The sequence below is a fragment of the Sinohyriopsis cumingii genome, chromosome 7 (assembly GCF_028554795.1).
Source record: "Sinohyriopsis cumingii isolate HCF-2022 chromosome 7, ASM2855479v2, whole genome shotgun sequence".
NCBI lineage: Eukaryota > Metazoa > Mollusca > Bivalvia > Unionida > Unionidae > Sinohyriopsis > Sinohyriopsis cumingii.
Window position 1 is genome coordinate 116070533 of NC_142967.1, and position 557300 is coordinate 116627832.

The 557300-nt window shown below is 35.8% G+C and overlaps 6 protein-coding genes, 3 long non-coding RNA genes and 1 pseudogene across 13 annotated transcripts; 2 read left to right on the forward strand and 8 right to left on the reverse strand.

The window, feature by feature from the left end:
* Positions 1–3205: 3205 nt before the first annotated feature.
* On the reverse strand, positions 3206–7410 carry LOC149795979 (cytochrome P450 2U1 pseudogene; annotated as a pseudogene).
* A 3721-nt stretch (positions 7411–11131) lies between these two features.
* Positions 11132–57622, reverse strand: LOC149795980 (cholesterol side-chain cleavage enzyme, mitochondrial-like). The gene is made up of 13 exons (XM_089964159.1): positions 57457–57622; positions 52755–53817; positions 52314–52557; positions 46560–46653; positions 45180–45273; positions 37689–37776; positions 36883–36992; positions 36223–36362; positions 33961–34118; positions 27221–27299; positions 26275–26431; positions 23845–23888; positions 11132–11635 (listed from the first exon to the last, which is right to left on the reverse strand). Exons 2-13 carry the CDS (start codon positions 53809–53811, stop codon positions 11525–11527), a joined length of 2376 nt encoding a protein of 791 aa, XP_089820285.1. The 5' UTR covers positions 53812–53817; positions 57457–57622; the 3' UTR covers positions 11132–11524.
* A 31750-nt stretch (positions 57623–89372) lies between these two features.
* LOC149795981 (uncharacterized) lies at positions 89373–176174 on the reverse strand. The gene is made up of 14 exons (XM_089965894.1): positions 176038–176174; positions 161344–161713; positions 152676–152806; positions 145185–145265; positions 136992–137090; positions 134787–134898; positions 134137–134270; positions 126763–127018; positions 125032–125132; positions 124186–124327; positions 123347–123556; positions 107748–107898; positions 102140–102206; positions 89373–100577 (listed from the first exon to the last, which is right to left on the reverse strand). Exons 2-14 carry the CDS (start codon positions 161618–161620, stop codon positions 100482–100484), a joined length of 1857 nt encoding a protein of 618 aa, XP_089822020.1. The 5' UTR covers positions 161621–161713; positions 176038–176174; the 3' UTR covers positions 89373–100481.
* A 5047-nt stretch (positions 176175–181221) lies between these two features.
* Positions 181222–319152, reverse strand: LOC149795982 (uncharacterized). Of its 2 annotated transcripts, XM_089965896.1 has the most exons (15): positions 319025–319152; positions 305474–305589; positions 241360–241806; positions 230474–230604; positions 228647–228727; positions 225259–225357; positions 222948–223059; positions 222096–222229; positions 219072–219327; positions 217277–217377; positions 216406–216547; positions 215210–215419; positions 206635–206785; positions 203193–203259; positions 181222–188825 (listed from the first exon to the last, which is right to left on the reverse strand). In XM_089965896.1, the coding sequence occupies exons 3-15, from the start codon at positions 241757–241759 to the stop codon at positions 188730–188732; spliced, it is 1980 nt and encodes a 659-aa protein (XP_089822022.1). In that variant the 5' UTR covers positions 241760–241806; positions 305474–305589; positions 319025–319152; the 3' UTR covers positions 181222–188729. The 2 variants fall into 2 exon arrangements, with proteins under 2 accessions (XP_089822022.1, XP_089822021.1); XM_089965895.1 differs by lacking the exons at positions 305474–305589; positions 319025–319152 and having other exon boundaries at positions 241360–241936.
* Positions 276208–307324, reverse strand: LOC149795983 (general transcription factor II-I repeat domain-containing protein 2-like). Its single transcript, XM_089963907.1, has 2 exons — positions 306890–307324; positions 276208–276327 (listed from the first exon to the last, which is right to left on the reverse strand). Exons 1-2 carry the CDS (start codon positions 307322–307324, stop codon positions 276208–276210), a joined length of 555 nt encoding a protein of 184 aa, XP_089820033.1.
* Positions 319153–350211: 31059 nt separating the features above from the next.
* Positions 350212–374356, forward strand: LOC149795984 (dihydrofolate reductase-like). Of its 2 annotated transcripts, XM_089965897.1 has the most exons (6): positions 350212–350336; positions 359307–359356; positions 360855–360960; positions 361893–362016; positions 368121–368236; positions 368585–374356. In XM_089965897.1, exons 1-6 carry the CDS (start codon positions 350215–350217, stop codon positions 368664–368666), a joined length of 600 nt encoding a protein of 199 aa, XP_089822023.1. In that variant the 5' UTR covers positions 350212–350214; the 3' UTR covers positions 368667–374356. The 2 variants fall into 2 exon arrangements, with proteins under 2 accessions (XP_089822023.1, XP_089822024.1); XM_089965898.1 differs by lacking the exon at positions 368585–374356 and having other exon boundaries at positions 368121–368240.
* A 4778-nt stretch (positions 374357–379134) lies between these two features.
* LOC149795985 (uncharacterized) lies at positions 379135–383510 on the reverse strand. Its single transcript, XR_016422158.1, has 2 exons — positions 383165–383510; positions 379135–380306 (listed from the first exon to the last, which is right to left on the reverse strand). It is a non-coding gene; the product is annotated as an uncharacterized LOC149795985 (long non-coding RNA).
* Positions 383511–383960: 450 nt separating this feature from the next.
* On the forward strand, positions 383961–438127 carry LOC149795986 (dihydrofolate reductase-like). Of its 2 annotated transcripts, none has more exons than XM_089965899.1 (7): positions 383961–384153; positions 403660–403826; positions 418787–418836; positions 421539–421638; positions 431214–431352; positions 432534–432643; positions 434704–438127. In XM_089965899.1, the coding sequence occupies exons 2-7, from the start codon at positions 403708–403710 to the stop codon at positions 434786–434788; spliced, it is 603 nt and encodes a 200-aa protein (XP_089822025.1). In that variant the 5' UTR covers positions 383961–384153; positions 403660–403707; the 3' UTR covers positions 434789–438127. The 2 variants fall into 2 exon arrangements, with proteins under 2 accessions (XP_089822025.1, XP_089822026.1); XM_089965900.1 differs by lacking the exon at positions 383961–384153 and adding an exon at positions 389487–389562.
* A 38054-nt stretch (positions 438128–476181) lies between these two features.
* Positions 476182–487287, reverse strand: LOC149795987 (uncharacterized). Its single transcript, XR_016422469.1, has 3 exons — positions 487129–487287; positions 479099–479224; positions 476182–476311 (listed from the first exon to the last, which is right to left on the reverse strand). It is a non-coding gene; the product is annotated as an uncharacterized LOC149795987 (long non-coding RNA).
* Positions 487288–500054: 12767 nt separating this feature from the next.
* Positions 500055–510726, reverse strand: LOC149795988 (uncharacterized). 2 transcript variants are annotated; one of them, XR_016422468.1, is made up of 4 exons: positions 510712–510726; positions 510216–510375; positions 501809–501934; positions 500055–500184 (listed from the first exon to the last, which is right to left on the reverse strand). It is a non-coding gene; the product is annotated as an uncharacterized LOC149795988 (long non-coding RNA). The 2 variants fall into 2 exon arrangements; XR_016422467.1 differs by lacking the exon at positions 510712–510726 and having other exon boundaries at positions 510216–510513.
* Positions 510727–557300: the final 46574 nt, after the last annotated feature.

A 557300-nucleotide genomic window follows, 5' to 3' on the forward strand; every position in this document is an offset into this window, starting at 1 on the left:
CCCTGGCCGCCAACGATTTTCCTGCAATTTAATGCCATTTTGGTGGTATTTTCTATCATCCTCATTAGGCCGAATAATCAGACGTATAGGCTCATATCACCAATTACATATTACAAAAAACACTTACAACGGACATTTTTAAATACTAAAACTTACTTGTTCATGAAAACAGCGATCCCAAATTGAACTGGTTTATAGCCTTTCACAGCGCATCCACAGGTCATTTCGCTTATTATTATTAAAACTAACGCAAATAAAGTTAACTCGAGAAACACATTCCTTCAGCAATAATCACTGACTGTAACGTTTTCAAGTTTGAAGTCGTCGATCAATACTGAAGGCAATACACAGCTGGCAATACAAACACGATTCAAACCAAATCACAACTAACAAAAATTGTAATGTCGATATTAACGAAATCGGTGTTATTTAAAATAAACGACATCTGCAGGCGTTTAAAAAATATAATCTCCCATACCGCTTCTCACAAATTTAACTGCTAGTCGTTGTCTTACGGATTAGAAGATAGACGTCTATTTTAACTGATTTGTGCCCACGCGATAGCATTGATCGATGTCTGGATCCCTCTCGCTCACTGCCTGTGATACGAAAGAGGATTAGCAGGGTGTTGGGTGGGGGTGGGGGTTGGCGTCAATGAAAAGAGTATCAATTTGTTCCTGAAGCACACACTGGCAGCAGAAATGAGTGCAAAAAGGTGGGGATGGGGATTAAAGAATAACAAATTTACAAACATACAATTTTGGTCATTTTTGGAAACAAGTTTATCAGCTGTTTTTGCGCCCAAAGACATATGGCCCCTTAGCAACCTCCCCATCCGCCCCCCCCCCCTTCTGCCGTTAGTATGCTACTTTCTCGCTCATGTTAATATCTTTCCGAATTCTTCCATATTTGGTAATATTCATGCAAACTGTGTCGTTGAAATTCCCGAGTGTGTTCCCAAAACCAATAAATAGGGATGAGATCCGTCGCTCTAGCATTTATGGTTTAGAGTTTAGCTGGATTCCAGTGTAAGTCTAAAGACCAAAAAACAAACAAACAAAACAACAAACGTCAAACGAACAAAACTCCCTCTCTCTATCTTGATATTGATATCCACTGATAATTTGTTTATTTCTTTGAACATTAGTAAGGTAGTGTAGTTATTACCGACAAATTAAATTATTAAAAGTGTATTAAGACTAGATTCATATAGTAATTCTTAATTCCTAAAGTTCGATTATCTTCACGCACACTACCGACCATTGGCTGAGAACGGTGCTTCACTGGTCCTTTTCCAATATAAACTTTATCTTTAAGACACAGTACTTTATTACTAATAATGATGATAAAACTTTAAGTTATTTCAATGTTCATTTCCCTTGTCATATCTGATAAACTTTCCACAGAGGGATTTGACTGACCACGCTGTCATTGTGTAATCATCAACACAACCATCAGCAATCCTTTGGAAAATCAGTATTCCCACTGAAATTTTCAAATTTCCTACCCAATTACACGTTGAAATCACAAATATCCACCCATTTTGTAGTTATTGCGTCAACTGGATGTTGAAATAATCTACAAGACACAACGACACACTTTGTCGATACAAAATACAAGTATCGCATCTAAGGTGGCAGGGTCCAGTTTCGTAAATTGGCCCCTGGCAAATTTCTTAACTTAAGGCTATGGAGTGACTTTTTCAGCTATTTTTGTTTACTGTGTATAGATATGGATATATTTGTGAACTAGATGTTTCGGGCTTGTGTTGTTCTTGAAATTGATGTCAGACATGTACACCTTCCATAGCTGCTTTGCAGTATGTTGATAGTAAAATACCAATAGTCGGCTAGGAAGAAGAGCTAGCCTCCCATAGCAGTAGACACGTGGGTTCAAGGCAAGTAGAATATCTCAAAAACGGCTTGGATGACAACTATTCTGAATTGCATCAAACTGTTTAGTAGACAATGTTTTTAAAAATTTTCATCCAGGGAAAGGGCTTGCGTTTGCACTGTGAGCACCACATGCTGTCAAAAAAGGCCTTTGGATGTGAAAAATGCATGTATAAAATAGGGGTTGGGGTGCATCAACTTCTTCTGCTATGAACTGCCATTGACTTCTCTGGTAAAGTGAATAATATTCTTATGCTTTGTTTTAACATAGGTATCTAAAAATATGAACCTTTTTGACCTCACTTGGGTATTTGATTTTTTATGATTTTTTAAACTAGGTCGCTGATTGCGGCATTAAATTTGTACAGAAAAACTGGCCCCTGCCCCCTAACCCACGCGACACACTATTGACATCTGGTTCCAGAACGTGTCGCTATAAAACGACACTGGTTGCGGGTGGGGTGGGTGGACGAGGGGCAATATGCAGATATTATAAACTTCTGTAAGAGTGACTCTTTAACTTGAAGTTGTTTGCATTTGCTACGTGTACAATGGACAGAATGTTGCATACCACTAGGTTACTTTCATGTACTGTGGCTGAAATTTCTTTGGATATTGTACTTGCGGAAATATTACATGATCTAAACACACAACTAACCAAAACGACTGCTCCGTGTGCTTGAAAAATCTGCCTCATTCAGTCTAAAGTACACTGTATTTAGCAGTTAGTAAAATAAGGAAAATGAATTTTGCCAGACAAGACAATACCGGTTCTGAAAGCGCAATGAATGAATGAATTACTAAATATATTACAATGCAAAAGAAGTTACTCACTCTTTTTTTTTAAGAGTTTGCCTCTGTAATCCAGGAAGTGAAAATTATCAATCGGAGCTAGCAGTTTTTTGAACGCTGCACATCTGCAGTAAGGCGAAGCTACATATTCTAACACCCATACTACACCAATCAGTTATACACCAAAGTAAAGGAAATTACTATTCTTTTAACAATACCTAAGATATGCAAGCTTTTTTTCTTTAAATAGCCTTTAAAACCAGTGAGGAAACCGGAGAAATTATTTTTCTTTGAAAATCTAACCCTATGCAAAATACGAAACCTTTTGACCGCTAACTGTGTCGCACAAAGATACATACATACATACATACATAGCAGCAGAGGGGCATACATATATACATACATACATACATACATACATACATACATACATACATGCATACTTTTATGTTAGTAGTTATTTGAGATCTTGTTTCTTATACAAATAGATAGAAGAAAGAAAAAATATTTTAACCTTCAAATTAAGTGCAGGCAAATTTATCGACAGAGGTTGTAATATAAAAGTGACATGGAGAGAAATCTATTGACAGGAGTTCATTCTAAGCAAAGTTAAATGTAAGGAAACCTATTTACATGAGCACACTATAATATACATGAGTATATACTGACCTAAAATAACATCGAAATACACAGGTAAAAAATGACAGCAATCAGTGTTTGCTGGGCGTGGGATTAATATCACTAAGGTTTCCGACGTCCTTCTACTGGTCTAGCTACAATAACTTGATCCTCCACTGACGTTTTGATATCTCGACAAAGAAGGGGCGGTAATGTTACTACCAAATTCCCTCTACGTCTTGTTTACATAGCGTTCAATCGATTCATGTCTTAATCTAGGACGTTCACCCATGTCAGTAAAATGAATAAACGAAATCGATTTTACGTTAAAGGGATGATTTAAATAATACTACATAGTGGATTGATGCCCTCCATTATATCACTAAAAATCACAATAAAAGAATATATTCTGGGACAGATGAATTGGCACACTTTCGGTAAGCCAGGATTAAACTAATATTTCTGCTTCAGCGTCACAAAACAAACTATTTAGTCTACGAAACTCATACAACTTAGGCTTTATGTACACCAAATCTGACCAGTAATATTAGTAACAGGCTGATAATAACCTCAAAATGCTGTTTCACTGAGTAAAACTCTTATAACCCTCGAATTAGCGTTTCACTTAGTAAGGCCCCTATAACCCTCAAATTAGGATTACACTTAGTAAGTCCCGTCAAACTCTCGAATTAGTGTTTCACTTAGTAAGACTCCTATAACCCTCGAATTAGTGTTTCACTTAGTAAGGCCCGTATAACCTTCGAATTAGTGTTTCACTTCGTAAGGACCCTATAACCCTCAAATTAGGATTACACTTAGTAAGTCTTCCAAACTCTCGAATTAGTGGTTCACTTAGTAAGGCCCCAATAAAGCTCGAATTAGTGTTTCACTTAGTAAGACCCCTTTAAACCTCGAATTAGTGTTTCACTTAGTAAGGCCCTATAACCCTCAAATCAGTGTTTCACTTTGTAAGGCTCCTATAACCCTCGATTTAGGATTGCACTTAATAAGGCCCCTAAAACCCTCGAATTAGTGTTTCCTTTAGTAAGACCCATATAACACTCTAATTAGTGTTTCACTTAGTTTGGCCCTATAACCCTCAAATTAGTGTTTACTTTGTAAGGCTCATATAACCCTCGATTTAGAATTACACTAAGAAAGGCCCCTATAACCCTCGAATTAGTGTTTAACTTAGAATGGCCTATATAACCCTCAAATTAGTATTTCACTTAGTAAGGCCCCTTTAAACCTCGAATTAGTGGTTCATTTAGTAAGGCCCCAATAAACCTCGAATTAGTGTTTCACTTAGTAAGGCCCTATAACCCTTAAATAAGTGTTTCACTTTGTAAGGCTACTATAACCCTCGATTTAGGATTACACTTAGTAAGCCCCTATAACCCTTGAATTAGTGCTTCACTTAGTTAGGCCCATTTTATCCTCAAATTAGGATTACACTTAGTAAGGCCCCTGTAACTCTCAAATTAGTGTTTCACTTAGTAGGTCCCCTCTAAATCTCAAATTAGTGTTTCACTTAGTTAGCCCCATCACCCTCGAATTAGTGTTTCACTTAGTAAGGCCCCTATAACCCGCAGATTAGTGCCTCACTTAGTAAGGCCCCTATTACCCTTGAATTAGGATTACACTCAGCAAGACCCATATAACCTTCAAATTAGTGTTTCACTTAGTAAGGCTCCTCTAACCCTCAAATTAGTGTATCACTTTGTTAGGCCCCTATAACCCTTGAATTAGTGTTTCACTTAGTAAGGACATAATTTTGTTCTTAAGACGAGACAATTTAACAGCTGTCGTCAACAGACTTATAAATGGAAAGTTATGTAAATCATTAAAGAAGGAACACCCTTTTTCAGTGGAGTAGAATCTTGTAAGGATCTTACCACTGATTATATGATGTTTGTCCGTAAAAGGAAATATATGCAAACCTTCCACCACCCCGATCCTAAACACAATACGTTCTTCTTCAACAAGGAGTATAACTTTAAATAAGTATGAATTAAAGTTTCATTCCAGTTTCTGACAGAAGTAGCTTATAGATAATGACAGTGAATAAGGCATTACAAATGCCGTTCATAAAACCATCGATCGTAATTACCAAGAAAAAAGATAAAAACACAACAAGATCTTCAGTAACATCAAGCAGCAAAACTGAAAAGAACACGAAAACAAACTGAGGATTTACTCTTTTGCTTGCCCTTCAAGTTGACGTATGTAGCTTGCTTCGTCTCACAGCTCTGATGAGGAAGGGCTTCGGGGAATAGGTAATTCCCAGAATTCCCGTCAGTTCTGGAGGATTTTCGCCCTCCATGGGAAGAAATTCAAATTCCTTAATTAGCGCTGTTAGGAAAAGAAATAACTCCATACGAGCTACACTTTCTCCGAGGCACACACGCCTTCCGATGGAGAATGGAATATGCTCCTCGGGCTTTGTTATGTGACCCTCTGCATCTAAATACCTTTCTGGTCGGAAAACGTATGGATCTGTAAAAATTGAAGGATCGTGTAGTACAGAATCAAGATTTACAAGGATTGTTGTTCCTCTGGGAATGCGGTATCCCCGAAATAGGATTTCCTTCGAGACGGCGTGGGGTACTGCAAGGGGAGCCAAAGGATAGACCCTCATTATTTCTAAGATGGTAGCCTCTAAGTATGGAAGATATTCTCTATCTTTCAAATTTGGTAGTCTTTCTCTTCCAACTACTTGATCTATCTCCTCGAAGCACTTCTTCTGAATCTCTGGAAAATGGAGAAAATGAAGCAATGTCCATCTTATGCTTGTCGCCGTTGTTTCGCTTCCAGCACCAAATAAATCTCCGATCATTATGTGCAATTGCTTATCAGTAAATGTGGAAGGTTTGCCTGCCTTTTCTATCTCATACGCCTCTGAGATATAGAGGTCGATGAAGTCCCGCGCAATCCCTTCCTTGTAAGTAATCTTATGCTCCAGATACATATCTTCATAGAACTTTCTAACTTTGTTTGAAATATCTTTCATATGTCTCATTTTTAAAGGATCTCCAGGCAAATACTGCAGGAAAGGAAAACAGTTGACCATAACACTTGCATTGCCCAGAATTTTCGATGCTTGATCTATTGTATCTAGAAGATCTCTAAAACTGGCATCTGTATGCTTGAATCTTTTCCCAAATACGATCTGTGAGACAACATTTGCAACGCATGTATTTACTATGCCTTTAGTTTGGAAAGGCTGACCATTTTGTTCTTCGAAAATTTTTACCAATTCTTGAGCTTCCTCCAATATATTCTGTTCGAATGACGAGCGCCCAAATCCGAACTCATGCAACGCGTTCATAGCAAATCGACGATGTTCCTTCCATTTGTCTCCAGAGATAAATATTAGTCCGTTATTTTCGTTCAGCGTCTCTGAAAGGAAGTTTATCGGTCTGTCTGAAAATAGGCGACCATTTTGAACCAGAGCCTCCTTGATGGTGCTGTAATCGTTTATAACGATCATAAGTTGACTTCCCATATAAAAGCTATAAATGTCTCCATATTGAATCCGAAGTCTCCGGAAATACTCGAGAACATCCTTGTTAACAATGGAAAGAAGGTTACCAAAAATCGGAAGCACAGGCTTTGGGTACGGTGGAATGTCAGTAGGCCATTTGGTTAGGTAGCGAATAAACAAAAGCACAAAGAAGAATACCAGCATCGTGGTTACGTTGACAACTTGTAATAAATCTTCAAACATGATGAACAATTCTGGATAACTTACAATTGTACTTTATACGCATATGATTCCCCGTTCACAATTTCAGGCGCAATGGTCTTGTCACATGAAAGTGGAACTCAGTAAATGAGAGGTAATCCCGTACTTAACATAAAACGAAGCTTACTGGTTTTTATACACTTCTTTCTCCCTATGTAGCAACGTCATGCTATGTAGTATTTATACAAACTGGCTTCAGGTACTTCTGTACTGAACACCGCACCAAGCTTACAGGTTTACCTATTCCCCCTTTACAGTACTGGAAATTCTATGCAATCTTGATATAAGTCGGTGAGTACACACCATAAACAAGTTCCTATACAGCAGGGGTCTCAAACTCACGGCCCGCCACGCCATATAATGTGGCCCGCAAAATGATTGGCATCACAAGTGTCAAGTGAAATAACAAAGGTGCGGCCCTTGGTCTATCGAAAATGCCCTCATGCGGCCCTCAGGGTGGTTTGAATTTGAGACCCCTGCTATACAGGGGCTAATCTATAAATATAAAAGGTGAGGGTTGGAACATAAACAAGTAGGTTAGGGGTCTGTGGGACAAATTCCCTAATGGGTGCCCAGGGCACGATATCCTGAAGCCCCTGCAAATCTAAGCTTTCCTTGGCTTAATTTAACATCCAAGTGTTACAAAGGAACGTTTTGGTTGTTTTTTGCCTATTAATTAGGTAATTATAGATTGTGGTTTTCAAGACATTCTCGTTCTTGATCCCGTCTGGCTTGATGTCATCAGAAAATTTATGGCGAAAGCGTGACGTATATCGATTACCATGCCCACACGAGGTCGGAGTTTTTACACTCTATTAGACAAGAGTTTAATCTCTTATCAGAGTTCTAACTAAATAGGTAGTCTTATTTTGATGATTTTTCCCTTTATTCTATCTCTATTGGTATAACCTCTCGTTATAGTATAGAATGTTTACAATTCTCAAGCTGAAAACGGGAAGTATTGGGAAACATGAGTGTGTACAAGTTTGCTTAGACGAAAACTATGGTACTACTTTGAGATATATTTACAGCTAACTTCAGACACGCGTACAGCTCACATACAGTACACTATTCATAAATGTGTTTCCGTTTCGTTTTCTTCGGTGTGGGGAGGCATTGGATTATGGACCCATTTAATGTGGGATTTCCCATATGACCTCCTATCGACAGCGCACGGTAATATATGAACCATTTTAACTTGGAATTTTCCATTGACTCCATACCTTCCACCGCATATAAAATCTCAGGCTTAATTGTAAACCCCTTATGAGCCCCACGTGTACTCTAGATGTAAAAACTCCCTCACACTGCATAATTTCGGGGCGAAACTGTCCTATACTGCATCATTGCAGGGACTTGGATTTCCGGAAATCTAAAGAAAGTTGAGTTTGCAAAATTCAATATGTTGAGAATGCCATCGTTTAGCGTTTAGTTAAAAATCTTTTTAACACTGACAGTTCCTCTGATATTATTTTAGCAAAATGCAGAATGAAATCTTCTTACTTCGTTGCGTAAGTATTATTAGTAGTATTGTGCCGATGGCCTAAGTGGTTAGAGCGCCCGCCTCGGATGCGGGAGGTCGCGGGTTTGAAACCCGGCCGAGTCCTACTAAATACTTTTTTAAATGGTACTAGCAAAAGAAGTTAGTGTTAGAACTGTTTAAAAGGTTAGTGTTAGGACTGAGTGGGACATGATGCTACACGTCTACATCGTACGTGACATCACTATAAACCGCCACACTGCAGACATCGTAGCCATATGACTAAAATTGTTAAAGCTACGTTAAAAATCAAACAACACACACACACACACACACATACAATCAGTAGTAAACATCTAATCTAATAATTAGTACCAATAATTACTATACTTCAGACGCAATGCCTAATTCTGAAAATGAAAGTAGCTGAGAAAAACTAATGGAAAATGAAAGAAAGGGTTTTTAAAAAAAAAGAATTTTTGGATTACTAATTTCAATAACTTTCATGTTTTCAAACTTACTAAAAGTCATTGACAAATCAATTTAATAAGTATTTTTTTAATATATATTATTATTTAAGCTCTCAAGGACACCCCACCCCCGCCTCTAAAAAGAAACAGACTACCGTTCCGTTATGTAACAATCTTTCCACCTATATAATTATCTCAATTTTGATATTTCACAATATTGCTAAAAAAAAACAATAGCACTGTAAGTAATGAGAGAATGCATCCAGGTTGCATTTAAAGTCCCTTTTTTCAGCAGAAATAATTCCTTTATGTTCTTTGGATTTCATGTTGGATCCTCCAAGTTTATTTTCGTTCATTATGGAGTATTTTGACGCTGTTGTCCGTTAAGACCACGGAAAATAGAACGCGTTGTATTATCTCCCCTTATCCCCCCAAAATAAAATTTAATTTCCTGTCAGTTTCATTGTGCTTTTGCTTCTAACAACTATTTAGAGTAAAATATAACAATTTAATAAAAGCGTTAATGACAGTGCAAGGGATATTAGCAGTATACCTCGTGAACTTAACAAAAGAGTTTGTATGACTGTTTCAAGTCTTTTCATTTGAATATTTACCATTAACCAGAAGACTAAAAATTAGGAAAACTCGTAGTTAAAAGAAGAACCAAAAAAAAAAAAAATGGTTCGATAATGAATGATTTTCTTACATGAGACTGTTGTGCCCCAAAGTTAGAGAAATTAAATCTTATCATGGCATTGATAGTGAGAATTAAATTAGCATCACGGCATTGACAGTGAAAAGTTCTAATCATAATATTGACAGTGACATAAACAGTTAGAAATTAAATCTCACTGTGGCATTGACAGTGAGAGTTAAAGTCAGTTCAAGGCATTGAAAGTGAAAATTTAAGTCTCACCATGGTATTGACAATGAGGATTTTCAGGCATAGTACCAACCCTTTTGTCTCATGCCCATTGGTCTCTCTCTCTCTCTCTCTCTCTCTCTCTCTCTCTCTCTCTCCTTTTGTTACTTTATGGTTTTCTCGATAGTAATGTTAAAGGCACATTAGTCCATCCAGCGTGGTGGTAGGGAAAGGTGGGAAAGACCTGGGGTGAGATAGCAAACATAAGGTCGATGGTGGCGCTCTACACTTTCTCATCTGCATAGTATTAGATTTTTAAAGAAAAAGAATTTCCTCTGGGCTTCCTCACCAGTTATACTGGTTACTTTTAAAGACCTTGTATATCTTAACTGCTAAAGATAGTGTCCTTTAGACTCATTCAGACTGATTTTTTTAACACAGGATTAAAGCCATTTTAGCTAGCTGTGTGCTTAGATCATGTACAGTTTCCATAAGTACAATATCCAAAGAAATTTCAGACAAAGTACATAAAAGTAACATAGAGGTATTCCAACATTCTCTTCACTGCGCATGCTGCAAATGTAAACCAATTCACCTTCTTACACCCGCCACTTTCCCAGAAGTTCATAATATCTGTAAATAGCCCCCTATTCCAACAAAATTCGCATGTCACACACACACACACACAAGCAAGTTAATACCTTGTCTGCTGCGCCACTCGTGGAAAATGTTGCATTGTTTATAACACACAAGCAAATACACCCAATGTTGCTTGGGAAAACGAATATTTCTATTATTAGAAGACACCGTCCTTGAGTTCTATTTTGATACTGGTTTCACTTGCTTTTAATCCCACAAGTAATGATTTATTGTGTTAGCTTTGTGTCAGTACCCTAACATACGCCAGCATCCTCCAATACCTAATGACCGTGCACTACATTCGACTTGACACTTATCCGCCTTTTCCATGTGTACACAAAAACTGTTGTTCGCGTTTTGTTTGTTTCTTTTTTAAATCAGAAACAAATATTGCAGGGAAACTATTTTACTTTTATAGAATTTCCATATTGTTTGTCAATTAACGGCTGTCATTTGTACTTGTAAATTTGTTGTACTTCTAGAAATATTCACAACTGAAATTATGAACTAGAAATGGGGATTTGACTATTTTGTCCCTGGTTGTATCGCTATTTAATGTACTCTGTGCTCTGTACAAAAGAAAATCAGACATAGAAATGTGTTTTTTTTTCAAAGAGCACACGTGACCAACAGTTGAAAAGAAGAACTATTAATCTCCAGCTCAGATTTGTCTGAAAGTGACAAATTACATACATACATACATACATACATACATACATTTCGAGAAAAAAGTAGCTAACTAGTCGGATAAAAATGTATTACTTGTGAGCAGACATATATTCCTGTCTATGGGAGGGTATTTCATGTAGCAGACATATATTCCTGTCTATAGGAGGGTATTTCATGTAGCAGACATATTCCTGTCTATAGGAAGGTATTTCATGTAGCAGACATATATTCCTGTCTATAGGAAGGTATTTCATGTAGCAGACATATATTCCTGTCTATAGGAAGGTATTTCATGTCCATTATATATTCATTTCATATTAATTAGACGTCATTGTCCATTCCACTAGAGGACAGCTTTTAGCGCTCACTAAGGATTAGTTCGACCGGCTTTGATGGCACCAAGAGCAGTTGCACTTTGTGTCCAATATGCTCACTGTTCTTGGGGTAAAACCGGAACGACCTGCAAAACTGAAGAAAAAAATAGCTGCATCAGTTTAATCAAATGTACATATCAACAGTGAAGGCTACATCACAAAAAAATCCTTGAGCTATAAAAAGGTAATAAACGGAGACCAAGTTATTGCCATATTGACAGTGAGGGCTACATCACCCAAATCCTAAAGCTATGAAAAGGTCATAACAGGAGACCAAGTCATTGCCATGTTGACAGTGAAGGCTACATCACACAAACCCTGAAGCTATGAAAAGGTCATAACAGGAGACCAAGTCATTGCCATATCGACACTGAAGGCTACATCACCCAAACCCTGAAGCTATGAAAAGGTCATAACAGGAGACCAAGTCATTGCCATATCGACACTGAAGGCTACATCACACAAACCCTGAAGCTATGAAAAGATCATAACAGGAGACCAAGTCATTGCCATATCGACACTGAAGGCTACATCACCCAAACCCTGAAGCTATAAAAAGGTCATAACAGGAGACCAAGTCATTGCCATATCGACACTGAAGGCTACATCACCCAAACCCTGAAGCTATAAAAAGGTCATAACAGGAGACCAAGTCATTGCCATATCGACACTGAAGGCTACATCACCCAAACCCTGAAGTTATAAGAAGGTTATAACCGGAGACCAAGTCATTGAAATATCGACACTGAAGGCGACAACACACAAACAATGAAGTTATAAAAAAGTTATAACCGGAGACCAAGTCATTGCCATACCGACAGTGATGGCTACATCACCCTAACCAAAAAGTTATAAAAAGGTTATAACCGGAGATCAAGTCATTGCCACATCGACAGTGAACGCTACATCACCAAAACCAAAAAGTTATTCAAAGATTATAACCGGACACCAAGTCATTGCCATATAGACAGTGAAGGGTACTTCAGCCAAATCAAAAAGTTATAAAGAGGTAATAACCGGAGACTAAGTCATTGCCATATCGACAGTAAAGGCTACATCACCCAAACTGAAAAGTTTTAAAAAGGTTATAACCGGAGGCCAAGTCATTGCCATATAGACTGTGAAGTCTACATCACCCAAACCGAAAAGCTTTAAAATGGTTATAACCGGAGACCAAGTCATTGCCATATGGATAGTGAAGAGTAGTGAAGTGGGGCGGTATAGCCTCGAGGGGACTTTAATGTTAAAACAGGGTATATGGAATATAGCAACAAGGGGAATTTAACATGGGGAAATTTAAGAGGGAGTGAATGGGGAATGGAACATAGCAACAAGGGATTGGGCCACTCTAGGGACAAGGGGGACTTACCATTACAAACAGGGTATATTCACTCTGGGGACAATGGCAATTGAACATGGTGGGTCTGTCTAGGGACAATGGAAATTGAACATGGTGGGTCTCTCTAGGGACAATGGAAATTGAACAGAGGAAATGGATAGAACACAGACAATAGACAAGAGACATTTCTTTTTTTTAAAAATTAGGCATGAAAGTCAATTTCTTTTCGAGACATAGGAGGGGCCCTGACAAGGGCCTTTGGGTTCTTCTTCTTCTGCTTCTTCTAATTTCTCCATTTTTTCCACCAGTTCCTGACTTTCTCCATTATTCCTTTCTTCTTCTTCTTTTCCGTGTCCGGCATCCATTCGGGGTGACCCATGGCTCTAAATTTCTCTTGGATCTTGATCCAGATGTTATTCAATTGGTCAAACTCCAATTTCTTCTTTCTATTTTTATCTTCCTTTCTTTCTTTTGACCATTTTTCTTTGATCTTCTTTACCTCTACCTCCATCACTTTTCTCATTAATTCCTCTCCTTTCTTCAGTCTGTCCAGGCCTCTCTGCACATAAGAACACTCGGTCCCATACAACATATCTTCAAGAAAGCACCTGACTTTCCTTGCATTGTCAAGTGCTTCCTTTAAGCTTCCCACTCTGACATAGGGGGATTCATCATACATCTCAACCTCTTTTCCTCCTCTTCTATCGTTCCTGCTACCACGTCTTTTGCTATGTTCAGGCTATTCGCATAGTCCAGGTACTCTGCTATCTTCCATTCTTTTTCTAGTCTCTCCACTACATAGATAGCATCCATTATCCAATAGTAAATATGTACCAAATCATTGAAAAACTCCGTTGAAGCCACCATCTTCGTTGTCTTTATTCGGTAGAATGGCGCGAACGACGAACGCTATGAATTCTTTTATGAAAAGCACGGACGTGAAGGAAAACATCCCCTCCTTTTCTCTTATCATATTTATATACTATTCACACAAAGGTGATGAGCCATATAATCGAACCTCATTATATACTATCCACACACGTCAAGCAGCAAAAAAAAGAATAACTAAAATCTACTATTCACACACGTAAAGCAGCAAAACAAACACTTACTTTACTATCCACAAACCCCATTATATACTACCCACACACACGCGAAGCAGCCAAAACTAAACACTCATCTACTATCCACACACGCGGGGAAGCCAAATCAAACCCCAAATCTACAATTCACACATGCCAAGAAGCATAAACATAACCACCATTTACCATCCACACACGCGGAGATGACAAATTAAACCCCAAAATCCACCATCCACACATGCCAAGAAGCAGAAACAAACCCACCTTTTACCATCCATACACGCGGACATGACAAATCAAACCCAAAAATCTACCATCCACACACGAGGAATAGCCAAATCAAACCCTAACTATACTATCCATACACGCTGAGAAGCAAAAACATAACCACAATTTATATCCACACACGAGAAGAAGCCAAATCAAACCCAAAATTTACTATCCACACACGCTGAGAAGCTAAAAACAACCCAAATCTACTATTCACACACGCGAGAAACCAAAATCAAACCCCAAACTCTACTATCCACACACGCTGAGAAGTAAAAACATAACCCAAATCTACTATCCACAAACGCGAAGAAGCCAAAACATAACCACCAATATACTATCCACACACGCGAAGAAGCAAACAAATCTTACTTTACTATCCACAAACCCTATTATATACTATCCACACACGCGAAGGAGCCAAAACTAAACACTCATCTACCATCCACACACGCGAAGAAGCCAAATCAAACCCCTAAGTATACTATCCACACACGGGGGAAGCTAAAACATAACCACAATATACTATCCACTCACGCGCAGCAGCCAAATCAAACCCCAAACTCTACTATCCACACAAGGGAGATGCTAAAAACATAACCATAATCTACTATTCACCCACGGGAAGAAGCCAAATAAAACCCAAAAATCTACCATCCACACACGCCAAGAAGCAGAAACAAACCCATCATTTACTATCCACACACGCAAGATGCCAAATCAAACCCAAACTCTACTATCCACACACGAGAAGAATCCAAATCAAACCCAACCTATACTATCCACACACGCCAAGAAGCAGAAACAAACCCATCATTTACTATCCAAACACGCGGAGAAGCCAAATCAAACTCCAAACTCTACTATCCATACACGGGAGAAGCTAAAAACATAATCACAATTTACTATCCACACACTTGAAGAAGCTAAAAGCTAACCCATAATCTACCATTCACCCGCCAAGAAGCAAAACAAACACTTACTTTACTATCCACTAACCCCATTATATACCATCCACACACACAGGAGAAGCTTAAAACATAACCACAATCTACTATCCACACACGCGGAGAAGCCAAATCAAACCCCAAACTCTGCTATCCACACACGGGAGAAGCTAAAATCATAACCACAATCTACTATCCACACACGCGGACAAGTCAAATTAAACCCCAAACTCTACTATCCACACACGAGAAGAAGCCAAATCAAACCCAAACTATACTATTCACACACGCCAAGAAGCAAAACAAACTCTTACTTTACTATCAACAAACCCCATTATATACCATCCACACACACGGGAGAAGCTAAAACCATTACCACAGTCTACTATTCACACACCCGGAGAAGCCAAATCAAACCCCAAACTCTACTATTCACACACGGGAGAAGCTGAAAACATAACCACAATCTACTATCCAAACACGCGGAGAAGCCAAATCAAACCCCAAACTCTACTATCCACACACCGGAGAAGCTGAAAACGTAACCACAATCTACTATCCACACACGCGGAGAAGCCAAATCAAACCCCAAACTATACTATTCACACACGGGAGAAGCTAAAAACATAACCACAATTTACTATCTAGACACGCGGAGAAACCAAATCAAACCCCAAAATATACTATCCACACACGCGCAGAAGCCAAATCAAACCCAAAATCTACTATCCACACACGCGAAGGAGTAAAATCAAGCCCACATTTTACTATCCATACACGCGAAGGTACAATAACTAACCACTAAATATACTATCCACACACGAAGAAGCAAAATCAAACACAAAATTTACCATCCACACAGAAGGGAAGGTTAAATAACCACACACTCTACTATCCATACAAACGTACGTGAGCGCTTACAAAACCCAATAATTTAATATCCACACAAACGTATGTGAGCGCTTACAAAACACAATAATCTGCTATCCACACAACCGAAGGAGCAAAATTATAACCATAATCTACTATCCACACATGGGAAGAAGCCAAATTAAACCCATATTCTACTATCCACACACGTGGAGAAGCGAACAACTAAACACACATTTACCAGACAGCTTGGATTATCATCCCTGAGGTTCACTGTACTTTAGTTTATTTACTTTGCACAAGCCCCAAATTCACTAGTTTGAAAGGGAAAAAAATAACAAAAACTGACACCCGGTACTGTAACACTTCTGTCTCTATTGATGGTCGCTACACTACTTGCCCTGAATTTACAACCAAACACTGTGTTACACATTGTAAGTGACTTCATTGGCTAACCGATATTTTCCACCGCCTTAGCTTCAAATTGGTTTCCCTTGTTATAAAACTGACACTCGGTACTGTAACACTTCTGTCTCTATTGATGTGAGTGTGCTTGTCAGAATGTTTAAGTAAGATTAAAAATGTTTGACAGTTTCAAAACGCGAACCAGTACTGTGGCCGTTTAATAGTTCATGTGGCAAGAAGAAATGGTACAATACGCAACGAAGGGATTGTAAGTTTACACTCCAATCCATCTGTACTGCAATGGTAACAACGCTCTTGCATTCGCATTATTTTGCCACACTACCTTAGAAAAAAACAATGCATCACTCATTATATATTAAATTGATGAATGAATGAAAACAATAAACATTTTTCACATATAATGTAGTTTATTTTTGGTTCTGTTATTTTTTGCGGTATTCCAGGACAAAGATTATGAAGATAACCATACATTATATGTGAAAAATGTTTATTGTTTTCATTCATTTCATCAATTTCATAAAAAGTGATATTTATTTTCGACTGATCGCTTAACATTTTCCTGTATATCCCAAATTTAAGAGATGTCCTGTGTTTCGCAGCACACGCTACCAACAATGTTGCAAAGTTTTCACAAATCTAAGGGCGGGAAGAAAAAACCAGCAGCACCGAAACGCGCCTTGTTCTATCCTCAGTCTAAACTGAGAGAATATAGGAAGAACATTGTTACATTTTTTCTGAACCCTTGTTTTGGCTTTAGTGATTCAGAGTTAACCATAGGCAGAGTTATACAGTGCAATGTCACTTGCTTCATTCTTGAAAAAGCCGTGCGATTGTTTTATTTCTGAAAAACTGTAAATCTAGTGTTAGAAGAAAAAAATTCCGTGACATTTTGCAGTGCCAAAATAGGATTAGGTTAAGATACCAGAATTGTGCAAACTCAAGCTTTTATTTTATCCAAAGATTTACTGATGGAAGAAAAAAAATCATTCTACAATTTTTTAGAGTGTAAACTTTTGAAAAACATGACATGACAAACGGAACAGTTCGCGTAATTATGGTGACTAATGATCACAATTTTGGAGAGGTATCTTCAAACGGAAACATATTCCATTAGGGTATAAATTAAAACTACAATGACGGAGAGAGAGAGAGAGAGAGAGAGAGAGAGAAGTATTTCCTACTTTAAAAATATCAGGACACGTACGTTTGTTTTTATGGTATATTTTCCTTATGAAAGTTTCAAAGAAACACACATTCCACTTACATAAGATAAGATAAGAATTCTTTATTTCAGACTACATAGTCCATACATCTAAATTAAAATATAGATATAAAGTAAAATCACTGAAAACATAAAAAAACATATCGAACATAACATAATCACATCCATAGAAAAAAATACACCCTTAAAAAAATATCACAAGAGTGAACTGAAGACGCATGTGATTAAAGAGTGACCACAGAAAAGTACATCCAAATAAGTCGAGATATTTTTCGTAACATGCCTAGCATAATTTCAATGAGTCGCCCATGGCATGATCGTTTGTGTGTTAGTTTAACTGCTTGTGGAGTGACTAATGGTCAGGTACAGAAAAACGCGTCTGATCATCTCGCGGCGCGAACAACAAGTGAAACCAATTTGAAGCTAAGGCGGTGGAAAATATCGGTTAGCCAGTGAAGTCACTTACAATGTGTAACACATTGTTTGGTTGTAAATTCAGGGCAAGTAGTGTAGCGACCAGCCGCAGAATAAAAAAAAAAACACGTCCGATCTTGTCACTGTGCGAAAAGGTACTGAAGTCAATTCGAAGCGAACGCGGTAAAAAAATAAGTATAGCCAATGAAATCGTTTATAATGAGTGATGCATTGTTTTTTTCTAAGGTAGTGTGGCAAAATAATGCCAACGCAAGAGCGTTGTTACCATTGCAGTGCAGACAGATTGGAGTGTAAACTTACAATCCCTTCGTTGCGTATTGTACCATTTCTTCTTGCCACATCAAATATTAAACGGCCACAGTACTGGTTCGCGTTTTGAAACTGACAAACATTTTTAATCTTACTCAAGCATTTTGACAAGCACACTCACATCAATAGAGACAGAAGTGTTACAGTACCGGGTGTCAGTTTTTGTTATTTTTTTTTCCTTTCAAACTAGTGAATTTGGGGCATGTGCAAAGTAAATAAACTAAAGTACAGTGAACCTCAAGGATGATAATCCAAGCTGTCTGGTAAATGTGTGTTTAGTTGTTCGCTTCTCCACGTGTGTGGATAGTAGAATTTGGGTTTAATTTGGCTTCTTCCCATGTGTGGATAGTAGATTATGGTTATAATTTTGCTCCTTCGGTTGTGTGGATCGTAGATTATTGTGTTTTGTAAGCGCTCACGTACGTTTGTGTGGATATTAAATTATTGGGTTTTGTAAGCGCTCACGTACGTTTGTGTGGATAGTAGAGTGTGTGGTTATTTAACCTTCCCTTCTGTGTAGATGGTAAATTTTGTGTTTGATTTTGCTTCTTCGTGTGTGGATAGTATATTTAGTGGTTAGTTATTGTACCTTCGCGTGTATGGATAGTAAATTGTGGGCTTGATTTTGCTCCTTCGCGTGTGTGGATGGTAGATTTGGGGTTTGATTTTGGCTTCTGCGCGTGTGTGGATAGTAGATTTTGGGGTCTGATTTGGTTTCTCCGCGTGTGTGGATAGTAAATTGTGGTTATGTTTTTAGCTTCTCCCGTGTGTGAATAGTACAGTTTTGGGTTTGATTTGGCTTCTCCGCGTGTGTGGATAGTAGACTGTGGTTATGTTTTCAGCTTCTCCCGTGTGTGGATAGTAGAGTTTGGGGTTTGATTTGGCTTCTCCGCGTGTGTGAATAGTAGATTGTGGTAATGGTTTTAGCTTCTCTCGTGTGTGTGGATAGTATATAATGGGGTTTGTGGATAGTAAAGTAAGAGTTTGCTTTGCTTCTTGGCGTGTGTTAATAGTATAGTTTGGGTTTGATTGGGCTTCTTCTCATGTGTGGATGGTAGAGTTTGGGGTTTGATTTGGCTTCTTCTCGTGTGTGGATAGTAGAGTTTGGAGTTTGATTTGGCTTCTCCACGTGTTTGGATAGTAAATGGTGGGTTTGTTTCTGCTTCTTGGCGTGTGTGGATAGTATAGTTTGGGTTTGATTTGGATTCTTCTCGTTTGTGGATAGTAGAGTTTGGGTTTGATTTGGCAGCTTGCGTGTGCGTATAGTAAATGATGGATTTGTTTCTGCTTCTTGGCGTGTGTGGATGGTAGATTTTTGGGTTTTATTTGGCTTCTTCTTATGGGTGAGCAGTAGTTTATGGTTATGTTTTTAGCTTCTCCGGTGTGTGGATAGTAGAGTTTTGGGTTTGATTTGGCTGCTGCGCGTGTGTGGATAGTAGATTGTGGTTATGTTTTAGCTTCTCCCGTGTGTGGATAGTATACTTAGGGGTTTGATTTGGCTTCTTCGCGTGTGTGGATGGTAGATGAGTGTTTAGTTTTGGCTCCTTCGCGTGTGTGGTTAGTATATAACAGGGTTTGTGGATAGTAAAGTAAGAGTTGTTTTGCTTCTTCGCGTGTGTGGATAGTATATTGGTGGTTATGTTTTGGCTTCTTCGCGTGTGTGAATAGTAGATTTGGGTTAGGTTTTTGCTTCTCAGCGTGTGTGGATAGTAGGGTTCGGGGTTTGATTTGGCTTCTCGCGTGTGTGGATAGTAGATTGTGGTTATGTTTTTAGCTTCTGAGCGTGTGTGGATAGTATATTTTGAGTTTGATTCGGCTTCTTCTCGTGTGTGGATAGTAGATTTGGGTTGTTTTTAGCTTCTCAGCGTGTGTGGATAGTAAATTTTGGGTTTGATTTGGCTTCTTCTCGTGTGTGGATATAAATTGTGGTTATGTTTTTGCTTCTCAGAGTGTAGGGATAGTATAGTTAGGATTTGATTTGGCTATTCCTCGTGTGTGGATTGTAGATTTTGGGGTTTGATTTGACATCTCCGCGTGTGTGGATGGTAAATGATGGGTTTGTTTCTGCTTCTTGGCATGTATGTACGGTAGATTTTGGGGTTTAATTTGTCATCTCCGCGTGTGTGGATGGTAAATGGTGTTTATGTTTATGCTTCTTGGCATGTGTGAATGGTAGATTTTGGTGTTTGATTTGGCATCTCCGCGTGTGTGGATAGTAGATTTGGGGTTTGATTTGGCTTCCCCGCGTGTGTGGATAGTAGATGAGTGTTTAGTTTTGGCTGCTTCGCGTGTGTGTGGATAGTATATAATGAGGTTTGTGGATAGTAAAGTAAGAGTTTGTTTTGCTGCTTTACGTGTGTGAATAGTAGATTTGGGTTATGTTTTTGCTGCTTGACGTGTGTGGATAATATATAATGAGGTTAGATTATATGGCTCATCACCTTTGTGTGAATAGTATATAATATGATAAGAGAAAAGGAGGGGATGTTTTTCTTCACGTCCGTGCTTTTCATAAAAGAATTCATAACGTTCGTCGTTCGCGCCATTCTACGGAATAAAGACAACGAAGATGGTGGCTGCAACGAGTTGTTCAACAACTTGGTACATATTTACTATTGGATAATGGATGCTATCTATGTAGTGGAGAGACTAGAAAAAGAATGGAAGATAGCAGAGTACCTGGACTATGCGAATAGCCTGAACGTAGCAAAAGACGTGGTGGCAGGAATGATAGAAGAAGAGGAAAAGAGGTTGAGAGGTATGATGAATCCCCCTATGTCAGAGTGGGAAGCTTAAAGGAAGCACTTGACAATGCAAGCAAAGTCAGGTGCTTTCTTGAAGATATGTTGTATGGAACCGAGTATTCTTATGTGCAGAGAGGCCTGGACAGACTGAAGAAAAGAGAGGAATTAATGAGAAAAGTGATGGAGGTAGAGGTAAAGAAGATCAAAGAAAAATGGTCCAAAGAAAGAAAGGAAGAAGAGAATAGAAAGAAGAAATTGGAGTTTGACCAACTGAATAACAACTGGATCAAGATCCAAGAGAAATTTAGAGCCATGGGTCACCCCGACTGGATGCCGGACACGGAAAAGAAGAAGAAGAAAGAAATAATGGAGAAAGTCAGGAACTGTTGGCATAAATGGAGAAAGTAGAAGAAGCTGAAGAAGAAGAACCCAAAGGCCCTTTTTAGGGCCCCTCCTATGTTTCGAAAAGAAATTGACTTTCATGCCTAATTTTAAAAAACAAAACAAATGTCTCTTGTCTATTGTCTGTGTTCTATCCATTTCCCCTGTTCAATTTCCATTGTCCCTAGACAGACCCACCATGTTCAATTCCCATTGTCCCCAGAGTGAATATACCCTGTTTGTAATGGTAAGTCCCCCATGTCCCTAGAGTGGCCCAATCCCTTGTCGCTATGTTCCATTCCCCATTCACTCCCTCTTAAATTTCCCCATGTTAAATTCCCCTTGTTGCTATATCCCATATACCCTATTTTAACATTAAAGTCCCCTCGAGGCTATACCGCCCCACTTTACTACTGTGAAGGCTGTATCACCCAAACCTTGAAGTTATAAAAAGGTTATAACCGGAGACCAAGTCATTGCCATATTGACAGTGAAGGCTACATCACACAAACCTTGAAGTTATAGAAAGGTTATAACCGGAGACCAAGTCATTGCCATATCGACAGTAAAGGCTACATCACCCAAACCCTGAAGTTATAGAAAGGTTATAACCGGAGACCAAGACAGTGCCATATCGAAGTGAAGACTACATCACCCAAAGCAAAATGTTAAAAAGGTTATAAACGGAGACCAAGTAATTGCCATATCGACAGTGAAAACTACATCACCCAAACCAAAAGTTGTAAAAAGGTTAAAACCGGAAACCAAGTCATTGCCATATCGACAGTAAAGGCTGCAACACCCAAACCCTGAAGCTATAAAATGGTTATATCCGGAGACCAAGTTATTGCCATATCGACACTGAAGGCTACATCGCCCAAACCTTGAAGTTATAAAAAGGTTATAACCGGAGACCAAGTCATTGCCATATCGACAGTGAAGGCTACATCACCCAAACCCTGAAGTTATAGAAAGGTTATAACCGGAGCCAAGTCATTGTCATATTGACAGCATGGCCATCTTGTGAGTTAGTTTCCTTCGTTAGTCTCGCTATTCCCACTGCCTTCTAACATATTGCAGAATTTTGTCCCACTCATTTCGTAGTCAGTTTTTGTTTATCTGTTTGTGGGATCTCAGACCTGTTTGGAAATCAGAGATGCCGGTCAACAAAGAAGCATTTCAGGACTGATATTCTGGAGTACAAAAGTGCCACACAATTCTAGTATTCTAGTTACCAGGGGCGTTTAAAACTGCAAATTCAAGAACCTCGCTATCGATGGAACAAAAGTCGTGGAAACGTCTACTTATATTAACATTGACACATAATTCTACAGTACTGCTTTTGAGATACGAAGAACATTTTCAGAAATGTTTGGCTAATCAACAAGCGTAGTTATTTTCGTTATTTATCATTAGAGATCTATTCAAAATGTCCAACTACGATGGGCATCCTTTTGATTCGAATAAACGATGTGTCAAATAATGGAGGTAACATGCGCCATATGATGAAACGAATGCTATTCCGTACAGTATCGGGTGAGCATTGGCAGGAGAGAGAGAGAGAGAGAGAGAGAGAGAGAGAGTCATCGTATGTACAATTTGGTATTAGCAACCCACCTTTAGTTTTGCCCCTATTTGTTTTACGTTTTACGCGCTACATAATCATAAATCAAAACATGGATTAACATACTTTTTGCAGATTTCTATTTTTGCTGAATCTTCCATTCTGAATACGCTTGTCTTTTACTAAAACTTTTCTTGTCATTATAATTCACAAAATGTCAAGTGAAAATTAGAGTGCATCGGTATTTATATAATTCTTTGCTTATGTTCTTTCTCTACCTATTTATCCAATTTGACCCGTTTGGCCAATTCTATCCAATTCTACCCGTTTGGTCAATTCTCCCAATTCTACCTATTTATCCAGTTCTACCCGTTTGGCCAATTCTATACAAATATACCAGATTGGCCAATTCTCAAAATTCTACCCATTTGTCCAGTTCTACCCGTTTGGCCAATTCTATCCAATTCTACCCGTTTGGCCAATTCTCCCAATTCTCCCCATTTGGCCTATTCTACCAGCTTGTCCAATTCTACCCGGTTGTCAAATTAGAATCGTTTGGCCAATGCTACCCGTTCGGAAAATTCTTCCCATTTGGCCATTTGTACCAGTTAGACCAATTCTACCCGTTTGTCAACTTCAACCCGTTTGGTCAATGCTACACAATTGGCCAATTCAAATAACAGTGATGATCGATAAATAAACAGAATTCCTTACCTCTAATACGAAAAGCATGATTTCCATTTCTGCTACTTTCCTTCCTGAAAAGAATAATGCTTTTTATTGACTTTGGAGGTCAGACAAAAGACAGTTGTACTTATTAATGGTGGTGTTGTAGTAGTAGTCAAAGTACTAATTATACACAAATTAACATTCGATATAACAAATCTCAGTTTGTTTTAATAATACTGGATGAATAGACAAGACATTATTCCTGATGATATTAAAGATGAAGATGGGATCCCTATTAATCAAGTTTTACAATTACTTTAATCATTGACCTTCAGACGTTAATGTTTTCGAGATAAATTCGTAACTGATCATCGAAGATGACAGAAAGAAATCTCTAATTTGTCCATACTCCATCGTTGTTGTAGAAAAATTGTTTCAAAGTGAATGTGTGCATAGTTATGTATCAGTTAGAAATACAAATCATTTTTGTCATCTAAGATTAGAATATGAATATGTGTGTGCGTGTGTGTGTGTGTGTGTGATTTCATAAGATATTTGTCATTACCAAAACTGTGTTTAATTTGATTTGTTCCGAATACACGATGCATGTTATTAGCAGGGAGGCAGTTATTGAACTAATAACGAATATTATTCTTTTAATTTTTTTACATGCTTTGGCGACATATATTCATCAGTCAGTAACCTTTAGACTGACTCTTTCTCCACTGAAATCAAAATACTCTCTCATAAGAATGTTGCGAACCCAACGTGTAAGTTGATACGGAGAGAGAGAGAGAGAGAGAGAGAGAGAGAGCATTGAATCGTGCTCTTTAGAGGGTTACAGTTTGTGTCATGCTGGGAACTGGACCCAGGCCCGCGAGATACCTGCTCCCATTACCTTGTCTGTGTGCACTAACGTCCATACCCTCTCGACTTAACGTATACGTGATATATACTGTGATTTGTAAAGCAATATAACAATGTGATGTTTAGGGCCTTGTTTATAGTAAATCATCATAAGTTGTATCTAAATATTGATAAAGTAAATAGTATGTTTAACGAGTGTCTTAGCCTATTTACTATTTATTGACCAGTCATACGTTGTTGTTCTATTTTGAAAAAAAATATAAATAAAAATTACCATCGAGTACCTGCATTGTAGTGTGCACTGGTGATATTCGCTATTTACACGCAGATATCCATAATTGGACATGCACATTAAGAAGGCAACTGATACTTTGTGAATTACATATTCTTTTACAGAGATTCAATATCATTTTTGGACCAATCATATTTTTTAAACAGAAGCAACTTCGAGGCCGTGAACCATTCGTATTTGGTATAAAGCAAGATCCCCTCGAACCAAAAAATCACAAGATATGAGCTGTTTTATATAAGATTGTGGCAAACAAATTTATTCATTCTTAACATCAAGTCACTCTGTAAAATCATTTTCAGTTGTGTTAAATTATTGTTTGAGACGGATCATTTATTTATATACGTTATTCACTGGAATTACAAAATACTCTTTGATATTTCTGGACCAAAACTATTTTGGGATTATTGTGAATTCATTCAAAGACATTCTGGAATATATCACTGTGATACAACAAGACCGGTACAGCGACCTATTCAAGACTAATGGTACATCAGCATATTCAATATTGGAATTCAATACTGGACATGTGATATAACGTTTAGGATTATTTGTGATTTAATTCACAATGCTGTAATTTTCTCTTAAATATTCACTTTGTAGAGAAAATTGTTGTTGATTTCGTTTCTTTCTTTTACTTAGATCAAGACCATAGATTGGTGACAATTTTATCAGTATGAATGAAAACAATATGAAGCCAAAAAACGAAGCAAATTAAAAACAATTGAAAGGATTGTGGATGTTTACAATTGCTGCAGAAGTACATTTTGAAGCGGACAGTCTGTGAATAGATGTGAAGAGTTAATTCCCTTCGTCAGTAGTTTCATGTAGAAAAATCTTTAAAAGTATGTGTATTTGTATGTGGCATAAATAAAATTATATATATGGTGTGTACACTGTATCTTTGATATACCACTCAAAGTCTCGTTTCCTTTTCACAACAAATGTATACATCTCGTGCTTTCTTAAAGATACCGACAATATACTACACACAAGCAAACAAGCGCACGCAAACATACACACACACACACACACACACACACACACACATATATATATATATACACACACATACACACACATACACACACATACACACACACATACACACAGAGCACAGATAGTTGAGATGGAGAGATGAAGATAAAGACCATTACCGGAATTAGAAGCATGAAGCACCAACACCCCTCACAAAACACTAGTCCTGGCATGAAACAACATTGTTTGCTTTGTTTTCATTATTCAAATCACCGCTCTGGTGCTATAATGTTGCAAAAAAAACAATACTTATAAAAGTAGGTTTCTTTCGTTTCAAGTACCTAGACACATGCGTGGTCCAAATCCAAAGGGCACGTTCTGGTAGAACTGATCTAGGTCAGTCGAGTCCTTCAACCATCTTTGAGGGTGGAAACTATCTGGGTCTGTCGTCAAGGATGGGTTGCGCCCCATGACAAACATCGAGATCGCCACATTCGTCTATGAAATTGAAATTAAATGGATTCAAAATGTTTAACGTAAGACAAATAAAACCAGATGTTCAAAAATACATAAATTCCCAGACGAGCATAAGGTAATTGCAAGTGATGGGCTTTCTGAATCAGCTCTATCTCTCGATACATTTATAGAAAACACCAAGTACACAATCGATATTAGTAACACACAAAGGACACAATCGATATTAGTAACACACAAAGGACACAATCGATATTAGTAACACACAAAGGACACACTCGTTATTAGTAACACACAAAGGACACAATCGATATTAGTAACACACAAAGGACACAATCGATGTTTGTACCACACAAAGGACACAATCGATATTAGTAACACTCAAAGGACACACTCGATATTAGTAACACACAAAGGACACAATCGATATTAGAAACACACAAAGGACACAATCGATATTAGTAACACACAAAGGACACAATCGATATTAGTAACACACAAAGGACACAATCGATATTAGTAACACACAAAGGACACAATCGATATTTGTACCACATAAAGGACACAATCGATATTAGTAACACTCAAAGGACATAATCGATATTAGTAACACACAAAGGACACAATCGATATTAGAAACACACAAAGGACACAATCGATATTAGTAACACACAAAGGACACAATCGATATTAGTAACACACAAAGGACACAATCGATATTAGTTATACCTTGATACTATTTTCAAAATTTAGATGAAAATGACAATCGCTTTAATACAGTCAAAACCGAAGATGGGGAAGAAAATGGTATACCTTTGCAGGAATGCGGTTGCATCCTACTTGCATGTCCTCTTTGATCAGCCTGCACGTGAAAAATCCAGTGGGATGCAACCTATGGCACAAGAAACATTCCATTTGACAAACATTGTTTTACTTTTGAAAAGGTATTTACAAAATCAATCACGTCTTGAATTTTAATTCTAGCTTATTTTATTCCAGGTCAATGTAGAATTGCAGCTGAGGAAAATAATCCACAGCTAAATTCTTTTGGAGAAAGTATGATGCCATTGGACGTTTCTCGGTAAATGACAAATGTGGCACATACACTTGTCTCGAGATGGACAAAACCATTTTTGACCGGATTGCAAGTGTTTGCTGTCCTTATTACCTAGAAATTGTCAATACTGTACGTAATGAACCATCTGGAGAAGAAGATAAAAGCTGTTTCTGGTCGCCTATTTCCGGTTTCTGATGACTAACTTGCATTTGCTGCTACCCAGCCTAAGTCCGGTATGAAGAAGTGTATGTTAGGATTAGTTATTGAGTCATTTGCACATCAATGACGTAACTCCCGTAATACCCAGTTTGGGAAACTTCCCCAATTATAACGTTCTAGGTTTTTGCTTCGAATGCTAGAAAGAACCCCACCTAAGATGTAAATTACGGTCTTATTGAACTGATCACACGTCTGTTGTTGACATGATACCGCAATAAGTTCAATAACATCGCAATGGATAGATCACATGTCATTACTTAACAGCAGCGTAAGCAAAAAGTTTCAGGTTATTGAAACCGAATGATTTTTGTTTCAATTTTTTTATTATAAAGACCGCTCTGAAGTCATAGTGGTTAGAGCGTCCGCCTCCGATGCGGGAGGTCGTGGGTTCGATCCCCGGCTGAGTCATACCAAAGACTTACAAAAATGGTACTAACAGCTGCCTCGCTTAGCGCTCAGCATTAAGAGGTTAGTGTTAGGACTGGCGGCATGATGCCGCAGTGCTAGACATCACTACAAACTGCCACACTGCAGACATCGTAGTGGTAAGACTGAACAATTGATAAAGCTACCGTAAAAATCCAAACCACACACACACACACACACACACACACACACACACACGCACACATAAAATTTAAGGAATAACAATAAAATCTTACAATTTTGAGGAGAATCACTACAACTACCCCCAAATCTCTGTCTGAGATTCTCAACTCTAATAGGAAAGAGACGATAATGTTCGAAATAAAACAACCCCATTCGCACCACCACGGATACTTTTGTGAAACTAAAATGTCGGCGTAGTGATTTACAGAAAAATAATACATTCTATTCGCCTGAATTTTCTTAGCAAAAGAGAAACATATCAACGTATTCGGACCACCTGGACTGTTTCTACGATACGATTGTCCATAGGATTGACCGAGTAGTTGCGAATAGACAAAGTAGTTTAATGCAATTCACAACATCTCTTTTGTTTCTTGTTTTGTAAATAGTAGAGGTGGTCCTAATGGTGTCACTCGGCGATTGAAACTTCGTTTGGTCATTTCCATGAAGTAAAGAAGTAACGTTGGCTGTAGAATACAAATTAATTTGATGGATTTGGTTGATTTGTCACCCACCCACGTCACTTACCGATGCGACAGAAAAGGCCGAACATGTTCCGATTGTAACTTTATATTGTTTCCCTGTCATATTGTTTCGGGTGAAAAATGTTGTGCCAAATATTATTCTCAAAGTCGGCGAATTACGTTTCAGGTTTCTTTCGCAACTTAACGGAAAATACAGAGTACGTACCAATAAAGCTATCGGCTTTTATCTGAGGTATAATTCTTAATACTAACATCACTGTTGTCAATGTTCTCTAACTGCTGTGTATGGCTGGTAGCTATGTAACATTTTACCCTGACCTCCCATGATGCACTGCAGTGTATGGCTGGTAGCTTTGTTGCCTAGTACACTGACCTCCTACGATGCACTGCAGTGTATGGCTGGTAGCTTTGTAGCCTAGTACACTGACCTCCTATGATGCTCTGAACTGCAGTGTATGGGTGGTAGCTTTGTAACCTTGTAGCCTGACCTCCCACGATGCACTGCAGTGTATGGCTGGTAGCTTTGTAGCCTAGTACACTAACCCCCTACGATGCACTGCAGTGTATGGCTGGTAGCTTTGTAGCCAAGTAAACTGACCTCGTATAATGCACTGCAGTGTATGGCTGGTAGCTTTGTAACCTTGTACCCTGACCTCCTACGATGCGACAATTCAAGAGAATATCACAACACAAATTATGCAAGTCTGAGAATTTTTAAATACATGAAACGTGTTTAGCGCTCAATTTACTAACTTGGATATTGCCTAGTGTTAAGCTATGTAATTTGTCTTTATGGAACTGCTGCTAAAAATATGCACAAGAATCAGATGCCAGTATTTTTTCATCATACTGATATTCAGTTTTCTAGTTCAAGGTTATCAAGTCAAATTACATTAATCAAGTGCACAGTTGCAAAAATGTTACAACATACCTATTACAACATACCTATATTATAAACACAGTTATCACCCTAAAAGTAAACATATACCAATATATTACTAAATATAGCTCAAGTAAACATTGTAACTACCGAATGTATCTGTAAGGAATCTGGGTTCTTGTCATGGTCTTTTCTCTTCAAAATATGTCAAACAGGAAATATTTGTTGAAACTAAACAGTTGTTGGAAGTTTTAAAGCTTTACCTTTCCTTTTAAATTGCATATATATATATATATATATATATATATATATATATATATATATATATATATATATATATATATATATATTGTATTACGAACCTTATTCCCCCGCCCAACCCTCTTTTTGTTTCTTTTATTCCTACATTACCAAATGCAACTAAGCTCATTGAAATGAAAATCGGTTTGTTAAAAAAATGTTGAAACTAAATGCAAAATAACGGTGAAACACAATCGATCAAACTTTCATTCATAATACAATACTTCTTTAATTGACACATTTGATACTAATACAAATAGGAGGCCAGAGTACCAGACAAGTAGCTTTGCACTGGCCTAGTGCATTATGGGGAAAAAAGTAGGTCCATTCCGTACTTTAACTAAGAACGAAGATGATAGTTATCTGTGCATTCCCTACTTCGAGGTCAATCCTACGAATCATTCGTCGAATGTCTGTCGATAGCTGTCATTCAGACTACTTCAGCTATTTACGAAACAAGGATTGACCGAAAAGGCACGAATGATATAACTATTATTTTGTTGTGTGTGTAACCCTCCGGTTAATCTTGCAGTCTGTCCTATCGTAGAAATAGCTTAGGCGATACTGACAGTTTGGGTTTCTTGTTCTGCGTAAAAATTTGTGGCTAACAAAATGAATGATTTTTCTGCAATACGACACAATGACAAATAAATACAAATGCATGACGTCATGTTGTGGTTTCATTATTATTAATACGACTAATATACTCTTGAAGCGTATATTGTATGTACCAAAGTAAATTTAAAGGCAGTATAATCATGTGATTACTCAGAAAATATTTACACGAGTTAACAGGACAATATCTTATTATTTATCGACATGAATTCCTATAAAATCTTACTAGTCCCGTCGCTTTACCAATAAGTCAATTAAATTTCCCGTTCAGTGGAACGCCCGTTCATATTCCTACATAATGACGGAAAAATGATAAGCATGGCTGTGATTTTACCTACTAGTGCGTGTGTATGGTATAGTTGTTAACAGTGGTGTCATGATTGCCTTTAAAACATTAACCCCTAGCGACAAGTTAAAATGGCAGGAGGTAGTAGCCTACTACCGAGCTCTGTAGCATCATGGTCATGCATGATACACTAAAGTGGGTGGTATTATAGAAAGGTAGACAGATGTAGCTCTACAATGATACCAAATAATCTAGAACATCTAGTTGCACTGCAAAATACAGATTTTAAAATTTCTCATTTTTTGGACCCGATTTTTTTGTACCCAAAATTCGCCCGTGGTCGGAATCTGATTTTGTGTCCGGATTTTAGACTTTTTGGTCTCAGATCTAAGGCAAACCGGTATAAGCTGCAAACAGACAGATGATTGTTGTTGTTGTTGCCATTTTTCAGCACACGATAGGCTATACATGGCGGCCAGTATTAATGGTGGAGGAAGAACCCGTGAAAACCCCGGAAAAAACTACCGACCCACGAGAAGCTACTGGCAAGCTTTCTCACATGCCCACATTGGCTGAATATTAGACTAGAACCGCCGCAGACAGAGGTGAAATGGCAGTGATCGGGAACGAAGAGCGCTTTAGACCACTCGGCCACTCGGGGCCCCAACAGACAGATGAACCTTTGCAAAAGTAGGATAAGATGGGCATTTGGAATAAAGAGTGGTCTCGATACAAAAATAATGGCTCCGTTTAGCACCAAAAAAAAACCACCAAAAAACCCTCTAACTTTTACCCTTTTGCTCATGCGCGAGCCAATTAGCCAATGAAAAACTATGTTTCTAACACAACTAGGCAGTATGTTATTGAAAGATCACCTGGGATTCTGTGTTTTCGGATCTATTCAGAAACAGCTTTCAAAATATGTTTCCTACTCGATTTTCAGGGGAAAATGACAAAAACCTACAGGGGTTAATGTGATAAGGCCACCCATATTAAGCAATTACACGCCTTAAGGAGCCACTTTTCAGGTCCTTAAGCCTACGTCTCATGCGGTCTAGGCAGATGAAGGTCACCAAATTGTGCTACAATTTGCGCTAGCTATAAAAGCAAGGGAGTAACATATAGCATGATAATAGCCACGATAGTAAGGAATATCAATCATAACAAGAAGATAGCTCTGATAGCAAGGGGACGGCTATGATAGTAAGAGAACAGCTGTGATAGCAGTTTGTATAACTATGATAGTAAGGAACAGATATGATAGCAATGGATATAGCTATGACAGTAAGGAGATAGCTATGAGAGCAAGGAGATAACTATGATAGCAAGGAGATAGCTTTTATGGATATAGCTATGATAGCAAGGGAATAACTATGCTATCAATGAAAATAGCTATGATAGTACGGGAACAGCTGTAAAAACAAGGAGGCTATAGCTATAATAGGAAGTGGACAGCTATGATAGCAAGGGAATAGTTATAGTAGTAAGGGATAACTATGGTAGCAAGGGAATAACCATGGTAGCAAGAGAACAGCTATGGTAGCAAGGGAATATCTATGGTAGCAAACGAACAAATATGGTAGCAATGAAATAACTATGGTAGCAAAAGAACAGCTATGGTAGCAAGGGAATAACTATGGTAGCAAAAGAACAGCTATGGTAGCAAGAGAATAACTATGGTAGCAAAAGAACAGCTATGGTAGCAAGGGAATAAATATGGTAGCAAGAGAACAGCTATGGTAGCAAGGGAATAACTATGGTAGCAAGAGAACAGCTATGGTAGCAAGGGAATAAATATGGTAGCAAGAGAACAGCTATGGTAGCAAGGGAATAACTGTGGTAGCAAGGAATAGCTATAATAGCAAGGGGATAGCTGTGACATATCTGTTCTAATCTATGCTTTTTATATCAGCTGATATAAATTAAAACGGTCAAATATATCTAATTGTCTCATGAATGAGCTGAAATCAAAGTGTTGGAAGTTTATTAAGCATGAAATTCGCCCAACAGAGTATTATTTCTCTCAAAGCTACCTTCCGTAACATGGCAAATCTGTTGGTTGAGCCGAACCCACATGAGAATTAACTACTATTGATTCTGTGCAGTACATTTTTAAGTGGCATAGGAGATAGTTTACATGTGATTTAAAGTCCTAATGCGAACATATGCAAAATGTCGTATATGCCAAAGCATCTGGAAAACACTGAATATTGAAAGATATTCGTCCTAAACATTGTTAAACTAGATAACATTGACTTTTTATCACATTAAGAGTCCCATAATTTCTCTCTCGAACTGAGAAACCTGGCCATTTTCAGATGAGCGAATTAATCCGATATTGATAGGCAACGTCCGTAGGTGAACCAGTTTCAGTCCAAAGCTAGAACACACGATCTGATGACGTCACCGTTGTCAACACAAGCATTCAATAGAATGATGATATTTATTAAAAACGGCAGCATTGTGCTTTAAAGTACATTTTGTCCCTATACCTATCAAACATTGCACAGAATGAAAGTAAAGTCCCCACGGTTTCAAGTTGCGTGTAGCAACTTGTGCATACATTCTAAATATAGTCCCTTGATATTTACAATTGTGTCCCTATTTCTATGGTACAGTATAATCTTCAGATATCTACAAACAAACCAAGGGATGCATTACATAAAATTTACATTATAGTTATATCTTAATCAGAGATATAATAATGGAATACTTTTGAAACTGTTCCGTATTTCAATTTTTAAACTGAGAATGAATTTCTAATAAGCGCATGAAGAGGAATACGTTTATTAAAAACTGTCAGAGCGTAAGAGTTGAGTTTATCTACTATAGTGCAGAGAACAAATAATTTTCCTTTCATAATTTCCTTCCGTTTGTCTGTTATTTTTGTATTCACGTACTTCTTTCTTCTTTGCTTCGTGTGACTGTCGCCGCATATAGATCTCAATCTTCCGTCCTTAATTAGACTTAAAAGCGTCCTACAAACTATAATTATCTCAAACAAATGTCTCACAGCGAACAATTTTGTGCTATTCAAATCAGATTTGCTAAACATGAATTCAGAACACAAACAAAATCATTTGCCGATATAAATGATTATACCTCAGGGTTTCTTTGACAACCGCCTTCAGAAATTTTAGACCGTGTAGAGTGTGGTAGGTCAAATTAGATCCACCATTCCAGTACTCCTCCACTATCAACTGCTGGCACTCGGGGTGTAGACTCAACTCATGAAGGCACCACCGGATGCTGGTGATCGTCTTAAAAGAATTAATCTAATTAATATGTATACAACCGCATTAGTTAACTTGAAATGGGAATGTCTTTCATCGCAGAATCTTTTTAGTTCGCCTGATTTCAAGACCAAGTGAATTAATAATATTATCCTGCGTGTGTCGTCTGTAAACATTTGTTATTTTCAACTTCATATAGAAACCAAAAGGGCAAGTTATGCCAAATTCGGCAGATGCAATCCTGGGCGAAAGACCTTTGCATTTGATAACTCTTCTCCCCTACATAAAGTAATGTCGTCCAACTAAAAAGAGAAACATTAGAGGATTTCTTCCCAAAAGCCGTTCAGCTGAATTCAACCATGTTGAACATATATATTTCTTAGTTAAAGGGATATCAGTTGCTCCACAAATGATGCTGATGTACCTCTGAGTATGACCGGCATTTATAAATATATATATAAAAAATTGAACGATTTCTTTTCAAAATCCGCCCAAAAATGACCAAATTTTAAAGAAACGATTTGGAATAAATGGCTTAAAATTTATACAAGTAATACATATTCACTATCAAATATGACCGAGGTTACCAAAAAATAGAGAACATTTTATTAATTGTTCTCAAGAAACCTTTCATTACTAATTTTGGCAGAAAATATTCTGGCATGAATTTCAAGTTATTCAAGCGATGGCGATGTATAATCAAATATGCCCTCCGTTACTAAATATAGACAAAATTTGAAATGATTTCTCAAAAACCGCCTCAACAAAATTTGACAGAAAGTAAGACCTTTCTAATTTATATAGATACAGTAACACCTTTCTAATTTATACAGATACAGTAACACCTTTCTAATTTATACAGATACAGTAACACCTTTCTAATTCATACAGATACAGTAACACCTTACTAATTCATACAGATACAGTAACGCCTTTCTAATTTATACAGATGCAGTAGCACCTTTCTAATTTATACAGATACAGTCGATTCACCTTTTCAAACAATGACAGTATCACCAAAGGTTGAAACATCTTGAAAAGGCCTCTACTTAAAAGCTACTAAAAAGAATTTAAACAAATTTGATGGAAAACACGATGTCATAAAAGGTCTTCAAATTTTACAAACGGTGCCTACTACACATTTTTCTACACAATTCAGGTGGCAGAAAACAGTTTTGCATAAAAAGACTTTTTCTTGTTTTTATAAATGGACCTGGCAATCTATCAAATATGGCCCGTAGTACTCAAATTAGAAAATCATTTATTCGACTTTATCTCAAACACCGTTAAGCAGACTTTAATTAAATTTGACGTAAATCACGCTAGAATAAAATAATTTCATAATTTGTAACAAGGATACCGATTTGGTTTCAAATATGGCTGCTGTTCTTGAAAAAAAAAAGGCAAAAACCCAACAGATTTTTCTCAAAACCTCATGAGACACAAATATCGGTCGAAATAAAGTAAGCAATATAAAATGTTTTAAAAGAAAATCTCTTTTGAGTGTTATGAACCTTCTTCACACCATCAAAAACAACTCAAAAGACTTTGGAGGCTCAACTGACACTTAGTTCAACAAACATTATCATAAACTATAACACCACCACTACACCAAACTGATGGCATATTGAAAACTGCGTTCACCTATTTAGAGAATGCCGAGCGTTTTAATTCGTTTATCACATATGACGCTAAAATTAACGATACCAGTGAAGTTCTTCCTGTATTACCACTTCGCACAATTAACAAATTAACAAGAATTATAATAAGTGAACATTTTAGATGTTAAGAATATTTCCTTTAAAAAAGCTTGTGGCTTTGAGAAGATAATCAAGATGTTCTTAATGGTGCATGACCAGCAAGTATAAGACCATTATATATTTTATACAACAGAACTCATAATGAAAACATTTTCTTTGCAGAAAGTGGTAATATTGCCAAAACACAATAAATATATTAAAACAATGACAGACTCACGTATCTACTTAGGCAAAAGCAAGACAAGGGACATTTTCAACATATATACAATTACTTGCATGAAAATGATCTTATTTATAAATATAAATCGGATTTTCTTCCAAATCACTGAACCGTGTACAACACACGTGTTAAACTAGGGTTATTCACTCACAGTGTCAATACTAGCAATCATCATGTCCGTTATGTTAATGAGAACCTCGTCCTCGGTTAGTTCCTCTGAGTTGAGAAGACCGGATAGAACACACGGAGTTGTCTCTTGACGGTGGCGAAAATCGGAGATTGCGTTTTGAGCTAAAAGAAAAATAAGGGTTTGAAAATCCAATAAAATATTTCATCCAGTCCTCGTGTATGTTGCAAATTTCGGTTTTGAAGAAATAAATTTCGTTAGTTGTCCAAGACGTTTTTATATGACTAGTTGACAATGCAGTTTCTCTCAGATTACGCTTTCAGAAACTGTTCTTCCGCATTTATGTAAGCGTATAAATGGTTATTCATCTGTACTGAGACTCATCATTCAAGTCTACAATTTAATTGAATGAACATAACAACTGACTGAGATGAAAAGGTGTTTGAAAAAATATAGCATAAACACAGGCTGTAAATTATTATAAATAGATACATTATCTACAGATGTATTTAACACCTGTTTATATTCGACTGACCGATTTACTGCACACTGGAAGAAGAAAAAAACAATGGAAAATATCATGCCAGGTTTATTTAATGCTGGACTACATGAATTAATATATCTACGTCAAAGAAGATATATATTATTAAGGACAGGAAAACATTAAAATAGTAAGTCATGTACTTGTTTTCAGAAGAAAGTTCCATCTTTTTACATGCTCTCTCCATTCCGGATGATGCACCATGACAATCTTGGGCATCAAAAGCAGTTTTTTGGCCTTCTCAAAGTTTATTCTGCAAAGAGCCAAACTTCTGCATTAAAAAGGCTTGTCATGCGGACAATTAGTAATTTATTGATTCTTCAAAATCTCTTTAAGCATGAATATGTATCATAAAATATGTAGCTCTCAGCATATTATTTGCAGTTGTGTTTGAAATGTGGGAGGTCTTGTTTAGGATAAATAGAGTGAATAAATTCAACAGCATTTTTTTCAGTTATGTACATATTAAGATTATCTAATTCAGAATGATTCAAATTAAGAATTTCATTATAATTTGAGCTTCACTCTAATTTGAGCTTCATTCTAATTTGAGCTTCATTCAGTCTATTTCATGTTTAGGTATTTTCTTTATCGCTAAATATAAGTAGCAGCTTTAGCAAACTCAAGAACTTACGTACATACTGAACTCGTGCTTTATGACAATGTATGGAATGGCCATTCAGCCCTCACAAATTATGGTGACCAAAGCGAATTCCTGAGTAATAGAAACAAAGTCATCCATTTATATGGAAAGTCGGGTACTGTGCATTATTAAAGGTCTTGCAAACCGTAAGAGATATCCGGATTTTTTATGAACACTAGATAGAGGTCTATATCAACTTCTAGAGTCCATTAAAGAAGGTAAGTGCTTTTCATATCACTTCTTATGAAAAAGAGTCTGGAAGTGGATTTCTTCCGAGTTAAAGACCAAATCAGAAATCCAACCTACCTTGCTGTTTCGGCAAACTTGTGAAAATCATTTTTGGCTTTTCGAGGCAGGCACCCGATTTCATAACCATAGAGAACTCTTCCAAATGCTAATGATCAAATGCAAAAGACATTATTTAATTAGTTCTCATAATCATTCATTTACATCTCAGTATTTTGAGTAGCATTTTATGCATTTGACGAGACGAAATCTCTTAACAGAAACGCATAAAATTGCTAAATCGCTAAGCAGTGGCCCTCCCAAAAACATACCCATTTGCATTGACCGGAAGTAAAATAATTGAAAGAAATGATTGATTGATAAAGACCCAAAGAACATAAGATAGTACAAGGGGGTTTAAGAGAGCCTGCACCTGCTGAGTATGTTAAAAGTCTACATATGTCGTCATGATTACTGAATTGGTATAGCTAACTGTTAAAGAAAATTGTCGGCTGACGAAATTAAGTAAGTAGCATCAAGTGACTGAAAAATAAGACGGATTTATCCATTTCTTCAACATAGCACTAATGTGACAGAAGAACTAAATCAAAGTATTGGGTCTTGTATGTGCTACAATTAAAAGCAGACCACATATTGCACAATTAAAAAGTCGGTTGAGAATTTAGTTGTGGGCAAGCAAGGCTATGACAGACAAAAGCATCGGAATAATATTTCAGCAATATATTTAAGATTCAAAAGTTCGACAATAATATGTTCTTTGCGATGAATGTGGTTTTTTTTCTTCTTCACCGAGTGATATCTTGATGAAAACGGACATCATTGTTGGTTACAAAAACTGGCATAAGTATTCAGACTGCTTTAAAATTGGACCGAACACTGCCTACATACATACATACATACATGCATACATAGGGGCCCCGAGTGGCCGAGTGGTCTAATGCACTCTCCGTTACGGATCACTACCATCTCACCTCTGTCTGCGTGGGTTCGAGTCTCGGATTCAGCCAATGTGGGTATGTGAGAAAGCTTGCCAGTAGCTTCTCGAGGGTCGGTGGTTCTTTCCGGGGATTTCCTGGGTTCTTCCTCCACCATTAATACTGCTCGCCATGTATAGCCTATCGTGTGCTGAAAAATGGCGTTAAACCCTACAACAACAACACACACACACACACACATACATACATACACAAACACACAAATGCATACATACATACATACTTTAGATTTTAATTTTTCAGTGCTGTATCTATACTTACGTATCACCTATACAATAATTATGTCCTTCAGCTTTCAACTTTCCAAATGTTGAAACAATTAAGCGCTAAAGTTGCATGTGTTTGTTTGCTGATATCTTTATTTATGTTCTTTAGCAGGTGTCATGCGTTTGAACGTATGATTTCATGTTTTTTTTTCACGGATTGATCAGCAAGCATTTCCACCTTTGTTCAACAATGAATTCTAAAGGATGATTTAAAGTTTTGTTTACAGGTTCAACATTTTCTGTGGAATTTATTTCCATCTATTGTCAGGCCCAAAAACAAAAGGAATTTATTTCTATCTATTGTCAGGCCCAGAAACAAAAGGAATTTATTTCCATCTATTGTCAGGCCCAAAAACGAAAGGAATTTATTTCCATCTATTTTCAGGCCCAAAAACAAAAGGAATTTATTTCCATCTATTGTCAGGCCCAGAAACAAAAGGAATTTACTTCAATCTATTCTCAGGGCCAGAAACAAAAGGAATTTATTTCCATCTATTGTCAGGCCCAGAAACAAAAGGAATTTATTTCAATCTATTGTCAGGCCCAGAAACAAAAGGAATTTATTTCCATCTATTGTCAGGCAAGAAAACAAAAGGAATTTATTTCAATCTATCATTGCAACAAAGATAAGTGCTAATCATCAAAGTTAGATTACGCTTTTAAATATTTTTTTATTTACCATCCATCTAATTCGTAGTAATAATATGTTCTTCTTCAATTTTTAAACAAGGTTAATTTACTCATATTGTGTATGACCTTCGTTCAAATAGGTTTAAACTGCATATATTTTGTCGAGTTTCAAATATCTAATTTTATATAGTATTAACAGTGAAATAACTTGATGCATCCGTTGTTTATTCCTAGCTACTATCTTACACGTAGATAAGGTTTTTGGTGTATGATAAAAATCTCCACACTTGTGCCATCTTTAAACTAATCAAATGGATGAAAACAACTTTTAAATAACTGTTTCACACAAGATACAAATACTACTAGCTGTATCTCCTTTAAAATTAAAGAATACACACAAGGGTTCAAAATAATTATAGCATATGGGAGATGATTTGTAAAATTTTAATTGGCAAAGAGTAAGAAGAATAAGCGGAAAACAAATCACTAAAAATGATGATTTTTTGTAAGACCATGATCATCTAAAATATCCAAGTCATATATCTCATCGTTTTTTATCAGTAAATGTTTGTTAATTGATGATTTATATCATTAGGGGACGTCCATTAATTATGTCAAAAATTTTTAGGCAATTTTTTACACACACCCTCAACTCTTGTCAACAACTGTCAAACTTTCAGTGACCCCCAATAAAATTTTACCCCCCCCCCAAAAAAAAAAAACTAAGAATATTTTATACGGCTTTTATGCTAAAAATACAATTATGGAAATTTAAAGGTCTACAAATAAATTTTAATACATTTTTTATTTGTTTAACAGATTTCAAATTGACTATAACACTTTGAATTCATGAAAAAATCGAGAGTTTATATTCCTGCTTCTATCATCTTCCCATGGGGAAGCCAAATGTTCCTCTATTGTTATAATGGGCATAGTGGCTGATTTATTAATTTTTTGTGGAAACGATACACCCGACAAGTCAACATCATCTTCATCTAACCATTCTGCGCTTAACATCTCTCCATGAGCAATAATTGCCATCAGCTCTATCTGTCTTTTGGCAGCCACTCGTATTGGCCGAATTCTTTGCGGTTGAGGAGCATGTGGTAATTGCCTAGGCCCAAGATCGCGTTGCCGGTGCTGTTGAACATGCTTATTCAACATAACTTGTTAAGTAACATAGAGGTGACAGATTTTGCAAATAAAAACAAAATATGATGATACAAGACTATGGCTTCCTTGGCAAGAGCTCAACCGGTTTAGGATTAAACTGGTGGGCTGTTGACGGGCGAGCGAGTGTGTGCCATACCAACGCACCGACTAGTTTCCTATTTTTTGATTTATTAAATTTATTGTAAAAAAAAATAACATTGTTGACGTCAATTTATCTTGAACTCCCCCTCCCCCATGTCAACAATTGTCAAACTTCTTCAAACCCCCTCCCTCCCCCCCCCCCATTTTGTTGACATAATTAATGGACGACCCCTTAAAGACATAGTTAGAGAAAATGACATTTCATAAAAGGCTATTAGATTTTTCACTGGATATGCCATTTAAGATGGGATTACCTCTGTCTACTTTGACTGGTCGCTTAATAGCTTTTAAACGTATGAAGCTTTAAAAAGGCGACGGAGGAAACAAAGCACAGAAAACAATGTCAAATAGATGTGCATAGCATGTAACATAGTCAATATTTTCATCTTGTCTCAAATTTTATTATCTTGGTGTCTGTCTGTTACACTATTAAGGAAGCAAAAGAAAGTCATACTACAACATGTTATGGGAGTCTCCACATCAATGAAATTTGCAAACGCGACTTTTCTATTGTTTTGCAATTCCTCATGAAAGTATTGTGTGTACAATCAGTGAACAGCTTTTACTTTGTTATTCTGAAACAGAAACACAATGAATATCATAATTTATATCTGAATCATCATCAGTAACACCTTTAGGTTTTTAAAAATGTCAGTCATTTAGGATAAAAGTCATAATATAGTACGTCGGGAAATTTCAAGTTCCTCTTCCGGTTTGATGTTTCGTTTCATCGCATTCAAAATTCGTGCTTAAGTCCTGTATATTATCCTAATATTTTAAAAATTATGGTGTCTCTGTTTTATGTATTCGTCCATTTATTTATTCCTGTATGGACTGTTTTCTTCTCTCCGATTTTTAAAATAGTAAATCTTGTGTTCCCTTCATTGTTATGTATAATGCGTCATACAAGATTTGCAGTGACCAATACCCTTGTTAAACTAAACTTTTACTTTTTCTATTTTATTGAAAGAAAATATTAAATTGTTATGAAGATTATTTGAAAGGTATTGTAGATTGATTTGTAAGTAACCCAAACGGTAATGTTTGGTTTCATGTAATAATTTCTTTGCAAATGAATTGACGAAAATCATGACAAAAGGTCCAGAAATTACCAGAGAATGTAACCATACAACCTAATGAATCCGTATATGATTGAATTTCGTAGACAACTTAGGAAACTTTAACAGGAATTTAAAAAGGCGAAAACTGAGAGTTTAAGAGAGGAGCAATATAAATCAATGAATTCTTAAAAGTCAATCTTAAACAAAAGTTAAAACAAACAGGTTAGGTGCAGGTACCTAGAGGAATAATTCTTTTACATGTTGAGTTAAATTACAATACATTTTGGCTCTGTTCTAAACCGTGTCAAAGAACAACCAGTTAAATAAATTTCGGTACCACAAAGAACATCAATATCCAATTACAGAAAATGTGCGCAAGTTAAAGTAATAAATGGCAAATGAAACCTACATGATAATCAACACTATTCAGCATTCATTTATTAGCTCAGCTTTGCAGTCAGTAGCACCAAGCTTTGCAGATGACATTTATGGTGCACTTGGTTTACCATTAAATATGTAACTTGATGCAGCGATAAAGTTGTCATTAAGCCAAACCAACAAACATGTCATTTAATCAAGTCAGTGAACCAATTTACAGCAGACGAATTGTCTGCATACGGGATCCTTCCAAAACAATATTGAGTCGATCTAATACCAAAGTCATAAATAGTGCATGATACTAAAAGGCGTACTAGTCAAAGTAACTATACTTGGTTTTCATTGTTCAAAAAAACAGGAACAAAGCCGTTAAATTTCGATACCGAGCAGAACAATTCCAATAAAAGTTTGAGAATCAGCAAATCTGAATTCTAAGGTGACTATTTCCTATCTTTGTTTGCTATAGAAATCTCAACTGCATCAAATAAGGTTGCAAAAGATACACAAATTAAGAATTATTAAATTAATTATAGTGGTGTCATAAAGAAATACGAAGCAAAGTTGTGCATAATTAAGCAATACAGAGGACAGCTTGGCATCTGCTCAGCTCACAGTTTATGAGTCGCATAAATAGTTACATAATCTGTCAAACACCGACGTTGAGCAGAATTGGCGAGGCCTTTTGTTAGGATTTGTGACAAATCAATAAATGACAATTTGACACGGTGAGATGATAATTTATGATATGGGTACGTCAATCTTTGAACTTATAAGTAAAATTTTAGCTTCTATCTGTGAATTTTAGTTACTTTAAATTATGCTAGATAATTATTTTTGTTATGTATTATAAACCTCAGTGTGAAATAAATATGCTTCTTGGCGAAATAATTATTTTTTCATACGTTTTCATTCCTATATTTTCACATCTGATAAATATATCCTTATATTTACACGTTAAAATATAAGATTTTCCACTGTGTCATGCGATTTCATGTTTACAAAATGTGCCTACAGCAACAAAAACGAGTACTTTGTGAGCTACCACAAATAAATAGAAGCTGCCTTACATTTCAGTCATGGAAACTAATCTTTGATAAAGAAATTGGATCAGACACTGTTCGTGTCTATTTGAAGTTGTTTATACTTACTTCCCTAATAGCAAGGACAAACCCACTATGATGCATTGCAGAATTGGACTTGCATAGTTTTCAGGTAGGGTCAAATAGTCTAAAATACGACCAAAAACATTTAATTTACTGCGACAAATTAGGTCTACCCAATCCTACTCCTTTTTTAAGTCAAGTATATTTATATATTCAGGCTATGAAAATAGGGTGAATTTACGAAAAGGGGGTGGGTAGAACGTATTGTGCCCAAAAGAGAGAGAGAGAGAGAGAGAGAGAGAGAGAGAGAGATTTGAGTTTTAACGTAGCTTTAAAAAAATTCAGTCATATTGCTACGATGGCTGCAGTGAGGCAATTTATATCGATGTCTAGCACTGGGGTATCATGCCGCAGACATGTAGCATCATGTCCCGCCCTGTCGCATTATCCTGACACCAGGTCGACCAGTCTCAGCCTCTTAATGCTGAGCGCCTAGCGACGCAGCATTGTACTATTTTCATAAGTCTTTGGCATGACTCGGCTGAGGTTCCAACGCGCGACCTTCCGCATCCGAGGCGGACTCTCTAACCACTAGGCCACCGGAGCGATTACTGAATAGTGAGTTTAATCTTGTTAAATTCGATTCTGGAACAGTTTCGATATTTGAAGAAACATTTCTTTTCCTGCGCTAATACCGGATATATTTCATCCTGTGGTAGCAAACACGATATATTTTAACTGATGGGTTATCGTTTTGGGTACCACAGGATGAAATATATCCGGTATTGACGGAAGAAAAGAAATCATCATCTATGCATTGGAACATAAAAAAAATTTGTAAACAATATAGTTTTCTATATCAATGACAAGCATAAAACAATGATTATTATAATACTTCATGGATTTTACAACTTTTGAAATATGTGTGAACATATTGTAAGAAATGTAATGACCACAAGCAACAACAATGAAGAAAATACTTATATCAACTACTTGAAACTCTAAAGTACTCACCACTCCAAGCAATAATCAAACGTTATAAATAACCAACTAAAACTATAATTATATAAATATCTAGATCTGGAAGCATTTTCTTGGCAACTTTATTTCGTACAATGTTCATGCTTGTGAAAAGGTACTGTAATAGGGGACATTACATAGTTATATATAAATAAATACACTACATATGCTTGGAAAAATTAGACTGAGTAACCATACACTAACCATTAAATTGTATGTTTACTTATATTATTTAAAGGAAAAACATTTGCCATTTTTCTATTTTGCACCGCAAGTTACGCAGTACTACTCATCTATAAGCTTCTTCAATAATGTTATGTTCGGCACGTTCTGGAATGCCATCGCACAAACATGACGGATCCTAAGTCAAGGGAGATAAGCCAGTCGTAACTTTCGGCAAATTGAAGTCTCATTATAGACGAGTATTCTGTGGGAGAAATTGGTTCCCGAGATTTTTTTTATTTCGTATCTGATCTCTAAAGATGTTCAAACTAATTATTAAAATTGATCTCGAAATTTCTAAAATTGTCTGACATTTTATTGTGTATTTCTCCGAATAATATAAAACTCTACATTTTACGGTGGAACACAAATAAGAAGTTTGCTGTGTGAGGATTTTACATTTTATGAACCCCAAAAACGGAGAGACGGTTATTTTTACCAAAACTATGACGAATATGAGTCTCAAACTATACTAAATGGGATTAATCTAACTACGCACGATTTTCACATCAATTTTAAACGAACTAGCCTAAAAATAAGTAAAATTTCACATCAATCTCACCTTCAATAGCATAATCACTAAGGATGTCCTCTACATTAAAATTTTCGTCTCTCATAATCTCGTGTTTTAGCTCACCTACAACCAGTCGAGCGACCTATAAAATGAAAATATACATTTCACTGGTATATATATATATATATATATATATATATATATATATATATATATATATATATATATATATATATATATATATATATATATATATATATATATATATATATATATATATATATATATATATGTATATATATATATATATATATATATATATATAGACATACTCAGTGTCAAGACGAACTTAATAGTTTCAAAGTTGGTAGTGAGGAGGTGTTCACAAGATAACCGCGTTCATGTGGCGCGAGGTTGTAGTCTATTAATGTAATGAAAACAAAAGAGCGATGCCCATGCGCATTGTAGGCCAGCATCTAAGCTTGAATCCGGCTAACACAAAGGTGTTCCTCCCCCCCCCCCAGCAGAATACGCCACTCCCCCTTTAATACAACCGTAATTCTCACATTCATTACAGCAACGTAATTAACTTGAGAGAAGCATGAGATGAAGTATGTATGTCTCTTTAATAAAATTTACAATAAAGAGAAACTAATAGAAACTGTCTAGTGATACATAACAGTCGTAGCAATAGTGAAAAATGCTTGGAATTTGTTCCCGGAACTCATTATGTACACAAACGTTTGTAAATGAGTCATTTAAACCATGTTAAAGCACGGGTTATAATCATCAGAAGATACACACAGTTGAAGCTTAACGTTATTACATGAAGTAGTATAATCATTATAAACCTGAAAAGGAAGAATGGGAAGCAAATTCAATCCTATTTACCACCAGCTTTTTGAAGAGGGAATATGAAAAAGAAAACTCCATAAGAAAGTTACTAGTGTGAGATAAAAACTATTAAAAGGGACTGATATTTCTGAAGGATAAAGCCTTAAATTGCTGCCGTAAAAGGCGATTCAACATTTGCGTCAATGCCTGATTTTGTCCTGAAAAGGAAGTTGTAAATATGGAATAATCCTCTTTTTCGAAGCGTACTATGATGATACCTAGGAAGGGTTAAACATTTATCCCAGTCTTACTTAAACGTAAAAACATTGCCTTGATGGTTCCTAGGAGGAGTCACACATTTATCCCAGTAGTACTTAAACGTAAAAACATTGCCTTGATGGTTCCTAGGAGGAGTCACACATTTATCCCAGTAGTACTTAAACGTAAAAACATTGCCTTGAAATGAGGCATTGTATTTTCGAAAGATTATATAGAGTACGGCCTTGAAATTATTCCTTCTTAAATCAGTGTTATTGACTTTTATGAGGTAAATGGCATGAAAAGGCATTTTACAAAAATTGTTACAATACTAACCTCTTCTATGCAAGGAAAATACCGAGTCATTGCCAATGTTCCCATGAGATACTTGTTTAAAATCTTTCTTTGTCTCTTCCAGACCTCTCCGTTGCTTGATGTAGAAATAGAAAACATTGATATGATCAAATAATATATATCTGAAAATGATGTAGCATAACGTTTTGCACACTTCGGATATATGCAAGGCAAATGCTCATTTCGATTTAAGATATACTTTCTAAATATGTCTGAAGCAAGCATGGATTTCAAGGTAAAGAATAAAGCTATTAGGCTTTTGCGTTAAAGTTTAGTTCTTCCTAAAAATTATCACCTCAGTTAAAATGTAAACACTACAACCAATTTGGAAGTGGAATTTGTAGTGTTTGAGACGTTCATGAAATCTTTGGAGTGCGTGCATATGTTTATTTAAGGAAATAATTTTCAAAACTTTGCTCATTTGTCCAGTCTGTGTCAAACTGTATCTAAAGGATAATGCAGGAATGTGTGCATCAGTGTTTGGATTTATCTTTTTTCCCAAAAATTGATGCCTATGAAACAGGTTCACGTATGCACCGGTGTTTATTGAATTACAAGTATGTATAATTGCAAGTATCTGTAATTTTCCGTATATTGTCAATATACATATTGTTTTATTTATATCATACATTATTTTCTAACATAGTTTATGTTAACCCTCTGGGTTAATGACCTTTTAATTAATTCTTTAATTCAGTGGCTGGCATGTACAATAGGAAGGGTACATGTTTGTACTTTCTCCACTAATAAATCAAAGTTATTGCCAAGTTCACGTAAACAACTAATACGACCAAATTATGCCACAAATTAGTATCATGGAGGCCACCAAATCATCAAGTGATCCTGGGATATCATCTGTACGACAGAGAAAATATGAGCGCCCAAGTTGTTGATTGGCTTAACAATATAATGTTATGTATATTTGATTTAATTATATCTGATTTAATATACATTTATTTCAATGTAATTGTTTGTCAGCTTTAATTATTTTTATTTTTTATTACATGCTATCGCAATGTGAATTTATTTTCTAGAGATGAACTTTTTCAGAAAATAGTTTGACCTTGACTGTTTTTATAAACACTAGGTGTTGATCTTGATCCTGACCTTGATTCAAAATTTGTAGCAACCACGTAAACAAGTTCTATTTTTATTTTAAAATGATTGGTTGTTGTCGATGTCATGATGGGACTATGTGTTTAAGATGTAAACTATTTGTTTTTAATTTTTTTTTTATTTCTTAGAGTAACATGATTGGGTTTCGACAAAATCACACTGGGTGTACGTGACCTTTAACAAGTACCTGATTTATATACGTTTCTAGAACATGATCACTTGTTTACGTTTTAGGGACGATATAACCTCTGTTTTGGAGAGTTATTCTCAGTAAAAGCTGGGCTGCTACACTGGAAGTTGTATTTTGTGCTGTTTGGAGTTATTTCAAATTACTTGGAATGGAGTTATTTCAAATTACTTGAATTCAAAAGGATTATTTCTTTTTTCCTGGAAAATATATGTGCTTCTGTGAGATTCTTAATTAAAGACAGATCTTTCCTTAAAATGTATTCAGCTTTCCAAAACCGGAGTGAACATTTTGTTATTAGGACTACTAAAATGTTATTTTTGGATTATTTTTGGATTTGATTCTATAAAGCCGTAAGTTCATATTTTTTTTCAATTGTACATATTTTTACAGGGATATAAATTATTGTATCTTTTCAAAGCTTGTTGTTTTCACTCTTTCATACATACTGTTTATTCGAGCGTAAACACGTGACATCATAATAAAAATCAGCCCATGACTGTTCAAGATATTCGGTAATACAGAATAATTTAAATATCTCGAATCTTTTCTAGTAATTCAAAATTGTTGATTCGATGCGTACATAGTAGCTTTATAATGGACTTAAATACCAAGCGTTTCATTCTTCAGCTGTAGTTTAGCCCTGTAACAGTATTATGAGAGGAATTTTGATTTATTTATAATTTATTCATTGAAATTGCAGAGATGAAAACTATTTCTCCTAAACTGACACTAACAGTGTTTGCATGATTTTTAGACGCTAGCAAGGCATTTTATTGGGTTAATCACTGGACACTCTTTAAAAAGTTGATTGATATTAAAATACCTGTCCACATAGTTCATACTTTAGTATATATATATATATATATATATATATATATATATATATATATATATATATATATATATATATATACACGAATTAAATCGTAAGCTCGGTCAGTGTCACGTGGTTTACCACCAAATGCGTTGTTCCTTAACAATTGTAGTTTTGCTGATGATATGTCATTGATAAGTCCTTCTATCACGGGTTTAAGTAAATTATTAAAGATATGCGCACAATACGCATTTGAGAATGATATCATCTATAATACAAAATATTCAGTATGCATGGTCTTTCAGTCAACTTCTTTCAAATTACCATCTCCTCCCCCTGTACATCTTAACGGCAATGCTCTTACATGTGTCAACAGTTATACCTATTTGGGTCATACTTTGAAATCCAATCGGTCAGAAAATGAGGATATGATGAGACATTACCGATTTTTGTGTACTCGAACAAACATGCTTCTACGTAAATTTAAGAATTGTTCATTGAATATCAAAATTAGATTATTCAAATCTTATTGCTGCACTGTGTATTGTGCTCCTCTGTGGACAAACGTTAGTGAATGTATGAAAAGAAAACTTGTTATTGGTTATAATAATAGTCTTCGTTTTCTAATAGGTCTTCCTAGGTGGAACAGTGCCTCCAACATGTTTGTAAATTATAATGTATTCATTTTTGATGAAGTAATAAGAAAGTATGTTTTCTCAATGATGACAAGAATATCTAATAGTAAGAACTGTATATTGAAATCTCTTTGGAACTATGGCATTCATTTAAATTCTCACATTATTAGTATATGGAACAAATTCTCTTTAAATGTGCCATTTAATTTCATTCTTAACAATGCATGGCACAATTAATTGTTGTAGAGGGATATGTATACTTGTATGTATGATATATACGTTCTTTTATGTTTACAATGTTTTTACTTTATAATTATATTTTAATTTAGAGGTATGGACTTTTTTGTCTGAAATAAAGAATTCTTATCTTATCTTAGGAACCCATACAATACTGTAAGTTACTTTTCATTTTTTCACTATATATATATATATATACATATATATATATGTATATATATATATATATATATATATATATATATATATATATATATATATATATATATATATATATATATATATATATATATATATATATATATGGGTGGGTAGGTGGGTGGGAGGGTGTGATTATTTGGCTCTTCATGTATATGTGTAAATGCAATAATGAATTTGCCTGAAGACTGAAATGAGCTTTCATACAGTTCTGCAAGGGGTATTTGAAAAGTTTTAAATATGAGTGTGCTGTACGACAAAGTTCCTTATTAGTAAATAGTACGTCCACACAAATTACTCCCCCATGCACCGATACACACTTTCTCATTCTGATTATTCAGTTTTTAAATACCATTTTGTATTCACTTTTTGGTATGGTCATTCACTGGTAAACCGCAATTCCAACCCAATGGAAGATTTTCAAAACCGACTGCCTTTGGTAAAGGATTTTATCCAAATAGTCACTTGGAGCTAAATCAGGCCTGCAGGGATGATATGGCAAAGTGTACATGCTGTACACCTGCACTTGGTCTGCCACAACGACGGAATTATGATCCGGTGCATTGTCATGTATTAGATCGATTCCTCAGGTACCAGTGCACGGACGTGTGATTCGGCAGTGTTCCATAACGGTGGCAACACCTTATAGGCACGAACATGTCCAGTGTCACTAGTAGAGTGAGGCACATGCACCTGAACGACCGCTCTTTTGCATCGAAAAATAATGCGCATAAATCTCCACTGACAGCCTGACTACGTCGAGCGATTTGTGGCCTCTGCTTGTATTCTCCGAGCCAGACTTTATTCTCCTGAGTGAATCGGTTTATAAAAAATAAATCAATATTTCATCACCTGGGACAATTTCATTCAAATGACTATAGTCATCACCTGGGACAATCTCATTCAAATGACTATAGTCACTCTATTCATATTGAACCCGAGACAGAGTTTGATCTGACATCTTCTAACGCTGGACCTATATTGTACAAACCTTTCTGAGCTTCATTTGATTCCTCCCTATATTAAAACAGTTGACAAAATAAGGCTCAGGCTGATGGAAATATGTTCCACTGTGTTATCAGTATCTTCATCAATTGCATCTACTAAATCCTTAGGCTCAAATAAACAATAACAAAAGAAAAAGTGAAAACAACAATCCTTGAAAAATTTAACAACTGATTCATTTCCTGGGAAAATACTGTAAAAAGTGGAGAGAAAAAACAACACAAGAACTTACGGTTTTAAGAACCGAATCAAAAAATAATCCAAGAGTAATCCAGAATTAAATTTTTTAGAAGTCATAATAATGAAATGTTCTAATGAATTCAAGTTCGAGTCCCGACGAAGAATCCGAAATAGAAGGTGACGACGTATACTGTGGTCAATATAGTGCTGATATTTACAGTCCTTTGTGAAACAAAGAAAATAATATTCCGTTGTTTGAATTCCAAATAAAATTTAAATAAATGTCTTTGTCCAAGAATTCTGTATGAGCACTCAGATATTTCCAGGAATAAGAATTATCCTTTAGAATCAAAATAATTTGAATAAAAATTAAAGTGTAACTCCAACTGACACAACAGACATTTTCCAGTGTAAAGAAAAAGCCCAGATTGAGAGATATCTCTATATACAAAGATTATACAATAATTTGAAACGCGTAACAGATTCCCAGATGAGGGTCAACTTTCCAGAATCTTCGAGAAGTATTTACGTCTAAAAGCACCTAGCCCCATTATGACCTTGACAAAAACCAATCGTTTTACTCTAAGAATAAGATATAAAAAAAGTTGTTTACTTGTCTCAGTGATTTCTGAAATCAAGATCGGGGATTTGGTCAGCTGTAGGTGTTTACAACTGAAGAGTCAAGGTCAAACTATTTTCTGAAAAAAATATCGAGTTCCTAGTAAACAAAACTACATTATTTTGACATGTAATGAAATTAAAAACTAAAAAATTTAAACTTACAAACAATTAAATTAAATCAAATATAAATTAAATCAAATATACGTAAACGCACCCTTCACTGCAGACACTTCAAGCTCACTACACGCAGACAATGGTGTTCCAGAGCTGATGTCGTCTTCCATAAGCTCGCGACTATCTTTAACACGATGAACTCACCTTTAAATAGTAAGATATGACAGGATTACATCCGTAAACCTTATTCAATTCGGCCTTATATCAGTCGGAGATCGCAGTGTGTTCTTTGCTCGGTAGCAGAATTATTCTCCTTCTCAAAGATTTTTGCGTCGCCCTCATTTACCTATGTTATGTCTCTGCAAGTATCTGTCGTGCTGATGGTGCAACTATGGATTATTTTATTGAACATTATTGTGTCTATCGATTGGCGTTAAATATGTTTGCTGTTTTAAAGGAACAAAACGTAATAGCAAAATATTCATTACGTTTCTCAATACCCCATCGTAGGCATAGGTATATGTCTCCACTGTGTGTGTCCTTGTGTGTGGTTGTGTAAATTTGCCTGTATATGTGTATGTATGTAAATGTATATAAGTTGTTGTCAATACATAATTATATATCACCTGACTAGGACACCAAGAGGATAATCCCTTTCTTCCCTATACACACGGAGATGCTTGAAGTCAATATGGTGAGGACATCGACCCTCCGCCTTCATCAACAGGTGTACATCTCGCGTGTCGAACAGAAAGACAATTTTTTGACCCAGGGCTTTGAAAACATACATCCTTCCATTTTGCTCAAACTTCTGTGTCAAGATGTGGTGAGCTTTAGGTCCAAAAACCTGTATGAAATCCTTGATGCAACCTGTAATTTATTAAAGATAGTTCGATTGCTTTCAGAAGTTTTCATGATTTGCCTGATCGAAAATATCGAAACTCATTTTAGGATTGAACTTTATAATATATAATAACCTAATTATAAAGACAAAAATTGGCCTATGTTACAGTACAAGTAAATTATGTTATCACGCCTCTAAGTGACTGGAGAAAAAATGTGCTTACCTGTGAATTTGCTATGGAAGAATGATTGTTCCCTACAGTGCACACTGACTGCGTGATGGCTTCCCCTTCTACCGTGGATCCAGCGCCGTGTCGCATGATAGTCCACAGCAACTACGCTCGGTTGATGTTTCCTTGACTTTGGACCAATTGATCGTTTTCTGTGGACTGTATACGCAAAGCTGACCTTCCTGATTCTAATATATCTTCGTAAATTATTATGGAGATTGGTTACTATTGCAAGCACTCTGTCCGGTATGGTCTTGCAAAACCATATCTTCCCATCTGCATATTTTTTCCTAACCAGTGATATACTACTAGTAAATAACTGCTCACAATAACTTGATGACGAAATGCAAACTTTCTTCTGAATATGGTCTGTTTTATTTGGTAATTCGCTCACATTTTTATCTTGAAACTGCAAATTTAATGACTTCAGTATTTTCGAAGTCAAACATTTGTTTGCTGGCAGAACCTGTCTTGGCATTTTGTGGAATTCTGACACTAATGTGCCCTGTTCCATAGTAATGGAGCCATGTTGGTTTAGAATTTCATTTGCTTTTTCTTGCTTTAAATTATAATTGATATTAAAACGATTTTTATGTATTACATAGAGATTTTCATTATCTTGATATTTTCCCAAGCAAACTGATGCACGGGTTTTGCCCCAAATACATCGCGTTTTTATATATTTACTCTTGTCAAAATCTATGTACCTACATAAATATTTTATTTTCTTGCGAAACAATTTGGTCATATTGCTTGATTTAACAATGCCACGGAGTCTTCGTAGCCGATAATTCTTACTATTTTTCTTAATAAGATATTCCGAGTCAGTCCTCGCTGCGGTTAATGGCACATAGGTATCCCTGGAGATCTGAAGTTGAGCTCCTTCCATGAATTTCAAGGATGTTCCCATAAACTTCCCATCACAGTTATGACGATCCCTCCAATTGATAAAGAGCCACTTGAGGAGCAGGTATAAACTAATGCAGATAACGTTTGAAAAGCACAATATCAAAATAAATCCGATGTTGCAGTTGATGAAAATGTCATCCATGGTGGTCTGCGAAAAGAGCGAAAAATGTGTTCAGTGACAACCGTATCACAGAAAATATAGGAATTTCAAGTTACTGGTGCAAACGAAACTACTGGAAAATATCATCTGCGACTTTGTTTATCTTTCAGCGACGTTTTCTTCAGTATTTTTTAAATCTCTGCTCAACTCCAGAAATGGAATACACGTGGGTGGCCAGTTATTGTTCTTGTCTAACGTACCTGTTGTAAGTGGGGTATTGACCGTCTGTTGACCCTTGACTGGCAATGAAATTTAATCCTTTTGCCAAATGTTCTATGTCAATATGAATGTGAACTAATTGGATTTTTAATTACTTGTTGGACATATCCCTGTAAAATGTTTCAACAATTTGTTAATGTACTATTAAAATTTGTTTACTGCATTTGAATAATTCACAAACACTTTGATGGAATTACCAAACGTCTTTGTAATAACACAAAGACAAGATGTGATCGGATATTGCTCGAGCTTGACGTGTTATTTCATCGAAAAGGTTGAATAGCACTAGTTCTGTCCAGGACACTAGTTTGCCCAAAGAAAGCATAATGTTTCTGTTTTATTCAGGTTACTATCGTTATTGGATATTCCTGTTTTATGCGTTAGTCATTTATACAAATAATACAAAAATGAACAATCCGTCACACAGTGCATGTGCCCAAGTACATACTAATGAATCAACTCAAGTACGTTTTATAATGTATGTAGCTGCCCTATCGGTTTCAAACCGTTTCAGTTGTATCGACACTCAAGGTTAAGTAAATAGGTCGTACTGTCCAGCTAACCCTTTCTTTGGGTCAGTTGAGAGCCACAGGGACTAAGATTTCAGTCAATGATTGTTATGTACTCAGTAAACATACCTGTTGATTTCATTTCAACAACGGCACGGGCCATTACTTTACCTAAAGTCTGTGCAAATTAGTTTCTGCGTCTTTCGTTGTTTATTTCTTGATTTGTAAACTGATAAAAGTGACAATAATAAAGTCTGTTCAGGACGACAACAGACATCATCTGTATAAGGTTCCATCGTAATAAAATCTAAATTTAAGATGCTAATCAGATAGCAAACTTTAATCAGCAGTTAATGGTTTTTAAACGTTTTAATCAGCATTTAATAGTTTATTAAAGCTGCTATCGGTGGGTCGTTTCGCATGGAGTGAAGGTCCAATGGAAGCTATGTTGTCCACCCCAGCACATTTTTAAAGCTGGAAGGAATACATCATCATGTTATTTCACAGTTTCTGTTCAAAAGCCCGACGTCTACTGTACAACACCACTTCGGCAAAACAGACAGAGACATCAAACACAGACACTGCATACGGACGAGCAGGACACAACTAAAAACTTATCTACCCTCGAGGAAATATTATGAACTGTCAGAATTAGACCGAGGTGAAAAGTCACTGTATCAGGTCTTTGTTTGAATGTAAATAACTTTCATTTACTTACAAGAACTTTAAATGAAAGTACAATATATTTTTAAACATAAACGTAGAAATGAATTCTGTATTCTTAAAGCAAATAATCTACTTTCTACATATTGATTTCATGATATCAATGGTAGCCAATTATAACATCTAAATTCTATACATTTTTGGCAAAATAAATTATAATATCTAATATAATCTCCATCACGATGCAATACTGACACAAAATATCTTATATACGTAACTTTTAAAAAGCATAAGACGACAAAAGAATAGTTATTATGAAAATGTAATGATAAAACAACTTACCTAAATTGAATAATCTCATGCGTTTGAACAAAAGCCAGTGCACATGTTCGTGAAAAAACAAAACATCTAGTGATTAAAACAAGTCCGTGAATTAAACTTAAATATAATATGTAAATGTGGGTTGAATCGATACTTTAATTACGCATTAGCTTTAGTTTGTAATAAAAGATCCAAACAAGGGTGCATAATTAGAAATGTAGTGTTAGTGAGAGATCGGGTCACACTATTCACCTAAAATAGGTAATTTTACGTAGACCTTTCAAACTCAACTAATTTTAAGTCATTTTCATTCTGTACCACAATAACGTTGCTAACCTTATTTTATTGCTACAAAGTTCCAATATTGACCACTTACTTATCATTCATTGCAAGTTTTAGTTTGTTATTCCTAAACAGCTGGGCACGTGGGGCATAATGAGCAACTCATGGAGGTAAAGAGCGTAAACACAGCACGAAAGCTTAATTTAGACAAATTGCATTGAATAATATTTTGGTGACGATGTTACAACCATCGTAGTTAGACTCTAATTTAAGCAGTTTTTCATTAGCGTTTAACTTGAGTGCTTGTTCTCACATGTACTTTGATTTCAAGATTTTCCAATGGCATGGTCTATAGTATAGAGACATGCATGTTTTGCTGCGTGCAAACATCTGCCGGACGAAGAGGCAAACGTTTCAGCCCCAAGGATTCCCAGACTTTAACTAGGCCTTTGTGCAAACGTTTGCTCATAGAAAATCGTGTATGGTTGCTGTTGATACTTTTAAAATTGAGATACATAAAGTATAGATCAAATAATCACAACGAGGAATTTTAATGCAAAAGAAATATACATATATTCAAACAAACATGCAATCTGATGTTTGAAAGCGGGTTGACGTAACGATAGTTAAATTAAACCAGCTAATGCTGGCCTGATCATGCCATATTTGCACTGACTTTGATGTTATTTTGTTAAATATCACGTTAATGACGAATATTGTATATGGTTTACGTGACTAATTCATAAGAATACTCAGTATGCGAGTTACAATTAGAACTAGAAAATTCGGAATTTTAAGGACTCTTATCAATCTCTCTGTGTGTGTGTGATTTGGATTTTTGACGTAGCTTTAACAATTTTTCAGCCATATCGCTACGCTGTCTGCAGTGTGGCAGTTTATAATGATGTCTAGCACTCAGGCATAAAGCCGCAGACATGTAGTATGATGTCCCACCTAGTCACATTATCCTGACACCATGCTGATCAGTCCTAACAATAACCTCTTAATGCTGAGCGCCTAGCAAGGCAATTGTAAGTACCATTTTTATAAGTCTTTGCTATATGACTCGGCCGGGGTTCGAATCCGCGACTTTCCGCGTCCGAGGCGGATGCTCTAATCACTTGGCAACCGGAGCGGTCAATTAAATTAAAACAAGGAAAGAATTCCAAGTCGACATAAATTGGAATTTTGCCTCAGCAAGCATTCCGGTAAGTTATGAGTTTTATCACCCACCCCACCCCTGCCAGTAGGGTTAGGAAAAACATATCTCTCAAGGAGCCTTTAAAATGTTGTTTAATTCAACACAGCATACATAGGGTGGCCCCAAATTCTCTTAGCCAGACATGTTTAGACCCCATCCATCGCCTCTCCCGTTGGAATGGCCGATATTATACCACAGGCATGATGTGTGTCTAATGTTTCTTGCTTAATATTGCCTATACGTCGATTTTCCTGAAAGCCATCCAAAATACGTTTGGTGCTCCTAACGTAAGACCTCAGGCTACAATCGACAAAGACATATCGGATGATCGCTATAGCCTGGAAGGCAGCGACCACACGGTGGGAAGTGGCATTATTGTTTATTGCGAAAATCGGACATCTGATTGATGAGTCAAAAAACAAAGTTTCTTACCTTGTGGTAATTAACTTCCCTCTTGTGTGGTACTTGCTGTAACTTTCGAATAATTTCACGCTTGTTACACAACTGCTGAATTTGCAACCAATAAAAGTATTTAAAAGAGAGTGGTAAGCCCAACACGTTATATTCACCAAAGAATGTTTTACTCCTTGATTACACAACACACATTTGAGCCAAATAAAACTCAGAACAGCTAAACCATACTATATGACACGCACATTATGAACATCACTCACTAGCCTATGTGTGGCGTTGTAAGAATGTTTTTGTCCTTGCTAGTCACGCAAATATTAACTCCCGATTAAGTAGGGATAAAATGGAGATTTAAGACCCTCGAGCCCTGAATAGACCGGAGATACTAGATATTCTGTTAATTTAAATGCAAGTTAGCACTGCCACAGTATAACCGCTATTTATAATGTGTACTTGTCGCTTTCATAATGATGCCTTCGCACCTTTGACAATTTTGATTGCAGTAGCCATTTACTTGCTTAAATCTGGTATATACATATACAAGTCGGAACGAAAGTGTTAACGGCAATATTGATAGTTCACGGCCTACAACTGCAAACATGAAGGCCATATTGAATATTGATAGCGCTTGAGGCTGATGTGGTTCTTTCAAATACGATCAAACTGCATGCACAAAAAGAAGACCGCTTGGCGTCAGATTTTGCCGTTTTTGCATGGCAGTATCATTCGGTTAATGTGCGCTGGACGTAGGCCTCGAGTCCGAAGGCTTATGTTTCTGTTCTGTTATTTTTTTACGTTTATTATGCATTTCGAACAAGATTTTCATCATTTCCTGCATTGCTTATGCCTTTCCGATAACGATAGGCTCGTTTTCTGCCACTGCGTCGATTACAAACAAGGTGTATTCTGTATGTGTGATAGACCTTATTTCATTCATCGTTTTATCGAGATACGTTGTCTTAGACGTTTGCTTTGTTTTGGCAAAGACTAGGGTTTCATTGTGTTTTATGTCTTTCAGTGAGACACAATACAAACCAACATACAGCCCAAACATGTATTCTCAGTGGCAACCGCGATGGCGGCGACTGTAATGCGACAGAACATTTATTTTGCGAAGATCACACGGGTTTTTGATCTGGTGTTACGAGAGATAGAGGTCCTTACATACCCCAAAAGGAAAAGTTACTACTAATGCCGTTCCACCAAATATCAAGTCGGCATTCAAGCAGCGTCACGCCCACGACCACAGATGGGCTGTGCGACATTACCACAAGCTTACTGGGATTGGCTCAAGGTGGTCTATGTACCCCCTAGTGCTCTGTGTCCATTTGCTTTGAGTCCTCGTTCCGTCCCATATCAACCAGAAGTTGGTGCCGATCCTCTTCCACCAGCGTTTGCATGCTTTGTCGATGTCAACTTGTTTTTCAAACTGCGCCAATACTGCATCGTTACCTGCTACCGCGAAATCATCAGACGGCACTGGTGGTTGTGTTTCTCGTCTAGTGACACCGTCGTGTTACCTTTAAGCAAGCTACACATATGTCGAACTGCGAAATCCGAAGATAGTTAGAATAGCTTAAATTCCGGTTGGCTGTGTGTCGACGTTGTGGCCCTAGCGAGTAATGGCGTATCTGGAGACAAAGCTAGACACAAATCTAGTTGTAAAGCTTTCGTGTGAGACGTTAGCTGGCACGTCAGTACATTTATCATGTGTCGTTATGGCTACGTTCTGCGTATTGCAAGAGATGCCTACGTTCCATCACCACGTCTTCCGTTGATGCCAGTGAAGTAAAAACCGGCTCCAAAGATGTGATAGTATCGTTGTCGTTGCTGAGTGTAGAAAGATCAAAGTTCTGAAAGTTTTGTGTTGAATTAATACGATAATAACTATATACCTGTATTGCTGTAACCCCATCGAATGACGTGATTTTGTCGGCCACAAAGTACAAAGGCATTTAAGTTAGCGTTAGCCGTGGAGACAACCTCGCGGCAAGAAATTTCAGAAAACGCAGATGACCGCAGTGTGGGGACTAAACAAGTAAATGCGCGCAGACTCGTAGCGTGCTTGTCGTTGTGCCAGTAATAGTGCTATTTTATTTCAAGTGAGATAATGAGCTCCAACATTATAAATGACGTGTATGTTTCATCCAAAATGTGTAGAGAGCTCATGGATGTCATCTTCACGTAATCTGCGCCCAAGTGTGCTTCATAGGAGAGAATACGCATATATCCCTTTAAGACTCACCACCCACAGGAATGACTTGTAGCAGGATAATGTTTTCCTATCATGAATATTCCCTGTTGCGTTTATCTGATTGAGGTGAACATAAAGCAGCGGGATGTTTATATATATATATATATATATATATATATATATATATATATATATATATATATATATATATATATATATATATATATATATATATATATATATATATATATATATATATATATATATATATATATATATATCAAGGGAATAGGGGTTATGTACCTTCCTTCGCTGAAGCTCTTCACTGGTGGTTTGTCAATGAACTAGTGCTGACATGTATTGTAACAGACCTCAGAAGAAGTGTTGCATCATCTCCAGAAGCGCTACTTCAGTCGGTGCATATCACCTTTTCTAAAACCACGGGCCCAATAAAAGACTTGCTCAGTATAGCATAACTTGTCGACACTTGCACGAGCACTAGTGCAGAAGAATGGTATTGCCGGGAGTGCTTCGCTTTAATAGCGTCGCGAAATATAACAGCGGCGACGAGCACAAATCCTCCAACAGTTACTCAGCATCAACGTGTGTGAGGGGTGAAGTCTCAATCAGATTCGATATGTTTCTCGACGAGTTCGAATATGCGCGCTGATCCGATAAGTAGGGGCAGAGCTGCTATAGCTTTATCTGTCAGTGCTTTTAACATCCTGGCAAGCTACACCTGCTGCTTTTCAAACCCATTCTGGAGTTTTGTTTAGGTGTCGGTGATGGAATGTTGAGAATCGAGGTTACAGTGATTACATGTTCGTCTCGGTGAAGGTAATGTTTTCGCAGATGACTTGGTTGATATCATCCCGGACAGTTGTAAATTGGCTGTGGAACCTTCCTCGTAACGCTCGGGCCGCAAGATGGTTTTGTAGTTCCTCGTGGTCTTTAATATTGGGATCGTTTTAAGGCATTTCATTCAAGCGTATATGTCATTTATGATCTATTTAATTATGGCTGAAGTTTTGCAAGCGCGCTCGATCACACACACACACACACACACACACAAACACGAACTTACAGCCACACTACGTTATTGGGTGCGGTACGAGAATGTTTTATTGTGAACTGCTTGGCTAACCCGGAATGCCTAGCTTTGTGCGCTGGCTAAAATGGTGGAGGAAACCAGCACACTCTTTCTGTTTACTTGTTGGGAAAACTATTTCATTTTTCTTAATTTCTGCATTTATTCCCTTTTATTATGATAATAGATAAGATGATAATATGATAATTTGATACGATTTACTGACTTACGAAGATAAGAAGAAAGGAAGGAAAACCGAAAGACGTGTATGTATCAATGAAGGAAGGAACGAAGAACAAGAAGATATGAAGAATGTGATACATGAATGTCTGAATGAATGAACAAAGAAAGGGAGAATACAGTATCTGAAAGGGATTATAAAGGACGGAAGAGAGAAAAGAGGACGGAAGGAATAATGATAAATGAAAGAACGAAATATGAAAAGGAACGAAAGAACAAGGGACTAACAAATAAGAATAAAGAAATGATTAAAGGTGATATTGTTATTCTCTACAGTTTCATACGTTGTTTAGGGTTTGAGTCTTAAAAAACGAATCTTTCTAGGATTTCACCACTGTTTATACTATTTTAAAAAAAGACTTTGTATATCTTAGTGTTACAAGAACTTTTAATTTCATTGATTTTTGGTGTATGGTTGACGAGTGTAATTTGGAATATAGGGTATAACTGCATGGCCTTACTCAGATGAGCACCTATTTAAAAAAGGCAAGCTCCACTTTGTTATATTCCCTTCCCGATTTCAATTTAAGCTGCATTAAAATCAGCCATTTATTTTTAATGAAGTTTCTAAAACCTATATTTGGTTGTTCATTCATTGCAGTTTCAGTGGCTGATTTTTTTCCAGCACATGGCAACAGCCTTTTGATCAGCTTTGTTCTTAGATCCTGAACGATTTCCACAACTAAGACATGTAAAGAAACTGCAGCCACATTACATGAAAGTGGCATAGAGGTATATCAACATTCTCGCCTCTGTACATATTGCTAATGCAAACAATTTCACTTTTCACCTGTCTCTCAATCCGACGTAAGTAATATTTGCGGTGTGCCACATTATAAAATATTTCAAGACATAATGAACGATCGCCACAGTGCATAAAACAGATGCAAACAACTTCGCGTTACACCGGTCACTCTGTAGAAGTACTTAATATTTGTAGAGCGTAACATGAGAGAGAAGATGAATTGTCTGTTTTGCATTTGTTTTGATTTTTCTGACACCACATGAATCTACCCGTATTTGCGATTTTTTGTTGAAAAATCAAGTGCCATTTGAACACCGTTGCTGGGCTATTCTATCTAAGAATCCGCTTTCTCCGGTGATCCCGAGATTTCAGCACCTTGCATGGACCTGTTCTGTTGGATCACTCTAACTAAATGCCTGACAATTGTTAATAAACCAGAGGTTTCGGATTACCAACCAGACCTTCTCGCAGGATTGCAATCTGTACCTAAGAAGTTTGCACTTGATCCTTTATGATTTGAACTGTTGGACCTACTCAGTGGATTAGACAACCTAAACTGATGATAATCGCCCGTAATCTCAAATAGACTCTGAAACCATGAGCGGACTTACTCATGAGATCACCTCTTCTCACCCATGCAACAGAGAAATCTAGCTTTTTTGCTGACCTTATTTTTCTTATCGCAGTCTGGTTGTCTCAGTCATGTCGTGTCAGTCATTGTGTCCAGGCGCTAGGAACTACTTTTAATAACAGAAAACATTGTTCCAGACAAACACATCATTCGCTACGAAAACCAAACTCTCTCAAGGGCAATAGCAAAGGTGGCAAGAACTAGAAATATGTTATGGCGGAGATGCGTTCTTCAAACTTTGTCATACACCCCCAAACAGCTCCGTTTGAATCAATCATGCTAGTAGTGAAAGGGGGCGCTTTACGGACAATGGGAATTAGCATTAAAAACACCCTTGGGTCACTTTACGGACAAGGGAAATTTAACATGGAGAAAAATCGTGGGTCACTTTACGGACAAGGGAATTTAACATGGCAATAAATCGTGGGTCACTTTACGGACAAGGGAATTGAACATGGCAATAAATCGTGGGTCACTTTACGGACAAGGGGAATTGAACATGGGATTTTTTTTTAAAAAAATTTTAAAAAAATTAAAAAAGGGGTAGGCAATTCAAAGACTATCTCTTTTCGAGAAATATGGCTGGCCCTGAAAAGGGCCTTTGGGTTTTCTTCTAATTTCTTCTTTTCCTCCACCAAGTTCTTATTTTATCTCCTACACTCTTCTTCTCTTTCTTTTTTTTCTTCTCCTCTTCTTTCTTCTTCTCTTCCTCCTCTTCTTTCTTCCTCTTTTCATTTTCTTCTTCTTTTTCAATTTTTTCATTCCATTCTCTCATCCTTATCCTTTCCTCTTCATCCTCCTTTTCCTCCTTTATTTCTTTCAACAGATCACTAATGATTACCTTCATTTTTCTTAAATTGTTTATCTCCATCTTCACTCTATGGGGACTATATGAGTAGTGATCCTCGTTTAGGTTAACCAACATTTGCTCAAACATTCCTAAATTGTCCATGACGTTTTGCAATTTTTCCATTTTGTTAAGGTGGTTTGACGCCATCTTCTTTGTATTCTTTGCAGAATGGTTTGAACAACGAATACTGTGGGTTCTTATACGAAAAGCGCGAACGTGAAGGAAAACATCCCCCCTAAAACATGAAATGGATCTTACCTAGATGATGACCCAACATCGCGCGGACGTGAAGGAAAACATCCCCCTACTTTTTTCATATAATATAATATAACCCTAACTATACTCTTCACATACGCTAAGAAACCCATAATTTACTATTCACACAAACTTACTTTATCACTTACAAACACAAACACACAAACACATACCTTCACAATATCTTAATAAAGAGTTAGTGTTTATTTTCACACTACTCTACCTACACACACATTGGCAAATCGATCGTTATTTCTTTTCTAGAGTATTGGGTAGCCCTGAAAAGGGCTGTTTTGTTTGGAACTTCATGGGCACCTGGTTAATGGTGGCACCTTCCAGGCCTGGCGCCACATACGCATCTTATCCCCCAGTTACTTTTTACCTTTTGGGGGGAGAGAGCAGAGGCAGGATATGTCGCTTCAGAATCCCAATTTTCACTCTCTGGGATTCTGAAATTTTTTCTTCTCTCCTTTTCCTCCTCCTCTTCTTTATATCTTCTCTCCTCCTCTTCTTTTTTTCTTCTTTCCTCCTCTCTTATCCTTCCCTCCTCGACAATGGCTTCAGCGGCCAGTTCATTTAATATGCGCCTGGCATATTCCAGATGCACATGAAGTTCCAACAGTTTCTCCAGTCTCGTGTTCATTTTTTTTGGTGTTGATCAATCAACAAGGGTAGCTGGACTGCCCAACGAGTTTCAATTTATACTGAAAGCGCGAACGTGAAGGAAAACATCCCCCTAAAAACATAAAATTCATCTTACCTAGATCATGACCAAAAAACAACAACAACGCGCGGACCTAAAAGAAACACTCGCTCACTTTTTTATGCTACCCATCACTTCAATAGACTATCCACATACGCAAAGCAATCCAATCTAACCCCAAATATACACCTCAAGCAACCCCAAAAAAAAACAAACATCATTTTAATCTACTATCCACACCAACCTACTTTATCACTTACAAACACAATCACACAAACACATACCCTCACATTTTTTAAGAAAGAGTTAGTGTTTATTTTCACACTACTCTACCTACACACTGGCAAATCGATCGTTATTTCTTTTCTAGAGTATTGGGTAGCCCTGAAAAGGGCTGTTTTTTTGTTTTTTGCTATGGCATTCTTTTTTTAGTTTCTAAGAATGCGATGTCCTCTGAGGATAGACTTTCTGGCGATAGGTCTGCTTCTTCGGAAAGAGAAGAAGAACTCTTTGGTGTCGATACGGCAATCGACAAAGCCTCTGTCAGCTTCAGGTTGCTGCTGCTGTTGTTGCTGCTGTTGCTGCTGTCTCTGAAGTCTGTACTTCTCTGTCCATTCTTCTTTCTCCCTGTTCATTTCTTCTCGGAAGAGCTCTTCTATCAGGTCTTCAGTGATTTTTAACATTCTCACATTCTCTATTTCTTCTGGCTTCGGTATCAGACTGTGTCTGACCCTATGCAAATTCACGTAGGCTTCGTTGAGCTTAGCTAGTTTGGAGCACATCTTCTTAGGAGGATGAGTCGACAATGGATGGCTAGACTGGGAACAACTCGGTTCTTAAAGTGAAAGCGCGGACGTGAAGGAAAACATCCCCCACACGGTTTTCGAGCCGCAACGTTCATGAGAGGGATAGTAAGAAATGAAAGAGCATCAATCCAACATTCTTCTAGCTAAACAAACCACAAAGTCATTTTTTTTCAAAACACAACATTTTTTATTCAAAAATCACTTAACACTAACTAACAACATTTTTAACAATAATCCAACACTATAACATCAAACCATTTTTCTTCAAATCACAAACATTTTTTTTTCTCAATCTACAATCTACTTTAAACAGGGCTGACAACGTTGTGAATGAAATTGTGATTTCCACTGTTGGAAATCATTAGGCCATTGATGGACACTACGTTTCCTAGCTTGAGACAAAAGATAAGCATAATGGTCACAAAACCATCGATCTACTTTCACATCGTTTCTAGCAGAAGAACGAGGATCGAAATGAGTCACTAAATGTTCTAAGGAATAGCCCAGGCTGCGATGATGCAGAAAATACACACAATATTGTCCACACACCAAGGAATCTGTGCCTTGTAATTTCACGTTATTGAATCGGGTGGTTTGAGCATTTCTTCTCATAAAGTCGATGATATCGTCTTCCAAAGGGGGCAATCCATACGAATCGAAATATTCCACACATCCTTCTTGAGGAAAGTAGACGGCTACCCAGTGGGTTCCTGGGAGATGACTGTCGTCCGTGTTGATCACGTAAGCTTGATGGTCTTTAGGTTTGCGATGAGGGAGTTCATCTTTAGCACAGACGACGGGATTCCAAGAAGACGTATACGAACTGTGGTTCAAAAGGTAATAAAGTTCCCAGGTATCCATTGTTTTGTGTTTGTTTTCTTCACAGGTAATAATACGTTGTCAATTCGATCCTGACTTTTTGCTTGAAAATGTCTGACGAATAAACGGTTATTCGTTCTGTTTCCTCACTCTGATTCAGGAGAGCTTCGATACGATGGATCTCTTGAGTGGTTAATGCTGGACAAGAATGTTCACGCAAGTCTTTATACCACTGGTGCAACACGTCTTTGTTCGAGATGAGACTCCAAGCTTCGTCCAGATACTCGTCCAATTTTTCTTCTTGACTTAACATCAGGCATTTATCGTGTTGAATTTGACTGGGATGATCGTTTTGACATCCATAACAATTTTTTTTGATCAATTCCGTCATTTTGTCGACCAAGTGTTTGGCAAAACAGGAGACTAAATGGGCTTCTTGTTCTGGCCATCTCGACTTCATCAAAACTTCTTCGTCTTTGTCTTGAGATTCTTCTCCTTCCACGGTCTCCTTACATTCCATCTCCAAAGTTTCTCCACTAGGTAAAGAGGGATAACAGTCTTCCATGGCTTTCTAATAATCTAGAATGACTTCTCTCAAACTGTTGATTTCTATGGTATTATCAAATTCTGCATACAGGATGACGTTCACTGTATCGTCCAGTGGCTTTGCAAACTGAAGTTCCACACGAATCTGGCCGGATTTTATAGGGTGGAAATGTCCTTCGTCGCTGCCTTGGTCTGGAGTGAAATCGAAAGCCCACAAAGCATAGCCTCCTGCATAATCGTCGTACGTAATGCCGTGACTGGTGTTGGTTCCTAACTGGCCCGTGGCTTCGTACAAGGACAAGTACGATCTCAAGTAATTGTTCTTGGTAAAGTCAGGTTCGAAAGGTCGGGTACACAAGGTCTTGCCATCACGACTGACTTCGATTTTCTTCACGTTGAAGTGCTGAAAGTTGAAAGGATTTTTAGCGAAGTGTCCGTTGAAGGTTGAATTCTCGACCATGCCAAGGATTAAACGTTTGGGTAACTGTCCTTGAAACAGATGATCTTCGATCATGGAATGATGGTTAGCGGGAATGGTGAACGTTTTCACTTCCACACGTCGTATGGGATACTTGGCGGTTGTTCTGCTCAACGTTTGACTGATGTCGTTACCTACTTTGGGTAACACTTCCACGCGTCGTACGTAGAGTTTGGCCTCTTCGATTTTGCTTTTAGGAGCCTTAGTAGCATCAGCCAACAAATGGAAAGCGGTACTGCTTCGATTCAGTCTGAGGCGGACATTGACCCCGTTCAGCAAATACTTCTCTTGCAACCACATGTCCAAATGCAAACGATCCATCAGTTCTAAACTCCTCTTGTCTAAGATTTTGATTTCTCTTTGCTCAAAACCACTATTGGTTCCATCTACAAGGTCGAACTTGCCCGCTTCGTCAGGTTCCCACAGCACACAGGCATTGAGATGGGTATCCTTGGCATCTATTCCGTACGTCAAGAGATTTTCCAGGTAGGCACGGTAAGGGTAAGTATCCATGCTGCTGCTGACCAGTTTGTTATTCAAGTACAAGTCCACTGAGCTGAACAAGGAATGCATGAAATTGTTGACGGGAGCTATATTCTCAGTGTCATCTATTCCACCATCATCCTTATCTAGAACTTTGACTTTCAAGTACAAGTAACTGCTATTCAAATCGATGTAATCTTCGGGTTGTCCTTTGATTTCAAACTCGATGGGAGCGGAATCGGTCAATGAGGAGACGGGGTGAAATTCCACCCACTGAGATTCTTGCATGGTCATCATGGTGGGGGGCATGGTAAACAGATCCAGTTCCGTTTTGGAACAAGCGCAAGACTCTCGGTGCATCATTTTGTTCTGTTCTTTCTCAATAATCGAAAACGTCTAAGTCTCGAACGGTTCTTCTTTTCTTGGCCTTTCTCGCTTGAAGTCTGGTGAAAGGGTGTTTTCTTCGTCGTCTCTTTCTACCTTGTCCTTGCTGAATGCTTGACTCGGTAGCGTGCAGGGCATTTATAGGTGTGTCTCGTCGGCCTAAAATGTCTTTACCCGTTTGCAGCAAGACATTTTTGCCTGCCCTCATGAAGGCTTCTTTAGGGTTTTGTTTGTCGATGATGACATTTTGGAGAAATTCTTTGCCTTGCGTCAGTGCCGCATCTTTCAAGGCGTGCAATCCGCGTGTCACCATCGGTTTCAACACCGGGGCCACCGAACGAAAGGCCGATTTTAACATGTCTCCTAAGCCGTGTCCTCGCTGTCGAGCCACCCCTCGGTACACTGGATACATGACTTACTTACGAGTCGTGAGAGAACCGTTTTCGAAAATGGAGTTTCACCGTGACTTTTCCTTTGGTGAATGGAATATTTTGTCCCAAATCTCCTTTTATAGTAATGTTGACCGTGTCCAAATACGACTTGCTGACCGGCAAATAGTGAGGATGGACAAATTCGCGGTGAACGTGGTAAGTGTTTCCACCTTCCTCGTCAGCGTTCGCGGCAGAATCCACTTTGAAAGGAATGACACGCAGTAACGGCACGGAGGTGTGTCCCACCACGTTGTACTCCACCACATCGGAGTACACGAACATCAAATTCAGTCCTTGGTTCAGTTCTACCGGGGTACGAAATAACTTGCTAAAAGACTCGTTGTCGTAAACGCTGGGTAATTCGTTGTTCTTGAGTATGGTCATTCTCAGGTTCATGTCTCCGCCCAACATGTCAAACAATTCAGGACAAAATAAAATGGACATGACTTTACTCCGTTCAAATTTCATCAAGAAGCGACGAGCTACTTTGTGGTACTCCATGGTGACACTTTTGTTCTTGACAATGTCAAAAGCTTTCCCAAACACGCCATTAAACTTGGTAGCTATGGTGTTGACCAAATGTTGACCACTAAAATAATAGCCTGGGAGAATGGACAAGTGGTAGGTCGACTTTTGAGTTTTCTCATTATAGGTTTTAATGTCAGATATGGTAACTCTCTTATCCAACTCCTGTTGCAATTGCTCGTCAAGAACTTCCACATCAAATTTATTTTGATTGGGAAGGACATTGAGGACTTGGGTCGGGTGAATCATTTCTACTAAAGCCACTTCCCAATGGGCTTCGTGATCTAACGCGATGGCTTGAGGTAATTTGGCCGTGTAACAGCACAACGTGTTGTTGGGAAACACCTCCATGGAACTGTCACTGGGTAAGGTTAAGTAAAATTGGTTTTGGTGACTCATAATTCCAGAGTTCTGTGGCTGTCTGAGGGAATATTACTGGATGTCAGAGGTGTGTCTCCGCCCAAAATGGGGTTCTGGTTGTGGTTGTTATTGGAGTGGTGACTGACACTGGCACTGGACACAACGTTCCCGTTCGAGGAGAATTTCAGGGAGGGATTGGGAAGCAGGTAACCGATGCAACTGCTCAATAAAATGGTCCACAATTGTTTGTCTCCTTGTTGCAAACTCAAATTGGCGATGGCTGCCCCGATGACACAATACACCACGAAGATTTGGCAGAAAAAGACGATTTGCGTTTTAGGCACACGTTCTCCACACCACACCCACAAGGGTTGTTTTTGTAAATCTTGCACAGAAGAACTAGGGGAAGAAGGACTGGTCGACGTAGCTGCGTCTGCTGCTGAGTGAAAGGGCATGATGGTCACTTCTTCTTTTTATAGTCGATGACTTGCGAAGCGTCGATCCAAGAATCGAAACTGGGTGGATATCCTTTCCAACGTACTTTGACTTCTTTGACACGTCGTTTGCCCACTTTACGGGTTCTGCGTTCGAGAATGCTTTCGATGTCGTACACGTCGTCTTCTTTTTTGGTGACACGTTGTAACTCGGGCAAATAAAACGTTCCTTTGAGTACTTCTCCGTTCATGTCTTCCAATTTATAGACGGCAGGATGACGGCCATGCACTCGTCCAGTGACGCGAAACAGTTCGGTCGTCCAGTTAGGTAAGTAACCTTTGTCGAAAGTGCGTTTGGTTTTGCCAATGCGCACCCAATCTCCTACGGTCAACTCTCCACTTTTCTTGGGGACAGCCCTCGTCGGGGACGTACCAAACAGGCGCTCGAACACCAGCACTTCGTTGTCGGGAGTCACGTCTTGCGGGGCACGTCCGATGCTTCGATGGTAAGATTGGTTGTACGCTTGCACCAGGTGCGGTAAGATGTCGATGTACTTCAGAGTGTGGTGATGCGTAAAATATTTCCACATGCGTTCTTTCAAAGTGCGTTGAAAACGTTCCACGATGCTGGCTTTGGTTTCGGGATTCTCGGTGGTAAAAAAATGAATGTCACGTTTCTTTAATTCTTTTTGGAAAGCTTGGTTCAGAAATTCGGTGCCTTTGTCCGTTTGCCATCGAAGAGGGTGACGACCGCTTTGTTTCAACACCCGTTGCAGGGCTCGCACTAACTCGCTGCTGGATTTGGAAGTCAAGGGTACGACCCAGGCAAATTTGGAAAAGACGTCGATGACACAAAACAAATATTTGTAACCACGATTGTAGCTGGCCAAATGAGAGACATCGGCTAAATCGGCTTGCCATTGATGATCGATGCCTTCCACTCGGGTGCGACTTCTGGCAAACTTGCGTCGAATGGGTTTGTGTAAAGTGTAGGTAGCTTGTTCTTGTAACCATCGTTGCACTTGAGGTAAACGGAGACTTTTCAGTCGCGTTTTGGCAGCACGATACAATTTTTGAACTCCTGCGTAACCTGCAGGATGCGAGGGATCGTAGTAAATGCTAGCTAAGACTTTTTCCATTTTTTTTGTGTGGATTGGTGTCTTAATAAGGCACCCACTCTTGGAAGAGGCTACTCTTTTTCTCTTGGGGTATTTTCTTGGATTGCAAGGCTTTGCGTGTGCGGCCAGCAATAGGTGTCGAAGAGGAGGATGTCTGAGCAGGGGATATCGGTTCTTGTTTCACTTCTGTCTTCACTTCTGTCTTCACTTTCTTTTTCTCTTGTGAGGAAGAAGGGGTGGCCATCATCTTTTTAATCCATCCAATTCTGGAGGTAGGTGGTGTTGTTAACTTGCGTACTTTTTCTGGTGGAGTTTGAAACCCTTCTTCTTCTTCTTCTTTTCCTTTTTCTGTCTTGACCACCGGTACTGGTACTGGTACTGGTACTGGTGATGGTGCTGGACTTTTCATCAAGGTCTTAAAATCTTTCAGAGTGGGTAGAGCTGTTTCGTCTAAAGCTTTCTGGTGAAAGAGTTGCAGTCGTTGCAAGAGTTGACCGTACTTTTGCGATTTTTCTGTTTCGGACAAATCTTGGCGATCCAGCAAGGATTGCAATTCGTGTTGTAACTGGGACATTTCGCTCAAATTGGGATTGGGAGGTAAATGCGGGGTGCGTTGTTCTTGCCACCGATGGTATTCCATCCATCGTTTGTAAGGCACTAAAGCTAGTTTTCGTCCTTCCATGGGGTTGTCAGGGGTGAATTCTGAGATCTTGGGACTTCCGAAGGCCTTTTTATCTTGCTCCCATCAGTCCTCCCAACATGGTTCCCAAGACTCCTTTCAGTATGGGGCCTAACAAGAGAGGTAAAATGCCTCCACGTTGGACCAACATCTTCTTTTTTTGACGAATGGGAATTTTCTTTTGAACCATTTTCCGAAGAACGTGACGATGTTTGCCTAAGCATTGTTTCTGGTGTTTGGACAAAGGGATCGTGCCTTTCAAAACGTTCAAACAACATTCGCACACGGTATCGATGACCTCTTTGGAGGCCGTTTGAATGAGTTTTTTTCGTAGGGGTGGAGAAGCTTTGGACAGGACAGATAACAGGTCCCCATGTTTGGCTAAACGTGGTGGTAGTCCTTTCCTTTTCTTTCCTTGGGGTTTTCTGGAGGGTGACATCTTTGAGTCTTTAGGAGCACCTAAAAACACTGATACCCTACTCGGTCACAGGCCTTTTTTATACTGGAACGCGTCGCCACTGATTGTCTTTACGTTTTATCAGTTTGAGGACAGGCATGACACGTCGTGTAGGGGTACGTAACGGACTAAATCGAGCCAGTTCTTGCTTGGACAAATCCAGTAAACTTTGTAACATGCCCGATCTTTCTTGAACTTTGATTTTGGGAGAAGGTACTTTGTGAGCAGCAGCCACTGCTGCTAAATTGGAAGGTCCTGCCACTGGGGAAGTTCTTTTGGGGGTCATCAACGGAGAAGTTCTTGGTGTGATCAACGTCTCCAAGTACTCTTCAGTTCCTGGTGACATCAACGGAGAAGTGGACAAACGTGAGGCTGCCGGAGACGTTGTGGCAGGTCGTGGCTTGCGAGTGTAAGGTTGCGTCCTGGCTGAAGTGCCTCTCTTGCGACTAGTTTTCTTCTGTGGACTTTTCTTTTTTTGAGGACTTTTTCTCTGTTTCTTTTTCTGGGGGCTTCTTTTCTTTTTCCGGGGTGATGGTGGTGGTGTCTGGTAAGAGGAGGGTCCCGCCACTGGAGAAGTTCTTCTTGGGGACTTGGTCTTTTTCTTTTTCTTCTTGGGGCTTCGTTGGACTTTTGTCTTGGGGATAACTTTGGGGGCATTAGGATCCCATCTTAAGAGTGAGCGAATGATGACCCCTCCTAGAGTACCGCTCCCTCCAGGTTTCAAAATGATTTGTTTTTTGGTTTGAGTGTCGATGCGGGGATCGGCCAGTTGGACCAAAGCGACTTTGTTTCGATCGAAAAAGCGTTGGGTTTGATGAGGAATCTGAATGATTCCTTGGAGTAATTGACGTGCCGTCACCGTGAACCATCGTAAGACTTCTTTGAGACTAGCTTCTAAGACACGGGCTCGTGTTTGTGGATCTTTTTCTCGACTGATGCCATACAAGGCACGAATCAATTTGACGGGAAGATGAGACTGAAGGGACGTCATGTTCACACTGTGTGAGACAGACGAAAAAGGGTCTGAGGTTTTTATAGATTTTTTCATGGGGAGTGAAATGAAGTCGAGGACGGAGACGTGTACAGGACAGGCCCTCCGTCTTGGCACCAGTGGTGAAACAAGTGGGTACGAAATCGCAAATCCTCGGGGGTCGTAGGTTTCAAATCGACGAGTAAATAGGCGTGTGGAGTTTGAGTGGCATCGTCGTACGCCTGAGTCAGCCAAGGCGTTCCTAACTGTTTGGCTAAAACTTGCACTTGCGATTTATCTCGAGGGCTTTTAAACAAGACCACGTAATGCGCATTGAGACTGATGGTGCGATGGGCTTTACTTTGTTGAAACAAATTTTGGGTGATGTAAACGACACTGGCATTACGGTGATGCCCTTTGCGCGTGAACCACAGTTTAATTTCTTCTTCGTCTTCTCCTAACATGTCGTCGAAAATGACCAAATGGGTTAGACGGGAGTCAGAGACGATGCCATCGTCTTCTTTAGGAATGCCTTCCACAAACACGATGGAATCGCCTTGACTTTCTCGCAAGAGGCTGTACGCCGATTGCCACTCTTTGTAACACCACACGATCCGTTGAGGGGGTCGATCGATCAAATGATGTTTATGTTCGATCAAACGTTTGACGAATTCGGTTTTGCCCGAACCGCTAGGTCCAGCAATGAGCATGTTAAAGGGATGGCGAAGATACAAAGCCTCCCAACTGGCACGATCTAAGTGTTCGTCGATGACTTTGACAGTAGAGGAAGAGGGAGCAGAGACAGCAGAGGTAGCCATGGTATGAGAAATGTCACTTGTGACACGAAAAACAAACAAGACAAGAGTTTATATACTTTTTCAGAACACGTTTATTGAATGTTTTTTTTCAAATATGAACACGAAAGACAAAAATACATACAACCCAAATAGTGATGTACAGGAATATAAAACACAGCAAAGCGATCAAAGTGAAATATAAACAAGTGTCTGTACAACATGTTTTGGGTAACCAAGATGTCCTAGGGACAGTGTGTAATGTTCTTACAGTCTCTACATGAGGTATTGTCACACAAGTGTCCTCCCGGAATGACCTTTCAGGAATGTCCATGACAGTCCTGTCCTGAAGCGAGTGGTTGTTCTCGGTGACGGGTTCTTCTGGCACCGTCACTAACACAGGTTGAAAAGTAACTTTTTTCCTTGAACAACTCTTGTGCATACTGAGCCACTTCTTGGGTCCAAGCCTCAAAACCCCCCTTTTTCCAATCACGAACATCTGTCCAATGAGGGTGTAAGTCACAAGCTACACACACATCGTCATACACGTCTTGGGTCGCTAAAAGTTGACGAATCTTTTTTTCCTGTTGAGGTCGAGAAGTATCCAGATGAAAACGCAAGGCTTTGAACAAAAGGAGTTTTTCGTGACCATTTAAGGCCATGGAGGTGGTAAGTACTGATCGTAAAGAGTCCACAAAGAATCGGCTGGTAAACGAAATCCCAGAAAACAAGTCACTAAGACACACACCACTTGTCGTCCAAAATTGAATGGATACAGTTCTTGTAATAATTGATGGTAATGATCCACGGTTTGAATATGGTCATTGAGTTCCTTCCACGGAATCTGTTGGATGACATGTGACATAAGTCGTGGCATGGCAGCCTGTTTTTATAGTCTCTTTGTTTCGGAAACAATACACGTACTTTCTAGCCAGAGATCTTCGTTCTCCAGTAGGGAATCTAAATCTTGCATACTGTAACCGAAACTTCAGAGTTCGTTTAGAAGTTTCCTCTTCCTCTAAGTAGATTCCACGTAAAATATGTTGATAATCCTTTAACTTGTCTTCCTCAATGTATTGCTGTAGGTGAATCTCGAAGTAACCAAAATCATGAACGTTTCGATCATTCACTAACTCAAAGTGTTGAACAAGGTCTGACCACTGAAACAATTTCTGACGAATCAGTTCTCTTATACCATTCAGGTACCAGTGGTTAAAGATCTGGTGACGTAACGGATGCAATTGTTCTTTACGTTTGACTTGTATTTTCACCAGCTCTCGGTAAATGCGTTCTCTCAACTCCACAGGCAAGCCCAAAATGTACTCTTGTAAAGTATCCATAAGTATATACACTGTTTTTGGAATCGTTGGGTGGTAGCCAATAGCCTCGTTTAACTTTGTGCCTAATGTAATATCCACTCATAATCAGTCTTCTTGTACTTTGGAACAGAGCATAATTTAAAAACGGATGAATTACTTTGAGTTTACGTTTGACTTGTATTTTCACCAGCTCTCGGTAAATGCGTTCTCTCAACTCCACAGGCAAAGCACGAATGTTCTCTAGCAAAGTATCCATGAATAGGTCATACTAAATCCTCTTTGGTCTGACACAAGAAATGTACTCTTTGCACAAACATGGTTTCACTTCAGTGTCGAATTTAAATCGTTGAGTCACTAATCTACACATTACAATTCGTTCAGAAGTTTCCTCTTTCACCAAGTTGACATTGTGTTCAAGATGTTGGTAATTCGTTAACTCTTCCTCTGGAATTCGATGCAGTACGTTTACAATGATGTAACTACAATCGTCCATACCAAACCAATCCTTTTTAAAACTAGAGGATCGTTGATCAATGTCTGTCCGATGGAACACTTTCAATTGAATCAATCCTTGTATAGCCTTCAGGTACCAGTGGTTCAAAAACCGGTGACGTATCGGATGCAATTGTTCTTTACGTTTCACTTGTATTTTGACCAGTTCTCGATAAATGCGTTCTCTCAACTCCACAGGCAAAGTACGAATGTTCTCTTGTAAAGTATCCATGAACAGATGATTATGGTAAAAAGTTACTTCAATGTCTCGGTCCCACTAAAGGTAAGTAATGACAATTCGGTGACCATCGAGCATGTTCAACGTAGGCCGAATCTTGCGGTTCCCAGTGGTGAAGTGACACACCGCAACTGAAGCACTTGACTTTATCTCCTTCGCCCAAGTAGAAAAATCCGGCTCTGGCTAATTCTTCGGGGGTCGGTCCTCCCAGATACTTAGGCCATTTTCCTTTGAACGATTGAAGACGATTTTCAAAGTCGCAGTATTCCGACAAACGCACAGGAAACGAATATTCGTTTTTCACAGGTTCGTTTCGATGAGGGTTGAGTGAAATGGGCAGGAGTTTGCTCAGGGCTGGATGACATCCGTAGGGAGGTAAACGTGAAGGTCGACATTCCCCTTTAAAACGAAACCCAGTAAAATGTCCAAGAGGACGAGCAGCATCGCTTTCGCATCCCACAGGTTTGACACGCACAGCATCACTTTCCATGACAGGGATAGGGGCACTAAAGTTCCCATGATGCTTTACGGCATCGCTCAGGTCACAAGGTACAGCATCGGTCCCATCGCAAGGCTCACAATCGCACTCGTCTGCAAACTCCGTTACGCAATTACAATGGTAACCACATGGACAATCGCAGTTTCCTTCCGGACATTTTCCGTCGCAATGTCTGGGTCTTATCCATCCAGTATTAGTCACACTAGAGAAAGATACAGCTTTTTTACAATCCCCAAACTGGAACGATGTCTCTTTCAAAGTATTCATCTTGTTCGCTCGGTCTTGCTAGTCACAATGAACTATCGATCTTGCCTAGGGTTCCTTTTTTATATACAGACCAATACCGACGTGACCGTACGGTAAGGTGAAATGATTGGGAAGTCGCACTCGCTTCTGGTACACGATTTGATAGACTTTTTCCAGGGGTCGACTGACGATGTGGTGAGTGGGTAAACGTACAATCTTGTTCGGTTGGTGAGTGGTCACTTTAAAGTTTCCATCCTCTCCCGATTGCAAGGCTTCTTTCAATACCCCAAAGTTGACCACTCGACTGGTACGATAATTCAGAGTCAGTCCTTTCACTTTGCACGTCGTGTGCACTTCTCCTTGTTTGTCCCGGTATTCGTAGCCGTAATTTTTGGGACCGCCACTGACGAAACTTAGAATCTTGTCGTCGGGATGTTCGTCTGTCCAGGCTCCTAAACGGTCTCCTTCGATGTTAGGGTGATGTTGAATCGGGTGATGGATGTAAATGCAACTGTCCGTGTCAAAGTACAGGACGCGTTCTTCTAACAGTTCTAAAGCTTCGTACAATTTTAAGCGAGCATGGGCTGTCACGTAAGCCGCAATGATGACATTTCCAAAAGGGTCGTCTTGTACAAAGTCCAGATCTTCTTCGTAATTGACCAAGATCAAATTCTCTCGAACGACGTCCACGTGTTTCATGTATTTGGTTTTGTCGTGAATCATCTGGAAGTAGCGGGAAGGTTCTGTCAAATATTCCGTCTTGGGTAAACACGGTCGTTGTGCCATTTTACCCCACAAGCAATTTAACATCACTTTGGCAAACGATCGCCTGCCTTCGTTTTTCTCGATGTGGTCTAAAGTGATGCCTTCTTGTTCGTAGTATTTCTCTTTGAATTGTATTTGGTCTTCGGGAGTGTGACACCAGGAAGGATAGCCGCTGGCTTCTTGCTTCAGTTTCAAAAAGGCATCCACGTAGTCGGCGAAAATGCCTTTCTGCGTGGGGTCACCCTTGCGGTATTGTTGTGTCTTGGGAAAGTGGCAAATTTCGTACACTTCTAACAGTTGGTATCCCATGTCCAGAGCTTTGAACAATTCTACGCTGACCCAGGTTCCCGTCAAGGCACGTTCTTCCTGGCTGTGCTGACAAGGTTGGTCTTGGTTGCACGTTTCGGCACAAGTACGGCACAAGGGAAACATCAATTTGCCTTGACAATGGTGAGGTAAGACGGGATGGTATAGGTTCGTGGGAGGCAAAACTTTACACTTGATCAAGCCTTCGTATTGTCGAATGTTTTTCAGGTCGATGTGTTCCGTTAACAATTGCGGATGCCCTACAGGAAAGCGACAATATTTGCACACGTAGGGATACAGCGAGCACACGTCCAAGTATTTGATTTCTTCTCCTTTCTCTTCGTCGGCTTGGTACAGCAAACAGGTGGCATTGGTCCTTCCTCCGTACAAACTATCCCTCGGGTTCAGCGGGTCCATGAACTGGTAACTTTCCACGAGGCGTTTAAACTCGGGATCGGTTTTCAAGCGGTGATCGTATTCGTGTTCCCACATTTCCACCACTTGGTATCCTTCCTGTTCCAACTTTAGGCGTCGCTGACAAGTGTCCTGGTACAAGTCTTCCATGGTTCGTTGCAAAAACTGATTTTTAGTGCCACGGTCAGGGTAACAGACGGGACATCCGTGAAATAAGCAACCGTTAAACTCGTACACGATCTTGGGGTTTTCTAAGTCCCAGCCATCGACCGAATACGTTCCGATGGTCTTTTCGCCCCCTCCGTTGCGGGCATGCTGAATCCACTTGTCTTCCTTGTCGCACAAGTAATGTAACCAACGTAGGGCTTTGACCGAGTATTGACGTTTGACAAAGTGGGTCGTTTGAGGACTGATGACAGCCACGGTCTTTTCAAGCATGAATCGTTGTCGATACACTAAGGAACACGCTTTGGCAATGGTGCAAGCTTCTTTCAAAGGATCGACCCCTCCGTGTTCCATGAACAGTTCTCGAAATTTTCCACAGCAACGCCGTAAAATGTCCACGTCGGAACGACAATACTTTAGCATTTCTTCCTGAAAGTCGAAGGGGTCCGAGGCGTGAATCTGGTACCAAGCGTAGAAAGCTTCTCGTTGTTCGGTACGAATGTTGTCGGGGTCGTAATAGTGAGCCTCGGGTAAATGGGGTAGAACGGCGTGTTGATTGGCTTCCGTATTGAAAAAGTGTGGAAAGTACCCTTTAGCGATTTCTGTCATTCCAAACGTTTTAGGCATTCGACTCAAAGGCATAGCCAAGTAACTCATCGAATCTTTAAACTGTACTTGTCCCACTTGCATGAAAATGATTTTGGCTCCGTTCAAAGTCACTTTAGGACGCTCGGTGCCTTGTTCCGTATAGTATCTGAGAAGAAACTGTCCATCGTATCCGGAAAAATTGTGAGCCATCACCGTGGCATGACGATGACAATCTCCGTAACGTTCGATATCCTCTTGGCTCCACGTCTTGTCGATGGGGTCTAAGACCCATTGGGCAAAATCGGCTAACGTGTTGGGTCCCCGAAAGATTTTTTCACGCCCTCCGGGTATCTTGCTGCAGTGAGGGCAATGACTGAAGATAGGTTCTTGAATGCACTTCTCGCACGCTCGATGAGCCACGCAGAAATTAGGAATGTGAATGCCGGTTTCTTGCATGCATTCGAAATCGAAAAAGATGAAATTGCCTTTCTTCTTGTGACCGTCCTCTTTCTCTGGTGGGGGTTGGTATTTTTGCACGTAACATTCGTGTTCCAAGTCCACGATGTGGTGACAAATGTGACATTTTTTCTTTCCTGAACATACGTGTGCCTTGGTATTATTGGTACGTATGCCTTGTCCACACGTAGGGCACAATCTCAGGAGTTGACAAGCGCATTTCTTCTGTGAACCTTGCGTCTTCAAATGTTGTTGGTAACAGGTAGGGCTGACAAACGTGCGCAGACAAGTGGAACAAGGCACTGGTTCTTGCCCTTCGCTCAGACAGGGTGAAGAGGCCAAACATCCTGAGCATTTCGATCCACAATGCTTGTGTTGCTCTCGATTGTTATAACCATGGTCACATTTCTCACAATAATAACAGTATCTCAGGAATCCAGTGATACTGGTAATGGTATCGAAATGTTCATCGTGATGATAAAGGTGAATGTATTTTCCGTCCTTAAAGTCTTGGCCTCGAAACAACAGAGGTCCGCGCACTTCTTGAGGGTGCACTTTCAAGGTGTATCGTGGAGCTAGGGCATCTTGCAATTTTTGCATCTCAGGAATACCACAGGGTGTGTCTTTGGACAGGTCAGCTTGTTGTAACAGGAGTTCTGCTTCGTTTCGTTGTTTGGCTCGGTCGGAACGTTGAATAGTGTCCCAGGTTCTTTTCCATTCTACCGTGTCGTTCTTGTTGGCATAGGTTCGTCCCACCACGATGGCACGGGCTAAACACATCTGGTCATGAGGGTTGTTAATTCGGACAAGACTCTTTTTGGTGTTGCGAAGGTCGTCCACCAATAACATCTTTTTGCGTCCTGTCCCTTGAGGAGGAGAGACGTGGGTCATGTCCAGTGTGGCTTTACCATCGGTGATGTCAAACTGATCATTAGATTGTTGTACGTGTTGAATCTTGTCCATGACTTTGGAAGCAGTCAATTCTGCAGGGGTGCTAAACTCGATCCAAACAGGGGATTTCAAACCGTCGTGTTGTATGGAAAGTCTCAAGCGATCGTCTTCTTTGGGTTGACATTGTCGCTTGAGTGCAGTGAGCAAAGAATCCCACACCTCGGTGATGAACCCTTCTGCTTTCTCTAACGGCACTTCAGCCTTGAAATCTTTAAACTTCACCGTGTATTTGTAAGCCGTGGTTCTAAATTTTCTAGAGGAGCGCTTTTCCGTCTCTCGAATGGAATAGTACTTTTCAGGGTTGACAAAGGGTGATGAACTTGGTTTAGAGGGTTTGGATTCTGGTTCACTCATGTCCTCTTCAAAATCACTGGCATGAATTTGTGCCAAGATTTCAGCCCTGGTACGAGGCGAGAGATCACGTTTCTGCCTCTTACTTTCTTCTTCTTTCTTCTCGAATGAATGGGATCGTTTCATCTTGAAAGCAAAAAGTCAAATGACTCAAGTTCAAACACCATAAACTACTTTATAGTCATAGCAGACCAGCGTATATAAAAGGGTGTGTGTCTTGTCCTTTCACTATTCATTTCACTCTCAAGCCGAGCACAACGATGGAAGAGACTAACCAGATGGAACGTTTCGTCAGAGCTTTGCGAGGGGTCATTAGAAAATTCTCTTCAGACCAGCCTACGGACTACTCTCCTTCCTTTAGAGATAAAAGTCAAGATACTTGCTATATCTGTCAGAAGAAAGGGCATTGGTCTTCAGAGTGTCCAGACCGTCAAAAAAGAAAAAAAACAGGGGATAAAAAAGACAAAAGTCAAGATACCTGTTATTATTGTCAAGAAAAAGGACATTGGTCTCCAGATTGCCCAAAAAAGAAACAAGAGGAATCAGAAGAAAAGAGGGATTCTTCAGAAGAAGAGAGGGATTCTTCAGAGGAAGAGAGGGATTCTTCTGAGGAAGAAAGAAGACAGGTGAAGAAAAAGAAACAGGAGAAAAAAAGAAGAAGGGAAGAAAGCGAGGAGGAAGAAGAGGAAAAGAGTGTGACGGTGAAGAAATTCAAAAAACAGAGAGACTAAACAAGGAGAAAAGAAGAAATTAATGAACTTTTCTTTATTAAAGTGTTGTGTTATAAATTGTGAATTGGATTGTAAAAAAATGGAGAAAAGAATAAATGAATGATATAAGGTAAGTGTCTTTGAGTTGTGATTTTAAAATAAGAAGCTACACTCACGCACTCATACACAGACACGTACTAAAAGGGTAACATGGGTTAGTTTTTTTTTGAGTTATTGGCAAATTGAAATTGTATTTCTTTTCGAGAAATGTGGGTGGCCCTGAAAAGGGCCTTTTTTCTTCATGGTGAAAGGGTGAGTTTAAGCAATCAACTTTAACTGCCTTATGCCTTTGCCACGGCCAAGGCCTACTTCTGGACTGCGTAATGTTGATGATGATGATAATGATTGGGTTGAAATCACTAAGGGTGGTACGGTAGGCTTAGTCACAGGGTTGACGTGTTTAGCTCGGGAAGGTCGTATTCTCTTCGGTCGTGATAAAGAAGTCTGATACATTTGTTTCAGACTTCTTAACTCTGCTAAAATGTCCAACAGTACCGTGACCGTTTGATTTTCACCCTCTTGTTTCTTTGCTGCTACTTCTTCTTGCTGTTGTTTTTTTCTTACCTCTTCTTCTTGTTGCTGTTGCTGTAGGAGAAAAGCCTGTTCCGCTTCCTTTTGTCGTTGTATAAATTTCTCCAATTCTTCTTTCTGTCTCTGTCTAAAATTCTCCACTTGCGGTAATGAAGAAGGTAACGAAGGTTCCGGAACAAATTCTTGCGAGGAGAGAAAATCCACAAAATCCCAATTCACCTCTTCTGAAAGTAAGTCCGGGTTCCCTTGGGCGGTCTCCCCTGCTGGTGCACCCCAATGGATCGTTTTCTGAGTTTCCGTCATGTTGAATCACTGTCGCATAGACTGAATGCACACAAGCGCTAGCGAATCTATATTGACTACGTGACGTCACAGACTGCTCTCTTCGGATTGGATGCGAGCTGACTGAATTCTGTAACGCGTGTTCGGATTGGTGAATGAACTCAATCCGTTTCAATCCTTTCTGTCCCTATAAATAAGCGCCGTTCAATGCATTGATTCACCTGTTCTCGTCGCTTCAAGATGTGGACTACAGTTGAGTCATCCACCCTTGTGTCTTCCATGATGTTTCGGACAGACTTGCTCATGTATGTCCGATCCAAGTGGACCGTTGTCCACAGGACAAACACCAGCCTGTGGATACGTAGGATCTACGTCGAAAGACAAGGATGCCTGAAAAGAGTGCTGATGTACGGACCAACAGTAAGACGCAGCCTAAGGACAAGAAGAAGACCAATGCGGTGCCATTTATGTTAATGAATACATTAACATAAAACCCAAAGGCCCTTTTCAGGGCCAGCCATATTTCTCGAAAAGAGATAGTCTTTGAATTGCCTACCCCTTTTTTAATTTTTTTTTAATTTTTTAAAAAAAAAATCCCATGTTCAATTCCCCTTGTCCGTAAAGTGACCCACGATTTATTGCCATGTTCAATTCCCTTGTCCGTAAAGTGACCCACGATTTATTGCCATGTTAAATTCCCTTGTCCGTAAAGTGACCCACGATTTTTCTCCATGTTAAATTTCCCTTGTCCGTAAAGTGACCCAAGGGTGTTTTTAATGCTAATTCCCATTGTCCGTAAAGCGCCCCCTTTCACTACTCATGCTAAACAAATGAAAATTCCTGTACCTACCAGTCAGAGCGGTTCATTCAACAGTCAACACGCTATTCCACAAGATTTCCTAGAAGAGTATCTTTGCACAAGTAATAGCAACACTTGCCATATATCCACGACACAAAATATTAATTTACAAGAATATAATGAATTAAACAGTCCCCCCCCCCCATCACTTCACATTTAATTAAAACTGTACCGTAGTCTGTACCCAGTGTTGTAATGCATCATACCACTGACTACCATAAAAACTGATAAAAGCTAAAGGTTATCAGTATAAACATATTAATTACTTATTATTATATTCATATGACATCAATTAAATGTGCTAACACAGTAATAATATCAAAAGATTTATTGTTTCTATATTTCCTGCGTAGAACTCGTTTTAAAGGGTCGACAGGTACTCCCATTGCCCTCATTAACATATTCGTATAAATACGCAATATTTTGAACAATAATAAAACTTGGCTCGAGACGCTCATTGCGCAATACTTAAAAACGCCCTACAATTAGAACTTTTTTCTCGTTTATTTTCTCTCTCACCCTTTTCCAAGAGCGGCATACAGTTTGATTCTATTTAGATTATTAGTCTGATTTTTATAAAAGACTGCAAGACCGGATGACCCTTTTACAGAGTGAGAAGCAATATAGTACTTGATGAATACTGTGTTTTGAGTCAGCTAAGTAAATTGCAAAAGTGCAGGGCTATTCTAATTTAATTGAAGAAAAAAAAAATCGGTGAGAAAAGTAACATATGTCGGTGTTTGTACCAAGACAAGGAAATCCAAGTCACATTATTTGTTTCCCCATTTAGCATAGCCTTGTGAGGAGACGAATAATGTAACCCCATAATTGGATTTCCTTGTCTTTATATAAACCGCAGTATAGTTTTCTCTTATACACAGCTCGTATCCGTCTTTCGTAATCGTACAAGCCCTAGACTTCTAACTAGACCTATAGTCGTTGGATCGCTACTCTAACCTCGGTAATATTGTATATCATGCCCATGCATCAATATATATCAACTGGATCACCTGTACATCGTTTATTCAACCCGTCAGAGGAATGGGGCGCAATATCACTCTGATGCAGCCTACGAAAGAGTTTTCAGACGGCGGGTGGGTATTATTATTATGCATATAGATTTGAACACTGATAACTCATTTTCATTTATAAAGAAGTAACATTCAGGTTCTTTTAATGATCAGGAAAGTCTTGCCAATGAGAATTATGAAATACCTTTACAATCCAATTTAAAACATGCTAGTATAATTCAGTATACTAAAGTACAGAAGGGTCATATATTACTTCATTTCATCTCAGTATAATGATGTAAGGTCATCACATCTTCACAGAGTAATTACATCTCCATTAATGATGAAAAGTCATCACATCTTCCCAGAGTAATCACATTTCCATTGATGACGAAAAGTCGTTGAGTAAGTACATCTCTATTTAATTATGTAAAGTCATCACATCTTCGCAGAGTAACACAACCAATGAGTAGTACCTCGTCACCGAACTCCCACACTGTTTGATTGGAAATTTTGATGTGAAACGCTAAAAAAATCAAAACCTTCATTAAACGGTACGGAAAACAGTTGTCTGAGTCAATAAACATATTTACATGGATTAAATTAACTGACAGTGTGTTTGCATATGACGAACTTTATTAAGTCACAGTTTGTATCTTTGAATAGTAAATTAAATGCAAATGTATAGGTTACTGCATTAGTATGGGAAAATATGAACGAGTTTTCGGATGTATATACTGCACGACTTTGGGAGTGAAGTATATCATCCATTCGACAAAACGAGTTATATTTTCCCATACAAATGCAGTAACCTTTTTTATTATATACTCATTTTCTTATTTTACCTAAGGCTTAATTATATAAACAAAACTACACTACAAGAAACAAAGTAACCGAATGTATGCCGTATTCCAGACTTAATACACAAGCGCATATTCAACAGTACACAACAACAGCATTATTAATACGCACATAACTCCGCCCAGATAAATTTGAACTTTGTCGCGCGCTAGACATTACTTTCCAAAGAAAATAGCGTTTTGGTCTACTTAAAATTGAAATTTAGATTCATATTATGAATGAATGCACATTGCAACAACTTTTCCATTTATTCTGGAATTAACAGATTTTTGAATTTTTGTCGATTCTGCTAAATTTCGTGAAAATGACTGGATTTATCTCTGTCAATTCTACATGAAGTACATCTGATTTCAGCAGCGAGGGAGCAGCGTGTTGACATCTGTAAGTGTGCTTCTGTTCTGTTATTAAATGTTTGAAATCATAATGTGGGAAAAATATGAAGTATTTCAGTTGCAATTATCAAAAAGATGCTATGGAATATAATGTTTGTTTCATTTTGAGTGCAGTAAGGAGCATGTAATTGTACTTGGAACATAATCGAAATTACAGTACAATTTCCAAAAGTGTGATCAAGCTTGAGAGCCCATGACATGGCTCATGTAAGTCGGATTTGCAGAACTAAGAAAGTATATTTTGGGGAAATTCAGGATGCAAAACTAAGTATATTTTTTGCCATTCTATCACCAGCTAAAGAAGACAATGTATGCCTTGTCTAGCCTAAATCCGAAACAATGTGTCAAAAATATTAACGCGGAATGTGTCAAAGCAGCTGGTTTGTGGCAGTCCACGAAACATCTGTTTTGTTCATTCAGAAACAAATTTAATCAATCAAAACGTAAAGCGTCTACTACGTGAGTATACATGATTTGTTTAAAAAGTAGTTCCTAATACACTAGTGGGCACACGTCTCGTGCACGTGAGTGCAACATGAAGTGAATGTGAGTGCAATATCATAAAATACTGCACGATTCTGATAATGTAAAGTTAACAGAGAAAAAAAATGAGCACATAATAAGAATTATCTTACATCTATAAATAAAGTAATTTTGAACGTTAATCCTTACATTCATCAATGTAAAATTCCTGCACTGTATTGCAACCACTGAATTACCATGAATTCAAGAATATAGACGATTATTGGTCATTATAAGATAATGCAAACCAGTGGAAACACCTTTGACATGTTTGTATTCAATTAGATAAAGCCACGAAGTTTATTATTGATACATATAAACTTTCTGCCTTTCTTAAAAAGAACTTACACAGCAGGACACATCAATTAAAAATTGTTTTCTAGCAGTTGACACGATTAAATTAGTTGAAAGATTGAAGCATTATTGAAATAGAGTCCTAAGAATCAATAAAAATGTTGCGATTTTTTGGGGGCAATTTTTCAGTAGTTTAATGTATCGTGTAAACCAACTGAGTCAATATATCTATAGTTTATAATTTAACTAAATAAATGGAGAAAAAAAATTAACAAAACAAATCTGCTTCGATGAATTTCTCCAGACAGAAAACGAATCAGGTGTAAGTTCTGTATCTATTTGCTCTGAAATTCATTACGCACAGTAGCGTTAGTTTCTTGAAATCCATTACGTACGGTAGCGTTAGTTTCCTGAAATCCATTACGTACGGTAGCGTTAGTTCCCTGAAATCCATTACGTACAGAGACGTTCGTACACCGAAATCCAAAAAGTAAAGCAGTGTTAGTATACTGAAATTCATTACGCACGGTAGCGTTAGTTCCCTGAAATCCATTACGTACAGTAGCGTTAGTACACCGAAATCCACAAAATACGGCGGTGTTAGTATGCTGAAATGCATTACGTACAGTAGCGTTAGTTCCCTGAGATGCATTACGTACAGTAGCGTTAGTTCCATGAAATTCATTACGTACGGTAGCGTTAGTTCCCTGAAATTCATTACGTACAGTAGCGTTAGTTCCCTGAAATTCATTACGTACAGTAGCGTTAGTTCCCTGAGATGCATTACGTACGGTAGCGTTAGTTCCCTGAAATCCATTAGGTACAGCTGTGTTAGTACACCGAAATCCACAAAGTACAGCAGTGTTAGTATACTGAAATCCATTACGTACAGTAGTGTAAGTACCCTTCAACCATTTAACTACAATAGTGTTAGTGCACTAAACTCCATTGCGCACATTAGCATTAATACCAAATTAAACTCATTCAAATTTATTCTTCATTGTCAAAGTACAGCGGCCGAGTAAATTAGAAAAGACAGTATGTATATGACACTGGTTCGCTCGGCAGTAGATTCATAATATCGAGCTAGATAACAGTGTCCAGTTATCTGCTGCAAGGATTCGATCTCTGAAAATATTTCCATGCAGCAATGTGACGAATTCCAAATAATGTATTTACATCTACATATTCCGCGTATCCTGTTTGTGAATTTAACATAAGTTGGATCTATCAAATCGCGAGTACCTGTAAAGCGATCAATATGGTATTTCACCTTTATATGACTGTACCAACCACACAAAAAATTGTTTACATAAACTTAGTCGGACATCGCTACTTTATTTTTAGGGCAGTTCAAGTAAATATGTGGTACAAATAGGAAACAAATGTCAATCTAGCTACTGACTAGAAAAATAGTTAATCCATTTCATCATGACACTTCATCGAATGGAGAGAAAAATAGTCACACAATGGTCGTGGGTCATTAACCGGACATTCTTACGGCTCTTGCTCGTTACGAAAATTTCGGATATACATGGCAGAAGCTCCGAAATTTCACAGATAACAAGCCTACGGAAACCGTTTAAATTTCACAGATAACAAGCCTACGGAAACCGTTTAAATTTCACAGATAACAAGCCTACAGAAACCGTTTAAAAATCAAATGAGGAATGAAAGTCCAAGTAAGACTCTTACAAGTTCATAAGCATATTTCATTCAAAGTAATCAATGTTACCCCAATAAAAATTCCAAAGTTAATTACATTATTTCTTATAGTTAGTGGCAATTAATATATATTGCTTGAAAATATGTCAGTATGGAATTATTGCTTGCCTGAGTAAAATGAAATCAACGATGCCATGCAGCGATGCAGCAACAACTGCAGATTGGAGGAACTGCTATTTTGTGGAAATATTTCAAAGACTGCTATTCTAAATGAATTGTGAAATGTTTCTTCTTACAATGCCGCTTTATTATTTTTAGATCAATTATTTATTTCCTTCAATATTCGGTTAATTCAGAAATATGATAAGTTATTATTAAAAACGAGCATGAAAATAAGAAATATACTGTATATAATAAATTATAATGAGAATGGGTGTCTCAATTCCAAAGGAATTGATGAGGCCAAATTTCATTCTCCAGGTCACCTTTTTGCCTCAAACTGTGATTTTTACGCAAAATGACTCCAGAATTTTTTATAAGAAATTTCATCGACATCTTATCTTTACAGAGTATAGATGAGTATAAATTGGCGTTCAGCGGCTTTCATAGTCGCGTTTGTAAACAAAATATCCGATGGTTCCATACTGATGCAAATTTCGCCTTCCTTTGTTGTTGTTGTTGTTGTTGTTGGGTTTAACGCCATTTTTCAGCACACGATAGGCTATACATGGCGGCCAGCATTAATGATGGAGGAAGAACCCGGGAAAACCCCGGAAAGAACCACCGACCCACGAGAAGCTACTGGCAAGCTTTCTCACATACCCACATTGGCTGAATCTTAGACTCGAACCGACGCAGGCAGAGGTGAGATGGCAGTGATCCGTAACGAAGAACGCTTTAGACCACTCGGCCACTCGGGGCCCCCACCTTCCTTTGTATGAGAATCAATTCCAATTCACACAAAGACATGAATATCATTATTTCACATAGTACACTCAGTCACATCGTACAATACTTTATTTTCGGACGATAATACTCAATCAAATGAAACAAGAAAACCATCAACGTAATTATTTTGTCTACAACTAAAGTATACTGGCTCAAACCTTGTATAATATTGATCAAACAAAAAAGAGTAGACCGTAGTTGCAGACACAGCATTGTGGATATTGTTTAAAATGGGAATTAAATCGATCTACTATTGGCGATATCATCGTTAATTGGTACTTCTGTGACCGGAAAATGCATGCGGATATATATATATATATATATATATATATATATATATATATATATATATATATATATATATATCATTAAAAGGAAACGAGGCTTGCCGAGTTTCCTTTTAAAGAAAATTTTTTAAAACGAGTGGTATGTCATTGATACAGCGTACATACTATACATATACTTTATTTATATCCCATACAAATATACACATATTTGCTCTTTGAATGGAGTTACGATATTCTCCAGGCAACTGTGAATTGGCTGTGTGAATGAACTCCTCGCATCCCTGCGAGTGCGTTCGCTACAAAATGTAGTTCTGTGCGTTTTCTTGTTCTTCGCGATCACGTATGCAAATTGTCAAGCTGATTGTTTTCTTTTTGAGTTTCTATTTTTATTCACATTTATTTAATCAATATAAGATACACTTATAATTTAAACATAAAAGCTGGCTTTTATGAAGAAAGTAGTGCACTACAGGGGCCCGGAGTGGCCGAGTGGTCCAAAGCGCTCACCGCTACGGATCACTGCCATCTCATCTTGATATTATGAACACTGTTAGATCCCAATGCAAGTGTAAACATAGGTTACGACGAACCATATTCTTGTAGGTTACTTGGTGCAAGTTCAATTTTAATGTTTTTGTCCAGCGCAATTTGTTTTTCTCTCTAACTCCAGAATTTTGGATATGTTTTCCCTTAAGCATTAGAGGGAGTGGGGAACGGAAAATAAGAAAGGATTCCGATGAAATTGTGTACCATTTTAATTTCATTTAGAAAACAGGGACTATTAATACTTGTTATCATTATTTTCATATTTCATTTATGACTAATGAGTAGAAATTCTGCAGTTGAAAGAATATTTATATATTCGTATTATTGTGCCATAGGCGGATCAGAATTTGATATACCAATAGTATATAAATTTGCTTTAAACCAACACTTTAAAAGCCACGTTATTTTTAATGTATGTGTATATATATAAAGAATACAAATCATATGACGAATAACAATCCTTTCATGTGTCAGGGATTGAATAAGATAAATGCAATAAACTGACAACGAACAATGCAAAACTAGTATCTAACTGGTCTGATAACATTCGCCTCTTTAATAAGTCATTTTCAAAGGCAAATACAAAACACAGACAAGACAAACAAATAAAACAGAAAAACGGTTATGTTTGCAAAACTTTACATGGTTGTTTCATCAGGAATTAAACCTTTTAACTTTATTATGTTTCAACTAGTTTATTTCAACTTGTAGTGGATACTGGAAGATATTTGTATTGACCTAGAAATGGAAGAGTCATAACGACATCTGTTATTTTATGTAAATTTATGCAAGCGCAAATTACATCCCGCATATTTCATTGTTATAGTAGTCATTATAGTCTATTAAGCAAATATAGATAATTATTTACAAGAAAATGTGTCAGCGCAAAAGATAATTTTATTTGAGCATGGTTGTCTTTTTCTAGTCATTTTGGTTCAATGTTCTAAGACAGTGTATCCAGTACGATTCCTTTTCTTTTCTGGTTGGGAACTCCAGTTTGGGTTGTGAGCAATTGCAATAAGTGTTATATCACCGAGAGTGGCCATGGGAGGAGAAGTGTTCTGCAACCGGGCTTCTGTACAGCTTCTTTGTCATCCAATCAGATCTATGAAGGTTGATCCTTTTGTGTAGCTTTTCAGTTTCTCCGACATACTGAAGGCTAAAGATCTTACATGTGATGAGATAAATTACATCCTCTCTTTTGCACGTTTTGTTTGGACCATGTACGTTTAGTTTTTCCTCTATACACATCCAAATACACTTTGTATGCAAGGAAAATTTGTATGTATTAGGGTTATATTTGTATGCATCCAAATACACTTTGTATTTAGTACAAATTAGTGTGTATCAGGGTTATATGGTATGCATCCAAAAATACTTTGCATGTAATACAAATATGTATGTCTTAGGGTTATATTTGTATACATCCAAATACACTTTGTATGAAGTACAAATTTGTGTGTATTAGGGTTATATTCGTACACATCCAAAAATACACTTTGTATGAAGTACACATTTGTGTATATTAGGGTTATGTTTGTTTGCATCCAAATAAAAACAAATATACCTTTAATACATATGACATGAAATATAAACAGGGTACATATTATTTGGTATTATACAATGGTGAAAAACATCAGAGATTCTAAATATTTAAAATGTTATGTAATTACAAACAATTTCAAAAAGACATAAAGAAACAAAACTTTAATGATATTTTTTATGTATTAGTAGTACAAATAAACATATTAAAAATTGCACACAAAACTACATGATATGCTATGCAAATAAATTTTTAACAATCTACTGTAAAACGTGAAAACATAGCTAGCTATAAGAGGAAAGTTACTCTGACAAAGAATAGAAGCTATCAGGCTGAATCTCTAACCTGAATCAAAGGCTGATTGAGTTTACTTTTTCTTTTCCAAAAATGGCATCATACAACAAATTCATGTTTAAAATTTACTATAATTCCACAGTGGATGCAAATTTATGTTGCTTTCTGACCTTTTAAATCTCAAAACTCAACAATTTTATTTTGACAAATATAAAACAATGACTTGGTACATTCATATATAAGAAAAGATGCCTGCAAAACTATTTTGACATGGATGATCTAATAGACAGTTAGGATTATGTATTATGTTCTTTGGAACAAAAAACATGTACACACAAAAACATTTGCTTCTATCACAAATAAACGTTCCGTTCAACAAGACCAGTATCAATACTGCAAGACGACAGTAATATGATCCTGCCACCTTTCAAAGAAAGCCATCCTTAAAGGTATTTAAGAGTCTGAACTATGAATTATGGAATTCTTATTAGAACATAGTAATAAGGACCAAAGATTTGATAAATTCAAGTATCACCAAGGAACAATATTGGCCAGATGTGTTGTTCAGAAGAAAAAATGTAAATCTTGCTGAAGAGAAAAATCTCAAATATCTAATATATATATATATATATATATATATATATATATATATATATATATATATATATATATATATATATATTTTTAATAAAGTCTGTGCAGCGGAATTGTAATCTTACTCCTCATTTCACCTCAAGTTAAATATGTATTAATTTGCATCCAAAATTTTATATATATATATATATATATATATATATATATATATATATATATATATATATATATATATATATATATATATATATATATATATATATATATATATATCTCTTGTGGAGAACTGACAACCTAATCAAATGCTAATTAATTTTGAGTTGAAAGTTATTTTCAACAACAAAGACATAAAAAGGCTTAGAATGAATTGTAAATGTTCTACATGATATGAGTTTAAAAGAGCATGCAAATGAAGGACACATAAATATGACAAACTGAAAGATGGACAGATGGACTGCTATAAAAATGCTGTATCTGGCATTGTTCTTGAAGAGTACAGTACCAACTTACTTTCATTTTAACCTGCTACCCAGGCTTTTTGAAAAAAAGCCAGCATATCCGGTCATTTAAATGATAAAAAAGCCAGTCTATCGGTCATCTATTTTTTAAGAAGGCCAGTGCTGGTCATCTAATTTACAAAAGGCCCATGTATCTGGTCATCTAACTGATAAAAAAGCCAGTCTATCTGATCATTTCTGAAGGATAAAACCAGATCACATATATGGCATCTCTCAATAATGTATAATAAATTTTCCCTAAATTGGCCCCTCTATAAACCCTATCTTCTACAACAATGATCCTACATTCTGGTTCCAGTATGGCTTTTTAAAATAAATGCCAGTCCTCACTATATTGTTGTCCCTCAACATCAAGTGCCTCAGTATAACACAGTTCTTCATATAACATAGTGCCTCAGTGTAACACAGTTCCTCATATAACACAGTCCCTCAGTATAACACAGTTCCTCATACACAATTATGGTCATGAATTCCATTTTGGAAATTACTGTTTTTACTTTTTATACTGACCTTACCTCAGTATAATGTAACCTCACTTATAACCCAGTACTCTTGACTATTATCCTTCCCCTGAACAGAATTACAATTAGTAATAACTGTATTGTCCAATCTGTTATGTTTATCTGTTATTGTAACTCCTGGTACATATGTTTGTCTAATTGTTATAATTTTGATTCATGGTGTAATGGTTATAGGATATCTTTTTTTTTGTTTTGCCTACTCAACCTGCATCTGTTAAACTCATAATATTGCATAGGATCAATAAATAGATGTTTACATATGTGTTGATAATTATTAATAATAATCTTAATAATAAACCTAAATTGCAATTACAGCTTAATTTCTCAGTGGCTGATGGGGTCTTGATGTTTCTAGAATAACTTCCCACTGATTGGGCTAGGTTAAATGAATATGCCAAAGCGACACAAAATTAGTAGTGTATTCTGTCATGTGGGGTCTATTGCAAAATACATTCACGATATATTGTGATCACAATATGAAAATTAAGCAATCAGATCAATTCCAATTTTGGATTCATTCACATTTATTGTGTTCTTGTTGTAAATCTGCAGACATGTTTAATGTTGTACTTAGATAATATTTGAGAGGAAAATCATTTGTCTGGACTGTTTAGTAGAAATAGAAAGTGCTCATTATTTGGACTATAATATTATTCTGTAACTGTTATAAATTATTCAGAGAAATTCTGAACATTGCCATCTTGGCAATGTCACAGTTCATGGAGGACACTTACATTTCCAGTTTTTAAATTAATAAGGAACTTTTCATTCATTTAGGACTTTCATAGACCTTTATAAGGACTAGTTTGAATTAATTTCATAATACTGTAAGTTCCCATTACATTTTCATTTATAACTTTGATAATTAAATTGTTAAGTTTTACAAAACTTGCTGGTTTTGCTTTTCTTTTCTGTTACTTACTTTGTGACATAGTATCGTAACACTATAAAACTTTATTACCTTTTGTTTTCTGAGTATATTATGACCATATCTACATACTAATTAAAGAAAATCTGTTAATGGTATAGCACTTTCTCATTATAAGACTGTCCATGGGAGCCATGGAGTATACCACCTCATCATGAAACTACCTTGCAATGAAGTAAATTATATATTACTCCATTGTAACACTGTCCAAAGGAGTTATGGACTATACCAACTTATGGTAAAACTGCCTTATAATGAAGTACATGATATAGTACTCCATTATAACACTGTCCAATTATGGACTATACCAACTTATGGTAAAACTACCTTGCAATGAAGTAAATGATATAGTACTCCATTATAACACTGTCCAAAGGAGTTATGGAATATACCAACTTATGGTAAAACTACCTTGCAATGAAGTAAATGATATAGTACTCCATTATAACACTGTCCAATTATGGACTATACCACCTTATGGTAAAACTGCCTTATAATGAAGTACATGATGCACATGATTTTACTGATAAAATGGGATCCTTATTAAAGCAACTGTGTTATACTGACGGGACCTATGATAATATAATGATGGTACCTATGGAAGTGTAATGAAGGACCGTGGTGGTATAATAAAGGGCCTAGGTGGTATAATGAAGGACCATGGTGGTATAATGAAGGGATATGGTAGCAAATGAAGAACCAGGGTAGTATAATGAATGACCATGGTGGTATAATAAAGGATCATGGTAGTATAATGAAGGACCATGGTGGTATAATGAAGAACCGTGCTAGTATAATGAAAGACTATGATATTATAATGAAGACCATGGTAGTATAATGAAGGACCATGTCATTATAATGAATAACCATGGTAGTTTGATGAAGAACCATGGTATTATAATGAATAACCATGGTAATATGATGAAGAACCATGGTATTATATTGAAGGATATATGGTGGTATAATGAAGGGCCTATGGTGGTAATGAAGGACCATGGTGGGATAATGAAGAACCATGAGGATACAAGGAAGGACATATGGTTGTATAATGAAGGTCATATGGTGGTATAATGAATGGAGAATGAATGTTCAGTTAGAGGGTGCTATAGCATGACCTGATGTCTTGATGGTGTGTGCTCAGGTATTGTGAGTTTAATTACAAAAAAATTATGATCTATTCATATAAGTAATGGTTTGAGATTTATATACATAAACTGTGATGAAAAAATATTTGAATAATATAAGAAAACAGAATAAATTATATCACAGATAGTAATAATAAAATCTCTGACAGCAGTACACATAAGTTGTATAAACCAACCAAAAAATTGGAAACACAATATAATGAAAAAATATACCTATATACCAGCAAGCATACAACTAACTGCTACAATATTAAAACAGTAGAAGCAGAAGATATAAAATTACTGTCCAACAAATATCTTACTGTAATTACAAGGTATGGATGTCTAAAAAGTGATTACTTTAATAAACTATAGTATATTTGTTACAAGACGATAAAAAAATCTTCAAGAATGAGGTAAAACTTGTTTGTCCTAACATTCTAAAGGGCCAAATACTTGATTGACTCAGTTTATTACATATCTGCCAATATTTCTGGCAGTGCTGGATGATTTTGGACAAAGTGTCTTATGGTCCTAAGCTGGAAAGAGCGGGAGAGAGATCAACTGTGTGTGGTGTGTGACCTAAATGAGCAACAAGGTTCAAATAAAAATAAGTAATCTATTCATATAAGCTTAGAGAAAATGGCTGGAAATTCAAAACTGGAATGAAATAAAATAAAATGCAGTTTCCTTAAAGCATTTCATATTCTTTCAAATAAAACACAGTTGGTAGTCTTATCATTGTTATATATCATCACCATACACACACATAACCACAACTACACAGACATTAAACTAAAAATACACAAAGTGTCTGCCTTTAAATTCCATTGCCCGAGGAATACAGTATTAACTTGTAGTTGCAGTCATCACTGTTCTTAATAATTCATTGGAGGGTTTTGAAGGTGACGTAAATCTCATTAGTGTTTATCTTTGCACTCATTAGAGACCGGATATTGTCATTCAAACTTCATCAAAGAAATGTTGAATTTTTCTTAGCAATGAAAATGATATTTGTGCATCTACCCTGATTCAGTGTGGTGTTGCCATGGTAACAAATGTTGCATAACACTATTAAATTTATTCATGTTTGATTCTGAAGCTGTAACATGCTATGAATAATTTATTATTAATATATGTTGTACAGAACTTTTAGTATGAATAATTTCCATCCAAATTACTTCTATATTTTCAATATTTTCTGTATTCCCTCTCCAATAGTGGTAAAATGCAAAGCAGCTATTCCTGCCTGCATGATTGCTGCAAAATTTGGTCTAATTACGTTTAGTGGATTTTAAGAACATACTTAAAGATTTTCCATTGTCAATAATATTGTCAATAACAGTTGGCAAATTGGCATCATTTACATATATTTTTTAAAATGCATTTGATATAGCTCTGAAAAATTTGGTTGAAATTAGTCTAGTGATTACTGAGAATGCAGCATTTGGTTTAAATTGGTCTAGTGATTACTGAGAAAGCAAAATTTGGTTGACATTAATATAGTGCTTCTGATAACTTGGGTGACATTGGTCTAATGGTAACTGACAATAACTAAAAGCAGCTAATGTTGATGGACAACAGATGTCACATGATACAAACATACAACACCTGCTATAGGCAGTGTCATACCATTAACTTACTAAACCTTATGTCCAGGTTACTGAAAATAGGGATTCCAGTCACCTACACCTGGGAAGCAGACAGGTTAGAATCAATAAGCTTGGGTGATTTCCATTGTATTGTTATTCATGTACATGTATCAGGGTATAAAGAAATCAACAAAACTGTCACCATAACACATTTTACAATAAATAACCCAATGATAATTCGATAATTTGCTTAAGAGTTGAAAAAGCAAAAATGTACAGTGTGTGTTCTCACCTTGCAAATATTACTATTTGATATTATGTTTCAAAACCAAAGCTTGAGATTTCACCCAATAGTACTTGTCCATGCCATCGCATAACTTATCTACTGTATATACTTGCTTATAAGTTGGATCCAGCAGCAAAAGAAATAGTCATTGTTGTTGTGGGGTTTTAACGTCATTTTTCAGCACACGATAGGCTATACATGGCGGCCAGTATTAATGGTGTAGGAAGAACCTGGGAACCCCAGAAAGAAGCACCGACCCACAAGAAGCTACTGGCAAGCTTTCTCACATACCCACATTGGCTGAATCTGAGACTTGAAATGGCACGGAGGTGAGATGGCAGTGATCCGAAATGGATAGCGCTTTAGACCACTCGGCCACTCGCAGCCCCCGCAAAAGAAATAGAGCCAGATCTGTCATCAAATAAGACACCTGTAAATCTGGATCTATTCACTTTGTTAGTAGTAATCAATGGAACAAACAACATAGACCCTGTTGTAGTAATCAATACAACAAACAACATAGACCCTTGTAGTAGTAGCCAATGGAACAAACAACATAGACCCTGTAGTAGTAATCAATAGAACAAACAAGAATGACCCTGTAGTAGTAATCAGTAGAACAAACAACACAGACCCTGCAGTAGTAATCAATAGAACAAACAACATAGACCCTGTAGTAGTAATCAATAGAACAAAGAACACAGACCCTAATCACCTGGCACATTGCGAGACGGTAGATCAGGGTCTGTGTTATGTGTAGTTGGACCCAACATATAAGTGAGGATAGAAGGTCCTGATCTTTGACACATAAATGGTCTTAATTTACCCTGATATTACAACCTCACTATTCCAGCCCTTTGGAAATGGTCTTAATTTACCCTGATATTACAACCTCACTATTCACGCCCTTTGGAAATGAAAACAGAATGGTACATGTACTTGCATACCTTGAATAAACACAAAAAGAGTAAGGATGGAACAGAACCAATCAAACAAGTTTAATTGTAGGCCCAGCTTGACTGGGTCCCAGATTAAAAAATGTCCTGTCAAACTGAGATCTTACATTTTCTTCCTTGTTATATTGTTGTGATTTTTGTTCAGAGGTAGTTATATTAGAAAGTATGAACAAAAGTTGTAACGTTTTAAAATCATTCACCTGTAAATAATTTGATTATGAATAATATTGATGAACATTTCATATTCCTAAAGTTTTCCTCAAAATACAAGTTTCTTTTTAGTTTAAGATATTTTGAATTTGTTTGCATCTGTCATGGCTCTTAGCTACTCAGTAAATAACTTCTTGTTACCAGTCAATAAGAAAGATATTAAAAAATCTGAATCTGAAAAAGAAAATCTAAGATGATAAGCAAAACTAAGACCTGGTGCTCTGCTTTGCAGTGCATACAGAAGCTGTCATTATCCTTAGGCAACAATTGCTACTGGTGATGTATTTAACATCTGCATACACATAAGCTGAACCAGTCTGGAGAGCTTTCATCCTGTTACAAGCTGAAACAGTCTGGAGAGCTTTCATCCTATAACAGCTAAACCAGTCTGGAGAGTTTTCATACTGCTACAAGCTGAACCAGTCTGGACAGTTGTCATCAAATTACAAACTGAACCAGTCTGGAGAAAAAATCTCATATGTATCGCTCTAATAGAAAATTATACTGTTCTATATAAATAATAAATGCAGTCATATTGCCAACTGGGCACAAAAACCTATGACATTGACTATACATTTTAAAAACATGGGTAGGTGACTTTTTAAAACTATACAACATAACCAAAGACTTATATGAAAATATATAAAATTTTGTATAAAACATGTGCAGTGAAAAAAATCTAGATCTGTATTGCGAAAAGACGAATAAAATATTGATTTTATTGCAAAGGAAAGGAAATAAAAACTGCTTAAAAATATCATGTTAAATAAAAAGAAAAATCAGTAAGGTATAACATATAATTTGGTAATCGTACTGATCCAGGTATCTTATTTACAACTATTATGCTGCACATCTTACAATTTGGCACTCAGTTTGAACTACATGTAATTACAAATAAAAAGGTAGCATATCTGAGTTTGTCTTTTCAAACCTTGCTAATGTATAATTTTCACCTGTGCCACATAAAATCATTCATATCAAATGGATACAAAGCAGCTGCTCTCCTTATGAATATGAAAAATGGCACTATACAAAAGTTAGAAATAAAACAGATAGATCAATTAGCTAATTCCATGGAATTTTAATGTAAAACTGCTGCAGCCAACAAATCTTTTGATTATTTAAAAAATAAATTTCACAATATATTACAAGATATTGGATTTTAACAAGCCATAATTCTGCATTTTGGTAATTCTCATTCCCATAGAACATTTAGTGAAGGATGAGACAATAAAATCTATGACTAAAATGTTCACATAATGTACAATAAAAGACAATGAATAATATTCATAATTACCGTATCAGTTGAGACCAACTGCATGCAACAGAGATCTGAGCTGTCACTGCATAAATATGCCAGGATATCAGGGTTTGTGCTGTTTGTTGAACTAATTACACCAAAAACAAACAGCATGAACCCCAATCTGTCTGGACATCATGCTTTTGTGTATCTGGGTCTATGCAGATTGTTGTTAGACTAGACTCATAAGTGTGTATATATATGGTAGCTATTTTTCTTTGTACTTTGTACCCTGTATAACTTGCCACGTTTGTAATGTGGAAAACAAAATTATGCTTATTTTCTGATTTACTATGAATTTTCCTAAGTTTGAAAAGAAATGGTGAGAAAAATGTCAGAAAAAATGTACAATATATGCTAAACCCTTAAGCAGAAATCTCTATTAAATTTTCCATGATTTGGTTTCTTAGCTTCATTTTTAAACAATACATGAGGAATGCTAATTGTTCTATTCCACAATAATAAAAGTGTCAAAGAGTGATTCATGTACGGCCCAATCAGAGTCAAGAATTTCATTAGGTAAATATACATAACATTTTTGTGTAAGTTCAATTTTTAATAAGTACCGTATATACTTGTTTATAAGTTGAGTAAAACTGAAAACAACAAAGATCCTGATCTGATGTAGCATAATGCACCTGTAGATAAAGGTATATGTTGTTAGTTCTACTGATTACTCATAACAAACTGCAAAGACCCAAATCTGCCAGCACATTATGCAATGACAGATCTGGGTCTGTGCAGTTTGCAGTTGGACTCATTAGCAATTATATATAGTAGTACTATTATTTTGTGTTTCTTAATGAAACATTTCTGCACAAAAGCAAGATTATATATAAAATATCAATTTTGGAATAGTCCATATTAACACAATTCATGGCATCAACATTTCAATTCAATATTTTTAAAACAACAGTTTCAAACAATAGTGCATACAGTTTCACAATGCAAAATATATCAGTCTAACAAATGTACATCACCACATATATAAAAAAATTTCAGTGTTCATTGTTACTGATGTTTAGCAATTTTTATGACATAATCTAAGTTTATAAAAACAAACTTTATGGAAATACATCAAATTGCACATTATTTTATGAGTTTGCAAAAATTATGCTAATTAATGAAAGTAAATTCTCCAGATTTTTGACTCTGTGAAGATTTTCTTACTCCAAAATTTTCCTAAATGAAATAAAGAATATTGGACTCAGTAAAAAAGATTCATTTTATATCTTTACTAAAGTATGCACACTGATATTCTGTTGCTTTATTTTTCTCAACTAGTCATACTTTGACCATCTCAAACCTCTTAATAGATCTGCTCTATTTCCCATTGATACAATTATCATAATTCACTGCAGCATCACATAATATCATTAATTTCCATGATGATGTCAGTCAAGTTTTGTCATATCAGATTGTCTCCATGACAATTCAGTGTAACTCTTCAAGTGCCTCTGTGAACTTGAGAATCTCTATTAAGGGCATTTTTAATTCCTTTGACAAACACAGATAGAAGAATTCAGGAGCCTAGAAAAGAAAAAATATCAAGAAAAATTAACACAAATTTACGTGGAGGACTGCAAGTTACTTACTACAATCAAATTTTGAGATCTCAAACACCAATAACTCAGATTCGGTATTGAATGTTTTACGAGTACTGCATGCTAAAACATTATCATTTGGGTCTTTTTTATGACATTAAAGCTCTTCACTAGGAAAGTTAATGTCATTAACAATGTTCCTATCAAGTTAATGTACATACTCAAATGGGTAGCCATGGTAGTTCAGTTGGCAGAGGATCGGTCTTGTAATCCAAATGTTAAGGGTTTGATATACATTCAGGCCAGAATGGGTCAGCGGCCTTGGTATGTTCTTAGGAAAGGCACTTAGCTCCTATTTCCCTGGCATGACATAGCCAATAAATTTGTTAAAAGTACTGTAAGTAAAAATCCCCCAAAACACAGATATACTCAAACATTTAAGTTAAACTCCCTTTTTTCATGTTGAAAGCTCTCAGATTTGGAGGTATATTCTCTCTCCCAATATGGCTGCATTTGAGAAGCATCATGTGATAAATACATTTATAAAGCTATTTATGTGTTTTTCTTTTAAATAAGTGCCACTGTAGATTGATTATTTTTAGTGACAGAACTATTTCAACCACAGTCAGATCTGCATCATTTCCATTCAAAACCAATTAAATATTGCAAGAAGTAATTTAGTAAAAACGCATTTGTTTTTCAGAATGTTTACAGGATGTGTTTGTCCATGTTGACATAGATGTTGATCATGTTGGATGTACATGTATACTGGTATGATTATTGTCACAAAAATTTATTTGAACTTGTATGTAATGGTAATCAAAGTTTCAAAACAACATACATTTATATACATACATGTCATAATGAAAAAATGATAAACCAGAATGTACATGTATCAGTTAGTAAAAGTGTCAACATACAAGTACATGTACCAGGTATTAAAAGTATAAACATACATATTCATGAAAAAGCTGTGAAAATCATCAGCATACACGTACATGTACCACCTGTTAAAAGCATCGCCATGCATGAACATGTACCTGCTGGTAAAAGCATCAACATACATGTACATCTACCAACTGGTGAATGATAACAATACTTTTTATGGAAAAACATATTGGTTCAATGTATTAAAAATTAGGAAATTAGTCCTATATCTCATTGTAAAGAAGAAATCTCATCTGTTTTTATTAATCTGAGATTTCTGCTCCTATGTTCTTCATTGATAAGCTAATGTTCATGTTGAATATCAGGTATGCCATTAAGATTGTGGGTACTAAATTACCATCAATGAACAGAAAGAAAATAATTTATTCAAGAACATAATAACCTATCTTTATTGTAACTAATTATGGTTTATAGTGAAAACAAATACAGCTGATGAGGACAAAGCTACTCGATGTAAGTACTAATTTAAAGTATTTATCTTTCATATCATAAAAGTGGGTCAAATGGCTCACTATCCAGGGATAAGAGAAGGGTTATGATATTCTACCACTATGGTATTTCCCAAGATTACATTAGGCCATATCTTGTTTTGAACTGTACCTCTTGTTTCATGTTCTTCAGCTGCTGCAGAAGTTTTCCGTTAAACTGATTAAGTGTGGAGATGCCTCTAAAGAACATAAGAAAGAATACGAAATATGAAAGACATTTGTTTGTCATCATAATGCTATCAGGGCAACCATAAAAGTGCACTCACTATAAATGAGGTCACTTTAAATTGACTTAGTTTCAACACCAAAACTTGAATTATCATAACAATAGTCCACCCATGTTACTGGAGGGTCCATGCTATAGTGTAATTTTTAATGTTAGGGATTATTTTACAGTGATGATTAATCCTACAACGAGGGACCATTTACTGTGATGAATAACCTTATAGAGAACAACCATTTTACAGTGAGGAACTTTATAGTGAAAGACTATTTTACAGTGATGAACAATCTTATAGTGAGGGACCATTTTACAGTGAGGAACATTATAGTGAGGGACCATTTTACAGTGAGGAACATCCTTATAGTGAAGTACTATTTCACAGTGAGGAACAATTGTACAGTGAGGGACCATTTTACATTGATGATCAATCTTATAGTGGGGAACATTTAACAGTTAGGAACAACCATATAGTGAGGGACCATTTTACAGTGAGGAACAACCATATAGTGAGGGACCATTTTACAGTGAGGAACGACGATATAGTGAGGGACCATTTTACAGTGAGGAACAACCATATAGTGAGGAACCATTTAACAGTGAGGAAAAACCATATAGTGAGGGACCATTTTACAGTGAGGAACAACCATATAGTGAGGGACCATTTTACAGCAAGGAACAACATTATAGTGAGGGACCATTTTACAGTGAGGAACAACCATATAGTGAGGGACCATTTTAAAGCAAGGAACAACCATATAGTGAGGGACCATTTTACAGTGAGGAACAACCATATAGTGAGGGATGAGTTTACAATGGGGAACAACCTCACCTATAGGCCAGTTGAACAGAGTAATTTGGTGGGTTTGCAATTCCAGAAACGTGACACCGAGTTTTAAGAAAGTGACACCTAGTTTTTAGAAAGTGACACCTAGCTTTAAGAAAGTGACACCTAGTTTTAAGAAAAAGACTCCTAGTTTTAAGAAAGTGACACCTAGTTTTAAAAAAGACACCTAGTTTTAAGAAAGACACCTAGTTTTAAGAAGTGACACCCAGTTTTAAGAAAGGTGCTAGAGGAAATCCAGAAAATTACAATATGCCCACTCTTTCTAAAGTAATAGAAAACATGAAGCTAATTCTATGTATTCTTATTAAGTAACAGTCAGGATTTCAACATTCACATTCCTGTCAAACATCTCCAACATTAAAGATGTATGACTGAATAAAATGAACAAAGGAAGATTGTTGTTGTTGTAGAGTTTAACGCCATTTTTCAGTACAAGATAGGCTATACATGGCGGCCAGTATTAATGGTGGAGGAAGAACCTCGGGAAAACTCCGGAAAGAACCACCGACACACAAGAAGCCACCGGCAAACTTTCTCACTTATCCACATTGGCCAAGCCCGAGACTCAAACCTACGCAGACAGAGGTGAGATGGCAGTGATCCGTGACAGAGAGCACTTTAGACCACTTGGCCACTTGGGGCCCCACAAAGGAAGATAATGAAGATGATAATCAATAGAAATGTTATGATATCAATAGAAATTATATTTATGTCAATATAAATGATATGTATATTGAATAGAAATGATATGCATATCAACATAAATATGTATAGAAATGATATGTATATCAATAGAAATATTATATCAATAGTAATGATATGTATATCAATAGAAACGATGTGTATATTGAATAGAAATTATATGTATGTCAATAGAAATATCTATATCAATAGAAATTATAAGTATATCGAATAGAAATGATATGAATATCAATAAAAATTATATGTATGTCATTAGAAATTACAGGTTTATCAACAGAAATTATATGTATATTGAATAGAAATGATATGTATATCAATAGAAATATGTATATCAATAGAAATTATATGTATATCCATAGAAATGATATGTATATCAATGGAAATGATATGCAGATCAACAGAAATTATATGTATATTGAACAGAGATTACATGTATATCAACAGAAATAAAACAAAATATATGCTGATCACAACTTCACAATGTCCATCACAATTAGGCAAAAAACAATAAGATTTGACCTTAAACCGATGTGAAATTGAGAATATAGCAAGTCATAAACTTTTAGGAATTCAAGTGGACAGATTTCTACAATGAAATGATCAAGCTGACAAAGAATATCAAGCTGTAAACAAAAACATTACATTACTTTCTAAGATAAAGAAAGATCTTCTGTACAAACAAGTAGTTTCTATAATAATGCATATATTTTGCCAAGTTTTGACTATTTTGTCACAATTTGGGGAAATTGTTCCAAACATGATATTGATGAATTTTCAAAACTACAAGAAAAAGCAAGAGCCCCAGGCAGCCAAGTGGTCAAAGATTCTTGCCTTTATCAATCATTGCCATCTCACTCTGGGTCAGCCACTGTGAGAAAGCTTGCTAGTAGCTTACTATGGATCAGTGATTCTTCCTAGGGCTTTCCCAGGTTTGTCCTTCACCAGTTTATATTGGCCAAAATGTATACCTATCATGTGCTCAAAAATGGTATTATCCCCACCCCCAGCACTGTCCAGAGAATGGCACAAATTATACTTGAAAAACTGGCTGGGTTTTTTTACCAAGCAAGCCTGTCCATCATGAATTGAAATGGCTGGATATAGCTAGAAGGACTGATAACCAAAAGTTTTAATGTGCAAGTCTCTTCAAGGAAGTGCTCTAAAGTACCTTCATATTCAGGAATTTATTTGTAAGAAACTCATCTGAATATGGACCAAGATCTGATCATGATGGGAATCTTGGCTTCCCAAACCAAAGTCAGAGATCATGATGGGAATCTTGGCTTTCCAAACCAAAGTCAGAGATCATGATGGGAATCTTTGGCTTCCCAAACCAAAGTCAGAGATCATGATGGGAATCTTGGCTTTCCAAACCAAAGTCAGAGATCATGGTGGGAATCTTTGGCTTCCCAAACCAAAGTCAGAGATCATGATGGGAATCTTGGCTTTTCAAACCATAGTCAGAGATCATGATGGGAATCTTTGGCTTCCCAAACCAAAGTCAGAGATCATGATGGGAATATTGGCTTTCCAAACCAAAGTCAGAGATCATGATGGGAATCTTGGCTTCCCAAACCAAAGTCAAGAGATCATGATGGGAATCTTGGCTTCCCAAACCAAAGTCAGAGATCATGATGGGAATCTTGGCTTTCCAAACCAAAGTCAGAGATCATGATGGGAATCTTTAGCTTTCCAAACCAAAGTCAGAGATCATGATGGGAATCTTGGCTTCCCAAATCAAAGTCAAGAGATCATGATGGGAATCTTGGCTTTCCAAACCAAAGTCAGAGATCATGATGGGAATCTTTGACTTCCCAAACCAAAGTCAGAGATCATGATGGGAATCTTGGCTTCCCAAACCAAAGTCAAGAGATCATGATGGGAATCTTGGCTTCCCAAACCAAAGTCAAGAGATCATGATGGGAATCTTTGGCTTTCCAAACCAAAGTCAGAGATCATGATGGGAATCTTGGCTTCCCAAACCAAAGTCAAGAGATCATGATGGGAATCTTTGGCTTTCCAAACGAAAATCAGAGATCATGATGGGAATCTTGGCTTCCCAAACCAAAGTCAGAGATCATGATGAGAATTTTTGACTTCCCAAACCAAAGTCAAGAGACCTTTAAATAGTCTCTGTGATATACTGGTACTTTCATAAAGAACAGTATTCCTCAAAAGAGTGATAATGAAATGTCCTTTCACTTTAACATGTTTAAAGCATTTTTTTTACATGCTTAACAACAACTGATTTTTGTCATAATACACAGACATTTTATATTATGATTTAAGTATTATATATAATCTTTCCACTTTTTAAGCAGAAGACCTCATGGGAGAGTACTAATGTGTTAATCGAGATACCTTCAGTAAGTTAAGTATTATTACCTATTATTATAGTTATTATTATTATTATTATTATTACAAGATCATTTTACAACATCAAAGAGATGCTGAAATGAAATGAATAAGGTCTAAATTTCATAATGTAAACTTCTATACATTTTTTGAAAAATACATTATACCAATTACTATTACTGACTGCATGTTATTTAGGGGACACAACTCTTGTAATTCAATATCTGAGGGATATCAGAATTGTAGTTCTTGTCACAAATGGCGTTTTGTAATTACTTTGCCATGAATTTTACACAAGAAGCTGGTAATGACTGGCATTTTGAGCCTACCTCAAACTTTTCATAATTTGTGTTGTACACATGAAAATTTATACATATATGTGCTAACATTACTGTGACCACATTAATGAAGTGTACAAAATATAAATACTGAAATTAACTTATGGTATGAACATAAATAAAGACATAGAGACATGCACATCAATACCTCATGTGATCACTGTGTGAATGTTATTCCAAGGTGGGCTCAGCTAAAACCATCAATGTTATGTCAATCACCAAAGACAAGAACATCTTCATTCCAGCATATTTTAGAAAAGACTTTTTTTTAAAATTAAGGGACATGCAATGAAAAGATTGAACTTTCTCGATAATTTATTATATATAACTAACCTATTTGCTTTTGTAAAATTAAAAAAGAAAATGCAAACAGAATTTATACAGACTGCTAATCATTCATTCTAAATAAGTGGTTCCTCACTATAAAGCACCCCAGTATAACACTGTCTCTGATATAACACAGGTAAAGTCACTGATCCTATTATAAAGTACCCCTGTATAACACAGTCCCTTATATAACACAGTATAGTCATTGATCCCATTATAAAGCACCCTTGGATAATGCAGTCCCTGATATAGCATGGGTATAGTCATGGATCTCATTATAAAGTAACCCAGTATAATACAGTCCCTGATGTAGCTTGGATATAGTCAAGGATCTCACTGTACTGATTGAATTATGGTTATTATGGTTTTCGATCTAATAAACCTTTGTGAGGATGCAGATGTGGAACAGACCTGACTCATCCTCCCATGTGTTGTAAGAAGTGACAAATGAAAGTCACCATGTTGCTATCAAGCCAAATTAATGACAGAAAGGGTGTGGGTTCGAATCACACCAGCAGATCGACCTGGATCAGGTATCATTGTGTATCCAGATCTGCCAGTGCAGTATGTGATGGCAGATCTAGGAATATACAGTCTGCAATTGGATCCAACTAATAACTAATTATATATGGTACTTGTGTTGCTGTATGATACAACACCAAACTGCCATTAAAATATAATGGACCCCACTATAAGTTAATCTCATCTATATTATGGTACACATTCCAATGTCCAATGAACAGCATTACATTGAGGAATCACTAAGGCATTGTATTTTAAAAAGGTGTATACCCATATTTCTCAACACATATGCCACAGTATATCTGGGTCTATGCTGATCACATTGCTTATGCATAATATAAACACCTATGTCATAATACTGACTGGCATACATTTTATATGAAATTAACACTAATGAGGATAAACTTACTCATTGAGTTTGATAGTATGCAACCACTTGGCCACCTCTTCCTGACCCATGTTGAGTATATTGTTGTTGGCAGTGTGATGGTGGGAGGGGGTATTTGGACTGGCATGGTCTGAAGTCGTGGAAGACTGTTTGAGTGGACCATCAACAACGTCTGTGATAAGATAAAAACTTACTCTAAACACAGCTCAAAATGATGTGATCATGGCAATATAGCATCATTAATATGATGTTACTTGTTACCCCACTGTCTAATAGCACCATGAATTTAGGGAAAAATCTGATGTAAGATGAAGTTGTGGCAGCTTTTATCTGTTGCTGAATAATAATAAAAAAGATTATATACAATTTTAATAAATGTAAAAGAAATGATGTAAAAGAGATTAGTAAATCTAGTGAAAAGTATATGGCAAATTGTGAAATCGTTAGTGATTTACAACGTGTCATAATTAGCTTTGTAGGATTTCTTTATTGATCTTAATAACTGTGTAATATGAAGAGAACTCACTCACCAACAAATACTTTTCTTGACATGTATGGTTACAGGAACTTCTTCAACATTCAGTGATTGTCTGGTCATTTAGCTATCATTTTACAGAGAGTCAGTGACTAGGTAGAAACATACTGTATTACACTAACATACAATACCAGCAGTTCTTAAGATACTATGTTACAGTAATATACAATACCAGTAGTGCTTAAAATACTGTGTTATAGTAATATACAATAATAGTAGTGCTTAAGATACTCTGTTACAGTAATATACAATACCAGTAGTACTCAAAAAACTGTGTTACAGTAACATACAATACCAGTAGTGCTTAAGATACTGTGTTACAGTAACATACAATACCAGTAGTGCTTAAGATACTGTGTTACAGTAGTATACAATACCAGTAGTGCTTAAGATACTGTGTTACAGTAGTATACAATACCAGTAGTGCTTAAGATACTGTGTTACAGTAGTATACAATACCAGTAGTGCTTAAGATACTGTGTTACAGTAGTATACAATACCAGTAGTGCTTAAGATACTGTGTTACAGTAGTATACAATACCAGTAGTGCTTAAGATACTGTGTTACAGTAGTATACAATACCAGTAGTGCTTAAGATACTGTGTTACAGTAGTATACAATACCAGTAGTGCTTAAGATACTGTGTTACAGTAGTATACAATACCAGTAGTGCTTAAGATACTGTGTTACAGTAGTATACAATACCAGTAGTGCTTAAGATACTGTGTTACAGTAGTATACAATACCAGTAGTGCTTAAGATACTGTGTTACAGTAGTATACAATACCAGTAGTGCTTATGATACTCTCCCATTCATATAAAAAATCTTAGAAAAGGTTGTTCTATCCCAGCTTGTATCTCATCTAAATTCAAACAGTCTTTTTAGCAATGTACAATCTGCATATCGCCCTTGCCACAGTACTGAAACTACTCTTCTAAAAGTAGTTAATGACATTCTCTCTGCGTTGGATAGCGGAAAGATTACAGTCCTCACCCTCCTTGACTTGTCTGCAGCATTTGACACAATAGACCATGATATATTACTTCACCATCTCCAGCATGTATTTGGCATTCATGATACAGCCTTACTGTGGTTCAAGTCCTACTCGGTCAACCGGACACAAATTGTGTCTGCAAATGGAATACACTCCAGTCCAGTTGATCTATGTTGTGGTGTTCCACAGGAGTCTGTTCTTGGACCTGTTCTCTTCATTCTGTACACTCAGTTGCTGTCAAGTGTCATAGATCATCATCGAAACCTATGTGTTACTCTCTACAGTACTCTCACATTGCACCAGCATGTCATGAACATATGCAAGGCTGCATATTTTGTTCTGAGACTCATCAGCTCCATTCACAAATATCTTTCAGTTGATGCCACTAATACACTTGTGTGTTTGTTAGTACTTTCAAGACTGGACTAATGTAACTCAATTCTGTCTGGTTCATCTCAATATCTGCTCCAGAAACTTCAAAAAAGTTCAAAAAAAATTTGCTCGAATCAAACTTAGAGTACCACGATCAGAGCAGACCTCCCCACAGCTCTGTACCCTACACTGGCTATCCATTCGATCCAGAATCAAACACAAATTTGTTCTCTGTGCTACATTTCACTGTCGGACTCTAGTCCAACATACCTATCCGATCTCACCCATCTGTACACACCAGCATGATACTTATGCTCCTCTTCTGACAATCGTATACTCATTATTCCCACTATGAAAACAAAGTCATATGGACAGCGTTCTTTTGCATACCAGGGCCCAGCAACGTGGAATGAATTGCCCACTGAACTTAGACACAAAAACTCACTTATTTTGACTGCAAGAACAAATTTAAAGACCTAATAATGTTTCCTACCAGAAATATTCTCAGCATGTCTTTTACTTTTTAAAGTTTTTCTAATTTCATGGTGTTTGTTTTTGTAATAATATTATTATATGTTTTTTATCTTATAGGTGATATCTAATGTAAAGCGCTTAGAGCTTCTAAAGATTAGGCGCTATACAAAGTCCTCATTTTTATTATTATTATATACAATACCAGTAGTGTTTAAAATACTGTGCTAGAGTAATATACAATACCAGTAGTGTTTAAGATACTGTGTTACACTAATGTACAATACCAGTAGTGCTTAAAATACTGTATTACACCAATGTACAATACCAGTAGTGCTTCATCTTTGCTAGCCAAGGTTTTGATACATTAACCCTATCTACACCTTGGCAGATCTAGCCACCACATCCAATCAAAATTAAGTTGTTCAAATCTGAACACTGTTACTACATGATCATGACAAGCGGAGCACACAACTTGAATGGACTCATAAATAAGTATTTTCCAATGCTGGTCCACTTTTGTACAAATACCTTTCAGACAAATACACCTGTAATGGCTTCTCTCTGGTACACAGTCATACTTTTGATGTTAAATTTACAAAGTATCCTTTTGAAGTAAATTGCCTGCACCATTTTTGGTTGATGTACAATACACTGCTATTACATGCTATTGGTTAGATGACATTACATACTAAAGGAGGCAACTCGTTAAATCCAACAGATGTTGCTAGGTTAAAGCACTAAAATATCTGATCGATCTGCCAAGGTGTAAATAAGGTTAACATATCGGAATCTTGGCTAGCTAAGATGGTAGTGCTCAAGATATTATGTTACACTATTGTACAATACCAGTTATGCTAAACATACTGTGTCACACCAATATACAATATGGATAGTGCTAAAGGTATTGCATTACACAAATGTACAATACTGGTAGTGCTAAATATACTGGTGTTACAATAATATACAATACTGGTAGTGCTAAATACATTGTTTTACACAAATGTACAATGCATGTAGTATTAAATATACTTACATTAATGGGCAATACCAGAACTGCTAAAACAACATTAAGGGAGAAATAGCTAATAAACCTTAAAGGACTGCCTTCAGTCTAAAGAAATCCCCAAAAGGACTGACCTTAATTTGAGGAAATCCCAAAAGAACTACCTGCAATTTGAGGAAATCCCCAAGAGGGCTGCTTTCAATTTGAGGAAATCCCCAAAAGAACTGCCTTCAATTTTGTGGAAATCCCCAAAAGGACTTGCCTCAATTTAAGGAAATCTCCATAAAAGCTACTCTTAATCTGAGGAAGTCCCCAAATAGACTGCCCTCAATTTGAAGAAATACCTAGTAATAATAAACAGCTAGTGGAATTCATATTCTTAAAAAATGTGATCATATTGGATATTCCTGTTTGAGTTTACAGGTAATATCACAATACATGGAGGACTATAAATCAGTACTCATTTAGAATGAAATTAAGAAAAATTTCTGTCTTGCAAGCCTTGGTGACCAAAAGAATGAAATTATTCAGTTAGTTTCATAAATATCATTTGGAATAACAGCAAAAATGTCACACTGTATTTACTGCATAATTTTGTTGAACCAGACTGGTATAGTGAAATGACTTGGAATTCCTTTGGATGACATTATCATGTGTTTTGCGATGAGGTGTTATTAGATGTGTTACATATATACAAATGTGATATGTGTATATTAATATAATAAAACACAGTTATGTGGAACATGTTCATCTATTTAATATAATTCTCCAGAAAAAAAAAAACCTGTTGGTTGATTAGTGTTTAAAAACACACTGAAAATTATTCTGCATATGCTGAGAAGATCTGAGTAAGCTGTCTTGCTTAGTGATGCACCATGGCACCCAACTTGGCCCAGTCTATGTGGGATTCTGACTCTGTCTGGTCTTTGTGGGATTCTTACCTCCACCTTTCTGGCCCCACCACCATAAAACAGTACTCCAAATCTTACTCAGAAAAATTCTGACCAATCGAGGCAGTGCTTGTGCATTAGGAGTAAGAATTCAAAGACTAAAGTAATATTTATTACTTCACATGCTGAGGGATGGGCCCTGGTCATGAGTCTAGCATGGTCTCCAATAAGCCACCATAATGGGTCCCCTTTTAACAAAAAATGCATCTTTAGAACATAGACAAACTGAGAAGCTTTGTGTAACACTGCCATACAGTAACTTATTTCCTTCAAAGTAAGCCAGATACAGTTGCCTCAAGACACTGTATAACCCTGTCATTCAGAATGCAGACCAATCAAATTATCTGAATGCTGACCAATCTCACAAACAGACCACTGACCAATCAGTCTATCAGAATGTTGTCCAATCTAATTATTAGAATGCTGACCAATCTGATTATTCAAATGCTGACCAATCTGATCACTAGAATGCTGACCAATCTCATTACTAGAATGCTGACCAATCTGATTATTAGAATTCTGACCAATCAGATTATCAGAATGCTGACCAATCTAAATTATCTGAATGCTGACCAATACTAGAATGCTGACTGTTTGTGAATCTCTGGTTGTTCCAAAATTGTCAATGATGCCAACTATCTGGAACAAACAAGATCTATTTTGTGGGATTCAAATCAGCACTGGAAAATACAGTGGTATTGTACTTGCTCTGCACCTCTGTGGTCCTGTTTTTGATATTTGACTCCAACATGTGCTAGATACAGGATCTCCAACATGTGAAAAAGTTTACGGTTTCCTATCCGAGGTCAGTGGTTTCCACCTGTTTCTCTGATTCCCTCCACAATGAGAACCAAATAATTCCAACCTCCAGCCTCAGAGCTACCAAGAACTTTGTATAAGTTTTTAAAAGTCATAAAATGAACTTATAATTTATAAAGGTTTTAAAATTTGCACATATTTTCTTTAAGTGTATCAACAATGGAACACTGGAGTCAGGCATTTTATATAAAATATATGAGTTCATAGCAAATAAATGCTGGATAAAATGCCTATTTCTGCATTGAGAAACAACTGACTTAAGCATAAAACTTGGCTACGTGTAAAGAAGTATGAAATAAAGCTTACATTGACCAGTTTTTGATGCGATAGTACTAAATTTACAAAACACATATACACAAAAAATTACTTGATTCTGCAGGCAACACAGTAAGGAAAACAAATCATATGTGCATAACACAATGGAAACTGGTGCATACTGATAGACTTTATAGCAAGGAAACACTACATTTTGCCCTTTTTACATGCCTTCTCAGCCCAAGAAGAAATCCCATTTGAATCTATGTTACTGTCTCATACAACCTTCACCTTCCAACAAAATAACACCAATGCAGTTTCATTAACAAATACATACAAAAATGCAAACAAGCAGAAGCACCTATATACCTTTATGCTATTTTGCATTTGTCCGTGGCTCCAAATTTGATGAAGTCATAGGTATGATCCAGGTCTCCTTGATGATAATAAGAATAAATAGGCAGATGATTTCATGATGACAATGACTATAATAATAATAATAATGACTTTAATAATAACAGCACATCATCATATTTGACAAAAGAGTTTGCATCAAATCTCTTGTGTCATGCTTTGATCTGTATCAGCAGTTCCCAACCTCAGGTTACGACCCATACCAAGGTCACAAAGGGTCCTCAGCAGGGTTGCAAAGGGTCACCAGAAGAAAACTTTACAAGTTTAAATTTTAAATTTATAATATTTCATAAGCCTGAGGGTTATGAGGTCCCACTGTGGCCAATTTATGGTCGGAGCAAAAAGAGGTTGGAAACCACTGACCTATATGAATGATTTACAATTATATACTGAATACTAAAGTGGGAGAAAAAACATTATCAGTGGGCAAGAATGTGAAAAGTGGGTAAATATTAAATAAATGGACAATACAATCTTGGCAAAGGACAGAATTCATCCAGTATTTATAAGTGTTGTTCCAATGGGTCAAGTCTTCTAATTAATTTTATTAAATGCAAAAAAACATCAACCATCAAAGAATATAGAACAGTTGAGCTAAGAACTAATCTGATATGTGTCAAGTATGGTGTTTATGAACTTGCCATGTTTTAGATCCAAAGTCAACTGCAAAAACAAATGCACAGACCTAAAATAGGTCCTAAATTAAAACACTCTGAGTAGAACTATAATTACATAATATAGTACAAACAAAGTGTTTTGACCATTATTCATGCCAGTGTAGTTGACCATTACTTGTGCCAGTGAAGCTGAGCTTAATTCATGCCATTATAGCTGACCATTACTTATGTCAGTGAAGTTGACCATTATTCATGCCAGTGTAGTTGACCATTATTCATGCCAGTGTAGTTGACTTTAGTTCATGCCAGTATAGTTGACCATTACTTATGTCAGTGAGGTTGACCATTATTCATGCCAGTGTAGTTGACTTTAGTTCATGCCAGTATAGTTGACCATTACTTATGTCAGTGAGGTTGACCATTATTCATGCCAGTGTAGTTGCCACCAGATCACATCTTGCTAAAGTGTACAATGTAATGGTTTAACATGTTTTGCCTCATGGGGAAGCATGTTACACTGTGTAAAGTTACACAGTGATTGACTCTATTACAATCAAATAGATAGCTTAGCAACTTTAATTTTTAGATCCTGTTTGTATTCTCCTACTTGTTTGAGATCTAGCAAGATACTCCCATCACTTGCCTCACAAAAATGACAAAGTGGAGACAATCCACAAACAGTTTTTGTGCCATTTGAAACAAGTGTCATAAAATGAGATTTTCCAAAATAGTTATTAATAAGGGTGGGATAAAGAGTATTACTCTAACTTTAATGGGGTGTGTTAATTTTTGGTGAATTTTTTGGTGGTTAGATCAATTTAATTCTGAATGGCCAAGCTAAATAATGGGTGTGTGTTCCCAGATGAAATTCAATGTTTTAAGTAATTTCCTTTGTGAAATTAATCAGTCTAAGTTTCTGCAGGAAGGGAAGATGTTGGCTGGTGAAGTAGTCAAATTAATCCCCTTCTGAAACATTCCTGTGTGAAAGAATCAGCAGGCCAATTCATTCCATGGGGGAAACAATTGGCTAATCAATTTTTTTCTCCTCCAGCTGAAAGGCTTCCCCCAGAGGAATTGCAAAATTGATAAAAAAAAATTAATTCAAGGTTAGACGCTTTAATTTATTCACATAAGACTAAATTTTAGTCAATTTTCATTTGCAACATTGATTTTCAATCTAGTTCTAACATGGGAAACGGTTTACATGATAACATGCCTCACATTACTTGCAATTTTTTTATGAATGAGTTTCATAGTAAAAGTTATTTTAACGTCAATCTGAAATCTGACATCTGTTCTCAAAGCTATCTGAGGGCTAGAATTCTTATTTAAATCCAACCCCATTAAATTAAATGATCAGTCCTTAAAAGAAGTGAAAACATCTAGACAACAAAATGTTCTAGGCAAAGACCCGGTACAAAACAACCCTGAGCGGAACTGGATTTAGCATGAAATAACCCAATACCCTCTGGTGTCAGACACAAAGCACATGGTTTAGATGAGCAGTGGCAGATGCATGTAGTACTACTACTGTTATGCCTCTATAAGTAACTGTTTCTGTATCAAACATTGCCTAAGTCAGATGGCAAATAGAATTTATGGTCATAAATTGGTAACTTTATTTAAACTATATTGCATTTTGCCTAAAATTTGTCAGGATATGGTTTGAGGTATACCTATGATTTTCAAGACATTTACATTTTCCAGGCACTGCCGGATAAAGTTTTGGTTCATATCCATTACATATTAGTTTCAATTTTAAAGGCCATCAATACTGTTTGATATTGGTTAAGACCTGATTTTGTAACAGTACTGGTAATCCTTTGAGGAAAAAGTGAATACATTTGTCGGATTTAATGAATACAAGTAAAACATCATGTTGATTTTATATTGGATTGCTGAGATGTAGCATGTATCAAAGTCCAGAATACCATAATGTTGACATTTATTATGTCTAGTGAGTGGAAATTAGCATGTATCAAAGTCCAGAGTACCATAATGTTGTCATTTATTATGTCTAGTGAGTGGAAATTAGCATGTATCAAAGTCCAGAGTACCATAATGTTGTCATTTATTATGTCTAGTGAGTGGAAATTAGCATGTATCAACAACCAAAGTACCTTAATGTTGTCATTTATTATGTCCAGTGGGTGGAAATTAGCATGTATCAATTTCCAGAGTACCTTAATGTTGTCATTTATTATGTCTAGTGGGTGGAAATTAGCATGTATCAAAGTCCAGAGTACCTTTATGTTGTCATTTATTATGTCTAGTGGGTGATACCACTTTCATTTATGACCAACTAGACATCATCAGAAGTCTTTCAGTGAAAACTGACCATTCATTCAGGAGTAGCAATAAGATTTTCAAGACAGTTGCTGTGTGGCCATATTGAACCTCTGATAGGCACCATTTTTATTTATAACCAACAAGACATCATAATAATCAAAACCCCATTCTGATATGACCATTCATTCTGGAGAAGTAGTGATAACAAGGTATTCAAGATGGCCACTGTGGCAACCATATTTGACATCCGATTTGCACCATTGTTTTTTTACATGGAGGACCAATTAGACAGCATAAGAAGTCCTCTGGTGAGAACCCATGTAATATCACTTTCCATTCAGAAGGAGGAGCAATATCAGTATTTTCAAGATGGCTGTGGATACTGATTGTTAGATTGGCACCATTTAAGTCAGGAATAACTAGACACCATATGAAGTCTTTTAGTTAAAACCCCATGTTGCTATGACCTTCCATTCAAACGTAATGATAAGAAGATACTTTCAAGATGCCATTGGAGTGCAAGCGATACTGTTTTCATTAGGACCAACTAGACTATGAGATGAATGTGTGTGTAAAATTTCATAGCAATCCTCCAAGTAATTTAGAAGGGGTAATGATCACAAAACTTGTACTGATGGACAGATGGATGATGGATAACTGTAAACTCTTCAAGGCTATGTCCAGTAGAGCTAATGGAAAACACTGATGACAGTTAAATTAGTAATAATCAGGTTATATAAAATGTGGAAAACAAACAAAATGACAAATGAAACAAATCACCCATACAGTATTATCTGGGAAGAAAAACAAAAACCTTTCAAATCCCTGCAGGATTAACAACTGCTGCCTTGAGACAGATGTAACGTGTAGTTTAAACAGAGTGCACAGCAGTTAATTATGTAAAGTACATGAAGGTGCATACAAGGTATCTATCAGTTTTTACACATAGATTAAGTAGCCTTGTCATTTCCTTGACGTGTACACTACAAAAGAATGTTCACTTTTTGGACAATTTATATAATTTAGTTTAAGTTTTGTATCTTCTATAGGCCTTGAGTCTCAGTCTATACCAGATGATACTGAACTTCCTCAACTTGGCACTTCACGGACAGAAAGTCCATTCACAACAGATTCCTAATATACATTAAGTGTTTGCTAAGAAAACGATGTTACTGGATGAACAGAATAGGGATTCAACTTGTTGTCTGTGTACAAAGGTCCATCCACTAGAATAAATTCTTTAGTTACAAGACATAGCCCTGAGTGGTCTAAAGTACTTTCATTCACCAATCACTGTCATCTCACTTCTGTCTGCATGGGTTTAGAGTCTTTGGCTCAGCTAATGTGGATATGTGAGAAAGCTTGTCACTTGTTTCCCATGGGTTGATGGCTTTTGCCAGGTTCTTCCTCCGTCTATACTGGCTGCTATTTGTAGCCTATAATGTGCTGAAAAATGTCATTTAATCCTCAACAAGAACATTAGTTACGACATGCCTGAGATCAGTAACTGTTACTGGAAGAATATGAGTGACCATGACAAAAGTGACTTGTTATTGCTCAAGATATAGATTACAATATTGCAGGACTTCAAAGTAAATAGAGTTCACATGACTTTTCATTTCACCACACATCACAGTGGGATAGTTAATCCCTGCCATGCCTACCCTGCAATGAAGCTCAACGTGGAGGGGGTAAATACCTTTAATTCACCACCACTACTTGGCAGGCATAACTTTTTCAGCTCCATTTCTAAGGGGTGGGTGGCTGGTAAACAATGATGTTTTCTTTTAGACAAATCATTTTCAAACAGCAACTTTAATCATTTCACAAAGCAAACATAGCAACATGCAAAAAGAGAATCACTTCATGTGTATTTAAAGTGTGATAATTTATAAACTATAAAAAAGGATCTTATGAAATGAACTGCAGAACTATATTTCAAACAGTGTTAAAAGTATCTTCAAAGAACACAAAAAGTGTACATGCAAACATAAGTATTTCTAGTAAAATAACTTCTTCTGAAACATCCTCTGCTCTTTCTCAAGCAAGGTGAATAACTTTTACTCTGAAAGAATGTGGAGGTAATAGTAGTGATACTTGCAAAATTGTTACATTTTTGAGGGATGAACATTTGGCTAGATGTGAGAAAAACATTTGTATAAAATGATAGGTATTGAAAATAATTGCACCTTAATTTGTATTGTTATTCCTTAAACTTTGTAATTAGAATAAAGGAAGAAATAACCAAAAACTAGTGCTTACAATGTTGTTAGTGACAACATGTTATCTAGTCATTATGACACCAAGAAGTGACACAAAAACAACCACTGGCTTGGGGGCATGTTAGATGGATTCCATTTTCATCTGAGGATTTTTCTAGTATGTAATGGAAATGGTCAAGGAAGTCCTAAATGCCTCTAACTTAATAGTTTTCTGTTTCTCATGATATGATTTAGCCAGTCTAAATGCTTGTTACAAAAACTTGGTCAAAATTTGTATTTGTACATATAGGGTAAGCAATGAAAATTCCAACCAATTAAGTAGTTTCAATCACTGACTAATTACTGTGCATTACTGATGACAGGTATTGCATAACATATACATGCAAAGAAGCCAGACTCTGCACATATGCAAATACTGCAAAGGTCAATTTCAGTACATAGGGCAAATGTATGTAGACATAGTAATTGGCCAGTAATTTGTACATTTAGTTCACTGGAATTTTCTTTACACACATCAAGAAAGAATGTAATCTAACTGGACCAACTCAACCAAGATTCTAGTATTGACCAAGAAGTTGCAGATGAAAATTTAGTTCCAACATCACGGTAAATCCTTGCTTGGTAAATAGCAAAGATAATCTGAATGGTATCTAACTGCAGTCATCTGCATTCATTTGAAGTTTGATCAAGAACGTGCCAATGACATCAATGCATTATCACTTGTCTTCTCTGCTGTTAATAGGAAATGTTGAATCCAAAAGTAACAGGGGGCTTAGCAGGACTAGGGAAATGTATCAGTCAGATATGGAGGACTGTTAAGCCCATCTATGATACGATGTGTGTTCACAGTAATGTCTTTTAATATTTTCTAAAGATATGTAAAAAGTTCTGAAAAGATGCAATTGCCACTCCTATTTTAAGATTTCAGTTACATTGGAGTAATACTCCAGTAATATTAACCAATAGTGTAAGTCTGACCACCCAGGAACACTAAGAAGCGAGGCAGAACAATCGTCACTAAACTGAGCAATTAGCGTCATATAGAAAAAAAAACTTCATCAATTCATCAATCTTCATAAGAATCTATATTGATATTTTTTTTTAAGTTTACTTCTCTCTTCTCCCATCTCTCCACTATCTGGTATATATATATATATATATATATATATATATATATATATATATATATATATATATATAGTTACAAAAAAAAATTGTTAAGGCTCTTACAGAAAGTAACAAGAAAAACGTGAAGACAACAAGCTTTGCCAAATTTAACAAATAATTTATTTCCCTAGAAAAACAAAATAAAAATGAGAAAAAGAACTTATGGTTTTATGACTCTAATCCAAAAAATTAAAAAATATAAGTCATAGTAATAAAAAGTCCTAAATTAAACTGAGTTCGAATCTGAATGAAATCCAAAATGGAAGACAATGATGTAATAAATAGCCAGCAGTGTCAACAGTCTCTTGCTGAACCAAAGAAAATATTATTCCAGTTTTTGAATTCTATATAAATTTTGATAAATATCCTTGGCCATGAATTAATTTAGGGCACTAGTATTTCCAGGGAAATGAATCACTTTTCTTTAAAATAATTTTAAGAAAATAAAATAATTGGCCCAAACTGGACACAACATTAAACACCTGGACGTCTCCAGTGTTAAGGCACAAATAACTATTCTTTCTCAAAACATCAGCAATAAGTCTAACTACAATGCAAAACAGATTCCTGGATGGAGGTCAAGAGTTCATCCTTCTGGGAAAACAAAAAAAGTTTGTAACAATGAACACATGTTCTTTGTTATGTATTCCAAGTATGGCTTTGATTCAACTTTATGAATCTTACTTAGAGAAAGAATAAAAAAGATACATTAAAAAATTGTTTACTACAACTGTCACTGATTTCTGAATCAAGGTCAGGAACTAGGTTGGCATTAGATACAATGTCTCTATTAATTTGTTTATGTCAAAAATATAAAAAAATTCAGTCAGAACAGAACTATATTCCATTAAATAAAGTTATATTACTGGTACAATAGTATGTATTGGAATAACAAAATTTAAAACTGTGTGTGTGTGTATATATATATATATATATATATATATATATATATATATATATATATATATATATACACATATATATATATATATATATATATATATATATATACAGAGTGACCCGCTATAACAACATAGTTGGGAGCCTTAGAACCCAACTGTGTTACAGACTGAACCATGTTACAAGCAACCAGGTCAGTTAGCTGAAGAAAATGATGCAAGTACACCCAAAAATTTGCGGGGCAGGGGGATAGGTATCAAATGAGGGTACAAAAATACGTGCTTCATCGGCACTGAGTTACCATCTTAAATTGATGCGTATTAAATGGGAAATACACCTGAAATGAATATAGATAAGTCATATATAATATTTTACTTTATTCTGAGAATCACACATTGGTACATATACGTGTATACTGTTTATAAATGCATGTCTACTGTATAACATGAATAGAGTATCAACACTGTGTACTCACCTGCGAATCTCATCACATGCATTTGATCCTCAATACAAAATTATGCACACACACATATTTAAAATATTCAATAATTTTGTCACAGGTCATGTAGGTCTGAATTCAGTGGAAAAAAATAGCGCAATCATGAATAATAAAACACATTTACTTTTCAGTATGTCCCAAGTCGATAAAAGTTAGTTTGCATTTTAAGCCATCATTGGTAGTGTTTGTAAGCGTAAACATTTTTCCTGCAAAAAGGAAACTTTCACAGCACAATAAACATGTTCCAGTCATGTTGGAAATTGAAACAATCCATCACATTCAATTGCTTTTATTTAAGTTTGATACTGGCTTTCTTTGAAGAAAGGTTCTTTGTTTTTATTGAAGACTGTAGTTGGCTTTCTTATTAAAGAAGGGTGAATGCATTATATGTCACCAATAAAGGACAGCTTTAGAGAATCAAACAAATGCCCATTTCTTATTGTGGCCGCAACATGAAATAAATGTATTGCATGATTGAGAGTGATTTTTTTTCTCCATTTGCTTAGAACGTTTTCATAACAATCAGTGCTTCAAAGGTAATCTGATTTCTTTGAAATTTCAGCAAACTATTTTATCTGGGTACATTTATAAAAAAGGAATTGGCTGTTGTTTTATCAATTGTAGTTAGTGTTCCTCCCTGCCTATTTGAATACACCAAGTAAGATCTTGTTGGCTTATTTGTGGATTTTTGAGTTGTTTGTTTTACATTTGTGGTAGTGGAGTGATACTACCTTCCACGCATGTATTTGAAATTTTAAAAAGCCAATGGATGAAAGAGACACAGGTGTTCTGGTCTGATGACAGGGATTATTACGGAAATTGTGAGTGCTCTGAAGGATTTAATTCTGAGTGAAAAGAAGAAGAATTTTACTTACAATCCACATACAGATGTCAATCTTTGTAAATATATTAATTACTAGTGAGCTGCGCAAAATCCAGTGAAAGATAAATTAGAAGATAATGACTCATCCAGTTGATGTCCTCCACCAGAAATGTGAAGAAGAAAAAACGTGGATATCTCATGACATACAGTACTCATACATGTCAACATAAGTGGATTATGATATAAAAATGTACTGTTAAGATGGTTTTTCAATACGGACAAAGAATTTGTTTATAAAATAATAGATAAATTTTATATCAAGTCTGCAGCTTCCTTTCATGAAGCCTCTGAATTTCTCCACTCCAAACCAATTGTTGTATATACAAGTTTAAACAGCCAACAATGTTGCCAATTAAAAAAAATTGCCTGATGGTATACATTGCCACCAATTAGGAAGAAAAAAATCACAATTTGCGACACTGGTGAAGCCCTGTATGATCCCTGAATAAACTTTTTACATGATATTTCTTTTAAGAAGAAAAAAACACTTTTTTGTGTACGAGAAAAATACATATACAATTTCAGGTGCCATGCCACAATTGTCTTGTATTTATATACACGTCTGCCCCAAAATGATGATAAACTTTTTATTTTATTTTCGTACTTTTAAGATTTTTTTTTTTCACGTAGAAGAAAAATACATGTGAATTTTGGGAGCCACACCACAGCCGTCTTATATCTGAATTCATGTTATAATGGAGCGTACTATAGCAGGGTCACACTGTATGCATACATATACATACATACATATATATATATATATATATATATATATATATATATATATATATATATATATATATATATAAGGGATAACCCTTAAAAAATTGCATCTTAATGACTTGTAATTAATTACTAAACTTCAAAGAAAACTCGAGTATAAAAGGATTAATATTTGAGTAGTAGCAGTCAGAATTACCCACCAGATGACTGAATCTTGCCAGTTGATTTGATTGGATGAACTACGTAAGGAATAATTTGAAGGGTGGGGTGAGTGCCTGTGATATTATTTTATGCTTTCTTTGAAAATTCAGGCCTTCAAATAGCTTGCTTCGATTTATAGAAGAAACAATAATAATTAAAAACCTACTACATCTAATTTAAAAAGAAAAACCATAGCAATCTATCTGTAGGTAACATAACAAAATATCTAGCCTCATACCCACAGCCACCACTCAAATGGTCAGATATGCATATTTATACACAGAAATTGCATCAATAGATACCTCCAGTGGGGGTGTTTCCTGATGTGACTTTGCCTTGATGGTTTAGTTCTTTCAGCAGAATCTGGAATGACTTCTCCAGTGGGTACTTTCCACTGAAATCGACAAAAAGCTTCGCTCCAAGCATACTTCCCAGCCAGCCCCTAGGCTGATATTTTGTCTGCATGATGACAGGAATGTATTTCTTACGCAGCTTGTATGTGTATTCTCCCTCTGGAAGATAATGAAACATACATAAATAAGATCTATAACATACAAGATTGACAATGAATTCCCATTTAAATACATGCAGTTCTAAACCATAATAAATTACACACATAAAAAAATTATAAAAATTGACTCATTTTGCACAACTGCAGCAATGGAACATTCTTTCCTTGGTTCTGTCACATAAAGACAACAGGTAACATGTTGCCAATTCAAAAAGGGTGGTTTTCTCCAGGTGTGGAAATCCTAATTCCCCAAGTCTGAGTTCAAGAATGAATTTCACTCTCAACCTATCAAAAGTTATGTAATGAAAGTAAACTCTTTGTCACTGACTGACACAAAATCTCTGGCTCAGAAGTTTTAACACTTCCAGGCCAGATTCTCTAGTTTTCTATAGAACTGCTTTATGTCTAGTGAGATTAAAGTGCACCATAGAACATGTTTTAAAAAAAACCCGAATTTTTCTCATTCTTCATTTTATATATGGAATGAATCAAACTGACTAATGGAACTTTATTTGTAAAATAATCATGCTGCAAATGCAATGAAATCAAGTTGTAGCAGTATAGAGTTGCAGTGAAACATAAAATAGTCATTGTTGGCATCTAGAACATGTATGTATACTATTTACCTACCTGTTCTGCAGTCTGGGCTCTGCTGGTATTTTTCAGACATACAAATAAGCACTACAGCTGAGTTTTCAATGCCATCAGCCATGGCTTCTAATGTGGACCCTCCCATTCTCTCCACATCAATCCAAATGGCATAACCTTCAGCCTGAAAAAGGGAGATAACCATTAGTTGTCTTTGTCCATAATTAGATCTTACATTTGAATTGAATAACTTTGTCATAACAATGAAAATTACTGTTTCTGTTTTATCATATATAGCATTGCAATTTTGGACCAACACATTTTTTTCCATATCAGTCCATGTAACTTAGGTCTCAGGAGGAAAAAAATGGAAAGATAACTTGTACTAGCCTAAATCTCCAACCACTGGCAATAATTAAAGAATGTTGTTCTTAGCAGTAGAAATACTGAGATTGAACGCATTGTAAAACATGCTTTACTGGTGCTGAAAACAGAAAATGCATGAATAACCAACATTATTATCAAATATAAGGATTTTATGCAAGTGTTCACTGGACATGAAATTTATTATAAAAAAACGGAGCTGATTAACTTTACAAGGATCTAATGAGGTGGGATTTTACAATTCATTGGAAAAGTGCAATAACTCTGTCAAAATTGTACCTGAAAGACAAAAATTTCAAAAGGCATGTATACATGCAATACACAATTCTACTTCAAAATAGTGTGTAATTATTGTTTAAGGATGGTGGTGCTATAGTGGCAACAAGATGTGTCAGTGAACAGAAAGACAAAGCTAGAAAATGTAAGAATCTTAATGTGAGGCCTTAACAATTCTATCAGGTTTTAATTTGATGAAATATATTTGCATCAAGGAAAATGACATACCCTGAGACGATCTCGAATTTTTAAAACTATTTCCTGGTCAGACCATGAGTAACTCAAAAATACATGACCCTTTGTCCTTGAAGCTGCTGCTGATTTGGGCCCTGGAAGAGTTGTATGTCACCATGAACACACAGGAAAGTACCTTAAATTGACTGAATACTGAACACACATCAAAGTACCTTAAATCAACTGAATATTGAACACACAGGAAAGTAGCTTAAATTTACTGAATATTGAATGAAAACTATAAACAACTGTGAAATGCATACAGGTAAATAACTTCAGAGTAGGATATATTTATTTAAATGCAATTTTCAATTGTAAACACAAATGAAACTCATTAAGTACTTAACAATGTTAATAATACAAGGTTCACTAAAAGTTAGCATTACTTTATCCTGAATTTTGTCATGGACATCTGTTTCTGTGCATCACACTGGGCTTTCCCAATGCAGTCTTGTGTATATCATTTTGTAAAATAAACATGCTAACTATAACTATAAAGGCAAAGGTGTGTTGGATGCAACATTTTGAGTGTTTCCTTCCTCTTAAGTTATTAAAGCATGTATAGAAACAATAGGCATTTCCAGGGAGTCATGAAACTACTGATGAGTTACATCAAAAAAATCTCTGAGAATCAATAAATTTACATCAAACAGAGGCAACATGAATTTAAAACTACACAGTATGGGAAATCCTCAGCATACTGGTATCAGTCATGTGTTTGATACCCAACAATGTTCAAGACATATAACATGCCACTTGCTTCAACTTGTATCTGCATCTGTCACATGCCAGCTGACTGAGATAACTGTGTCAGTCAAGTGCACTGTAATATTGTGAGCAACTGGGATATATCTTGTGACTAATGTCTAATAAATACAGTTTTATCTTCAATTTGCAACACTGCTGATCTTTTCATGACATACTCTAGATTTGGTGTCAGGTTAATCAAGTACACCTTTTTTAAATTGTCTCCCTTTCTGAAACTTGATAAACGTCTGCAAAAAAATTCCTAATGGCAGCCTGATGTATTAGCAACACCAGGTCAGTCGATAAAAACACAAATATGCCTATTTATTAAACTATTATGGTGAACTGTTCTTAAATAATTATTACTTCTGTAAAGATTCTTAATAGATAAAGATCTTACCAACTGATTCACCAAACACAAGTTGACTTGTGTACAACAGACCTATCATGGGGAGGTTGTATAGTCCAAGTACAAATCATGATGTTGTCTAAGGCAATGAGCAGCATTACTATTGCTCTGGCCAAAATATTCTTTATTCTTGAAAAATTATTTAAAAAACGACTCGTGTTGCATGAACATGGAATGCCAATATAAACAAATTACAATACATAAGACATAAATTGACTGACAAATTTACACCAGAACTAAAATGAGTCTAATTGGATTGATAATTACTCCAGTACATACAGGGGATGCAATAATCCATATGGGATAATGATAAATACTGATATCAAAGCAAGTGATAATTATTCAACAGTACATGCAGGGATGTATTAATTGAATATGGGATAATAATAAATACTGATATCAAAACAAGTGATAATTATTCAACAGTACATGCAGGGATGCATTAATTCAATATGGGATAATAATAAATACTGATATCAAAGCAAGTGATAATTACTCAAAAGCACATAGTGGGAATGCATTAATCCATATGGGATAATGATAAATTCTGATATCTCAACAGTACATACTTGTTGCAGCTTTTGATGCCTCATTTTCTCCATTCAGAATCCATAGGGCACCCCTGGTATTTTCCTGCAAAGTCTTATTATCAGAATCAGTCAATTTCTCTAGTGTCTCAACAAGCTTGGGAAACTCAATAATTCTTTTACATGCTTTCTTTCTAAATGAAAGTGTCCAAATACACCGAGCGCATGCAGCCTGCTCACGTACATCACTGCTCTGGAGCATCTTGATAAATAAAGGTAAAGCACCAGCTTTTACAATCTGCAAAAATAAAAACATAATACATTCAAATTACATAACAGATATCCGTAACAGCCATAATACATTCAAATTACATGACAGACATCTGTAATAACATAAGACACATAAATTATATGACACATATCTGTGACAGCCATAATACATTCAAATGACATGACAGATATCTGTAACAGTCATAATACATTCAAATTACATGACAAATATATGTGACAGTCATAATACATTCAAATGACATGACATATATCTGTAACAGTCATAATACATTCAAATTACATGACAGACATCTGTAACAGCCATAATACACTCAAATTACATGACAGACATCTGTAACAGCCATAATACACACAAATTATATGACACATATCTGTGACAGCCATAATACATTCAAATTACATAACATATCTGTGACAGCCATAATACATTCAAATTACATGACAGACATCTGTAATACCATAATACACATAAATTATATGATACATATCTGCGACAGCCATAATACATTCAAATTACATGACAGATATCTGTAACAGCCATAATACATTCAAATTACATGACAGATATCTGTAACAGCCATAATACATTCAATTAACATGACAGATATCTGTAACAGTCATAATAAATTCAATTAACATGACATATATCTGTAACAGCCATAATAAATAACTGTAAACAGCCATTATACATTCAAAGCACATGACATATATCTGTAACAGCCATAATATATTCAAATTATGTGATAGATATCTGTAACAGCCATAATACATATAAATTATAGGACACATCTGTAACAGCCATAATGCATTCAAATTACATGACAGATATCTGTAACAGCCATAATATATTCACATTATATAACAGACATCTGTAACAGCCATAATACATATAAATTATAGGACACATCTGTGGCAGCCATAATACATTCAAATTACATAACAGATTTATGTGACTGCCATAATACATTCAAATTACAAGACATATCTGAAACAGCCACAATTCACTCAAAGTACATGCCAGATATCTGTGACAGCCATAATACATTTAAATTATATGAGAGATATCTGTGACAGGCAAAATACATTCAAAATACATGGCAGACATTGGTAATAGTCAAAATACATTAGAATCACAGGACAGATATATTTAACAGACTTACATTCAAAATCACATGACATATTTTTAACAGGCATAATACACAACCCTAATATATTCAAATCACATGACAAACATCTCTAACGGCCATAATACACAGCCCCAATGCATTAAAATCACATGACATATTTTTAACAGGCATAATACACAACCCTAATATAGACAAATCACATGAGAGATATCTTTAATGGCCAAATTATACAGCTCCAATACATTCAAATCACATGACAGATATCAAAGCTGTACCGATGTCACTTTTTGCCGATTATGCCAATACAGCACATATAGCCGATTATTAAAATTGCCGACACCGATTATGAGACAGATTAATCATTATTATTTGTTTTATAACAATGATTAGTTCAGAAACATAAACCTATTAGCATAAAGGTATTTTGTAGTGTGAGTTATAACAAGGTCATTTGTGTGGCAAGTGAATTTGAATTTCTATACAACAACAAACAGAAACCGGAAAAGTAGTAAATTGCAATTTATAGAAAACAATGATCACACAAACATAAAACTTGAAAAACATTAAACCGAACACTGATAAAACATATGGTTTGCCAATTCAAGATATAAATGAATGAAAATGTATTAAGCTAGTCTTTTAACTTTTGTTCAATGATGCAGGTCGCCATTACTAGATTTCAATAAATAACTAAAAAAGGTTAATAACAATAGCCCAATAATAATTAAAATTAATAATACTCATGCTTTAAGATTAAAGACAGACGTCACTGTACGCTGGCTCAAGCTAATACTGAAAGAATAGTCAAGGTAGGTTGTATTTAAGCAACAGAAACATTTCTCCCTTCTCGTCAAGTAACGATCCAAAAAATTCCCAAAAAATCTGGCCTGCGCCACTAAACAAAACTTACCTGTTTCTGCTGAAAATCTTTTGTCAGCCAGTTTGCCCTAAGAATCAACAAGGCTATGCCGATGGACAGGTCTGACCATGCATCAGAGGTCAAACAAAGGTCAGATTGGGCAGAAACTAAATCATGCACTTTCCTTTGTATCGCCTTATGCATGTTAGGTATCAAAGATGTGGAAAAGTACTTCCGTCTTGGAATTTTATGGCGTGGTTCTGCCCTGGCCATCAGACGTTAAAATCCAATGTCTTCAACAATGGAACATGGTTGCACATCTACTGCCATGAACTCTGCAATAGCTTTGTGTCAACTAATAGCTCTCGTGTTGTCAAATGCAAATGGCTGTTTCCGGTCCAGCATGGTGTCAATAGTCAGAGTACAAGGAGTTGCTGCAGCTACTGATGTTAACTGTGCAGCATCCTTTTCTTTTTTATCTGCCAGAACCAGGCCATGTTCGACGATGTGCATGCAGCACAAGATTTTATGTTATATAGTTTTTAGAATCCTTTCAACCTTTGGAAATGCATGCTTTGCAAGGTGTACAACTGCTTTCTACTCGTCAACTGCATTTACTCTTTAGTAATTCCAGACTAAACTTGAGTGTTTCTAGTTCGAAATTATGCATAATCTTGGAAGTATATTTAATAGTGTACAATTGCTAGTCAATATTAATAATTGAATTGATTCGCTCTCATGAAACAATGCTTTAAATCAAGTAAGATACTACTAAGTTGTCCATGTGGCTGGATGGATGCATGCACCACGCTGCAAGTCATGCGCTGTAGCAGCTCAGCAGCTTGGGGTACCCAGGGGTAACATCACTGGTGCTGGCATGACAATATCAATGCTGCATAATATTTGTTTGTCAGCATTACACTGCTTCAGCGTCCGACTGATATTTTTTTATTAGCAGCATTGCAGTACTGGCTAAAGAACAGATTAACTATAGTGAGTCATAGTTTCATAGTAGTAGGAAATTTCGTTAGCTATCTAATCTGCCTAGCTATCTGCTAATGTGTATGCTGGAAGTTCAACAGCCACACGAGGTCTCATTGGTTGGTTGACTGCTGTGATTGGGATGAGTGCATGAATGGTATTAATAATTTTTTGTGAGCAGACAATCAGCAATAGTTTATAGCAAGTTTGTTAAAAAGTATTTACTTTTAAGAATATATTTAACCCCAAAATCAAATGTTTATTCCTTAATTTCCACTATTTAATTCTGATTTAAAATTCAAGCCATGTCAAGATGAATGTTATGACTGAATTTGTATTTTGGGAATTCGTTTACATCAGCACCTATTATTTCTGCTGATACCAATTATACCAATTTGTTCGAATAATTGGCCCGATTATGAGTATGGCCGATTAATTGGTACAGCTTTAACAGATATCAGTAACAGCCATAATACACAACCCTAATGAATTCAAATTACATGTCAGATATCAGTAACATCCATAATACACAGCCCTAATAAATTCAAATTACATGACAGATATCAGTAACATCCATAATACACAGCCCTAATAAATTCAAATTACATGACAGATATCAGTAACAGCCTTAATACACAGCCAAAATAAACTCAAATTACATGACAGATATCAGTAACAGCCATAATACACAGCCCAAATAAACTCGAATTAGTTGACAGATATCAGTAACAGCCATAATACACATCCCAAATAAACTCAAATTATATGACAGATATCAGTAACAGCCATAATACACAGCCCTAATAATTTCAAATTATATGTACATGACAGCTATCTGTATGCTTAAAAGTGTATGTTATAATCTTACACATGACAAATTGTCAAAGTCAATGGTTCAGTCATAAAACACTAAGCAAATTCCAAGATAACTATTAATGAAATAATTTTCCTAACTCTGTTACTGTGTTGGTTATATAAAGATAATACATTTACATAAATAAACCAAATAAAACACCAGAGCCACAAGTGGCCGAGTGGTCTAAAGTGCTCACCATTCCGGATCACTGCCATCTCACCTCTGTCTGCATGGGTTCAAGTCCAAGGCTCGGCTAGCATGGGTATATGAGAAAGCCTGCCAGTAGCTTCTTGTGGATTGGTGATTCTTCCCTGGGTTTTCCAGGGTTCTTCCTCCACCAGTTATACTGGCCACCATGTATAGCCTATCTTGTGTTGAAAAATGGCATTAAACCCTAGAACAACAATAACAACAACAACAAATAAAACACCTGTTACTGTGTTGGTTATATACAGATAATACATTTACATAAATAAACCAAATAAAACAAGGGGGCCCAGAGTGGCCAAGTGGTCTAAACTGCTCTCCATTTCAGATCACTGCCATCTCACCTCTGTCTGTGTGAGTTAGTGTCTTGGATTTAGCCAATGTGGGTATGTGAAAAAGCCTGCCAGTAGCCTCTCGTAGGTCGGTGGTTCTTTCTGGGGTTTTCCCAGGTTCTTTCTCCACCATTAGTACTGGCCGTCATGTATAGCCTATCATGTGCTGAAAAATGGCGTTAAACTCTACAACAATAACCAAATAAAACACCTGTTACTGTGTTAGTTATATACAGGTAATAAATTTACATTTAAAAAAACAAATAAAACACCTGTTACTGTGTTGGTTATATACAAATAATACATTTACATAAATAAACCAAATACAACACCTGACTCAGGCTATCAATGACATATCTCACTTTAGCTATTTTCAAGTCTAAGCTAAACAAGGTATATAACTCTTCCAAACACACATCACAAATGAAGAAAAAAAAGAATTTGGCTAAAACCCTGTCTCTGTCTAAATTATGACTGCCATTCAAAAGATGAAAGATAATGAAAAGATTGCCAAAATAAATCTATTTTACATTACAAATGAACCTGCAAACCAATTGTTTTTAATGTAGGTACCATATCAAATATAATTAAAATATGAAAGAGCAAGAAATTATAATTGACGTGAAGAAAGCAATGGAGAAAGTGAGGACATGAAGCATCCAATAAATACATGCATGAAGTCGCTCATTTGCCAAATCTTCCTCATAAAACAATAAGACATAGATTGTTTGTCCAAGTGAGGAATATACTACTATGAAGATGCCAATCTGCATGTCAACTCAATCATTACAAATGGTCCTCAAATCTGTATGGTACTAAATACAACCAGTTTCATCATTTTAAATAGTCCTTAAAACTGTATGGTTCTAAATACAACCTGTTTCATCATTTTAAACGGTCCTCAAAATTGTGTGGTAATAAATACAGCTTGTCTGATCATTTCAAATAGTCTCCAAAAATGTATGGTACTGAATACAGCCTGTTTCATCATTTCAAATAGTCCTTAAAACTGCAGGGTACAAAATACAGTCTTTTTCATCATTTGATGTCCCCAAAATTGTGTGGTACTAAATAGAGCTTGTCTGATTATTTCAAATAGTCCCAAAAATTGTATGGTACCAAATTAAAGCTGATAAAATTCATCATTTCAAAATGTCCCCAAAACTGTACAGTACTGAGTATGGCATATTTGATAATGGAGGCAATATTGCAAAAATCTCACAACTAATTTCAATACAAATTTTCAAAAATTAATTAGTGCAATAAATTAAAAAAAGGAGTGTGCAGAAAAATCAACTTTATCCACTTGCTTATCACTACTTCCCCGACCCCTCCAACCCACCTGACCCACCACTGCCCTCCAATGCAGACTCTACAACCTCACTCTGCTGCCATGGAGAAGAAAAAAATTCCAAAACCATTGTGCACATGTAAAGATCATCCCATATCATATCCCAAACTTGAACTCTCTAACTAAGATGATGTATAAGTGATGCACCATTGCACAACTTATGAAATCACTGAACATTTTATATTTATATACAATTACATAGATACAATAATATATCCCCCCCCCAAGTTTCATCCCTAGGTTAATGGTAAAATATCTAAAACCGTGAAGACTAACCAAAATAATATCTCAAAGTTTTGAGTCTATCTGAAATGATGTAGAGAAATTAGACAGCATTATACATGCAAACACAAAAGCACTGAAAGGCTAATATAACCCCTAGCTTTTCTTCAACAAGTGGGCCTTCATGTCAAGCCAACAACATAAGCACTGTTCTAACACACATGGCTCTCACCTCAACAAAATGACCAAGCAAGTCAGTCAAAGAGTTTATTAAGCCTAGTTTCAAAATCATTCATCATAAAGTACGAATAAAATTCATCATGGGGTTGCAATGTATATCAATAATGAGTGTTTAACTTTTGTCCATGACTGTAGATTGTAAGGGTCATTTGTAAACAACATACTACGTGTTCATAATTGTAAATCATACTTTTTTAAGATAGTGATCATTTGGAAACAACAAGTTTACATGGATTTGAGTTTAGGGAATTGGTATTTCCCCTGCAAAGTCTATAGTCTACCTGATTTTTGCCAAGTTGTTGCTAAAATTTAAGTAAGCAGACCTGACCTTGTTTATGAGTCTGTTGGAAATTTCCACTGGAAATTACCCAAGTCCAGGGCGCTATGCTGAGTCATAAATCAGGCAACAGTCTGCATATAAAACACCAGTTAAACAATTATTCATTCCTACTTTAAGATCTGTCTCTAATATAGTTGTTAGTTGTGTTCAGATATAATTTGAGAGGAATTATTTATTTAAAAATTACTCACTGGAATTACAAAGTCCTCAATGACATTTTGGACTAAATCACTGTTTTGAGATTATACTGAATTCATTCAAGTTCATTCTGGATTATATCACTGTGATACATCAAGACTGTTGGCACATCAGCTCATTCAAGACTACTGGCATATCAGCTCATTCAATACTCAAATTCATTCAGAATACAATACTTTTGGATCTGTGCTAGTACTTTTAGGACTATTTGGAATTTAATTCACAATACTGAATGTTCCTTTTAAATTTTCACTTTATTTCCTAGGGAAATACATTATTGGATGAAACTGACTAAAGTTGTTGGTTTTGCTTTTTCTGCTACTTAGCTTAAGACCATACAAGCGTAACAAAGGATAGATTATATCTTAGTTTCAATGTAGCTTTTCTGTTACATATTAAACTGTGTACAGACCTTCATTTTATTTTTGTCATTGACAGCTAGTTTGCCCAGTCCCTCTGTCAGCTCAGTAGCAGTAAACCCCTCATAACGGTGATCTTCTTGGTCAAGAGCTTTGTCAAACCAATTCACCACACACTTAATCACACCTGAAACAGAAGACATATGCTATAAAAAGTGAACCAGAGTTACTAGCAGTACACAAATATTCTGAGTAACTTGTAAAAAGTGTAATCACTGAGCTACCTGCCAAAAAAACTGAGACAAGGAATTGTGGCATATTTGGTACAAACTTTTTTTATACAGATGAACCAAAGTTTTAGTTAAATATAGCAACTGATGAATAAGTTTTGGGACTTTTAGAACTTTAATATAAATTTCTGACAACAACACTGTCAATGCCAGGAACGTGATATTTAAACTGTCTCACCAGCTACTAAATACATAATTTAAAAAAGGGGCACAGAGTGATATTTTACATGCAGATTTTAGAAGGTGGGTACAGTAATATTTTGCCAGATTTTTAAAAGGGTGCACAATGAGATATTTTATATGCAGATTTTTTAAATGAGGGCACATAGTGTCTTCTAAATCAATAAAGCTGAACTACAATTTTCCAAACATTTGCAAAGGTTAGGTCTGGACATAGTGAAAATCTACAATACCTGTATCATCAATCAATTTTGAATTATCCTGTTCATCAACAATGTAGGCAAGTATTAGCATGGCCAAAATCTTCAGCATCTCATCTCCAGACTGGATGAATGGTATAACTATCTGAAATACATTTCTTAGTAGCAGTATAATTACTACTGCACTAAAATCATCCCTAACCAAAAAACACCACTGGAACAAAACATTTTGGTTATTTTACACAAAAGTTACCACTTGTAATGACTCTTGGTTTTAAAAAATGTAACAGAAAGAAGTCAAACTAATAAATTCATTAAAATTCAACAAACAATTTATTTGACCAAAATACAAAGTAAAAACTAACAAGACAGTATTGTGAATTAAATTCTAAATAATCCACAATGTCCAAAAATATAGAATGTTCCAAAGGAATTCAAAGTCTTGAATGTCCTGATATACAGGCAGTCTTGAAACTTCTGGTTTGCCAGTAGTCTTGAATGTTCTGATATATCAATAATGAAGTCCTGAATGTCTCTGAATGAAGTCATGGAAATCCAAAGTAATGTGTTAATGTGCAAGTTAATGAACACTTCAGTAATTCAAATTAATAATTTTAATAAATAATTCCTTTAAAATTATTTCTGATTTCAGCAACACAAACTGAGAGTTTATTCCCAGAGACTGATCTTTAACAGGACTGAAAAGCTTGTTTATCAAAGTCAGTACATATACACATCCCTACATAACCTACAATGCATTAGAATCTTCTTGATGCTGATATAAAATCCAATGGAAAATTCTACTAACTCATAAACAAGGCGGGATCTTAACCTCAGATATCAGTTAACATCTTGCTTACAAAAGTCAGGGAGGCAAATACTCCAGCCACAACCAGTAAGAAACAAAATATAAATTAAACATACATAATATACTGTATTTCTTAACTCTGGCAAAATATAATGCTAAACAGACATATTGATGTCTTGCCAAGGAAACCATGTATGCCAGTGAGACAAAGTCAATCTTATAAAATATTTGATATTAATGGGTTATTGCAACTGACTTGATATCCAGTTCTCTGTTCTTGGCTGCATTTAAATCAGAATTTCATGTGCTGCTTGAGTGCAGGATTTTTCAAGCTAATAATCTCTTTTTCAAAGGTATTTGGTTTTTAATTTATATACATAGTAATCATGTGTGAAATAAGATAATACATAGTTTGTTGTGTGCAAACATTTGCCACAGCACTTGGGAAAGACTCTGATCTCATGGCTACCTCTTTTCATCATGCTCAAACAAACACTGCAACACAGCAAAATGTATATTATCCCTATAAAAGGACCTAACATTCAAATTATTAATAAATATTATAACACACAATTAGTTCACAATGATACAAATTACCATGCTGCACAGTTAGAAAACACATATTAAGCAAATAAGAAAATGTTGCTATTACAAATGACTGCCAAATCACAATCCCTAATACCTTGTTATTATTCCTAAACTTGTACAAAATAAAAATCTGAGTTTGACATTAGAAAATATTTTTCCCTATGCAAGAATGTGCAGTCTGAAGATTATTGAATCTTGGGTTCAATTATGATGACCAATGCACAAAATCAATAAATTTTCATGGAGGGAATAAGCAGATCAGATTTTTGAAAGAAAACTTGAAACCAACCACACTGCATGACTGACTAGCTTGTAACCATGATTTGATACAGACTGGAGAGTAAACCCAATTTCATGTTTTATGATTGGGCCTCAAATGGGTAATGTTGTAAGCAGAGAACGAAACTACTCACCCAGTCAGAAAAGTACAAAAAGATTTTATTCACTCAGGTTAAATTCTTACTCAACCAGCTACTATGGAAATATGAAAATAAATAAGTAGGATTCTTTCATGCCCCTTGTGTAAGCCATTCACAAACTTTGGTAGCTGTAGATAATGTACAAATCAAGTAATTGTGTGGAAACAAAATTCCTAACAGATACATGGAGAAACCGATAGACTACATTAAACATAAAGTGACAGGCATATAAAACAACATACCATTACAAAATTACCAAACACATATTTATGTGAATTTTCGTTTGTTACAGCAGATAGGTGTTCTTTATTAAAGGTCCTAAAGCAAGGTCAAAATTTATATTTTTCAAGTGAAAATTTTGTTTTAAATTTTCACTTACTTATGTTCAGCAAAGTTTAAAAGATAAAATTCTTGATTTTTTACCTCTGCTGTTTTGTTTTCTTCAAAGAGATGCTTGACTGAGGGGTTTTTGGCAATGTTGTGTAGAATACTAAGTGATGCTTTGAGGACGTAGTGCACATGCTGCAAAAAAACATGAAAAAATTATTATTTTGATTTCATAAAGGTAAAGAATGCAGTAAATGATACTCAGTATTGTTTAAGGCATCAATGATGACAAATGATATTATTTTTAAGAAATGCAAAACATGAGTGGAGTAATTTTTATGTCTTGCAGGGTCAATTTACCAAAATGTACTTAAAGCAAATACTAGACAATCAAAGGGATGAATAATAAGTGTCACTTTTGTCACAGCCAAGTCAACAAGCTTCAACATCGGACTGAAACCCAGAGAGCTGTCAGGAATAGAATCTGATACCCAGAGTTAAAATCAGAATGCCAAAGAAAGCTTACTGGAACAAAAACTGATGCCCCAGTTTAAATTCAGCTGCCAAAAAGTGATACATGTACCATGAACATAATTTAATGCCCCAGTTAAAAGTCAACTGACAAAAAGTGATACAGTGTGACCCCACTATAACAATTGTTGTTGTTGTTGATGTTCTTGTTGTATGATTTAATGCCATTTTTCAGCACATGATAGGCTATACATGGCGGCCAGTATTAATGATATAGGAAGAACCTGGGAAAACCCCAGAAAGAACCACTGACCTACGAGAAGTTACTGGCAAGCTTTCTTACATACCCACATTGGCTGAATCTGAGACTCAAACCCACACAGACAGAGGTGAGATGGCAGCGATCTGTAACAAAGAGTGCTTTAGACCACTCGGCCAATCAGGGTCCCCTATAACATGGTAGTTGGGAGCCATAGAACCCGACCGTGTTATAGACCGAACCATGACAACCAGGTCAGTCAGCTGAAAAAAATGATGCATGTTCCCAAAATCATTTGTGGGGGAGGGGGTAGGTACTTAATGTGCATGGTAAAATAATTGCTTCATTGGCTTGATTTAGAAAACCATGGATTGATACATATACGTGTATAATGTTTATGTATACATGTCTTATGTATAGCATGAATAGAGTATCAACACCGTGTACTCACCTGCAAATCTCATCACATACACTGAATCCACAATACATGTAATTCCATTGAAAAAAATGAACACACAGATTTAAAATATTCAATAATTTGGTCACAGGTCATATTGGTCCAAATTCAGTGGATAAACATAGCACAATCACATAACGAATGATGAAGCACATTTACTTTTCAGTACATCTCAAGTCGGTAAAAGATGGTTTGTGTTTTAAGCTACCGTTGGTAGCATTCATAAGCACAAGCTTTTTCTCTGCAAAAAGGAAACTTTCACAGCACAGTAAATGTGTTCCAGTCACGTTGGAAAATGAAATATCCATCAGATTCCATTGCCTTTATTTAAGTTTGGTCCTGACCTCTTTGAAAAAAAGTTCTTTGTTTTTATTGAAGATTGTAGTCGACTTTCTTTGATGAAAGGTGCATGCGTTATTGAAGTCACCACTAGAGGCCAGCTTTGAAGAACCAAACAAATGCCAGTTTCTTATTGTGGTGGCAACATCAAATAATTGTATTGATTGACATTGATTGTTTTTCCATTTGCTTAGTACATTCTCATAACTTTAGGTGCTTCTAAGGTAATCTGTTTTCTTTGAAATTTCAGCAAACTATTTTATCTGGGTACATTTGTAAAAAAGGAATTGGCTGTCGTTTGGTCAACTCTAGTTACAGTTCCTTCCTGCCTAATGAAAAGACCAAGTATTTTTTATAGCAGAGTGATGCTACCTTCCACTTACACGTCAGAAATTGAAGAAAGGGTCAATGGACGATAGAGACACAGATGTTCTGGTCTGATGACAAGGATTAGTATAGAAAATGTAAATATATTAATTACTAACGAGCGACCAAAATTCTGACTAGAGATAGATTACGAGATAATGCCTCATCCAGTTGATCTCCAGTACCAGAAATCAACAACAACAAAAGTGGACATCTCACAACATAGAGTAATCATGCTTGATGTCAACACAAGCAGATTATGATATAACAATGCACTGTTAAGATGGTTTGTCAATATAAACAAAGAAATTGTTTATGTAACAATAGATAAATTTCAGTGCATTTTATATAAAGTTTACGATTTCCTTCATAGGGTCTCTAAATTTCTCCACTCCAAACCAATGGTTGTATATACTAGTTTAAACAGCCAACAATGTCGCCAATAAAAAATCACCAGATGGTATATTTTGCCACCAATAAGGAAAATAAAATTGCAGTTTGCAACATTGGCGAAGCCCTACAAAATCCTAGAATAAGCTTCTGACATCTGACATTTTATTTTTTGTACTTTTAAGAAGAGAAAAGTACATATAAAATTTCAGGAGCCATGCCATGATCGTCTTGTATTATTCATGTGTTATCTCTTCTCCAGAATGATAATAAACATTTTACATGTTATTCATACTTTTAAGAAAGAATTATTTTTGTGTGCAAGAAAATTACATGTATATAAAATTTCAGGAGCCACACTGCAACCATGTTATATCCGAATTTGTGTTATAATGGAGTGTGCTATAGCGGGGTCATACTGTGCCAGGAACAGAATTTAATACCCCAGTTTAAAGTCAGCTTCCAAAAGTGATACCAGGAATAGAATCTAGTACCCAAGTTTAAAGTCAGCTTCCAAAAGTGATAATAGGAATATAATTTAATACCAGAATTTAAAGTCAGCTGACAAAATGTGATACCAGGAATAGAATTTGGTACCCCAGTTTAAAGTCAGCTGACAAAAAGTAATACCAGAAATATAATTTGGTACCCCCAGTTTAAAGTGAGAAGGCAAAAGACTACAAGGACAACAATCTGAAACCCAGCTCAAATTTAGCTATCAAGAGAGCTAACAGGAATAGAATTTGAAAGCCCCGATTAAATTCAACTGACAAAATAGAGCTACCAGTAATAGAATCTGATAATCCAGCTTAAATTAAAACTGTCAAAAAAGCTACCATGAATAGAATCTGATACCCGAGCTTAAATTCAAATGGCCATGAGAGCTGTCATGAATAGAATCTGAAACCCCAGCTTAAATTCAGTTGACCAGAGAGCTACCAGGAATAGAATCTGAAACCCCAGTTTAAATTCAGTTGACTAGACAGCTACCAGGAATAGAATCTGAAACCCTGGCTTAAATTTAGTTGACTAGACAGCTATCAGGAATATAATCTGAAACCCCAGCTTAAATTCAGTTGACTAGACAGCTACCAGCAATAGAATCTGAAACCCCAGCTTAAATTCAGTTGACTAGACAGCTACCAGCAACAGAATCTGAAACCCCAGTTTAAATTCAGCTGATTTAAGACAGCTACCAGAAAATAAATGTGTTACTCTTAATTCAGTAGCCCTGAGTACTTCCAGGAAAATGATCTGATACCCTATATTATATAATTTAGTAGCCCAGAGTCATCATCATCATCATCAGTTTCATGACCTAGTGTGGTTATCGAGGCACTGTGCTGCTGAACATCTGACCAGTTCCCTCCACTTGTCTTGATCATGTGCCAATGCCTGTGTCTCCGCAAAACTTTTCCTGGTCCATTCTGTGATGTTGTCAGTCCACTTTTTTCTCTGTCTACCTCTCCTTCTGCCACCCTGGACGCTGCCCTGCAGGACTGTTGTGGATAGAGTGTTGGCTCTAGTGACATGGCCATACCATTTCAGCTTTCTCTTTTTGACGGTGGTGAGGAGGTCCTCATATTGGCCTACTTCGCGCCTGATGGTGTTACGCACTTCTTCATTTGTGATGTGGTCCATGTAAGAGATACCAAGGATGGTTCTGTAGCATCTCATTTTAAGTGACTGGATTCTTCGTTGTAATTCTGCTGTCAGGGTCCATGTCTCACATGAGTACAAAAAGACTGAGATGACTAGAGCTCGCAATAGTCTGATTTTAGTTTTCAGACAGATATTCTTGTCTCTCCAGATGGGTCTTAGCTTTGACATAGCTGCCACTGTTTATGCTGCTCTTGACAAAATTTCTGCTCTTTTTGATCCCTCTTCAGTGATTATGGAACCAAGATATTTGAACTCATGGCTCACTGTTTCCAGTTCATGTCCTCTGACTTTAATCTTGGCTGAGATTTATTTGCCACTATTTGTCATCAGCTTTGTCTTCTCAGTGCCTATCTCCATGTCAAATCTGGAAGATGTTTCATCCAGGTTCTTCACTAAGGTGGCTAGCTCATCTTCACTGCCTGCCAGCCCATCAATGTCGTCTGCAAAGCGGAGGTTGGTGATGTTACGCCCTCCAATGCTGACTGTCCCACAGTGGTTTTCCAGGGTTTTGCTCATGGTGCGCTCTAAGTAGATGTTGAAAAGCGTGGGTGACAGGAGACAGCCATGACGTACTCCCACTGTTGTCTGGAACCAGAATACTTCCAGGAAAATGATCTGACACCCTATATTATATAACTGAGTAGCCCAGAGTACTTCCAGGAAAATGATCTGATACCCTATATTATATAATCAAGTAGCCCAGAATACTTCCAGGAAAATGATCTGATACCTTATATTATATAATTCAGTAGCCCAAACAGTTACCAGGAAAATACAAAGATGACCAAGTGGACGTGGAGGCATTCCCTCCCATCTGCTGGGGTGGTCTACTCACCCCTGGTCCCTTACCCGTTTCACTGCTATCATAACTCATCAGAGGGAATTGTTATGGTTGATTCATTTATTCAACTAATCACTTTGTCCTGTTAGTGAGAGGTTAACATACCCCTCTGTCTCCATGTGCTGCCAGTGAAGCTAGCATTGCCAGAAGTTATGTCATGTGACAATTGTATTGTCATAAGCTAATGTTGCAGCATCCAGGTTTCAAATTAAATGCATTGTCTTGAGCTGGGATTTGGCTAAATGGCAGATAAAACATAATTATAAAGATATATATTTTTAAGGAGGGGTATAAACAAAGTAATGACTAGATAACTCATATGAAATATTTAAATTTACAGATGCTTTGTTTTCTATAAAATTAATGTAGATAAACAAAGTTAGTTTGTGACTAACACTATATCTAAGACTGCCATGCTATTGTACAATATATCAGGTGAATTAGTGTCAGCAGTTTATCAAACTGATAATTGATATTTAGTCCCTGTAGATAAGTGTCTATAGGGTTGACAAAAGACTGGTGTATTATTCCACCAGACTGACCTCTCAGTTTCACAAGACTGCTTATTGTGTTCTGTGTGAACCATGTTGACTATTCAGTTGGTATACTTAGAGATGTATGAACCATGTTGACTATTCAGTTGGTATACTTAGAGCTGTATTCATCATGCTGACTATTCAGTTGGTATACTTAGAGCTGTATTCATCATGTTGACTATTTAGTTGGTATACTAAGAGCTGTATGAACCATGTTGACTATTCAGTTGGTATATTCATCATGTTGACTATTTAGTTGGTATACTAAGAGCTGTATGAACCATGTTGACTATTCAGTTGGTGGACTAAGAGCTGTATGAACCATGTTGACTATTCAGTTGGTATACTTAGAGCTGTGTGAACCAGGTTGACTATTCAGTTGGTATACTTAGAGATGTATGAACCATGTTGACTATTCCGTTGTCAGACTAAGAGATGTATGAACCATGTTGACTATTCAGTCGGTGTACTAAGGGCTGTATGAACCATGTTGACTATTCAGTTGGTGTACTAAGAGCTGTATGAACCATGTTGACTATTCAGTTGGTATACTAAGAGCTGTATGAACCATGTTGACTATTCAGTTGGTGGACTAAGAGCTGTATGAACCATGTTGACTATTCAGTTGGTATACTTAGAGATGTATGAACCATGTTGACTATTCCATTGTCAGACTAAGAGCTGTATGAACCATGTTGACTATTCTGTTGTCAGACTAAGAGATGTATGAACCATGTTGACTATTCAGTCGGTGTACTAAGGGCTGTATGAACCATGTTGACTATTCAGTTGGTGTACTAAGAGCTGTATGAACCATGTTGACTATTCAGTTGGTATACTAAGAGCTGTATGAACCATGTTGACTATTCAGTTGGTGGACTAAGAGCTGTATGAACCATGTTGACTATTCAGTTGGTATACTTAGAGCTGTGTGAACCAGGTTGACTATTCAGTTGGTATACTTAGAGATGTATGAACCATGTTGACTATTCTGTTGTCAGACTAAGAGCTGTATGAACCATGTTGACTATTCAGTTGGTGTACTAAGAGCTGTATGAACCATGTTGACTATTCAGTTGGTATACTTAGAGCTGTATGAACCATGTTGACTATTCAGTTAGTATACTTAGAGCTGTATTCATGTTGACTATTTAGTTGGTATACTAAGAGATGTATGAACCATGTTGACTATTCAGTTGGTGTACTAAGGGCTGTATGAACCATGTTGACTATTCAGTTGGTGTACTAAGAGCTGTGTGAACCATGTTGACTATTCAGTTGGTATACTTAGAGCTGTATGAACCATGTTGACTATTCAGTTAGTATACTTAGAGCTGTATTCATGTTGACTATTTAGTTGGTATACTAAGAGCTGTATGAACCATGTTGACTATTCAGTTGGTATACTAAGAGCTGTATGAACCATGTTGACTATTCAGTTGGTATACTAAGAGCTGTATGAACCATGTTGACTATTCAGTTGGTATACTTAGAGCTGTGTGAACCAGGTTGACTATTCAGTTGGTATACTTAGAGATGTATGAACCATGTTGACTATTCTGTTGTCAGACTAAGAGCTGTATGAACCATGTTGACTATTCACTTGGTGTCCTAAGACCTGTATGAACCATGATGACTATTCCATTGTCAGACTAAGAGATGTATGAACCATGTTGACTATTCAGTTGGTGTACTAAGAGCTGTATGAACCATGTTGACTATTCAAATGGTGTACTAAGAGCTGTATGAACCATGTTGACTATTCAGCTGGTAGACTAAGAGCACTTCAGATTTTTCTCATGGTTCAAAAGATCTTCTTTTCTTTAAAAAATTCTACTGCATGATTATATGGCATGACATTCTGATAACAATGTGACTATAATTATGTGTCCTCATCACACTGCCCTTGCTTTTTATTACATCATAAACCGTGACACAATCACCCTATTACACAGCCTGTACACATTAAAATGGATTACTGATGTGTTTATTGTGAAGCAAAATTTAAAAAATGTCACTAATTATGTGGGAGAGAATGCCTCCTCATCGATTCCATCATAATCTTCCTTAACTTTATCTTCTATCGGAAGTGAAGGTGACCCTCTTCAGGAAACCAATCAGAAAGATCCCAAAACCAATGCGAGTCCAATGAATTTATACGAGTGCATTAGCATTCCTGTTCAGCTCTTCTTGTACACATACAGTCATTAGAAGAAATGAGATCACGAGCAAAAAGCACTATTTATTGGGAAGATAGAGAACATTTTTGGATATATTAATTACATACTCTACATCCAGTAGGGAATAACATCTCTATTTAAATGGAAGTCCAGGCATTTTTAACTTAGCTACCAGGAAATAATCTGACAGCCGAACTTAAATTCAGCAGCCAAGAGTAGTTCCAGGAAAATAATCTCACATCTTATTTTAAATTCAGCAGCCCAGAGTACTTCCAGGAAAATAATCTCACATCTTATTTTTTAAATTCAGCAGCCCAGAGTACTTCCAGGAAAATAATCTCACATCTTATATTAAATTCTGCAGCCCAGAGAGCAAACAAGAAAAGAATCTGATAACCAGCTTCAATTCACTAGTTCAAAGAGCTACTAGGAAAGGAATATGTTACCACAGAGAAAATTTACTGGCCCATAGAGCTCCCAGTAAAAGAATATTTTACTATAGCTAAAATTCAGTAGCCCAGAACAGGCTTTTGCATTATGTATATGTTAGGATTGTAACTTCGCTTTTTCATTGTAATGAGTCATTAATAAAAACTGTTTTTATCTTTGCTAAATATTTTAATTATATTTGTGACAAAATGCAGATGTAGTCATGACATAATTTATTAATAACTGGGATACCTAAATTCAAAATATGAATGCATGAACACATCATTCTGGTAGCCTCTTAGCTCCATGCACAAGATTTGTACTACCCTGTACAAAGAAAAACAAAAATTTTAATTTACCTTCCTTTCAATAGCACTGATGTAAGGTTTGTGTCCACAGTTCAGTGTTAGTAACTGTACTGCACCATTTTCTCCCAGGGACTGAAAAAGGATAAATACCAGTAATTTCTGTAAGACCGCCACAGCATAAAATGGCTTAATTATGATGCAAAAGTAAAGTTCCCTCATTATAATGTTTTTTTGTTCATTGGTTACCATAGAAATGGATTATATTATAAGTGTGGGCACATGATAATGAGGTATGCTGCAAGCATTATGTGAGGTATACTGTAAACAAACAACATGAAACAGTATTTAATGAGGTAAACCACATTATACTTGGTTCTATTCAGCCAAGAGCTAATGGGCCCTGGGTGGCCAAATGGTCTACTTAAATTGTTTCACTTTGAAGGAACCAGGTATAATGTGACTTGGCATAATTAAATGTCCTGTCTTGTGTTTTTATTTATTATTAAACACAGCCTATTTTTAACACCACTCATTATAAGACTGTCTTGTCTATGGAGTCCCGGGTGGCCAAGTGGTCTACAGCACTCATCTTTGCTGATTACTGCTGATCTCACCTGTCAGTATGGTTTTTTAAGTCTCGGGCTTGGCCAATGTGGCTGTCTGAGGAAGCTTCCCAGTAGTTTCCTGTGGGTTTTTGGTTCTAACAAGTGTTTTCCTAGATTCTTCCTCCAAACTTTATACTGGCTGCCATTTATTGCCTATTAAGCACTGAAAAGTGGCACGAAACCCAAAACAACAACAAAAACAATTGTTGTTCTTGTTGTTATTGTAGGGTTTAATGCCATTTTTCAGCACACGATAGGCTATACATGGTGGCCAGTAATAATGGTGGAGGAAGAACCCGGATACCCCCCCCCCCAGAAATAACCACCGACCCACGAGAAGCTACTGGCAAGCTTTCTCACATATCCACATTAGCCAAATCCAAGACTCGAACCTATGCAGACAGAGGTGAGATGGCAGTGATCCTTAATGGAGAGCGCTGTAGACCACTCGGCCACTCAGGGCCCCACAAAAACAATTGTGAAAAGCAAACTCAAATGAAAAAATATTTTACAGAAATAATGAAAGACATTATTTAACGATCTAATATTTTAATGGCATCCATAACCATTCCCCGATCATAAAAGGAGTGGTATACAGAGGGACCTTATAGTGAGGGATAACTCTAGTTCTTTTAAAATACTTTTCATATGATATACCAATAACCCCATATACAACATTTATATTTGTCTGTAAAAAAATAGGAATAAAATAATTTTTAAGAAGAATCATTTGAAAGGATTGATGCTCTACAGTCTAAAAAGAATAACCAATAATTCAAGCTAAGACCATTTCTTCTTTTTAACTGCTGAGTGTTGAAACCATATCATACACTGTTGCAGGCATAATGGATGTAAAACTGGCACCTGTTGCCTTTTAAGACAAACTGGACATCATTAGAAGATTGTTTTTTAAAATCTGTATGTTGATATAACCATCCATTCAGGACAAGACTTTTCATCCATTCAGGAGAATTAGTGACAAGACTTTTCATTCATTCAGGAAAAATTAGTGACAAGACTTTTCATTTATTCATTGTGGGGATTAGTGACAAAATTTCGTTCATTCATTGTTGGAATTAGTGACAAGACTTTTCATTCATTCATTGTAGGAATCAGTGACAAGACTTTTCATTCATTCAGGAAAAATTAGTGACAAGACTTTTCATTTATTCATTGTGGGGATTAGTGACAAAATTTCGTTCATTCATTGTGGGAATTAGTGACAAGACTTTTCATTCATTCATTGTAGGAATCAGTGACAAGACTTTTCATTCATTCAGGAAAAATTAGTGACAAGACTTTTTATTTATTCATTGTGGGGATTAGTGACAAAATTTCGTTCATTCATTGTGGGAATTAGTGACAAGACTTTTCATTCATTCATTGTAAGAATTAGTGACAAGACTTTTCATTCATTCAGGAAAATTAGTGACAAGACTTTTCATTCATTCATTGTGGGAATTCAGTGGCAAGACTTTTCATTCATTCATTGTGGGAATTAGTGACAAGACTTCAATCATTCATTGTGGGAATTAGTGACAAGACTTCAATCATTCATTGTGGGAATTAGTGACAAGACTTTTCATTCATTCATTGTGGGAATTCAGTGACAAGACTTTTCATTCATTCATTGTGGGAATTCAGTGGCAAGACTTTTCATTCATTCATTGTGGGAATTAGTGACAAGACTTCAATCATTCATTGTGGGAATTAGTGACAAGACTTCATTCATTCATTGTGGGAATCAATGACAAGACTTCAATCATTCATTGTGGGAATTAGTGACAAGACTTTTCATTCATTCATTGTGGGAGCCAAATCTAAGGTCAGGTCAAGACAATTTTCATTCATTACCAATTATATCATAATTAGTTTTCTGTCGAAAACTCCATGTTGATATGACTTCCTATTCTGAAGCAGTAGCAATAATAAGATTTTCAAGATGGCTGCCATGGTGGTTATAATGACTTTCAGATCTACACCATTTTCAAATAGTACCAATTATGACATAAGAAGTCTTCTGATGAAAACTCAATGTTGATATAACTTTCCACTAGCAGGATTTACAAGTTTTACAACATAGTCACTGTGGTAATTGTATTGCATGTTTTCATTTAGGACCAACTAGACATCATAGTGAGGTCTTCTCATGAAAGCATGATGAGAACTTGACTTTCTGTTCAGGAGGAGTTGAGATAACAAGATTTTAAAGATGGCTGACATGGTGGCCATGTTTGAAATGACACCATTTTATTCAGGACAAATTAAAGGTCAAAATATGTCTTTTTATGAAAATCCTTATGTTCATAAGAACATCCATTCAAAAGTAAATAGTTATTTTCAGCATGACCACTACTGTGGTAGACATATTGGATGTCTGGGCTTAAAATTTTTTATATAAGACCAACTTAACATCATAAAGAGTCTTGTGACAAAACCCATGTCATTCTGAGTTTCCATTCAGGAGGAGAAGCAATACAAATATTTTCAAGATGGCTGCTATGGTGGTCATCTTTGATACAGATTGGCAATATTTCAACTTAGGACCAAGTAGATGGGTGAAAACTCCATGTTCTTATGACTTTCTGTTTAGAAGTAATGGTACTAAAATTTTCAAGATGGCTGCTGTAGGGGCTATATTGGATGTCAGATCAGCACTGATTTCATTTAAGGCCTACTAGACATTATAAAACCTTTTTTACTGAAAACTCCACGTTGATATGACCATCCATTCTGGAGGAGTAATGATAACAAGCCCCAGCCTTTTTGGATATCTAAACAGCACCATTTTCTATCAAAAGACAAAATGAAACTTCAAATGAATGTGTACAATGTTTCATGGCAATCCTTCAAGTAGTTAAGAGGAAGAACAGCAATAACAAATTTGTGCTAACAGAGAGATGGTTGATTGATGTCGGACAACATACAACAGACTGTCCCAAAAACTATTCTGGCCTATGAAGAGTAGAGTAATAACAAAACTTGTACTAACAGACAGATGGTCGATTGATGTCGGACAATGTACAACAGACGGTCCCAAAAACTATTCTGGCCTATGAACAGTAGAGTAATAACAAAACTTGTGCTAACAGACAGATGGTTGATTGATGTGGAAAACAAACAACAGACTGTCCCAAAAACTCTTCTGGCCTATGAAGAGTAGAGTAATAACAAAACTTGCTGTAAAAGATTGCTCTGTAGTAGCTTTTCATCATTTATAAAAAGATAAATTGGTTTGTTTTAAATAGAACTTGATTTGCATGAAAAATGGGGATATTATGATATAATTAACATTAAGCTAAGAAATTCTGTTATGAGTCTATGCTCTTAAAATAAGTAACAGAAAAAAGTGAAAGACAACAAGCTTTGTAAAATTTAACAAATAATTTATTTCCCAAGAATACAAAATGAAAATGAAAAAAATTTAAAAAATTACAGCATTGAAAATTAAACCTCAAAACAACCCAATAATTACAGACACAAGTCCTAATAATTTAAAGTCCTGAATAAAACTCAGTAAAGTCATAAAGAGATCCAAAAACTGAAGGCGTACGTGTCTGTTATGGCTTATAGAGTGTTGATGTGTCAAATGTCTTTTTTTGAATCACACTAATATAATTCCAGGTTTGAATTCAGTATAAATTCCAATCAATGTCTTTACCCAAGAATTTTTTCAGAGCACTTATGTATTTCCAGAGAAAATAATCACTTGAATTCAATGATTTTAAGAAAATAAAATTTAGCCCAACTGGTCACAACATAATACAATTAGAAAGTGCTAGATGTTGCAGTCGGAATGACCAAGTCCTCACAGTTACAAGATTATATAGTTCTCTATTTGACCTCAGGTCACAATTAACATTTTCCGAAGAAAAAAACATTACCTAATGGAAAAGAATGTTCTAGAATGATCCTGATGTTTACAAAACAATAATCTAGATTATGTTTAATTCACTTAGAAAACTCCAAAGCCTTGACCCAAGTATATATATTAACCTCTTCTATTAATAATGTTTCTGATATCAAGCCCATTCACAGAGAGAATAATTTAGCTATGCATTCGTTGTTAACATAAAATGAAATTTAAAAAAAGTCAATCAGGTTAAGCAGAAATGAACTCAGTTTTGGACAAGGTTAAGTCCAGCATACAATGTTACATTACAACAGCATGTAATGAAAAAAATTTTAAACTAACAAACAAATAATTAAATTAAATATACATAACAATTCCATGAAAGTTTGCTGAATATTTAACTCGACTGAATAATTATCAGCAGAATCTGACAGCACAAGAGAAATAACTCTTGAGAGACTGGATGCAAAATTCAATTCTATATGAAACTAAGAATAGATACCGTTCTGCAGCCTAACAGGTTATGACTCCTTAGTGTTCAACCTTCGTCAGAGGAATGATTTCTGTGCTAGATGTTGACCATGTGACAAAGGCCTTATGTAGTACGGCAAAGTTCTAATCCGGAATCACAGTTCAACACTGGCTCCCCCTCAATGATTTCAATAGCTTTCCTTATATTCCTCTTCAGGGTATTATTCTCTCTACTGAATACTCTGATATAATAGTACACCCAATTCTTAACAATATTCAAAAACTGCTGCCAAAGGTTCTCTACAGGTGTATAAATGTTCCTTAACTCTTGTTTCCAGGCTTCTAGCAGTTACACAATGTAGTCTTTTTCACAATTATCACAACTGAGTTTATAGAAGATTGAGCACTTCTTATTTGAAGGAGTTTGGTCTTTTGGATGTACCAAGACTGAGCAGATGGTGTTTTAGGACTTGCGGATCACATTAGCTCCATGCTTTCAGAAGATGTCTTTGGTAATTTTTTGGAGAGTTCACCAACATACGGAACAGGGACAGTTATACATTTATCTCCATTCTCTTTAAGATATTCCTCCTTTCTTCGTTCTTCCACAGGAAACACCAACATCCAATCTTTTAATCATTGGCCCTCAAAGCTTTCTTAATATGATCAACCTCGAACACCTGACCTTCCTCAACAAAGGCCATGCTGTTCACCAAATGCAAGAATTCTCACCCAAGATTTCTTTTATTCAAGATGGTGGTTGGAATTGAAATTCAGATACTGGCCTGTGTGGGTAGGCTTGCGGTAAATAGTAACTTTTGTTCCACCATCATGTAAAATGTGACCACAAGTATCCAAAAAAAGGCAACTTCTCATCCTCTTCCACTTCATAAGTGAACTGGATATTTTCGTCAATGGAATTGAGATGTGCTGTCAATTCTTAAATATTTCATTCATGCAACATCACGAAAGTCTCATCCACATAACAAAACAACACATTGGGAGGATGAGGTGCAGTGGAAATAGCACTGAGTTCAGTCTTCCATATATAAATTTGCCACAGTAGGTGACAATGGTGAGCCCACTGCTGCCCAAAACTTCTGTTGATAAAATTCTCCCTGGTAGAGAAAATTAGTACTCGAGACCCATTTCAACAGAGCAATTTGTTCTAACACCAAAAGTAATACATTTGCTCCACTCTGTATCTTCAAGAGTCAATTTTGGATGACTAACACAGCATTGCCAACAGGAAACTTCGTACATGTCCTCTCATCCATATAAAGTGTCCTAATTTCTGAATCATAGTCTCTCCTATTCATAACCACTACCTTTGTCTGCTGGGAGAATCAGGACTGAATGATCTCTTTTTGGACTCATGAGTGCTTTCCTTTCTTGGTAGGTGATGCCTATTTTTCTGGGGAGTCTTTTGGATTCTCTGAAATCAGGGCTTTCACTTGTTCACTTTTAAGGCTCTGAACTTCTTCAGGATTCGACATAAGGCAGCCTTTCCTTAATCCCTGATTCTGAGTTGGAATGTTCACCATTGTACAGAAGGATTTTATAACATGGTCAACATTTAGTTGATCATGTAACCCCAGGCCAGAAATCATTGGGGTCAACATTTAGTTGATTATGTGACCCCAGGCCAGAAATCATTGTGGTCAACATTAAGTTGATCATGTAACCCCAGGCCAGAAATCATTGTGGTCAACATTTAGCTGATCATGTGACCCCAGGCCAGAAATCATTGTGGTCAACATTTAGTTGATTATGTGACACCAGGCCAGAAATCGTGGTCAACATTTAGTTGATTATGTGACCCCAGGCCAGAAATCACTGTGGTCAACATTTAGTTGATTATGTGACACCAGTCCAGAAATTATTATTCTGATGAAGGCCTTGTGATAAGGTATAAACCTATGGATTCATAACCAATTATGCTATAGAAAGGTATTTATTGTTAGTTTCACTGACTGCAGGTACCAATATTCATTTAATTCTTTATATTTAGTATTATCATTAAGCTAACCATGTGAATTAAACTACAGGTTTTATTTTCTTCATGCTACATGAAATATAATCACAATCATCATGACCATTTTATTTCATGTTTTGGATGCTACTTTTTCATGATTTGGAAATCTTTGAGAGGAAAATGACAGTCTAAGCAACGGAAATTAGTTTTGTCCAATTTCAAACACATGCCTTTATACCCAGAAAAACTTATTATTTGTTTTGGACTTGTAAAGTAAACCACTAAAAACTAAAACTACAGTTAACTAAAATTCCTGTGAAAATGAAATAGTCCCAAGTTTGTCCATATTTTAATAAATTTAAACCAAAAACTATTTTAATTCAAGACTTTCATTAGTTTCCTGAGAGCCCCAGAAGAGTGTCAGACTTGTAATCTAAGGATCCAGAGTTTGAAACTGACCCAAGCCAGCACAGGTCAGCTATGTGTATCTTGGGGAAAGGCACTCAGCTCCCATTTCCTTAGACGGATATAGCCAATAATATGTTAATGATGCCAATAAAACCAACACAAAAAAGGAAATCATTTGGTCCCTAGGAAGAAATATTCTTAATTTCCTTAAGTATGGTTGTCATGCTAACCTGGGCCAGCTTAGAACTGGCATCAGAGAAGTTCCAAAGGGTGCTGTATAGAGTATGAGCAGTAAACCAGACATCATCATTTTTAAATATTCCTATCGATGTCAAGGTCTGCAACATCTTCATTGAGGCACCTGGAAAAAAAACAAGGAAGTCTCAAACTCATCATGACTTTTCTTCATTTTACAGTCTGTACCAATGCTCTCTGCATTAAATCAGAAGTCTTAGGAACGGCTTAGGGTCGGATTACCTACATCATGGGATGGCATATCTTGGTCCAGGCTTGAAATGAACAACATAGACCGTGTTCACCAAACCTATTATGGGATGGCATATCTTGGTCCAGGCTTGAAATGAACAACATAGACAGTGTTCACCATGCCTATTATGGGATGGCATATCTTGGTCCAGGCTTGAAATGAACAACATAGACCGTGTTCACCAAACCTATTATGGGATGGCATATCTTGGTCCAGGCTTGAAATGAACAACATAGACAGTGTTCACCATGCCTATTATGGGATGGCATATCTTGGTCCAGGCTTGAAATGAACAACATAGACCGTGTTCACCAAGCCTATTATGGGATGGCATATCTTGGTCCAGGCTTGAAATGAACAACATAGACCGTGTTCACCAAGCCTATTATGGGATGGCATATCTTGTTCTATGCTAGTTGCTTTAAATCATAAGCTTCAATGAACACCACCTACCCTGTTTGCCCAATCTATTAAAAAACAAAATGTCAGATGAAAAATGGAGACCAGCTGTTCAACCAACATATTATTGGATGGCATATCTGACTCTATGCTATTTGCATGATATCAAAAGTTGAACGAACATCAGAGACTGATGGCAAAGATTCGAAACTGGATGTACTTTATACACAAGTAAAATGAGTAATCTACCCTGTTTGCCCAATCTATTAAAAAACAAAATGTCAAATGAAAAATGGAGACCAGCTGTTCAACCAATATATTATGGGATGGCATATCTGACTATCCTATTTGCATGAAATCAAAAGTTGAAAGAACATCAGAGACTGATGGCAAATCAAAACTAAATGTACTTTACACATGAGTAAAATTAGATAAGTTTTTAATTTGGAATCTCTAGTTAAGTTATGTGTTCATAAAGTTTAGTAGCTCACTTAGACAATCGACTGCTCCGGTGGCCTAAGTGGTCAGAGCATCTGCCTTGGATGCAGGAGTTTGCAGGTTCAAACCCTGCCCGAGTCATACCAAATACTTTTAAAAGTGGTACCAACAGCTGCCTCATTAGGCACTCAGCATTAAGAGGTTAGTGTTAGGACTGGTTGCCCTGGTGTCAGGATAATGTGACTGGGTGGGACATGATGCTACATGTTTGCAGCATGATGCTCCAGTGCTGGACATCACTATAAACTGCTACACTGCAGACATTGCAGTGATATGACTGAAATATTGTTAAAGCTGCATTAAAAATCGAAATCACACACACACAATTAGACACACTGTAGTTTCTGTCAATTATGGTTGTATCATAACCTTGAGCACTATATGTCATTAAAAATACACATTTTCAACAGTCACTCTGTTAAAACTGTTTAAATCAATCACATATTGCTATATTATCTTGGACATCACTCACGATATATCTTCTGTTATTTCTTCAATAAATTTTGTAGTTTTAAAAAATGAGTCAGCTTTTGAGCATTAAAGGAAGCGTCTTCTCAATGTAGAATCATATAATATTTTTGCTTTAGACAGCTGAGAAATATTTGCAATTGCCACAGCCTTAACTAAATGGAGATTGAGCACTACTATAATTCTATTATGCAGTTTTCCATTATATAAAAATTGATAATTCTATTCTGCATTTTCTATTTGTGTAGGATTACATTCTGCAATCAACATTCCACACTGCATCATTCTATTTCTAAAATATCCTCTGAGCATAATAAAAATTCATTTGGTGAAATAATGTTAAATACAATGCATACCATACTGAAGTTACAATGTAATACAGTGAAGGTTACAAGTTAGAATAAAGTAATCAATGTCACATGCTGTCATAATCGGACATTACTGCATGACAGCTGTTAATTCTATTACTGAAAAATGATATTTACGATATTCTGGGTCAAGTAAATAAGTCAGATTCTAGACTTGGAAGATATATCCAGATATCATGAATTCCACCCACATAAGAATTTATTTAAAAAAAGATCTTAATGTATTACTCCAGCAATATCAGTCCAACTATACTGGCAAAAATGGCATATACTTCTATTAAAACTTATTTATTTATCCATCTTTCTTGACAGGCTCAGTGGGAATCAGAGTTTGTTCACCAACACCAACAATGTCACCAACACCAAAGAATCATTAGATACAGATGCACACAAACAAATACATGTAGAGCATGACCTTTTAGTTTCAGGGGATTAAATAATGCCCTCTTCTTTGTCCATTAGCCCTCCTGTCTTACCGTTAGGCCTACCGTTTGTCCATTAGCCTCCTGTCTTACCATTAGCCCTCCTGTTTGTCCATTAGCCCTCCTGTCTTACCATTAGCCTTCCTGTTATTCCATTAGCCCTCCTGTCTTACCATTAGCCCTCCCGTTTGTCCATTAGCCCTCCTGTCTTACCATTAGCCATCCTGTTGGTCCATCAGCCCTCCTGTCTTACCATTAGCCTTCCTGTCAAACTATTCTTTATGTAAATACAGCTCGTTATTGGCTAAAAATTCACTAAGCTGATTTCGACAGTATGGCAAACATGTGTGACAAAAAGATTTACAAGCCCAAACATCTTTCTCATAGTTTCATTATAATGCACACATATAGAATTTATTTTAGGTTTCTGTTATGAAATAGTATTGCAATATATATGTATGCCTGACGGTGGCCTGGTGGATAGAGCATCCGCCTCCGATGCGGAAGATCGTGGGTTCTATCCCCGGCCGAGTCATACCAAAGACTTATAAAAATGGTACTAACAGCTGCCTTGCTTGGCGCTCAGCATTAAGAGGTTAGTGTTAGGACTGGTCGGCCTGGTGTCAGGATAATGTGATTGGGTGAAACATGATGCTACATGTCTGCAGCATGATGCCCCAGTGCTAGACATCACTATAAACTGCCACACTGCAGACATCGTAGTGATATGACTGAAAAATTATTAAAGCCACGTTTAAAAAAATCAAAATCACAATTCTCAAATCACTAAAAGATTCTGGAACAATTGTACTATTTTAAAATATCTTTAACGGTCATTTTATGACTTTCTCAAACTGCTGAACCAAACAACAACTAAGGTGTGCATGATAATTCGAACAGGGCAAGAGCTCTCATATATCATTACGTTATGTTTCGTAACCTCCATTCAAATTAAAATGTTGCGTACTTGACCGACAGATATGTTTACTTGACCTAGTTATGGTCCTTGATATCTGAATGGGATTCCTATAAGGTAGTGTACACGTACTGTATTGCTAAACAGACACTGAATTAAAGAATTTAAAATATAAATGTCATAAACCCTAATAACTCATTATAAAACTATATACTATGATACGGATATCAATTGCAAGCAATTAAATCTTTTTACAAATCTTCTAAACATTTTAAAAATAGTATTTAGGCATAGGCAATCATCCGTGGATACGAGAGAGAGAGAGAGAGAGAGAGAGAAATATATATTACAAAATTAATCGTTATCTTTTACAGAAAAAAAGAGTTAAATATTATGAAACAAAAAAGGAGCAACAGTTGTAGTAAACGACTAAAACTGACTATGAACTGAGTTACTCTTCATATACCACTAAAATCTAATATGCATCATCATGCCTCCCCTACTTTTAATTTTCTCTCCTACCCCTCACTCCACCGTTTGCAAACCTTAGGGTACAAAAGTATATACAGATAAATACAATAACATTTGGAGTATTTTATGCTTGTAAAATATAGCACATCGGTAATGAATACGTCAATATTCCAAAACTAGTTCAGTGTTAAAGGGAGCCATTAAAAGTTGGAAACTTGTATCAATGGGACCCTAGTGCTGTGCTTCTTACATAATCTGTTCATGACCTGACTTTGTAAGAATTAACTTGTTCTTCATAATCAGGTTTCCCTTATTAGGCAACAAACGACTGGACACAGAAAAAATCACACCCTGTCCCATCCAAATGGTGTGTGTGATGTCTGATACACGTTTTAATCAGTCTCTCACTTGTTTGGATATTGGAATACAATGAAATATTGGAAAGTTCACCCTGCTGTCATCCTGTTAGTCTCTCTCTGTCTCTCTGCCTCTCTGTCTCTCTCTCTCTCTCTCTCTTTTTCTCTTTTAGTTCAAAATATTTTTCTTTTATGGAATATCCAAATGTGAAATCCACATGAATCTTCTTTCACAAATCAACAATGATTCTTAAATTTTAATTTTTGCTAAATATAAAGCATTTACAAGACTTACATTAAAAATAATAAGAAGATCATAATTCCATATAAATATTGTACTAATAAGATTTTATTTTTGTTTTATAGTTGTGAACACAGAATGACAAATTTATGAACAATGCACTAAGTTATCACTTATGCTCACAAACTAATTAAACATTCTTGTTTGATGAATATTTTCAAAATGCTTTTTTATAAAAAGTATCAGATGATACTCTCTTGTGAAGTTATTCACATAATCAATCCACTAGGAATTTGACTGTTGGTTTGGTTCAAGTTGAACAATCTACAGAATGTTTAGGTATATAAAATTAAATGGCTATTGTGCAAGGCTAGCAATAGATTATTTAAATAAAAAGTATGTTTCTCATTGAACAATGCATCAAATGCATCTTATCAGTACTGTTGTCATTGTTGCCATTTATTTCAGCAAGGGCCTATCATGCTAATACATGTCCCTGATTTAATATCCATGTATATCAAAATGACACAATAAGCAAATGAGAGAGAGAGAGAGAGAATTTTAAAAGCCAAGCAGATCTCTTACTTCGAGGATAGGAGGAAAACATTGAATTTTTCTTTTCAGTTTAAAATCCCCAACTTGAAACATAAGCATTAAAACAAAAGAAAGAAGAAAATAAAACATGAATATCACAACCAGAGATTATGCTGGAACTATTAAGGAATGGTGAAGGTTAAAATTCATTACTTCACCCTGGAATAATGCATGTTTAACAATGTCAGTAATAAATAATGACAGTGGTAAGAACACAACACATATTGTACCTCCTATAAACATAATGCAACAAAGAATGTACATTGTAGGACATTTGCAGTATACACAGAAGTATGGAAGTCATCCCCATTCCATACCTCCTAAGAAAATGTACAGTATACATGGAAGTATGGCAGTAATCCTCACTCCATACCTCCTAAGAAAATGTACAGTATATATAAAAGCATGGCAGTCATCTCTTCTCCATACCTCATAAGAAAATGTATAGTATACACAGAAGTATGGCAGTCATCCCCACTCCATATCTCATAAGAAAATGTACAAATATGGCAGTAATTCCCACATATACTTTTAAAAAATGTACAGTAGAAGCATGAGTCATCCCTTCTCTATACCTCAGTAAGACAATATACAGTATACACAGAAGCATGGCAGTCATCCCCACTCCATACCTCAGTAAGACAATATACAGTATACAAAGAAGTAATGCAGTAATCCCTTCTCCATACCTCAGTAAAATAATATACAGTATACACAGAAATATGGCAGTCATCCCCACTCTATACCTCAGTAAAACAATACACAATATTAATTATTGTGTTTCTACAAGGAACTGTAGACTTCAACACAGTACAGGTTACAGCGTACATCATTGCCTTCCATCTTGGACTCTTTGGTGGGACTCAAAATTGAAATTATTAGAACATTTTATTATTAGGACTTCTAAAATATTATTCGTGGATTATTCTTGGATTATTTTTGGATTTGATTCTTAAAACCGTAAGTTCATATTTTGTCATTTTTACAGTATTTTTCCAAGGAAATAAATTATTTTATTTTTAAAAGCTTGTTGTTTTCACTCTTTCTTGTGTTACTGTTTACTCGAGCCAAAACACATAACAAAAGAATATAATGGAGAATTGGAATTCCCAGCAACTGGAGGTATCTTGCCACTATTCCCATTACTTGGGTAAAAAGTCTGGGTGTGGAAGAAATTCCAAATTGGACCCGGAATTGAAAAACTTCCTGCTCTAAGCAAAACCAGAGATATCTGTGGTGAGGAGGAAATATGGGGATGTGTAGATAAGCATCCTGAAGGTCAATAGAGACTGCCCAATCGGATGGTCGAAGCACATTCTGGATTGAGGAGGTGATCTCAATCTTGAAAGATTCTTCCAAAAGAAACTGGTTTAAAGTGGAGAGGTCACTTATAATGTGAAACTTTCCACTTTTCTTTGTGACTAGGAAGATATGGGAATAGAAAGCGGTGACTGATCATTCATGACCTCTTGACTGCCCCTTTTTGTAAAAGGATGTGCACCTCCTCCCTGAGTTTCACCAGATTGGATTGGTGAAGAAAGATGGGGGTCCTGGATAGAGGAGGTTGTTCCCAAAACCCAGGAGTTGGTACCTATTGTCCACTATAGAAAGGACCCAACCATTGTCCACAATGCTTGACCAGGCCTTGGAAAAAAGTCCTAGGAGAGCACCTATGGGAACGCCTGGGAGAGGGATGTGCGTCAGGAGAGGATTCAAGTTCCTAGGGCTGTCCCCCATGCCCTCCTTTGGGAAAAGAAGGGGGCTGTGGAAACTGCCTCCTTCCTTTCCAGGTTCATTGGCCATGTCTGTTTTTCAGATTCCGGGAACCAGACTGACGAAAAGGAGACTCATTTTGAGGTTGCATATTTGACTGAGGCTGTGTCTGCTAGAAGAACTTAGCAGATGGCCCTTGAGGGTGATTCACACTGACACGCTTACTGGTTGATTATGATGGGTCAGGAGTGGATGTGAAGGATCTAAGTTGATGACCCAACAAGTCCTGAGATGCCACAGATGGAATGATGCCTCCAAACAGCCTTTTGGGATCAAGTGGAGCAGCCCTAAGGATGTCTTTACTGTGATCAATAAGTAACTTGGAAGACTCCAAGGCATCATCACAGCAGATGTGAAGAAGTTCTGCCGACAAACCATAGAAACAGAAAAAGCATGCCAAGATGTCACGGCCACAGCTTCCAGCATGCTTTGAAGGGGGACTGGATTCAAGGGTGCTTCCCTCAGCATACTGTGAGGCCGTAGTGTGATCAAAGGATACAGGATTGTCAAATGATGCATCACTAAGGAAGGTGTGTTGCTGATCCCTCCAAATGGGAGTGTGTGACACACTACCTCTAGGGTGGTGGTGGTGCATCTCCTCCTTGATGTGAGGCCACGACATGCTATGAGAAGGGCAGTGCATCTCCTCCTCCAAGGGAGGTAGCAACATGCTATTGTACAGGCGGTATATCTCCTCAATGGGAGGCAGCAACAGGCTATGAAATGAGTGGTGCATATCCTTCACAATGGAAGGCAGCAACACACTAAGAGGTGAGCAGTGCATCTCTGCCATGGGAGGCAGCGACATGCTGCTACAAGGTCACTGTATTTCTTTAATGGGATGTAGCAGCATGCTGATACATGATCGCTGTATTTCCTTAATGGGATGTAGCAAAGTGCTCGGAGGGCTATTCCGGTCAGAAGACCCTTTATTTTCAGTAATAGAGAAACCAGAAAATTCTTTGGAAGAAGGAAAATGAAGTTTCTTCTTTCTCTAACAAGTATGGCTGGAGTCTGCAAGATTCCAGCATTCTGCTGACCGTGATTTACAAAATGTACAATGACTTTTCCTTGTACATTTGGAACATTTAATACAGTCTGGATGAGTGTTCCAGGAAGATTTCTTGTGGACACACTTTCCCACAGACTGTGTTGACAATATCCTTTAATAAAGTAAATAAATTAAAATATTTCTAATGTCACATATAACTCACCTTGGTTTTATGTATCTCGTATGGAGTACACCAATGTAAGAAAGAGAGTTTTCAGTGTTTTATACAATTTTATTGAGAAAATGAAGTATACATACATACAATCATGAAAAGCATTTGGGGTGGCACTTCAGGCCTAAGGTCGTCCTTATGAGTAGCATACCAATCGAGATACTGATACTCTGGCCCCAAACAGTCATGGTCGGCCCTAGGCCATACGTACTTCTAACGCTGCCTCTGCATACAATACAGTATGACAATACTCAATGGACTGAATTAAATATCTAGTATAGATACCATATATATGATGTGGTTCCTGACAGTCAATCTAAACTGAAGAACACGTATCTAGTGAGCCTGCTCTCGTTATTCCTTGCATAAATGACTTACCGGTACCTAGATATGAAATGAAAGTCAGTGTATCTGGCCCCTGCGGGTGTACACGATGTAAACCCAAGTCCCTGGAGTAACTGAAACTGGAGGAAAAAGGTTACCACATAAATATTTGGGAATAAAAACAAATGGATAATTCAACACCATTAATATAATTATTAAGAGGCCAGGTCACAAAAAACACTGCAACATGCAATTTTTCTCTGATGTTTGGCACACACCTGATCACATCAATGTCCTTGAAAAAGATGAGCTAGCTGTGCTTGTACACTTCTTTAGCAAAATAATAATGCCAACATACCTGCATAGCCTTCCTTGTCCAATGTATCTCCAATGGTCTCCCGGAGAGGTTTATAATCCCAGTACATGAATCCCAAAATGTCCTGAACTTTCCTGCCATCTCCAGTGTGGTATTCCTCCATCTGCTGTAGATATGCAACTAACTTCCGCACATGTGCCAGAAGTGCTTCTTCTGGGAGATCCTTCAGACGCATCAAGTTTAGATCACCATCTTTGGCTTTGCCATTGACCTGATCAGTGCCAATCAAATCCTGTTTGTTGAGAGAATCAGAGCTCATGGTGTGATTCCGTTGAACTGTGTGTGGAAGGGGCAAAGTGTTTGGCGCTTTCTTGCTTGTGAAGGTCACTGAAATGTGACCTCAGATCTCAAACTGTAGACAAGATGAAAAATTACAAATCTTCAAGTTTTTATGACATTTCTCAAGAATGGTTCACATATATTGAGAAATTATTGAATAGTAATAAGTTTTAAGTGACAAGAGAGTTTGAAGAAGAGATTATTTTTACGAATATATCTAAATATGTAGATTGTGATCTGAGAGTAAATATTGGATGGATCCTGATCAACCTATCAATCTCAAAGAGATTCATAAACTCAATGAGTCAATGAAAAATGACAATGGGATTCATAAACTCATCAAGTCAATCAAAAATGACAAAGGGATCCATAAACTCATTGAGTCAATGAAAATGACATAGGTACTCAGTCAAACAAAAATGACAAGGGGATTTATAAACTCATCAAGTCAATCAAAAATGACAATGGGATTCATAAACTCATCAAGTCAATCAAAAATGACAAAGGGATCCATAAACTCATTGAGTCAATGAAAAATGACATAGGTACTCAGTCAAACAAAATTGACAAAGGGATTCATAAACTCATCAAGTCAATCAAAAATAACAAAGGGATTCATAAACTCATCAAGTCAATCAAAAATGACAAAGGGATTCATAAACTCATCAAGTCAATCAAAAATGACAAAAGGATCAATAAACTCATCAAGTCAATCAAAAATGACAAAGAGATTCATAAACTCGTTGAGTCAATGAAAAATAATACAGGTATTCAGTCAAACAAAAATGACAAAGAGATTTATAAACTCATCAAGTCAATCAAAAATGACAAAGGGATCCATAAACTCATTAAGTCAATCAAAAATGACAAAGGGATTCATAAACTCATCAAGTCAATGAAAAATGACAAATGGATCCATAAACCCACAGAGTCAATGATAAATGGCCGAGATTCATAAACTCATTGAGTCCATGAAAATGACAAAGGATTCATAAACTATAAAAATAATGACTTTATTTACAGAAGGTAACACAATTATCTGAAGAGCTAATCTACACCCATACAAAGGAACTTATTTATTTAAAAACGCTAACCTATACAAATTAGCAGCATTTACATGTATTGACATGATATATTTACTTTCTTTCCTTTTACCAGATGGATTCTTGCCCATAGAGATTAACCCACACAGTTAATATACAAGCAATATGCAATTAGTGACAATATAGAGGAGTAGTATGATGAATTTCAGTGGCAAATGTTTAGAAACTACATCCATAAATTAGGCAGTCCACACCCTCAGAGCTTCATCAATGTCATCCAAAGTTTGGATTTTATACCACAGAACTTAATATAGGTCATCCAGAAACTGATCTTTGATTAAAATTTTGAATGATCTGTAAGTGATAGTTTTGTGTGTATTTTTCCTATTTCTTCTTTGTATTTTTCCTATTTCTTCTTCACGTTTTTCCTATTTTTTGTTAGTGTTTTTCCTATATCTTCTTTTGTGTTTTTCCTATTTCTCTTGCATTTTACTTATCTCATCAGAAAAGTAGGGCAGTGGTCACTAAGACCAACATTCGCTACATTAACACTAGACAAATTGTCTGGTATGTTGGTATAAATGTGATCAATAAGAGTGCTTGATATTTCTGTCACCCTTGTTGCTTCATTTACCAGCTGTACTAGGCCAGTTGATTCAATAAATTCCATCCAGTTGTTTATTATTTTAGTACTCAGTAAGTCCTTTTCTTACATCACCTAGTATGTTTCTTTCTTCTGTGCAAGAACATTTTCTATTTGTTTGAAAAATGCATCATTCCAAATTGCTCTGGAGCAAGGTGGCCTGTAAATGAAACCAACTAGGAATGATTTTGCATTATTTTGATAAACTCACTGAGTCAATCAAATATTACCTAGAGATTTATAGACTCACTGAATCACCAAAAAATGGCAATGGGATTCATGAACTCACTGAGTCAATCAAAAATAATATGGCATCAGGGTCTGATGGTATTGCATGTGTATCAAGTTTAGTAATTATGCTCTTACAGTCATCTAATGTTATTTTCTTGATTTATACAGTTTTTCAAGAAGCAATATTTCCACTGTCCTGGTGTGAGGGAGTGATTGTCCACTACATAAAGCTGAGAATCTGAATAATTATCATGTACTTATTCTTTTGAATGCTTTTGGAAATCTTCTCACAGCAATACTTATCATGTACTTATTCTTTTGAATGCTTTTGGAAATCTTCTCACAGCAATAATTATCATGGACTTATTCTTTTGAATGCTTTTGGAAATCTTCTCACAGCAATAATTATCATGTTCTTATTCTTTTGAATGCTTTTGGAAATCTTCTCACAGCAATAATTATCATGTATTTATTCTTTTCAATACTTTTGGAAATGTTCTCACAGCAATAATTATCATGTACTTATTCTTTTCAATGCTTTTGGAAATGTTCTCACAGCAATAATTATCATGTACTTATTCATTTCAATGCTTTTGGAAATGTTTTCACAGCAATTATAGTAAATCAGTAAATAATAAATATTACAACTCCAGGTCTTCAAAAATGTAACAGAAATTTGTGTAACCAACATTTTAGGTCAATTTTGACAAACCTGTCATTTCCTTAAAATAAAAAAGGAAATCTCAAAAGACAGTATTGTGAATTAAATCCAAAAAATTATAATGTCTTTAATAATAACAAGTCCAAGAATATACAATGATCTAAATGAATTCCAATAATCTGGAATGTCCTGATGTACCTGTAGTCTTTATTATCTTACTGTACAAGTAGTCTTGAATGTCCTGATGTACATGTGGTCTTGAATGTCCTTATATACCTGTAATCTTTATTATCTTAGTGTACATGTAGTCTTGAATGTCCTGATATTCCTGTAGTCTTGATTATCTTAATGTACAAGTAGTCTTGAATGTCCTTATATACCTGTAATCTTTATTATCTTAGTGTACATGTAGTCTTGAATGTTCTGATGTACCTGTACTCTCAATTATCTTAATATACAAGTAGTCTTGAATGTACTGCTGTATTTGTAATCTTGATTATCTTAATACAAGCAGTCTTGAATGTCCTGATATATCAATGATGTAGTCCAAAATGTCTTTGATTGAATTCACAAAAATCCATACTAATATCTTAAGCCAAAAGTCAATGAGCACTTTAGCAATTCTAAATAAGTTGAACAAATAATTCTGCTCAAATTATATATGAACATAGCTGTAGGACTCATGATACTAATTGTTCACATAGTAAGCCTCTGCAAACACCATGATATTAAAAATTCAATAACTTTAAATTTCTGAGTGCTCATGATCAAACCTATATTTATCAATATAGATGCATCCTGGATGGCAGCTTCTGTGTAGAGAAAATGATATGAACAGCTGCATTTTTTGGACCTACATGTGTTTGAAACATGTGCTTTCAATTCCACACCAAAGAATCAGGTGCTAATTTCAGCAATGAGTGTTCCAAACTCAAGACTGTTAGAGGACTGAAATTCCATCAACAAAATATAGCGTTTCTATATTTTTTTCCCACTTACAACTATGATAAGCTTTCAAAAGATCATTTTACTCAAATCTAACTTACATTATCAAATAAACTGGGCCAGCCAAACCCATATATAATCTATTTTATGTTCAGCAATTTCCAGACTGGTTCCCATTTTTTCATACCATTAGTACCATGTGTCCTGTATTTGCCTAATAGATTCCCAGAGACTGATCATTAAGTCAGGAAGTCAGGAATGACAAAACTTGTATGCCACACGCTACATATATATATATATATATATATATATATATATATATATATATATATATATATATATATATATATATATATATATATATATTGACTTGATCTGTGATGCAACATAATTTCTAGAGAGAAAAAATCCCAGATCCTATGGAATTTTCCTCCAAAGTGTAAACAAGTTCACTTCTAGAACCCTCAAGCTTGTAAATAAGGCTAACCCTGAATTAAAATATCAGTAATCAACTTATTTGTAATTTATGGTATTTTATAACGAAAATCAGGTAAACAAAAAACTCTTCCCTCAATCATGGACAAATCAAGCGGACTATATAAATCCATACCTGCCATAACATGCCATATCACATGAAAAAACTAAATTTTCAGGAATCTTAGCTACAAAGTTTTTTTTTACAAGAAAACCCCAATATTTCTTGAAAACTATGATATATGCCTGTACTCAGTAGTTTGTATCAACAGTAAACAGTCCTGCTCAAAACTTGGCTAATCCTATCCTTGGGGCATACAGCTGAGCAATGAAAACCTAAGGTAGTCGGAGATAAACAAACATCTTACTTAATTGGCTCACAATAGCTAGGGTGATGTGTCATGTCAAATTATGTTGGTGAAGAGTCTATTTAAGTAACTTACATAGGAAATACACAAAGTAGAACAACCCAATTCATCTAAAATTAAGTACATTGATCAATGAGACATGTTGAAGAACAGATGTTATTACACATCACTGCCCCCCCCCACCCCCAGTTTTCTGTTAGGAGTCTATGTTCTAAAAAAGTAAGTAACAGAAAAGAGTGAAAAGCAAGAAGCTTTGCAAAATTCAACATATAATTTATGCAGGTAAGGGACCAACATAATCTACCATTATTTTGCTAAATGGTTCATCAAATGCAGGAATAGTTTGCAGATGAGCCTTTGGTATCTTATGCTTGAGTTTTCCTGTCATCTGATAAGTTTGACAAGATCTACAGTATTTACAAACATCGCTTTTAATTTTTGGCCAATACAAGTGATTCAATATCTTGTGATAATGTCTAATTAATCCCAAAATGAAGAGCCAAATGAATTTCATGGGCTAAACAAAACATTTCCTGTCTATATGACACTGGAACTACAAGTTGATAGTTCACAGACCACTGATTACCACAGGTACCTCAGGTGGTTTAAATTTTCTCATAAAGATCCCAGTTTTAACAAAATAACAAAAGAGTACCTCTATGGTTTCAATTTCGTTCATAGCCCTCTAAAACAAACAGAAGAACTTAGGATCTTTTTACTGTTCGATGACTAGTGATTATAGTTTGCCACTGTGATTAGAATAAAGAGAATGAGTAGTAAAATTAGGATCACTGCGATCAATACCTTGAATTGATCCCAACAAGTAAAATTGACCTGATCAAAAAAGCCTGACCAATACATGTGCCAACTAAAGGAATACTCTCCTGAATACATCATTCTTAAGAGTAACTGCACAAGCTGGGTATAAATCTGGAATTTTTTTCAATAGGATCAACTTTCTGATTCAACCGCAGATTCCTGAGACTAAACCTGATGACAAATTTACATAATGGAGAGGAATATTAACAAAGCCACACTCTATTCCCTGAAAAATAACACTTTCATTTGATGAAGACTTCTCAGAAAAAGGCAAAATACCTGATAATAAAAGATTCTGAGAAGCTCCTGTGTTCAATAAAGATTTAATTGGGATAGGATTGGCAGAGTCACCCACGAGTGATATAAAACCCCTTGACATGAATGGTTCATAATTCTCTAAAATAAAATCAGACTGGGGTTTGTTCAGCCCAACAAATGTATTGCTTTGAATACATGATCATGACCATGACCTTTTAGAAATAAGAGTATCTGGAATATATCTGTCTTGATTCTGTTGCTTATTTTTCAGTTTTTAGCAATCCTAAATAATGTGTCCTTTCTTCTTGCAATAGGTACATTTAGGAATAGATAAGGACAGCTGATCAATTTTACACATGTAAAGGGTTAATATCATTGACTACCTGGAAACACGTTCACATGTAAAGACTTAATTTCACTGACTGCCTGGAAACACTTACACATGCAAAGACTTAATTTCACTGACTGCCTGGAAACACGTGTAACAGCTTAGTTTCACTGAGTGCCTGTAAACAATTAAACGCTTATTTCACTGACTGCCTGGAAACACTTACACATGTAAAGCTTTAATTTCACTGACTGCCTGGAAACACTTACATGTGTAACAGCTTAATTTCACTGAGTGCCTGTAAACAATTAAAGGCTTATTTCACTGACTGCCTGGAAACACTAACACATGTAAAGGCTTAATTTCACTGAGGGCCTGTAAATGCTTACACATGTAAAGGCTTAATATCACTGACTGCCTGGAAACACTTACACATGTAACGGCTTAATTTCACCAACTGCTTGCAAACACTTACACATGTAAGGGCAGAGTTTCAATAAGTGCCTGTAAACACTTACACATGATGCAATGGCTTAATTTCACTCACTGCCTGTAACTCTTACACATGTAAGGGCTCTGTTTCACCAAGTGCCTGTAAATACTTACACATGTAAAGGCTTAACTTTGCTGACTGCCTGTAGATATGTACACATGCAAAGACTTGATTTCACTGACTGCCTGGAAACACATGTATAACAGCTTAGTTTCACTGAGTGCCTGCATACACTTGTAAAGGCTTAATTTCACTTTCTGTCCAGAAACTCTTACACATGTAAAGGCTTAATTTCACTGAGTGCCTGCATACACTTACACATGTAAGGGCTTAGTTTCACTGAGTGCCTGTATACACTTACACATGTAAGGGCTTAGCTTCACTGAGTGCCTGTATACACTTACAATTGTAGAGGCTTAATTTCATTGACTGCCTGTATACACTTACACATGTAAGGGCTTAGTTTCACTGAGTGCCTGCATACACTTACACATGTAAGGGCTTAGTTTCACTGAGTGCCTGTATACACTTACAACTGAAGAGGTTTAATTTCATTGACTGCCTGTATACACTTATACATGTAAGGGCTTAGTTTCACTGAGTGCCTGCATACACTTACACATGTAAGGGCTTAGTTTCACTGAGTGCCTGTATACACTTACACATGCAAAGGCTTAATTTCTCTGACTGCCCTGGAAAAATGTGTAAAGGCTTAGTTACAATGACTGCCTGGAAACACACATGCAAAGGCTTAATTTCACTGCTTGCCTGGAAACACTTACACATGTAAAGATTTAATTTCACTGACTCAGGAAACACTTACACATGTAAAGGCTTAATTTCACTGCCTGCCTGTAAACTCTTACACATGTAAAGGACAAGGAATTCTCACCTTGCAGTTTCCATTCAAATTAAAATAACCCTAGAACTGTTGCATTATTGTTAGCAGATTCAACATATACATTATTAAATAGGTACTATTATTGCCTCTCTCTTCTTATATAGTCTTCAGATTTTATACTGTTTTTTGAAAATCTGAATAATTATCTAAATTGAATCAAGCCATATATACTGCTCTTATAAAAGAATAAAAAACAGTGTATGATTTATAACTGTTGATAGTATTGCAACATGAGGATCTTGAGCTATGTGCTGTTTTTTGTAAACACCATGCATTAATACAAATATATTAAAGAGGGCAGTGATGTAATGAGTCAACTCTATTTCCACAAGTTCTACACACAAGAAAATGGAAACAAAACATTTTGTATTATTAGTGTATTATCACACTTAATCAATGGATGCTCTATGAAAATAACAATAAATAATATATTTTATAAGTATAAATTTAAATTTCATTAGTTCTAATTTGGAAAAATTATATGGCAGCCAATGGTGGGATACAAGTACACAGCTCTACCAAAGTGTGTAAATGACAGGAGATTTCTAATTGATGACTTCTTTGTCAGTTTATATTTTCCGTCCAGGAAATATGGCAAGTGTTGCTAATATATGTGTAATGATAGGCTACATGGAAATCTTCCCATTGAATAGCTCGTGGACTGATGAATGAACTACTCTGATTTATGAGTGTAGGAGGTGGGTTTTTTGCAGTTGCATTATTTATGCTTGATTCAACTGAGGCAAATTATAATAATGTTGAAAAAAGCAGATTTGACATAACACATACTGGTTTATGCCAGCTTTACGGTAGCTGTTGAGAGAGTTTTGACTTTTGTAGCCAGTGATGTGTATAGTCTGTGTGTCTGGAACAGTGTTTTCTGTTACATATTCATTTATGAGCACTGTCAAATAGCTTAACTTCATTTGCATGGTGTCTCTTTCTCTTTAAAAATGTTTTGTATGGTGGGTTAACCAAGTTGTAGATACCTTAATTTGCTAATTGAGTGAAGTTATTTTAGGTATATATGTTTTGTTGTTGTTGTTGCTGTTTCATTTATAGCAACTACATCAGGCACAGAAGACAACAAGGATTTCTTGTTTTTAAAAGTATTTCCTGGTGCATGGACAACATACAACAAAAATAAGGTTAGCAAATCTGGTAGTTTACTCTGTCACATGGGTGAGAATAAAACATCCAGACCCACTAGGCTGTCACATCCAGACCTTACTAGGCTGTCACATCCAGACCCACTTAAGGCTGGTTGTTAGTAAGTGACCTCATATACCTAGACCAGTACAATGTCACAGACTTCCTGCAAACATTTAGATGTGTACATAACTTAGTTTCACTGACTGCCTGCATATATTAATATGTGTAAATGTTTAGTTTAGCTTACTGCCTGTAAATATTTTCTTGTGTAAATAGTTTAGTCTTGTAACAGGAGGGGAGACAAATACTAACATCATACTCAGGAATCAAGCCTGGTTTGTCTATCTTACAGCTAGGTGCATATACCAGGTCCAGACCTGCTAAGTTGGTCAGTCAGTGGCCTCATATACCCAGTCCACTACACTCCTCCCTATTACCTTGACATTCATACTAGAATGTCGCCCAGATTCAGTACAAGCCTGCTTCCAACCTGACCAGAAGCTACACATGTAAATGGATGAGGTTAGTTCAATGTCTGTAAACATTTACGTGTATAAATGGATGCGGGAGGTTGGGGGTTCAAACCATGGCTGAGTCATACCAAAGACTTACAAAATTGGTACTAACAGCTGTCTCGCTTGGCGCTCAGCATTAAGAGGTTGGTGTTAGGACTCGTCAGCCTGGTGTCAGGATAATGCAACTGGGTGGGACATCATGCTACATGTCTGTGACATGATGCCCCAGTGCTAGACATCACTATAAACTGTCACAATGCAGACATCATAGCGATATGGCTGAAAAATTCTAAAAGCTACGTTAAAAATCTAAATCACACACACACATCCATGTATAAATGGCTTAGCCTCAATGTCTACCTGTAAACATTTAGCTGTGTAAATGGCTTAGCCTCATTATCTACCTGTAAACATTTACCTGTGTAAATGGCTTAGCCTCACTGTCTACCTGTAAACATTTATGTGTGTAAATGGCTTAGATTAAGTTTAATTTATTGCCTGTATAAATTTATACATGTAAATGGATTTAGTTAGCTAAGTGCCAGTAAACATTGCCACATGTAAATGGATTAGATTAGTTAACTGCCAGTAAACATTTATGCATGAAAATGGATTAGGCTAGTTAAACATTTGCACATGTAAATGTCTTAGTTTAACTGATGGCCCATATACATTTTCATGTGTAAATGTCTTTAATAGTTTAGTTTACTACCGTTAAATGTCTACAAAATTAGTCAACAATTATAACTGAATGTGCTTTTGACTTTTAATAATGCAAGAACTATTCCAATTATATGATACATTTGCAAATCTCTGCCTAAGTGGACTGTTCATTGGACTTTTCTCTTCTTTTCTTAATGTATATAATATTTTCACACTGAATGTGTTATTGCAAGAAAACGCCAGAAATTGACAAGAATTAACTTGTAGAACACATTATATAATATTATGCATCAGACTGATTTACAGATAACATTGATGAAAAACTTCTTTTGAATAATATTACTAATATCTGAGAAATATCTTCATTAACAGAACCTTTAATTACTGTAACTTTAAAGAAACACCATTTTAAGTTTATAAGCCACTGCATTGTTTCTTTGTCATTGTACAAAGCATCCTATCAACACATCCAGGCAGTGTGCCCAGTCACATTATCAGTGGAAACAATAAAACAACAATCCTAAAGTTGTTTTAGTGAAATTGTCAGATATAAAAAGGGCAATGAAGCCATCTCAACTCCACAGGAAGACTCTATTCAGCGGGAGGACCAATTTATTTATCAAGGACTGTCATATACACCATACATTCCTGGTCAAAACAGATTTGATCCCCTTCCTGATAGATGTTCTGAATGTGGAAACTTGCCAGCTACTTGTACATATTCAAATATGACAGAGAGTTCAGATTTATACAATGATAAAAAAAGTAGAAAATGCAGTTGTAGAAAAACTAATTTTTTATAAAGTAATGACAGTTGTAACAATGATCATTGTGAACACAGCTTTAACACTTTTAATGTCTCCTTGAGTGTTGCTAATAGCATTGATATTAATCTCATGAATTTAGGAGTTTCTAGTAAGGGTTTACAAATAGGTCATTTAAATATTCATGATTTTCGAGGAAAGACTGAACAATGTTGACAGAAAATCAGGGCAAAAGTTTCTTGTATATCAATGCTATGTCAAACCTTATCGAAGGGATAGGAAAACAGGTGGTAGTGGGCTCCTTGTATATGTTAGAAGTAGTACTATTAAAAGTTTTCAGTATACTGGTCCATTGTTATTTATCAACATTCCTAGTGACATAAGGCAGGCTCCTAGCATTTCTTCTTCTCATAATCAATGTCTCAAATGAATTAAATCTTTAGACAACTGAACAGTTCTAGTACAATAAATACTGCCTGCTTTTCTGTAGTTCTGCATCATTTTCACAGTTGAATATTTCAATGCAGATTAATATTTGATATATGTTTATGTGTTCACAGATGCCTGTGCATATGTTCCAGACTTGATACTTTGAATTTCAATATCACTTAATTATCTAGTGTCAAACCAAATTCTTCACATCATGCTGTATATACTGTATGTATTGTGCATAACAGATAGAAAGCCTCAAGGTAGATTAGTTCTGTAACTAACTGAGTTACCTTCTCTAAAACAAAGTCTTTATTATTATTATTATTATTATTATTATTATTATTCAACAAAGACATGTCATGCAAAAACTGCATCCTGTCATAATAAGTGGTAAAATTGGTACAGCAATCAAAATAAGTTCAAGCTGGGCTAGACACAGATTAACATGATAATGAGAGTCAGCTGACCATTAAGGATGGATAGTGGAAAAGGTTGGCTATCAAGTCATTTTGGATTAAAATGGCACTGTTCTGGTTATCTGCACTCTTCAACATTTTGGAAAATGTCATTGCCTTAATAATTTCCTATGTCAAGTTTTCCAGAGCTTAAACTCAAGTGCTATATTGCTGAAATATAAGACCCAGGTGGGACTGACATCACTCATCTGGCTGACTCTGCCTCAAACCAAATGTTAAGAGCAGCTGTCCAAGAAATCTAGGTCAGTGGGATGCTTTCTGTTTAAATTTCTCCCAATGCTGTTGATTACATATGCTATGAAAACTGTTAGTACAAGGTTTCTCTAGTTTATCTAGATCAGTAGGATGCTTTCTATTTAAATTCCTCCCAATGCTGTTGATTACTTAAGCCATGAAAACTGTTGGTACATGGTTTCTCTAGTTTATCTAGGTCAGTAGGAGGCTTTCTGTTTAAATTTCTCCCAATGCTGTTGATTACATATGCTATGCAAACTGTTGGTACAAGGTTTCTCTAGTTTATCTAGGTTAGTAAGATGCTTTCTGTTTAAATTTCTCCCAATGCTGTTGATTACATATGCTATGAAAACTGCTGGTACAAGGTTTCTCTAGTTTATCTAGGTTAGTAGGATGCTTTCTGTTTAAATTTCTCCCAATGCTGTTGATTACAAATGCTATGAAAACTATTGGTTTCTCTAGTTTATCTTCATCTTATTTTAATGGTGCATCAGAATAGTCCTGAAATATTGAAAGTGTCATATGTCAGGACACCATATGTCAAAGGTAGATAAAATCAATTAAACAATTATTGTGATAAAATGAATATGTGCAAATGATTTTTTTTTAAAATATTAGTGGTGGTCTAACACTATTTTTACAGATCTGAAGTCCTATATACCAGGATATGGTGGATTAACAACAGCTGCATAATACTGAAAGCACTCTATGCATGTCAGGATGATTTCTATAAAGTTTTATCAAATTTCTATCAGGATTTACAAACTGCATGGAAGTCTGATTGCAAGCTCATTAAAACATTGAACATGCTATTGGGAAATTACAGCCTGCCTCAAATACAATATCCTAACATGAGTAAAAAATAAGATAAAATAAAATATGGGATTTTTAAGGAAATTTCTGTTTTTTGCCTTGGTAAGACAGCACACCCATCTTGTTATCAACACGACCAATAATGAAAGCTAGACTGTTTGTAATGATTTATTTATAACCACAACTGAAGGATTTGCAAACACTTATTTACCCATTTACTTAACATAAAAAATTGTCTAAAATCCTATCATTATCAGGTGTGAAATGAAACAAAGATTCATATTAGAAAACAAGACTCAATTTCATTAATACTCATTTTTGATTCATTAAGTCTTCATAAACATCCTTGCCAACTATTCTGACTGGACTAATAAACTTCCAGCCATAAAGGCATCCAGGACACATGGTACTAATGGAATGGAAAAACAGGATCCAGTCTGGGAAAGGGTGAAGATAAAATAAAGTATATATGGGTTTGGCTGATAATGAAAGTTAGATTTTAATAAAAACAATCTTTTGAGAGCTGATCCTAGTTGTAACTGAAGAAAAAAAATTAGAGACATTGTTTTATTGATGGAATTTCAGTCCTTTAACAGTTTTCAGTTTGGAACACTCATTACTGAAATTAGCACCAGACTCTCTGGTGCAGAACTGAAAGCACATTTTTCAACAGACATTGGTCTAGAAAAAGGACATATCCTTTTCTCTACACAGATGTCACCCTGGATGCATCTATACTGATAAAGGTCGGTTTGCTCATGAGCACTCAGAAATTTAAAGCTACTTAATTTGTAACGTCATGGTGTTTGCATAGGTTTACTATGGGACCTGAAATAGTACTGTGAGTCCTCCAGTCTGCTGCTCAACATGTGTTAGCCATGTGAGTCATAGCTAATAACTGCATCAGTAACACTGTTCTATTCAGAATGGCGTACAACATTATAAAGATGCATGTGAATCTGTCATTTCTTATGTTCTCTGATGGCTCTTTGCTATTATAATTTGGAGTAATTTACATAAAACACATACTTTTATGCTGTATTTCATATTTAAAGCAACATCCTCAACATTTCTGTTTATTTAAATAAAATTCTTTGCATTTTCTATTTAATAAATAAGTAGTTTTACCTTAAGTAAGCCTTTGGAGAATCTTCATATTTAGCTTATTTTTGATCATTTTTTTAAAAAATTCATTTGATAATGGTAAGAATTATAATAAATGAAAATAAAACCTTCTCCATTAACATTATTTCTTCTGTCTCTGACTTTTTCCACTTCTATAAAGTATGTTATTAAGGATGCAAAACAGTTCTTAAGTTCCCAAAATAGTGCATTCAAGGATTGAAGCTCTGCAAATACACAATGCCAATTAATAATTGTTAAAAAGGTAAGATGCTAATCTAATAGTTTTTATTATAATATGTAAACAACATTATTATAACACCATTATGATATTTCCCAATCTGATTATTTTAGCTTTTGCTGCAAAATCTGTTCCAAGATGAAAACTATAAGGAAAGCTTCGGAATGTTAAGTTTAATTTAATTATTTTTTCTCAAAAACAAACAAGCTGAGTTTTCTATGTGCTATTGATACTGCTCTGCAACATTTTATTTTTACTTAAGTATCTGTACAATGGTGTCACGAGAAGAAAAAAAATTGTAATGTGCGTCAAAACGGGCGACGTAAATACACGAAGTTTCCGCCAATGGGTAGTCTATTTGAAAGCATGCCAAGATTATGAGGGAACATATTACTGCCATTTGTTAACCATTCTTCACTAAAAATAAATAATATTTCTAAAGGAATTTGATGTATCGCTATGAAAGGAGTATATTTCTGAAAAGGTGAAAGTAAGTGCTTAAGGGCGTCAAAACCGACGAGTCTTTAGGTGTAAAGTTACCCCAATATCCATGGGGGGTGGGAGAGAGTTGTATGTACAGATTTTACCCCACAAAAAATGCTTGACCAATGGTAATTCCACATGAGGAAAACAATGCACATAAGCGAAGACACTTTTTCTTCCACGTTTCCTTGCTTTCTTTGACAGTTTGATACTGTGGGTACTATGGTATCAAGATATTCGGATTTTTCGGTACTTTCTGCGTAGCGCCACCTATGCATTGCCTACACAAGTATGCATAGGTGGCTAACAATTATTGATATTCCTTTATTGTCCATTACCAAAGCTGGACTAGATTTGAAATAAGTACGGGCTGGCGTTTTGGGGAGTACACAACATTCATGGCTGGCTTTCCGTGACCCTTCTTCCTGGCCTCACTCGGACATCGTACCATTGACAGAATGTGGGTCCATTTCCACCCGTCAAAAAACTAGGTGTCCTAATGTGACGTCACCGCTGCTGACCAATCGTAGCGGACGTTACATACTGCGTGACTTGACAACTGAATTCCAACTTTTAAATCATGAGTGCGTGTTGGGTTCATTTCGCCTCATGACGACCCTGCATTCATTAGGGACTAATTAGTCCCACGATGTGATGGCCAAATTAATCAGTGTTCTTGGAACACATAAAAGCCTGGGGGATGAGGCACTAATTCCTTCCCCCAGGAGTAATTAAACATCCAGCTGTGCTGGAATAAAGGTCGAACATACCCTAACGGGCGGAATCGACGTTAATTCAACTTGCCTGCCTACCTAGTCGTTTGGTCACAACAGTCCAATTCCGTTGGTGGTAAAATTGCAGAATTTAACCATTAATCATACATACTATAGTATGTATTATTACATAATATATGTATGACTGATAGTTACATTTTAAGCAACGATAGGAGCCCAAGTTGAAGAGAATAGAAGAAAAACTTGGAAACAAAATAGCAGTCAAGTCTGAAGATTCACAACCACTGACAGACTGTGATAAAATTAGCGCAGCATTCACTGCATACTGTCAGATTTTATCCGTCACTTAGGATTCATAGTAAGAGATTAGAGGGTTCTAAAATTCATCAGTGGAGAAGATATAGACTAAATAAATATAAAATCACTATCCATGAATATTTCTGTGACGAGAATAAAAAATAGGCGGACTAAACGGATGAAAACCAGATGTGTAAGAAAAAAGTTTGTAGATTAGGCTCATAAAGTTTTGTTAATTGATAGTACACTAAGTTATACACGTATTTTTCCATGTGTACAGCACGAGTCTTGTCAGTGGCCACCAGACGTAGTAAAGCACTAAGTTTTGGCAGTGGCCACCATAAATAAGAGTATGGCACCAATCTTGTCAGTGTCCATCAGAAATAAGAGTAATCTTTAATTGTATTGACTGAATTTAATGTATTTGAGTAATATACATACCCAATTAGCTAATTTACTCTTGTATAACTAACTGCTGTTAGTCATAAGGCACATAAGCAATGATGTAATTATTTGGGTTACAAAATACATGAATTTAAAAACCCAACTTTACATGCTTGATACATTAAATGGCATTGATATCAGGGTGCCAAACCTTGATATATGTATTAATTAGAAGTGATGTTTTTCCGTTTACTTTTGTTCAAATCATACTGACAGACAAAAGAAGGAACTTAATCAGTTGATTGACAGTCCCAAGTTTATATCACTGGTTACCAGCCTCAACATTCCACAGCTTTGTTTAGTTCAGGAGGCCAATGAAGCTTCAAGTAAATTAATTCTGATGAGAGAACCCAAGTAGGTTTGATGTTATATTCTCCAAGAAAGGAAAAGGATGGGAGGGAGGCACCATTGCCAATGACACTTAACTTGCTTAATTTATTAAAAAGCTAAAAGTTTTGTTATTGGTACTATTGGTTCTTTGCAATGACAGAATTTTGGGCTGAAACACTATTTAAAATAAACAAAAAACATTCAGTCCTTTTTAATATGTATGATCCCATTCCACAATATCGTCCCAAATGGCAGTGTTAATCACCTTCAGTTTCAAATTTAGTTTGTTTAAATTTTGAAATGTGTTCAAAGCACTACATTACATAGATCTTGTGTGACTGCTCCAGTGGCCTAGTGGTTAGAGCATCCACTTCAGATGTGGGTTTTCCTGGATTTGATCCCCAGCTGAGTCATACCAAAGACTTATAAAAATGGTACTAACAGCTGCCTCACTTGATCCTCAGCATTAAGAGGTTGGTATTAGGACTGGTCAGCCTGGTGTCAGGATAATGTGACTTGGTGGGACATCATGCTACATGTCTGCGGCATGATGCCCCATTGCTAGACATCACTATAAACTGTCACACTGCAGACATTGTAGCAGTATAACTGAAAAATTGTTAAAGCTACATTAAAAATCCACACAAACACACATAAATCTTGTGCATACAAAATACTGGTGTTTCTGAGCTTTTCTTTGCAGCAAAGTTGTCGGTTATAAGGTGCAATCACGTGCCAGTATTTGAATCCTTATTTTCATGCTTTAGGTCCATGTACCGAACACCTAAGCAAACACTAGTAATGACAGGGCATGGTTGGTGCACAGAATAAAACAGTCATGAAGCAGTTCCTCAACGATTCAGCCAAGTAATAAACATTTTATTATTCAGATTTAGTTCATCATGCCAGCAACACCATCATCCCTGTTTGTAAAATCTATATTACATGTAATTACACATCCCTGTTTGTAAAATCTATATTACATGTAATTACACATCCCTGTTTGTAAAATCTATATTACATGTAATTACACATCCCTGTTTGTAAAATCTATATTACATGTAATTACACATCCCTGTTTGTAAAATTTATATTACATGTAATTACACTGACACCCAACTCATATATCCACAAAGATTCACTGTTATCCATGCAAAACAGGTGGCCTCTCATAGCAGAGGTCTCTCAAGACAGGTTTTACTGTATACATGCATAGCTGTCACAGATTCAAATTATCTAACCGTAGAAATGGTATAAATTGTCTGTTTGGAAAATGATTATGAGACGGAAAGGCTTTTAATATAATTTTCTTTTGATTATTAAAGCGACTTCACTAGATTTTTCAGCCTGTATAAATTACTTGATTGCTTTGCAATGCTTTCTTTCTTTTAAAAAAAAATGCCAGTTACCCACAGTTCTGCATATGGAAACTGATATGTCCATTCCCATAAACTGACATGTCATCCATTCCCATAAACTGACATGTCATCCATTCCCATAAACTGACATGTCATCCATTCCCATAAACTGACATGTCATCCATTCCCATAAACTGACATGTCATCCATTCCCATAAACTGATTAAGTTTACTTTTCGTTTCATTGATGCTAATCACGTGCTTGAATGAAAACATGGACATTTCTTGAAATATTAAAATATGGGTATTTAGATAAGTATTTTTGTATTTCAGTCTAAACAAAATGAGGATACCTGTGAATACATACCACCCATTATGATTTTGGTGCAATCATTGTACTTTGTGTTTAAACCAAATTAGGTTTTATGCATACAGTACCTGTATATTGATTATGCATATTTAGTTCATTAAAAAATGTAAAAAAAATGGTCATAAAAGTTGCTTTTTTGTCATGTTTATTGTCATCTGCTATTCCACTCATTAATTTGAGAATATTCTTGAAAAGACGACTGCTGCAAAAGAATAGCAAAAGAGTACTTTCCTTATTTGCTATTTAGCAACTGTATATGGTTTATTTCCAAGAAAACAGATGTGTTTCTTTAAATATGAGCTTTGCCTCACAGATTCATTACATTAATAAGCTGAAAATGTTATGTCTTTCATCATAAGTTAACATGTGCTGTAAAACCTAGGTCAATCAGATGGTTTTACACTGGTCCAAAGAAAACGTTTTTCTTGTTAGTTTTCATAGATGCTGAGCCACACACAGTCTTGAAAGAAATTCAATGAACATAGCTGTTTTGTTTATATATTCTTAGCACAATGCACAACAGAACTGTAGAATTTAATGTATACACTTTGCTATGCCTTAAGGATTAAATATGGTATCACATGCTATGCACCAAACTTTGATTCTGAAATTATTTTTTCAAAAATTGTGCAGGAGAAATTTCCTTTTGTGATGAAGGCATTCATAAATGCAAGACTAGCAGATCTGCTGAAGCCCTCCAGAGCGAAGCATTAAAACAGAAGTTTTTTTTTCTCTTATTAAATCCTCGGAAATGGCTTCCAAATACTGCAAGGTAATAAACAGGAAAACTATGGAAAATGTACACCCAGACTAGTTGCCAGGTGGATCATCTCTGCTGCGTAGGTCCATAGCAGACAAAGCAATTTTTGTGTAAAAATTCAGTACATGGCCAGTGTATGATTAGACACTTTCAAGACAAATCTTCATAAAAACGTTTCTTCACCCAAGAAGTAACTTTTTCACAAAAAATAAACATTTTTCATATTGATGAAAGTCTTTGCTCAGTGTTAATAACGTGAGTGTCCATTTGTAGAAGCACATTGAAAATTAATGTCAGGAAGGAGAATGTCATCAAAGAAGGTATATTAATTAGGGTTAACTAAAACACCCAAATATGCTTCAAATACACCAAAATACATCTATATGTCGTTTAGGTGACATGTTGCATCAAAATATCAAAGATGATAAGTCACAGTAGATGGTTAAGAATTTCTTTACATATTTTGTTATTTTTTAACTTTGCTATGACTTGAGGATTAAATATGGTATCACATATGCTATGCACCAAACATGCATGATATTTAATTTTCATTTTTCCTTGTGAAACAAACTACCAGACCTAAAGTTTCAAATTGAATGTTTTTATTTGTTGATGAATATATTGTAAACTTTATCTCTTTCTGTTTTATCAATATTTTATAACCATTACATTTACTATATTTAGCATATTTAAATATATGGACTACATACATTTTTGAAAATAATAAAACATAACTTCTCATTTTACGAAAATAAAACTGTGTGTGTGTGTATCATCTACTGTAACTTATCTACTCTTATGGCATTTTGGAGTAATTCGTGATTAAATTATTCACTGGTTTTACCAAACTTGTTTGTTTTGCTTCTTTCTGTTACACATAGTTTAAGACCTAGAATAGTTACACTAGGAAATCTCTTCGAGTGATTCTGCACCACAATAGGATGTAGTTTTCTTTTAGTGTTTTTTTTTTGTGTGCTCGTTTTTATTATTATATTTATATAATGCAGAGAACTGAAAACCTAATTAAATGCAAATTGAAATGGACTGCTACAAAAGAAATCTGTATCTGATACTTTTCCTGGAAAGACAGTGGACGATTACAGCACAAGAAAATGTCACTAAAACAGATATCGAGAAGCTACTGGGAAAAGATTTAAAAAAATAAACATATGCAGGTCTGCAAGAAGACAAGCTGTGTTCGGAAGAAAATGAAAATTAAAAACAAACAATCAGAGTGGCAACTCATTTTATTTACTCACTTGTGGATATATATGTTTCATAAGCCAGGTACATGATACACAAGTGATAATTTGAGTATTTTTACATAAATCAATACTGAGACAGCTACAATGGCAGTTAGACACTCATCAATAACTGAACACATGTTCATTTTAACCAACCAAGCAGGCTGTTGGCCACTTTGTAGGACATTCAAATTTTATTGAATAATTTACTGAGAATTATGGAGACCAAATCAAAGTCATGGTGGTATGATGATGAGATCAAAAGATGATGACCAATCTTGCCAAGGTAATAAAGAAGGACATCATTCATCCAATTTCAGGATGTTCCACTACTTGCTGAATACGGATGTGATGGTAAAGTTTTGTTTTTGAATATTTTTTTTAAGTGTGCAAATAATTCTCAGTAAAAAGAATATTCATTACTTTTTTGATGATACTTAAAATTGAAAGATTACAATAATAAAAAATGTCTGTAACAAATATTACTGGACCCAAAAATTCTAACATTATTTTTAAAGAATAGATGTGTATGAAACATTAGAGGGCATGACAGTTGATAAAAAGGCTAGTGTATCTGGTTATCAAATTGACAAAAGGCCAGTGCATTTATTCATTTTACAGAAGTATATGACCAGGTAACATACATGGTGTCTCATTAATGTACAATAAAAAAATCCCTAAACTGGCCCCTCTATAAAACCAGATCATACATTCATGTTCCACTATGGCCATAAAAAACAGTCCTCACTATATTGTTGTCCCTCACCATCAACTGGCTCAGTATAGCACAGTTCCTCATATAAGACAGTGCCTCACTGTAATGCAACTCCTCATATAACACTATTTTAGTATAGCACAGTTCCTCAAAGAACACGGTGCATCAGTATAGCTCCATTCCTCATATAACTCAAGTGCCTTCGTATAGCAGAATTTGTCATATAACACTGTGCCTCAGTATAGCACAGTTCCTTGTATAACACTGCCTCAGCATAGCACAGTTCCTAGTATAACACTGTCTCAGTATAGCAGAGTATGCCATATAACAGCACCTGATTATAACACAGTACTTCATTGTGGCAGTTCATCATACAACATGGTGCTGCAGTATATTACAGTTCCTCATATAACAGTGGCTCAGTATAGCACAGTTCATCATATAACGTGTTTCAGTATAACAGTTCCTCATATAACACGGCTATGGTCATGAATCTCATTTTGTGAATTACTGTATGTTTTATACTGAACTCACCTCAGTATAATGTAACATATCTGATAACACAGTACTCTATTATTCCTCCCCTGAACAGCATTGCAATGATGGATGACATTTCTGGCCACCTCTATAAATCTGTAACATCTTTAGCTAGCAAAGGCTCTTTGTATTTTATGGCCAAATCTACATATTAATTAAAGTGGACCATTACCATAGTAAAAGATAATGCCTCATTAACATACTTATGACAAGTCTAAAGCAAATTCATTAAAAGTATAGTTTTTAAACAATGGTACAGCACTTCCTCATGGGAGCCATGGAATATACCACTTTACAGTGAAACTGTTTTACAATGAAGTATGTGGTACAGTATTCCATTATTACACTGTCCATAGGAGTTATGAAATATGCCACCTTACAGTGAATCTAACTTACAATGAACTACATGATTCACATAACTGGTACATACTAACACTGGATCCTTATAAAACTACTGTGGCATAAATGAAGGGACCTGTGGCTGTATAATCAAGGACATATTGTGGTATAATTAAGGTGCTTCTGGTGATATAATGAAGGGACCTATGGTGGTATAATGAAGGGATCTACAGTGGTATAATGAAGGGGCCAGGTCTACAGTAGTATAATGAAGGGACTACAGTAGTATAATGAAGGGGTATACAGTAAGAGAGTGATTCAGCATTACCTAACTTACAATGGAAAACTTTCCAACAAAAAATGTGATGGTATGTACTCAGTTATTGTTGAGTTTAATTTCTGGATAATACAATCTATTTCATATTAGTAATAGTAAATGATTTGTATTGGTAAACTGTGATGAAAAATGACTGACTAAGATAAGAAAACACAAACAATAATGTATATCACAGACAAAAACAAAAATTCTCTAACAAGAGAACACATCCCCTGTATAAAACAACAAAGAAATTGTAAACACAGTGTAATGAAAACAATACACCTATATACCAAATAGCTGTGCAACCAATTACCACAATATCAAAACCACACAAAACCTGTGGAAGCAAAAGATATCAAATTACTAAAAACAGATTCAAGACTCAAAGTGTTCTGTAGTTTGGGTGGGGGTGGGGTGTAAGGGAGTCCTGCAGATAGAAAACGAATGGAAATTCAAATTTGAATCAAATAAAATATAGCTGCTGGACTCGCCCCCAACAACCAACATCATTGGAAATTGTACATTCTGAGAAATGAAAGACACCATGATGGATTTTCACATAGATTTATGGTATATTTTGCTTTCAATTCTGTATTAATCAAACCTTTCAGGTAAATGATGGTGCATTCCAAAGACAAAAGATTACTCAGCTAATCAGCTTTCTTTGTTTTGGTATTGTATGATGTGTGTTATTTCTTCAAACGTGTCAACCGATCACTGGTTGAGGTGTTTGCTTGGGACAAATATTTAACAGCAACAATACTCTAAGCTGCTGACTTTAATGCACTAGGTATTTTTGACTGAACACTCTTAAAAATAAACATATATTAAATGAATTACCTCAAATAATCCATTCAGTCAAATAGGGTTTCCTTTAATGCATCATTTCTCCTGACAAAGGTTGTTGGTTCTGAGACTTAGCAATGTTATATATAATCATCATCATCACACACATATGTAGACACAACCCCAACGACACAAGTTTTAAATTAATACACTCAAATTTCTACCTTTAAAATCCATTGGTTCATGGAATACAGTATTAACTTGTAGTTGCAGACATCACTGTTCTTAATAATTCATTGGAGGGTTTTGAAGGTGATGTAAATCTCATTAGTGTTTATCTTTGCACTCATTAGAGACCGGATATTGTCATTCAAACTTCATCAAAGAAATGTTAAATTTTTCTTACCAATGAAAATGATATCTGTGCATCTCCCCTGATGTAGAGTTGTGTTGGTATGGCTAATGTCATTACTTCAGAATGGCTAATGTGGATATTGTGTTGGCAGTGCAAAGTATAAAATGCTTCCCCTCACAAAGTCAAATTCTATCAAATAGGGGTTCCTAAGTTAAGTTTTACTGGGTTCTGCTTGCATGTCAAATGGCTCATCTATGAATCACAGCTGTGTTTTGACAATTTATCTTCAAAAATTAATCACACTCATACTGTTCCTAAATTGTTCAGTTCCTCTACCAAAATAATCATATTTTCCATTTTACGTGTGCAGCGAAATCTGACTTTAAGGAAATATTGTGGATCAAGAACTAGCCAGTAATCTTTAATAAAAATGGTTTAAACATTCTCATTTATTGCAACAATGTGTAATAAATTTTGTTTCTTCAGCACCCACCTGTTATAAACAATGTAATATGTATGGTACGTAATAAACAATGTAACAAAGCCTGGTATGTTATAAACAATGTAATTTAGTCTGGTATGTTATAAACAATATACCGGTAATACAGTCTGGTATGTTATAAACAATGTAAGATGGTATGAAAAACAAGATGGACTGAAGGAATAGTAAAAGTCTTAACATTTAAGAATTGAACTTTATATTTTACAGGATTCAAAAAGTCATAAAACTTTGATAATTGACTATACATTGCTTGAATGGAAATAGGAAGGCTAAGTCATTTCTTTCTAGTGTTATGATCTAATAACGTCTAGTTTTCAGCATGACTTGATGTGACTTAAACCAATCAAAAACTGTAATTATTTCTTCTTTACCTGCACTTTATTTAGTTTAAAATAAATATAAGAGGATTGCTATTCAGTTAATATCAAAATAAACATGAGAGTATTGCTATTCAGTTAATACTGAAATAAACATCATAAGGATGCTATTCAGTTAATATCAAAATAAACATTATAGGATTGCTATTCAGTTTATATCAAAATACACGAGAGTATTGCTATTCAGTTAATACTGAAATAAACATCATAAGATTACTATTCAGTTAATATCAAAATAAACATTATAGGATTGCTATTCAGTTAATATCAAATTAAACACATTCAAAAGAGAGGACTGATGTTCAACCAATATAAAAACAAGCAGGATCAAGCCATAAACGTACATAGCCTTACATCCAGGTGAGTAATGAAGAAAGGCAAGCATCTGACAGGCTTTGGTGATTTCCACACTTTGTACAGAAATCAACAAAATTGTCACTATGACACATGCAACAATAAATAGCCCACCTATAATTAGCTCAAGGGTTGATGAAGCAAAGTGCACAGAATGTATTTTCACCTTACAAATGTTATCAAACAAGTTGTTGCCTGCATTTTATTTTGATACTTAGTTTCAAAGCTTGAGATTTCTCACAATAGTACCTGTCCATACCATAGCATAACCTATCTACTGCATATACTTACTTATAAGTTGGATCCAACTGCAAAATGCATTGACCCAGATCTGCCATCTCATTATGCACCGGCAGATCTTGGTCCATGCAGTTTATAAAGAAGTATTATCAGTGGAACAAACAACTCTGACCCAGATCAGCCAGCACATTATGCAATAGAAGATCATGGTCCATGCTGTTTCCAGTTGGACCAAACTTATAAATGAGTATATACGGTATTGAGTTTTGGCATATAGATGGTCTTAATGTACCCTGATCTTACAACCTCATTTTTACTTACATGGTTCTATTCTAATCCTTTTGAAACGAAACCAAAATGGTACTGTTATACCCTGAAAGTGTTCAAAAAGGATGCTTGGAATAGAACCATTTTAACAAGTAAAATTCTAGGCCCCATTTGCCTGCATCACAAATTCACAAATGTTTTTCTAAACATTTTGTCAAAATGAGATCTTAGATTACATTATCTTCCTTGTGATATTGTTAGGATTTTTATGTGACTCATTTTATTCTTGAAAATGAGTTGATTAATTTCTCAAATTTGAGGAAATTTTAAAGTTTTCTCTGAGATAAAACAACATTTTTTAAGAATTCAAGCTGTTATGGCTTTCTTTGCATGTGTTATGGCTCCTAACTACTCAGTAAATAATTTCATGTTGCCCAGGCAATAAGGAAGAGATTAAATGAAACTTTAAGATGATAAGTAAAACTAAGACAGGTGCCCTGCTTCGCAGTGCATAAAGAATCTGTCATTATCCTTAGGCAACAGTTTCTGCTGGTGACGTATTTAACAGCTGCATACAAATAAACTGAACCAGTCCGGAGAGTTTTTATCCTGTTAGTGCTACAAGCTGAACAATCTGGAGAGTTTTCATCCTGCTACAAGCTGAACCAGTCTGGATAGTTTTCATCCTGTTACAAGCTGAACCAGTCTGGAGAGCTTTCATCAAGATAAAAACTGAACCAGTCCAGATTGTTTTCACCAAGGTACAACCTGAACCAGTCTGGACAGCTTTCATCAAGTTACTAGCTGAACCAGTCTGGATTGTTTTCATCAAGTTACAAGCTGAACCAGTCTGGAGAGCTTTAATCAAAATAAAAGCTGAACCAGTCTGGATGGTTTTCATCAAGTTACAAGCTGAACCAGTCTGGAGAGTTTTTATCCTGCTAGAAGCTGAACCAATCAAGATAGTTTGTAGGCTCTTACAGTTATTGCTTTGAGAAAATAAATTATATTGTAACAAAACAATGCAACCATCTTGCCATATACACCTATATGCTAGTTAGCATATGGGTATGTTTTTAACAAAAATCTATGACGCTTTCCATAAACTTCAACAAAAATGGCCAGGTGACTGTTCTGTTCCATGTAACATTTTCAAAATAAATAAACCTATACAGTTTTGCATATTACAAGTGCAGAGTAAAAAAAAAAATCTGTATGCCAGAAAATGTTTGATAAATAAAACATTAGGATTTTATTGCAAAAGAAAGGAAATAAAAATTGCATAAATAAAAAGAAAAGTCAGCAGAGTAAAAAATAAGTTTAGCTAATCACACTGATCCATTTAAGGTATTACATATAAATGTCAATATAACTCTTATATACAACTATTATACTGCATATCTTATTAAGAAAATTTGGCACTTAATCAGAATTAATCAATTACAATAAAAATGAAACATTACTGAACTTGTCTTTTCAAACCCAATATGTGTGTGGATCTCAACAGTTACTGAGTTATGGGTCCATATGCCAATCCAATCCCCTACTCCACCCTGTAAAAATTAGTCAAAATTATTTTTTAAAAACTCCAAAGATTACCACAATTCATTTCCAAAAGTTTAAAGTTTTTTAAAATGAGTAGCAGAAGCAGCTGCATGATACATTCTTTTGGAGATAACTTTTACGCATACTTATATAGATGCAAATATGTCCCAACCTCCATTCTCTAGCCACAAGGGATGAAGTGAAATTCTAATACTGCTGTGCTGTATATATATTTCCACCAAGAAAATTAAATATTGTAAATAATTTTTTCACAATGAAAGAATACTAAAACATTTTTGTTTCACTTCACCTATGTCACAAAACCATTCAAATCAAATGAATACAAAGCAGTTGCTTCCCTTTTGTCAATGAAAAATTCACTACACAAAAAGTAGAAATAAAATCAGAATATTAATTAGCTAATAACATGGGACTTGATGAAAACAGTTAACAAACCTTTTGATTATTTAAAAACTGAATTTCACAATATATTACTAGATATTTGAATTTAACAACCATAATTCTGCATTTAGATCATCCTCATTCAAACACAACATTTTGTGAAGGACGTGACTCTAAAATCTATGATTAAAATGTTTATATATTACCTTTATAGGCATGAAATTAAGATGTAATGCTCATAATTACCATTTTTTGCAGTGTATAATAAAGGACATGGAATATTATTCATTATTCCACTACAAGCCGAGTCCAGCTGCAAACAACAAAGACCTGATCTGCCATTGTATAATGCATCAACAGCCAGGGTATGTGTTTTTTGTTCAAGTGATCATATATAGCAAACAAACTGCAAAGACCCAGATCTGCCAGAACATAATTTGCCAGTAGATCAAGGTCTATGTACTTTGATAAATCAATTACACTTAACAAACTGCATAGACCCCAATCTGCCCAGACATCATGCTTTTGTGGATCTGTGTCTATACAGATTGCTGTTAGAAATGAGTATATATGGTAGTTATTTTTCTTTGTACTACCCTGTATATTTCCCACTTAACATATCTGGTACATTTCCCACTTAACATATCTAATATATCCCACAATCATCACAATTCCCTACAAAGTCCCATGATAGTTGGTCATTTCCATGATAGTGTCAGTCAATTCTTGTCATATCAGATTGTCTCCATGGCAACTTAATGTAATTCTTCAAGCGCCTTTGTGAACTTGAGAATCTCTATTAAGGACATGTTTAACTTCTTCTCCAAACACTGGTAGAAGAATTCTGGAGCCTGAAAAAGAAAATTTTCAATAAAATTTGACACAAATTTATATGGATTTCAACAAATTACTACAATCAAACTTTGAGATGAAATAATGGTTGTCTTGCTGTTGCTAAAACATTAATTGGGTTTATTTCAGGAGGTTAAAGCTCTTGTAATAATGGAGGAATGTTGGTACTGTATACCTCTATGTTACTTTCATGTACTGGGCTGAAATTTCTTTGCATATTGTATTTCTGGAAATTGTACATGATCTAAGCACACAGCTAACTAAAATGACTGGTCCATTGTGCTAAAAAATCAGCCTGAACTAGTCTGAAGTACACTATCTTTAGCAAATATTAAAATATGGGAAAAGGAATTTTGCCAGTCAAGATAATACCAAGTTCTGAATGTGCAATGAATGAATTACCAAATATATAAAATGTAAAAAAATTATTGTCTCTTTTTTATGATTTCCCTCTGAAGTCTAGGCAGTTAAAATGGCAAAGCAGAGCTTGCAATTTTTTTAATGATGACCACCAATTTGCAGATACATCCAATGTCAGATCAGCTCCATTTTTATTTAAGATAAGTAGATAGTATAAAAATTCTTTTGGTGGAATTCTATGTTGACATGACCATTTATACAGGTAAATAAGTAGCAATAACAAGATTTTCAAGAATTCCATTGAGGATGCCATATTGTAAATGAGATAGTTTATACTGTTTTGCAGGGGAATGGATAATTTATGATGTTATAGCTGAGAAATGTTATATTAAAATTCATCATTTATATTTCAAAATGTTTAGGGACATGTCCATGTTGATGCAAATGTCAATGATGTAAACAGTTTATACTGGTATGGTTACCATCAGAAAATTTTATTTTGAGCTCATATCTAATAGTATTTAAATTTTCAAACAACATAGATTTGTATAAATGTTATCATTAAAAAAAAATGATAAACTATCCTGAAAGTGTAGCTATACCAACTATGTCCCAGCTGGTGAATCATACAAATCACCTTTATTTGAAAATGTCTCTGATCCACAACTTAATGACTAGTACATTAGTGCTGTATTTATCTGGATGGAAAGAAATTATCAGTATTCATATGTTATTTATCAATCTCAGATTCTTTGCTGATATGTTTTTCAGTGACAAGCAAAGGCTCATAAAAAATGTTAGTTGTGCCACACTAAGCTGTACTCATTTATTCAGCATACTGGTACAGAATGATAGCTAAAGGAAAATTCTAAATTATTTGCTCAAAAATCACAAAATAAAAACATTTCTTATCATGTCATTACAGCATTCAACCAGGAAGATGTGATTCTAAATTAATGATTATGAATGAGATGCAATTATCATACTTTTGTTCTTTAAAGCTGGCTGTTGGTTACCAGGTTTTTACACATCAGGTGATAGAAATAGTTGAACTATTTTCGGTGACAGACAACACAAATCAAATGCTATAACTAATTAAATACTGTAACTAAGGAACATTATAACAAAACCTTAGGAATTTAAAGACATTAGGATTTTGGCCAGAGAAATTAAACTCAGATGTTCTAACAGAGAAATGTTTTTATCCAAGAAAGTAATAATCTTTACTGTAACAAATTACAGTTGACAGTAAATAAACCCATTAGAGTAACATCTACCTCTAAAACACTTCATGACCGTATTTATACCAATGAAAAAGAAAATGTTTTGGAAGCAATGGTTTAAAAGATTGGTTAAAGTTACCACTGTGCAATGTTTCTAACATGTAATGTCAATGGCAAATCAAAGAAAAATAAAATCCATAAATCCATTGCTTAAAGATCTTTTGAAAACCTTGACACTGTTAAATTCCTGGAAGATCTGTAACAGATTCCATAGAATACAGTCCAAACATTTGAAGATATTGATGTTTTAGGTACTTGGACAGATCTTTTCATAGAAACAGTAAGCAAGCTTTGCCCCTTTATAAACACACAGTATAAAGAAAGACCACCAGCCAAGCTGGATCTCCCCAGAAAGTTTAAAAACAATCAAGCCAAGAGACCAACTAAAATCTGCAGGAAATCAAGCTGAATGTAAAATTTGGAGGAATAAATTTAACAAAATGAAATGTCAAGCCAAACAAGCACACAACAAGAAAGTACTGAATGAAAAAAGAAATAACCTGAAAGCTATCTGAAGAGTTTTTACAGAGTTTGGTGCAGGAAAATGTAAGAGTAAAACTAAAATTTTATCTCTCAATCACGATGGCACTGATACTACAATTCAAAGATCTTTAATGACTTTTTTATCCAAATTGCTGAAAAATTTAAAGAACCCCAAACTTTACCTTATCATCTGAAATTCAAATAGTTTTGTGCCAAAAAACTACCAACAATATAAAGTTTGAAATTCCTGAAATGAGTCCAGAACTTGTGTTGAAATATATTCAAAACATGAATGATTGTAAAGCTACAGTACTTTATATGACTGGATCAAGACTACTAAAAGCACCTGCAATAGTAGAGAGTATAGCTTTCATTTGCAATGAAAGTATTCAATCTAATAAATTTCCACAGACATGGGAAACTGCGATGGTAATACCACTGCATAATGAAGGAACAAAAGATGATGTAAATAACTACTACAAACCAATCTCTATCCTTCCTTGTCTCTCCAAATTACTAGAAAAACATGTACATGATTTTTTTCTCAACTATTTGAACACTTATAATCTTAATCATGATAGTATGTGTGCCTTTTGACAGAAACACTAAAGTGAAACTGAACTCGTATCTATGATTGATAAATGGCTGAAAGCGTTAGATACTGGAGAAATGGTAGGCACTATTTTGGTTGATTTTCATAAAGCTTTTGATCTCGTAGAGAATGAAATTTTGCTTGAAAAACTGAAAATCTATCATTGCAATGAAAACTCCCTAAACTGGTTTACTTAACTGATGGAGTGCAAAAAGTATCTTTATATGGTCAATTTATTTAAAGTAAAAATATTAGTTATGGAGTACCACAGACAGCCTTGGACCTTTGTTAGTCATTTCTATTTATCAATTACTTACCTCTTAAGATTAGAAATTCAATTTCTTCCACTGACCTCTATGCAGATTATACTACATTATCAGAGTCATGTGAAACCAAAACTGTACTCAACAATAATTTACAAAATGCTCTTAACACACTTAAAACATGGTGCAATGAAAACGGTATGATTATAAATGCAGAAAAAAACAAAAGCCCTACTAGTTACATAAAAACAAAAATGATCAAGGCTAGATAGCAACAAACTGCATGCTCTACTTGACAGTGTGAATGTAATACAACCTCTCATTATAAAATTCTTAGTGTTGTTGTTGTTGTGGGGTTTAATGCCATTTTTCAGCATACGATAGGCTATGCATGGCAGTCAGTATTAATGGTGGAGGAAGAACCCGGGAAAACCCCAGGAAGAACCACCGACCCACAAGAAGCTACTGGCAAGCTTTCTCACATACCCACATTAGCTGAATCCTAGACTCAAACCCATGCAGAAAGAGGTGAGATGGCAGTGATATGTAACGGAAAGCGCTTTAGACCACTCGGCCACTCAGGGCCCCAATTCTTAGTGTATTCATAGATAACAATCTTCCTTGGTCTAATCACATAAACATGTTTCAGAAAAGGTTAATTCTTATCTTTGGCTAGTGAGGAAAATCAAAACATATACTCCATTTCAGTACTGGGTACTTTTTTTTATAAAAGTTATATTCAGCCACACCTTGATTATACTATGTAATTTGGGATAATACCTCTAATTCAAACATAACAAAACTTTTAAGGCTCCAAAGAAGGACATGTCAATTTTAATTCTAGATCAATGTATAGACAATTTCCAGGATGCAATAAATAATATAAAGATTTTAACAATACATGAAAGAATTTTTTTTAGAAAGACCAAATTGATGTATAAAGTATCCAGCGAAGTCATTCCTGCCTACCTAAGCAATATCTTTCACCAAGGAGATTATATTATGCCAAAGAAGGCTTTGTTTAAAAATGTTTTCAATATACCGATCCACTGGTATGGAAATAATTCCCAGTGACATTTTGTTTAAATACATTTTCAATATACCGATCCACTGGTTTGGAAAAAAATTCCCAGGGACATTTTGTTTAAAAATGTTTTCAGTATACCGATCCACTGGTATGGAAAAAATTCCCAGTGACATTTTGTTTAAAAACGTTTTCAATATACCAATCACTGGTATGGAAAATAATTCCCAGTGACATTTTGTTTAAAAATGTTTTCAATATACCGATCCACTGGTATGGAAAATAATTCCCAGTGACATTTTGTTTAAAAACATTTTCAATATACTGATCCACTGGTATGGAAAAAAATTCCCAGTGACATTTTGTTTAAAAATGTTTTCAGTGTACCGATCCACTGGTATGGAAAAAAATTCCCAGTGACATTTTGTTTAAAAACATTTTCAATATACCAATCACTGGTATTACAAATAATTCCCAGGGACATTTTGTTTAAAAATATTTTCAATATACCAATCACTGGTATGGAAAATAATTCCCAGTGACATTTTGTTTAAAAATGTTTTCAGTATACCGATCCACTGGTATGGAAAATAATTCCCAGTGACATTTTGTTTAAAAACATTTTCAATATACCAATCACTGGTATGGAAAATAATTCCCAGTGATATTTTGTTTAAAAATGTTTTCAGTATACCGATCCACTGGTATGGAAAATAATTCCCAGGGACATTTTGTTTAAAAACATTTTCAATATACCAATTACTGGTATTACAAATAATTCCCAGGGACATTTTGTTTAAAAACATTTTCAATATACCAATCCACTGGTATGGAAAATAATTCCCAGTGACATTTTGTTTAAAAATGTTTTCAATATACCAATCCACTGGTATGGAAAAATATTCCCAGTGACATTTTGTTTAAAAACGTTTTCAATATACCAATCCACTGGTATGGAAATAATTCCCAGTGACATTTTGTTTAAATACATTTTCAATATACCGATCCACTGGTTTGGAAAAAAATTCCCAGGGACATTTTGTTTAAAAATGTTTTCAGTATACCGATCCACTGGTATGGAAAAAATTCCCAGTGACATTTTGTTTAAAAACGTTTTCAATATACCAATCACTGGTATGGAAAATAATTCCCAGTGACATTTTGTTTAAAAATGTTTTCAATATACCGATCCACTGGTATGGAAAATAATTCCCAGTGACATTTTGTTTAAAAACATTTTCAATATACTGATCCACTGGTATGGAAAAAAATTCCCAGTGACATTTTGTTTAAAAATGTTTTCAGTGTACCGATCCACTGGTATGGAAAAAAATTCCCAGTGACATTTTGTTTAAAAACATTTTCAATATACCAATCACTGGTATTACAAATAATTCCCAGGGACATTTTGTTTAAAAATATTTTCAATATACCAATCACTGGTATGGAAAATAATTCCCAGTGACATTTTGTTTAAAAATGTTTTCAGTATACCGATCCACTGGTATGGAAAATAATTCCCAGTGACATTTTGTTTAAAAACATTTTCAATATACCAATCACTGGTATGGAAAATAATTCCCAGTGATATTTTGTTTAAAAATGTTTTCAGTATACCGATCCACTGGTATGGAAAATAATTCCCAGGGACATTTTGTTTAAAAACATTTTCAATATACCAATTACTGGTATTACAAATAATTCCCAGGGACATTTTGTTTAAAAACATTTTCAATATACCAATCCACTGGTATGGAAAATAATTCCCAGTGACATTTTGTTTAAAAATGTTTTCAATATACCAATCCACTGGTATGGAAAAATATTCCCAGTGACATTTTGTTTAAAAACGTTTTCAATATACCAATCCACTGGTATGGAAAATAATTCCCAGTGACATTTTGTTTAAAAATGTTTTCAATATACCAATCCACTGGTATGGAAAAATATTCCCAGTGACATTTTGTTTAAAAACGTTTTCAATACACCAATCACTGGTATGGAGAATAATTCCCAGTGACATTTTGTTTAAAACTGTTTTCAGTATACCGATCCACTGGTATGGAAAAAAATTCCCAGTGACATTTTGTTTAAAAACGTTTTCAATATACCAATCACTGGTATGGAAAATAATTCCCAGTGACATTTTGTTTAAAAATGTTTTCAATATACCAATCACTGGTATGGAAAATAATTCCCAGTGACATTTTGTTTAAAAATATTTTCAATATACCAATCACTGGTATGGAAAATAATTCCCAGTGAGATTTTGTTTAAAAACGTTTTCAATATACCAATCACTGGTATGGAAAATAATTCCCAGTGACGTTTAAAAATGTTTTCAGTATACAGATCCACTAGTATGGAAAATAATTCCCAGTGACATTTTATTTAAAAATGTTTTCAGTATACCGATCCACTGGTATGGAAAAAAATTCCCAGTGACATTTCATTTAAAAACATTTTCAATATACCAATCACTGGTATGGAAAATAATTCCCAGTGACATTTTGTTTAAAAATGTTTTCAGTATACCGATCCACTGGTATGGAAAATTATTCCCAGTGACATTTTGTTTAAAAATGTTTTCAGTATACCGATCCACTGGTATGGAAAATTATTCCCAGTGACATTTTGTTTAAAAATGTTTTCAATATACCAATCCACTGGTATGGAAAAAAATTCCCAGTGACATTTCGTTTAAAAACATTTTCAATATACCAATCACTGGTATAGAAAATAATTCCCAGTGACATTTTGTTTAAAAATGTTTTCAGTACACCAATCCACTGGTATGGAAAAAAATTCCCAGGGACATTTTGTTTTAAAACGTTTTCAATATACCGATCACTGGTATGGAAAAAAATTCCCAGGGGCATTTTGTTTAAAAACGTTTTCAATATACCAACCATTGGTATGGAAAAAAATTCCCAGTGACATTTTGTTTAAAAATGTTTTCAATATACCAATCCACTGGTTTGGAAAATAATTCCCAGTGACATTTTGTTTAAAAACATTTTCAATATACCAATCACTGGTATGGAAAAAAATTCCCAGGGACATTTTGTTTAAAAATGTTTTCAATATACCAATCCACTGGTATGGAAAATAATTCCCAGTGACATTTTGTTTAAAAACATTTTCAATATACCAATCACTGGTATGGAAAATAATTCCCAGTGACATTTTGTTTAAAAATGTTTTCAGTATACCGATCCACTGGTATGGAAAATTATTCCCAGTGACATTTTGTTTAAAAATGTTTTCAGTATACCGATCCACTGGTATGGAAAATTATTCCCAGTGACATTTCGTTTAAAAACATTTTCAATATACCAATCACTGGTATAGAAAATAATTCCCAGTGACATTTTGTTTAAAAATGTTTTCAGTACACCAATCCACTGGTATGGAAAAAAATTCCCAGGGACATTTTGTTTTAAAATGTTTTCAATATACCGATCACTGGTATGGAAAAAAATTCCCAGGGGCATTTTGTTTAAAAACGTTTTCAATATACCAATCACTGGTATGGAAAAAAATTCCCAGGGACATTTTGTTTTAAAATGTTTTCAATATACCAATCCACTGGTATGGAAAATAATTCCCAGTGACATTTTGTTTAAAAACATTTTCAATATACCAATCACTGGTATGGAAAATAATTCCAAGTGACATTTTGTTTAAAAACATTTTCAATATACCAATCCACTGGTATGGAAAAAAATTCCCAGGGACATTTTGTTTAAAAACGTTTTCAATATACCGATCCAATGGTATTAAAAATAATTCCCAGTGACATTTTGTTTAAAAACATTTTCAATATACCAATCCACTGGTATGGAGAATAATTCCCAGTGACATTTTGTTTAAAAATGTTTTCAGTATACAGATCCACTGGTATGGAAAATAATTCCCAGTGACATTTTGTTTAAAAATGTTTTCAGTATACCGATCCACTGGTATGGAAAATAATTCCCAGTGACATTTTGTTTAAAAATGTTTTCAATATACCAATCCACTGGTATGGAAAAAAATTCACAGTGACATTTCGTTTAAAAACATTTTCAATATACCAATCACTGGTATGGAAAATAATTCCCAGTGACATTTTGTTTAAAAATGTTTTCAGTATACTGATCCACTGGTATGGAAAAAAATTCCCAGTGACATTTTGTTTTAAAACGTTTTCAATATATCGATCACTGGATGGAAAAAAATTCCCAGGGGCATTTTGTTTAAAAAAAAGTTTTCAATATACCAATCACTGGTATGGAAAAAAATTCCCAGGGACATTTTTTTTAAAAATGTTTACAATATACCAATCCCCTGGTATGGAAAAAAATTCCCAGTGACATTTTGTTTAAAAACATTTTCAAGATAACAATAACTGGTATGGAAAATAATTCCCAGTGACATTTTGTTTAAAAACATTTTCAATATACCAATCCACTAGTATGGTAAATAATTCCCAGGGACATTTTGTTTAAAAATGTTTTCAGTATACCGATCCACTGGTATGGAAAAAAATTCCCAGTGACATTTTGTTTAAAAACGTTTTCAATATACCAATCACTGGTATGGAAAATAATTCCCAGTGACATTTTGTTTAAAAATGTTTTCAATATACCAATCACTGGTATGGAAAATAATTCCCAGTGACATTTTGTTTAAAAATATTTTCAATATACCAATCACTGGTATGGAAAATAATTCCCAGTGAGATTTTGTTTAAAAACGTTTTCAATATACCAATCACTGGTATGGAAAATAATTCCCAGTGACGTTTAAAAATGTTTTCAGTATACAGATCCACTAGTATGGAAAATAATTCCCAGTGACATTTTATTTAAAAATGTTTTCAGTATACCGATCCACTGGTATGGAAAAAAATTCCCAGTGACATTTCATTTAAAAACATTTTCAATATACCAATCACTGGTATGGAAAATAATTCCCAGTGACATTTTGTTTAAAAATGTTTTCAGTATACCGATCCACTGGTATGGAAAATTATTCCCAGTGACATTTTGTTTAAAAATGTTTTCAGTATACCGATCCACTGGTATGGAAAATTATTCCCAGTGACATTTTGTTTAAAAATGTTTTCAATATACCAATCCACTGGTATGGAAAAAAATTCCCAGTGACATTTCGTTTAAAAACATTTTCAATATACCAATCACTGGTATAGAAAATAATTCCCAGTGACATTTTGTTTAAAAATGTTTTCAGTACACCAATCCACTGGTATGGAAAAAAATTCCCAGGGACATTTTGTTTTAAAACGTTTTCAATATACCGATCACTGGTATGGAAAAAAATTCCCAGGGGCATTTTGTTTAAAAACGTTTTCAATATACCAACCATTGGTATGGAAAAAAATTCCCAGTGACATTTTGTTTAAAAATGTTTTCAATATACCAATCCACTGGTTTGGAAAATAATTCCCAGTGACATTTTGTTTAAAAACATTTTCAATATACCAATCACTGGTATGGAAAAAAATTCCCAGGGACATTTTGTTTAAAAATGTTTTCAATATACCAATCCACTGGTATGGAAAATAATTCCCAGTGACATTTTGTTTAAAAACATTTTCAATATACCAATCACTGGTATGGAAAATAATTCCCAGTGACATTTTGTTTAAAAATGTTTTCAGTATACCGATCCACTGGTATGGAAAATTATTCCCAGTGACATTTTGTTTAAAAATGTTTTCAGTATACCGATCCACTGGTATGGAAAATTATTCCCAGTGACATTTCGTTTAAAAACATTTTCAATATACCAATCACTGGTATAGAAAATAATTCCCAGTGACATTTTGTTTAAAAATGTTTTCAGTACACCAATCCACTGGTATGGAAAAAAATTCCCAGGGACATTTTGTTTTAAAATGTTTTCAATATACCAATCCACTGGTATGGAAAATAATTCCCAGTGACATTTTGTTTAAAAACATTTTCAATATACCAATCACTGGTATGGAAAATAATTCCAAGTGACATTTTGTTTAAAAACATTTTCAATATACCAATCCACTGGTATGGAAAAAAATTCCCAGGGACATTTTGTTTAAAAACGTTTTCAATATACCGATCCAATGGTATTAAAAATAATTCCCAGTGACATTTTGTTTAAAAACATTTTCAATATACCAATCCACTGGTATGGAGAATAATTCCCAGTGACATTTTGTTTAAAAATGTTTTCAGTATACAGATCCACTGGTATGGAAAATAATTCCCAGTGACATTTTGTTTAAAAATGTTTTCAGTATACCGATCCACTGGTATGGAAAATAATTCCCAGTGACATTTTGTTTAAAAATGTTTTCAATATACCAATCCACTGGTATGGAAAAAAATTCACAGTGACATTTCGTTTAAAAACATTTTCAATATACCAATCACTGGTATGGAAAATAATTCCCAGTGACATTTTGTTTAAAAATGTTTTCAGTATACTGATCCACTGGTATGGAAAAAAATTCCCAGTGACATTTTGTTTTAAAACGTTTTCAATATATCGATCACTGGATGGAAAAAAATTCCCAGGGGCATTTTGTTTAAAAAAAAGTTTTCAATATACCAATCACTGGTATGGAAAAAAATTCCCAGGGACATTTTTTTTAAAAATGTTTACAATATACCAATCCCCTGGTATGGAAAAAAATTCCCAGTGACATTTTGTTTAAAAACATTTTCAAGATAACAATAACTGGTATGGAAAATAATTCCCAGTGACATTTTGTTTAAAAACATTTTCAATATACCAATCCACTAGTATGGTAAATAATTCCCAGGGACATTTTGTTTAAAAATGTTTTCAGTATACCGATCCACTGGTATGGAAAAAAATTCCCAGTGACATTTTGTTTAAAAACGTTTTCAATATACCAATCACTGGTATGGAAAATAATTCCCAGTGACATTTTGTTTAAAAATGTTTTCAATATACCAATCACTGGTATGGAAAATAATTCCCAGTGACATTTTGTTTAAAAATATTTTCAATATACCAATCACTGGTATGGAAAATAATTCCCAGTGAGATTTTGTTTAAAAACGTTTTCAATATACCAATCACTGGTATGGAAAATAATTCCCAGTGACGTTTAAAAATGTTTTCAGTATACAGATCCACTAGTATGGAAAATAATTCCCAGTGACATTTTATTTAAAAATGTTTTCAGTATACCGATCCACTGGTATGGAAAAAAATTCCCAGTGACATTTCATTTAAAAACATTTTCAATATACCAATCACTGGTATGGAAAATAATTCCCAGTGACATTTTGTTTAAAAATGTTTTCAGTATACCGATCCACTGGTATGGAAAATTATTCCCAGTGACATTTTGTTTAAAAATGTTTTCAGTATACCGATCCACTGGTATGGAAAATTATTCCCAGTGACATTTTGTTTAAAAATGTTTTCAATATACCAATCCACTGGTATGGAAAAAAATTCCCAGTGACATTTCGTTTAAAAACATTTTCAATATACCAATCACTGGTATAGAAAATAATTCCCAGTGACATTTTGTTTAAAAATGTTTTCAGTACACCAATCCACTGGTATGGAAAAAAATTCCCAGGGACATTTTGTTTTAAAACGTTTTCAATATACCGATCACTGGTATGGAAAAAAATTCCCAGGGGCATTTTGTTTAAAAACGTTTTCAATATACCAACCATTGGTATGGAAAAAAATTCCCAGTGACATTTTGTTTAAAAATGTTTTCAATATACCAATCCACTGGTTTGGAAAATAATTCCCAGTGACATTTTGTTTAAAAACATTTTCAATATACCAATCACTGGTATGGAAAAAAATTCCCAGGGACATTTTGTTTAAAAATGTTTTCAATATACCAATCCACTGGTATGGAAAATAATTCCCAGTGACATTTTGTTTAAAAACATTTTCAACATACCAATCACTGGTATGGAAAATAATTCCCAGTGACATTTTGTTTAAAAATGTTTTCAGTATACCGATCCACTGGTATGGAAAATTATTCCCAGTGACATTTTGTTTAAAAATGTTTTCAGTATACCGATCCACTGGTATGGAAAATTATTCCCAGTGACATTTCGTTTAAAAACATTTTCAATATACCAATCACTGGTATAGAAAATAATTCCCAGTGACATTTTGTTTAAAAATGTTTTCAGTACACCAATCCACTGGTATGGAAAAAAATTCCCAGGGACATTTTGTTTTAAAATGTTTTCAATATACCAATCCACTGGTATGGAAAATAATTCCCAGTGACATTTTGTTTAAAAACATTTTCAATATACCAATCACTGGTATGGAAAATAATTCCAAGTGACATTTTGTTTAAAAACATTTTCAATATACCAATCCACTGGTATGGAAAAAAATTCCCAGGGACATTTTGTTTAAAAACGTTTTCAATATACCGATCCAATGGTATTAAAAATAATTCCCAGTGACATTTTGTTTAAAAACATTTTCAATATACCAATCCACTGGTATGGAGAATAATTCCCAGTGACATTTTGTTTAAAAATGTTTTCAGTATACAGATCCACTGGTATGGAAAATAATTCCCAGTGACATTTTGTTTAAAAATGTTTTCAGTATACCGATCCACTGGTATGGAAAATAATTCCCAGTGACATTTTGTTTAAAAATGTTTTCAATATACCAATCCACTGGTATGGAAAAAAATTCACAGTGACATTTCGTTTAAAAACATTTTCAATATACCAATCACTGGTATGGAAAATAATTCCCAGTGACATTTTGTTTAAAAATGTTTTCAGTATACTGATCCACTGGTATGGAAAAAAATTCCCAGTGACATTTTGTTTTAAAACGTTTTCAATATATCGATCACTGGATGGAAAAAAATTCCCAGGGGCATTTTGTTTAAAAAAAAGTTTTCAATATACCAATCACTGGTATGGAAAAAAATTCCCAGGGACATTTTTTTTAAAAATGTTTACAATATACCAATCCCCTGGTATGGAAAAAAATTCCCAGTGACATTTTGTTTAAAAACATTTTCAAGATAACAATAACTGGTATGGAAAATAATTCCCAGTGACATTTTGTTTAAAAACATTTTCAATATACCAATCCACTAGTATGGTAAATAATTCCCAGGGACATTTTGTTTAAAAACGTTTTCAATATATCAATCCACTGGTATGGAAAAAAATTCCCACGGAGATTTTGTTTAAAAATGTTTTCAATATACCGATCCACTGGTATGAAAAATAATTCCCAGTGACATTTTGTTTAAAAACATTTTCAATATACCAATCCACTGGTATGAAAAATAATTCCCAGTGACATTTTGTTTAAAAACGTTTTCAATATACCGATCCACTGGTATGAAAAATAATTCCCAGTGACATTTTGTTTAAAAACATTTTCAATATATCAATCCACTGGTATGGAAAAAAATTCCCACGGAGATTTTGTTTAAAAATGTTTTCAATACACTGATCCACTGGTATGGAAAAAAATTCCCAGTGACATTTTGTTTAAAAACGTTTTCAATATACCGATCCACTGGTATGGAAAATAATTCCCAGTGACATTTTGTTTAAAAACGTTTTCAATACACCGATCCACTGGTATGGAAAATAATTCTAAGTGACATTTTATTAAAAAACATTTTCAATATACTGATGCACTGATATGGAAAATAATTCCCAGTGACATAAGACAGGTCCCTAGCATTTCTTCTTTTCAGAATAGATGAAAATTTAACACAAATGAACAGTTCTAGTAATATAAATGCTGCTTGCTTTTCTGTATTTTTGCACCATTTACACGGTTAAGTTTTCAATACAGGATGAGAATTATATTTTATACATGTACATGTTTATGCGTTCACTGATGCTTGTCCATGCATATGTTCCAGGCTTGATACTTTGATTCTTAGAATCACTTAATATTCTTTAGTGTCAAGCCAAATTTTAAAAATCGTGTTGTATATACTGTATATATTGTACATAACGATTAGAAGGCCTCAAGGTATATAAGGTCAGTAACTAACTGAGTTACCTTCTCTAAATAAAGTCTTTATTATTATTATTATTATTATTATTATTATCATTATTATTTATTATTATTATTATTATTACTTATTATTATTATAATTATTATTATTATAGTAAAAATAGAAATATATAATAAAAATGCCAATCTGTCACTAGGCAAAATTTGAGGCTACCTGGGTACATGTCTTTCATCTCAAGAAAGTGTATCACAATGACTTACTGTCCATGACAAGTAGAGGAATGATTATACACTGTCTCTGCTGGCTAATATTACAGTTACACTAAGCAATATCTTGTTTTGAACCTTACCTCTTGTCTCATATCCCTCAGCTGCAGCAGAAGTTTCCCATCAAACTGATTAAAGGTAGGGATGCATCTAATGAACAGAAGACAGAAAATGAAATATGAAAGACTATTGTATGTCACCATAATGCTCTTCATGGTAGCCATTTAAAAGTGCAATGTGCTACACAAGAGGTTACTAAAACTATAATCATCTCAAAAGGGCATCAACCTTTCAGGGACTATGTATACTGTAGTGTTTTTCAGTGAGAGACCATTTTACAGTTAAGAGCAACCTCTAAGTGAGGGGCTGTTTTATTCTGAGGGACCAATATACAGTTAGGGACTATTTTATAGTGAGGGACCATTATATAGTTAGGGACTGCTTAAAAGAGAGGGACCATTATATAGTCAGGGACTACCTTATAATGAGCGACCATATTACAGTGCGGGACCAATTTACTATAAAGACCATTCAATAGTGAGGGATCATTTTTATAGTGTGGGCAATGTTATAATAAGGGACCACTTGATAGTAAGGGGTCATTTTACAGTGAGGAAGAACCTGATTGTCAGGGACTATTTTACAATGAGAGACCGTTTTTACAGTGAGGGAGTACTTTATAGTTAGGGACCACTTTATAGTATATAATCATTTTACAATGAGGGACAATTTCACAGTAAGGGACCATTCTATAATGAGGGACAATTATATAGTGAGAAACCATTTTACAGTAAGGGACCACTTAAAATAAGGGACCATGTTATAGTGAGGGATCATTTTACAGTAACAAACAACCATATTTTGAGGGATAATTTTATAGTAAGGGACAATATAGAATGAAGAACAGCCATACATTGATAGAACAGCTTGTAATGAAGGACCATTTTATAGCAAGGGATAACCTTTAGTGAGGATCTACTTTATAATAAGGGACAACTATAGAGTGAAGGACCTCTGTGTCATGTACTTACCTAATTACATTTCTGAAAAGAAACAATTACATCTAACCAGCAATTAAATGCCATTTTCTAGATAGATTCTGGACAGCAAATATTCTGGACAACAATGATTATAGATAAGTGACAAACTGTAACATGTTTACAGCTGTCATAAATATCAAGGAAATGCTGCAAGGTGATATTAAGTTTTAAAATTCATAACAGATATTAAAAGATACATTCTACTGATTATTACAACTAACAACAGGGCTGTCACAAGTTTGTACTGGACAAAATGGCACCCTGGGGTGTCTTTTGCACACACACCCTCAAACAAATTGTATAACTCTGTGAAATGGTGAATGGTGTCCCCTCACCCGGGCAATTACCTGTATCATCTTACAATGGCCCTGGCTATTGACTGCATGGCATTTAGTAGATACAAATCTTGTAATTCGAGATCTGCATAATATCAACATTGATGTACTATTATTACACAAGAAGCTGGCTGGCACACAAAGCCTGCTCCTAATATTTTTGTAATTTGTTTTGCATGCATCAATATAAACTTATATACATGGTAATAGGACAATGACCAAATTACTGAAGTATACAAAACTTTAAGGTTAATTTAAGGTATGGACACATGTACAGACAGTGCATACATTCAAATGCCTTAGGTGATCTAATGCCAAGGTAGGCTCAACAAAAGTCATCATTGCCATGACAATCCTCAATACAAAGTTCTCCTTATTCCATTTTAATAAACTTTTAAACAGATCTTGTGAAAAAATGCAATATTATGGCATAACTAAACTTTCTGGACAATTTATTATCTATTTTTTTTCGTTATAAAGTACTCAGTATAATACAGTCCCTTGTATAACATCGGTATAGTAATGAATCTTATTGTAAAGTACCTCAGTATAATATAGTCCCTTGTATAACATGGGTATAGTAATGAATCTTACTGTAAAAAATCCAGTATAATACACTACCTGATATAGCATAGGTATAGTCATGGATCTCATTGTAAAGTACCTCAGTATAATACAGTCCCTTGTAAAACATGGGTAAAGTAATGAATCTTATTGTAAAAAAAGTCCAGTATAATACACTACTTGATATAGCATGGGTATAGTCACGGATCCCATTATAAAGTACCTCAGCATAACTTGGTCCTTGATAAAACATGGGTATAGTTATGGAACCCATTATAAAGTACCTCAGTATAATACAGCCCATCGTATAACATGGATATAGTTATGAATCTTATTGTAAAGAATCCAGTATAATACACTACTTGATATAGCATGGGTATAGTCACGGATCTCATTGTAAAGTACCTCAGTATAATACAGTCCCTTGTATAACAAAAATTACCGCAGTATAACATGGTCCTTAAATAACATGTGCAGAGTCATGGATCCCATTATAAAGTACCCCACTATAACACTGTCCCTGATATAATATAAGTATAGTCATGGATCTTTTGTACTGACTGAATTATGGTTTTTCATAGGATAAACCCTTTTGAGTTTGCAGATGTAGAACAGACCTGAAACATCCTCCCATATGGCATATGAAGTGATTAATGAAGCAGGGGTCACAGAGGCTCTGTGGCTATCAGCATCTACTTAAATGTGGCTCTGTATATATTATGCATCCTCCCATATGTGTGTCTGTGGCTACCTTTCATCCACCTTTATGTTGTAAGAAGTGACTAATGGAGGTAAGAGTTACAGTGGCTCTGTGGCTATCATGTATCCTCCATATGTGGCTCTGTGGTTCTCATGCATCCTCCCATACATTGTAAGAAATGACTAATCAAGGCAGAAGTGACTTTGGCTCTGTTGCTATTCTGCCATATTCATGAATGAAACAGTGTGGATTTTAATCAGGGGTCTCAAACTCAAACCACTCTGGGTCCCGCATGTAGGCATTTTTGAAGACCCAAGGGCCGCATCACCTCTGTTATCTCTCATGACACCTTGTGGCTCCAATCATTTTGCAGGCCACATGATATGGCTTGTCAGGCCACATGCAGCCCACAGGCCGTATGTTTGAGACCCCTGGTTTAAATCATGCCACTGGATAAGCATGGGTCAGCCATCATTGTGTATTCATTGGCATGACACTTTACTCAAACTATTTTGGCACTAAATAACCTACTGTATACACTTGCTTATGAGGTGGGTCCAACTGCAAACAACATAGACTCAGTTCCACCACTGCATTATGTGCCAGCAGATCAAGATCTATATTGTTTGTTCTAGTAATTAGTCCGAAAAAACTACATATACACAGATCTGCCAATGCAATATGTGATGACAACAAATAACATTACATTAAGGGACCACAATATTATTTTATTTCTAGAAATGTGTACACTCAGATTTCCCAACACATATGCTAAGGCATATCTGAGTCTATGCGTATCACAGTTATGCATAATATTCATACATATGTCATAATACTTACTAGCATACATTTTATATGGAAGGAACACTAATGAGGTTAAACTTACTCATTGAGTTTGATAGTACGCAACCACTTGGCCACCTCCTCCTGACCCATGTTGAGTATATTGTTGTTGACAGTGTGATGGTGGGAGGGGGTACTTGGACTGGCATGGTTGGAAGTCGACGAGGATTGTATGAGTGGGCCATCAGTTGAGTCTATACGAAAAAAGGATAAAAGCTTGTTATAAATAGTCTAACTTGGTAACCATGTATCCTCTATGCACCAACCCAAATTGAAAAATATCAACCCATTTTAAGGATTACATCATTTGCAAAATCAACATTAACAGCACAGCTCAAAATGACATAAGCATGGCATGAATACATCATTAACATGATGTCACTTGTGACGCCATTGTGTAATAGCCATGAACTTGGAAAAAAGTGTCCTATAAGCTGAAGTTGCTGCAGCTTCTGTGTCTTGTTGAATAATAATAATAACAAAGATTTTATACAATTTTACTAATTATAATAGCAGTGCTGAAAAAGCGATTTATAACTTGAGTGAAATGTATATGGCAACTTGTGAAACTTAGTGATTTATGATTTGTCATAATCAGCTTTGTTGGCTCTCTGTGACTGAAATTCTGATGTGATCTTAGTAATTGTGTTATATGAAAACAACTCATGCACCAGCATACACTTTTCTTAAAGTATCTGTTAAGAGCAATCAGTGATCTTCAAAATTTGCAAATCCAGTGAATTTTTAAATAATCATTTACCTAATATTTTATGAAGAGTTAGGGACAGGGTGTTATTTCCATTACATTTCTACGTAATGACCATTCCAATACATTTCAATGTAATGACCATTCCAATAGGATTATATACAATTAAGAACAGCATTAAAAATTACACACATCAACGAATACAATTTCTGTGCTTTGGAATCATTAACTACCATTCCAATACATTTCTGCGTTAAAAAAAAATACAAAAAAAATAACCATTTTACAAAATGTTAAATAATCCAACATTTCAATAACAACATTCAACTTAAAGCAGTCACATGTTATGTGAAAGCACCTTCACTAATAATATTTTAAACACTGTATTTATTGTTTCTACAAGTGGACAAATAATGAGAGAAAAAATGGTAATCATCTTCTTAGGTACCTATTTGTTTAATTATCATCTTATTAGGTACCTATTTATTTAAGTATCATTTTATTAGGTACCTATTTATTTAATTATCATTTTATTAGGTACTTGGTTTCAAGGATAAAAAAGTAGAAAGCAAATATTATTTAATTTTAGACAGATATAGCATTACACATATGTACAATATTGTTAGTGCTAAATATAATGTGTTACATTAATGTACAGTACTGTTAGTGCTAAATATAATGTGTTACATTAATGTACAGTACTGTTAGTGCTAAATATAATGTGTTACATTAATGTACAATACTGTTAGTGCTAAATATAATGTGTTACATTAATGTACAGTACTGGTAGTGTTAAATATATAAATTACACAAATATACAATACCAGTAGTGTTAAATATATAGCATTACACAAATGTACAATATCAGTAGTGTTAAATATATAGCATTACACAAATGTACAATATCAGTAGTGTTAAATATATAGCATTACACAAATGTACAATACCAGTAGTGTTAAATATATAGCATTACACAAATGTACAATACCAGTAGTGTTAAATACATAGCATTACACAAATGTACAATACCAGTAGTGTTAAATACATAGCATTACACAAATGTACAATACCAGTAGTGTTAAATATATAGCATTACACAAATGTACAATACCAGTAGTGTTAAATACATAGCATTACACAAATGTACAATACCACTAGTGTTAAATATAAAGCATTACTCAAATGTACAATACCAGCAGTACCTAATTTAAGATCTGTGATGTGATAAAGCTGTATTAAACTTCCTTCACAAATCAGTTCTTAACTGAAATAACAAATGCGTCATTTTTAGCTCCTACCCAATAAAATGATTCGTTATCTAGACCGGTCCATTTGGCTGCTGGAAAATTCAGTTATATTGCATTAGCAAAATTTAGTCTTATTCATGCATAGTTTCCTAATTGAATATATACATGCTGTTTTCATATAATTGTTCTGGTTTTTGGTTGTGTCCATTACAGTTAAAGACAGAAAAGACTGGATGTCCATCTGAATATTCGTGAAAATCATTTGACAGTGACAATTGATGGTGACATCGCACACCCTTCAAATCATTTGATAGTGACAACTGACAGTGTCATCACACACCTTGTAAATCATTTGGTAGTGACAATTGATGGTGACATCACACACCTTGTAAATCATTTGGTAACGACAATTGATGGTGACATCACAAACCCTTCAAATCATTTGATAGTAACAATTGACGGTGACATTACACACCCTGTAAATCACTTGATAGGGACAATGGATGGTGACAGTGTGATATGTATGCAAGAATGTCAAGCCCATATTGATATGACCATCACTGTACAAAGAATAACAATAACAGGATTTTCAAAACAGCTACAATGGTGGCCATACTGGATATCAGATCAGCACTATTTTAATATAGAGCCAAGTAGATATCATAAAATATTGTTTAGTGAATCCACATGTTAATACAATCCTCTATTCAGTAGGAGTAGCAATACCAAGATTTTCAAAATGGCTGCCATTGTGGCCATATTGGATTTCAGATCAGCACCATTTTCATTTAAGACCAAGTTGACATAAAATGTTGTTTAGTGAATCCCCATGTTAATATGACCATCTATTCAAGAGGAGTAGCAATAACAAGATTTTCAAAATGGCTGCCATTGTGGCCATATTGGATTTCAGATCAGCACCATTTTCATTTAGGATCAAGTTGACATCATAAGAAGTCTTTTATTGAAAACCCCATGTTGATATGACCATCCATTCAGGAGAAGCAGTGATAACTGGCGGATATGTTTGATGTGAGAGCAGCACCATTTTCATCTAGGACCAAGTAAAATCATGCAATGCATGTGTGTGTGTATGTATGTGTGTGTAAAGTTTCATCACAGTCCTCCAAGTAGTTTAGGTGGAGTAGTGATAACAAACTTGTGCTAACAAATGGACAGATGATGGATGGATAACATACCATTTCTTAAGCTCTTCTGATTTATGACCAGTATAACTCTAACTTATCTCTTTAACTCATGTTCTAATCGAATGTTGACCAATCTAACTGCTAGAATGTTGACCAGTCTGATCACTAGAATGCCAACAATTATGACCTAATCACCAAAATGATGACCAATCTGATTATTAACTATCCAATGCTTACCAAAATGATTATTAGCTATCCAATGCTGACCAAACTGATCCATTAAGTAGAATGCTGACCAATCTGATCACCAGCTATCCAATGCTGACCAATCTGATCTATTCACTATAATGGTGACCAGTCTGATTACTAGAATGCAGACAAATCTGATTAGCAGAATGCTGACCAGTTTTATATAATCGATAAAATCCTTACCAATCTTATTTGATCAATATAATGCTGACCAGTCAAATTACTAGAATGCAGACAAATCTGATCAGCAGAATGCTGATCAATCTGTTCACTAGATGGCTGGCTAATCTGATTACTAGAATGATGACCAATCTGATTACTAGAATGCTTTCTTATCTGATTACTAGAATGCTGACCGATCTGATTACTAGAAAGCTGACGAATCTGTTCACTAGAAGGCTGGCCAATCTGATTACTAGAATGCTGACCAATTTGTTCACTAGAATGATGACCAATCTGATCACTAGAATGCTTTCCAATCTGCCTCAGATGTGGGATGTTGTGGGTTCGATCCCTGGCTGAGTCATACCAATGACTTACAAAAATGGTACTAACAACTGCCTCGCTTGGTGCTCAGCATTAAGAGGTTAGTGTTAGGACTGGTCAGCCTTGTGTCAGGATAATGTGACTGGGTGGAACATTGTGCTACACGTCTGCAGCATGATGCCCCCGTGTTAGACATGACTATAAACTGCCACATTGCAGACATCGTAGCGATATGACTGAAAAATTGTTAAAGCTACATTAAAAATCCAAATCACACACACACACTGATTACTAGAATGCTGATCAGTCTGATTACTAGAATGTTGACTAATCTGATTACTAGAATGCTGACCAATCTGATTACTAGAATGTTGACTAATCTGATTACTAAAATGTTGACTAATCTGATTACTAGAATGTTGACTAATCTAATCACTAGAATGTTGCCAAATCTGATTACTAGAATGTTGACCAATCTGATTATTAGAATGTTGACTAATCTGATTACTATAATGCTGACCAATCTAATCACTAGAATGTTGACAAATCTGATTACTAGAATGTTGACCAATCTGATTACTAGAATGCTGACCAATCTGATTACTAGAATGTTGACTAATCTGATTACTAGAATGTTGACTAATCTAATCACTAGAATGTTGCCAAATCTCATTACTAGAATGTTGACCAATCTGATTACTAGAATGTTGACTAATCTGATTGCTAGAATGCTGACCAATCTGATTACTAGAATGTTGACTAATCTGATTACTACAATGCTGACCAATCTAATCACTAGAATGTTGACAAATCTGATTACTAGAATGTTGACTAATCTGATCACTAGAATGCTGACCAATCTGATTACTATAATGCTGACCAATCTAATCACTAGAATGTTGACAAATCTGATTACTAGAATGCTGACCAATCTAATTACTAGAATGTTGACTAATCTGATTACTAGAATGCTGACCAATCTGATTACTAGAATGTTGACTAATCTGATTGCTAGAATGCTGACCAATCTGATTACTAGAATGTTAACCAATCTGATTACTAGAATGTTGACTAATCTGATAAATAGCTGCATCTGATTATTTGGTTGCTCCAAAAATGTCAATCATGCTATTCTATCTGGAACCAAGAAAGTTCTTTTTGATGGAGTTCAAAACAACACTCGTTAAAACAGAGGTATTGCACTTGCACTGAAACTCTGTGGTCCTGTTTTTGATACTAGGATACAATATGTGCAAAGTATATGATAGCAAATCAAAGGTCAGTGGTTTCCTCCTGGTTCTCTAATTTCTTCAACCTTAAAAGCCACATAATGCCAACCTCTGAGTTGTTAGGAGCTTTGTATAAGTTTTAAAAGTCATAAAATCTACTAAAATTCATAAAGTTTTTAAAATTTGCACCTATTTTTTTGGGAAGTGTATCAACCATGAAACATTTGAATCAGGCACTGTATCTAAAAGGATAATAGGAGCTCATGACAAATGAATGATGGATACAATGCCCTATTCAGCATTGGGAACTCAATTAAATATAAAACTCAACAAATGAGTATAAAATAAAAGCTTACAGCTTTTGATTGAATAGTACTGAATTCACAAAACAGATCTACACTAAAAGTTACATGATCGGACATTCAACAGAGTAATGAAAAACGGTTAAATGTGAAACCAAAATCACCAAAGCATGAAATATAGGAAACACTGACTTACATTTTGGTGGAAGAGTGCTACAGGATACTGTGAGGGATCTGAGCACAATGGTGTATGACCCAGGAGTCAAAAAATGCAACAGAACTGACCAAAGCACAAAACTTAACCAAAGTGCAATATACAGACAGATGGATGGAAGGAAGATAGCCTGATGCATAATTTGGGCGTATAAAGTGTAATCTATATATTACGTATAAAAATTAAGCACATATGAAAAAGATACATTTTTACTACTAACCTAGTTTTGCAGCTGATCAAAATTCTTTTCATAAAGGGCAAGATCCATACGGATTAGAACCAGAATAAAAACATAAAATATACTAAAAATTATTTATATTCAGCACTCAGTTCAGCTAGTGTTACTTTTGCTGAATCATTGTGAACTGGAATTTAGCAATGATCATCATCAGGTGCACAAAGTGCTGTATTACATTACTCATATTCTTCTTTGAAAGTATAAAAAGCGCTGTTGATTTGTCACTAGTTCTGATTTTACATGGTTTGAAGTTTGAAAAAAATCAATCTGCTCTAACATTTTCCAGCATATAACATCCACAACTCACACTGTTAAGTGTTTCACTTAACATCCAGCACCATTTTCTTTACAATGAGACCTGTCCACTAACTAACTAGCTTATCCATAAAAATGAATTTGTCAGGCAAAGTTCACTTTTGAAGAAACTTTTCGGTTTTCTTGAAAATGGGCCACACACAGTTCCTATAAAAAGCAAATAAGGAAAGTACTCTTACGCTATTCTTATGCAGCAGTCACTTTTTTAAGAATATTCTCACATTTAAATGAGTGGAATTCAAGATATAATAATAAAAATGACAAAAACAACTTTTTATTGCTTTATTTTAAGATTATATTGTAATGTTGCAAAAAACCATAATCCACATACAGTCTAGCAGAAAGCATAATTTGGTGAAAAAAGGGTAATGATTATGCCAAAAGGGTAATGGCTGGCATGTATACTATTTCTATAGCTGACTTTGAACAACCATCCCAACATCAAAAAGTTTCTAACATTCTGTTAATTTATTCTTCTCTCACACATGGAAGCCATGCATGTTGGATTCCACCTCTTTAAAATGTATTTTCACCATTTTCTACTTGAAAAAGAAGTTCCTCAAATAGACTGGCAATGTAGTAGTGGCCATAATGAAAATTGTTAGGAATCTGCATTAAGTTCAAAATATTCCTGAGAAACCTACACAGGCATATATAATCATTCTTATTTGCTAAGAATAAAAATCAAGTGAATTAAGCTGGGTAGAAAATGATAGAGAACCATATTTAACTAATTTAATGGTATCCATGAATGGCCTTACCTGCACTATATGAGACAAGGACAAACTGAGAGGATTTAAAGAAAGGAAGCACTGTAATATTTCAGTTTCAAAGAATCTCACCAACCTCTCAGAACACCTCACATTTGGATCTATGTTGCTGTATTAAACAAATCTGATCCATCCCTTTTCAATTTCCAACAAATAATTCAACCACTGCAATATCACGAAAAAAATACATACATAACTGCAACAAGTGAACACCTATATACCTTTATAGTATTTTGCATTTGTCCGTGGCTCCAAATGTGATGTTGTCATAGGAATATCATCCATGTCTCCTTGATGATAATGAGAATAACAAGGAAGATGATTTTATATGACAATAATAATAATAATAATAATAATAACGACAACAACAACAACAATAATAATAGTAATAATGAAAGAGTCTGCATCAAATGAATTGTGCCATGTCTGATCTGCATTTGAATCCGACAGTGGTAGAAACAATTAAAAATGGGCAAGTATGTGAAAGATGGGTAAATGTGACATAAATGAACTAATAAAATCTTGATAAAAAATGGTACACTATTTATAGAGGTTATTCCAATTTATTGTTATTTAATGCAAAACAACACCAACCATCAAGGATATGGAACACATGAACAAAGGTAATTAATGTGACACAAGTAAAGTAGTGGTGTTGACAAACTTGCCAAGTTTTAGGTCCAAAATCAATTACAACAAAAAATGCACAGACTTATAATATGTCCTACATAAAAACACTTTTTTGAAAAATATAATTATCATAAAGTACAAAGTGTTACAAGCATTATTCATATTCATGCCAGTGTAGTCACCACAGGATCACATCTTACTACAATCTACAATATAACAGTTGTAAGATGTTTAGCCATGTCATGGGGAAGCATACAACACTGTGTACAGTAATATTACACAGTAATTGACTCTATTCAGATCACTTAGACTCCTTCCCTTTCCATACAGGAACTACCTCCCCAATGCATGTATTTACCTGAATCATATGTCACTGACAATTACTGCCTTAAAATCAATTTAAACTTGGAAGAGGGTTCTTGCAAATAACAAGATATATGCTAAGGGGAGGCAATCCCTCACCAGACTGAAGGTAACTTAAACCATACACTACAAAAATAGGGAATTGAAATGAGATATGTTCAGCTGTCATCTTTGCAGAGATCACTGAGACAGAATCAAATACACAGGGTAATCCACAAACTGACCAAGATGAAGTACTACTAGAATGTACCTGTAACATTCAGCAAAATTCAGCATTGGTATAATTACAGCAGATGATATGGCACTGACCTACACACTGAAACAGAGCCAAATACAAAAGGTGATCCACAAACTGACTTGGCAAGAGTACTATCAAATTGTGCCTGTGATTATCTGTGCTGTTTATCCATATGCATTTATCTATGAGTGTTGTACATGCACTATGAATGTAAGAATTACACTGGATGCTATTACACTAAACTACACTTATTGAACGACTGAGTCAAATGTAAAATGTAATCTACAAGCCTACTGTGATGTGGCACTCAAAAATATTTTATCATATGTACTCACCTGGTAAATGCAGTACAATTAGTAAAAAGAGCACTACCAGAACGTTACAAATGAATCACACTCAACAAATTTCTATACCAACATAGATGTAGCATAGTTGATACATTTGTTTGTGTCCTGTACAGATCCAAATAGCACCAATACATACCTCCAGTTGGGGTATTTCCAGGTGTGACTTGACCCCGACCCCTTAGCTCTTTCAGCAGACCCTGGAATGACTTCTCCAGTGGGTACTTTCCGCTGAAATCAAAATACAACTTGGCTCCAAGGATTGCTCCTAGCCAGCCATCAGGCCGATACTTTTTCTGCATCATGACAGGAATGTACTCTTTCCGCAGCTGGAATGTGTACTCTCCCTCTGGAAGATAATTAAACATACACAAAATTACTTACAGGATCTACAATGAATCCCTTTATGAATATGTGTAAATTTAAAACTGACTAACTTACAGCAGCTCAAAATGATAAAAACTGACTCAAATTGTGCAGTAATAACACACTCTTTTTGCAGCATTACAGACCTGTGCTTAAGTCTTTGGTTCTGTCAAATGCAAGTAAAAGAGGTTATGGATTCAACAGTTTCTTCCAGCTCTGGAAATTGTATTACATTCTCAGAGCTTGAGCTTGAGATTGAATTTTACTCTCAGCCAAATGAAAGAGATTTACAAAGTAGTCTTTTGTCAATGGAAATAGTTAATTCACTGAGTTTGAAGTCTGAGGTTGAATTTTCACTTTCAGCCAAGTCAAAAGAGATCTTACAAAAGCAAATATTTTTTCACTGGCTTAAAAAAAATTTTATGTTCAGAATTCACAAATTTCCAGATCAATTCTCTGGCTTTCTCTAACTACCCCATATTTATCTAATCAGAGTAAATTGCAAAAGTTAATAGAACATATTACATATGAAAGTAAAACTTATTATTTTTTCTATTTAATTACAGAATAATCAAACTGGCTGATTAAATTTATTGAGTGTCTCTGCTCCTAATGCAAATAATTCAAGCCCTCTTTTCACATACTAGTGGCCGAGTGGTCTAAAGCGCTCTCCGTTACGGATCACTGCCATCTCACCTCTGTCTGCGTAGGTTCGAGTCTAGGATTCGGCCAATGTGGGTATGTGAGAAAGCTTGCCAGTAGCTTCTCGTGGGTCGGTGGTTCTTTCCGGGGTTTTCCCGGGTTCTTCCTCCACCATTAATACTGGCCGCCATGTATAGCCTATCGTGTGCTGAAAAATGGCGTTAAGCCCCAAAACAACAACAACAACAACTTTTCACATACTAAAGTTATAGCACTATAGAATTGCATTGTTTGGTATCCAGAACTAGTATTGGAGTATTTACCTACCTGTTCTACAGTTTGGGCTCTGCTTGTACTTTTCAGACATACAAATAAGCACTACAGCTGAGTTTTCAATGCCATCAGCCATGGCTTCTAGTGTGGACCCTCCCATTCTCTCCACATCAATCCATATGGCATAACCTTCAGCCTGAAAGGGGAGATAACCATTAGTTGTCTTTGTCCCATAACTCCATAATTAGATCTTACATTTGAATCGTATTTATAACTTTATTTATCCTAACATTGAAAAATAATATTTCTGTTTTATCATATATGGCATTGCAATTTGAGACCAACACATTTAGTCCACATTAATCCAAGTTACTTGGGTCACAGCAAGAAAATAAGTGGAGATAACTTGTACTAGCCTAAATCTCCTACCACTGGCACTAAAATAATGTTGTTCTCAGCATTTAAAATACAGTACTTGAACTCATTATAAAAACTGTTTCACTGGTGTTAAAAACAGGAAAAAGCATAAATAACAAATATTACTGTCAGATGTAAAGGATTTTATGCAAGTGTTCATTGGACATGGAATTTATGAAAAAGGAAGTGATTTACATTATACATGTAATAAGCTGCTGGTGTCAAGGATCTGTTGAAGTGGGGATTATACAATTCATTGAAAAAGGGCAATAAATCTGTCAAAACTGGACCTGAAGTGAAAAATCTTTAAATTGTACATGTACATGTAATACAAAATTCACGTTCAAAAAACAGCATCCAATTAATATGCAAGGATTGCAGAGACATGGAGATGTGGTGGTTACAAGACATGTAAGTGAGCTGAAAGAATCCAGGACCTTGAAGTCTTAATAAGTCTGTCAAGGTTTAATTTAAAGAAATACATTTGCTGAAAGAAAAAGTTACATACCCTGAGACGATCTTTAATTTGGTAAGCTATTTCCTTGTCAGACCATGAGTAACTCAAAAATATGTGACCTTTTGTCCTTGAAGCTGCTGCTGACTTGGGCCCTGCAAGAGTTGTATTTCATCATGAAAACACAAGAAAGTATCTTAAATCAGTGAAATAGTGAACACACAGGAAAGTAGCTTAAATAAGCTAAATACTGGACATCTGTTTCTGTGCATTACATCTGGCTTTTCATTTCAGTCTTGTGCAATCCATATTGTGCAATAGATGAGTCAACTATGAAGTTTTGTTTACAAAGGGAAACTACTAACAAAGGTTCCAAATAACTAACTAAGAAGATGAAAGAAGTTTACAGCTCATGGTAGATGATGAAGACTAAATGCAGTTGTTCTTCTAAACAGTGAATGTGTGCAGTGGATACACCAAAAAAAGACAATGTGTTCTTGTATCCTGCATACCAAGTTACAACTTCTAAATTTGAAACAACAGGTATTTCCAGGAGCCAAAAATATTTCATAGATGACAATTTATTTTGAATAAAAATCTCATAGAATCAAATAATTTGCATCAAATAGGGGTGATGCAAATATAGTTAATTTGTTTTAGCTAAAATTACTAACCATTACAGGAAATCTCCAGCATTATGTGGTTACACTTTGTTTTATGTCAAGCAATGCATTAAGGTATCTCCTACCTTACCATCTGATTGAAATATCAGCACCAGTCATGTGTTTGACACCCAACAATGCACTAAGACATCTACCTTGCAACTTGACTGAACTATCAGTGTCAGTCAAGTGCATTCTGTGATATTGTAATTGTTTTGGGACTGTTGAGAAATATCGTGTGACTAATGTCTAAAAAATATATTTTCATCTTGCTGCTTTTGAAATGTTGCCAATTTTTTCATGATATACTCAAGACATCAAATTAATGAACACCTTCATGAATTGTCTCCCTTTGTGAAATTGGTTGGTTAGCAGCTAAAACAAATTACAAATGGCAGCACCCTGTTGCATCATCAACTCAGTAAAAAAAAAAAAAAATGCCTATTTACTGAATGTCTCTGATAAACTGTGCTTAAATAACTGTACTTTACAAAACTTCCTAAATACATAAATAAATTGACATACATACAACAGACCGATTATAGGGGTCATAAAGTCTAAAGCCTAAGAGCAGGGCTGTCCAAGCCAATGTGCATCATTACTAGTGCTTTGCTGCTAAAACAAAATAAAGATAATAATAACCCACATGGCTTGAACCAAGAGTGCAAATATCCAAACATTATGGTAAATAAGGCACTTGATTGGTCAAAACAAAACCAGACTTCAATTTTGACCAATTGGATTGCTGGGTTCAAGAAAAATGTTTAAGTTGAGACAAAAAAACTTTAGTGGATTTCCAGCCAAATAAACCTTAAAATGTTGCACTTTTTTGGAATCTCTATCTTGTCTTATACAGGGGATGCATTAATTTATATGGAATAATGAAAAATACTGATATCAAAGCAAGTGATAATTATTCAACAGTACAAACAGGGGATGCATTAATTCATATGGAATAATGATAAATACTGATTTCAAAGCAAGTGATAATTATTCAACAGTACACGCAGGGGATGCAATAATCCATATGGAATAATGATAAATACTGATATCAGACCAAGTGATAATTATTCAACAGTACATGCAGGGGATGCATTAATTGAATATGGAATAATGATAAGTACATGCAGGGAATGCATTAATCCATATGGAATAATGATAAATACTGATATCTCAACAGTACATACTTGATGCAGCTTTTGATGCCTCATTTTCTCCATTCAGAATCCACAGGGCACCACTAGTATTTTTCTGCAAGTTCTTGTTGGCAGAATCAGTGAATTTCTCTAGTGTTTGCACAAGTTCGGGAAACTCAATAATTTTTTTACGTGCATCCTTGTCAAATGAAAGTGTCCAAATACACCGAGCACATGCACTCTGCTCATGTACATCATCACTCTGTAGCATTTTGATAAATAAAGGTAAGGCACCTTCTTCTATAATCTGCAAAAAAAGCCATAATACATTCAAATTACATGACAGACATACATAATAACCATAATACATTAAAATTACATGACAGATATTTGTAACAGCCATAATACATTCAATTAACATGACAGATATCTGTAACAGCCATAAGAAATAACTGTAAACAGCCATTATACATTCAAAGCACATGACAGACATCTGTAAGAGCCACAATACATTCAAATTACATGACAGATATCTGTAACAGCCATAATACATATAAATTACATGACAAATATATGTAACAGCCATAATACATTCAAACTGCATGACAGATATCTGTAACAATCATAATACGTTCAAATTACATGAAGGTATCTGTAACAGCCATAATACATTCAAATTACATGACAAATATCTGTAACAGTCATAATACATTCAAATTACATGACAGATATCTGTGACACCCATAAACATTCAAATTACATGACAGATACCTGTAACAGCCATAATACATTCAAATTACATGACAGATATCAGTGACAGCAATAATACAATCAAATTACATGACAGATATCAGTGACAGCAATAATACATTCAAATTATATGACAGATATCTGTAACAGCCACAATACAATACAGGCTAAAAATGCCATAAATCGCTTAAGCTCTTTTAAACAGTCAAACTTGAACAATGTAAATGACTCTTCCAAACATCATACACAGAAAGATAAAGATTTATCTAAGACTGCCAATGAATAGACAAATGATAATAAAAAAGTTGATTACATAGCAACTGAACCTGCAAATCAATTGTTTGTAATGTCGGTACCATATCAAATATAATTAAAATGTGAAAGAGCAAGAAATTATAATTGACATGAAGAAAGCAATGTAGAATTTGAGGGCATGAAGCATCCAATAAATACATGCATGAAGTCGCTCATTTGCCAAATCTTCCTCATAAAACAATAAGACATAGGTTGTTTGTCCAAGTGAGGAATACACTACTATGAAGATGCCAATCTGCATGTCAACTCAATCATTTCAAATGATCCTCAAAACTGTATGGTACTAAATTCAACCAGTTTCATCATTTTAAATGGTCCTTAAAACTGTATGGTACTAAATACAACCTGTTTCATCATTTTAAATGGTCCCTAAATCTGTATGGTACTAAATACAACCTGTTCATCATTTGAAGTAGTCCCCAAAATTGTGTGGTACTAAATACAGCTTGTCTGATCATTTCAAATAGTCCTCAAAATTGTGTTTTACTGAATACAGCCTGTTTTATCATTTCAAATAGCCCTCAAAAATGTATGGTACTGAATACAGTTGTTTGATAACAGAAGCAATATTGTATACAATCTTATGATTAATTTAAGTGTAAATTTTAACACATTTGTTTTCAGTCAAAATGGTTTTAAAAAATGTAATAATAATCCTTAATTAAATGTTACCAAAAATAAATATGAAATTTTAAAAGGTAATGACTATAGCATTGTCCAGTAAATAAACAAATAAGAGTGTACAGAAAAGCAGGTTGATCCATATGGTTATCACTATCTCCCACCTACCCCCACCCTGCCTTCTAAGGGTCCCTTAACCTCCCTACTCTATTCCCAGGGTGTAGGTCAAAATTCCAAAATGGTTGTGCACATTTACAGACCACCCTTAATCATAACCCAAAGTTGTAAGTCTCTAAATTGTATACAGCAGTGTCTTCATCCCCAAGCTCCACTTCTAGGGAACAATGTAAAATATCTAAAACCACTGTACACATGTGTACAGTCTACCCACAATCATAACCCAAAGCTGTGAGTCTCTAAATTGTATACAGCAGTGTCTTCATCCCCAAGCTCCACTTCTAGGGAACAATGTAAAATATCTAAAACCACTGTACACATGTACAGTCTACCCACAATCATAACCCAAAGTTTTAAGTCTGTCTTAAACTGTGCAGGAGCAGTTACTAATCCCCAGCTTTTCTTCAGCTAAATGGTGATGGTTTCCATGTCAAGTCCACGACTTAAGTGTTGTTGTAACACACATGACTTTGACCTCCAGGTCATAAAACCAAGCAAGGATGTCACAGAATTTATTAATCCTAGTTTCATAATCATGATTCATCACAAGCCTGAACTAAATTCATGAAGATGTTTAGGAAACAGAGGGAAATAGAGCAAACTTTAATCAAAACCTTAATGATAATTTTTACATCTGTGAGCTTGACCCTAAGGTTAAAGGGGCAAATGAGAACTGTTATAGAATTAATTGTCGAGGCTTTGTAATTACTAATTCCAAGCATAAACAAAATCCATTAAAGGTCTTAGGGAATATAGCAGCTGAAAATAGTTAAACCCCAAAACTGATGCCAATTTTCTGTGACTGTTATCCTGACACCAAGGTCAAAGGTGAAGGTTACCATGTTGCTGAAGGAATTGTCTTACCTTCATAATGATGTTTACCAAGTATGATGAAAAGCTGTAGTGGGGGCTTATGAAATATATGTAAATGGGAAACTTGAAACAAAAAATCAACAAACTGTTGATGACAGTGATGATACCACTGCTGATAAAGTGTCTTTGCTTTTCTACTTAGCAAAATAAAAACCATAGCCTTAAAGTCTTCCATCAATACAATGTTCAATACAGCTAACAGTTGAATTATCTTCAGTTAATTGTTCCCATCTTAGCACAATATAAATGTGTTAGACAAACAGATGCTGAATTATCAGTGATAGACTATATCTTAATTTCAATGTAGCTTTTCTGTTACATATTAAACTGTGTACAGACCTTCATTTTATTTTTGTCATTGACAGCTAGTTTGTCCAGTCCCTCTGTCAGCTCAGTGGGAGTGAAGCCCTTGTAACGACGTCGCTGCTGGTCAAGAGCTTTGTCAATCCAATTCACCACACACTTAATAACACCTGAAACAGAAGACATCTGCTTTAAAAAACATAAAAGAATTGTGAGCAGTAACACTGAGGAACCTTCAAAAGTTGCTATCACCGAGATGCCTGCCCAAAAAATTGAGACAGGAATTGCGGCATATTTCAGGTACAAAATTTTGGTATATAGATGAACCAAAGTTTTAATTAAAAATATCACCTGATGTAGAAGTTTTGGGAATTTGAGAACTTTAATATAAATTTCTGACAACAGCACCATCAATGCCAGGAATGTGATATTTTATACTGCCTCACCTTCTTTAATAAAACATTCAAAATTTGTATAGAACAACACTATCAACACCTGATACCATATTTACTCACTTATAAGTCAAGTCAAAATGAAAACAACATAATGTATTGCAGATCAGGATCTATGTTGTTTGTTCTACTTATTGCTCCTAACAAACTGCACAGACCCAGATCTGCTGGCATATAACCAATGGCAGATCTGAGTCTGTGCAGTTTGCAGTTGGACTCATCTTATAAGTGAGTATATAGGGTATGTGATATTTTATACTATCCAGAAATGTGACACGTATTACTGTCCAGAACTGTGATGTTTTATGCTGTCTCACTATCTGCTAAATGCAGATTTTAAAAAAGGAAAACTGAGTAGGTAGACCATTTCCATTCAATAAAGCTGAGAAACTTTGTAAAGGTCATAACTGGACTAATTTGTGGTAATCTACATTACCTGTATCGTCAATCAATTTGGAATTATCCTCTTCATCAACAATGTAGGCAAGAGTGAGCATGGCCAAAATTTTCAGCATTTCATCTTCAGACTGGATGAATGGCATGATGATCTGCAATACATTAATCAGACTGGATGAATGGCATGATGATCTGCAATACATTAATCAGACTGGATGAATGGCATGATGATCTGCAATACATTAGTCAGACTGAATGAATGGCATGATGATCTGCAACACATTAATCAGACTGGATGAATGGCATGATGATCTGCAATACATTAATCAGATTGGATGAATGGCATGATGATCTGCAATACATTAATCAGACTGGATGAATTGCATGATGATCTGCAATACATTAATCAGACTGGATGAATTGCATGATGATCTGCAATACATTTATTAGACTGGATGAATGGCATGATGATCTGCAATACATTAATCAGACTGGATGAATGGCATGATGATCTGCAATACATTAATCAGACTGGATGAATGGCATGATGATCTGCAATACATTAATCAGATTGGATGAATGGCATGATGATCTGCAATACATTAATCAGACTGGATGAATGGCATGATGATCTGCAATACATTAATCAGACTGGATGAATTACATAATGATCTGCAATACATTTATTTGACTGGATGAATTGCATGATGATCTGCAATACATTTATTAGACTGGATAAATGGTATGATGATCTGCAATACATTAATCAGATTGGATGAATGGCATGATGATCTGCAATACATTTATCAGACTGGATGAATGCCATGATGATCTGCAATACATTTATTAGACTGGATGAATGGCATGATGATCTGCAATACATTAATCAGACTGGATGAATGGCATGATGATCTGCAACACATTAATCAGACTGGATGAATGGCATGATGATCTGCAATACATTAGTCAGACTGGATGAATGGCATGATGATCTGCAGTACATTAATCAGACTGGATGAATGGCATGATGATCTGCAATACATTAATCAGACTGATGATCTGCAATACATTTATTAGACTGGATGAATAGCATGATGATCTGCAATACATTTATCAGACTGGATGAATGCCATGATGATCTGCAATACATTTATTAGACTGGATGAATGGCATGATGATCTGTAATACATTAATCAGACTGGATGAATGGCATGATGATGTGTGATATATTTATCAGACTGGATGAATGGCATGATGATCTGCAATACATTAATCAGACTGGATGAATGGCATGATGATCTGCAATACATTAATCAGACTGGATGAATGGCATGATGATCTGCAATACATTAATCAGACTGGATGAATGGCATGATGATCTGCCATAAACTTATTCTTATAATTACTACAATGCTTAAACCTTACCAAAACAAACTCCACTGAAACAAAATAATTTGTTCATTTTATACAAAACCTAACCCTGTATATGACATCACTGGCAAAATAGGATGATAAATAGACAGATTCATGTCCTGCCTTGGAGACAATATCTCCCAGTGAGACAAAGTCAATTTTATCAAAATTCTTCCATAATTTGGCAAATTGCAACTGGTTTGATGTCATGCACCTCTGTGATGTCAGATGTACTCAACTATCAGAACTGCATATACTGCCTGAAAAAAAACTTGTAATTCCCTTTATTTTGGTTATGATTGAAAGGTGTGATTTTCTTACCCTATGTGTAAGCTGTCCATGAAATTTGGACCAAGAATGTGATGTAAAACCAATGTTATCGTATGGAAACCATTTTTCTTCATCACACCGACCTTGACCTTTGACCCCAAATTAAATAGGCTTTTGAATTACACTAAGTGCAAGCCATCCACAAAATCTGGCTGAGGTATGTGATGCAAGATTAATATCATTATGCAGTAGCCATAATTTTTTTTCAGTCATAGTGACCTTGACCACTGACATTTCATATTGTGCAAGTGCAAGCATCCACAATGTTTGGTAGCTGCTGATACAAATCAAGTTATGGTGTGGAAATAATAATGGTAACAGATGGATGGATAGACAGATAGACCACATCATAACATAAAAACATATAAAACAACATACTGTGATATGGACAAAACTACTGAATTATTGCTTTTATCCATCACTAATTGACATGAACTTTCAATTGTGATGTCTTACAGTGGATAGGTTTCCTTTATTAAAAGGCTCTAAATTCATTGAGATCAAAGCTTATATTTTTCAAGTGAAAATCATATTATATAAATTTACCTGCAAGTTTTCAGAGAATTATTTAATAAAAAGGTCAGCAGACACAATTCTTGATTTCTTACCTCTGATGTTTTGTTTTCTTCAAAGAGATGCTTGACTAACGGGTTTTTGGCAATGTTGTGTAGAATACTAAGTGAGGCTTTGAGGACGTAGTACACATTCTGCAACAAAATATTTAAAAAAATCTAAGTTTATTTTCTTAAAGGTACGTAATGCAAAAATTGATACTCAATATTGCTGAATGCATAAATGATGACAATGACAGGTCATCTTAATCAGTCATCATTTATAACAAATGCATAACAACAGTTAAATAATATCTATGTCTTGCAAGAAATTTTTTACCTAAAGCAAATATTAGACAATGGATGGATGAACATGTGCCACTTCTGTCAAAGCAGGATTCAATAAACTTTAACATTAAACTGAAGACTATAGAGCTACCAGGAATATAATTTGATACCCCAATTTAAATTTAAAAGGCAAAGAAAGCTACCAGGAATAGAGTCTGATACCTCAGTTTAAATTTAAAAGGCAAAGAAAACTACCAGGAAAAGAGTCTGATACCTCAGTTTAAATTTAAAAGGCAAAGAAAGTTACCAGGAATAGAATCTGATACCTCAGTTTAAATTTAAAAGGCAAAGAAAGCTACCAGGAATAGAATCTGATACCTCAGTTTAAATTTAAAAGGCAAAGAAAGCTACCAGAAATAGAATCTGATACCTCAGTTTAAATTTAAGAGGCAAAGAAAGCTGCCAGGAAAAGAGTCTGATACCTCAGTTTAAATTTAAAAGGCAAAGAAAGCTACCAGGAATAGAATCTGATACCTCAGTTTAAATTTAAGAGGCAAAGAAAGCTACCAGAAAAAGAGTCTCATATCCACAGTTTAAATTCAGCTGCCATGAGAGCTACCAGGAAAAGAATCAGATACCCACAGTTTAAATTCATCTGACCAGTGAGCAGCCAGGAATAGAATGCAGTAAAAGTTTGATTATCTGGCACCTTATTAAACATCAGTCTCTGTTAACCATCAGGGCATTGTTTATATATGGCACATGCACCATTCCCGCCACCATGCAGTTTAGCTTATTTAAATGGCAAAGAAATGTAAGCAAATAGTGTTGAGATTATCAAAAAAATATTGAAATAATTAATCGTATAAGAAAAGGTGAAATTGCTAGAAGTATCGCATCAGTTTATGGAATTGGAAGAACAGCAGTAAATGACTAAAGCATGATGCAGACAAAATTTAAAACCATGTGTCGAAAATGGAAACCACTGATGGTAATGTTAAAGGTCATAAAACAACAGAGCTTGCTAAAAATGATCAATTGGATACTGTAATGTTTCAATGGTTTGTTCAAAAATGCTGCCAAGGAATTCCATTGTCTAGACCTATAATAATCGAGAAAGCCATTGAGATGAACAAAATATTGGTGAGATCCTTCATTAAAGGCTAGCATCAGAAGGTTGGACAAATTTAAGTTTCACCATGGTATTTGACAGTTATTGATTAAAGGAGAGAAGTTGAGTGCAGACAGTGCAACAATTTCTGTTTATCTTGAAAAACTACAGAAGGAAATAGCTGACTGAAGTCTGGTTAGAGACCAAGTGTACAACTGGGATGAGACTGGCCTTAATTGGAAAACACTTCCCCAAAAGACATTGACCTCAGTGACTGAACATGTGGCACCGGGATATGAGATGCAAAAATATCGCATCACTATAATGGTAAGTGCTAATGCCAGCAGTTGTCTTAAATTCCCTTTGTTTGTTAAAGGAAAATAAAAAAGTCTAGATCATTTAAAAATGTTAACTTAAATTCTTTGCCAGCTCAATATTTCTCACAAAAAATGTGCAGATGAGCCAAGATATATTTCATGATTGGTTTCATAAAATATTTGTACCAAGTGTAAGATAACATTTGGCATCAAAAGGTTTTCAACAAGATGCAATGCTACTGATTGACAATGTTCCTACTTAGCCCATATGTGATTTCAAGAGCGATGATGGCAAAATATCATGCCATTTTCCGCCAGCGAACATGACATCTCTCATTCAATCGATGGACTAAGGCATGATTGAGAGTATCAATCATTATTATTGCAAAACGTTCATTCAGAAACTTGTTTTGGTAGAAAACGAATTGGGTTTTTCAAGAGTTTCGGAAAAGTTACACTATAAAAAAAGACTCAATTTTCAATATTGTTGATGCCTGGAATGATCTTCCAGTTCAAACACTACAAAGAAGCTGGAATAAATTGTGGTCTGAAATAGGTTCAGCTGACACTGAAACTGATACTGAAACCATTCCAAAAGAAGCTGAAATTTTGCAGTTGTGTTTGAATGTTCCTGGGTTTGAAACATGTTGATGGGGGAAGTAAACGATTGGCTGGATATGGACAAAACGAACGTCAATTGGGAAATTTTAGAGGATGATGAAAATGTGCAAAAAGTTACAATCTTGGATGACTCTGAAACTGAAGAGGAAGAAGAAAAAGCTGGTGCCAATGAAACAGCAAACATAATTAGCCACAGTGAAGCTAAAACTATGTTGTCAATGTACACTGAGTGGTTTGACTACGCAAGTGTTACTTTTGTGCAAAATTCATAACAATGCCTCCCAAAAGGCTCGAGGAGTATGGGAAAAAAAAGATACTGACTTTTTAAATAAATAAATGTCATTATGTGCTGTATAGTTATTGTTTCTTTTGATGTTCTTCATGATGTTGGAACAATGTACGTCAAAATATTAAAAACAGGTAACCTCACATATGTAGATATTATGATGTTTTGATGACCCGGTCTATTGTATAATACTTTTAATGTACATATTTTATTATCTGTCTATTCTCATATCTGTTATTGTCTTGGTCCCACAGCCTGACGGATAATCAAAGTTCTACTGTATGTGACTCTGTCTTAAATTCAGCAGCTCAGAGTATGAACAAGAACATAATATGATCCCCTATACCAAAATTTAGTAGCCCAGGCAGCATCCAGGAAAATAATGTGATACTTTATCTTAAATTCAGTATCCCAGACAGCCCAGGGAAATAATCTGACAACCATGCTTAAATTCAGTAGCCCATAGAGCAACCAGGAAAGGAATCTGGTACACAACTTAAATCCACTTTTGTCAGAAAGAGCTACTTGGAAAGAATGTTACCATACATTAAATTCAGTAGCCCATAGAGCTACCGGAAAAAGAAAATATTACCAAAGTTTAACTTCAGTAGCCCAGAAGAGCTTTACATTATGAAAATGTTAGGTTTGTAACTTTCAGTAACTGTATGACAAATGCAGATGCAGTCATGACATCATGCTTTTAACAATTGGGACACCTAAATTAAAAATATTGTTGCCTGGACACTAGATTCTGCTAGCCTCTTAGTTCCATTCACAAGATTTGAAAGACCCTTCAAAGACAAAATAAAAATATCAACTTACCTTGCTATGGATAGCACTGAGGTAAGGTTTGTGACCACAGTTCAGTGTGAGTAACCGCACTGCATCATTTTCTGCCAGGGACTGAAAAAGGATCAATATCAATAATTTCTACAAGGCAGCCACAGAATAAGATGGCCTAACTGTGATGCAAAAGCAATGTTCCCTTATTATAATTTTGTTAATTGGCTGCCATAAAACTGGACTGCATTTTAAGAGAGGGAACATTATAATAGTGTATGCTGTATTATGTGAGGCATATTATAAAGAAATGGTGTGAAACAGTGAATTTAATAAGGCAAAACCAAGTTAAAACTGGTTCAAAGTCAGCCAAAAGCTAACTTAAATGAAAGGCATTTAATAGCAATAATGAAACTCAATGTAACCCTATTAATGACATCCATAACCTTTCCTCATCATAATGAAACCCAATTTAACCCTTTAGATAGCATCCATAGCCATTCCCTCATCATAACGGAACACAATTTAATCCTTTTAATGGAATCCATAGACATTCCCCCATCATAACGAAACGCAATTTAACCCTTTAGATGGCATCCATAGCCATTCCCCCATCATAATGGAACACAATTTAATGCTTTTAATGGCATCCATAACCATGCCCCCATCATAAAGGATCACAATTTAACCCTTTTAATGGCATCAATAACCATTCCCCCATCATAACGGAACACAATTTAACCCATTAGATGGCAATCATAGCAAATCCCCCATCATAATGGAACAGTTAATCCTTTTAATGGCAACCATAGCCATTCCCCCATTAAACTGAACACAACTTAACCCTTTTAATGGCATCTATAACTATTCCACCATTAAAAGGGAAGACACCTTAATCCTTTTAATGGCATCCATAGCCATTCCCCCATCATAATGGAACACAATTTAGCCCACTTAATGGCATCCATATCCACTCCCCCATCATCATGGAACACAATTTAACCCTTTAGATGGCACCCATAACCTTTCCTAATCATAATGGAACACAATTTAATCCTTTTAATGGCATCCATAACCATTCCCCTATTATAATGGAACACACTTTAACCCTTTCAATGGCAGCCATAGCCATTCCCCAATCATAATGGAACACAATTTAATCCTTTTAATGGCATCCATAGCCAATCCCCATTTACCCTGAACACAACTTAACCCTTTTAATGGCATCCATAACTGTTCTCAATTATAATGGAACACAATTTAATCCTTTTAATGGCATCCATAACCTTTCCTCATCATAATGAAACACAATTTAACACTTTAGATGGCATCCATAGACATTTCCCCATTAAACTGAACACAACTTAACCCTTTTAATGGCATCCATAACCATATTCCCATCATTATGAAACACAATTTAACCATTTTAATTGCATCCATAATAATTCTCCTATCATAATGGAACACCATTTGACCCTTTAGATGGCATCCATAGCCATTCATCTATTATAATGGAACACAATTTAACCCTTTTAATGCATCCATAACCATTTGCCCAATAATAATGGAAGACAACTTAACCCTTTTAATGTCACCCATAACCATTCCCTTATTCTTGTTGGAACACAACTTAACCCTTTTATTGGCATCCATAACCATTGCACATTATAATGGAACACAACTTAACCATTTTAATGGCATCCATAACCATTCCCCCATTATAATGGAACACAATTTAACCCTTTTAATGGCATCCATAACTATTCCCCCATTATACTGGAACACAACTTAACCCTTTGAATGGCATCCATAAATATTCTCCATTATAATGGAACACAATTTAACCCTTTTAATAGCATCCATGCTAACCTGGGCCAGCTTAGAACTGGCATCAGAGAAATTCCAAAGTGTATTGTATGCATAATAGGTAGGAAACCAGACATCGTCATTTTTGAAAATCCCTATTGAGTTCAAGGTCTTCAACATCTTCATTGAGGCACCTGGAACGAAAAAAAACAACAGGAGTTTCAACCTCATCTGGCCTTTTCTTCAGTCTACAGTCATGACTTTAGATGGAAATTATATATATATATGTGTGTGTGTGTGTGTGTGTGTGTGTGTGTGTGTGTATTTCTGACCAAATACTATGTTAACAAACAATTAACAAACAAAATGGTGCTTTAAGCTGTCAAAATCCAGAAACAATTGAAACAAAACTTATAATTATATCTCATAAAAGCAAAAGTGTCAATTATTAACACACATAATGTCACGTTTGTTGCACTCTCATAAAATCATGCCTTGCATGATCACATCTGTTTTCCTATCTTCTCTGATTCTGTATAATAAACAATTTATTGCCCATATTTAGGGGCCATATGAACATTTTCTTTACCCGTCACAAGTCATGTTCCACTTGACTTTCCTTTGCCCTTGTGGAACATTACTAGCCTTGTGTGAACAGAACTTCATATCTCCCCCCTAACAAATGCAATGCCATTTCCATACCATATTTACTCATGCGAAAACTGTAAACTTCATATATCAGTGCAACGTAGACTGTGTTCATCCAGCATATAATGGAATGGCAGATCTGGATCTATACTGTTTGCTTGAAATCAAATATTTAACGAACAATGAAGACTATGTTCACACAGCATATTATGGGATGGCAGATCTGCCTCTATGCTTTTCTCTTGGAATCATAAGCTGAATAAAATAGCACAGCCCCAGATAACCAAGCATAGTACCTGACGGTAAAACTGACATTATGGTGGCATAGTACCTGATGGCAAAACTGACATTATGGTGGCATAGTACTTGACAGCAAAACTGACATTATGGTGGCATAGTACCTGACAGCAAAACTGACATTATGGTGTTCAATATTATATGTAAATTACATATGAGTAAAATCAGTAATTCCTATTGTTAAGAGGCAAAGGTAAATGAAATAATTTTTTTAATTTGAACTGTCTAGTTAAATTTTGTGTTAATAAAGTTTGGTGACACAATTAGACAATCCATAGAAAATGTTTCTGTCAATTATAGTTATGTCGTACATGGTGCACAATGCTTCATTGAAAATAAACTTTTTCAACAGTCACTCTGTTAAATATTTTTAAACTTAGCCAAGGTTCCAATATGTTAAACTTATCTGCACCTTGGCAGACTGAGCACATAATTTAGTGTTTTGGATTTTATGAGTTGTCTCCCTTAGTATTTAATGCCAACTAACCGTTAGTATATAACAGTGGTGCATTGATCACCTGCTGAAAATGGTGGAGGAAACTGACTTCAAAAGGATACTTTCATAAGTTTAACAGTGAAAGTATGACTACATACTGTTTGAACAAACACAGACCAGCAGTGGAAAATTGCTTATTCATGAGTCCATTCAAAGTTGTGAGCTCCCCTTGTCTTGATTATGTAGGAACAGTGTTCACCTTTGAACAACTTAATTTTGTTTGGATGTGGTGGCTTGCTGCATCCAATGAAATTCACAGACCTGAAGCACAGAAATATCTGCTCAATCTGCCAAGAAGTAGATAGGGTTAACATATCAGAATCTTGGCTAGTGAAGATGATTATCTGGGACATCATTCAATAGATGGATAGTGATCCCTGCCATAATTCTATGTTTGTGTTTTCTACTAATATGCAATGCATATTCTATTTTGCATTTTCTATGTGTTGGATGCACATTCTGTGTTACATCTTTACAATTCTAACTTTGACATGTGGCATATTGGAATACTGCATTTTCATATAATCAATTTCCATTGAGTGACTGTATGTTCATATTTTTATATATCAATCTTCTACACTGCATCATTCCATCTGTAAATATCCTGTCTGCATTTTGACCATTCATTTCATGATGTGTTAATCACCATAATGGTAAAAATACATAACGTTCTGGAAGGAACAATGTAGCTCCGTGAAAGTCGCAAGTAAGATGCTAGCAAAATGTAAGTTAGAATAATGTAATCAACAGCATCTGTTATCATAATGGAACATTACTGTATGACACCAGATGGCACTGTTATATGTCTCACTAAAACAAAACTTACTATCCCAGGTCCTTTATATGACAGATTCTAGGCACGGAAGCCATATCTGCAGATCCTAATTCCACCCACAAGATATGGTTAACTTGCCATATCTCACAAGAGAATATTTTTTTAAAATAGCCTTACTTACTTCACCAGCAATGTCACTTCAAATAAGATTGGCAAAATGGCATATACTATCTTTTAAAACTTTTTTTAAAAATTTTTTTTTTTTTATCCTTTATCGGGCTAACAGGGATTGGAGATTGCTCATTGCCAATTAATCTCACCACACTGGATAATGATTAGTTATAGAAGCATACATAGATATACACATAGAGTATTATCTAGGGCAGATTTCAGTCTCATGATGCCCTCCCTCTGTCTGTCAGCACTCCCATCCATCCATCCATTCTTTATGTAAATATAGCTCTTTCTAAATTACTGGCTGGAATTTTGCCAAACTCATTTATAAAACTGTCAGTAGGGTAAATATATGTATGATGGTTAAAGGTATTTCACTTCCATGCATTAAGTTTTATGTATTTCTTACTTAAATTATAACAAACATTCTTTCACACACTGGAAAGCTACAATGGTCAGAAATCATTTAGAGATGTGTGTGTGTGTGTGTGATTTAGATTTTTAATGCAGCTTTAACAATTTTTCAGTCATATCACTACGATGTCTGCTTTGTGACAGTTTATAGTGATGTCTAGCACTGGGGCATCATGCCGCATACATGTAGCAGTGATCATTTAGAGATAGAACTTGACAAAAACATGCTATATAGGAGCATCTTTTTTAACAGTCAAAGTAACTGATTCAATATTTATGTTGCACTAGCGCATTTTAAGTATGCATTTGATCTAAAACTTTAAATGTACACATAATAATGACTATATACTTGCTGAGAGAGACACAGAGAGACAGAGACAGAGACACAGAGACAAAGACAAAGAGACAGAGATACAGACAGAGACAGAGATATACCCACACACCCAAAATACTCAACTGTCAATGAGACAGGCCAATTTCATCATACATGTGTATAAGCTCACTACATAAAGAATTTGTTTGGCTATAACAGTCTTCATTTACAAGAGATTTTAGCAGCTATTTGTAAAAAGAGATGTGTTACTGTTACGTTTTTAACCATTTACTTCAAAATGTGACCAAAGAAACATTTTTTATCAATTTATTTTTCAGTTATTTGTTTATTTAAAATATCCTTGGCTACACATTATACATGTAATTTACCTGAAACATCCTCTAAACTCGTAAAAAGGGATGCAACTCATGTCTTTATTAATAAAATGATATTACTGAGCATGGTGAATGGTATTATTTAGAATGGTACCAATTAATATGGAGAATGGTATTATTTAGCATGGAGAATGGCACTATTTAGCATGGAGAATGGTATTATTTAGCATGGTGAATGGTACCATTTAGTATGGAGAATGGTACCATTTAGTATGGTAAATAGGTATTATTTAGCATGAAGAATGGTACCATTTAGTATGGTAAATAGGTATTATTTAGCATGGAGAATGGTACCATTTAGTATGGTAAATAGGTATTATTTAGCATGAAGAATGGTACTATTTAGTATGGTGATGGTATTAATTAGCATGGAGAATGGTATTATTTAGCATGGAGAATGATACCATTTAGTATGATGAATAGCTATTATTTAGCATGGAGAATGGTATTATTTAGTATGGTGAATGGTATTATTTAATATGGTGAATGGTATTATTTAGTATGGTGAATAGGTATTATTTTGCATGGTGAATGGTGTTATTTACCATGGAGAATGGTACTAATCAGTATGGTGAATAGGTATTATTTAGCATGGAGAATGGTACTATTTAGTATGGTGAACAGTATTATTTATTATGGTGAATAGGTATTATTTAGTATAGTGAATAGATACTATTTAGTATGGTGAATGGTATTATTTAGTATGGTGAATGGTATTATTTAGCATGGTGAATGGTTTTATTTAGTATGGTGAATGGTATTATTTAGTATGGTGAATGGTATTATTTAGTATGGTGAATGGTATTATTTAGTATGGTTAATACTACAAGTGGTCTCATAACATAAAGCTACAAGCAATTCATTGATGATGCACTGTCATATACATCCAATGACTGATCTTCTCTTGACCATACTGGCAGAGAAACTGACCCAGATTTGATTAACCTATGATTTGATTATCCAACAGCAATCCAGTCAAACATACTCCAGCCTGGACAAACTTGTATGGAATTGATCATAACATAACTATCTTCAGCTAGAATATAATCAATTAAGCCTAAATTTAGCATTCTGGCCTTGTATTTTCTAGACATTTTAAGCCCCAAATTCACACTCAAGCTAAACAAAAACCACATAAGATATCACAATTGCAGTAAAACCGCATGATTAAATTTAACATGCTAGAAGTACAAAAAATGTTGAAAATCTTGAAAATTGTATAGACTGAACTTTATTTTAATTAAAACCATCCAGTCTGCCAAAATTTCTTAAGTATGTTTGTAGCTTCCTAAACAAAGTTTGGAAAATACAAGGCATGAAATAGTAATGTACTTGAGTATAGAGCCTGGAATAGTAATATACTTGAGTATAGAGCCTGGAATAGTAATATACTTGAGTATAGAGCCTGGAATAGTAATATACTTGGGTACAGAGCCTGGAATAGTAATATACTTGAGTATAGGGCTTGAAATAGTAATATACTTGGGTATAGGGCTTGAAATAGTAATATATGTGAGTATAGGGCCTGGACTAGTAATATACTTGAGTATATGGCCTGGATAAGTAATATACGTGAGTATAGGGCCTGGAATAGTAATATTACTTGAATACAGGCCTTAGACAAGTAATAGACTGGAATATTAAGCCTGAAGTAGTAACATACTTGAATATAAGGAACGGAATAGCAATATACCTGAGTATATGGCCTAGAAAAGTAATATACTTGAACATAGGGCCTGAAATAGTAATATACTTGAATACATGGACTGAAATAGTAATTTACTTGAATATATGGCCTGGAAAAGTAATATACTTGAACATAGGGCCTGGAATAGTAAATACTTGAATACTGGGCCTGAAATAGTAATATACTTGAATATAGGGCCTGGAATAATAATATACTTGAGTATAGGGCCTGAAATATTAATATACTTGAGCAAAGGGCCTGGAATAGTAACATGCTTGAATACAGGCCTTAGACTAGCAAGAGACTTGAGTATTGGGCCTAAAATAGTAACAGACTTGAGTACTAGGCCTGGACTAGTAACAGACTTGAGTACCCAGCCAGAAATATTAACAGACTTGAGTACCCAGACTGAAATAGTAACAGACAGGAATAGTGGACCTGGAATAGTAATAGACTTGAGTATAGAGCCTGAATTAGTAACATACTTGAATACTGGGCATGAAATAGTAATAGACTTGAGTACTCAGCCTGAAATAGAAATAGACTTGAATACAAAGCCTGGAATTGTAATAGATTTGAGTAACAGAACTGAGTTCAGAGCCTGGACTATTAATAGATTCAAGTAATAGAACTCAGTACAAGGCCTAGTCTATTAATAGACTTGAATTTCAAGGTGACATGCAGTACTGAAACTCCTGACCATGACCTAAGCCTAATTATAGTCCTGAGCAGATGTCAGCTGTAAAAAATTGGATTATGAGTTTTGTCACTGTCATAAGTGCACACTATTCTTAAATGGTCATGCATGAAGGCACCAAACAAACTACACCTTCATCAAATGATTTACATGACCCAGATGTAAATGAGTAACTGTCCTTATCACTGTGTACACTACTTTTGAGGAGATTTGCTTCCCATTTTTGTACGCTTTTAAATCTACTTTTAAAAACAGGTATTGTTCAAGAAACCTGAATTATATGTTGATTCAACCAATCAATATATATATATATATATATATATAGGGAGATGAATCAGATCTAATTTTGCTTTTGCTCGAAGAAAAAAAAACAATTACTACCTGAGGCATGGGGTACTCCACAATTGATAATATTTTTGTCTTGTTTTCCTTAATGTAGCTTTTAAAATCCAAGGTATAAAACACTGCCTTGCACTTTTCTAGATTTTTCTCAGGCGTTCAACATGGTATGGAAAGATGGATTACAAAGAAAATTGATCAACACTGCAATAAATGGGAAACTAGTTACAATGAACAGGTATATGGATGTAAAGTCTTGTATCTTCCACAACAGAAAGAAATCAGGGCTATTTACATGCAATAAAAGAGCTGGACAGGGTGAAAATCTTTCTCATGTATTATTTGCCCTGTATCTAAATGACATTAAGGAAAACTTTTTGAGCTTAAATTGTAATGCATTACAATTAATGTACCAGATGGAGATATAGTAAGGTATTTAGAACCATGTTTTACTCTATGCAGACGATACTATTGCATTTTTTTCAGATAATTCAAGAGATATGCAAAATAATGTTGATGTAATCATTTAAATACTGAAAAAAATATAATCGTTTCATTAACAAAAGCAATAATATTTATGATTCTTTGCAAAAACAGAGATATATAAAATGTGAATTTCAAATTAGGAGAATCATGACTTGAAATTGTCAGACTTTAGAAACATTTAGGACTGATCCTAACAAAGAATGGTTGATATTTATTGGAAATTAAGAATCTAATTACTCAAGCCAGGAAAGCTACATACCTACCTTAAGAAAAGAATAGTAATTCTTAATTTGCATGTTGACTGTCAGCTTAATGTTTTTAATACCACAATAGTTCTACAAATGCAGCTGAGATCTGATAATTCACAAAATTAGATATGATTGAACATGTTCATTTAGACATTTTTTAAATGTGTGTTAAAAATTAAAAATCCACCCCATGTATGTGTTTTATGATGAGCTTGACTGAACTCCTCTACATTTACAAAACAGAAGGAAAATGGTTGGCTATTTGGTAAACCTGATTCGTGGTAAACAAAAAGAAACTATCCTATGTATCTCAGGCTACTGCAGGATTATAATAATGGTCATGACAGAAGTAAATGGCATACTGCAGGATTATAACAATAGCCATGACAGAAATAAATGGGCTATTGCAGGATTATAATAATGGTCATGACAGAAGTAAATGGGCTATTGCAGCATTATAACAATGGTCATGACAGAAGTAAATGGGCTATTGCAGGATTATAACAATGATCATGACAGAATTAAATGGGCTATTGCAGGATTATAACAATGGTCATGACAGAAATAAATGGCATACTGCAGGAGTATAATAATGGTCATGACAGAAATAAATGGTCTATTGCAGGATTATAACAATGGTCATGACAGAAGTAAATGGGCTTTTGCAGGATTATAACAATGGTCATGACAGAAGTAAATGGGCTTTTGCAGGATTATAACAATGGTCATGACAGAAGTAAATGGGCTATTGCAGGATTATAACAATGGTCATGACAGAAATAAATAGGCTATTTCAAGATTATAACAATGGTCATGACAGAAGTAAATGGGCTATTGCAGGATTATAACAATGGTCATGACAGAAGTCAATGGGCTATTACAGGATTATAATAATGGTCATGACATAAGTAAATGGGCTATTGCAGCATTATAACAATGGTCATGACAGAAGTAAATGGGCTATTGCAGGATTATAACAATGATCATGACAGAATTAAATGGGCTATTGCAGGATTATAACAATGGTCATGACAGAAGTAAATGGCATACTGCAGGAGTATAATAATGGTCATGACAGAAGTAAATGGTCTATTGCAGGATTATAACAATGGTCATGACAGAAGTAAATGGGCTTTTGCAGGATTTTAATAATGGTCATGACAGAAGTAAATGGTCTATTGCAGGATTATAACAATGGTCATGACAGAAGTAAATGGGCTATTGCAGGATTATAACAATGGTCATGACAGAAGTCAATGGGCTATTATAGGATTATAATAATGGTCATGACATAAGTAAATGGGCTATTTGCAGGATTATAACAATGGTCATGACAGAAGTAAATGGCATACTGCAGGATTATAACAATGGTCATGACAGAATTAAATGGGCTATTGCAGGATTATAACAATGGTCATGACAGAAGTAAATGGCATACTGCAGGAGTATAATAATGGTCATGACAGAAGTAAATGGTCTATTGCAGGATTATAACAATGGTCATGACAGAAGTAAATGGGCTTTTGCAGGATTATAATAATGGTCATGACAGAAGTAAATGGTCTATTGCAGGATTATAACAATGGTCATGACAGAAGTAAATGGGCTATTGCAGGATTATAACAATGGTCATGACAGAAATAAATAGGCTATTTCAAGATTATAACAATGGTCATGACAGAAGTAAATGGGCTATTGCAGGATTATAACAATGGTCATGACAGAAGTCAATGGGCTATTACAGGATTATAATAATGGTCATGACATAAGTAAATGGGCTATTTGCAGGATTATAACAATGGTCATGACAGAAGTAAATGGCATACTGCAGGATTATAACAATGGTCATGACAGAAATATATGGGCTATTGCAGGATTATAATAAAGGTCATGACAGAAGTAAATTGTCTACTGCAGGATTATAACAATGGTCATGACAGAAGTAAATGGCATACTGCAGGATTATAACAATGGTCATGACAGAAATAAATGGGCTATTGCAGGATTATAATAAAGGTCATGACCAAAGTAAATGGGATATTGCAGGATTATAATAAAGGTCATGAAAGAAGTAAATGGGCTATTGCAGGATTATAATAAAGGTCATGAAAAAAGTAAATGGACTATTGGAGGATTATAATAAAGGTCATGACCAAAGTAAATGGACTATTGCAGGATTATAATAAAGGTCATGAAAGAAGTAAATGGGCTATTGGAGGATTATAATAAAGGTCATGAAAGAAGTAAATGGGCTATTGGAGGATTATAATAAATGTCATGAAAGAAGTAAATGGGCTATTGGAGGATTATAATAAAGGTCATGACCAAAGTAAATGGGATATTGCAGGATTATAATAAAGGTCATGAAAGAAGTAAATGGGCTATTGGAGGATTATAATAAAGGTCATGAAAGAAGTAAATGGGCTATTGGAGGAGTATAATAAAGGTCATGAAAGAAGTAAATGGGCTATTGGAGGATTATAATAAAGATCATGAAAGAAGTAAATGGGCTATTGGAGGATTATAATAAAGGTCATGACCAAAGTAAATGGGATATTGCAGGATTATAATAAAGGTCATGAAAGAAGTAAATGGGCTATTGGAGGAGTATAATAAAGATCATGAAAGAAGTAAATGGGCTATTGGAGGATTATAATAAAGGTCATGACCAAAGTAAATGGGATATTGCAGGATTATAATAAAGGTCATGAAAGAAGTAAATGGGCTATTGGAGGAGTATAATAAAGATCATGAAAGAAGTAAATGGGCTATTGGAGGATTATAATAAAGGTCATGAAAGAAGTAAATGGGCTATTGGAGGAGTATAATAAAGGTCATGAAAGAAGTAAATGGGCTATTGGAGGATTATAATAAAGGTCATGAAAGAAGTAAATGGGCTATTGGAGGAGTATAATAAAGGTCATGAAAGAAGTAAATGGGCTATTGGAGGATTATAATAAAGATCATGAAAGAAGTAAATGGGCTATTGGAGGATTATAATAAAGGTCATGACCAAAGTAAATGGGATATTGCAGGATTATAACATTGGTCATGACAAAAGTAAATGGATGCAGAGCATTTATAACATCTTATCAGAAACTGGGTTTCAATTTAATTGGTTTTAACCAAAATATTCCCAATAATTCCTGGTTAGATACAATCTTTAAGGAAATACTTCATGATCAGTTTGTACAGACATGGGAATCATCCATTATTAACTCGACAAAAGCTGACACATAAATGTTTTTTTAGAAAACTAATGAAAAACATACAATGCAAAGATAAATAAATTTCAGATATCTAACCATTGTTTACCTATAGAGAATGGAAGATGAGAAAATTAGCCTAGACATAGACTGCAAACTTTGCGTGCAAAACTATTGATGATGAATTTCATCATCTCCTTTAGTGTAATTATATCAGAGAGCAAAGAAAGCAATTACTACCAAAACACTTCTATACTATACCAAACATACCACAATTAAAAGAATTACTGAATTCGGAGAAAGTTGGTGTATAAAGAAATTTTCTAAAATGACTGATATCATTTCATCAAATTTTTTAAAATTTCTTATCATCTGTACTCAGTGCACTTCATTCCATTTTTTCAGGATGGAAAAAGTGTCATAGGTTCATCATTGTACAGTAATGTGCTTACTACAGATTAATTTGTCTTCCGTTTATTCTAATTTATATCACATCCTTCTAATTGTGTAAAAATTCATCTATTTAAGTTTGAACTTGCAAATATTCCACTGGAGTATTGACTGTCATATTGACTGTCATATTGCTGTCATATTGACTGTCATATTGCTGTCAATTTTAGCTAAATTGCAATTACTGTGAGAAATAAATTACATCATCCATGGCTGATGTACATGCATGCAAAGTGAAATACAAATATTTTACCTCATCTGTTGCATATTGCAAACTGAGTGTAATAAAGACTTTGTCACTATCAAATAAAAATGCCTAAATACCTGCATAGCCTTCCTTGGCCAATGCATCTCCAATGGTCTCCCGGAGAGACGTATAGTCCCAGTACATGTCTCCCAACATTTTCTGAACTCTCATACCATCTCCTCTGTGGTATTCCTCCATCCGCTGTAGGTAAGCAATTAACTCCTGCACCTTTGGCAGTAATGTTTCTTCTGGAAGATCCTTCAGACGCTCAAATTTCAGGTCACCATCCTCGACTTTGCCATTGACCTGACTGGTGGCAGTGTAATCATGCTTGTTAAGGGACTGGGTGCTCATGGTGCGATTCTGTTGAGCTGTGTGTGGAAGTGGCGATGTATTTGGAGCTTTGTTGCTTGTGGAGGCCTCTGAAACGTGACCTGAAATCTGGGACTGTGGACGAGACGAGGAAGTATTTTCCATCCTGTCTATGGTCCCCCTGTATGAGTCTTGAAGACTCAATGGACCATCTAGAAAAAAATAATAAAAAAAAACACACATGAATGTATGGGTACTCTGGTTAAATACAGGACAGGTGGGGAGGGATGAAGACTGCAGCTGAATACTCTTGTCTCACCAATGTATCAAAGCCATAGTGGTTTTGTGTTTGACATGCCTGACTTACCAGAAGGGCATGTGTTTAATTTCTGCCTAAAATAGGCTAAGCTGGGGACCATGATGTGTCTCAGGGCAAGTCACTAAAATCATGTATACATTTTGCAACAACATAAACAGAATAATCACAAGTTCAGCTCATTGTGGGGAAAAATAGGAATTGAAATTGTTATGTATTTAGGCTCTTACAAAATATAACAAGAAAAAAAGAGAAGACAACAAGCTTTATAAAATTTAACAAATAATTTATTTCCCTAGAAAAACAAGGTAAAAATGAGAAAATGAACTTACAGTTCTATGAATCAAATCCAAAAATAATCCAAGAAAAATCCAAGAATTAAAAAATAGAAGTCCTAGTAATAAAAAGTCCTAATAAAACTGAGTTTGAATCATGATGAAATCCAAAATGGAAGGTGATGACCTATACTGTGGTCAGCATCGTACCGATGTGTCATCAGTTCTTTGCTGAATCACTGAAAATAATATTCTAGTGTTTGAATTCTGTGCAAATTTTGATCAATGTCCTTGTCCAAGAATTAATTTAGAAAACTAGTATTTTCTGGGAAAAGAATCACTTTTCTTTAAAATAAAATAAAATAAAATAATTAGCCGAAAAACTGGTCACAACATAAAACACATGGACTTCTCCAGTGTTAAGGAAAGAATAACTATTATTTCTCAAAAGATAAACAATAAATCTAGCTATAACATAAAACAGATGCCCAGATTTGGGTCAATCCTCTGGAAAACCTAACTGATAGATGTTATTTGTCACTCCTCCAAGTATGGCCTCGATTCCACGTTATGAATCTTACTCTGTGAAAGAATTTAACAAAAATTTAAAAAATGTAAAAAGTTGTTTACTTCAACTCTTACTGGTTCTGAATCAAGGCCAGGAACTAGGTCAGCATTAGACACAAAGCTTCTGTTATTAGTTGTTTACAAAAAACAGTCAGGTCAAACAGAACTGAGCTGAATTTCTAGACAATGCCAAATCCAGTAAATAAAGTTACATTACAATAGCATGTAATGGAATAAAAAAAATTAAAACTAACAAACAAACAATTAAATTAAATCAAATATGCATAACAAAATAAATAATAAAATACTCTTCAATATGAAGAGAAAGATAAACTTCAGGTCAATAATTAGATATACATACAGTAAATATCTTTTTAAATAATAAAAGCTGGATTTTCTGAAACAATTTAGAAAGAGAAAAATCAGATTATGACTTTCCACAATAGAAAGTGCCAATCATTCTACATACCAGTTTATAAATATACATGTCATATAAAAGAGCAATTTTTTCATCATTTTTTGTTTCCATATTTTGATGAAAAAAATTGACTTTGTGGAAAACTGTTTAAAATTATTCAGTCTATTATGTATATGAAGTTAAACACCTGGGTGAAAACAGAGAATGAATTCAAAGAATACATTCAGTGTTCATTTGGTACTTGCTAAGGATGTATATTAATTCCTACTCTTTTTGCTCTCTACATAAATGAATATTTTCATTTGCTGAAATTCAAACGCTTGCATAGGTACACAAATTAATCCGAAATTTGCAAAATATTTTTTCTGAAAATAAAGGGTTCTAAAGGTATCTAAATTAATCCATAATCCAGCAACATGTTCTCTATGCTGATGATCTTTCTTATATTGCTGACACTATTAAATCCTCTCAAAAGGAAATCAAAGTCCCAGAGGAACTGTATCATAAAATGGTGTATATATATTGACACTACGATACCTAACAAACATTTTAAGAATAGTTTAGACATGATTTGGCAGTCTAAGAGAAATGGGTGTATTTCCTTGAGAAATCTAGAATTAATTTGATAGTTTGAGAAAACTGGATGCATTCACTATAGCAATTAGGAATAATTTGGCAGATTAAGATAATTTGGTGCATTCCTCTAGAACTCTAATATTAAATTGGCAGTTTGAGAGAATCAGGAGTATTCCTCTGAGAAATATAGTACTAAGCTAACAGTTTATGAGGATTGAGTGCATTCCTCTATAAATCAAGTTCTAATTTGACACTTTATGTGAAATGGGTGCATTCTCTCATGAACAGTATATATTATTTGACAAATTGAAGTATTTCTTTCACTCATAAGTATAACCTTGGAATGCATGTATTAGTATATATACATCCTGATGAAAGCCTACAATTTCCCTGCAGAGTAAATCTGAAAATAATAAATTTTAAAAAAATATCTTGGCTGCAACCATGTATGGAAAAATATAACAATTCATGTTACTTCTGTCATTCAAGCTATAAATTGTAAACTGGAATTAAACTAAGTTAGTTGGCTAAAGAAAGATGTCACTCATCAAAAGGAATAGAACCACACCAAGAGGAACATGGCTAAGCTGCCTACAGCCTACCATATAGATAATGGATGATGATCATCAAAAGGAATAGAACCACACCAAGAGGAACATGGCTAAGCTGCCTACAGCCTACCATATAGATAATGGATGATGATCATCAAAAGGAATAGAACCACACCAAGAGGAACATGGTTAAGCTGCTTACAGCTTCAGTGACTCCAGCTGTTTTACATTTAGGTAAATTTCTCTTACACTGTGAGCCCAAAGTCTTGCAACCTTTGTATGCAGGTGCCTTTTGGTAACCCATTCATCTCCCTATACAATGCAAGGAGAGAAACACTTATCATGCACAATATGTGCCTATTTTCGCTATGTGTGTATGTAATTGTATTTTATGGCATATCGCACAACAATGGTCTTAGTACCAACCAATGGTAAAGCTAGAAAAATGCAAAACTCAACTGCACACAAATTTAGGAAGATAAACTGTTGCAAATAAACAAGGTTAAACATAAAATTTAAAGATGTTAAAATTCTGTAATATGTGTATAAAAATAATAACGGTAACAAATGTAAAATCCATAAAATATATGGTACTGCTTTTAGAGGTTTCCAAATGTCACCAACAGTAATGCTATGTATGACATAATATTCAAACATCATCAGACGAGACTGCAGCCAATGTGTGAGTAGACACCAGAAGACTGTAGTACTGGGTCAAGAGAGTTCAGTTGATTTAAAAGAACTGAATTTTGCTTATATGTTATTTTAGAATTTAAATAATGAATTGAAATGAATTGTATTTGTTTTAAAATCCACTTAAAATTGCAACTTTGAAAGCAGGTAAGTTTCTAATGAAATAGATGCCGTTTTCAAGTAAATTTCTTGTGAAAGAGATTCAAAACTTACCATATTTAACATAATATGGCACATTTTTTTATAAATGTACACCCTTCTTTTTAGTCAAACTGCAAGTGCTTTAATCCACCATTTTCTACTGTGGTAGGGGGAGCAGCTGTTAAATCTGTCTAGAACATCAGGATTTATTTTAACTATGCAACCATGCATGCATGGTGCCTTGGTACCATTGCACTTTTTAGCTTTACTTAGTCTAAACAAATGGATATTACGTATCTTGTAGTTGGCATGACCATATTAGGAGATATAATGTACCTCCAAAGAAGTGAGCTCCCCAAAGCAATGGGATATAACCCTTATAACATTACAGACATGAAACAGGGGCAGTATTTGTGACATTAATGTTTGCACTTTTTCACTCGAGATTTCATTTAAGAAATTCACCCAAACAATTTTTTTTAAATCACACTGGATATTACATAGAAGATGGTATTCTAAAGCTTGTAATAAATATGTCATCTTATACAAGCTAGGAAAATATTGTGACTCACCATATTTCACAGTTTCATCTATTGAATCCCAGTGAGAAAGAACTAAGGATACTCTGTCCAATGTGCCACGTGTTCTATTTTTATTTCCCATTGCTATATTTTCCCCCAAGGCTTGCTTGCATGAAGAACCCTTTTTTGGAAACACATCATTTTTGTTTAACTTCATAGTTTCTACCTCATTTGAAGTTGAGGAGGATGGTGATATTACTGTTGTCATGGCAATGGAAAAATAAGATTCCTTTCTGAATAGGGTTATAAGCGTGCAGCCCATTCAAGAAACAACACAATATTTTTCTGGTCACTTGGCAAAATATTTATGAATTATAATACTAATATGCTACCGTTTCAAGCCAGGTAGGCTAAATTCTTAACCCTTTTACAAAGAAATCCAAATTCTACAGAAATGCTGTTATTCAGATTAATGTTTACACTAATTTATTAGAATTTATTCACAATGTACTCAGAACTTCAATACAACCATAATATCAGGTCTGCAAAAACTAGTGATAGTTTCAAGCAATATTAGACTGAACCAAAGCTTATGTTTCTGCCTTAGTTTTCTGGCCAACACTGGTGAACTATTTTAGCTAAAAACTGCATTTCTTACACTGTCACCAGACATAATGATGAAATGAAGTCTGTCCAGATAAATTGATTGTGGCTAACAAAATATATGTATTTTAATTATCTTCTTTGCAAAATGTGAAATTCTTGCTATGACAGATTCCTGCTTTGACAGATTCCTGCTTTGACAGAGTCTTGCTGTGACAGATTCTTGCTTGACAGATTCCTGCTTTGAAAGATTCTTGCTGTAACAGATTCTTGATATGACAGCCCATTTGATTTCAATCTGTATAGTGGTTATGACACAATTATCACCAGAGTTATCAAAGATCCACTCTCATGTAAAGACGATAAAAGATCAAAAATGTGTCTGTAATCCTAAAAGAATTTTCTTCCACAACTTTATCTCTGTATTGTTCTTTCTGTGCAAACAATCCATGTAAAATGAATGATGTTAACCTATTTATGCCACAAATTTACTTCCCTTCTAGTTGTGATGCCATACCTAATCCTTTGTTACTCTCATTCTACAATTCAAGAAAGAGAAAGATGACAGAATCCATGGCAGGGTCACATTTACATATTTTGAGCATTTATATCTCAATGGATCCTAATTCCTTCAATATTCCCCATTAGATGCATACAATTTGACAGTTCACCCTGGAGAATTAACACCAAGAATTACTATACACTCTGCAGAGCTTCAAGCAATGTCTTGTAATCATTCAGTTTACTACAGAATTATAGATTGCTTATGAATACAACAACATTATGCACTTACAACAGTTCTGAGAACGTTAAAGAAATTCTTTGAAAATCCTTGATACAAAACCAGGGTTTCACAGAAATTAGTGGTCTATATAGCCACCAAATTTAAAAGCCACTGTAAATCACACAATCTTTGAAAAGGTCCATGTTGAAAAGATCCACATAAAATTCTTGGATTGAATCCAAAGTCTGAAGACAAAAGAGATTAGTAATTGCTGAGGTTCTCTCTCGATACACAGAACCAATGTATACATTCCACCACTCAGGATAATATTATTTGACATCAGAACAACTTTCAGGAAAAGTTCAGAATGCCTTTTATATCTGCACTGGAGATAGCATGCTTTTGAATATTAAATTTGGACAATATAATTACCCTTGAAATAATGTTCTTTGCTATCAGACTTTCCCCAAATTCACAAATCTGTACTGGCAACTTAAAATTACACAATAGTCTTAAAAGCTTGAGGAATAATTATTGGTATTTTGGAATACTGATAAGCAATTTTGGTCCAGCTAAATTTGATGAAGCTAGCTATCTCTGTATGCTGAAGTGCGTGCAGACATCCAAAATGAAAAACAGTTCTCCAAGGATATAAAATTACAATCATAATTCTAAAAAAAATCTGTAAAATAATGGAATAACAAGCAGTCCAACTGATTCCAGAGTTGATGATATGAAAGAAGGCATCTTAAGAATCTATTTAATCTTAAGATATGACATGAGGCAACCCATTATATTCTGATGTATTATGGAGATTTCAACCACAAAATGATGCACAATATGGAATAATAGCCAGTCTGATTCCAAAGTTGATAATTAACACAAAAGCATTACGTTTTGAGAATCAAGCTGACATGTGACATAAAATGAAACTATTATATTCTAAGATATCCTGGAGTTGTGCTGAGCATGAGAATGGCTTTAATAATGAAACAATATGCATTAAGAATATACTGTATCCATGACAACATATAATTCATATGTAATATAAAATTATTTTGTATGCCATATGTTTTCTGTTTGAATGTCACTGTTGATTAATTTGCCATTTCACCTCATTATGTATTTTTGGAAATACACTTCTGGGACAAAGGTGGATGATTTGAAAGCAAATTGTCTGACTAAGCAGTTAACTGGTTGATTCATATTTCCCTTTATGGTTGCCAGACTCAAATAATTCTACCTTTAACAAGAGAATTTGATAGAGACTTTGGCATGGTATAGAGGATTGTATGTATGTAGTAGAGGTTTATGGCACATCAACACAATAGTGATGCCACCTTACTGTAAATGTTCAAAAAAATGTAACAATGAATTGCCCAAAACGTAAGGAAAACAATCCCTTCCAAATAAATGTAAAAATGAAGTACAACAAGATAAAATATAAATCTTACAAATTTTAACAGTCTGTAAAATAAAAGATAAAGAAAACATATGTCAAATTTTTTCATAAACCACATTCAGTGTATTTGGCATCAAAATGCTACTGTCTCAAAGGGTCCAAGTTTGTACACTCAACAACAAAGCATTTTACTGTCAGTGGACATTGGCAGGGTATGTACTCTGGTCAAGGTTCACCCTTCAAAGGATTATGCTCAAGTATTTTAATGTGTCCAATACAGATATGCTATTTGCAAGAGATATCACTGCCAATAGTTGGTTACATGTTTTTTAGTCTGTTTCTTGCATTTGCATTCGACATGTTTTTCCAGGTATGACACACATGCTTTATTATTATGTACTCATTTTTGTCTCCCTTAAATTTACATAGAATCATGCAGTAGTTACTGATACTGAACACCATATTGCATGCACATGCACAACACACATGCCTAATGATTAAAAGCATAGTGTATTAGGAACTACATGTACTTTGTTAACAAACCATGTACACTCGTGCAGTAGACGCTTTAGGTTTTGGTTGATTAAATTTGTGAATGAACTAAAGCAGCTGCTTCATCCATTTGAAATTATAGATGATAAAGTAAACGATGTGGACGAGTTCACTGAGAAATGAAACTATCAAACAAGCAAATGAATGAATGTGATATTTGCAGTGTCAACAAAAAACATGAGAGACAGTAATTGAAAATACCGTTCTGTAATTATTATTTAGGAGAATATTCATATCTTATTGCAAATATAATGGTAAAGTCTATGATGAGTGCTCCCAAGGGTCTAAACAAGCATGGCATAGAAAAACATTTGAGGCCAAGGTACAGTGTTTCCCTTACACTCATTTGTGGTTCAGAGACCCTCTAATTTTTAATCTGACCCTCGGTTTTAATACAAAGTTTGTTTTTTCCTTAAGGAAGATAATGGCTATGGATGTGGATGCAAACCCTCTCGTCTGCTGGGGTGTCCTATTCACCCCATGTCCATGACCGGTTTTGTTACTATTGTAACTCATTAGAGGGAATAATATGGGTGATTTAGTTTGTTCAACTGATCACTGGTATAGCTACTTGTAAGGTCATGTGACTATAGTATTGTCGCAACTTACAGATGTAGCATCCTGGTTCCGAAATAAACATTGTCTCATAGCCAGGTTTTGGATATATAGAGAAATATGATTTAAAGAGGGGGTATAAAAAATGAAATGACTAGCAAATTCTTATGAATTTTTATTATTTTAATTTACAGAAACTTAGTTCTATAAAGTTAATTTCTGTAATGCAAAACATATAGAGCACTTCAGTTTATGCTGAAATCAATCTTCTTTTCTTTTAAAGATTTTTCTGCAGTCACTGCCAGATATTCTGATACGAAAATGTGTAATCTTGACGTGAGAGTTCAGGCATTTTTAATTTTGTTTATTACTTAGTCTGACACCCAGTTCTGATACTGAAGGGATTTTTGACTCCCAATCTTGTACCCTTGGGGATACACTGCCAAGGGCTATCACATATTAATCAGGGACATACCGTTTTACAAGTCTGTAAAAATAATAGATCCAAAATAATAGATCTGAGAAAAAAATGCAACTGAAGGTTTTGGTAGGACACTAAAAGCCTCAGAGCCAATAATCAAAGACAAAGAAAAAATATTATTTCCACTGGGCAAATGGAGTGTCACACTACAGCTGCTTTGGAATTTTCCCCCACATGACTATTTTGATACAATTTTAGGCAAGCGATAGAAGAGACACTGGATGATAAAGATCAATGCTGGGGTCCCTTCAACAGCGAGATGCAAGTGACAGGGCATAAGCATGTTTTATTTAGCTGGTAAAAAGAATAGTAATACACATAATTACCTACATTTATGCACATATTTACCAACATAGAAACAAAACCCATGCATATTCATTCACAATATGACTCTAAATTTTAACTTCAAGTAGACAAAAATGACATTCTTTTTGAAACTGATGTAGAGTGTGTGACTAAGTTAAAAGGTCACTGGGCAGAGCTATGTACACATGAATACTGTAATTGTGTATAGATGAAACTACAGTTGTGAATTTATTTTGGAATAAAGCATTCATTCAATTACATTGTTTCTTGTAATGTCTTTAATTATTAGGCCTTAGGTAGTTAAACAAAATGAGCATATAATAAATAGGTTACTGCATTTGTATGGAAAAATATGAACTTGTTTTCTTCTGAAAAATACTGCACTCCACAAGTTCGTAGAGTATTTCTGAAAAACTCATTCACATTTTCCCATACAAATGAGGTAATCAATTAATATAATATATTATGTCTTTACATCTATATTTAACAATATGCCATAGTTAGGAGGACTGAGAAAATTTTCAATCTTTTCTGCAAGTATAACAAAATCCTCTTGTCTTGAAAATTGATGGCTCAAACATCATTGATCATTCATACTTGTTTTAAAGACTCATCAAAATGTTAATAATAATACCACTGTCCTTCACTATAAAGCACCTCAGAATAACACATTCCATGGAATATAAAATATGGTCATGTACCCCATTATATACAGTATCACCTCAATATAACTTAGTCCATGATATAACACAGTTATGGTTATGGACTACATTACATACCACTTCAATATAACACAGTCCCTGATTTAACAGTTATGGTCATGGACTACATTATATACCACTTCAATATAACACAGTCCCTGATATAACGGTTATGGTCAAGGATCCCATTACACAGCATATCAGTATAACAGTCCCTGATACAACAAAGATATAAGTACTGATCCCACTATAATGGACCCCAATATGAGATGGTCCCTGATATATGGTTATGTATACCATTATAAAGCACATCAATACTATAAACTGCACCCAGCTGTAAGTCAAAAAGGGCAACAACTCTTGCATAAAATGAAGGAATAACAGAATTGTCAGTATGAACATTGATTATAACCATAATATGCACCAGGTTTTACGTGATCAGTAAAAATCTGCAAGATGATAAGAATTCTTTATTTCAGACTGCATAATCCATACAACTACATCGGGTAAATACAGTATCCATCTCTTCTGATGTAACCAATGGGGTCAGGCTGAGTTGTTTTTTCACCTTTGTTACTTGATAAATACATAGTCTAGTTAAGTTGTTAGTTGGGTCAGTGTCACATTGTGATACATTTGACACCAAATGCATTATTTCTTAACAATTTCAGTTTTGGCAGTGGCATCAATCTTGCTATGGCATCTATAATGCTTAAATGAAGTTGAGACAATCAATGGTCTTTATGCTTATTATAATCTTGCTTATAATTTAAAGATAATAAGAAGATATACAGACAGTTCCTGAGCAATGATGAGAGCCTATATACTGAAGGTGTTTGGAAATATCTGACTACAAATATTCATTATAAAAAAAAACATTCATAAAAAATTTTCTGTTAGTGAACATTTGCAAGAAAAATAATTGGAACCTTAACATTTCTGAGTACTATATGTGATTCTGAAATGCACATTTTTAAAGATAATGAGAATCTTGCAAATTATGACTTTATTTAGAACTATCATATAATGGTGAACAAATTTTGTTATTGAAAAATAACTTCATTACAAATCACAGAAGTTCACACCTGACTGAAATGTTAATTTAAAGTTGGATTTATACTGTGGGTATACACAGTATTGCTTAATTTGTGGCTTACCTAACCCAGTTTGCAGGAAATACCTGAGCTCACTCAAAGCAAGTTGTATCAAAGTCTGAAAACATGCAAGTACAATGGAGACTGATAATGTAACATGAGAATAAAATGGAGACTGTTATATATAACATGTGAATACAATGGAGACTGACCCATGTAAACATGTGAATACAATGGAGACTGATCCATGTAACATGTGAATATAATGGAGACTGATACCTGTACCATGTAAATACAACGGAGATTGATACATGTAACAGATGAATACAATGGAGACTGATCAATGTAAATATGTCAATACAATGGAGACTGATCTATGTAACATGTGAATACAATGGAAACTGATCCATACAACATGTAAATGCAATAGAGATTGATGCATGAACCATGTAAATACAATGGAGATTAAGATGCATGTAACATGTGAATACAATGGAGACTAAGATGCATGCAACATGTAAATACAATAGAGACTGATGTATGTACCATGTAAATACAATAGAGACTGATGCATGTACCATATAAACACAATGGAGACTGATGCATGTGCCATGTACATACAATGGAGACTGATGCATGTACCATATAAACACAATGGAGACTGATGCATGTAACAAAAATACAATGGAGACTAAGATGCATGCAACATGTGAATACAATGGAGCTTGAAGAAAAAGACTATCACAAATCAATTCCAATGCTTACAAACATCATTTTGAAGTCTTCAATACAGCATTCCCTTGCTTACAAGACACCTCAGTATAAGGAAGTGTGTGTGTTTGTTTTGGATTTTTTGGATTTTAAAAGCAGCTTTTAACAATTATCTGTCATACTGCTACGATGTCTGCAGTGTGGCAGTTTATAGTGATGTCTAGCACTGGAGCATCATGCCGCAGACATGTAGCATGATGTCCCACCCTGTCACATTATCCTGACACCAGGCCGACCAGTCCTAACACTAACGTCTTAATGCCGAGCATCAAGTGAGGCAGCTGTTAGTACCATTTTTGTAACTCTTTGGTATGACTTGGCCAGGGATTGAACTCATGACCTCCCGCATCTGAGGCAGATATTCTAACCACTAGGCCACCGGAGCGGTTAGTATAAGGAAGTACATTATAACAGGCATATCATGCAATGGATCCCACTGTATCATTTGGTAGTAATGGGATAAAATACCTCAATAAAGAGACCGCACCAATAATGCAGTCCTTTTTTATGGTTCCTGTCAACAACATTATAGTGAGGGGGTGCAACACCAATAAAGCAGTCCACTTTTATGGTTGCTGTCAACAACATTATAGTGAGGGGGTGCAACACCAATAAAGCAGTCCACTTTTATGGTTCCTGTCAACAACATTATAGTGAGGGGGTGCAACACCAATAAAGCAGTCCACTTTTATGGTTGCTGTCAACAACATTATAGTGAGGGGGTGCAACACCAATAAAGCAGTCCACTTTTATGGTTCCTGTCAACAACATTATAGTGAGGGGGTGCAACACCAATAAAGCAGTCCACTTTTATGGTTCCTGTCAACAACATTATAGTGAGGGGGGGAACACCAATAAAGCAGTCCACTTTTATGGTTGCTGTCAACAACATTATAGTGAGGGGGTGCAACACCAATAAAGCAGTCCACTTTTATGGTTGCTGTCAACAACATTATAGTGAGGGGGTGCAACACCAATAAAGCAGTCCACTTTTATGGTTCCTGTCAACAACATTATAGTGAGGGGGTGCAACACCAATAAAGCAGTCCACTTTTATGGTTGCTGTCAACAACATTATAGTGAGGGGGTGCAACACCAATAAAGCAGTCCACTTTTATGGTTGCTGTCAACAACATTATAGTAAGTGGGCAATGTATATTATTTTTTAGTAGAGCTTACTTGAAAATGCTTACTTGAAAATGCTTACTTGAAAATGTTCACAAATCATGACTATAAGCCCAAATAATGTGGTCCCTTGAATAACGTTGTGAGGTATTAACCAACCCCCTGTTTTATAAGACAGTCTCATTATACAGTACTATATAATATGACTCCCATGTACAGCATTATAATGAGGGAGAACTGTATTTAAACAATTTTGGAAGTACAATGGTCCCTCACAATAACAATGTTTGGGGTGCTATATAAGTGATATGCCATCAGGGTTTATGTTGTTAGTTTTTCTACTGATTACCCCTAGCAGCTGTATTATATGAAGACAGATCTAGGTTTATACAGTTTGCAGGTGGACCTGACTTACAACCCATTATGTATATACACTACAAAACTGAATATCTATCAGTTTTCATTTACTCTCAATACCAATACAATTTATTATTTTGTTGAACATTTATTATTGTACAGCAGTCTTCCATTTATGGTTAGATCATAAATAAGTGAGAGAATGATAGGACCATTCTACTCTTGTCCAGATCTTTTGTGAACACCCATCACTGATTATTTTTTGTGTTTATTGGGCTTGTTTTCTTTCTGTTACACTTGGATCTGCCAATGAGAAGCTTTGGTTGGATAGGGACAACTATGTCCTCTTGGATAAAGGTTTTAATGCTCTACCCATCTTTTTTACAGAAGCATTTTTATATTCTAGAATTCTCAAAATAAAGCTGAACAGAGCAAGAGCTTGCATCATTAAATTAAATTAAATCCTAAAATTTGATCAGACTTGGACCAATCATTTCCAAGAGATTGGAATGTAAAGTTTATGTGCATTTCAACTAAAAGCTGCTGAAAAGTTCCAACTGTCCAACCTAGACATGGTTAATCAGCACTATCAATCACTGATTCCACTGTGTGATTGTTTAATTCCTGATATATGCTTGAGATGTGGGCAAAATGCCAAGATATTAAGTGGCTTACTGGTTTATGAGATCCAGATTCTTCCTCATGTTCTAACAATTATCTAAATCTTTCAAACATACCATTACTGAAAAAGACATATGGATACCTCACATTACAAATTAATGTGCTTACATTTTTTACCTAAGCAAACATGGACAGATAGAACATTATTATTATTATTATTATTATTATAGTTTATGTTTTTGCTGTTCTTGTTGTTATTATTATTATTATTATTATTAATTACCTTAGTGATTTGCATGCTGGTCTCTCAATCTGATATGTGCAAGTTCAAATCCTGCCCACACCAGGCTATGTCAGATGCCATTGGGTGTCCCTTGTCAAGGCATTTTACTCCATTTGCCTGCCACAATACAATGTGCCATCTGTTGACGTGCTCTCAACCAGGACCACTTGAAAATTGCCAACAACAGCCATATAGTCATTCATACTTGACAACACAGTGTCACTCCTTGTATAGGATGTAAACTCTGCACTCTCCACCACAAGAAAACTTAAATATAAGCTATATATTTTTTCATTCATTTTGAGAAGCCACTGTATCACTCTATTGTCAACGTGGACCACTAGAAAAATAAAGAAGCAAAATCCATATATAGTCATTCAGATAAGCAAAATCCATACATAGGCATTCACATCTGAGAACACAGTGTGACTCCTTGCCAAAAACAAAAACTGAGACTGCACTTTCAGTTCAGACCACTATAAAAATAGCAAAGAAGCAAAAGTCACATAAAGTCATTCAAGTTTAAGTACTGACTTAAACAGGAACGCATCTGATTGCCATCACAAATATGCACAATATGTAATAAGATTGCAATATGCACAATATGTAATGAGATTGCAATACATACAATATGTAATGAGATTGCAATATTCACAATATGTAATGAGATTGCAATATGCACAATATGTAATGAGATTGCAATATGCACAATATGCAATGAGATTGCAATATGCACAATATGTAATGAAACTGCAATATGCACAATATGTAATGAGATTGCAATATGCACAATATGTAATGAGATTGCAATAAGCACAATATGTAATGAGATTGCAATATGCACAATATGTAATGAGATTGCAATATGCACAATATGTAATGAGATTGCAATATGCACAATATGTAATGAGATTGAATGTTCCTATGTCAATTGAACTGGAAGAAATTACTACCATGCTTAATCACAATGCAGCATTAGAAAAGGAAGATATACAAAATGCAAATAAACTTGACTGTCATGCTGGGAACAACCGTTTTCATTTCCTTAGGAAATATAAACTGTATCTAACAATGTTCATTGAATAAGTAATAAGAGAACTTGCTAAAATATGTCTGACGGAATGTTTTACAAAGAGAATGTAATTTATTTTATGCCACATAATGTGTGGAATATTATTCCCAAAGGCTTAAGTTATATGATTATGTGTGTGTGTGTGTGTGTGTGTGTGTGATGCAAATGAATATGACAGTGTATGAATGAGATATAATTATTACCATGATAATTGATGTCATTGATTCTAATGTTACATGTACTTGTCACTGTACTGACAATTAATTTCAGCAATAAGGATCACTGTACAAGTAGATTACTTGGCGTTCATGAACTTGGCATTACTTTCAATTTAAAACTGTTGTCTTGTCAAAAATAATTCTACAGTTCATGCCTTTTCTGTGTTCTTCAAACAATCTGTTTCTTATTTCTGTGCATTTTGTATAAGAAGACTAGCAAGGACCTCTCATGGCTTTAGGTAAACGAACTGATTCCTTATTTTTTATCTTCATTTTCTACTTGACCATATATTGTCACATTTGTACATATTTCATGTGTCCCAGTAGTTTTTGTTTGTTTGTTAAAGTACTATTGACAAGTACCTCACATACTTCAAGTGTATACTAACAGTGATACACTATCCCTAAATGCAGTATTATTTAATATTATTTTTAATATTGCTATTGTTCATAGTATTATTAAAAATATTATTATTTCATATCTGAATGATTAGTGATGTAAAATAGGCTCAACATGCATTCCTGCATGAAAAGCTAATAATCAGTACTGGAGCAATGGTGGTTCAGTGGTTAGCAAGCCAGACATGCTACTGAAGGGATCTGAGTTTGAATACTACCAAAAGAACAGCCCTGCTCAGCTACCATTATGTATCCTGTGGGCTGGCACTTTATTCCAATTGTCTTGATACTAAGTAGCCTATTTGTGTTGCTGTGCAGTAATACAGTTAACGGCCAAACCAAATCAAACATTTTATTTCTGGATTAAATGTACAGGTCACAAACCAAGAATTAAATAAACGATTGAAGGCTAGATTAGCTGCCATATAGAACAGCACATAAGCACAACGAATTGTTGAGGACCAACTAAATCTCAAAATGAACTGAATCTATCAAGCTTCATAATCAGATGGTTGACAACAGACATTTAATGCAATACAGACCAATGCAAATGGCCTCTAAAACTGAAATAAATCAAAGTAAAGAATTGGACTGTAGTGTTGCTATTTTGCATCGCCAACAGTCCGCTGAGTTTGCTGTCAATAATTTGACATAGGTAAAATTGCCTGATTTGGCAACTTGCCATAAATCATGTGGATCTGACAAGTAACAGTCCATCTGTAATATTAGCAGGAAGGCAACATAATATACTGAAACAAATGAACAGAATCTCATACATACATACATACATACATACATACATACATACATACATACATTCATACATACATACATACATACATACATGCTTGCATACATACATACATACATACATACATACATACATACATACATTCATACATACATACATACATACATACATACATTCATACATACATACATACACTCATACATACATACATACATACATTCATACATACATACATACATACATACATTCATACATACATACATACATACTTGCATACATACATACATGCTTGCATACATACATACATACATACATACATACATACATGCTTGCATACATACATACATACATACATACATAGATGCTTGCATACATACATACATACATACATACATACATACATACATACATACTTGCATACATACATACATACATACATGCATACATACATACATACATACATACATACATACATACATACATACATACATACATACATGCATACATACATACATACACATAATATTACACTAGATCTTGTAGTAATAATACATATTAATTTTGTGGAAAACAGTTTTTACAATAAATATTGCAGAGGTCAATTTGGAAAAACAAATTTGAACTGAAAAAAGTACAAGCTCTCTCATGTTCTTGCAATAAAGCTGTTTGAAAATGAATCTGCCAACTTTTCCAAAATAAGCTTGGACACCTTGCAAATATTTTGAATATCAATGTCCCTAATTTCTCATACTCTCAAAAAATGTAAAACCACGAATCTGTTGAACATTATATTTTCTTTAAATTCAATTTTTTGTTAGATGTACGTAGCTATTTCTTCGAGGGTTTTCTAAAAACTGTGCGATTATTTCCACTTAAGATTGAGATGAAAATTGTGAATTCTACCTATAAATATTTAGTAGTACATGCATTAGTTGTACATGACTTTAAGGAGCACACAGACAAATTACAAATATTCATGCACAACAATACAGCAGTGTACATAGTAACACATTTTACAACTGAACAAGGTATGTATATACATACATAGATGAACATAATTTTGTAGGGGTTGTACAGAGGGCATGCATATAACATACATACCTACATACATAGATACTAATCAACACACAAGCATATACACATACACCCACCATATGTTTTTCCGACGTAAACTTTTGCTTGTCTTGATGCTGAGGATAATGAGAAATGGATTAAATACAGATGACATAGATGTGATATCATTCTGGATTAATTTATGCAATGTTATGTATGACATGATATCATTCTGGATTAATTTATGCAATGTTATGTATGACATGATATCATTCTGGATCAATCTATGTAGCATTATGTATGACATGATATCATTCTGGATTAATCTATGCAGTAGTATGTATGACATGATATCATTCTGGATCAATCTATGTAGCATTATGTATGACATGATATCATTCTGGATCAATCTATGCAGTATAATGTATGACATGATACCATTCTGGTTCAATCTATGCAGTATTATGTATGACATGATATCATTCTGGATCAATCTATGCAGTAGTATGTATGACATGATACCATTCTGGTTCAATCTATGCAGTATTATGTATGACATGATATTCTGGATCAATCTATGCATTAGTATGTATGACATGATATCATTCTGGATCAATCTATGCAGTATAATGTATGACATGATATCATTCTGGATCAATCTATGCAGTATTATGTATGACATGATATCATTCTGGATCAATCTATGCAGTGTAATATATGATATGATATCATTCTGGATCAATCTATGCAGTATTATGCAAGACTTATCATTCTGGAATATTCATACAAAATTATGTACGACATGATATTCTGAAACATGAATAAAATATTATGTATGATATATCATACAGGAATAAGTATACATGTGATTTGGATTTTTAACACAGCATTAAAAAATTTTCAGTCATATCGCTACGATGTCTGCAGTGTGGCAGTTTATAGTGATGTCTAGCACTGGGTCATCATGCCGCAGACATGTAGCATTATGTCCCACAAAGTCACATAAGTATACAATATTATATATGACAGGATATCATTCTGGAATATCCATGCATTATTATGTATGATGTATCATTCAGAAACATGTGCAATATATATATATATATATATATATATATATATATATATATATATATATATATATATATATATATATATATATATATATATATATATATGTTATGATACAATATTCTAAAACACATGTATACAATATTATGTATGACATGATATCATACCGGAACATCCATACAATAGTATGCATAATATGATTGGTATCAATGGAAAACAGATGAATTTGACAAAAACATTTTGACATGATAAAAGATAGAACAAATGATATTGGTCAACATGACATGAAAGCAACATGACAAAAGACAATGACCAGAAATTGGTCAACATGACATGAAAGCAACGTGACAAAAGACAATGACCAGACAGCAAAAACTGAGAGCACAAAGTTTTCATTTTCAAAAATCTCATAGACTTACACAGAAAATTTAATTTCTTGAAATACCAGCATTCATAATGTAAGACTTCTCTAGAAATATCAGTATTCATAATGTCATATTTATATAGAAATATTAGTATTCACCATGTCAAACTTCTGTAGAAATACAAGTATTCATGTCATACTTGTGTATAAATAACAGTATTCATGTAAGATTTGTGTAGAAATTATAGTATTCATATCAGAATTTATGTAGAAATACTAGTTTTCATGTCAGACCTTAGCAATTCTAGTATTTATAATATCAGACTTGCATACGAAAACCAGTATTCATTGTGTCAGTCTAACCAGTATTCATTGTGTCAGTCTGATGGAGAAATACCAGTATTCATTGTGTCAGTCTGATGGAGAAATACCAGTATTCATTGTGTCAGTCTGATGGAGAAATACAGTATTCATTGTGTCAGTCTGATGGAGAAATACCAGCATTCATTGTGTCAGTCTGATGGAGAAATATCAGTATTCATTGTGTCAGTCTGATGGAGAAATACCAGCATTCATTGTGTCAGTCTGATGGAGAAATATCAGTATTCATTGTGTCAGTCTGATGGAGAAATACCAGTATTCATTGTGTCAGTCTGATGGAGAAATACCAGTAATCATAACACCAGACTTATACAGTTCTTCCAATATTCATAATGTCATACTTTTTCCAAATATTTATTCTTATTCTAAAAGAAAATGAGAGTTTCTGAGACAATTCAGGCTTAAAATAACTTTTGGGATAATAAATTGTTCATTTTAAGAAGCTGCTAAAAATGTAAACCATAATATTTAGATCTCTTAAGGTCTTAATTTTCTATGAAAAGTTGTGAACAAAAACTGTCTGTACTGAACTTCCCATATTTGTATACATTCCTATTTCTGTACTGAACTTCCCATATGTGTACATTCCTATTTCTGTACTGAACTTCCCATATGTGTACATTCCTATTTCTGTGAAGGCTGTACTCAGTAGTTATTAATGGACATTTTAACATTAAACTAAAATGAACCTAACTACATATATATATATATATATATATATATATATATATATATATATATATATATAAATTGTACAACCTTCTCAAGTGCTGAAAATCATAAAATGCATAGCTTATATGATTTTCTAAAATAATAGTTTCAAAAATGGGAAGTTACTTAATGTCAGATTTTGAAAAATCATCATTACTCATTAGAAATATTAAGAACCATAAATTTTATTCAAGTATTAATGTACATCAGACTCCCACTGAGCCCCCTAATTCAACATCAATAATATATTGACATTTTATTTCAGTACATGTATCTGTCAAATATTTACTGTACATCAGATTCCCACTGAGGCCCCTAATTCAACATCAATAATATATTGACATTTTATTTCAGTACATGTATCTTTCAAGTATTACTGTATATCAGACTCCCACCAAGCCCCCTAATTCAACATCAATAATATACTGACGTTTTATTTCAGTACATGTATCTGTCAAATATTTACTTTACATCAGACTCCCACCGAGGCCCCTAATTCAACATCAATAACATAGGTAACATATTTGACATTTTATTTCAGTACATGTATCTGTCAAGTGTTAATGTACATCAGACTCCCACCAAGCCCCCAATTCAAAATCAATTACATATTGACATTTTATTTCAGTACATATATCTGTAAAGTATTAATGTACATCAGACTCCCACCAAGCCCCCTAATTCAATATCAATAATATAGTTAACATATTTGACATTTTATTTCAGTACAAGTATCTGTCAAGTATTAATGTACATCGGACTCCCACCAAGCCCCCAATTCAAAATCAATAATATATTGACATTTTATTTCAGTACATGCATCTGTCAAATATTTACTGTATATCAGACTCCCACCATGCCCCCTAATTCAACATCAATAATATATTAACATTTTGTTTCAGTACATGACTCTGTCAAATATTTACTGTACATCAGACTCCCACCAAGCCCCTTAAATTCAACATCAATAATATATTGACATTTTATTTCAGTACATGTATCTTTCAAGTATTACTGTACATCAGACTCACACCAAACTCTCCCTATATTCACCATCAATAATAAAAGCACACAACTGAACTTAGAAAAAAAGTGACAAGAAACCACAACATTAAATTGTTTTCTGAATATTTTACGACCTACGTTTCTGTTCCTATTTTTGTCAACATTTTCTTGTGTTAATCTTACATACTGAAAATCAAAATCATGCCATTACGATGACTGGTGTGATTTGTCTATTTTCTTATTTGAAGATCTAGTCTGTAGTATGCATCTAGAAAACTTACCTTGCAATGCCACCATATTGCGATTTATAGCCTCTACACTATTAATGACCTCAATAGTAGGCAGGTCATCAATAATGGCCAAGGTGTCATCTTCTGGACTCAACAAGCTAGGATAACTCTGGCTAAGGTCTGTTGTATGGAGCTTCATTTTTATGATCGGACCTTTCTCTAATGTCATAAACATAATAAAGTATACGTAGCCTCTGATACTTGTCTAGAACACTTCATTTATAGACCTTATATGACAGGTGTCAATCTGAATGCATCATGCTATCTCTGATACTTGTCCAAAACACTTCATTTAGAGACTTTATTTAACAGGTGTAAATCAGAAATGCACCATACTATCTGTGATCATTGACTTGAAACCACTAAGATAGTCCCTAGAAATTAACAGGAAGAACCTTCTCTCAACAATGTACCATTACACAATATGCATTAGTCTCTCTATAACCTCCATCAGATACAAGCAGTGTTAGAAAACAAACTTGCATTTAATAAGGAATAATCAACTGGATAAATGAATGTCCAGATCTGGGGGGTATCTTACTTCAGATTATACTGTTTAAACAATACAAAAATACCATACACCTTCAAAATTGATGCAAGAATCCAGTTTTCAACATAGAGAAATTCATATCTCCAAGTGAAGACAACCCGTCTTCACTCCTACGTTTACTATTCCAACATAAAAGTATTTATTTGAATTGAAATGTCACCTTTGTACAGAATCTTTCCATTTTGTTCGTCAAAGAATATCCTTGAAAAAATAGTTTTTAGAGACAAGTTTCTAGCGTCTGTGGCTGATACTGACATAGAACAAAACTTGTATCAAATCCAAACTGTTTAAATATATCCAGATTCTTTGCAAGCTATGAGCTCATCAAGTCTTTTCTGTCCTGAACACCTTTTAGTCACAAAAATACTGGATCATGTATAGAACTTCAACCCACACAAATAATGTGATTACCCCTACCTTGACAATGATAACAGCATTATCAAGTGTTTATTACTTTTATTATCTGTAATTAACTACCAGCGGCAGAATTTATATTTGAAACCAAATCAATAGAATTAAATATGTCCCAAGGGTTTCATATCTGCCTTTGATGATAAATCCCTTACAGCAATTCTCATCTAATTCATTATGAATTGTAGCCTTCACTGTCCTAACACTACACCTCTGTAATACATGCACTGTCACATCATTCATTAGGCTTCTCCCAGTTTCTTATTATACTTCCAATTATGTCAGTGCCATAAGATGGAAGAGACACAAATCACGTCACCAAAACTGTCTAACTGCAACTAAGTTTCTCCATAACACTGTAAGCTTAACTGTAGAGAAAAAAAGCTGTGAAGTATTAACTTATGCCTGATGTATGCAGTTCTAAGTATTTATCTTGATTCTTTTAGCCCTAAAAAAACCTAACTTCAATTCCATTTCATTATGCCAATAAAATAATGGAATGGAAGACCAATCATATTATTACCCATGATGTCGTTCCCATGTGACAACTGATCTGGATAAGATCAGAGGTTTGACTGAGTAGGTGATGAATGCATTTTGTACACAGAGTAAACAAATTAATTAATCAATGCATGGAATGAATTCGAAATTTAGGGATGTGGCAAATTTGTACACCATGACCTGGATGCATAATTTTTGCTACAAGTTATGTCCTTATACTATATTTTCTGTCCATTTAAAGATACCAGTGTCCTTCACTGTAATGCAGTGTATGAGAGCTCTAACAGTGTACCAACTGCCAAAACTGACTAATATGGGGGTATGTTAGCAGCATAATACTGTGATGTGAACTTCAGAAAACTACAACAGATAGAATATTTTATAATGAAAACCATAACAGAATTGGCTCTCATCAGCCATGGATAAAAATAAAGGGAAATAAGAAACCACAGAATGAAAAATCACTAATTCACTCATCCAGGCAGTCAAGTACTCACAACTTTTAGTCGCCCAAAATAGACTTTTACTCAGATATTATAGAATTTTTTATTAAAAAAACTGATGTTAACAAACTAAATTTCATCATAATAATGACTGGTTACTTAAGTATGTGAGCCTTTTAAAGCAATTGCAAATAATTACTAATGAAGATCAGTCTGGGTCCCTCTGGTGAGCATCTATTAGAACTAATGAGTAAGAGTCAAGTGCCTGTAGAAACTTGATCAAATCAAAATGGAAAATAAACTTCCAGTAGAAAGTAATGACTTTCAATGAACAAAGTCAGCAATATTTTTGACAGAACAACCTTTTCATTAAATAGAAACACTGGTCAACTCAGTGTCAGCACTAACTGGGTGAGTGATTAGAAAATTCACTTGACCATCAGAAATGTTCACTCACCATTTTCATGCAGGGTGAGTGTATTTTCAAACACAAAAGCAAACTGGGCCAATTTAATGGGATTCATGCCCATATGCATGTTATAATAATGGGCATTCACTTTTTAAATTGATGGAAAGTTTGTGTGCAATCTACAAATTGCTTCATACCATCTCTTAGCAATATGTGAAATGAAAATCCTTTAATGCATGACGCTTAACATCTAGTGGTATTATGCAACACATTATCCATTACTTTAAGTAGTAAGCAATGTGATTACATAGAGGTGTTGACCTTAAGTAGTATGCAATGTGATTACAAAGAGGTATTGACCTTTAGTAGTATGCAATGTGATTACATAGAGGTGTTGACCTTAAGTAGTATGCAATGTGATTACAAAGAGGTATTGACCTTTAGTAGTATGCAATGTGATTACATAGTGGTGTTGACCTTAAGTAGTATGCAATGTAATTACATAGTGGTGTTGACCTTAAGTAGTATGCAATGTGATTACATAGTGGTGTTGACCTTAAGTAGTATGCAATGTGATTACATAGAGGTGTTGACCTTAAGTAGTAGACAATGTGACTGCATAGTGGTATTGACCTTAAGTAGTATGCAATGTGATTACAAAGAGGTGTTGACCTTTAGTAGTAAGCAATGTGATTACATAGTGGTGTTGACCTTTAGTAGGATGCAGTGTGATTACAAAGAGGTGTTGACCTTTAGTAGTAAGCAATGTGATTGCATTGTGGTGTTGACCTTTAGTAGGATGCAGTGTGATTACAAAGAGGAGTTGACCTTAAGTAGTATGCAATGTGATTACATAGTGGTGTTGACATTTAGTATGCAATGTGATTACATAGAGGTGTTGACCTTAAGTAGTATGCAATGTGATTACAAAGAAGTGTTGACCTTAAGTAGTATGCAATGTGATTACATAGAGGTGTTGACCTTAAGTAGTATGCAATGTGATTACAAAGAAGTGTTGACCTTAAGTAGTATGCAATGTGATTACATAGAGGTGTTGACGTTTAGTATGCAATGTGATTACAAAGAAGTGTTGACCTTAAGTAGTATGCAATGTGATTACATAGTGGTGTTGACGTTTAGTATGCAATGTGATTACATAGAGGTGTTGACCTTAAGTAGTATGCAATGTGATTGCATAGTGGTGTTGACGTTTAGTATGCAATGTGATTACATAGAGGTGTTGACCTTAAGTAGCATGCAATGTGATTACATAGTGGTGTTGATGTTTAGTATGCAATGTGATTACATAGAGGTGTTGACCTTAAGTAGTATGCAATGTGATTACAAAGAAGTGTTGACCTTAAGTAGTATGCAATGTGATTACATAGTGGTGTTGACGTTTAGTATGCAATGTGATTACATAGAGGTGTTGACCTTAAGTAGTATGCAATGTGATTACAAAGAAGTGTTGACCTTAAGTAGTAGACTATGTGATTACATAGTGCTGTTGACCTTAAATGTGATTACATAACAGTGTTGGCCTTAAGTAAAATGCAATTTGATTACATAATGGTGTTGGCCTTATGTAGTATATAATGTGATTACATAGAGGTAATGGCCTTAAGTAGTATACAATGTGATTACACAACAGTAGTATGAACAAAGATTCCATAACGGTATTCACCTAAGTAGTATACAATGTGATTACATAATGGTGTTGGCCTTAAGTAGTGTGTATGTTATTTAGATTGTTATTGTAGCTTTAACAATTTTTCAGTCATATTAGTAAATATCAGCTATACATGTACTCAGCATTAGTAAATATCAGCCATACATGTACTCATTCTTAGTTAATATCACCTATACATGTAATCAGCATTAGTAAATATCAGCTATACATGTACTCAGCATTAGTAAATATCAGCTATACATGTAATCAACATTAGTAAATATCAGCTATACATGTAATCAACATTAGTAAATATCAGCTATACATGTATTCATTCTTATTAAATATCAGCTATACATGTACTCAGCATTAGCAAATATCAGCTATACATGTACTCAGCGTTAGTAAATATCAGCTATACATGTAATCAACATTAGTAAATATCAGCTATACATGTAATCAACATTAGTAAATATCAGCTATACATGTATTCATTCTTATTAAATATCAGCTATACATGTACTCAGCATTAGCAAATATCAGCTATACATGTACTCAGCATTAGTAAATATCAGCTATACATGTAATCAACATTAGTAAATATCACCTATACATGTAATCAGCATTAGTAAATACCAGCTATACATGTACTCATTCTTAGTAAATATCAGCTATACATGTACTCAGCATTAGTAAATATCAGCTATACATGTAATCAGCATCAGTAAATATCAGCAATACATGTAATCAACATTAGTAAATATCAGCTATACATGTAATCAACATTAGTAAATATCAGCTATACATGTATTCATTCTTATTAAATATCAGCTATACATGTACTCAGCATTAGCAAATATCAGCTATACATGCACTCAGCATTAGTAAATATCAGCTATACATGTAATCAGCATTAGTAAATATCAGCTATACATGTACTCATTCTTAGTAAATATCAGCTATACATGTACTCAGCATTAGTAAATATCAGGTATACATGTAATCAGCATCAGTAAATATCAGCTATACATGTACTCACCATTAGTAAATATCAGGTATACATGTACTCATTCTTAGTTAATATCAGCTATACATGTAGTCTGCTTTAGTAAATATCAGCTATACATGTAATCAGCATTAGTAAATATCAGCTATACATGTATTCATTCTTAGTAAATATCAGCTATACATGTACTCAGCATTAGTAAATATCAGCTATACATGTAATCAGCATTAGTAAATATCAGCTATACGTGTATTCATTCTTAGTAAATATCAGCTATACATGTACTCAGCATTAGTAAATATCAGCTATACATGTAATCAGCATTAGTAAATATCAGCTATACATGTACTCAGCATTAGTAAATATCAGTTATACATGTGATCAACATTAGTAAATATCAGCTATACATGTGATCAACATTAGTAAATATCAGCTATGCATGTACTCAGCATTAGTAAATTTCAAACAAAACAAGCTTGTTTTATATAAGCACTCCATTTTCTTATTGTGCAAAAATCATGTGGAATTCCCAAGTTTAGTAATTTACTTCTGAAAGTGTTTTTTCCCCAATGGTTTAATATCACTCCCCACGTGGTGCGTCCAGGTCGTGCTACTAATCCTTTTGTCTTACTTTTGTGTGAAAATGACATATATTAAAATTAAAACTTAGAAAAACAATAATGCATGAGAATCACAGGGATAGAACCTGTCTAACCATGGCTGATAATTAAAGTTCAATATTTCAAAGTAATATAACATATAAAACATGCATCATATAAATGTGAAAAATTTGCCAAGATCAGATGAGCCTCATAAGCTGAGCATAAAAACACACACACACACACACACACACACACACACACAGAGACACACAAATCAGGGCCAAGAAGCTGAATCAGCTTAAATCTAGATATAAATGCTTCAAAATGAGATGCAACATTTATTACATAAACCCTGACAGATAAAATATTACTTACATCATCAGATCATATTTATCTGCAGGACTCGATCAGTAATATCAGTAAGTCTAAAATCCCAACGGGGAATCCAAAATGTCCAACATCAAAGAACATGTTTTCTGATAGTGGCTGGGATTATTGATTCCTTCCAGATACATCCTCCAACAGAAAGTTATCCTATTCAACTAGGAAAATCCATCAATTATAGCCATCATATAAGGCATATCACATACCATACTGACCCATGTAAACTTCACAACAAAATCATGGTAGACCCAGATTTGCTGTCTCATAATATGCTGACAGATCCAAAATTATATGTCAAACAAACAGCATAAACCCCAATCTGTCAAAAAATAATGAGGCAGTAGGATTGGTTTATGCTGTTTGAAAGTTGGATGGTAATTCTGCATTCATTAAAAACTATGGTAACTGCATCCAAGTAGGGCAACTTTATTCCAGATTTAAGACAATATTCAAACACTATCCCAAAATCTAGGGCAATATTCAGCCAATAGAGACACCTCAGCATACAAGTGTATAATTCATTCCCAAGATGGGACATTTAATGTATACTCAGTACCACATAAAACTGTGCCAAAGACAAGCATTACTGCAGTGTGTGTGTGTGTGTGTGTGTATTTAGGATTAAGAGTACATCATCATAATCCTAGTGAAGTAGTGCTAAGTAAAGTTAGGCATTCCCGACCAACATACAAATTAAAACATAAATTATATAAACCAAAACTTTTTTAAAAGTCCAAAACCTTACTGGCATGAACATAATCATGGGACACATACCTCAATTAGTCCTCTCTAATGACATACAGGAGGGGCATATCCTACAACTTATGAGTCTAGCACAGGAGATTGAATGCAACTATTTGTGGATTTTTTCCTGATAATGTTTTTCATGATGTTGTAACAATTAAAACCAAATATGTACTGTGTTATCATGAGGCTCAATGTTGCAATATCTAAAACCAAATATGTACTGCATTGTTATGATGCTGCAACCCCATAAACCTAAGTGTACTGTGTTATCATGATGCTGTAACATCCAAGATCTAATATGTACTGTGTTGTCATGATGCTGTAACATCTAAAACCTAAGATGTCCTGTGTTGTCATGATGTGGTAACATCCAAGACATAATATGTACTTTGTTCTCATGATGATGTAACATCTAAAACCTAATCTGTACTGTGTTGGCATGATGTTGTAACATCTAAAACCTAACATCTACTGTGCTGTAATGATGCTGCAACCTCTACAACCTAATATGTACTCTGTTGTCATGATGTAAGATCTAAAACCTAATATGTACTGTGTTGGCTTGATGCTGTAACATCCATAAGCTAGTATTTACAGTGTTGTCATGGTGCTTTAATGTCTAAAACCTAATATGTACTGTGTTGGCATGATGCTGTAATGTCTATAACCTAATATGTACTGTGTTGTCATGATTCTGCAACCCCTAAAACCTAATATGTACTGTGTTGGCATGATGCTGTAATGTCTAAAACCTAACATGTACTATGATGTCATGATGATGCAACCTCTACAACCTAATATGTATTGTGTCATCATGATACAGCACCATCCACAACCTAATATGTACTATGTTGTCATGATGGTGTAATATCCACAACCTAGTATTTACAGTGTTGTTATGATGCTTTAATGTCCAAAACCTAATATGTACTGTGTTAGCATGATCTAAAACCTTATATATGCTGTGCTATCATGATGCTACAACATCAAAGACCTAATATGTATGGTGGTGTCAAGATGTTGTAACAAATAAGACCTAATATGTACTGTGTTGTCATGATATTGTAACATCCAAGACCTAATATGTACTGTGTTGTCATGATGTTGTAACATCCAAGACCTAATATGTACTGTGTTGTCATGATGTTGTAACATCCAAGACCTAATATGTACTGTGTTGTCATGATGTTGTAACATCTAAAGCCTAATATGTAATGTTTTCAGTGAAATTTCAAAACCTCAGATTTGTATTAGACTACAAAATATATGAACTATTTTTTCCTATGATGGAAAACATTTTCTTACTAAGTTTGCAAATTTTAAGGCTTAAAAAACTGGTCATTCATTTTTGTATTATAATTGTGTACACATGAAGAAAATTAATAAAAATGTACAAATCATCACAGTTAATAATGCAAATTAGATTTTAATTTGAAGTGAAACACAAAATCAAAAGTTTACATACTTCAGCATTTTAACTTTAATCTATGAATTTGTGTGAGACTCAAAACAAACACACACACACAAATATATATATATAACTTGAAAAATTTAGTGTATAGCAAATTCTGTAAAAACCTACATATGTTTGACCTGCTGACTAGGAATCTCTCTTACAGACTTTTACATACTAAAAATGTATTCATAGAAAATGAACAAGACAGTGAACTCTGTTTGGTCTGATCATGTCTACCCACAAATGATGCAGCCATAAAAAATCTCATTACACAAATAAATCAGTCTCAGTATTTCTTTTGTGTAGATGTAGATCATACTTAAGCATAAGAAATAACAGTGGCCTAAAAGAGATCCTGGAGGTACTCCACAAGTCACATATTTTTCTTCGGATGCAACATTGTTTATTGCAATGTTGGTTTTTTTTTCTTCTTTCAGATATGACTTCAACCAATATAAAAAACTGTTATCCAGCTTGTAAAGTTGTAAGTTGTTATGTAAAATATCAGGATTAACTGAGTCAAAAGCTTTCCTGAAGTCAACTGAAGTCTACAAGGTCAAAAGCTTTCCTAAAGTCAACTAAAGTCTACAAGGTCAAAAGCTTTCCTTAAGTCAACTAAATTAACCATGTCAAATGCTTTCCTGACATACTTTCTGAAATGAAGGGTTCTGCTGTCCATAACTATCTTGGTCCATTAAAACTGGCACCAGTAGATTTTGTTACTTCCAAATTTTGCTGATAGTTCACAGCTTGTTTGTGAAAGTATGATCAATGATTTTATCTTTGCAAAGGTCTAAAAGTTTATAATGGACAATGTGGTTGGTTGGTTGATTTTCACTGGAATTTTGGAGCACTTTTTTGGACAACGTTATATCAAGGAAATGAGAGCTAAGTACCTTTTCTAAATAATCAGCAAGGCTGCTGACTCTATTTGGCTTGGGCAGGTATCAAACTCAAGTCTCTTGAATTACAATGCATACTGGACCTCAGACTGGAACACCACATGAGTACTTTCAGTGAAAACCACATGTTGATATACCATCCATTCAGGAGGAACAGTGAACACAAGATTTTCAAGATGGCCACTTTGGTGGCCATACTTGATCAGTGGCACCATTTTCATTTAGGACAAACTGGATCTAGGGATAAATGTGTGTGTAAAGTTTCATGGCAATCATCCAGGAAGTTTTGGACAAACTGCAATTGAAAAGTTGTGCTAATGGACGGAGGGACAATGAAACACAGACAATCCTACAAGTTCATCTGGTCTTTGACCAGTACCTCCACTGGTCAACATTAAACAACATTAAACTCTTATAATTGCAATATTTATTAACTTTATGCATTATTTTCATTTTGGTTTCAGTTAAATATTTAGAATACTTTTCATTAGAGTCCTCTCTCAGTGTATGAGTATTAGTTTAGGGTTCTTTAAACAATTACTTTGAAAGAGTAGTTCTCCATCCAGTTTATCAGAAATAAATGAAGCTTAACAATTTCACATGATTAAGGGAAATCCTCATTATATTTACCAGATTGTAATTATTATTAAATCAACAGCAAGAATCACTTTGTCTTTAAATACATCATATTTTGCATCTATTTAATATACACATGATGTGGTCATATATGGAAACAAAAGCAAAACGCTTGATTGATTGTTTTAAATAACTTAAAAAATTAATATCAATGTTTCCTGTTATAATCATAATATCTGGCATAACCTGAAAAAAATATTTACAATATGTGCTTAATCTATCCAATTAAGTTACCATTACACAAAATCCATATCTGGCATAACCTGAAAAAAAATATATTAAACATGTGCTTAATATATCCAATTAATTCGTTATTACAAAAAATCCTTATCTGATAAAGTGGCAAAATATATCTTGGCAAAATGAGTGACAACTTACCTTCCATTCCAAAAGCATAATTGTACAAAAAGCTGTCCATTTTGTTCTCATTTTGTAACTTGTCCATCTGTGAAAATTTGAACAGCACCTTTGCCATGATGAACGATGTCCTCTAAAGCTTTCAAAAATGTCTTTACCATGATCAAGGAAATCCTATAAGGCTTTCAAAAATTTACCTTTGCCATGATGAATGAAGTCCTCAAAGGTTTTCAAAATATATGGTACAAGATTTCTACACAGCAAATTTGTAGACTTCCTATTTAGATATATAATTAAATTCAAACCAAAATCGAATTTAAACTTAATTCAACAACTTTATACATATTCTTTAAATAAAGTTGATCAGAAACATTCAGACAATTCAATTAAGACTCAATTCAAAGTTCTGACTTTAAATCGAAGAAGGCAGGCAAGTTATGATAGACATTTTCAAAGAGGTAAACAATTACCACAGATTGGTCATAAAAAAAATCAGGGCAAAAAATTTAGTGAAAAACTATTAATGACTACTAATTAACCTTGCAGATGACAGAATCCCTCATGATTCTGGAGAACCAACAATTAACCTTATTGAGGAAGGAATCCATAATCTCAGTCTGAAAGTGGAAGTTACAATGCTGCTGCTTTGTTTCTGACATTTCCATTCCTTAATGAAATCATTATGGACTGAATTCTGGTATGCAGTTCAAAAGCATTATTATACCGAACAATCTACTTCACACAATATGCAGTAAGAATCCTCAAACTTATTCAAGTCTAAAATCTAACAACTCTTTGATTCTTCTATGAATTCAGATGCCATCAGATGAGGGAAAAATATGTCTTCATGCCATCTAGCAGAGATCAAGGTCTTATTACAGACCAAACCTCAAACAAAAATTGGCAATGAAGAAGGTCTTTTCAAAGAATAGTTCTCAAGACACAGATCAAAGTCTTATGAGAGAATAATTTTCAACCAACTGGCACATATCAAGGTCCTGTGAAAGAATGGACCTCAAAGAAACTGACACAGATCAGTTAGGTCCTATCAAACAGGAGTCCTTAAAACAACTAGCACAGAGTAATCAAAGTACATTCAGACATAGCATGATTAACATGCAGAAATTCAGCATCGGCAGCAAACTTGAATCAGATCAGTTGACAAACCACAATTGATGCCAGACAATTGCATGACATCTAACAAGGAAGACCACAATTAAAATTAAGTTCTGTACTGACCTGCTTAGCTGACCTTATCCCCCCAAAAGTAGTGGCAACCCTTATATGCCTTGCATCAAGTTTGACAATATGTCATTGATAATACCTAGTTTTTCATTGCAAGAATGAAGAAATCGACTGCCCTTGATGTTTTGTGTAGCCAAAATCAGGGTCCTCCAAGCACTACCATACATAATGGCCTGTTCTGTGAGTACTGTAATTTAAATTAGTTCATACCTTATGTATACATTTGGAAGTTATTTGAAGATACAAAACATATTTCATTCATGCCATGAAAACCAATTATGCTTCACATTCTGTTTCGAAGTTGACTTCAACAGAAAATGATCCCTTGTATGGGGTTTATTCATAAAGAACATGAAATAAATGATGGCGGAATGAGGGGAAATTTAATGAAGGCAAGAGAGTGACCATCAGATTGGCAACTACGGCCTTTTAATCTTCTAATCTACCTAGCACTGATCAACGATATAGACAGATACCATCTTTATGGCCTTATTAAAACTAAAAAAAGTGTAAATGAAATTGGGCAAACAAAAATCAAATAACATATTATTTGGGCTTGAAACACAAAAATTGTAATTAGCAAACAGCATACATTGTGTCTGACACTGTTTATATATATTATATACTGTGACTTACAGACTGGTGTATGAAGGGTGAATTAACTCAGCTTTTTCATTTTTCCCCTGACTGTCAAGGTTAACAGATCTCTAAATAGGAACCTTACTGGTCAACTGACAAACCTTTAATTAATGCATTGCCATGTCGACTTTGGAAGCCATGACATTACTGTTACTACACTTGGCATACTTATACTACAAGATGGCAACTACAAACACACTATGATAGCAAATGATTTATCCCCTCATTTATCCAAAAATTACTTGAATGCAATTGAAATCACACTAAAATCCATGCAGCAAATGTACAAATATTAAGATAAATGCTATTCAGAGAATGTGAAACTTTGCAAGTAGATTGGAAATGCAATGCAGCTACTGGCTAAGTGATATAGGGGTCAGAGAAGAGTGATAAACACCACTCCATAAACCTGGATGTCGACCCATGGAAAGCGAATTATGCTTACTGTTCCTGCATGGCAAGGCTGCAGGTTTGATTTTCATTTGCCTTCTTTCAGATAATGGTAAATGACAAAATGAAAGAAAAGCAAAGACCAATAAGAGAATAGAAAGAAAAAGAAATGTACTGTACTATTTAATGATAGAGAAAGAAATGTATTGTACCATTTAATAATATAAAAAGAAATGTATTGTACCATTTAATAATATAAAAAGAAATGTATTGTACCATTTAATAATATAAAAAGAAATGTATTGTACCATTTAATAATATAAAAAGAAATGTATTGTACCATTTAAGAATAGAAAAAGAAACAAATTTACAATTTAAGGATAAAAAGAAAAACAAGTGAACTTTACAGTATCAGAATAGAAAGAGAAACATATATAATGTACTGTTTATGAATACAATGAGAGACAAATCTACTTTACTGTTTATGAATACAATGAGAGACAAATGTACTTTACTGTTTATGAAAACAATGAGAGACAAATGTACTTTACTGTTTATAAATACAATGAGAGACAAATGTACTTTCCCGTTTATGAATACAATGAGAGACAAAAGAACTTTACTATTTATGAATACAATGAGAGACAAATGTATTTTACTATTTAAGAATACAATGAGAGACAAATGTATTTTACTGTTTATGAATAAAATGAGAGACAAATGTACTTTACTGTTTATGAATACAATGAGAGACAAATGTTCTTTACTGTTTATGAATACAATGAGAGACAAATGTACTTTACTGTTTATGAATACAATGAGTGAAAAATGTATTTCAATGTTTATGAATACAATGAGAGACAAATGTACTTTACTGTTTAAGCATATAAAGAGAATGAAATGTACTGTACTGTTTAAGAAAAGAAAGAGAAACAATGGCTCTGTACTTTTAAAAATACAATTAGAAACAAATATATTATAATGATGAAGAATAGAAAGAGAAAGAAAAGTACTGTATGGTTTAAAAATAGAAAGAGTAACAAATGTACTGGACTGCTGAAGAATAGAAAAAGGAAGAAATGTAATTTACTTTATAAGAATATAAAGAGAATGAAATGTACTGGACTGTATAACATATATGATCCAGCTTTTCATCAGCAAATATCTTATTAAAATTATTTTTTAATCATTAATTAAAATATTAATGGTCATATCATCCTTAATTTTAGTTAAAAATTTAACTGAGAGCCAGAGACACTCAGCCACCCCATCTCTGCAATACTGGGACTCAGCCACCCCCTCTCTGCAATATTGGGACTCAGCCACCCCCATCTGCAATATTGGGACTCAGCCACCCCCTCTCTGCAATACTGGGATTCAGCCACCCCCTCTCTGCAATATTGGGATTCAGCCATGCCCTCTCTGCAATATTGGAATTCTTCAGAGCAGAATAAACAAAGTTTTGATGTCAATGAAGCCAGGTAATTGTACCTTACCTAAGATGTTGTTGTTGTTGTAGGGTTTAACACCATTTCTCAGCACAAGATAGGCTATACATGGCGGCCAGTATAACTGGTAGAGGAAGAACCCTGGAAAACCCAGGGAAGAACCACCGACCTACGAGAAGCTACTGGCAGGCTTTCCCACGTACCCACGCTAACCGAGCCTTGGACTCGAACCCACGCAGACAGAAGTGAGATGGCAGTGATCCGGAACGGTGAGCGCTTTAGACCACACAGCCACTCGGGGCACCCTACTTCAGATGTATTACAAAACAAAAAACATAAGCAACAGGAAGGTAGCTAAAATGAGGTACATGTTTAAAAAATTGCCAAGAGATTTTGACCATGTACACTTGCATACACAAAACAAGATTAGTTATGTTTACAACCAAATTCTGCCTTTTGATATTTCTATTTAAATTGATTTTAAATGAAATTTTAATTAAAAAGCTGTTTAAACTTTAAATGTAATTTATGAGCTCAACTATATTTATAAACAATTAGAAGTGTTCATGTTTTCTTATCCTTTTGCATTTATTAAAACTAAATTTTCTTTGAATATTTGTTTTTGTTTTTAAATTATTGAATGAAAACTTCTGAGATGAAAAGATTGGTTTTGCTCCTGGTGACATGGTATATAGTTAATTTTACTCTCAATGTCGCCAGTAACCTGTTCCTTAATTTTACCAAACATTTTACTGCAATAACCAAACAAGTATCGGTACGTGACTTTTCCCTGATTTTTTTCTTGGGATGTCATTTTTTTTTTTTTTTATATTGTTGTATCATAAGATTTTCCCTTACTTTAACAATAATTATAGACGCAGCTGAATATGGAAACAATTGATGGCAATTAAAATATGTCTGTTTGCATAAAAGTATGTAGAAAAGCATGTTTTAGATCTGTAAAATTTCAAACCTATAACTAAATTTCAAATACAATAGTCACCTTGCTTGTACGCAAGTGATTGAAGGTAAAACATAAAAAATATGCTTTTTACAAACAGTAAATCAGCTTTCAATTTAAAAACATTTCAAAACTGTTTGAAGCTAAAAATAGATTTGTGGTAAATTAGTATCTTTCAAAAAGATCTAGCTTCTTCTAGAATGCAAAAACTGAGAATAGCTACATGACAGCATTACAGACTTCAGAGTTCATTCATTTATTACATTACAAGTATGATGTATAGTGTTTACAACCAGAGTTAATTCATTTATTATATCATGTGTATGTTGTATGATGTTTACAATCAGAGTGCATTCATTTACTATATTATGTGTATGCTCTATGGTGTTTACAGAGTTAATTCATTTATTATAACGTGTATGTTGCATGGTGTTTACAATCAGAGTGCATTCATTTATTATATTACATGTATGCTGTGTGGTGTTTACAATCAGAGTACATTCATTTATTATATTACGTGTATGCTGTATGGTGTTTACAATCAGAGTGCATTCATTTATTATATTATGTGTATGCTGTATGGTGTTTACAATCAGAGTGCATTCATTTATTATATTACGTGTATGCTGTATGGTGTTTACAATCAGAGTGCATTCATTTATTATGTGTATGCTGTATGGTGTTTACAATCAGAGTGCATTCATTTATTATATTACGTGTATGCTGTATGGTGTTTACAATCAGAGTGCATTCATTTATTATATTACGTGTATGCTGTATGGTGTTTACAATCAGAGTGCATTCATTTATTATATTACATGTATGCTGTATGGTGTTTACAATCAGAGTGCATTCATTTATTATATTACGTGTATGCTGTATGGTGTTTACAATCAGAGTTAATTCATTTATGATACGTGTATGTTGTATGGTGTTTACAATCAGAGTTAATTCATTTATTATAACGTGTATGCTGTATGGTGTTTACAATCAGAGTGCATTCATTTATCATGTGTATGCTGTATGGTGTTTTCAGAGTATATTTATTTATTATATCATGTGTGTGCTGTATGTTTACAATCAAAGTGCATTCATTTATTATGTGTATGCTTTATGGTGTTTACAATCGCATAACAATTTAGCAAGCTTAAGCAGTAAAACACATGCAGTGAATTTTAAAGGACTGAACTTCAATAAAAGTAGAGGTCATGGATACTTTGTTGGACTTTTCAAATCTAAATCCCAAATCTATGTGAGCTAAGCTGACTGTGATTAGGCCAAGACCTTATTATCATTGGGTAATGAGGAGAAGGAGATTAGACAAAGTCCTTATTACCATTATGTATGGAGGAGGAGGAGATTAGACAAAGTCCTTATTACCATTATGTAATGAGGAGGAGGATATTAGGCCAAGTCCTTATTACCATTATCTAATGAGGAGGAGGAGATTAGACCAGGTCCTTATTACCATTATATAATGAGGAGGAGGAGATTAGACCAGGTCCTTATTACCATTATATAATGAGGAGGAGGAGATTAGGCCAAGTCCTTATTACCATTATATAATTTGGAGAAGGAGATTAGGCCAATTCCTTATTGCTATTATGTAATGAGGAGGAGGAGATTAGGCCAATTCCTTATTACCATTATATAATTTGGAGGAGGAGATTAGACCAAGTCCTTATTACCATTATGTAATGAGGAGGAGGAGGTTAGACCAGGTCCTTATTACCATTATATAATTTGGAGGAGATTAGACCAGGTCCTTATTACTATTATGTAATGAGGAGGAGGAGATTAGGCCAGGTCCTTATTACCATTTTGTAATGAGGAGGAGGAGATTAGGCCAGGTCCTTATTACCATTTTGTAATGAGGAGGAGGAGTTTAGGCCAGGTCCTTATTACCATTTTGTAATGAGAAGGAGATTAGGCCAATTCCTTATCACTATTGTGTAATAAGGTGGAGGAGTTTAGATCGAGTCCTTATTACCATTATGTAATAAGGAGAAAGAGATAAGGCCAGGTCCTTATTACCATTATGTAATGAGGAGGAGGAGATTAGACCAGGTCCTTATTAAAATTATGTAATGAGGAGGAGGAGATTAGACCAAGTCCTTATTACCATTATGTAATGAGGAGGAGGAGTTTAGACCAGGTCCTTATTACCATTTTGTAATGAGGAGGAAGAGATTAGGCCAAGTCCTTATTACCATTATGTAATGAGGAGGAGGAGATTAGACCAGGTCCTTATTAAAATTATGTAATGAGGAGGAGGAGATTAGACCAAGTCCTTATTACCATTATATAATGAAGAGGAGGAGACTAGACCAGGTCCTTATTACCATTATGTAATGAGGAGGAGGAGATTAGACCAGGTCCTTATTACCATTATGTAATGAGGAGGAGGAGTTTAGGTCAAGACCTTATTTGAGAAAGAATGATGAAGAGATTGAGGCACAAAGAGAAGAAGATTGTGACAGGCCTTAATAACAAGTATGTTAGAATGATGATGAAATTGGATCAGATCTTCATTACAGGTATGTGATGATGATGAGACTGGACCAGGTCTTCATTACAGGTATGTTAGGATGATAATGAGACTGGACCCGGTCTTCATTACAGTGATTTAAGGATGATAATGAGACTGGACCAGGTCTTCATTACAGACAGGTGAGAATGACAATGACACTGGACCAGGTCTTCATTACAGGTAGGTGAAAATGATAATGAGACTGGACTAAGGTCTTCATTACAGGGATGTGAGTATGATAATGAGACTGGACCAGGTCTTCATTATGGGTATGTGAGGATGATAATGAGACTGGACCAGGCCTCTTACACAATGATACATGTTGTACTAAACTTCTTGACTAAATGGATATATACAACCCAAAAGGTAAGACACCTGTTATACTAAGCTTGTTGACTACAAGGATATCTGCTACCCCAAAGGTAAGACACCAGTCATACTAAGCTTGTTGACAACAAGACTGTCTGCTACCCAAAAGGTAAGACACCTGTTATACTAAACTTGTTGACTACAAGGATGTCTGCTACCCAAAAGGTAAGACACCTGTTATACTAAACTTGTTGACAACAAAGATGTCTGCTACCCAAAAGGTAAGACACCTGTTATACTAAGCTTGTTGACTACAAGGATATCTGCTACCCCAATGGTAAGACACCAGTCATACTAAGCTTGTTGACAACAAGGCTGTCTGCTACCCAAAAGGTAAGATACCTGTTATACTAAACTTGTTGACTACAAGGATGTCTGCTACCCAAAAGGTAAGACACCTGTTATACTAAACTTGTTGACTACAAGGATGTCTGCTACCCAAAAGGTAAGACACCAGTCATACTAAGCTTGTTGACAACAAGGATGTCTGCTACCCAAAATGTAAGACACCAGTCATACTAAGCTTGTTGACAACAAGGATGTCTGCTACCCAAAAGTAATACACCTGTTATACTAAACTTGTTGACTACAAGGATGTCTGCTACCCAAAAGGTAAGACACCTGTTATACTAAGCTTGTTGACTACAAGGATGTTTGCTACCCAAAAGGTAAGACACCTGTTACACTAAACTTGATGACTATAAGGATGTCTGCTACCCAAAAGGTAAGACACCTGTTATACTAAGCTTGTTGTCTACAAGGATGTCTGCTACCCAAAAGATAAGACACCAGTCATACTAAAATTGTTGACAACAAGGAGGTCTGCTACCCAAAAGGTAAGACACTTGTTATACTAAACTTGTTGACTACAAGGATGTCTGCTACCCAAAAAGTAAAACACCTGTTATCCTAAGCTTGTTGACTACAAGGATGTCTGCTACCCAAAAGGTGGGGGCCCCAAGTGGTCGAGTGGTCTAAAGCGCTCACCATTATGGATCACTGCCATCTCACCTCTGTTTGCGTGAGTTCGAGTCTCAGGCTCGGCTAACGTGGGTACGTGAGAAAGCCTGCCAGTAGCTTCTTGTGGGTCGGTGGTTCTTCCCGGGGTTTTTCCAGGGTTCTTCCTCCACCAATTATACTGGCCGCCATGTATAGCCTATCTTGTGCTGAATAATGGCATTAAACCCTACAACAACAACTACCCAAAACGTAAGAGACCTGTTATACTAAACTTGTTGACTACAAGGATGTCTGATACCCAAAAGGTAAGACACCTGTTATACTAAGCTTGTTGACTACAAGATATCTGCTACCCAAAAGGTAAGACATCAGTCATACTAAGCTTGTTGACAACAAGGATATCTGCTACCCAAAAGGTAAGACACCTGTTATACTAAGCTTGTTGACAACAAGGATGTCTACTACCCTAAAGGTAAGACACCAGTCATACTAAGCTTGTTGACAACAAGGATGTCTACTGCCCAAAAGGTAAGACACCTGTCATACTAAGCTTGTTGACAACAAAGATGTCTGCTACCCTAAAGGTAAGACACCAGTCATACTAAGTTTGTTGACAACAAGGATGTCTGCTACCCAAAACGTAAGACACCTGTCATACTAAGCTTGTTGACAACAAAGATGTCTGCTACCCAAAACGTAAGACACCAGTCATACTTAACGCTTGTTGACTACAAGGATGCCTGCTACCCTAAAGGTAAGATACCTTGATAGTTTGCACTATATAACATAAAAATTAAATGTTTAAAATTAGTTTATTACTTTTCATCCAAGTAGTATAAAATTTTATGCATCAGCTAAAACAATACTATAAAAAAGTTTTAAAACTTTTCAACAGAAAATCTGTGATATTTGCAATAAAATACAATGTTAATGAGTAGGCATACATATTTTGAATCTTACAATTAATTAGTTAGGTGCTAAGATAGCAATATATTTCTGTGTGAATAATGAAGATGTAACTTCTACCAGTGTACATCCAGATCTACAATCACACAATACGCTTTTAAATTGTGTAGGGTTCATGCTACTTGCTTGAAATAGTATTTAGAGCAAACAGTGTTGACCCAGACTTACCCCCAACTAATTCAGCAAATGCACCTAATACTAATACATCAACAAGAACAGTATAGCATTATTCATTTCCCAGGATGATTTTTTTTGGGGGGGTGGGAGCTGGTGAGATTACACATGCTTGATTGCATTCAAAATAACTATATGTATTAAAAATATCAAATCTGAAATTAGCCTAATAATTAACACTGAAGGGCTTCACTGTGCATTTGTGTGTGCGTGTGTGTGTGTGTGTGTGTGTGTGTGTCTTTACATGTGCATGCACATGCATATGTGTGTATACATGTGTGCATGTGCATAGGTGTGTGAGTGTGTTTGCAAACACACATGTACACACACACGTGTGTGTGTGTGTGTTTAAGAAAATTAACTCAGTAACCAACTGGTTGAACTGAATTAAAGTTTACATGCTTAAAGAAGATGAGCAAGAAAAAAATTACTTAGTGTTAGTGCTTGTTCATCTATAATGTCTTACGCTGTTATCATCATACTGAACATTACTACTACAATGATGATGGTGTTGTCATTTTTGTTATGGGTTTAACACCATTTTTTATTATACGATAGGTTCTATATGGCAGCCTGGAGGAAGTACCCTGGAAATCCCTGGGCAGAAAAACTGACTCACAGAAAGCTATGGGCTATTTCTCTCACATACCCACAAGCCTCAAGTGCACATGCGCTGAAGTGAGATGTCAGCAAACTGTAAAGGTGAGTGCCTTAGACCACTCTGCCACCTGGACCCCAGGCTTTGTTACATTCAAACCACATACAGCCTCTAAGAGACCTAGATAAGCATATGATCAGCAAGATGACGAAGTTGTCTCCCCATACAAAAATTAAGAACTTACGATTGTATCATGAGTAGTATACTATATAAGTATTTCAGCAAGTGATTTACAGGAGTAATGAGAATTTGAAACTTCAGGCACCCGTCAGGTTTTGTTAAGGAAAGTGCATTGGTTTAGTAATATAACATATATACAATGCATATTTTTAGCAGTAGAGAAGTCACAGAGATTTTGCCATCTAAGAATGAGATCACAAGAAAACATACATTTATCATCATATATATATTATAAACTCCTAAATATGTCAGCTTTAAAATATAATTAGCTAACTTTAAAATCTGCATATTGGGCAAATTTGCTACATTTTATTTCAGTTAAATGCAATTCATTTTCTTACTTATTCAAATAAAACTCAAAGCTTTTTAGGCATAACACAACCTGTCTTGGAAGACAACTCCTTTTGCCAACAAAATGTGGTCTCTCATGACAGGTGATCTATCTTTCATTGCAGTCGTCTCGCAAAACAGGTTGTACTGTATAAACATTCTTCTACTCATTGTGACAGGTTAATACATTCATTAATTCCTAATTCTGGTTGGATCACAAACCTATAAATTTGAAGAGTGTCAATGAATCTAACAAAACTGCACTCCATCTCTCCCAAAATCCTTGCTATATCGATATAATGTAATATGTTGGACATCATGTTCCAGTCCCCAGACAGAAATAAACATGATGTGACTGCATTAGTCTGATAAATTCGTATATAGCACAATGATGATATATATCATTCTTCCAAATATAATTGATGTGGATAATCATTTACTCTTACACTAGCCACAAGGGGAAGTCAGTGGGATGATGATATTTATACACAATATTATGATGACAAGTTATCAGTACAAACTGGAACCAAAGTTTGGTCACATGATCTCAATGATTAGTCACTGTCAATCCAATACTCTATGAAGCATTAAATTAATTTATCTATCCATAACAACCTAATCACAATGTCTGAAGAAAAAAAAGGAAAAATAAAAATAAAAGGAAAAACAAGAAGTGGTCAACAAAAAGTTATACCATTAACCAAAATTGGCTCAGCATTGGTAAACAATGCAGTGGCAGGGGTGTGTGGCATCAAAGAATTTTGGTTAGGGATGGGATTCCCAGAATCCCAAAATGTTACCAACTCATGTACTACAGTAGTTTAAATTCCATGGCAAATCTTGTGCACAAAAATTCATGTCAAGGCAGATGTGTGATTCCCTACTCTTACCAAAGAGTTTAATTAGATCATAATTTAGAGGTAATAAAACTGTGATGTCCTATTTATCTGAGAAATGACCCAATCATGTACTTAAAGTTGATGAGACTATTACCTACTAATGTACTGCCGGACTCACAAAATGTACCTAAATATGTGTGACATCCCAATATACCATTATGTAGATAGCAAAATGCACACACCAAGACTGGTTTGGAAAAATTCAATATATAAATGCTCATTATACTTTCAAAAGCGATCTTGACAAACATAAGAATAATAATTACTTAAAGATATGAAAAATGCTGTTAAAAAATATGCCATGCAACATACATGAGATCCAGGACATCTTTATTTTAGCATATGGATTTGCATTTGGATTCCTTATCTTTTTTCATTATTATTCAGTAACTTGTAGCAAGTTTGTAAAGAAAGAAATTTCCATTTTCAATAAAGGGATCACTCATGTCTTTTACTCTGTCATCAACATTCACCAAATTTCTCAGGTGTGTTTCAACAAATCCGTGAGATTTAGTGATGTTGATACAAGAAAAATAACATGAATTATCACTAGTCTTAAATATAAACTTTAAAAAACTTTTTTTACATGCAATTTAAATGTTTCTGTAGTAAGATCCGATACTTTTGACTTTTTTATTGCATGCTTTCTACAGTGAAATTCAATACTTCTGACTTTCTTACATGCAGTTTAAAAGTTTTTATAGTGAAATCCAGATATCTGGACTTTAAAAAAATGCAATTTAAAAATTTTAAAGTTAAATCCAGTACTTTGGACTCTTTTACATTCAATTTAAAAGTTTTTATAGTGAAATTGAGTACTTTGGACTTTTTTAAACATGCAACTTAAACGTATTTTGGTTTAAATCCAGTACTTTGGACTATTCTACATGCAAATTTAAAAGTTTATCAAAAGTGAAATCCAGTACTTTGGCAAAACTTAATCCTCTCTCTGTGCAATCAGAGAATGTAACAGGATCACATCATTTTAACCAATATTAACATGATGTGGGATACAGAGTACTTTCTTTAGGTGCTAACCACAAATAAAATATGTATAACAACACACATAAGCATCAATGCCTTGAATGCTATGTGATATCTGGCACTGATACATGCATATGGCCATGTTCATATATTTTGTCCATCAAAGCCATGTGATATTTGATGACGATATATCGAGTATAGCCCCATTCATACATTTCATCCAACAATGCCAAATGATTTCTGATGTTGATACAAGGATATGGCTGCATTCATACAATTCATCCCAGAATAGAGCACATATTTTTATGTAAAAATATTGACTACACGTAGCTGATGAATTTCTGCCAGATTTGTATGTCCATTTTAACCAGTGTCCACTATACTTGGCAAATCAGGTAGAAGTATACAAATACAACAGACCTACTTAATCAATATCTTGGTTTTCAATTTTATTTAAATTAGTTTTTGGATTAAAGAAAAATAATGCAGTATTACCTCTATAATAAGCTGGCATATTTCCTGTCTTGCTTAAATCTCAAATCTGGGTTTGTTTCACCATCACATGTAACTCCTCTGCCAATGCAATCATAAAACACAGTAGATTCTTATCTTTCATTGATGTAGACTGATACTCCATACATCTTCTGTCCCTGTTGTCAAGGTCAAATTCAGTATAAAAAGTCAATGTCTGACTTATTGCAACCAATAAATTTGAAATATTCAAGCCTGAGTTTGGGTTACACCATCTGTAGCGATGTCCCGAATTTGTTACAGAGCATGATGAATCTTTTAATGGTGATGGAATTGTATTGATTAACCCTGGATAAACTAATGATCAGTAGACTGTGTTCATGAGATAACAAAGATTGAGTGATGCTGTTGTACATATGTGGGATGCGAACAGAGGTAAAAAAAATATTTGGAAATATATGATGCAGTTCAAAATGACACGCAACCAGAGGAATATCAAAATTTGGGCTGGAGTCAATTTAGTGCCAAATGATAGCACATTGGGACAATATACAGATATGTTAACCATAAATCTTGTTAATGAAAGATATATTTTGAAAGGTATTTTGCTCATTAGGTTTGATGGCTTCATGTAAAATGGACTTCATGTTTCTGAATACATATGTGGCCTATGACACGCATGCATACACATATACATCCACACTAATAAACTCATGACATATCCAAGCACTGACAAAAGTATGAAGCGTGATGAAATAGATGCAATTTAGGAAGCTCGTCCAACATGTGACCCACAACACTTTGATAAAAATAGTCATAACTTCAGCCCTTCTCAACCAAATACTCAATAAATTCCAAATTGTTTTTGGAAAAAAGATATAAGTATTCATATGAAACATCTGTCAAAAGAAAACAAAAGTAACTTGAAAGGACTAGTTATGCTACTGAGCATGCCTAATTAGGTCAGCTCTGGTAGGCAAGCTATTACATTACTCTGGTAATGGGTCAACTATAATCCATTACTTTACTCTGGCAAAATGTCAACAACGATCTATTACTTTGGCAATAGGTCAAGTATAATCCATAGTTTTATTCTAGCAATAGATCGAGTATAATCCATTGCTTTATTCTAGCAATAGGTCAAGTATAATCCATTGCTTTATTCTAGCAATAGGTCGAGTATAATCCATTGCTTTATTCTAGCAATAGGTCGAGTATAATCCATAGCTTTATTCTAGCAATAGGTCGAGTATAATCCATTGCTTTATTCTAGCAATAGGTCGAGTATAATCCATAGCTTTATTCTAGCAATAGGTCGAGTATAATCCATTGCTTTATTCTAGCAATAGGTCGAGTATAATCCATAGCTTTATTCTAGCAATAGGTCGAGTATAATCCATTGCTTTATTCTAGCAATAGGTCGAGTATAATCCATTGCTTTATTCTAGCAATAGGTCGAGTATAATCCATTGCTTTATTCTAGCAATAGGTCGAGTATAATCCATTGCTTTATTCTAGCAATAGGTCGAGTATAATCCATTGCTTTATTCTAGCAATAGGTCGAGTATAATCCATTGCTTTATTCTAGCAATAGGTCGAGTATAATCCATAGCTTTATTCTAGCAATAGGTCGAGTATAATCCATTGCTTTATTCTAGCAATAGGTCAAGTATAATCCATTGCTTTATTCTAGCAATAGGTCAAGTATAATCCATTGCTTTATTCTAGCAATAGGTCAAGTATAATCCATTGCTTTATTCTAGCAATAGGTCAAGTATAATCCATAGCTTTATTCTAGCAACAGGTCAAGTATAATCCATTGCTTTATTCTAGCAACAGGTCAAGTATAATCCATTGCTTTATTCTAGCAACAGGTCAAGTATAATCCATAGCTTTATTCTAGCAATAGGTCGAGTATAATCCATAGCTTTATTCTAGCAATAGGTCGAGTATAATCCATTGCTTTATTCTAGCAATAGGTCGAGTATAATCCATTGCTTTATTCTAGCAATAGGTCGAGTATAATCCATTGCTTTATTCTAGCAATAGGTCAAGTATAATCCATTGCTTTATTCTAGCAATAGGTCAAGTATAATCCATTGCTTTATTCTAGCAATAGGTCAAGTATAATCCATTGCTTTATTCTAGCAATAGGTCAAGTATAATCCATTGCTTTATTCTAGCAACAGGTCAAGTATAATCCATTGCTTTATTCTAGCAATAGGTCAAGTATAATCCATTGCTTTATTCTACCAATAGGTCAAGTATAATCCATTGCTTTATTCTACCAATAGGTCAAGTATAATCCATTGCTTTATTCTAGCAATAGGTCAAGTATAATTCATTGCTTTATTCTAGCAATAGGTCGAGTATAATCCATTGCTTTATTCTAGCAATAGGTCGAGTATAATCCATTGCTTTATTCTAGCAATAGGTCGAGTATAATCCATAGCTTTATTCTAGCAATAGTTCGAGTATAATCCATTGCTTTATTCTACCAATAGGTCAAGTATAATCCATAGCTTTATTCTAGCAATAGGTCGAGTATAATCCATAGCTTTATTCTAGCAATAGTTCGAGTATAATCCATTGCTTTATTCTACCAATAGGTCAGGTATAATCCATAGCTTTATTCTAGCTCTAGCAATAGGTCGAGTATAATCCATAGCTTTATTCTAGCAATAGGTCGAGTATAATCCATAGCTTTATTCTAGCAATAGGTCAAGTATAATCCATTGCTTTATTCTAGCAACAGGTCAAGTATAATCCATAGCTTTATTCTAGCAATAGGTCAAGTATAATCCATTGCTTTATTCTAGCAATAGGTCAAGTATAATCCATTGCTTTATTCTAGCAATAGGTCAAGTATAATCCATAGCTTTATTCTAGCAATAGGTCGAGTATAATCCATAGCTTTATTCTAGCAATAGTTCGAGTATAATCCATTGCTTTATTCTACCAATAGGTCAAGTATAATCCATAGCTTTATTCTAGCAATAGGTCGAGTATAATCCATAGCTTTATTCTAGCAATAGTTCGAGTATAATCCATTGCTTTATTCTACCAATAGGTCAGGTATAATCCATAGCTTTATTCTAGCTCTAGCAATAGGTCGAGTATAATCCATAGCTTTATTCTAGCAATAGGTCGAGTATAATCCATAGCTTTATTCTAGCAATAGGTCGAGTATAATCCATAGCTTTATTCTAGCAATAGGTCAAGTATAATCCATTGCTTTATTCTAGCAATAGATCGAGTATAATCCATAGCTTTATTCTAGCTCTAGCAATAGGTCAAGTATAATCCATTGCTTTATTCTAGCAACAGGTCAAGTATAATCTATTGCCTTTTTCTAGCAATAGATCGAGTATAATCCATTGCTTTATTCTAGCAATAGGTCAAGTATAATCCATTGCTTTATTCTAGCAATAGATCGAGTATAATCCATAGCTTTATTCTAGCTCTAGCAATAGGTCAAGTATAATCCATTGCTTTATTCTAGCAATAGATCGAGTATAATCCATTGCTTTATTCTAGCAATAGGTCGAGTATAATCCATAGCTTTATTCTAGCAATAGGTCGAGTATAATCCATAGCTTTATTCTAGCAACAGGTCAAGTATAATCCATTGCTTTATTCTAGCAATAGGTCAAGTATAATCCATTGCTTTATTCTAGCAATAGGTCAAGTATAATCCATTGCTTTATTCTAGCAATAGGTCAAGTATAATCCATAGCTTTATTCTAGCAATAGGTCGAGTATAATCCATAGCTTTATTCTAGCAATAGGTCAAGTATAATCCATTGCTTTATTCTAGCAATAGGTCAAGTATAATCCATTGCTTTATTCTAGCAATAGGTCAAGTATAATCCATAGCTTTATTCTAGCAATAGGTCAAGTATAATCCATTGCTTTATTCTAGCAATAGGTCAAGTATAATTCATTGCTTTATTCTAGCAATAGGTCAAGTATAATTCATTGCTTTATTCTAGCAATAGGTCGAGTATAATCCATTGCTTTATTCTAGCAATAGGTCGAGTATAATCCATAGCTTTATTCTAGCAATAGGTCGAGTATAATCCATAGCTTTATTCTAGCAACAGGTCAAGTATAATCCATTGCTTTATTCTAGCAATAGGTCAAGTATAATCCATAGCTTTATTCTACCAATAGCTCAGGTATAATCCATAGCTTTATTCTACCAATAGGTCAAGTATAATCCATTGCTTTATTCTACCAATAGGTCAGGTATAATCCATAGCTTTATTCTAGCTCTAGCAATAGGTCGAGTATAATCCATAGCTTTATTCTAGCAATAGGTCGAGTATAATCCATAGCTTTATTCTAGCAATAGGTCAAGTATAATCCATAGCTTTATTCTAGCAATAGGTCGAGTATAATCCATAGCTTTATTCTAGCAATAGGTCGAGTATAATCCATAGCTTTATTCTAGCAATAGGTCGAGTATAATCCATAGCTTTATTCTAGCAATAGGTCAAGTATAATCCATAGCTTTATTCTAGCAATAGGTCGAGTATAATCTATTGCTTTTTTCTAGCAATAGATCGAGTATAATCCATTGCTTTATTCTAGCAATAGGTCAAGTATAATCCATTGCTTTATTCTAGCAATAGGTCAAGTATAATCCATTGCTTTATTCTAGCAATAGGTCAAGTATAATCCATTGCTTTATTCTAGCAATAGGTCAAGTATAATCCATTGCTTTATTCTAGCAATAGGTCAAGTATAATCCATTGCTTTATTCTAGCAATAGGTCGAGTATAATCCATTGCTTTATTCTAGCAATAGGTCGAGTATAATCCATAGCTTTATTCTAGCAATAGGTCGAGTATAATCCATAGCTTTATTCTAGCAATAGGTCGAGTATAATCCATTGCTTTATTCTAGCAATAGGTCAAGTATAATCCATTGCTTTATTCTAGCAATAGGTCGAGTATAATCCATAGCTTTATTCTAGCAATAGGTCGAGTATAATCCATAGCTTTATTCTACCAATAGGTCAAGTATAATCCATTGCTTTATTCTACCAATAGGTCAAGTATAATCCATAGCTTTATTCTAGCAATAGGTCAAGTATAATCCATTGCTTTATTCTACCAATAGGTCAAGTATAATCCATTGCTTTATTCTACCAATAGGTCAAGTATAATCCATTGCTTTATTCTAGCAATAGGTCGAGTATAATCCATAGCTTTATTCTAGCAATAGGTCGAGTATAATCCATAGCTTTATTCTAGCAATAGGTCGAGTATAATCTATTGCTTTTTTCTAGCAATAGATCGAGTATAATCCATTGCTTTATTCTAGCAATAGGTCAAGTATAATCCATTGCTTTATTCTAGCAATAGGTCTAGTATAATCCATTGCTTTATTCTAGCAATAGATCGAGTATAATCCATAGCTTTATTCTAGCTCTAGCAATAGGTCAAGTATAATCCATTGCTTTATTCTAGCAATAGGTCAAGTATAATTCATTGCTTTATTCTAGCAATAGGTCAGGTATAATCGATTGCTTTATTCTAGCAATAGATCGAGTATAATCCATAGCTTTATTCTAGCTCTAGCAATAGGTCGAGTATAATCTATTGCTTTATTCTAGCAATAGATCGAGTATAATCCATTGCTTTATTCTAGCAATAGGTCAAGTATAATCCATTGCTTTATTCTAGCAATAGGTCGAGTATAATCCATAGCTTTATTCTAGCAATAGGTCGAGTATAATCCATTGCTTTATTCTACCAATAGGTCAAGTATAATCCATAGCTTTATTCTAGCAATAGGTCGAGTATAATTCATAGCTTTATTCTAGCAATAGGTCAAGTATAATTCATTGCTTTATTCTAGCAATAGGTCAAGTATAATCCATAGCTTTATTCTAGCAATAGGTCGAGTATAATCCATAGCTTTATTCTAGCAATAGGTCAAGTATAATCCATTGCTTTATTCTAGCAATAGGTCAAGTATAATCCATTGCTTTATTCTAGCAATAGGTCGAGTATAATTCATAGCTTTATTCTAGCAATAGGTCAAGTATAATTCATTGCTTTATTCTAGCAATAGGTCGAGTATAATCCATAGCTTTATTCTAGCAATAGGTCAAGTATAATCCATTGCTTTATTCTAGCAATAGGTCAAGTATAATCCATTGCTTTATTCTAGCAATAGGTCGAGGATAATCCATTGCTTTATTCTAGCAATAGGTCGAGTATAATCCATTGCTTTATTCTAGCAATAGGTCGAGTATAATCCATTGCTTTATTCTAGCAATAGGTCGAGTATAATCCATTGCTTTATTCTAGCAACAGGTCGAGTATAATCCATTGCTTTATTCTAGCAATAGGTCGAGTATAATCCATTGCTTTATTCTAGCAATAGGTCAAGTATAATCCATTGCTTTATTCTAGCAACAGGTCGAGTATAATCCATTGCTTTATTCTAGCTCTAGCAATAGGTCAAGTATAATCCATTGCTTTATTCTAGCAATAGGTCGAGTATAATCCATAGCTTTATTCTAGCAATAGGTCAAGTATAATCCATTGCTTTATTCTAGCAACAGGTCAAGTATAATCCATTGCTTTATTCTAGCAATAGGTCGAGTATAATCCATTGCTTTATTCTAGCTCTAGCAATAGGTCAAGTATAATCCATTGCTTTATTCTAGCAATAGGTCAAGTATAATCCATTGCTTTATTCTAGCAACAGGTCAAGTATAATCCATTGCTTTATTCTAGCAATAGGTCGAGTATAATCCATTGCTTTATTCTAGCTCTAGCAATAGGTCAAGTATAATCCATTGCTTTATTCTAGCAATAGGTCAAGTATAATCCATTGCTTTATTCTAGCAACAGGTCAAGTATAATCCATTGCTTTATTCTAGCAATAGGTCAAGTATAGTCCATTGCTTTATTCTAGCAATAGGTCGAGTATAATCCATTGCTTTATTCTAGCAATAGGTCAAGTATAATCCATTGCTTTATTCTAGCAATAGGTCGAGTATAATCCATAGCTTTATTCTAGCAATAGGTCAAGTATAATCCATTGCTTTATTCTAGCAACAGGTCAAGTATAATCCATTGCTTTATTCTAGCAACAGGTCAAGTATAATCCATTGCTTTATTCTAGCAACAGGTCGAGTATAATCCATTGCTTTATTCTAGCTCTAGCAATAGGTCAAGTATAATCCATTGCTTTATTCTAGCAATAGGTCAAGTATAATCCATTGCTTTATTCTAGCAACAGGTCAAGTATAATCCATTGCTTTATTCTAGCAATAGGTCAAGTATAATCCATTGCTTTATTCTAGCAACAGGTCAAGTATAATCCATTGCTTTATTCTAGCAATAGGTCGAGTATAATCCATAGCTTTATTCTAGCAATAGGTCAAGTATAATCCATTGCTTTATTCTAGCAATAGGTCAAGTATAATCCATTGCTTTATTCTAGCAATAGATCGAGTATAATCCATTGCTTTATTCTAGCAATAGGTCGAGTATAATCCATAGCTTTATTCTAGCAATAGGTCAAGTATAATCCATTGCTTTATTCTAGCAATAGGTCAAGTATAATCCATTGCTTTATTCTAGCAATAGGTCAAGTATAATCCATTGCTTTATTCTAGCAATAGGTCGAGTATAATTCATTGCTTTATTCTAGCAATAGGTCGAGTATAATCCATTGCTTTATTCTAGCAATAGGTCGAGTATAATCCATAGCTTTATTCTAGCAATAGGTCAAGTATAATCCATTGCTTTATTCTAGCAATAGGTCGAGTATAATCCATAGCTTTATTCTAGCAATAGGTCAAGTATAATCCATTGCTTTATTCTAGCAATAGGTCAAGTATAATCCATAGCTTTATTCTAGCAATAGGTCAAGTATAATCCATTGCTTTATTCTAGCAATAGGTCAAGTATAATCCATTGCTTTATTCTAGCAATAGGTCAAGTATAATCCATAGCTTTATTCTAGCAATAGGTCAAGTATAATCCATTGCTTTATTCTAGCAATAGGTCAAGTATAATCCATTGCTTTATTCTAGCAATAGGTCGAGTATAATCCATTGCTTTATTCTAGCAATAGGTCAAGTATAATCCATTGCTTTATTCTAGCAATAGGTCAAGTATAATCCATTGCTTTATTCTAGCAATAGGTCAAGTATAATCCATTGCTTTATTCTAGCAATAGGTCAAGTATAATCCATTGCTTTATTCTAGCAATAGGTCAAGTATAATCCATTGCTTTATTCTAGCTCTAGCAATAGGTCAAGTATAATCCATTGCTTTATTCTAGCAATAGATCGAGTATAATCCATTGCTTTATTCTAGCAATAGGTCGAGTATAATCCATAGCTTTATTCTAGCAATAGGTCAAGTATAATCCATTGCTTTATTCTAGCAATAGGTCAAGTATAATCCATTGCTTTATTCTAGCAATAGGTCAAGTATAATCCATAGCTTTATTCTAGCAATAGGTCAAGTATAATCCATTGCTTTATTCTAGCAATAGGTCAAGTATAATCCATTGCTTTATTCTAGCAATAGGTCAAGTATAATCCATTGCTTTATTCTAGCAACAGGTCGAGTATAATCCATTGCTTTATTCTAGCAACAGGTCAAGTATAATCCATAGCTTTATTCTAGCAACAGGTCGAGTATAATCCATTGCTTTATTCTAGCAATAGGTCAAGTATAATCCATTGCTTTATTCTAGCAATAGGTCAAGTATAATCCATTGCTTTATTCTAGCAATAGGTCAAGTATAATCCATTGCTTTATTCTAGCAATAGGTCAAGTATAATCCATTGCTTTATTCTAGCAATAGGTCGAGTATAATCCATAGCTTTATTCTAGCAATAGGTCAAGTATAATCCATTGCTTTATTCTAGCAATAGGTCAAGTATAATCCATTGCTTTATTCTAGCAATAGGTCAAGTATAATCCATTGCTTTATTCTAGCAACAGGTCGAGTATAATCCATTGCTTTATTCTAGCAACAGGTCAAGTATAATCCATAGCTTTATTCTAGCAACAGGTCGAGTATAATCCATTGCTTTATTCTAGCAATAGGTCAAGTATAATCCATTGCTTTATTCTAGCAATAGGTCGAGTATAATCCATAGCTTTATTCTAGCAATAGGTCGAGTATAATCCATTGCTTTATTCTAGCAATAGGTCAAGTATAATCCATAGCTTTATTCTAGCAATAGGTCAAGTATAATCCATTGCTTTATTCTAGCAACAGGTCAAGTATAATCCATTGCTTTATTCTAGCAATAGGTCGAGTATAATCCATTGCTTTATTCTAGCAATAGATCGAATATAATCCATTGCTTTATTCTAGCAATAGGTCGAGTATAATCCATAGCTTTATTCTAGCAATAGGTCGAGTATAATCCATTGCTTTATTCTAGCAATAGGTCAAGTATAATCCATTGCTTTATTCTAGCAATAGATCGAATATAATCCATTGCTTTATTCTACCAATAGGTCAAGTATAATCCATTGCTTTATTCTAGCAATAGGTCAAGTATAATCCATTGCTTTATTCTAGCAATAGGTCAAGTATAATCCATTGCTTTATTCTAGCAACAGGTCGAGTATAATCCATTGCTTTATTCTAGCAACAGGTCAAGTATAATCCATAGCTTTATTCTAGCAACAGGTCGAGTATAATCCATTGCTTTATTCTAGCAATAGGTCAAGTATAATCCATTGCTTTATTCTAGCAATAGGTCCAGTATAGTCCAATAATTGTTTTAAATGGTCCTCTCATCATTTCCAAGGACAACATTGGAAGTTTTGCAAATTTTGTAGCAATAATACAAATTCTGTTCATATACGAGAGTAATGTACAATGTAGAAATAAAAAGGTTAAAACAAATGTTATAAGGGGTATTTGGAACACATACATAGCATAATTATTTGCATTGTTAAATGGAACAAGTGAAGCAAGTGTATCGGATAGGAAATATTCTGTGATGCACAACTCATCCTGATAGGACAATTTCTGTGATGCACAACTCATCCTGATAGGATATATTCTGTGATGCACAGCTTTTGAGATTCATGCCAAATTCTCAAAATTCACAGCAAAATATCAAATACTTGAGAAACATGCATACATCACTCCTTCACTATAAGGCCCTTCATCATATAACATAACCTGTAATTAGGCAGGCTTGGTCATGGATCCCATTTTATCATGTTATAGTAAAATTATATGTACAGTATAGCTCATTATAAGGTAATACTTGAGTCCATTGTTCCTATGCATGGTGTTATAATGATGGACTACTGTAATGCAAGCCCCGACTTTCTTTATTTTGATAATCCTGCCCCAAATTAAATTAATCTAATCGCGTGGACTAACAGCTGGAAAATGAGTAAAATGTATACAGAGAAATTGGTCTAGATTGGGTTGATACCGTATTTTACCAAATTATGTGCTAAATAATTGCATTTATGTAAATTGAAAGTTTTGTTGGACGATGAATGATCTGGCCCAAGGAACAGTACCCATGTGCAATTATTTGTGCATATCTGTTATGCATATGCAGTGTTATCACTGGATCATTTTTCAAATTATTTTGACAGTATCTTATGGAACCCCAATCTCCTTATACAAATTTCTTGTTGTGTGACTGATCATTCACCTACGAAGGTCAATGCCATTTAGTCTGTGTCATAACCTATCAGCATTTAGGTCAGTAGCTTTGCAAATCACCACTTTAGGTCCATTCTTTTTATTTACACAGCAACAAATATAACTCAGATTGTAACATACAAGTGTTCAGTCAATAAAATTAAAAAGTTATCAAGGTAGGTCCAGATTGTAACTTCTTTTCATTAACAGTGTGTGTGTGATTTAGATTTTTAATGTAGCTTTAACATTTTAGTCATATTGCTACAATTCTGTGATGTGGCAATTTAAAGTGATGTCTAGGTCTGGGGCATCATGCCACATACATGTAGTATCATGTCCCACCTAGTAATATTATCCTGACACCAGGCCAACCAGTCCTAACACTAACCTCTTGCTGAGTGCCAAGTGAGGCAGCTGTTAGTACCATTTTTATAAGTCTTTGGTATAACTTGGCCGGGCTCTGAACCCACAACCACCCACATCCAAGGCAGATGCTCTTGCCTCTAAGGCTAATGGAGTGTTTTTTCATTCACAATATAACCCAGTAACAAAACCTACATTCTGTTGAACATGAAGCCAAATTAACAGCGTCATGATCTTTAAATTAATAAACCTAATCAACTTGAAAACACAATTACAGTATCAAATTAAACAAGAAGAAATTTTCAGAGGCTAGCCCTACATGCCCTAAAATGTGTACCAGCTACATGCCCTAAATTGGGTACCACTAAATGACAAAGGTTACCACAGATATCCCCTCACAAATCGGTGGTGAGGAATAGAAAGAAACAATGAAAAACTAATGCAAAATATCAATACAACAGTATCGCTAAATTGATGCTCCTGAATATTTCATGAAGATTACCTAGAACTGAGGCATAGAAAGCAACACTGACAATATAATGCACAAGATCAATACAACAGTAAATTGATATTACTGAATATATTATGAAGCTTATCTGGTTTACATAATGACCATCTAAATTGTTAAGTGGTACAGTGATGGGTTTGAAATTACTGTAATCCACACATAAAATGTGTAATTACTTAATTATCACAGCAATTATCATAGAAAATATGTGTTGCATTAATTATACACCCAAGTGTATCATTAAAAACAAGTATATTCCATCCAGGGGGACAAGTGTTTTGTGTACAATATAAACAGTACTTCCCTTTCATGACTTGGAAAGCACAGTAATATCTGAACATAATGAAGCTAATGGTAAAATCAACCTTTTCGGCCAACAAATTGAAATTTTCAAATATGATAATTGTGTAAACAAGACCGATCCTTTCTACAGGTTTAGGTCACAAGGAAGCTTAGTTTTTTGTATTAATTGTGTCACTCTCATAAAATAGAAACTTTATTAATTATTACTGTTATTTATTTATTATTATTATTATTATTATTATTATTATTTCATGTCACATTTTTTTCCTGAACATAATGTGCCCCATTATGAACAACCTGAATTCAAATTTGCAAGTACATACTATATCAGCATAATAAGCATATCATGCCAACATAATTAGCATAATATTCCAGCATAATTAGCATAATATGCCAACATAATTAGCATGTCAACATAATTAGCATAATATGCCATCATAATTAGCATAATATGCCAGCATCATTAGCATAACAGGTCAACATTATTAGCATAACATGCCACCATAATTAGCATAATATGCCAGCATTATTAGTATATGATGCAAACATAATTAGCATAATATGCCAGCATAATTAGCATAACATTCCAACACACTTAGCATAATATGCCAGCATCATTAGCATAACATGCCAAAATCATTAGCATAACATGCCAACATAATTACCATAATATGCCAGTATAATTAGCATAACATGCCAGCATAATTAGCATAATTAACATAACATGCCAGCATATCAGGTATATATGTGATATCCATGTATCTTCTCATTTTGGCACACAACATCCACCCAACTGTGTACATTATTAACACAGATTTGCCAGCATATCAGGTCTATGTGTGATATTTCTGTATCTTGATATTTTGGCACACAACCTGTAACCAACCATGAACAGTGTTAACACAGACTTGACAGCATATCAGGTCTATGTGTGATATTTCTGTGTAAGGAAATAATCTCACAGCATGTTTACACTATCTCAGTCTCAGTCCCAAAGAATAATCTCTCACAAAGTAATAATTTTGATGCTGTTAGATTTCTTTTGGTTATATTTAAAACCAAACCAGCATATCTTTGTAAGTGTTTTTGTAATAAGTTTAAAGTTTTTAGTAAAGCTGTATATGGAAATTATAAAAGGATTTTTTTCTTTATATATTTAACAGGCAATCTGTGTCTTATCAACATGCTGATAAAAGTGAATCCAAAAGGCAATTTGTTTGCATTTCACATTATTGCACATGGACGACCACCCAAATAATAGATCTCACAAAATGTACTACAGTCTCACAAAATATTTTGTAAAATCTCATCACAGGTCAGATGGGTCATATAGTGTCATTATTTATGTCCCAATGATTTTTCAATGCATATCACGTCACAGGTCAGATGAGGGTGAATGGTGTTAATTTTTACCTACCAATGATTTTTCAATGCATATCACGTCACAGGTCAGATGAGGGTGAATGGTGTTAATTTTTACCTACCAATGATTTTCAATCATACCACATCACAGGTCAGGTGAGAATGTTGATTTTTACCTACTAATATTTTTTCAATGCATATGACACATCACAGGACAGATGAAATTTTACGGTGTTGATTATTATCAATATTTTCAATATATACCACATGTCACAGGTCAGATGAGGTGCTGAGTTTTACTTACCAATGATATTTCAATGCATACCACCTAACTGTGAACCCTGTGAAGACCCTGATCTGCAGGCATATATAGTGCTGACTGATCAAAGTCTAGGCAGCTCACTTAAAATAAGTAATAGATCAGGCAGCATGCTTATACTAATATGCTTCTGTATTTTATGACAAGAGATCTGACTGTATGTGCTGATTCCACTGTTGGGTACACCTTAACCACCAGACAAACGATGGTAGACTTTTATAAGTGATATCTGCACTATTTGCAATAAAGAAAACTTGTATCTTTGTCATCTACTATAAAATCTATGATATCTGCACTATGGAATATTTTCTTGGAGAATATATTTTGACTAAACTGAACCCCATTTAAATATTTACACACATATTTTTAAAGGACCACACTTTCTGCATTATACATTTTTGAATATATCTAAATCCCCCACCTTCTCTGAATGCCAGTCACTATTCTCTGCTGCCGGTTCTTCAGTACTTTGAATGTGCGATGTATGATTTAATGGGGCATAGCCCCACACCATTGTATGATAGGATTTAATTCAATTGTTGAGATCAATAGCTATCAAGTTGATTACAGTTCATCAGGAAGCTGTTTTTCCCAGTAGACATGGGGTCTAATTGTATCAAAGGTGCTATTATTGTGGACGATATAAAATGGTAACTGTCAGGGAAAAAACATTATAATCAGACAAGCACTGAGGAATCCTTGATCAAGGCACTACAACTGTATTACCTCTAATAAAAGAATACTGCAGCAAATACAATTATTTTGCTGATGTGACAAATAAATTTAATTGAATATAACATTTGCAAAACGTAAAGATCATTTAAAACAATATCACTGAATTAACTAAGCAAAAGTCAGAAATGACAAAAATGTTTTTATCTTGTGAATAATGGATATTTTAAAGTACTATCCAAAATAGCTGTACAAGTCTAGCCACAATGAGATGACTTGACACAAGTCTCAATAGAGCTGTACAGATCTAGCCACAATGAGACATTTTAACACAAGTCTCAAAATATCTGTACAGGTCTGGACACAATGAGATGTTTTGACACAAGTCTCAAAATATCTGTAAATTATGAACACAAGTCTCATAAGAGTGAAACTTAAAATAAATCCAGGAATAATGTATCGAAACGAATACATCTATACAAGCTAGAAAATTACAAAAAGTAATTAAAGATCCTATCATACTTTATCTCTTGATACATGTATTTCAGTGAAGGAAACCTTTTGAATATCAGTGGAAAATTGTAAAAATCAAGCCAGACATTAATTAAATAAATGTAAAACTGTACAGAAAATTTTATTTTAATCCATCAAATCCAGAGTCACTCAAATGAACAGTAGCTGATAAAAAATTAACCACACATACCGATCAATAAGAATAATATTGGTAATGCAGAAAAATACAAAGAGAGGGCACAAATGAAATTATATGAAACGGAATTGTTTCTGTGTTTCCCATCAAAGAAATAAATCCAATATAAAAAAAATTCTCTTCATTCATGCTTAAAATTGCTAAAATATGAACACCTGTGCTGTTGCTTTCTATTTACAAAAAATGACCACATGTATATAGTGGAATGTGTATTGATACAGCCCTAAAACACATGGAACTTTTACAAAGCAGTATATTATTACATTTCTGCAAGACTGTAGAATACAGACTTCACATTTTGTATCAAAAATGGCATAATGGAACAGTTTGTATGCAACCAGTCAAACTGCTCAGAGCACTATGTGAGACAAGTCAAACTGTTCAGAACACTATGTGAGACAAGTCAAACTGCTCAGAGCACTATGTGAGACTGGTCAAACTGTTCAGAGCACTATCTGAGACCAGTCAAACTGGTCAGAGCACTATGTGAGACCAGTCAAACTGCTCAGAGCACTTTGCAAGACCAGTCAAACTGCTCAAAGCACTTTGCAAGACCAGTCAAACTTTTCAGAGTGCTATGTGAGACCAGTCAAACTACTCAAAGCACTGAAAGTTCTGCCAAGTATGTCGGTACCATATGTACTCACTTATAAGTCCAACTGCAAATTGTACATACTCAGATCTGCCATCGCATATTGCTCTGGCTGATCTGGGTCTGTGCAGTTGTTAAGAGCAATCAGTAAAACAAACAAAAGAGACCCTAATCTGCAGGCACGTTATGAAACAGCAGATCAAGATTGTTGTTGTTTGCAGTTTAACTTGACTTATAAGCAAGTATATACTGAACTTTCCCGAGTTCAAATATGCTCTCACCTTTTCCATCCATACTAAATCTTTGGACAGTTCAAATATTTAAAACAATTTTGGAAAGTGCAGAGAAAACTTGGATGATACTTCATTATTCAGCAAGAATGGTTTGCTGGTACATAGTCAAACAAGTCAAACTTTAGTTAGAACAATGTGACTATCACAAAACTTTACAGATTTTCTAAACTTGACACCTCAGTTGAAAAGGTCACTGATCTAGATATTACCAAGTATCACAACTGGCCAAAACCTCAAATCAGATATACAACTCAAATTAAATATACATCACTGAAACTCAGCAGACATATAAAGAAACCAACCTGAAGAAGATCCAACAAGGTTAATGATTTTAAATCTATTTCTTATTTAAGTTATAGAAGGTCCTAATTTGCAGACTTGCATATTCAATTTGAGTTTTGTGGTGAATACAATATGCATGGACTATACAGAATACACTATGCATGGACAATACAGAATACACTATGCATGGACAATACAGAATACACTACACATGGACAATACAGAATACACTATGCATGGACAATACAGAATACACTATGCATGGACAATACAGAATACACTACACATGGACAATACAGAATACACTATGCATGGACAACACAGAATACACTATGCATGGACAATACAGAATACACTACACATGGACAATACAGAATACACTGCATGGACAACACAGAATACACTGCATGGACAATACAGAATACACTATGCATGGACAACACAGAATACACCATGCTTGGAGATACATTAGGCTTTAAGAATACGCTAGGTTTGGAGCACACACTTGAGTTGGAAAATACACTTGGTTTGTAGAATAGACTAAGCTTGGATAAGAAACTAGGTTTGATAAATACACTAGGTTTGATAAATACACTAGGCTTGGAGATACACTAGGCTTGAAGAATACCCTAGGTTTGGAGAATACCGTACAAAAGACTTGTGGAGTACACTAGGCTAGGAGAATACACCAAGTTTGGAGAGAGTATAGTAGATTGGGAGAATACACTAGGTTTGAAGAATATACTAAACTTGGAGAATAAAGTAGGTTTTTTTTTAGCTTCAGCTTCTCCTCAAAAAGTTTTCAGAATACACTGCACTTGGTCTTGTAAAATGTTCTGAATGAGCAACTCAAACTCAAAATTCAAAGTTATAAAAATCTGACATTGTGATAATACATGTAGGCCTAGAATAAATCTACAATGACACCATTTTCTGGACTTGCATCACTTAGTTCCTCTAGTAATTGTACTGATTTTAAAGGACACTGATATAATCTCAAATGATATCTAAATTTAGAATTCTGAGCTTGTTAGAGAAAATAGTCATGATATCATTCCCTGATGAGTGAGCATTTCTTCTCTGTCAGTGAGAATATGGGCCCTGGTATTATTTGCCCATGAATAAAACAACATTTATTCATTATTTGTGAGAATATGGGCCCTGGTATTATTTGCCCATGAATAAAACAACATTTATTCATTATTTGTGAGAATATGGGCCCTGGTATTATTTGCCCATGAATAAAACAACATTTATTCATTATTTGTGAGAATATGGGCCCTGGTATTATTTGCCCATGAATAAAACAACATTTATTCATTATTTGTGAGAATATGGGCCCTGAATCCATTCTCCAATGAGATTAACAGAGCATTTCTTCTCTATCAAAGACAATATGGACCCTGGTATCATTCTCCTGAATGACTGAACTGAGCATTTCTTTGCTAACAGTGAAAATCAAAAATGTTACCAATATTTAACATAAAATCTGAAAAACTGTAACCAACAGACATGAAAAAAGCAAACAAACAAAGCCTGACCAGCCCATTCAACCTGCATAATTTTTTATTGACGAGCAACAAGCAACATCAGCTAGTGATGCAAGCAAGAAGAACTTTTTTTTGTTCATGTTGTACCCAAGGACGTCATGGGGGGGGGGGGAGGAATTTGCATGTGCTGTAAAATGTAAAATTGCTGTTGCCTATATACGAAAATTAACAAGCCCCCCCCCCAATCAAGTCTTGCCCCTACCAAAAACGTTGAAAGACGTCCCTGGTTGTACCTCATAATAAGAAATAACATGTCAAGCAAATGTTTTTTTTTAACTTAGCTATTCAGATTAATAATTAAAAATGGTAACTTACACTAGGGTACATATAAACCTTTTGATCTGCTTTTGAATTCTTCCTACATATGTCTAGGGAATACACAACCCAATTAATCTGGCTCATCCTGATGACAGGGTGTTCTGACCATATTTATCCATAAATAACCCTTCTCCCACTTTAATCAAATAATCTGGCAAGTATTTGTTGGTGACAACTTTGTCTGATAATATGCCCATCTACAACTTATTTAATATTTTATGAAAATCTTCCCTCTACCAGGACAGTTGGACATTTTTTTTTCTGGAGCTACCACACTGTTCTAAATGCTAAAACAATATAAAAAATACACAAAAGCATGCTTTCAGTACTTTTAATGTTTATTAGTGCATTATCTCCCCTTTAACATTATTAAATAGAGTTATATCCCTTCATTCCATAGCAGATATTAAGACTGTGAGCATTTTGCAAGAACAGCACAATTGTGATCTTTATGCACATTCAAAAAGTGTGCACACCAGAATAGGCCTATTCTTAATCTTGGTGATGGCAAAGCAAATATCATATTCTACTCAATACCTACTCCTGCAATAATATGCACACACCATCTACCCCACCTCCTCTTTTTGGTCAAAACTCTCAGAAAAACTATTCATCTTAAGGACACATGTCTCAATGCCATGTGGGATGGAAACACTCACATACATATATGTTAGCTTCTTATACTTTAACTTTGAGGGTTAAATCAATATCAAAAATGAAATAGTACTTGTTGTTTTTAGCACGACATTGTTGGAGAAAAGATTAGCAGGGAATGAAAAAGTGAAGAACATGTAGCCAAAGAGATTATAGTGTGTGGGGGGTGTGGGGGGTGTGCATGTAAAGCTGCCTCAAAATAATTAACCTGAATAATAATTTCTTAAGTAAACAGTGCACCCATTTTGATGAAAATGGTAATATGAATTTTGACATTTTTGAAGACATTAAATGTTCACAAATTAAAAAATTAAGCACATTTGTGATGTACAATTTTTGGTAAATTTAGGTTTGTAAAATGAAAAAAATTATCTACAAATGTAAAATCAAACATTTTAACATGCATACATCATTTGCAAATTAAGCCATACCTGCCATAACACAATGTTTCATGCAAAGAACATCCACTAAAGAAACTATCCTCATCACATTTCATACAGTTACGGCATATATGAGTAAGCAACCTTTTTTCATCAGGTCAGATGCACTGACCCCCATGGGACCTCAAAACATTAATTTTAGTTTCAATACCCTCACCATAAGTGCCTTCTGGGAGGTTGACAGGTATGATTTAGCTTCTTCCCTAAAAATACGCAAAGCTTGTATGCTTACAATAAATTAGTGAATTGTGATCTAAATGAGTGCTCTTAATGGTTGTGTCATCCCAGCAATAACGTCATATAATCTCCATATTTTTTTCAGGCTGAATCTCATACATTTATTACTTATTATGGTATAAATTGTGTGATTCAAATAACAAATAATAGCAAGAATCATGCATATTTATAGCCTCTGACTCAGATGACACACTATGGCAAGAATCATGCATATTTATAATCTGTCACTTATAGCATCTATTTACAATCAACCATTTTAGTAGATTTAAATCTGGAGCACTTACATTAATGGAGTGAACTAATAAAATTTAAATTCAGTTTTCATTTGAAATGTTAAATAAACTTTTTTAATAAAATTTGTTGCAGTAAAAGGCATCTGTAGAAACTTACTTGAAATAAGAAAGGCACGTGAAATGAATAGGTGTCAGAGGTAGTATTGGTGAAGTGTGACAGCCAAGTTCTCTCCCTTGGAGCAAGATTGATACTGTACAACTGTTTGTCTTCAACTGTCATAAAAATGAAGAAGCATTTGAATGCAATAAACAGTAAATACCAGTACAAGGAATATAAGACAATATATAATGGCTAGATATAAATAAACAAAAGATAATAATTAAACTTAACTTTGGAAAGATAAAATTCACTTTAAATTGTATTAAACTAGGATGCTAATAAATGAATCAATTTATCTGTTTTGGGGTTAAGACAAATGCTTCTGTTAATGATGCAATATTTACCTGTTGCTATTGCATGGCCAACATTTCTGCATTTGAAATTACCTGTTGCTATTGCATGGCTAACATTTCTGCATTTGAAATTACATGTTGCTACTGCATGGCTAACATTTCTGCATTTTGAAATTACATGTTGCTATTGCATGACTAACATTTCTACATTTGAAATTACCTGTTGCTATTACATGGCTAACATTTCTGCATTTGAAATTACATGTTGCTACTGCATGGCTAACATTTCTGCATTTTGAAATTACATGTTGCTATTGCATGACTAACATTTCTACATTTGAAATTACCTGTTGCTATTACATGGCTAACATTTCTACATTTGAAATTACATGTTGCTATTGCATGGCTAACATTTCTGCATTTGAAATTACATGTTGCTACTGCATGGCTAACATTTCTGCATATGAAATTACATGTTGCTATTGCATAGCTAACATTTATGCACTTGAAATTAATGTTGCTATTACATGGCTAACATTATGCATTTGAAATTACCCTCATCCATATGCTGAGAATTCATCCTCACATACTCAGTAGTCTTCGTGTTTTTGTTTTGTTTAAGGACAAAGACAATTACTGGGACATCAGTGTGGAGTGGGAAGAGAGAATCTATAAATAGCAAGAGGCATGTATTGATTATTAAAATTAGTTTTACCCAAAACCCAAAACTACATTTTAATATCAGCAATACATTACCTTTTGCTAATGCATCGTTGACTTTCACCAGTTTGGTGGGAGGCCCATGGCCCCCCTACAACTGGAAAACAGAAACATGGCATACTCACCCTTACAGCAGACTACTTGCCTTACAGAAAATAATGCCTTTGCTCTAGTGCAGGGGTGTCAAACTCAATCGCTCAGCGGGCCAAAACTCAAATCACACGTAAGTTTGCAGGCCGAACAGGATAAACATTCAATAAGCGGAAAATTAAACCTTTTTTAAAAATTAATATAAATTAAAACAGAAAAAAGTTTTAATAATAAAAAATCATTGGCATACCCATTTTTGCTCTTATGCCAATTTGTCAGAGCTGGATGTTTGGCATCTTTTCTTGGCTACAAGTTCGTTTATGTTGGGAGTAATGTTCTGTGTCATTGAGATTCTCATGATGGACTGCAAGTGTTCATCAGTGAGACGACTCCTATGTGATGTTTTGTTAATCTTCATCACAGAAAACAGCTGTTCACACAGATATGTGCTACCAAACATGCTCAAGGTTCGAGCCGCATGTAGACGAAGCTGGGGCATCTCTTCAGGAATGAAATGAGTAAACTGTGCAGGCCCCACAGTGTCGTACTTTGCCTTTAGTGTCCCATTACACTGCAGCTCTATTAGCTCCATCTGCAAATTTACAGGTGCAGTTTCCACTATGGCAAATGGGTTACGAAACAGCTCGAAATTACTTTTCTGTGCTTCAAAGTCACTAAAGCGCCGTGTGAACTCGGTGCGAAGTAAGCTAAGTTTTTCAGCAAAGTGTGCATTGGGAAACACCATAGCCTAAAATTCTCTCTCGGGCCGGATATAATTGTATGCCAGTCAAGACCTCTCGGGCCTGATATAATAGTATGCCGGGCCTGATATGGCCCGTGGGCCTTGAGTTTGACACATATGCTCTAGTGTACCAAGAAAAGGAGGAAGAAAGAGGAGGAACTATTTGTATGTTTTTTTTTTAAAAGCCTGGTTGGCAAAGGAAAGGAAATGATTCAAATCCAAACAGCCTGATTGTAAGGAAAGGGCAAGAAACTCTCTTCTATGTCTCATGGATGGCAAGGAGTGCATTAAAACCAACTTCAGGGTAAGGTTTACCCAAAAGTTTGAAATAGGGTTTTGTTAAAAACCAGAAGACACTAGAGATTCCATCTTGGCACCATGCACAACAATGGTCTCTATAGCACTAAATACATGATTAGGTTGGCAGAGAATCCAGCTGATGGCTGGACGTTTAGAGTGTATTTGAAAGGGCTGCCATATAGTCCTTGATGGTAGAAAGGTAGAGAAAATAATCCTATGAACTCGCTGAGGGACGGCTAGAATAAACTTGTTTTCCACTGCACCAATCACAAAAGATTTTCCGCTTGGCATCATGGACCTTGGATGTAATTTGTAAAGTGTCTCCTGGCTTGAAAGAAACATTTAGGAACTTTGCTCCAGAACTTGTGATGGAAAGATCATTTGAAATGAGCCAAGTGTTGTGTACGTTTAATTTGCATTGTTTGTTGATTTTCTTCATGACTATATGTTATGTGCATCTGTAACTGTGCTTGACCTTTGTCCAATATCAAGTTAATGGTGTAACTGACCAGTGACAAGTATCTTGTAAACACCATAATACATAGCTAATATTTCTCTATGAATTCAATACTCAGATCATTATCATTAGAAGTAAACATGTTTACTTCTATCTGAATGAAGGATCTTATTTTTTCACTTGGAAATTCCTAAACTTGTTGACAACTTTGAATGTCTTAGTGAGGAGACTGACCTCCTGGCTCTATTATCATGTCTTTGCTTTTTATATAATGTTGTTTGCTTAAAAATTATTCATTCTTGTCTTAATATCTGAGGCAAAATCAGTCTTGTTGTTGTGTTCAGTATTTGATTTGGTTGTTGTTGTTGTTGTAGGGTTTAACGCAATTTTTCAGCACACGATTGGCTATACATGGCGGCCAGTATTAATGGTGGAGGAAGAACCCTGGAAAACCCGGGAAAGAACCACCAACCCATGAGAAGCTACTGGCAAGCTTTCTCACATACCCACACTGGCTGAATCTGAGACTCAAACCCACACAGACAGAGGTGAGATGGCAGTGATCTGTAACGGACAGTGCTTTAGACCACGCAGCCACTCAGGTCTCCTAGTATTTGATTTGGGTGGATTAACTTATTAAAATTAGTATTCACTGGAATTACAAAGGGCTCGATACTATTCTTGGACTAAAAATAAATTTGGAATTATAGTTAATTCAGACAAAGACATTTTCAAATGTATTATTGTGATACATTGAAAGACAGTAAACACATCACCACATTCCAGACCATTGGCACATTAGCATGTTTGAGACTAAGGTTACATCAACACATCCAATATTGTACTTTATTTGGAATACCACTGGAATTCAATTGGGTCTTCATACATTCAGACATGGGATAGAACTTCTTTTTAAATATTCAATTTGTATTCTAGGGAAAAAATTCTTTATTCAATTTTACAAACTTGTTGGTTTTCACTCTTTTCTGTTACTAGGTTTAAGACTATATAATCGCAATGCAAGTGTAAATCTATGTGCCATTGTGTAGTAAAGATCCCCTGTGCTGTCATAGGAGGTACCTCCTCTGGGTTAATGTATTTGGCTGATCTACCGGCAGGTCATGATGATCACTGAACCATGATCACTGTTTCACAGAGAAGCTATCAAAATATGCTGTGCAGTGGATTTCTTTACCTTGTGAAATACTGTGGAATCATTCTAAAGGGTGGGAAGGCATAAGTGAACAGATGATCACACTTCAGGCTAAAAGCATGCACTAGCCACGTTCTCTGGACAGCAACTAGGGAAACATAAATGGTGATCTTGTTGTTTTGCCTTGATGCAAACAAGTCTCCAAATGTTTGAACATGGAATCTACTATGGATTGGCATAGAGATCTTCCCCTTCCTTGATACACTGTTCACCGAAATATTCTTTTTGCCAGGAATGTGGCTCTGGGGGCCCAGAGTGGCCGAGTGGTCTAAAGCGCTCTCCGTTACGGATCACTGCCATCTCACCTTTGTCTGCATGGGTTCAAGTCTCGGATTTGGCCAATGTGGGTATATGAGAAAGCTTACCAGTAGCTTCTCAAGGATCGGTGGTTCTTTCCAGGGATTTCCCGGGTTCTTCCTCCACCATTAACACTGGCCGCCATGTATAGCCTATCGTGTGCTGAAAAATGGCGTTAAACCCTACAACAACAAGGAATGTGGCAAACTCAGAAGGTAATCAAGTCCTAGATTGACCAATGAAGGAGGTTAATAGATTGATGTATTATTGGAGAAAAGCATCATGCAGCAACCTCTTATTCTGTCAACTGACCCCTAAGAATACTGCCCTCATTTCCAAATTGTTGATGTGGAGGACAGATCCTGACCATGAACCCTGAAAAATCAGTCATTTAGGTCCCAGATGAGTACCACACCCAGAATCTGATATGTCTACAAACAGACAGGATTGACGTTGACAGACATGCATGGAGACTCCATTCCATATTTTTCCATCAAATCAGATGATGGTGGAAATTCTGGCCCAGTCATAAGATCCCTGTGCAGTTTCCAGCTTGTCAGAAGGGGAAACTGGATGAGGCACAAATACAGTCTGCTGAGAGGAAACAGATCTGTTGTGGAGTTCAAGGTTGCCAGAAGAGAAAGAAATATATGAGACAATAATGATGTCTTGGCTCTCTGCAACTCTAACAGGGCCAGGATCTTGTGTAATCTGTCCCATGGGACATGGACTTATCCTCTTCATGAGGAAATTCATCCTCATGTAGATGACATCCTGAGATGTATTTCAGCACCAGTTTCTCTAGGTTGTGTGTTTAGGCCCTGGCTGATCATTATAGACCAACCAAAAGCCAGATTTTGTCTGAGGGACTCCATTGTGAATCAGTAAACTGCTGAAGCTACATTGGGTTATGTACCATTGGAAGCTGTTCCCATAAATGAAACCTGTATCTCTGTTTATGATTGAGAGAACCCAGCCATCACCAATTATGCTTGACAAACCATCTAATAACTGGGACAGTCTGGCAACTAATGGAAGAGGACAAACCCCAGCAAAGGAGCAAGTCCATAGGGCTGCCTGCACATACACACTCATACTTCCTTAGGAAGGGCCCACAAACTTCCTCCCAACTTTGGTGGCCTCTGCTATAGCATGGTTGCTGAATGGCTGAGAAGGATCAGTGTTGTTGGTCCCTGAGGTCCAAAAAAGTCAAAGAGTAACAAGACCTCTGAAGTGGGTTTTTGTCTCTAGAGAAGCAGACTTTAGAGTGTCCTTACTGTGCTACAGTATGGTCTTGGAAGTGTCCAAAGCCATCCCTGTCAATGTGGAGAAGCTCTGCTGATATAGCCATGGAAATAGACAAGGCAGGTTGATATGTCTTTGCCAATATCTCTGGTAGGCACTGAAGGGTAATTGGCATCAGAGTGACCTCTTTCAATTCATTGGACTGAAGGTGTCAGCTAAAAAGAGACTGTCACATGAGGTTATGGTCACCAACCTTTAACTCAAAACCCTCCAGGTGTGCACAGGTCCCCAAAGAAATACCCACTTATAATGACACTGCATCTAGTGTGGGATTTTTAATGGGACAGGCAGGAGGGTGAACCTTATAGCTAGAAGCAGATACCAGAGATCACAATGTATACGGGATGACAAACCGACAGACCACCTCTTAAAATGCCTAGCAAACTCCTGGCCATTACACAACCTTTGAGAAAGATTCTTAACTTTGGCCCAATGGTGGAGCAAGAAGACATATGTGCATGAAGCAGCCCTGAAAAATTTCTCCAAACTGGCTTGTGGCACAAATCTGGGGATAGGAGAATGTCTGGCAACTCTAATCCATTGGAAGATCCCTCCTCAGACTGTTACATCTTGGGTTGCTGATCTTCCTTACTGGGTGGCTTGATCAAGTCACCAAAAACAGGCTTGGGTGCTGCATTTTCCTAAAGAGTGTGTGTGTGAAGGCGGGTGCAACACTCTCTCTCTCTCTCTCTGCCCTACAGGAGTGGAGTGGGTGCTGCTTTTCCATCATGGGAGGGGCTCACTCTCCAACTAATAATTTCTAACTTTGGTAGGTGCCCTATATGGCTGTCAGAAGAGACTGATTCAGTCCTGCTCTGAGATGAAAGGCGACAACAATGGATACTTTGTTCTCTCCTGTGGAGGGATTCTATAATCCTTAAATGTCTCAGAAGAGACTGATCAAGTCCTTCTACAAGCCATGAGGGACTCCGCTAAGAATACCTTAATAACTCCCTTCAGAGGGGCACAATTGACTTTACAAGTCTCCAGAGGGGCTCAGCAATGGATCCTTCCCAACACCCTATGGCAGGGGTCTTATGAGTCACCCATAAAACTGATCTAGTTCTACTCAGATACCTGAGGTTTCCTGACCAACTCTCTTGGGAGGGACCATATGGGCCTTAAGTGTCTCTGAAAAGACTGAACCAATTCTATGCTGAACGTAAGGGTAATGACAGATGGCTGGCTGTTTTGTTGTCTCTAGTCAGATGAGATTTCATATATTGCCAAACACTGAGACCTGAGGGTTTCAGCAACAGAAAAACTGAAAAACTGAAAGTTCTGAAAAAGATGAAGATTCATATTTCCTCTCTATTTATGTATCTCTATGTTTGGCAATATCCCAAAGCTCATCTAACCCAATGTAACAATAGATACAGCCATCTGCCATTACACAACTAGTACATGCCAGGCACATGGGCTGCACATCCAAGTGGTTTTCCTTGTGCCCACATTTAGTATCACTTTGATTCTTACATACTGCTGTAGAGAAAAACTCTGAAAACAGGCAGAAATCTTGTATAATGAAAATAATATACACATACATGAATTTGCATGCAATCTAGACTGAACACAAATTAAAACAGCAAATAATTCACAGTACCCAGTGACACTCTAATTAATATGAATCAAAACAGCAACAAATGAAGTTTTAATCTGAAAGATAACAATACTTCATTATCTGCATACTGGAGATGCAGAAGGCAAAAATATAGCAAAGAAAACTGACTAAACTTGAAAACTATCCTTAAAATACACTATAAAATAAAAAGTATTCAAATTACTTAATGCACAACAGACTATACAAGCAGGTGTTTGACCTCCTTATGTGAGATGAAATCGGCAAAAATATATAGAATATAATGTGAAATTTTGGAGATTCACATGTCAACAAAATGAAAGCAAAGGAGACAATAAACTAGACTGGTCAAAACAGTGAAACTAATACCTACTCACAAATGAGAAAACAAAAATAAATTAAATGAATTAAATTGGAATAAGACAACAAAAGAATAACCTAACGCCCATTGAGGGTTTTTTTTTGGGGGGGAGGGACCAATTGGCAAGGAAGGAAAAACCCTAATCAAAGGAAATCAACTATGAAAACAATTGGACTGTGGATAAATACAGTTAATAACTACAATAGCCATAATAAAAAATGCACAGTTTGTACTAAGAGACATGAAGTAAAAGCAAATTTTAATAGAGCATAAGGTTTTCCAACCATTAAAATGGCGGCATCTGGAAAACAAGATAAGACTACTGGGCATGTGCAGGGTCATACTGTAGGTTTCTGAAATCTTCTAGAAAGTCATCCTATGGAGGGATGAATTCTCATCATATGAATGAAGTTAATTTCTGAATCAGAAAAATAATCATACAGCAGGTTATGTATTGCTAATATTTTATTTATGTCCCTAACCAAGTGATTTTAAGATATTTGACCTTCACCTTGAAAAACAAGATCTAAAATATTGTACTCAACACATTCCCTAGCAAAAGTGAAGAACTGTTCAAAAAATATCTTGAGGTAGCTTTTCCAGTAAGTCTTGACTTTCTCAGTAGGTCCTGCCTATATCTTGACTTTCACCATAGTTCTTGACTATATCTTGACTTTCACAGCAAGTCTTGACTATATCTTGAATTTTATAGTAAGTCTTGAGTATATCTTGACTTTTATAGTAAGTCTTGAGTATACTTGACTTTCACAGTATGTCTTAAGTTTATCTTGACTTTCTTAGTAGGTCTTGACTATATCTTTATTTTCATAGCAAGTCTTACTATATCTTGACTTTCACAGCAAGTCTTGACTATACCTTGAATTTTATAGTAAGTCTTGAGAATATATTGACTTTCACTGTAGGTCTTGACTATATCTTGACTTTTACAGTAAGTCTTGACTATATATTGACTTTTACAGTAGGTCTTGACTATATCTTGACTTTCACAGTAAGTCTTGACTACATCTTGACTTTCACAGTAATTCTTGACTATATCTTGACTTTCACAGTAAGTCTTGGCTATATCAGAAAGTCTTGACTATATCTTGAATTTTAAATTAAGTCTTGACTATAATTTGACTTTTACAGTAGGTCCTGACAATATCTTGACTTTCACAGTAAGTCTTGGTTATATCATGACTTTTCCAGTAACTCTTGACTACATCTTAAAAGGTGAAAGGAAAGAAATTCAGTTCTTTGATATGTGACCTTGACCTCAAAGACAATAACAATCACTGTGATACCCAGCACACCAGCACATCAAAATCCTGTTATATCAAAAAGCTACAGAATTATAAGGCACAAATGAAAAACTAAAAATGTTCATATCTGAGCTTCACCTTGAAACTAGGGGCAACAATTCTGTGGTATACAACATGCCCTCAGGTGATAACATGTACGTATACTAAGTCATATTTATATATCTCAAACAGTATCAAGTTACATAAATATGTGAGACACAGACAAATGAAAATGCAAATACCATATATGTCCCCATTTTTCTCAAAAGGATGGAAAAATAAATTGACTATACAGTAAAGAGAAATCCAATCTATTCTGACCTACACATACTTTTTCTGACTTATACATACCTATTCTGACTTACACATACCTATTCTGACTTATACATACCTATTCTGATATATTCATACCTGTTATGATGTTTACATACCTATGATTTGTGCATATCTTTCAGACTTGTTCATACCTATGACTTACACATACCAATTCTGACTTATACCTATTCTGACTTGTACATACATAGTCTGACTTATTCATACCTATTTTGACTTGTACATCCTGTACCTACTCTGACTTATACATAACTATAATGACTTGTACATGGCCATTCTGACTTGTACATACCTATTCTGACTTATTCATACCTATTATAACTTGTATATACCTATTCTAGCTTATAAATACCTATTCTGACTTATTCATACATATTCTCACTTGTACATGCCTATTCTGACATACATATACCTATTCTGACTTGTACATACCTATTCTAACTTACACATATTCTCACTTGTACATGCCTATTCTGATATACATATACCTATTCTGACTTGCACATACCTATTCTGACTTACACATATTCTCACTTGTACATGCCTATTCTGACATATATATACCTATTCTGACTTGTATATACCTGTTCTGACTTATATATTCCTATTCTAATTTATGCATACCTATTCTGACTTGTACATACCATTTCTGATTTACACATACCTTTTCTGGCTTATTTATATCTATTCTGACATGTATACCTATTCTGACCTATATATACATATTCTGACTTATCCATACCTATTCTGACTGATAGGTAGCCATTTACATATATACGTTCTATAAAACTGATGACTTGTCCTTACATAAGGACACAATTTCATATGGGGGAAGTAATTATGTTAAAGCCCAAATTCAATTAATTAAATTTGGGGGTGAATTTGCTCTTATCTCATGCATAAGAGTAGCAAGTAAATGGCTTGTATTTCACCCATCAGGTTACAAAATTCAGACACAATAATATTCCCCAAAAGCATCACTTGAATACAGCACCTTTGACCCCAAAATCTCAAAAGTCAAATTGAAAATCTCAAGAGTCAAAACTGAAATATCAAGAGTCATTTATTTTTCACAGCCATGAACTCAAGGTTGGGATTTGTCATTATTCATGGAGCAAACTGATGTTTATGATATCTTGTCTCGAGTAGAATAAAGAAAAACAGTTGTACAGTATTCTGCAATAGACAGACCAGCTGACCATAAAATTTATATGGTTACTAATGAAGTTTTTGTACAAGTGTTTCTCTTTCTCATTATGTTTGACTGTGTGTATATTTGGAATAAAGAGTGGTCTCGATACAAGAATAATGGCTCCATTTAGCACAACAATTTCTTTTAAAAAATCCAACTTTTTTTTTTTTGGCTAAACACAGCCATTATTTTGTATCAAGAACAGTCTTTATTCCAAATGCCCATCTTATCCTACTTTTTGCAAATGTTCATCTGTCTGTTTGCAGTTCATACCAGTTTGCCTTAGATCTGAGAAAAAAAATGCTAAAATCCAGGCACAAAATCGGATTCCGACCACGGGTGAATTTTGGGTAGAAAAAAGTCGGGTCCAAAAAATTAGTTTTTTTATCTGTATTTTGTAGTGCAACTAGATATTCCAGATTATTTGGTATCATTGCATAATTTTCTATAATACCACCCACTTTAGTGTATCATGCACGACCATGACGCTACAGAGCTCGGCAGTAGGCTACTACCTCCTGCCATGTTAACTCGTCGCTAGGGGTATGTGTTAAGACAGAAGAAGGACTATTTTGTATTTTATTATTCTTTTAGCATTCAATATACCCTATTCTTAACTCCTCAAATCATTTGAAATGCAGAAATCTACCCATACAACTATAGAAGTTATTGTTATGCATATCTATATCTTTTGTAACTCCTGGTACATGATATTGTCTAATTTTTTTAATTTTTATTCAAGACTGCAAATTGCAGTGATTATCTCTAGCTGGATTTTACATACATACATAGGGTCTATTTTAAGATATTAGATAGATGCTTATGTGCATCTTGACAGTTACTGATAACATAATTATTAATAAATATGTTTATGAGGGCACTTTTTTAAAGTTGGAACTGCCCTCAGTGGCAAATAGGATTCACTGTTCAGTGTCCTTACACCATTCACATATCATCATTCACATTTCCATCTTTGAAAACATTTTTCACCCATGGAAATTCACTTTTTCACCCATCCTAACATTTTCTAACAACAGATTTTCTTTCCTACTCCTCTAAGTTGACAAAACTTTCTGTTTCTTTGGAGTCTGAGGGCCACAAAATACATTGCTAATATGTTGGCTCTGACAGTGAGGCAGAGAAGAAATTATACTTCTTTGCACCATTGTGATTTAAAAGTTCAGATGGATTCACCGAGCATACTATCCAATATTTTTTCACTGGCTTTGCAAACCACCATATTTCTGACAGTTTTGCTTAATTCAGTACATACAATCTGAGGCACAATCAAATAAATACCTATAGATGATCAAAAAGTAATCCAATTAAATCACAACTGATTCTGAATTATTAAACATTTTGCCAAATTAAGCATATTAACAGCCAACATAACACGATTAATGTGTGTTCATTTAACTTTGACAACTATCCTCACAAGTCACCTTATTTGGGCTAATCAATTACAACTTGATAAGAAATCAACCAAATGCTGACACTAACTATAAGTTAATCCATTCAAGTTATATTTGTTTCCATCTTCCTCTAGCATGATCACTGAAACATGTTGCAACAATCTAACCTTAATTACACATATGTAAGCATGACACCAGTGATATGTTGGATGTGCCCAGTTCATATTGATTTTACATACCCATAGGTGCAATATTATTCGCTGATAAAGTGCAAACAGTGATTAAATGTTAACCATGTCACATACAGTAAATTTGTTATGGACACTGTACACTAAATGGAAACTGGGCTGGAGGCAAATCAGTTGTAATACATAATGATGTTCCAGCCTAAATCTACATACTGGTACATTTTAAAAATGCACAGGCTGGAATTTCCACATATTTAAAATGGGTAACATTTAAAATCCAAGTATAAAAACCTAAGGGTATGCATCTATTGAGAACCCTGATCATAATATTACCTAACACTTAGATCATCAACCATCTACTCATGCAGGCAATACAAGATATTGGGGAACAAACTTTACACATACAATAACACTCTCAAAGTTTCTGTTGAACACAGCAACTGACATTGAACTTGTGGCTTTCAAATATGTTATTACCAGATCTTAAAGAGAAATTTTAGTGCTGACAACCCATCACTATCTATGGAGATTTTTATGTCTCAAAAACTCCCTACATCTATATGATTCAAGTTATTTTTTTAAGACAAGAAGTATTTATACTCACATTTCCTGGCTGAAAAAATTATATTCTGATTCAGTATTACAAATTTATTAAAGTTACTAAACATGGTTAAAACTAATATTAGAATCCTCTATGTGGACAGGGTACTAACATGGACAGAATACTAATGTGGATAGGGTACTAACATGGACAGGGTACTAACTTGGACAGGGTACTAATGTGGACAGGGTACTAACATGAATCTATGTGTATCAATGGGGCAGCCGTGTGTGACTCACATCCAGCACTTTTTCAGCCTGCTGTCATATATGTTGAGAATGTTCCTTACATATACTGAAAGAAATTAAATTGTCCTCTTATTTAATACCAGAATTACTGCATATCATTGTAAAATAGATTTAAAATATTTACATTCTAACAGATATTTTCTTTTGGATCATCCTCCATAGTAGTTCAACTGATAAATTCTTCTGTTTTTAGCCTCATTTTCTGGTGTGTCACATAAAGATATTGCTGACTTATCTCGAAACATAAACAGATCATTGTAATATGGTATTACTGAATAACATATTGCAAAATATCCAAATATGGCATAGAAAGCCTTATTTGGAAAACTAATTACCACAAGAATCTCATGTTATCTGTCATAATGGACAAAGTACAGTTAGCATAAACATAGCAATATAATTTACCTATCATGACAGACAAGTACGGTTAGTGTAAACATACCAATATATTTAACCTTATATAGGCTTCATAACTTTATCATTAGTAATACTTACTGAAAACATAACTTTAAGTAGTAGATTTTAACTAAGGTCGTCTTTTTGTCTTTAAAAATATTTGTGTTTGCTTCATTGTGAAGTACAAGATGGAATGGTAGCCTCAACCACGTTGAGGCTACGACGTCGTAGCTATAAATGGCCCTTGGCAACATCACGCCTTCTTGTATTAAGCTCTGTACACGAGTTACCTTTAAACAACTTGACAAAAGACCATTGGTCTTTAAGGCAGGTACCCAGTTGTAAAACCCTATCGTATTCAGTTTGTCATATCATGTCCTAGGATATCTAGAAATGTAGAGCCCTTTTAGCACGTTGACCGCTTCTTCACTGTATACTGGAGTGTTTGGGCAGTCATGTGTGGAGCAGCGAAACAAAATGAATTTATTATAAACTAGCCTTTTAAATCAAATATAAATACCTTAAAATTGTATCTCCTTGTCTGCTTAGTTGGTATCTACCATTCACTAAATGTACTTTAGTAACAATTTTCATTTACTGTCACTTTCGTTGAGTAAAAGTTAGTTGTCAACGAAATTGTTTTGACATACATTACTCAAGATCTGTGTCACAAAAGATACCCAACTTAAACATGTTATAGAATAAGCATCTCAGTGCATTGATTTTCATTTTGTCATTGTAAGTGAAAGGCTTTTTAAAAAGTCGGTGTCCTGGTGAATTTATGAACATTACAAATGCAACTACTCAAAATCAGGGACCGAACATATTTTATCCGATAGTAAGAATGTTTGATGCCTAAATCCACATGATCTGTGTGTGGGGGCATTACATTTATTATTTATTTATTTATTATTAGTATTATTATTATTAATATTATTAAAATGAAGATAATCATGCAGATTCTACAGTGTTTTTCGACACTAATCGGGCAATCCTTCATCACTCCATGTATTCATACACAAATAGAGCTCTTTTACTACTTGTACATGCTCGTATAGTTAGCGCATATTTTTATGACAAATGATTTGTAAAGTTCCTCTCTTTACTTTTGTAATGTTTACACAGATAAATCTTTTTTCAAGAGTAAATACAATTTTTTCAGCGGCGTAACTGCATTGTAGAGAAGAGTGGGGGGGCATTCTAGAAAGAGGACCTAAAATATCAAGGGGGGGGGGTATGAACTTTGCTGGGGGAGGGGTAAATACTACACCACTGATAGTACATATAATTGGTAATGATATATATCGCATGGGTTTTTTTTTGGGGGGGGGGTGCTTTTTTTGTCAGCTCCACTTTATCGGACTGTCGTTGATTATGTATATCGAACTGGTGTTGATTGGATATCGCACTGGTGTTGATTAGGTGTTGGTTGGATATCGCACTGGTCTTGATTATATATATATATATATATATATATATATATATATATATATATATATATATATATATCAAACTGGTGTTGATGACGCATATCGGACTTGAATTGATGATTTATATCGGACTGGTGACTAAATAGCTTGTTCCCAATTACAGCCACAGTATTCAGTGACATCGCTGAAAATTACCGTAAAACCATGACCGCATTACAGTTTAGGTTAATAATAATAATAATTATTATTATTATTATTATTATTATTATTAAAACGACGCTGTACCAATATTCTTAGCTAAGGAAAGAAAAAACAATGTTTGCAACTCGTTTATGATCAAACTGTTACCAGTTGTGCACGCAATCACATACTTTGTTAATCACACATAAGCACCTGTCACCATAAAACGTGTGTATCAAGTGCTAATCAGTTAAATATAATATGTTGTTTTTCAGCTTCGAATTCAAAGATGAACATGACCTCTCTGTTATGCTTAGTTTCTACTAGTACGTGAACTGCTTATTAGGCCTATTTTATTCTGAACTGTCTGCAGCACACCGGACAGACGATGCCGCTTGGATTGCTTGATCAACAAAGGATATACTGCTGTTCCGAGATTAAAATGTTAGACACGAATAATCAGCCCCACACCTTAATGATACTGACTGGCGTTTAAGGGGTCGTTATCGCCTATTCATTAAAACCTGCAAAAATATGCGGACAATCTTGTCTGCACATATCGGTGTACATACACTTACCGGTATTTGTCGCGGCTGTTGAGCTGCCCTGAACTGAAGGGTTCTCGATATGTACATAATATTTCTCAGTCAAATCCTCTGTTTGGCGACTTGTAAATCCACGTGGAATAGTACAACCCTCTACCTTGTGGCCATTTTTAATGTCGCGCTAGATATGGCTATTACCAAATACCGGTGTCTAAACTGTCCGTAGGAGTGTTCCGGAAAGATTTTACTGCAGCAAATTGCACAGTTTAATAGACATGTGACATGAGACTCACATAGCGTATATCAGTATCAACACATATTTTGGGGCTGATTTATCAGTTCATAGTTTGTGTTTTTTTTGCTCCGATATGGATGTGACTGCACGAGATCTCCACCGATACTTAGGGCAGTTATGATGTGTTGTAGAGAAAACGAGAGGGAGTCTTTGAAGCGTTTCTTCTGATCTCTTTGATTTTGCTTTCTCTCCTTCAGCTCGACGTTGAAGAATTTTTTGAGTAATTGCTCATCTTACAACCTGGTGACGTTACCTGCCCATAGCAGCCGTGATTTCATCAGCAGAGCGTGGATAATTGGAACGCCTGCACGTGTGAGAACCTTATCGTCGGAAACCTTGTCCTGCCATTATGTCCTCATCAATTTCACCAGGAAGCCCACTTGAAAGTGGTTAAGCTTCTTGGCATGGCGTCTGTACATCTACAATGTTTTGCATGCATACAGCAGGGCCAGCAACACAATGGCTTGGTAAACCTCCAGTTTGGTTTGCAGACTTATGTTTTGGTAATTCAGGCGCTGGTTTCGACCTCGACGTTGGCTGCATATGACAATGTACTACCGATGTAGGTGAACTTGCCCATTGCCTGAATGTTTTTGCCATTAAATGTGATTTTAGGCTTTTTGGCGTAAGTTGGTGCGTCACCTTTGTCTTTTTGATACTGACTATGAGACAAAAATTGTCACAAGTCGAATAGAACTGATCCATACTTTTCCAGAGGCCCACACGACTGTGTCAAAAATTTTTGTCAGGTGGACAAAAGCTGTGCACAGGTTAGAGTGCTCTAACTGGCATTCTTCTGGAGTTGACGAGCTGCAAGTCCCTCTTCCTTTTATGAAGCCACAATAACTCTCAGGCAGCAGCCCTTGGTCGATGAAATGATCAAGGCGATTAACGATTAAGCAGAGTTCTGGCGAGGATTTTTCCAGCTATGGGCGGAAAGGTGATGCCCAGATGACCATTTCAATATTGTCTATTACTTTTCCGTTTATACAGGTGCACGATGGATGCATCCTCGTACTTCTGTGGTCTAGCTCGTTGAGAATACGTTGACCGGAAGCGTTCAGCTAATTTGTAATCTCTATGTGAACCTCCGGCTTTGTAGATCTAAACTGGCACAACATCAGCTCCTGGTTCTTTGCCCTTTGACAGCAGATCAATTGTTTTCTCAGTGCCATTCAACGCTGGAGGATCAGCAAGTAATATATTGATTTTGCACTAGGGGCATTCGATCAGTTCCTCTTCAATGATTAAAGATTTTGTAGAAGTGTTCTGTCCATCTTTGTTGTTACTTCTTTGTCTGTGAGCAGTGTTATTAGCACTCAGTATTGTAGATGTTCCTATTAGCTGAAGCCCGTAGATTGTTTTCAAAATCCAATAGAAGTTGTTCATGTCATTTCTGTTTGCGTAGGACTGAATTTCATCGGCATTGTTGCTCAGCCATTAATCTTACGGGTCTTTAAGTTTGCACTGAACAGTCGTCTTATTGTTGTTGATGCTGTCTTCTTAGATGATGAAATCTTCTAAACAGCCTTTATCGAGTCGATATTTCTTGATCAGTAACCTCCTTATGGCAGCATCGTTCTCATCATACCAGTCATGGTGTGTACGCTGGTGTGACCGAGATTTTTTCATGCAAAGGAGTACATGGAGTCTCTAGGTTTTCCTCAACACTCTCGGAGTTCGCATGAATTATTACTATTTGGCTGCACAGTTATTTAACAAGCATCCGTTTCTCATTCTCTTATTTCAAATTGGAAACCTTGTGAATTTAGGATACTTTTTAACCGTGTATTCAACGTCATGCACTTGCTTGGGGCGCAGATGCCTCCATATGACATATTATTTCAGTTAGGCTGGCTGCAAACTGTGTTGATTATTAGGAATGTGTATTCAGAGCATTCCGCAGAAGGAGAATTTCATTTATTTATTTATTTTTTGGCGTTTAACAAAACCCTTTTTGCCAACAACCTGGCCCTGTCTGATGATTAACACCAACTCTAGCATTAAGGTCATCACGGATGATGAGCCTGTCTGCCTTCTTTACTTCAGCGATAAGAGATCCCATGTCTTCATAAAATTTGTCATTGAATTCGTATGGGTTGTTCATGGTGGATACAACAGCGATGATAATATTTGTATGTCTTTCTCCAGACAGCGGGGATGAACTGCCTCATCGCAAACCTCAAGACCATCAAGCTTATGTTATCAACACGGACGACAGTCATCTCCCAGGAACCCACTGGGTAGCCGTCTACTTGCCTAAAGAAGGTCGTGTGGAGTATTTTGATTCGTATGGATTTCCCCCTTTGGAAGACGACATCATCGACTTTATGAGAAGAAATGCTCAGACAACACGATTCAATGAAGTGAAATTACAAGGCACAGATTCCATAGTGTGTGGACAATATTGTGTGTATTTTCTTCATCAACGCAGTCTGGGATATTCTTTAGAACATTTAATGACTTTATTTGGATCGTCACTCATCTAGAAACGATGACAATGTAGATTGATAGTTTTGTGACCATTATGGTTATCTTTTGTCATTAGCTGTGAAACGTAGTGTAAATCAATGGTCCAATGACTTCCAACAGCGGAAGTCTAGCGTCACTTCACAACGTTGTCTACCTTGTCCAAAATGTTTGCTAGTTTACTGAATTGTTTATTTAAAAATTTGTTAATTGTTTATTGTTGGATGCTAGTTATTTAAATAAATATATTGTGTTTTGAAGAAAATAAAATCGTCTGTCGTTTGGTTGTCATTTTTATCATGATAAGGAGAACGAAGAATGGACGGAGAAGTACAAACTTCAGAAACAGCAAAGGGAGCAGCAGCTCCAGCAGGAACCAGACAGAGGTTTTGTCGACTGCCGTGTAGACACCAAAGAGTTCTCCTTCTCTTTCCGAAGAAGCAGGTCCTATCCTGTGGGAAAACCTGCCGTCGGACGGGGATGAAATCTTAGACAATAGAAGATTGCCATAGCTCCTCGTCCACAAAAAAACAGCCCTGAAAAGGGATAATGACTTGAACCGACGTTATGTCCGTGGCGCAAGACGAGGGAGGTGCCATAATTAACCCGGTGCACCTGCAGTTAAAAAACAAACAGCACTTGTCAGGGCTACCTCGGTACTCTAGGAAAGAGACTATTCAAATTGCCAATTTGAGAGAGTGAGGAGTATTGTGATTATAAATACTTACTCCTTTACTAATGTTGTTGTTGTTCTTGTTGTTGTGTGTATGTGTGTGTGTGTGTGTGTGTGTGTGTGTGTGTGAGAGAGCTCACGTACGTTTGTGTAGATAGTAGATTTTTGGGGTTTGTAAGCGTTCGCGTACGTTAGTGTGGATAGTAGAGTGTGTGGTTTTTTCCTTCCCTTCTGTGTGGATGGAATAATTGTGTTTTTTTTCTCTCCTTCCCGTATGTGGATAATAATATTGTGGTTATTGATAGTATAATTGGGGTTTATTTTTTCTCTTTTCCGTGAGTGGATAGTATAATATGGTTATGTGGATAGTATAGTAAAGTTTTGTTTTCCTCCTTCTCGTGTGTGGTTAGTATAGTTTGGTTTTGTTTTTTCTCAGTCCCGTGTGTAAATATTATATTATGATTTTGTGGGTAGTATCGTAAGGATTTGTTTTTTCTTCTTCCCGTGTTTGGATAGGAGATATTGAAGCTTTTGATAGTATATTTTGTGTGGATTTTTTCTCCTTCTCGTGTGTATGGATAGTATATTATGGCTTTGTGGATGGTATAGTAAGGATTTGTTTTTTCTTCTTCCCGTGTGTGGACAGTAGATAATATATTGTTACGTATATCTGATTTAATATATATATTTAATGTAATTTGTCAGTTTTAAAAATGTTATTATATTATATGTTATTATAATGTAAATTTATTCACTATCGATGATACTTTTTCAGGAAATGGTTTGACCTTGACTGTTAGTTTATAAACAACAGGTGTTGATCTAAATTCTGACCTGGGTCCAGAATTAGTAAACAAAGTTCTATTTTATTTTACAATGATTGGTTGTTATTAATGTCATGATGAAACTACGTGGGTTCAGAATTAAAAAAAAATTATTCTGGGAATAAAATCATTGGTCTAATCAAGGCCATATTCTGTGTATGTGATATAAACATGATCACATGACCCTTGTTGATGTTTAAGAAAGCCCATATAATTCAATGTTTAAGAGAAATAATTTTAGCAGAAGTTGGGCAGTTAAAGTGTTATGTTGTACTGTTCAGAGTTATTTCAAATTACTTGTTTGGAGTTATTTCAAATTACTTGGACTCAAAAAAGGCTCAATTCTGTTATTTGTCTGGAAATATTCTGAAGAGTGCTCACACAGGGATAGACATTGCTTACAAATTCAATTTGGAGTTCCAACGCCGGAGAGTATTATTTGTATTTCTGCAAGGAACTGTAGATAAGCACAGTACTGACTACAGCATCCATCTTGGATTTTACATCAGGATTCGAATTTGAAATTATTACTAGGACTTTTGCAATTTAATTCGTGGATTATTCTTAGATTAAATTTGGATCCGATTCTTAAAACCATAAGTTCTTTTTATTTTTATTTTAGCATTTGTACAGAATTTTCCAGGAAAATAAATTAATTGTTACATTTTAAAAAGCTTGTTGTTTTCACTCTTTCTGTGTTACTGTTTATTCGATCCTAAACACGTAACAATGTGAAGTGAGTGTAAGTCTTTGGTGTTCCTTCACGTCCGTGCTTGACAAATATAAAGTGAAAGCGATCGTCGTTCGCGCCATTATACATCTATTTGTGCTGTTTAAAATTTTCCACTCTCTCTATTTTCTCACTTCTCATTCTATCTAACAATTTACATTATTTACAATATTTACATTCTTTTTCAATCAATTAGTAATAGTAGTGTACACGTAGATAATTCTGACCCCCATATAAATCGATACCATAAATTCAACTCCCTCAAAATGTCTAGAGTTACTAGATCTCAAGTTAGAATGAACACCAACAGATATGCAATTTGGAAAACCAGCAATCTGTTAAACAAAATTAGCAAACTGAACAGCTGATTTTTAAACAACTCAGCAAGACCAGACACCTCTGGCAAGATTGGAGAAAATATGGAAAGCAATGGCACCAGTAACAGGTCCATTTCAAATATTAGATCGGACACTCACCTCAATTTCCATACCATTCTTGTGCATTTTACATGTAGCCCCACTTCATGTTTTATGCACATCTTATCACCGGAGAAGAGAAGAGCTGGGTCACCAGAAGAGATATTAAATTCAAAAAAGGGTAAAATTCCGATGAACGGAATATCCAAGGCCAAAAATATAACTAAGGCAATTATTAAGAAAATAACAACCAAAACAATCAAGACCCCTACCAAAACAACAAAGGCAATAATGGCAACCTCACAATCAACAGTAGGTAACACCAAGGAAGGTACAAAACAACAAACAAGAATGAATAATCAAACAACAATGGGAGATAAACAGGCAAAACATCAATAACATAGTATGGATCTTACCCTATTCATCGTCAGCAACAGCTCCAAACAACTCAACAAAAACTGATGCTGGAACCTTCGAAATCATCCGACCAAGATCACATTATATCATAGTCAGATGCAGCACCAGAAGGCAGATGGCCAAATATATGGAGATTCAACAAATAGGCCCAACCAAAGTGAACGTGACAAGGCATAAAGCGCTCTCCAAAAACACCTCAAGCATAATACAGCAGAACCAGACAAGGAATATGAAAAAAGAGGAAAAACCAGATGCTGTCCAAAAAACCAATACTCAACCAACACTGATGATTAGATCCAATTTAACAACAACATAGAAAGAGGTCATTAAGCTACATCAAAAATTTAATCACCTAAGTAACAGCGACATAGCCTTAGAACTAATAAACCAGGGAGCTGATATATCAAGAGGACAACCGACCAACATCATCCTTTCTATTAAATTCCACCACTTCTCGTCGACTTTGATGGCCACTCAAACCAACTTCTAGAATTCAATATCAAACCTCGCTTCTGCAGTCATTGCAAGTCATGGCGACACCAAGCCAGCAGCTGCAAAAATAAAAAAACATGCGACACCTGCGGCGGGAACCACAGCAGCACATGCACATACTTAGGACAAAAATGTGTCAACTGCAACGGCCCCCACCATCTTATTTCCAAAGACTGTCATTACACGAGAAGAGAAGAGGTAATCGTTAAAGTAATCAAAGAACAAAAGCTGCCCTAAGCAATTGCCAAATCAACTCTCCTATCAAAACGCCACGTGCAGGAAAAGGAACCAAAACCACAAATACCTGCCATAACTGTGCCGAACCCGAAATCCGCCCCTACTTAAGCCCACTCTAATCTAAAAAATCAGCTGACAACAGGAACCACCCTCTTGCCCTCTAGCAAAAATAAAAAAACAGGTGGATCCTAAACCAAAACAAGTAATCAAAGTTAATAATACCAACCAAATCAGACATATCGACCTTCGTGCGGGAGGTTCGAAACCAAGCAAACACTGAAATAGCAGACCGACCACTACCAAGCAGTGCAAGTAACAAGGATGAATTCAATGCAGGTAACACAAGTGAGCCCCCGCATTATGGATTCAAACGTGACATAATTATCCACTACTTAAAAGACCTTATATGGGGATCACTAACATGTCTCAAAATTATCACATACCTTGTATTCCATTTTTTAGGTTATTATCTGATTTATGGGGGGGGGGGGGCGACCCTCGAAACCAAACACTAATTTGAACCTATAATTTACTAACATAATTAATTATAACAACTGAAATGGATACAACTAGGAAAAAGAATATAGTAATCCGGCAATGGAATAGCCGGGGATAAAATATTAATAAACCGGAATTAATGATCAAACTTCAACAATCTAAAATTAAACCTGATTTGATAGTCATTCAAGAAACAATTATCCATCAAACAACTAAAAATATATTTAAAAAATCCCAGGTTATTCAGGCAGCAACTTCACTATGAGAGATAACGAGATAAGAGGGGGTGGTCTAGCCATCTTTGTCAGTGATTCACTCCCAAAAACATCATTCCAACAACACCCTGTAGCCACAAACGATCCCAATAATCCCACACCCCTTGAGTAACTATCGATACTCATCCATAGTGGGCAGTTTGTATTTGAAATTTTTAATATTTATGACCCAGGCAAGCCCCATGCCGTCTCCCCCCTCAACTATGCCCAACTCATCAGCACAACAAATGAATACATGATATGCGGTGACTTCAACGCACATAGCAAAAGATTGGGAGGAAAGCATCAAAACAAGAGAGGCAAATTAATTGAAGAATGGATCACCAACAATACTCTGGTCATACTTAATGATGGTACTAAAACCAGAATTTCACCAGAGGATGGATCACTATCTGCAATTGACCTAACAATTTGCACACCCAGATTAGCATCTATATCTAATTGGGAAGTAGATGGAGATTCCACGTTGGGCAGTGACCATTTCCCCATTATTATTACTATTAATTTTACCAATATTGTTGCCACTTCCTTCTAAGTCTCCAAATGGAGACTGGACAAAGCCAACTGGCATTCATTCAATTCCTTGCTCACCGGAGTAACTATAGCCAGCCTACGGGACGACGACATTAACAAATACAACAAAAAAAAGATCCTTAAAGTAATCAATGCAGCCGCCACTCAAAGTATTCCCACTACTGGAACCCAAAACACCGCTAATGTTAAACAAACAATCCCATGGTGTAACGACAACTGCAAAAAAACTACCAAAAAATGTAAAACAAACAAAGAATATCATTAAAAGAGCAAAGCAAAAATCTTGACAAAACTTTTGCTCCACCCTTGAAATTAACCAGTGCAACTCAAAACAGGTTTGGAATAAACTAAAAGCAATGCGAGGCGCCAATAGTAACAGTATTCCAAATATCAAGGGCGCAATAACTTATAAAGAAAAAGCAGAAAAATTAGCAATACGCTTCGCTGGAATGAGCACAAATGACAATCATACAGCCAAATTCCAAGAACACAGAAAAACAATAGAGTTTAAATATTCATACCTATTTACTGACCCAGACAAAAGGATTTCTCCCTTAAACGAAATATTTAGATTGGACGAATGGAAATCAGCACTTAGAAATAAGAAATCCACCTCCCCAGGAGAAGATAACATAGGATATGAAATATATAAAGAAATACCACTGTGTCGAATTTTGAAGTACAGAAAATTTAAAGTTGAATGCATTTAGCAATTAAAGTTATCGCAGTTAAGCCAGGAAAGTCTTTGTGAAGGGTCACTCTAAACTTTCGTCGATCATCTCCCCCCATGTCAGTGTAAACTTCAAAGGAACAACATTTCCGAACCAATGAAATTGACCGCGGTATCTTAAACAGTCTTTAGAAGTAAACATTTGAGCTACCGACCCTAACCGCTTGGTAGGAACCTACGTCCACTTATCATATTTTCAAAGGGAAAATTGTCATGCACTGTCGTACACAGATTCTGAGCTGTCTAAATCTGATGAAAGAAATTATCTCTTTGGGGAAAGATTAGGGACCCTTGCCTACGATTGGGTAGAATAAATTAGGGTGTACACTTTAGAGCAATCTGACTTCAAAGTGACGACCCTAGTATAAATTATTTAGTCTGGAAATTTCCTAGGAGGGGAAACTTTGTCTCGACTCTGCAGAAGCCTAAAGATTAGTGCTTTCCTCGTGAAACAAGAAAGGGACCAGTGGTCGTCGTGTAGAAGGAAAAGGCATGTTTAGTGCTATGACGCGAAAGTCCTGAAAATAGAGCGACGAGGTACGCAATTTTAGTTTAACGTAATATTCTATTATTTTATTGCTTGTTTTATGCAAATGTGTTTGCTATGACTAGGTTTCTATACTATATATCGTTTATTCAATTCATGGGAATGTATTGATGTTAGAGTTGTTATGCAACTTATTTTATTCAATTTCATGGAGAGTGTTGATCCTAGAGTTATTAAGCAATATATTTTATTCAATTTCATTGTAAGTGTTGGTGATAGAATTGTTATGCAATTTACCTTTTTAATTATACAGTTATTAGTTAATTGGTAGAATCGATTGCATGCGATCCAAATGTTCATATGTGTAAGATTTCATTTGGTTATATCAAATAACTCCCTTTGTTGTTAGGACGATACAGATCATCGTGAGTTAACGACAATTACCTAATTATTTCTGATTTTGTAATGCTTGGATAATCTTGTACTTAAGGAATGCTGTGAGTTACATCTCTTTGATTTCATGCAATAGTGATCGAACATGTAGTAGCATATGTAAATTAAGGCGGTAATACTTAGTAGTCACTTGGTAATTGAAGAATTGCCGCTGAAAAGCGAGGTCAATGAGCAGCGGGGGGGGGGGGGGGCAAACAAGCTCTAATTGATTCACTCGTATTTTACCAAAATACGACCTCCTGGGGGATCGCAAAAATCGTAAAAAAAAATAATGCGATATTCAGCGAAAAACGACTTCGTCGATGACAAATTAGTTTACGTGTTATCGCTGATAGGTTTTTTCTTCTTCGATGCAACTTAAGAAAATACGCGCGATTGTCGGTGACGCGTTGAGAGCGTCACCCTCCCTGCTGCTATGAATTAAAAAAAATTATCAAGACCAACTCGATACCGTGTTCGAGGATCATGTAAACTTATTGTTACAAATCCGTGTGGGTTTATTTTAGCACGACTAAAGAAATTTTTAAATTTATTTATGTCCATATTACCGCTGCACCAAATTTGATGAATATTTCTCAGTGCATGTGTATCAACTCCGTTAAAGACAGCAAGAATATTACAGTTATCCCTGATCACTTTAGGAATCTGTGTATATCGCTGGGTTACATAAATTATATCTGTGTTTTTGTGTCTACCTTTGGAAAATATTCTGGCAGGATTTGATTGTTTATCCAGCATAATATCATCGTAAACAACTAAATTGTTAATTGACCCATCAATATCATCGATACTTGGTGCGTCATTAATGTCAGTTATAAATTCAACAACATCATCTCCGCTCTGATTTAACAATTTTGCGCTTTCATTATAATCTTTTATTACATCATAACAACGCTGATCGTCTACAGATGGTGCTACCAGATATAATTTATCCCATTTCATCTATTTCATTATTAAATTGAGTAACAACTGCGTCTTGCCACTTCCAGATGGACCTATGATAATCATACGAACAGAATTTGGTAACGCGGCGTGACGCTTAACTGGTTCTCGTTTCCTTGTTGCAGAAAAGTCAGTGTTTTCCATTAGAAAATATATAAAAAGAATATGGATTTATATTGTGTGAAATGCAGGGCGCGCACGCCAACAAGTGATTTAACAACCATTACAACAAAAAGTAGTAGATCTGCGATTATGGGCAAGTGTGAACGATGCGGTACAAAGAAATTTAAATTTATCTCCACTGGCAAGTCAGGTGAAAAACCAAAACCAAAGCCAAAACCAAAACCAAAATCAAAGTCAAAACCAAAACCAAAACCAAAGCCAAAGCCAAAACCAAGTAAAAAAAAAGCAACATGGGGGTGACATTGCAGCAAAATTAACAAAACTACCGGGGACTGCGTGGGCTAAATACCCAGGAGAAAAACATCTTCCAGGATATAGTTACTGCGGCCCTGGAACCAGACTTGATGACCAAGATCAACCAAAACCAGGTGAGTATCCGATAAACGCTATTGATAAAGCGTGTCATGCTCATGATGTAGCTTATAAAAGTAAAGATCTGCAGCATAGACATCTCGCGGATGTGAAATTAATTCACGCGTTAAATTCCATCACTGATAAATCTCTCAAGGAAAAATTAGCTAGCTGATTAATAAAATCCACGATGAAAGGTAAATTAGCGCTAGGTGCTGGTAATTAATTATAAATGGAGTCGATTTATTATTCCCCAAAAGGATATTGGAGGGGTAGCGCAGCAATTAGTAAACTCGCTGAAGCAGCAAAAGTTACGCGCGATACTGCTAAAAATTGGTTATCCAAACAGGCAATATGGCAAATTTACCAACCACCGCCTAAAAAAATTCACTTTGCGCATTTCAATGTTAGTGTCCCTAATGAAGTTCACCAAGCTGATATAATATTTCTGCCACACGATACCATTAAAATCCGAAGACGTCAAATAACATATAAATACGCGTTAACTGTAGTTGATGTTGCAAGTAGATACAAAGATGCGGAACCGTTAACGACTAAAACAGCATCTGAAGTAGCCAATGCTTTTGAACGAATTTATCAACGAGGACTTGGACCACAAGGTGGTCTGCGATGGCCACATCTCTTACAAGTTGATCCTGGCAAAGAATTTGAGGGCGCAGTATCATCGCTGATGAAACAACATAACGTTACCATCAGACGAGGATATACTGAAATTCACCGTGATGAGGCAATTGTTGAGCGATTTAATCGAACACTTGCTGAGCGGTTATTTGGATATCAGTACGCGAAGGAATTCATTCAGGACAAGAGATCACGCGAATGGGTCGCAAGATTACCAAGTGTGATAGCTGCATTAAATAATGAAATAACTCGAACAACCAACATGAAACCTATTAACGCAATTACCAAAAAACATATACCCGTACGACGTGATTTTTCAACACAACCAATACTGGGTGATGTTACTGTGAGATATTTATATGAACCAGGTGAGCTTGAAAAGGGTAAAAAAAAGAGCGACTGATCCTATCTAGAGCATCACTACACACAAGATATCTAACATAATTAGATCTACTGGTAGACCTGCAATCTACAGACTGGATTCAACTGCTCCTCAACGTGGGTTTACGCGTGAACAATTACAATTAATTCCCGAGGACACACAATTACCGCCAACATCACTTAACTAGCGCCTCTGCGCCGGTTGCACTCAAGACAGGTCAGCATCACATTTTCGCGTGTATGACCAAGACGATTATCCTTTCTATCTACGGTGAATTGTCTTGAATGTTTATCCGAATACTGCCACAACATTATACAATTACAGCTCGCACAGTGATTATTCTGCTGTTGCTTCAGTGTCATGATAAATTCAACATTAAGGTCAAATTCTCGATTATTATTTTTTTGTCACTCTGTTTGTAACCGGCTAATTTTTTTCTGATTATATCACTGTTGTTTTCATTATTAATTTCATCAGCCATTGATTCATCCAAGACAATCCTTCGCAGTTGAGATATTCTTCTGACTCTGGACACAGCCAAGTAAACTAAGTTTGACCACTCGATACGATCATCAATGATCCAAACAACTGTATCAGTAATAGTCAGTCCTTGAGATGAATGTATCGTCATTGCGTATCCTAGCGTCCACGGGGATTTATCGGCGCGCAGTGCATCTTCAACAACATTGACATCAACTGTGACAATATCATTCAGCACAAGATTCTGCTTTCCCCCTGACTGTCCTGGTATATCAACGTCGATATTTTGTAACCGCGTATCAGCTGGTCTGTAACACAATGGCACTGGCAGTGTTAGAAATTTTTTCTTGTGTAATTGAAATAACTGCCGTTGAAGTGTGTCTCTGACTATCTTTCTACTTGCCACTATCAAATCGTTTGGTCTCCACGTTTTCCAAAAGTCGTTCAAGGAAGTTTCTGAAATCACCTAGCGCATTATTTCACACTGAATTTTATTCGGTTGCAGTCTGATTAATTTCTTAAATTCCTTTAATTCTGCATCGAGAGATCTGTGATCATCAGCCACTTCTTCGAAGTGGTCAACAAAATTCTTCAACCAATCGTGTGGGGATGGTCCAACAAACGGAGGTGGCTGACCGTGATCGCCGCACATTATCACAGCTGTATTTTTTCTTAATAACCATTCGAGAAATGTTTTTAATGTTTCTAACGGTACCGTACATATTTCATCCCAAATAATAGTTTTTGGAATATATTTCTCTCAGATTCGATCTGGAGTCCACACACCACCGCTGTATTTGAAAAAGCTATTATAAGTACAAGAATTGACTCCTCGTTGTTTCATCTCCCTGGCAAGTCTGTGTGTTGGTGTTAGCACAATCATATCTGAATTTTGTCGAAATAATTCGATTACTCGAGTTGTCTTACCAGAACCTCCCGCCCCGTTCAAATAAACGGTTTTGTGTCTGGATACTGGATCATGCACAGATGGTGCATTCGACATTTCTGATAATTCTGATTTGCAATAACTATCCTTAACCGCAACATCAGCGGATTCACAATAACAATGTAACATTTCCTTTTTTATTCTCCACGAACTCCATGATTCATCATTGCTTGTGAAACGAGCCAGTAATTCTGAATATTTTTTATCGATATAAAATGAATCCGTAGCAACTCTAACTGCAGTGTCAGGAAATCTATTTATCATCGATAGCAAATTTATAGAAACATAAGCGAGCATCGAAGATCTTAAATGTGTGTACTGAGGTGATTCTCCATCAATGGAACTAACAATTGTTCCCAACTTGTTCCCGTCAGACAAGTAAGCGTCCTCCCGATTACAAAGTATATCTCTCGCAGTGGCATTATTAATTATAAAATCCAATTCAACATCATCCATAATCAATCGTGAGTGATGCCGTTTATGATCATATGCACCACCCTGAGTAAATTTACCAATTATTCTTCTACCGAGATCTTTTGCTGTTTTTTCAGTGTTGCTGAGTTTAATCTTAAGAATATTAGAAGCATCATTAACAATGACATCCGCGGGTAGATCTGGATATTCCCGCGAATACTCTTCGATGACTTCATCGAGACTGATACGCTCCGGTGTTGGTAACCAAACCGAAGTCTGCGGCCGATATGATATGATCGCTTCACTGACAACCAACGATATCAATATTTTACTGTCAAGCATATATCGTAATAACACTATTGGCGCCCAACGTTTCTCCGAGAAGTGTCTGCCAAACCAAACATAACAAATCGGGTGAAGATTCATAGTGAATTCAAACGACGTTACACGAGTAAATCCTGTCAGGGAAAAATCGGATAATGGACCATTAATCGATATTCTTACCATCTCATGACAAGGATGACCAAACCTCGCAAAATATCCGGCACACTCGCCCATCCCAAGAAAACTTCCGGGATAACACGCAGTCATGTCTACGGAAATCATCTCACCGATATTATACTTGGTGTTCTACAAACCGCCGTGTCCGTATTCAATACAACTATCCTGGACATCTTCAAGGAATTCAGCGTGTGTTGGTTTCCATGAGTTTCTCTCTCTCGCGGTATGGTCAGCAACTGACGAGACTGTAAAACAATTAGTTAATAACTGCTCAGTATTTTCTGAGTAACTCTGTGCGAGTTCTCTCATTTCTTCGTGGAGAGATTCTTTACGATATAATTCGCCGTTAGGTCTTACAAATTGATCATACTCGCCTTCTTCGGAACTTTTAAATAGCCATACTGACACAGGGTCGTTTTTGCTTATTCGGCTTATAGCATCAAATATTCCACTCCAAAAGCTCTCTGACGAGTAATATCTCACAACACGATTTCGTGGAAATATTGTTACCGCGGAGGTCCAAGCGTGAGCGTTATGGTCAATAATTTCAATTGGCGCTCCATTTTTCTTATTTACTGATTCATATAAAACCTCCCCCGTTAACGTTTTTACTACCATTGGAAATTTTAATTTACTTGATAACTCAGCGACATCATTTATTGACGCTCCTGTATCCTTAACCGGTTCAGCCCATTTGTTTATTTTTTCACGTCGCAGATCAGTTAAACCGTTTCCACGCTCCGCATTTTTAAAATGTTCTATTACTCGCTCGGCTACACAGATCAGCTTTGAAAATCTCATCGGGGTAAGATCATTAATGTTAGGTCTATCATTTAGCTGATAGATTCCATAAATGACCGCGGTCACAGGATACGCTCGAGCGTAATATGGTTTATCAATCCCAGTTAACATTCCTGGTTTGGAATCTTTACTTAACAGAGCGGTTTTTCCACCAGCAAGGACAGGGTCAGGTTTGTCATGGATAATCCACGTATCGGAATCCGTCTGCACAATAAACTTTATTCTGAAATGGTATTTCTGATTAAGGTAATCGATAATTGTTTTCGCTCGTGTATCGTTCATTGTAGCGTCCTTGACATTGTCGTCGTGTATAATTTTGAAAGTAGACCAAACGTGCGATGCTCCATCATTACGAAACTCTTTTTTGGCGTCTCTGATAATATCAAACAGATCAGTCAGAGCTCGCCTTCGCGAATCAGGGGTTAGTCTGTCAAGATAAAATCTAGAAGCTTTCCGGCGTTTGATTGCAGATAATCTCTCAAACTCCTCCATTATATATTTAAGACAAATATTTAAATAAGAAATAATATATATATAATGCCTCAAACTAATCAGTGCAAGTGGTTCAAGGTAGGATCTGTAACTGTTTGTAACAAATCCTGAAGAAAAGACTTCTGCGGGGAACATTCCCAAAGTGTTCGAAGAGGGAGTTCATGACCAATACCGTGTCTGCGATGTGGTATTGGAGTCAGAGGTAAAACACTATTGTGCGTAGGTGGCGGCGGTAAGCAATACCGTGAACTTAAAAGATATTATAACAAAAAAATAATCATAACGCGTTGAAATGTGAGCTCAATTATATAACTAAGTTTTCAGACAAATTATAAATTAGACAAATACATTATTATATAAAATGAATCAGGAATTTGTCCGACACCCTGTCATCAAGAATTACGAAGCGTCACGCGATGGCACAAATAGGCATTGCAGGTCGATAAAACAGTTGGTGCTGTTACTAATGCTGGTTATCTGAGGTTTGGTGCCGGGAAGAAAAATTATCTCTGTCGTCGTTTCGTGTACGAGTGTTTCATTGGAGAGATCAAAGACGGTCTTGTGATAGATCATATTGACGGAAATAAACGTAATAATAATGTATCTAACCTGCAAACTATTACACCACCCCAAAATGTTACACGTGGGTGTGCTGGGGGGAAGAGAGAACCTAAGGCAGTTAAATCTTTCAATAGAGAGACCGGCGAAGAGATAGTTTTTCAGTCAATGGGCGCGGCTGGCAAACATTTCGGTATTAAAACCGCTGTGGTACGATATGTTGCAGAAAATATAACCAAATCGGCTTTTTCAAGCTCGCATAATGCCTGGATTTCGTTCTCTTATATTCCACTGGTGTTAATACCTGTAAAAGTCAATGATGGAATTACCCTCCCTTGATTTTATCAAGGTGATTGCGCAACATTTTATTTTTTTTTTTCTTCTTTTAAATATATAATTATATAAATAATGAATTACGAAAATATCAATGATGTGAGTGTTGCTGTTAAAAAATTAGAAGAAAAAATTAGTATATGTGATGAATTAAATCCTGAAAAAATCATGTCTGATTTTGAAGCACTGTATGGTGCTAAATTGGAAGGTCGGTATATTTTGCCTGCTCAGTATAAATTTATTTTAAAAAAAGTCCAGACAGCGTTATATAAATCACTAGCTACAATAGAAGAACATCAACTAGATGAATTTATCCCTCTCTGCTGTGCAATCGAAAAAATTAGATTAGCATTATCTGAAGAATACGAATCAAAAAAAATAATTAATACGCGCGCAAGACAGTTGAGAAAAAAGATCGAGGGTTAAACCCCCCTTGATGAAATCAAGGATGAAATCAAGGTGATTGGGAAATGAAATTGAAAGTCTCGCACTGACAGAAAAAAAAAAAAATATTTTTTACCCACATCAGCCTGACCTGCATGATTTTTTTTTTGCCCACATCAATGTGACCTGCATCAATCAATCTGATGAGTTATTTTCACTTGTATGATCTAACCTACATCAATATGACCCACATCAATCAATCTGATTCATTTGTATCATCTACATCTGCATCTGGATCTACATCTGATGAGCTAAATAATATTTTCTTAAGCCGATCAAATGTAATGCAGGAATGCGCGTAATTTAAAATCTGATCTCTGTCACATGTGATCATACAGATACGTTTTTGCCGCAGTTCATCTAACTGTTCCTGCGTTAATAAAAAGTCGTCATTACCGAATACATCAATAACTAAATCAACTGTGCTGACCGGGGACTGCATAAACACCTCTTTGACGTAGTTTTCAAGTGTTTGCTTGTCGTGAATAAAAACCTTCATATGGTGGTACATATACAATACTCGTTTGATTAATTGTAAATCAGGGTCTGTCAGGAAAAAATAATTTTGAGCGACAGTAAAAAAAAAATATCCACGGTGACTGTCAGGATTTTTGGATGAGCTCTTCGCGATGGAAATCCTTCAGATGGAAATCCTTAGGATTGAAATCTTTACAATAAAAGTCTTAAGACTTTACAAGTAGATTAATATGTAGTGTTCTTAAATCAAGAAGGTTACCAGATTGGTCTGTTAGTTTGAAATTTATTCTTGATAACAGTGTATTATAACACTGCAAATAAACCTGATTGATCGGCTCTTGCACAATCAGATATCCAGGTGGGTCTTTAGGGGTGAATGAATAAAGAACAAATCCTTGCTGGGCTTGATTTGATACAGTCGTGTCCGTGCTATAGCTGCCATCGATTACATCACACACAAGATTGACCGCGACCACATTAGTTATATTTACGATGCCCGGAGATACATGTCTGCCTGTCCCTTCAGGGTCATTGTTGTGTCTGAGGATAGTTGCTGGTGGTAGTATTTTTCTCCACGCAACAAGTATGTCGGGAAAATATTCAACAATAACATCATTGACTGATTTTCTTAACTCGGCTGCGTTATACCCGGGAAGTTTAAAATTCGGCAGATCTGCTTCTGTTCTTTTATATGCAGTTAAAAACTGTTGTTTAAAATTATTTTAATCGCTGTCAACATGATCGATTATCGCCTGAATTAATCGCTGGTTAAAATATTCCACATCGAATATAATCTGATTTGATATCTCAATTTGTTTAATGATTTCGCTGCGTGAACTTGTTATATCGAAAAGATGCTCCTGAAAACTTTGCCGTAGTCGCCACCGTTGTGTTTGATGATCCTGACCAGCAACCATAAAGTATCGATCGATCACATTCAGGTTAATAGTGGTATATTGTTTTTTTCCCTGTCGATCGTATCCATAAGCAAAGAACCATTGGAAACCAGAACCGCGAAGTTCAAATATACTACCTAACGTTCCCAGTTGTAAACCATATAAAAACCCCTCGTATAATGGTTGAACTCCGTGGTATGACTTATTGTCCGTGACATAATCAGACTTTTTCGGTTCTGATGGTATTGGTGGTGCCGGTGGTGGGATTTCAGGCCATCCTAACACTGTTCTGATCGAACTCTGATATATATCCACAGCATAATCTGGGGTGCTTATTTCAATCGCAGAAGACAGCGTTGGTTCATGAACAGTTATTTTTATCTTGGATTCTTTTCCTGTGATATTTTTTATTCGACGTTGTAATTCCTCATTGATTTCATCAATTTAATAAGACCCGGTTGGTAACCCAATGACGTTCAAGTCGGGTGTACCATCAGTGCCATCGGCACCAGGTCGATTTTTATGTGCAAACACAAACGAATTATTCGCTGGTAATCCACCAAACGATTTTGATCTGATATTGGGCCAACTGTGATATACTCGTAATTGTACTAGTGCGATTTCTTTCAGGGGAATTGCAGTTGGGAAATTAATACTAAATTCAGGGTTAGTCGAACTTACCGTTATCATCGAAATTCTCTTGGGGGTTGTATTTTCGACTATGTCGAGCAGAGCTCGATGAAGTAATTCTGTCATTATTTATCTTTGTTGTTTTTAAATGGCGGGTGCAGTCTTCGTATATCTTAACCATTAACGCGAATTCGGAATCTGATATTGTTGTATCATCGATGCTTGATGATATCAACGACGATAATTTTGAGTATGCGGCTGTGGCTGTGTTTAGTTGTATGACGTAATCGTGCAATTTTGTGCTCGTGCACGAGGATATTTTTTTTTGCGATTATATTAAAAACCCCAGCCGCGGCAGTTGATGAAGAGACAATTGTTACTGCGATTGTTGCTGGTGTTAACGCTGATAATACTACTCCGGTGGATGCAACTAACGCGGATACTGAGTATACTAGCGCATCAACGATGACTGCTCGTCGTTTATATTTTTTTACTTTTAGGTTGTATTTGTCGTTGAGGGTTTTTAACTCTGATTGCCATTCGCTCACTTGATCGTATCTATATTGTTGCGCATCTAATGTTGTCGTTGATGCTGTCGTCGTTGACTTCGTCAAGAGGGTCATTTATTATCTTACGCAGTAAACAATTGAGGTGTTTCAGCTACGAATTCCAAACACCACCAGTAAGATGTTGCGGTTAATTTCTTATCGTCTGCTTCCAGCATAAATTCCTCTTCGGTTCCGCTATTTATTATTACAGTCACAACCCCGGAAAACCTGTCAGGGATGTTTTGTGAAAATCTCAAATTTTGCAGCACTGAACACAGACAGTCTATACACACCAGTAACTGTTGCGGTGTATTTGATAGTTTTATTTTGTTTAGACCATGTCGCGAACCCAGATGATACCGTGTATACTATGTTGGTAATATGCCCAGGAGTAACTCCAGGTGGGATTTTAATCAAACTGGTTTTGTTCACGATCTCAGGAATCCCACTTACGATATCTTGTTGTGTTTGTTTGATCGTGTCAATGTTGGTTTTGATATCAGAAGGTGTTATGTCAATGGTGTGCGAGGCACCGAAGAATTCTTCTGCGGTTTTTTTGATGGTTTCTGCGAAATCTTGCAAAAGCACCCACGTGAACGTCATACTCGGCCCGCAGCGTGGATAATTTACTGTCTACGTTGTCGATGTAGAGTTTGTTTGTGGCATCGTTGTCAGAGTTTGGAGTTGTTACAGCTATTATTTTGTTCCCGTTCATGTTGAGTTCACCTGTCATTGTGTCGCCAGTGGTTTTTAAACGATTTGATAATGACGCTTCTAGGGTTGCGAAATGCGCGTCAACATATTGTTTGTTTGAGGCATCTTCCGGGGATGTTGGATTTCTTAACACTGTTATCTTGTTTCCGTTCATGCTGAGTTCACCTGTCATTGTGTCACCGGTATTTTTTAAGCGATTCGCTACAACTTTTTTCATCTCGTCTCTGATGGTTGTAAACGATACACTTGAATCCCTGATTTTTCCGCTGTTAGTAAACACAGGGATGTTATCCGGGGTAGCTCCAAGAACCCTGCGAACTATGTCATTCCATTTGATATTACTGGTTTTTAGCTTGCCATGTCGGTCCTGAAAAATAACAATATCATCTGGGTCTATCCCGGTTAACGTTAAAAGATTTTCGATTTCATCTTTGGTCGCATATTTTGATAAATCTATCTCGCCGCGTTTGTTTATGTTTGCTTCGATGAGAGATCTTCCGTAAATATCTACCATTATTCTCTTAAGGATTGTTTAAATCGACCCGCGGTATACTCGTGCACGACTTTGTGAGGTGGTTTGGTTGATTTTGATATCGCATCAAGCACATTTAATACTTCACGGCCACATACTGGCGGATCGGTTAATGTTTGTGTTGGTAGCGTTGAATACCAGATTGGAGTTAGAGTTGGAGAACTTTGCACATATTTGAGGAATTCAACTGGCGGTGCTAACCCATACGAATCGAAATAGATAATTCCACGTGGATCGATCGCGTAAGCAACCCAGTGAGTTCCTGGACCATCACTGTTATCGAGATTAATAATTCCGGTTTCTGGATTATTCGGTTGTTGTGGTAACTGATCTCTCATAAAGACGCCTTTGAAATTTTTTATATTTAATTGTTTAACAGCATCGAGTAAATCAAAATTTGACATCGGTGTGTGCAATACTTCGTATTGTGTCAAAACCGTTTTGGGTACCATGAAGGCGGAGTTCCTGGAAGTCTTAGGCCGTGTCCTTTTTTCTTGTATCCTTTTCCAGTTGCTTTCTTTAATGCCATACCAGCAGCGGTTCCAACAGCTCCTAACGCGGCTGCTTTTGCGACAGCTGGGGCAGCAGCAGCTATCAGCGCTGGTATTGCTGCGAGAAGTGGAAATATACCACCGGTTTTAATCATATCCTTGACAGCTTTTGGAGCGAAATCAAGTTGAACTCCAGTTTTTGCTTGCTTTGCTTTATTGAAATGTTTAAGTTGGGTTTTAGTCAGCGATAACTTGTTTGGGCCACCATTAACAATTTGATCGTTTTTTAGTGTTATCGTTGTCCCACACACACTTGCGTTCTTTGATTGTAATTTCTTTATCTGACCAGAAGTCAAAGTGACATTAACGTGACTATATGACATTTTATAATAAACGCGATTGATCTAATTGTCTACATGATTTTGAAAACTACATGTTGTCTACTGGTGCATCAATAACTCTCATTCGTCCGCCAACACCTTCAAGTAACATTGTTTTATCACTAAGTATAACCGCAATTGCTCTAGCGCCTCCAGGAATTTCCGGTGGACCAACTACTCTTACTGGTACTCTAGCTAAGCGAGCCCGAACGGTTATATCAACGACAGATTTTCTGAATAAGTCTAAATGTTCCAACGAAAAGAAATAGATCGGATACAACGTTGTAAAATCACGCTGAGATATTTGCAACCCAGTTTCAACGTTTTGATCACGCCCATCATAAGACATCAATCGATAATATGCACGCACAACATCATTGTGTTCAAAATCCAGATTTATATCTTCAGCGGGTTCTTGATGTCCGTTTATTCTTAGCGAAACCTCAGAAACTCCAAATGTGTCAAATATCATTGGATTTTCTTCTTGGTTATTTATTCTATGATTTGCCTGAAACGCGATAAATATATGTCGTGGCGCTGACACCCCCTGTTGTGAACCTATTTGCCACGTGAACAACCCAGGAGCGTTAACAGAAGTGCTATCTGTTGTCAATGCACACCACGATAATATTGATTTTCTACCCTGATTCATAAAAGAAAGTAGCCGTTGTTCTTCAGTGACCGATGGAGTCATTGTTGGCATCCACAGAGATAATCTTGTTAACACTACCTTACCAGGATCAACTCCATCAGCTCGCCATATTGCATCATTATCAGAGAGTTTTCTGACGAGTACTACTGCATGTTTAGCACCGAATATAACCTTTCGGACATCTCCACAAAATCCAAAAATATGAGATAGTGGAATCGCACATGAAAACTCTTCATTGTCGTTTAACATCATTCGACGAGCAGCAAAACCCAAATTGAAATTTTCATTCATTTATGCAACTGCATCCCCAACCGCATTCATTGTTACATTTCTGTTTTCTGGATGATTAGTTGTGTCCTTTACAAACATCATTGTTGGACCAGCCGATCTTGTGTAGTCATCGGAATATCTTGCAAGACCAAGTATCGTCGTGGCAACGTCGACGTTTTCCAAACACGATTCAATATCTTTTCCATCAATCGAGTATGTGGCTCTGTTAAATAGCGCCATCACACCGTTATTAACAAAACCAATACGATCACCTATTCCATATCCAGTATCATCCGCTTTTACGATTTTACCTACGACTTCAATATAAGCTTCACTGGGTAGAAAATATCTACTTGTATCATGAACTTGAAATTCAATTCTCCCCTGCGCGTTAGGTGTTTTTGAATCATAGGAATAATACTGATAATCGCGCAAGGATTCATCTTTTCTAACTGGTTTATCCATATCGAATGCTACGTTGGATACACGTTGAAACATCTTATTGTAATTGTGTTGATTTAAATCATCGACTAACACGAAGACCACTTCCTGCTATTAAACTCGAAGTTATATTTTTTTCTGTTTCTTTGGAGAAAGGCACACCAACCTGTTGATTTATTAGTGCTGCTAGTTTTTGATTTGCAGCCTGATTTATTACTTTACTTACATCCGCAGGCATAACCTCTTTGCTTTGCAATTTTACTGGTTGCTGCCGAATCATTTTTCGCCGTCGTAACAATTGCATTATTCTGTCTTTGATTGACGAAAACGCCTTACCAGCAACATCACTAATCGCGTCAGGAGCTTTATCGCGAATAATATCAATAGCTTTTGCCGATAACTGTTTTGCAATTGGCCCCGCCTTTGGAGCTATTCTTGTAAATAATCCTTGAATAACATTTCCAAGTCCATCTCCATAATACGCACTGTAGACAGGATATCGCGAATTTACCACCCTAACTCGTTGGGGCATATGATGAGAGTCATGTATGATCATCTTATCTAATTATTATTTATCTAATCGCTGTAATCGTCAACGAGCTCATCAATAAATTCTCGGTAAATATCAGCCTCAATGATACCACCTTGAAATAATCGTCGACAAATATCAGCCGCTTCATTAATTATTTCTGGTGAGTTATTTCCAGCTCGTTTTCCTCCTATGAGAACTTCTAACTGTTGCACGTCATTGATGATATTGTTAGGACAGTCAATAAAACCACTTCTGAAAACCCATCACCGGATTTTTTACCCGGGTCGGGCGATTCTTGTCGTCGTCTCCGTGACCGAGATTTCGCTGACGGTGTTTCAACCCCTTTTATTTTATTAACCTGACGAACAAAATCTTCATATGCTTGCTTTTGATTTTTAGTGACGATTTTTGGAATATCTTTAAGCTCACGAAATACTCTTGCGCTCCACTCGTGTTCTGGAGTATTATGAAATTCTGGTTTTAGTAGCTGACCTCTTAGTTGATATCCCACCGCCGCGATATTAACAGGATCCTTTAGTATTTCCGCGTAACCATCCTGAGTAAAATATCTAGTTTTTGTTTCTGGTTTAGGTAGTTTATCGACAATATTTTTAACATCATCGATTTCGGCGCGTGTTTGATTAGCAGCTTCCACAGCTTCGGCAATTTGGGTTGGCAGGGTTTTGATAACATTTTGCGATGCTGCCGTAGCCTTCGCATTTTTTTTTTTTTTTTTGATAATTGAAGAAGACCCTCTTTGTCAGCCTCGATATCTCCCATGACACCCGTCACAATTTTACTGGTATGTTTTGTAATGGGTTTAAATAACTGTTCTGCACCTTCTGTAAACTCAGCTTGCGCTTCTTGTCTTGTTCGAAGTTTTTCTTTGACAGCATCTCTTAGCGGTGTATATTTTTTAATTGCTTCTAACCCATCTCGAGCTAATCAAGCGGAATACGCTTCTCCGATGTTGGCCATTATTTGTTATAATAATTTTTAATTGAGCAACAGGGAGGGCGACGCTCTCAACGCGTCACCGACAATCGCGCGTATTTTCTTAAGTTGCATCGAAGAAAAAAAAAACTATCAGCGATAACACGTAAACTAATTTGTCATCGACGAAGTCGTTTTACGCTGAATATCGCAATATTTTTTACGATTTTTGCGATCCCCAGGAGGTCGTATTTTGGCAAAATACGAGTGAATCAATTAGAGCTTGTTCGCCCCCCCCCCCCCCCGCTGCTCAATGTCCTACCATACTAAATCAGAATTTACTCGGTGTGTGGATAGCCACAGGCTCTGAATAACTTTAAGGGAATTGTATGTACATTTAAATAATATGTATACATTATTATGGGTGAATTTGTCCTTTAAGGAACAGCTTTCGGAGAGAAGGACGAGACAGTCCGAAGATTAGAGTACGGGAAAGGAAAGAAAGAAGAACGAGGTCAGTGTAAAAGGGACCAGGAAGTCCATAAAGGGACAGAACCTAGAGTTTGGAAAGATGAACTAGGAGACGGTGATATACGGTCAAAGTGAATGAAAGTGATGCAATCAATCGTGGATATTGCGCTCTTTCACCTCTCGTTATGATGATGTGATAAATCCAAATTGGACACACTCGTTAAATTCTACTTATATAATCTAACTTGAATTTGAATTACCGTTTTAATTTGTTCTGATTAAATTTGTTATTTTCTTGTCAAAAAAGGGCTCGTATTGTTTATTTCTTACCAGCATTCTCGCTCAGTTCTCTGTTGATATTCCATTCTTCTTTCACTCCCGCCGGGCTATAATATCGAGGGAGGTCATCCTCTGGATAACGCAGCCGAACCCAATTAACCACCCCTCTTTATAAGAGGGCGACGTTTTAACCACCCAATATGGAAGAAATCATATTCTATTTGGTTAATCAATCATGGCAGACATGACAAATTCCCCACAAATGGAAACAGGCTGTAGTTATCCCGATCCCTAAAGCTGGCAAAGATCCCACAGACATATCCTCATACAGACCGATCTCCCTTACCGATATCATATGCAAGGTGATGGAGACGATGATAAACAACAGACTCAAACATCACCTTGAAAGTAACAATCTTCTCTTACAAAACCAAAGTGGCTTCCACAATAAAAGATCCACCCTAGATAATAAGGCTCGAGTCTCGTATCAAAGTAGCTTTTAATGCTAAAAGAAAATGCGATAGACACCTCATAGCTATTTTCTTAGACCTTGAGAAAGCCTTCGATTTAGTTTGGACTGATGGTCTCATTGCCAAATTGAACCATTATGGAATCAATGGCAACATGTATAAATGGATTAAAACCAGTGGCGTCACTCAGGTTGGTGTCAACCAGTGCGGTAGCTCATGGTGTCACCCCCATGGTCCTCCTTCCGTAACAGACCATACAGAATCCTTAGTAATGTCATTTTGGTGTCACCCCCTCTGATGGTGTCACCCGGTGCAGTCCGCACCCCCCGCATCCCCCTAGCGACGCCACTGCTATGCCTGCTAGTCATGTATTTAACTATGATCGGTTATCCGCTTATGAAATCCGACTAGACCGAGCAGTGTGTGCTCTGTAAAATTTGCAATTTTTCATTTTGGTGTCACCCCTCTGAGATGGTGTCACCCGGTGCGGTCCGCTACCCCCGCACCTCCCTAGCGACGCCACTGATTAAAACCGTTATAAAAGACAGACACATCAGAATCAGAATACGAGCGCATTATTCAGAAGAATATGTACTAGAGAATGGCACCCCACAAGGAAGTGTCCTGAGTCCGACCCTATTCAACATCATGATCAACGATCTATAACGCTCTGACGATCCCAGCAAAATAGACCTATCGCAATTTGCTGACGACAGCGGCTTATGGAAAGCGGGAAACCCACGCAGCCAACAACTATTAACATAAATAAAAGTCAGCCTAAATAACATCGGCAAATGGGCCGACTAATGGGGCTTCAAACAATCAAAAGGAAAAACAACGGGGAATATTATTCTCCCCCCCCCCACCCCAATTAAAAAATATAATATAAGGCCACCAACCCTATATATTCAAGGCGAACCAATCAAATTTGAAAGAGTGGCAAACTATATAGGGATGTACTACGACCAACATCTCACATGGAACCATCACATCACCGAATAAATACGAAAATTTGGCGGAGACCTTATTCTTCTGAAAAATATAAAAGGTTAACAAATGGGGTGTAGACCAAGGTACATAGGTAACACTTTACAGGGCCTTAATTAGATCCAAAATGGATGAATGTCTCGAAATCAGACCAATCAAACAGCACTTCTTAAGTGCATTAATATGTTGGAGGAAGTGGCACCATTCCTTCCCCCTCGAAAAAATCAGCCATTCCCATACGGGAAATACAAAAGTCGTACATGCCCGCAAGGGCGAACATGACTATAATCCAAACGACCGACCGATCATTCGCGCCATTCTACACAGAATAAACTAAGATGACCATAGAGCTGTTTAACCAGCTAAAGGACATTTGGTACTGGATGATGGATGCCGCCTATGTGGTGGAAAGGCTAGAGAAGGAAAGGAGGTATCCAGTTACCAAGGACTTTGTGACAAGTCAAGTGACCAGTCTGAAAGTAGCCAGGGATCTGGTTCAGGGCATGACCGAAGAGGAAGTCAAAAAGTTATGAGGCTCCATTCAACTTTCGTATGTGATAGTGGACAGCTTAAAGAAAGCTCTTGACAATGTAATGAAAAGTAAGGTGTTTTTTGGAAGATTATCTAATTACAAACCAAACATATTCAAATAAAAATTTACCAACAGGATATCAAACCTAATAAGTATCTTAAACCACATTTGACAGAGTGGTCTTTTATGATGTGGGGTATGGAACAGCTAAAGAAAGCAGAAGAACTAATGAGAAAAGTGTTGAAAGAAGAAGTGAAGAAGATAAAAGAAAGGTGGTCAAAGGAAAGAAAAGAGGAGTTTGACAGACTAAATGAAAACTGGATGAAGGTGCAGGAGAAAATTAGATTGATAGGTCATCCTGACTGGATGCCAGAGAAAGAGTAAAAGAAGAAAGGAATGATTGACAAAGTGAAGAAATGGTGGAAGAACAGGAAAAAATAGAAGAACCCAAAGGCCATTTTCAGGGCCACTCATATGCCTCGAAAAGTTTTGCTTTCTTGCCTAAAATTTTTTAGTTAGTTGTATAGTTGTTTATATGTTGTATGTGTTATCTCTGTCTCTGTCCCGCCAAAACGTTCTAAGTTTTTCTTTTCCCGCTGTTTGGTCCCGATTGAGGTGAGCCCTTTGCTACATTGTTACCATCTTCAGTCCTGTGACATAATCATTTCCTGTAATGTATTTTCCCATTGTCGCTATACATATTGTCGCCATATCGTCCCAGGGGGTCATGCAATCATAATTCCCATTGTCGCTATAAATATTGTCTCCATATCGTTCCGGCGTGGTGGTCTTGTAATGCTAATTCCCATTGTCGCTATATCGTCCCCTTTCACTACTGACATAATACAATTTTAAGACTGAGTTTATCAAGTTGCTAAAGTGGACGGAGAAACATGGCTGATGCGGCCGGGGGGGGGGGGGGACGACAGAAACTCATTTCGCACTTTGAAACATAAAACCCAATACATTTTTATTTGTTGAAAAAAAAAACAGAATGGCCAACATACAGCAGTCTTTTTAATTTAGTTGTCTTACTACTATCTATTTTTTTAAAGATGGACAAAACACACCATAAGATTACTACATTTTAAATTCAGAACAAGTTGGGAAAGATGTTATCCCACACCATTTGTCTTTAAAAACATGGATTATCACACGTTCAAAAGATGCACTCTAAATATTCATAGAGGATACTCGACCCCAACCCTTCTCGTTATTCACATAATCCCTTTCTAACCCTCACCGTTTTCAGCACCATCTGTTTTTACAATTTTCCAACTATTTGAGACAAAATAGTACCTAATTACAAACCAAATATGCAGAAGAAACATATTCAAATAAAAATTTACCAACAGGATATCAAACCTAATACATATTTTAAACCACATACGATATATATATATATATATATATATATATATATATATATATATATATATATATATATATATATATATACCAAAGAAGGTTGCGTCAGTTTTGCATTTGTCGACTTTTATATGGGTAGCAATATGTTATATTTTAATTTCTCCGATTATTAAAACTTTTATTGTAACAAATATGTGTTTGACGTCTAAAGTTTAGTGTTGTCAGTTACATTATTTAATTTTTTTATGTTTATTTTTTATTTTACTTTTCGTAAATTTTAGAGGTAGAAAATGTTAGCACGTTGGAGCTGACTATAAGCTATACTATAACATTAAACTTAAACCTAAACACTCAAACGTACAAAAAGTTGTATTTGTTGTTTCATTTATTGTTGTTGTATTTAGTTATTAAAGATTGTGTTTTATGCTAAAATTCATACCCCTGTAGTACAGTTTAAAATGTTAAATTTATATTTATAGCTAAGAATTCTACGGAGAGAACTCGGTTTACATGAACATATTCTACTCTACAATTGCATGCGGTGTTAAAATATTGTACCTGTTAAGTCTGGAAGAAATTTACATGAAAAAATTACCGAAAAGTGGACTGGTGTAGTCTTAATTTTGGTATTCCCTTGTACCTTGGACATTATACAAGATGTAAGAATTGATGTTACACCGTTTTATTGATTCGTCTATATGACACAGATTGTAAGATGTCGGTTAAGTTGATGAACAATTTAAGAAACGAAGTAAAATGTAGAATTTGAGTAAATGCTTACTTTTCTTATTCAGTTTTAAATAAATGTTTACTTTTCTTATTCGATTTACTAACTTTTTAATTTTGATTTTAAAATGTTTTATTTTTTAAAATCTCTTTAATATTATTATTTTCAATAATTTTAAATGAATAAATTTCGTTTCGAAACAATAAGTTTTGGTCAGTACGTATCGATGAACCAATTTTCGCGCAAAGTACGAAATATAAAAATGACATCCACAACATTGAATTTAGTAGTTGCTGCCTGTAATAACAGAGGCATTGGTGTTGATGGTAGATTACCATGGAGACTAAGGTATCAGTCCAGTATGAAACCAGTTTGCGTCCGATTGAAGGAAGGCAATGAAACCTTGAATGCAGCACTTGGGCTCGTATTGTTGCTTAAAATTTACCTGTCATACATGTACTACACCGCTGTCGGGCATTTCTGCGCACCTAAGGTTTTCGTTTCCAATATTGAAGCAAAACGCATACGGAATTCGAGCGATTGACAAAAATAAAATACAGCAATGCTTGCCATTTGAAAAGATGCAGTTGTCACCAGAATATTCTATTCAAAATAATATTAATTTTGGACACAAGGGATACCACCACCCCCCACCCCGTTTTCCTGACTCGCCATATGTCGGCCTATTCTTCGCATAGCTTTGAAAAGAAGTAATGTTTATCCATCTTGCTATAGAAACGAAATATATTACTTTGGACCGTTTCTGTTAGTCCTACATGTAAGACATAGCACATTTTGATTTTGTTGAGGTGCTACGTCTTACTGTCCAAATAACGGTCTTGTATAGTGTGTTCCAATGTCGTTGACATCGGAATGAGTAATCAAAGTTTCAGGAACATCTCACACATTTGGCAGCCTATATCGACATTTTTCCACTAATTTATGTGTAATTAATATACTTACTGTGCTGTCTTTATCCTGGTGGAATGAAAATATGACACTAGCAAATGGATGCATTTTCACGTTCCGTTGACATACATTTGAATTTGTTGCAATGCGACGGTAGTCGAGGTATGCCGAAGTAAGTTTAAGTAGGTTGATGTTTAGGATATGTTTCTTGAACGAAACGAAACGTTGCTTACAGTTCAAATAGACATAAAATATTTTTTATTCGTTTCGTTAAAATATAATGTTTCAACTTTATCCAATTTTGGCATTCTCGGTTTTCATTGCTTTCCAGCCCAATGAAAAGTAGGCCAAAGAAACTTGAAAACGGGCCCATTTCTTTTGTGAGAATTTGAATTTATTAGAGAAAAGGCATCATAGTAAGTAAAGTCAGACTAAAACAATATAACTTTACTTTGTAGAAAAGCGTCATTATTTTAGTTGTCAGTTGTGTGAAATATTCCTGAAAATTTTACTTTTGTAACGATGTTAGTTGACATCAAAAACACACTACACAGCGCCATTAGTTAGGCTGTAAGACCCTGACGCCCACAACATAAATATCAGCGTCGGGTCTTACAGGTAGGACTACGTTTCTGTCAGCCGTTCAGTAAAGTAATTAGGTCAGGTTTATAGCTAGTTTTACAAAATTCAACGTAAAAATGCCAATAAATGGCAAGAGATATTAAGCAAACTAAACCGATCTTGTAAAAAAGTTAGTAAAGTTCAACATTTTATGAAAAATAAGCTATTACGTGGAAGAGAAACAACAGTGAATAGGAAGTAATGTGTTTACGTCTTGTTGATGGGGAAAAATTACTACAGAATTTAGAAACAGACTATACGCCGGAGAATTTGTTGAGAATTTATGTTCTAGCGGCAAGTAGACATGTTGGGTAGCAGACGATTTTGTACGTGTGGGACAACTTGCAAAATTGGAAACTTGGATTAAAATACAGTTTTGTTTTAAGGTACACATTTCCATCTTTTATATAATGTATTATTTGTATGATTCTAAAAGATGCATAGTAAATCAAATTTTCTGGGTTACAGCTTCAAGAAGGTCATGGAGTGGGTCTTTACGTTGCCATTTAGAAATCACATTTTTATGTGCATTTCGAGTCTAAATGTGGGATATTTTTGTACACTTTATGAATATCACTTTTCTTAATTAATGTATGATTCTTCTTTCTGGATACAAAATGGATTTTTGACCCAAAATAGCACGTGATCAAATGTTTACAGAAATGATGTATCGTTGCGCAGAATAACAAGATGCGCAGAATAAGTAGTTATTATATATTATATGTATGATGGGTAAATTTTAAGCAACGATACAAACCCCAGTGGAATGCAGGGTCCTGTGTAGTATTGCGACACTGGAAGTTACTTATATTGTTTAAGTCACATGAGTCATTTAGGCATTCAACAATGACTGTTTTAGTAATGGATGCAGTGCTAAAAGAAATCTGATAGCCCGACACCCGGGGCCCTTCAAATTTCAGATCGGGCCCCTGCTGTATTTTCTGAGTGAGGTGCCCGTCAGGCTTGTCAAATAAAAAAACAACAACTAATTTGCCAGAGAAACTTGGATCACGTTAATGAATAGTCCTACATGAAAGACCTCAATGCTGTTATTTGTTTTGGACAGCAGGGTCTTACTGCCTAATTAGCGGCGCTGTGTTGTGTGTTTTGATGTCAACTAACATGGTAACAAAAATCAGATTGTCAGGAATATCTCACACAAGTGGCAACTAAAATAGCAACGCTTTTCTACAAAGTAAAGTCATAATGTTTTAGTCAGACGTTACTTACTCTGATGTCTTTTCTCTTATAAATTCAAATTCTCACAAAAGAAATGGACCTGTTTTCAAGTTTCATTGGCCTGCATTTCAGTCGGCTTGAAAGCGATGAAAGGTGAGAATACCAAAATCAGGTTAAGTTGAAATATTATTCTTTAATGAAATGAATAAAATATATTTTGCCTATTGCAAGTGTAAGCGACATTTTGTTTCGTTCAAGATACATATCCCCACATGAACCTTCTTGAACATACTTCGGCATACCTCAACTACTGTCGCATTTCAACAAATTTAAATGTATGTCAACGGAACATGAAAATGTGTGTGTTTGCTAGTGTCAGATTTTGATTCCACCAGGATAAAAACAACAAAGTATATTAATTACATATCAATTTGTGGAAGTGTGTTGATGTGGGCTGCCAAATGTGTGAGATATTCCTGAAACTGTGATTACTTGTTCTGATGTCAACCAACATCAGAACATGGTATACAAGCCCGTTATTTGGTTTGTAAGACATAGCACTAAAATAAAAATAATATGTGCTATGTCTTACATTGTAGGACTAGTTGATGAAATGCGTTATTTTTGTTTTCAAGATGTCTGAAGACTAGTAAATTATTACTATTTATCCCCATGTATGCCCCTTATCCTTATGAAAATCTCTACTTATCATATGTCTGTCGAAAGCTCTAAACCTTGTGTACAAAGCAAAGGATGTAACCTATGAATCAGAACAGATTGCCTGGGTTACTATAACTAGTGCTGACATGGCTTCAGCATACATGTTCATGTAATTATAAAATACCGTTTTGGAAACATGTGCCAGAAACCAGCCACAACCAGTCTAGTGGGTACAGCCGGTGCAGTGATGTTTGGCTGCATAATGGGATTTATGGCTAGTGTGTATACATGACAAGCTGTTTATTGGTTAATTTATTGTTTTAATCTGGAGCGCTTAGGCCGAATGCAGGATGTTTTTTGAGGTATTGTAAGTAATAAATGGATAAAATGTGGTTGTGTTGGCTCTCATCTTTGATTATAAAACTCGGCTGACCTTTGGCATTCTTGAGATCAGCAAAAATGCTTGCTTTTGAGTGTTTTGATTTTTTAAATGGTCTTGTTTAATTGCTGTTGTGTTGTTCCAGGTGTTTGAAGTTAAGTTGAATGAATAATAATTCAGCTGTACCGTGCACATGCTTACTCTAGTGTGATGAAAAATACTAGTTAAACAAATTAAGCATCACTTATGAACAACGTTAAAAGTGTAAACAGACTATAAACCAAGACATGCTTCCAATGCTAATGAACATAAATACTGTTGATCTACTGAGTAAGAAGGACATTGTTGGAGGAATTAGAAAATGGCTGACCTCGGGACCTTGAGAAAAATATTGCATGAAATTTTTTATGTTCCAAATAATCGCCCAAGTCAATTTAATATGATTTTATTTCTAATTTTTGGCATATGGAAATTGGAGTTGGGCTTGTGGAGTTTGAGTCAGAGCTTGTGATAATTTTTAAGTCACCAGCCCTGGGACTGTGTCTAAAAAGAATTTCTTTGAGCTCTGGGGTGTCATTTATTAGAATTTGATTCTACATACACCTGTCCCTCGATAAGTCACACACATTGGGGTCAAGAAACACAGACCGCACTATAAGAGAGGGCATGAGTTACCGAGGGATCTCCAAATAACCCACTAGACATCCAAAGAACTGCGGGGGGAGGGGGGACTGGGCTGTTTATTGAATAAATCCTCATTTTATAATTGCTTCTAGAATAATTGTCAATAAAGCACTTTTTCTGATGTAGTTATTCGTTATTCTCTAAATTACATTTATTTTCAAAATGTCCAATATCTGAAAGCTCGATAACATAATTCCAACTGGTTTCAACAACCAACACGGTACACAAAAACATTCATGTATTATGTCACAGCATTTTGTTTTGTTAATTAGTCTGGTTCCCGGAGTGATGTTTAATATTTAGCGAAACAAGGAGTTTACAAAGCAGGGAACCAGACTAACTGTTGATACAATAGCAAACAAGATTTCTTTTTATAAAAAACACGCAACATTTTTTCGTGAGACAATCGTCTATGTCAAAACTGAAGTTTTATATTGTTCAGTTAGTAAAATAATGATACTGTGATTTCATTGCAAGTAATTGTGAAACTTCTTATTGTCCTTGAGGATATCTCTGTGTGAATTCAGGAATTCTCTGAAACTTGTTTTCCCCACAGTTGTCCATACATGTATTTGTGAAATAAAGCTCATTATTTTACAAAGTACTCATTTTGCTTGGTTGCCTTGCTATCTTTAATTATAGTTATGATTGAGTAGGTTAATTTAAGGTAATTTGTTTTGATTACATACACAATAACATTTATAACAGTGTTCAATTACCGTATTTTCCGGCCTACAAGTCGATGCGGAGTATAAGTCAAATTGACCAATTTTGTAAATTTTCCATCCTTCATCCATATATAAGTCGATTCGGAGTATAAGATGAGACCAGGTCAATAACTTGGCTTTGTATTTTATACTAGTAACTTCCGGTTGCATGAATATTGATGGTATCGTTGTATGATATTCCATATTACCGGCAATCGTGAAATTGCATTACCGATGCTAACATGCTTGTGATTTTACTTCTGAACTGCTATATTTTGTTACCCATGTGACTTCTACTATATAGTTAATACAAGTCACATGGGTCATGTATGTGCGTTTACTCATTGTACTGGATCACACCTTTAGGTTCATTTCGTCCAAAAATGTCTAAGTATTTTAACATTGATTTTTGCCATATGCACATCACGGGGCATCTAAATAATGACCTTCCAAAGGAATATGGATGCATACAAATCCAAATTAGGTGAATACTTGCCACTTAAAGGTATGTAGAATCAAATTCTAAAAAATGACACCCATTACTGAAATAGTGTTCATGGCTTACATGACCCATGTGACTTGTATTATAATGATCCTCAAGTGCAAGGGTCTTGATGGTCATTACAATGATATATTTGCTCTGCAATCCCACAAAACAAAAATATTGAGTGAGGCGTTTTACACTGTAGGACTAGAGTCTTGGGAATGTAGAGCGTTTTAATTATCCAAGGGTACCTTGTATCTTTATCCTATCAGAATAATAATACTGAGAAAAGCTCCTATACATCATGTCCACTGTCTCTCTGAACATAAGTTCCTAACCCAAAAAAATAGAAAAGAAAAAAATTAATACATATACCTTTGACCGACCTAACTGCACGCATGTCTCTGATTCGTTCCCCCATATATCCTGCGACCTGACACTTATTTTATAGGGGTGAAATGATTCATTGATATACTGATGCATCAATACTTTTGCTGTAATGATACACACTGATAGAAGAGACAGAGAATTGATACAAAACGATACCGTTTGCAAGTTATTTTACTCTTCACCAGTCATGAATAATAATTATTAGTTTGCTTTATTATTCTTAAAAATTAGAATTTGTCGAAAACAGCATCTGCAGTCACAGGCATTCATTTTTATTAGTAAAAATGAAAAAAGCAATTGAGAATTCTCCCTCGCCATCTATAAATTAACACAAAGTGACATGGTTCATAATCTGCCCCACCCCCTTTTCATGCTAATTATCTTAACCCAGCAGCAGCATGTTCAGCATATAATATACATTTCAAATGGTTTCCACATGTATAATGAAGTACTTTACACATTGGGGCCCCTGAGTGGCCGTGTGGTCTAATGCGCTCACCATTATGGATCATTGCCATATCACCTCTGCGTGGGTTCAAGTCTAGGATTCTGCCAATGTGTGTATGTGAGAAAGCTTGCCAGTAGCTTCTCGTGAGTCGGTGCTTCTTTCCAGGGTTCTTCCTCCACCATTTTTACTGGCCACCATGTATAGCTATCATGTGCTGAAAAATGGCATTAAAACATACAACAACAACAACAACAACAACAGCTTTACACATCATTTAATTACCGATTTTACGCAAAGTTTCTGTGTTTAATTATATCGTGTCTTCTTTGGTCATTTTAAAGATACAGTACTGGTGTGTTGCATGGTGAAATGTGTTAAAATGAATTCTCATTTGTGATTATTACTTATTCCAGTCCAGGTTCAACAATAACCTCCAATCACAAATCAATGTAGCTTATTCTCTGCGTGATAAAGAGGAAGTATTGGCTGAGCAACAGAGTCTTCACGGGAAAATCATTAGACTTGTCAAATACTTAGAGATGCTGTTAGGGTGTATCATTGTGCGAAATTTGTATGAATTTGCACGCTTGGAGAGCAGTGAAATGCAAGAACTCCTGCAAATTCATTAAAAGTTCCACATGAAAATGTGCTCAGCAAAGTATACAATTGTTATTTAACTTTTCTTGTTGCGACATCTTTTTTTGGATAGCCACTGTTCTGCATCTGGGTTCTTCAAGCATGACATGAATTTGATCAGCACAATGGTATAGTTTGAAACCATTCATGAAGAAAGTTTTACAAATTTGTGTTTTAAATACAGGCTACCTAGTAAACCCAAAATGTCTACTTCCTGGTGTGGTTCATTACTATTTTGTTTGGGAGATATTTGCTGATGATAGAGGTGATGACAATAATTTTTACAGTTATGAAGTACACGTGTATATCAGATTATTGGAGCTGGGAAAATGCTAATGGAGATACCAGTGAGTGATTTTGAGCCCAAATGGTGTTAAATACGAGTCAGATGTACATGCTGGATGGACAAAAAATAGACGGCATGACCCTTTCAATGGTATTTAGAAATTAAATGTACAAAGGGCAGAATACTGAGCCTAATTAAAATACAGACAATTTAAAAGTATAATGCAATTTTCATTTTTTTTATTAATCACTTTCGCCCTCAGGATTATATATGCTACAAAACGATATACATGTATCCATATCAGGGTTATGATAAATTGAATAAAATAAGGGTAAAAAATGAAATTAATAAGTAAAGATATTTATTTGAGTACTTCTGTCTACACAAGCATTGATGAACTAAATAACCGTATGTAGCATTATGGAACCAATCAGAAATTTGGCATAGTAGTCAGTAAACTACTGATGAAGTAAGTTTAAGTTAATGAAAAATCCTATTTTGGAGCAGATGTTTCCAAAAGATGATATCTGTGAGCTCTGGAAAATTGTACATAACAGTAACAAAGATCAGTTTCCCAATATAACCAAGCTGGCAAAGCTTTCTATATATATTTCCCTTCAGAAAGAAGCACAGAACAATAGTGATGCAAAGAAAAGGAGCTAAGTATGCTCATAAATAATTAACAGATTAATGCCATTACAGGTGACGTCTGTCAAAGATGTTGATTTCAATATACCTCTAAGAAAGTGGAGCTGGAAGAGGGACATAATTGAAGTTTAGATAAATATTGACCTATGACCATTTCTTCCTGCCCCCACCTGTTTTTATTTGATGAAGAGGGAGGTCTCCCTTAAGACAAAATCCTGTTATCATCTCTTCCCTAAATTGTACATGGGGAACAAATATGGAATTTCTCTTTTTTTATACAGAGATATTTGGTCAGTAAATGAAGGTTCTGATGGAATAAATATAATTAGCATAGAATGAGCTTTGGAGTAGATTTCAAACTGCTCAAGTTTATATCACCATGTTTAAGTTTAAAAAGTTGTAGAACAGTCTTTTGCATCAGCAGGAAATAAAATGTGATAGATTTGGCTGGAATTCATCCTTATTCCCACGCCTGAATTTGTTCCAGATGAGATTTTCTTTGCACAAGGAATTTGCATTATTTCTTCTGTTTTGAAGATAACATTGTAATGTCTCCCACTGAGACACGAAATTGGTAATAAGATGAGAATTGCATAAAAATATATGATAACTATATGACTATCTGTAGTCTGCATACTGGAAAATAGGACCAGAATGTAAATATAAATGAAAGGGCACCACCTACTTTCCAAAGATGGAAAGACCATCAAGTTCATACGTATATCAATATGTATTGTATCGCAGGCTGCATTATCATGAATCATACTTTTTCATTGGCAAATTATGGCCTTCACAAATTTGGAATAGAGCCTGATTCCAGCTGCATCTATGAGTGGCAGAGGAAACTTCCCTCCCTCCCTCATCTTAAGAATTTTGATGTGTTCTCTCGCAGACTTCCCAAGGCTCTGTGAGTGGCTTATCTTTTCACTTCATGGTCCCAGTATTTTATGGGATCAGCTGTTTTAGCAGCCATGTAAATCTCCTAAAACGGAGGTCAGAATGTTCCATGAGTCACTTGCCTCCCCACAGATGTATTAGAAGGAAGGAAACCCCATAAAAATCATTTTAATAAATATGATGTGGGAATTAAAAAAATGTTGGGAATACAAATACTATTTGTATAAACATGTAAGTTTGGGGCTAAAAGTTTTGTTTTTTGCATGACATGTTGTAATCTGGCATATATAAGTGTTTTGATTTTCAGATCTGTTGCTATTAATGTCTAAAACATACTTGGTGCAACTTGGGAAATAATATTGATTTTTATTTATATTCCCTTCCTTCCAGGAAAGATATGGATTTCTTCAAGAAGATTACGACTGAAACAAAAGATCCAGGTTTACATTTTGAGCTATTTCTCTTTGATTACTGTAACCTTTTGTAACATTGCTGTATCCTTTTGTTAACATCCTGTTATTATGTTATTTGGATTAAATTATATTCACTAAAGGGTTTAGTAGTAGGAATCCCCAGTAGTGGAAACTTCTTCAGCTTCCAGTACAGTTTTATGATTAGAGCTCAGCAGTAGGAATCCCAGCTTCCAGGACATTCATTCTCAGGTCTTGGAACCAATATTAGCAAATTTGTCCATTGTTTCTAAGTTGGCAGTATAATTTTTGCCACATTTGCCAAATTTGGTAATTTTGTTAATATTCAATTGTTTGGTTATGGTTCCAGAAATGAGATGCACTCATTCTGTGTTTTGACTGTTGCTCTTATTTAATGTTAATCTCCTGGGATTGACTCCCTAATTTTTTTTGTAGCTTTGGTCTCGTCCCATTGACTTCCTGCATTTTTAGTTTTGGTCTCCTTCCATTGTTCCCCTGCATCTTATTTAGCTTTCGTCATTTAAAAAATCGATAATATAAATTTTCAAAAATGGATTTATTGGTTTTCATGAAAGGTTTGATAGTATGATTAACTGTTACAGTTTAATTTTAAAGTATACATGTATGTTCCATCTTGCACAATGTTCAGAGTACTTGCTTTAAGTATTATCAGTTAAGGGACAATTGTGACCTATATTTTGTGCTTCATTGACTTCAGTTTTGTGCTTAAGTCAATTTCTAAGGCATTATTGGTCACAGTCAAGCAGCTTGGTATTTAGATGCATTTGGTTAGTACATCTTACAAAAAATTGGTCCACATGACTTATATTTAATACTTCACTGACTTTGGGAAAGTTTTGTATTTAGGTCAAGGTCAGTATCTTTGTCTTTAAAAGCCACTGAGTCATAAAACTTTGTGGATGCATCTTGGTGAATATAGAAGCACCGTACCAAAATGTGTTTTCTATTACACTGTATGTACATTTTTTGATGCAGCAGTTTTGGTTAAGTTTTGCATTTACAACTTATGTTTCTCGGGTGTTATTTGCCAGTCAGGCAACTTAGTATATATCAATATCTTGTCAAGAACAGCTCTGTCGTTATCTTACCAAAAGTAGGTCATTATAACCTTCATTTAAGTTCAACACTCAAATCAATTTCTCAGGCATTCAGCTTTTTGGAAGATGCATTTTGGTGGCTTGATCTTCAAGACACCAAAATTAGGTCACTTTTATCTCCGTTCATATCACTATAGTTAAGTTTTTCATATATGTCAGTTTTTTTTCATACAAATTTGAAAACAGGGTTTTACATTAGGATATTATAGATCACTCGTGTTCTAGGAATGTGTTTCTTGTTTTCAGCAAATTAGACAACGTGTTAAAAGTTTAAGTTGTTATCATTTGCCAAAAATTTCTGAAAAAATTAAAGAGGGAATTTATTTTGCATACTGCAGTGTTATGAGCACTAATTACAATGACATCTGAATGCTGTCTGTTCTTTTTAGAGAAGAAAAATGCTGTGATAATGGGCAGGAAAACCTGGTTCTCCATTCCTGAGAAATTCCGTCCTTTGAAAGATCGGATCAACATAGTTCTTAGCAAAGAAATGAAGTAAGAATGAAACCAAATCAGAATTGATTTAGACTTTATGATTTTAATTTTCATTCTTTTGTTTCCCACTTGCTGCAAGACACGGGTATCATTGCTCAGCAGTGATGGTGGCTTCAACAGTGTTAAAATGTTCTGACAAAATTAAGTATAGCGCAGTGCAATGTGAATATATATGGCACAGTAAAATAAATATATGTTTTTCTACAAATGGTGTGCTAAAAAAATCTAAATGGAAGGTTGTCACTCGGTGGGTTTTTTTATTGATTTCTTATTCAGCTAATGTTAGTTTCCATTCCAAAGTTACAAGTTTGAAGATAAGAAATGTGACATGGTCAGTACTGATATTCATATTTTTTTTGGCATACATGTTATAAAGTTACAGGTTTCTGGCCATTACGATAGTCTAGGTCGATTACTGGAACCACACTTGTCATAGGGGCCTAAAGTACTTTGGAAGTTTTTTTTTAAAAGTTCTTTGTGTAATACTATAATGTAAAATTAATTTTGCACTATTCAGAGTTCCTTGAAAACAGGTAATAACTATCCTTCCCAGGCATGTAAAAACTTTCCAGGTTTAATTAACCCAATAATAATATTAATGGGAGACAACACTTATCATACTCAGCAGTATTCATTGTTTGCAAAATTGTAACATTGTTAATTAAATAGTTTGTGAATAATTGTTTGCAAAAGTGTAACATTTTTAATTAAATAGTTTGTGAATAATTGTTTGCAAAAGTGTAACTTTGTTAATTAAATAGTTTGTGAATAATTGTTTGCAAAAGTGTAACATTGTTAATTAAATAGTTTGTGAATAATTGTTTGCAAAAGTGTAACATTGTTAATTAAATTGTTTGTGAATAATCATCATACCTCTCTGTATGTGGACCACTGTTACAGACCCTGTAAATGTGAATATTTTCATTTTGCAGAGAAATTGAAAATGGTGTATATCTGTCCAGAGGTCTACAGGAAGCCCTAGATCTGGTCAAAGACGGGGATCTGCCCAGTAAAATTGAACATGTCTATATAATTGGTGGAAGTTCTGTCTATAAGGTATCTACTGAAAAAATGGAGGACAAATGAGCAAATTGTTCAGTGTGACTGACATTCTGTGTGAGGATGTTTCTGTTAATCATAATTCATACCAACAAAGCTCTTTGATACATGAAGGTACTTAGATACATGAAGTTTGGTTGTACTGATGCAAAAATGGTGGTTTATTGCTCATGCAAACCACCACACACACACACACACACACTTTGGTCCGGTCCATGGCCATGAAGGGTGATTTTGTACACATTTCACCCGTTTTATGGTATAGTGTAGTTCCTTCAGTAACTAAGAAATAGTGGCATCTAGCATACAAGTCAATTTTAGCACTATTGGTTTATGAATGTTTTCTTTCTTAAGTGGTGTCAATATTTATTACTTGAGAGAAAAAAATATAGATATATACATACCCACTTTTCTTAGCACCAACACGTTTGTACAAAAGGACCCTTCATGAACAGTCATTCCTCAGATGTGGCATAGGACCAGCAGATTAGTCCAAAAATGTCAAATTTACCCTCACAAGCAGCCACATTTGATATAATATGTGTTCAGAACCATTATTTAATTTGTAAAGTATGTAATCCGATTATCTTTTCCATATGAACATTTCCAGATTTCTCTTATTCATTACTCAGATAATTGCTGGCTAAAGTACATTAGATCATGTGCCATTATAGTTAATATGTCATTACCTACAAATGCCAACATTTACAGGAAATAGGCTCAACAGTGTTGTGATCGATTGTTGGGCTACACACATCTATTGAGTTCCTCTCATTGATCATTATGACCAAAGGTAATTGTTGAGTTCAAAACGTGGTCACCATTGCCTAAGTACTGTATAGCTGTTGTGGATTCACACAAAGAGAAATGAACCTTGAACAAAACAGAGTTAACAAAATGCCTTGTTTATAAAGCACGTAATACATGTACTGCCTCGTGATTTTTATATAAATCATGTGACATTACACGTATTACTTTATTAACAAGGCATTTCATCAGCTACAAACATTTCTTATGCCTGATTAAATTGTAGTACACTTAGCAGCAAAGGAATAAATCATGACAAAAGTTTGACATGTAAACAGAAAATTACTATTTAGAAGAAAACTGATTCAACTTAACAATAATGGGACAGTTCAAGAGTTCTTGACAAAAAATGTGATGTTGGAAATACTCAAGTAACATTATAACATTGTAACAGAAATGGTGAATATTCTGCAGCAATGTTAAAATGGAATAAATGTAAAGAGATTGATTTTGAATGCCAAGCGATGTTTGTACCAAGATTTAAATGATGTGGGTTTTTGTAGCCCACCTCTGGAACGGCCACCCTTTTTATAAGGCCATCCATTTTCTACTTGTCATGTTCATTTTCTGCTTGTCACATCCATTTTCTACTTGTCAGATTTAGTTATGTACTTTGGTTTTATGGTACCCCTCACTGATTTTACTGCATCTATCTCAGGAGTTGACATGCTAAGCAAATAGATGGGAGAAACCCCTACACCATAATCCTGATTGTGGCAGGTGTCAGGTTCATAAATTTACTTGCACAAGCTGTACAGTATTAACATTTCTTGTGGTATTTAGCAGTGGCCTAAGTAGACATGCACAACTTACTATTATATTATTATTATAATGTGACTGGGTGGGACATCATGCTACATGTCTGTGGCATGATGCCCCAGTGCTAGACTAAACTATAAACTGTCACACTGCAGACATCGTAGCGATATGAATGAAAAATTGTTAAAGCTACATTAAAAATCCAAATCACACACACATACACACACACACACACATAATATTATAGAAATACTATGTTACTTTATTTTGTATGTATACATTTGACTAATATGTAATAAAGTTTTATGGTATAAATCTTTCTTTTTCTTAAGGAGGGGATGTGTTATATATATATCTGGTTATATGACTGATTCTTTTTTTTCCCCTGCCAACCCCACAATTGGGGGAGGGGGGTCAGGAGAAACAAAGTTAACAAAGGGATGTAACTATGGTTGAAGTTAAATTCAGGATGTGAATGATGTTTATTTTTGAGTTTATGCTTCATTTAGATGAACAAAAAAAAGCAAAACAAAATGTTTGTATGCACCTACCTACCTGAAAAAGTTTTAAATGTAACTAGAACCACCCATATTGTTTTTTTATTTGGCCTTATGTTGTTTTAAGTTATAGTGTTTTGAGAAGTTGGCTGGAGATTTTAAAGTTTGAAATGTGTTCTGCTTGTCTCTAACTTTGAGATATGCAAAATAATCTTGACTTATTCAATACTTACTGACTAGAATATATTCTTACTACTGACACAGTCAAAATCAGAACTTGATGCTTTAGGCATCCAAGAATTAGAATTTAATATAACTTACACGTTTATAAAATAAAAAGAGAAATGGTTGCATGACAAATATGATGAATGCTCAATCAATGAAACTGTCTTTTAAGGCTTCTGCCTCTTATGTGATAGAGCATTGAAATGTACAATATATATACATTTATATTTACATCTGTAAACCATTTTCTGAGATAAAGTAAAGATTCCTCATACTTTGCTTAAAATGTAGGCATTAATAAGATTGCCCTTTCTTGAACAACTGGATCTTGTAAGAGAAAATATTTCCCTTACAGTCGTTCTAGAAAGAAATGATTTGGCTAATCCACCAGGAAGAATACAAACTGGTGCAACTTTTAAAATGTTATATACATATATTTGTTGTATGACTCTGCAATTATGGAGTTTATCCATAATTAATTATTCACTCTGATGAGATTACCTTTTATTGTTGGTCCCATCGTAACTTTGGTGTCTTTTCATTTGGTTTTATGGCATTTCAAATGGATTAAGATGACAACTTTCAGAAATAGATTGGCCCATTTTATCTGAATTTTTATACAGATTTATAGCGCATTGGTCCTGGGTATGGCTAACACTTATGAAAGCCTCCGCTTCAGATATTATTTACATACAACAGCACATGTAAAATATTAATTTTCCTATGGCAATAATACATTCATCCTTAGGTAATGAGTTGCCTGATTTTGCTTTGTCAAGACAAAAACATGTGCATACCTGTAGTATTACAAATTTCTGTGTATTCACCTGTCTTTAAATAAATTAAATTTAATTTAAAAAAATACACAGATCTTTATAAATTTTTAAAAAAATGTGTCCTTGGCTAGTTTTTCATATACACATGAGATCTAATTTTCCATGATTTAACAACTCTAAATTGAAGTAATTGCAAATGTTGAAGTATATTGTATTGCCTTCATTTGTATATTAGAACATATTATTCAGTGTCATAACAGACAGTATTTACCAGATGGCACTAATTACATCGACTCCATTTTCGGCCAGAAAAATTTGTCACCAGTTTTGATGTATGCATCAAGTCATCTTCGGTGAGTGTCCCTGAAACATTAGTCATAAAAATAGTACAGGTGTGTTAGCTAACGTCTCTTTTATGCAAAATTAATCATTTAAGGTGCCTTAGAAAATTATAATTCCTATGTGACTATCACTACCCCAAACATAAACTTTTAACAGATGCTTCATTAATGGTTCTTGAGGTAACACAGCCCCCTTTGGCTGATAGCATGTTTTATTTTGCTGTAACTGAACATGTGTTTTGTCACTAAAAGTCATGTAATTAAATTTGTTATTTGTTAGAATATTACAAAACACATGTCAATTGTGTCAGCATATTTTAAAACACCTGTCGTTTGTATCAGCATATTTCAAAACACCTGTCATTTCAATTTGTTTGTGTCTTACTAACTGGCAATATCATGGCTTAGTCAGGACTGACCTTGGGGTATGGTGAGCCTTCTGGGGTCCCACACTCCGACTGACAAAAACAATTAGGCATTCTACAATGACTCCACCAGCCAAGCCCCACTGCCAGTGTGGTGTCTTGGGCCTAGCAAATTATAAGGCTGGGCCTGGGCTTTGTGTTTCTTAATGCTATTGCTACTGTCTTTTGTACTATTGAATAACACCTATTTGTTCACCTTTCCTCTTTCATTTTTTGAAAAATTATTTCTGGTTTCTAAATACTCTTTCTTGTATTTATAGCACAAAATCCATATTATATTCATTATACTCCATATTATATCCATTATATTGGTTGGAAAACAACAATCTTAAGGTAAAAGAGAAAATAATATCCCAGCTGGATGGAAAATCCCAACCCCCCAGAATTAAATGGTCTGTCCCAAAATTGATTTGCCCATGCAGTTGTGTAAACATTGCATCAGTGTCTTTTTACATCATGCTTGTGATTTTTAGTTGTAGTAGTCATTGACCAAAAGTTGATGGGATGGCCTGTTGTCTGCCATCCATCCATTTGTTAGCACAAGTTTGTTATCAATACTCCTCCTAAACTACTTGGAGGATCACCATAAAACTACATTCATCCCAATGCCTTTTAGGTCCTATATGAAAATGATACAGCAGCCATCTTGAAAATCATATCATCCTGCATGGAAGGTCATATCAGTATGATGTCTGCTTGGTCCTAAATGAAAATGGACATTCAATATGACCACCACAGTAACCATGTTGAAACTGTTATTGTTACTTCTCCTAAATGGATGGTCATCTCAGCCATGGGGTTCACTAAAAGACTTTTATGTGTATTTGGTCTGAAATGAAAATGATGCCAATCAGACATCCAGTATATCTTCCATGGCAGCCATCTTGGAAATCTTGTTATATCTACTCCTGAACAGAAAGTGATATCAGTCATGGGATTTTCACCAGAAGACTTCTGGTTGGTCTGAAATGAAATGGTGCTGATGTTACATTCATTATTGCTGCCCCAGTTTGAAAATCTTGTTGCCCAAGAATATCAGAGATAGTTTCAACCTTTGTCAGTTAAAATATAGAAATGGTCTTATCTTGAATTACAGGAAATTCTTTTTGGGCATAGAACATCAGCACTTTTGAAGGACTCTTGTTTTCTTTTTCTTTTTATTTGCTTTAAAGCAGAATATCTCTCTCTCTCTCTCTCTCTCTCTCTCTCTCTCTCTCTCACTCATTCTCTCTCTTTCTTGGTCACACTTGTTTATATCACTGTGTACAAAATTTAAAAGTGCTGCAATGTTGAGTGTTGCTCAGTCAGTAGGTAAGCTCAACACAATGTAGCAAACAGTAACTAATACATAATTGTGTTGCAACATTCCAGTGGGGGTGATAAAACTTAATTCAACCACTACAAGCCATTCTGTGGACATCAGTGATGACCACTATATTGAGTCCATGAAGGACAACAACATGGACTGATTTATCTCCACAGTAGAAATGCAGATTTGTTGACATCTGCAATGCATTGTATGTATGTATGTATGTATGTATGTATGTATGTATGTATGTATGTAATGTTGTATGTATGTATGTATGTATGTAATGTTGTATGTAATGTGTGTGTGTGTATGTATGTATGTATGTATGTATATGTATGTACGTATGTATGTATGTATATGTATGTATATGTATGTATGTATATATGTATGTATGTATGTATGTATATGTATGTATGTATGTATATGTATGTATGTATGTATGTAATGTTGTATGTAATGTGTGTGTGTGTGTGTGTATGTATGCATGTATGTGTATGTAATGTGTGTGTGTGTGTGTGTATATATATATCACACAGATGCAACTCAGTCATATAATTCACACATGGAATGTACTAGTAATTCATCTTTTTCTTGCAAAATGTGTGTTAGCCTTTCATAGTTTTTTAAAGCATCAGTTATTTGTAGTTTGCACCAATCAGATACATACAGGTATCTTGTCTGTTGTAGTTTATGTTGTGTCACCATTTTAAAAGTCACTTGGATGCAGAAAAATAACATGCTAAACTTCAATCCTTGTTTTCTTGAAAAATTCCTCACCATGTTATTTGTATTTGTCTTGTATTTATTCTATATTGTTAAGTTTCTGTTTTATTTTTTCCTGGGATGACTAAACAACAGCTTATTTACTCTTAACCAGAGTTTTGCCATTTCTCCGATTTAAATGTTTTTACATTTCAATACTTAAACTGTTGTTTTATATAAAGACTGGATCATGTTTTCAGGAGGCAATGACAGGGCCATTCAAGTGCCGCCTGTACCTGACCAGAATTATGGCTGACTTTGAGTGTGACACATTCCTGCCTGATATTGATGAAAAGGTCTTTCAGAAAATTGAAAAGTGAGATTTGTCTTTTTTATTCACCTCGTTGTTTCATGATGAAATGGATTTCATTGGATAGTTGACAAGTAGAAGCTTTTTCTCATTCCCTCCACTTTCACATTTACAGTATGCCTTTCCCTCCACTTCCAAGTGATTCCTAAATGTTCATTCAAAGATAACCATATATTCCATTTCTGTAAGGAACAGCATGACATCGATCCTTAACATTTCACAAGTGATAATTATTTTGCACACTTCTCATACAGATAAAATTTGACCTCCTGAAATGTAATGATCTGTATTTTTACTCTTCATATTTCATATGATTTACATGACATTGTTAGTTTTCTTTTCTTTCTTTTCCAGTCCCGTTAATGTTCCAAGTGGCATCCACTCAGAAAATGGTATAAACTTCCAGTTTGAAGTATATGACAAAGTACAGACATAAATAGTTGACTTATTCCATTGTGATGCATTAAAGTTGTTTCTGTATAATTTGTCTCACCAGTGTGCAAAACAGATTTGTATTATTCTTGTCCTTCTCTTTGATATCCTCTGAGAAACACAGGGACCATCCTCAGAGAATGCTGGGGTGAAAACTTCATTTTGGGGTGTAGAGTTTTATCTGATTTGAGAAATGTAATACTTTTCAGTGTAAATCCTAAAGGTGCAAAATATAAAGTAAAAAAATACACTTGGTGCTGAATTGTGGGACAGACAGCAAAAACCAAACCTTAATGTGAAAACTAGGTGTCAGATTACAAATTTGTGGGTGTCTGACACACAATGAGGGTAATGGGAAACATGGTATTTCCCCGAAAAATTTGGAATCATGTCCATAAATGTAGATCTATTCTGAATGCACTCGATTGCCAGTAATTTAGGAAATTACATTTTTCTGTACATAGATTTTGTCCATTTTTAATTGACTAGATGCCCAATAAAAATACATAATTGTCTAATTAAATAAAACAAAGGATTTACAAATCCCCGCATTGAGACTATGAATTGTATATGTTTGGAAAGAGAAATTTTCTGCTAAAAACATCTTGACATTAACTTGTGGTATAATATTAAGAAAATAGTGCCATTTTAAATGATAACAGTATTTGTTATAAATACAGTTACAATCTTCTCAGTTGACTAAAACCCTCCTTATGAGGCATATAATTGTTTAAATGGTGGCTAAAAGAACTTGCTACTGTTTTAAAAAAATGCGATCAAATTTTTAGAAATTTTATTGTAAAAGTAGCCCCACAAGGATGCTTTGTCACAAGTTTGATGAAAATCAATTCATCCATTTTCAATACACAATCTTTTGAAATTTTCACTTGAAAATTTATGTTAATTTATTTAGCATCAATATTTAAGAAATTTTGTTCTCTCATCATATAATTATGTTAGAATCATAACCAAAACCCCTTTCAAGAAAACTGTAACTTAAGTTTTTATCTCTAAAAGACAGACTCTAAATAAAGTTTTAGGATGGTTTTTCATCCATCAGTCAGCACAAGTTTGTTATTGAAACCCCTCCTAAATAACTGTTATGATTGCTATCAAAATGTACATACACATCCCTTGGTCTATTTGGTCCTAAGTGAAAATGTTGTCACTCAGACATCCAGTATGGCTGACACAGCAGCCACCTTGAAAATCTTGTCACTAGGCAACCAGAATGGATGGTCTTATCAATATGACTTATTCTAGTTGGTGCTAAATGAAAAAGGTGCCTGACATCCAGTATGGCTATCATGGTAGCCATCTTGAAAATTTTATTCTCCTGAACAGAAAGTCAGGATGAAATGGGGGTTTTCACCAGAAGATGTCTGGTAGATTCTAAGTGAAAGTGTCGCTGATCTGATGTCTAATATGGTCTTGAAATCTTTTTAACACTACTCCTGAAGAACAAAGAGTCGTACTGACATATAAAGAGGGTAGTGTTAGGACTGGTTGGCTTGGTGTCAGGATAATGTGACTTTGTGGACATCATGCTACATGTCAGCGGCATGATGCCTCAATACTAGACATCACTATAAACTGCCACATTACAGACATCGTAGTGATATGACTGAAAAATTGTTAAAGCTACGTTAAAAATCCAAATCACATCACACACATCACATCATACTGACATGGGTTTTTCAACAGAAGTTTTCTTATGGAGTCTAGTTGGTCATAAATGAAAGTAGTGCTACTCACACATCCAGTAAGGCTGCCACATGTGCAAGCATGAGAATATTGTTAATGTTATTAATCCTGAATGGACGATCATAACAACATATATACTTATGTGTCTAGTTAGTCCTAAATGAAAATGGTACAACTCAGTCATCCAGCATTCCCACCACAGTTGCCATTGTGAAATCTTTGTGTCACTACTTCTACTGAATGAATGATCATTTTGGAATAGGGTTTTCACTGAAAGATTTTTTATGTTGCATAGTTGGTCATAACTGAAAATGGTTCCAATCTGACCTCCAACATGGCCACCACAAGGGTCATCTGGAAAATTGTATTATTGTTACTTCTCCTAGATAGATGGTCATTTCAACGTTGCACATTGCAAGATTTATTGCAATGTCTCTTTGGTCCTGAATGGAAATGGAATTTTGGTTTGGCTTGGTTTTGTGTGGTTTAATGCTATTTTTCAACACATACATAGTGACCAGTATATTTGGTGGAGGAAGAACCTGGGAAGACCCAAAGAAAACCCATCCATTTTGGTTGAGCTGAGACTCAGTTATATGCAAACAGAGGTGAGATGTCCGTGATCTGCAAAGGTTAATGCTAATGCCATAGACCACTGGGCTACGTAGGGCACCAAATGGAAATGGTTTGCGTCTGATATCCAATATTGCGACCATGGCAGCAACCTTGAAACTCGTTATTGTTTCTTCTCCACATGACGTTTGATAATGCCTTGTTGGTCCTGAATTAGAATAGTGCTAATCTGGCATTGACTTGAAACTTACATTCTTTCTTGTCTTAAATGAAAAGTTGTCATCGGATTTTCATCAGAAGAAACTATGGTGTTAAGCTGGTCCTAAAGGAAAATGATAGACACTTTATCCCCAATATGGCCACCATGGTGGACATCTTCAGAATGTTGTTATCTCTATTCCTTAATGGATTGCTATATCAGGTTTTTTTTATCACTACTGCTTCTAAAGGATAGTCATGTCATGATGGGGTTTTCACTGATAGTCATAGTATGATACTTAGTTGGTCCTAAATGAAAATGCTGCCAATCGTACATCCAGTATGGGTATCATGTAGATTGTCTTGAAAATCTAGCTGTCGCTACTCCAGCAGTAATAAACCAGGTAGTTTAAGAGTGGTGATACAAGAATGGATGGTCACGTTGAGATGGGGTTTTCACCAAGTGACTTCTAATGATGCCTACATGGTCCTAAATGAAAATGGTGCTAATGACATCTAGTATGTACACCATAGCCGCTAATTTGAAAATCTTGTTATCACTGAGGGAATTCTTTTTGCTCAATAAGGGACTTGTGTTTTATATTTTGTTTCATTGCAGAAATGTTGATGAATTTGTCAAACATGCTGTAATATGCAAGTATTTCCTACACCTATTTAATTTAAAATACAAATTGCAAAATACCAAGGTCTGACCTATCTATCACAGCTTATTTCATCCAAATCAATACACATTAAAAGAGTAATTGATGTTCAAAGATCAGCATTCTTAATGTGAATTTATTCCGAAAATTCACTTTACAAATGAATGCCTGTTTTACAGAAATTTGTTGTTTGGTTGAGTTTCATTTTCATAGACAAATGAACTTGCTGGATGGTCTGATGTCCATCCATCAATTTGCACAAGCTTGTATCACCACTCTTAAACTACCTGGTTTATTAACATGAAACTTTATTCATGCAGTCACTCCATGGTGCAGTTGGTCTTAAATGAAAATGGTGGTCCTTGGAAAATATTGTTATAGCTACTGTTTTTAAATGAAAAATCATTTTGATAATAGGGTTTTCATCAGAAGAGTACATTTGGTGTATAGTTGGTCCTGAATGAAAAATGAAAAACTGACCCTAAATATGGCCACTATTGTGACCATCTTGAAAATATCCATTTCTCAGCTCTGAGAAATAGATAACTATATCTAGATAGTAGATATCTTATGATTCGTTACCTGGTAATGAATGGGAGCCGCCAATCATACACCCATAATGGCTGCCATGTTGGCTCTCTTGAAAATCTTGCTGTCAGTTCTCTTCTTAAATGGCTGGTCGTATTGACCTGAGGTTGTCACCAAAGGACATCTACTTAGTTCTTAAATGGCTGGTCATATTGACCTGGGGTTGTCACCAAAGGACATCTACTTAGTTCTTAAATGGCTGGTCATATTGTCCTGGGCTTGTCACCAAAGGATATCTACTTAGTTCTTAAATGGCTGGTCATATTGACCTGGGGTTGATTCCTGGAAATTCCTTTAGCCATGTAGAGCGTCAGTCCCATCATTAGAACTTCTAAAAATTACATGTTAAAAAATTTATTTTGGAGCACTGACTGTGTACGCAAAATAAATTGTTCAGACCTAAACAAGGTTTATGTGACATATGATGCTTGGCAACCTAACAGCACTGACATCAGAAATAAACATAACATTGCTGTGTCTAATGTTGCTTTCAACCAAATTACAGTGTTTTGTTTAGTACTCACATACGTTATAAAATAATGTGTGCATGATATGTGTGTGGGAGGCAATAACGTGTCAATGTGTAAAATTCTGACGATGCAGAGAGTATTTTTTAAAAAACTTTATTGTAGTGGTCAAATTTAAGAAGATGATTCAGGTCAAATCAGCTCATAACATTACTTGCAATTTAGATATTTGTTTCAGTGAATGTGTCTACATATGAGAGAGATAGGAAAAAAGAGTTACACGATGGTTGTAATCTTCATTGTTTAGTTACCTGATAATTGTGTTATTGCTTTTGTAAACACTACAAGGGTACTATTATATTCCATAGACAATGTAAACCTGATAAATTGTTATTATTGTAATTTTGAGATCCATTGCCGCTGGGCCACATGGCCATGCAAACGTATTATACATGCATGTTACATAAGATTTGACCTTTAGCTTGGTCTTTTCTAGTAAATACTGGATGGAAGACCAGATTCGCCTCAACAGATCAATTTAATGAAGCTCCATGTAGGGAAGTGAGGCTAACCATGGGGTATTGAAAATGTGTCAAACAGAGTTAAACATTTATGCATGTGTCAAACACAGTTAAACATTTATGCAAAGTTGAAAGATAATTCAGTTTGGTTTTTCATCGAGGAAACAAATATTGATATTTTTCATATACCAGACTACTCTGCAACCAATACACTGGCTGTTTTGCATATCTAAATGATACATCAGTATTTTTTTGAAGCCATTTTAAATGTGAACTTTGCTTCTTGATTCAAAAAAAACAAAAATATGTAGTGAAATACAGTAATAAAAGAAAGAATTGATAAATGACTTCTCTGCATGATTATAAATAAAATTATTGTATTTTGTTAATCTACTATTTACACTATTTTCTATGCCTCATTTAAGAACTTACCCAAAGTTAATCACTTCATAATATTTTCAGTCACTTTGGCAAACGTAAATCTTCACGGTAGAAAACATAAGAGGATGTCACCAAAAAATATGATTTTTTGAGTACCAAAAAGTATGATACAATTATTTTTTTATAGCTTGATAGTGTACAAAAGATAAAACAAAAAAGAACATGAAGTAGGGTATGTCCTTCCCTAATCAATTTAGACAGATACTATTGTATTGGTTTCTTTTTCTTACTTATTAAATTTGTATTCATACAGTTTAGTCAAAGCAGACAATCCCCAAATATCTTTCTATCACTGTCTTACTTGCTCTTTCTCTCTCCAAAAAATGCACAAATACACATTAAGACATTTTATTTCAAAATAAACCTTGCAAAGTCCTCAAGAGAAAGATCTATACTGAATAATTATCATTTTATGCCCTCTCATTTTCTTCATATTCTGTGTAACATGTATGAGGTGGTTTGATTAAATTTTTTATACAAGGTTTTTGTTCACATGCTGGTTTCCATGGAAACCATATAAATAAAAAATGTCAAAGAATATAGGCAGATTTTTAATCTTTTCTGTGTACATGTATTTCTTATTGATACTGTAAATCTATAGGCTTTTCATTAAATTTAAACTGACATGTATTTTCATTATTTGTATGGTATAAATTTGCTTAAAACAAGATTTTAATTTGTTAAAAAAGGATATGAAGTAAACTCTAGTAACCCATGATGAATAAAACTAACAAGTCAACATGAAACTGTTTTAAGTGTCATCACAAAAGTAAAACAGTCACTGATAAAGGCAAAAGGTGTTTGAAATGTTTACTACTTCTGGCAGTTATCTCTGATAAAGGCAAAAGGTGTTTGAAATGTATACTATTTCTGGCTGTTATCTCTGATAAAGGCACAAGGTTTTTTTTGAAATGTTTACTATTTTTGGCTGTTGTAATTGATTGTGGGGCTTTTCTTGAGGCTTCTGAGTTCTTTTATTCACCAAGAATATTAATGTTTGTCCCCTCATTTCCTAGAAATTAAAGATGCTCTTAATTTTGTGGCAATGCACACCCACACCCGCGGTCAGAGGATCTAAACTGGGTTGAGGCATATGGATTTATTTTGTTGTCCTTGTCCAAAACGTTTCACTACTTGTTGTGTTTTAAGGATATTGTGAGAAAATATACTGATTTGATACTGGATGATCTATGTACAATGCAAATCATGTCTGTCTTTGTAAAGTTGCTTGCACAAGAAGATAAGAAGGAAACACTAGCTTTCTGTTTTGAGCTTATTCTTGCAGTTGTTGTTGTTGTTGTGGGGTTTAACGCCATTTTTCAGCACACGATAGGCTATACATGGCGGCCAGTATTAATTTATTCTTGCAGTTCTTAACAAGTTTCTAAAGTACGGGAACTGGCCTTTACTGCTTTGTGGTCTATATTTCATCAGATAAACAAGCCATTCTGATTTAGGTTTAATATTGAACAATACAAGAGCTTTAAGTCAGATCATCGTACTAATTTGAAACTAAATTCATGTAGTTTTATCAGCGCCAAAGTGGATATACTTACTACATGACAAAGAAATGAGACATTTAAAATAATCTATGCATTATTTACTTGAGAACCAAAATACTTGTTATGTAATCGATTTCTCTTGATAGATAATTACCGTACATTAAGGATCGACTTGTAATCTAGTTTTGGTTTCCAGGATGATCTACTTGAGGTTTGCTCATAGCTAAACAAGTCTAAACGTACTCTGTATTGTGCAGAATGTATAACATCACTGCAACCCCACACCCAGTTCATGATCCAAATACTAATCAGGATATTCTGTGAGCATAGTGGGATGCTCCTTAAGATAATCTTCTCTTTTTTCTTCTCCAATTGCACAGGAGGCATCAGCATTGCCATGTTCACCTTGACACAACCAAGTATGCGCACAAGCTTCAGTGTCTATTCTAGAGCTCACAGGCAAGAGAAGAATTTGCTTTCCGAGCATCAGTCGAGGAAGTCTTTTGCTCATCGCCACCACAGTTTCGCTCTTCTTCTCCGTCAACAGTTGGGTCCAAAGTTGCAGCATTTGTTAACATGCTAATCAACAAAGACAAACTGGAATTCAAAGGTTATCGCTGTCAGGTCGAGCGGCAGACTTCAAGAGCATTACAGACAAGGCAGTCTTGGGAAATGTGACATCAGTGTGGCATTCTTAAGGATCAGCCTACCTACACTGTATAGTGCCATAATACACCCAATTCACTCCATGGCCAGTTGTGGCACAGTATCTACTTAATATGGGCGATTTATTAGGGAAAACAGCACTGAAGATCCATTACAAGGTAAAAGCCAGGGTTCTCGAGAATCGAGGTTGATAAAATCACAATAGAGATCATTCCACCCCAATTTCTCGCCATGCCATCTTCTATAGATCGCTCACCATCAATATCAGCCCAATCTAGCTTTCAAATATGCCAGAAGAGACTGCTTACAAGTATCTAATATGTTTTCTGACCTCACATATGTACACAGACCTACACTAGGAAGATTCATTACAAGGTAAAAGCCAGGGTTCTCGAGAATCGAGGTTGATAAAATCACAATGGAGATCATTCCACCCCAATTTCTCGCCATGCCATCTTCTATAGATCGCTCACCGTCAATACCAGCCCAATCTAGCTTTCAAATATGCCAGAAGAGACTGCTTACAAGTATCTAATATGTTTTCTGACCCCACATATGTACACAGACCTACACTAGGAAAGACATCCACTTGACGGTGACATACTGCATAGTACCATGATGGTTCCATGACTTACCCCAGTTACTATTACAGACCCAGGACAGCCAATAGTTTAAATTCTTACAAATAACCATCTATCAGCCCAAGAGTCAATCGCCATCAGGGTTTACTCAATGCAGCAGTGGACATCATTGATGTGAGAGATAAGTAAGGATAGAGAGAAACGAGAAAAAGCAGTTTAGTTAGGATCTTCGCACTTTGGTGGCGTCCGCTTCCTTTGATGTTGAGCACTCAGATAAAAACGATATAAATGGTTGATCATTGGTATGTTTGCTTGTAGAGATGGTAGTATTTTTTATTTTTTTGGGCTTTGTCGGCTTCCACTAGTGTTATTCACTCGAACTTGTCAGGTCTTTGATTTGTGCTCATACGTGTGGTGGTGGTGGTTAGCATCCGTTAGTCTCGAGAGACGATGGAAGTGTGCCCATGAGAGATGTCTCGGTTGGTGGTTGTGCAGCGTCTGCTGTGGCTATGGAGCCCAACACGGGAGTGGCAGTCATTGCTGCATTTGAAGGTTGAGTCTGGTGTAGGTTGGAGCTGCTGCTTCTTCCTCTGAGATCGCTTTTCATCAGCTTTCAGACCAGTGATCAAAGCGTGTCGCCAGCTGAACCTGTCTAGAGCAAGATCTTCCCAAGTGTTGACGTCGAAGTCAAAGACATTCATGTCGCGATTGCAGACAACCTTGAAGCAGCGATGTGGCCATCCGATCGACCTTTCGCCAGAGGTAAGTGTCGAATAAAGAAGGTCTTTGGGGATCTGTGCATCATCCATCTGACGTACATGGCTCGGCCATCTGATGCAACATTGGCGGAGGAGTGTGACCATGCTGGGAATCTTGGCGCATTCAAGCACCTCATTGTTTGTTACTCGATTACTCCAAGTGATCCTGAGTATGTGTCGGAGGCATCACATGTGAAAAGCACTCAGTCTTTTCTCTTGTGAGGCGTACAAGGTCCAGGTTTCACTGGCGTACAGGACAGTGCTTAGCACACAGGCACGATACACGGAGATCTTAGTGTTCAGGGTCAGCGTGCTGTTGTCCCACACTCTCTGCGACAACCTGGTGAGAGTTGTTGATGCCTTTCCAACTTGCTTGTTGAGCTCAGATTGTTGGTGATGGTAGAGCCGAGGTATGTAAACTGACTGACTACCTCAAGTTCGTAGTTGTTGATGATGACGCTTGGGGGTGTCTGCCATAGAGGAGCGTCACAGTGCTCACATGGAATACAAGCGATCTCCCTGTCAGAGGACACTACAGGCATACAGGTCTACCAGGAGCAAAGTGCAGAGGTTAGCACGGTAGTGCGTTAATGAATAATGGCTTCAGTTATTTCAGAGCATCCAGTCAGCAGCAGACATTGGAAACATCATGCATTTACGATGGCATAAAAAAAGCAATGGGTCCGACGAAGAAAGTGACGGCACCACTGAAGTCTACCATAGGCGATACCAGCCACGACAAGGGAAAGCAGATAGAACATTGGGCGAAGGACTACTCTGAACTGTACTTCAGAGAGAACCACGTGACCAACGATGCTCTCAACGCCATTGAAAACTTCCCTCTCATGGCCGAACTGGACAAGAAACCTACTGTGCGAGAACTAAAAATGGCCTTAGAGAAACTGTCCTTACGTAAAGCCCCAGGGAAGGATGGCATCCCAGCAGAAGTCTTCAAGTTCGGCTTCAACATGCTGCTCACACACCTGCACAACCACCTCTGCCAGTGCTGGGATGAAGCTGCAGTTCCTCAGGACATGAGAGATACAAACATGTACCCCTGTACAAGAACACAGGCGACAAAAGCGACTACGTGTGGCAGTGACCTCACGTGACCTCAGTTTGCGTGGGCATAGTTTTATTATTTAGCAGTATTTATTTTTAGTATCATCAGAGATGAAACCACGACATTTAAAAACTAATAATATGAAAACATTCATGGAAACTGCTACGAAACTTGAGCCGCACGTAAATGATATGGTATTTGAAGACCATGTGTATCTTCTTCGTCAGCCATTGTACATGCGATACGATGACGGTTTTCCTTATCAGCGACCAGTTTCAGTCTGCCTGGCCAGTGTATAGCAACAGGGGACGCCGCTAGAGGGCACTGGCGATCAAGATTAACGCTTTCTCAAAATGTCAACCTCATTACACCCGGTACTTTCTCCCCTTTAATATGTAAAAAGCCGACATTATTACATCCGAATGTATTCATGTTGAAAGATCAATTGTTTATATTCAGCGTATATGACACTGGGCCATTTATACAACTTATTCAGCGGAAAAAAACAAAAACCGAATTTTTAAAAACGCTGAAAAACTGAATAAACGAACATATACGCTCACCTACGCCTACTTTTTAAACACTTTGGAGTTCTTTTTCCGAGAATAATGGTTAAATGTGTGCGAATATTTGCGGAAAACCCACGAATTACGTCTTTTTCAAAGGTCACGCATGCCAGCAAGAACAGTAACTCTTCCCGGCACATGGGTATGTACAAAATGTAAACAATGACAACAATACGACATAATTTGGGTTCAAAAACACACGAAAACTTTATTGTATGAAAAGGCAAACGTTCATAGCAATGAATCGGATTATACAAACATACTGTCATTCATTATACCAAACTTATTACAAAATATTTGTACAACCTTTGTTGTGTAATATATTTTCGAGGTTAGAGACTCGAGAGTATCACTCACCGACTCAGTGATACTAGACGTATTTGATAATATGTATGTGATTATGATCACTGAGATATTATCAATGTCAGGTCATCTGTTCTACATACGATTCTTATCTAGAGACACTGGTATTAAAATTAAAATGTTCATGTTTAGTAGGGACGGAAAACAGGTAAAAGTTCAACTATTTTTCAGAATTTTGAAGAATGAAAACAAGTTCATTTAAAATTGTCATGCCATTTTTTGTGAATATCAATATGAATATTGTCATCATAAGCCAAGGAATAGAGAATTGATCTGTAGTATTTCTCCATTTAAACAAATACATAATCATAAATATTTCTTGAGAACCAACTCAGTACCAGTTTCTTCTCTATGATACCACAATTGTCTTTACTTCATGAACTATGTAATATTGCTCAAAACAACGGTCAGAATTATTATGAAAATATTGCAAATTTAGGACACCCAAAATTAAATGTTTCCCCATCCTAAGTTGACACTATAGAAATCCTGACTTACTGTAATGAAAACTTAGTGAAAAACCTGTTGTCATTGATTTTATTTTATAGATATGAAAACTGACCAAATATATCTTATGATAACTAAATTCTAAAATAGCAATTGTTATTTACTAAACTGTGATTTCAGATAAATGTATATATGTACAAGAACACTGTAAAGAATATGCACTATTGGTTTTATGAGTAACATACATCTTCAACTTGGTATGACTCATGATTATGCTTTTTGTTGTTGTTGTGGTGGTGGTGTTTAACGCCATTTTTCATGGCGGCCAGTATTAAGGGTGGAGGAAGAACCCGGGAAAACCTCAAAAAGATTCACCACCGACCCATGAGAAGCTACTGGCAAGCTTTCTCACATACCAACATTGGCCGAATCCAAGACTCGAACCCACGTAGACAGAGGTGAGATGCCAGTGATCCGTAACGGAGAGTGCTTTAGACCACTAGCGGGCGTGTGATAAAAAGGCACAGAAAGTCTTCAGAAGTACCTGGAACATAGAAAAAAGTAAATTTATTCTTGAAGCTGAACGTTCACAAAACATTTATATATAACCATATGTAAAAAATATGCAACTTTCAGCATGAAATAACATGAGGTCAAGAATTTTCAAAAAGTGACCAAAAACCAATATTAAATATGTTTGAATGCTTCCTGTGAATTTATTTGAAAAGATATCATAAAGATGGGTTCATTTTTTTAAATCTGCACACTCTAATTAAGCAGAAAATATTCCATTTTAAAAGCGGCATATAACTTCAACTTGTGTATGACTCAAAAATATAGTATTTCATGCAAAAATGTTGGGGGGGGGTGTAATAAAAAGGCACGGGGGGGTTGCTGAATTACCTGGAACATATAAAAAGTCAATTTATTCTTAAAGTTGAATGTTTACAAAACATTTCCATATAAAATATATGTAAGAAATATGCAAATTTCAGCTTGAAATGACATGAGGTCAAGAATTTTCAAAAATTGCCAAAGACCAATATTAAAAATGGTGGACGGTACATGTGTTTGAATGCTTTCTGTGAATTTATTTGAAAAGATATCATAAAGATGGGTTCATTTTTGAAATCTGCACACTCAAATTAAGCAGAAAACATACCATTTTAAAAACAACATATAATTTCAACTTGTGTATGACTCAAAACTATAGTATTTCATGCAAAAAAAGTTTGGGGGTGGGGTGATAAAAGGCATAGTGGGGCTTCTGAATTACCTGGAACATATATAAAGTCAATTTATTCTTAAAGTTGAATGTTCACAAAACATTTCTATATAAAAAAAAATGTAAGAAATATGCAAATTTCAGCTTGAAATAACATGAGGTCAAGAATTTTCAAAAAGTGACCAAAGACCAATATTAGATATGTTTGAATGCTTCCTGTGAATTTATTTGAAAAGATATCATAAAGATGGGTTCATTTTTTAAATCTGCACACTCTAATTAAGCAGAAAATATTCCATTTTAAAAGCAGCATTTAACTTCAACTTGTCTATGACTCAAAAATACAGTATTTCATGCAAAAATGTTTGGGGGGTGGGTAATAAAAAGGCATAGGGGGGTTGCTGAATTACCTGGAACATATAAAAAGTCAATTTATTCTTAAAGTTGAATGTTTGCTAAACATTTCTATATAAAATATATGTAAGAAATATGCAAATTTCAGCTTGAAATAACATGAGGTCAAGAATTTTCAAAAAGTGACCAAAGACCAATATTAGATATGTTTGAATGCTTCCTGTGAATTTATTTGAAAAGATATCATAAAGATGGGTTCATTTTTTAAATCTGCACACTCTAATTAAGCAGAAAATATTCCATTTTAAAAGCAGCATTTAACTTCAACTTGTCTATGACTCAAAAATATCGTATTTCATGCAAAAATGTTTGGGGGGTGGGTAATAAAAAGGCATGGGGGGTTGCTGAATTACCTGGAACATATAAAAAGTCAATTTATTCTTAAAGTTGAATGTTTACAAAACATTTCTATATAAAATATATGTAAGAAATATGCAAATTTCAGCTTGAAATAACATGAGGTCAAGAATTTTCAAAAATTGCCAAAGACCAATATTAAAAATAGTGGACGGTACATGTGTTTGAATGCTTCCTGTGAATTTATTTGAAAAGATATCATAAAGATGGGTTCATTTTTTTAAATCTGCACACTCAAATTATGCAGAAAACATTCCATTTTTATATATTCTATAATTATGAAAAAATCGTCCCCTGTTGCTACAGTGTAGGAATCTTAATATGTAACTGCTGATGGTGTACGAATCTCTCTCACGGTCAGACGCGGCTCCTCTGCAGGAAGTCTATTAATACAAGTATATTTATATTCCTGTACTTCTCGGTATCCTTATTCTACGTTCTCGCACGGGTTGTTTGAACTGATTTACATTTGCCGCTACAGCAAGCATTGTTTATTTGTGGGACGTTGTCTCTCAACCGGCTGACTCTCATCTGTGAGTCCGAATTTCTCGTACCGGTTTTTATCCTCAGTCCGCGGTCTCGCGCGTATTGCATAAGTAGATCCATAGTTGGCATACCTTATTATAATAGAATAACATTGCCTAATTGCTTATTAGCAACACATATTTTTATAAACAGCAATCGAAGCTTTGATTCTTGGAATCATCTATATTTTCCTTGTTAATATTGTGGGCATTTCCACTAACGGGTTCGTTGGCAAGTCTTCGCTGCCGCGCAGGATAGTTCACACGGTTGGCATAACTGAATGCGTGATTTGACTTCGCTAAAACATTTAAAACATGACCGAGCACCAGAGCCAATACATAACGCAAGCAAGTATGATATACAATATTTGTAATGACATTCTGTTTCAAAGTTCCCGTTTACTAAGGCATACACCTTAACATTGGTTGCTTACTAATGCCGGGTAGCGTCTCGAAAGCAATCTATTTTGCCACGCATCAGTATCGACAGTTTGGTATCAAATTATCAGAGTACTCTTCCAGCTAATTTTTTCCCTTCAAACGGGTATTTGGTGAAATCACTGCATCCTTGCCATTGTGATAATGCATCACACCACCTTGAATCTGACCATTCATAGTACGTTCACATCCAAGAATTGGTGAACTTGTCTTTAAACCTTAAATTCTCTACGATTACCATTTCGTCCCCGAGTATTGGCTTTATGGGTTCTCTATCTCTACACTGCAGTAGCTTTTCACATTATTGTCACCGTTTCCCAGGGCTTGGGATCATTTCCGAATATTCTTTACCACTGCAAATGAATGTAAGTGTCATGTATACGAATACGTGTCTCTGGTATTTTCATGTATTATACATCAAATAAATCTCTCGAATTGATTTACCTCGGACAGTGATCGCCAAAAATTTAACTAAACTTGTTTGTCATCTTTGAATATTTCACAGCCTTCGATGGATGTTTCACCTTCATCAGGGTCGAACTGTTGAACTCGTAACTGTGACTCGATTAATGCCATTGAGTTAACGATTTATTGTACAATATCATATACTGCCATTTCTGGCGTTTTATTATTCTTCTTGCTCGCTCCAATGCAATCACTAACCCGGTTCATTTATCAAGATGCCCAGAATACATATTCGAAAATAATATATAGCCTCGTTTGGGGCTCTTTGACGAATCGATATGACGCATTCATGCTAAATATAGATTTAATCTTTTCTTTGACTTTGCAAACACGCCATTAGTCTGGTAATATAATTTCAGCATAAGCCACAGAGCTGAATTCTTTCACAGTATTATATTATCAAACTCTGGTTTCTAACGATATTATTTAATAGTGCCGTGCAATTCCGTAATAATGAATCACTTGCGTGTTTTCAACGTATATTTCAGATGCTAATGTTGCTTTTCCTGAATTTATCGCGTTTAGTAAGCTTTATGAGTCGGCAACTGACAGTTTATACCACCATAAACTCAGAAAAACATTAAACTCTTATAATTGCAATTCATTATCATTTTTAGTTATTTTTTTAAATTTTTTTTAATATAAATATTTCCTATCAGTTTTAGAGCCTTATTTAAACTTATGAATTCTTGTTGAGTGCATGTGCTACGTAACTATTTATAGAGCAGGGGATTCTCCATTTGCAACGTAATAGCTAATTAATCCCACCAATGGCAGGCGATCTAAGATTCTGAGAAGTCCATAACATGGTCTTAGTCTTTTATCGAAGTTTATCATGTGTGATCAAAGTAGAAGTTCAGTATTCAAAGCAAATGATGTGTTGTTTTGTTTGACGTAAGAATGACTCCTGGATTTCATGCTCTCTTGAGTTCGTTGTGACTTGACAGAAATCGTTATTGCCCAGACAGGTGAGTAACAACTTTCATTTCGTTAAATCTACTTTTGTGCACATTGACAGTTTAGGCTATCAACAGGGGCTGCTTAACATGAAATTAAGACTGATTATAGTGTTGGAACGCCAGTAGACAAACAGTGCACGAAATCGACCTGACAGTTACGGGGGGGGGGGGTGTCGAGATTTTTACCCACCCACTCCCACGTCGTAACTATCAAGGTCGGCGTTTTACAGTGTAGGACTGTGAATTGTTATAATGTTAGTCCCTGAATCCCCCTCTTCCCAATCCCAATATCCATTTACCTAGTTTTAAATTCATTTGTGACGAACCGCAGTGAAAGTGCTTGCAACATGACCCCAATATTCTTGGCAGATTTTGAGTTTCCCAGCTGTTTGTTTCAAATCTAATCAAAGAAAGAATCGATTATCGTCAAAAAAGCTACAATTTGTTATTAGATTCTGTCAAATCAACTTATTTAATTTTCATAATGAAATATATAAACACCGTTTTTATTACGTTTTAAATGCATGCAGTGTGTATGATTGATTCAGTGTTAACATTAGCTATTTTGCACCGCTTCGGTGTCCTAAGGGTTAGAGCGTCCGCCTCAGATGAGGGAGGTCGCGGGTTTGAACCTCGACTGAGTCATACCAAAGACTTATAAATAAAAAAAATACTTGCAGCTGCTTCGCTTGGCGCTCAGCTTTAAGAGGTTAGTATTAGGACTGGTCGGCCTGGTGTCAGGATAGTGTGACTGGGTGGGACATGATACTACATGTCTGGCATGATAGCCCAGTGCTAAACATCACTATGAACCGTCACACTGCAGACATCGTAGCGATATGACTCAAAAACTGTTACAGCTACGTTAAAAATCCAGACACACACACACACACACACACACAGAGTTATTTTACGTGTGACTCTTATTTTATAGAAGTTAGTATAAAGTAGTTCTCGGTACAGTTTAAACGCAACTGGGTGTGATCACATGGTCATGTTTTGAACAATGGAAATCTTCCATACATTTATCAACTGATGCATCCGCAATTATCAATCTGTCCACACGCGGGTTACAATTACAAATGTACACGTGTGAAAAATTATCTGCAGTGAGAAAAAGTTATTGCTAACTAGAAGGGGCCTGGAAAACGGAATTTCTCAGATGGCGTGAAACGCCCTTTTAATTTCTACTCACGCGTCATGCAAGAGGTCTTGAGTGTATTCGGTACAGATATGTAAAGTCGAATTAGGAGGTGAGTAAAATATGTAACGAGGATATGTACGAAACTTCTGAGACATTTTCAGTTCATTGAAGTTTAAAGTATATCTACGTTTTTTTTTACAGCGGATTTGATGTCCGTATTCATTAGCATGTGGACGTAATAACTTACATAAGAATTAAATCTTTTCCTGTACGAGTTTGCATTATAGCTCTTTAAAGCACTGTCGAGTGCTTAGAGAAAATATTGCTGAAATTCGGCGAAAAATGACAGAATGATACCAACCTGAACGTGTCATTGGTTATTTCAATGCTTCAGTGGCGTACCAAGAAATTCTGCCCCCATTCACCCACCCCAGCAAAATGTAATTCTGAGGTCCCCTCTTAATAAGAATAGTCGTTTCGTGGTAATTTTGGACCTTTTTCCCTGCAATGCTACAACCTTGCTTACTGAAAAAGAGCTTCCTGTTAGCACGCACAGTTATGCAGTTTGCAGGAAAAATTGATCGGAAGTTAGGGTTTCTGAGAGATTATTATTGTGGGGTTTAACTCCATTTTTCAGCACACGATAGACTATGCACGGCGGCCAAGAATTAATGGTGGAGGAAGAACACCGGGAAGAACCACAGACCCACGAGAAGCTACTGGCAAGCTTTCTCAAATATCCACATTGGCCGAGTCCTAGACTCGAACCAACGCAGACAGAGGTGACATGGCAGTGACGTAACGGAGAGCGCTTTAGACCACTCGGCCACCCGTTTCTGAGAGATTATGGTACAGCTGAAGAGAAACCGTATTGAAATACATTTAACAGCGAAATCATAATGTTTTGTGTAGCTTAACGTAGAGTAGCTTATAGCAAAATTAGGGATACCGCTAGGAAATTCCCATCATTTTTCAAAACTGCCACTGTAAAGCCTCTGCTGAAGAAACCAACACTAGACCATAACGATTTAAAGAACTACCGCCCAGTTTCTAATCTCCCATTCATATAAAAAAATCTTAGAAATGGTTGTAATATCCCAGCTTGTATCTCATCTGAATTCAAATAGTCTTTTTAGCAATGTACAATCTGCATATCGCCCTTGCCACAGTACTGAAACTACTCTTCTAAAAGTAGTTAATGATATTCTCTCTGCTTTGGATAGCGGAAAGATTACATGATTACAGTCCTCAACCTCCTTGATTTGTCTGCAGCATTTGACACAATAGACCATGATAGTTTACTTAACCGTCTCCAGCATGTATTTGGCATTCATGATACAGCCTTACTGTGGTTTAAGTCCTACTTGATCAACAGGACATAAATTGTATCTGCAAATGGAATACACTCCAGCCCAGTTAATCTATTTTGTGGTGTTCCACAGAGGTCTGTCCTTGGACCTGTTTTCTTTATTCTATACAGTCAGCCGCTCACAAGTGTCATAGATCATCATCCAGTGTCTCACTAATTGTACGGTGATGACACCCAAATATACAAATCTAGCCACTCAACTGAAGTTAATGCTACCATCCAAGGTGTAGAGAGGTGCATTTCTGATGTGAAATCATGGATGACATGGAACAAGCTGCAGATGAATAATGATAAAACTGAAGCCATTCTGATCACAAAACAAAGACTTTCTCATTCACATCCTTTACCTCAAACAATAAATATCAGCAATGCCAACATTAAATACACACAATCAGTACGAAACCTAGGTGTTACTCTGGACAGTACTGTCACATTGCACCAACATGTCATGAACATATGCAAGGCTGCATATCTTGAGTTGAGACGCATCAGCTCCATTCGCAAATATCTTTCAGTTGATGTCATTAAAAACACTTGTGTGTTCATTAGTACTTTCAAGACTGGACTAATGTAACTCAGTTCTGTCTGGTTCATCTCAATATTTACTCCAGAAACTATAATGGCTATCCATTCGATCCAGAATCAAACAAAATTTGTTCTCTGTGCTACGTTTCACTGACGGACTCCAGTCCAACATACCTATCCGACCTCACCCATGTGTACACACCAGCAAGATACTTAAGCTCCTCTTCTGACAATACTCATTATTCCCACTATGAAAACAAAGTCATATGGACATCGTTCTTTTGCATACCAAGGCCCAGCAACGTGGAATGAATTGCCCATTGAACTTAGACACAAAGACACAGTGATCCCATTCAAGAGTACTCTTAAAACTCACTTCTTTCGACTGCAAGAACAAAGTTAAAGACCTAATAATATTTCCTACCTTAAACATTTTCAGCATGTTTTTTATGTTTTCTAATTTCATGGTGTTTGCTTTTTGTAATCGTATCATTATATATGTTTTTTTGTTTATCACTATATATGTTTTTTATGTTGTAGGTGTTGTCTAATGTTGTAAAGGGCTTAGAGCTTCTAAAAAATTAGGCGCTATACAAAGTCCTCATTACTATTATTATTATTATTATTACTTAACAGTCATTGAACAACACTGATTTTTTTTTATTATTAAACCATGGGTTTATCTATTCATTTTGTAATAAAAACCAATCAAGCAACATAATTTCAAAGAGAGACAACGCGTCACCTTCTTTTCAGTTTGTTTTGAAAAGCACGCGTAGGATCGAAATCGTGGAACGTTTATTGTACAAAACACTCCATGCACAACTAGACACGTTCACGTGACAGATGATTCAGAGCTACGACAACTAGGCCACAATTCCAGGTGCCCCCACAACGGGTAGGGGAGTCCACCACCGATACAATTTGTAATTCATAGGGGTCTACTGGAGGACTCGCGGTATTAATTCAGTTCTCATGGTAAACTTATGCAAACACCATGATATTAAGAACTCAATAACTTAATTTTTTTGAGTGCTCATGATCAAACCTATTTATCAGTATATATGAAACCTGGATGTCAGCTTCTGTGTAGAGAAAAGGATATGAGCCGCGGCATTTTCTGGACTTGCATGTGTTTGAAACATGTGCTTTCAATTCCGCACCAAAGAGTCAGGTGCTAATTTTAGTAAAGAGTGTGCTAAATTCAAGACTTAAATGACTGAATTTCCATCAATAAAACAACGTCTCTATTGTGTTTTCACTTACAACTAGGATAAACTCTCAAAATATTCTGTTTCCTAAAACAAAACTTACATTATTAACCAATCCTGGTCAGCCAAACCCATATATACTCTATTTTATGTTGGTTCCCATTTTTACGTATCATTAGTACCGTGTATCCTGGAGAATTTTACGTAGGGGGCAGGGTCCAGTTTTTATGTACAAATTTAATGCCGCAATCAGCGACCTAGTATAAAAAATCATAAAAAATCAAATACACAAGTGAGGTCAAAAAGGTCCATATTTTTAGATACCTATATTAAAACAAAGCATAAGAATAGTATTCACTTGACCAGAGAAGTCAATGGCAGTTCATAGCAGAAGAGGTTTATGCACCCTAACCCCTATTTTATACCTGCATTTTTCACATTCAAATGCCATTTTTGACAGCATGTAGTGCTCACAGTGCAAACGCAAGCCCTTTCCCTGGATGAAAATTTTGAAAAACATTGTCTACTAAATAGTTTGATGCAATTCAGAATAGTTGTCATCCAAGCCGTTTTTGAGATACTCGGCTCGCCTTGAACCCACGTGTCTACTGCTATGGGAGGCTAGCTCTTCTTCCTAGCCAATTATTGGTATTTCACTATCAACATACTGCAGAGCAACTATGGAAGGTGTACATGCCTGACATCAATTTCAAGAACAACACAAGCCCAAAACACCTAGTTCACTAATATATCCATATCTATAAATAGTAAACAATAATAGCTGAAAAAGTCACACCATAGCCTGAAGTTAAGAAATTTGCCAGGGGCCAATTTACGAAACTGGACCCTGCCACCGTAGGGCCCGCAAATCGCGTCCGCTGCCCTGCAGCAAAGTCTGGTAAGGTAAATATAGTCTATAATTGATTAAAGTAAACAAATACATTCGTTCATGACATTTTTTTTGTTCAGTTTTATTTCTAACTGCCCTTCAATGCTGCTGTATTATTTATTCATTTTTTGTTGCTATCGGTTACACGTTATCGTGATCTGGGACACTTATGACAGCAAATATATGTATAGTAAGCGTAGACTGGCGTTATCCAATCAATGTAGCCATCATAAAGGCGGTGGTATCATATATGTACTACACATGCATCTCGTGGAAAAAGGTAAGTTTGAACCTCCAGCTACAATAGTTTCAACTGTCTGTCAAACATATGTTGACCTGCCCTTTTTAACGCATCTGAAATGAATATCGTAAATTGATATTAGGGTCCGACCATTTAATTATCGGTCGTGGGAGGACGTAGATTTTCTTTCGTATCTGGTTATATTTTTTTTGTTGTTCTCTTTCTTCAAGATATTTTTTTCAACTAATATAATAAATACTTCAGCAAATCAGAATTTATTTATTTATTTATTTTTTTAATCTATTTGAGACCCGGAAATATTCCAAAAGATATTACAAAGTTCTCAGGTCCTTGCCACCACACAGACACACATACACAAACAAAATAACACGATGGGGCCCTTAAGCTCTTCAACATTCATGGGACAGTTCTTTAGAAAGCTAGCCACTTAATGCAGCTATTTCGCAAACTCTATACAATACATTACTAATCATCAAATCATCATGTTACGCAACTCTTGAGTCCGTAACGCATGTACAAGCTACCTTATATATCCATAAACATAAACCACTATAGTCTGACAATACAAACCCGTTCGTTTTTACCCCCTTACCGATTTAAATAATGGAAAACTTAAATGTGATAAAAAGTACAAAGAACTTAATCAATTCATTCATTGATTTATAGTTTCTAACCTGACTATGAGTAGTTTGGCCTTAACACCTCATCTTTTGTGCGTTTCATGCTTAACGGAAGTTTTCAATGTAATAGACGGACATGCTGGACAAGTCCATTTTCAGCAAAGGGGTGTGCCACGGCTACAGCTGTACATACATAAGTCGTCTGCTTCCGATACTTACAATGTCGAATCAAGCAAAGGAAAATAACGACAACAAATTTGCTTTTCATTTGGATTTAACAAGCAGTTTAATGTAAATGTTCATATATGCAAAGGGATATAATTACAAACTAACAACGTTATTTAAATACGGAATTATCTGGCAGTTGCCGAACAGTATGAACTACGTCATTATGTTGTCTGATGGAAATAAACTAGCCTATAGTGTACGCAATATAGCGCCGTATTAGTTTGGAAAGTCTGTTAAGCATGAAAGGGTGCAGGGGATGCAGCATTAGTGCCAGTCTGGTCACAGTCAGGGTGGAAATTGTAAATCAATGATTTAGTTGACTCAGTACTGTGCATATTTTATCACAATTAACGTTTTCCTTATTGAAATTGATAGGGGGTACAAACAAACGGGGATATATAGTCAGGCTATAATAAATATCCAATGATGCAATGCTGGACTGACCGTTTTACAGCATAACTGTGTTTTACTGGTATCATCAAATAAACGTTATGCATTGCGCGCGAGTGATTGGTGCGTAATGGCAAGGCGGATCTTGGTTTATGAGTCTGATATTAGAAATACAAGTTTACGAGTGTAATATATATGTGAAGTAGCAGACTCATCCATCTTAAGGACTCACGGTACTAATTCCACTCCAATGGTAAACATATGGAAACACTATCATATTCAAAATTCAATAACTTAAAATTTCTGGGTGCTGATAATGACACCTATAATTCTTCATGCACATCTAACCTTGGTGCAAGCTTATGTGTGGAGAACACCATATGACCCGCGGCACTTTGTTTACATACATGTGCATGAAACACGTGTTATTAATTCTGCACCAAACGAATCAGGTGCCACTTTCAGTATTGAGTACTCCTGATTCAAGCCTGTAAAAATGCTAAAATTACATCAGTAGAAATTTGTCAATATTTTTTTTACATTACATATAGGATAAGCTCTCAAAAGATATTTTTCCTAAAATTTTAATTTTCATTATTAATCAATTATGGACCACCAAACCTGTAAATACTCTATTATTTCTTCACCCATTTCTAGACTGGTTCACAGTTCTTCCGTATAATTAGTACCGTGTGTCCTATAACCAGATTTAAATTTTTTAGAAAAAGTTGTATTTGACTCCTTGATATTAGAGCATAATTGTAAGAAAGAATTGGCCATGCTTGTGCATGGATAATAGTGCAATAGCATTTTATGTGATACCAGTATCTATAGTTAAATTGCATCCGCATTACATGTTGCTGTGTTGCATTGTACTTATTAGTGGCTTATTCTTGTTATTAAAATAATTGTTTTCTGCCATTGTATCTTCATGTTATCTTTCTATGGCATGCATGCTACACAAAAGAAACACAAGCATGTTGACATCAGCAACTATGACATCACAGGTTATCAAATTACATGACGCATTGTATTTTCATCTCTCACTGGCTATAAGACAAGTTTTAAATGTTTTAAATTTCAAAATTGCATTTCTTTTCTTGCTGACTCTCACAGAAATAAGATGCAGTGCATCCCTATTCACATCAATCAAACAAAACAAATAAGTGTGCCACATGACAGGTCAAAATGATAAGAGGCCATTGCCCTTTTGTGACTAAAACAAATACACACACCCATGAAGCATCAAGAGATGCTGACATTCCAAACTTATTTAAACTATCATCACATGTGATTCATGACCCCCAAATGTTAATAAAAAGGTATAAAAGCCAAGGAAGAGTTCCATAAGCTTTATTATACTGAATAATTAAATAACATAGTGCTACTTTTTAGTATAAAACTATGGGGAAGGGTGAATAAGCAAAGAATAGACAGAGTAATTTCTTCAAGCCTGGTAATGTTCTCCACAACAAGGGGGGAAATGTGTATCAACCCAAATAACACATCAACATGAGGTATGTTACATAAGGACAACAAGAGACAAATTTGAAAAAGCTATCCAAAGTTCCTATAATGCTGACATTGATGTTGGAGACAGAAAGTGTATGCACAAACTGTTATGACTCAAGCTATTAAGTATGCTGGAGGTGGAGAAATGTGTGAAAAACTTTGCTATGCCAAGACAAGTTCATGTCTCTATGCAATATGCAGACACTGATAAAACTTGTCACTGAATACAGTACTTGTTAAATTTAAGTAATAGAACTGAATTGCATATTGAAGTTGTCTAATACATAAATATATACCTACATTTACCCAAAGCTCATAAAAAGTTAAGAAAAAGTCTCAAAATCATTACTGTGGCTACTTTCCACTATAAGCAGTGTTAAATTACTTACTTTTTAATATAAAGCTGAAAAAATGCATACATTATTGAACAAAAGAGAAACAAAGCAAACATTGCAATCACTCAATTACAGTCAAAGGGGAGGTAATACAACTTGATTTGGCAAACCAAATGGCAAGCTCTAATTTACAGCTAAATGATTCCTTACTATTACTTGATGGTAAGAACAGAGCAATGTAGGTTTTATAAATAGCTTTTGTTTCAAATATGAAACCATATTTCTGACATGAAGCTTGTTTTCATGTATTCACAACAACATATATGGTGAACAAAACACATATTGCTTAGTGCATGCAGTAATCAAATGCTGAGATTTGGAATAATGTGTTCTGAGACTCAAGTTGCAACACCCTGAATATAAAGGTTTTCTATCATGGGACTTGGTACATGAATAAAAAAGAGATCTGGTTTGGTGGGAAAGAGCAGTATGTTCACCATGCAGTTATATATCAAGAATGTTTCAACTGTATGAAGAGAGGTTGGGGAAGAAAAACTGCCTGTGTAAATAATGCAATACAGATAGGACTTTTGCAGACTTATATTGGGAATGAAGGGTTCAAAACTATTATTTTAAGTGAAAATATCCCTCCCTGCTCCCTCAACAAAAGGGATGCAGAAAAGTTCCAATACTGTTTGCCCAAAAATGTAATGTACCAATATGAGAAACATGCTGAACATAGAATAGGTGTCAAGGAGTTTAATTCTGTGATCAGAAATAAGACAGATATAATTGATATTTTATGTGACTTGACATATAATAATGCAATTTACAGGTTGAGGCAATGCAGCATGTAATAATGCAATTTACAGGTTGAGGCAGTGCAGCATGTGCAGTTTTGTGCACAGTCCTTTTTTTTACAATGTTCTCTGCTTTGAACTGCTGAGTGTGTCTGTAAAGTTAAATGATCAGTACTGATACATAAGTGATTGTGACATAAGTGGCTTACATATAAAATCTCCCCCCCCCCTTTTGGGGAATTGTTGCATGTGTTAAATGGTATTTAACCATATAGGCCAATCTATGGGTACCATCATATGAAATTCTGCCATCAGGCCATACTATGCTCTTTTCCCTATGGCCTGAGCTATCTGCTTCCACTCTCCAGTGTATAAAACCATCCCTATCTGTCTTTTGTATAGAATTTTTCTCCAAAATCACATGCAAACCATGATAAAAAGACTCCATTATGATTGTCATATGTAAAATCCACCAAATTGATACCCTGGATGCATGTGGTAACCATGGAAACAACAAGCTCCTATTATGGTATAGGTCGCATATAGGACTCACGGTACTAATTCCACTCCAATGGTAAACATATGGAAACACTATCATATTCAAAATTCAATAACTTAAAATTTCTGGGTGCTGATAATGACACCTATAATTCTTCATGCACATCTAACCTTGGTGCAAGCTTATGTGTGGAGAACACCATATGACCCGCGGCACTTTGTTTACATACATGTGCATGAAACACGTGTTATTGATTCTGCACCAAACGAATCAGGTGCCACTTTCAGTATTGAGTACTCCTGATTCAAGCCTGTAAAAATGCTAAAATTACATCAGTAGAAATTTGTCAATATTTTTTTTACATTACATATAGGATAAGCTCTCAAAAGATATTTTTCCTAAAATTTTAATTTTCATTATTAATCAATTATGGACCACCAAACCTGTAAATACTCTATTATTTCTTCACCCATTTCTAGACTGGTTCACAGTTCTTCCGTATAATTAGTACCGTGTGTCCTTAAGGTCACGAAGAAGTGATAAGCTATAGTACTGCCTTCCGCGTCGTGGATCTCCGGCGGCACAGACAAAAGCAGTAGTATGAAAATAGCGGATCTGGAATGTAGTTTACTGATACAGATAGGTCTTTTAAACCAACCCACTCCTCATAATTTTGTCATTACAATACACGCGCCCACATGCAAGCCCATACGCGAACCTGCCAAAGTTACCGCGAGGCACCCATGCCAGAGGATGCCATTGGATAGGCATGTGGGGTAGAAGACTTAACCTTGATCAGTAACCAAACAAATCGTTATTATTCTACTATATGAGTGATGATTATGTTTCAAAATCATGAAGCCATGCGAGTGTATCCCCATAAGTGAAGTTCCTCTGACGCTAATGAGTACACTGAAAAATATGTAAAAATTTACTCGATTTTCACTGCCAGTAAATCGGTGTCAATACCCCTATTCAGTATATGTGCTCGGAGTCGCCGTTGGTTTTCCATTTCCGCCAACACGGTGTCGAATTCACCCTTGCTATTCATTTTATCATCGATAACCAACGAGCAGAGTTTCGAATTGTATTGCGACTGCTTTATGACGCCGCGAGCAGTTCCGAAAAAAATATGTATTCACGAATGCAGCCTTAGCGAGATTATTTTGCCATCACTGCAAGCGGCACCAGTTACTATCGATATGCCTCCAACAACAAATCTGATAGGTACACCTATTATAGTTGCTCTGGTCAGAATTTCATCAGCACCAGGACCAACAGTGGCTGCGACGGTGATTCCGTAAATATCATCTACAACCACACACACGCGTTTGTATTTCGCGAATAGCGCATTTTTCTTGGTGATTTCATCTCACAGCTGTTCCGTTTTGGTTATTTTTTCAAGTCTTTAAGTTTGAGGGTCTCATAGTTTTTCTGTTATTAATGAGATCATGAAGTATAATTGCTCGACATGCTGGCCTTCTTGAGTTGCAACAAGCACACACACTTCTAACCAATTATTCTTTTTTTACTGTATAACTGTCATACACTTATATAAAATATATTTCGGAGGAATATCTTAGTTTCCGAAAACTTTTCCTTCCGAAGGGCCTGGCATTACATTCATATTAAATAATCATTCACGTCTTCGTCCAGAAACTTACATGGACAAACGTGTCCTTGTTAAACAATAGTCGAGTTTTCTGTTCTTGTATGAGTCAATTTAGATGCAACATAATCAACGGGGAATGCATTCTGGTTGGATTTGTCGGTGAACTCAACATGATCGTTCTAAAAACAATCCCTTTGTTTTTTCATGACTTGCTGTCCATTCTGCGAATAAGCATTTTTACGTGTTGGTGCAATGATTCCAAGCTGGCTTCGAGTTGGTATTGATACAACCAAGCTGGCTTCGAGTTGGTATTGATACATCCTGTGGTTCCCAACTGTCGATTTCTATTTGATCCTTAGCAATATTGTATTTCAGTGCATGCGAGGGTTAGTTGATACCGTTTTCACGCAGATATGCACGGACAAGTGAAACAAAATTACTATCCATGTTGGGATCACTAGTCAGCCAGTCCAACACCCCATCAGCAAATACCGCAACATCATACTCGTGGTCCGAATCCATCACTTATATGTAATGATAAATATATGAATTTCTACAGTCATTACCCCTGCCCCCATTCAGTCACCTATGCCCTCCAACAATAGATTATTGTCAGTGAGAATCACATCAATGCATCTGTAACCACCTGTGACTGGGGTAGCTGCGGCAGACATTGTCGTTGAGAATGGGTCCATTTACACGTACATGAAGGTAAATGTCGACTACGGACTGCTTAAACAACTTCAGGTGTTCCAGTTAAAAGTAATAAATCGAGTACAATGCACGGAAATCGTGAGAGGAACTCTACAGACCCATGTCCATGTACGATCAACGTGTGTGTCATGCGACTGGATTATCTGTAAAGTTAAGCAACATTTCTTGGGAGGGTTACTGATCGTCGTTTAATTGTAGAGAAACTTAAGACACCCATAGTTTGTCAAATACAGCATTCAGAGTTTGCCTATTTTCTTGATTTATATTTTGAAAAGTCGTAAACACGTATCTTTGCTATGTAAACAGTCCCTCAGTATAGCATCTTGGGTGCGAATCTGTGCCCTGGAAACGACAGAGTTGAAGCGGTTCCAGATTGCATTAATGACAACAAACGGTCTTCTGTGGTAATTGAATGGATTAGTACAGGCATCCTTAATGTTAATGTTGACAACATAACGTAGCCAGCAGGAACGGCGTGTGGAGGCCGAATTACGGGTTAATATATCTGTATATAACCCCTAATAAGCTTGTGAACATCTTAACAAAAACCGAAAGAGGACTGAAGGGAACCACACACTACACCCTCAGTGAGCCTCCATGAAGTTGTTGTTGTTGTAGGGTTTAACGCCATTTTCAGCACACGATTGGCTATACATGGCGGCCAGTATTCATGGTGGAGGATGAACCCGGGAAACCCCGGAAAGAACCACCGACCCACGAGAAGCTACTGGCAAGCTTTCTCACATACCCAAATTAGCCGAATCCGAGATCATGAAGTTGTCGACGCTGTAATACTCAGTGTTTAAATTGTTGTTGGCGCTAATTACAACGGACGTTTCAGCATTTGCTTCTTCGAATACATTACTCAATCATAATACCTTAGGAGTACTACCACTACCTCGCAAATCCAGCCCTTCCAGATACTACTTTTAGTTAAAGAGAGCTAAAACATGTCTGCCGACCCATGTGGTGGTCGGGCAGTGATCTCCCCTTACCCATAAGACGAGGCGGCAATGAGTAATATACCATTTATTGCTTCAGTTCGTGTGACACAGCGCGCTCTTTTCAACAAGAGACCTCGCCATCCATTTTTGTTTTGAAAGCATGCCTACAGTTTGAGTAGCCCTTTCAATTCAAGGAACGTATACTCCATCTCTATTTCCAACTTTTCTCTCTCACTTTCGCTGACATTTGTTCAATTTTGGGTACTTGCACGTGCGGCCATTATATCTATACTGGATAGGTCCGTGCTGCATTAATTACGCGTGCAAGTCTCATACTTTCAGAACCCGGTTTTTTGTCTGCATAAATCCTTTCTGAAGCGTAATTCAAAGATGATGATGTCATCAGTCTACACGCTGATCTTTCATCTGTACAGGAATTTTGGTCGCAAAAGGGGGACAACTCAACCTGTTCCTTCAGCCAGTAAGCGCCGGAAAGCATCAAGGTCAGAAAATGTTCCTGGCACCCAAGTCACCTCCTCCAGAATCAATGTTACGGGCGGTTCCTATCGGACTTGACTCTATTTCTCTTGCGGAGCAATGAGGGAAAGAGCTTAATAACAGCTATTACTTTCCTCTCTATCTATGGATATACGGGCTGGTTACGTGAGTCAAGCATTCCGTAACCTGTCCCACCTTCATGAATTGGACGATACTACTCCCACACACACGGCCTAATTACATTATGACCCGCCTCGGCCATGCTCGAGTGATCAGGAGCGGCCACAGCATCCTATTTCTAGTGCTCACTCATACAACATCCCTTATCCCAGTGCGTCGAAACAGATCTACGGCGACATACCCAGGGACCGCTCCAATACGTTTTCTTCCTCATGACTCCTTTCCGGCATGATGCCTCTCTTAGCTCCTGAGACTTCTAAAGACATCGCATCACCAGTGTCCCAACAGCATGCCACGGGAAGAGCCTCTATTTTCAGTGACCGTCTGGTAAAACCTATCTTTGCAGCTGAACAGGTCACACTTCCTGGTTTATGGACAGCTTCTTAAAAATGAGGGTCCTCGACTTCCGTTGGATTTACGGGGGTGGGGGTGGGGTGATTGTTTTCCTTTTTTGTAGCCGCGCCCCGACAGATGGAGTCTCCTTCAGTCAGGTTACCTAGGAGCTGTCTCATTACCTTAGGCGACCGGAAATGGTATCTCTGGAGCAAGGGAATGTATCTCCCTCCACCTCTTACCTATTCTCCTTAGGTATTATGATTGGGTAATGTATTCGAAAAAGACACCAATTTTTTGTTATATCAGAATATGTTTTCCGAAAATACTTACCCAATCATAATACACATACACGCTCCCAGCCTCCCCACAGTTACATCATTAGGGAGCATGCCTTCTGCTCCATTAGTAACTGGTATATTCTTACTCATTGCCTCCTAGTCTTATAGGTAAGGGAAGATCACTCTGCATGACCACCACATGGGTCGGCAGACAACTTTTAGCTCCCTTTAGCTAAAAGTAGTATCTGGAAGGGCTGCATTTATGAGGTAGTGGTGGTTTTCCTAAGGTATTATGATTGAGTAAATAATTTCGCAGAAACAATATTTTACTATAAAAAATTGATTTTCCTCCGCATTTTTGACGTTTCCAGTGGTATACTGGTTATGGTATGCACGATCAGATGAATCCATATAAAGTATAATAGATGGGTCAACTGACTTTGCAAAATCATCGCTGTATCTGTCGAGTCTGAGAATTTTGGTAATGTGAAAGCTTTTGAGAGTTGCTTCGATTTTCTTTCCATCAGTGGAATAAAGTGAGCTGTTGACCAACACCGTGATGCCATTGTTAACTAATCCAATTTGAATCTCGACAGCGCAATTGTTATTGTCATTCTGTGTAAGTTTTCTCTCGTTTTCTAAAAAGGAACAAAAGAAACAAAAATTTGCATGTCATGCATTTGTAGTGTTATTTTTTTGTTGATCAGCAACCCTAGTCACATCTGAAGAATACTGAAAATATTTGGTGCTTAGATATATCAATTCAGGCGCGACCGTGTCAAATGCGGCATAAGATGTATATTTAAATTGGGCCATTATTTGTACAGTATAGTTTCATCTAATACCTCTTACATGACGGGTTTATCATCTACGACCATAAACAGCTTCAAATTATTATACAATATGTTATTTAAACGGGTTTCTTGAGTTGACAACACGCACTGGTATTCCACGTTGACGTACGACTATCATTAAATGTCAAGTCGATCTGTAGTGTACATTTGTTTATTCAGGGTCTCCACATAGAGATCCAATATGTGCCCATCCAGGTCCACATGGGTAAACAATGTGTCGACCTGGGATTATAGCATGGAAGATACACGAGCAGCTCAGGAGTAATCAAGAGCAAGGTACCTGGGGCAAATTTGATGACAGCTCAAACAATATAAAATCCCTGTGCGTAAGATTCGTTTATCCTTGAGAATTTCATTAATACCTTCTGCCCAACTGAGAACTGTTATCAATGCTGACTATATGATGTCAGATGCGTGTTATAGAGAGTCGATTGAGATAGAAGAGCTGAGTATATGCTCCTGTTTGTTATATATATTTTAGAGTCCTTGTTGGTCACCAATAAAATCCTCCATCTGTTCAATGTCTGAGTCAATGTCACATGTGCCATAGGGAAATAAGTCCAGTGGCATTCCAGGTACCTTATTGACCATCCTCTGCTAAAAATAAAAATGAGTTATTCCTGGGAATGCCCCTACGTGGTTGTGCCCATATATTAAGCCAAATGTAATACACTTGCTAATGTGATCTAAAGTATGCAACCTTCCCCGTTATACCTGGTTTAGAGAAAACAATGTTATTCACTGGGCTTGATGATAAAATCAGAGTTAACATGTAATGCCCAGTTTGTGTTTGCAGTGACATTGTGTATCATAGCATTGATTTCACTTAAAATAGGAAGTGCATCACAATTTATCACTGGTAACATAATATGCATCTTCAGTGTCTTCAATATATTCATGCATCAAAGCCCAAAATGTTCTGGGGCCATGGTGTCATTGGAGACCAACCGCTGACAAATTGACGCAGCCTTATTAATGACTTTAGGTGCCTTGTTGCCCATGCAAAGTACCTTGATTTCAGCAAGACATCTTAATGGAAACAAATGAAAAAGAGACTGCTAACTAAAATTGGTACTGCTTTTCTTTCTTTCTTTTTTTTTTGGGTGGTACATTTTGACCTTTAACCACGCTTTGTACATTGGTTACCATTAAAGGTGTAGCTGGTTATTACACATTTGAATTGTACATGGAAAATAGACTAGGTAATATTGTTTAAAGTCAATTCAATGATGAACTAAGCCATTTTTATGGACTAAGCCTTTTTTTTGGGGGGGCTATCTTTTCAATGGATGGCATATTTATCATTCTTGAATATACTTTCACTTGCTAACATGTATCTAGGTTTCAGAGAGAAAGACAGACAGAGAGAGAGACAGAGAGAGAATGATGGGAGTAGTATGATGGCTGTTATCACTTACACCTTCAGGCTTTGTGAAATTTGGCCATCTCCTATAGAGGTCAATAGGTTGCACACTAGTATTTTAAAAGTTATGTAACACTTGATTTTATCTGCTAATGCTTGTAAAATTCAACTCTTTGGCATGCTAAGTCACTGAAGTTTTCGTCACTGTATTATCATTGTCTAAAATACTCATTACATTGCTCATCATGTTAATCTCTCCATTCTTTGAAGTACTTTTTGAAATTCCATTTTTGATGTACTCTCCATTTTTTGGCAAATGCTTTACAGTGTCCTTTCATTTCATCACTCCAGTTCTCCACACTTTCTTTTATGCAGTCTTTTGTCTTCCAGATTGCCATTTCTTGTAATGTGCTTCGTGACAAAGTATGATAATTTCTTCTTTTGTCCAAACTCAGTTAGGTCTTTCTCTTCTCCAACATAACATGCCTTGAAATCCAGCCTTATTTTCACAATCACATTTCAAAGTATTTTCTCTGATCTAATATATATATGAAGTTTTGTCAGATTCAGGACAATTTATTTCCATGGAAAGCAAAGTGAAAATTTAAAGGGAAGTTACACTATTGTGAATTTGATCCCAAATAATCCTAAATGTTCTATCAAGAGTCTAAAGGTGCAGAATTTTCCGTATAAATGTCAAAGCCTTGAATGTACTGATGTACCAATAGTTTTAAATGAGTTATTCTACCAATAGTCTTGATATACCACAATATAGTACTGTTATGAGAGGTGCGTACGAATTAACAGTGTTGAAACTTGTTCTAAAATAACCGTCCACTCTTTGTATTGTCTGCGTTTCTCGCAGACTCTTACCTGGTACCATCGTGAGAGGTGCGCACGAATTATTCGTGTGGGTATATGTTCTAACAATTTTGATTAAGGCGTTATGAGAAGATTCTTAAGTGACAGAGTTCAAGGTAAAGAAAATTTATATCAAAAAAAGAAGCAATGTGGTTGAATGAAGATCAAATATTCTTAACTTTTATTTAAATATTACACGATAAACAGCGCCAACACGTACAATTTGGGACCGGTTTCGCTTTAATGCTTCTTCACACTGAATTCAAACTCAATTCAATATTATTATTTACTTCAGTAAATACTTTAATAACGGTTTCCATACTTTACAATAATTTTTCATTCCAGCCGATTCATAAAGTTAATTCGGAGATGGAACGTCTGTTGAGGAAAACATATGGGATTCATCGTCTTTATATAATTGATACAAAAGGTCTAAATTGAAATTTTTTGCACCACACTCATTAATAAATATATTCAAAATGAATTTCAGTTTTTGTGTTCGTATGTTCCTGTTTATAATGTGAATTATATATGCTTATTCCACTTTAACCCAAGTTATACAATTTAAATTTTTATCTCCCTAATACTGACAGTAATGAAAAATAAATAATTGCTATTTTTTATTTGTTGTATGTTATTTATGTAATAACAAGTTACTATAAATATTCCTTTGATATTATTTTTATAACTTTTTCATTAAGTTTATTCTATATATTAGAACAATACTGATGTCTTGTTAAATAATTGTAAAGACAGATTTATTTAAAATTTCACTCTTTAAATTAACATCATTCAAATTTCACTCTTTAAATTAGCTTAGTTTAAAGAACGTAACATATTTTGCATTAATTAGATACAGACTTATAAAGTTTTAAAAAAATTAAAAATATAAAAGATACTGTACAATCTTCATTAGTTTATCAATTCAAAATATATCATAAATAATACATGATAAATAACAAAAAAGTAATAAAACTGTTTATCTCTATTCATAAAGTTAACTTTATTTACAGATTGCATATATCTTTATCACGGAAATGTATATTAATTTTCTTTCATCATAGGTGACTGTATCAATACAGAAGTGACAACAATGTCTTTGAATGAGTCCTCAATTATCCCAAAGTACGGTAGTGTTTTTTTCCAAAAAAAAATCATTTAGCACTTTGTAGTTCCCATGAATAATTTGAATAAATGATTCCTTTCAAATAATATCTGAACACAACTAAAAGCGATATTAAACCAAAAATGAAGTATTGTTTACCTAGTCTTTTATATACAAACTATCACCTGACCTCTGACACTATAAAATGCCTGGATGTGGGTCACCTTCAGTCGAAAATATTATCAAATATTGTCAACTAGTTCTCTTTGAAAACATCTTTAAGGTCACAATCAAGGCTAGGTCTTGAAGTCAAATTCAAATAAATATTTTTTTTAAGATATTACAATAGCCTGGTTAAGCAGAACTCTATACTCAATCATGGAGAAAGGTCAAGCACACAATATAAATTAAATATATATAAGAAAGGAATTTAACTTAACAGATATTAGAGTGTCTGTAATATCCAATGGGCTACACCATTTTCAGAAAGTACAAAGCTCAATAAGAAAAAGCTAAACTGCATTTAATAAAAAATAACAGTTTGTTCAGAGCACATTCCACGTGTATTTTGAGCATGTTTTGTAATAGCTATTGTAGTCAGAGTGCTTATTTTATCCCCATTGAATGTGGTGTGATAGCTCAACAAACATAGCTTGTCCATTTGACCTTTTCTTTAGAATATTTATTTGTTCTTTGTTTACGCGATAATAGATTTTGTAGAAAAAAGAAAGAAATTTAAACTATTAAGTGTTACACAAACCTCACAGCTTAATAAAACAATGTATTAAAAGGAACAAAGGTCAGTGATTGTTTTATCACCCTGATACCATCATCAAAAATATTTCCACGTGGTCACAATTCATTGTTTTGCTTAGCTGAAATTTCTGTGTGGAACCCATTACGTTTTATTACTGTGGCCCGCATGTAACCTGTTCAGCCAATCAGAATTCGGAATACTGTTTATAAAAGTAATATTTTTACTTCAGTTTTCTTGATTGGACGGTGACAGATACTTTCATTTGTTTGGACCAACTATGTCGGGTGACAAGGTGGAAGAGTCGGGAAGAAAGACCATGACCTTTGATGTGATGGGTGCCATTAGTGACAACAGAGGGATAGCCAATAAACTTAAGCTCCCATGGCCTCCAATAAAGTAAGCCCAATATCTCTCTGTTCTTTGAAATAAAATTGGAAATAATTTGTATGAGCAAATATATTTGTCAAATTTTCATATTTCAAACAGAAATTTACAAAATAAAGTTCATTGGTTATTACCAGACAGTACCAATGCTGTCGGTGTCAGATTATGTTATTAAACTGTCAGCTGGTGTTGACCTAACAAATAATCAGTTTTTAAAAGATCTTGATGTCACTGGAGAAGAGAAAGGCTTAAAAACAGGAAAGGAAAGTAGTTGGCAAAATGTTATAATTTGTGGAATATTAGGTTTTCTACTGAGTCAAATTTACTATGTGTACACACCTGGTGTATCCAATACTTCTCTTTTTTTCATTGTCAGTCCATCTATGCTTTGACCTGATGGGCAGCATTCTGTGGGACTGGATCGAGGGTCTGATAAAGATGAAATAATTGGAATGCTTGTATTTACCTTCTCTCTCATGTGGCTTTTGTGATTGATCTATCTCTTTCTGAAAGTCAATGGTTTAGCCAATAGATGTAACCATGTTACACGCCAGGAATTAAATGACATGTTTACTGATACATCCTGATTTTTTATTGATATTGTAACTCCTGTTAATGAACTGAAGATGGTAGTCACTGGCAAGTGCGTACAGATTAAATGTCTTTCTCTACATCTGTGTGTCACAGTTCTGGGGACCCCAGGTGGCAAGTGGTCTAAGGTGCTTGCATATACAGATCAATTACATCTCAGCTCTGTCCACAAAGGTTTGAATCTTGATTCAACCAATGGGGATATGTACTAACGCTTGCCAGTAGCCTTTTGTCCACAGGTGGTTTTTCCAGTGGTTGTCCCAGGTGCTTTCTCCAATAAATATACTGGCTGCAATATATGGCCTATCATGTACTACCCCCACCCCAATCACAAACATATATCCTGCTGCATTCGTTCTATGACTTATGTTCAACTATCAACTAAGCACATACGATGTGTTTGTTTAAGTTTTTGGGTCGTCGATAAATTACACTGGACAACAAATTTTTACAAAAGTCATGTTACTGAAATAAAATTAGTCAATTCTTATCAATTTTTATGTGCTGAACACGAATATGACAGTCAAATTGCAAAATTGGCTCTAGTTTTTTTGTAATCTGCAAGAAATTAATGTTTACATAACGAAATGCATTCCAATAGTAAAAGGTCAACTGTAATAGCCTACCTATAAAAAATCAAGTCACTGACTACATCTTAGATTTCTTCACCTGTCTCTTGTACAGCTGTTCGGGAGCATCTCTGAGGAGTGTCCAGCAGTAGTCAGCCAGCATTGTAGTGGACCATTTTCCCTGGTATCTTTGTTCCATTGTTGCGATATCTTGATGAAAACGTTCGCCGTGTTCATCACTAACAATACCACAGTTGCTAGGAAAGAAATCCAAATGGGAATGAAGGAAGTGAATCTTTAGAGACATATTGCAGCCAAGTTTCTTATACTTCATCAACATGTCTTCTACTAGTTCCTTATAGTTTTCTGCCCTAACATTTCCGAGGAAGTTTGTAGAAACTAGGCGAAAAGCATTCCATGCTTGTTTCGCGTCACCTTCCAGCAAGTTGTTGAACCGGTCATCTTTGAAAAGCTCTCGAATCTGAGGACCCACAAAAACTCCCTCTTTAATCTTTGCTTCGCTGAGTCGAGGGAATTTTTCATGCAGGTATCGGAATGCTGGCAAAGTCCGGTCAATGGCTTTCACGAAGTTCTTCATCAAACCTAGTTTGATGTGAAGGGGTGGTAGCAAGATTTTCTGAGCCTCAACCAGAGCTGGGTGTTGGATATTCTTCTCTCCAATGGCTACATTCTGCCTGTGAGTCCATTCCTTCCTCATGTAGTGCATTTCCCTTGCTCGGCTATCCCACTCGCATAAGAAACACATGTATTTTGTATATCCTTGCTGCAGTCCCATTAAAAGGGCAACTACCTTCAAATCACCACAGAGGTGCCAGCTGTACTTGTTATACTCAATGGAATTCAGTAGCTGCCTTAAGTTATCGTATGTCTCTTTCATGTGGACAGCATACGCTACTGGAATAGATGGAAGAATGTTTCCATTGTGCAAAAGCACAGCCTTGAGACTCAGTTTCGAAGAGTCCACAAATAGTCTCCATTCTTGTGGGTCATGAGTGATTTTTAAAGCATTCATGAGGCCCTCAATATCGGAACAGAATATCAGATTACTTTCCTTTCTGAAGAAAGGCTCCAATTGCTGGTGGCGCTTTCGATATGCAGTAATTGTGACATCTTCTTCTAGAAGATTCCATTGTTGGAGTCTTGATCCTAGCAATTCTGCCTTGTTCTTTGATAAGTCCAAATCACGAATCAGGTCATTTAGTTCTTCCTGTGTTATTCTGTGTGGGGTTGATGATGCACCACAGTGAAAATCTGGATCACTGCATGCTGATGGACCAGGAGAAGAACAGGTCGACTCACCTTTGTCTTCGTCAGATGAATCAAGAGAATATTCTGCTGGAGGTTCTGGAATAGGAAGTCCCTCACCATGTGGAACTGGTCTCAATGCAGACGGAATGTTTGGGTAGACTATTCTCGACTTCTTTCGCTTCGTTATTCCGCCGGAAAGAGGAGGAACCAAGCAGAAGTAACAGTCATTTAGGTGGTTGCTTGGCTCTCTCCACACCATTGGGACTGCAAACGGCATTGATGACCTTTTGCAATTCAACCACTGTGAAAGCTGTGTTGTACATGTAGCACAGCATATATGCGGAGCCCAAGGCTTGTCTTGGTCACCAACCTTGCATCCGAAGTAAAGATGATATGCCTTCTTCACTTGAGAATTGATACTTTTCTTCTGGTTGGCAAATGTTACTTCCCCACAAATATAGCAAAAATTGTCCGCGGTATTAACACACTTTCGAGGCATTACTGTTCTTTATTGTACGTAAATGGATAAAATAATAAGTTTTATGTAACAGTAGCTTGAACTGTCTCGCACAACGTCTAAAATATTTTAAATGCTGAACCTATCTGATTGGGCTTTATATAGTACACTGCTTACGTCAGCTTCAGCAGCCGCCTGGCATTAGTATAATAGGCCTACACATGTATAGTACACTGCTGACGTCAACTTACTTCAGCAGCCGCATGGCATTAGTATTGCATTGCATCAGAAAATGATGCAATCAACTGTGGATGATGTGAGCATGATGGTATTATGCAATGTTACATCATTATTCCGGATGTTGCTGCAGTCCTACTGGAGAAATTTACACAGTGAAACATAGAAAATGAGGTATATGAATATCTTCAAAACGAGAGCCAATACAAATTTTTCACGGTTATATTCGTGTTCGGCACACCAAAATACTACAGATTAGGGCCTTTTTAAGTCAGTAATGATTTCACTGTTGACCAGTGTTACCATTGTTTGTTCTTGGAAGATTTTCTTTAGACTCAGGGTGTCACTAATGTGTCAGTGTATTTTCCTTTTTTCAGCAGATATGTTTAATATGAACACATAAACTGAATGAAAGTGTTTGGTCATATGTCTAGAATGACAGATGGTAGGGAAGAGATACTGATGGCCATCGGCTGGTTTTTAATACAAATCAGTTTCAGTGGTTCCTCCTACCTTACTCTCCACGTCACCAATAAATATGCACCCACTTCAAGATTTGTGAGGTCCTTGGTTCAGAAACGATTGCTTCAGTCTTCCCCTCAGTGTGTTTACTTTCATGGGTTCCATTTTATAATAATAATAATAATAATAATAATAATGACCTTATTTAAAGAGGGTAACACAATTAGTTATAAGAACTAATCTACCTTGAGGCCCTCATACAATGGAATTTATTTATTTTAGCTGCATCTCTGAAGCCACTGGATATATTGGGTTTGGAAGAAGGAAATAGAGTGGGCATTTCTAATCTCAACTGGAATACTATTCCTGAGCAAAGTTCCAGAGTACTGGAAACTTTTTTTAAAATAACTCCTTATTTGATTTGGGAATTTTATACTGTTTGGTAGACATGAATCGCAGGTGGGGAGTATTACCAGGTAGCCTATACTGGAATAGTGATTGTAAATATTCAGGAGAACTATTATGGGATATCCTGTACATTAATTTGGCTTTTCTCAGACAGATTCGGTCTTTAATGGGTAATATTTTTAACTTACCAGCTAATTTTCCTTGCTTTCTTTCTGGATTGATATTAGCCCTAATGCTCTTTTTTGAAGATGTGCCAGCTTTGCTATGTTTTTATCATTTGAATTACCCCATACTGTATTACAGTAGTCTAAATAGGGTTGTATGTAACTGTTATAGAATAGTTTTCTGTGCCTTTCAGGGAGAAAATGCCTTATCCTACTGAGAAGCCATAAACTTGAATGGACTTTTTTTACTGATATGTTTGATATGTTCAGTCCATGATAGGTTATTATCTACCAGAACACCAAGTAGTCTATCATGACAGACCATTTGCAAATTGTTATCCTTCCATGTCAGACACAGTTCATCACTATCAAGATTTGTCTTTTTTTGCCATGTTGATATGAGTAATATTTTAGTTTTACCAGTATTTACCACCATGCCATTGCATGTGCACCAGTTTTCCAGTTTGTTTAGGGCATTCTGTAAAGAAATTTTGAGTTCATGATTTGTGTTTTGCATGTCTGACAATGTTGTGTCATCTGCATAGAGATATGTAGATGATAATGAGTTTCTTAGTAAAAGTGGTAGGTGATTAATAAATAAAATGAATAGTAATGGACCCAGAATTGAGCCTTGTGGTACTCCATATCTAATTGTTCCAGGTTCAGAGAGAACATTATTTATGTAAACATGTTGTGTTCTCTCACTTAAGTAAGAAGTAAACCATCTAATTGTTCTTTCATCACAATGGTAAATTTTCAGTTTCTTCAAAAGGATTTCATGATCCACCATGTCAAAAGCTTTCCTGAAATCTACAAATACAGATCCTATTATTCTACCTTGGTCAAGTGCATGAAGCCATTTATCAGTTGGGGAGATCAAGGCAGTCTCACAGGAATGTTTCTGTCTAATTTAAACCTGATTGATTAGGGTGTAACAGCAAGTGTTTCTTTAAATATGACATGAATGAGTCATGGACATGTTTTTCAATCAATTTTGACAAGTTTGGTGGTATTGAGATTGGTCGGTAGTTATCAGTGTCATGCTTAGAACCATATTTGTGAATAGGAGTTGCTTTTGCAGTTTTCCATATTTTGGGGACAGATGAGTTTGCAATACTTAAGTTGATTATGAATATTATGCTATCTACAATAGCAGAGGCAGAAGATTTAATGAGTCATGGACCAATCTGATCAAGTCCTGTATCTTTCTTGGTATCAAGTTCACTGAGATATTTTTTAACTAAGTTTTTTTTATACTGGTGGGATAGAGAAACATACCTCCTTAGAGATTTTGCTGCTGCAGAACTTTTTCAGTTCATTAAAGTTGTTTATTTTTCACTGGTTCCTTTAACTTTGTGGTGATGTTGGTGAAAAAATCATTGAAAACATTTGCAATGTCAGTGTCATCAGTGACTATGGTGTCATTTACCAGGAGTGAGTGAATTTTATTTGTCTGATCTTTGTGTATTCCTCCAGTGAGTTCATTGAAGACTTTCCAAATGGAGTTTGTGTTGCTCTTTTTGTTTTCAAGCAATGATTGATGATAAGTTTTTTTTAGCTCTTTTTAATCATACTTGTTATTTTATTTCTCCATACTTTATATTGTGCATGGTTTCCCATAGCCTTGAATTCGTCTCGTGTTTTTATAGCATCTAGGATTTCAGTAGTAAGCCAATTAGGTTGAATTTCAGTCTTTACTCGATGTATTTTCAGTGGTACATGCTTAGAGACTACATGCATGAATAAGTCAGCCCACACCCTCAGAGCTTGATCTGTCATCCAAATTTTGGATCATATTCCATGGAACTTTATATAGGTCATCAAGAAATTGTTCTTCATTAAAAATTTTGAATGATCTGTAAGTGATCGTTTTGTGTGTAGTTTTTTTATTTTTCTTGCATTTAACCTTTCTTGTCAAAAAAGTAGGATAGTGGTCTCTAAGACCAACATTCAGTACATTAACACAAGCCACATTGTCTGGAAGGTTGGTATAAATGTGATCAATAAGAATGCTTGATTTTTCTGTTACCCTTGTAGGCTCATTTACCAGCTGGACTAGGCCTAATGATTCAATAAATTCCATCCGTTGTTCCGTATTTGAGGATTGAGAAGGTATTTATTTATATCTCCGAGTATATATGTTTCTTTCTCCTGTGCTAGAACATTTTTCATTTGTTTCAAAAAGTTATCATTCCAAATTGCTTTGGAGGAAGGTGGCCTATAAATGACACCAACTAGGAATGATTTTGCATTATTTTGAAAAATTTCCACCCAGATACTCTCAATTTTATGTGGCTCCAAGTCAAGTTGCCTTTTTGCATTTACATCTTCCCTAATGTATACAAGACACACCCCCACCCCACCCCCGCTGTCTCTCTCTGTCCCTACGTAATGGTTTATTGTAGCCTTGACAGTGAAATAGATCATCATTGTGTTTAGTATTTAATTTGGTTTCAGTGAATCATAAAACGTATATTATTTTCCCTGGAAGATAACATTAACTTAATCTGGTCTATTTCTCCCACTATACCTTGTACATTTAAGTAACTATGTTAAACCTTTTGTATTTAGTTTCATATCAACTATATGTATGTCATCTTGCAATGGGGTACTCACTGAGATTATCTCCATGCTACTTTTATCATTCTGACATCCTATTTCTATATTTAAATGTTCATATATATTAGCATCTTCAAAGTCACATACAAACCCTGAAAATCCATTTACATTTGTATCTACAATAGTGTCCATTGAATAGTTAGAGTCAAGAGTCCCACTGGGTACATTTAGATTTGTTGTAAATGAAGCATTGGCATTCTCCTCTTTGCCAGCTTCCTAATATGTATACATTGATGGACAAAGTATTTGTTTGTGTCCATATTTATGGCATCTGAAGCACTCAATCTGTTTGCCATGATGGCATACCTGTGTCATGTGCCCAGTTTCTCCACAGTAGAGACAGTACTCTTCATTATAGTGCCTGAAAATGGGGGCATACATGTTAATATTTCTCAGTAGTTGAGAGGTTCCTTTTCTGCTTAAATGAATTTTGTCACTGTGGTAGAGACTTAGGTTGACATCCTGGTTCTGAAGAAAGAAAGATGTGTATTGTGGAATATACTGTAGGTTGAAGTCTTCACATAGGTCAATTATCAGATCATTGATTTCTTTCGCCTTGGTGTCCACACAAGGAGGTAGTCCTGATATCATTATTTTGGAACCCATCACTGTACCATTGGTTTGAAGATCATTTTGGTCGTTAATCACAAAGTTGTGTGCACCAAGTCCAACACTTTTGGAATTAATGAAGATAGTAGATTTGCAGAATTGTTTTTGATATCCTAATTGTTCTGCACCAGAGTATCTATTGGCACTGCCAATGGATCCCAAAAAGAAAAGTTTAAATTGGTAGCTGAATGGTTATCATGGAGGCGATGAGGGTCAAAATATATGTTCTGTAAATAAATGGTATTTCCACATTCAACAAATTCAACTTTCAGTGTTGTTTCAATGTAACATGAACACTTGGAAATAACATTTAAGGTTTGTTTGATTTTCAGGTTACACACCTGGCCTAGAATTGGGTAATTTCAACATAGCAGGTAAAATTACCTTTTCCGCAGATGAATTAATACTGTTCATTTGCTTCTGAATCTCAGCGAATTCAAATGACTCATTGTTCCCCCGCATCATATCAGAGCCGAGGGAATTACCATTAGAGCTACTTGTTTACGTTGCCTTATTTGGCAAATGAAAATTGCTTTCAACATAGCTGAGTGCATCATGCTGACAACATTACGGAAGATTACTTTATTCACCTGTTATGCAGTTTTCATGGACTTTCATCCTTCTACGTAATGTGTGGTCTCTTCTATTGAATATTATTCATTAGACGCCACTTGACGCATAGTTTGTAATTTGAACATATGTATGATAACCATGGAGATTGATCTACTGGTAAATAATAAAAGAACACATAAAGCTGAGGTTACTCAGTTTCTTTCTAAAAGGTAGTCCAAGAATTCTTTCTCAATGATTTGAAGGTAAAAATGCTAGTAATCCATAATTTCTTCTTCAAATATGTTACTCTATCATAATACCTTCGGAGAACTACTACTTTGTCATAAATCAAATCCTACTAGACTAAACCATTTTAGCTAAAGAGCTAAAAGATATTGCCAACCTAGGTGGCAGTTTGAGAGATTGATCTCCCTGTGATATAGTGAGTAGCACCAAATCCACTGAATACCTCAGTTACTACTTTCGCTCGTGCCTTGTAGGACACTCTCTACAGAGATGCCTTGCTAGTTTTCGATATTAAGGCAAGTTGGAAGTGTGTTATTTTCGAAGGGAGGTAAATTCCATCCATAAATATCCAAATTTTCTTTCTTCAACTACAGTATCATCACTTTGCCGTCCTCAAACACTTTTGATCCTTGGTATGAACTGCACAGGCCCCCATTGTGTCCCCTAACATTGCTATAGCTGCATTTAACTATATGCAGGTCTGGTGTGTGATATAAAAAAACTTGTAATATATCGTATAATATTATTGTATGATTTCTGCTATGGTCTGAGACACGTATGTATATTATCTATATTTATCTAGTCTTAGCATCCACATGATAGTTAAATACATGAAGCTTTACTTATTTTACCTGTATGTGGTGTCAGTTTGCCTTTTCTACAGGTTACAGTATCTTAAATTGTTATGCATATCTATATTATATGATTTAATTTTCATGGTTATGGATTGTATGGGTCATTTACTAATTAACATATGAAATACCAATATTTGTCATAATTAAGAGTCTGTACTTTAAAATATGGTCATTCTTAAAAGCAATATGTAGTTTCAAGATAGTGAGCTTACTTATAATCAAAGTAAACATCATGTGATTTGACTGCAGGACATGCGTCCTTGAAAAACCTAGGTGGACCTAATTCCTGATTGTTTGGCTGTTGCAAATTCAGTCAGTGGCTTGACCTTGTTGGCAGTTAAAGTGATATTGAAATGACCAGTTGAACATTGTTCTGGTTTTAAACTGCATCTTAGTTTCTCATATAAGGGATAATTGATTGAAAATTATTTATTCCCAGCTTAAAGATTAGTCTTAGAAGAGACACACAGTTGTGACCATTTGTGTGGATTTAATTTATTTATTTCATTTATTCATTGGAATTACGAAGTGCCCAGACAATTCAGTTTTAGTAGCTGTAATGTAATTACTGTGAATTCATTTAAAGAAATGTTTTATTATATCATTACAGTGTTTCAAGGCTATGGACGCATCAACACAGTAGATCGAACTTTATTTGGATTACCACTGGAACTCATTTAGAATACTCGATACCTTTCGACTTGTGATAAAACTTGTATGCATATTGAGGACTACATTCTCCGTACTAATTTTTTTTTTTTGGTTTAGCTTGTCACTTTCAATTTTAGGGAACTTTAATTTTACAAAGCATGTTGTTTTTCACTCTTTTATGTTACTTACCAGTAGTTTAAGGCCATAGAGTGGTAACACAATTAATATTACAGAGTCCACTTCGTAAGTCTCAGTAGTGACCGCTGCTGAACATGATACTGTTTGAATGCTTTCGAGGGTTTCATTATGTTCACCTCTCATATAAGACATGCTTCTTACTAGCAATGGCAGGCAGAATTAGTGACAGCAGGCAGAATTAGCAACTGCAGGCAGAAGTAGCGACAGAAGGCAGACTTAGCAACAGCAGGCAGAATTAGAATTAGCGACAGCAGGCAGAATTATCGATAGCAGGCAGAATTAGCAAGACATGTATCAGTTGACTTGTGCTACTTGCAGTTCTGGCTGGATAAGACAGTATAACTCATGACGGCCCCCGCTTTGATTGCTAGTTTTATTGTGAAATACCTCTCTATTCTGGACCCTTCATCTCAAGGCTGCCTATAAGATCCAGTGTGAGCTCATAAGTTGTAATTAAAAATGATAGAGCTGGCACGTTGAAGGAGATCACGCCTCTTACCCCTCAAAGAGAGAAAGTTCAACATATCAGCACATAAACTTTCATCCTTATAAATGGGTTATTCATTCTGCATATCAGTAAATAATCCCAAATCCAATGAATCTGCGGCACATTTTTGGCTTACAAAAAAAAATGTAGTTGCTACAAGCATTGCATTTGAATGAAACTGTTACATAACTGACAGGGTCCATGCCATGGGATGGAGTTCAGAGTCCACTTTCTCTAGCTTTTATCTCAGAGACCTTTCATCCCAAAAGGCTTATCTCAAACTGGTAGGAGCTGTAGCCGTGGGACAACTGGTTATCTCTCAAGTCATTTGACAGCTTCATAAATACCACTGGTTTCACTCCTTTCACTGGATTTGTGGAAAGGTAAAATTTTATTCTTTCGATTATATTCTCCAGTCGGGTTTCTCGAGAAGCTGTCACACATACCTTAGGGTACCAGAGATGGTTTCTGAGTGGTAAAGGGATGTAAAGCACTCCACAACTTGCCTATTCTTCAACGATGCTATGATTGGGTAATGTACCTGGAGATAAACCAATTTTTTTCTAACAAAATGTTTCTATAATACAAGTTGCTTGATCAAAATGCACATACATATAGCCTCCATGGAGTTACATCAATAAGGAGAGCATGTCTGCTGCTCCAGTAGTAACTGAACTATTCACAGGATTTCTGCCACTCATTGTATCAAGGGGACATCACTCTAACTAACTGCCATCTAGGTGGGCAGATAATATTTAGCTTTTTAGCTATAATGTTTTAGCCAAGGAGGGCTGAATTTGCAGAGTAGTAGTAATGCTCATAAAGTATTATGATTCGTTGACTATTATTAAAGAAACATATTTTACTGTGAAAAAATTGGTTTCAGAAAAAAATTCAACATCATTAAATCCTTTTGAAACATCAACATCAATCCCGTAGCCCAAGAGGCCGTTGGGTCACCACAATTGACTTTACAACCAATTCTCTCCATCTTTTCCTGTTCTTTACTGCCCTTTGGGAATCCCAAACCCCATGCCTGTCCACTCTTTAATGTTGTATTCCCACCAGTCTTTTTCTGTCTGCATCTTCTTCTGCACCCCCGCACTGTGCCTTGCAAGATTTGTTTTTGCCAGTCCAGATGATCTTGCCGGCAGTAGTACAGGTCCATTGGATCCGCATGGGATAGAATAAGATGCTCCCACCAGAACAAGTCTCCCAGCTATGAGTAAAATAGTGTGATGATAGTACAGCATCACTGTCCAGTTGTTTTCCTTGATTTAAGTCAACTGCCAGTGCAGAAGGGCTCCAAAATGAGCTCAAGAACCATGTGTTCAGGACCAGGGAGTGCCACATTATATTGGCAGACTTCGGCTGTGGTCATTCAGTCTGGAGAGAGATGGGCTCTGCCAGGCTGCATCTTGCCATACCACATGAATTTTACACACAGGTGTTTCATCAGAATCACCATTTCAGTTATTATTATTTATGAAAGAAACACAAATAATACCATTTTTTGAGCAATCTTAATATTTCCAAAACAAACCAGAAGGTCTTGCAAGGTCCGGTCATGTCATACCTCACTTTGATATTGCGGGTAATTTTGCCCACAATACAACCACTGCCAGTAAATTTAAAGTCTTGGCATCAAGGAAACCGTTCAGTATAAGTGTATTCAGTTCAATCAACCTTTCCAGATTAGAGAATGCCTTTTTAAACTGATGTTCTGCACTACACTTTTGTACTTTCTATGAATTTCATTTATAAAGATAAAGAATTTCATAGGTTGTCTAAGTGATGTTCAGAAATGTCTATTATATCTTAGGTATTGAAAATAGATAACATTTAAATCCTTTTTTGTGCGTGTATTATTGACGTATGTAATTCGGGTTGTAGAGTATACAGCTTGGCCTTATTTGAGATGCATATCCCTCTAAAGACTGACAGTTCTGCTTCATCACTTCCTGGACTTAAGAAGTCTTCTTCTTCCAGTAATGTTCTGGTTTCCTCTGGAACATACTCGCACATAATGTGAACTATGTACATGTGGTGGGAAACACACGTGCAGATAAAAACAGGTTAAAAACATTCATGGTCTGGAGCTAAGCTATTCCCATGCCAACCCCTGTTCTGACAGCATAAATTGATGGAATTGGCTTGACTAGGGTGGCTTGTAAGGAGTTCCACAGGTGGATTCCTGACAGGAAGAAGGAGTCGTTGATGCATTGACTCTGGTGAAGGGGATGGGAAATAAATATAAATGTCCCCTTGTGTAAGATCCTGACTGATGGAGATATGATGCTGCTGGGATGTCAGCTAGCTGGTGTACAATCCGGTACATCATAACAGCTTTTGCTTACTGTCATCTGGTTTGAAGCTCTTACCATATCTATATAGGCGGTCTAGATCTGCTTGATACAGTACTGCATACTGGTATGAGCCAATTACTATGTACAGCAAGATGTTGTTGGCAAAAAGGCTAACATGGGAATCAACTCCCAATGGCAAGTCAGTGATGTGGATGAAGAATGGCAGAGGACCATGACCATTCCTTGCAGAAGGTCTGAAGTGATGGGGGCTGATGATGTCTGGCCTTCTAACACAACCTGTTGGTTTCTTCCCTCTAAAATCTGTTTGTCCACTCAAGAGTCTTGCCTTGGACACTATAGTGATGAAGCTAGTGGCCTGCAAGGTGCTTACGAGGGACTTAAAGACTTTGCAGAAGTTGACAAGGATCGCATCAATCTGTTTTTTGTTGTTTAGACCAGCTGCTAGATGCTGAAGCGTGATTATAAGTTGGCTCTCGCATGAACTCTTGATTCTGAAGCCATGGTGTCTTTTATATAAAATGATGTTACTTTCAAAGAACTGCATCAGGTGACTATGGATGATGTGCTCCATGACTTTGCAGAAACTGATGTCAGGGAAAGTGGGCTGTTAAGTTGGTGGCTTGGCATCTGTCACCTTTCTTGAACAGTGGAGTTACCAATGCTTCTTTTCAGTCATCTGAGTTTGTCACTGCTCTAATGAGGCTTGGAATAGGAAAGTTAGGGCCGGAGACATTGAAGGTGTCATCTCTTTCAAGAACCTTAACACAATTTGATCAGGTACAGTCGCTTTATACAGGTTAAGGTTTTGGGGGAGCTTAAGTACCCCATTCTCATGAGTCTGGATGGGTGGGACAGTCGGAGTATTGCTAGTTTTGAGATCAGTACATGGGAAATAAAATGAGCCAATAACTGTTTTATTTTTGTACGTTTTATAATTCTTGTATTGCACTTTGATCAGCTGGTATTTTCAATCTTTCCCTACTTTAATAGCTGCTAAAGTCATTGTTCTTTGGACTAGTTGTGACTCATTTTTCAAGAACATCGGAGCAGCCATTTTGATGAGCTTAATGCCAAATGTAAAGAAATTTCAGTCACAGTGCATGAAAGTAGCATCGATGTATGCCAACATTCTCTCCACTGTGCATGTTGCCAATGCAAGCAGCTTCATCTTGTATCATTCCCTTTCTGAGAAGTATTTAGGAACTGTAGAGTGGAACCTGAGTTGTTTGCTTCAGATTTGTCGTATTCCCAAGTACCATACTCTTTTCAACTGTCACAGTTTTGACTGGTCCAGGCGTGTAATTTATATACATGTATAAGTGCACATGTTACTGTGATTTCTGCAAATCGGAGGATGATAATTGCTTTTTCTTAGTATGATGTATGCACTAATTGTGTACCAATCAGACATTATTTTCATAGGTATCAACATGTCAGTAGTTTTAGTAGATAGGTATTGTACTTTATCTACGATGATGCTCTTCGTTTGTTTTCTAATTTTAAAGTTAAGATTTAAATAATAATTATTCACAATTACAGTTTTGAAAATGAAAATATCCCTTAATGGTGCAAGGTGTTAGTCCGGATCCATTTTTGGAAAAACATGCATATATTATTAAGAGCAACAAAGCATGTGCAGTGTGTATTTTAGGGCGTGCTAAGCTAAATATGTGTGCTTCCAAATATAGTAATGAGATTTACTGCAATCTAACTGTGGCTTTCAGCGGTATTTTGTTTTTTGGCTTTTAAGCCCATGTTTTTTATGCCTCCTTTATCATCCGATTGCAAAGAGTATGCTTTATGGAAAATGCATTTAAGTGTTATCCTTCAGGTTGAATATTTACTAGTTAAATTGTACTGTTTTGGGTTAGTCTCCTTAAAATATAGGCTTCTGTGACATATTTTTGTGCTTAAGTTTCCCTTTTAAAGTTGGAAGGTAAATTAATTTCTGACAGCATTACTTTTATGTTCGTTTACTGAGAAGAATGGTAGGAATATAGCATATCTTATATTGTTCAATTTCTAACCCAAGATAGATTTCTTTGAATCAAGCAGTTCACAAGCTGCCCCCCCCTCTTTTTATGTGTGTGTGTGTGTGTGTGTGTGTGTGTATATATATATATATATATATATATATATATATATATATATATATATATATATATATATATATATATATATATTATTCATTAATTTCCGGTCTACTTATATCAGTAACATAAACGTATCTGAACTAGCATTGCATTTTGTGTTTGGGAAAGTTATCATTAGAAACGATATGTTCCAACTGAAGTTTTTCATTTTCATAAGTGCAAGTCATAATTGGATTGCCTAATAGAAAGATCAGGAGAAGATGGCCTCATATCGATGTCCATCTGGTCTCCATTATATCAGAGATCTGGATTGTAATCATATTGTGAAGTTCAGTAAAAAGATATGACAATCAAGGGTCATAAATCACATCATGTTATTATTGCATATTATTTTGCAGGAAGGATTTTGAGTATTACGTTGAGAGAGTTCAGAGGAAATCAAGCAATGGTACGTATATGTATTTGCATGACGCGGTTCATCCAACCAGATCAAGCAAATTCAATACCCTAAAGCACTGACAGTATTATACAGGAAAGCATATATCATTTGGAACTTAATGGATATGATCTTATTTTAATCAATCCTATTGATGAATATCAAGGTAGGCATCATATTTCTATAAGTCTATGTTACCTATTACTTATTTTTATGTTGCATAATCTGTGCAACTTACAGAGACTTTACAATATATTTCACATCATTTCTATAAAAAAGTTAAAACTTAAACTTATAGGTAGGTTACTGCATTTGTATGGGAAAATATGAATGAGTTTTATTGAGCAATACTGTGCAACTTTAGGAGTGCAGTATTAGAAAAAAACGAGTTGATATTTTTCTATACAAATGTAGTAACCTTTTTATCATATACTCATTTTGTTTTTCTACTTGATTCTAAATTAAAAACTGAACACAATACAAATCAACAAAGTAACTGAATTTATGATGGATTCCAAAGTAAATGCACAACTGTAGGTTCATCAATACACAGTAACAATGTTAATGCGCACATAACATTGCCCAGCGAACTTTAAACTTGATCACATGCTCAGTCATTCGTTTAAAAAATATTTCTCATTTTTAGACTGCTTAAAATTGAAATTTACAGTCATGTTGTGGATGAATGTTCAATGAAACAACTTTTCCTTTGTTCTGGAATGGATGGATTTTGTTTTTCCTGTCAATTCAGCTAAATTCTGCTTTTCTATTTGTGATGGACTATTTTATTAGCTGGATAAATTCCGTGCAATGTACATGCAATTAAAGCAGTGGAGAGACTGACCTTAATTCAACTACACCTGTGTTTCTGTTCTGTCATTAATCGTTTGGGATCACAATGGGGAAAAATTATGAATTCTTTTAATTGAAATTCTCAATGAGACACATAATTAAATATTGTTTGCAAATATCACATTCATTTTGTTTTGAGTGCTGTAAGGAGAATTTGATTTCTGTTGGAAATGTAGTTAAAATTACAGTACAACTTTGCGGTATTGATCAATGTTTGGAACTCATGTAATTCGGATTTGCAGAAACAACTAGCAAAGCACATTTTGAGGAAATTTAAGACTGCAAAAACATAAGTAAATTTATTGCCGTTGTTATTACCGCTAAATAATACATGTTTATGCCTTGTCACTTGCATGTTCATTGTTGGAAGGACCCCAGTTATTTTCATGACCTGTATGCATGACTTCTATCACTACTACAAACCCAAACACTGTATCAAAAAAGTTAAATGGGGATAATTGTAATGCAGCTGTGGTGTGACAGTCCATTCTCGAGCAGAATTAAAATTTCCTCATCATCTTGGCTTACTGGCTTGGAGGCTGTTGATTTTCTACCAATACCCACCTTATTCAGTTGCATTTTTTTATATTTATTATTTTGACTGTCATGTAAATAGGATGATTCAGAGAGGGACTGGATAGCCCTTGGTCTTAACATTCATTTCTATTTTATTTTTATAGACACTTGAGAGTACAGGTCATAGTTTGAACCATATGATTTGTGCTAAGTAACTATTTAAGTTTTCAGAATGGTATTTTCAATACTGCGTGTCTCACATTTGTTGTGGATATTGTGAAGACTATGTTCATTAGCTTGCTTGGTTGAAAGTTTCTTTTGTGACTCAGTTATCTCATCTGCGTCAACTTTATCATCCCTACTTTCAAATGGGCCAAACCCTTTTAGTTCAGTTACAAACACAATCAGATAAATCAAAAGCTTCAGCATCTGCTACATTGTTGTTTACAATGAAAAGTAGTTCCTAATACATGATGCTATTTTTAGAAGTTAATGTCATGCAGTATGAAGCCATACAGTATGGTAACTGAGAAAAAAATTAGTATACAATAATGTGAACTGCCAAATAATTTTATATCATGAGGCAGCCTAATGAACCAAAGGAATGTGGTGATCATACCAACTTTGGATAGGGTACCACATACCCTCAATACTCACTGTAATTGTAAGTTACTGCATTTGTTTATTTTATTTTGAGTGCAGTAAGGACGATGTCATTGCACTTGGAATATAGTCGATATTACAGTACAATTTCAAAATGTGTAATCAAACTTAAGAATCCATGACATGGCTCATGTAAGTTGGATCTGTAGAACTAAGAAAGTATATTTTAAAGAAATTCAGGATGTAAAACTAAGTATATTTTTTGCCATTCTTATTACCAGCTAAAGAAGACATGTTTATGCCTTATCACTTGCATGTTATTTGTAGGGACCCAGTAATTGTATGACCTGTCCGGCATCTATTGCTAGCCTAAATCCAAGACACTGTATCAAAAAATTTAACATAGAATATTGCAAAGCAGCTGGTATGTGGCAGTCCATGAAACATTTGCTTTAGTTCATTCAGAAACAAATTTAATCAACCAAACCGCAAAGCATCTACTACATGAGTGTACATGATTTGTTTACAAAGTACATGTAGTTCCTAATACACTAATGGGCACACGTGTCATGCAACATTGTAAAATATTGCACAGTTCTGACAATGTAAAGTTAACAGAGACAAAAATGAGCATATAATAATCAATGATCCAACCTATAACTGTCAAAGAGCAGCAGCTTAAGAAAATTGAATACTTATCTCTACTCACCCATCCTAATTCTTTTTGTCTGTCTTTCATGCAGGTAAGAAGTGTGTCAACATCCGTGGCAGACTGACCTGGGAATGCACTTCAGAAGTCGAGAAAAATGATGTTTATACCATTGTCATTAGCAAGAGCATGAAGTAAGTTTCATTACAAATACAAGTAATATAAATAATTGTCTCTATGGCATTAGGAAGTATAAACAAGACATTGTAATTTTCCAGCGTCAAATGTGTTGATATTATGTGTTAAATTTGTGTGGCAATGTTGAAACTTGCATATTGTTTGGATCAATTGCTCAATCGCATCTCTCTGTTGCGTCCTAAAAGTATGTGTACCTCGGCTAAATACATCCATGCCATTGGATGTAATTGAACCAAATTAAGTGCGATATGGAAGAGGGCAAAGCAAAATATTCATTTTTCTTCTTTAAATACATTACCCAATCATAATACCCTTGGTGAACTAGTATTACCTCACAAATCCAGCCCTCCCAGAAACCACTTTTAGCTAAAGGGAACTAAAAGTTGTCTGCCGACCTATGTGGCTGTCAGGCAGAGTGATCTCCCCTAAGCTATAAGGATTGGCACCAAAGACTAAGAATGTGTCTTTTACTTGCATGGAGAGCCTAAGCAACTAAACACTCAGCTCATGCTATAATTATTCTGTATGTGCACGTCTCCAGCACTTATAAAAACTCCTAATATATGTGTAATTCCGTTACAAACAGGTACATATTGGTGAATTTCTATTCCATGGCATTCAGGAGTCTGGGCACCAACTTCAGTGTTTCTTTGCTTGTATAGGTGGTCTTTGGGCCATTACCCATACAGGTAATTGCCTTATTATGGATATTGTTGAAGCTACTTTTTATGTATCTATGAAGGTGCCTCGTTTCCCTTTTATGCGAAGGCTTTATTTTTCAGTGTGTAATGTAGATACTTGTGTACATTTCTGTATTACTTCCATTCTGGTCAGATAACTTCAGGTCGGCTTTCTTTACAGGGTCTTGCTCATTCATGTTTCTGTAGGCAACACTTGTTTATGTTTATCTGCATAAGCATTCCATCGTATTTAAAAATCACTTTGTCACTCACACGGGTAGCCTAATCCACTTCACAAGATTGGTTCGGGCTACACTAATTATATGTGTGCATGTCCTTATACCCTTAAAAAAACTGCTTTTATATGTATATTTCTGTCATTGCTGGTTCATACTAGTGAGTTTCCTTTATGATTAAATTCTTAGCCTTGGAACATCAGGCTTCACTGATTCTACCTGTATGGGCCATCCTTGACTTTCCCTATAGGTATCATTGTAATTGAGATTGTTTGCTATCACATTTTTCCAGGAAACAATCGTTTGGTATAGCTTAAACATCACATGTGCAGGCCCACAGGTTTTACTTCTCCTCCTTACAGGTGGTATTGTCACTATATTTTACCTGTTCATTTCATTGCTTTAATAGACTCTCTGTTTTACTTCTCCTCCTTACAGGTGGTATTGTCACTATATTTTACCTGTTCATTTCATTGCTTTAATAGACTCTCTGTTATCAGTTTCTGTGTCAACTTTTTAAGATTTAGCTATGCACTGACATTGCATTCTAAAAGACAGGTGCAGGACTACAGTTTTATACGTTTTGATCTATATCTCTTACAGATGAGAATTATGTGCAAAGCGCATAAACATGCAGCTCTGGACAAAGACATCATCAGTCTGAAAGCTGACCTTTCCTCAGTGTGAGAATTTCTGCTGGACAAGGGAGATAAATCAACTTACCCTTCAGACATGAAGCACCGGACATTGACACGCTCTGAAACAGCTCTGGCACCCAAGTCACCACCTTCTACCTTGACTCCTTAGAGTTCGACTTGTTTCCTATTGCAGAGCTAACAAACAGTCAAATTCCCTCAGCAGACATACCGCCAACCTTAGCCTCGCCTCATGCAACCAAGATGAGCTTGCTTGTTCTCCAGTGCTGTCGTCTATTCTACACTTATGGCAGAGAAAGATTCAGCCTTCCAAGCCACCGTTGAGGATGTTTTCCACCATTGACCTCCGGAGTTTTGTCCTGCTCCCACAACATCAACAACCTGGTCCAGACCAGCAGCATCTATTAATCTTATGACAGAATTGAGTCCGACATGAGTAACTTCCACGGTCTGGGAGAGTTACGGATATTCTGACCTACCTTCATCATCAGTTCATTGATGGTTCTATCTTTGCCACACACTGGTCTTTCATTAGGAAACCCCAGCTGATATTGCCGCTTTGAAGATGACAAAGCCACACTCCAATGTATGGACTGGATAGCCTTTGATGACACTCAGCATTTAGTGTGCAATATTCTTGTCATGGCTTCGATGTTGGACTTTCATCTGTATGGCTATCTTCCAACAGGCGGAACATAGCTTATCTTCTCCCACTCTAATACCTCAGGGCATGCATGGGAGTCATTCTCAGGATTGGCCAGAGTACTTAATAGAACCACTCAACACAGTTTGGTCAAAGCTGTAACTGCAGCTACAAACTTACAATTGATGGAACATGACTCTCTGCCTGCACTTTCCTGAAGGACCACCATATGGTCAAGCTAAAAGCACATCCTTTTTCCTCTAAGCTTCTGTGTCATGGCCATAATAAAGAAGTCCGCAAACAAGCCACCAATGAGACCAGTTTCCCTCCTTCCCACCACCTCAGTGTTGGTACAGGAACAGTAAAGGAAATCAACAAAAGGACCCAAGGGCCACTCATATGACCCCAACCTCTGAAACCGTCATATCAAACCTCCACCTAGTGAAAGCTACAGTTCTTGCATACCAAAGAGCATATAGAACAGAAAGGGTCCTATTATGAACCATGGTAGCACCTTACTTTCATAAATTATTCTATCCACATGGGAATTCCTTTGCCTACCTAGCTTGATGAACTCGACATTGGACCTCATGGTCCTAGGTTGCTTTCATATGTGCCCATTGCAAATGTGAACTCCACAGTGGTGACTTATCTCAAATGACAAGGAGGAACCAAGTCCCAAACCCTTTAAGTCCTGGTGTGAGACTTTCTAAAGTCATGTTGTCAAAAAAATCTCCACATACAAATTCACTATATCCCACGACTCCTAACATACTAGAGGAATCTTTGTCCCAGAAAAATCAACTAATACAGATGGAATAGTCTCTTCATCCCTTGGTTTTCATTCAGATATGTACCGAATGGGACCGACTGTTGGTGGACCTGTTTGTGACATGGTTGAAAACCAACTCCCAACCTTTGTATCACCAGTCCTACCCTCCAACATCTCTGATTCCAAAAGTGATACAGAAAACAAGAGAATTAGAGTGTTGCCTTATCCTCATTGTACCATTTGGATGGGAGAAGTCGTGGATCAGCTCCTCGAGAATTCAGATTTTCCCTCATCTACTCAAACAACCACAATGGCAGTTGTTTATTTTCTACTCAGAGCTATGGAACCTGCATGTCTGGGTCATATGAAACAGGCCCTCAGAAATAAAGACTTCGCACAACCTGTTATGGAGAATTGATTTAGCAAAAAGGTCCTTCACTCTGAAAGAATACGAAGGGAGATTGTAAGGTGCATGGGTCTTGTCATTGAGAAACATCATGGTATGGGTGAAGTGTGCTCGGAATAGATCTTATGATGTCAGCAAGCTAGAGTTCTAATGGTAACAACAATCAGAAAGACAACAAGCAGCTTAGAATAGATTTCCAGCAACTTTTTTTAGTACCTCCTCGCCAGATTCAGTTTTCCTGAGTGCAATGAACTCCTTTTTGCCGCTTGCTTGATTAAATTGGAAAGTGAATGCCTTGAGCGATGCAGCATGGATTTCATTTTCATTTTTGTGTACTTGTCAACTTAATCCAGAAAAAGCTTGTTCATGTTTATAATGTGCTTGAATTCTTATGTGGAGTTGGTATATGTGATCTGCTATTGTGTTGAGTGTGGAGTTGGTATATGCGATCTGCTATTGTGTTGAGTTTTGATTCTGCAAAGATGCGAATTTTTTTCATGCTGTTAGCTTGTTTGCATAGTTAGATCATAGCTTATAGCACTAATCACATGAGTGATTGCAATAGGGACAGCATTGATTTGTGACAATACTACTATCCCACAACACCAGAATTCAGTGACTCAGCCATCTGTTGTTGTCAGTCCCATCCACCTTGTTCGTTGCACGCTTGTAATTTCTATATAAAGCATGCTCCTGTTCAACCTCTACCCCATGTCTGGTTTCAGCCTCTACCCCATGTCTGGTTTCAGCCTCTACGTATACGTCCCCATGTCTGGTTTCAGCCCTGCTGATCTATTTCGGTGAAAGTTATGTGGGTCATGGACGTGCGAATATAGTGAAATAATTTCTCTTTAAGCAGCATAATATGAAAATTAATTGATCTCCAAGAGGTCGGGGGTGTCTCCCTGTGGACATGATCTTCTAATTTGTAGCCATGGTGTACTGGTAAAACAGCGGTGATGTCAAAGAAGGTATCAATACAGTGATATCATTATATATTAAAGGAAAGGTCAAATACGTTTCACCAAATACCATGTTGTCATTGAAGTAGCAACCATGCCCAAGACTTCACCAAGACAGTACTTTTGGTTTCGTTCTGACAACAAACTGCAATTAACCCTAGTTGCTTAGGATGCTCTGGGTAGCCCTAGTATTTGATTTCGTCTGCTTTTTATTTGTATACCTTGCTGGAAACCCATGAGCGTAAATGCGGCTTTCCATAGTTCCAGAAGCAAATTTCAGAAGCGACATGTGAGAAGGGCCTAGAGCATCTCCTGGCATGAGCCACTGTACAATTTTAAGGAGGGGGTAAAAGCAGAGATTATTAGGAGTGGGAATAGATGTAGATGAATTATATTTTTAACAACACCTGTTTTATCGCAAACACAGTCAATAAATTAATGCACAAGTTCATTGATAAATGTTAATTCCAGACCTACTGATATATGTCTACTCTAATGCAGATATATTATGCAGTTTGAAAACTTAGTACTCCGATAAATCAAGATAATACAATAGTAGTATAGTGGGATACCCTAGCATCAATGCGACATCTATGTTAAATTGGGGGGGGGGGGATTGTACCTTGGCATCAAAGGGAATTTAATATGTGGAAATTTAACATGGGATGTATAGGGACAAGGGATTGGGACTGTCTAGCATCAGAAATGTTGGGACTGTCTAGCATAAAAAATAGTGGGTTTGTATAGGGACAGTAGGAATGGAACAGGTGGGGTGACGTCACGGTACTGAACATTGGCAACAATGTCCATCAGGCGTTCTATAAAGTTCTAGGTCCTGCTCTGCCAGGCACTCTATAAATTGATATGTCCTGCCAAGCATTCTATCCAGTCCTATGTCCTGCCCCACCGAGCGTTACAGCTTTTATATTCTTATGTCACGTGTTTAGGCTCAAATAAACAGTAACACAAGAAAGAGTGAAAACAACAAGCTTTGAAAAATACAATAATTTCCCTGGAAAAATTCTGTAAAAATGAAAAAAATATGAACTTACGGTTTTTTAGAATCAAATCCAAAAATAATCTAAGAATAATCCATGAATAAAATTTTTGAAGTCCTAATAAAATGTTCTACTGATTTCAAGTGTGAATCCTGACTAAGTATCCAAGATGGAAGACAATGACATATGGTGAAATCTGTAGTGTTGAATTCTACAGTTCATTGTAGAAACAAGAATTATCACTCCGGTTTCTGATAGCTAAATAAATTTTTATAAAACCTGCCCTTGTTCAACAATTTTACATGAGCACATGTATTTTCTAGAAAAATAACAGGATTAATCCTTTTGACTCCAAGTAATTTGAAATAACTCCAAACCAAGTTATTTGAAATAACTCCAAACAGCACAACATAGAACTTCCAGTTTAACAGCACAGCTTCTAGACCACATACACCCAGTGTGACCCTGGCAAAAACCAATCATTTTACTCTAAGAAATAAAAACTTAAAAACTTGTTTACATCTTAAACACGAAGTTCCATCATGACCTCGACAACAACCAATCATTTTAAAATAAAGATAGAACTTTTTTATGTGGTTGCCACAAATTTTGAAACAAGGTCAGGTTTAGATCAACATCTGGTGTTTATAAACTAACAGTCAAGGTCAAATTATTTTCTAAAAAAGTATCATCTCTAGAGAATAAATTTACATTACAATAATAGTATGTGAACAAAAATTTTAAAAAATGTTAAACTGACAAACAATTAAATTGAAATAAATATATATTAAATCAGATAAAATTAAATCAAATATACATAATAATATATAGTATATTGGGTCTGTATAGCGACAGTAGTGGTGTGACGGATATTTGTGTGCTGTAAAAGATAGCCTTTTTGTGAGATTTCATCTCCTCTTATATTTTAAGCTAACACAGAGTGTTTGGATAGTGAGTATGATATAATGGATGGTATAGTGGGTGTAATGGATATTATTTTGTGGTGTAAGGGATAGAGATTTTGTGAGATTTCATTTCCTACTTTTACATTCTAAGCAAACACAAGGCATATTTTGTTTGTTTTTTTTTCTTAACAAAAAACATATCCCTAATGTCAAAAAATAGTGATTGTGTGTGTGTTTGTTTGTGTGTATGTGTGCATGCATATATGTTTGCATGTGTGTGTGTGTATGTGTATGTTTGTTTTTTCCCTTAACAAAAAGCTTATCCCTTAATAAAAAAGTGTGTTTTTGTATCCATACGTTCATTTGTATGTGTGTATTATGTTTGTTTGTATTTTGTCTGTGCACGTACGTTTGTATGTGTTTGTGTGTTTGTTTTGTCCCTTGACAAAAAAACCTTGTCCCTGCTCAATGTGTTTGTTTTGTGTGAATGTGGAGTAGTGTGACTATATCCACTAACTCTTTTTCTGAGGTGACTGTAGGTAATGGTGTTTTGTAGATAAAAAATGTTCTTCTCCACAATGTATTGATAGTAAATAATGTGGATTTTGTTAGTATGAGTGTGTTGTTTTGTATAAAAAAGTTTTTTAGATTAGCACTCTTATCACTATGGATTGTTTGGTAGGTGACTCTTTGTCTATAAATTTCTATGTTCTGTCCCCGCCAGGCATTATAGATTTTTTTCTCTGCTGTCACTGTTTTGCCCAATTGACGTCTGCCCCTTGCAACATTGTTAATAATGTCCAGTACCGTGACATCTCACCATCTGTTCCATTCCTATTGTTGCTATACAGACCCAATATATTATATATAAAAGCTATAATGCTTGCCGGGGCGGCACACAGAACTGGATAGAATGCTTGGCTGGGTGGGACATATCAATTTATAGAATGCCTGGCAGAGCGGAACATAGAACTTTATATAACACCTGGTGGACATTGTTGCCAATGTCCAGTACCAAGGCGTCACCTCACCTCTTACATTCCTATTGTCCTTATACAAACCTACTATTTTTTATGGTAGATAGTCCCAACATTTTTTGGTGCTAGACAGTCCCAATCCTGTGTCCCTATACATCCCCTGTTAAATTTTCCCATATTAAATTCCCCTTGACAGCAGGGTACACAGCTATCAAAGTTGTATACATTGCTTATTTAGGAAGTTGCTTTGTTGGGGATGATAAGAAACATACTGTGTTAATATGTTGTTGTTGTTGTTGTTATAGGGTTTAACGCCATTTTTCAGCACAAGGTAGGCTATACATGGCGGCCAGTATAAATGGTGGAGGAAGAACCCAGGAAAACCCCAGAAGAACTACTGACCCACGAGAAGCTAACGGCAAGCTTTCTCACATACCCACATTGGCCAAGCCCAAGACTCGAACCCACGCAGACAGAGATGAGATGGCAGTGATCCGTAATGGTGAGCGATTTAGACCACTCGGCCACTCGGGGCACCCATGTTAATATGTGGATTTCAGACAGAAACATGCTTCATTGTTTCAGAAAAAGATGGATATTTAAAGATTGGACTGATGATAACATTGTGCAATCGAGGTGAAGTGCACCTGCCCAGAAAGACAGATGATTATGTAGTTGTGCAGTGATAACAATTACGTAAACTGTATTTGATATGGGTAAATAATTTCTTTTTTAAATCAGTCAGCTGGAATTACTTTGAATCTTAAAGATCTCATGAACTTTATATTGTCTGTCCAAATGATTCATCAAAACTAGACATGTAATTTATTGAAAACAAAAGTCAAATTTGAAATAGCACATGTCAACTCAGTGTATGAAATAACATGTTTTAAATTTAGCCTTAAGAATTTTATAGAAATTGACATAAATCTAAAATCATTCATGTACAGCACAACCCACCTGGCTTTGTCTACTTGGTTTTGTTTACCAAGTGTCTTATGTTTAAATAATAACAAAGATATGTTGAAATAAATTATGATAATAAAATCAACTAGAAAGGACCAAAATTAACAAAGAAGACATTGAAAAGTGCAGAACATCTTCAATAATCTTCTTAGCTTTAGTTTATGGTCGCTGTTATAATATGCACAAGACAACATGTAAGCAGATATGAGCACATAAAACTATTTCATTTCCAAAGACCATAATGATAATGTTTGTATAATTTTGTTGTATGGCGGGCAAATTACGCCAACATGCACATTAATCTATTCAAGAGGAAAGTTTCAAAGGGATGCAATATTGTGCTGCAAATACCGAGTGGATATGCACTGCCAAAATTTGACATCTCATCCATTAAAGTTCTTGGGTACCTGTTCAGCTGCTACTGTTTCAGGAATAAAGCAGATTGTATTTAAAAACCCTATAATTATTTTCAGCCAACCAGCGTCCTTCTTTCTCTTAAATAAGGTATTTCATATTCTACCACAAGAGGCAAACCCACAAGTTAAATATATAGATTTGGTACAACAAGATGAAATATATTCAGTATTAATATAGTAAAAGAAAATTTTCTTATTATTATATATTAAAATTTCTCTGGAATCGACTTTTAAACTCGCTTATCGGCACAAACCACTTACCCCACCCACTTTTCATAAATTCACTTTCAAGGTCTGATAATATAAATATATGTGACTTAAGAAAGCAGTTGGATTGAGTTGCCCTTATCTGTCACAGTAAATTACATCTTTATTATTTTGTAAACTATTGGACCCTGTATGAAAACATTTCAAGTCTGATTCATCTATGTATCACATTGTGTTTGCTGTTGATGGCAAGGAAGTAAGGGGGAAATGACATCAGAGAGAAGAGAATGGCATCTATTCAGATTTCTTTAACAAAGATCAATATCCGTGTGTGAAATATAAGGCAGTTTCTATTTATTTGTTCTAGCTCACAAACTACTCATTTTTGTTGCTGCAGGTACAACTTTTTAGTCACACACAATCAACTGTCACATGGCATGAGAGGAAATCTTACATTTTCACTTATGAAAATATAACGATATAATTGTTGCACGTGAAAATATAAGATATATTTTTCATGTGTGAAAATATATGAAAATTATTTCGCCAACAAGTCTCTATATTTCAGACTTAAGTATGTAATAAAATTTAATATTAAAGTTATAAGCACAATTTTCTGACTGAGCTTGGACCTGAGTTGTGTAGATAAAAGTTTTGAAAATAATGGACCTAGTTTGAATATCTGGTAGACCTAGAAGGTTTTAGACTGTAACTTTACAAAAATAACTTGGAGATCCTTTTTTCCAGAGATTCCGGCCAGCCTCAAGACCCACAAATTCACAAGGTGTGTGCCAGTGTCCAGGAAGCAATAGATTACTGCAGTGGTCCTCCATTCTGTGATGAGATCGGACCCATATGGATTCTTGGTGGAGCTCAAGTATATGAGGTCTGTCTGCAGTTAAGAATGGATATTGAATAAGTATGCAAAGTGATCACTGCCTCGTCTGACATCTCTATGTACAGAATACCAGCTTATGAAATGTAGAAGCCAACACATAATTTCCTCGATGCCTTTAAGCAATTAGCCACCCATATTGGACATCTGTTCACAAGGACCTACAATAAATGGTACCTTCCTGTTCAGCAGAATATATTGCTTCCATAACCATTTTTGGGGACCCTAAGTAATCTAAGCCTTAATCTATTGTCATGGATACACACAAAAACCTAGACTGGTTCCTATTACTACTCTCTTTCAATTGCATTGAATCATCTTAAGAACGTAGATAAAGGAAGCAGACTAAATGTTGTGGCAGATGCATTATATTGTGACATCAATACATTATGAGATGCCATCTAATTTATCAGGTCACTGGCATTGTGTTTCTCCAATGAAAGTAAATTATCTCATGTGGTTTTATTTGCCCTTATTTTTTACATCGATTAATAATTACATCAGGTTTTTGTTGCCATTCCTTTCATAGATTGATAATCTTTTGTGGTTTTAGTTGCCATTCTTTTCATAGATTGATAATATACTTGTGTTCTTACAATATGTAACTCTTGGCTCATGTTTGATTTCAAAGTGGATTCCAAAGCACATCATGCATCCTAAACATTACCAAATAATTGTTAAAAATTACAGTGACTGCACAGAAATTAACACCCTTTAGATAGGATACTACCCAGGCAGTTAGTCATATATCTATATACTTAAGTGGTGATTAAATTGCAAAATTAATGTTGTATGTATCTTGTAACGTCATAGTCTCCTTTTGACACTGGTCATCCAATTTTGCTTGTCTACTGTATAGTGTGTTATTATCACAGGAATTTATTTCCACTACAAAACTTGATTGATCAGCCTTCTGTAATAAAATTATCAGCAAACTCTCATGAGATTTCCAACCTCAACTCTCATAAGGTTTCCAAACTCTCATGAGATTTCCAACCTCAACACGGAAATAATATTCAATGAACGACAGCTCAGAAATCAAAGTATTGCGAAGATATCATCAGTGTGAAATGCAGATACTGTGAAAGTAACTGCTATATAGTGTGTATAACGATTATATCAGGCTTTCAAACACATTTTTTTGTTCAGAAATAATTTTTGTTTTCTTACAGGAAGCTGTAAATCTTCCCCAGTGTAGATACATCTTCCTCACTCACATCTACAAGTCCTTTGAAGCAGACACATTTTTCCCGAGGTTTGAAGAACAGTTTGAAGAAGTTAGGTAAGTGAAACATATCTTCAGTGTATTCTTTGTTTACTACATATATTTCATCTGCCCCCATTTAGACACAGTACTTGATAGATCACAGTATCAAAATGCCTCATCCTGTTTCCCATGTCGACACAGTACTTGACAGATCACAGTATCAAAATGCCTCATCCTGTTTCCCATGTCAACACAATAGTTGACGGAACATGATATGAATATGACTGGTCCTTTCCTTCATTTATGTGAAACATTCTTTGTTAGGTTTGAGAGTCCAAAGGTGTTCCTATTGGCCTGATGAAAAAGTTGTTATTCATGCAGAATTATCTCAATACATTAAATATGTATTTCCTTTTCTTGTGACTGCATTTTATAGGAGATATGCAAATATATAGGCTTCTGTGGTTATTGACTATTGATTCTCCATGGCCTTTGTCAGACTACAACTGACTATTGATTCTTCATGGTCTTTGTCAGACTACAACTGACTATTGATTCTTCATGGCCTTTGTCAGTCTACAACTGAGAAGGTTAGCATGTTATATGCATCACGGAGAAAGCAAAGGCACGCATTGTGGCTCTGCATTCTCAAAACATGAAAGAACCAAAATCAAGCTCAAAGACAGAATACTGCCAGTCTGTTGCAGACTTTAAATATATTGGCTCATTGGTTTTAACAGTACTGTTAATATATTATTGACTTCATCATGCTGGGGAACTGGAAGCTAAGTGTCTTTCCAAGAGAACACAGAGTCAGTCGACAAGGGATGGCCTGGATGAGTATTCAACATGCAACCCTTGGATTACTAGTCTGATGCTTGACCAACTGAGCTTCAACAACCATGCCCCTTGACTGGTTAGAAATAAAATTTGTGGAACTTTAGATTGACCAGCATGCTAAATGTCAATAGCTTCAACTTAAACTTTAGGTGATGAAGCAGTTTCAGTGTGATGATTACAATCTTGATCCTTTTTTCTTGTCTAACCAACCAAATATAATAGTTGCCTACCAACCTAGCCCCACCTCCGACAGTTTGTACCCATCCCCACCCCTTGTGATTTTTAAAACAAAAAGTATTTAGGATATCAAAATGCACAAGAATTAGTCATATCATTCTTTATGTATAATTCCTAACTTGATGGAAGTTTTCAGTGCAAAGAACCAGAATGTTCACTGTCATTCTCCGTTTCCAGGGAAAGTTCATTTTCAGTTATGCAGTGAGATTTCTTAGACTGCACATACATATAATGTGAAAAAATGTCTTTTGCATTCAATATTTGCAATATTTAATTTTAATATTTCTAAACTGAACAAAATAAAAAAGGGAAAGGAGTGTAACCTTTTATGTACATGGGTTTAGATTGATGTTACTCCCAATGTTGAAGAAATGTATAGCATTTATTATTTGGCACTGATCAAAGAGGGTGAACTACATCAATCCTATATGAAGAAATCGATTCACCCATGTAAATAGGGCAACTTCCCTAGTAAAGAAACTACAGTTTGGTTTGAAATGAAAACAAGATGATAGTGATAGAGAATGCCTAGAGACAATCAGGTCAGAAATTATAAATTGATGAATGGTATGACCAGTTTTGTGCATTTTTTATATCTGTATTTTCTTTTCATTTTTAAAATCAGTGGGTGAGAATGGTACAAACCATCTGGTATTATAGGTGAATACTATAGGGCGTACCCTTCTCCTGTTTAATAATATCCATTTCATATGAAGTTCTTAAAAGCCAAGATTTACTTGGAAATATTTTCATACATATATGCTTAAGCAGCGTCGCTGAGCAATGAAAATGTTTTGCTGAATTTGTGCATCAAAGGGCAGTATTGAAATCTGCACATGTTAAATCATGAAAATGTCCTAGCTGTCATTGTACCATAGCTGAAGCCTCAGGCGTATAAGAAAAAGCAATATTTACGTATTGGCAGCATGGTCATTGGTCGGTGGTCCAGAGGGACAGCCAATAAGTAGCAATCGATTGACTGTACTGGATAGGTCACTTTTGGGCTATGAAATGTCCTGTCAAAATGAGTATTATAGCAAGGTCTTTATCTATTTCAGTCTTGATGACGTTGACGGCAGTATGCAACAAGAGAATGGTCTGATGTTCCAGTTCAAAGTTTACAAGAAAATTTCAGTAGCATAATGGTAATGGTTGAAGGTTAATACTGCTTCAGTTGATGATTTATCATTGATTTTGTTATTATTTTACATGTGCATATTTTCTGATTTCTCCAACACGAAGTTAAGTAAAGGTAAATACAGACTTCATAATTCTTGGGCTGGTTGAGTTTACCAGGGGGACCATGCTGAACTATAATGTACAGTACTTACACAGTGCAAAGTGTGCATTGCGTCACTTAAATCCTTCCTTATTCCCAAACATATTATATGCAGATTTTGCCTTATTTATTGTTTCAACCAAATTGCATGCTTCCAGATAACATTTCAGCTAGTCCTTAATAGCTGTTTCATTTATGTTGAATCATGCGCTCATGAGTTACTCATTTTCAATGATATAAGCGATCCTACAAATTGAGGTAATATTTTTAAAAAGGTATGCACGTTTATTTGTACAAGACTAAGATCAACATCAATCAATTTTAGTTTTGTGTTTTAGCTGAACAAACATCATAACTTTTCCACACAGTGGAAAGCATGATGTTTCGGTGTCTCCTATCTTGATAGTCGGCGAATTTGTCTTTCGTTTTGCGACAGCAGTACAGGCCAGTTAATCATTAAAACCCTGAAACTGGCTTGTGATAAGAGGGAATTTTGACTGGTAACTATACCAGTACATTTATGTGTAAATTGCCTTTTATTCCATAATATTAGCACGATTACCATAGTTTTGTAAAACAGGGTGTAAGGCATACCTATGAACTTTCATAAGCCAAGTAGGGAGACTGAATAAAAATAAATAGAGATTGGGACCTAAAATTATGAGGTTTCTCATGGCATTTTTAAAATCTTGTTTTCATTAAATATTGATCGATCTTCCTGGTCCAATATGCGTGAAATTCGTAAAAAGACTTGCCGTTTCTCCCTGTCATGTGCCCTTTTTTCCCCCAAAATGTGCTCCATTTTCAAATTCTAGTCATCTGTGGTCGAAATGCACAATAGCTAAAGATTAGTCTTAAATAAACGAGCAAGAAAGCCAGCGCAACTAATTAAACAATAATCCTTATCCATGCAACTATTTTGTGAAAACAACTGGCCCTCCATCATAATTCAAAGAAACCATGTTCTATGCTATTGTGTGTTATGCAAGCACCAGCAATTGATTGGCAAATAAAGGATTCTGAATTTTTTTGAACTAAAGGTACCAAAATAGCTAGCCTCATCGTACCGTACATGTAGCAACTATTTTCCCCTCTTTGTGTATACAACCTTATTCCCTTATTGTCAACTCATAAAGCATTTAGTATTGTTTATTATAAAACATGTATTCCAAATTAGTTTTTTGAGGACACGCTGTGTGGTATGTATTTTCATTCCTTCATTTAATTTAATGATGATACATAACATTGGTATATGCTGTATAGAAATGCCAGGTGTTCACTCGTGCAAGTTTCTTTTGTGGGAATGGCGTTATAGCATATGGAGTTACAGCGTTCATAGTGATCATTCTTGGGATTGGAATTAATTGCGGATGATTTTATTGTTGTGGTTTACTTTTTTGTTCTGGTTTATTTTTGTTATTTTTTTTATTGTATTTAGTGAAGAAGCAAATTCTTTATAGTAAAGTAATTATTTTGTCATAACAATAGTTCACAGGTGATACAGCAGAACATGTAGAACTTTTCTTATTTAGAAGAAATGAAAATCGAAGACATAATGTAATAATTGGGAGTTCTCTGCAAAAATTGGAAGATATTATGAAATTGAGAGGTAGGCGTGGAGCGACCCCAAAAATCGGGAGTTTTTTTTCCTCCCGGCAGGTATGATGTAAGGTTGCTTACATCAAAGCAAACTACAACTCAGCTTTTATGGTATTAGCATCGAACTGTATTGTTTGTTCGTTGTGTTGTCATACTGGGATTACATTTTAATGAGTTAGGTATTTACAATTTCAAAGCAAAGTTAAAACGTAATTACCAGTGCACTGACATAAAATGTCCAATGCAATAATGAATAAATAAACAATAGTCAATTCAGATGGGAGAGGTAGTGTTACAGCAACTTGCAATTGCTAAATTCTTGTCATCGTTCGATCCTATTATACACAAATCGAAATTAGACAGAAACAATAAGAAAACAAAAAATTAAATAAATCTATTTGCAAACAAGTTTATACCATTTCTTTTGTTGAGAACCATGAATGCCAACCTCGAGATAAGTATACATGTATTTTTTAAAAAATATAACTTTGCCTAAATAAATGCATTTAGAACTTACCTCGTGCATCTTGAGATGTCTCGGAGTTATAGGTTGGCTTATACACAGGTCATGCACTTTTTAGTGTTTATACCTGTTCAGTTTGGGGGTCAGCTTATACGCAAACAGGATTATAAATGAGTATATCACTTAACATGGGGGGAAACAACAAATATCACAAGTCTAGAATACTATCAATTGAATCCCGCAAATGTTTCTCTCTTGCTGGTTTAATGGACAATGGCCTTATTCACCCCTAGTAATACAGATTAACTCTAAAGACAAACATGTATGTGACCACAACGTCAACTTTGGCACAACAGCGGCAATTCATGACATATACATTAGCCTGGTTTACGGACTGTAGCATCTATCACTGGTATCAACAATTTTTTTTAAAAAATATTCCTTTTATGTTTGTTTTTTATCAGAACAATTGTTACTAATCAAGTGGTCATTGTAAAAATTGATTACATATAGGTCAGTGGTGTCTGTTTGTTCCTGCAATACAGTTGTTTATAGGGATGCTGGGTCCTACAATAAGTTGGGGAAGCAGGCTAAGTGCAGGAATAATTAGTCTGGTTCCCTGCTTTGTATGTTCACTGCGTTGTTCATCCCTATACAAATAGCGGAGAACAACGCAGGGAGCATATGAAGTAGGGAACCAGACCAGGAAATAATCTACATATACTTTAGTCTGGTTTATGGCAGAAACTATCAAACACTATAAGCATATCTAAAAAAAATAAGACATTGGTAGCCAGCATAATTGTTTAAAAGAATATTTAATATTTAGAACGGTATGTGCGCTCATACTTACAGGGATTAAATAAAGGTCGGTTGAGTTAAACTTGTTTATGTGTTGCGGTCGTTCATAGCAGTGTCAAAATGCATATTTTGCCAAGACATGATGGTTGCTGGTTGCGTTGAGCAGGTGGTCGCTCATAACAAAATGTTTATAAAATAAAATCGATCCGTGCATTACGATTGTCATCAGAAATGACAGGTGGTCACTCATAGCAGAGGTCGTGCATAGCAGTTTTTACTGTATCAATAAATGTTTAGGATTATACACATACCATAGTAAAACTGAACAAACTTCATTAAATTGTATTGTGGTGTTTATTTGATTGATATTATATACTTGATCTTTATCCCTGATTGAGGGTACAGTTCTTCCTATCTGACTTTTGTCATTTTATTTTAACCATGTTTACTTGGATTTGAGTTCAATGCCTGTTTTTTTCCCTGGAAAATTGTGTGATAGATCAGTAAGGATTATATGGGATTTAATTCAAGTACTATAGTGTCTTTTGAATTTTCACTTTGTATTTTAGGGTAATTAATTATTTGTTGATTTTACTAAACTTGTTGGTTTTGTTTCTTTCTGTTAATTAGCATTGATTCATAATAGTTTATCCAGACAAGTAGCAGTATTATAGTAATTTATTATATGCTCATTTTTTTCTCCGTTAACTTTACATTGTCAGAATCGTGCAGTATTACCCAATACTGAACTCGCGTGCAAATACACATATTGCATTCATGTGCATAAAAGAACTACTTTCTATTGTAAAGAAACAATGGACGCAGACGCCAGCACTTTTGATTTATAAACAAATCATGTACACTCACATAGTAGGCACTTTACGTTTTGGTTGATGAAATTTGTTTTTGAATGAAGTAAAGTAGATGTTTTTGTGGACTGCCACTTAACAGCTGCTTTGGCACATTCCATGTTAAATTTGTTGATACAGTGTTTCAGATTTAGGCTAGCAAGAACAACAGGCTAGCAACAACAGTTGCAAAAAAGAAACCTTACAAATAACATACAAGTGACAAGGCATATACTGTCTTCTTTAGCTGGTGATAAGAATGGTAAAAAAATATACTTAATTTCACATCCTGAATTTCCTCAAAATGTACTTTCTTTGTTCTGCAAATCCGAACTACATGAGTAATGTCATAGGTTCTCAATCTTGATTACACATTTCGAAATTGTACTGTAATTTCGAATAAGTGCTATCACATCCCCCTTACTCCACTCAAAATGAAATAAGCATTAAATTCCATAGCATATTTTTGATAATTGCAATTGAAAGACTTCATATTTTTCCCATATTATGATTTCAAACATTCACTGACAGAAACAGAAACACATTTACAGATGTCAACACGCTTCTCCCTCGCTTGTTCAATCCAATGTATTTCATGTGAAATTGTCACTTATAAATCCAGTCCATAATCACGAAATTTCGTAGAATCAAAAACAATACCATAATCTATTCATTCCAGATCAAATGGAAAAGTTAATTGTTGCAATGCGCATTCATTCACAATATGACTCCAAATTTCAATTTTAACTAGACATGCCATTTTCTTTCAGAAGTTATTTCGAGCGTGTGACCTAAGTTCAAATTTATCTGGATGGAGTTATGTGCGCAGTAATAATGTTGTTGTGTAATGTTGAATTTGCGCGTGTTTATTTAGTTTGGAATACGGCATACATTCAGTTACTTTGTTTCTTGTAGTGTATTTTGTTAATATAATTAAGCATTAGATGGAATAAAAAAATGAGCATATAATAAAAAGGTTACTGCATTTATATGGGAAAATATGAACTCGTTTTGTCGGATGGATATACTGCATTCCCAAGTTCTTGCAGTATTTCCATTCGAAAAACTTTTTCTTATTTTCCCATACAAATTCTGTAACCTATAAGTATGTTTAGTAATATCAGAGAACTGAGAGCCATCCTAGCTTTACACTGTAGGTTAACAAGCAGGGTCGATATGGAGCCTAGCAGCAAATCCTATGTTAAAATGGTCCATTGGTTTAACATCAAGAATGGAATGAAGCCTAAGTCAAATTTTACATTGCCGTAGGTTTACATTTTAGATCTGTTTAAAGAGCCAAACATTATATAGCCGTAATTGAATTTAATATTGCTGTAGGTTAACAATTTTTTGTTGTTTACACAGTCAGAGTTTAGAAGGGCCATACGGGAAATGTAGTGGTAATCGTTTTTATATTACAATCCATCAAACACCCTTCAATCCAGCATGCAGTTTTTTCTACTATCCAAAAACCACCTCTACATTCCAAGGAAACGGGGTAGTAGTTTTCAAGCACCAATGCTGTATTTACACACCCAAAAACATAGTATCACATAAGGGTAGGAGTGTTTATAGACGTACCCTATACTTACATAGAAGCATACTTTTGCATGAAGATAAGAGTGTTTGTGCACACGCTGTGCCCTTACACAAGTATACTACAAACTACATAAAGGTCAGATGTTATAGACACACTATACTTGCAAACATACAAATAGGCCTCTACAATCCAAACACACCTTTACATTCCAAACACACCTCTACAATCCAAACACACCTTTACATTCCAACACGAACTTCTGCAATTCAACTTCACCTCATTAATTACTGCTTTTCTATTACAATCCAAACACACACCACTCTTATCCAACGAAAAGGGTAGACGTGTTTATGTAGACGTTATACTTACAAACACACCAAGACACTATCACACAAAAGGGGGTAGTAAAAGAAGAATTAAATAGACACTGTCATGCACAGTTACAAGTTTTGTTTGTAGCCCCCTATGGGAAATATAATGATGAACTTTTGGGGAATATTCTCCAGCATTCCACATTATACCATCAACACATGTAGTGACTAGTAATTGACATATACTGTCCAACACGCCATGTCCAATGTCCAATCTTCCTCATATACTGTCTAAAATGACATGTATAGTGACCAAATTCCATTCATATTCTATCCAATCTTTCTTGTATACTATCCAGTACATTGTGTGTAGTGACTAATAACTCACATATACTGTCTAAAATGTCATGTATAGTGACCAAAATCCAGTCATATTCTATCCACTTTTCCTCGTATACTATCCAACACAGTTTGTTTAGTGCCCATTACCCTTCATACAGTATTCAATACACAAATGCAGAGACCAATACCCAGTCATCTACTGTTCAGCCTTCCACATTATACCATCAACACATCATGTGTACTGACCAGTATTCCATATTATACCATAGACACGTTATGCATACTGACCCACATACACTGTCCAACATACTATATCTATTAACCAAGACCCAGTCACTACTATCCATCATCTTATATTATACACCCAGCATGCTGTGTGTGGTGACCAGTACAGCAACTTTACTATTCTAACACGTTTGGTAAGACTGGCAAACGCAGATTTCTTGAAAAGCATGGATGTGGAGGAATATATCCCTCCGATACACTGACATGTATGAAAATATTTTTTCTTGGCAAAGATTGACTTTGAGAATATGAAAGCACATATGAACACATTTTTAGCACAAAAGAAACACGAAAAACAAAACAACACCATTTTTTCACAAACCAACATGTTTAATCATAAGAGGAAGCTTCTCTTACACAAAACAGGAATTATTAACGTTATTGAATCAGGCTGATATGACATTTCTTACACAAAACAGGAATTATTAACGTTATTGAATCAGGCTGATATGGCATTTCTTACACAAAACAGGAATTATTAACGTTATTGAATCAGGCTGATATGGCATTTCTTACACAAAACAGGAATTATTAACGTTATTGAATCAGGCTGATATGGCATTTCTTACACAAAACAGAAATTATTAACGTTATTGAATCAGGCTGATATGGCATTTCTTCTCATAAAGTAATTGATGTCGTACTCCAGAGAATGTAAAATATTCCATGCTTTGATGGTTGGGAAAGTAGATGGTTACCCATTGGTTTCTCAGCTGACAATTGTCGTCTGTATTGATGACATCGGCTTGAACATTTTTAGATATGCAATCGATAGGTTCATGTTTAGTTTTTAACAGACAATACAGGATTCCAAGAATCTGAGTATGAAATGTGCATCAGAAGGTAATAAAGTTCCCTGCTACCCATTCTTTATTTTTTTGTCTTGTTAAAATTTAAACACCTTACTTTTTACGTGAAAAGTTCTGTCAAATAAGGTGAGTATCATCAGGTAATTTCCAAACACTGTTGCAAGAGAGCTTTAAAGCATTTTATCTCCAGAGAAGTCACTGTAATTATGAAATGATCACGTAAGTCTTTATACCACTTTCTAAAAAATGTATCTTTTGAGATGAGACTCTTTGCCGCTTCCAGATAATTTAGCCATGTTTCTTTATGATTCATCATGATACATTTGGCATAGGGTTGTTTTGTGACTGAGATGTTCGCTGATTAATCAGATAATTATTTCTGCCATGTCCTGGGCAAAACAGGAGACTGTTGTTCTTGTTCTGGCTATCATTACATCATGAGTGTATTTTTATCTCCTTGTTTAGGATCAAAATCATCCACATTGCCTATCTTCATAGGTTCTTAGTGTTCCATCTTTTCTTTGCTAATAGTCTATGATCACTGCTATCAAACTTTTGTTTTCAAGAGTATTGTCAACTTCTTCATGCAAGATGATGTGCACTGTGATGGTCAGAGCAAATGCAGAAGTTCCTGATGAAGTAGGCCCTTATTTTATTGGGTGGAAGTTCCTTCATTGCTGCCTTGGTATGGAGTGAAACCAAAGTGCCACAAAGCGCATCCTCCAGCTTAATCGTCATGAGTGCTGTTGGTACTGAAGTCTCCTGTGGCTTTAAACAATTGTAAATAAGATTTCCAAAAGATTCCGGGCATTCATGGGTGTAAAGGGTCTTGTACACAACGCCTTATTATGTCACTTCTTTAGGCTGGAATAAACAGTAACACAAGAAAGAGTGAAAACAACAAGCTTTTAAAAAATACAATAGTTTATTTCCCTGGAAATAAATTCTCTAAAAATAAAAAATGTGAACTTATGGTTTTATAGAATCAAATCCAAAAATGATCCAAATATAATCCGAGAATAAAATTTTAGTACTCCTAATAACAAAATGTTATACTGATTTTAAGTTCAAATTCCGACAAAGAATCCAAGATGGAAGACGATGACGTATGCTACAATCTGTAGTGTTGAAGTCTACAGTTCCTTGTAGAAATAAGAATTATCACTCCAGTTTCTGATAGCTGAATAATCTTTTATAAAACAAACTGTCCTTGTTCCACGATAGTACACGTACTTTCCAGAAAAATAACATAATTAATCCTTTTGAATCCAAGTAATTTGAAATAACTTGAAACCAAGTAATTTGAAATAACTCCCCAATCACCACAACATACAACCGACTATTTAACAGCCCAACCTTTACTGATAAATTCTCCAAAACATTGCTTATATGGGCTTTCTAAAACGTAAACAAGTGTCACCTGATCATCTTCTAGAAGTTTATTGAAGCAAGTACTTGTTACAGCTCACGTTTGCCCAGCGTGACCCTGACGAAAACCAATCATGTTTACTCCAAGAAATAAAAAATACAAAAAAGTGTTTATATCTTAAAGACAAGGTCCCATCATGACCTAGAAAACAACCAATCATTTTAAAATAAAAAAGAACTTGTTTACGAAGGTTGCTACAAATTCTGAAGCAAGGTTAGGATTTAGATTAACACCTGGTGTTTATAAACTAACAGTAAAGGTCAAACTGCTTTCTAAAAACAATATCATCTCTAGTGAATAAATTTACATTACAATATCGTGTAATGAAAAATAAAAGAAAATAAAACTGACAAATAGATATAAATATATATTAAATCAGATATAATTAAAACAAATATACATAACTCTTCCCGCTATAAAGAAAAAGAAAGATTTATACATAAAGCTTTCTTTTTACCACAGACTAATTATACATGAGGTTTAAAAGAGCTCATAAATTACACAGTGTACATGAATAACATATTGTTATACACGGGGAATTCACAGATAGCCTTGACCTTAGCATCTATAGGTTTAACTTGTCCAATGTCCCACGGTGTGTCCTAGGAAAGTTACACTAGCATGGCAGAACTCACTTTTAGATAAATTAATTGTCAAACATTCATGTCAGTTTGTCAAAGAATTTTCGAATTGTTGCTAAATGTTCTTTCCAGGTGTCATTGTAGATGATATCATCGATGTAAGCATCACAATTATCTAGGCCAGATGTAGTCATATTCATGAGGCGTTGAAATGTACTTTTATCCCAAACTGCATTACTTTATATTGGTAAAGTCCATCTTGAGTCACGAATGCCGAAATTTCCTTTGCTCTTTCCTTTAATGGAATCTGCCAAAATCCTTTCAGAAGGTCAAATTTGGTGACATACTTGGCATTCCCTATCTTATCAATACAGTCATCGATTCTTGGTAATGGGAATGAATATGTTTTTGTCACACAATTCACCTTCCTATAATCAGTACACATACGGAAAGTTTTATCTGGTTTTGGAACAAGTATGCGTGGTGAACTCCAGTCACTTTTACTGGGCTCTATAAAATCATTCTCCAGCAAATACTGAATTTCCTTTTTCAAGTATTCCTGTTTGAGAGGGTTCATCCTGTACGGGTGTTGTTTCACAGGTTTGGAATTTACAATTTTAGCGTCATGGAAAATTTGTTTTTCCTTGTAGGAACATCTGGAAATGCGTGCTCATATTCAAATCATACCTGATTAATTCATTTCTTTCTTGCTCTTGCAAATTTGAATGTTTCTGGTACAGTTCTTTCATAATTTCCGAATTCCGAAGATTTGTCACTCCAATGTCAGTAGAATCCAATGATATTCCTTCACTTAAATCTTCACTGAGTGCGACAGGTACAACTAAATTAATTGCATATATAACCTGGCTATCTCTGTCAATATACTAGTACTCCTATAATTTATTTAGATCATAGAAGCACTAATATTTTCTTCTTAACCTTGTAAGGGTCGTAATATCTAAACTGAAGAAAAATTTGAAGAATGAACAAGAGAGACAACTCCATTATTACAAAACTCAAAAGTTCTCTCCACTGAAGTTCTGTCAAACCATGAATTCACTTCTGACTTGAATTGCTGAATGCCAAATTTAAGCATAATAGGCTGGAAAGTTACAGACCTAAAACTTAACCCTTGACCCGATTAGATAGAGTTAGAATGGTCAAATTGAGTAAAAGACTTTGTCAAAGCTTTTACTATTGTTTAGAATTAATATTCCTCAATGGAATTGCCTCTGGAAACCTTGTTGACGCACACAGAATGGTCAACAGGTATTGGATGCCTGACTTGGTCTTAGGTAAGGGACCAACACAATCTACCATAATTCTACTGAATGGTTCGTCAAAGGCAGGAATAGGTTGTAGATGAGCTTTGGGAATTTTCTGATTTGATTTCCTACCATTTAACAGGTATGACAAGATCTACAGTATTTACCAACATCACTTTTGATTTCTGGCCAATAAAAGTGAGTTAAGATGTTGTGATAAGTTGTATCGATCCCAATGGAGTTTCATGGGCCAGACTAAGTATGTCCTGTCTGTAAGGTTTCGGATCTACAATTTGATAGTTCACTGACCTTTCGTCACCAGCATGTACCTCGGGATGTCTCCATTTTCTCATAAGAATTCCATTTTTAATGAAATAACAGACATGAACTTCAGTAGCTTCAGATTCACTAATGGCCTTCTGAAACAAGAGATCTCGTGATATTTTTCCTCTTCGACGACAAGTGATTGTCGTTTATCACCCTGATTAGAATAAAGAGAACGAGACGTTAAAAGAGGAACACTGTGATCAATACCTTCTGATTGATCCAAACAATGAGTGAAAGTGACCTCAGCAAAAGCCTGACCAATACATGTGTCAGCTAAAGAAATACTTTCCTTATCAACATCATTATTAAGAGCTTTCTTTGCCATAGCTCCGATAACTGCACAAGCTGGGTATACATCAGGGAATTCTTTTTCAATTGGATCGACTTTCTGATCCAAGCAAGGCTTGTCAATTACAAGTGAATTAACCACAACCTTCTCTCCAGCTAGGTCGTTTCATAGTAAAAAATGATTGCCTTCAATGGGTAAAGCAGAGACTGTTCCGACTGACACGGGTCCAAAGACTAAGTCTGATGACAAATTTACACAATGGAGAGGAACATTAACAAAGCCGCATTCTACTCCCTGAATAAGAACACTCTCATTAGAAGAAGACTTCTCAGAAAAGGCAAAGTACCTGACAATAAAAGACTCTAATAAGCTCCTGCGTCCCTTAATATTTTTATAGGGACATGATTGGCCGAATCACCCAATAGTGATATAGAACCTCTCGATATGAATGGTTCATAATTCTCCATAATCAGATCGGACTGGGGTTTGATAGACCCAACAAATGTATTGCTTTCAATACATGACCGTGGCTTTGACCTCCTAGAAATAAGAGCATTTGGAATACGTCTGTCTTGATTCTAATGCATATTTTTCAATTTTTAGCAATCAGAAATAACGTGTCCTTTTTTCTTGCAATAGGTGCACTTAGGAAGAGAAAAGGGTCTCGAATCAAGCTTCTCCGAAGTTTGATTTTTAGAAGTTGTGCCAGTCTGAGTTTTAGAAGAGCTAGTATTAGGCTGAAATACTTTTCTACCAAAAGACTGTTGAGTAGATATCTTATTTGCAAAAGGAATTTTATGCTGTAAAGAATACTCATCAGCAGCACGAGCAGCATTTTCCAAGGTTTCAACCTGATGCTCATCAAGATAGGACCTAATGTCACTACGTACACAGTTTTTGAACTTTTCAAGTAATATCAGTTGTTTAAAGATTTCATAACATTGTTCAACTTTTTCGGCTAAGCACCATATATCAAAGAACTGCTCCTTTTCTCTCACAAATTCGACATCAGTTTGTCAAGCTTCTTCCATAGTTTCTGAATTTTTGCCGATACGCTTCAGGGACTAACTCATAACCCCTTAGGATGCATTCTTTAACCACATCATAGTTACTACTTTAGTGAACTGACAGTGAATTGTAAATATTACAAGCCTTGTCAGTGAGTACACATTGTAATAACTGAGTCCAATGCTCCCTTGGCCATTTCAAATTTTCAGCAACTTTTTCAAAATAAGGAAAATATGTGTCTACTTCTTTTTCTCGGAATTGGGGCAGTAATCCAATATTCTCTGCAAGATCGAAACAAATTTGGATTTAAAGTATGAATGTGCTTTTCACTTGCCAGTTCCATTTATTTCATGTTACATTGATATTCCCTCTTTTTCTCTCGTTCTTCCGCTTGTAAATACATTTGTTCTTTTTGTAACTGCATTTGTTTTCCTTTCTCTCTTTCCTGTTTCTCTCTCTCCTCTTTCTCATATTTTAACTGCATTTGTTTTTCTTGTAATTGCCTTTGTCTTTCTTTCTCTTTTTCTTCTGCTTGTAAATGCATTTGTTTTTCTCTTTCTTCTTTCTGAAGCTTCAGCTTCCTCAGCTCGAATTCCATCTTGTATTTTAATTCTAATTCCTTCATTTTAACGCCAGAGTCTGATACAGACTTACTGACTGAAACCAAAGCACTTTTATCCAAAACATTCTTTTCTACCAAATACTGAACCAGAATATTTCTTATTTCCTGTTTCGTTAAGGAAGCCCTTACTTCAGAAAGATCGTATTTTCTGGCAAGTTGAATCAAATCATCTTTTTTGAAAAGATCTAATTGTTCCTGGGTAGGATTTGAAAGTAAGATTTCTACTTTTGATGATATTTTAGAAAAAGCCTGCCGATTTCACTAAGATTTCAAAAACTAGGGGAATTCAAATTTCAACAAAAAAAGTTTTCTGAAATATTCTATCCAAAATTCCAAATTATCCTTAGGACGAGCGCCCAATTTCTTATGTCACTTGTTTAGGCTCGAATAAACAGTAACACAATACAGAATGAAAACGACAAGCTTTTAAAAAATACAATAATTTATTTCCCAGGAAATAAATTCTGTAAAAAATTAAAAAAATATGAACTTACGGTTTTATAGAATCTAGTCCAAAAATGATCCCAAGATAATCCGAGAATAAAATTTTAGTACTCCTAATAACAAAATGTTCTACTGATTTCACGTTCAAATTCCGACGAAGAATCCAAGATGAAAGACGATGACGTATGCTACAATTTGTAGTGTTGAAGTCTACAGTTCCTTGTAGAAATAAGAATTATCACTCCAGTTTCTGATAGCTGAATAATCTTTTATAAAACAAACTGTCCTTGTTCCATAATATTACATGAGCACACGTATCTTCCAGACAAATAACATAATTAATCCTTTTGAATCCAAGTAATTTGAAATAACTCGAAACCAAGTAATTTGAAATAACTCCACAAACAGCACAACTTACAACTAACAATTTCACAGCCCAGCTTCTACTGATTAATTCTCCAAAACATGGGTTATATGGGCTTTCTAAAACGTAAACAAGGGCCACGTGATCATCTTCTAGAAGTTTATAGAAGCAAGTAGTTGTTAAAGCTTACGTTCGCCCAGTGTGACCTGACGAAAACCAATCATGTTTTCTCTAATAAAAAATAAAACAAATTGTTTATATCTTAAAGACATGGTCCCATCATGACCTTGGAAACAACCAATCATTTTAAAATAGAATAGAACTTGTTTACGAAGGTTGCTACAAATTCCGAAACAAGGTTAGGATTTAAATCAACACCTGGTGTTTATTAACTAACAGTCAAGATCAAACTATTTTCTAAAAACAATATCATCTCTAGTGAATAAATTTACATTACAATATCATGTAATGTAAAATATATAAAAAATTAAAACTGACAAACAATTAAATTGAAATAAATACATATTAAATCAGATATAATTAAATCAAATATACATAACAGTCTGTCCATCTCTGGTGACTTCTGTCTTGGATAGATTGTAGTGCTGGAACTAGAAAACATTTTGATCCATGGCTCCATTGAGGATCAGTTTGCTGATAATGCCAAAGAGCACGCATTTGGGTAGCTGTCTTTGGAAAACATTATTTTAGCTCTTGAATCCAGATCAATAGGCAGTGTTGCAGCTATTCACTTCCACTTTACTAAGAGGATACTTGGCTGTCGTTTTGACTGAGAGTTGTTCTGATGTCACTTCCCACTTAGGTTAAACTTTCCAACAGCGCACGTAAAGTATGGCTTCTTCTTGTTTTGCACTCTTTAGCATTAGTCATCAAATGGAACAAGAGTCTTTTAGGTACTTTCTTTAAGGGCAACTATCCATGATGTTGCTGACAAGTTTTTTATTCAAATACACATGTACTCTGCTGAACAAGGAATGCATTAACTTTTTGGACAAAGCTACTATGGTATCTTCCCCAGGATTGGTGTGATCAACTATCAGACTTTGAACTCTCAAGTACAAGTTACCGTTATTCAGAGCAATGTAATCTTTGGGTTTTTTTTTGTATTTCAAATTATATTTAACCTGAGGCAGTCAAAGACAACATATGATGAAATACTACCCATTGTGGTTCTAGCATCTTCATCATGGTTGATGGTCTGGCAGACGCATGTAGAACATTTGCAAAAAAACTCGGTGCGTCATTTTTTTCTTTTCTTTAGATAGTAATCGAAAACGTCCAATTCTTTGCGAGCTGCTCTCTTAATTTTTTTCTGAACCTGTTTGTGAGTTCTGAAAAGTGTTCGACGTCACTTTCTGCCTTGTCCTTGTTGTCTGTTCCTGTATGAAGCAACATACTGTTTCCTGCTTTTGTCAGGGCTTTTTTGGACTTTGTTCATTTGGGTTTTGGTTTGGAGAAATTCTTTCCTTGTATCGTTTGAAGCATGATATCCTCTAGTAATCATATGTTTCAAGATGGGACCTACCATACAAAATGCTGATTTCAAACTATCTCCTAAACCATGTCTTCATCGCAACACTTGTTTTTATATTTCTCTTGATAATCGTTTTTGAACATGTAGTCTCACCACGATGTTCCCCTTTAAGAATATGATATTTTGTTACGATCTCATTTCATACTGACATTGACAAAATAAAATTTACTGACTGGAAGATAATGAAAATGTTCAAAGTAAATAGATTTGACAGAATCCACATTGAAAGAAATAACTCTCGGCAATGGAGCAGCTGTGTTCTGTATGACATTTTACTCGATGATAGAATACGCGCCCATTAAATTCAGTCATTCATTCATTTCCATATGGAAGCCAAACTACTTATAAAATCTGTCGCTGTTGTGAATGTCATTGAATGCGGTGATATGTTCGTTTCCACCCAGAATAGCAAACTCACTGGGAGAAAATAATATGAACATAGCTTAGCTGTCGGAAAAGTACATTTTGAAACGGTGAGCTTACTCTATCTCTTTGCCAAACTGTCCTTGAAATTAGCTGAAATTGTTTCTACGAGATGGTGAGCATTAAAATAATATTCTGACATAATTCTCTTGGAATAGATATTTAACGGTAGACTCCCTGGTGATAGCGATTTGGGATTTGTAAATGATGATAATTTCTGTCCTAGTAATTTTGCACTTGTTTGTTGAATACAACCACATTCTTGACTTGAGTGGTATAAATGATTCCTGCCAATACGACTACCCAATGAGCTTTGTGATTCATTTGTATGGCTTAAGGTAATTAGCTCTGGAACAACATCCTTCATTATTGGGAAACATCCATAGAACTGTCACTCGGCAAATAAAATCTCCAGTGTTTAAACTTTTGTTTTCTTGGATGATGCCTCACACGTTCAAAACGATCGCATTGCTTACACATACTATACATACATATTTATATTTTATCACACAAGCGAGGTAATAATAATAAAGGGATTCGATAATTGATTCATTTCAGTAGTATCTCTTTTCAAAGCGAAATGCGAGGTTAAAATTGAACATTTAAAATGAAAATGTACAAAATGTTGAATCTCATAAGTTACATTTTACAGTAAGAACTGAAAATGAAGATTGAAAATCTCTAAACATTCAGTGCTCAAATGAGTTCAGAGTTAGCTTGAGCTTTGAAACGTGTTTCAAAAACAAAGTAGTCCACACCCTCTATGATGACAAAGATACAAAATCACGAAATGTTTTTTAATCCACGTTCAGTTTTCTTGTCTCTTATTATGTACGTATTTTTGTAGGTATAGTCATTGTAAGCACACCTACCTTTAGGTGTGTGTCATAGTTGTGTGTATAATTGTGTGATATAATTCTTTTTTTTTACATCGTAAGATTCTTGAGTAATATTATATTTGTATGTTTTTAAATAAAGTATGTACGTATTTCTACCCCTTTTCTAAGTATGGGGTGTTGATCGTTCTAGTAACTTGTTGATGATACAGCTTGAGCTGAATAGTAGTTGACTGGATACTGAATGGAAAATAAATGGCAGTTGGTCACTGCAAATGGATTATTGATGGTATTATATGGGCTTTGGATAGTACATCGCAGTGTAATGGATAGCAGGAAATAGTACTGGTCACTCGAAACTGCGTATTGGTTAGTAAGTGTAGCTTGAACATTATTATATAGCCTCAATGATACATTCTCATCTTTTAAATTACCTAGTAGTTTACAATTCATATATATGTGTTTGTGTGTGTGTGTGTGTGTGTGTGTGTGTGTGTGGTATTCAGGTGAATCAATAAAGATGATGCAAAAGCGCTGGAAAGAATAAAGCATGGATATTGTTCTGATCTTCTATAAAATTAACTAATCTTTCTATGTAACTTTAGCACATGGACAGATTCATTTTTTCAGATATATATATATATATATATATATATATATATATATATATATATATATATATATATATATATGTATGTATGTATGTATAGAGAGAGAGAGAGAGAGGAGAGAGAGAGAGAGAGATTACCATCTGGATTTTCTCAAATCAATTTCCCTTGACAAGGTTTTTTTCGCATGTCCATTTTTGATACATGTTTAACGACCTGCAACCCGTCTAAGGTTTGGTTACTAGCATTATTGACATTATTTCTACTTTATAGTGCAAAATTGTTAAAATTTTACCAGTGATCAATATTTTATTATAAGTGAGACGCAGAATATTTTTCATAAATTTGTTTTTATTATTAAGAAAACTGTATGATGTTATAATATACCTACGAAAGAGGTTGTGGATAACATGTTGGTACCAATAACAAAATTCTCCTCGTTTGTGAGGTTTGAAAATGAACTGTTTACTAAAGAACTATTACATCTTCTGCAACATAGATGTTTTACCCATTGGTATCTGAATGCTATAGAATTTGAAAATGTTCAGATGATGAAAAGATATTCCTGTAAATAGACATTTTAAGGGAGTACATTCAGAATCTGCCTCATGAACTACGGGAACGCAGTTACAACTACTTTGTACAGATTCAGGTGCACCGTAAAGAGCAACTACATCCGAAACAGACTTGACATTTTAGTGATTACTATCAGAATCTTCTAAGACGACTGATTACTATCAAAATGTTCAGTGATTTTTGAATAGATAGGATATTTTTTTTTAAAGCCATGTCACGAATTTTGTCATAAGTGTTACACTGAATTCCATGGAATAAAGTCAGCACACTGTTCTAGACTTTATGATTACACCATGTACTTTTAAAAGAACTGATTCCACAAGAAGATATAACTCCTTTGATTTGTGTGTATGTGTTAGCTTCCGCTTACATACATATTATTTGTTAAACACTGAGATAAATATTATTTTTAACAAATGTATTTGATCATCAATTAAAGGTCCATAATAGTTTACTCAGTTTTGATATTTCACATGTTTCACGATATCACTCACATTACATAAAATAAACTTATGTTACACTCAAAAATAGATATTCGTAATATACTGATAAGTTACACTCACAAATGGATATTCATTAAATACTGTAATGTTACACTCACAAATAGAAATTCATAAGATACTAATAGGTTACGCTCACAAATAGATATTCATAAAACACTGTTAGGTTACACTCACAATAACTATTATTACGTATATCTGATTTAATTCATGGTTTTTTTTTAAATTCATTGTTTGTCAGTTTTAAAAATTGTATTCTATTATGATATAAATTTATTACTAGAGATGATACTTTTTCAGAAAATTGTTTGACTTTGACTGTTAGTTTATAAACACCAGGTGTTGATATAAATTCTGACCTTGTTTCAAAATTAGTAAACAAAGTTCTATTTTATTTTAAAATGATTGGTGGTATCAAAGGTCATGATGGGCCTAAATGGTTTAAGATGTGATCAACTTTTTTTATTTGTTTATTTTAGAGGAAATTATTAGTCTAACCAAGGCGATATTCTGTGTACGTGATATAAACATGATCAGGTGACTACCCCCTTTGATTTCGCAATTCTGGTTTTTGCATAACTACGCATTTGTTAGTTTTATTAGAGATCTGTAGAGAGAGATTTCTCAGTTTTTGGGCTTTTACACTTGGTATCAAGTTGTTTTCTTTGCTGTTGCCAGATTTTGAGTTAATTATCTTCAGATCATTTGGATTTCAAAAGGGTTACTTCTTTATACTCTGGACATATTTGAAGAGTGCTCACAGATTTTGGAAAGACATTGCTTACAAGTTTAATTTGGGTTTCCAATACCGGAGTGCCATTATTTGTATTCCTACAAGGAACTGTAGATAAGCACAGTCCTGACTACAGCATACGTCATCGTCATCCATCTTTGATTTTCCATCAGGATTCGAACTTGAAATTATTAGCACATTTATTACTAGGACTTTTGAAATCTAATTCGTGGATTATTCTTAGATTATTTTTGGATTTGATTCTTAAAACCGTAAGTTCTTCTCCTTTTTATCATTTTTACAGAATTTTCCAGGAAAATAAATTATGTGTTAAATTTTAGAAAGCTTGCTGTTTTCACTCTTTCTGTGTTACTGTTTATTCGAGCCTAAACACGTAACTCTAGTCATAAAATATTGTTATGTTACACTCACAAATAGATGTTCATAAAATATTGATATGTTACACTAACAAATAGGTATTCATAAGATACGATAATATTACGACCGCTCCGGTGGCCAAGTGGTTAGAGCGTCTGCCTTGGATGCGGGAGATCGTGGGTTCGATTCCCGGCCAAGTCATACCAAAAATGGTACTAACAGCTGCCTCGTTTGGCGCTCAGCATTAAGAGGTTAGTGTTATGACTGGTCGGCCTGGTGTCAGGATAATGTGACTGGTGGGACATCATGCTACATGTCTGCGGTATGATGCCCCAGTGCTATACATCACTATAAACTGCCACACTCCAGATATCGTAGCGATATGACTGAAATGTTTTTAAAACTACGTTAAAAATCTAGGTCACACACACTATTATGTTACACTCACATTAACGATTCAAAAATACTGTTTGGTTACACTCACAATAACTATTCATAAGATATTGTTAGGTTACACTCACAAATAGATAATCATAAAATACTGTTACGTTTCATTAACAAATAGATATTCATACGATAATGTTAGGTTACACTCACAAATAGATATTCATAAAATACTGTTATGTTACACGCACAGATAGATATTCATAATATACTGTTAGGTTACACTCACGAATAGATATTCATAATAATAACCTGTTAGGCTACACTCCCAATAAATATTCATTAAATACTGTTATCTTACACTCACAATAACTATTCATAAAATACTGTTAGGTTACACTAACAAATACATATTCATAAGATACTGTTAGGTTACACTCACAGTAAATGTTCATAAAATACTGTTATATTATACTCATGATAACTATTCATAAGATACTGATAGGTTACACTCACAATAACTATTCATAAAATACAGTTCGTTACACTCACACTAACTATTCCTAAAATATTGATAGGTTACATTCACAATAACTATTCATAATATAATGTTAGGTTACACTCAGAAAAAGATATTCATAAGATACTGCTAAGTTACACTCACAAATAGATGTTCATAAAATAATGTTACGTTAAACTCACAAATATATATTCGTACGATACTGTTAGGTTACACTCGCAAATATATATTCATCAAAATACTGTTATGTTACACTCCCAAATAGATATTCATAAGATACTGTTTGGTTATACTCACAATACCTATTCATAAAAAGATGTTATTTTACACTCACAAATACATGGTCATAATACACTGTTAGATTCCACCCACAAACAGATAGTCATAAGGTACTGTTATGTTACACTAAGAATTACTATTCATACAATACTGTTAGGTTACACTTAAAATAACTATTCATAAAATATTGTTAGGTTACATTCACAAATAGATATACATAACATACTGTTAGGTTACACTCACAAATAGATGTTCATAAAATACTGTTATGTTGCCCTAACAAATGGATCTTCATAAGATACTGTTAGGTTTCACTCGCAAATAGATGTTCATAAGACACTGTTAGATTACACCCACTAATAGATATTCATTAGATACTGTTATGTTACACTCACAATAAATATTCATAAAATGTTGTTAGGTTACACTCACAATCAGATATTCATAAGATAGTATTAGGTTGCACTAACAAATAGATGTTCATAAAATACTGTTATGTTACACTAACAAATAGATATTCATACGATACTTTTAGGTTACATTCACAAACATATATTCATAAGATATTGTTAGGTTACACTCACAAATAGATAATCATAAAATGCTGGTATGTTACATTAACAAATAGATATTCACACGATAATGTTAGGTTACACTCACAAATAGATATTCATAAAATACTGTTATGTTACACGCACAGATAGATATTCATAATATACTGTTAGGTTACACTCACGAATAGATATTCATAATAATAACCTGTTAGGTTACACTCCCAATAAATATTCATTAAATACTGTTATGTTACACTGACAATAACTATTCATAAAATACTGTTAGGTTACACTAGCAAATACATATTCAAAATATACTGTTAGGTTACACTCACAGTAAATGTTCATAAAATACTGTTATATTATACTCATAATAACTATTAATAAGATACTGATAGGTTACGCTCACAATAACTATTCATAAAATACGGTTACGTTACACTCACACTAACTATTCATAAAATATTTTTAGGTTACACTCAGAAAAAGATATTCATAAGATACTGCTAAGTTACACTCACAAATAGATGTTCATACAATAATGCTACGTTACACTCACAAATATATATTCGTACGATACTGTTAGGTTACACTCGCAAATATATATTCATCAAAATACTGTTATGTTACACTCCCAAATAGATATTCATAAGATACTGTTTGGTTACACTCACAATACCATTCATAAAAAGATGTTATTTTGCACTCACAAATATGTGGTCATAATACACTGTTAGATTCCACCCACAAACAGATATTCATAAGATACTGTTATGTTACACTAACAATTACTATTCATACAATACTGTTAGGTTACACTTAAAATAACTATTCATAAAATATTGTTAGGTTACATTCACAAATAGATATACATAATATACTGTTAGGTTACACTCACAAATAGATGTTCATAAAATACTGTTATGTTGCCCTAACAAATGGATCTTCATAAGATACTGTTAGGTTTCACTCACAAATAGATATTCATAAGACGCTGTTAGATTACACCAGCTAATAGATATTCATTAGATACCGTTATGTTACACTCACAATAAATATTCATAAAATGTTTTTAGGTTACACTCGCAAACAGATATTTATAAGATAGTGTACGGTTGCACTAACAAATAGATGTTCATAAAATACTGTTATGTTACACTAACAAATGGATATTCATAAAATACTCTTATGTTACACTAACTAATAGATATTCATACGACACGGTTAGGTTTCACTCACAAATGTATATGTATAAAATACTGTTATGTTGCACTCACAAATTGATATTCATAAGATACTCTTAGGTTACACTCACAATAGCTTTTCATAAGATGTTGTTAGGTTATACTCACAAACTGATATTCATGAAATACTGTTAGGTTACACAGACAATAACTATTCATAAGATGCTGTTAGGTAACACACAATAATTATTCATCCAATACTGTTAGGGTACACTCACAAATAGATATTCATAAGACACTATTAGGTTACACTCACAATAACTATTCATAAAAGACTGTTAGGTTACACTCACAATAACTATTCATAAAATACTGTTAGGTTACACTAACAAATATATATTAATAAGATACTGTTAGGTTGCAATCACAATAAATATTGATAAAATACTGTTATGTTATACTGACAATAACTATTCATAAATGACTGTTTGATAACAGGAAAATTAACATCCAGGTTAATCGAAATAAATTCTTTTTGTCCCTTTCATTTCATTTTTGGTTCCTTTCCATTCACTTAGAATCGGTTTTCTTCATTTTGTGGTTCGTCATTTGTGGTAAGATCCCTTTGATTTGCGCACAATTTCTGACATTTTCTGTAATTAGATAGGTTCTAAGAACCACGCAACTGTAAGAGACTTTCATGATAATGAGTTAAAGGTATCTTATTAAAAATGTTATGTAGTCTGTCTTATTTTCACGTGTCGCTAAAATATATCAAACGTTTTAAACTGTCTGTATCAAAATACCTCTGTTACTCAGCAAACGCTATGTGTGTGTAAGATTTCAATTTTTAACGTAGCTTTAATAATTTGTTTAGTCATAATCACAACGATGTCTGCATTGTGGCAGTTTATAGTGATGTCTAGCACTGGGGCATCATGCCGCAGACATGTAGCATGATGTCCCACTCAGTCTCATTATCCTGACACCAGGCCGACCAATCCTAACACTAACCTCTTAATGATATGCGCCAAGCGAGGCAGCTGTTAGTAACAGTTTTATAAGTTTTTGGTATGACTCGGCCGGGGTTCGAACCCGCTACCTCCAACATCCTAAAGAGACGCTCTAACCACTAGGCCACCGGATCGCTGCAAACTATGCCAGTATGTTATGATCCAATTATTAAGTAGAGATGGGCTTGTGATACATCAGTCATATACACTGATTAAAACAGAGATCGACTTCTGATACTTCAGTTTAACAAATACACCGATTAAAATAGACATGTCATGTGATTAATCAGTCTGACAGATAATCCGATTAAAACATAGACAGACTTTTGATATATCAGTGTCACATATACGGATAAAAGTATTGATCTGTCAGCATTTTGGAATTCCAGGTCTACTTAGTTTTAGTGATTTGTTAGATAAAGTATTGTGTTAAGGAGAGTTATAATTAGAAACGATGGGTTCTTTATATCGTTATTCACTTTCGTAAATGGATTAGTGAATTGTGTTCGTGATATATCGGCTATGTCCGAGATCTCGATTATAATTGGACTGCCTCGCGGTAATTCATAGACGATTCTAAAACGAACTCTAATCTTTTGTAGGGACCAAATGGAATTCCTGATAAATGAAACTAGCTCCCTCTATCATATAACACTGTAAGGCGGTAACTCTTGCTAGCATTCAGATGGAAATTTAACGTTCTTCTACCATTGTGTTTCATAAATGCGAAAATCACCATCCAAGATAATTTACTACCAAATGCATTTATTTCTGTCGCAATAATTGCACCTTGAAATGTAAGGTAGTGTTTTGCTCAAATGGCTTTGGTTCTTCCAAACTCGATATAAATGAGCCATACAGGTGTAAAAAAAAAGTCTTTGGTGTATATGTAGTTGATCATTTAGATTTTCAGCGCACACAGCAAAACACTTTGAGAAATTAAGTTTTTACTTTTTGATGGATTGTAAATTAACTCGAGCTTATCTAGTTATGATCTGAGTGTGTTTTTCTGTCTCTCGGTTAGGGTCCCCCGGTGTCCAGTTGGTCTAAGGCGCTCATCTTTATAGACCACCATCTCACCTCTGTACGCGTGGGTTTGAGTCTTTGCTCAGCCAAAATAGGTATGTGAGAAAGCTTGTCAGTAGCTTCCCATGGGTAGCTGGTTTTTTTTCTTTCTTTTCTTCTTCTTCTGGGTTCATTCTCGACAAGATATACTGGCTGTCATGCATAGCTTATCATGTGTTGAAAAATGGCGTTAAGTTCACAAAACCATAACAGTAATTGTCTATCAAACCATCCTGAGGGCCTTATGAGGGCATTTTCGATGGCCAACCTGCCGCACCACCTTTGCTATCTCTGATAACACCTTGTGACGCGAATCAGTTTGTGGGCCACATGATATGGCTTGGCGGGCCAGCAGCAGAGGGGGTGAACAGACCGAAACTAAAATAGTACTGAATAGACAAAAACAGTTTCGGTTTACTTATTTCGACGATAAACCTTTCCATGACGACCACAGAATAAAAAAAAAATATCCCTGAACGTCGAATAATTTCTCTCGGAGAGACTCTTCGACGACCGGGGAAATGCAATAACATCCGCGCGCTGACGTTCTTGGTTTACTTCAATAAATCTGAAACTATTCCCCCGCGGGTCATCATTGACACGGTCGGTCGGTCCAGCCCCCCCCCCCCCTCTGCTGCTCTACGAAATGAGTTTCCAAGGAAAAACATTTTTATGTTAGCGGAATTAAATCATTGACAAATAAATAATGGCAAATATTGGAGAAGCACATACGACTAGATTAGCTCGAGAACGTCTCGAAGCAATTCAGAAATTTCTTCCTGTCCGTGATAGTGTCAGACAAAAATTACAACTAAGACAGCAAGCACGGGAAGGCTTTGCAGAGACTACGGAGGAATTATTTAAACCCGTGACCAAAGCTACTGAAAAATCCGCAGCTGTTACCAAAGAGGCTTTAATAGAGCAAAGGAAAATTTTACAGGATATTTCAGCTGGACTTAAACCCCCGCCTCCACCCGATGAAGTTGTTGTGTCAGTACCTGCTGGTAAGCGAGTAACAGGGAGAATTACTGACCCCGCCAAAAGATTTACGCCGGATTATATTGAACTTCTTAAAAATGTACCAGAAGAGAAATTACCTGAGACAATACTGTTAGGATTGATTAGAAGAGATGTGTCTTTAAACCCAGAACACGGTTCTATGACAGATGATAATTTTATCAAATATTCGTATCGTATACGTGAAAATAAAAAACAAATCAGCAGGGACGATACAAAATACGATAGACTTGTAGATGCTATACGTAAACTTGAAATTCCACCATCGCAACCTCAAGAAGAAAAATCACCGTTGCAACACACAGAACGACAACAATATCCTTCACGGCGAAGAGCAATAGATCCTGACCTAACTCCGTTAAGTGAATACGAGGCTGCATCTGAAGGAAGTCCGCGGGGCCAAAAATTCAAACAAACTAGGTCGCCGATAATTAGCTTAACAACATCTTCTGAAAGTTTGCCTCAAGACATTTTATCCCCAAGAATTGTACCATCAACAGGGGAGGGTTTAGGATCCGGTTTTATTGCCTGCCCTAATAATATCATCGATGATGTATCACGGTTGGAAGTTCTCATCGGAGGAAGACGTGCCGGAAACAATTCTCCGGAAATTATAAATGAAGCCGCAGATATCTGTCAGAGACTATTTCAGCGTGGCATCATGGATATCAGCATCTACCGGGGGCTCATTGATGAACTCGCAGACGGTTACCACAGCGACTAATAATTAAATTTGCTAGCAAATTCAGTTAGATAAACAATAATTAAATAAAATGATACTACACGATTCTTTTCGCAGACCAAGAAGTGTCAGAGTAGTAAACTCACGATTACCAGTATACGAGGTTGTTTACGGAGATGGAGTCGGTGATGTTGTTAGGGATTTAGTCACAAGAATCGCTCCGAAAGCTGGACCGTTAGCAAAACAATTCGCGATGAAAGCCGCTGATGTTGTCAAGGATAAAGCCATTGGCACTGTTGGTAGTCTTGCCGGGAAAGCATTTCAATCAATCAAGGATCGACTAGCACAGCTGATACGAAAAAAAAACCCAGTCGAGAGGTTGGTGCCAGTAAAACTACCATCCACTGAAGCTATGCCGGCAAATGTTAGTAGCGTAGTAAATAAGGCCGTAAATCAGAAATTAGCTGAGATCGCAACAGCAGGAATTACCTCCAAAGCGTTGCAAGATAGTGTAACTGCTAATTTGATAGCTGGTAGTGGTTTCCGGTGACGATAACATTTTAATTAGATCATCACAAATAATAATAATGTTTGCACGAAAATCCAATGACGCGTTTGATATGTCCAAACCAGTACTTAAAGATGATTCTGTACGTGATTTTCAATATTATTCTTATGAAGCACGTGATCCTAACCAACGCGGAAGAATTGAACTACAGGTCCAGGATACAAGTAGATACTTCTTGCCCGCTGAGGCCTTCATCGAAGTTGAAGGTAGGCTTTTAAAGAATGATAACACTAACTACGGAATCGGCGACCGAGTTGGATTTGTTAACAACGGCATCATGGCGTTATTTAAATCCGCTATTTACATGATAGATGGAAAAGAAATTGAAACAATTCATGATAACGTCGACGTTGCCACAACAATTCTCGGGTTGGCGAGATACTCGGATGATTACACCAGATCAGCCGGACCATCAATGATGTTTGCAAAGGATATAACCGACAGCCCCGAGAACAGGAATGTAACAATGAATAATGCCGGTGACGCAGTTGCATCGATGAACGAAAATTTTAATTTGGGTTTTGCAACACGTAGATCGATGTTAAGTGGAGATGAAGAGTTCTCAGGTGTGATTCCATTGTCTCACATCTTTGGATTCTGCAGAGATGTCCACAAGGTCATATTCGGTGCCAAACACACAGTTGTACTTGTGCGAAAACCTGATGATAATGACGCTATCTGGCGAGATGCTGCTGTTGCCCCTGGTCAGGTAATACTAACTAAACTGTGGTTGTGGATGCCAGTGTTGTCTCCGTCAATCACCGAAGAACAACGACTGTTGTCTTTCATGGACACGGGCGGTAAATCACTGCTATCCTGGAAAACAACAACCACAGACGTTATTCAGGGTGATAATGGTGGGTTGTTTACATGGCATATATCATCGCAACAAGGAGTATCAGCACCACGACATATTTTCATTGCATTTCAATACCGTGCTAGAACAGATAGCCAGGAAAGAAATCCAATGGTATTTGATACACTTGGAGTTTCTGAAGTTTCGTTGAGAATAAATGGGCATCAGGAGCCATCTGAGGATATATTAATAGATTTCGAACATCATCGTGTCGCACGCGCGTATCATCGTCTGATGTCATTTATGGGGCGCGACCTTAATGTAGACACTGGCCTGCAAATATCACAGCGAGACTTTATGAGTTTATATCCGATTTATTACTTTTCGCTGGAACATCTTGATCTGGTTAAACAATCTGTTGTCGACCTACATTTCCGAGCTCGTGTAGGTGTTCCTGCTGGTGGTTACAGAGCGATTGCTGTCATACTCTCCGATAAAGCAATGCTGCTTGAAGGTGTTGGCGGACGAATGAGGGTCATCGACGCTCCAATCGAGAATATGTAACGCAATTAAAATCAAACTTAGGATATAATGTCATACAGTCATGTTAATGTCACCTTGACTTCCGGTCAAACGAAGAAATTGCAATCAAAGAACGCAAGCACGTGCGGGACATCAATAACACTAAAACGAGATCAGATTACTGGTGGTCCAAACAAATTGTCGTTGACTAATACTCAGCTTAAACATTTTAATAAGGCACTAACAGCAAAAACCGGTGTCCGACTTGATTTCTCTGCTGCAGCTATCAAGGACATGACTAAAACCGGTGGAATATTTCCTCTTCTCGCAGCAATACCGGCGTTGATTGCCGCGGCAGCACCAGCCGTAGCAAAAGCCGCAGCACTCGGTGCAGTTGGAACTGCAGCTGGAATGGCACTAAAAAAGGCAACGGGAAAAGGATACAAGAAAAAAAAGGGACGCGGTCTAAGACTACCAGGAACTCCACCATCATGGTATCCAAAAAAATTCTAACGCCGTTGAGCAATTTTGATTTACTCGATGCTGTTAAAAAATTGCGTGTAAAACATTTCAGAGGCGTATTTATGCGAGATCAATTACCGCAACGACCGAATAATCCAGAAACTGGCATTATCAATCTCGACAACAAAGATGGTCCGGGAACTCACTGGGTTGCTTACGCGATCGATCCACGTGGAATTATCTATTTTGATTCGTACGGTTTAGCACCGCCAGTTGAGTTTCTCAAGTATGTCAGCAGATTTTCTAATGTTCCAGTGTGGCAGTCGACGTTACCAACACAAACATTAATTGATCCGCCCATTTGTGGGAGGGAGGTTTTAAATGTTCTTGATGCAATCTCAAGAAATCCAGCAACTCCTCCTCATAAAGTAGTGTATGAATATACCGCATCGAGAAATGCTAGCATTTGAAAAACAGCAATAAGAATAATGGTGGATATTTACGGAAGACCTTTCACACGAGGAGGTAAACCAAGCACAGATGCTGATCTCTCAAAATATGCGACCAAAGATGAAGTCGATAATCTTTTGAATATAGCTGGAGTTGACCCAGATGAAGTTGCTATTTTCCAAGACAGGCAAGGAAAACTAAGAACGAGCAACATTAAGTGGAATGATATAATTCGCAGAGTTCTTGGAGCTACCAAGGATAACTTCGTTGCATTTAGTGATGGCGGCCGGATCAAGGACTCGAATATATCAATCGCAAGCATCAAAGACAGTATTGATAAAGGTGTTGATAAATGTGTGAAAAAAGCCGGTGACACGATGACAGGCGAACTCAGCATGAGCGGCAACAAAATAACCGCGTTAGCGAATCCCGAATCCGACCAGGATGCGTCAAACAAACAATACGTGGACATCGTCAACGGTAAACTAAATACGCTGCGTGCAGAGCATGATGTTCACGTGGGCGCGTTTACAAGATTTCGAAGAAACTTCGTAAAAACTGATGAGGTCGTGGATAAGTTCTTTGGGACTCCTCCAGTCGTCGATGTAAAACTCGCTGATGTAAAGACCGACATTAACACGATCAAACAAACACAGCAGGATATCGTATCGGGTATTCCTGATATCGTTAACAAAACCAGTTTGATTAAAGTTCCCACTGGAGTTACTCCGGGGCATATCACCAACATCGTATTCACGGTATCATCGGGATTCGCAACATGGTCACGACAAAATAACACTATCAAATATACAGCAACAGCCACCGGTGTTTACAGGTTGTCTGTGTTTTCAGCCGCTAAATTTGAAATCTTCACAACATATCCTTGGAGACATTCCACCGATAAGTATTCCGGGGTTTGCACTGTAATACTAAACAGCGGAACCGAGGAAACATTTATGCTTGAAGCCGAGGACGATAGTTTAACAGCAACATCTTACTGGTTTTGTTTGGAATTCGTCGCTGCAACGCCTCAATTGGTTACCGCGTAATTGAATAATGTCAACGACGCCAGATGCTCAACAATATCGATACAATCAAGTCCGTGAGTGGCAATCTGAGTTAAAAACTGTCATCGAAGTAACTAGTCAAAAAGTAAAAAAATACAAGCGCCGCATAACAGTGCTGGATATTATGGTTTATTCAGTATCTGCCGTTGTTGCATCTGCCGGAGCAATACTATCAGCGGTCACTCCGGTAACTGCAGCAGTCGCCGCCACGATCTGTGTTTCCGCGGCCACAACAACAGCTGGAGTTTTCGGCATCATAGCAAAAAAAATATCATCATGTGCTAACACAAAATTACACGATTACACGACAAAATTAAATACAGCCACGACCGCATATCAGAAATTATCATCGCTGATATCATCATCGTTAGACGTGCAAAGTAGCGACGCTACGATATCAGATTCTGAATTCAAACTAATGTCAGATGCGTACAATGACTATTTGAAAACTAAACAAATAAATAATGTCAATAGAACTGCTTCAACAAATAGTCACAAACACAACACCGGTAAGGACCACAATGATCTCAGTGTCCTCGACGACACCAGAATTCGGTATTAATTTTCGAACTCCAATTCCAGTGAGTGAAATCGCGTTAGCAAAGCTCAGTGTGTATCACAGCTGGCCCAATGTTAGGTCGGCATCATTTGGTGGTCTGCAGCCAAATAATTCATTCGTGTTCGGGAAAAGCAAAGCCGACTCCGGCGAACAGGGTGAACTTGACTGGAATACAATTACACTTCCCACTGGGAGTTATCAGATCGAAGAAATCAATAATGAGATACAACGCCAAATAAAACGAATCACCGGCAAGGAAGCCAAAATATCTATAACAGCTCATGAACCAACGCTGTCTGCGGTCATTGAAATCTCAACGCCAGGATACGCCGTGGATATTTATAACAGCTCAATCCGAACATTATTAGGATGGCCAAAGGCCCCCGAGGTTAAACCTCGTCCACCAAAACCTGAAAAATCGGATTTTATGACCTATAAAGAAGCACTACACGACCTCGAGTACAATTATTATTTACTCCTTGCAGATCAATTACTAGCAAGAAAAAGTACTTTAATGCCCGATACTTGGAGTATAGAAGCTCCACGTGTTAAGGGGGGGCAGGAGCTCCGTGTTTACCGTCTAGATGATATAGAATCTGAATTATTTATTCCGATCAATCTAGTACATAAACAACAGCTACAACTCCTGCGAGTATATTTCCAAGATTATATTTCTGATTTAACAAGTCCGCGTGATAATATTATCACAACCATAGAAAAACTAAACAAACTCGCATCGGCCATGGAAACTATAAATCTAAGAATAATTCAGGCTTTACTGGATCTTAAAGACTATATCGATGATAATTATAGACAGATAGCCAGAGCAGATTTTGCAATTAAATATGGTATTCAAGTGAATGATATTTCAGATTTTAAATTTCCTGGATATAACGTGCCCGAGCTGAGAAAATCAGTCTCTGATCTCATCGATCAATCTTTCGAAGATATTCTTGCCGCGTACGAACGAATAAAACCACAACCTGTTATTCTCAAGCACGACAACAGTACAGCATCCGATGGCAGACACATCTCACCCGGGATCGTAAATATCACAGATGTTATTGCGGTCAATCTTGTATGTGACGTCATCGATGGCAGTTACAGCGCATCAGATACTACGACGGCACAACAGGGGTTTATCCTGTATACGTTCACACCAAGAGACCCCCCTGGTTTTCTGATTGTGCAAGAACCAATCAATCCGGTCTATCTACGGTGTCATAACCCGTGGTTGTCAACGATAAATTTCAAACTCACCGACCAGAGGGGGAATTTGTTGGACCTGCGTGACGAGACTGTTAGTATAAACTTACTGGTGAAGTCCTAAGTCAAGGGATCCATAATATTTATAATAGTTTTTTTTTCTGCACTGATCCATTTTCGTCATTTTATCGTGCAAATACCCTATCAAAACCAGCATAAGTTATCGTTGAAAGTGCTAGCACGCATTTAAAAAAAAACGGTTGTGTATAATGTATCAACCCGAGTACATTCATGCACGAGTTCATATTCATGATAAGCAAATTCTTTACGAGGCAATAAAAACCGCATTTCAAATACAGACATTCCCAGAACAGTATTTCCCCGTTAAAATAGTTATTGACGTGTATGGTGACGAAGACTTCTTGTTAACTCCGTCACAATTAACAGAGCTACAGCAAAATCATATGATCATAGTTTGGTGTCAACGAGAACAGATTATGAACTATTCTCATTCCTGTATTGATGTTGAAACGCTTAAGCAAATCCTGAAAATCTGAAAGCGCCCTTCACTTGAGAAACTCTTTGAGTTTCCAAGGGCAAAAAAAATAATACACTTTTTTTTTTACCCGTGGAAATGTGCTTTACACTCCAAGCGGGGGGGGGGGGGCGCTAGCGTTCTCAGGTTCTACTTTCACTTTGTGCTGTGAGTCACACGCTATGCTAGGTTTATACTTCCTTGTCGGCCTCGTAGTCAGAAACACTAGTATTTTTGTCAGAAATGCAAGGCATTTCCGTGTCTAGATTCTTTATATAACCTTTTAACCGTCTCACCCTGGTGCTAATTAATTTTCGAGTCTCATACTCTTGTGACAATCCAAGACGAATCTTCTCAACTGCACGGCACAGTGGAATAAATTCAGATACCTGATTTTCAGTTATCCCGGCAAGTGATCTGTAAACACGATCTTGCAAACCCTTAATGAACCTATAACGAGCAGGGAGATTGTTCTTCCCCAAGCGTGATAGCTCATTCAAGGATTCAAAATCTGACATAATTGTTTCAGTGTCTAGTAAAATATTAAAACCTCGCTGTTGTAATTCTTTAATTTCAACAAGTATGGTATTTATATTTTCGTGATTCATATTATTATATATTTTTATATTTTTAATACAAACACTTTGCATAAAAAACGCTAGCTTTCCAAAACAAAACGAGACAGTCGGAAACATTTATCCCCTGCAAGGGCCTAGATCGTCAAATAACGTTCTAGAACCCCACGAGGACTGCTTCCGACATGACAATACAACATGTAACACCAAACACTTTATCCCCTGCAAGAGCCTCTAGATCGTCAAATAACGTTCTATAGGCTCAAGAAGACGTGTTTAGTGAATTGACAAGGACAAACATATAACACGTAACTTATCCTAAGGACGGACCCCTCTGACTGCCAAGTGACTCAGAGGCACATTTATTTACAAGACGAGACAGCCCTGGCTTCTAGGATCGAGTTCTCTAGCAGGCCCGGCAAACATTTATTTGACAACACAAACAACCTTTACCTCTGATTCGAGTATCACAGCAAGCAAAGGTACAATGAACATGTAATCTTATCCTAAGAGACGGTACAGAACAGACAACCTTTACCTCTGATTCGAGTATGACAGCAAGTAAAGGCACAATGAACATGTAATCTTATCCTAACTTATCCTAAGACCTTATCCTATGACGACACAAACATACACAGGTGGGTCATTTTCTACGGTCAGCAGCAGAGCAAAACCATCCATTGAATCGACCATTGGATGGTGCACAAAAGACACCCGCCATTGGCGGATTAAATTTATGGTTTTGCTTGCGCGTGCTGACTTTCGATCGACCCAAAGGTCTTAGGGAGCGATTTCGTATATAACCCAACTGTTACTTGCGAGTTGGAAATTCGCTCTAGCAGTGGGCGGGACTTGTTTAAAATATTTTAATTGTATGTTTTCTTAAGCGCGGTCATATAACAAGCACAGAAGAGCAAAACAGTCGGATATATTCAGTAAAACGAGGATATTGTTTGTAAAAAAATATATATTCTACAGTAAATAAATGATTACATGTTATGAACTCGATAAAATATTTTATCAAGGTGGCTTTCTTAGGGGGAGCAAATCCTCTGACCAGCAACGACAACTCTGCAAAGCGTTACACACTCTCGGAGGAGTTATCGTCGTTTGTGTCAACGATAAGAGTTATATAACAGAATGAAATCTTCTGTTTGAGCTTCTTTGAAAATGCTGTTTTGTAGATCCCATCTGCGACATGCTGTACAGAAGGTGGACAAATACCGAAATACCTACCGGCGGCGTTTATTGACTGGAATACAATTTCTTCACCTGTAATTGCGTTTATAGATTTAATAGCTCTTCTTGCAACTGTTTTACAACGCCCTGTGTTACCCAGTAGGCAGTTCTTGCTCTGAGTGACCACGCGAAGATTGTTTATAGAGTTATCAAGTATGTTACCGTTAATGTGATCAATGACAAAACCCTTAGGGATCACTCCAAAGAAACATTCGTAAATAAAACGATGACATAAATACCTCTTTCCGCACGTGGCAGTAAATCTTGAATAACCACCATTATCAACTCCACCAACTGGTCGTCTTCGCGTGCAGTGTCGTACTATGCCATCTCGGTTTGCCTCATAATTTGGAATAGTTGGATGTCGGACGAATTCTTGATTCATTATACTATAAGCAAATCATTTGTCTAATTCATAATTTGTCTGAAAACTTATTTATGTAATCACGCTCCGAGAGAGCGTTATCACAGTCTGGATTTTTTTTATCATAATACCGTTTTAGTTCTCGATAGCGTTTTCCCCCACACGCTGAACATAATTGCGTTTTTCCTCGTACTCCAATGCCGCATCTGATACACGGTATCGGTCCTAGACTCCCACCGCGGACCTGTTGAGCATGTTGTCCACAGTATTCGCCTCTGCAGGGTTTGCTACACGGCGCTGATGAATTTAGTTTGATCCACTTGCATTGGTTCATCATATAATATATTTGTCTATTTAAATATTTGTCTTAATTATAATAATGGGTTTTGAAAGACTATCCAGAATAAAACCCATATCAGGTTCTAGATTCGATCTTGACCGGTTAACCGCTGATCCACGACGAAGAGAGTTAGCAGAGGTAATTGGTGTTATCAAGAATGCCAAAGAAGAGTTTCGTCGTGATGGTGCCGCACACACGTGGTCTTCGTATAAAATTATCCTCGGAAACGCGAGCGTTTCTCGGGAAATGCAAAGCATTTCTCGTGACCGTATCATTGATGCTACCATGAACGATACAATCGCGCGTAACATAATTGGGTATCTCGACGATAGAAGATATTTCGTACAGATAAAATTTATTGTTGGAGTCGGCGAGGGAACGTGGATTATCAGAGACAAACTAGACCCTGTTCTTGATGCCAGAAGGGGCGGAAAAACCGTTCTGTTAAGTAAAGACTCAAAACCGGGAGTACTTGTTGGGATTGATATACCATATTATTCCAGAGCGTATCCTGTGACCGCAGTCATTTATGGAATTTATCCGATGAAGAAACCACGCGTTGATAAACTCAAACCGATGAAGGTGTCGCCGTTGACAGAGTCAAGGATGAATTGTGTAGCTGAGCGAGTAATGGAACATTTTAAAAATGCAATGCGAGGAAACGGCCTAACACCGCTAAGACAAACTAAAATAACAGCGTGGGCGACACGAGTAGCGGATAAAGGAGCGTCAATAAATGATGTTGCTGAGCTAGAGCGATTACTAAAATTTCCTATAACGGTTTCATCGTTAACCGGTGAGGTATTGTATGAGTGTAAATACAATTCCCGTGGAACACCAATAACTATTATCGATCATAACAGTCACGCCTGGACTGACTCGGTTAGGATATTTCCGCAAGACCGTGTTGTGAAGTATTATTCGCAAAGCAATTCTGGGAGCATGTTTGATTTTATTTATCAGATAAGTAAAACCGATCCAGTGTCTGTGTGGTTATTCAGAAGTAGCGAAGATGGAGAATATGATCAGTTTGTGAGACCCAACGGGGAAATATACAGAACAATGGCGTTACAGCAGGAAATGAAAAAACTCGCAGAAAAATATCATGCTGGCAACACTGATACGTTACTGACACACTGTTTTACTGTCCCGGGTGTTGTCGCGCATGTAGCCCGGGAACGAAATTCATGGAGACCAACTCCGAAAAGTTTTCTTGCTGATATCCAGCAGAGCTGTGTCGAATACGGACACGGCGGTTTGTGGAATACTCAGTATGATCACCGCGGTATGATATCCGTGGACATGACGGCGTGTTATCCAGGAAGTTTCCTTGGGCGTGGAGAATGCAGCGAATATTTTAAACGGTTTGGCCACGCTGGCAATACCATGACAAGAGTAGCTGTCAACGGTGTTTTACCCGATTTTGACTTGACCGGATTTGCTTGTGTGTCGTCGTTTAAATTCGCTAAGGATTTACATCCTGTGTGTTATGTTTGGTTTGGCAGACATTTCGTTGAGAAGCGATGGGCACCGATAGTGTTATTGCGATACATGCTTGACAGTCGAATACTGTTGTCGCTGACGGTCAGCGAAGCGATTATATGTTATTGTCGTCAAACCGAAGTTTGGTTGCCAACTCCAACGCCGGTTACGTTAGAAGAAGTCATCGAAGATTGGTCACGAGAATATCCAGAAACTTCTATCGACGCTATCATCAAGAAAGCTCCTGAAGTACTTAAAAGCAAACTCAGAAATGATGAAAGCACAGCAAAAGATCTAGGACGAAGAATAATAGGGAAATTCACTCAAGGTGGAGCGTATGATCATAAACAACATCACAGTCGATTAATCATGGACAAGACTGAATTGGATCTTATTGTCGCTGATGCAGCCACGAACAACATGTTCTGTAACCGCAAAGATGTGTTTCTGTCAAACGGGGAAAAACTAGGGACTGTTTTTAGTTATATTGACGGAGAATCATCTCAGTACATACATTTGAGATCTTCGATGCTGGCTTATGTATCCATAAATTTGTTGTCGATGATCAATAGATTCCCTGTTGCCGCAGTGAGAGTTGCAACGGATTCATTTTATATTGATAAAAAACACTCAGCGCTGTTGGATAATGTTATATCGGATGATCCATCGTGGGGCTCGTGGAGAATAAAGAATGAAATGTTACACGGATATTGTAAATCGGCTGATGTTGAAATCGAGGATGAGTATCGCAGCGCAGAAATATCTTCGACGGTTTCGTCGGGGACAACTTCGTTGTTGCCGCCGGTGCACGATCCTGTTACAAGACACAAAACAGTTTATCTGAACGGTCCTGGTGGTTCTGGTAAAACAACTCGAGCGATTGAATTATTTAGAAACTCTGACATGATTGTGCTAACACCCACACACAGACTTGCCAGGGAGATGAGACAACGGGATGTTAACGCGTGCACGTATCACAGTTTTTTCAAATACAGCGGCGGCACGTGGACACCTGAACGAATGGGAACGAAATATATTCCCGAGAAAATCATCTGGGATGAGATAGACACTGTGCCGTTGGATACATTAAAACAGTTTCTGGATTGGCTGCTAAAGAAAAATACCGCAGTGGTGATGTGCGGCGATCATGGTCAACCACCCCCATTTACAGGTGAATCTCCACACGAGTGGCTGAAAACTTTTGTAGATTATTATGAGGAAATAACTAACGATGTTAGAGCACTCGATGAAACGCTGAAAGAGTTTAAGGCACTGATCAGGCTACAAACCAATAAAGTCCAGTGTGAGATAATGCGTGAAATAATTCCAGAGACTTCGCTGAGCGACTTTTGGGAAACGTGGAAACCAGGTGATTTAATTGTGGCAAGTAGAAAGATAGTCAGGGACACACTTCAGCAGCGGTTATTTCAGTTACATCAGAAGAAATTTCCCATGTTGCCAGTGCCGTTGTGTTATAGACCAGCTGATACGCGATTGCAGAATATTGATGTTGATATTCCAGGGCGCCTGACTGCGTCGGGTCCGGAGAAACAGAATTTAGTATTAAATGATATTGTCACAGTTGATGTTGATGCTGTTGAACAGGCACTGAAAATGAGCAAATCCCCGTGGACGCTAGGATACGCTATGACCATCCACAGTTCGCAGGGACTAACTATTTCAGATACAACAGTTTGGATTGTTGATGATCGCATCGAGTGGTCAAATTTAGTTTATTTAGCCGTGTCAAGAGTAAGAAGGATAGGTCAGTTACGAAGAATTGTATTAGATGATGTTGTCAACGACAGCTCAATCGCTGATGACACAATAAGAAAGAAATTAGCCGGTTACAAACAGAGCGACAAAAAAAATGGTAGAGAGTTTGATCCCAAACAAAGTTTGGATGTTGAATTTGTAATACAATTACAACAACAGCAGAATAATCACTGTGCGAGTTGTAATTGTTTATTGCTGTGGCAGTATTCGAAAAACGACCCAAGGCAATTCACCGTAGATAGAATAGATAGCAGTCGCGGTCATACACGTGAAAATGTGATGTTGACCTGTCTTGAGTGTAATCGACGCAGAGGTGTTGCTGCAGTTATTTAAATGATTGAATCACTTCAGTGCGGATCACTTTAGTGATCGGGGTGGTAATTGTGTATCCTCGGGAATCACCTGAAGTTGCTCGCGTTTAAATCCGCGTTGAGGAGCAGTCGAATCTAATCTGTAGATTGCGTTTCTCCCAGTTGATCTGGTTATGCTGGATATCTTATGTGTAGTAACACTCCATGTGGGATCGGTTGCTCTTTTTTTTCCTCCTTCTAGTTCGCCTGGTTCGTATAAATACCTAACGGTGACATTACCCAGCAGTGGGGACGCTAGCGTCCCTGGCTGCGTTGAAACATTTTGTTGCTGTTGTCCGCGTTCACTGACGCGGGGTATATATTTTTTTGTGATTGCATTTACAGGTCTCATGTTTGTTGTTCTGGTAATTTCATTATTCAGTGCGGCTATCACGTTTGGCAGTCTTGCAACCCATTCACGAGATCTCGTATCGTAAATGAATTCCCTCGCGTACTGGTATCCGAATAATCTCTCAGCGAGTGTTCTATTAAATCGCTCAACAATTGCCTGATCCCGATGAATTTCAGTATGTCCTCGTCGTATAACAACGTTATGCTGCTTTGTCAGTGATGACACCGCGCCCTGAAATTCCTTGCCAGGATCAACTTGTAATAATCGTGGCCAGTTTAGAGGTCCTCGCTGATAAATTCGTTTAAACGCAGAGGCAACTTCAGTGGCTGTTTTAGTCGCTAACGGTTCTGCTTCTTTGTATCTACTGGCAACATCAACTACTGTTAGCGCGTATTTGTATGTTTTTCTACGGACAGTATCATGAGGCAGGAATAGTATGTCAGCCTGATGAACTTCATTGGGGGTACTAACATCAAAATGTGCAAAGTTGATTTGTCGAGGTGGTGGTAAGTAGATTTGCCATATTGCTTGTTTTGATAGCCAATTTTTGGCAACCTCGCGTGTTACTGATGCCGCGTTGGCGAGTTTATTAATTGCTGAGTTACCTCTCCAGTATCCGATTGGGGAATAATAAATCGCTTCCATTGTTATTAATTATCCAGCGCCTAATGCTAATTTAGATTTCATCGCTGATCTTATTAACCAATTAGCGAGTGACTCCTTAAATGATTTATTTTTTATGGCGCTTAGTGCATGAATTAATTTCACATCCGCGATATGCCTGTCTTGTAGATCTTTACTTCGATAAGCAACATCATGTATGTGACACGCTGCGTCGATAGCGTTTATCGGATACTCTCCCGGTTTTGGTTTAGACTGTTCATCAAGTCTGATATCTAGTCGTGTCCCTGGACCGCAGTAATTGTATCCTGGGAGATGTTTTTCTCCGGGATACTTTGCCCAGGGAGTTCCGGGGAGCTTTCCAAGTTTGGCTGCAATGTCACCTCCGCTAAATTCTCGCTTTTTTTTTGAAATCTAAATTTTTTTGTGCCACATCGCGTACACTTACCAGAAAGTGCTTGTCTGTTATTTTTTGTTGTAATGGTTGTTAGATCATTCGTAGGGGTTCGTGCCTTACACTTCACACAATATAGATCCATAATTATTATTCTTTATATACAAATGGAAATTACAGATTTTTCTGCGACGCGAAGAAAGGAGCCAGTTAAGCATAATTCAGTGCTACCAAACTCTATCAGAATGATCATCATAGGACCGTCAGGATCGGGTAAAACGCAACTGCTGTTGAACATGATAATGAAGTGGATGAAGTGGGATAAGCTGTATTTGGTAGCACCATCTGTAGATGATCAGCGATGCTATAATGTTATAAAAGATTTTAATGAGAGTGCAAAAGCGCTGAGTGAAGACGGCGAGGAAGTAGTTGAATTTATCACTGATATCGAAGAAGCTCCCAGCGTTGAAGACCTTAACGGGGAAATAAATAACCTAGTAGTGTATGATGATGTGATGCTGGACAAGCAAAAAAATCCTGCAAGAATATTTTCCCGGGGTCGTCATAAAAACACCGATGTCATTTATATTACTCAACGTTACACACAAATACCAAAAGTAATCAGGGATAACTGTAATCTTCTTGCTGTGTTTAATGGAGTTGATGTTCATACGCTGAGAAATATTCATCAAACCTGGTGTAGCGGCGATATGGATATTAATAAGTTTAAGAATTTCTTTAGTCACGCTCAAAGAAACCAGCACGGATTTGTGACAATAAATTTACACGACCCGCGGACACGATACCGTATCGGACTTGATACATTGTATGGTTAACATAAAAATGTTTTTCCTTGGAAACTCATTTCGTAGAGCAGCAGAGGGGGGGGGGGGGCTGGACCGACCGACCGTGTCAATGATGACCCGCGGGGGAATAGTTTCAGATTTATTGAAGTAAACCAAGAACGTCAGCGCGCGGATGTTATTGCATTTCCCCGGTCGTCGAAGAGTCTCTCCGAGAGAAATTATTCGACGTTCAGGGATATTTTTTTTTTATTCTGTGGTCGTCATGGAAAGGTTTATCGTCGAAATAAGTAAACCGAAACTGTTTTTGTCTATTCAGTACTATTTTAGTTTCGGTCTGTTCACCCCCTCTGCTGCTGGGCCACATAGCCCGTGGCTTCATGTACTCTATATGTCAATAGGTTCTAGATTAAATTTAATATCCAGCTTAGTTTAGGCAGATATCTGTATATGCACTGACCAAATGTTTGCTATATAATGATATCTGTATATGCACTGACCAGATGTTTGCTATATAATTATATCTGTATATGCACTGACCAGATGTTTGCTATATAATTGAGTCACAATTGCTACATCATTCAAATAATATATTGTCGCTGTGACCTCTATCCCCCATTTTGCTTTGTCGATTCTTGTTTTGCGTTTAGTTTCACAGATGCTGGTGTGCACATCCATTTAAGTTCATACGCGGATGAAGAGGAAAGTACAACATTCATATAAATATATGCCGTTGTGGACTGGTCTTCACGCCCTGTGTTCTGCTTAAGGTTGTACGTTTAGCTCATTTGTTCGGACACTATTACTCGGAGAGTCGTATGACTGAATGGTTAGACTGGTCACAAGTATTATAGTGTTTAGAAAATATTAGGTCATTAAGGTCAATAAGGTAAGTTCCAGTCAGATGGGTTATGTTTTATATTTTGGTCAGTTTCTGTAACAATACTTTGCAATCCGACCATGCCGCCATTTGTTCTATTGTTGGGTTATATATTCTTTGAAAGTACTAAAATACATACACGAAACATAAGGCAAGTTTACATTGTCCTATCGATTCAGTTCATTTGGAGATTTCATCTCACAATTCTACATGAGAGAGAGAGAGAGAGAGAGAGAGAGAGAGAGAGAATGTTAAGAGTACATAAAACCAGGTACAAAGGCGTTGATTAATAATTTTATTTTGGACACTAGTACCATACACAGATTTGGATCCGAGTGTAATTTTTACAGTTCCGCTCTCATTTTTCATCAGGATTCAAAATCTGGGTTCACCATACATTTGTGCACTCAACCTGAAACAACAACCAATTAATATTGCTATTTCCTTCTGCCGATATTATTAATGTACAAACAGCAATAAGTCAACCATATTACAGATAAAACCTAGAGCAACCCCGGTAGCTTGACACGGCAATATTACTTCGCTTATCATATATTTGCCCAATTTCAAGGGATGACTTATATTCCTACTACGTACCGCCCCTCCCGGTTACATACGATACGCGTCTTAAAAAACATTAAGATAATGAGATGATACTGATATTTTGTAGGTAAGATACCTATGTAATCTACCAAACTTCATACATTAAAAATTTGTGTGATTGGAAGTGGAATATCCATTACAATAAGATCACAAGGACAATAGATTATTATTCTGTTAGAGGGAAACATCACCCTCTTATAACATATTTCCAGTTCTGTAGCTGTACAGCTGCTATTCGATGCAGAGCGGAAAAATCTTCGTTATAAGAGCCATTTAGTTCCTTATAAAATAGGTAGGCCACAGTAATTAAGGGGCAACGAGGGCAATGTCAAACTTCTTACACACATACACGAATACATACATACTCGAATCGCATGCGTACAGCCTTGATGATATACATGGACCCATGCATGCGTGCTTCTTTTGCACCCTTGCAGTCGTTTTCATTTTTATACATACATGTATGTTTAACTTGCTATCATGCTTTAATATTTACATACATGCTTGTAAGCTTACGTATTGTTAATGTTTAGGCTCTCATAAACAGTAACAAGAAAAAAGTAAAGACAGCAAGCTTTGTAAAATTTAATAAATAATTTTTTTCCCTTTGAAAAACAATGTAAAAATGAGGAAAAGAACTTACGATTTTAAGAATCAAATCCAAAAATAATCCAAGAATTAAAAATAAACTGTTCTAATGGATCTGAGTTTTCGAATCCGGACGAAATTCAAAATGGAAGGCGATGACGTATACTGTAGCCATTATAGTATTGACTGGTCAACAGTTCTTTGTTGATCGACAAACAATAATATTCCGGTGTTTGAATTCCGAATAAAATTTCGATTAATATCTTTGTCCAAATATTCTGTATGAGCACTTAAATATTATCGGGGAAAAGAATTAATCTCTTAGAATCCAAATAATTTGAAGAAACATTAATTTATTAAACTCCAAATGGTCAAAACAGAAAAAAAAACACCACCATGAATTTGATGTGTTTAAAAGCCGAACAAAAATTATTTCTCTACACATCACTGTTAAAGATGACTACTGTGCCATTCCGGTAAAAACTAGAATTTCAAAATAGAGGCTATTCACATGTGTAAAGTCATGTACCCCCAATACAGCCGCGATTCCACCCATTAAATCCACACTAACAACGAAAACAAAGTTGTTTACTCCAACACTACTAATTCTATATCAAGGTCAGGAACTAGGTCTGTTTTTAGGTAAAAAGTTCTATTTTCAGGTGTTTACGAAAAAAACAGTCAGGTCAAACTAATTTCTGAAAAATGTTAAGGACCAGTAAACAAAACTACATTACCATAATATGTAATGGAATAAAAAGATTTAAAACTAACAATCAAACAATTACATCAGGCCAAATATATATATATATATATATATATATATATATATATATATATATATATATATATATATATATATATATATATATATATATATATATATATATATATATATATATATATATATATATATACTTTGTGCATACATAGTCACTTACTTGCATGCATCGGGGGCATTCAGCAGAAGAATACCTTTCAAATTCTATTTCTTTCAACAATAAACCCTAAGTAAAGTTTGAAGCAATAGAGCGCACCTTAAAACAAATATAAAGATTTGTGTAATGGCTCTTCTCATTTTTGTACATCTTCATGCATGATTTTATCATCACTTGAGTACTTTGAGATTGATGTCATATAAGAAAAGAAGCTAAGTATGCTGACTTTTCTCCTACTTATGCAGTATGCCTTGTGGCAGTGAAATTACCTTAATTATTACCTTAATTATACCGCAGTTAGAAATCATAAGACATAGATGTAAAGTCAACTTTAATTCAAACGTGTTGCATTAAGTGAAGCAAAATATTTTGTGTTCATTCATGTGTAATAAAATTATGAAATACGATGATGAAAAAGTGCCATTCCTCTTCAAACTATAAAATGTATCAGTACCATCTCAGAAATAAGAGTAGCTATTTTCATGTTCCTGTCTTTAACAATAACATTGGTTGTTATAGTGAGGAAATGTAAAGTGTATTTTTAAAATAGCTCACGTTTCATCACCGGGGAGGGGTAGACTGGGCTTGTTAGGGACATTGCTACTAACGAATGCTTTTCTGTGGAAGAACTACACGAGAATTAATCTTAAAAACCTGCTTATATGTTTGTGTCTTAAATGTTGCAGCTTTTCAACCAAAATCAAATCATAAAATAATAATTTGTATGTGGTCTTTATTGTTGTGCTCCACATAAATCACAGAACAATATTTAATATACGAGGTATTTTAGATAGTCAAGATAGCCAGTTAAGATTAAATAGCACTTTCTTTCTTTTTTTTTAAAATTAAGCCCTACACCAAAGTGCGAACCGGTAGAGCAAAAACATAATTGTATCTTGACAGGCTAATGTGTATGCATGAATACTTACTTATTTGCATCCACCTAATTGTGTGCATACAAGGCTATGTACTTACATGCATTCTTTCAAACCAAGTAACTAATTTACAGCTGACTTACTAACTGATTCATTAGTTAGATTTTTAATCGTCCAGAAGTCGCAGGTTTTTACCTACTACATGTTCTTCTTGAGGAGCTGGTGCCGCACCATTACGAATGGAATAGAAAAGCTGGAACACATGAAAATTGTGAAAATAGCCGTGAGCTTGTAGCGGTTACTGATGTCTATCGGTAGGTTCTGAAATAATAATAATAATAATAATAATAATAATATTTAATAATGATAATGATAATAATAATAATAATAATAATTATTATTATTATTATTATTATTATTATTATTATTATTATTATTAAAAGAGCAACAGCAACATAAACAAACAGGGTAAGAAGAGACAGCAATAGGTCTATCAGATCGATTCGTTCACAAGGGTGATGTCTCCTCGTAAACCTAACTTCAAAGCTGATGCAATATAATTAATAAAAATGCTTTCAATGCTTACATCAGATCATGCATGTCAAACACAGAAAGAGCGTCTTCACTCCTCGAGATTATTTGCTTATTACTGTCCCTTTAGAAATATATATTGTTATCTTCACTCTTTTCTGTTATTTTATCTGAGCATAGACTCGTAACACTGGGATTACCTCATTAAATGCGCCAATCTTGCAATTTTTCCATCATGATCGTCATCATTAGAGGAAGTTGAGAATGAGGAGAAAGGGCACTATTAATGGTGATGAAATGATGATGACGTTGCGAATGACTGTTATAAATGACCAGGACAGGAGAACAGCTGTGATCTAATTACCAAATCCTTGAATCTACTGATGGTTAACAAACGTACAAAAGGTTTATTTCATCTGTACGTTTATATACAACTTTATAAAATTAATTTCGAACTACTTTCTGTACAGCTTTCTTAGAAATTCGATTGCATTGCCATCCCCCAAATCAGTCTAAGTATGAACTTCAGATGGGACACGGGAAGAAACGTGCCTAGAGTCCAATTCAACTTTGCAGATGAAAAACTGAAAAGTATGAATTGGGAAAGCTATTGCATTTAAAACTAGAGTGTATACGACGACATAATAATTTGTGTTTAGTCAAAAGGCTTACGTAGAAGCACATAATTATTTAGATCTGAACGGGTAGAAAACATTCACTGTTCCCTATATCATCAACTAAGAAAAACCATTAACAATGGAGTGGGGGGGGGGGGGACATAGACTGGTACATAACATACGAGTACACGTTTATGAAAAGTCTCGTAAACAATGATATATTCTGAAATAGCAATGACTGGGCTTGAGACCCTAATGTGAATTATATTAGTGTACTTTCGGTTTGTTTTTGATGTTTTACTGCACAGTAACACTGATAGGTTATTTAGTGCCTAGAGTATTGAAGTAATGTACCTTTCCCAGTGGCACATTATAATAGCCAAACCTGTCTGATCAAACAGTAGGGTTCGAACTCGAACTATTTACATATCGATATACACATAAAATAATAATCAAAAATAGGTTCAGGTTATACACGGTCTGATACGGTTTTTGTAGATACATTTAATCGATGAACAATAAATGTATCCATCCACTACTTGTATCTACGCAAGTGTAATGTAATAAATTTCCACAGTTCTAATATACAAGAAATGCGTCTTCCCACTACCTGTACCTACACCAATGCGAAGCAGTTAAGGGACAAAGTTCTAGCAAGCAAGGAATGTGTCCACCCACTACGTGTACCTACACCAATGGGAGTACTTGTATCTACGGCAGTGTAATGTAGTAAATTGCCACAGTTCTAATAAACAAGAAATGTGTCCACCCACTACGTGTACTCCGCCAGTCTGATGCAATTTAGGGACACAATTCTAACAAACAAAAATTGTGTCCACCCACCACATGTACCTCGTTGTGCTTCCTTCATATATACTGAAGGAGATTTTTTTAAAAAAAAGATAATTCTTCTCAGTATATCAATGAACATATTTAAATGCATTTGTCAATTTTAGTCTATTTTCGTTCTTTATTTGATCTTGCCAAGTTTTCTATGGCAATGTATGTTATTACAATCCTATTGTTTTAAGAAAAGTAAAACAAAAGAGCAAACATCAACACCTTTTGTAAAATTCAACCAATAATTTATTTCCCTAGAATACAAAGTGAAAAATATAAAAAGAACTTACAGTATTGCGATTAAAATTCCAAATAATCATAGAATTTCTAACACAGTTCCTAGAGCTTAAAGTTCTAATAAAATTTCTTGGCATTTTAAAATAAATCTAAAGTTTTAAATGCTGATATACCTATTATGGCCTGTGTCATAGTGATGTGCCAGGTCTGTTGTTGAATCAGAATGATACAATCCAAGAATATATCCTTATTTGAAATTTCGTTATAAAATCAAATTCTCTATTTCAACGAATGTTATTGTTGAGTACTGTTATTTCCAGAGAATAATAACTTAAGTTAATTTGAATAAATAAATTCCAGCCAAAATGAAATTCAACACAACATTGATACAACTGATTCCGCTCAGATCTAATAGTCCTCTACTTGACCTAAGGTCACAATTAGCATTTCTAAATTTGAAACTATAACCTAAGGGAAAAATTTCATTCTGGAAGATTCCAAATGTTTATGAGATGATATCTTAGTTATAATCTAAAGATATGTCGCTAAAACTATAATATAAAATGTGGTAAACTACGGGTAGACCCTGTATTTCATGGGGAAATTACCAATATTCTGGACTTAGATTAAGATAAACACGTTCTTTACAAAACAAAATCAATGGCTCAGGTAAGATAGAAACTAAACTTGACTTTAGACAAGGTCAAGTCCAAAAAATATAATTTTCCATAGCATATAAAAACTAACGAACAATGCAAATTAAATAACAATGTAATCTATAATCTATAGTCATTGGTCATTTCCCATCTTTCATGTCCCTATAATGGAATGGGAAATGAGGGGGTGCGGTGCATTTTCAAGTTACTGTTTGTATCTCTTGTACTTCAGACGATTGTGTTACGGATATAATCTACAAACCTGACAAAACACTAGTAGATTTCTCTTGCAAAATATTAATCCCAGCGATAGATCTCAACCGAAGTATGTATCCTTATGTGATTCAACAAGAGGATGTTGATATATCAGCACTCCGTGGGCTATAACAAACACGTCATTGCCTTCAATGTTGGATCTCTTCGGGACTTAAACGGAGTTTCATTCAGAACTTTATTACTAGGACTTGTGTCTATAATTCTTGGATTATTTTGGGATTTAATTCGCAATACCGTAAGTTCTTTTTTTTTTTTTTTTTTTTTTCATTTTCAATTTGTATTTTCATTCTGGAAGATTCCAAATGTATACAAGATAAAATCTTAGTTATAATTAAAAGATATGTTGCTAAAACTATAATATAAAATGTGGTTAACAACTGGTAGACATCAGTGGGCTTGTCCCGGGGAACTTATCCTGGAAAATATTTCCTCGGAGAGGATCACAGTAATAAATCTGTGCTCGGGATCATTCACGGCTTTCCTACTATTGATTGAAGTACGTGTCGACCATATGCTGTTTAACCAGTCTAGATGCTTCATAGAAAGGTAATAAATCTGGCACAAATTATTATTGTCATGCTCGGAAACCTGCAATTATTTATGCTATAATGGACCCTCATTAATTGCTTTAAATGACCACTCTTTGGCTCTCCACACTACATTGTGCTCTAGACTAAACGAACTCGGACTACATTCATCATTATTTAAATTTAAACTTATGCGAAAATGAAACGTTGTTTCAAAACTGGCCGGCGTATAACAGGAATAATAATTCCAGTTATCTCCCTTATGCCATTTGCGGCTCAACAACAATTTAAAAATTCGACCGTTAATTTAGATAACCTAATTCAAAACCTATTAAATCGTCAACCTTTGTGTCAAGTATCCAAGAGATACAAGTGCGTATAGCATTATTCAATGCCCAATCAGTAGGACCACCTGAAAAGCGCACATAAATAGTTAATTTTATCAACGACCACAATATCTTTTTTTCTGACAGAAACATGGCTAAAAGCATCATGCGATGAGCCCAAGTGCGCGGATCTAACATCCACTGGTTATTCCATCAAGTCGTTCCCCCGCCACTCTCGCGGAGGTGGAATTGCTGTCATCACAAAGAATTCCATGATCAAACGTCTTAACCACACCACAACATTCAGTTTCGACCACACATCGTTTGAACTAGTCCAAACCACACACACACTGGAGCAAAGGTCAGTCTATTTTTTCTGCCTATACCGCTCTCCTCCTAGCAGAAAAAACAAGCTGACTGAATCTCTCTTTTTGAAGCAGTTTCCGAATCTCCTGGAGTATGGAATTTCGATAATTGGCAACCTGATTATTCTTGGAGATTTCAACTTTCACTTTAACTGTCCCGGAAACCCAAACACATCAAAACTCTTAGATTCCATTAATGTTTTCAACCTCAAACAGTCAGTTAACAAACTCACCCATAAATATGGTCACATTTTAGACTGGATTCTTCATAGACCTAATGATAACATTCTACGGTCCTCCCTGGTATCCCACGAACTTGCATCAGATCACCTCTGCAATATATGCCATCTTGACGTATCAGTCCATAACCCTCCACCTTTATCTCCTACTAAGAGAAACTTCCGTATGATAAATAGAACCAAACTAAAGCATGACATCCAAGCAAACCTAACAACTTGCTTACCTCCTACAGCAGAACAACTCGACGACTGCCTGCGTTCATTGCTCGACAAACATGCCCCAGCTACCAAGTGCAGAGTATCAATTCAAAAGTGTTCTCCATGGTATAGCAGTGTTAGGGACCAGCTTCGCAGTGCTAAAAGAGACCGGCGTAAAGCTGAGAGGCTTTGGCTTTCCGCCAGACTCACTATTCATAAGCAAATCTATGAAGCCGCTAAGAAGAATGTCACAAATATAGTCCATGCAGCGAAATCAGCCCACTACACTACTAAGATCATGGAAAGTTCCAGCTGCAGAGAGCTCTTCGAGATTAATAACAAGCTAATGTCAAGAAACAAATGTACACCACTTCCAACTATCTTCTCTCCAGTCGACCTTCCGGACATATTTGCAAATTTCTTCCTTGACAAAGTACAAACCATTAGAGATAAGCTTGGCACCACAATTTCAATTGACTTGTCGTCACCATACAGTTGGGATACAGAATTTCAGCGGCAACCATTAGCAGCATTTGAATCTGTCTCTATGGATGTCGTACGTACAATCCTGATGAAGAGTGCGCCAAAGTCATATGAACTTGATCCAATTCCAACATCACTGCTGCCTGAGTGCTTAGATCCAGTATTGCCTTCACTAACTGATGTTATTAATACCTCTCTCTCACCCGGGGCATTCCCGTCATTTTTCAAAACTGCCATTGTAAAGCCTCTGCTGAAGAAACCAACACTAGACCATAAGATTTAAAGAACTACCGCCCAGATTCTAATCTACCATTCACATAAAAAATCTTAGAAAAGGTTGTTCTATCTCAGCTTGTATCTCATCTGAATTCAAACAGTCTTCTTAGCAATGTACATTCTGCATAACGCCCTTGCCACAGTACTGGAACTACTCTTCTAAAAGTAGCTAATGACATTCTCTCTGGATAGCGGAAAGATTACAGTCCTCACCCTCCTTGATTTGTCTGCAGCATCTGACACAATATACCATGATATTTTACTTCACCGTCTCCAGCATGTATTTGGCATTCATGATACAGCCTTACTGTGGTTCAAGTCCTATTTGGTCAACAGGGCACGAATTGTGTCTGCAAATGGAATACACTCTCGCCCAGTTAATCTGTGTCGGGGTGTTCCACAGAGGTCTGTTCTTGGACCTGTTCTCTTCATTCTGTACACTCAGTCGCTCTCAAGTGTCATAGATCACCATCCAGTGTCTCACCAATTGTACGCTGATGACACCCAAATATACAAATCTAGCCACCCAACTGAAGTTGATGCTACCATCCAAGGTGTAGAGAGGTGCATTTCTGATGTGAAATCATGGATGACATGTAACAAGCTGCAGATGAATGATGATAAAACTGAGGCCATTCTGATCACAACACAAAGACTTTCTCATCACAACACAAAGACTTTCTCATTCACATCCTTTACCCCAAACAATAAATATCAGCAACACCAATATTAAATTCACAGTCAGTACGAAACCTAGGTGTTACTCTGGACAGTACTCTCACATTGCAAGAACATGTCATGAACATATACAAGGCTGCATATCTTGAGCTGAGACGCATCAGCTCCATTCGCAAATATCTTTCAGTTGATGCCATTAAAACACTTGTGTGTTCATTAGTACTTTCAAGACTGAACTATTGTAACCCAATTCGGTCTGGTTCATCTCAATATTTACTCCATAAACTTCAAAAAGTTCAAAACACAGCTGTTCGGATCATACTTAGAGTACCACGATCAGAGCACACCTCCCCTCTGCTCTGTACCCTATACTGGCTATCCATTCGATCCAGAATCAAACACTAAATTTGTTCTCTGTGCTACGTTTCACTGACGGACTCCAGTCCAACATACCTATCCGACCTCACCCATGTGTACACACCAGCAAGATACTTACGCTCCTCTTCTGACAATCGTATACTCATTATTCCCGCTACTATGAAAACGAAGTCATATGGAATTGTCTACTGAACTTAGACACAAAGACAGTGATCCCATTCAAGCGTGCTCTTAAAGCTCACTTATTTCGACTGCAAGAACAAACTTAAAGACCTAATAGTGTTTACTACCTTAAATATTTCAGCATGTTTATATGTTTTCTAATTTCATGGTGTTTGTTTTTGTAATCATATCATTATATATGTTTTTTATGTTATAGGTGTTGTCTAATGTTGTAAAGCGCTTAGAGCTTCTAAAGATTAGGCGCTATACAAAGTCCTCATTATTATTATTATTATATACAGGAAACAGCAGTAGTAGTAGTAGTAGTAGTAGTATATCATCATCTTCATCCCGTCCTTAAAGAATAATTGAAACTTTTCAGTAGTAGTGCCTGCGTGAAGAATATGGTAATTAATTCTACCTATTATTGACATATACGGAAGAAATCGTGTAATTGCCTCGATGTAAGACGATTTCAAGTAAGGGAGCTCCCAGAAATGTGTCTCTGAGATAGATTAAAAATCTAGGAAAGATGTGAAAAAGTAAGAAAATCTAAAGGTCATGTTATTCTCTGAACCCAGAAGCTTTGCATTGCCCTCAGTTTTGCAGATACATTGGCGAAAAGTTTTTCTCCCTTTATTTGCATTTTCTTTCTTTTTTCTTCCTTTCTTTCTTTCTTTCTTTCTTATCATCTTTCTTTCTTTCGAATTCCATTTTAAAAAATTCTTCTGCGAAATGTTCTACTTTTCAATATTTAAGACATATGTTCAAGTTCAGTAACATGTAATTATTGTGTTATAAACTAATAACGTGACCCCAACCACCATCCCCCCAAATTCAGGCATCGTAAGAAAGCACCGCACTGCAAGCTTTTAATACCTCATAAATAACACGGAACACTTGTGTCTGAATTTGTATTGCATGGACACGGTTTGCAATTTTGCAAACAAGCGTTTTAGTTTATGGCTAATATACATCTAATTTTATATTTTCCAATGTACTCAAAAATATATTTTAAAGAAATGTTGATGTATACAAAGCTGGAAATATTTTAAGGAGCATTACAAAAATATTACCTCGTATATGTACTGCAATGTGCATTGTACTTTCATTTCTAGAACAATTTAACAGCATTTTAGTGCTTACAAATAGAAATATTAAATGACTGCTTTTTTGAATAACACAAATGACCTTGAAAAGATCTGTTAAGATCATGTTATTGTGTTGCATTCAGCCTCTTAATTTAAATACAAAAAAAAAGTTCTTAACGGCAATTTATGTGATAGATTGATCCAGAGTGCAGCTATCAGAGTTACTATGCATATACGTACGTTACAGAAATTAATAGTGAAATACTCAAGGTGTCATTTTTAGAGGATGGGATATTTACCAAATTATATGCAAATTTAAGCCTCTACCAAAAGTAAGGTGCTTACCGCGCCTGGAATTCCATGCTGATGAATTTCGCCTCGCTTGACGACTGTCGTTGACAAACGGCGAGCCACTTTTCCCCAATTCATGCGAGTTAAACACATCTTCCCTACGGACGCCATTATGGATCAGTGTTGAAGCACATAAGCAATGTTCTTCTTCCTGTTTTTTTTTTTAAAGTAAACAACCTGTGGTAGTCTTGTAAAACTAATCACTTGATCAGTTAGACTGATTTCTTTTTCTCTCTTTGTTATATATATATATATATATATATATATATATATATATATATATATATATATATATATATATATATATATATATATATATAAAATTTGTTGCAATTGTGTAAATATGACCTGTATGTTTTTCAATGTTTGCAAATTGTTTTCATTAAATTCATTCTAGTAACCTCGACAAGCATCCATGGCCAAAACATTAAAAAAAAAACCACAACAAAAAACAGAGAAAATTCAGATCTAACGCAATAAATACCACTTAGCCACTTTAATCAATAGATTCAAAAAGAAGGCTTTATTTTAATTAATTGCTTATGTATACAGTTAATTGACCCTGAATATATATAATACTGAGTTCTGCAATCAGTACATTATTGTAGAGTTAATACGGTCCTATTACTATATATATGCATATTACAGGTATCTATCGATAACAACACTGGGTCAGAGGGTGGAGAGAAATCAGGTAAATTACATTTTATACGAAAAGCGATGGCGTACTCGCTGCAATGTTGCATGCTTTAGAACCATGTTAAAGCTGGAAAGACAGTTGCAACGTGTCACACTGACAACACTTACAACACAGAGGATAAGGGCTGATATAAATCTATTAAAAGCTTGTCAATTGTTTCATGATGACGACTTTATAAAATGATCACCCACCCACTCCGAGTGCGTTAAAGTCCACTTATTATAGTATATAACCTTTGATATTCAAACTGCCCAGATATTTTCTTATGTCCCATAATCTGTAGGGAGGAGATGCTTTACCGCATCTGATTGTATTTTTACTTTTGTCCCTTTTCTTGTTACCTAGGTATAGATACATTGTCATTGTGTTTCTTGCAGTCTGAACAAAATCACTGAAGCTTAAAGGTAAATTAAGAAGATTCAGGTACAAATATTTCCATATTGTGAGAAAATCTCTGATATAACTTGCAATACTTTCTTGCAAATTAGTATCTTTAAAAAACGAAATAAATGTCTTTATTTTCATTTTGCTCTGTAATGAAAATGATTTACAAGATCGTGGCACAAGTCACGTACACTGAAAATAGTTGCAAAAGCCCCACCCACCACCACCACCACCTCCTACAACCACCACCATCCCTCTTTTAGCGTCTCTTGATAAGGTCGTACAATCGTACAATTTGCCTTGGACATAATTGTATAATAATCCGAGGGGTGTGTGGGCGGAGAGACTCACTGTGCATTTAAGACATAATATGTGTAAACGTGTCCTAAAACAGTAGCATGCGTGAAAAATTTCAAGACATTGTACGGAAGCTATATGTGCGTGTGAGCGTGTCTTCCGTACAATTTCAGATAGAAGCTATATGTGCGTGTGAGCGTGTCTTCCGTACAAAATGTGCACGTCTTGTTGTATGAATGTTGTGTTGCCCCTACAAATTTTGAGATAGAAGCTATATCTCCTTTACAGGTTAGCAATATATGGTGCAGAATGTTTATTCTTATTTCTGACCCGGATGTAGCCCGTTACTTTATTCATATATTAGCAAGTTTGAACGGCATTCTACGATGAAAGGTGCACATCTGCTTGCAGATAGTGCATATTAAATAAGGACCCGATCGCACTAGGTGTTGCAGGTTGTGACTTTCTAGCATGAAATCTGTTCGAAACCTTGTAAACTTGCAGCAATTACAATATAATGTAATAAATCTGGAGTATGCACATTTAGTTACGGCGCCCGTTTTAAGGAATTCTTAGATTTTTGTGATAACTTGTTTGAGTATTGGAACTCGGTGCTGTGGAAATATTCCTTAGCCCGAAATATTTAGCCAGTTGCTAGGGGCAAACGTCATGGAGTGAAGTGTTAGTGAGTTTCCATTATGCCATGGTTTACTTTTGGTGAATTCATATCAGAGCCGCATGAGTGTCCCTGCAGTTCTATAATCCCTATTAAAATCTATTGACGTACATTGGTGGTGTGATTCCAGTTTCGGGGGGGGGGGGGGGAGCGAGTGGTCTAAAACGCTCACCGTTACGGATCACTGCCATCTCACCTCTGTCTGCGTGGGTTCGAGTCTCGGGTTCGGTACATGTGGGTATGTGAGAAAGCTTGCCAGTAGCTTCTCGTAGGTCGGTGGTTCTTTCCAGGGTTTTCCTGGGTTCTTCCTCCACCATTAATACTGGCCGCCATGTGTAGCCTATCTAGTGCTGAAAATGGCGTTAAACCCTACAACAACAACAACAGCAGCAGTTGCAGTGTTTTTACGGTAGGAGACTGGTAAATTACACAATGGAACAAGCAAGAAGAGACTCGTCAGATACTGTTTATGTCACCATGGTGGCAAATGTTATGCACTTTTACAGGCGAAATGTGGCCCGAAACCATGATTCGACTGGCCTTAGGTGGCGTAGAAAAATAGTTCCCAGTGTTAGGGGATAGTTGTACAGTTTCTGCGGCGTGAAGTGTTGACGGTACGTTAAGTTGATGAAGAGAAACCATGCAGAAGTGCGGTTGATAGCTGGAAATTCGTGAGTTCTGTGGTCTTGCATTGATTATAATAAGATTTATGTTTAGAATGGAAGTTGTATGAAAGTCTTTGGAAATTTGGGGTAAACTTATGACTTCTAGCGCAATCGCGCCAGGGTGTGACACCGCTAGGTCAAGCAAATACCCCTGGCTTGTAACAATGCAGTTTGGCATAACTTACAAATTCACGCCTCCCTCTGACTTCATGTTGCTAATTATATGTTAGACTACCTGTAGTAAACAATTTTGATGGGATTGTAGCACCTCTGCAATGACGTGTAGATAGTATATCTTGACAATTATATAATGATGCAAGCATATAGTAATATTAACAAATTTTAGTGTTTAAATATATTGGTAAAAGTATATAATTGTTATTAATCGCATTCATTTTGGATTGTTCTTTTGTTTTTATATTGTGTTTGCCAGAGTTCTTTCGGGGAATGTAATGTAAATAATTTGCAAGCATCGACAACATTATATATCGTCCTTAGATAAAGTTTACAAATTTAAAATAAGAAGGAAGAAAAGAAAAGAAATCTGTATAAATCGTCAGGTGGGTAGCACTACACGATTAGTTACTTTGGAGAAGAAGAAAAAAAAACAGGAAGACGACAACTCGCTGTGTTCATCAATGCTCCATAATGGCTACTACAGGCACGCTGTATTGAATTCGCCTGGATTTGAGGAAAGTTGCCCGTCATTTATCAAGAACAACTGAAACACATGGCGAATATCATCAGCATGGAATTCCAGGTGTGGTAAGCACGACTGACAGCTGTCGCTCTGTCACAAGGATGAAATTTATATACAACGTTGTTGATGTCCCGAAAAGGTCACTTGGGTTACTCCTCTGTGTTAACTTAAGTAATGTACATATATGTACTATAATTCCGATAACCAATTTCATTCCCTCAAACATTATACTGGTCATTAGTATTTGTACAAACTAAATATTCATACATTTTTCTAAAAACGAAAGCATATATAATATGCAAAAGCAGTACTTGTACAGAATAAAATTTGTTCTTTCCATAAAAATAAATTCAGTATTACATGAATTCTATTTTAAGTTTTCTTTGTACAATAGGGAACTTGAAATTAGAGGTGTCTTCGTCATGAAATACAAAATTCCTCCTTGTGAAAAGAAAAAAATGTGTCCCAGCTTTGTCTGAAATCATAATTTCATTATTTGTATCATATATTACGTCACAAGATACCATACAGTAATATTATGTTGGAATTGGTCATGAGGTAAGGAGTGGAGTCACTTTACTAGTCTACAATACAATATTAGATACGGCCCTTGGGTGGAGAGGGAAGTCACTTTACTAGTCTACAATACAATATTAGATATTTCCCTTGGGTGGGGAGTTGAGTCACTTTACTAGTCTACAATACAATATTAGATATGGCCATTGGGTGGGGAGTGGAGTCACTTTACTAGTCTACATTAAAATATTAGATATGACCCTGGGGTGGGGAGTGGAGTCACTTTACTAGTCTACAATAAAATATTAGATATTGCTCTAGGGTAGGTAATGGAGTCACTTTACTAGCCTAAAATAAAATATTAGATATGGTCCGAGGGTGGGTAGTGGAGTCACTTTACTAGTCTACAATAAAATATTAGATATGGCCCTTGGGTTGGGAGTTGAGTCACTTTACTAGTCTACAATACAATACTAAATATGGCCATGGGGTAGGGAGTGGAGTCACTCTACTAGTCTACAATGCAATATTAGATATGGCCATGGGGTAGGGAGTGGAGTCACTTTACTAGTCTATAATACAGTATTAGATATGACCCTTGGGTGTGGAGTGGAGTCACATTACTAGTCTACAGTACAATATCATGTTTTATCGTGCAGATAATTTAAAATATCACCAGAAGAATTGTTTTCTTTGTTAGGGGAAGGAGAACTAAGAGTTTTTCAATTGTTATTACTTCATTGCCGAAAACATTTCAAATAAAGGGCTTTTAAAATTGATAAATTGAAACCTTTAATAAACTTCTAGCAGAATCTATATTCGATATGAAGATGGTTTAAAAATTACATTGATCAACATGGTAACTACAAGAAAGTTTAACTATACAAGTACCAAAATCCATTAAAGTTTTACTGTAGAACATTAATTTGTTGGGTTTAGCTATTCTAACTTAAAGCTTCCCCTCCAGCAGACCAACCCCTTCTAAAAAACATTTAATGCAAACTTTGATATTGCTGTGGACTAAGAAATGGATACCACGAAATTTCAGTCCCACGAATCCAAAGGAAAAATCCCTATATGCCAGTCGATCTTGCAAAAATGTCTGTTTTGTGTATGTTAAGGAAACTGTGCTCTGTCACAAAGAGATCAATGCGAAATTACAGATTTTTACTGTCAAGCTGTGAAATCATCGTTTCCTTTTAACATATCAAAAGTGTTTGCCTGAAAGATTACTATAAAGACGCGTTGTACCAGTTAATCGTTACCTGTTCCACAAGTTTAAACACGCTTGCGGGATAAAATTAGATTTATAAAACATACATGTGCATGTGACCGTATAAATTACATGCTGAAAACTTTCGTGAGACTCTTTTATAAAAGGACTCTTGATTTACTTGGTCAGAATTCATTCACAATTTTATAGGTTATTGTTTTGCTAAAGAATTCCATAGGATTACTTTTCCGTTGAAAATTATAAATTAAATTTCAGAATATGCTAGTAGATGTGGCTGTAGCTCAATAAGGAATTTGCTATGAAAATCCGTCAATAATAATAATAATCAGGTAAATGCCAAAACATCATTTAAAGGATACTTCCACAGATCTATTTTCAGACTAGTTCAGTTCTTTTTAGATTTTTAATACATATAAACAAGCTTCAGTTATTTGACAGACCTTACTACCTTATATGTCTGCTCCCGTAATTCATTCATATCTTCTTTCATTAATATCATCCCCAGTAACTCACTTAGGTTTCATTCATTCATTCACGATCGTCTCTCTCGAATAATTTCGTTTTTTCATTTCGTCCCTCCTTGAGTCAGTGAATACCTTTCATGTCAGTCAAAGGTGTAATTAATTTCCAGATTCTTCACTCACGCATTACTATTAAAGTCACGCTTCAGTTCTTTAGAGAGGAGGAGGAGGAGGAAATAATAATAATAATAATAATAATCATTCCTTCCCGTCTGTCAGATATTTCGTTTAAGCTCAATAATTATTGAAAGAATATTTGGATCAAAATGAAATTTGCCTTGAGATTTTACACTAAAAAGACCTGGGCCAGTTCGATTTTCTTCTTTTTCCGGGAAACTTTAAGGGAAATAGGGGACTTGACTTGGAACATTGCCTCAATTTCATTTCCGGTCAGGAACATTTGGAGGATTGTGGGTTGTAATAAAAATGTGCAATGAGGATTTGCATTAAGAAAACCTTAGCTCAGATTTCACTGTTTCCTAACAAGATTTTTAATGGAGGTATAATCCTTGTTTGACTTAGCATTTGGCTTTTCAGATTTTTCTTCCTGCTGGAGAAGTGTTGACATCCTCATCAATGGAAGTCAAATTTAGCACGAAGATTTATATTCGTTTTGATTCACCGCCAGAATTTTCAGGTATTATGGCTTCTGTCTGACGTAGAACAGTGACCCTCTATTTCTACTTAATAGCTTTCAAGCTGATTGACGAATTGAACCAGATTTGATCACATGTTTATATTTAGAACACCAAAGTCACGTAAATGATTGCTTTTTAATGTTTTCTGGCGAAATATTATGGAGTTATGGCCCCTGTTTGGTTTAGAATTTTGTCGTTAAATTACATCACATTGGCGGGGGTACGGGTGGTGTATTTGTACATGTCTAGTTCATCGTTGAGATTCACATACAACTGCATAGTGTTTTGTTCTGAGTGGGTGCAAAGAATGGGTTTGATATAGCGTATGAATACATCGAGGCTATCAAGTAGAGATGTATTCATAAGCTATATCAAACGAGTCCTTTCCACCGACTCATAATACACGAATGCGGGTTTTTTATATTCTGGCATACCCCTCTTTTTAAATTTCTAAATCTTTTTAGTTTTATATTTGAAGGCAATTAATAACTATTTTTTTATCTATACAAGTTCTAGTCACTGCATCTAAAAAATACCTAAGCACGGACTTCAAGGAAGGAACATAAGTTATAGTTCGAATTTGAGCATGTGATACAGAAGTGGAGATTGAACAGCTGTATCGAAAATAAGATCAATCATTTCAGATTAAATGGATATGTAAAATTTATTACTGTTAACTTTAATACGCCATTTGTAACTTTTGTGATGACTAAGGGTTTTTGATGGATTCCAATTATAAGCCACCAAACTGAATGTGATATTGTATAGTCCGATAAATCAGACCCCAAAATCTGGGTTGATACTGATGGATGAGTTGTTTGCATGATCTCACCTGTTCATTAAGATTTGCAATTTTGCTGCAAGCAAATCTTTGTGGAAGACTCACGCATACAGTTTAGTCACTTACTGGTGTTGGTAACAAAAATATCTATCATGAAATTCGAAATAGCCAGAGGACATGGGGTTGTGTTATACCACATGGATTTACAAGTCGCCAAACATAAGATTTGATTTCGAAATATTCTGTACATGTCGCCAGAAGGACCCTTCAACCGATGATATATCAAGAGACGCGAAAAATATTGGTAAAAATGTACACCAATTTGATGCGAACAGATTGGCATGCAAACTGCACATATCAATGAACAGGTGTTATCAGAGCAACAAATAGTCCACCAGCATCAACACAGATTTGGGGTTCTGATATATCGGACTCCATATGACGAGGAGGTAAAGAGCTGAGCGCAGTCATTTCGAAGAACTTAACGAATTTCATATACTTTTTATCTGACGTCATTTTTTTTATTGCACATCTGATGCAAGTGAAGCTGGGTACATACATACATACATACATACATACATACATACATATATATATATATATATATATATATATATATATATATATATATATATATATATATATATATATATATATATATATATATATATATATATATATATATGCGCACACATACAGTACGAAGATTTTAAATACCACCGATGCCAATGCACAAATTTGGTGGGACAGTTGTAAGAATGCTTGATTTGCGACCGAAAAACAGGTTTCCATTCTGTGATCGAATCAGACAGGTTAGGTTACTGTTGGATGCCATTGGGCAAAACACATTACTCCAAATACCTAGGCATTATATAACGTACTTGTATTGCTGTGTGTCAAACACTCCACCAAACGAACACAAATATAGCTCAAATTAGGGTCTAAATCACCAAGCCCAAAATACGATAATTTAGCTCAAATTAGGGTCAAGAACACCAAGCCAAGATTACGATAATGTAACTCATATTAGGGTCAACAGCACAAAACCAAAAGTAGGAAAATATAGTTCAAATTATGGTCTGAAAAACCAAGCCAAAAGTAGGATAGTATAGCTCAAATTAGGGTCTAAAACATCGAGCTGAAAGTACGATAATATAGCTCAAATTAGGATCTAAAACACCTAACCAAAAGCCAAAAGTACAATAATAAGGCTCAAATTAGGGTATAAAATCTCAAGCCAAAAGTAAAATAATATAGCTCAAATTAGGGTCTAAAGCCGCAAGCCATGTATATGATAATATAGCTCAAATTAGGGTCTAAAACCCCAAGCCAAAAGTACGATTATATAGCTCAAAGTAGGATATAAAACCTCAAGGTAGAAGAACGATAATATAGCTCAAATTAGGGTCTAAAACATCAAGCCAGGAGTATGATAATGTACCTTAAATTAGAGTCTAAACCCTCAAGCCAGGAATACGATAATATAGCTTAAGTTAGGGTCTAAAACCCCAAGCAAGAAGTAGGATAATATAGCTCCCGGTTGTACAACCTCCATCCCGCGGGCCTGTCCGCTTAGCGAACGTGTTCTGTCCGGCCCTTAGGGCAAGTTAAAACAACATATAAATCTGGCCCGTGAACAATAATTATATTAAAGAAATTTCTGTTTCCGGCCCTCGAGTGGTCTTAGAAAATGCAATCTGGCTCTTGGCCGGAAAAGGCTGTGCACCCCTGATATAGCTCATATTAGGGTCAAAATTACCAAGCCAAAAGAATGATAACATAGCTAGAATTAGGGTCTAAACACCAATATTTCAAAATACCTTTAACAAATTATGATGGCATTTCCAATTTTTCTTTTTGTTTGACCAGAGACCTTCCCAACTTTGAGTGTATGTTTTAAAAACAGTATTTTAAAAAGTATCTAGAGACATAGGAATATGGTATGTCAGATACAAAGCAGCGATTTCAAGAGGTTCATCAGTTTTGTAAATCATTGAAAGTCTCATTTTCAATGCTTCTAAAATTAACAACATAAGCATACAAATGCGTTTCAGAATCTTCCAAGGGTTTTCTCTCAAAAAGTGGACCAAAGTTGTCAATAATCTGTGTCACAAGAGACGACCAAACTTTACAATATGTGTAATCTGTTCTATTACATAATCAAATTCATGAACATCAATTAGCTGGACGGATGTTATTTCCCCATAGTACTTTTAAAAAAATGTCTCAACTGATTCTGCTGAAAATTTCACTATCGTTTATATAATCTTTACTTTTGATCTTTACCAGTAGGCTTTCGTAGCACTTTAATAACTATTTTGTTAAATTGTGTACTTGACGTCATCGACTGAATACAGGTTAGAAGGCTTCGATTCAGAATTCCACCCCAACCCACCGAGTCTTTAATGTAAAGGTGTGTTTCCTGTTGTAATTTCCACATTCTTCAATCCAGGTTTTAACTGAGAAACCTTGAGAACCACTCTAATGGTGACCTTAAGTTCAAGTTATCACAATCGGTGATGTCCCTATAAACAGGTTCAAGCTCTGTCTTATTCTTATTTATGGATACAATAAAACACGTTATGCACTTGTGTTTAATAATGTTCGGTTACACTCACAAACAGATAGTCATGGATGCTGTTATGTTACACTTGCAATAACCATTCATTAAATACTGTTATGTTACACTCACAATAACTATTAATAAAATACTTTTAGGTTACACTCACAAATATATATTCATAAGATACTGTTATGTTACACTCACAATAAATATTCATACAATAATGTTATGTTATACTCAGTAACTTTTTGTCAAATACTGTTAGGTTACAATCACAAGAACTATTCATAAGATGCTGTTAGGTTACACTCACAATAACTATTCATAAAATATGTTTGGTTACAGGAAAATTAACATTCACATTAATCAAAATAACTTCTTTATGTCCCTTTCATTTCATTTTTGGTTCCTTTGCATTCACTTTGAATCGATTTTCTTCATTTGGTGGTTCTTCATTTGTTGTAAGATCCATTTGATTTGCGCACAATTTCTGTCCTTTTCTGTAATTAGGTAGGTTCTACGAACCACGCACGTGTAAGAGACTTTCATGCTAACGAGTTAAAGGTATCTTATTAAAAATGTTATCTAGTCTGTCTTATTTTCATGTGTCGCTAAAATATATCAAACGTTTTAAACTGTCTGTATTAAAGTACCTCTGTTATTCAGGAAACGCTACGTGTGTGTGCGATTTCGATTTTTAACGTAGCTTTAACAATTTTTTAGTCATAATCACTGCAATGTCTGCATTGTGGCAGTTTATAGTGATGTCTAGCACTGATGCATCATGCCACAGACATGTAGCATGATGTCCCACTCAGTCTCATTATCCTGACACCAGGCCGACTAGTCCTAACACTAGCCTCTTAATGATAAGTGCCTAGCGAGGCAGCTGTTAGGACCAGTTTTATAAGGTTTTGGTATGACTAGGCGGACGCTCTAACTACTGGGCCACCGGATCGGTGAAGACAATGCCAATATGTTACGATCCAATGATTAAAATAGAGATGGACTTGTGATACATCAGACAGATACACTGATTAAAAGAGATATCGACTTCTGATACACCAGTTTGACAGATACACTAATTAAAATATAGATCGACTTATGATACATAAGCCTAACATATACATTGATGAAAACAGCGATCGACTTGTGACATACCAGTGTCACCGATAATCTGACTAAAACATACATAGACTTGTGTTATATCAGTGTCACAGATACGGATAAAAGTATTGTTCTGTTGACATTTTGGAATTCCAGGTCTACTTAGTTTTAGTGATCTGTTAGAGTTAGGGAGAGTTATAATTAGAAGTGATAGGTTCTGTATTACGTTATTTACTTTCGTAAATGGATTAGTGAATTGTGTCCGTCACATCTCTCCTCAGTTCGAGATCTCGATTATAATTGGACTGCTTTGCGGCATTCATAGATGATTCTAAAACAAACTCTAATCTTTGAGTAGGGACCAACTGGAATTCCTGAAAAATGAAACTAACTCCCTCTATCATACAACACTGTATTTCTGTAAGGCGGTAACTCTTGCTAGCATTCAGATGGAAATTTAACGTTCTTCTACCATTGTGTTTCATAAATGCGAAAATCACCATCCAAGATAATTTACTACCAAATGCATTTATTTCTGTCGCAATAATTGCACCTTGAAATGTAAGGTAGTGTTTTGCTCAAATGGCCTTGGTTCTTCCAAACTCAATATAAATAAGACATTCAGGTGTAAAAAAAAAGTCTTTGGTGTATATGTAGTTGATCATTTAGATTTTCAGCGCACACAGCAAAACACTTGGACAAATTCAGTTTTTACTTTTGGATGGATTGTAAATTAACTAGGGCTTATCTAGTTATGATCTGAGTTAATTTTTCTGTCTCTCCGTTAGGGTCCCCCAGTGGCAAATTGGTCTAAGGCGCTCATCTTTACAGACCATCATCTCACTTCTGTACGCGTGGATTTGAGTCTCTGCTCAGACAACATAGGTACCTGAGAAAGCTTGACAGTAGCTTCCCATGGGTCGCTGGGTTTTTTCCAAGGTTCTTCCTCGACAAGATATACTGGCCGCCATGCAAATCCCATCATGTGCTGAAAAATGGCAATAAGCCAACAAAACCAAAAAAGCAATTGTCTGTTAAATAACCCTGAGGGCCGCATGATGCCATGTTTGATGGCCCAAGCACCGCACCACCTTTTCTACCTCTCATGACACCTTGTGACGCGAATCAGTTTGTGGGCCACATAATATGGCTTGGCGGGCCACATGGCCCGTGGCCTCATGTACTCTATATGTTAATAGCTTAGTATCCAGCTTAGCTTAGACAGGTATCTGCATATGCACTGACAAGATGTTTGCTATATAATGATATATGTACATGCACTGACCAGATGTTTGCTATCTAATATCTGTTTATGCACTGACCAGATGTTTTCTATATAATGATATATTTTTATGCACTGAGCAGATGTTTGCTATATAATGATATCTGTATATGCACTGACCAGATGTTTTGCTATATAATGATATATGTACATGCACTGACCAGATGTTTGCTATATAATGATATCTGTATATACACTGACCAGATGTTTGCTATATAATTGAGTCACAATTGCTACATAATGCAAATAATATATTGTCGCTGTGACCTCTAATCCGCATTTTGCTTTGTCGGTTCTTGTTTTACGTTTAGTTTCACAGATGCTGGTGCGCACAGTCATTTAAGTTCATATGCGGATGAAGAGGAAACTAGAACATTCATATAAATATATGCCGTTTTGAACTAGTTTTCACGCCCCGTGTTCTGCTTAAGGTTTAACTTTTAGCTCATTTGTTCGAACACTATTACTGGGAGAGTCGTATGACTGAATGGTTAGACTGGTCACAAGTATTATAGTGTTTAGAAAATATTAGGTCACTAAGGTCAATAAGGTAAGTTGCAGACAGACGGGTTATGTTTTATATTTTGATCAGTTTCTGTAACAATACTTTGCAATCCGACCCTGCCGCCATTAGTTTTATTGTTGGGTGGTATATTCTTTGAAAGCACTAAAATACATATATGAAGCGCAAGGCAAGTTTACAATTGTCCTATCGATTCAGTTCATTTGAAGATTTCATTTCACAATTCTACATGTGTGTGTGTGTGTGTGTGTGTGTGTGTGTGTGTGTGTGTGTGAGAGAGAGAGAGAGAGCGAGAGAGAATGTTAAGAGTACATAAAACCAGGTACAAAGGCGTTGATTAATAATTTTATTTTGGACACTAGTACCATACACAGATTTGGATCCGAGTGTAATTTTTACAGTTCCGCTCTCATTTTTCATCAGGACTCAAAATCTGGGTTCACCATATAGTTGTGCACTCAACCTGAAACAACAATCAAATAATATTGCTAATTTCTTCTTCCGATATTATTAATGTACAAACAGCAATAAGTCACGCATATTACAAATAAAACCTAGAGCAACCCCGGTAGCTTGACACGGCAAAATTACTTTGCTTATCATATATTTGCCCAATTTCAAGGGATGACATATTCCTACTACGTACCACCCCTCCCGGTTGCACACGATACGCGTCTTGAAAACCATTAAGATAATGAGATGATACTGACATTTTCTAGGTAAGATAGGAATGTAATCTACCAAACTTCATATATTAAAAGATTGTGTGATTGGAAGTGGAATATCCATTACAGATGCTCTTCGATGTAGATCGGAAAAATCGTCTTTATAAGAGCCATTTAGTTCCTTATAAAGTAGGTAGGGCACAGTAATTAAGGGGCAACGAGGGCAATGTCAAACTTCTTACACACAAACACGAATACATACATATTCGAATTGCATTCGTACAGCCTTGCTGATTTACATGGACCCGTGCATGCATCTTTCTTTGCAACCCTGCAGTCATTTTAATTTTTAGGCTCTCATAAACAGTAACAAGAAAAAAGTAAAGACAACGAGCTTTGTAAAATTTAACAAATAATTTATTTCCCTAGAAAAGCAAGGTAAAAATGTGGAAAAGAGCTAACGGTTTTAAGAATCAAATCTAAAAATAATCCAAGAATAATGCAAGAATTGAAAATTAAAAGTCCTAGTAATAAAATCTTCTAATGAATTTGAGATCGAGTCCCGACAAAAATCCAGAATGGAAGGCGATGAGGTATACTGTAGCCATTAAAGTATTGACGTGTCAACAGTTCTTTGTTGATCCACAAATAATAATATTCCGGTGTTTGAATTCAGAATAAAATTTCAATAAATGTCTTTGTCCAAGAATTCTGTATGAGCACTTAAATATTCCCAGGGAGAAGAATTAATCTCTTAGAGTCCAAATAATTTGAAGGAAAATTAATGTATTAAACTCCAACTGGTCACAAAAGATAAATGACCCACCTTGACGTAGATGTTTTTAAAAGCCTAACTGAAATTATTTCTCTACACATCACTATTATATATGATTACTGTGCCATTCCGGTAAAAACCAGAATTTCGAAATAGAGGCTATTTACATGTGCAAAGTCACGTACACCCAGTACAACCCCGATTCCACCCTATAAATCCACACTAACAATGAATACAAAAGAAGTTGTTTACTCCAACACTACTAATTCTTTATCAAGGTCATGAACTAGGTCAATTTTTAGATACAGAGTTCTATTATTAGGTGTTTTCACAAAAAAAACCAGTCAGGTCAAACTAATTTCTGGAAAATATCAAGTTTCAGTAAACAAAATTACATTACTATAACATGTAATGGAATAAAAAAAATTAAAACAAACACTCAAACAATTATACCAAATTATATATATATATATATATATATATATATATATATATATATATATATATATATATATATATATATATGTCACTTACTTGCATGCATCAGGGGGCACTCAGCAGAAGAAACTAAGTAACTAATTTACAACTGACTTACTACCTAATTCATTAGTTAGATTTTTAATGGTCCAGAAGTCGCAGGTTTTTACCTACTACATATTCTTCTTGAGGAGCTGGTGCCGCACCATTACGAATGGAATAGAAAAGCTGGAACACATGAAAATTGTGAAAATGGCCGTGAGTTTGTAGCGGTTACTGATGTCTATCGGTAGATTCTGAAATAATAATAATAATAATAATAATAATATTTAATAATAATAATAATAATAATAATAATAATAATAATAATAATATTTAATAATGATAATAATAATAATAATGATAATAATAATAATAATAATAATAATAATAATTATTATTATTATTATTATTATTATTATTATTATTATTATAAAAAGAGCAACAACAACATAAACAAACAGGGTAAGAAGAGACAGCGAGAGGTCTATCAGATCGAATCGTTCACAAGGGTGATGTCTCCTCGTAAATCTAACTTCAAAGCTGATGCAATATAATTAATAAAAATGCTTTCAATGCTTACATCAGATCATGCATGTCAAACACAGAAAGAACGTCTTCACTCCTCGAGATTATTTGCTTATTACTGTCCCTTTGGAAATGGACTCTAATAGGCAATAAATAAAAGATGTCCAAAACGGGAGAAACTCGCTCTATCTGAGACCTTGCTAATGGTATGTTTCTTCAATGCACTGAGATGAAAATAAACATCACTTATATTCGTTGCATAATTATCATACGTTGACCTTAGAGAAGTAAAGCTAAACTTTAACATCAAAACCATTATCTAGCATAACGAGGCCGGCAAGTTGGTATATACTGATATAGGTTTAACTTTTTATTGAGTTGGTCGATAAGTTTCATAAAAGTCTGGTTGTTTTACTCCTACATTGAGGGAGTTTAACTGAAATCTATCTGTGAATAAAGCTTCTAGCGTGGTAAGTTGAGTCAAGGTCATACTTGCACTACTCTTGACCCTCATCCGGGAATCTGTTTTGCGTTTTAGTTAGCCTTATAACTGATGTTATAATAAGAATTATATCAGTCATGCTTTATACACTTGAGACTTCAAGTTGTTTTATGTTGTGTCTAGTTTGGGCTGAGTTTTCATATTTTCATCAAATTATTGAATTTCGAGTCATTGTTTTCCCTGGAAATACAGAAGTGCTCTGATAATTCTTGGACAAAGACATTTACTAAAATGTATACGGAATTCAAAAACTGGAATAATATTTTCTGTGATTCAGCAAGAGACTTTTGACATATCAGTACAACGCTGACTATTACAGAAGTCATCGCCTTCCATCTTGGATTTTCTTTGGGATTTGAACCGTAATTCACTTATGACTTTTCATTTATAGGACTTGTGATTTAATTCTTGGATTATTTTTGGATTTAATTTGCAATACCGTAAGTTCATTTTTCTCATTGTTTCACATTTTATCCTGGGGAAATAAATTATTTGTTAAATTTTACAAAGTTTGTTGTCTTCACTATTTTCTGTTATTTGTTTTAAGAGCATAGACTCGTAACACCAAGATTACCTCATTAAATGCACCAATTTTGTTATTTATCCATCAACATCGTCATCATTAGAGGAAGTTAAGAATGATGAGGAAGGGCACTATTAATGATGGTTAAATGATAATGACGTTTGGAATGACTGTTATAAATGACCAGGACAGGAGAACAGTGGTGATCTAATTACCAAATCCTTGAATATACTGATGGTTAACAAAGTTACAAAAGGTTTATTTCATCCGTTCGTTTATGTACAACATTATAAAATTAATTTCGAACTATTTTCTGTACAGCTTTCTTTGAAATTCGACTGCATTGCCATCCCCCAAATCAGTCTAATTATGAACTTCAGATGGGACACAGGAAGAAACGTGCCTAGAGTCCAATTCAACTTTGCAGATGAAAAACTGAAAAGCATGAATTGGTAAAGCTATTGCATTTTCACATTTAAAACTAAAATGTATCCGACGACATAATGATCTGTGTTTAGACAAAAGGCTTACGTAGAAGCACATACTTATTTAGATCTGAACGGGTAGAAAACAGTTGCTGTTCCCTATATCATCAACTAAGGAAAAGCATTGTTAATGGGGGGGGGGTAATACAGACTGATACATAACAGACGAGTAGACGTTTGTGAAAAGTCACGTAAATAATTATATATTTTGAAATAGCAATGACTGGGCTTTAGACCCTAATGTGAATCATATTAGTGTACTTTCGGTTTGTTTAATGTTTTACTGCACAGTAACATTGATACGTCGTTATTTAGTGCCTAGAGTATTGAAATAATGAGTAATGTGCCCTTCCCAGTGGCACACTATGATAGCCAAACCTGTCTCACCAAACGGTAGGATTCGAACTCGAACTATTTAGGTATCGATATACACATTCAATAATAATCAAAAATAGGTTCAGGTTATACACGGTCTGATACGGTTTTTGTAGATACATTTAATCGATGAACAATAAATGTATCCATCCACTACTTGTATCTACGCAAGTGTAATGTAATAAATTGCCACAGTTCTAATAAACAAGAAATGTGTCTTCCCACCACGTGTACCCACGCCAGTGATGCATCTAGGGGACAAAGTTTTTAAAAAAACCAACACGAAATGTGTCCGTCCACCACATGTACCCACGCTAGTGATGCAGTTAAGGGGCAACGTTCTAAAAAATAAGAAATTGGTCTACCGACCACATGTACCTACACCAATGCGAAGCAGTTAAGGGACAAGGTTCTAGCAAACAAGAAATGTGTCCACCCACCACGTGTACCTGCGCCAGTGTGATGCAGTTTAGACCACAATTCTAACAAACAAAAATTGTGTCCACCCACCACATGTACCTCGTTGTGCTTCCTTCATATATACTGAAGGAGATTTTTTAAAAAAAGATAATTGTTCTCAGTATATCAATGAACATATTTAAATGCATTTGTCAATTTTAGTCTATTTTCGTTCTTTATTTGATCTTGCCAAGTTTTCTATGGCAATGTATGTTATTACAATCCTATTGTTTTAAGAAAAGTAAAACAAAAGAGCAAACATCAACACCTTTTGTAAAATTCAACCAATAATTTATTTCCCTAGAATACAAAGTGAAAAATATAAAAAGAACTTACAGTATTGCGATTAAAATTCCAAATAATCATAGAATTTCTAACACAGTTCCTAGAGCTTAAAGTTCTAATAAAATTTCTTGGCATTTTAAAATAAATCTAAAGTTTGAAATGTTGATATACCTATTACGGCCTGTGTCATAGTGATGTGCCAAGTCTGTTGTTGAATCAGAATGATACAATCCAAGAATATATCCTTATTTGAAATTTCGTTATAAAATCAAATTCTCTATTTCAACGAATGTTATTGTTGAGCACTGTTATTTCCAGAGAATAATAACTTAAGTTAATTTGAATAAATAAAATCCAGCCAAAATGAAATTCGACACAACATTGATGCAACTGATTCCGCTCAGATCTAATAGTCCTCTACTTGACCTAAGGTCACAATTAGCATTTCTAAATTTGAAACTATAACCTAATGGAAAAATTTCATTCTAAAAGATTCCAAATGTTTATGAGATAAAATCTTAGTTATAATTAAAAGATATGTTGCTAAAACTATAATATAAAATGTGGTAAACAACTGGTAGACCCTGTATTTCATGGGGGAGTTTCCAATATTATGGACTCAGAGTAAGATTAAAAACGTTCTTTACAAAGCCAAAATTAATAATTGAGGTAAGGTAGAAATTGAACTTGAGTTTAGACAAGGTCAAGTCCAAAATATAATTATCCAAAGCATACAAAAACAAACGAACAATGCAAATTAAATAACAATGTAATCTATAATCTATAGTTATTGGTGATTTTCTATCTTTCATGTCCCTATAATGGGACGGGAAATGAGGGGATGCGGTGCATTTTGCAAGTTACTGTTTGTATCTCTTGTGCTTCAGACGACTGTGTTACGGATATAATCTACAAACCTGACAAAACACTGTTAGATTTCTCATGCAAAATATTAATCCCAGAGAGGTATCTCAACCGTAGTACATATCCTTACACTAATTGAGTCAACATGTTGTTATGGTTTCCTTCTAGAGTCCACAAGAAAATCGTTCATATTTTTCATCCGGTTTGTCCCCGATATTCGCTAACCAGGAACGAAAGCTTACATTAAATGGCAGGCAACAATTATAATTAAACAGAAATAAGTATGTTTAATAAATTCATCATCTTGACCTTTGTATGTTATTTGGCTAGCTCCAGAAGGTCCTTTGCACTAAAATTTCCAGTCAGGTCATTGAAACGTAACTAATTTCTAGAAACTCCAACACAGCCTATGCTGGTTCTGCTCTAGGTTAGGTTATCCTACTACACCAGCACTTGTATATGCCATCTACATGTTAGAACTAAACATGAATTAGTCTTGCTACATCTGAACTGTTATATGTTGTCTGTCTTCATGTTAGAGCTAAATATAAATAAGTCCTGCTACATCATAACTTTGATATTTTGTCTTCGTGTTAAAGCTAAACATAAATAAGCCTTGTTTCATAGGATTTTTTATATGCTGACTTCATGTTAAAGCCAAATATAAGTACGACTAGTTACATCTGAACTTGTATATTGTTATGTATACTTGGTTGTTTGTTAGTGTTAATTTGTTTTATTATTTCATTACATGTTATTGTAATGAACTGTTGTATGCTGGACTTGACCTTGTCCAAAACTGAGTTCATTTCTGTTTGACCTGATTGACTTTTTATTTCATTTATGTAAACAACTAATAATAGCTTTATTATTCTCTATGTGTATGAGCTTATTATCAGGATTAGTTTTCAGGTCAACAAGAAGGAGTAAATGATTTGGGTCAGGGCTTTTGAGATTCCTATGTGAATTTTATTGGTTATTGTGTTGTAAATAAACAAGGCTCATTAGAACATTCTAGAAGGTTATTGTCAATTAGGTAATGGTTCTTTTTAGAAAATGCTAATTATGATCCGAGGCCAAGCAGAGCACTATATAATCTTGTGACTGTGAGGATTCTACCAGTCGTGCTTTAACATCTAGCGCCTTAAAGTTGTATTATGTTGTGACCAGTTTGGGCTGAATTTTATTTTCTTCAAATTACTGAATTCAAGTGATTATTTTCCCTGGAAGTACAAAAGTGCTCTGATGAAATTCTTGGAAAGACATTCACTGGAATTTATACTGAATTCAAACCTGAATAATGTTTATGTGATTCAACAAGAGACTGTTGATACATTAGCACTCCGTTGGCTATAACAGACACGTCATTGCCTTCAATGTTGGATCTCTTCGGGACTTAAACGGAGTTTTATTCAGGACTTTTTATTACTAGGACTTGTGTCTATAATTCTTGGATTATTTTGGGATTTAATTCGCAATTCCGTAAGATTTTTTTCTTTCATTTTCACTTTGCATTTTAGGGAAATATTTTATTTGATGAATTTATCTTCACTCTTTTCTGTTACTTATTTTAGGAGCATAGACTGGTAACAACATATTGTTTGTCTTCATGTTAGAGCCAAATATAAGTAAGTCTTGCGATATCTGAACTTCTATATCTTTTCTTCGAACTTTTATATGTTGTCTTCGAACTTGTTTATGTTGTCTTCATGTTAGAGCCAAATATAAGTAAGTCCTGCTACATCTGAATTGTATTATGTTGTCTTCGTTTTAAATCTAAACATAAATAAGTCTTGCTACATCTGAACTTGTTTTTGTTCTTTTCATGCTAGAGCTAAACACATGTACATTTGAACTAATAGCTAATGCACCGTATTTCCTCAAAAGCTATTAAAAATAATATACCTTTAAGGAACTAATGTAAGCAGTAATACCGTGCAAGTTTATGAACAAAACAAATTAGTGTGTTTTGAAGTATTAACATCACATTTTACTATATTTTTACTGCTGCTGCTATTACTACTACTACTACTAATAATAATACTAATAATAATAATGTCGTAATTATAATAATAATAATAATAATAATAATAACAACAACAACAATAGTAACTGTAGTAGTATTAGTATAATATCACCTTCATCCCGCCCTTAAAGAATAATCGAAACTTTTCAGTAGTAGTGCCTGCGTGAAGAATATGGTACTTAATTCAACCTATTATTGACATATACGGAACAAATCGTGTAATTGCCTCGAGGTAAGACGATTTCAAGGGAGCTCCCAGAAATGTGTCTCTGAGATAGATTAAAAATCTAGGAAAGATGTGAAAAAGTAAGAAAATGTAAAGGTCATGTTATTCTCTGAACCCAGAAACTTTGCATTGACCTTATTTTTGCAAATACAATGGCGAAGAGTTTTCTTCCTTTATTTTTTCTTTCTTTTTTCTTTCTTTCTTTCTTTCTTTCTTTCTTTCTTTCTTTTTCTTCTTCTTCTTCTTATTATTATTCCTATTCTTATTATTATTATTATTATTATTATTATTTGGATTAACTGATTTTCATGATAAATGACTTATTAATAGTTGGCCACATGAACTAGCCATGTAATTTGTCGTTTACAAACAAAAACAATGTAACTTTAAACACGACGATAACCAATGAAACTGTGCATTCATCTTGGCCATGCAGTTAAAAATTCCTTTATGAAAATGAGTCTTCCGAAAGTTCTCACTATGTATTTCGTGTATGCAAATGTACATCAAGGTTATTTGATTCTCATTTTGAATTGAAACGTGTAGAACAGGCAACAACAAACTTGTACAAAGCATCTTTTCAGTAACTCGTTCAAGCACACGCTCTTGATATTGTAATAGGACACGATGAATTCATACATTGACAATAAAAATCTGAAATTTCACATTCATCTCGTCTTTATTAAGAATAATTGCCTTAAAATACAATGTAAATGGACATATTGGAGGAACACACTTAGCGTCTATCTATATTTTTACGATAACTACTAATTTATAAGGGTTCTCACTTAAGATTCCTCAGAGTTCATGATACTTGTAAACCAAATATTAGTTCTAGGAATTTTTATGAAAGAGCCCGAAGCTTTCACGCAGAAGAGTCAAGCTGAAGGCATTATTGCAATCGATAAATGCATTACATGTGCACTTTTCATTTCCAAAACTAATTTTAAAAAACGGGGGGAGGGTGAAGCATGTACTAATTATTCACTTAAAATAATGTTTCCACATGTTGAAAGATGTCTTGCAAATGTATGAACGCAGCAACAGTATCATGTCTATTCGTTTCACTATAACTGAGTTTAATATTATTATCTAGTATTAAAATTAAATCAAAACTTGTATATACTTTGATAAATGTACATATTAATTTATGCTTAGTGATTATTATGACCAGTAAATTAAATCTTCTTCACATTGAATACATTGTCTTGCTGAAATTTGTCATCAGCTTTAGAAGTCGGGGTTTCTGCTAGCCGAGTAATCTAATGCCTCCACAGATCGCCGACATCTGATCTCAGTCAGTGTGGGTTCGAGTTTCGGCTCGACCAGTGTGTGTATTTAAGAAAGTTTTCAGGTAGTTTCACGTGGGTCGGTGGTTCTCCCCGAGATTCTGTCTGGCTTTTCTTCAACCAAATATACTGGCCGCCAGATATAGCATATAATGTGCTGAAAATGGCGTTAAACCCATAACAACAACAACTAACCTACAAGTCCTTTATAGACAAATTTTCGGCAGTTAAGCAGAATCAAGAATTCCATTTAAAAAATCTTTCTTCTGCGAAATGTTCTACTTTTAAATATTTAAGACATCATATTCAACTTCCGTAACATGTAATTATTGTGATATAAACTAATAACGTGACCCCAACCCCCATCCCGTGGCAAATTCAGGCATCGTAAAAAAAGCACCGTACTGCAAGCTATTTAATAACTCATAAATAACACGGAACACTTGTGTCTGAATTTTTATTGCATGGACACAGTTTGCATTTTTGCAAGCAAGTATTTTAGTTTATGGCTAATAAACATCTAATTTTATATTCTCCAATGTGCTTAAAAATATATTTTGAAAAATATTGATGTATACAAGACCGGAAATATTTTAACGAGCATTATAAAAATAATACCTCGTATATGTACTGCAATGTGCATTATACTTTCATTTTTAGAAAAATGTAACAGGATTTTAGTGCTTACAAATATAAATATTCAATGATTGTTTTTTGAATAAAACAATTGACCTTGAAAAGATCTGTTAAGATCATGTTATTGTGTTGCAATCAACCTCTTAATTTAAATACACAAAAGAGTTATTAACGGCAATTTCTGTGATAGATTGATCCAGAGTGCAGCTATCAGAGTTACTGTGCATATGCGTACGATACAGACATTAACAGTGAAATACTCAAGGTGCCATTTTTAGAGGATGGAATATTTACCAAATTATATGCAAATTTAAGCCTCTACAAAAAGTAAGGTGCTTACCGCGCCTGGAATTCCATGCTGATGAATTTCGCCTCGCTTGACGACTGTCGTTGACAAACGGCGAGCCACTTTTCCCCAATTCATGCGAGTTAAACACATCTTCCCTACAGACGCCATTATGGATCAGTGTTGAAGCACATAAGCAATGTTCTTCTTCCTGCTTTTTTTTTTTTTATAAAGTAAACAACCTGTGGTAGTCTTGTAAAACTAATCACTTGATCAGTTAGACTGATTTCTTTTTCTCTCTTTGTAATTTTTTATAAATAAAATTTTGTTGCAATTATCTAAATATGACCTGTATGTTTTTCAATGTTTGCAAACTGTTCTCATTAAATTCATTCTAGTAAACTCAACAAGAATCCAAGGCCACAACATAAAAAGAAACCCACAACATAAAACCGAGAGAATTCAAAACTAACGCAATATACACCACTTAGCCACTTGTATCAAAATATTCAGAAAGAAGGGTTTATTTTAATTAATTGATTATACATACAGTTAATTGACCCTGAATATATATAATACTGAGTTCTGCAATCAGTACGTTATTGTAGAGTTAATACGGTCCTATTACTGTATATATGCATATTACAGGTATCTATCGATAACAACACTGGGTCAGAGGGTGGAAAGAAATCAGGTAAATTACATTTTATACGAAAAGCGATGTCGTACTCGCTGCAATGTTGCATGCTTTAGAACCATGTTAAAGCTGGAAAGACAGTTGCAACGTGTCACACTGACAACACTTACAACACAGAGGATAAGGGGTGATATAAATCTATTAAAAGCTTGTCAATTGTTTCATGATGACGACTTTATAAAAAGATCACCCACCCACTCCGAGTGCATTAAAGTCCACTTATTATAGTATATAACCTTTGATATTCAAACTGCCCAGATATTTTCTTATGTCCCATAATCTGTAGGGAGGAGATGCTTTACCGCATCTGACTGTATTTTTACTTTTGTCCCTTGTCTTCTTACATAGGTATAAATACATTGTCATTGTGTTTCTTGCAGTCTGAACAAAATCACTGAAGCTTAAAGGTAAATTAAGAAGATTCAAGTACAAACATTTCCATATTATGAGAAAATCTCTGATATAAATTGCAATACTTTCTTGCAAATTAGTATCTTTAAAAAACGAAATAAATGTCTTTATTTTCATTTTGCTCTGTAATGAAAATGATTTACAAGATCGTGGCACAAGTCACGTACACTGAAAATAGTTGCAAAAGCCCCACCCACCACCACCACCACCTCCTACAACCACCACCATCCCTCTTTTGGCGTTTCTTAATAAGGTCGTACAATCCACACGGCTAATTTGCCTTGTACGTGATTGTATGATAATCCGAGGGAGAGGGTGTGGGCGGGGGGAGGGGGCAGATGTTTCCTGGTCGGGGACCTGAGGCTAGGCTCAGTGGCGAGTCGGGGAGGAGGGGGAACCCTTCTGAAGTCAATGCATCCTGAAGTCAAAGTATTATCGTTACATTAGTAACCAGTTTAATACTTCTCCTGGATTATTTTGAACAACAATATTTTACATAACTTGTTTCTCTTGAATCTAATATTTACGGTAAATATGTTCAAACACATGTATCTAAACAATACTCACTGTACATTTAAGACCTAATATGTGCAAAACGTGTCATAAAACATTAGCATGCGTGAAAAATTTCAAGATGTGCATGTGAGCGTGACTTCCGTACAAAATGCGCACGTCTTATTGTATGAATGTTGTGTTGCCCCTACAAATTTTGAGATAGAAGCTATATCCGTCTTACAGGATAGTAATATATGGTGCAGAATGTTTATTCTTATTTCTGACCCGGATATAGCCCGTTGTTTTATTCATATTAGCAAGTTTGAACGGCATTCTACGATGAAAGGTACACATCTGCTTGCAGATAGTGCATATTAAATAAGGACCCGATCGCACTAGGTGTTGCAGGTTGTGACTTTCTAGCATTAAATCTGTTCGAAACCTTGTAATCTTGCAGCAGTTACAATATAATGTAATAAATTTGGAGTATGCACATTTAGTTATAGCGCCCCCGTTTTAAGGAATTCTTAGATTTTTGTGATTACTTGTTTGAGTAGTGGAACTCGGTGCAGTGGAAATATTCCTTAGCCCGAAATAATTAGCCAATTGCTAGGAGCAAACGTCATGGAGTGAAGTGTTAGTGAGTTTCCATGATGCCATGGTTTACTTTTGGTAAATTCGTGTCAGAGCCGCATCAGTTTCCCTGCAGTTCTATAGTCTCTATTAAAATACATTGGTGGTGTGATACCAGTTTCAGTGGGGTGGGAGTGGCGAGTGGTCTGAAGCGCTCACCGTTACGGATCACTGCCATCTCACCTCTGTGTGCGTGGGTTCGAGTCTCGGGTTCGGCCTATATGGGTATGTGAGAAAGCTTGGCATGAGCTTTTCGTGGGTTGGAGGTTCTTTCCAGGGTTTTCCTGGGTTCTTCCTCCACCATTAATACAGGCTGCCATGTATAGCCTATCATGTGCTGAAAATGGCGTTAAACCCTACAACAATGACAACAACAACAATAGCAGTTGCAGTATTTACGGTAGGAGACTCGGCAGATACCTTTTATGTCGTCATGGTGGCATGTGATGCAATTTTACAGGCGAAATGTGGCCCGAAACCATGATTCGACTGGCCTTAGGTGGCATAGTAAAAATAGTTCCCAGTGTTAGTGGATAGTTGTACAGTTTCTACGGCGTGAAGTGTTGACGGTACGGAAAGTTGATGAAGAAAAACCATGCAAATGTGCGGTTGATAGACGGTTGGAAAGTTGTGAGATCTATGGTCTTGCATTGATTAGAGTAAGATTCGTGTATAGAATGGTCACGTCGGGCTTTCTAATTTACAACTGAAGTTGTATGGAAGTCTTTGGAAATTTGGGGTAAACGTATGACTTCTAGCGGAATCGCGCCAGTGTGTGATACTGCTAGGTCAAGCAAATACCTCTGGCTTGTAACAATACATTTTGGCATAAATTACAAATTGACGTCACCCTCTGACTTCGTGTTGCTAGTTATAAGTTAGACTACCTGTAGTAAACAATTTTGATGGGATTGTAGCACCTCTGCAATGACGTGTAGATAGTATATCTTGACAATTATATAATGATGCAAGCATATAGTAATATTAACAAATTTTAGTGTTTAAATATATTGGTAAAAGTATATAATTGTTATTAATTGCATTCATTTTGGATTGTTCTTTTGTTTTTATATTGTGTTTGCCAGAGTTCTTTCGGGGAATGTAATGTAAATAATTTGCAAGCATCGACAAAATTATATATCGTCCTTAGATAAAGTTTACAAATTTAAAGTAAGAAGGAAGAAAAGAAAAGAAATCTGTATAAATCGTCAAGTGGGTAGCACTACACGATTAGTTACTTTGGAGAAGAAAAAAAAAACAGGAAGAGGACAACTCGCTGTGTTCATCAATGCTCCATAATGGCTACTACAGGCAAGCTGTATTGAATTCGCCTGGATTTGAGGAAAGTTGTCCGGTATTTATCAAGAACAACTGAAATACATGGCGAATTTCATCAACATGGAATTCCAGGTGCGGTGAGCACGATTGACAGCTGTCGCTCTGTCACAAGGATGAAATTTATATACAACGTTGTTGATGTCCCGAAAAGGTCACTTGGGTTACTCCTCTTTGTTAAGTAACATTTCTTCAATTTCATTTCCGGTCAGGAACATTTGGAGGATCGTGGGTTGTAATAAAAATGTGCAATGAGCATTTGCATTAAGAAAACCTTAGTCAAGTTCAAATTTCACCGTTTTCTAACAACGTTTTTAAAGGAAGTATGATCCTTGTTTGACTTAGCATTTGGCCTTTCAGTTTTTCTTCCTGCTGAAGAAGTTTTGACATCCTCATCACTGGAAGTCACATTTAGCATGACGATTTATATTTATTTTGATTCACCGCCAGAATTTTCAGGTATTATAGCTTCTGTCTGACGTAGAACATTGACCCTCTATTTCTACTTAATAGCTTTCAAATTGATTCACGAATTGAACCTGGTTTATATTTAGAACACCGAAGTCAAGTAAATGATTACTTTTTAATGTTTTCTGGCGAAATATTATGGAGTTATAGCGCCTGTTTGGTTTAGAATTTTGCCGTTAAATTACATCACATTGGCGGGGGTACGCGTGGTGTATTTGTGCATATCTAGTTCATCGTTGAGATTCACATACAACTGCATAGTGTTTTGTTCTGAGTGGGTGCAAAGAACGAGTTTGATATGGCGTATGAATACATCGAGGCCATCAAGTAGAGACATATTCATAAGCTATATCTAACGAGTCCTTTCCACCGACTCATAAAACACGAATGCGGTTTTTCTTTTTATATATTCTAGCATATACCGCTCTTTCTAAATTTCTAAATCTTTTTAGCTTTATATTTGAAGGCAATTCTTATTTTATTTTACTTTTTGATTTATAAACGTTCTAGTCACTGCATCTAAAAAATATCTATGGGCGGACTTCAAGGAAGGAACATAAGTTGTAGTTCGAATTTGAGCATCTGATACAGAAGTGGAGATTGAACAGCTGTATAGAAAATAAGATCAATCATTTCAGATTAAATGGGTATGTAAACATTATTGTTGTTAACTTTAATACGCCATTTGTAACTTTTGTGATGACTAAGGGTTTTTGATGGATTCCAATTATAAGCCACCAAACTGAATGTGATATTGTATAGTCCTATAAATCAGACCCCAAAATCTGGGTTGATACTGATGGATGAGTTGTTTGCATGATCTCACCTGTTCATTAAACTTTGCAATTTTGCTGCAAGCAAATCTTTGTGGAAGACTCACGCGTACAGTTTAGTCACTTACTGGTGTTGGTAACAAAAATATCTATCATGAAATTCACAATAGCCAGAGGACATCGGGTTGTGTTATACCACATGGATTTACAAGTCTCCAAACATAAGATTTGATTCGGAAATATCATGTATATGTCGCCAAAAGGACCGTTCAACCGATGATAGATCAAGAAATATTGGTCTAAAATGTACACCAATTTGATGCGAACAGATTTTTTCTGCAAACTGCACATATCAATGAACAGGTGTTATCAGACCAACAAATAGTCCATCAGCATCAACACAGGTTTGGGGTTCTCATTTATCGGACTTCATATGACGATGAGGTAAACATCTGAGCGCAGTCATTTCGAAGAACTTAACGAATTTCATATACCTTTTATCTGACGTCAAAGTTTTTTTTTATACCACCTCTGATGCAAGTGAAGCTACATACATACATACATACACATATATATATATATATATATATATATATATATATATATATATATATATATATATATGCGCACACATACAGTACGAAGATTTTGGATAGCACCGATGTCAATGCACAAATGTCGTGGGACAGTTGTAAGAATGATTGACTTGTGACCGAAAAACAGGTTTCCATTCTGTCATCGACTCAGACTGGTTAGGTTACTGCTGGATGCCATTGGGAAAAACACATTAGTCCAAATACCTAGGCATTATATAACGTACTTGTGTTGCTGTGTGTAAAACATTAAATCAAACGAACACAAATATAGCTCAAATTAGAGTCTAAAGCACCCAGTCCAAAATACGATAATTTAGCTCAAATTAGGGTCTAAAACACCAAACCAAAAGTAGGAAAATATAGTTCAAATTAGGGTCTAAAAAACCAAGCCAACAGTACGATAATATAGCTCAAATTAGGATCTAAAACACAAAGCCAAAAGTACAATAATAAGGCTCAAATTAGGGTATAAAACATCAGTCCAAAAGTAAAATAATATAGCTCAAATTAGGGTCTAAAACCCCAAGACAAAGGTACGACTATATAGGTCAAAGTAGGATATAAAACCTCAAGCTAGGAGAACGATAATATAGCTCAAATTAGGGTCTAAAACTTCAAGCCAGGAGTACGATAATAAAGTTCAAATTAGGGTCTAAAACCTCAAGCCAGGAGTACGATAATGTAGCTTAAATTAGAGTCTAAAACTTCAAAGCCAGGAGTACGATAATAAAGCTCAAATTAGGGTTTAAAACCTCAAGCCAGGAGTACGATAATGTAGCTTAAATTAGAGTCTAAAACCTCAAGCTAGGAATACGATAATGTAGCTTAAATTAGGGTCTAAAACCCCAAGCCAAAAGTTAGATAATTATAGGTCCAGTTAGGGTCTAAATCAAGCAAGAAGTACGATAATATACTTCAAATTAGGGTCTAAAACATCAAGCCAGAAGTACGATAATATAGCTCCGGGTTGCACAACCCCCACCCCGCGGGTCGGATCCGGTCCGCGAACGTGTTCTGTCCGGCCCTTAGGGCAAGTTAAAACAACATATAAATCTGGCCCGTGAACAGTAATTATATTAAAGAAATTTGTGTTTCCGGTCCTCGAGAGGTCTTAGAAAATGGAAACTGGCCCTTGGCCGGAAAAGGCTGTGCACTCCTGATATAGCTCATATTAGGGTCAAACATACCTAGCCGAAAGAATGATAATATAGCTAGAATTAGGATCTAAACACCAATATTTCAAAATACCTTTAACAAGTTATGATGGCATTTCCAATGTTTCTTTATCTTTGACCAGAGACTTTCCCAACTTTGAGTGTGTGTTTTAAAAACAGTATTTTAAAAAGTATCTAGAGACATAGGAATATGGTACGTCAGATACAAAGCAGCGATTTCAAGAGGTTCATCAGTTTTGTAAATCATTGAAAGTCTCATTTTCAATGCTTCTAAAATTAACAACATAAGCATACAAATGCGTTTCAGAATCTTCCAAGGGTTTTCTCTCAAAAAGTGGACCAAAGTTGCCATTAATCTGTGTCACAAGAGACGACCAAACTTTACAATATGTGTAATCCGTTCTATTACATAATCAAATTCATGAACATCAGTTAGATGGACGGATGTTATTTCCCCATAGTACTTTAAAAAAAAATGTCTCAACTGATTCTGCTGAAAATTTCACTATCGTTTATAAACTCTTTACTTTTGATCTTTACCAATAGATTTCCGTAGCACTTCAATAGCTATTTTGCTAAATTGTGTACTTGACGTCATCGACTGAAGACAGGTTAGAAGGCTTCGATTCAGAATGCCACCCCAACCCACCGAGTCTTTGATGTAATGGTGTGTTTCGTGTTGTAATTTCAACATTCTTCAATCCAGGTTTTAACTGAGAAACCTTGAGAACCACTTTAATGGTGATCTTAAGTTCAAGTTTTCACAATCGGTGATGTCCCTATAAACAGGTTCAAGGTCTGTCTTGGTCTTATTTATGGATACAATAAAACACGTTATGCACTTGTGTTTAATAATGTTTTAGATCTGACGTTTACACAAGATGTCTCGAACGTTGCCACTCGTCATGTTTACTTTGTTCTTCATGTAACCACTGCATGGTGATAAATTACACTCGGGTCTAAAAATATTTGAAATGATATTTGAAGACTGTAGATGGTCTTTTTTATAACTTGATCACAATTAAATGGAATATTGTTTAAATAAAGTGGGACAATTTTTATTTCATTTTCATCTTCATATTCTACATTCTTTGTGTGGACATAAAATGAAACTATTATACTTGTACTTCATATTTTTATGAGCAAATTTGTATTCAGAGAAAATGTACGTACAATAGAAGTACGCCAGTATGTTTTACTTAATGACACTTGTTTCCAAAGCTAAACATGCATCTATTTCGATCAATATGTAAGAACACACACACACACTGTTATGTATATTTAATTTAATTGTTTTTCTGTTAGCTTAAAAAAAATATTTTTTCCATTACATGCTATTGTAATTGAACATTGTTTACTGGACTTGACCTTGTCCAGAATTGAGTTCAGTTATATTTGACCGGATTGACTTTGTTTTAATTATTTTTATTTCATTAATGTTAATAACTGATAATATCTTCATGAAACATTGTAACTTGTTGCTGACCTTGTTCCAAAATCAGTGACAGTTTTACTAAACAACTTTTTATAAACATTTTATCTTTCTCAGAGTAAGAAACATTAAGTTGAGTCAAGGTCATACCTAGACTACGTGATATTTATCATGTGCCAATTGGTAAAAAAAACTTCTATTTTTTTTCCAGAAGAATGAACTTTTGACCCTCGTCCGGGAATCTGTATTCCCTCTTAGTTAGTCGTATAAATGGCGTTTTGATAAAGTATAGTCAATCGTGCTTTAACATCTAGCACTTTAGGTTGTATAATGTTGTGACCAGTTTGGTGTGAATTTTATTTTTCTTCAAATTATTGAATTCAAGCGATTGGTTTCCCTGGAAATACAAAAGTGCTTTGATAATTCTTGGACAAAGACATTCATTGGAATTTATACTGGAATAATATTTTCTTTGATTCAACAAGAGACTGTTGACACAACTGCACTTCGTAGATTATTACAGACGTCATCACCTTCCATCTTGAATTTCATCGGGATTTGAACAGAGATTCACTTAGAACTCTTTATTACTATGGTTTGCGTTTTTAATTCTTGGCTTACAATGTGGATTTAATTCGCAATATCGTATGTTCTTTTTTCTCATTTTTCACTTTGTATTTTAGAGAAATAAATTATTTGTCAAATTTTGCAAAGCTTGTTGTCGTCGCTCTTTTCTGTTTCTTATTTTAAGATCATAGACTCGTAACAACACACACAAACACAGCCGCGCGCGCGCGCGCGTTTCAAAAATCTCCGGTGATATATGAATTCGTTCCGTCACTTGTAACGCTGAGACTTTACGATCGAAATTCTATATAAATCACTGAAAGCTGAAATTTCAGTGCTGTTGAAATTGTCTAACTTAGCAAACAACTCGTAATGTCTTCAGCTTTGTACTCCAAGACTGGCAGATAATAATTATAATTGTATAAAATCTTCAAAAAGTCAAACGTTTATATACTACCTTAACTCATTATCATCGCATGCTACGGTTTTGCGTCTTGAAGTACTTCCCTTGTTCCAAACCCTGTAAACATCATTCATGGTACAACGCAGTTGGTGGTATGACAGAATAGCACAAAGATGTAGATCAGCAATGATACAAAATAATGCAGACTTTCTAATCACGTTAAACGATACAATGATGCAAAATAATGTAGACTTTCTAAGTACGTTAAATGATACAATGATGCAAAATAATGTAGACTTTCTAATCACGTTAAACAGTACAGCGGACAACGCATAAGATTTGAGAACATATTTATTTTTGTTTGCCGAAAATTATGTTTCGGAACCAGAGTTTTTGTCCGAATTTTGCAATATTTGCTGTTAGGAGCAGACTAGTCTGCACACGGACAGACGAACCGTTACAAAATGCAATAATGAATTTTAGATCAAAGGGAAGAGGACATGATAAGCGAGAAATATGGACATTCGAAAACATCTTGTATGCACCCAAGCGTCCGCCGAAACGGAAATATGTCGGAAACATAATGTCCTTGGATGTACTAAGAAGGATCCCCCAAAAATTCGTTTCCTTTGCATTTTGTGAAGCAAAATTAATTTGGTACGTATACAATAATTATTTTATATTTTCCTTTTTTTTGGGGGGGGAGGCGAGGGAGGTGTTTCTTTTGGTGGTTTTGGTGGGGGTTATAGCGAAAACAGTCTACATAAATTTGCATTTAAAACTTTATATTACTTTGCTTAGATGATACTTTACTTTTTATTTTAATCTGATATTAAAGAAAATGTGTTTAATCTTATAGATTTATTGAATGTGGAAATTACATGTTAGAAAAATCACTTGTTATCAATTCCTCAAATGTGCACATGTTCGTATTGTTTGAATATAATTATAACCATGGTTAGTCCTTGCTTACAAACAAGAAGGTCGGAACACTGAGGTCACTGTAACATGAAAATTATAAACTGGAAAGTAGGTGGATGTTGCGATGTCACGTATTACCCAGTATAACCACCGTCTTAAGATAAATGTAGGCATAGCAATAGAGATGAAAATATGGCAGTGTTTATAAAGTATGTAAATGACATTTCTTACTATGGGAGTAATTCGAACAGCAGAGGTATTTATTCAGTCATGCACAACTAGTATCTATGGTTTTTGGTTTTGGTGTATGTTGTTTTCCTCTGGCATATGTGTATGCTTTCCATAGCCCTAACATTAAGAGACATTTGACGTAACGAGTGGTATTACAGTTTTAGAGCCCATATTGTTTTTTATTTCCATCATGACTTGGGGAAGTCGCATTTAATCATATTTGCTTCATGTAGGCAATAGTTTTGACAGGTACATTGTGACTTTTTTCTTTCTTTTGTTTTACACTTATATGTCGTTTTGATATTTTGCATTTTTAAAATGGACAATGGAACAATGGACAAAATAAAAGCCGAATACAATTCAATTTTATGTTCTGTATTTCATAATTTTACTAAATATTATGGCTTTCATTGCGCTCTTTAAAGTTAGAATTAATGCATATTTAGCGTCATATTTCAAACGGATCTGAGTATTTCATGACACGTTCATACGATGATGAACCTTGCACTCATGAAAGGCTTATGCTGGTAGTTTCAATTGTTAATAAGGTTTAGATCACTGATGGAGCAGAGACTACATTAAACTTCCCCAAAAATGTATCTGGTACATGTTGATTTCAGTAGATACAAGTGCCACATGACAAATCAACTTCGCTGCCAGACGTATAATGACGTTATCTCCCAAATTATTTCACCTAACGGAAACTGGTCTTGAACATCAACTTTACACCCTAAGCAACTTATATATTCATACAATGCTTCTAGAACAGGGGTAGGTAAACTACGGCCCGCGGGCCGCATGCGGCCCGCCAAGGGCTTTCATGCGGCCCGCCAAGGGTTTTCATGCGGCCTAGGAACAAGTCATCATTCGCACTGACTCTGTTTATGTTACTCTGTTTATCAAATAAATGTGCTTCTTTTGAAGTTTAAGCTTAAGTTTTCAAATATTAATAACATATTAACAACTGAAAACACTGGTCAACAGTGAAATCATTACTGACTTGAAAAGGCCCTAATCTGTAGTATTTTGGTGTGCCGAACACGAATATAACCGTGAAAAATTTGTATTGGCTCTCGTTTTGAAGATATTCATATACCTCATTTTCTATGTTTCACTGTGTAAATTTCTCCAGTAGGACTGCAGCAACATCCGGAATAATGATGTAACATTGCATAATACCATCATGCTCACATCATCCACAGTTGATTGCATCATTTTCTGATGCAATGCAATACTAATGCCATGCGGCTGCTGAAGTAAGTTGACGTCAGCAGTGTACTATACATGTTTAGGCCTATTATACTAATGCCAGGCGGCTGCTGAAGCTGACGTAAGCAGTGTACTATATAAAGCCCAATCAGATAGGTTCAGCATTTAAAATATTTTAGACGTTGTGCGAGACAGTTCAAGCTACTGTTACATAAAACTTATTATTTTATCCATTTACGTACAATAAAGAACAGTAATGCCTCGAAAGTGTGTTAATACCGCGGACAATTTTTGCTATATTTGTGGGGAAGTGACATTTGCCAACCAGAAGAAAAGTATCAATTCTCAAGTGAAGAAGGCATATCATCTTTACTTCGGATGCAAGGTTGGTGACCAAGACAAGCCTTGGGCTCCGCATATATGCTGTGCTACATGTACAACACAGCTTTCATAGTGGTTGAATTGCAAAAGGTCATCAATGCCGTTTGCAGTCCCAATGGTGTGGAGAGAGCCAAGCAACCACCTAAATGACTGTTACTTCTGCTTGGTTCCTCCTCTTTCCGGCGGAATAACGAAGCGAAAGAAGTCGAGAATAGTCTACCCAAACATTCCGTCTGCATTGAGACCAGTTCCACATGGTGAGGGACTTCCTATTCCAGAACCTCCAGCAGAATATTCTCTTGATTCATCTGACGAAGACAAAGGTGAGTCGACCTGTTCTTCTCCTGGTCCATCAGCATGCAGTGATCCAGATTTTCACTGTGGTGCATCATCAACCCCACACAGAATAACACAGGAAGAACTAAATGACCTGATTCGTGATTTGGACTTATCAAAGAACAAGGCAGAATTGCTAGGATCAAGACTCCAACAATGGAATCTTCTAGAAGAAGATGTCACAATTACTGCATATCGAAAGCGCCACCAGCAATTGGAGCCTTTCTTCAGAAAGGAAAGTAATCTGATATTCTGTTCCGATATTGAGGGCCTCATGAATGCTTTAAAAATCACTCATGACCCACAAGAATGGAGACTATTTGTGGACTCTTCGAAACTGAGTCTCAAGGCTGTGCTTTTGCACAATGGAAACATTCTTCCATCTATTCCAGTAGCGTATGCTGTCCACATGAAAGAGACATACGATAACTTAAGGCAGCTACTGAATTCCATTGAGTATAACAAGTACAGCTGGCACCTCTGTGGTGATTTGAAGGTAGTTGCCCTTTTAATGGGACTGCAGCAAGGATATACAAAATACATGTGTTTCTTATGCAAGTGGGATAGCCGAGCAAGGGAAATGCACTACATGAGGAAGGAATGGACTCACAGGCAGAATGTAGCCATTGGAGAGAAGAATATCCAACACCCAGCTCTGGTTGAGGCTCAGAAAATCTTGCTACCACCCCTTCACATCAAACTAGGTTTGATGAAGAACTTCGTGAAAGCCATTGACCGGACTTTGCCAGCATTCCGATACCTGCATGAAAAATTCCCTCGACTCAGCGAAGCAAAGATTAAAGAGGGAGTTTTTGTGGGTCCACAGATTCGAGAGCTTTTCAAAGATGACCGGTTCAACAACTTGCTGGAAGGTGACGCGAAACAAGCATGGAATGCTTTTCGCCTAGTTTCTACAAACTTCCTCGGAAATGTTAGGGCAGAAAACTATAAGGAACTAGTAGAAGACATGTTGATGAAGTATAAGAAACTTGGCTGCAATATGTCTCTAAAGATTCACTTCCTTCATTCCCATTTGGATTTCTTTCCTAGCAACTGTGGTATTGTTAGTGATGAACACGGCGAACGTTTTCATCAAGATATCGCAACAATGGAACAAAGATACCAGGGAAAATGGTCCACTACAATGCTGGCTGACTACTGCTGGACACTCCTCAGAGATGCTCCCGAACAGCTGTACAAGAGACAGGCGAAGAAATCTAAGATGTAGTCAATGACTTGATTTTTTATAGGTAGGCTATTACAGTTGACCTTTTACTATTGGAATGCATTTCGTTATGTAAACATTAATTTCTTGCAGATTACAAAAAAACTAGAGCCAATTTTGCAATTTGACTGTCATATTCGTGTTCAGCACATAAAAATTGATAAGAATTGACTAATTTTATTTCAGTAACATGACTTTTGTAAAAATTTGTTGTCCAGTGAAATTAATTAGATGTTATTTAGAAAAACCTTTTGTTTTTGCTATTTCAAATATTAATTATTTTACTTAATGAACTATGCGGCCCGCGACAAGGTGTAAATTTGTGTATGCGGCACTTGCACTGGAAAGTTTGCCCACCTCTGTTCTAGAATTTAACACAGCTATTAGATTTACACCATAGATGTAATCTAGAGACAGAGCAAATCACAGATTTGAGTCACGCTGTCTGTGCTAATATTTGGATTGAGACAATACTTAAATTTGCCATAATTTATAGCACAGAAAACGAACACCGCTATAAAATGTTTAATGTTTGGAAGCCATTGGTTTTGAGAACGTCTTCAAGGTAGCTGAGATGAATTAGTTCAGCAAAATGTAGCCAAGAACATTTGCTCCCTACCGAAAAGGTCAAAGAAATCCCTACCAAAAGGGTTTGATTACTGATTATAATTTTTCTTTAATACTATCCATTCCGACTGAGCATAGCAACGGTCGCCTTGCAAACATTCAACTTTTAAAAAAATCTACTCGACCAGCGCATCGTCATTGTTGACAATAGCGTGCTATAAAAGCTGCATGATTCTCGAGAGGCCATAAATTAACTCAACAAGCGGCATAACATGCACATACTAATCCTTGAAAATATAGACAAGGTATCGTTAGTGCATTTTCAAATCACTGGACAATTACAACATGCTCTTTTGCATATTTTAATATTGTTTTGCCAAGATGTCAGTGCACAGTGGTTATGCTTTTGCATTATTCTTTGTTCATGTCCATTAACTATAGGCATAGAAGAATCGTAGCTTAGAATAAAATTCACACAAAATCCTTGTAGGAGTAACATGCAGAGGACGACACCATTCAAAACACGTTTTGCTTTGACATCCACAAGGTCAATAAAAGATATTTGCGTTTATTGCTGGTGTACTTATATGATGAAGGCAAACATATTCAGTTCTTCAAAGAGGCATGGCGTTTAGAATCGCAACTAGTTACTCGCTTCGCCGTTGTACAGTTCCTGCTTCAGACAAAACTACACACATGCAAAGGCTATGTCTTTATACAGTGGTCGTCTAGCAATGGGAAAACATACACATATGCAGTATCTTCGGTAGCTTTCAACAAACATAAACAACAGAGAAAATTCCATTAAACTCTATTAAGGACTATTTCGAGACTACTTTTAAGTTTTAAAATATTCGTCGTAGATAACATCTGTCTGATGTTTAATGTTGATGAGGTTTTGACTGGTTTGGTTTTGTGTTTTACACCATTTTTCAGCAGATAATACATGGTGGCTAGTATGTTTGGTGGAGGAGGAGCCCGGTCAGACCCTTGGAAGAACTTCCGACCCATAGGAAGCTACTGGAAAGTTTTTTCACATAACAACGTTGACCGATCCCGAGACTCGAACCCACACTTATGGGTTTTTTAGATGTCATAGAAGAGATAAAAACAATATAGTTTTAATACAAATTTAAACTAACTTTCTGGCAATGTCGAAGTGTAAAACTGTAGAAGATCATGTGAGTCATTTGTAAGATTGGATAATTTAGCAGCACTGAAATATTAGCTTTCAATGATTTATATTAAATTTTATATTTGTAAAGTCTCCGCATTATATGTGACGGAGTATATTCATATGTTAATAGTCACTTTTAGCCATGGATACAATAGTCAGGAAAACTAGATACGCACGATTTCTTTGAATAGAATTTTAGTCATACAAATATATGAAATTCATCCATCACAATTACATTTTCGGTCCAAACAACAAGTATAGACTATGCAAATGAAAGAAATATTGTTTGGCATTATTTAAAATAAATATTCCAGGATAATGTGATTAAGTTATAAACCGATCATTTACCGTCTTCAAATATTATTTCAAATATTCTTTGACTTTAGTGTAATTCATCACCCTACAATTGTCACGTAAAGAACAAAGTAAACTTCGTGGAAACATTTGTGGCATCTTGTGTAAATGTCGAATCCAAACATTATCAGCACAGGTGTGGCCCATACTTTATTATGATCATAAATAAAGCTAAGAACGATCTTTAATCTGTTGATAGGAAACTCGCAGATGGTTCAAAGAACAATCAACTATATAGAGCATATTTTATTTTCCCGCGTAAATACAGGATATATATCATCGTGTGGTACAAGAATCGTGATATTTTAAAAAGATTGTTTCTTGGACCACAGGATATAATATAGCCGGTATTAACGTAGGAAAAGAAAATTTCCTTTTATTATATACCACACTTGCTCCAGAATGGAAACTTAGGAGATTAAACTAAAGCTTCAGCCAAGTGTTTCCATCCCCTCCCCGACCCCCACCCCCCGATTCCACCTCTAAATATGTTTTGACCTTAATCCATTAAACTTAATAGCTGACAGCTACATGTTTACCCCCTCCCCCCAAAATAATTCTTCGGGAGCCCATGTCTTCTGCACAACACCCCATCCCCACCCCTTTTCGTAAATTTCCCTCACTTTCGGAGGATGATCGTATACTTGATTTAAGAGACCGGTAGTACTGAGTTGACCTAACCTGTCCCACGTGATTACATATTTTACCTTATCTGAAAGGAAAAACAAGTCTTATTCACTAATGCATCATGTAGGTTTGTAAATGTTGACAAGAAAGTAAGTGGAAGTAATTTCAGTGACGCGAACGGGGTCAATTCAAATTTCTTCAGCAAACATATATTTCCTTGCCTGAAATAAAATGCAGTTTCTGCGTATTTCTTATTGCTTAAATAGCTCTTTTGTTACTGCAGGTATGACTTCTATATGCACGCACAATAAGGGGTCTCATGGCATTATTCGATATCTTATATTTTCACCTTTAAAAAATTTAAATATATTTTTCAAGTGTGAATTTATAGGAATGAAAAAAGACAGTTATTTTGCCAATAAGTAAAGTTTTATGTATGTGTTCTAAATAAAGTTAAAGACGCAAATAATGTCAAAATTACAATACGAAACATACTTTTATATCAAACACTGGGGGGGGGGTAGAGGTGGCATTCAGAATCGGTGCCTTCTAACCTGTATTCAGTCGATAACTTCATGCACACAATTTAACAAAATAATTATTGAAGCGCTACTAATATCTCCTTGGAAAGATAAAAAGTAAAGAGTACGTAAACAATAGTGATTTTCATCAGCATCAGTTAGGAACATCATGAAATCGCTAAGTATTGAAATATTAAATGGAAATAACATCACCCAGGTAATTGATATTCATGAATGTGATGATGTGGTAGAAAAGACTGCACCTTTTGTAAAGTTGAACCGTCTATTTTGACGCAAATTAATGGTAGTTTTAAGACAAACTACCTTGAAGATTCTGAAACACATCTGCTTGTTTATACACATACTTTTAGCAGCACTGATCATAAGACCGTCCATGATTTACAAAAATGTTGAATCTCTTAGAATCGCTGCTTTGTATCTGACTTACCATATTCCTATGTCTCTTAAACATATCTGAAATACTGTATTTTTAAAACATACACTCAAAGCCGGAATGTGCTCTGACCACCGAAATAGAAACATTGGAAAGTCCATCATAAATTATTAAGGACATTTTTAGATATTTACGTTTTACAATCGTTTCGACAGACAACTATTCGCCTATATAGTATTCTCAACTTTGACCGTATCATGGAGGATATTAGAACAATCAGACAAGTTTATTTCTTTGTTGTTTTTTTTTTTTTTTTTTTTTTTTTTATTTTTTTTTTTGTTTTTTTTACCCATAATAATGATAATTTTGTTTTATTTTTACCTAAAATCTGGGAAAGATTCTACAGTACAATAGTCATCTGATTTGCAAAGCTATTTAATCAATGTCCAGCTCTGTCCATTGCCTCAACATTATCACAAGGACAAAATTTGAATATTTTAAGACAACGTTCTAACAACGGAACATAATTTATTATTATTGATCGAGTTGTACTTTTTGTTATTTGTCCTGCTTCCTGAAGGCATCAAACCTAAATCGCTACGAACATTGTGAACGTATAGCAGTCGAAGAGGCGCCTGGGATTAAAAATGTAGAAATCTAATTCCTCTTCTTTATTTAGGATGTTTTAATCCACTGTAAAACCCTGTTACGAAACAGAAATGTTTGTTTGAATGGTTCCAAATTTACTTTTGGTGCAGAATTTAGACGCCTACTGTTTTTGTTGGGGGGTGGGGGTGGAAGGTGGGATTTTTTCTTTATTTTTTAAAATAAAGACTTGTATAATAATTGAGAAACCAACTGACCATAGTAAAACACTTTTTGAAACCAATATTATGCCAGCCTGGAATTAAAATTAAAAACGCACATATTATCTTAAACACTTCAGTATCAAGTAAGCTTGATTTTTGCATGCTTTAATGGTATGATACAGAGTAGTATCATAATAGAGGTATGAGATTGTTTTTCCAATCACGGTTCTAAATCACTATACCTAATACCTCCTTGATTATTTTCTAATGAGAATTTATGAATAGTATAGAGCCCCCACCCCAAACCAATGACGTTCCCATAAGGTGCCCCAGCTAGATAATTCCAAACCGTGGTTAGGTAGCTCTGTCTCACTCACGCTCGTATGCTGCTACTACTGCAAGTCTCTAAGATAGCGACATAAATTGTTTTTTACGATAGCTCCTCGCGGCTTCAAAACAATATATTTAATGTCCACGTTGAACTTAAGCAGTGTTCCAGTTTGATCTTGGAAAACCACAAGCTGGCCTATGTTGACGTCAACAACAACGCGACGGGGAAAAACTTCAACAGCAGCCGAGATGAAAATAGTCCACCGTCGTGTTTCATCTCTGCTTCAGACTTCTGCGCTGCATCGGTGTCAACATCAGTGGGCTTGTCCCGGGGAACTTGTTCTGGAAAATATTTCCTCGATTCAACGAGACATGTTTACGTAGATGCGAATGTTTATGTAAAACGTGTCAAGTTGAATTACCCACTACGAATTCTCTACAGGCGCGTTAATGACTCTCATTCGGGGACTCAAGCCCTGAAACTAAATAAACTTCTAGGAGAGGATCACAGTAATAAATATGTGCTCTGGATCATTGACGGCTTTCCTACATTTGATTGAAGTACATGTCGACCATACACTGTTTAACCAGTCTAGATGCTCTGTAGAAAGGAAATAAATCTGGTACAAAATAGTACTGTCATGGTCGGAAACCTGAAAACATTTGTCAATGTTCTGGTCTCCGTCCACGTTTTTGAACAGCTGATGATATACACGAGCGACTTGATTGATGTCAAAGTCAAGCAAGGTTTCCTTTTGTCCGTTTAAGCTCAGCGAAACCTTAGTCACTGTCAGTTTTGCAAATATGACAGGACCTTCCGGTTGGGTGTTCAGATTGTTGCTCATTTGAAATGCTACAAACACGCGACACGGAACACTGAACAATTGATATATAACATGAGACCATCGTGGAACGATTTAACCGTGCACTTGCAATACGATTCAAAACCAGCCGTGTTATACCCACGCGAAAAATATTTGATTAGGTATGCTTATGCACTGGGGTAGTTAGAAGGCGGACAACGTCGTGCTGCTGATCTGGTATAGCCCTCGATGTATTCACGATCTCAGACACGTTCCCATTTTGCACGTGCAGGTAAACGATCAGCAAATATTTCTAGTAGAAGACGTCGTTGAATTTCTCCACAACGTTCTTGCTAGTGTTACTGAACAGCCAATGATCCTTCAACATCCTGAACAGTAAAGGACAACGAAATCCAGCAGAATACACAGAGTCTATTAAGGATGCTCCATTTACCTCGACGTTCTCAGAGTTCGCATCAATTATTTCGAGTTGGCTGCACAGTTGTTTCAACAGACGTCTGGTTCACATTCTTCTGTTTATTTCATTGAACTTTAGGCACATTTTTTGCCTTGATGCCATCTGCAGGGCCAGAGGTGTGTTCAGCATCATTACGCTCTCTTCTCCTGACGATGATCTAGTAAATCCTAGCACTGAAGTTACCAAGGGCAATGTCTGCCTCATGCACTTCTGCGATAATATATTTACAGGTCTTCATATAATTTGTCCTTTATCTCATCCGCATTGATCATGATGGGCACATAAGTTCTAATGATAGTTGGATGTCTTCTTCCATGCAGTGAAAGTCTCATTTGCATTAGTCTGTCACTCACAACCTTTGGAAGACTTGTGAACCTGGTGACTGTCTTTGACTTGATGGCAAACCCAACACCTGTTTCACGTCGCTTTAGTTTCCTTCGGCTACTTCTGAAGAAGGTGAAGCTGGCTCTTACGATGGTTTGTTGTCTTTGCTCAGCTAGGCGAGTTTCAGAGATTTTTATCTGTCTGGTCAGTCAGCTGTCCATTAGAGTGTATACATTCCAGGCACTGCCGGTAAGTGGCGTAAACTTTGCCTTCTTGTGAGGTTTTCAACAGCTAAGGTGGGATTACCATCAGCCACGGTATGCTGATCAGATTTAAGGTTAAGCAGGCAATGTTTAGTATCCCCGTTTTTCATGTTACGGAGGTAACTAGTATGCATCTAAATAGGGCAGCTAAGTCGCTTACGTGAATGCAGAGTTCCACCGCTGCTTCGGTCCAGTAAAAAGGGACTACGTGCGGTGAATTACCTGTGTGCAGGTCTGTTGAAACAGCTCCCAATGTATCCACACCTGCTGATTTGCTGCTCTCCCATCGCCACATGACGTACTGGTATCTGGTGAAATGATGGGGATAATGTGACGCGCGATTGTTGGATTTAAGTGAGGGAAAGATGCACGGAGTCACCCTCATTATCTTGTCAGGGCCTGTTTGAATCCAATGGCACGACAACGTCGAGACATCTAGAGATGGGAGTGGATGTACAGGATGGCCATCAGGTTCTACTACATCTGAGTTGATACCCTGTGTTGTCCACACAGCTCTTGCCAAATGTCTATACTGCCGGAGTTGATGAATATATCTGCTTGGCCACCTAATCCACTAGACAGGATCTTCCAGAGTGGGCCAGGAGTAGCTGTCCACTCAAGAGTCACACAGTCAGAGGTAGTACCGTCTATTGTTACTTACGGTAGCAGGCGTAGTCATGCACCTTAAGGCACACAGCTTTTATCTACAAATAGAATGTACTTTTAATAATATCACCATGTCGGTTTAACATCGGATTTCTGCAAAAATTTAATAACATCTTCTATCTGAGCAAACGTTCGCATACATCGACATTATTTTATATTACATTAGAAATTTATGAAAATTTCTGCCACATTACCACTTTGGGTTAAAAAATATACCATGAATGAATAAGATCTCATTTCAGCGACCGTTATAATTTTATCCACTTGACTTCAGATTACATATGAGCTAGAGATTGTATAATAAAAGGTTCACGCACCAACACATATGAACTTATTATGTCTAAGAAGGCAGGAATGATAAGCTTTTAATTTATCTACGTGTAGTTTATTGTACAGTTACAAGTAGGTGTAACATTCTCTGTTTGATGTTTCACTTGCTTCCCCTGACACAAAAAATAGAACGTTGATAATTAGACATTGAATAGGATGAACACGAATGCCACACTTTAGTGTATGCAGAAATATAACAAAATGGTTTGGGGGGGGGGGAATCTTCTGAAAATTGAACATGAATTTACAGTTTTGTACGATTTGTACATACTTTTCTTTAAGAGTTTAAATTGGAGTAAATGTTCAAAATGCAAGTTTTTGTTCAAAAAATGAAACGTCAAAGGTTACAAATGTATCGATGGCTTTACCACCTTTGACTTACTGTTGTTTGTGACGTCATTATTGAACTAGAGAACCTACCAGGAACGGAGAAGCGTTTAGACTGACCGGTTTTTTTTTTCCAGTATAAAGTCACAAATTATTGTAAAAAAGAAATAGGGTTGTTGTTTTCCTTCTCCTTCAATTTCTAAATGAATACGTATGAAATGCAAATGTACCCATTACAATGTGTCCAACTTAGAAACAATATGAATATATTTCCGTGCAGACACTAATGTCCATTCTCGTTGTTTCATTTTTTATTTGTTGTTGTTCTTAACTATTCTAAATGATGAAAAGAAGATTTAGACATATCGTTCATACATTCATTAGAGGAAAATAAGACAGCACGCAATGGAGAGAGAGAGGATTCAAAAATAGATATCAGCTTTAATGCCAAAGTGCCTCTGTTGCGTGAAAAATATGGTATATGCCAAATCATCTGAATAAAATGGAAAGACATTGGTACTAAACATCGTATGGTTCCATTAAAACCAGATAAACATCGCTGTCTCATAGTATTTTTAGCCATGTAATGCGATTCTGAATCAGACTCTTGCTTTTTATTTCCTTTACTTAAAGCAGGACAAGTATTTGAATGTGAAATAATTCCAATTGTTATGAACTTACTGCGTTTCCGGCAAATGTGATCGGATATAAAGCGCCTTGTGGTACTGATCTGAAAATGTTTACACATCGGTAAATTATGGGGACTACGTTCGGTTCCCAATCAATTTTCAGTGCACTTTACGTTAGGCTTTGTGTGTGTCTGTGATTTGGATTTTTAATGCAGCTTTAACCATTTTTCAGTCATATGGCTACAATGACTGCAGTGTGGCAGTTTTTAGCGATACCGCAGACATGAAGAATGATGTCGCACACAGTCACATTATCAGACCGACCAGTCCTAACACTAATATCTTAATGCTGAGTGCCAAGCAAGGAACCTGCTAATACCATTTTTAAAGGCCTTTTGCATGACTCTGCCGGCGTTCGAAACTCTTGACCACCCGCATCAGAGGTGGACGCTCTAAACACTTAGGCCACCGGAGCGGTTAGGTGAGGCTTTGTCTTTACCAACTCCTTATATCATAATAATAGCAAACCCCTCACTCACCCCCGTGACTTCAGGTAAAAATTTGCAACTCAAATAAATCGCCGATTAGAACTTAAAGCAATGTAATCGCACACTCCATCCTGCATTCCAACACTCGCCCCCGTAGGCGAACAAAGCGTATACCCGACTTTAGAGTCAGTCCACATTCATAAACTACAGCATCATTGCTTCGACCATTTTTCACCCACTGTTAATGACGGTCATGGGTAAATAAGACATGAGCCCAGGGATTCTCATTAAAAATGAAAACAATTTTTTTTCAAAGATCAAAATGTATAGAAAGCAAGAACAACGAATAGCAAAACAACATGTGCCGGTTGCACAATTTATGCTGATAAAAGGCAATCGGCTGGTTAACCAAAAATCATACTAAATAACAAAGGTACTCTGATCACTGCTATGGAGCACTCTTACACTTTACCCTGTCGATAATACTGTAGCGTCGACGACCCATGGTTAGCCAAGATAGGGCTAGGTATTCTGGTGCAGTGTGAAGAGGCTACTGAAGGAAAGCTACGAGCTACCTAACATTGAATACTTTCTTTATGAAATTCACCGATTTGACAACAGAAAAGAGGAAACTTGGAATTATAATTATTAAATGATAACGGTCGGGTATTTATGGAAGTGTAAATTGCTACCTAATCACAGAAAAGTTAACATAAAGCCCTTCACTTTAATCCTGAGATAGCTTTGTTTGACCATAAATAAGGTTCTCGACTCCTTCAAGAAACTACTGTTCGTGGGCATGAAACGCATTTGACTCATGGTCGTGTACTATTTCATACATCTGCACCTTAAACAATACGATATTCATAAGTGATAGATCAGGATGAATTCGAGTTGTTGCAAATCAAGCAAGAGATATCAGTTCAGTTTACTTCCTTGTTGTGTTCGTTGAAATGTAATCTTTAAACAAGATACTGAGGTTGACCCATTTGATGTCAGCCGGAGAAAGACCTCGATAAACAAGGACATGTACATTTCTAACACACTGGTATGTTTTCAACTAAAATGCTGTTTTTCTCTCTTCAGTTCTTACCTGACAATATTGTGTTTGCCAACGCGTGATTCTTATTTTGTTATATAATAAAATAAAATAGAGACAAACAGTCATACTTATAATTATATTGTTATAAAGGATATACAATTTATCAATTTTTAAAATAAATTATACATTTTTATAGAGTGTATTGGTATTAAGGCCATTAAGGTACAAATTATCAAATTAATGAATCCAGTAAGTTTCTTTTATGAGTCTATTCATGTCTCAATGCACAATATCTATTGGCATGAAAGAAAAATCAAGTAGAGAGTGATTATTTGTATTAAAATGTGTTAAAATATTACCCAAAAATACCCTGAGGATCTCTATAATTTTTGTATGAAAGCGATGATTATTCATTCTCTTAGAAACTTGTTAAAGTGTTTGTCCAACATATTGCATGTTACATTTTTTTTTACAGGTTATCAGATAATTACGCAGTTAGTATTATGACGTAGAGAAAATACCTCTTTTGTATTAGTGCTACTGAAAGAAGTCTTTCTCTTATGTTTACACAATGAGAGCACCGGTATCTATTACATTTAGATAACGAACATTTTATTTTTTATTTTCTGCCTGTTTAGTTCTAATTAGAAAATCTTGCAAATTCTTGGGTCTTCTATAAGCAAGAATTTGTTTGTTGTTATTTATTGTTTTAACGCTATCTTTATTTGATAAATTTAGGAGACTCCGATATTTGTTAATTATACGACCTATACTATGTAATGAAGGATTATATTGTATTGTGAAAGGAATTATATTTTTCTATTGTACAGTTTGCTGTGTTTAAAGCCTCATGTTGAGTAAGATTACGAGCTTTGTTTAGTGAAGAATCAATTATTTGTGTGGGATAATTTCTGTTTTGGAAATATGTTTTTAATTCATTCAGCGAATTTTGTAATTGATGATCATCTGAAATAATGCATCGGTATATTTTGGCCTGGTTATATGGTATACTGTTTTTACATGACATGGGATGACATGAAGAATATTCCACATATTGGTGGATATTAGTTTCCTTGATATGAATATTTGTAGAGATAGTGCTATCAATATTTTTATTACCTTTACATTTGCCCTGAATTATCGGCGCTTGTGGGTTTTTTTTATATCCCAATTTTTATATCGTTATATGAAATTCTTATCCAAAGAGAGGTTACATAAAGTAGAACACGTGATGAATTTGTAGAAACTTAATTAAATTCTTTGCTAATTTGTAACTTGAAAGAAAAGACCCTCTTAAACAATAGAACGGCAAAAAGAAAAAGTGCAAAAGTTAAAATAGACCAATATCAATCGAGTTTTACATGACTTCAAACTGCAGTGTCAAAGCTGGTGTCATGTTACGTCCTACAGTGAAAATTACTGTTAGTGCAGAGGGCGGGGGATTTAAATAAATCTCATTGTTATTTAATTCCTGTTCTATTTGCAATTAACTATTAATTCATTATTCCCGGACATTTTGGATTATTCTACTTTAAATATTACGGGCAGTGGTTGCACGGAGTGAAAATTACCTACAAACTACAGCCGTGTACAGTAACTAACACGTGGATTGCATTTAACCAGTTTATCTGTACATGACGTTAATTGACAAGCACGAGAAGTAACAAAGGACCAGATAATGCATGAAGGCAGAAATATTGAAAATAACATTGTGTGTCATGGTGCAAGTAGACAGTTTTATGCATAAATTTGACGCTGCTTGAACCGAATAAAAAAATTCATCAACAGCACACTACACGATGATGCCAAAAGGTCTACAATTTTGGATAGCTACATTAAATTAAGGCACAAGATCAACAGTCATTTCACCTGACAAGTCAATGGAAGCTCGTGCCCCAATCATGAATTAACACGCGCGTTTTTCATGACCCATTGTAATTTTTAACACACTTATACTCATTGTTAATACGCGCCATTTTCCAGCGTGACAATTTTTGAAAAATATCGTTTAGCAAACCGCCTGATGTAATACAAAATAGTTGCCCAGGTTCTTCCTTCGCCAAAACTACTGGCCGCCATGTATAGCCTATCATGTGCTGAAACATGGCATTGAACCCATAATAACCAACTAACCAAGTTCTTCCTTGCCGACTGTTGGCCTTTCAACGTCTATGTGTGGTAAGGTAACCATCGGACGTATGCATGCCTCACATCAATTTTTTATATAAAAAAAAACAAGACAAGCCCGAAACAACTTATTCACAAATATTCACCTCCTTTCGCCTGACTTTTAGCCACGGCTTATCCAAAACAATAAATAAGTAATGTTGTATTGACATATGTTTCCACTGAAGACATATTCCATTGGTATTTCACACGTCAAATGTATTGAATAGAAGGAGAAAAAAAAAACTCTTCAAATTATTGTATTTTTTTCAAAGACGCCTCTGTCTCAACAAAATGCATTAATATTGTTTGTTATGGAATATTATACATAACGTAAAAGAAATCCCTCTGCTCAACATAATAATTATATAAAGTAATTCGTCTGTTAAGAAACGGTTCAACATTACCATCATGTAATCAGATTCTTTTCTAAGGAATGGCTCAACATTACAATCATGTAATGAAATCCGTTTACCAAGGAATGACTCAACATTACCATCACGTAATGAAATCCCTTTGTAAGGAATGACTCAACATTGCCATCACGTAATGAAATCCCTTTGTAAGGAATGACTCAACATTGCCATCACGTAATGAAATCCCTTTGTAAGGAATGACTCAACATTGCCATCACGTAATGAAATCCCTTTGTAAGGAATGACTCAACATTGCCATCACGTAATGAAATCCCTTTGTAAGGAATGACTCAACATTGCCATCACGTTATGAAATCCCTTTGTAAGGAATGACTCAACATTGCCATCACGTAATGAATTCCCTTTGTAAGGAATGACTCAACATTACCATCACGTAATGAAATCCCTTTGTAAGGAATGACTCAACATTGGCATCACGTTATGAAATCCCTTTGTAAGGAATGGCTCAACATTGCCATCACGTAATGAAATCCCTTTGTAAGGAATGACTCAACATTGCCATCACGTAATGAAATCCCTTTGTAAGGAATGACTCAACATTGCCATCACGTAATGAAATCCCTTTGTAAGGAATGACTCAACATTGCCATCACGTAATGAAATCCCTTTGTAAGGAATGACTCAACATTGCCATCACGTAATGAAATCCCTTTGTAAGGAATGACTCAACATTACCATCACGTAATGAAATCCCTTTGTAAGGAATGACTCAACATTACCATCACGTAATGAAATCCCTTTGTAAGGAATGACTCAACATTACCATCACGTAATGAAATCCCTTTGTAAGGAATGACTCAACATTGCCATCACGTAATGAAATCCCTTTGTAAGGAATGACTCAACATTGCCATCACGTAATGAAATCCCTTCGTAAGGAATGACTCAACATTACCATCACGTAATGAAATCCCTTCGTAAGGAATGACTCAACATTGCCATCACGTAATGAAATCCCTTCGTAAGGAATGACTCAACATTGCCATCACGTAATGAAATCCCTTCGTAAGGAATGACTCAACATTGCCATCACGTAATGAAATCCCTTCGTAAGGAATGACTCAACATTGCCATCACGTAATGAAATCCCTTCGTAAGGAATGGCTCAACATTACCATCACGTAATGAAATCCCTTTGTAAGGAATGGCTCAACATTACCATCACGTAATGAAATCCCTTTGTAAGGAATGACTCAACATTACCATCACGTAATGAAATCCCTTTGTAAGGAATGACTCAACATTGCCATCACGTAATGAAATCCCTTTGCTAAGGATCAACATTGCCTCATGTAAAGAAATCCCTTTGCTATGAATCGTTCAACATTACTATTACGTAATGATTGTGGGGTGGTGTGGTGAATTGGACTTTTGTAAAGTAGCTTTAACAATATTTCAGTTATATCTTTAGAATGTCTTCATTGTGGCAGTTTATAGTGAGCACCAAGCGAGGCAGCTGCTAGTGCCATTTTTATAAGTCTTTGGAATGACTCCGCGACCTCCCGAGGTGGACGCTGTAACCACTTAGGCCACCGGAACGGTCTCGAAAGAAAATCAAACAAGGACGTAGTTTAGAAATGATGGGTCGTTTCCATTTGGATATGTCGTTACATGCCTGAAACTGAATCGAAGTAGTACTGCGAACCATTTGACTGTCGAGTCACGGACACCCGCACGGATTTCACCTGAATCATGTCTTAGCCTACAATCATAAAACTTAATAGCTGAACACTACATGTTTTACATGTTTGCTTCCCCAACAAAATAAAACAAACAAAAAGCAAAGAGTCACAATAATTCTGCGGGCGCCCCTGTAACGAGTACAGATCGAATGTCGAAGAAGCGAAACTTTATGTGCACCGTGTAGAGTTTTTATATAAAGTGGGAAACAACATTAGTCAGACTGAGCAGAACAAAAGCCAGTCGAGTGAAAGTAAAAATTTTCAACATTGCCTTAGGATTCCGATCTAAGATCACAGATAATATCTTACTAAGGTCAACTGCAAAAAGGTTTGCTCATTGGCATCGTCAGCAATGCGGCCGTCAACAGAGCTTTCGGTTAAATTTCTTTAGAGTTCCACCGCTTCAACATTTAAAAATAGAAGTCACCTGAGACGGTTAAACGTTGTGTACCAGACCTTTTGAATTTAATTTTGTCCAGAAAAATTATTTGATACCTAATTTAATATTGTTTGAAGTCATCGATTATGCAGGAGGATATTATTTGTAGGGATTTGATTTCACCCGATATCAATGCAGCGATGAAGAACATTTACAGCTTGTAAAATCAGGTAGAACGCTAGGTTTCGGTAGGTGAGGAAAACTGTTAATGTTATATCTTGTATGCATAATCTGACAATACTCTGAAAATTAATAGTATGGTAGAAGTGATACATGACTATGACTATTATAAAGAAAAGATGGAACATTAAGAACCTAGGGCGATGAGGATGGTTATTTTTTTATATATCCGGAACAACAATCCAGAACAACAATCATAAAATACCACAAAGTGAAGAAGAAGTCAAAACTAACAGTCGTAATGTTACGCTGTCTAGAATGAAAAGAACATTTTTGTCTCCTGTTTTATTTGACATGGCTGAAAGAATCATAAGCACTGACCAGAAAACATTGTTAAGGATATCAAACTAATCATCCTAGTTAAAAACAACACGACGAATTTGCTAATGAATCAGGAAGACAAATTGGAAGAGTACGTGGTAGAGGAAATAACTCTCATCTCAGAAGAGAACATTTTGAAAAAGTGGTGTAAGGACTTCCCTGACCATTCCTCGCGCCATTGACTTACCTGGAGACGACACGAATCAAAACTCTCTTGCAACAGAGTACGTGGACTAATCGATCATCGTCTTATTTGACAGACATTTGGAAGGAAGTAGTCAGCAGAGTCTGTGAAGAAAAGAAAACTGAATACCTGGGAACTTCATTTAATAGAGATACAAACAACGAAAAAAAAATGGATAGATTTGGAACTTCATTACTTTCAGACAGTTTGTATACAGCTTCTTTAAATCACGTGGTGTGTGCCAAAATGAACTTCCGCATCGAAAACCTGAAGATGTTCAAGCGTATGTCATCAGTACAGAGGACCTTCATTGACAAGGAACTCAGTGGGCAGCTGTCTACTTTCCCAAAGATATTACTGTTGAGTATTTTGATTTTTATGTATAATCTCCTCTGGAAGACGAATCATTGAGTTTAATGTAAGAGATGCTGTATCTACTCATTTCAATAATGTGAGGTTATATGGATCAGATTTCAATGTGTGTAGACAATTTGTGTCTATTTTCTTTATCATCATAGTCGTGGATTTCGTTTAGAACATTGACTGTCTTGTTTTGATCGTGAGTACTCTAGGAACGACGATAAACTAGAAAGCTGGTTTGTCAACGTTATGGCTATCTCATTGCTTTAGCTCGAAAACATGGCGTGCATCAATTGTATAACGAATGTATTAGATCATTAGAAGTCTAGTCTGACTCCACAAGGTAGACAACATTGTAAATACCATCATGTTTAATGTTTGCTGGTCCTTTGTTAATGAAAAGGAATGAACGTGCCGTAATCCTGCCTTTTCGAAATTGATGTTTCTGTGCCCGGGGTTTATTGAATAAAACTTGTTTATGTAAAATATCTTGCTAACTTGTTTTTGATACAAACAAATTCATTTATAGACGCTCTTTTAAGTTTCCTCTATCGATCACTGCCGCAAACCGAATCTGAGGGCAATTTTCATTCACATCCGCTTACCATATTTAAGCTTTGGTGTGGTGTGATAGCCTGCTTGTGTGATTTCAACACCCTTCTTTTACATCACAGCATTTTCATCCGATCCCATATGTTGGGCTTCTAGACGCTACACAAGGCGCTTTGGATTATAAAAATGGGTTGTTGCTGTTGTTGTTGTAGGGTTTAACGCCATTTTTCAGCACACGATAGGGTATACATGGCGGCCAATATTAATGGTGGAGGGAGAACCCGGGAAAATCCCGGAAAGAACCACCGACCCACGAGAAGCTACTGGCAAGCTTTCTCACATACCCACATTAGCCGAATTCGAGACTCGAACCCACGAGACAGAGGTGAGATGGCAGTGATCCGTAACGGAGAGCGCTTTAGACCACTCGGTCACTCGGGGCCCTATGAATAGGTTGTTGGATGGCAATCAAAAGCATGGTGTTGAATAGTATTCACAAACTTGGTGTTGGATAGTATATCAAAAGCTGTGTGTTGGATAGTAATTAAAAGTGGGTGTTGAATAGTAGTCAACTATTGGGTGCTCTATGTTCCCCCCTCCCTCTTTCACATCATACCCTTTCCGTAGGACAGTTGGTGCACTAATGTCAGCACGATGTCTTTTACAGTATCAGCTATCTTATAGGAAGGGGTTGTAATTTTATTTGTCAATGAAATATTTTCATTTATTTTATCTCGAAATAATCCATACTTTTTCCTCAAATAATAATATAATATGGTGTCAATTTGCTATAAATCAGAGCTAGATATTTTTCCAGCTACTGTCATTCAGAAATTGAACAAAAAAGTGTCAGGACCCTGCACCCGAACTTTAAATTTTTGGTCCCTAATATAATTGCCTTATACTGTGGTACGTACCGCGGTAAGTTTAGAAATTTTTCATCATACCCAACTCTATTGATTAGTATACTAAAATGTCAGTCAGCATCAATGATTCTGTTCGTATAAAAGGTCTAAACATACTTTCTTGTAGAATGAATACCTCAAGGATAAGATAGTTGCTTTATACACGTGTAAGTTTTCAATATTCCTTTTTTGCAGGTGATTAATATCTTCCTGATGTTGCAGAAACATAACAATGGTACGTTGTTCAGTTTGGGACACATCTGGAAAAAACACAGCTTTTTGTCCTTTCCTGTGAGTAAGGTGGACAGCAAATTTCGTTAAAATGTCCCTAATAATAGTGGACCAAAAAACTCTAAAACTAATTTATGTTGCGTTTCGGAAGACATGTCATCTTTAGATAAAATGCTGTGCCTGCTAATAACGCTTAGAAACTAATAAATACTTTAATTTCTTGACTACTAGGCATCAAATACCAACCCTCTCGTTGCCGCAATTGACTTTGGAACAACCTATCCCGGATGGGCTTTCTCGTTCAAATACTAATATAAAGCAGATCCTACAAAGATCACCGGCAGAAAATGGTCTGGAGGACAAATCGTTTCCATGAAAGGCCCCGACGACAGTGTTGATAAAACTGGATGGGAAGACTTTGGATTCCTTCGGTTACGATGCCGAAACTACATAAGCAGAGTTGGTTTCGTAGAATGACTATAAAATGTGGTACTACTTCTGCCGCTTTAAGATGCTGTTGCATGGAAGAACGGTAATAAGAAATGCCACTACCAATACTATTACTACTACTACCGATAATAATAATAATAATAATAATAACCGGGACTTTCTGAATGACGGAGAGAATTTCAAACAATATTTAAATATTGGATACAAGGCAGGAAAAAAACAATTGAAAAACGGTTTTAAAATGAGCACATGCCTTGTGTTTTAATTTCGTGTTAGTCATACGAAAAACAGAATTGTACTGACCTACTTCAAGGCTGAGGAGTAAGGATGAAAACTATGCGTGACGAAAATCAACACCATCTTCCACCATCAGCAATATGTACTAAATATGTTTCATCCCTGTAATGTTAGGCGTGGAGGAAGTAGTAAAAGAAATGACATGATAATATTGCAGAGTAATATTGAGCAAAAGATGAAATAATAATAATAATAATAATAATAATAATAATAATAATAATTATGATAATAATAGTTAATGTAAAGAGTTATGGAATATTTCTTTGCATAAATAATGTTGCAAGTTTTGCGTACAGGATTTAAAACTTATGCCTGACTGTATCTTTTATAGGATAACATAGGAGACTGTATCTCTTTTTCTTCATATAGGTCAAATTCAAAATGAATTTTCAGTTGCAACTATCCGCTTCGTTCAGTACATTAGCCTTCTACGGATTCGACTCAGTAACATTTCAAGGCTCTCTACTGTTCAGCTGAGAAGTAGTGTTTCGCATTATTTTATTGGAATTATGGTTTGTGTGGTTATTATTTCGTTTTCTGAAAGCAACAGTTTAGCCTACATATCCAGTGGCAGTGACTTTGCACTTCGGGAGATTGTCTACCTCATCTATCTAAGCTCAAAATTTATATTCGTATATTTAACGTAATAAAGATATTTAGAGTACATATAAGAGACAAGTACCAATTAATAATAAGCTAAAAACAAAACAAAAATAAATCCTTTTTAACTCACTGAATGGTGTAAAAAATAATATTTAAGAAATGGCACATGATTTAAACCGCATTGCAATAGCAAAACAAATTCGGAAGGCAAGGATTTGCCATACCCTTTTTTAGACTGGATAAAGTACGAGAAAAACTGCTGGGTTAAGAAACGGCATCTTGCTGTAGCAGGACCAGACATGAGTAACGACAATGGGGCTTCTACGTTAAAATAGGGTCGAGGAACTCTGGCGACAAAGGGACTTTAACATGCGTAATATTAACATATGGGAATATAGAGCGACAAGGGACTGGGCCTGTCTAGCGATTAATGGAATTGAACAGGGGTGACGTCACGGTACTGGACACTGGGGAAATAATGGCAACACTATTGCAAGTGGCTGATCTCAATGAGGCGGAACAGTGTGGCAAGGGGTTGACCTGAACACGCGCTACTCTAAGGACAAATAGAGACATATACATAGAGACGTGGTAAGAGACAGGGTTAGAGACATAGACATACATAGATTGATATACATAAATCTATCACACAAACAATTATACAACCGACTGAAAAAAGGTTTTAGGCAAGAGAGAATATACGGCATCGCACGGATCTTCGTGTCTTCCTCAAACTGCGTCTGAGCTCTTGACCGTAGATTAAGACTCCTTTCAGACAGTCTTGCCTCTCCACATAGATCCTTCGTATCCAACGGGCTGTCTCAGTCATTTGGGTAATTGTCCGTGATGATTTGACATACATGGGGTAGTCCGGGTTGAACAGCATCGACGATAGGAGGGTAGACGATTCTACGTTAGTCCACATCTTGTGACGAGAACAGGCGAATGAAATGAGGTGAACCGCGGTTATGTATAGTGGAAGAGCGGATCGAAACGAATTGAGTTCTTTCACCAATCCTAGCACGCGTTACAAAATTCAGTCACAGTGTGGAGTTTGTCTTCCAATCCGAAGAGAGCTACCTGTGACGTCACATTCCCTATATAGGTGCGCTAGCGTCTGTGCACAGTAAATCAATGTGACAGAGTTAGAACATGACGGAAAATAGAAAGACAATGAATTCCGGTGCACCGGCCATGCAGACGAGGAGTGGTGGCATAGTAGCGGCTACTAAAACAACCACAGTTCTACTTCCAGAAGAGAACGATTTTAATTGGGATTTAGCGGATTTTCTCCCTTCGCAAGAATTTGTTCAGGTACCATTGCCTTCTCCGCTGTCTCCTTCGTCGAGGATTTTAAAAAAAGAGGCAGAAAGAAGAATTGGAGAAATTTTGCAACAGCAGAAAGAAGCAGAACAAGCTTTTCTCATTCAACAGCAACAGCGAGAAGAAGAGGCAAAAAGAAAATGACAGGAAGAAAAAGCAGAGAAACAAAGTCTAGGAGAGAAGGAGGACAGTGAAAGTCAAACGGTGAAGGTACTCTTAGACATTCTGGCAGAGTTAATGAGTCTTAAACAAAAGTATCAGACTTCTTTAATACGGCACAAGACAAAAAGACCGTCCCGGGCCAAACACTCAAATCCCGTTAACACTCCCACTACGAATGAGTGATCTCTAGTGATCTCTACCAAATCATTGACAGTAGCAGGTCCAGAAGTATGCCTTTGCCGTGGAAAAGGGACAAGGCAGTGAAAGCTCATTACTTCCAGTTCCTGAGTTGTTTTTAAAAAAATTAAATTAAAAAAAAAACACCCAACGGTCCTTTTCAGGGCCAACCATCTCTCTCGACTACTTAATGTTTGCCAAAATCAAGTACAACTCAAATCCCTGTTTTTTCCCATGATGAACGTGTGGGTGTAGGTTCTTATTATAAAAATCAAAACCAAGAGGCACGTTTTTCTTTCAGGTATATTCTCTTTACAAATTTACAATCCAATTTCATAACACAACACTTTAAAAAGTTCATAGATTTCTTTTGCCTTTTCACAATCTCATTTTTTGAATTTGTTCACTGTCACAAGTTTTTTTTCCTTTTCTTCCTCATTTTCTTCTCGTATTCTTTTCTTCTGTTTCTGGACGTGTCTGGGATCTTCTTTTTCGGAGAGTACATCTTCTTCCTGTTCGGAACCCCTCTACCCCTCCTGCTCCTGTTGTTTCTTAGGGCTGCCTGACGACCAGTGTCCTTTCTCTTAACAATGATAGCAGGTATCTTGACCATTGTCTATTTTGACGCTTGTCTTGCTTTGACGTTGTGGACATTCTGAAGACCAATGACCTTCTGACAGATATAGCAAGTATCTTGACTTTTATCTCGAAAGGAGGGGAATTATTTCGTCGGATTCTCTGAAGAAATTATTCGTATCACTCCTCACAAACGTCTGATCAGAAGTTCGATCTGTGTTGGCTCTTCCATCTTTCTGGTAGGATTGATAGTGAAATAAGTACTTTGAGGGTAAGACACTGGCCCTTTAGATAGGGAAAACACTGACCGTATATTCATATATAGGGGACCATGGCGTTTGAAATGTAGTCATTTGACATTTTGCAATTTAGATGAAACGATCGCATCATTTCGTCCAAAAAGGTGAAGAAGAACGTAAAAGGAAGAAACGTGACCTATCGCCTCACACAGTAGCTGAAGTCTTGGCTCTAATCGATGCCAGCAATTTTGAAGATGACATGCGTGAGCCAGAATCCAGACCCAGGGAGTCAAAGTCAAACCAAAGTCCACCACTAGTAGCCCCTGAAAGCTACTATCACATTCGACTGATAAACGCTGCTCTAGAAGATTTAGAACCATGGCCTACACGTACACGGTGAACTTTAAAGATTTCAAGTCCGACGTACCGCTGAAGAAAACAGAGGGATTCATCACCGATTTGTGGGCCAGCAATTTTGAAGATGACATGCGTGAGCCAGAATCCAGACCCAGGGAGTCAAAGTCAAACCAAAGTCCACCACTAGTAGCCCCTGAAAGCTACTATCACATTCGACTGATAAACGCTGCTCTAGAAGATTTAGAACCATGGCCTACACGTACACGGTGAACTTTAAAGATTTCAAGACCGACGTACCGCTGAAGAAAACAGAGGGATTCATCACCGATTTGTGGGATTCGTTGTTAACCACGCTGAAACAGCAATGTCGAGCCAACGAAGACGATGGCTGGACACTTTCCATTTATCAAAACAGTCTAAAGTCCCTCGTTTCTACCGAGTTTAGCAGATCATCAGAATCGACACCTTCCAAAGTCATCTACAAGTTTCCACATGTTCAGCAGTCCAACGACAAGTTTCACATCACCGATGGAAAAAAGACACTCTTCATGGCCCACGTTTCTCTTCCCAAAGGGACCGGACGCAAAAAGGTGTCATTGTTGGACGACCTTCGTAGCACCAAAACATGAATCGTCCGAATTAACAATCATTACGACAAGATGTGTTTAGCCCTTGCCATCGTGTTGGACGAACGTATGCTGACAAGAACGACACGGCAGAATGGAAAAGAGTCTGGAAAACTATTCAACGATCGGACTGAGCCAAACAACAAAGAGAAGCAAAACTACTGCTACAGCAAGCTGACCTATCCAAAGACACACCCTGTGGCATTCCTGAAATACAAACGTTTCAAGACGTCTTGGCTCCACGCTATACCTTGAAATTACACCCTTAAGACGTGCGTGGAACTCTAATGTTTCGAGGCAAAAATTTCAAAGACGGAAAATACATTCACGTCTATCATCACGATGAACATTTCGAGGCCATTACCAGTACCTCCGGATTCCTGGGATACAGATACTACTGTGAGAAATGTGACTATGGGTATAACAATCGAGAGCAACACAAGCACTGCGGATCAAAATGTCCAGGATAGTTGATTCCTAACCCTGTCTCGACGAAGGAAACAAATGAATGCATTGCTCCGCTTCTCAGCGAACATTTGTCATCCCAACCTATTGTCAACAACATCTCAAGATGCAAGGTTCACAGCTGACAAGTGCTTGTCAACACTTAAAGTTTTGTTCTGTTTGTGGACAAATCATACGTACCAAATAGAGCTAAGGCACACAATTTTCCAGGAAAGAAACTATTTCACATTTGTCACCAAACTGTGGACTTGGAGCACGAATGCTGCATTAAAAAATACTACACCCAACAGCAGGAGTAAGAAGATCACCACGAGAAGAAAGGGAATTTCATCTTTTTCGATTTCTAGTGCATGCAAGAGACTGGCAATTCACATTCCTAATTTCTGCGTGGCTCATCAAACGTACGAGAAGTGCATCCAAGAACCGATCTTTTACCATTGCTCTCACTGTAGCAAGTTTCATGGAGCACCTGAAAATAACTTTCGGGGACCAAACACGCTGACCGATTTTGCCCAATGGATCTTAGACCCTATCGACGAAACGTGGAGTCAAGAGGACATCGAACGTTACGGAGATTGCCATCGCTATGCCACGATGATGGCTCACAATTTCTCGGGATACGATGAACAGTTTCTTCTCAAGTAATATACGGAACAAAGTACAGAACGTCCTAAAGTGACATGGAACGGAGCCAAAATCATTTCCATGCAAGTGGGACAAGTGAAGCTTAAAGGTTTGGTGAGTTACTGGGCCATGCCTTTGTGTCGAATGCCTAAACCATTTGTAATGACAGAAATGGCCAAAGGTTATTTTCCGCACATTGTCAATACCGAAGCCAACCAGCACACAGTTCTGTCCCATTTGCCTGATGCTCACTACGACGACCTCAACAACATGCGCACCGAATAACGAGAAGCTTTCTACGCTTGGTACAACACTCACGCCTCGAACCTCTTCGACTTTCAGAAAGAAATGTTAAAGTAGTATCGATTGGACGTGGACATGTTACGGTGCTGATGTGGAAAATTTCGAGAATTATTCATGGGGCATGGAGGGGTCGATTCTTTCAAAAAAGCCTGCACTATTGCCAAAGCGTGTCAAAGCGTGTTCCTTAGTGTACCGCAAACGCTTTATGCCCGAGAAGACTCTGTCTGTCATCCGCCCTCAAACGGTCAATTTTGTCATACGTCAATACTTGCTCAAAGGTCTACGCTGGCTACATTACTTGTGTGACAAGGACGACAAATGGATCCAATACGTCCGAAGCGGAGGAGGTTAAAAGACTATCGGAACGTATTCGGTGGATGGTTGGGACCTAGAAACCCTAAGATCGTGTACGAGTTTAACGGATGCTTATATTACGGATGTCTGATCTGCTACCCTCAAAGGTACACTAACAATCAGTTTTACAACGTATCATGGAAGACTTGTACAAGGTAACTTGTCAGCGACGCTTAAAGTTAGAACATGAAGGATAGTAAGTGGTTGAAATGTGGGAGCACGAGTACGATCACCGTTTCAAATCGATCTCGAATTTAAGCGCACCGTGGAAAGTTACAAGTTGGTGGACACTATAAACCCCCAGTACAGGTTGTGTGGAGGACGGACGAATGCCACATGTTTGCTGTACCACGCCGTCGAGGAGAAAGGAGAAGAAATCAAATACTTGGACGATTGTTTGATGTATCCTTACATGTACAAGTATTATCACTTGTTTTTCAGGGCACCCACAATTGCTGATGGAACACATTGACCTGGACAACATTTGACAATACGAATGAATGATTAAATGTAAAGTCCTGCCTCCCACGGACTTGTACTAGCCAGTTTTTCCTTACTATTGCCAAAGAAAATTGATGTTTCCCTTTTGCCGTACTTGTGCCGAAACGTGCCATCAAGACAAACCTTGTCAGCACACCCAGGAAGAACGCGCCTTGACAGGAACGTTGGTCAGCTTGGGATTGTTTAAAGCTCTGGTCCTGGGACACCAGTTGTTAGAATTGTACGAAATTTACCGCTTTTCCAAGACAGAACAGTACCACAAGGGCGAACAGACTCAAACAGTGGCTATCCTTCCTGGTACCACACTTCCGAAGACCAAAAGAAATTCAAAGAGAAATACTTGGAGCAGGAAGGTATCACTTTAGACCACATTGAGAAAAACGAAGGACGACGATTGTTTGCCAAAGAGATGTTGAATTGATTGTGGGGGAAAATGGCACAACGATCGTGTTTACCCAAGACGGAGTATTTGACAGAACCTTCACGCTATTTCAGATGATTCACGACAAAACCAAATACATGAAACACATGGACGTCCTTCGTGAAGACTTGATCCTGGTCAATTACGAAGAAGAAATGGATTTTGTACAAGCCGATGAATTTGGAAATGTCATCATTGCGGTTTACGTGACAGCCCATGCTCGCTTAAAATTGTACGAAGCCTTACACCAGTTAGGAAATCGTGTACTGTATTTTGATACGGACAGTTACATCTACATCGATCGCCTGGGTCACCGGCACCGTGACACTGAAGGAGACCATTTAGGAGCCTGGACGGACAAGCACCCCGACGACAAGTTTCTAACATTTGCTAGTGGCGGTCCCAAACATTAAGGCTACGAATACCGGGACCCACATGGAGAAGTACACACCGAGTGTAAAGTGTAAAGATTGACTCTCAGTTATCTCACCAGTCAAGCGGTGAACTTTGGGGTATTGAAAGAAGCATTGCAATCTGGAGACGATCAACAATTTAAAGCGACCACATACGAACCTCACAAGACTGTACGTTTAGCCAGACACCAAATCGTCAACCGACCTTTGGAAAAACTGTAACAAACTGTGCACCAGAAGCGAGCGCGGCTTCACGACCACTCCACTTTATCTTACGGACACGTCGATATTATTCAGTATATAAAAAAGGGAAAGCGTCCAAGACCGATGGTTCATTGTGACTACAGTTGCGAAGTGATAAAGATGAAACCTGGTCAACTATTTTGGGAATTGCAAACAGGCGACCATCAGACATTTTGCCTTAGATAAACATTAGTAGCCGTAATACATGGCTAAATTTTATGTACCTCTTTCATAACATCAAATGAATTTTCTAATCCTTGATCCTGAGTTGTCTCACTGTCTGTTTGTTGTGAACACTGTTCCCCATGTGTAGCAATAATCTAAAACAAAACGTACCTTATTAGAGAAAATGTATTAGTCACTTATACTGATGGCTATCCACCACACATCTACATAATACTTGTATTTATAGTAATAACGTCATTATAATTTAAATCACCTACATGTATGTGTGTGTGATTTGGATTTTTAACGTAGCTTTAACACTTTTTCAGTCATATCGCTAGCATGTCTGCAGTGGGACTGTTTATATCTAGTGATGTCTAGCACTGAGGTATCATGCTGCAGACATGTAGCATCATGTCCCACCCAGTCAATTTATTCGGGCACCAGGCCAACCGGTCCTAACATTAACCTCTTAATGCTGAGCGCCAAGCGAGGCAACTCTTAGTACCATTTTTATAAGTTTTTGGTGTGACTTTGCCGGGGTTCGAACACGCGACCTCCCGCATCCGAGGCAGACCCTCTAACCACTAGGCAACCGGAGCGGTCCCTACATGTATGTATGTGTTTCAAATATGTGTTGGCCAAAAGAGTCTTTTGGTTGGTGGGTAGAGGGAAAGGAACCTTAAGAACGTGATGCGCTTCTGATATTTATAATGCAGCACAGTTTCTCTTTAAAAATATAGCATCAGTATCTAACCCTAAAATAAAACCTTTCTTTATTGAAACGTATTATCTAAAGGCATTTGATAGGAATATGAATCTGGAAAATATATATATTATTTGAAACGTATCATCTAGATGCGTTTGACAGGAACACGAATCTTAGAAATGTATCTTTCTGGAGACGTATCATCTACTGGTATTTGATAGGAATGTGAATCTGGAGGATGAAACACAGAAATCTCTGCCAGCAATGACTGTCTTCTCGTTGATTATCCGGCATCTGAAGGAGGATATGTTAAATAATAGCAGAGATCGACTCGTCAGTGGTCACATAAGGAAGGATGAAATCATGTGGATTTTGACCGTGCCTGCTATCTGGAATGATGCCGAGAAACTGTTTATGAGGGCTGCTGCTGTTAAAGTCAGTCCGATATGAACGTTACAAACTTAGTCATAATTGAACTAATTGTTGTCTTAAACATTATACAATTTTAAAATTTACAATACTGATTTTATATTTTGATCATGGATCGCTGTCAGTTTTAACCCAGCCAGCAAGTGTTCACTTACATAATGGTTTCTAAAAAGTGACAGTTGCCTATTCTTGGTGATTTTGTGGAGAAAACAATTTTAACCCACCCGTTCTGAAATGTGATTGGTAGATATTTATATTTAATAAAAACTATTAAAAAAATCATATCTACGTCCTGCTTAATGTGTCCTGCTTCTTTTCACGTGAACAAATACCGAAAGAAATACGGCTCTGACAGATTTATCTGTATATGACATGGAACAAATAAGCAGCCAAAGTAAAAGACCATCGATATTCTTGTGTTACGTGTTTAGGCTCGAATAAATAGTAACACAAGAAAAAGTGAAAAGAACAAGCTTTGAAAAAAATTAACAAACAATTTATTTCACTGGAAACATAATGCAATAAAAATATTTCCAGAGAAACGAATTGATCTTTTAAAATCCAAATAATTCGAATAAACATGAAAAAGTAATTCCCAAAATGACACAACAAAAGAAACACCTTTACGTCCCAGCGTTTCGAAGCCCGACTGAGATCATTTCACTAGCACAATGGTTATACAGTAATTTTGAGGCGCAGAATGGGTGCCCGTATGAGTGTCGCATGATCATGTTTACATCACGTACCATAAACAGGGCCCTGACGAAAACCAATCATTTTATTCTAAGAATAAAATTTTAAAAAGTTGTTTACTTCAATAAAACTTATTACAAGTCGAGGGTCACGTAACCAACACAGCCTCGATAGCAGCCTTAATATTCCCACAATAAAAATAAATAAAAAAAGAACTTGTTCACATGGCTGTTGCTAATTTTGAGTTAAGGTCGAGAACTAGGTCAAAATAAGATACATTGTTCTGTATTTACCATTAACTCTAAGGTCAAACTAATTTCTGGAAAATATCAAATTCCTAGTTCACAAAGCTAGATTATTTTGACATGTAATGAAATTAAAAATAAAAAATTTTTAAAACTTACAAACAATTAAATTAAGTTAAATATAAATTAAATCAAATACACATAACAATATTCTTTCACTTATAAGGTAATTCACTAAATATTTCCCAAATGTCAACCGTGGCGTCAATAATATATTTATTTAAATAAACAGAGTAGCATTTTGGTAGCAGTGAAATATTTTACAAGAAAGTACGATGTCATTTTATTGTAAACATTTTCCAAATTTTGGTACAAAATTACACTTTGTTTGGTATAGGTAGAAAATTCAGCAAATTACTGTTAATAAACAACTTTTTCACCTACTCGGAGCCTTAACACATCATGTATTTTACAATTATGAATTTATATTTTATAAGGCAGGGATCAAAACAGAAAACGTAAGGATTGCATTGGAACCGGAAACGGCATCCATTTTTTTGGGTCGCCTTCTTCCTGTAGAAATGTTACAGGGAGGAGGAATGGCCTATTTCAAAACCGGTTCCCAATACATGGTACTACATGTCGGGGATTTGCAGCACATTATTTTTGGACCATGTGCGGCTTTATGTCCATTGTTTGTACTGGAAAAATCTTGACTTTGAATGAGCGGACGTTTGTCCACCTCCCAATGAAATCTTGGCTTTCATTCCTCCTTTGACGACCCATGGTGCGAACCGTTCTTCCAATGTTGGATTAATCTCATTCAGAATAATATTCACGTCGGTACGCCAACGCCCACCGATTTCACTAGATGATTTATAAGCAAGGTCATGTCGTTAACACGCAGCATCAACGCGATTTATATGTGCTTCGCCAGACTTTGGCTAGTTGTAGGAATCGAGTCACAGATCCAAGCGTGTACCAGCTTCACAGTAATTATATCTTGGGAGATGTATTTCGTCTGATAATGTACTCTGTGGTGTATCTGGTAACTTTGTTAATGCAATCGCGATATCACCAAAGACGTTTTATTAAACTGGGCCCAGCGCGTTTGCGTCCACCTATGGAACGGGAAGCTTCATTGCTCCACATCGAGCACAAATTCCCATAACAGCTGCTCTTCCATTACGTGTTTGAACTGGAGTTTGATTTCCGGTACGTGTTTTGGAACGACTTCACGCAATATGAAGACATGATCGTATTATAAATAAAGTCAACTATTCGATGGCATTACGCAAAAGGAATGTCTCAGATCATTTTTCCGTCATCGATTTCTCCTCACAAACAACACCTTAACCAGCCAAGCCCATTGACGGAACCATGTTTCCAAACTCAACCCGGGTACTCATCATTGGCCCTGCTGGATCCGGTAAAACACAACTGTTGTTGAATATGGCGCTACGATGGTTAACTTGGGAAAGGTTGCATGTGCTTGCGCTATCGGCCGATGATCAACCGTGTTTTAATGTGCTCAGAGATGTTCAAAAAGCGTTAATAAGTGATACCAATGCTAAGACAACTTTGTTTTTCACCATCAATTTCTTTTCCACCATTGACAATGCTCCTACCACTGACTATCTGGATACCAACACAATTAATCTGATGGTGTACGACGATGTGAAACTCGAGAATCAAGTCAATCCACACAAATATTTTTATGAGACCAACACAAAAACACGGATGTGATTTATTTAACTTAACAATACGACCATGTGCCCAAAGTGATCAGTGACAACTGTAATATGCTGATGATATTTCGTGGTATTAACGCGCATGATCTTGGAAATATTCAATGGACTTGGTATACCGCCGAACACTCTTGACGCGTCTTAACGAGTTACCTCGGACCCGTATAGTTTTCTCACCACTGATTTGATTGGCGGGCCACGCAAGTATAATGCGGTCGAACGCGTCTCAAAAGAATGCGTTTCATTTAACAAACAATCCTGTAAAAATAAAAAATGTTCGGCAGCGATACCATTGAATCGTACGAAAGACGACACAGTGAAGAGGCTCGTGAACAGCAAAAGTTAATTCAAAAAATAAGAGACGATCGCAAACATTTCAAAATTATGTTACATTCGTGACAGGCTGCGCTGCGTGAGAAGACCTCACAGTTGGGTTTGAACAATCATTTGCGACGATGATTAAATCAACCAAAGAATTGCCGAACGTGCCGAGGATATTAAAAAGACCGCAAAGGCCACATCAGAACAAGTGTCAGCGCTAACGGGAACAGAAGACATACCGGTTCCCGTTCGTAAGATATCTAAGAGCACCAAACTATTAAAAAAGCGTCACAAGCAACTGCAGAGGTTATTACACGCTTGCCAGAGATGCCGGCTGAAGTTAAAGACGTCGGAGAACTTTAAAAAATCGCTTTATCTACCATTTTCTGAATACTGGTCAATGACGCATATCCCAGAACAAAATTATAATGAAGAAGGTCGCCAATAGAGCAACAGAGACCCCTTCCGTGCATGTTTGAATCCAGCCTCAAACTGGAGAGATATAGTGACTAAATAACCATCTAAGGACATTACAATGTATGAGTTAAGTGCGTATACAGGGAATTTACTTGGGCTAAGAAAGACTCTGGCAAGGTTTTTAATTCTTTGAATAATATACTTGATTTGGTCAAAGCTGGATCAAGTAACGAGGCAGCTGAAGCGATGACAACAATTATGGTATTTCTGCACAAAACAGGAGAATATCAGCCAGTCTCTAAAGCTACCTTAGCAGAAGAATCTTCAGATCGACCAGTATTTGATTTCGAAACTGAGGCGGAAGAATATTCAGCTCAAGCAGTCGCGTTTCAACCAAACCGTAAGAAGCCTCCGTAGAAGTTACACGAAAAGAAAAAGAAAAAGAAAACATGTACCTTAATTTCCTACATTGGATAGAAGAACAGGTTCAGCAACCGTTATCAAGACTTACACCCACAAGAAAATCAAGCACCTCCTCTAAAGAAAGGAGAGGGCCTTGGGGTGTTTCCAACCAAGTGAACTGTGTGACCCCCACTATCGGGCGGAACGAAAGTAATTATTCGAGGGATCAGATCGTGCGGGAAACAATGCCGCCGAAGTCATTAATGAGGCTACATCGATTTGCCAGCGGCTGCTCACCAACGATCTCATGGACAGAGAAAAACCTCGCGTCGACGTGCGAACTTGTTGAAGATATTCATGACATAACACACAGACATTGAGTTCTGAAAAAAAAAACAGACTGTACACGTTTCACGTGAAATGTATGCTTCAAAGCAAAAGGTGGTTGGAAATACAACCCCGCTCGTGACCTCGATGATTACCATCTCGTTCACGAAACCATAATTCAGTGAGATTAGTTCTGCACCTGTGGCCGCTAGGGACTCCAGTACACTTGAGATCGCACTATCCTCGCTGCAAATGTATTACAGTTGCCCTAATATCCGATCCCAACGGTTCGGTGGTCTGTCCTCGAACATTTCCTTTGTGTTTTCGTCAGATAATGGTACCACGTGGGACACTATAGAACTTCCTTCTGAGGCGTACGATATTGCCTCAATTAATGACTAGGTTCGAGGAAGACTTTCGATGTTAACTGACAATGGCTCCAAAATTTATATTCGTGAACATGAGCCTACACTCAGCTCCGTTATTGCCATTGAATCATCATGGACAGCCATAGTTGAGAACTGTGCTTGGTTGGCTCCAAGAGCTTCCAGAAAGCATGCATATTGTACAGGCAGGACCTAAAGGGAGTGAATATCGTATCTGACTTGACATTGTGAGAGTTAGCTCAACGACGGAAGTCAATTTAATATGTGATGTCATCAGTTGCAGTTACGAAAGCAGGTCATACGGCGGAAGTTGTTGTACAGGGGTATAGTTTTGTTTGGGTTTTCACCCAACGTGGGGCCAGCTGTATTGATCTCGATTATGCCCGCAGCACCTGTGTATCTGCCATGCTATAATAATCGGCTTACCCATGTTCATTTTCCCTGGTTGATCAAGGCGGGCACGTGATGGAACTGCAAACTGAAACATTGATAATACAACTTACATTGAAGATTGGTCTGAAATTTAATCATAAAAACAATGACAGTCCTGCGTGTACATGTGAAGCCCGGAACTGGGCTGGGTGACCTTGTCCGTGGATCATTTGCGGGAACACAGAAGATAGTCGGAGGTCCCATCACTAAGCAAGTAGCCATGCGAGTCATGGATAGTGTTAAAAGTGCTGATGTAGATAGATTGAAATAACTGGGCAGGCATGCAGCTCAGACGCTTCGAGATCGAATACGGCGATTAGTAACACGAGCACCACAGACGTCTTCAGTTGCATTGCCATCGACTGAATTAATGCCTCCTGTAGTTTACCTGGCAAATAAGTATGGCCTTACTGCACCAAAAACATGTGTTTCTGATGTTTCAACTTAACAGCACGAGATGATAACCAGGCACACGGAATAAAATGATATTTGACTTTGACTACTTAGAAATGAGTCTCTTTGGATGTGAACTGTCATCAGGAACCTTCAGAAGAAATTCAACTTAACTATGCCAAAGTCACTCTGTATCTATCACGGGCATATCACTAAATGTGATCGTACATAGACCGGCATCAAAACTTCGACACGTTATTTTTCAGATTTCTCAACAAGACTTTTGTATGGTCTATCCGATTTATGTTGGAACACCTGGATTTGTTCAGGCAGTCCGTTGCCGACATGCATTTTCATGCAAGTGTCGATAACGCTGGTTGTGGTTATCGATGATATGCTATGATGCTTTCTGACAAGATACTGTTGTTAGAAGGTGCTGGTGGCAGAATGAGAGTGATCGATGCAACTGTGGAAAATACATAACTGAACGTTTGACTTATTTGAATAATAATGATCTATAACGGCATAAAGGTCGGCCTTACACAAAGTGAGCTGATAAAATTCAAGCACGTAATAAAAACCAATTGTGGGTCATATTTAAACTGCTTACAGCATAATTAATTGGAAATGCCCCCATGTGGTTGACCCAAACACAGCTCACAAAGCTTAATGTGGATAGACACAAAAGCACGTCATTGACATTAAAGTTACCCAAGTCAAATGTGGCACAAATGCAAAAACCCGGTGGAACATTTCCATTCCTCCCAGCCACTCTAGCGACTGCATTCCGGAGTACGCGTCTATTCCAAAATGCTTGCGGCCACACAAAGCAGTCTCAATACGATCAGTAAATTGTATTCGGTAGCAATCGAGGATAACATAATCAGTGCGACCGAGTTTGAGATTGTACTGGCGCAAATGGAAAATCCGCAGACAACCCCGAGCACAACAAAGAAACCGCGCGGTTGCATATTTAGAGTATGTACAGAGAAAAAAAGCAATCTTCATGCAATATGTTTATTCATCGCTACCATAGACTTGCCTATATGAGTACGTCTCTCTGCGTGATTCTTTTTTCATTCCACAATCACTGCAGATTAGAGTGATACGGAAGTGCTGTTTGACCTTATTCGATACCCTATGGGGCACAAAGAGCCGTACGAGACTCTAAGCACCATGACTGACACTCTTGCGTCACGTGTGTGTTTACACATCATGAAACCCCTTGACAAAAATGTACCCAAAACATCTATGGTTCCCGTGAGAGATAACTTGTCATGGTGGTTAGAGGCGAGGATGCCTGCCCAAGGACACAAAGTATAGCGAATGAGGCCAAATACTCGCTCTGACACTCTGCCCTGTTTATAATACTGTATAAACGTTGACGACCCTTGGTTAGCCAAGATCGTGCTATATATTCTATAGCAATGTGATGGGGCTACTGACTGAAAAGTACGAGCTACG

What these genes read in the sequence shown, in the direction of transcription:
- LOC149795980 (XM_089964159.1), bottom strand. Translation starts at nt 53,811, where the DNA reads ATGGATGACATTTTCATCAACTGCAACATCGGATTTATTTTGATATTG. An exon ending in GAACTTTCTTCTGAAAACAA is followed by an intron (nt 36,363 to 36,882) that starts GTACATGACTTA and finishes TTTTTCTTTTAG; the next exon opens with CTCAAAACGCAATCTCCGAT. An exon ending in GCAACCGCATTCCTGCAAAG is followed by an intron (nt 26,432 to 27,220) that starts GTATACCATTTT and finishes TCAATTTCATAG; the next exon opens with ACGAATGTGGCGATCTCGAT.
- LOC149795982 (XM_089965895.1), bottom strand. Translation starts at nt 241,837, where the DNA reads ATGTGTGTTTTTTTTTATTATTTTTTTCTAGATGGTCCATTGAGTCTT. An exon ending in GGCCAAGGAAGGCTATGCAG is followed by an intron (nt 230,605 to 241,359) that starts GTATTTAGGCAT and finishes TTTTCGTTCCAG; the next exon opens with GTGCCTCAATGAAGATGTTG. An exon ending in ATGACAAAAATAAAATGAAG is followed by an intron (nt 219,328 to 222,095) that starts GTCTGTACACAG and finishes CTTTTTTTGCAG; the next exon opens with ATTATAGAAGAAGGTGCCTT.
- LOC149795981 (XM_089965894.1), bottom strand. Translation starts at nt 161,620, where the DNA reads ATGAGCTCTGATTCTCTCAACAAACAGGATTTGATTGGCACTGATCAG. An exon ending in GGACAAGGAAGGCTATGCAG is followed by an intron (nt 152,807 to 161,343) that starts GTATGTTGGCAT and finishes TTTTTTTTCCAG; the next exon opens with GTGCCTCAATGAAGATGTTG. An exon ending in ATGACAAAAATAAAATGAAG is followed by an intron (nt 127,019 to 134,136) that starts GTCTGTACACAG and finishes TTATTTTTGCAG; the next exon opens with ATTGTAAAAGCTGGTGCTTT.
- LOC149795983 (XM_089963907.1), bottom strand. Translation starts at nt 307,324, where the DNA reads ATGGTGTTTCCCAATGCACACTTTGCTGAAAAACTTAGCTTACTTCGC. An exon ending in CTCCCAACATAAACGAACTT is followed by an intron (nt 276,328 to 306,889) that starts GTAGCCAAGAAA and finishes TCTGCTCTGAAG; the next exon opens with AATTCCAATATTGCAGAGAG.
- LOC149795984 (XM_089965897.1), top strand. Translation starts at nt 350,215, where the DNA reads ATGAACCAATTTTCGCGCAAAGTACGAAATATAAAAATGACATCCACA. An exon ending in AGATTACCATGGAGACTAAG is followed by an intron (nt 350,337 to 359,306) that starts GTATCAGTCCAG and finishes CCTTCCTTCCAG; the next exon opens with GAAAGATATGGATTTCTTCA. An exon ending in GTGGAAGTTCTGTCTATAAG is followed by an intron (nt 362,017 to 368,120) that starts GTATCTACTGAA and finishes TCATGTTTTCAG; the next exon opens with GAGGCAATGACAGGGCCATT.
- LOC149795986 (XM_089965899.1), top strand. Translation starts at nt 403,708, where the DNA reads ATGTCGGGTGACAAGGTGGAAGAGTCGGGAAGAAAGACCATGACCTTT. An exon ending in CTCCCATGGCCTCCAATAAA is followed by an intron (nt 403,827 to 418,786) that starts GTAAGCCCAATA and finishes ATTATTTTGCAG; the next exon opens with GAAGGATTTTGAGTATTACG. An exon ending in GAACAGTTTGAAGAAGTTAG is followed by an intron (nt 432,644 to 434,703) that starts GTAAGTGAAACA and finishes TATCTATTTCAG; the next exon opens with TCTTGATGACGTTGACGGCA.